At 47.4% G+C, this 445214-nt stretch overlaps 4 protein-coding genes and 1 long non-coding RNA gene across 8 annotated transcripts in view; 1 reads left to right on the top strand and 4 right to left on the bottom strand.

Annotated features, from left to right (window-relative positions):
* Window positions 1–397, bottom strand: part of LOC120245631 — a 26215-nt gene extending 25818 nt beyond the window's left edge. The window contains exon 1 of the long non-coding RNA XR_005531840.1: window positions 315–397. This is a non-coding gene — a long non-coding RNA (uncharacterized LOC120245631). The remainder of the gene's footprint in view (window positions 1–314) is intronic.
* Window positions 398–62179: 61782 nt separating this feature from the next.
* LOC120245614 (IgA inducing protein) lies at window positions 62180–66775 on the bottom strand. Its single transcript, XM_039252718.1, has one exon. It carries the CDS (start codon window positions 62481–62483, stop codon window positions 62322–62324), a length of 162 nt encoding a protein of 53 aa, XP_039108649.1. The 5' UTR covers window positions 62484–66775; the 3' UTR covers window positions 62180–62321.
* A 9009-nt stretch (window positions 66776–75784) lies between these two features.
* On the bottom strand, window positions 75785–83072 carry PURA (purine rich element binding protein A). 2 transcript variants are annotated; one of them, XM_039252716.1, is made up of 2 exons: window positions 82658–83072; window positions 75785–76953 (listed from the first exon to the last, which is right to left on the bottom strand). In XM_039252716.1, the coding sequence occupies exon 2, from the start codon at window positions 76798–76800 to the stop codon at window positions 75832–75834; it is 969 nt and encodes a 322-aa protein (XP_039108647.1). In that variant the 5' UTR covers window positions 76801–76953; window positions 82658–83072; the 3' UTR covers window positions 75785–75831. The 2 variants fall into 2 exon arrangements, with proteins under 2 accessions (XP_039108647.1, XP_039108648.1); XM_039252717.1 differs by lacking the exon at window positions 82658–83072 and adding an exon at window positions 77478–80110.
* A 55560-nt stretch (window positions 83073–138632) lies between these two features.
* Window positions 138633–323920, top strand: NRG2 (neuregulin 2). Of its 3 annotated transcripts, XM_039252715.1 has the most exons (12): window positions 138633–139392; window positions 286767–286938; window positions 292263–292381; window positions 301758–301878; window positions 307863–307939; window positions 308302–308360; window positions 312569–312770; window positions 316550–316652; window positions 319048–319171; window positions 319492–319619; window positions 320447–320674; window positions 322814–323920. In XM_039252715.1, the coding sequence occupies exons 1-12, from the start codon at window positions 138633–138635 to the stop codon at window positions 323565–323567; spliced, it is 2847 nt and encodes a 948-aa protein (XP_039108646.1). In that variant the 3' UTR covers window positions 323568–323920. The 3 variants fall into 3 exon arrangements, with proteins under 3 accessions (XP_039108646.1, XP_039108643.1, XP_039108644.1); XM_039252712.1 differs by lacking the exon at window positions 307863–307939 and having other exon boundaries at window positions 312747–312770; XM_039252713.1 differs by lacking the exons at window positions 308302–308360; window positions 312569–312770.
* Window positions 323921–327849: 3929 nt separating this feature from the next.
* Window positions 327850–385268, bottom strand: PSD2 (pleckstrin and Sec7 domain containing 2). Its single transcript, XM_039252708.1, has 16 exons — window positions 385185–385268; window positions 377763–377914; window positions 364199–364623; window positions 360707–361156; window positions 360084–360278; window positions 356535–356615; window positions 350562–350674; window positions 349794–349852; window positions 339242–339331; window positions 337317–337360; window positions 336061–336251; window positions 335818–335888; window positions 335232–335389; window positions 334165–334309; window positions 333030–333173; window positions 327850–329148 (listed from the first exon to the last, which is right to left on the bottom strand). Exons 3-16 carry the CDS (start codon window positions 364570–364572, stop codon window positions 328939–328941), a joined length of 2325 nt encoding a protein of 774 aa, XP_039108639.1. The 5' UTR covers window positions 364573–364623; window positions 377763–377914; window positions 385185–385268; the 3' UTR covers window positions 327850–328938.
* Between the last annotated feature and the right edge of the window lie 59946 nt (window positions 385269–445214).

The following is a 445214-nucleotide window of genomic DNA, read 5'->3' as shown; positions in this document are numbered from 1 at the left end:
TAAAAAAAAAAAAAAAAAAAAAAAAAGAAAACACATCGAGCAGGAGGTCATCAGCCCCACAGGGACAAGAGACATAAAGGAAGTACGAAGAACTGATGCAGGCCTCCTGAGAAAGAAGTCCTTCTCAGGAGCTAGAAGCCACCCTAAGCTGTCACTGAGCCTTGGGAACGTCAACCACAGCACACAAAGGCTGGTGTGCCTTCTCTGCCAAAGAAAACATGCAAGCATTTCCTTTGGTGACGTGGGACTGTGCACATGTACACCCACATATACACATCCCACATATACACATACACATACCCAACTCCCAGTACCTGTGGTTTTAGGAGGCTCCTGAGGTCCGCCCTGCCAGCCATACTGTGGGTATCCTTGGTAGGGGTACCCCTGAGGAGGTGGGTAGGGTCCCCCCATAGGTCCTGGAGGGTAGCCCTCTGGTCGCATTGGTTGTTGTGGATAAGGTGGGTACGGGGCCGTTGGACCAGGGCCCGGATACGGTGGAGGGTTCCCTGGGTTCATCAGGGACCTGCAGAATGTACCTAAAAGACAAACAACAAATATCATTCTCATCTAATCTGTGGAAATCATTAGGAAAAAAGCTTCAACCCAAGAGTTAATTTACAAAATCCCTTAATGGGATCTCAAACCTCTTGTAAATCTTCAGTTTGACCCATTGTTTCTTTCTTACCATTCCCACAATTGACAAATATTTTATGTACCTGGTTATATGCCTTCTGCCTGCCTTCCTCACTAGACACAAGGCTGTGACAGCAGTGATCAGGTCACCTTTAGATCATCCCCATGACCCTGGAGTTAGCAGAATGCCTAATACAAGAACAGGATTTTTTTTTTCAATTCTCTGAAGTGTCCACACGTGGCTGCATAGCTCTAAGGAAGAAGGCAGAAAGTCTAACAAGCCCTAATCCTGGGTCAGACCAGTGGAGGCGGAACGAGCACTAGAAATCCTCCAAAATAAACAGGGTTGGGCCACCCTGGCTCTTCTCACAAGGAGAACTGTGGCAGTGACCCACCAAAGACCCACGGCTCTCAGCAGCTGAGCTGTGTGCCCAGGCCTCGGTGGACTCAGGGCAGAGCTCTCTACACAGGATGCCGAGCATTTCCTCAACCATCAAGGCTCCCAGGACTCTGGTGGGCTCACCAGGAACCCCCACATTTGTGTGTACAGGTTCCTATAGGTTTGCTTCTGTGAAAGAGGCCATTGCTTCCCAACCCCCAAAGACTTGTTAACCATTCTCTTCACTGGGCTTCATGTCTGGTGGGCCAGCATCTCCTGCCCATCATCTCTGCAACCCTTGCAGTGCCTGACATTCGAAGCACTTCAGACTGAAAGCATCACTGGAGAATGCAAAGTACATATTCTGGATGAATGTGCTATCTGTCCTCTTACTGCCCTGCACTGTTACCCACCTGCAATATTGATATTTAACTTTTCACCTATTCAGAGGTCTTCTATCCCCAATTAAACAGTAAGTTAATAGAAGGAAGACTCCCACACTCAGAATTTAATAATTTCACTATTAATTCTTCATAACGTGCAATCAATAAATTTGTAAAGGACTCTACATGTATGCAAAGAACAAAATAACTATCAAGGTTCTCTAGAAAAACTGGATTAAATTAACAGTGGACTTTGCAGGGTGCCCACACAATCACATCCCCCTACATAATAGTGGTCAGATTTCCAGTCAGGTATCCGTCCATTCTTGCTTCCTTACCAGCTCCAGGGTGAGCCCAGGGTTACTAAGCCAATCCAGGTCACACTTTCCCCGTTTTCATTGAGACTGGTTCAAGGAATCCAGAACTAAGTCAATCACACATGGCATCCCTCGGCCACTGGGATCGGTTCTGAAGTGGTTTGAAAATTAAAGGCTTGGGGCTCTCCTAACATATTCCCAACCTCCCTTTTTCCCTAACTCAGGCACACACTAAGTCTGGCAAGGATATGATCTACAGAATTGCTGACAGCCAATCCGCAGCCCTGAGGAAGCTAGCCCTAAGATGAAGCAGGCACTTCAGAAAAGCAGAGCAGGAAAAAAAAAAAAAAAAAAAAAAAGGAATCCAGAGGACTTTATAACAGTTTATAAATAAACTAGGCTGAAACCTACCCTAACCTTTTATACCTCCAAAGAACTCCTAGTTCTAGGAACCGATAGTAGAGTAGGCTAATGAACTCCTCTGAGTGACATTCAAGCAAGCATACAGTTGTACAGTTCTGACTGCCCGGCACTGTGCTGAGTAGTGGGGTACAGAAATAAATAAGACTCAAACCTATGCCTGGGGCAACAGGTTAAAAAGAAAAACATTAAGGATAGTGATTTTTAGAAAAAGTGGTTAACGGACAGCTAGACAGGAGTAGGGGCTTAAACCCAGCAGGATGAGGTGAGAGGGTCACCTGAAGGAAGTGATTATAAATTCAAACTTCATAATATGGAATCAGAATGGCTCGAGGGTCTCTACTTTGACATCTGCATTCCGTCCCTCATTTTAGAGACTCTTATTTTTCCAGGGGCCTAACAGGGATTCAGAAAAAAGCTAGAGTTCTTTACCTTCTCTGCTCACTGCCAACATGGCATCACACTCTGACCTGGGAATGGCTGTCGCCTTATCCTAATGTAAAGGCTCATGGTGACGACCACTGCAATAATCATATGAATTTGGGCACATGTAAGTGCAGACTGCTTCTGCATTTCCTCTTCCTACCAAGGCGGCTGTGGAAAACCTAATGAGCGCTGGTTCGCAATAAAACTCTGTCTCATTGACCCTTTCCCCCAAAGGCCATTCCATTATTTACTTTTTAAGTCACAGAAGAAGAACAGTCATCATAACGATGCTTTCCAAAAATTCAGCGTATGGGAAGTGGGGGCTCCTCTGAACCAACCTAATTCCATCAAAACAGTATTTTATCTTGATTAGTCCAACAAGACCTGTAGTAATAGTCATTCTCACTCAAGCAAAGTCTGGACCAAACTCTGCAGACATTGTTCTGAGAACAGTGACCCACGAGAAGGAAAAAAAGAACAAAGCATTTATAAAACGATTACAGCTTTAGACCTCAACGTTTCATGACTCATCTTGATCTTTCTACTTGCATCTATCCCCATTATCTTCATGCTGTTCTCTTCCTGGAACCCTCACAAATGTATATGTCCTCTCTCCTCCCTCTGTCCTGTTTCTCCCTCATTTCTGGTATGTACCTTTCTCCTTCTACCTGAGCAATCACTTCATGTCTAGGGGGGAAATCCTAAGAGGCATTCAAAGAGCATACACCACGCAGGCGCTCCAGCTACCATGCCCCCTCCTTCTGTCCCTGTGCCCTGAAGACACACAGTCATCTTAAAGGGATAAAAATCTGGATCTATCTTCATTTTCCTCTAAGTTAAAAAAAAATTCCAGTAAGAGAAGAGGGAAAGCCACAGAAACAGCATCTGTGCGGAGATCAAAGATCCTGGGGTTGGCATTTGAAAAGCACAACTTTGCCTAGTGGGAATCAATTGGGAATCCCCAGTTTGTACAGAAGCCAACTAAAGTAAAAAAAAAAAAAAAGAAAGAAAAAAAAAATTACCTAACACTGACACAGTCTAGTAGAAACCACTTAATATAAATCAAAACACAAATGAGCTTTCAATTTAAGGTACAATGCTGAACTCTGCACCATGAACATCTTCCCTTTACATATTTGGTCAGGTGAAATGAAAGCCCTATTATACCACAGTGTGTTACACCAAGGGTCAAATGTAAACTGGAAATTGTACTATTAAAGACAAGTTAGGGCCTCAAATGAGCTCAAATCAAGCAGCAGCCAAGATCCATTAATAGACTGCACTGAATACTGCTCTGTGGCGATCCCATTCATGACATGCTCCAAGTCCCATGATTAGCATTCAGCTATACAATGAGAGCAGGAACTATACTTTCAGAAAGAGGTCCTATGAATTAAGACCTCAAACAAAGTAGATACATGGGAAAGAACAGTATTTTTCAAAGTTGTTATTATTATTCTTTTAATTATAAGATGCTAGGTAGCCTGGCATTGACCCTGAAGAGAATACAGTAAAGAATTTTCCTCTGGAAAAACTAACAGCCCCAATGGAAAAAATATTACTGCTATCAGTATTTGAGGAGACTCCAAGAAATGACTCACCCAGTCACCCTGCAGCAAAGCCCATGGACACAAAACTTCTAACTGGCTTTTTACTGTCTTATACACAAATGGACAAAAACTATCAGACATTTGAGGAAAGCCTACAACATAAAAAGAGCAAAACATAAGAGAAAGAGAAAAGTTAAATTAAATAAAAGACTTAAGTGAACTATGGTACTATAAATATAATTTATAAATACACTATAGATACTGTGTTATCTAGTTCTTTTGCGTGTTTTTGAAGCATGACATAGTATTAAGTGTAAAAACTTTTTAAAGCTATGTATTCAGCGTGATCCCATTTTCTTTAAAACAAATAATCATAAATAGGTTAATGTACAGAATGAAAAGGGCTACAACAGACCCATACAGTAGTCACCTGATTGTACAGAAAGGCATCACTGCAATTCAAAATGTAAAAATTAGTCTTTCCAATAAAAAGTGCTAACTATTCTTATGGAGAGAAAAAAAAAGAACCTTGATCCCCATCCTTATAAACAAAAAATAATTCACACTGTATCACTGGCCTATATAAAAATGCTACAACAATCAAGCTCTTACAAGTATGTAACCTATTTATGTCTTTGGCAGTATTTACCTTATGACCCAGTAACTCTGCTCTCAGATGTAGATTAAAGTGAAGTGAGTCTGTAAGAACATTCAAAGCAGTTTTATTTATAATAGCCCCAACAGTGGGAACTGTCCAAATGTTCATCAACAGAACAGATAGCCTGTGGTATATACAACAGAAAACTGTCCAGAAAAACAAACAAACAAAAAAAACAATTACTACATGCAACAGTGTGGATGAATCTCACAGATGATGATGAGTAAAAGGAGCCAGATTCAACAGACTTCACACTGTAGGATTCCATGTATATGAGGTTTGAGAACAGCCAAAAGGAATCTATGGATATTGACTGGAAGAGGCACAAAGGGAGCCTTCTGGAATGACAGAAATGTTCTACATCTTGGGCTGAGTCATGTTTACATGAATACTACAAAAACCCATTGGGTTGTACATTAAAATTCTCACACTTTAAGTTGTATAGTAACAGCAGACAGACAAAATTTGGCTAAAAGGAAAAAAAACCCATTTATAGTGGTTTTCCCTGGGCGCTTGAATAACGGACAATTGTTACTTATATTCTTTTGTATTTCTGAAAGTTTCAATAAGCGAACTTACATAGCTGGGGGATAAAAAGCTTTTCTTAGTGCTTTCTGATATTTTCATGCTGTTCATCTTTTCCTTAACTGCTAGAATGCCTCTGTAGGGCTCCTATCTATCTACTTCCAGGACACCAATACCCCTTCCTACCGCTCATCTAACCCTTGTTGGTAACCTATTTTCTATCTGCTCTTCACTAGTTTTTACAGTAATTTCTGTAATTATAACTATTTTGCACAGGACACTTCAGGTCCTTAAGTTCTTTAAATGTTTTCTTTCTGCTTCAAGCTAAACAGTCACTTGGCTGAGTACCAGACACAGGGGGAAGGGGCGGGGGAGTTTCTTACCTGCACAGACTTCTCCTACCTTGAAACTAGTCTTATCACCAAAGCTAGAAGACAACCTTATCCTTCCATTCTCACACATCCTCCTTCAGAATTTATAAAACTGTTGGGGCGCCTGGGTGGCTTAGTCGGTTAAGCGTCCGACTTTCGCTTAGGTCATGATCTCGCGGTTCGTGGGTTCGAGCCCCGCGTCGGGCTCTGTGCTGACTGCCAGCTCAGAGCCTGGAGCGTGTTTCAGAGTCTGTCACTCCCTCTCTCTCTGACCCTTCCCTGCGCGCGCTCTCTCTCTCTCTCTCTCCCTCCTAGAAATTAAAAAAAATAAAAAATAAAAGCAAAAAAGAATTTATAAAACTGTCTTAAAGCTTAAAAGCGTGAGAGCAGATCTTACTCTACCATCCTCCGCTGTGTCTTTTTTTAACTGCTTGATTAGCTGGCCTTTGAACAAGATCTTTGTAAACAGATTATTTATATTCTAGGTCCCTCAATTTTTCTTGATTCTCATACCCATAATTTTGGGTATGGTTTGTTGGGCTAAAAAAAGCTTTAGAATTACTGGTTTTATGCTGCCCTATCCCACTGGGCTTAGTTTTCATTAAGTGTTAGCATTGGCGTGTTGGTTTATTCCATTCACAGTCATTTGTTCATTCCACAAATACTTCCAAAAGCACCCACCGTGACCCAGCACCAGCGGTTTCAGGTACTACAGACAGAATGGTAAGCAAGACCCTCCATCGGGGCTACTGAGAGAGGCAGACGTTAATGTCAGCAATTAGAAAACCAAGCTGAGAGGGAGGAAGCACTTAGCACAGCAAGCTCCAAGGAGAGCCAACAGGTCCTGGAAGTCAGAGAAAGCTTCTGAGAGGAAGTGATTATCACATTGAGAGTTAAGCATCAACAGAAATCCCTTACTACTCAGCCTTCACGGTGTGGTCAGAGACAATCACATGTGAGAAAGACCTGAGCACACTGGAGGAGTTGAATGGGTTCATTATGGTCAAAGCAGACAGGACGGGGTGAGGCCAAAGGGTCAGCTCACAAACAGCCTTGCTAAGAATAGACCTTCAGGATCACTGCAGCTTCCTTTTCTACAGTTATTACCGCTTATAAAAAGGATTCACACAACTTTATTCCTGTTTGCTTGTCTCGTACTATTGGCAAACCTAATCACTTGTTTATGCAACAATAAACATTCCATAATATTAAGGACAGGACATCCCAGTACCGGGGATAGGAGACAAAAAAAAGTCTTAGCTGGCTTGCTCTTGCCCTTTGGTACTGCTAACAATAAAAGTAAAATGACTGTTTCCATTTGTCTGTTATTGCATCAGATGGAAAATGTTGGAAGTTCTCCAAATTTCTAGGGTATAGTGAGGACAGTTTGGCTATAAAGACGAGAGAAAACTCCCTTTGGGCAGTCACCTTAACGAGTTCCGCAATTTTACCGAAACAAGTGCAAGAAGAGTACCTGAATGGCCCCACCAGTACGGGAAGCTGTGTCACATACAAAGTTACTGGGCAGCGAGCATAGATGAGAAGCAACGAACGGCCTCAACTCCGAAACCCAGAGCCCAGACCACAGGACAGGCATTCCGGCACCATGGGCCTTCACCTAGAAAGAATCTACTCCTGCCACAGACAACTTTACACAGGAGCCTGGGGACGAGCAACAGCAGGGGGTTTATCTTTTAAAGACAGGGAGTGACACTCCCTATGACAGAGCAACTCTGGGAGACTGGTAAGAGTTAATTACCACAGCATGGGCAAGATCTTTGATTTTATAACTTGCTTACCATTTCCTACGCATTTTGCTGTGCTACCACTTCCTAAGTTGATTTTCTTTGGGGGGCAGGTTGGAAGAATATAACCTATAATGTTACTCCATCAGTGTCCAAATACTGATTCTGGTGTCAACTTCCCAAATATTATTAGCCATCCCCTACCTCACTCAGGATCTTTTCTTTGCCAGAGAGTTCTACCAGGCCCTGAGCTGTCCTCATATAATCAATGAATAAATATCAGAGCATGTTTTGTCACCATTCTGGCTTGCGGCCTCTTTGTGGAGGACACAGTGACACTTGTCTCAGAAATGGCACCTTTCATGGAACAGGGCATCAAAATGAAAGGCAAAAAAGTAACAGATCATCTACCTCTGGAGGCCCTGTCCTAGAGTAATGAAGAGCTTCAAAAAGCATCTTATTTTCCTTTCTCACAAAGAATATTTGACATAAAAACATAAACTACACAGGAACCGAAAAATCCCACAAACTATTTAATAACATGGTTTGGTAATGCCATTCTGGTAATTGCTTTGAGCCACCATCCCCAACATTAAGATAACACAAAGATGTAAGCATATTCAGCTTGTCCTGACACATTAAATTAGCAGTCAAGTCTGAAAAGTGATCCCCATCTTAATTATCCACATTACTATGTAGATATTTATATGGATCTTATATAATTATCAACATTATTTGAAAACATTACAGCCAATCAATCTCACTTCCCTCCAGCATTAAACTTGGTATGCATATTTTAGCATTCAGCCAGCCTGGGAGACTTGGAGAAAATCCAGAGAAGTTCCTTCAACAGAGAGTGACTTACCATCCGGTAAAATTTATTGTATTAAGCTTTCTATAAAGAACCTCTGACTGGATCCAAACTTGTTGCTCTATAAAATCTAACATCAACGTTTATTAAATGGCCCTTAAAAAAATAATTGCTAGGTGAAAATATCTATCAACAACTAAAATAGCCTACCTCAGCTACTTATGCATTGGTGTACCATTCCTCCCTAAAGTTTGGAGGAAGCATCCTTTCTTTTTAAATAGTGACCATTCTGATTTCTTACATATTCTGCAATAAAGGCATGTTTTTAGTGAAACCTTTAATAAATAAAAACACCCTATTCTTCGAACCAGCAATTCTACCTTTAGGAATTTATTTAGGAATTCATCTTACAGACATATACTGTTTTTTCCAGGGGGAAAAATTTTTTTTGTATACACACAATTTCATACTGTTTTTTCCAGGGAGAAAATTTTTTTTTGTATACACACAATTTCATACCCTCTCACAGCTATTACGGCATGTATTTATGATAGCTATAACACATCTCTCTCTCTCTCTCTCTCTCTCTCACACACACACACACACACACACACGTGTGCACACAACGTATAACATCCCCAAGGCCTACCAATATGGGAACAGTTAACTAAACCACAGCGCTTCCAAACCATGCCATCACTATTTGGCTCTTAAGAATGAGGCAGGATTACACGTGCTGACATGGAAAAGCGCCAACATACTCAAAAAAGCGAATTGCCACACAACACATTCTATCATCCCATTTAAAAATGGGTTTAAAAATAAAGTCTATTTCTCAACTTGAACACATTGCAGTTATATTAATGGATATAATTATTCATTCAGCTGTACTTTTTTGTTATATGTAATTTCTACAAATATTTAACAATGCAAGTTAAAATCCCTGCTGATCATCTTTGGGTAAAGTCTGCCACATGGCTTTTAGGAGAAGATAACCCATTTCCTAACTCACTAAATGGAAAGCCATGCTTCCAACAACCATCTAACTGCCACTGAGAAAATACTGTTTCGGTCGCCACCTGAAAAACCACAGCTCCAGAGCAGAATCCACAGTTGCAAATGGTCTCATGGCTTCGAGGATTGCCTCACCAAAGGCTCCTTTTTTAGCCTTTATGCATCGTGCAAGATCCTCTGCAGAAACCACAGGTCTGCCTGGAAGCAGAACTCACTTCTGCCTTCAGCTTCCGGAAGGACTCCCCAAGGTGGCCCTCAGCTTGTCTGACAGCTCCCAACAATACCAGCAAATCCTGACCACGACTCCCTCTCCACACCACTGGGACTCCCAAGTGGGGGAAGACACCTCCGGCCTCATCCAACCACTCAGCTCAGGGACTCTGGTCAGTAACCGAGCTAAGATGCTATCTGAAAGCCAGTGGGGAAGTGAAGGTTGGCTCCTCCTCAGAAAAAAAGGTTGGGGACCTCTGAATTAAATCTAGTCACTGGGACATATGGGACAGCATTGTAACTCCCGGAACTTCAAATAGCCAGCCCTCAAAGTGACAATGGAGAGAAAATGAGGCCCAGCTAGAGGGAGCATGGATAGAGAAAGCAGCAGGGAACAGAAGGGACAGAAAAAGGGGGAAAAAAGCTATTAACACAGAAAGTGAGTTGGGGACATGAAAGAATAGGTTAGAGCGGGAGAGAGGGAAAAGAGCCCAGCTCTGCCCCCTGCCAAGTTGAGAGGACACACTAGAAAGGGACAGGTCCATCCCTCTCAACAAGCCTGACAAGGCCACTTCCCAGGCCAGGTCCCCCACCAGCACAGCCCCTGAAAGACTGGCTCCCCTGCCCCCTCCCAGAGCATTAGATTAGGCTTTGTGGGAAACCTGAAATCCTGACAGCTCAGAAAGAGGCCCCTACAGCTTAATGTGCTGGCAATTTAACTAAGCACTCCGGGTTCCTGCCAGCTACCAGGCCAGCCAGGGCTTTGCTCTGCCATTAGTGCGCTCTCCTGACCCTCTAAGAAAAGCAGCAGCCCCGTCAGCACTGTGGGGTGCCTCTTAATGGGCAGGAGGGAATCTCCCTTCCCACCAGCAAGAGCCACTGATGCCATGTGCCCATGTGGGCTACTCTCCCAGACCTTACCATGCCAAGGCAGCAAGGTCTCTTCCCTCCTTTTTTCACCTTCAGAATTTTAAAGCCAAAGGCATCAAGGCCAACAAAGACTAGAAAAAACAAATGCTAGGTAACTCCAAGATTTCTGTCACTAACATCCACAAAGAGCTACTGTATAGGAGGAAGACAAGGGGCTCAAAGTACTATAGGGTACTGATGAGTTAAAAACAAACAAACAAAAAAACAACTGCATCCGCCCAGAAACAAACGTTTATATGGTCAATTAATCTACAACAAAGGAAGCAAGAATATACAATGGGGAAAAGACAGTCTCTGCAACAAATGGTGCTGGGGAAACCAGACAGCTGCCAAAAGAATGAAACTGGACCACTCTCTAACCACACACAAAAATACTCAAACTAGATTACACACTTAAATGTGAGAGCAGAAACCATAAAACTAAAAGAAAACATAGGCAATAATTTTTTTAACGGATACTTTTGAGAAACAGAGAGACAGAGCATGAGTGGGGGAGGGGCAGAGAGAGAGGGAGAGACAGAACTGGAAGCAGGCTCCAGGCTCTGAGATGTCCGTACAGAGCCAGATGCTGGGCTTGAACTCACAAACTGAGATCATGATCTGAGCTAAAGCTGGGACGCTTCACCTACTGAGCTACACAGGTTTCCCTAAATTTTTTATTTTTTTTTTAAGGCAGTAATTTCGTAGACATTGGTCATAGAAATATTTTTATAGATGTCTCCTCAGGCAAGGGAAACAAAAGCAATTGGGACCACACCAAAATAAAAAGCTTTTGCATAGCAAAAGAAACCATCAACAAAACCTACTGAGTGGGAGAAGATATTTACAAATGATTGATTTGATAAGGGGTTAATATCCAAAATACAAAGAACTTTAAAATATATAGATCTTTAAAATATATAGATCAATCTTATACAACTCAACACAGAAAAACAAATCCAATTTAAAAAAATGGGCAGAGGATCTCAACAGACATTTTTCCAAAGATGACATACAGATAGTCAACAGACACAGAAAAAAAAAAGATGCTCAACGTCACTAATTATCAGGGAAAAGCAAATCAAAACCACAAAGAGATAGCACCTTACACCCATCAGAATGGCTATAGTCAAACAAGTAACAAGAAGTGGTGGTGAGGATGTGAAAAGGAGCCCTTGTACACTGTTGGTGGGAATGTAAACTGGTACAGCCACTGTGAGAAACAGTACGGAGTTTCCTCAAGGTAAAAATAGAATTACCATATGATCCAGTAATTCCACAATTGCGTATTTACCCAAAGAAAACCAAACCAAACCAAACCAAACTAACTTGAAAAGATATATGGGGCCCTATGTTTACTGCAGCATTGTTTACAATAGTCCAGATAAGGACAGGGCGCCTGGCTGGCTCACTCGTGCAACTGGTGATCTTGAAGTTGTGACCTGACATATGTTCCGTCAATGATCCTGTCCCGGGTCCTGACACTGACAGCTGACTGGTAAAGTACTCCAGACAGCATCAACAATTTCAAGTGGCAGAAATCTAGCACTTCTTCCCAGGTCGTCTTCTTCCCAAATAACTTCGCAGTTAATTGTTCCCCATCCCTATTTTTCTTTGCACAGGGTACGTCTGAAAGTTTTCAGTAACGATGTATTTTTTGGAACAACTCTCTGGGGACTAATGTTTCTTTAGCGTAAGTTGGAGAGCTAATGATAGGCCCTATGAACACAGCATTACTCCCCACGGAGTAAATTCAAAGAGCCCAGACTCTCTTCCCACCTTGACTGCCAACACTCCCTTAAACCATTTAATTGAAAGGGTTCACAGAAATATAAATCCCTTGTTTTTGACAAAACCATACCACAGGCTTGCTGTCCATAGAGACTAGATGCAAACTATTTGTCTTCCTTGCTTTAGAGGTGAGGATCCATCCAGTTTCCTAACTCTGGCTCGGAGGCCTACATCAATACCAACATTCCACCTACGTCTCCTAAAAACTACACAAGAAGTCATTCCGAGTTCATTTCCTTTGGAAGAGTCCTTTGTAAATAGTGCACCAAGTGGTGTGAGCCTTTTTTGGCTGGAAGGTCAACTCATGCCCAATCCCCTTGCTTCTATGCTGCTGTTTAATTGCTGACTCCCACTTTATAGCCAAGCCAATTAGTAGCCTTGGCCAAGCGCTGTAACTCAGCGCTGCCTGAGAAAAACAAGAAGCCTCCCCGGTCAGAATTTCCCTCATGTGAATACCATGCCTAGTCAACAAATGCCAGAAGTCTACAAGATGGGTACCGTAGTTCTATACAGTCCCTGGGCACATCAGCAAGCATGTGAGTATCTGACTGAGTAGCAGGACCGATGGACTGACACTGACAGAACACGGGAATTTTAACAGATGACTATTTCACTCATTTAGTTTCGGGAGCATTATTACCCACTTTTACCTCTGATGAACTTAATAACTAACTCCTTGAGAGTTGAAAGGATATTGGATAGAAAAAGCTCCACGCCCAGTTTATTCCAGGCACTCCAAGGGAAGCAGAAAAGAGTGGGGAACCTCCTGAAATCATTTCCTTATCAAACACAAACATGCAGTTTACCCTCAGTCCTCCAGATCTTGATTACAGGCTTATTGATAAGCCCAAATACCCCAGGAAATAAAAAATAAAAACACCTTATGGTTTGAATGAGGCTTTGGCAGAAATTTAGAATGTCCATCTCTTTTTTATTTCACTAATCTCAAAATATACTGTTCATCCAAGAATTACAATTTTCAGGAAGAGCAGCTGGGGGAGACTTCCCTTAGTCTCCCTCTCACCTCTCGACTTGTGGAATCTTGAGTAATCCTTTCTGCCATCCTTGGCTTTGCTGGACAAAGCCAAAAGCAGAACCTACAACTGGTGACCCCAATGTAATAAGCCGAACTCGAAATCAGTGACCCAGAGGTGATAGTGATAGCCTTGAGGGGAAGATTTTCAGGTGGCAGAATCGACCTGTTCAGGAAAGGAAAGTGAACTTGTCCGGACTTCGGATACACCTCATCCTGGAAAACAGGGGAGACCATGCCCATAAGCGACGAAGGCAAATGATGTCACCTGGGGACAATTTAAGAAGCTCGACGTGACCGAAGTAATGCGCCGTGTCACAGGGCCAAACCCCAAAAAACTGGTTTTTAGCATATCTAGCTGTGGTTTCTCAAAACTTGGCTAAGCCCTCTGAATGATCTACACCGTAGTCGCTTCCTCAAGATGTCATGAAGGAAGATGGATTGCCCTCCTCAATTCCCATGAATAAGATTCTTCAAAGCAAAAAAGGAGGATATGGAGGAAATCAAGTAGCTATGTCCTGGTTAAGGAGATTATAGGGAACGTATTACACTGCTTTCTGGCCCTGCAGAGAACATCTGACTAGCATCTAGTTAATGCATATTTAGGGGTTGGATCCTGCCTGTGCTCATGAATTCCCTAGACCATGTGATCTATGAAATATCTCTTTTTGTAGTCTTGGGAATCCCTTGTTTGTGTGTGTGTGTGTGTTTTTTGTTTTGCTTTTTTGCATGCTTTCTATAAGTTCTTACTGGCATGGAGCCACTGACATATTGTGCAATGTTTTCCCTATAACATATGCCTAATAAATAAGGGAGCTTGAGAACAGTTTGGGGAGACTTCCCTTAGCCTCTCGTCTTGTGGAGAAAAAAAAATTCCACTTTGGAGAAGCTCAAGTTTCATGTAAGCCTCTGATTAATTCTCCTTGGTACCTCTGGGAAGGGAGTACTAATCATTATCTCGTTTCAAGGTCGAGGAATATTTCTATCCCAAGAAAGGAGAGCCCTGCCCAGGACCTTGGGTGACAAAGGCAGAGGGCCGAGAATTCCCCTTGGCTCAGTCTCTGGCCTATAACCTAGCCTTGCTTCTTACTTTGGCTGAGAGCCCTTTAAGGGAGAGGATTCCTGTTCTTCAACACAACACCACCCAGCCCTGGGAGCTATCATAGCTTATGTTTAGGGAAATACATGAACATTTTTTTTTCCCTGACAATGAAGTCATATTCTTAACCAATGGGAAAACTTGTGGGGGTGGTATGGGTGAATGAAAGTGGAAAATTTCCCAAAACTCTTGGCCTACTTAACGGCCCTGACAGCACATAGTTATAATGTTTGGGGGTTGGGGATGGGCTGTTTCTTTCCAAAGGCAGCATGATTAGGTGGCTGGTTCAAATACTTCTAAAGAGATTTAGAAAACAGTTAACAACTGTTTAAAAACGTGGCCAAGAAATCTAACCTCCAGAGATTCTTAATATTATCGACTCCTGTAAAGATCTTTAAAAATCCCTATCATAACAAGCCCTACCACTTGTTATATTACAAGGCAAAACTCTTCAGTAGGTAGTAATGCGTGACAAACAGTCATTGCTCAGGTGACCTAGCTTAAGACTTCCTTTATAGAGAATGAAGTCACTGATCTGGAGTCTATTTTCCCCAGGTGCCACCACTCTGAATGTGCCCTCCCTTGAGTGCTGTGCTGGTTTCTACATTTATACACAAACCAGCTGCGGCCACCTTCCCAAGTTCTCTGCAGTTCCCGAAACCACCCTTCATGGTATGGGATCCCTGGACATCCAGTTCTATTTTCTGCAGCAAACATACACAAAACAACTGGTGGCAAGGTTTAGCAATTTCATTTCCTTCCAGAAAACATAAATTGCTACGGTTTCATACAAAATGGGGCACCTGGGTGGCTCAGTCACTTAGGGCCCGGACTCCTGATTTCGGCTCAGAGCACTAGCTCATGGTTTGTGGGTTTGAGACTCATGTCCGACTCTGCACTGCCAGCTTGGGATTCTCTCTCTCCCTCTCTGCCCCTCTCCTGCTTGTGTGTGTACTCTCTCAAAATAATAAACTTAAATAAAAATAAAGGATAGCAGTGCTGTGTGTGCGCGCGCAAGCGCACCGTCAGAGAATCAGTAAATTTCAGAGCTGGGAAAAACCGTAAGTCACCCAATCATTCCTTTTCGATAATCAAAACTTCTGGTTTCTCAGGAAATTAAGACAAATGTCCAACTGACACTTAAACAGCCTTAGGATGAGAAGCCCACAAGTTGAGGAAATAAACATGAAAGGGGAACTCTTAGCTCTGCAATTAACAAAGAGCATGGGGCTTTCAGTTTCCCCAATGCTCCATTTTCATGTTTTGGGCACTGATTATCCTGTAATAATTTTCCCCCATTAGCTCTCCTCCTACCAATCACTAGGGGTTTGGATTTCACTTTGGGGATCAAAGGCCTTTGTAAGATACTCTGAAATCTCTGAAGGCCAAGTGTTGTGGACAATACAACCTCCAGGCTTAATGAGAGGGCCAATCTCACATATAGACGTTAAATCTGGTCTAAAAAAACAAGAGTGGCAGCTGGCTAGCTAAGTCAGTAAAGCCAGTGACTCTTGACCTCGGGGTTGTAAACTATAGCCCCACTTTGGGTGTAGAGGTTATTTTAAAAAAGAAAAACAGAGAACTTTTAAAAAATGAACTGCAGTTGGGTGTTTCCCTTCTCTTTGAGGATTTTTTAATCTGCTAACAAGGGTTCGGGTGTAGGCACCTGGGTGCTTGCGTCCTCACCCGTTATAAATATTTCATTAGCAGGGGGTCCTAGCATCCGATGCATCAGAGTTCTACGTGTAGTCACCTCTTTTCCAGGCTACCGCAACAGCTTCCTCAGTGTCTCCGCACAGCACACAAACCCTCAGCTGAGCACTCAAGAATTTTTCCTAACCAGTCCTAACACTCCAAACTTTCCCCCCCAACCCCTCAAAACAGCCCTAGCACTCTCGGTCCAGGAACTCAACAGTCGTCTTTCATTTATCTCCAGCTCAAGGTTCATGGTCTCCTTCCGCAGACGTCCCCTTCTCCACCCTCCCTTCCCCAGAGGTCCTCTTTCCCACTCTCAGCTTCTACCAGCCCCCAACCGCTGCGGGGAGATTAGTCCCCACCGCTCAGGACTGCTCAGATTTCACCTACCCCAGCAGATCCACTGAGATCCCAATTCACCCCCGTCTCAAGAATCAGCATTCCTCTTCCCCGCAACACCTTCCCTGAACACCCCGGCCTCTGCTCCCACCCGTGAGGCTCCCGAGAGGCCTCCCGCCTCCCCCCCGCCCGCCAGCTCCTCAGAAATCGCTGCCCAAGGCGGAGACTTGCGAAAGCTTCTAGCAAAAGTCCCCCGGGACGGGGTGTGGCGAGGCTGACTCCCGGCATCGGTCGGCCGGTTTGAAATGCTGAGCCCCTTTAGTTCACGGCCCAGAAGCCGGGCGGGCGGCGCAGGATCTCCACCCTCCCAGCCTCCACTAGCGGCTCAGCGCCCGAGAACCCGATGAACAGCCGCGGGCTCCTGGGTGGGCTTGGGCCGGTTTCCAGCCCCTCCCCGGGCGCTACGCATACCCCATCCTGAGTCGGTCCACCTCGCCCGGTGCCCGCCGCTCTCGGGGCGCTCTTTGGGGAGCTCGGGGGCGCGCCAAGCCCCTTAAGGGCCCCGCCTGCCCCTCACCCGCTCCCTAGTCCCAGCCTGGCCGGGCCTGCGGCCGCCGCGTCTCACCTCTCCTCTTTTCGAACCGGTAGGGCACTGGTTTGTTCCGGACTTAGGCCGACCAGACGAGACCGCACCAGATACACCTCACCTGCCGCGGAGCGAGAGAGAAGCAGCGGCGCGCCTGACGTCACGACCGCCCCAAGCGCAGGGAGCACCGAGTCACCTGATCACCCTGGCAACGCGCGCGAGGAGGGGCGGAGCGAGGCGAGGGGCGGTGTCACGGCACGAGCCCCACCCCCAGCCGCCTGGATTCCGGGGCGCCTCAGGGCGCCTACTGGAGCGCTGCGGGTCGGTCTGCGCCGTGGGGGCTGGAGGCGGGAGCCTGGTCTCCCTGTTCCCGCCCAGGCTCCCGCCTCCAAGTTGGGTTGGACCTGAGACTCCCAACTGGCACTCTTCTCTGGTTGGATCAGTTCGCTGAGACTCCAGATGATATCCTCTCGCTGCTAGTGCGGATGCCTGGAAGGCCGGCCCTGGGTCCCCGCTGTATCCCGCTCTGGCAGGGTTTGTTGTAGGCCACTCCTGTCGGTGTCTGCTCGGTCTAGACCCACCTATTTCGGGGCTTTATTTCCCGAACTGTACCTGAGAGAACCGGTGCTAAGGCTAACTGGATTGCTCTCTGGTAACTTTTCCCCATAAACTTCACAGCAAGCAGTGCAGCCTTTGCTACAGACTGTGGGAAGACCTCATTCATTCAGGCCCAGACTGCCTGTCTTAAGGCCTTCTTCTATTCCAACAGAAAAAGAAAATCACCAAAACACTCCCAGAGCAAAGTCGAGGAAAAACCTGCGAGTCCTACTTGCAAAGATTTGTTAGTCACTTTAGAAATTGATTTTTCTCCAGTGCCCTTCTCTTGCTTGCTATAACCATATGCCTACACCTCTACTGGCTTAAACCATCAGCTTCAAAATGAAAATTTCACATCCTGTGGAGGTCCCGGTTTGAGAACCACCGCTTATCTCATCACTTCACTTTTTGCTGATTGAGTTCCATTTAAGTTTTAGGATCATTCCCTGCACTGTTATGGAGGTTTCATGTATATTGTCCTAGACTATGTGGGATTTTAGACCTGTAAAGAGAAAAACTATAGGCCCTAAATGGTGTCACTTTGGCCACATCACAAAATGGAAGATTAAGAACGTAGCCTCACTGCGGTTTCAACCTCTGCCAGAAACAGGAATTTTCTCATCAGCACCAATGAGGTAATCTGTCACCTGGTGTGTGCCATCCCTCAAAGGAAATTGAGGTAATCTGCATTATAGGAAGTCCTCTACTCCACCCCTCTAAAGATAGATGAGCGGGTGTGAAATAAACCTTTCCTTTTTTTTTTTTTTTTTGCCAATAACTTCCTTGTCCCACCACCTTTTTATAAAGCCTTCTATTTTGTAGAACTCCCCTCTGTTTGGGAGATGGGATGCTACCGGATTTAGGACTCATGTAATAAAGCCAGGTAGACTTTTCAATTTCTTCAGTTGAAGGGCACGTGGGTGGCTCAGTTGGTTGAGCATCCAGCTTCAGCTCAGATCATGATTTCATGGCTCATGACTTTGAGCCCCATGTGAGGCTCAGTGCTGACAGCTCAAAGCCTGGAGCCTGGTTCAGCTTTTGTGTTTCCCTCTCTCTCTGCCCCTCCCCTGCTCCCTCTGTCTCCCCCCTCAAAAATAAATAAATACATTTAAAAAATTAAATTTCCTCAGCTGAATTTTGTTTAACAGACAAAAAAAGTTTTTTCATAACCAGTTGCTAGTGAGCACCTTTTGGCAATGCCTAGCTGATTGAGTCATTGATCTATGAAGATCAGGACTTCATGGGTAATGTGTCTCATATCAAAGTACCACCTGTACTGTTTATTATTTACTTGATAGTTTTGTTTTTGTTTAAGTGATACTTTTTACTTTCATACACTTATTTTTATTTTTAAAGTTTATTTATTTATTTTGGAGAGAGAGAGGGAGAACACACCAGTGGGGAAAGGCAGAGAGAGAGGGGAACAGAGAGAATCCCAAGCAGGCTCCACACTGTCAGCACAGAGCCTGATGCAGGGCTTGAAGTCACAAACCGTTAAGATCATGACCTGAGCCAAAATCAAGAGCAGGACTCTTAACCAACTGAGCCGCCTACACCCCCCCCCCAACATTTATTTTTCAGAGAAATACATATCAGTGAGGAAAAAGACAGTTGTGAAAGGTAGAAAAGAATCATGGCTTCAGACAGAAAGAGTTGTACTCATAGAAAGATCGGAAACATCAGTGCAGGTTCCAAGGGGCAGAAATCAATGGGCAGGAAGATGCTGGGAGCAGGGCAGGGGCAACGAGACCCGGAGTGCGTGGCAGAGCTGAGGAAGGAAACCCCAGCGGGACGAGGGCAAGGGCAGGGGAAGAGTTGGGCCAGGGTGAAGTCTGAGGGATATAGTGGAAGGAAACGTGCTGGGAACTGAGACAGAGAAGGGAATGGGGAGGAAGGAGAAGCAGCAGTGGTTTGGGAAAGGGTTGCTGAAAGGCAGGGCAAGATAAAGAGAGACCCAAGAAGGGGTGCGAACAGCATAATGTGAAGGGATGCCGAGGGAGTCCGGTGCCCGTCGAGGTTGGCAGGGGAACGCAGCATTGCCTGTTAGCCTCTGAGGACTGAAGATCATTCAGGCACACCCCAAAATCATATTTGGACCATGAGGGGGCAAAATCTACCCTTCAGAGAACACTGATGCAGAGGGAAGACCAGAGACCGTATGTCCATAACTAAACTCCGACAGTAAGACTTTTTGGCTGGAAACTTTTCCAGGCCCTTAGGGGGCAAGCATATGCCCTGAGATTCTAATGAGGGCAGGGCTAGGTGAGGATGGGAGTGGAAGGCAGGGATAACTGCCTTAAAGGGGAAGAAAACTTCTCCTGCTAGCTGGGACACGCAGGGGCTATGCTGGGGAGGGAGAGATGATGCGACAGGCTCCCTAAGGAAGGCCACTCCCCTTTTGCTGAGTTGGTCCGGAGAGAGAGGGCGCCACTATCAAAAGACAAACAGAACACTTCCCACTCCCACCCCCACCTCCACCTCCATGGCGAAGAAGTGCTCTCATGTGGGTACAAACCCCAAGGGTGTTGCTGGCAGCATCCAAGGACCAGGACCGGAGAGGTGGCCAGGGAGCACATCCTATGTGGCTATTTTCTAGATTTGATCTCAAGTCCCAGGACTCAGCAGGGGGCCACTGGTAGAAGTTGCTGGTATGTCACCAAGTTTCTTTACAACAGCAATGAGCTTCCTTACATTCCTGGAAATAAAAAAGAACATCCGTGTAGAAGACTCTGACAAAGCACATTTTCTGTAAAAGTTCATTAGCCACTTAAGCTACAGTGGCTTTTCCACACTTGTGAATTCAGGAGAACCATCTTCTAAGGATTGGAGAGGCAGCATGATGCAGTCGTTGGCAGCCTGTGTTCTGAGATTTATCTGTCTTGTGAACTTGGGTAAGTTACCCATTTTCTCTGAGCCTCAATCTAATCTGTAAAGTGGGGCTAATAACACCTATCTCATAAGAATATCGTAAACTTCACGTGAATTCTTGATCAAAAGAAGAATCCAGATTTATGATTTTTCACAAGGCCATTTTATTTCACCTTTTTTCCTTGTTAAAGTAGGCTGTACACCAATGTGGGGCTTGACTCACAACCCTGAGATCAAGAGTCACACGCTCTATCAGCTGGACCAGCCAGGTGCCCCTTCACAAGTCCATTTGTAAAAACATATTTTCACTGGATCCTATTTGTTCACTCAACAATTGGATGAGAGAATATATCTTGGATGCCTAATGTGTACTCAACGCTGGAATAGATACGAAAGGAGAGGTGTTCCTTCGCCTTGTCCTCCGGGCACCTGCCTCCTGATAGGACAGCAAGAGCGCAGGAGACCTGGGAGGCCCCTGTGAAAGTACATGCTCAACTATTTTGTCATGCCCTTCTGTGCCCACAACACTCATGGAGAGGGAGGCCATGCCAGCTGCATTGGCTAAGCTGGGATGCATGAAAGGAAGGGTGTGGAGCAGAGCCTTGAAAGGCAGGATTTGCTGAAAAGAGAACATTCTGGGTCTTGGTCATGTCATCCAGATGTCATGAGCACCTGGGGCAAGGGCTCATGCCAGCTGCATTGGCTAAGCTGGGATGCATGAAAGGAAGGGTGTGGAGCAGAGCCTTGAAAGGCAGGATTTGCTGAAAAGAGAACATTCTGGGTCTTGCTCATGTCATCCAGATGTCATGAGCATCTGGGGCAAGGGCTCAGTAAAATTTGCTGAATGAGTGAATGAATGAATGAATGAATGGCTATACAACTAAGCAAAGACAAAATCAGAGAACAGTAGGCATAACCATAAGACAAGCCTAAGTGGACTGTGGAAATGGTAGAGTTGTGAGGAATAAGGTAGAGACCGAGCAGATTGTGGAAGAGCTTTGGAGATAGAAGAATCTTCGGGTAGGAACATGGGATCTGGATCTGGAGTGACAGGGTTGCATTTGGACTCCATCACTTACTGGTCATGTGACTTGAGCAAGTTACTCAGCCTCTCTGTGTATCAGTTTCCTCATCTGGAAAAAAAAATAGGGATAACATTAATAACTATAACATCATGTTGAGAATTAAATGAGATAATGCACGTGAAACCTTAGCATGGTGCCTGGCATACAGTAAATGCTCCAAACTGCTGGCTTTTATTCTTGGTATTATCTTTATCAACGGCCAAGAAGAGTATAGATTCAATATGAAAACTACAGGGAACCACTGGAGCTCCCTGAAATGGGAAATGGGGATGGGATGCAGTCCTTTGTAAAGAATCATTGGGCAAAAGAATTCAGGCTGGTCAGAAGGTAAAGGGGCCACGGCAAAGATGCAGCCCAAAAGGGTAAAGATGAGCTGCCCGAGTACTGGAAAGAAGCCTTCCTCAAAAAGAGAAAGCCTGCCTCCAATAGCTCATGGATTTGTGGAAGCTGGAGCCTGGCACGCAGAAGTGCTCAGTAACTCTATTAAACGAACTTCTCTACATGCTGTGCAAGTTGAATGACATCTTTCCAGAGCTCACAGGCTTAATGGCAAATGCTAGTGGGATTCCTCTAAGTCAAATACAAAGAGTTTTTTTTTAATATTCATTTATTTCTTTTGAGAGGGACAGAGAGAGTGCGAGTGGGGGAGGGGCAGAGACAGAGGGAGAGAGAGCATCCTAAGGAATGTTCCTGAACTGTGAGATCATGACCTGAGCCAAAAGCAACAGTCGGATGCTTAACCGACTGAGCCAGGGGCCCAAGGTCAGAGAGATTTAAAACACTGGGGAAGTCCACTAAGACTTGGCCTCTGGCTTATTTCAATGTCTTCCCATTATGGAAACAGACAAATGAACACATGTGAAAGGAAAACCAATGAATGTGGCCAGCACAAGCACAAAATCCAGAACAGGATGACCAGATTCTGTGTGTCAGGGTATTAAAGCAATGAGGAAAAAAAAAAAAAAAAAGTATGTTTCTTCTACTCTCTCTTAGCTCACTGCTCTGCCAGAGCCTAATGGAATTTGAGGTCCATGTCAAGGAAAAAGAGGCAAACTCATCAGTTTACTTCTGGCCATGATCATGATTTTGGTTTTTATCTGAGCAATGGGTCAGTTTTGTGCCTGTTTTTCTGACCTACATTTTCAAATTCTAATTTGCTAGTTAGGAACATCTCCATTGCAATTGACTAAAATGCTATTCAAATTTGTTTAAGAAAGAAGGAGAGGGAGGGTGCCTGGGTGGCTCAATCTTTAAAACATCTGACTTTGGCTCAGGACATGATCTCATGGTTCATGAGTTTGAGTTCCACTTTTGCTGAACTTAAGCCCCTCCTCAGGTAAACATGAGCCCACCTTCTCTCTATATATCTTCTTTCCCTCTCTCTGCCTCTCACTTGCACCTTCTCTCTCTCTCATAAAAAAAAAATAAAAATAAAAAAGGAGAGAGATTTGTATTGGCTCATGAAACCAAAAATCCAGAGGTAGATCTGAGCTTCAGGTAAAGCTGGATCCAGACATTCAAACACTGTCACCACCATCATGAGGAATCTCCTCTCTTACTCTGTCTCAGCTCTTTTCTCTACGTTCTCCGACAGTGCCTCTGTCAGGGTAAGAATTATATTCTCACAGCAAAGGGTCCCAGCAAGCAAAAAGGATTCTCTTTCCCAATAGTCTTCTTTAAATTTTTTTTAAAAAGTGTATTTATTTATTTTGAGAGAGAGAGAGAACAGAAGAGGGGCAGAGAGACAGGTAGAGAAAGAATCCCAAGCAGGCTTTGTACTGTTAGCACATAGCAGGACATGCGGCTAATCTTACAAACTGAGATCATGACCCAAGCCAAAACCAAGAGTCAGACTCTTAACGGACTACCAGGTGCCACTCTTTCCCAATAGTCTTTTTTAAAATATTTAAAAAATTTTTTATGACAGAGTACAAGTAGGGGAGGGGCAGAGAGAGAGGGAGACACAGAATCCAAAGCAGGCTCCAGGCTCTGAGCTGTCAGCACAGAGCCTGGCGTAGGGCTCGACCTACAAACCGTGAGATCATGACCTCAGCCGAAGTCGATGCTTAACCGACTGAGCCACCTAGGCGCCCCTTCCAAAAGTCTTAAGTAAAGCTCCAGGTTGGAGTGCCCCTCCTCCCCCCAGTTTCGAGTCTTAGTGTTTGCACTGGCTTTGGGTAACTTACTTTTTTCTGAATGTGTGGAGATGTGATATCTTGGTTATTTCCATGCTCTCCTCTGGAGCAGAGGGTGAGGTTAGCCACCACCAAGTCCCACAGTTGAAAGTGTGCAAAGAATGGCTTCCCTAGGAAAATTGAATTTTAGTTACCACAACTAGGAAGCATGGATGCCAAGCAGACAGAAAACACAGCTGACCCCTCCAGGCCACAAATACCCAGACCACAAGCCTATGTAAGGCTCCTATAGGCACAAGTAATACAACAGTCAAATAGGCTAACCTTGAATCCAGTTGGTAATCAACCCATCTTCCGTGTTTCCGGGAAAGGTGCATCCAATTCCAGTACTCAGAGGTTTTAGCCTTGTTGAGGTCATGGCATAGAACTGCCATCGGTTTTAGCTAAGTGCACTCTCCTCTCTGAAAGTACTGCTTCTGAGTAAAGTACTTCAGGGAGCACTTAATGCTTTAAATGTTTGTACAGTACCTTGAGTTCTCAAGAAGCGTCTCGTAAATGCATGCGTTTTTAATTGTCACTTTTTGAAGCACTGATTCCTCAAGTGGCCTGGTATAGGATAATGATCTTAGGATCCCAGTCCTGGAGGAAAACACATTTTTCTCCTAGATGGTGACTCAGTGGATTACTGCAATCAAGTTCCCATTAACGGCTCTAGAGAATAGCCCTGAAATACCCAACCTATATGTCTATTTGCATTTATACCTATAAAATGGACTGCTAATAACAACTTAGGTCATGACGTGTGAAGCATAAGAACTCAGGGCAACATTAAACCCACATATTCATTTAGTGCATTTGCTAAGTGTCTATCATGTGCCGGGGACTATCCTAAGCTTTGGAGATGCAGGAATAAACAAAACGGATTTTGAAAATCCTTGCATATATGAAGCTTACATTTGCAATAGGTGTGTCCATTTACACACATCTTGCAGTGGCCTCCGGAATTGACAGGAAATATACACCAACAAACAAACCTGGCAAAGTCTCAGTGCATGCCTCCTCCAGCCTAGACTTTCTGCCTGTGCTCTGCATACCTTACTGCATTATTCTCTTCTTCCTAGGGATTAAAAACAGGCATCAGAAATATGCAGACACCTACTCAAGGGGCCATGGAAAGTAAGGGGGTTGGGTCAAGACTGAAACTCATGTCTCCATATTTGCCACTACCTTCTCCTGGGGTGTGTGTATGGGGGGGTGATGAAGAGTGGTGGGGACTATGGCAAACTGGAGAACAGCTCTGTGCAAAGGAAGCCACTATTATGCAGCTCCAGACACGTGTCACAGGGAAATGTGGCCCATTGTAGCTTGCTTTTCTGATTTTTCAAGAAGAGCCAGCAAACAGGATTTTGATGTGAAAACTAATTTTTAAAACCCTGTGAAAGCCAAAAACAATCTGGTCATAATTCAGGCCCTGGGTCTGCCCCTCTATGAGAGGTCATACTGTGTCCAGGAGGGTCCCTGGGGAGGTAAGATTCCAGATAGCAGCTCCGAAACTAAATGTGGGCAGATAGCTGCAAAAACAGCTGTGGGCCTTGCACAAAGTATTTCTCAGGTTGATTTTATAAGACTCAGGTAGAAAATCGGTGCCTTGTTTACTAAAAAAAGCAAAGTCCTTAATGAAAGGTAAGAGTGAGGAAGCAGCTGGAACATTCCAACCTCCCCCCCTACCACACACACACACCATGTGGAGGAGGTTGGCATAGAACTATCCTGTGGTGGGTTGACAGGCCACGCTTATCTGAAAGGAAAAATTTAACTTCAGGGCGGGCTTCATGTTACATCTGAGGTCCTAATAATGATCATTATGTTGTCAGCACATAAGACGCAGCTCCAAATAATTTCCCTCCTAAAAGTCACATTCTACTCGCTTCCTGGCCCTTCCTCGCCTCCTCCACCGTGTGGCCTCCCACGCTCAACAAGCCTTTCCTCTTCCCCACCCCATTTGCCAAGGGTTGACAGGCGCAGGACACAGGGAGGTCTCATCACCCGGGTGGCCTGGGGCTGGAACAGAGTTGGTGGCAGCACCTCTTCCTGTCCTGGCTTTTGGGGGGCGAGAGGGAGCACAGAAGACCTTCCAGGTTTAAAACACATTTGCTGGACGCCTGGGTGGCTCAGTCAGTTAAGCCTCTGACTTCAGCTCAGGTCATGATCTCAAGGTTTGTGGGTTCGAGCCCCGCGTTGGGCTCTGTGCTGACTGCCAGCTCAGAGCCTGGAGCCGCCTCTGATTCTGTGTCTCCCTCGCTCTCTGACCCTCGCCTGCTCACGCTGTCTCTCTCTCTCAGAAATAAGTAAAACATTAAAAAAATTAAAACACATTTGCACCATCGATAGAATAAAATTCTGCAGGACAATAGTTTTACTTAAAAAGTGTAAAGGAATTCCCATCCTCCAGATTGTAACAAGATCAGAAAACCACTGTTTACTACAAGAATTGTTTCAGAGAGGGAGTGAAATCTGGCACTTGAAAAATCCCATTTCTGTCTGCTCTCAAGATAGTAACTTTGCAGCCATATGCCATGAGTATTTCATCATAGCCAAACAGTACTGTGGTGCACTAGGGACAGATTTGCTGCTGCCGCCTCCTTCTGTTGCTAGAAGCATGTGGCACTGCTGTGAGATCCTTAGAAGTTCAGGCAAGTGCTCCTGGCTGGGACCTCATACCTCCGTTTGCACCATGAGGCTTTCAATCTCAGCTCCTCTGGGCCCTGGGAGCCCTTTAGAGTAAGAACCTAGACACTTTCTGTATAGGATGAAACAGAGAAAAGTTGTACTGTGCCTTGCTCCCTTGCTTGGAAGATTTTTTTTTTTAATTTTTTTTTTATGTTTTATTTATTTCTGAAAGAGACAGACAGCATGAGCAGGGGAGGGTCAGAGAGAGAGGGAGATACAGAATCTGAAACAGGTTCCAGGCTCTGAGCTGGCTGTCAGCACAGAGCCTGACACGGGCCTCGAACCCACGAACTGTGAGATCATGACCTGAGCCGAAGTCGGACGCTTAACCGACTGAGCCACCCAGGCACCCCGCTTGGAAGATCTTTTAAGATTAAGAAATGAAGTGACTTGGGGCGCCTGTGTGGCTGGTTGGTTAAGTGTCTGACTTTGGCTCATGTTACGATTTTGTGGTTTGTGGGTTTGAGCCCGTGTGGGGCCCTGTGCTGACAGCTGAGAGGCTGGAGCCTGTTTCAGATTCTGTGTCTCCCCCTCTCTTTGCTCCTCCCCTGCTTGCGTTCTGTCTCTCTCTATCAAAAATAAATAAACATTAAAAAATAAAATAAAAAGAAAGTGATTTCTCCCAATTGTGGAGGCAAGGGCAATGTTATGATTAGAAAGATCCAGAGAGCTGTCTTCCAGCCCCAGTTCACCAGCATCCTGGACTTGGGACCCAGAACAATTTACTAAACCTTTTTAGGTCTCAGTTCTCTCATCTGCAAAATGGAAATAATAATAGAACTGAGTACATCGAGCTGTAGTGAAGGTTGGTGGGTGCACACAGTAGAAGCTGCTCTCTGCACAGAACTCACCCAGAGTTCACCACGGACTCTATGAATCCCTATCAGGCCCCACCACCCACAACCTAGGAGAGGGTACATCCGCAGACATATGCTTCAGTCTTGGCCTCACCGCTAGTTTCTGTGGCTCTTGGACACATAATCAGGAGTTATATGTGACCACCAGCGCCATTCTATTGTAATTCCTTAGTTGCAGCAACAGAGGTACAAGCTACCTTTGATCCCATTACACCCAGAGCCTTCTTTTAGAGTCACCTTTGTCTGAATTTCTGAACTGCTTTGGCTGCAGTCCAGATGGGAATGTACGTGTCCCACCCTCTGCCTCAGGCCCCTGGAGAGGCCAGAATGGCAGCTCCACGGTATGAAGTCTACCTGCATCAGAGTGGGAGTGGCTCTTGGCACTTTGTACATATGCCGATTCCTGGGCTCCATTCTAGACCCACTGCTTCTGACTTACTGGGTCAGGGCCTAGGGAATCTTCAGGTAACAAGCCCTCTGAGGAAACAGGCGCACAACAAAGTTAGCATCTATGGCCCCCTGGCGCCTCAAACTGCAGACCTTTTTTCCTCGACCTGTTTCTCCTCATCGGTCCTTCTTAACCAGATTATCATCCCCCAGGGAAGCCAGTCCTCCAAGCCAGAAAGCAGGAAGTCTCCCAGCTTCAGGACAGGCCCAGTCTCCTCATAGCAGAGTGTGGCCCCTCCCCTTGCCCCGCCCACTCCTGTTGAGGCCTACCCCTCCATCTCACTCCAGAAACAGAGATCTCGCTTTCCGCCTGCCCATTCTAGACGTCTTATCTGATATATAAACCTGGGGGCCCCTGGTGGTTCAGACCCGTGATCTCAGCTGAGGTCATGATCTCACAGTTTGTGGGTTCGAACCCCACATCGGGCTCTGTGCTGATGGTGCAGAGCCTGCTTGGGATTCTCTCTCTCTCCCTCTCTCTCTCTCTCTCTTTTTTTAATGTTTTATTTATTTCTAGGAGAGAGAGAGAGAGACAGCATGAGCAGGGGAGGGTCAGAGAGAGAAGGATTCACAGACTGAAACAGGCTCCAGGCTCTGAACTGGCAGTCAGCACAGAGCCCGACGCGGGGCTCAAACCCACGAACCGTGAGATCATGACCTAAGCGAAAGTCGGACGCTCAACCGACTAAGCCACCCAGGCGCCCCTCTCCCTCTCTCTCTTAAATAAATAAACTTAAAAAAAAAAAAAAGTAAACCTGACCCTAATACTCCCTTACTTAAAATTCTTTAGGGGTTTTCCACTTTCTGCAGGACTCAAAAGCCTCTCCCTACAGCCTCAGATCTCCTGCCACTTCCATTCCTACAGGGAAAACTCCAACTACACTGACATTATGCTCAGGTCTTTGAATGTTCCATGCAGCTGTGTACCTCTGGATTTCTATGGACACAGTTCCCTCCCTCGCAATATCCTTTCCCCTCTGCTACTCTTCCTTAAACCTCAGCTGACATGTCACCTCCTACAGGAAGGTTTTCCGATGTACCCAGGTAGTTCTGACTATCCTCTCTTTTATTTCTGTATACTCCCCAAATATATCACCCCTAACTCTGTATTGCCTTTATTTGCTTCTGTTTCTGCCCCACTAGACCATGGGGGATGTGCATTTTATCCATTTCAAATTCCAATCTTTATCAGGGCTGATAAAGTCCTTCATGATCAGGCTCCTGCCCACCTCTCCACCCAGTCTCCTTCCGCTCTGCCCCACCCATTTCACCCAGTCACACTGGCCTTGGGACTATGGCCAAAAGCACCAAACTCCTTCCTGATTCTGGGTCTTTATTCCTGAGGTGACCATTTCCCAAAGTGCCTGCCCCTAGATCTTTCCGTGGGTGGCTCCATCTTAACATTCAGATCTCTGCTCCAGTATTACCTCCTGAAGAGTCCTTCCTTGCCCAGCCAATCAAAAGTAGACTTTCTTCCCCATTTCCCTCTCTTATAATACCATATTTTCTTTCCTCCGGAGTACTCCTCACAAGCTATCGTTACTTCTCATTTAAAATCAGCTTATTGAGGTATAATTTGCATAAGTAAAAGGCATCTGTTTAAGTGTTCAGTTAGATGAGTTTTGACACATACCCATATATCCACCACTCTACTCAAGATACATAGCCTGCACAATTTTCCTGATCCCTCCTTCCAGTCAGTATTCCCTACCTGCCTCTGGCCAGCCCCAGCCAATCACTGCTCTACTTCCTGTTCCTATGGCTCCATTTTGCTTGTTCTAGAACTTCATTTAAATGTAATCACAAGGTATATACTCTTCTGTCTGGATTCTTACACTCAGCATGATGTTTTGGAGGTTGAGTCGTGTTGTAGCACTTACCACTATTCGTTTCTTTATTACTGAGTATGAATATTCCACAATGTATCTGTTGGCCTATGGATGGACACTTGGGCCATTTTATTATGAATAAAGCTGTTTTGACAATTCACATGCAAGTCTTTGTGTGGACATCCATTTTTATTTCCTTCAGGTAAATAACTATATTGGAGATATAATGGAGAACTATAAGATGGTAAGTGTACATTTAATTTTATAAGATACTGCCTACCTTTTTTCCAAAGTGTTTTTCCATTTCACACTCTTACCAGCAATGTACTAGAATTCCAGTTGTTCCACATCCTTATCAACACTTATTACCAGTGTTTTCAATTTTAGCCATTCTAATGGGCATATGGTGTCATCTCATTGTGTTTTTAATTTATAGTTCCCTAATGGCTAATAATACTGAACAATTTTTCAAGTACTTACTAATAGTGTATATCTTCCTTTAAAGTATTTGTTAAAATCTTTTGCCATATTTTTATTTGGTTGTTTGCTTTCTTCTTATTTACATATTTCTCTGTATGTTTTAGATGCAGATTACTGTCAAAATATGTATTGCAAAACTGTCTTCTACTCTGTGACGTATAATGTTGTCTCTTCCCCTTTTCATGATTAGTTCTACCTGTGAGCTAAGAAAACCCTGCCTATCCCAAGGTCATGTAGGTTTTCACCTATGCTTTCTTCTGGAAGTTTTACAGTTTTTCTTTGTTAAATTTAGTTCTTGGATGTATTTCAAGTATGTCGTGAAGTAGGGATTGAAATTCATAGTTTTCCATTTGGGCATTCCGTTATTCTGATACCATTTGTTGAAAAATCTATCCCTTCACCTGCAAGTATTTGAATTTTGTTTTCTTTTTAAAATTTTCATTTGTCTCCCCCACTAGACTATAAGCTCCATATATTTGTTTTCATTTAATCCAGGCTCTTTTCCATCTCTGCTACCACCTTGCAGGTAGAGAAAGCAGAGAAGGGCTTGCTTGCAAGTCACTTCCAGACTTGATTCTCGGGAGCAGGAGCAGTGGAGTGGGAGAGTGGATGAGAAAGCAAAAAAGCCAGGACGTGTGCACCGTGGGGCTGGTCACTGCTGTGGGCAGCCGGGGCTCCGCGCGCTGGGACCGGCTGAGGGCACCTCAGAACCTCCACCGAGTGTCAGAGAAGGGAGCCTGGCTCTGCTACCTCCAGCCCCGCTGGTCGGGGGTTGCTCCAGCCCCTAACCTCCTCAGACTTGCAGGCCCTGGTGCCTGAGCTCAGACAGAAGCCCTGGGCGGAAGGCAAGAGTGTTGGGGAACAGCCAAGCGCAGGGGTCCGCTCCAAGCTGGTTGCCAGGATGCCAGATGAGTAAAGGGTGGGTCAGAAGGATGACAAATGGCTCACAAGAGGTTTCTGATACACATTCATTCAACAAGTATTTATCGAGTGTCTCTTCTGCACCAAGCATTGTGTTGAGCCCTGTCCTTGTGGGGGAAACAGACGGCAACCAGTTCAGTGACTGACATATATTATTTCAAGAAGAGGGAGGTGCTATGAAGAAAAATAAAACAGGGTAAGAGAATTGTGAAGAGGAGGGCAGGGATGTGGCTCATTTTGACCATTAGGAAGTTTCTCGGAGAAGTTGATGTGACAGAGAATGAGTTGTGTGGATACCTGGGAGAGAAGTATTCCAGGCAGATAGAACCACAAGTGAAAAGCCTTGGGGAGTATCTAGATTAGGGTGGTAAAGAAGCAATGGGAGGTCAGGTCGCGGGGGCTGGAGCAGAGCGAGGGGCAGAGCCTGTAAGACAGGGAAGAAGGTCTGGCAGGCCTTAGATATGAGTTTGAATTTTATTCTGACTCTGATGGGAAGCCACTGGAGGGCTTGCAGAGGAGTTATAACTTGGACTTATGTATGATTTAAAAGGTATGTTGGGGGGCACCTGGGTGGCTTAGTTGGTTGAGTGTCCGACTTCAGCTCAGGTCATGATATTGCTATTTGTGAGTTCGAGACCCACAGTGCGCTCACTGTTGTCAGCGCAGAGCCGGCTTCAGATCCTCTGTCCCCTTCCCTCGATGCCTCCCGCATTTGTGCTCTCCCCCAAAATAAATAAGTATTTTTTAAAAAGTTATGTGGGGCACCTTGGTGGCTCAGTCGGTTAAGCTCCTGACTTTAGCTCAGGTCATGATCTCATGCTGGGTGAGTTCAAGCCCTGCATTGGGCTCTGTGCTGACAACCCAGAGCCTGGAGCCTGCTTCGGATTCTGTGTCTCCCTCTCTCTCTGCCCCTCCTGTGTGCACACTGTCTCTCTCTCTCTCAGAAAGAAATAAACATTAAAAAAAAATTTTTTTTTAAGTTATGTGGGATACCATTACACATACATTAGAATGGCTAGAATTTAAAAAATAAATAAAGTGCTAAGAGCCAGTGCTGGCAAGATGCAGAGAAATGGCAACTCTCACACAAGCCACTGGGAATGCAAAACAGTGTGGCCAATTTGCAGAAGAGTTTGGCCGGTTCACATAAAGATAAATTTACACTTGACCATGCAACCCAGCGATGCCGCTCCTAGGTATTCACCCAAGTGAAATGAACCTTACGTTCACATGCCAATCTGCACACAAATGTCCATGATGTTATTTACATAATCGCCAATACTGGAAATAATTCACATGTCCTCAACTGGAGGATGGCTCTAGTGTGGTACATCTGTGTGGGAATACTACTCAGCCATTAAAGGAAATGAACTGTTGATAATACACAGGACAACCTAGAAGGATCTCAGGGGCATTATGCTTAGTGAAAAAAATTCAGGGGCGCCTGGGTGGCTCAGTCGGTTAAGCATCCGACTTCGGCTCAGGTCATGATCTCGTGGTCCGTGGGTTCGAGCCCCTCATCAGGCTCTGTGTTGACTAACCATAGCCTGGAGCCTGCTTTGGATTCTATGTCTTCCTCTCTCTCTGCTCCTTCCCTCCTCACTCTTTCTCTCAAAAATAAATAAATGTTTAAAAAAAACTAAAAAAAAAAAGAGAAATCACAAATGACATTTAAAAAAAATTTAATCTCAAAGGGTTGCACACTGTGCAATTTCATGTGTGTAATAGTCTCAAAATGACAGGACTGTAGCACTGGAGAACAGATCGCGGTTACCAGGGGACAGGGAAGCAGGTAGCCAGAGCAGGTGCATACAGAGAGGCAGCACCAGAAGTAGCAGCTCACTACCTTGATGCAGATCTGTACATGGGACTTAAGTGCATAAAGCTAGACACACATTCATACACAGAAATGACTGCAGGTTATAAAATGGTGGCAATGGAATAAGGTCTACAGTCTAATTAGCAGTGGCGTACCAATGTCAATGACCTGGTTTGGATATTTTCCAACAGCTCTATATGAGATGTCACTCATTGTCAGAGGCTGGTTCAATGGTACCCGAGACTCTTACTTCCTGCATCTTCCTAAGTCTATAATTATTTCAAAACTAAAAATTTAGAAACAAAACTCTGCCAGGTGAATAAAAAGTTACAAAAGACTTTTTTTTTTTTTTTTTTTTTTTTTAAATAGGGGACATTTGCAAATGGATGGGTAGGAGATGACACTTGGGAATTGTTGTCAACTTCCTTAGGTGTGATATGCTCATCAGATGTCCTCATTCTTACGTCATATATGTTGAAGATTTATTTTTATTTACTTATTTATTTTTATTTTGAGAGAAAGAGAGAGAGCACAAGTGAGCGAGAGGCAGCAAGAAAATCCCACAAGGGGCAGAGAGAGAGAGAGAGGGAAAGAAAGAGGGAGAGAGAGAGTGAGAGAGAGAGAGCAGGGCTCACCCAGGCCTCATGTTTTACCTGAAGAGGGTCTTGTGCTCACCCAAAGTGGGGGCTGGAGTCAACCCAATGTGGGACTCAAACTCACCACCTGTGAGATCATGACCTGAGCTGAAGTCAGATGCTTAACAACTGATCCACCCAGGTGCCCTGTGTTGAAGTTTTAGAAGGGAAATTTCAGTGTCTACAATGTACTTTCAAATGGTTCAGCTGATACACACCTATGTATATACGTCATTTTGAAATATGACAAAATGGAAACAATTATTGAATCTAGGTTGTAGGTTTATAGGTGTTCACTAAATTATTCTTTTAACTTTATATTGGAAAAGTTTTGTAATAAAAAGTTGAAAGAGGAGCGAATGGGTGGTTCAGTCAGTTAAGCATCAGCATCTGATCTTGATTTTGTCTCAGGTCATGGTCTCTCATGATTCATGAGTTGGATCCCTGGATCAGGCTCTGTGCTGACAGTGAGGAACCTGCTTGAGATTCTCTCTCCCTCTCTCCCTGCCCCTCCCCTGCTCCATCTTTCTCTTTCTCTCAAAAGATAAAATTAAAAATTTTTTAAAAAAGTTGAAAGAAAGAAAAAAGGCATGAACTGCTGATATGTACAAGAACCCAGATTCACCTTGGTCACCAAAGAGCAAGAGAGAAATTCAGGAGGCGATGCACATATTCTATACCTTGATTGCGACCATGGTTATATGACTGTGTTTGTCAAAGCTCATAGAACTTCACACTAAAAACAGGTGAATTTTAATATGTGTAAATTGTGCACATATTAAAAAAAGAGGAAGCTTTCAGGTGCAAAACCATTAAAAGACAAGCTACTTGAGGGCAAAGATCTTATCTATCTCCTCGATTTGTTCATTGTGCTTATAACACACTTGACATCTAATAAGCGCTGAGTAAATATTACCTAGTACGTGCAGTAATTTTTCTACCCTAATAAAGCCCATGTGTCACAGGGACCCTCGCTGTACAGTCACAGAGCACCTGCCTGATGGCTATTCGTTGAATGGGTGACTTGGCCTTGTCTTACGTATATGGGTGTGACGTTTTCCCTGCTGCATCCTCTGGAACAGTGAGGTCCTTCAGTGTCCGGGTTCTGGTGCTCTCTGGCTGGAGGGAGCTCTGCGTCTTAGGGCACCAGTCTTAGGGACCAGCAACAGCTCCAGGAAGTGACAACTGGCTGCTCCAACAAAAGCCGAGGTAAAGGAATTTCCCTTTCTCTGGAGACTTGTAAATTAAAACCAAACTTCCTTCTCCACAGACTAGCTCCTTTTAAAAAGAAGGAAGAACTTATAAATTCCCTTCGCAAGCATAAAATGCTAAATAAACATGACACTTTGTTTTCCAACATAATAATAACGCCTACCATTTAGCTTTCTCAGTGCCAGGTCCCTTTATGGGTGCTGCTTTCTTTTCACAGCAGCTGAATGTGGTGGCTCTTGTTAGGAGTCCACTGCACAGGTGAGATAGCTGAGGCTCAGAGAGGTGAAAGGACTTGCCTTTGGCCACAACCTGGGGTGCTCAGCCAGCTGACCCTGCATTTACCTGATCTACCACGTGGCCTTTCATAAAGTGGCCCCCCTCTTGAGCCACTAGCCCTACTCCCAGGGGACCGCTTTTATGTAGCGTCACTGTGGCTTCAGCAGCACCTTGATGGCCATGGAAGTCTCTTCCTCGGGCAGAGAATGGGATATTCCCCCTGCAGTGGGGTGAGGGGTTGCATCTGGGTCAAATATGGAAAGCAAGGGAAAGAGTGGGGGCGAGGGAAGGGAAGGGCAGGGAAGAACATGCAGAAAACACCAGATGCTCTTTCTAGCTTTAAAAAAACACAGGCATTAGGGAACACAGATTTTTATCACAGTTTGTTAGAAGGGAGAAGGAGGAGGGGGAAGAGCAGGCTGTGGAGTGAGAAAGGGCTTCTATTCACACTTTGGAATTGGGTCCAAGGCCTGACAATTATGACAGGAAAGATGGCAATGATGATAACAATAGTCACTGAGACTGTGCCAGGTGCCAAATTAAACTCTCCATATGTATTATCCCAGGTAGCTTTTCTATTATTTTCATTCCCATTTTCAGATTAGAAAATTGAGGCCCAGAGAGTACATACACTAAATGATAGACATATTTTTATATGAGGTCAGGAGGGACACACATGAAACTAACAATAATAGTTACCTGAGGAGGGCTGTGAGTGTGACAAAGGGGGAGAACTTTAGCTTTTTATTGTATTGCGTAAGATTTTTTACAATGGGAATGGTATCCATGGGTGTGTACTTAAAAAAAAAAAAAAAAAGGTGGGCTGGTCTAAAGACTGTGCCCAAGGATCCCATAGTCAACTTGGAGCAGAGACTTTGAGACAGCGCGCTCGATCCTTAACCGGCGAGTAGCACGTCTTTCAACGAGAGCGCACGATTCTGGCTCCCGCACTCCAATGGTGCACAGGCAGGAGGAAAGGACTTCTGGGAGGTGCTGCCTTTCCCTGGGCCTCCTGGGGGGACTGGACCGGTCACGCGTCTCGCCCTTCGGGGAGCCCATTGCTCGCGTTCCTGCCGCGGGGCCCGCCCACTGTCACGGACTGGACTCCCGGCCAATCAGACCCGGGTGATGCCACGCCGGAGATGAGAGTGGCAGGAAATCAAGGTCAAGGCCCCGGACACAATGGGGCCATTGTCAGTCTCCAGTCAGTTGACTTTCAAGCAGCAGTTCCCCATCCACCCTTGCTCCTTCTCCTCTTCCCCGCCCCTTGCCGGGAAGTCACCTAAACCCACTGCCTCCTTTTCAGCTTCCGCCCAAGGAAAGCCGCATTCTGAATTCTACCCGGGACTGGGGAGCTTGGCCGCTTCCTGCATGGTCTACTATGTCCACCAGGTGGCGACAGAGCACCACACTTCCGAAGGCGGGGAGGAAGGCGGGGGTGGGGGGGTGGCAGCCGCTCAATCACTGATCGGTTTGTGGGGGACCCTGCCCTTCCCGTTTTATCAAAAAACTAAGTAAGGTCATACTTTGCTTCACTTTTTATTCTGAGGTCACCAAGACCTGGAAATTCAAGGCCTCTTCTCTCAGCAAATGGCAAAATGGCCGTGGACTGCAGCCCTTTCCTTAACGGAGAGGAAAACTGAGGGAAACCTCTTTTCCACACAAATGACAACAGGTGCAAATCACAGCAGGTGAAACTGACCACCGCTATGGCCTGGATTAATCAATTGGCTGATTGACTGATTACGTGAGGGTATAAATGTTATCTCCGAAAGGCCTCTTCCCCTGTCTCAATCTTGTCCTTCCATATTGTTCTCCCTCAAAACCGGCTGTAGTTTTCTTTCTTTCATGTATCACAATTTGTAATTGAATTTGTTCGATTCTTTTCCACTAAAATATATGCTTGGTGAGAGCAGGGATTGGGCCTGTTTTTGTTCTCTATTGCATCCTTGGTGCCTAGTACAGGATCTGGCACATAGCAGGTGTTAAATAAATATTTGTCAACATGATGAATGAGTGCCCTATTGAGCCCTGGGTATGGGACAGGGCTTCACGTTCCTGTCAATCCTGCACGTGTGAATATGCTGCCTGGGCCCAATGAACAGGTGGGACCTGCCCTTGACTATCAAACTAGAGAGGCCCCGCCCTGAGGCATTTTGGGGTTAAGATTTCTGGTGCTGGGCTCTGGCTTACCATCCTCACCTCCACCCCTGACATGCTGGGCAACTTTACAAACATCACTTAACCTTTCTGAGTTTTAGTTTCCTCACTTGTAAAATGAAGGTGAAAAGGGCCCCTATCTTCTGAGGTTGTTAGAAGGATTCTGGGTGATAATCAGGGAAGGTGCTTGACACAGGGCCTGGAACACAGTAGGCACCGGGTGAATATTCAGTAATATTATTATTGCTGCTGCTGCTGTTGGGGAAGGAGTCTTCACAGAGGACGAAGCCCGAGTGCTCAAGGCAGATGCCAGCCGAGGCAAAGGGTCTGAGGCTGAGAGGGCCGTTCCACTGGTACCGAGACGTCTATGAGGTGGGACCCCGGCAGCGTGCTCGCCTGAGCTCAGCATCTGGCTGTTACAGGGGGGCTCTGCAGCCTCTCTGCACACTCGGCTAGGGGCCGAGCCATTGGTTCTGAGTGTTTCCACACACTAACCAGCCACCAGCGTGTCTGCGGAACTGTGAACTACCAGCTTTGGCAAATTACTTAACCTAAACCTCCAGTCTCCATATTCATAACATAGGGGCAATAATAATAGCGCCAACCCTCACAAGGTGGTCAAAACCACCTTTAGTAAGTATGTGAACTATCCTGGCACATAGTGGGTATTTCGTAAACATTAGCATTACTGTGATCCAGAGAGGTTAAGTAACTTGCTTAGAGTCTCCGGATTCAAACTCAGGTTCCTTTGACTCCAAAGCCTGCATTCCTGGGAGGTGAAGGAGGTGGTCTCAGGTGACCCAGGCAATGTGGAGTCAGAGCAGGAAGTAGTGGGGAGGCAGGGAGAGAACCACCCCCACTCCCGCCGGGGTGGGGGAGGGGGTGACCGCCAGTGCCCTGGTATGCCTTCTTGCCAATCTGAGCCACAAATCTCTGCTCAACTCTGCCCCCGGGAGTCTGTGGTGCCCCCTCCCTCACCCACTTGGGCCTGTTGGGCTTGCCCCCTCCCTTCTTTCTTTTTCCAGGCCGAGTGCAGTAATCTCAACTAACAAAAGTGACCATGGCTACTCTGACGTGTGTGTGTGATGCTGGCGCTGGCCAGGCTGTGCCCCGTCAGTGTGCCAAGCTGAGCTCAGGCCCCATCCCACGTGCCAGTGTGCACTAGCTCTGCCACGACTCCCCTCTCCATGAGATACCCAAGCAGCCCTCACTTTTGAGACATGTGCCAAGTGTGTTATAAGCACAATGAGCAAGTCTAAGACTGATATTGCATTGCATGTGTTTGAGACAGCTACAGGGTGGGGGTGTTGAGGATGGAGGGGGTGTAGAACCTTCCTGAGCCCGGCCTGCTCCCTCCCCAACTCTGGGAGGGTGGGCCAGGCCCCAGGGCAGAACTGGGCTTAAGATGAGCGGGTGGGGGGGGGGGCTGGATGGCTCAGTCGATAAAGCCTCAGACTTTTCTGCTCAGGTCATACATGGTTCATGAGTTTGAGCCCCGTGTTGGGCTCTGTGCTGACAGCTCAGAGCCTGGAGCCTCATTCAGATTCTGTGTCTCCCTCTCTTTCTGCCCTCCCTTGCTCGAGCTCTGTCTCTGTCTCTATCTCTATCTCTTAAAATAAATAAACATTAAAGAAAAAAAAAAAGATGAGCAGAGGTCAGATGGACTGCAGGTGCTGAAGATACTGCCCAGTAAGGTGCTGGGGGATATCTGCTGTGAGAGGGGGGTGGGGACAGAAGCAATGTTAGTCCAGCTTTATCTACCCTCTATAGGCTCTGGAGTCAGTCAGACTAAGTGTGAGTCCTGACACCGTCACTTATAAACCATGCGGCTTTAGGAAGTCACTTAACTCCTCTGAGCCTCAGTTGCCTCATCTGTAAAATGGGGCTAATTAAATGAGCACATAGTTTGTGAGACTTTAAAAAGACAATGAATGAAGAATTCGCAAGCATAGTGCAGACACCAAGCAAGCCCTCAGTACATGATCTTCTCTGTTGTGGCTGCTTGTACTGTCACTGATGATGGCTCTGAGCAAGGCCACGCTGACTGCACAGAGTTTGGCCATCCTCCAGATGGGGGTCAGCCAGGTCAGCTAGGGGAGGTGTCCTCCCTGCCCAGCCCGCTGATGACACCAGGTCCTTGGGCCTGAAACAGAAAGCTCAGTGATCCTGGAAAAGAGAGTCACCCACCCCTAGCTCCCCCCCAGCATCCCACCCCTACTTACCTGGCTAAACTATGAAGTGGGATGGGGACTCCTTCTTCTGAGGGAGCCTAATTTCTCTGTCTTCCTTCTGATTATCTGTATTTAACTTTTGCCAATGCCACAGACCAGCTTCTGGGTGCCAGGGAGAGAGAGGGGAGAAGGCATGAGCTGGGGGAGGGTGAGAAAATAGAGGAGGTTCTCCAATGTATAAAGAGGGAAGAGGCTGCCTCTGTCTTTTTAATCTCAGGCAGAAATTGGTGACATTAGGTAGTGTATTTAAGATACCTGTCCCTACACCCTGCCACCCTCTTAGGAAAAGTACTGCCCTCAAAAGCATGATACTGTTGGGGAGCCTGGCTGGCTTAGTCAGTAGAACACGTGACTCTTGATCTTGGGGTTGTGAGTTCGAGCCCCACATTGGGTGCAGAGATTACCTTAAAAAAATAATAAAGTTTTTTTTTTTAAAGCATGATACTATTTATTAAAGAATAGAAGCTTTCACGAAGAAATAAAAATTATTAACTGAAAATGGAGTCTGCAGTCCAGTTGGCCAAACACCACCCCATTTCCAGGGCTGGGGGCCGTTGCTTCCATATCCTGGTCTCTGTCTGTCCTCCCTTCCCTTCTCCCCTGAGAGCAGGACAGGGCTGGGCTGGTGGAGTGCAGCAGTGCTGGCTTGTGCTCAGGTTGAGGCTGAAATCTTGCCTCTGGGCCCTTTCTAGAAATATCAGCATGAGCAGGGGCCTCTTGAGAACCTGATCGCTCCAAAGTCCTGTTCCTAAGGCAGGATTTTTCAGCTCCTCCTACAGGTGGAGCCTCTTACTCCATTTCCACCCCCCTCCCCTCCATCCCTACCCAATTGCCCCAGAATCTACAGAGGGAAAACTCTGGGCCTCCAGCCTTCTGAGGGTCTGGAGGAATCTCAGAGGATCCGGGAGCCCCCACTGCACCCTGGTTGGGCAAAGAGCAGGCAAACCCCCGGGGGCAAATTGGCCTCAGTGCATGGAACCTCTGGAACTCGCCGATCTGAGCCTTGATTAAGCTGGAATGTTCCCAGTCCGGTTCACAGTGATGTCCATGGGGAGACTGTGGGAGGGTGTCTGGCTGTTCCAGGTTCCTCAGGCTTGGAAACCCGCAAGCCCCGCCTTTAGAGTCTGTGATTTCTGACCTGACCATCCACAGCCCTCTCCTTTTGCCTCTTGCCCCATCTCACCCTCGTCCCTGCTCATCTGCTCTGCTCTGCCCCTACCAAGGATTTTCACTTTTGCCTTGCTAATTTAATTCCTACTCTTTCTTTAGGACCACCCATCCCCCAACCCCAGGAAGCCTTGCTGACCTCTCCCTGCCCCAGGCTGGGCTGGCTGGCTATCCACGTCATCTAGCACTCATGGCTATCTCCAGAGTAGGTGCCTTATAATATATCTGTCCCCTCTTGCCTTTGCCACCTGTCTGAGGACAGGCTGGTGCCATTGCTGGGCCCTGGGACACACACAGGACTTGCATGGGGAAGGTGCTCCCCCGGACTCTGTGAGTGGGGATCAACCTCACTCGTGGCTTTCGGAGTTCACAGTTTATTGTGGGTGTGGGGGGTGGGCACGAGAGTGACTCCTGTCTCTTCCCTAAGTCCTGCATTTGAGACCCCTTCCTCTTCCCCTCAACTCCAGCCCCCTTGTCACAACCAAATAAGGACTGTGGAGGTGGTGCAGCAGAGAAGTTAACCACAGGGCCACATGCCAGCTGAAGGACCTTGAGCCAGGTTTCTTCTTCTGCAAAATGGGCAATTATGGCACCTGCATTGTGAAGGTAATAATCCCCAGAAAGAGCCCCTTCCCTCCCCCTGGCTACTCTGGACATGGGATGACTCTTTCCCATAGGTCTGTGGTCTCCTCTGGAGAGGAGAGGGCACCCTCTGGGTGCTGGTTGGGTACCTATTTACCCCTTGTCCCCACCCTGTCCTCTCTGTAGGGCCGCACCTTCCCACAGTGCAGAAGCCAGGGCAGCTCTGGGACATGGGGCAGTGGTGTCCACGGAGAGCTCCTGAACACATGGGACCAGCAAGTGGCTTCAATGACAGGTTCTCTGCCCACTTGTGTTTGGCTTAGGGCTCCGAGGGCACCTCTGATCTTATGGGTGAGTCCTCAATCTCATGCCTGCCTGCCTGCCTGCCTGCCAGGATCCAGGGTCTGGGAAATCACTACCTAGGCCCAGGGTAGAGGGCAGAGTCAGTTAACCCAGGGTATCAAGGGAGTTCAGCCACTGGAAACATGGTCGAGCTGCCATCTCCCTGCCATGATATCTGGAGGCCTCACTGCTCACCATCAGGCCACTGTCCCCAAGACCAGAAAAACAATCTGTGTGGAGGCAGGATGAACCTGACCAAGGGTAGAGGTCAGCATGGCACCCCTCTCTCTCCCCAGTGCTCCCCTCTCCCCAGCTCAGGGCCCTGGGGGATGGTATGTAGGAGGGATGGATGGTATGACCCTGGAGACAGACAGGCATCGTTTTTAATCCTAACTAGCTGTGTGTGACTTTGGACTAGTGACTTCATTTCTCAGAGCCTCAGTCTCCTAACTTATAAAATGGGGATAACGACAGCACATGTCTCTTAGAAAGTTGTTAGGACTGAATAATAAAGCTCACATAATTCATTGAGCTCACAGTGCACATATCAAGTGAATCATAAATGGTGTATTACTGTTATTATTATCTGTGTTCCTAGCATCTACCCAGGATGCTTTAATACTGTCCAGCCTAACAAAGTCAGAGTTTCTTGAACACTTATAATACCTTAAAGAGGAGCTCAGTGAACTGAACTGAGAGGAGAAAAGGACCCACCAGGCTCTAAGGCAGGGGGTCACTCTCCTTCTCTGCCCCCACCCCTTGCCTGGAGCCCCTGGTGGTCCTGCCGTTGTCCTTACCGTGTTCAAAAGCTCAGGGGAGTCTTGTTCCATCTTCTGCACATGAGAGACTCAGACAAGTGGGCAGCCCTGCCATCCAAGGGCCAAGTGCCTGGCCTGGAGGCCCCGGGGCATACCAGCTGGTCGAGAGTGGGGTGGGAAGCATGCCTGGCCAGAGAAAAGTGATAAGAAGGATCACACCTTTGCCCAGTGCCATGCTCCTGGCTTTGTGATGAGGATTCTCAAGCCTTTCTCTCCACACAGATGACTCATGGACAGCGACGCCAGCTACAGAAGTGGCCCCTTTCACTGTGCTTGGGGCCTTAAGGGCACCCGAATCCAGCTACAAAGCAGCTGGCACAGGGGATGCTGAGGGGCCCACTTCCCTAAAGGCCAGAGCTACGGACTAAAGCATGTACATGAAGCATTCCCCTAGGTCCCAGGCCTTGGCCTCACAACGAGGAGCCACACAGGGGGTTACACCTGCACCCCCCCCAGCACACACGTCAGTCTCATCCACATCTGTAAAGACCATGTGTTCCATGGTGGCCCCGCATCCTGAAGAAAATGCAGAGGATACAGGTGCCTGAGGATCTAGGCCACCTCATCGACCGTAGGCTGCTGCTGGCTAACCTGTGGCAGTAGCAGTGGCACTTGTGTTTGGCTGAGGGACTCTGGCATTCCCAGGCAGGCCGCCCTGCAGTGCTCTCCTGATGACACCAAAGAGGCATTAGAGAGAGGCTATAACCCAAGGACATATGTCAATTGGTGGCCCTTGGCCATACTGTTGCTCCCTGAGCTGAGGCCTGAGTCAGGCTCCCGCAGTGAGCAGCACCCCAGTTCCCCCACCCCAGCCCCTCAGCCACCAGCCATGGGTGGTACTGGACACAGAGGGAGCAGAGGGATACTCAGCCTTCCCTGAGCCAGTTCGCAGGTGGGACGGGCCACGGAGGGGCTCCCTCTTGCCTCTGTGCCACGGTACTGGTGTTCCCATGGAGCTCCCTGGGTGTCTGGGCAGTGCAGTCCTTACCTGGAAGCAGAGTGGCCTGTCCCACCCAGCCTCGAGCCAGGATGCGGAGGTGGGCCAGGATGGATGAGAAGCCAAAGCCAGGTGGTGCAGCTGTCTAGGATGGCTGTTTTGTTGGATGAGTTCCAGGCAGGGGCCGTGCTGCCCCTCTCCTGAGGGAAGGTGGGGGGGGGACTCATTACGGTCAGGCCTTGTATAATGAGGTGGCCAGAGAGCCAGTGGAGTGGCAGTGAGTGGGAATATGAATGTGCCAAACTTCATTGCTCCTGCCTGAGGGGCATTTGATTAAATGCCACAAGCCCAGCTCCTCCAGTGGAGCTCGGGAGGCTGAGCCATAGTGGCCCCACATGCTGAAGCTCCGCCCCTCTGCTGGCCTGGTGCCATGTGAGGCACCAAGGCCTCCTAATACCACTCAACAGGCACCAAGGGAAGGTGCTTGGCATCCTCAGAGACAGGGCCATGTGGGGGCCCTGGCAGATTTCTTGGGTGTGGAGGTGAGGGATAGGGTCCAGGAAGGAGCATTCTGGAAGCTCTGGGGTCATGTTCCAGGAGGAAGGTAAGTACCACACCAGATTGCAGCCTGTTCCCTCTTTCTGCCCCTCCCACTCAGACTCTCTCCCTACCCTCTTTACATGTGTTTAAAGGATCCTGTGATTCTCTTTATCATGGCGTATAATTCTCTCCCCTAAGTCTGTTTCCCCTGTGCACCAGGAGTCTATGGGGTGGTACTATTCAGATGGCTGGAGCTAGCTTTTCTTCTTCACTGTCTCCCTACTACTTGGCACAGGGCCTGGCACATAGTTGGTGCTTAATACACATCTGGTAAATGAATGAATTAAAGAATAAATTCCTCCATTAGACACCACGAGCTCTCCGAGGGCATGGACCACTTATTGCGTATTTTTATATCCCTGCCTCAGGCATGGTGCCTGGCACAAAGTAGGTACCTGCTAAATCACGGGGGATGAGAGATTCACTGGGAGTGAAAATGAGGCAAGAGGAACCTTTGGAGGTGTTAGTGAGACTCATACCATTTTTTTAAGTTTTTAAAAACATTTAATGTTTATGTATTTTGGAGAGAGAGACAGTATGAGTGGGGGAGAGACAGAGAGAGAGAGGGAGCCACAGAATCCGAAGCAGGCTCCAGGCTCTGAGCTGTCAGCATAGAGCTCAACTTGCAAGCCGTGAGATCATGACCTGGGTGGAAGTTAGTGGCTTAACTGACTGAGCCACCCAGGCGCCCCGAGACTCATATCTTTATCCCTTGTCATCTGTGAGGCAGGGAGGACAAGGCTTTGTCCTCTAGGTAGCTCTCCTGGTTGCAAAGGGCTCCCCAGCAGGGCTGAGAAGGGGATGGTACTGCTGACTCTAGAAGCACACAGGAGGAGAGCCTTGGGTGGGCTGAACTGGGGGTGCTCTTCCAGGCAGGTTGCTGCATTCGGGTAAGTGGGGAAGCCCTGAGGGAGCCACATCTGAAGAGCACTCACTTCTGGGAAAGCTCCAAGAAGAGCTGCGGTAGCAGCATGGTAGGTGTCTGGGCCAGGACCAGAGGATGTGGCCATGCAGGCTGTTCACCTGACACTACCCCAGAGTCTCCTGAGGTTGGGGACTTGGGGTCAGGGCTCCCACAAGTGCCACTCTTCAGACCTGAGGGTCTTATGGTCACATGAGGCTCTGGACTTCAGGCCATTCCTTATCTTCACAGAGCCAGGAAGTCTCAGGCACACATGGGGAACTGGACAGAGGGGCCAGGGGTGAGATCCTGTGCCAGACTTGTGGCAGCTGCCCTGCACTGTCTGTCAGCAGAGCACGAGCACTGTGTCCTGGGAGGCGAGGCTCCATCGGGGCTGCAGAGTCACCCAGGCTCTCTGATTTCTGAGCCCACCTTCCATGTCCAGATAAACTGAGGAGGAAGGAATGAGTCTCCTGGGACCCAGATCCTGGATGCTAAACACATTTGGAGTTTGCAGCCCAATCCCACATCTCAGAGCTTAAAAGCAACTTAGATCATTTAGTGATCGCCCCTCCTAGCTGACACGTCAGTCTTGTTTTGTCTTCAGGCGGGCAGAGAAGTGTGCTCTTTGGAACTTCTCCCCAAAGGTTTGTCTGAGCATCTATCTGACCATTACGAATTAAAGACTGACACATGTCTGCCCTGGCACTCATACTGCAGAAACTCATGCTAAATGGTAGGATTTGAAACTAGAGCTAATGTGCAGATTGAGACATCATTTAGCACTTATTCCTTACTTTGAGGATTGCAACCCCCCCCCCAAATCTAACCAAATCCAACCAAAATGTGGGTGACTGACCATTAGGCAAATAGAGAGGTACTGTTTCAAAGACTCCTTTTGAAATGTACCATAAACTTGACTTTCTTTTATTCAATGACAGAAATATTTACTCAGAACGGACACAGGCTAGTGAGTGGACACAGAGAAGTTTACACACACACACACACACACACACACACACACACACACACTCTACCAAATGGGGCAGGCCTGTTTTTGATAAAGGCGGAATGGACTCTTTTTCTATACAGACAGCTTCTCATCATCGAGGGGTGCCTGGCTAGCTCAGTCGGTGGAGGTGGAGCGAGCGACTCTTGATCTTGGGGTTGTGAATTTGAGCCCCACGTTGGGTGTAGAGATTACTGAAAAACAAAATCCTTTGAGGGGGAAAAGATGAAAGATCCCCAGAAATGCCAAGGCCCGGGGTTGGGGGTCGGGAGGTATCCTTTCTGAGCTGTCCAGGTCTCAGGCTGCAGCCCACAGATTTTTTTTTTTTTTTTGCATTATCCTTTATTTTATTTTATTTTTTTTTTTTACAAATAGTTTATTGTCAAATTAGTTTCTACATAACACTCAGTGCTCATCCCCAAAGTGCCCTCCTTCATGCCCATCCCCCCCTCCCCCCCACATCCATCAGTCCTCAGTTTTTGTCAGCATTCAAGAGTCTCTCATGGTTTGCCTCTCTCCCTTTCCCCCACCATTTCCGCCCTTCTTCTCCCCCTTGTTCCTCCGTCAAGTTCCTCCTAATCCTCCTATACGTGCAAACATATGGTATTTGTCCTTCTCTGCCTGACTTATTTCGCTCAGCATAACACCCTCAAGGTCCATCCATGTTGCTACACTTGGCCAGATTTCATTGTTTCTCATTGCCATGTAGTATTCCATGGTATAGATAAACCACATCTTCTTGATCCATTCATCTGTTGATGGACACTTATGCAGCCCACAGATTTAAAATACGGTCCTCACCACTAGCTGACTCGGAGCCTAGTCGACGTGTGCAAATGTAAACCCACTTTTTTTGGTTTTGTTTTCCTAAAGCTAAACGTGGCTGTGTGGCGCGTAACTTCCGAGGCCGGCTGGGGTCCTAGCAGGTTGAAGTCCACTTCAACAGGTGCAGGCGCGGAGCGTGCGCGCCCGCAGGCCTCACGCATCCGGCCAGCCGGATCCCCCCCCACCGAGCGCAGAAACCAGCCCGCGCACCGCCCGCGGCAGCTTCGGGGGAGCGAGGAGAAGGCGGGGAACCGAGCTACGTCCTCCCTCGCCCCATCCGTGAATGCCAGCGTCCTCCATTTGCTGTGCCCAGGGTGCGGCCTCCTCAATCACTGGCCCCGCAATCCGGGCAGCCGTGAGAGCGGAGCCACGGCTGCCAAGAGGCGGGCGGAGGGGCTGGAAAAGGAGCGCGGGGAGTCGGCCGGGCCAAGTCCCGCGCGCGCTGAGCCGGGTGCGCTGGCGGCCCGGCCACCTGTGTTGGCACCCCGCAGCTGCGCCCAGCCCAGCCCTGGGGCACCCGGAGCAATCAGAGCCGGCCTGAGGGCGGGGCTGGAGGTAGCGGCTCAGCCGGGCTGCGACAGCAGCAGGGAGCAGAGGCGGTCCTGGCGGGCGCGTCTTCCCCGATCGGGCCTCTCTGAGCGCAGCGCCCGCGCGCCAGGCGTCCCAAGGGTCGCCGGGCACCCTAATTCGCCCCCTGGCGGCGCCGGGTACTCACCGCAATTGCCGCGGAATGAGCTGTCCACAGTAGCACTGGGCGCCGCCCGAGGTCCCCTAAGAATCCGTCCCGGGGCTGCAAACCCGGAGGCAGGCCGCCCTTGGAGGAATGGAGGAACGATGGAACGCGGCATCTATGAGGTTTGGGGGATTCCCCTGGATCCAAGTCCTCCATATCCCACGTGGGCTTCTCCACCAGCAGGATGACGGACACCCAGGGACCTCATCCCCTACTGGTCCTCCCTCCTCTCAACCAATCTCTCTGGAAATAAAAGCCTCTCTCATTCTCATCCATTTTGGGAACGGTCCCCATAGCTCCCCTCTTTCTGCAGTGATCTGGCAAAGGTAACCTTGGCAGATCTAGCCACTTCCGGACCTGCCACACCCAGCCCTTAGGGCAGGAGGAGAGCTCTGAGGCAGTGTTAGGAGGTTATCAGAAGATCAGCATTCAACCTGGTCCAGAGTGCCCACTGGGAGCCTAGCACTGCCCTTAGGTTTTGTAGGAGATAAAAATCCTCTTGCCCTCTAGGTACTTCCAATCTCAGAGAACAAACACACTTAGGAGACTATTGGCACAGCAAGTGGCCTGGCAGCAGAAGCCCCAAGGGGAAGGCATGGTGAGGATGGGCTGGAGTATGAACACATTAGAATTTTCCTACTGGATAGTTATTTGAAAGGAGAGGGAAAGAGGAAGAGAAGCGAGGATAGATACTTCTGGTCCAATCTGGAGTGGAAGGCTGGTGGTGGGAGAGTTAGGGTGCCCAATCCCAGAGGCCCTGGCTTCTGCCGTGGGAAAGACAGAGGGAGGAGGAAGGGCTGGAAACTGGAAACTCCTCTGAGGAACAGCAGCAGAGTCTTGCTCTGAGGTGCTGGCTGAGGAAGCATGCCCCGTGTACGGTTCTGAAGGCATGTGTGCTGTGAGAAAGCAAGGCGGCTGAGAAAGCAAGGCGGTTGGGTCATATACTAACCCCCCCCGGCCCCCCCCCCAAAAAAAGCGTGGGTTAGATGTAGAGGTTTTTGTCAGGAAGGAGGAAGCTCAGGTTATGGAAGAGTGAGAGAACAGCTGCTGGCGAGCTCCTAAGGAGAAAAGATGAAAAAGAGCAAGGGGAAGGGGCCAGTGAAGTAGCGCTGGAGAAGGAAGGAAGCCCAAGGGCAGTAGGCGGTGACAGGGGCCAGCAGGGGGCGCAGGGGCCTCAGAACCTCAAGCCTACTAAAGGTGCCTGAAGTTGATAATCTGGCTGTATTGTTTCTTCCCCCTTTCCCGTTCCATTCTCCTTATTAAATTTATCTTGGGTAATTGGAAAGACCCCTTCCATGCAGTGCCTGGTTTTTTATAGAAGATGTGGCAAACCCAGAATGAAGGTTGGAGGCCGGAGTCAGGCCTGCTGCCCAAATCTGTTCCAGTCTTAATGGCTGCTGGGATCTTGCCTCATTTTTGACTTAGAAAAGCCATTTTTCTGGAAGCTGGGGACAGACAGACCACTGGGTCCTGTCTCGGCAGCATGACTTCCCACTTGGCCTTGGCTTCCAGAAAGGCCTATCCATGCCTCGGGCTGGGCTGTTTCATGGTGACCTCTCAACCTGACTCTAGGACAGGCTCTGATGGTGCGACGAGGGCAAGCCTGGCAGATGGAGACTGAAGAGCCCAGAAACACAGGCACTGGCTCTGCTGGCACTTCCACAGGGAAGACCAGGGAAAAGCTGGGAGAGTCAGTAGACAGCTGCCAGAGCCGGTAACTGCAAAGACGGCTTTGGGGAAAGGGACTCCCCTGCAGCCCAGGAGTCAGACAGGCCAGGCTGTATAAGTCCTCAGGCATGGTAACCCGAGGAGGCAGAGGGAGAGAACAAGCACTGTCACCAAATTCTGCCATAGCGACAGCTTTGTCAAGGCGCTCCACAGGATAGGGCCCAAGGAAGCACCATCTGGAAGGGTCAGAAGTCTTCTGAATAAGAGGGGGGTTGGGTTCTGGTGTGTGCAGAATGGCCTGGAGGAAGGGAAGGGTCCAGTCCTAGCAGGGACCACATAGGCCAGTGCTTCCTTGCCCAGGTGTCTTTCCCTTTGCAGTCAAATCACAGCTAAAAGAGAACTTCCACTGACTCATGACCTGCTTGAATTCCTTCAGTGTCAGCTGCTTTCCTTTCTCCCTCTTCTACCAGGGGCCTGACAACAATAGGGAGAAGCATGCCTAATTTCTTCATAAATGATGCTTATCTGAGTGTACCTGAGCGTCTGCATCGCCTGTCGCATCTGCTGCCATTACCCCCTCTCCTTTGGAAGACGTCCCACAGGGGGAACATAGTCTCTAAGCCACCTTTCCCTGCCACTCCTTTAAAAAATTTGCAAGCACAGCTATCAATTTCTAAGTCCTTACAATGTGCTATGCACTGTGATAGGCATGTTAGGTGCATAACCTCACTTGTTCCTCTTAGGTCAGAGGTCCCTCATCCCTACACTCGTTCTGGGTCCCAATCCCAGCCAGGCACAAGGGGTTGAAGTCTGTTCCCTAAGCTGATACAGAGGACACAGTCCAGTCTTGGCGTCACTCACTATGTGGTGGCTCAGTAAATATTAATTAACTCTGAGGACAACTGCACTTTGACTCATCTCTGGCTAATTATTTTTTATTTTTAAAAATTTTTTTAAAAATGTTTTATTTCTGAGAGAGAGACAGTGTGAGCAGGGGAGAGTCAGAGAGAGAGGGAGACACAGAATCCAAAGCAGGCTCCAGGCTCTGAGCTGTCAGCACAGAGCCTGACGTGGGGCCCGAACCCATGAACTGTGAGATCATGACCCGAGCCGAAGTCAGACACCCAGCTGACTGAGCCACCTAGGCGCCCCTCATCTCTGGCTAATTAAGTAAGTCTCCCATGTAAATCAGCAGAGGGACAAAGAGATTAGGCTGTGCTGGAAAGAAACTGGGCTGAGGGACAGTTTGGCTTTCAAGGAGAAATCTACCTTGGCCTGCTCTGGCTCTTTGCATTCTCTGAACGCCAGAGTGGTGGGAATGAGGAATGTTAAACCCACTTCTCAGAAAAAAGCCTCACCCCCTGGTGGCCCAGAGAATTGGGAGGAGGGTGGCAGAGTTACATGCCCACTGGGTCCTGCATGCCCATGACAAGAACATTCTCTAAGGAACCAAGACAGAACTGCCCAGCCTTCCCCCTCTTCTCACTCCATCTCCAACTCTGAGGCATCACATCCTAGGGGTCTTGGGTAAGCTGTGGGAGACCTGGGGCCGGGTAAAGACATGCTGTGAAAGGCCCTTCCAACAGTGCCTGGCAGTTTCCAACTGATGGGGCTGGCAGGTGCCTCCCTAGGCTCTGCTTCCTTTTGCGCCTTCCTGAAGAAAATGAGCCATGGCAACGTCCCAGGTTCTCTGGAGGCCCAGCACCCAATCTGACTTAACCTTACCAGGCCTGACCTCTACTCTGTCAAATAGGGAAATAGCAATGTCAACCTCACAAGGGGGGCCGTGCACAAAGTAAGGGCTCCGTAAGTGGTAACTATTTGATGATGATGATGATGATGATGATGATTGTATGTGGTTCTTAATAGCCAACTATATCCTCCAATAATGCTGGGCTGTCTTGAGATATAATCAGAGTAGCTGATTTCACTTTGAAGGTGGCTATTCTTCATATGGAAACAGAACATCATCTCAAAACAATGTCATGATTTGAACAGGTAAGAATAAAAAGAAAACGTAGGGGCAGGGCAAGGGCACAGTGAGTGTGTGAGTTGCTGAGAAAGAATGTAACAGTGTGCCTCCTCCCCTCCTCTCCAAGTCCGTCCCTGCAGCCACCTGGGAGCCCTGGCCCTTCACAACTTGTGTCCCCCCTCTTCCCCTGGGTTCCTGTTCCCAGCACTAGCATGGCTCAGAAGGTTAAGGCCAAGCAAATCCCCACACTGTCGTCTACTAGGGAGAACCACACCTGTCACCTCGGTGGGCCACAGGAGTTCTATAGGGTCCCCTAGATCTGCCAAGCAGGTGCAAGACAAACATTTACATTCAATACACTGGAAGAGATCAAATGTGGTTCTTAAAAAGCTCAGACTTGCAAGTTTTGGAGAAGGCCCAGGTTTGGCTCCTTTTAACTCCAAACAAATTCTTGTGGGATGTTGCAATTACTTGTGACAATCCCTCTCCCTGCCTAGGACTTTGATTTCAGATTTAGACATGTAAAACTGGGTGGCTGCTGGGCCTTGAGCAACATGGGGGGTAGGGTGGGGAATGGCTAGGGAAAAATCTTTGCAGCATATTGTGCTTGAAAGAAAGATCTTAAGGAATCAGACCCTGTAGCTCTGTTTGTGTTACCAGAACTTTTTCCAGCCATTGGTGGCAAATTTCCTGTCCCTGAAATTGGTTCACTATGCTGGAGTGGCTCATTCTGTCCTTTGAAACACAAATGTCTAGGAATCATTTTCTGTAATGGTCTTACATTAGAATAACCTTCCAAACCCTGTAACAAATTCTGCAGCCTTACCCTGAAATCATATCCCCTGGCTAAGCAGTAGGTAAAGATTTGTCAAGGCCACAGGTGATACTTTAGTGGCAACCTGTGCTGATCTGACCACAGAGAAGCCTGGAAGCAGGAGGGGGTGTTTCAGAGAGAGCCAAGTGGACATAGTAATGAGAGAAGAACATGGCTGGGCAAAGTGTGTCTGGATGTCGGAGCTCTGTGGCCTTTCTGAGTACTGAGTATGTATGCAGACGGTTTGGGCAAACTGCCTATGTCTTTATGTTGCTATTGCACCTGTCCTGAAAGCACTTCCAGGGGTGAGGCAGGGAACTGGACCCCACGTTAGGCTCCTGTTTTCCTATTTCCTGGCCACCATTCCTGGCTTGAGAACCCACACAACTTCTCCTCTGGCTCCGTTGGCTTTCTTGGTGGCAACAAAGCTGCTGGATACTGCTGTCCTTGGAAGGGTTTTGAGCAGAAGTATCTTCTTGCTTCAGCCCTAGGCCTTTGCCAGTCAGCCTTATGTAGCAGCAGCCTGCCTGAAGCTGGTGCACATGACAGAAATCAGGGATCAAAAATGGCTAGGAATTCCTACATGCTCTCTGGAGGTCAGGCTGCTGTGCAGTCATAAGTTGATAGATACCTTTTGGCAAATCAGTGGTAATAAACTCTTGCCTTTAGTGTGGGTAGTTGGCATAGAATCACTAACACAGCTATTCCCTTAAATACCCTGTGAGCTATTCTCTCCTGTCCATCTTGTCAGGACAAAGCTTAGAAATGACATGGAATAATATGAAGAGAGACCAGAATGAGGACTTGTGTTTCAGGCCAATCAGATTCCCAGGGAAGTCCAACCAAAGGAAACATCAAGCTGTCCTACTCTAGATAAGAAACACTGCAATTCCTGAGGGAGCGAGATGAGAAGGGAAAGATACTAGGAACTGGATGTAAAGGCAGGGAATGAAGGAGACAGGACAATCCCCCTGGAGCTCTTTTGAGTCTTGGAAAGATAAAGCTTGGAATGCCCGAGCAAAAGCAAATGCTCAAGTGTTTCACCCATATCGGAGTGGGAAGAGGGAATGAATAAGCTAGAATCATAAGACATGGCAATAGAAGGATCTGGTGGCACGAGGCATCAGCCAAGGGCTGCTGAGAGGACTGCAGTAGTCAGCAGAAGAGAGAATGTCTCCCCCAGAGGCCTTTCAGAACATAGTTGAGACATTCAGATGAGAAGACTCAATACTGTAAAGATATCAACTCTCTCCAGCTTAATTTATATAATAAAATAAAATCCCAATCAAAATCCTAATAGAACTTGTTAAATGAAACTGGACAAGCTGATTAGAAAGTACATCCAGAAGAATAAAATATGTAAGAATAATAAAACAATTTGGGGGGAAAAAACAGAGGAGGAAAATACACTGTCCTGAAACACACTAAAAAACTACAAGTGAAATGGTATGGTACTGGTCCAAAGAATATGAAAAAGTTCAATGCAGTGGAATAGAGAATCAGAAACAGTCACATGTATTTATGGGAATTTTAAATATGATGAGCATGGTATTTCAACTCACTGGGGAGAGGATAGCATATAGAATGATTCTGGGCAGCATGTGGCCCTACAGGGAAAAAAAAAATTAGGTTCCTAAAACCTATCATGTATGAAAACAAATTTGAGATGGATTAAAGAACTAACACAGAAACATAACTATAAAGGAAATATAAGAAAACATGGGAGAATATGTTTATTATCTAAGGATAGGGAAGCCTTATTTAAAGACCATAAAATACCAAGGCAGAAAGGAGACAACTGATACATTTGATCAGAATAAAAAGCCTCCGTATAACCCAAGGAACCATTAAGGTTAGAAGGGCCAGTTAGCCTGGTCTAAGGGGTGGCTTGATCTGACCAGAGGCAGACTGCGAAACCAGATGGCCTTGGAGGTCTGTCCTTTCCCTCACGATTCCTTCTCAGAAGTCAGGGTTCAGGAGGAAGGCAATAAACACCAGAGAATGGCTACTCTCCATGGTTCATCATCCTCACGGCCCTACAATCAAGAGATAATTCAAGTCACAGTTATTAGGAGCCAGCTCAAAATGAGTGGGTTAAGGTGAGCAGGGTACAAGAGAGGAGGTGGTGGAGCAAGATAGAAGGCCCTCTGCGAGGAACAGGAACAAGGCTGCTTCTCTGGCAGCCAGCATGGTCTCGGTCCTTAGGCTCATCTTTCTCAAAGTGGATGTGGCTCAGGAAGCTCCTCCCAAGACCTCATTTTCCCTGCAAAGAGAGGCTTTTGGAAGAGCATGCTGAGAAAATGTCACCTTGTGTGGGCTTTAATCACCTCCATGAGATGCCTCAGCTCTGTGGGCATCAGGGAAGTCTTGGGATGATGGCCCCTGCCCAGACACCCAGTGGCAGTGGCAATGGATGTGCCTATGTCCTTGGATGAGCTGGGTGGCCTTACATGGTCTGATGGCCCCAAGTCAGAGGCCTGTGTCCTGGAGACTTGACTATTTCATGTTTGGAGAACAAAGCCCTCAAAGCAAAGTGAAACTCATCCCATGGAGCTTTCTTCAGACAATTCACCCTAGGAGGATCAGGTTCTACTCTTGGGGGAGCCCTGGGAACCACTGTGCTCAGCTACTCTGTCTGTACCGCCCACTTGTGAGCTGACTCTGAACTCAGAGCACGTTTGCGTGTGATTTAGGTAAGAGGACAGTCAGTCAGGTGTTAGGAAACCTCTACTGCATTCTGATGCCATCCAGTAACCTGTGTTGAGGACATGGACCTGAGGTTTGAGAGGAGGGAGAAAAGTCTCAAAGGGGAGGCAGATGCCATTTTCTAACATGAACGAGAAACTGCAACAAGGAATGATGGGTATTGAGAAAAAGCAGGCGACAGTATCAGGACTGCCTAGAACTGGGGCATGGGCTCAATGATGGAATCATATTACAAAAAGCATCAAATAATCTCATAGGCCCCAAGTAGGATTTGTAGGGTGAGGAGTAAGGAGTAAATAAACACACTAGAAATACAACCAAGGTGCCTGACCCCTCAAGAAAAAATGCCACAGGGGTCAGGAGAAGCCACTGGTCTCCAGGAAGTGAAGAAACAGACTATGGACCTTATATTTAATGTCTTCAAAAGGAAAGGAAACAACTCTATACCAATGTACAAACTATGGTTGAATACCGAGTAGGTACCAAACTTCTAAATGAAGGCAACATAAGGAGATTCCTGCCTCCCACCACTATGACCACCAAAACACACCTTGAGAAGCACCCAACCCTGCCTCCTACTTCTGAGGGGACACTATATCAGACCCCCATGTGGCACAAAATATTGTAAGCACACTTAAGGGAAAAGAGGGGTTATTTAGCTATTTCAAAACCCCCAACTTCCCAAATGGATACAGCAGGCTCCAATTGGTCAACACAGGTCCAATACGCAGGGTAGCTCTCTTTCCTCAAAGCCTAAGTGGCCCTTTCATGCCCTTTTGACTAAGAGTCCTGTCAGTCAGCCAGACTGAAGGAAGAAGCTTATAAGAGACCCCAGAGGAGGGCTCTATTTCTCTTCTGAGATCAGGACCAGTGATTCTGAACCTATGTGGCTGTGACTTCCCTTGAGAGTTTTGAAGAAAACTATGGATCCTCTTCCTGGAAAAATGTACACTGCACATGCAGGTACAACCTTGTATAAAAATTTCAGGAGCTTTACAGACCCCCCAAAATCCCAGCTTAAGAATTTCTGCCAAAGGCAAATCATTCCTTTTCTTACACAACAGCTGTTTCCCAGGGCTGATTAACTGCTATCTTAGATGTCCAACAGGTGAATTAATATTCAGCACTGACCTCTAGTCATCCCACACCCTTGGCAGATGGCAGAGTCCTGGTGCCTGTAGCCAGAAGGAAGCAGAGTCTCTAGACAGAGGCCACATTTTGTTTTTTTAAAAAAGCACTCTAATCCACCACCACCACCACAAAACCTCAGACACTCCAGGTCTAGAACAGAGACACTAAGTAACAGACTAAAATAAATCTGGTCCATTATAAAACCAGGTCTGTGAACAGAGAGCCACAGAGTGATACTCCTTGGACTGGCAGAAGAAAGCTATGAGGGTAGGCCTGTATCTAGGCTGAAATAGGAAGGAGCCAGAATGGGTTCCCCACCTTGTAGCTAAATGCAGACTAGCTATTCATTCTAGAAACATCTGCTCTTTTCATGGTTCCTCTACCTAGAACGCAGAGGTGGCTGGAGGCAGTTGCTCCTATTGATTACAAAGTTCCACATTTTTCTCCCTTTTTCCAATAACAACCACAACACAACGGCAAGAAGGATAAGGATAATGATAGCACTTCTTGAACACTACTATGCCAAGAACAATGCTATGAGCTCTTGACATAAATTGTTTCATTTAATCTTCCCAACAATCAAATGAGGTAGGCACTCTTATTCCATTTACAGATGAGGGAGTTGAGACCAGGAGGGGTTAGGTAGAATTGCTTAAGGCAGAGAGCTAGTGAGTGACAAGAGCCTAGATTTGCACCTAGGCCTGATTTCAAACCTGATACTTTTAACCCCCACCTCTAGACTCCTTCTCCAAAGACCAGGAGTCACACAAAAACCTTAGAAATCCTTCAGAGTGACAGTCTAGTCTCCAAGTCCTTGCTTCCTGTTCCCCATCCTCTGCCCACCATGTAGCAGCCGGTTCTCATCAGGCACTCACTTTATGGAGAATCAGTTGGAAACCCTCAAACTCTCTCTCCTATATCTGTAAGACTTTGCTATGACTGTAGAACTCCATAGCCTGGAGCCTAAATTTATTTTAAACTCAGCTGAGCTCAGGAGCCTCATTTCCTTCTCAGGTTTAGAATCAAGGAGGAAGGCTCTTTTCTGCTTCTTCCCTGCAGAGTTGTTAGGGGGAGGGGGTGTGATTGTCACCACTCCCATCTGAAAGATTGGGGGGAGGGCTAAGTAACAGAGAGGAGAAGAGCCAAGATTCAGTGAAATGTCATCAATGATGTTGGTGCTCTATGGAAGCCATAATTCTCTAGATAGCTCCTACCCCTCAGGACTTAGAAACAGGGCACATCACCTCTCGGATAGCTAGTATCCTCCCTTCCCTCAATTAGTGGACTCCAGAGGGAGTAAGTGCCCAGCTTATCAATTGAAAAGCCATTCATATGCTTAGTGGCTAAGGGGTCCCCAAGTGCATGCCAAATGGCTAGAGCCCCAACAAATGATGCTTTGGGGAGTTTTGGGGGACAGAGAGGGCATTAAACTATCTGTTGAGTTCAGGGTTGCTGTCCTTTCCCCAGAGCTTCATCTAGAGATGACAGAGCTAGGGAGAGAAGATACTGAGGCCCATACGGAGGTGGGAGGTGCAGGATGCTAAGTTGGCAGCAGGCAGAGAAAATCAGCTTCTATTCGGGACGCCTGTGCTAAGCCACCTGTGGGCCAGCCGTGAGATAAAACAGAAGGACAATACTTGCATTCAACGTAGATGAGGAAATCAGCCCCAGAGGCACAGCTGACTTTCAGAAATGGTCTGGACTCGCTGGAGTCCAGTCATTTAGCTAGCATATTTTTACTGTCTGCCATATGCCAGACTCATCCAGACATTGGGGATGCCTCAGTGAGTCCTGCCCTAATGGCATTAGCCCATTGACAGAAACAGACAGAAAAGACAATCTCGGACAGTGAGTGATAGGCACTAGGAAGACAAGTGAAACAGAGCACCTAGGGAAAGTGATTGGAGGGGCCATTTCAGTTTGGGTGGTCAGAGGCGGCCTCCTTGAAGCAAGAACGTGCAATCTGAGGCCTATTAGGAGAAGGGCCAGCTGTGTGGGGATCTGGAGGTAAGTACATTCCAGGTGGAAGGAAGAGCAAAGCCAAAGACCCTTAGGTGGCAATTTGCTCCATGCATTCAAGATACAGGGAGATGACCCTAAGGCTTAAGAGAAGTGAACAAGGAGGTAAAAGAAGGAGAGAAAGCTGGCCAGTTAGGCAGGGGCTGGCTCGTAAGGGTTTCAAAACTGTATTTACAAGCGGGCTGCTGTGTGGAGAATAGGCTGTAGGGGGAAAGAATGGCAGTAAGGAAACTGGCAAGGAGTCTGTTAGGTGAGAAAATGGGTGACAGCATAATTTCTCATCCGAACCAGGACACTTGTGCCAGGTGAACAGGGATGCTACAGACAATTAATCAGGGACAATAGGCAGAGCCGGGACTGGCCACTGACAGAATTCTACGTGCAACCAGCAAGCCCTAGCCAGGACTGGCAGAGAAGTTCAGCAGGTTTTAGCAGTTCTGCTCCGCCACGGAGCCCCCAGCTCTAGGAGAAAGAATCACTTTCCTGTTTGGTCCCAGGCTCCTGGGCTGCTGGCCCATGCCTGAGCATTTGAGTTTTGTCTGGAGGCCGTGGGTTGCAGTTGCAGCACGTACATGGAGGACATCCTCCTCCCTGTGCATTCTGGGCGACAACCAACAGGACACAGATGAAAGAACAAAGAGGAGAGATGTGGATGCCCCTTCTGGAGGTGGTGTTGAGAGAGGGTGGAAGCCAGAGAGGGATGGACAAGCTCTAAGTTGCAGAGCAGAGATTCTTAACTTGGCCCTCAGGGGGGTTCTGTGAAATGGGTGAAAGGATCACAAGCTTTCATCAGATTCTCAAACCAAAGACTCCCAAAGACATGAAAGACCTTTGCTTTAGAGAACAGTAGCTCTCACACTTCAACGTGCCTTAGAATGACATGGCAGGTTTGTTATAACAGGGATTGCTGGGCCCCAGAAGAGCAAAGCTAAGGTTCTGAATCAGTTCAGTGTGGAGCTGGGCCCAAGAATTTGTAATTCTAACAATTTCTAAGGGAATGCTCCTGCTCTTAGGTCTAGGGGCCACACTTTAAGAATCACTGCTTTAGAGGATACAAAACACATGAAGGGTTCCAGTTTAAATTATGAACTTCTCTTTTCAGACAAGAGTTCTAACAGATGCCACAGCCATCTAAACCACCCCAAGTCCCCAGGAATTTCATATTTTATTTTTGGAAGAGGCCCCTGGAGAGTGACAGACACTAGACCTCCTCTTGGAGGTCAGGAAGCATCTGGAAAACAGCATTTTAGAGGATGCAGGAAAGTGCCTTTAGAGACATAAAAGCCCAAGCATTACTCAGTGCTAGAAACTACAGGACTAGCCCTGGCTGATCCAATAATAAGTAGGGCAACTACTGGTGAATAGTGAGTTTTTGGGAATCTGGGCAGATCATGGTCCTTTCCTAGAGACTGCCTCCTGATCCTTTCTGAGCCTATATCTGAAGCCAGAGGGGCCCAGATAGGAGGTCTGCTGTAAGGAGGACAGGGTGTCTGCTGGGGGCTATAATCTGGGAAAAAGAAAGAAATCAACAACTCTACTAGACAGAATTCAAGGGCTTCATTCACAGAGCTCTTTGATCAAGTCATTGTGGTGAGGGTGGGAAAAGGCAGGAATAGTATTTAGGGCTGTGCTTACTTTAAACAAGAGCAGTGGAGAGAGGCCTGGAAAGGCTATTTGCCAGCTATCCTCAGCCCTGAGTAAGTCATTCCCCATGAAAAGGGAGGGGGAAATGAAAACGTGGATTCATTCATGAATCAACCTTCAGAGCAGGAAGTGTGGCTTTTGAGCTATACAGGGAACATAAGCTTTGCCATCCAGCTAAATACATCCTAAAATGAGCAGCTAAATACATCCTAAGGTGAGGCAAAGTCAGGGAGACTCTACAAGTTACAAGAGGAGACAGAGGGGCGCCTGGGTGGCTTAGTCGGTTAAGCGTCCGACTTTCGCTTAGGTCATGATCTCGCGGTTCATGGGTTCGAGACTCACGTTGGGCTCTGTGCTGACTGCCAGCTCAGAGCCTGGAGCCTATTTCAGAGTCTGTGTCTCCCTCTCTCTCTGACCCTCTCCTGCTCACGCTGTCTCTCTCTCTCTCTCTCCTAGAAATAAATAAAAAAATATTTAAAAAATAAAAATAAAAATAAAAGAGGAGACAGAACCTTATGGGGAAGACAATACACTAGAGTGATTGAGATCAAGGATGTGCTTTGGCATTAGCTTGCTAGGACTTGTGACTTGTGACCTGTGCGACCCTCAGCATGTTACTTAATCTCTCAGTGCCTTAGTCTCCTCTTCTGTAAAATGGGGATAATAATAGTGCCTATGTCTTGGGTTGTACTAGGAATTACATTTAAAAACCTAGATAAAACACTCAGCTTGGTACCTTGCATATTTTGAGCATTCAATGTTTAAAAAAAAAAAGTAGTGAGTCTGGAAAAATGTAAGATGGTAGCAGTAAGACACACCCTTAATGTCACTGTCAGAGACAGAAAAAGTGGAGGGAGGGAGGTTAGAGCTGCTGCCAATCTCTCCAGGAGGATGATAAAGAAACCCCTGCTCGTTGGGGAAGGTGTAAAAAGGGGTGAGCTGGGTATGCAGGGACAGTCAGGATTCCTAGGATGGTGGGGCTAACTGGACAATCCCATTGGCTGTAAGGTGGTGATATCCTGCTCTTTTAAACATTGCAACATTCACTGACTCTGTTTTGTGACATTTCCTCACTGCCTAACCTAAGTGTCAAATGGCCTGATTTGAAGAAATCAAAAGAAATAAAAATCAAGGTTGGTAGGGAGCTAGAATTACATTACTGAAAACACTCCGGAGATTTGCAATATGAAAGTAGAATCCCCATTTTCAGGGGGGAAAAAAAGTCTCCTCCTCCTCAAGTTCCAGAAGTATGGGGGATGGTACTGCGGTGAAAGCAATGGTGATGTGTCCTGGCCCTGAGGTTAGCTACCAGTCAAACACTGAAAAAGAGATATCTTTCCTCTGATCCTGAATGAGCACAACCTCTTCCAAAAACCCTATACTCTAAATCAAAAAGTCCTGTCTGCTTAGAAAGAAAGTGTTACTGGAACGAGGAACAAAGAGATTTCCAAAAACCAAGCAAAAGAGCCAAAGCAAATGACACACCAACATGGTTAAATAAAAGTTAACATCTATTAGAGGTGCGGCCGAGAAGAGATTGCCAACTACATCACTTTAGAAAACAAAGAGCTAAATTAAAATGACTAATAGTTCTGTTGAACATGCTGGGCACCTTTCTTGAGGGTCTCCCTGTGGTACTATAAGCTTTGTCCTGTAGTACAGACCTATCCCAAGTCTGGGACATTGCCCCTGTAGCCCTGCAGAATTTCACTACTTGCTCTTCAACATGACCACAGGGCATCTTTAATCCTAGTCCCATCTGGAGTCTTTAAAAGAGGAAGGTCACAGAGAGTGAGGAAGGGGCCTGGCTTGTGACTTTTAATTCTCTTATACTTACCACAAATCAAGACTTGAGTACCCCCCTAAGCTCCTACGTAACTAGAGAGCACAACTCTTGGACAGGGATCCAGGGGTTTGTCTGATTCCACCTTGAGCCCAGAAGGGAATCTGGTCTCTTGTTCGGTGTGTGCCCCCTAAATCAAAGGCCCCGAAGAACTTAGGGAAAACTTTTTGTGCACTGCACCTACGATGTCCAAACAGTGACACTCTTAGCTTTAGGTTTTCATACAATAAAGTTTCTGCATTATTTTTATTGGATTGATGGTTGTCAGATGTAGAAAGGGGGGCCATTTTAGCAAGAAAAATAACAGTAACAACAATAGCAAAACTTTCTTGGGATTCACCCAGGAAAGGCTGGAATTGTAGTACTAGGATCTTGAGATATTTTTATGGCCAAGCCTTAGTCTTTAGAATGTAACCACTGTCACATACATTTAAATAACAGTGAAAATTTTTCCATAGTGAGAACAAGGTTCCTGCAACTGCTCTTTCCAAGCCTCCTAATATCTAGCCTGAAGGTAAGCGAAAGCATGGGCAAAGAGGAAAACAGGGAGAAAGCCAGAAATAAAACTTCCAACTCTACTTCCAAAGGTTGGGTGAAATGTATATAACTAAGGCCTCTACTGGCTTTTGAGTTGGAGGCCAAGACCAGGATTTTTTTGGTCCAGTAAGATAATTTTCTAGAAGAAGACCCCATTAAAACTATTCTGAAGGATCACTCCTGCATATTTTCATTGGTAACTTCATTCTGTCTACCACTCCACTCACCAGAAAAGCAGTTTTGAAAGGATCTTATTTTAAAGCATGAACCTTTATTTTCTGCAGAGGACTCTCTTCATGTTTTGTTATGTACTCTTTTGTAGCTCTTCTTACGAGCCCAAACCAACTTCAAATTTAAAACAATGGGGGGAAAAAACCTTCCATGGGAAAGGAGCATGATTTATGGGACTAGTTTTTTTTTCTTCTCAGTTGTGATGGCTGGGTTAACCATCATACCGTCAGAGAATTTTAAAAACTGACTCAAGAAGACAGGCAAGTCATTCACATAAAATCTTTAGAAATAAATAAGTTTGTTTTAAAATAAAATAAAAAATAGAGTTTTCCAGTGTGAGAGAGAGCACACTTAATGCTTGCAGCCAATTAATTAGAAGGCAAGTATACCTGCTACTGAGTTCGAAAAACGGTTTCCAGCTATCAAAAAAAAAAAAAAAAAATGCAGAGCAACCAGATCCCCCCAAAGACACTGAAACAAAAGACTGATCTGTTTATATAGTCACATGAAAAATAAACATCTTTATTTTTTTGCCTACTTTATTTCATTTTTTCAAATAAAATTTAAATCTGTACAAAGTATACTGTTACAGTATATATTTTGTAAGAATCAATGCCTAAAAGAATCACAATACTTCAATAAGCAGTACAGCAGACCTCGCTAGTTTCAGCTTTGATATTGAACAAACTCAAGCCGGCTGATGCACAACACATTTGCTTGGTTTCCACATGGTGAGTTCCCAGCACTGAGATGGGAGAACATGACAGCAAGTATGGTTATATTACAGCCCGACACACTGCGCTTCTTCATGTGATAATAACTGCACATATTTAATACAGAATGCTCAAATTTACTTTTTAAATTGCATTTGCTTACTTCTTAGTTGGCAAAATTCAGCATTCTTAATGGGGTCCCCAAACAGTGCAAATTAATGATATTCTACTGTATAATTGGCACATCTCCAATAAGGATTAACTTGTAAACTCAAAGAATATCACAACTTCGTCCTAAATTTTAACTAATATACATCTGGTCCATTTAACCAAAGTCATTTTGGAAAGATAGTAAAGAACAATTCTATTTTTGAAAGGATACTCTTTGACCATTCTTTAGAGAAGTAAATTTTTAAATTGTCATTAAAATGTTTTACTATAAAAATTTTACAAACTTGATTAGAAATTTCAAGATGATTCACAGCAGACAAATACAAACTTTATATTCCAACAATACCTCCTTTTAGACTTTCAAAACAGAGCACAATCATGTCAGCTGTGTTAACTAAAATTCTGAACAGTGTACTAAATTTATAAGTGGTGCTGGGTCTAGCAAGTGTAAATACACAGTATATTTAATGAAAAGAATTGTCTTCTTTATACTTTATTTGTTTTCCCATAAGGAAACATTAATGTTTACATTCTTTAATAAAGTTAATCTTACATCAGAATATAACTTAATACTGTCAGCAACAGGGACCACACACAGTAAATAAGAAGCACATTTAAAATAAGTCTGAATTCACATAGATTAACATTTGTTGGTTAATAAAATATCGACAGTATTACAATCTTACAATATTTACAGTAAGAAAAATCTAGAGTAATATATACCTTTCACAGCAGGATTCCTTTTTTATTTTTTAAAATTATTTCTTCCAGTTTGGGATTGTGTATACATGAAAAGCTCAAATAAAGCAACTCTGCAATATAATCTTAATATAATGGCTACTGGGGGGAAATTCTATCACAACCATTGAAAATAATGGTGACTTTTCACGGAGTCTGTGGCATCTGAGAACCCAGTTAATTAACCAAAGTCTCGCCCCAACCAGCCTCAGTTACCCAGATTAAAGCTGCAGAACTCCGGCCTTCCCTGACTGCTGAAAACCCAACAGATTTTCTCAACATGCTATAAGAAAAGAGGGAAATAGGTTTCAATTCACACCTCATGGCTGGATGTCTCCTGCCAGTGTATATTCCCCAATTTATGCTAAAAGGGCCCATTTCCTCTCCAAAGCCTCACAAGAGTTTCCACTCCAACTACAGGGCACTTTGACACGGAGCTTACTCCTTCCTCAACTCTTGTGCATTAAGATAAGGCATGAACTTGGCCCATATAACACACACCAGCATCTTACTTGGGACCAGGGCAAAGAAACAGACTAATGCAGTTTGCACTGAGGTCAACAGGGAAAATGGGAAGCGATGCACATTTCCAATTAGAATGGCAAGAAGACCCACATCCCTAAACTGGAATTTGGCCAGGGCCTCAGAGTTAGCACCCCCTCTCTGAGTACCACAAGCGATTAGGATGTGTGCTCTGGGCCTCCTCAGAGAGAGAGCGAGCGAGCATCTACAGTAAGTAACACCATGTGAGACATTAGTTCAGTGATGACTCCCAAGAAAACAGATACAATTCTTGAATCTGGGGCTGTCCACAGCACCTGAGGTCACTCATCTTAGCTGTGACCTGTCCCAACGCTGCTTACTTTAAGAGATCTGATGGGCACAGAGCACTCAGGGATATGGCTGCTGGCTACTTTGGACTCTAGATCTCACAGGTAATCAACAGGTATCTGGGATTGAATTAGCAAACTGTACCATAGCTCCTTAAACAGACACTGTCAGGTTTGAAATCATGTCAAGCATGAATCTTCACTGTCAGGTCAGAAATCAAAGTGGGAATCTTCCCACGTCAGCCAAGGTTATTTTGTCAAAACCTTAGAGGAGTTGGACAGTTTTTCATGTTCCAAGTGATTAGTTTACATATTTCAGTCAAGCTGGATTGGCAAACCAGACTGATCTATTTAGTTAGCTTTGTTTTCATTTTTGTTTTCTTTTTTGATTCTTATGTATGTGTTAACCCAAAGCTGTTGTATTTGGGCTAAACACACTGACAGAGAAAATTCAAACTACAAAAGTTTTCAGCAAACTTCTGTGGTATTTTCTTTTTGGAAGTCAATGCAAGATCTAAAGGTATTTCTACCTAACAAAGTCTGTTTAAGTGTTTAATGTTATTTCCTTTTTGGTCCTATACAGAATGCTATGGCTTCTATATAGGTCTGAATGCTGCTCCATGTAGATTCCTTCTGTATATCTAAAAATATATACTTTTCAGTAGTTCAATACATGGTTAATCTTCCCACAGAGGAAGATTTTTGTAATCACAAGTTGCAAAGTAGAAAAAAATCTCCTTTCTAAGAAAGGAAATATACTTTCCTATTGTACACTTTTGAAGAAGCCCAGAGGCATGCACCAAAAATCATTATGAAAACTAATACATGCATTAAAATGGTGTAGAGTTAAAGTGCTGTTTCTCAATTTTTTAATTTGGAGAAGACATTTTGTCAGATGTTGACTCAAAGATCTCCCCCTCCACCCCCCCACCCCACTCCATGGCATTAAGAGAGAAAAGTAAAAAGTATGCATAAATCTTTAAACTGTTCTTTACATAGGGGAAAGGACAGATACAACAACTATCCTATTTATAAACTGGATTCCCAGTTTTAAATAAAACCAATATTTACTGGTAAAAATTGTCAAAGCTAATACATCCAAACAAATACTACTAGTAAATAATGTTCTACATAGAGAATAATTTACTTTGGTTTTATGTACCTTCTCAAAAATAATACTGGTGTCCCATACGTCACCAAACTGATGTGTTCCAGCAAAGCTGTAAGGCAAATCTTTTTGTTCCTAGTGACATCTTTTTTCCCAACAGACAAAACTAAAATCTTTTGGTGAGGAAGAGGTTAAGGTAATAGCTAACCCCTTGGCATCCTGAGCATTGTGGTTTATCAAACTCTACCCTGCTAGAAGCTGTCAGGCACCCTGACCCCTGCCTTGAACCAGGAATGGCTCCCATGTCTAGAGATGCCCTAACTCCTTATAAATAGCTCTCAGAACATTGCTTCTTTTTCCTTCTGTCTGGATGTTATAATGTCTAACAAAGCTGGTTGCAATGTCACATTTTGCTAGTAGGGGCCACCATCTAACAATAATTCCAATCTGAAATGTTTAAGCCAATAGTTAGTTCTTTATCAGTTAATTGCATTAAAATTTTCTCTGTAGAGTTTTCTTAGAGCAGAGATCCTTAACTTGGGTTTCAGATGTGTGATGCCCCTGAGGTTGCATGTAAAATTATCTAAGTATGTGCAATTTTTTTTTCTGGGGAGAGGGTCCATCACTTTCATCAGATTATCAAAGATATCTGTGATCTCAAAAAGGGGTTACAGGGATTTAGAGGGATACCCGTAATTCATTTTATACTAGGAATGGGAAATGGGGGCAGAAAACTAAAAATGGCCTCAAAAAAAAGGGGCCAAATTGCTGATCTTTTCCCTTTATTCACATTTGGGAAATAACTGCTTCAACCTAGGAAAAATAATTAATTAAGCTGATTAAACTCCATTAAAAATAATCAAAGCCACTTTCTAAAATATTTTCACTTTCCATATATGGTAAGTTTAGTCTCCAAGAAAAGGTTTGGAGATTGAATTTTTCTCCTTTCCCTAAGGAAATTCATAAACATAATGCTGATCATCTTCCACATTTAAAGATCTGATAACCTAAACCTTAAGACAACTCTAATACTTTAAGCTTTTAATTTACAATTTTGAGTAAAGAATTATCTAGAGTTAAATACACATTTGTCAACTTTCATCCCCCCAAATTGGTCCACAGTTAGACAACTACTGGGAACAATTCCACTAGATAAACCTAAAATCTGCACAAAAGGGAAGTTTAACTTTCTATCCCAATTGAAAACAAATCCACAAGGTTCTACAGTAAAGTCCAGCCACAAACATTCACACTAGTCATAGAGGACTTTCTCATTTCAATACATCACTGAATTACCAACAGAATTTGCAAATATGAGATCCAGAATGACTACCAAAACATGCTGAGAAGAGCATGTCAAGAATTAAACTACCACCCTCTCCCCCCCCCCATCCAGAAACACACTCAGGCATTCCAAAAATAAACCAGATCTAAAGAGAGGCCTCTCGCTTGTTAGTTTTAAGTATGAAACGCCCAAAAGGCTATGGAAAAGGGAATATAAAATGAAATAATTAAATAACTTACAAAAATTAATTTTAGCCAAAAGACATTTCTGTTCTATTGACAAAACTATCAACTTTTTTTTTTTTTTTGCAATTTTAAACAGTGTTGCACGACCTCACTAAGACAAAAAATATGTTCACAGGTACACATCTTGTTCTCCTATTCTTTCTAGAGCACATCTTGAGGTTATAAGAATGCTTCTAGTTAAAATAAAGACTCTTATCCCTTGCCACCCTCCCCCCCCTCAAAAAGTGAGTGAACCTTGAATTCCAAAAAGGAATATTCATTTAATGTAATTATTTCAATACAAGTTATATCACATAGACCATGATGAAACTCTATGAGCATTATGGAAAACTACATGAAAGAGGGAGCTGCCACTTGCCACCCATTTCACTTCCAGCTTTTGAAGCCAATACGCCAGCTAGACTCAGATCTCATTGACTTGAGTGAAAAGAAATCAACACTCCAAACCAGGCCATCTCAGGCTGGAAGCTGCATCTCAAAGACATCGTTTCATATGTATATATATATATATATTTTTTTTTCTATCCTAAGCTTTCATTTTTGTCTACTCAAATAGTTTAATAAAGCTCACATTTACAAAGGATTATATTGGCAAATAAAGGCCCATATTAAAAATTTTATCAAAACAAACTTTTGTTCTACATAGCTAACACTAAGAAATATTTTCTTGGACTTATAAAGCATATGTAATTGCATATAAGTTTTGCTTTGGGTGGGATATTGAAAACAACTCTGTAAGAAATTAGAAAAGACTAGAAACAAAAGTGAAAGTGACTAGTCTTAACTTTCAAAAAATCAAGTGCAAAGAGAAATAGTGCAAATAATGAAAACTAGAAATTTTATAGGCAACTTTACATCTTTCCTGCTTTTGCACTTTCACATATTGACTACTTTATAAACTCTAACAACTGTATGCAGCATGGAAATGGGCTATCATTTATCTCTATTGACTAGACTCAAGGAATCCTTTCAAAGGCAATCATTTAAATCACTGGTTCTTGACTAAGTTTGGGGATTCACTTTTTAAAAGACAATTCCAAAGGGAGAGGCTATTTAACAAGGCTATGCATGGACTTGAACAAGTTATAGAATGTAAGTGTATTATTATTTAAAATCTGTAAGATGTGAAAAGCATACTAAGTGCTAACTCTAAAAAATAAACTACAATAAAAATAATTCTACTATTATTAATGAACTTGACATTTGGAAAAAAAAGTTACTTTTCAGATACAAAATCAGAACCTCTTTTTTTAAATCTATCTTCAAAGAAATTTTACCACTAATGCATTCAGATTCGGGTAAAATGAAATAAATAATCTGTCAGAATCAGTGAGAATAAGTCCATATTAAACTAACAAAGATTCCAAATATACTTGAATTATGCAATTTAAAAAACAAAATATTATAGCAATTCTTTATCTTAAATAAGTAAAAATGTTCCTGGGATACTGGGAATGAAATCTAAACATTATCAATTCACCCTACAAAGAATATAAGAACTTCCAAGATGCACTAAATTATACTGTTAACCTCTGTGACCACTGAACACATGGGAATTCTACAATTTTAAAGTAATAAGTGGGAAAACAAACAGAAATTTGAGTTTGGGAGGGTATGTTGCCCAATTTCAGCAATATAGAATTACTGAGGATCTCATAAGGCCCACAGTTGTAAATGGTGGGACTGCAACTGAAAAAAAATAAAATAAAAAAGATACCTAAAATTATAGTTTAGTGTTTTCACCTGGTTTATTCTCTTCTTGTAAGAAATTAACATGGACCAAAGGCTCATGGTTCTATAAAATCAAGTCACGATATGGATCTTTGTGAACTGGAAAATCAAATGATTTGATCTAAGGACCATTTTGAAAAGTAAAGCTAAACTACACTGTAACATGAGACCAGGAAAATAGTCTGTATAATAAACTTTCTGATAGTTTAAAAATGATAACTGAAGAAAATTTTCTTAATCTTCTTTCCCTCAAAATAATAAGTCCCTAGTACCAACATTCTTTGACCAGAAAAGCTGTCATTCCACAACTGTTCTATTAATTTGTCCAGAAAAGCAAATATCCTACACCTGAAAACAGATTTGTATAATGCATCATCATACTAAAAGCTAGCTACAGACCAACAGCTTTCTCATAACCAACAAGGGACCCATTTTCTCTGGCTTTATTGAAATTCATTAGTGAATATCAACTTCATTGTCCTCAGCAAACAACTCTCATTTAAGACTCCACCTTAGTATCTTTACCTACCTCTAATAAAAATTTCTCCCGCTTTACCTCCAAACCATTCCCTTGTATAACTCACACTCCCATTCATGAACACATTAAATAGTTCTTCCCTTTCTGCTCTCAAATTTCCAAACCAGTAAATCTTACCCTCCAGTAACTTACCTAAAATACACATACTTCTTACTCTCTTCAATTCAGAAATTTCTTAACAATTTCAAGGCCCTTCAAACTGCCAACTTAAGACTATAGGGAAAATAGCACTCAGAAAAACTGCACAATTATCTTATTATACAGAAATCTTTCTGGGATCAGTTAGCTATGTTCTAAGGCAGGAGCCAGCAATTTTACTTTCCTCTTAAAAGGGTAAGCTTGAGTGTCACTGCCAGGCCTATGGCAAGGAGAAGAATAAAGGAGAGAGAAACAAGGAAAAAGAAGGATGAGAGGGGGAAAAAGCCAAATGCATATGGTAGAGGTAGGTCAAATGCCACCAACAACGACCTACACTGGAAATTGCCAATCTACTCCAGCTAAATGGGAGTTTGACCTAATCCCAACATGTGTCTAATAACTCATTAGCTGATGCCCATCACTGGTTAAGCTAGTCAAGACAGAATACATAAGTCACCTGTCCCATAAGTTTGCTACTTCACAATAAGGACATCTTAAGTCCTCCAAGGATCCTTCTGTTTTAATCTAGTTTAGACTAAAACACATGTTAAGAAGAGTATTTCCATGATTCTCAAAATTCCAGAATATAAAGGTTTGGTCCTTGAACTTGGAGGCCTCCTGAATTATTAAAGTGTACCCTAAATCAAGAAAATTAAACAGCTTAAATTTTTCCCATGAAATGCTACAAAATTTTAATAAGCAGACTCCTAATAATCATCAAAACAAAGTATGCTTTCATGAAAATTCAAAAATCTTCCAATTCCAAAGTGAGTGAAATATTTTGGGTCTGTAATTAACTTTATTTTACATAGAGGATCACCACCATGTTTCTACCTATCAAACAAGACAATTTTCCACAAAAGCAAAGCACATCAGGGAAAAAAAGAAAAAGAAAAGAAAAAGAAAAAAAAACCCAAACATAATATGGGGACAAAAGAAAAATATATGAATAACTATGAAGTTTTTTTTAAGAAAAATGTTTCTAACAAATGACCTGCCATATTCAGCTTTCCTAACAACAAAAATTGTCTAGACCATTCAACATCAAAACTTGGTAGTCAGTTTAGGAGCTAGAAGATGACAAATTGTTGGCTTGAAACCAATCATATCTTTTACTTTCAACTTGGTTGTTTCTGCATTATGAAATTCTACCTGACATGCTAATGCTAGTTTAGATGATCTTCACTTAGCCCATAATAATGAAATTTCTGTTTGAAAAGAGCCTTTCAAGTGGCCTAGGCCTTAAATCTAGGCTTTTAGGATCAATTAAAACCCAAATATTAAAATCATATTTTCTTAAAAATATATTGCAAATTCTCTAATTAATGCTGAGTGAAAACAATAATTTTAATAGCAATGATCATTTTAGTTTTACAGTGTACTTCATTACAAATGGTCTAAGTTCAGTTAACCTGCAATTTAAAAAATCCAAAAATATTATAATGTATGATTTAAAAATGGATAAACTTTAACAGACTTTCCACAAATAACTTCAGTGAATTTATTCACTTAGGCAATTCTGATAAATCTCTGTCCTATTCATTCCACTCTCATGAGGAAGTATATCTCTCTCCAAATTATTAAGATATTCAAATTTAAGGATACTCAACTACAAATGTTATACTCAGAGTTATCACCGATTGTTCCAAATCTAAGCTGCTAAAGATTTGCTTCTTTTACCATCCTTTTACATGGAAAGCAGGATCTCATTCTGATATTGAAATAACTCAGGAAAAAGTCATTAGATTTGGTATCTAATTTTTTTTAATGGGGGAAATATTAAAAGTATGTTCACATGTAAAATAAAATGAATTGTGGAGCTATGAAAACAACTAGAGCAACAATTTGGGAAATCTCCATTCTAAAATAACCTGGAAGTGTGTGTGTGTGTGTGTGTGTGTGTGTGAGAGAGAGAGAGAGAGAGAGAGAGAGAGAGAGAGACAGGAAAATGAGTGGGAATATTGGAGAAGAGAGGATGAACCACGTGTGGGAGATAGAAGTAATCATGCCCATGGTGGTTTCTCCATGACTGGCATATAACCCAACATATTACAAATTTAAAAAAAAATGTTTAGAAAGTTTCAAGAGTGCCAAATGCAAAATGTTAAAGCACAGAAACAACGAATGAGATAACCCCTACAAATGTCAAGTTCCATATGAAAACAGGAAGAAAAAAATTGATAATATGCATCTTTTTTAATATACCAAATCTTAGTTGACTTAAAGATTATATAAAGTGCTTGGGCCATGACACCCACCCATATTCTCATTATCAGTGGTCTTATCTTTTCCCCTCCCTTCCACCCAAATTTAGTTCAGTGTTCCTGCAGAAAAAGTACAGCATTCCTATATTGATAAGAATAAGAAATGAAAACAGTGAGTACAACTGATATAGATCCATTGACTTTTATTACAAATGTACTTGATCACTTGGCTTCAAAAAGTTTAAAATCAATACCCTATTTTCTGTATGCCAGTACAAAGCAAACTGTTTTACAAATTAAATACCTAAAAATTTGACAAAAATATTAAAATTTGATGAAAAACAATTATAAAAATCCTTAATCTCTCTCTCTTCAAAAAAGGAGGCAGTCTTCCCAGTCCTATTATACAATATTAATAATATTCACCATTTTTAGAATAGGTAGCTAAATTATATTTTTCTGTTAGCATACAAAACTCTTAGACTAATAGATTTCATTTGTATATGCTCCAGTTAAGTTTGTGAATGCCATCTGATTGCAATATAATCAACTATCTTTAATTGAGTCCTAATTTACACTTATTTAATAATTTGCATAGTTTAAAAGGGATAAAGGTTATTCTACAACTAATTATCATAGGCTATTACAGTGCTATTTTTCAAGGCAATAAGTATTTGCTCCCAAATGAAATTATCTGTCTTCTTTAGGCAGGGGTTAAAATTACTAGCAGCTTTCTCCATTACCTGAAAAATCAAATTGGAATAGTTATCCATCTCTAGATGTGAAGACCTAAAAAAACATATTGATATATTTTCCACTTTGAGTCAAATTTCAACCCCTGCATGGGACTAGAAAATGAGACTTTCAAGGTTTTTATTTCCCTGTTGGTTTTGGTTTCTACTCTCCATGGCTTTTAGGAAGCTGGGAAAGTTTGTCTTTCCTGACTCACATTGTCTCTCTTTTCCATTTGGCAAATATTCATCTACCTTCAATCTGTATCTAGTAGAGGAAAAGCCGACATGGCTTTTCTTATGAACTTCCTTTGTTGTCAAAGGCATGTATAATGATTTCTACAGTTCTGGTTAGTTAACTTTAGCTCCCTCTGTGGCTGGATGACTGCTGCTTCTAACATCAGCATGATAAATAGGAGGCACAAATAAAAAGTAGCTTAAAAAAAGATTTGGTGATTTAAAAGAAAAAAAAAACACGAACAACACCAAACACACACACATATATGGGCATTTCAAATCTGGTGGCTGATCTCTGGATTAAATTACTTGACAGTGTCTCTCATTTTAAAGAACGTCAATATTGCAATGCATTTCAAGTTTTCTTTTATACTTAGGCAAGTAATACGGTTTAACCAAGCTCTTGGACCTTAATTGTAAGACAAAGCAGATCATTAAAAATAAGGCATACTTGTCAGGAATTAAGTTTTGTTTGCTTGTTTTTGGCACATTTGATCATACTGTCTTCTATGAATAACACATATGGTCAAATATACCATTTCCTTTTTCATTTCAGCACAAAGAGGGTTTACCAACTAGTAAAATAAAAAACAAGGAAAAACTCCAACATAAAACACTGAGATACAGAACCTTGGTAAAGTACCGAGCACCTGGGGAAGGTGAGGAAAGGGTGAAACAGTAGAGGAAGGAAAGGCTGGGAGGGTGCTTGGGGAGGTAAAGTGAGATGCAAAAAAGAGCATCTTTACAGTCACTTAGTCTTTTCTAAGATCACCTCTTAAGTCTTAAAAGTTTTGCATGTGGATTTCTTTTTAAACCCACTGACCATAAATCAGAAACTGGTTTCAAAATCTTAGTAAAGATTGTGTTTAACTGTTATAGTGTAAAGACAATTGCACAATACATGTGCTTATTGATCCGGTAGGATTCCAAGCAGAATCTGAAGTCTGTAGGTTAAGAAAGGCTTCACTTTAGGTAACTGTGACCCTAAAGAAAACCTCATGAAAGAACTCGCATCTCAAAGAAAGGACACTTTGCCTAAGTTTGCTGTGTTTTTGTTGACTTGCACTACTTATTGCTGGCTACTATGAAACACTGATCTAGGAGTACTCCAACAACCTGTAGTACAAGGCTTAATTTTAAGAAGCTATAGTAAACAAGAGACAAAATCAAAGCAATTCTCTTTCCTAACTAGTAACAGCACAGAGAATGCAGTCTTTTCCATATCACAGTAAAAGTACAGTGAACAAAACAGCTCAACAAACCTTAAGACAAAAAAGTGCAGGTTATTAATGTTTACATGCAGTTGATAAGCATTCCAAATGTCACATTATGCACTGTAAAAGCTCAACTTTACTATATGGAAATAAGAAAAATGCACCTTGGGGGAAAGGGGAAAGCAATTTAATCATTTCCAGTGATTTTGTAAGTAAAGAAATTCCTAACTATTGTACGGTCACCTCATATTTAACATTGTATGAATATTAAAAGCAAACAATTTAATGGGAAAATGCACAGTACAATGGAAATAGCTTGTTATTCAACACATACAGTAGATCTCAAAAACAAAGACAACACACTCAACCAGGGAGCTTAAAAATATCAAATCAAAACCCAAAGAACCAGCAGAAAAAAAATCCTTCAAAAAGACAACTGTTTCACCTTCCTAGGCCAATGCTTTACAATGTGAGAAGCACTGATACCTTCCAGCTCCTACAGGTGGTGTCTTCTACATACAGCAGTAAGATCTATATGGCTGATTTGCCAAGAAACAATTCCATCCCCAGAACTCTCTATAGCAGACAAAATCCTTTTTTTAAAACCAAAATACTTTCTACAGAATTCCAAACCAAAATGTACTGTTTAAGGCATCTTTTTTTTATAACATTTTCTCTTCACTCAAAGATGATAGTCATGCAGCAGTTTAATGATAAAAATATATTAATATTTTACTATACAGCAGCAAGAAGTTAGTTGTCAATTAAAAGCACACGAACATCTTTAAATGAAAACCTGTAAAAGACTATCGATACAAACAATTTCAGTTTGGAGGACACCAGCTTGGTAAAGTGCTCTCCTAAGCTTTGCATTTTCATACCCTACACCTTGAATATATGAGTTATAGAACATACTTTTGATAGAAGGCTTGTACACTTGGGGAACACAAATACACTTAGCATATAATGTAGCCAGTAATAACTAGCACCACAGCTACATGGAAATCCTTTACACATACCAACTTGGCTTTCACTTTTAAAATGAAACTCAGAATCCATGGCTCAGTAGGATAACTATAATTGTGTTGCTCTGCTTTTTAACAGGTCTACATAAGTTAATAGCACTGGCAAAAATCAAAGAATAGCTTCAGACCTCTTACTAGTTTAGGAGACAGTGCTAGTGACCACAAATAGACTTGCTACCTGATGTCCAAGTACAGGTTCACTGGAAATTGCTGCACGTTAGTTAAGTTTTTAAAATCTTTCTACACATAATAAAAAAAATATATTATGAACGATACATCTCATATACACAATAATGACAAAACACCTACTCAATCAAAGCAAACAGATGCAGAAAAATATGGGAGATTTCCTTTTTCTTTCTTTTCTCTTTTTCCTTTTACTATTGAATAACTTTGGTTCCAACCGTAAAAATCACAACTTAGCAAATTTCATTTAAATGCCTTTTTTAATAATTTCTTCATGTTCACAGAAGTTTCACTGACCATTTTTATATGTTTAAGGTCCAGATGCAATGCATATTGTATAAAAGAGAGCACTTATTGTTTACCTTGCATGAATTAAACCTACGTACCTTTAACTCTACAAACTTCTGCATAACATTTAGACAAAGCTCAGACACACAGCATGCCTAGCCCTCATATATATACACATCTCTAATCACAGGTATATAGGGTGTCAAATATACTATAATAACCTCCATGTAAGGTTTGAAATTTGGTAACAAAATGAGAAAAACTAAAAATATTATTTTACGTGTTCTAAAATATCTCTTTTTTGTGCTAAAGTCAAATGTTAGCTCAACATGAAAAGGACTTTTATATAATTCAGCAATATTATAATCTTGACCATTTTGCAAACACTTTTAATAATAATAGCTTAAACGTGTACAAAAGTTCTTGGTTAATTAGGGAAATAAACACTCAGTTCTTTATATTTTTTAATCAAGTAGGAAACACAGTTCATATAATGTTATTACTTTTTGTATTTTTTTTGTTTTTTGTTTTTAGCAGCTGCTTACTGTTTTATATGGTGGATAAAGTGGACAACATCCAGCGATGGGTGGCAAGTCAAGAAGAGAAACTGTCAGTTGGTGGAGGTTCTGTGGGTGGTGCTCCCTTGGAGTTAACAGTTATTTCTTTTTTTTTTATTTTTATTTTTTACTTTTTAACTTTTTATTTTCTCTCTTTCTTTACAGTATATTTTCTGTGTGTGGCTGTGTGTGTGTGTGTGTATGCATGTGTGTGTGGGTTTTTTCCATTCAGTTTGATCAATCTTCTTCCCCTTCTTCTTCACCCTGCAGCAACAGGGTGGCAGCGGCGGTCTCCTCCTGCTGTTGCTGCTGCTGCTGGTGGAGCTGCTCACAGGCAGCTCGCTTCTCCCTCTGTTTCTCTTGAATCTTCTTCATCTCCTCCGAGTACTTGCAGAAGGTGTGTCCGAACTTGGCCCACACCTTGTAGGGCACGGTGATGGAGTTGCGGTAGGTGGGCTTAACCTCGCTCACTCGCATAAACACGCCGTACTTGTTAGAGCCCACATCGAAGAAGAAGCGCTTGTTGTCCACAGTCAAGGAGGTGCCCTCGGGCAGCTCGGCCGGCTCCTCCTCCACTCCGTAGTCATCGATGAGCTTGGCCAGAGCGTCGCGGAACTCGATGAGCCCCTGTGCGGGCAGCGCAATGGTCTGGCCCTGCGTGGAGCCCAGGCCGGGCCCCCGGTTGACCGTCTGGCGGATGCGCAGGAAGCGGCCGCGCTGGTTCTCCTTGAGATCCATGTAGTACTTGCGGTTCTCGCGCACCAGGAACTCGCTCTTGAGCGCCCGGCGCGGCTCGTCCTGCGCCTGGGCCAGGTCGGGCGGCTGGCTGGGGCCCAGCTGCGCGTAGTGCTCGATGAAGTCGCCCAGGTAGTCGCGGAACTCCACGGCCACTGACATGGAGAGAGTGAGGCGGCTCTTGTTGCCGCCCGCGCCCACCTCAGCAATCTTCAGAAAGCGGCCCTTGGCGTTCTGCTTCACGTCCAGGTAGAAGCGCTTGTTCTGGATGTCCACCCGCTTGGAGGCCAGCTCCTGCGTCTCGTGCTGCAGCCCCCCCGGGGCCCCGCCGCCGCCGCCGCCACTGCCGCCGCCGCCCCCGCCGCCACCACCGCCCCCGCCGGAGCCCGAGCCCGAGCCTGGGTGCCCCAGGGAGCCGCCCGAGCCCAGCGCCGCACCACCCTGCTCGCTGCCGCTGTCTCGGTCCGCCATGATGCTGCGCTCCGCCGCCGCGCCGCCGCCGCCGCCGCCGCCGCCTGCCGCTCCGCCCGCCGCCTCAGTCGCCTCAGCCGCCGCTGCTTTCCCTCCCCGGCTCCGCCTGCTGCCGCCGCAACCCCCACAGCCAGTCAGCCACTCTCGCGAGATCTGCGGGAGAGACGAGACCCGGTAACAGGGCACTGACTCCCCAGTACAGTAGCAGGGCGCCCTACTGTACGCGCCCACCCGCCCGCCGGCACGTGACATGCGCCCCCTCCCTGATGCCAGCCCCCCGCCCGCCCGCCCGCCAGGCGGCGCCCACCCGCCGGCCCTCACCCTACACCCCTGGCGTGGGGGGGGGTGTGTGTGTGGGACGCGCCGCGTCGCAGCTGCCGCCGCCACCACCACTGTGGCTGTCGCTGTTGGCCAGACCCTGGGCAGCCTCGGCCCAGGGAGTTGGGAGACCAGGGGTGAGAAGGGGACTGCCATACTAAGCACAGGGAGCGGGCCTGAGCTCTGCATTCCAGTGACCCCAAAGAGAGTATGTGGGGGGAAGGGCCTGTGAAGCGCTACTGAGCCGGCTGCAGACAGGGGACACCAAGTCACGGCCACCCCCTTCCATGTGGGCCTCAGCCAGACCCAAACCCAAACCCAGACAGGCCCACCCACTGCCCGCCTGGGCTGTCTCCTACCGCAGAGCCCTGGCCGCAGAGGCGGGCAAGAACAGGAGAGGTGGTGCGGCGGTAACCCTTAGCTGCAGAAGGGGCTGCTTGGGATGAGGACGGGGCGCCGGCAGCAGTGGCGCGGAGCAGCAGACACCTAGCCTGTCCCTCCCCTCGCTCCCGCCGCTTCCCCCTCCCCGCGCACGGCAGCGACTCTGGCCTCAGATGATCCCGCTCCCCCCTCCCCCCAACCGCAGCCCCGCACAGTCGGGCGGGCAGGCGGGCGGGCGCACTCACCGGCGGGGGGGAGCCAAGCAGAGGACGGCAGCCGCACCAGGGCCGGGGTGCCCGCAGTGCCTGTTCCCGTTGGCTCTCCCCTTCCCCCCAAGCAACAATCAAAAAGAAACCCCACGCTCACCCAAAAACCTTCAACGAACCCCCTTTGGGACCACAAATGCCCGCCTGCCTCCCCCTCCTCCTTCCGAGATTTGGGGAAGGGGGGCACCCTGCTCAAGGCTGAGCCCAGCCTGGGTTGCCGGCCAGCTCTGCGGATGAACCAGGCCCTGCCGAGCCTTCAGCCCCTAACCCACTCTTTTTCCCCTCTGGAAGGACCCAGAACGGAGGAAAAACCAAGCAAGATTTAGTAAATTCACGAGCTAAAAATGTCAGGAATTTCCTGGGAAACGCAGTTCCTTACGGGTTTCATTAACGCAGGTTCGCTCGCCCCTTTTATCCCTCCTCCCAGAAACTCCTTAGTATCTAGGAGAGCCCCTACCTCTCAAAAAGTAAAACATTAAATGATTAGTGGTTTTTAGGTAGACAGCTAGGTTACCAACCATTAATTAACCCATGGATCTTTGGACAGTGACAGCTAAAGGGGGTCTCCGGTCTCAGAAAAACTCGGAAAGAAGTGTTTTCTTTCTTCCTAAATCTAAAGCATAATCTAGGGCCTGTATTCCTTCTCCTACATATATAGCAAATGCTCATACTCCCTCCCTGCAGTCTGCAGTTCTAAGAGTTGGGGAGAAGCTAAGGCCTATCTCCAGGGGAACCCCTGCCATTGCCCCTACATTCTCCTTGTCACCTTCTGCAGGGGGCTCAAGGAAAGACATCACAGCTTTACTCCTGGCTTTCTCACGCATAGATTGCTGTCTCCATCCTTAGAAGAGTGTTTCTGTCCCATCTGTGGGTTCCGTTCCCACTGAATATCCCTCAACCCCCGAAGTAAGGGGTCTTCCCTCCCTCATTCAGCCCCAGAGACAGCTGAATACCATGGTTGTGCAAGGTTCCTGGAAAAGAAAGGGGTGAAGACGACTAAGGATCAAGAAACCCAGATCAGTCTAGGACCTAAGCCTTGGCAAGACCTGAGCCCTCAAAGCTCCCTAATGTATCCCTTTACCTCCTAAGCAAACCTGCCTGCTAAGTATTCATAGCTTCCTTTTTCTTTTAGCAAGGGCCCATTCTACCCAGCAATAGCTATTCTGGCTCTGGACTGATGTTTGCTACTTCCCGCTAAAGAGCAAGAAACAGGGAAAAGCACTATGGCTACCAAAGAGCAAATTGGAGTAGTGCTGTGGGAACCAGCTCCCGAACTACCTCCTAGTCCAGCGGTCCCTGAAATGGTTCCCTGAAGGGGGGGCCCATTCTGAGAGACAGAAATCAAGGCTTTGGGCCCCGTAAAGACTTCTCCTTAGTTGGAGGGCATCCTCCAGTATCGTGTAGTACCATTTTAGTGCTGATCTTACTAAATTCCCTCCCTTGTCCTCAACTCTGTAAGGAAGGGGAGAGAAAAACTGTTGGCGCACTTCCCAACGCGCAAAAATTCAAGTGAGAAAAAGCAGTGGCTACTCCAAACTCACACAGTAGCGATCAGGACCCTGGATAGACCCTGGCCCCAAACGGACGGGAAGGCTGTGTGGCAGGGTCTCCGCACAGAGCAAGGCGGGGCATTAAGCTCCCAGCTGTAAACTGAGGCTAAGATCTGTTTAGATCTGTCTATCTAGAAGAGCCGCTGCTCTTCTGGGGTTTACCTTGCACAGAACCAAGCCCTTACCCACTCAAGAAAGCTCATAGCAGTAAGAAGCCCAATGGGATTGTGATGAGGGGGCACGTGCCTGCCAGTCCCATTCTTCTAAGCTAATGACTGTTTCCCCCAGGACAGAAAACTAGGGCTTAAAAATGCCCACCTTCCTAGACCAACTTTAGAGTTTAAATTTCTCGCTTCTCTGTCCCAAACATTTACATCCAGGGGTCCTGAAGCGGTTTGAGTTTGGGAACACCCTGATTTTCTGAAAAAGTGTCACTAGAAACTGAGTTCTTAGTTCCCCAGCACACAGGCAACTGATGAAGCTTCTAGACAAAACACAAGTTAAATATCATTTGCATGCTCAAACTGGGAATTTTAAACTCAAATCAGCAAACGACTCAGACCTGTATCTCTCCACATAAATGTGCATTTGCTTATTTTGTTATTTGTTATATATGTGTAAAATTTCTACCATTATATATCAGCCTCTCCCCTATTTTACAAATGTATCTAAAAGGTAAGCAAGGCTAATAATGGCTTTTCCAAAATAATTCAATGATAAATTAGACATTTAGCACATTTCCACTACTCAAAAAGTTAACTTCAGGATAAGCCTGTAAGTGTGGGGCTTTGGTCAGACTAGGAAGGGGATGGTGAAAGGCGGCTTTCTTTAGGCTACAGAATACGGTAGCCTTAAAAGGCAGTCTAGGAAGAATGAATATTGTCTCAGAGGAAGGTCTTAAAAAGTTCAGAAGCTTAAAAAAGAATTTCAGAGTTAGATTTGCATCCTAACATTGAAAACCCATTAGAAAATTTATAGATTTAAAAGGACTTCTAGCCATTTGTTAATTACCTAAATAATATACTTAGTAAATTAAAAGTCAGTTCTAGTATTTAACCTTTTGAATTTGTTAGTTTGAAACAAACAGTTGTAAAATTAGATTGATAATTTCAATACAATGTAGGAAAGGCAAAGAGGAAACGAAATAAATGAACATGCAGCAAAATATCAGTGTTAAATAAAAATCATTAAAAAATATTCCCTTTCTACTCTAAGTTTGCTTACTTTAAAAAAATCTGATAAACGTCTAGATTTCTTGTGCTTTTATTAACACTACACACACATTTTGAAGAGAACAGAGATTGCTTTATTTTTAATCCCACTATCTCTATGTCGTTAACAAATTCTTACCAACAAAAATTGTTCACAAATGAAACAAACATTAGGCAGAACAAAAAGGAAAAAAGCTTCAATTTTCCTCAGCCTGAACTACGGGTAATTCTAATATGCTTTAGTCTTTAAAAGTAAAAATTAACACACACACACACATTTATAAAATAAACTTGGAGGGAGAGAATCTACCTCTGAGTAAAAAACCCTTTTGGTTATGGAGTTCCCAACAGAAACAATATGCTGATTAATATCACAGATTTCCAAAATAAAAGAGAAGCAAGAACATTAGAAATTGTTTCAAGAGCTACTTAGGTTAAATGCCTGTCTTAAACTACACAATTATCTTCAATACCCAAATCATTAAAACTAACTGGAATGTTGTACTGCAAGTGTTCAAAGTGGAGGAATTACCCATTTCTTCTCATGCCTCTCTACCAGGAAAATGAAGTGAAACTCTCAAGTAAATGTTAACGTTTAACAACAACAAAGACTAATAGTAACAGTATTTCATCAATCATTTTTTTAAAAGCACATTGTCCTTCTATAGCTCACCTAATCTTCAAAATTATGCCTCTCCAATACTATTTTAATGTTTAAAGATATGAATTAAACATTTAAAATCTGAAGAGAACAATCCATGTGACAGAACTCTCGCATTTCACAAAATGTTTTCACTTTAAGCATTTGCAAAAGAGTTAAATAAACATAGCACACATTTCTAAATTCGATAAAAGATTCCGAGAAACCGACATTTTATGTACCCAAAAGGCCCAAACAGAACCGATGCAAATATCAATAGCTCACTCTCTTCCGGCTGATACTTAAAAGGTTTTACTAGTACCCAAAGGAATGAAATCAGCAACTCTCTCCACACTCTAGTCAACATTTCAATTTTGAAAGCCGCAATTCGCAAACGTCAGTTTGGGCTGGGATCAGTGGGGGTCTTTAAGTAATTAAAAAAAAATCCTTTTCTCCGCTGACAGTCTACCAAAAGATGTCAAACCAAATTCGTCTGTTACAAAGCACTGGGACCTCCCTTCCAAGGACACGGGACACAACCATAGACACCGCTGCAAAAAGCTCTCCAAAAGCACCTGGCCCGACAGAACGAATTAGAACCCTCGAAAAGGTCCCCTCACACACAGCGGAAATGAAGGTGGCATTTATTTAGGGGTAGACAGCAACGAGCCAAAGAAAGTTGCCCTAGCCGGACTTGGGCCTTTCTCTATCCAAGTTCAGAATCAAGGCAAATACATTTGTGGGGGTCCCTTCTGGAGACACTCCAGCCGCCTCCGGAGGCCACTGTCATTCAAAGGGAATACCCTCCAGCTTCGCATCCGTTCCTTTTGCCCCCGAATAAAGACAGAGGAGGCTGTTGGGCTGACCTAGCTCCGTGGGGCAGCAAAAATGCCTTGTTCGGGCCACCCATCATTGGGCCTGCCTTCATCTGCGATGTCAGCACCAATGTATTATTTTTTATTTTTACAACGCATCCTGGGCGGGTGTATGCATTGCGGGGGTGGGGGTTGAACAGAGGAGAGGAGAGGTTGGTAGTGAAGCCTAGAACCCTCCTTCCTTTCCCCTCCTGCGAGGGCTGCTGTGCAGGGAGTGTCGGCCACATTTGGCGCACTGTCCCAGGCCCGGGGCGAAGGTGGCCAGGGGAAATGGGGCTTAGGAATTGCTAAGCAAACGGCACCATTGGTGGTCTACTAGCGTCAGCAGAGGTAGGAATGTCTTTTTTTTTTTTTTTTTAAAGGGGCGTGTGATTTTGTTCTTTTTTGGAGGTGGGAGTCCGTTCGTTCGTTCGTGCGCTACGGGGGGGGGGGGGGGGGGGGGGGGGGGGGGGGGGGGGGCGTTGCTGCACTGCCTGAGTCCCCGGAGGGAGGGTGCGAGGATGTCTAGAATGGTACAGTAATTATTCCTGGGACATAAGAGGGCAATTAGAAGGGACGGGGTGGGCGGCACCTCGAGTTGTGGCAGTGGCAGCAGGGAAGGTCGCGAGGGGCTTACCCGGGCGGGCGGGCGCTGTCCTGCCGCAGGTGAGGGAGGGCGCGGGCTGGAGGGAGGGAGGGCGCGCGCGAGGCAGGCGGTAGGCTGGCGCGAGGAAAGGGGGAGGGGAGGAGGGGGAGGAGGGCGCGCGCGCGCACACCTGTCCTGGACAGCGGCGCGAGCCGAGCGGCGCCTCACTCGGGCTCTGCCGGCTGAGGAGGAAGGAGGGCGGGCTGGCAGGCGGGGGCGGGACGCCGAGGGGAGGAGGAGGAGGCGGCTCGGATGGCTGGCCCGACTCTCGCTCGTTCTCCCTCCCGCGGGCAAGTCCGGCTCACACCCTGCTTCTCCCGCTCACTCACAGCCCCCTTGACTCTCCCTCCTCCTCCTCCTTCCCCTGCGGGATCCGCTCGCCGCCGCCGCAGACGGCAAGTCGTGGCAGCCAGACGTCGGCGCGTAACCCGGCGCTCCGTGCGTGACTCCGAGCGACGTCAGCGCGCGCTCCGCGCTACCCACCATCTCTCCCCCATCCTCCCCCCGTGGCTCGCGCCCTCCGCCCTCGCGTCCCTCCGTTTCAGTTGCCGCGGCGGCGGGCGCCGGGCGCGCTCCCTCCGCCCTCCTCTTGCGCGTGCGCGCGCCTTCTGCGCCGTTGGCGCGTCAACAGCCCGCGGCCCAGGCCTTGAGGCGCGTCTGAGGAAGGGGCTGCCTGTGGCCTCTTTGCGCGCACTTCCTCCACTCACCGCCTGTGGCGCCCCTAGGAGGACTTATCCCGCGTTGGGCTTTGAAGGCTGGAGCTAGGCTCTGGCGGGTCTAGAACCCTGTAGGGCCTGCATCAGCTCCAACTTAGGGCCCTAAGCGTCGTTAACCGCGCAGCTACCACCCTGTCCCTCTCTCCCTATGCCCTCGTTCCGCCCGCATCTCTCAGGAGGCAATAAGCCTTTTATCTCCCGGGAGGGTCTCACCTTGGTCTTCAGAAGCCTGCGGTGAGGGCTAGAAGGGCAGAATTAGCATAAAGAAGAAAGAGGCGAGACCACGTTCAGGCTTTAGCCCCAGGAATCCTTGACAGGAAGCGTGGGGTTGCTGCCCAGCCTCCCACGCAGTGTAGGTGAAACTGGGCCCCTTTGAGGGGCTGTGACTAAGGACAAAACCCTGATAAATATTATTTATGCGTCCTTGGACTGAGAGGGAGAAAGTGTAAGAGACGAGTTAATTTTCATAAACTGCTACGCAGGGGCGAAATGCAGAATTATAAAATGTCCTTTAAGAGTTTTCTTGAAATCTTACCAAGTTTGACAAGATGTTTGGTACAGGGTAACTTTTTCCGATACTTTGTATGCTGTCACCTCTCCATCCTGCAACACGGCATACATGGAAGATGGATCAATTAAAAAATGATCAATTAAAAATTACCTGCAAAACAAATAATAAAGTGCCTTCACCATCTTTATCACTATTTAAATAGATGTCATTGTATAGTTGAGAAAAATTTAGTCACTCTCCTTATTTAGCTGAGCATATTTTATTTTCAAGTTACCTTGCAATACACAGTAAATACCCTTTTATTAGGCAATATTAGACTTAAACTCACTTATTATAGGACTGGGCCTTTTTTAAGGAATTGCATCTAGTTAAGCCTTTGAATCAAGTAGGAGTGAGATGAAATTAACCCCATTTTATAGAGGAGAAAATTGAGTTACAAAAACGTAAGTTCAGAGTTGCAAGGAGTCTGTGACCCATAAAGGGATCTATTATTACCTACTTTATCCACTAAACCAGAAACCCCTCTATTGTTTACTTGTGAGTATCTTTGGATGCCTCTCTCCCCCTTCCCATGTATTGTAGTCAGTGCCGAATGTCTGAGAGAAACAGATTTCGGAGGCATTCCTGGAGAACCCAAATCACACAGGACTCTACAAGGTTTGAGGTTGGAATTCCCTGCCATAGAAAATTACAGCTGTGCAATAAGTTATTGTGAAGCAAATCAGATTCTCTACTAACAACAAAGTGTGTATTAATCCCTAATTAGAGGTGATAAAACTTTTGAGGCAGGTTTAAGAATGATGGGTCATTTCTTTTCAATTGCTTCTTTATTCACCTCATCCTTAGGTGGCAGCACTACTATATAAATATCTTTTAAAACTACAGTCTTCTGCAACTGGATATCCTGAAGAGTGTTTTATCCTAAATACATCCAACTCTATTGTGGAGATTAGAAATATGAAATCATACCTGAGAATTAGAATACTTAGTAGAATACTTAGGAGGTTCTAGAGGAGGAAGAACAGAAAGGGTTTCAGAGAAATTAGTACATGTAGTTACTGAAGGAAAAGATTTGAAAGTTTTTAAAAAGCTTTTTCTGTTTTCTTTTTAAGGTATATGAGGCGCAAGTAGCACCTTTACTCTAAACCTGATCTCCTATTGAACGAGCACAAAATAACCTTCCAAAACAAACTATAGTTCTCATTATTGATTTTTTAAGTAAGCTCTGCTCCCAAGGTGGAGCTTGAACTCATGACCCCTAATTCAAGAATTGCATGCTCTACCAAATGAGCCATCCAGGCACTCCTAACTCTAATTTTATAATTGTAATAATTTTATAATTCGTCATTAAACTGCATCAAGCTTATGAGGATCCCAAATAGCACCTTACTGTTGACCCTTGTGAAAGAGAAGAATTCTTGGCTCCTTTCCCCGCTTCCTAAATTGTTCATATACAAACTAAACCACCGTTCCTCAAACTCAGAGAAGTGATAATACAAACTAAACTAAACTATCTGTAAAGTGACAGCAATTTACAGATATTCTATATCTTAATATCTGCCACAGTGTTTGAGGGTAACAAATTGTGATGTACAGGAGCTATTTGAATCAGTATTATCTAAGTAGAACTTCATTATAATTCATTTTGTATTGTTACAGTAGCTTTCCCTGTACCCCTTTATCCAAGCAACCAAACAAAATTGAATTTACATGTATTTCAAAATAGACTATGTTAGATTTACAGTATAAACAAACCTACCGAAGAATATACCTGTATGATCATCAGGAGTGGGAAAGCAATTATTTCTGGGTAGAGGATCAAGTGTTGTTAAAGTCTTTCTTGATGGCAGCTTCCATCTTTCTCAGGTCAAACTTGGAGAAGGAATCTCAAGCAAATTGGTAGGGCTCAAACTCAGCAGTATTATGTTAAGATTTTTAAGCTCTCTGGTGCCAGCAAATCATGCAGCCTGGGGCCCTTTGCTCCAAACTTCTGCCAACTCCATTTTGGCAGTAAAGTGTTCTGTTGAACAAAGTTTGCACGTGTTTGGGGTGTGAAGTGGTTCCTCGGGCATTTATCTGGTTTTATTCCAGTTTGGGGACTTGAAGACAAGAGTCAGAAGCATGAGACTTGTTTGGTTCATATATGCCCTGAAACAGACTATGTTAGTGATCTGGAATTTTCACGTAAACAAGGACAGCTTTTTATTTGTTGATATAAGTTTTATTGACGTGGACCATTTAGATTACTCCTTAAACGTTAACATGGTATTGAACCATTCTCAAAAGCAGGTAAGCAGAACCCTCACTGTTGAGGGTACAGAGCTGTGGCAAATCACTCCTCATCTTCCTACCTACAATACCACCAAATACCACTTGAGAGCAAAAAGTCCAGTAATTATTTAAACTTGATCTCACTGTCATATATTGTTATGAGCCTCTGATCTTTTTTGGTATTGGTTGTCTGGTTTCATCTTTTTTACCTACTTCTTCCTATCTTGGAGTCATTGATTAACAACACTTGGCCCAGGTATGTGTGCTAATTTGTCTTTGGGAGGGGGGCTCCTCTTCCTGTGGGAAACATATACATTCTCAATTTCCATTATTTTTTAAGCAATCTTAATGGAAAGTCCTTGAATAATCTGAGATAACAGAGTTTGAAAGCCATTAAAACTGCTGTTGAGATATTCTTTTGTTTTTGTTTCTTCTCAGTTTAAGAGTAATGGAAGGAATGGGGCACCTGGGTGGCTCAGTTGGTTAGGCATCCAATTTTGTCCAACTTTGGCTCTGGACGTGGGTTTGAGTTGTGTTGGCAGCTCAGAGCCTGGAGCCTGCTTCAGATTCTGTGTCTCGCTTCCCTCTCTGCCCCTCCCCGACTTGTGCTCTGTCTCTGTCTCTCAAATAAAAACATCAAAAAAAAATTTTTTTTAAAGAATAATGGAAAGAAAAAAGTGTGAAAGTAAAAGTTACAGATGTTGAAATTATTGTATTTTAACCACGATCAATGGAATGTCAATTTGTAATATACAGCATAGTAACTTGAAAATGGTAGTTATTTTTGATACCTTTGCCACTGTGTGGCCTAGATTCCTATGTGTACCTTTCACTTTCCTTTCCTTCTGTTAAAAAGTAATTCCAAGTCAGAACTGACATATGGATGAGATGAAGAGACAATGAAGAGGAAATCTGGGCCTTTCCAAAGAATGGATCTGTCTGCACTGAAAGTACTACTGAACTTTGTTGCATATTTTATGGTGACCCCAAAACTCCTTTGTTGGCTTACTTTAAAATATAAATTCATTGCAGTTTTACTACCTGGAGCAAGATTAAATGCATGCATATGTAAGTGGGTGTTGTACATGCAACCAGATTGCCCTGCCCTTTGAAGCTAGTTTAGACCATTTTTATAACCGAATATAGTAGCATTTTCCAATTAGATGAAGATCAGTTGGTTTCTCTCAATGGTGAGTAAAATATGTCAGAGGAAAAATCAAGAGAATCTTCCATGTGAAAGTCCAAAGTAAGTTCTTTCCTTAATATTTTGTATTTTTATTTTGTAATTCTTTAATATTTAGTCTTTTTAAACTTTAAGTATACTTTTTCTTCTTGTCTACTTAAACACTCAAAATTAGTTATGAAATGTAAGCATAATGATTGGTTTTTAGTTCTTAGAGAGTAAATAAATATTTACTTGATAAGCATGTGTATAGGGAAGAAATGTTTATTTAAATTACTCTTCTAGAATTCCATATATATATATATATATTACGTAAACATATTACAGCTGATGTTTAGGTGGCACTTAAATTTTTTTTTTTTTTGCTTTGAATTTCCTTTTGGAAAGAAAGTATTACCTGCTATATCAGGACTAGTTCTTAGAATCCATCACTGTTTATCAGCCTTATTTTCTTAAATCATTTATTGAACAATATCCATCAATTACCTATTCGCCAGACATTGTTCCACGTGCTTGAACATACCAAGTTCCTGTTCCCATAGAGTTTCCAGTTTAGTAAGACCGATAATAAACAAATATATAATATAATGCTGGATAGTGGTAGGTGCTTACAAGAAAAAGAAAGTAGTAAAGGGGCAAGAGTTCGCTGTGTGATTGTGTGCGCGCATGCCTCTCATGTGATATTTCAAATAGAGTGATCAAGGAATCCTCTCTGAGGAAGTAACATCTGATCAGAGACCTGAAGTAGTCAGTCATGAGAACATTGGGGAGATGTTCTAGGCATCATGAAAAATTTATGCCACATAAAGTCACACAGCTATAATCCAGGTAACATCCATGTGGTAACTATGTATACATCTTTTTTTTTTTTTTTCCCTTAAGAGAGAAAAATTCATTAGATTTTTCTGGCTATATACATTAGGCTTTCAGTAAAGTTTTTCATTTCATATCATTATTCTATACTTCCCATGCTTATTATTCCCTTACTTAATACAAAAAGATTTATGGTAGACAAAGCTTCACAATTCCTTATCTGCAAATTCAAAATCCAAAACACTTTTTTCTTATTTTTTGGTGTAAAAACTGATCTGAACTGACATGACTCTATTTAAAGTCTTCATTATTCCATTTGGTGCGACTATTGATGCATTTCATTGTGGAAATATGTGTTTTATTGGAGGCTGCTGCCCAGGACAACACAGGTTAAGTAAAATGTAGATAGCATAATATGTTATATTCCTAAATATATAAAAAAAATTCAGAAACATATTTGTCCCCAAAGATTTTGGATAATGGATTGTATATCTGAACCAGATTTCTCCTTGATTCTCTGATTAAATATTGCTATTGATGTGAATCTTTATATATTTTTTATTCCAAGTATCACATTTATGTAGTGCTCTTATTATGTATCTAAAACTATGTAAATGCTCCATATATTAGCTCATAAAACCCTCACGATGGCCTTATGAGTGAGTTTTATTTTCCTCATTTCACAAATGAGAAAACTGAGGTGCAGACAGATTAAGGAACCTGGGAAAATCACACAGCTACTACACGACAGAGCTAAGAGTTGAACCTAGACAATTTTTCTTCCTAGCTTGCATTCTTTGCCAATAAACTAACTCTCTGTCTCCCTATTCCTTTCTTCCTCTCCTCTGCTTTGGAGAAGTTTTAAATATCAGCCCTTTCCAAGACCATGGGTTTTTATTTATGCTCTGAAATATCAGACGCCAAAACTTTACATTTTCTTTACAAATATCCTTCAATGCTTGTTTTTGTTTTATTTATTTATTTTTATTTTAATTTTTTAAAAATGTTTATTCATTTTTGAGAGAGACAGAGAGAGAGAGAGAGAGAGAGTGAGTGAGTAGCGAAAGGACAGAGAGAGCGGGAGACACAGAATCCAAAGTAGGTTCCAAGTTCTGAGCTGTCTGCACGGAGCCTGATGTGGGACTCAAACTCACAAGACCTTGAGATCATGACCTGAGCTGCCTGAGGTGAAGTTGGATGCTTAACTGACTGAGCCACCCAGGCACCCCTCATTTTATTTTATTTGCTTCTGGTTTAATTTCAGCCATTTCTATTCTCAGTTGAAATTGTAGATTTACTTTCCTCATTCTCAGTCAGGGTTTCATGTTAACCTTATCTTTCACCATCTTTTTCTTCACTGAATATCCTTGCATAATTATGAAGCACTTCCCTTATAATTGTGGCCTTGTCAGATGTCCGATCACATTTAAAAATTTGCATCTCGCTTACTAACAAGTACCATCTGCTAAATAAAGCTCTGTAGGTTCCTTGCACTCAATGAATTACATAACTTGCTTCAGATAACTTTATTCCAGACATATTAAAGTCTCATTTTTTTGAGTTGGAACTGATTTTGTTTTCATTATTTTGTCCTCAGGTAAGAATCCTCCATAAGCAATTAGAAACTGAGGTCGCTTTTGTATTGATCCATTGATTGATTGCTATCTAAAAGCAAGACTGAGTGTATTTCATGAAGTTGGGCAAAGACTATTACAACTGTCTAACATGGGTAGGGTCAGTTCGAGTAAGTATATTATATTGAGCTTTCTTTCCAAGTATCTATTCTTGATTGTCCTAGAAATCTATTGTGAGACACTCAATAAAGCATTATCTTTTGTGTAATGTTGATAGACTTGTTCTGAGCCAAACATAATTTCTCAGGAGCCACTCAACAGCTCATGTGTGCTAACTTTAGGGGTGCTGTTCATGGCTACCAGAGCTAAAATGGAATTAAACCCATCAATTTTGTCTCATTAGCATACTGTTGAATGAAACAAGCCAACAAGTCCGTTCTTAAATTGCCAAGAAGCAAAAAAGAGACTGAATAAATATATATTTGCGTTGAGATTGGTTATAAAGAACATTAGTTTATTATATGAAAAATTGAGGCCTTTGCCAAGGATTATCTTGTGAACCTTTCTGCCTCTATCTCCTGAGCAATCAAGAAGATAAAATTTTCTCCAGAGACCATGTTCTGGAGACACAGCTTTTCTCCACTGGTTCCTCTGCATTATTCTACATTCGTAGTATCCAATCAATACAAGACCTTTGAGGCACACCATTAATATTTACCAAATTGTAACAATGTCTTGGGGGTAAAAATTTCATTTTATAATTTTATAATTTACCTCAACTGTATATAAACAAACTTTAATGAATTCATGTGATGAATAACTCTTTTAGGTCTTCTGTTTTTTCTAACCTTTAGTTAGGAGATCCCTCCTCTATTCAGTATGGCAGTTAAGAACATGGTCTGAGTAATCTAATCTTCCAGATTTAAAACTCTGCTTTCAAATTCCTAACCATGTGATTTTGGGCAAATTACTTAAGTGAGGATAATACCAATAGCCACATAGATATATTATGAGGATTAAATTAGTTAATTCATAAAAAGTATCTAGAAGAGGATCTGGCACATGGTAAATGCTCCATAAATGTGAACTCCCACCCCCACACCCCAGTGGCACTAACTTTTCCTGCTGTCTCTTAAGACATAAGCCAAGGTCTCAGTCTCTCTCTCTCTCTCTCTCTCTCTCTGTTTCTCTCTGCCCCTCCTCAACTCACGCTGTCTCTGTCTCTCAAATGGGTGATGGGATGAGAAGGGCACTTATTGGGAGGAGCACTGGGTATTGTATGTAAGCCAAGTTGACAATAAATTATATTTAAAAACTAAATAAATACACTTAAAAAGAAAAAAAAAGAAAATTTTGTTGAATAAATAAATAAATAAATCCATTTAGCCTTTGTATTTTTTGCTTATTTTATCCTGGTTCTTCTTTTCTGAACCTCCAGTTTTCCTGAAAGTTCTCTTGTTCCTTTTATCTCTGGAGATTTTAAGTTCGCCTCGTAATGCTGAGATCCCATCCTGGATCATCACAATTTTCAGACTGAGAGGCAAGAGGTTCATTTTGCCACACAATCCATTCATATGTTAGAAAGAAAATTTCCATTTAATTCACCTAGATTTAATTTCACTTATAATCTCTTGGCTCCAGAAAGGCTGATTATTCTCTTTAAAATCTATCCGTACCTTTGAGAGGGGGTCTATTTTGCAGAACTCTTTGTCTCATTCCTTATTTAAAGATAAGGCTATACCACCCTCAGTTTCTTTACATGCACTGTAAGCACCGCTCAGAGCGCCTGGCTGGCTCAGTCAGTGGAATATGTGTCTCTTGATCTCTGGGTTGTGAGTTCAAGTCCCACATTGGGTGTAGAGATTACTTTAAAAAAAGTTTTTCAATCTTTTTTTTTTTTAAATATTTTTATTTATTTCTAGGAGAGAGAGAGAGAGACAGCGTGAGCAGGGGAGGGTCAGAGAGAGAGGGAGATACAGACTCTGAAATAGGCTCCAGGCTCTGAACTGGCAGTCAGCACAGAGCCCGACGCAGGGCTTGAACCCACGAACCACGAGATCATGACCTAAGCGAAAGTCGGACGCTTAACCGACTAAGCCACCCAGGCACCCCAAAAGTTTTTCAATCTTAAAAAGATTAAGCATCAGCTCTCTGTCACTTGGAGTGAGGATGAACTAGATCAATCTCTTAACATTTTTCTTTTTAATACATACAAAAGGCCTATGTAACACATGTATTAGCTCTAAGCTTGATAATATAATGAACTACTCAGTCCAAGAACTAGAACATTTCCCAGTAACTTGCAACTACCTCTGCCTGGACTCCTCCTCTATCTCTTCCCCTGTCCTCAGGCGTACCCAGGCTCCTGAGTTTTGTGCTTATCTTTCAATTGTTGTTTTCTTTTTAAAATTCAGTCTTATATTAAAAAATTAGTTTTTTAACAAGTTTATTTTAAGACAGAGAGAGGGAGGGGGAGAGAACCCTAAGGAGGTTCTTCACTGTCACTGCATAGCCCAATGTGGGGCTTGAACTCACAAACTATGAGATCACGACCTGAGCCGAAGTCTGATGCTTAACCGATGGAGCCACCCAGGCACCCCTAAAAAAATTAGTTTTATGACAAATGTATCTATGGTAAAATAATATGTTGTTTGACTTGTATGTCTGGGACTTGCCCTTTCTACTCAATGCTATGTTGTCAAAATTCATTCATATTGCTGTATATGATGATTGTTGATTTTCATTCTATTGTATGAATATATAAAAATTTATTATCCTGTTGATAAATAGTTGGGTCTTTTCTAGCCCTTCAAAAACTTACAAACATTGTTGCCATAAACTCTTTTATGTATGCCTCCTGGTCACACAGGCAAAGTGTTTCTCTTGATTGTATTCCTAGGAGGATTGGTGGGTTGGAGAGTATACAAATATTCAACTTTGTGAGGTAATGAATGCCAAAGAGTTTTGGCACAGTTTATAAGGATTCTACGTATTCCCAATATTTGGTATTGTTACCTATAATTTTGGCCAGTCTAGTGGGATTAAAATGGTACATTTCTGCTTTTTTTTTTTTTTTTTAAAGGATGGAAGGAGTCATCGTTACTTAAAGTTTTTTAAACTTCCTCTTCCTTTCTACATTAAGAGCTTGCAGCCTCATTTGACATTACTGTGCCTGGGAGTTCCTTTTAGAGAAAGCATTTATTTGTGTGATAGTTTCTTCCAAGAATATAAAAACTGAGACAGGATGGAGGCTGGATAGTTTGCATGTTGCTTTTAAGTTGATCTTGCATACACAAGCTAAAATTTCTTGTTAATGCTGCACAGAAATGGACTTACATTCATTAATATTGGTCCATCACCGGTTAGTCTGATCTTGAGTTTACACCTATCTACGAAACTGTTGTTTTTTTTTTTTTTTTTCTAGGAGAGAGAGAGAGAGAGAGAGAGACAGCGTGAGCAGGGGAGGGTCAGAGAGAGAGGGAGTGACAGACTCCGAAACAGGCTCCAGGCTCTGAGCTGGCAGTCGGCACAGAGCCTGACGCGGGGCTCGAACCCACGAACCGCGAGATTATGACCCAAGCGAAAGTCGGACGTTTAACCGACTAAGCCACCCAGGCGCCCCCGAAACTGTTTTAAATAAAATTGTTTTTCAATCTGTCGACTTGGAATATTTCCACTGAATCAAGTTTAGTAAAGATATCTTCATGTATTACTTTGTATTTTAATTGTACCAAAGAGATCCAGCTCCAAAGAGATCCAGCCTACCTTCTTTGGATGGGGTTACATTTACATGGTGCAACACAAATGAATCTCTCAAAGAAGTCTCAAAACTCCAAATGATCAACCGTCTTGCTACTGTTACCCACTGAACTGACCCACACACATTAGCCAGGAAAAGAAGTCCAGACAGATGGTGCTGCTTCACTGTGCCCTAAAATGTGTGTTTTTAAATTGAAAAAGTCATCTTGTATATAAACAGTTTTCATCAATAACTAAAAACACATGGAGATGAAAAAAGAGAATTCAAGACAAATGGCAGTGTATGTATATTTTAAAGAAGAACTTTTATAGCTCCTTCTGTTTATTGTCTTTAAAAACAAATACTGGTTTGTCATTTGTCTATTTTTTCTTGCCTTTGAATGAAAGGTTTTTGAAGGAAGGAACCATGTATTTGTTTCATGTGTCTTATGTTTCTTTATTGTGTTGTTAAATATAGTGTCGTATCCCAAAGGGGAACTCACAATATTAATTGAGTGCAAATTCCCTGTTGTACCATGAATATTTGTTGACTAACAAAATGATGGAGTGAATATTCATGATCAAACCATAAGAAAGCTGCAGTTACTTTCTTTTCTATGGTACAGTAGCTATTGTTGGAAATAGTCATTCATCAGGATGAATACATTTATGCCAGGTGAGTGTTTTTCAACTTGATTTATAGAGCTAACATGGTATATAGTCCAGTTGCTATCAGCCATTGGTTTCTTTCAATGTTCTCTTTTAAAACCAAGTGTTAAGCCTCATTCCCATAATGCCAGATACTCACTTTCTATATTGACCCAGGGACATCAGGTGCTGCTGAGATAAGACTGACTCCTGCCAAACCTCCCTTGAAGTTAGGGCTTTTTCTTTGTATTATGCAGTGTACGTGAGCTTTTTGTTGTTTGCCTTGGTTCTTTTGTACACAGTGATCTGTAAGATGGGGCATATCTAGAGGTTAAGCCTTTACTCCTCACAAGGATTGCAGCGAACATCCTTACTGTGGTAGGCAGCCCCCAAATGGCCCTCGGTGATTCATGACTTCCGGTCTTCGCAGCCTTGTGTGTTCCTCTGCCACATTGTATGTGGATTCGTCTGATAACCAACAAATGCGGCAGAAGTAGTGTATGTCACTGGTAAGATTAGGTTATAAAATACTGGAAGGACCCAGGGACCACAGTCCAAATGAGAACCTCAGCCAGTTCTGTAAGGCACTTCTTCTGTGGCTAGGAAGTGCCAACCCAGATCCTGAGCCAAAAAGGCCCCAGTCTTTCTGGGACCTAGAAAAGTAAGAGACAGAAAAACCTGTATATGTAAATAGAAACAAGTAGTGATTTTGCTAAGAGATAGTGGGGGAAAAAAGAGAGCACCTAATAAAAAGAAATGAAATACAGAGGCTACCACATGGTTGAACCTTAAAAACATGCTAAGTGAAGAAGTTAGTCACAAAAGACCACATATTGTATGATTCTATTTATATGTGATGTCCAGAAAGGCAAATCTGTAGAGACAGAAAATAGACTGGTAGTTGCCTAGAGCTGCATGGGTGGGGGTGGGGGGAGCTTGTGGTGTGATAGCTTAGTTCACAGGTTTTTTTTTTTTTTTAAAGTAATAAAAAATGTTTTAACATTGATGTGGTAATAACTGCAAAGCTCTGTTAATATTTGAAAGCCACTGAATTGTACTTTGAATGGGTCAATTGTACGGTACATGGATTATATCTCAATAAAGCTGCTTTTAAAAAAGACTGCAATCTCTATCTTGAACTTTCTGTCTCTTCTTTCAGTCGTTCTGGAGGAAGCCAGGTGCCATGTCTTGAGGACACTTAGACAAGCCACTCATGGAAAGGCTTATGTGACGAGGAAACTTGTGAATGATGTTTGCTAGTCTGATAGGTTAAGAGTGATAGCTTATTGAAGCTTTAATTTGTAGTTTCCTACTGTGAATTATATTAGGCATATTTAGTATGTTTAAAGGCATTTGTAGGAGGATAGCAAGAAATATAAACATGAACTCCATATTTAATGACATTAGGAGACATCTTTAACCCCAAGGTGGAGTACATGAAGGCTAAAAGTGGATGGGGAAATGATAAATGACTTACCAAGTCAGAGAATGGTAAAACCTAGGTACTGCGGAGGAAGAAGACATCAGTAATAAGCACACAGATTTGCCCCACAGAATTTGAGAAAGCCACAGGAATTGGAAGGGTGAAGAATATATGCAGGTGTACCTAGAAGATATTGTGGGTTTGATTCCAGACTGCTGCAATAAAGCTTTGTTAACTAGCGCATATAAAAGTTATGTTTATACTATACCGTGTACAATAGCAATACGTCTAAAATAAATAATACATACATTAATTTAAAAATACTTGATTGCTGAAAAATGCTAACCATCATCTGGGCAATCAGTGAGTCATAACCACTGATTACAGATCACCATAAAAATATAATAATAATGAAAAAATTTGAAATATTCCAAGAATTACCAAAATGTGACACAGAGACATGAAGTGAGCAAATGTAGTTGGAAAACTGGTGTTGATGGCTAAATGCAGCGATGCCAACAACGTTTGATTTGTTAAAAAAAAAAAAAAAAGCAATATCTGTGAAGCACAATAAAGCCAAGTACAATAAAATGAGGTATGTTTGTACAAGGCTCCAAGAGAACCTAGATACTCACCCCCTCCCCCATTCCCACCCTGGGTGGTCAGATACTTTCTTCTCCCTCACCAGGCAGGAGAAGGAAGGCATCCTCTCTGCAAGAACTGGATTACAAATGCTCTGGACTTTGCCTTAACAGGCTCTGAGAGCTGAGCATGGAAACAAGGGTATGGTATGAAGATATAAAAGTCTGTATCCTAAACAGGACACTGCTCTTTTCTCTACCAGCCCCAGAAAAGTCACAGCCAGACTATTCCTATCTCCAGGTAGGAAATAGGAGGTCTTCCTCTGGAAAACCAGACTGATATGGAGAATGTATATGCATGGAGGATCCCTAATTAAAAAAAAAAAAGAAAAAGCCAGCTTCATAGTATAATAGAATTCATAACCCATCCAGGATATAACCACTTCTCCCCACCTTCACTTAACTACCATCCTGGTGCTTGCTACTATCACTCCTTACTGGGACCATTGCAACATTCTTATCTGCTCACGTGCTTTCCTACCTTTACCCCTAGAGCTCATTTTCATCCTAGTAGTCAGAAGAAATCTTTTTATAATGGAAGTCAGATTGTGTCACTTTTCTATTAAAACCTTTTAGTGGTCTCCTGCACAGGTCTCAATCAGAATAAAAACCAAAGTTCTTACCGTGGCCTACAGGTCACTCATCATCTGTCTTCTCTGCCCTCTGCCTCTCTAAACTTGTGTTCTTCTAGTCTCCATTTTGCTTGCTTTATGCCTGGCATGTTGGCATCCCTGAAAATTCTAGGCTTTCTCCCGTTTCATGGTCTTTGTATTTGCTGTTTCCTCCACCCAGAACACTCTTCCCACAGATATTCTTTTGGCTAGTGCCCTCACTTCCTTTAAGTCTTGCTCAAAAGTAATCTTAAAAGAGAGGCCTTCCCTGGTGACCCTATATGAAATAGCATCCTTTTTATCATCATCTTCCCTAGCCTGCTTTATTTGCTTCATAGCATATAATTACAGATATTATATGTTTATTTGCCTAATTATTTATTGTTTATCTACCTTGACTAAAAGGTAAGCTGTTGTGGGCAAAGACTTTTTCCATTTGTGCTCACTGCCATATCTTTAAGCACCTAGTATAGCACCTGGTGGTACACAGTAAGTGCATAATGAAACTTTGTTGGCTGAATGAATGAATCAATAAATCACCCAAAATGATGATAATATACTTTTTCTCTTTTGATTTGTTAATATGCTTAGTTATCGCAATAAATTCCCTGATGTTGAACTATTCTTGCATTCCTGATGTGGTCTTATTTAGTCTGGTGTTTAATTTTTAATTTAAAAAATTTTTTAATTTAATTTAATTTATTTTTTTATTTCTAGGAGAGAGAGAGCGTGAGCAGGGGAGGGTCAGAGAGAGAGGGAGATACAGACTCTGAAACAGGCTCCAGGCTCTGAGCTGGCAGTCAGCACAGAGCCCGACGCAGGACTCGAACCCACGAACCGCGTGATCATGACCTAAGCGAAAGTCGGACGCTTAACCGACTAAGCCACCCAGGCGCCCCTGGTATTTAATTTTTTAAAGATACTGCTGAATCTTATTTGCTAGTATTTTAGTTAATATTTTCTCAGTAGCTTTTAAAAATTGTGGCAGCATTGTCAGATTTTGTTCTTATATTTACTTTGGGTTGAAACAAATGAACATTATTTTCCCCCTCAAGGCAGCCTAGATTTATTTTGTTAGCAGAAGACAGAAGAGTTTGTCCTAATTTATAGAACCAGGATTATTTCAGCCCACATTTTTCTGCACTGTCTGAAGCTGAGGTTCCTCTCAACTTAAGTCAAATTTCCTGATCGTGTCCATCAAAGATAGTGAAAACTTCTCTGAACTTTATCTTCCTCAGAAGATTCTGGCCTTCCCATTTGCTTGGTTAGAAATAGTCTTTCTAACAGATCTTAAATATAGAGAGCAAACTGGGGTGCCTGGGTGGCTCAGTCAGTTAAGCCTCTGACTCTTGATTTTGCCTCAGGTCATGATCTCATGGTTCATGGGATCAAGTCCCATGTAGGGCTCTGCACTAACAGCATAGAGCCTGTTTGGGAGTCTCCCTGTCTCTCTAAATAAATAAATAAGCTTAAAAAAAAATAGAGAGAGAGAACAAATTGAAGGTTACCAGAGGGGAGCTGGGTGGGGGATGGGTAAAATAGGTGAGGGGGATTAAGGAGTGCACTTGTGATGAGCGCTGAGTAATGTATAGAATGGTTGAATCACTATGTTGTACACCTGAAGCTAATATAACACTGTATGTTAATTATACTGGAAAAAAATGTTTTTAATTTAAAAAGGAAATAGTCTTCCTAGGAACTTAGGTTTCCTTTCATTACAATCTCTCTTTGGGATGAAATTTCTGGCAACAGGGGCTCTGGTCGGAGGCTTGATCATTTCTTAAACAGAGTGTTGATGATAAATTAACTTTTAATTGATAACTCAAGATAATGAGTAGGAATTTCAGTTCCATGTGCTGACACCGTGCTAACCTCATTGGCTGTCGCAGCAGGTATGTATACTTGCCGTGACCGGGAGGATATCTAGACTTGTTGTGCTTGTTTTCTTATTATGGCAGCATTCTCAGTTTTGCTCTTCTCAACTCTTCTCTCAGAAATTAGCATGTTTATTTGTTCCTTATCATCTTCCATGGGTTTTAAAAAATTAACACACTTGTTAAAATTATGCCTACGACAAAAGTCAATAGGGCTTGAGCCTGAGGGAATCCCTTATGGCAAAATGAAACACATTAAAAAGCTTTGACATTTTTTTGGCTGTTCAGTTTTTTCCTTCATATTTATCCTTCTGTTCTAGATTACTGTGCTATTAGATAAGAAAGGCAGAGGTATCTGGGTGGCTCAGTCAGTTGAGCATCGGACTCTCAATTTCAGCTCAGGTGTTGATCTCATGGTCATGGGATGGAGCCCCCTGTAGGGCTCCCTACTGATGGCACAGAGCCTGCTGAGGGATTCTCTCCCTCTCCCTCTCTCTCTGCTCCTCCCCTGCTCACTCACTCTCATTTCCTCTCTCTCTCAAAATAAATAAATAAACATTAAAAATATTGTTCCAGATAATTATAGTAGCAGTTTAACAGATTATTAAGGAAAAAAAAAGAATCTTCCTATTATTAAAGTTGCTGCGCTCTGGTGTTCCTACAGTGCTTTATTCACATTTTTATTATTGCACTTACAACGGTGGATTACAGTTTATTTTTTAAAATAACTGTCTTCTTTTCTAAACTGTGAACAATTAGAGCACAGCATCTGAATCTTATTCCTTCTTATAATCCTGGAACACATAGTAGGCATCCAGCTAATGTGTAGAAAAAATGAATGACAGTTGATTTTGAGATTATAAAATACTATTTTTTCTCCCTGCTAAAAAGGATATAACTCCTTAATCATTTGTCCTTGAATATATTTTAACTCAGTTTTCCTTCTAATCCATCTATAGTAGAAGCAGTGGGTAATCTGGCTGATTATTTTAGGCTACAGATAACTGTAGTTTGGTGGGTAACTATGCTTTGTTAGTAAGAGTAATTTGATCCACTTTTGAGCAAGTAAATAACATGGTGGTAATAAAGAGATAGTACTCAGCTCTGTCAATGATAAGCAAGATAATTAGGGGGCCTTTGCATCAATCTGAGTATGAGGGCATGAGAGTCTAATGAAAAGTAAGAGAAGTAATAGAGAAGAAAAGAGGAAACATATTCTCTACTTATTATTACTTTGATTTTGTTTTCTGCTTTTACAGTAATACTTTGATTTTCAACAAGCATTCCAAAATGATTGTATCGGGAAAAGAAGAGTCTTTTCAACAAATGGTGCTGGAGCAACTGAATATTGGCATGCAAAAACCCAAAGTTGGATCCCTACCTCACTCCATAGGCAGAATTAATTCAAAACTGGTCAAAGATAAGGATGATTACATTTAATAAGAGCTAAACTCTTTTTTAAAGTTTATTTATATATTTTGAGAGAGAGACAGAAAGAGAGAGTGAGAATCTCAGTGCAGAGGCCAAAATGGGGCTCAAACCCATGAACTCTGAGATCATGACCTGAGCTGAAATCAAGAGTCAGACACTTAAATGACTGAACCACCGAGACACCCTGCATGTGACATTTCACAGGAAGAAATTATAAGGCTTGGTGACAGGTTGGTCAGAAACTTGATCTGATCAATTCAAACAAGAGTTGAATTGGGGGTGCCTGGTAGCTCCGTCGGTTAAGCACCTAACTCTTGGTTTTGGCTTAGGTCATTATCTCATGTAGTGAGATCTGGTCCCCGGTGAGGCTTATGCTGGGCATGGAGCCCACTTGGAATTCTCTTTTTCTCCCTCTCTCTTTGCCCCTCCCCTGCTCTAGCACATGCTCTCGCTCTCACTCTCTCTTTCTCAAAAACAACCAACCAACCAAAAAAACCAAAACCAAAACCAAAACAAAAGTAGTTGATTTGGGCATCAATTCCTACTAAGCAAATTTACAAAACTCTGAATTATAAACCAGGGTGCCATGGCATTAAATTATACAGAAGTATATCTGCTTGGAAATAGAAATTCATTGTCCAGAACACCCTTTTCCTTGGTTAAAAATTACCCAATAACCAGAAAGTTGCTTCAAGGACTGGATATTTTATTTATTTTTATTTTTATTTTTTTTAATGTTTTTTATTTATTTCTAAGAGAGAGAGAGAGAGAGAGAGACAGCGTAAGCAGGGGAGGGTCAGAGAGAGAGGGAGTCACAGACTGAAACAGGCTCCAGGCTCTGAGCTGGCAGTCAGCACAGAGCCCGACACGGGGCTCGAACCCACGAACCGGGAGATCATGACCTAAGCGAAAGTCGGACGCTTAACCGACTAAGCCACCCAGGCGCCCCAAGGACTGGATATTTTAAAATAAGGTTAAATGAACTAAGGGCAAAAAAAATTTTTTTGAGCTGTGAAGGATTGAGTCCACTTCTCTGAACTCTCTACCTGTCACACAGATTGCAAGGCTCACACCCTCTTGGTTCTCTTAGTGCTGGAGGCATGTTGGTGCATCTTACTTATCCGCTCTACTTTTTAAACAACTCTGTAATGAGCTTGCCCTTATTATTTATGATATCAGTTTTCATCATTTTGAGCTCCATCTTATTTTGCAATAGTAGCCTCTGGTCCACTGGTTTGTTTCTTTAACTGAAATTTTGTGCAGGCTTCGTACCAGACTTGCTCTTTTCCTTTCCTGAGTTCTTTCAGCTTCCAAAGGGGCTGAGGGAGGATAAGTAGCCACAGTTCTTCTTCCTTTTCTCCTTTGTAATCAGTTCTTCATCCACTTCATCTCAAATGGAGAAATCAGCTAAGTGGAACCATCAGGCTTCCCACCTTCTAAGTGGTGACTTGCAGAAGGAAAAGGAGTTTTAGCTTCTAGGGGCTCTTGGCCCAAATTTCTACAAGAATGGAAGTGGAAGGGGGTGGTTATTTCAGTCATGACTGATTTCTCCAAGGCTAAACCCATAAATATTAAATGCCAATTTTGTGGTGGTAAATGCCACCAAATTGGAATGCTTTTAAAACTACACATAACCCTGGCAAATATAATTTCAGCTCCTTCTCACACTGTGGTATCCTTTTACTTACACCATACTTTGACAGAGAAAGAATGGAACAAGCTTCATTTTGATTCATGAATGTTGTTTTTATTCTAAATGCCCCATGTGAGGGGAATGCAAATGGACACAAGATATATGCAAATTCACTTGCACACCCAGAGAAGGCAAATGAGGCTTAGTTCTTAGATTCCTTGATCAGGCTCCCTGGGTGAGAAGGCTAAGGAAAGAGGTGTCTGTAACTGAATTACAGAGAACGTCATGTTTGAGAAGGGAGAGGAGAGATGTTGGCTGCCATACAGCTCCCAGCATTCCAGAACCTGCATATAAAAGTGAGTGCAGCTGCCAAGGCAAGGGAAGGAGCTCAATGAAAGACCAGCCTTCACTGGCATGAGGGCTCCCAGGGCACAGAACACACACAGCAGGATAAAATGGAGTCTCCCACTTTTCTGCTTTAGGTCTTGACCTCAAATCCCTGCATGAACTCTTAAACCACTATCTCTTCCTGCTCCTTTCTCTCTTTTACGACCCAGGCAGGACTAGGGTGTGGTGAATGAAGCACAAAATTTAAGGGGAGCCTAAGGTGCCTGAATGGCTTAGTCAGTTAAGCATCTGACTCCTGATTTTGGCTCAGGTTAGGGTCTCATGGTTCATGGGATCGAGCCCCATGTCTGCCTCTGCACTGTTAGCTTGTGATTCTCTTTCCCCCTCTCTCTCTGCCCCTTCTGTGTCGCTCTTGCTTGTGTGTGCCCTCTGTCTCTCTCAAACATAAATAAATAAACATTTAAAAAAGCTAAGGGGAGCCAAAAATCCCAGCAACCAAAATAAATGTTTTAAAATAATGCTTAAAAAATGACAATTAGTAAAAAAAAAAAGTCCATGATAAATAAAATGTCAACATTTGAAGTAAAGACAGAATTCTACACAATTCTTTAGTCACTTCACCCTGAACCTGACCCTGGTTCCAATAAAACTTTATTTGCAAAGCTAGTGGCTGGTTTTAGTTAGTTTTCCAATTTGATTTTTTAAACTATTGCATTAAAATATTATTTGATTTCTGAGTTTTGGGGGGCACCTCTTAAATTTGGTGCCCATTGGGAGTGTGTCACATTACCCTCTCTCTGGTTCTGTTTCAACCTCTCCTTTTTTCTTTTTTAACCTTATAATGATTCTGCTTAAGAACAAGCTCCCTTCTGAAGTTGGCTTAATATGAGAACTGGAAAGATCCAGGAAGTACTGTTTTTCTTTTTATATATTTTTTAAAAGTTTATTTATTTTTGTGATAGGGAGAGACTACAGAGAGAGAGGGAGACAGCGCAGAGCCAGACGTGGGGTTTGATCCCACAACCCTGGGATCATGACCTGAGCCAAAATCAAGAGTCAGACACACAACTAACTGACTGAGTCACCAAAGGGCCCCAGAGGCACTGGGTTTTGCAGAGAGCTTTTCTCATTCTATCCTTTCTGACTTCTTTCTCTGAGATCACTTCCCTAGCAGAACATTCTTAATTGTCCTTTACCTTTCTTTTCCAGGCAGTGGTTCCTAAATGTCTTGATCCCAGCCCAGTTCTGCCACCTATTGTCTCCAAAAGCCTCTCAATTCCTGTACTGATTTTAGACAGCTAGAAGAGAGAGTAAGTTCCTCTGCCTGTGACAGTCTGTTAGTCCTGATTCGTGTCCATGCACAGGGTGGGCTAAGGTGGCCAAGGAAAAATGGACATTGTGTATATGCCATGACAGAGACATGTACACCCGAGGTACCTAACTCCTGTGCTGTGTTTATAAAAAAGAGTTTATTCATGTTCTTCACTTTGGGTCACCTTAGCATTTATGTTCTGTTCCAGGTCTGTGTTACAGTGAAGTAACATCCTAAGTATTTTTAAATTATGTACATTCAACTCTATGTAACAGAAGAGAGGAGAGAGGATTTGAATCCTGAAGGGCACTCTCAGCTCTTCCCCTGACTCAGGAGACATCCCAGGGAGATGTGAATCTGCTGTGTCCTTATAAAACCATGTCTATAGAACTGTACTTTAGGAGCAAGTTTCAGGAATCTTGGAGTAGTCTCTCTACTTGAGTTTTTCCCTTAATGTTGATTTAGAATCCTGCCTCCCTTATTCCATCGTGTGGTAATGAAGGATTGCTGCTATTGTGTTTTGCAAGCGTGTTTTCCAGTTGCTTAATGCATTTGAATTCTCTTCGTTCAACTAAATTGTCCTTCTTTGAAAGAAAATGTGAGGTCATAGCTATCGCATAATGTTGTACTTAACCTTTTCTCCTCAGTGCTGGTGGAGAGGGCTAGTTAGGACCATTGTGCTCCAGAAGTAAATTGCCTAGGTTCAAGTTCTAGCTCTGTCAGTTAGTAGCTGAGTGGCCTTGGATAAGTCATTGAGCATCATTTTTTTTCCCTCAACCATAGGATGCGGATAATAATAATACTGACCACACAGGGTTATTAGGAGGATTATAAAATAGTGCATGTAATGTGTTTACTTCGTCCCTGGTATTTAGTAGCTATTCAGTAAATATTAGCTATGATTACAATAGGTCCCGGGTTGCATGGCTGCACGGTAAGCCTGTAGTTTAAAGAGTTGCCACTAAAAATAATGACTTCTAACTACAATGATAAGATGTGGTTGGACTTCATTCTAACAGACATCTGGTTAGCAGCATGTGATTCCAGTTAGGTATGAGAGGTTTGTTTGTTTGTTTTCATAATAATGTGTTTGGCAGATTTACAGATCTGAACCATTCCTAACTTTTTTTAAAAGTTTATTTGTTTATTTTTTGAGAGAAAGAGAGGGAATAAGCAGGGGAGGGGCAGGGAGAGAGGGAGAGAGAATTCCAAGCAGGCTCTGCACCCTCAGCACACAGCCTGATTCAGGGCTCGAACTCATACACTGTGAGACCACGACCCAAGCCAAGATCAAGAACTCAACCAACTGTGCAATCCAGGTATCCCAACCTGTCCTAACTTCTAAGGACCACAAAGAAAATATGATATACTTAAAGCATAACGTTAAGAAATAGATTTCAATAAAGTTTGGGTCCCTTTTTAATTTCCACTAACAGTTATCAGTTCCTTCTCTTTTTTTTTTAGGTTTTTTAATTTATTTAAGTAACCCCTAGAGCTAACGTGGGGGCTTGAACTTATAACCCCAAGATCAAGAGCTACATACTCTTCTGACTGAGCCAGTCTTACGCCTTTGTTCTTATTTCTAGTTAATGGGAAATAATCCTCCTCCCACCCTTTTTAAGCTTGCTTTGCATGTTTAAAACACCAGCTCTGGCACTGGTACTCGGAAGTTTTAGGAGGTTGGCAAAACTGAGAAGAGCAGTTTTTTCCTCTTCTCATTTCTCTCATTCTCTTCTCTGGTCAGTGCTCATCCTAAGATTTCTTAGAGGGAAAGTCTCATCACCCTTGCAATTTTATTTCTCTAACCTCTTGGCAAAAACTAGCAGGGAAGGGCACCTGGGTGGCTCAGTCAGTTGAGCGTCGGACTTTGGCTCAGGTCATGATCTCACAGTTTGTAGGTTCAAGTCCCGTTTCGAGGCTCTGTGCTGACAGCTAGCTTAGAGCCTGGAGCCTGTTTCAGATTCTGTGTCTCCCTCTCTCTCTGACCCTCCCCTGCTCACGCTGTGTGTGTGTGTGTGTGTCTCAGAAATAAATAAAAAGATTAAAAAATTTTTAAAGAAATCTAGCAGGAAAAGATAAAAAGAGAATCATGACATCATGCACATTGCCTTTCATAATCATGGGTTTCCCTGGTAGTTGGCTTTGCAACCTGAAGCCAAAAATTCCCCTAGCTTCTATGACCTATCACTCCTTCCTTCCTCTCTTTCTTTCTTTCTTTCTTTTTTTTTTTTGGTGTTGATTTATTTATTTTGAGAGAGAGAGAGCATGAGAGTGAGCAAGGGAGGGGTAGAGAGAGAGGGAGAGAGAATCCAAAATGGCCACTGTGTTGTCAATGCAGAGCCCTATTTGGGCCTTGATCCCAGACTTGTGAGATCATGACCTGAGACAAAATGAAGAGTCAGATGCTTAACTGACTGAGCCACCCAGGCGCCCCTTTATCACTCTTTTCTAATCATGGCTTGAATCGTTAAAATTGGTTTCTCTAGACCAGATGTTGGCAGACTGTGGCCTATAGGCCTGTCACCTGTTTTTGAAAATAAAGTTTTATTGGAACAGAGCCATGCTCATTTGTTTACCTGTGGTGTGTGGCTGCTTTCCTGCTACAATGGCAGAGTTGGGTCATTACAATGAAGATTACATGACCCACAAACCTAAGATATTCACTGTCTGGCCCTTTAAAAAATTTTTTATGGATCAACTGCTCTAGAGGATCGAAAGCTTTCAGCTTTGTATCTATCACTGAATCACAAATAAGCCTCTAATTTAGTAGCTTAAAACAATGTATTTATTGTTGCGTAGTTTTTGCAGGTCAAGAATTGGGAACAGTTAACTGGGTCGTGCTGACTCAGGGTCTCTCCTGAAGCTGTAGTCAAAACATTGCCTAGGGCTCCAGTTATTTGAAGGCTGGACCTGAGCTGAGGGATCCACTTCTTTTTTTTTTTTTTTGAGGGATCCACTTCTAAGATGGTTCCCTCATGTACTATTAGTAGAAGGCATTATTTCCTTGCTACCGGTTGGCAGGAAGTTCAGTTCCTCGCCACACGGACCTCTCCATGGGACTGCTTGAATATCCTCACAACATAGCAACTGACTTTCCCTCAGCAAGTTATCTGAACTAGAGCAAAGAGAAGGCTGTAACGTCATTTATGATCTAATCGCAGAAGCCACACACTCTTATTTGTGCCATACTCTATTGGTTAGAAGGAAGTCACCAAGTTTTGGTCCACACTCAAAGAGAGGAGAATTAAGCTTCACCTTTAAGGGAAAGTATATCAGAAAATTTATGGACATATTTTAAAACCACCTAACTTAATTCCCACCTGTTTTTAAGGCTTTTTATTTTGTTTGTTTTTAAGACCTACAACAGGAGTAGACAAACTTTCTCTGTAAAGGGACAGTTAGTACATATTTTTAGCTCCCTGGGCCGTAAGTACTCAACTGTTGCAAGTACTCAACTCTGTATCAGGAAAGTAGCCATATACAATTGGTAAGTGAATGGGCACGGCTGAATTCCAGCAAAATTTTATGAACAAAAATAGACAAGGAAAAAAATAGGCAAAGAGTTGGATTATGGCCCATATGCTGTAGTTTGATGACCCCTCATCTAGAAGATTCTTTTTAAAATTTGTTATTTATTATTTATTTTTTAAAAAGTAGTCTCCACACCCAACACAGGGTTTGAACTCACGTGCTCTGCCAACTGAGCCAGCGAGGTGCCTCCAGAAGATTATTTTTCAAGAACACAAATCAAAGAGTTGAGTCACACAGAAGACACAAAAGTTAAGGACAGAGATATGTGCATCTTTGACCCTTCCCAACCAGGTCATATGTTCCTCCAGGATAAGATATACTTTATACTTCTTTTTATTCCCCTTCAGCATTTAATAAGGTTCTGGGCATGCAGTTGCTACTTCGTTATTAATTGTTTATTATTTAATGAGTTGATAACATGTTATCATATGACTATGGTATAATATTGAGCCAATGGTTTCTAGTCTTTATTAGTTCAAATGAGATACAACAAGCGTATCTATCTATCTATATTCTAGGACAGATTTAAAGAAGTATAATAGTCAAAGATTATGTGTACTTTTTTTGTTTTTGTTTTTTGTTTTATTTATTTATTTTGAGACAGAGAGAGTGTGAGCAGGGGAGGGGCAGAGGGAGAAGGGAACAGAGGATCTGAAGAAGTAGGCTCTGCCCTGACTGCCTGACGTGGGCTCCATGTGAGGCTCGAACTCACAAACCATGAGATCATAACCTGAGCCAAAGTTCAATGACCAACGAACTGAGCCACCCAAGTGCCCCATGTGTACTCTTAATTTGACAAAAATAATTTTCTTTTTTATATAGTTTTTTAAAATGTTTATTTATTTCCGAGAGAGAGACAGAGACAGAGTGTGAGTGGGGGAGGGGCAGAGAGACAACAGAGACAGAATTTGAAGCAGGCTCCAGGCTATGAGCTGTCAGCACAGAGCCTGACACAGGGTTCAAACTCACAAACCACGAGATCATGACCTGAACTGAAGTAGGATGCTTAACCGATTGAGTCACCCAGGTGCCCCGGCAAAAATAAGTCTCAAAATAAAGTTACTTTATTTCATATAGTATATGTATAATATTTCAGGATTAAAAAAAAAAAGATATAGGGGCACCTGGGTGGCTCAATTGGTTGAGTGTCAACTCTTAGTTTCAGCTCAGGTCATGATCTAGTGGTTCATGGGATTGATTCCTGAGTTGGACTCTGGGCTGACAGCACAGAACCTGTTTGGGATTCTCTCCCTCCCCTTCTCTCTGACCCTCCCCTGCTCTCTGTCTCTCAAAATAAATACTCTAAAAAAAAAGACATATAAAGTGACTTGAACTTCATTTACAGACTTATAGTTGCTGTATGATTTTTATAGAGCCCTGTATGCTCTTCCTGTGCAAAGTAGTACAGTTGAATGCTGATGGCCAATGTATCTATTGTTAAGGTGCAGTCTCTAAGATCACAGAACAGGAAGAAACTAAGTCTCCTGCTACTATGCTTTCAGAAACTTAACTGAGATGTTTCACAGAGCTTTGAGATTTCCTAGAGGATTATACAGAAAGCACCACTAGCACTGCCCTTGCTACATCACAAGTCCCCATCCACAGAGTCCCTGTGAAAACAAATATATTCAGGAGATAGTATATCTCCTTACCTCACCATCGTGTCAGTGCATCTTATGGAGAGTGTCAAAGGATTAGCTTTGCACCAGTGCATCAAGAAAGGGCAACATTTTAAAGACTCATTCTTGATTAAAAGAATTATTGTGGGGGCATTTGGGTGGCTCTGTGGTTTAAGTGTAGGATTTTGGCTCAGCTCATGATCTCATGGTGCATGGGTTTGAACCCTGCATTGGGCTCTGTGCTGATGGCTCAGAGCCTAGAGCCAGCTTTGGATTCTGTGTCTCCCTCTCTCTCTCTGCCCCTCCCTCCACTGTGCAAGTGTGCGCTCTCTCTCTCTCTCAAAAATAAATAAGTAAACATTTTAAAAAAGAATTGGGGAAGAAAGGGACAAAAATGTATTGGGTACTTAGTATCAGGTTCTTTCCTCATGCTTCCTGTTAAACTAGATATTATCACCTCTCTTTCACAGATGAGGAAACATGTTCAGGATTTATTGACTTCCTGGTCAAAAAGCTACTAAAAGGCAGACAGAATTGATCTGAACTGGGGGTCTTCCTAACTCCAAAGCTCTTTCTCCTGTATTATGCCGTCTCCCAATGTGCTCAGAATGCACTGATATTCTCAGGATAGAGACATAGAATACTTCAGGACACTGATTTCCCTAGACTGGCTTACGTGACACTAGTGAATTTCAGGAAGGTTTTAGCCATTGCTGTTTTGCTCTGTCCAAGAAGAAAGAAGTAGGAGCTGTCCATCAGAAAGCAGACTTTCTAGCAGGTGGAAAGGAAGCCTGCAGAAGAGCTGGATGGGATAACAAAAATAATGACTTGACCTAGAGTTGAGAGAAATGGGGTGATTTAATTTAGTCACATTCTCTAGTCATTATGCCAATTCGAGGAAATGAAAAAAGGAGAAAGAAAGACAAGGCAAATGAAAGGAGAGCCTTGATGATTAGGGGGATACCCAAGAATGAAACTTGTTGCTATTTATGGTTCCAATGAGGCAAAACCAAAACCGGAACTTCTTTGCTGTGCCCTCTTTATGATTTGACTTTAGAGGGGAAATTTATTTAATTATGTTTTAGTTTCTCTACCCACTAATAAATATTAGAAAAAAATCTTTGTGAATCTAATAATTAGTTTTCTCTCTGTCCCAGCAGATTGCTCCTGGATTGTATTTCTTCCTAATACATGATATCATTTATATGAACATAGATATTATAATGAAAAAGCTAGAGTAAAATTTCACTCATTTGGGTGGTCGTGGTTCAGATTTATAATAAAGAATCACTATCACTGGCTGGGCTAAAATTTATGTCACTGGGAATATAAATTTTTAAAAAGACAAGGAATGAATAGACACTTCTCCAAAGGAGACATCCAGATGGCTGACGGACATATGAAAAAATGCTCAACATCACTCATCATCAGGGAAATACAAATCAAAACCACACTGAGATACCACATCACACCTGTCAGAACGGCTAACATTAACAACTCAGGCAACAACAGATGCTGGCGAGGATGCGGAGAAAGAGGATCTCTTTTGTGCTGCTGGTGAGAATGCAAACTGGTGCAGCCACTCTGGAAAACAGTATGGAGGTTCCTCAAAAAATTAAAGATAGAATTATCCTATAACCTAGCAATTGCACTACTAGGTATTTACCCAAGGGATTCAGGTGTGCTGTTTTGAAGGGGCACATGCATTCCGATGTTTATAGCAGTGCTATCGACAATAGCTCGAGTATGGAAAGAGCCCAAATGTCCATCAATGGATACATGAATAAAGAAGATGTGGTATGTATATACAATGGAGTATTACTCAGCAATCAAAAATAATGAAATGTTGCCATTTACAACCACTGGATGGAACTAGAGGGTATTGTGCTAAGCGAAATTAGTCAGAGAAAGACAACTATCCTATGACTTCACTCATTTGAGGAATTTAATATACAAAACAGATGAACATAAGAGAATGGAAGCAAAAATGACATAAACAGGGAGGGGGCAAAACATAAGCGACCGTTAAATATGGAGAACAAACAGAGGGTTACTGGAGGGGTTGTGGGAGGGGGGATGGGCTAAATGGGTAAGGGGCATTAAAGAATCTACTCTTGAAATCACTGTTGCACTATATGCTAACTTGGATGTAAATTTTTAAAAAAGAATGAGTGTTTAAAAAGACAAGGAAGTCACTGAGAAAACAAATGGAAATATTCAATTCATGTAAGGGAATTAGTTACCGGTGAGTAATTTAACACCTATTTCATATTTTTCGCTTCAGTCTGAATTCAGAACAATAAAAAAGTTAATTCTATCCAGTAAATAAACTCTTATTTACATGACATTAAATAACAACTGAATTCATCCCTAAGGGAATACTATACAACCTTCGATCAGCTTTTTGGGAAGGTTGAAAGAGGTTGAAAAGTAATTTTTAGAAGGAAAAGATTATGTCAAAAGGCAGTAGAGGAGAATTAGGGTCTAGAAAATATTCTTGGATTTGACACGTAAGAGGTTTTCTGGTGACATCCAGAGGTTAGTTTGGGTAGTGTGGTGTGAATGGAAGCAAAGTTTCAGGGATTTAAGGAATGACAAAGTAGTAAGGAAATGGAAGTTTCCAGAGAACAGTCATTCTAAATATCTGTCAGAGAAATAAAGAGAAAACAGTAACAATGGAGGAAGGGCAAAAAGTGCAAGCGCAGATTTTTTGCAAAAAAATTGGGAGGCTTCTGTGTGATTGAAGGCAGTGAAGGAAGACCATATGTAAAGTGATGGGAAGGAATAGAATTAAAAGTCTGGGTAGAAAAGGAAAAATGTAATAAATTAGACTTTGCAAAATAAAAACAAATGCTGCTCTTTAGAAGGCAGTCTGAGAAGAACAGACAAGCTCCCCACTGGGAAGAACCACTTGCAAAACACATATCTGGTGCCTGGCTGGCTAAGCCAGTAGAGCATGTGACTCTTGATCACCAGGTTGTGAGTTCAAGTCTCACATTGGGTGTAGAGATTCCTTAAAAATAAAATCTTTTAAAAAATCCCACATATCTGATAAAGGATTGGTAACCTGAGTATGTAAAAGACTCTAAACTCAATAATAAGAATAGAAACAATCCAAGAAAGAAAAAATAGGCAAAATATTTGAACAGACTTTTTACAAAAGAAGATAGACAGATGGCAGATAAGTTCATAAAAAGATGCTCGACATTACTAGGCATTAGGAAAATGCAAAACATTTTTTAACGTTTGTTTATTTTTCAGAGAGAAAGGTGAATTTTACTATATATAAATTATACCTCAACCAACCTAAAAAAAATTTTAAGGGCTGGATAGAGAATCTTTCCTTGAGAGAGTAGGAAGACCTGAGCAGGTATGGGTTTTTTTTTCTTGCTTTAAAATTTTGCATACATGGGGGCGCCTGGGTGGCTTAGTCGGTTAAGCGTCCGACTTTCGCTTAGGTCATTATCTCGCGGTTCGTGGGTTCGAGCTCCGCATCGGGCTCTGTGCTGACTGCCAGCTCAGAGCCTGGAGCCTGTTTCAGTCTGTGACTCCCTCTCTCTCTGACCCTCCCCTGCTCACGCTGTCTCTCTCTCTCTCTCTCCTAGAAATAAATAAAAAAATATTAAAAAAAAGTTTTAAAAAAATTTTTGCATACATGTTTCTTCTGCTGAGAGATTTTCCTTCCTACCTCGTGTCCTGAAAAACTCCTTATTCTCCTTGAGGTTTCAGAAAGGCGTAACTTCCCCTTGGAAACTTTTCCCTGACTCCACAGACTAAGTTAATTTGTCCTGCTATGTACTCCAATAGCGCTTTTAACTAATCCCTCTGGCAGGGTGGATCAGACTCTATCGCAAATGCTTATTGCATGGTCTTTCTCCCCCTTTATACTGTAAGCCTCATAAGGGCATGAATAGCATCCATCGTAATTAATTACCAGTTAACTATTGTAACCTTGCATTTAGCACGGAGCCAGGAAGAATGTTTGTTGATGAATGGGGACAAATCGAAGGTTCCGAATGGCTCAATGAGAAATTGAATATTAAATTGATAAAAGATGAAAAAAATGCATAAGTTATTCCCCAAACTGCATCACTGGTCCTGACCTCTTTCCTATGTTCCACCAGCATAATGCTGACTGTCACTGTGACATCTTCACATTGACGTCTTACTGTTACTTTAGTCTTTTTTTTTTTTTTTAATAGTTTATTGTCAAGTTGGTTTCCATATAACACCCAGTGCTCATCCCCACAGGTGCACTGTTACTTTAGTCTTAACATTTTTAAGCAGAAGTAATTTTTCCCCTTTCTTAATTTCATTCAAATGGAATTTCTTTTCCCAATTATTCTATTTCTGAAAGCTGTATCTCCACTCTTACAGACTTTCAAAGGACAACTTTAGAATTGCACTTAAGTTTTCCTTCTATTTGCTTTCTTATCTAATTTGATATAAAAATGTGTAATTTCTTCTTTTAAAATGTTTCTCATTCTCACTGGCTTTTCATTCCTAGTGATGTTCTTATACAGCCCAATCTGAGCAAAGAGGCATGTACCAAACAAGGAAACACATATTCAAATGTGTAATTATGACTTGTGATAAGAACATGGAGGAATAAACAGAGTGCTTTTATGGAATTATGGGACGGGGAGGGCCTCATCTCTCTGGGTGGCAAAAGAAAATGTCTTTGAGAAGATCATTTAAGATCATTACATTTAAGCTGAGAAGAAGAGAGAGCCAGGCATCGGAAGAATAGAAAGAACACAATACTGAACTGAAGGAAAATAAAGTGCCTAGGATTTGAGGTGGGAAAGAAATTGGTGTACTTTCATAGCCAGTTCCCAGAGCCAGAAGATGGTTGTGGCTGGACGGTGAGCACTGGGGAAGAGTGGCATGGGGGACACTTGAGATGCAGGGAGGGACCAGATCATGCTGGGTACTGTAGGCTATGGCAGAGGACTTGGATGTTATTCTTTTGAATGTAAGGCTACTGAAGGATTTTAATCAAGGGAATGATGTAATGCAAAAAAAGTCATTCTAAGCAAGAAAATCGCTAAACATGAGAGCATCTCTAAATAAGCATTGACTGTAAACAAGATTAACAGTGATGTTAAAGTCTAACTTGAGAAGATGTTGAAACTAAAATACTAGATAACGACAGTGAACAAGATGGGAGGGAGGTTGATTGGAGATAAAGCTTCCTAATGCTCTTGATTATTTAGAAAGAGAGTAGATAAACTGACTTTAGACTTTCTAATATACATGTTAAAAATGTAAGGATAACCACTAAAAGGATGAAAACATACTATGAAGACTGTAAAACACTGAATGTAAAGAGAAAGAATAAATTAAAACCAGATCAATCCAATAAAAGAAAGGGTAGAAGGGGGAAGGAATCAAAGAAATAGCAGTGTTAAAAAATGTATCAGAATTGTTGAAATAAGTCCAAACATGTCAGTAATTTCAATAAATAAATAGATTAAACATGGTGATTAAAAATCAGAACTGCTGACACTAGATAATAGTAAAAAAAAAAATCAAGCTATATGCTGTCTACCTTAGATGTAGCTAAAACATAAAGGCATAGAAAGGTTGAAAGCAAATGAATGGGAAACTATGTGATGGGTAAATATTACCCAACAAGATGTTAGCAGAGTAAGATTAAAGCCAGACCAAATACCCTTTAAGGTAAAAAGTATTGTTAAGAATAAAGATTCTAAAAAATAAAAAGAATAATGATAATGAAAATAAAGGAATAATTTACCAAAAAGATACAGCAATTCTGAGATTATATGTAACTATATTTTCAATAGATATAAAGCAAAAATGTCATTGACAGAATTGCAAGAAATTAACAAATCTTTAACTACATTGTGAATTTTTTTAAAAAAATTTAATGTTTTATTTATTTCTGAGAGAGAGAGAGAGAGAGGGGCAGCGTGATCAGGGGAGGGTCAGAGAGAGAGGGAGACACAGAGTCTGAAGCAGGCTCCAGGGTCTGGGCTGTCAGCACAGACCCCGATGCGGGGCTCGAACCCATGAACCGTGAGATCATGACCTGAGCTGAAGTCTGACGCTTAACCAACTGAGTCACCCAGACGCCTCAAGGGAAATTATTTTTTAACCACATTTCTTACAGAAACAAAAAAATGGAGAAAATATTAATAAGGATATAGGAGATATGAGTAACACAATTAACAAACTTGATTTAATGGATATAGCTAGAGTCATTCACCTAAAAGACAGTACATGTTCTCCTTAAGTACACATAGAAAATTTATAAAATTTTACTGCAAAGCCAGTCTTAAGAAATACATAAGAACTGACATCATAATATAACAGAAGTAGAGATCAACAACAAAAAACTCCTTGTTACAATAGAAAGGCTTTTAGTTTCTGCCATCAGCAGTTAGGTGAATGGTGGTGCTGTATTGTTATTTACTGAGAGGGGAAGGTCTGAAGGAGGAAAAGGTTTTTAAACTGGATGGAAATGGAGTTAGAGGAGTGATGAGTAAGTTCAGGGATGTCTGGCCAACCTGATGAGGTATTGGGACAGATGTACTTCAGCTGATTCACCAGCCATAGATGTAATGTGTGGGCTGTGACCACGCTTCTTTTCAAAGAACAGCCCTCTTTCTATTCGGGGATTTTGCAAATTTTAGTTTGAAAATCACCTATTTACATTAATATTGCCAATTAATTGGTTATGCTGCCACCTTGTGGTACACTTTAGGATAGCAAGGATGTCTTTTTATTAGATGAACTCCAGTACACTGTTTTTATTTATTTAAAAAAAGTTTTTTAAATGTTTTATTTATTTCTGAGAGAGAGGGAGAGCGCATGGGCAGGGGAGGGTCAGAAAGGGAGAGAGATATTGAGTCTGAAGCAAGCTCCAGGCTCTGAGCTAGCTGTCAGCACAGAGCCTGAGGCGGGGCTCAAACCCACGATCGGTAAGATCATGACCCGAGCCGAAGTCGGACGCTTAACCGACTGAGCCACCCAGGCACCCCCAGTACAGTTTTTAAATGGAAGAAAGCAAGGATCAGAAAACCATTGGTGTCATTGTTTGGAATACCACCATTCCTGTGTCTACATTATGAATTCTTTTCCATGTTCCAAAATATTAACATTGCCTTTATATTAAACTGTTAATACTGCAAAAGGTTAAATTCTCCCGAACATAAAAAAGCTTAATGCACAAAAATTATACAAATAACTAATATCTGTTGAATGCTTACTATGTGCTAGGGATAATTGTAGTTTCTTTATATGAAGCTCTCCTTTTATTTTATTTTTATTTTTTATCAATTATTATTTTTTTAAGTTTTATTTATTTGTTTGTTTGTTTGCATGCACACCCAAGTGTGAGCAAGTGGGGAAGGGACAGAGAGAAGAAGAGAGAGAGAATCACAAGAATCTGTCAGCGCAGAGCCCTACACGGGGCTCGAAATCACAAATGGTGAGATCATGACCTGAGATGAAACCAGGAGTCAAAGGATATAGGAGATATAGGAGGCAGGCACCTCCTGATCATCTCATTTTATACTTACAACAACCCTGAATATGATTATGCCTACTGGAGGAAATCAGGGCATAGAAAGAGAAGTAATTGACTCAAGCCTATATAGCCAGTAAATAACAGAGTTGAGATTTCAAATATGCATAATATGATTCTATAACTCTTAAGCTTAAGCGTTGTAAACATTGTTTAAATGAGGAAAAATTTTAAATAATCTAAATATTTAACAGTAAGGAAATGGCCACAAACTCTAGAGTGCAATTGTATAGAGCGTTCACAGACATTTAAAATGAGATTCAGAGATTATTAATAATATGAGAAACTATAATATGAAAAAATCCAGCCAATGTTATTTGTAGAGTATTATTTATAAACAATATGCGACACTGTAGCATGTTTTGGTATTTTTTAAGTTTTAAAAACTTACTTGGAAACAACATCAAACTTCTGGAACATAACAAATATAGAGTACAAGGAATACTTGTATACCCTTTACAATGATTCACCTATCGTTATCTTCTACCCCATTTGCTTTATTATTTGTTCTTTCCCTCACTCTCTACACACACACACACACACACACACACACACACACACACACACTTTTCTTTCTGAATCACTTGAGGTAAGTTACATGCTTTATAGTTTTTTACCTCTAAATACTTTATTATGGATTTCTGAAGAGTAGGGCTTTGCTCTATACTTATTACTTTCATAAATGCACATGAGTACAATACTTTTTATCTAACTTGCTGCCCATATTCCAATTTTTTTAGTTGATCTAATAATGTCACTAATAGGTTTTTCTCCTTTCAGTACAAGTTCAATTTTAGGGTCAGGTGGAGCATTTAGTTGTCATGTCTCCTAAACCTGGAAGCTTGCCCAGACATTGGTTTTTCTGATATTGACATTTTCTTGAGGGTGTAATTCCTCCACACCCCCACCGTTTTAGAAAGTAGAACACTTTTTGTTTCCTATTTGTCTGATGTTTCCTCATAATCATATTGGGTTTATACACTTTTAGCAGGACTACCGCCTGGATGATGCCATGACGTTCCCTGGGGATTACATTTGACGGGCATGGTATCCCATGTATGTGATGCTAATTTTGATCACCCAGTCAAAGAGCTGCTTGGTGTCCCCACTGTATAATTATCCTTTCTGTTCCTTTCTCACAACTACTAAGAAGTGGGGGGAGGGGGGAAGAGGTGAGCGTTTAAGATCATGCAAATATCCTATTCTTCATTCTTCACCAAAATTTTCCTTTAGATTTAGCACCTGTTGATGGCTCTGACTTTATCCAGTCTTTACCAGGAAGGTTGCAAAATGGTGCTTTTCCAGTTTGCATCCTTCGCACAAATACCAGTTGTTCCCACAGGACTGAGTTAGGATTTTGACAGAGCCTGTGCTCTCTTTGCTGTGGTGGGCTCCTTACTCCATAAAAATTTGTTTACGTTATATTTTATGACTGTATTTGCATAAAGATGAATATGATCCAGGCTGGATTTATTATTACTACATTTATTTTTCTTCTGATTTCTTTTAAAATAAATAAAAATTAAAACCCTTTCATGGGCCTTGACTAGTATCCCAGGCTTTGGGGTACACGGCTGGCTCAGTCTGTAGAGCATGCGACTCTTGATCTCCGGGTCATGAGTTCAAATCCCATGTTGAGTATGGAGCCAACATGAAAAAAAAAAGTATTGTGGGCTTTAGACACTGCATAATGGATACTTGGCTCTGGGCTCTCAGCATTCTGTTGTTGTTTTTTTAAATTTAAAGACACTTTTTTTTTTAGTGTTTGCTTATTTTTGGGAGACAGAGACAGAGTGTAAGCTGGGAAGGGGTAGAGAGAGAAGAAGACACAGAATCTGAAGCAGGCTCCAGGCTCTGAGCTGTCAGCACAGAGCCCCACGTGGGGCTCAAACCCATGGGGTTTGAACCCAAGAACCCAAGAACTCATGACCTGAGTCCGAGTCAGATGCTTAACCAACTGAACCACCCAGGAGCCCCTCTTAGCATTCTGTTCTAAGCAAGATACTTCACTTCTCCCCCATTTGTCTGTCTAGCAACTATTAATGATGTGGACTTCTAGATTGCTATTTTCTAATAGTTTATAATTTGTTACTATTTTTACCTAGTTTTGTGCTTAAATTGTCCCACATTTGGCGAGTGGGAACCTTCCCAAGTTAGCCTCCACGTACATGCCAAGCTCATGTCACCTCTTATTTTCTGACATAATAACATTTTTGGGCTCCAAATGTACCTACCATGCCCTAGCCTTGAAATTAGCCATTTTGTAAAGAAGCCCAGATTCTTGAGTGGGGAATGGTATTGGAAACCAAGATCTGGGCACTGGGCATGTTCATTGCTGTTGGGTTGTATTTGCTTCTTGGAACTATGAATAGCCTGAGCTGGGAGGTACAGGCATGTAAATATACATACACATATACATGGGCACATACATAAACACACACATACACATACATCTTCATATTTTAGAAATCCTGAGTTCACACCAGTTTCCTTAATTTCAGCCCATCTCTGCAGGGTTCTTTCCTGCCTTCCCCCATTCCATACTTTCATGCCCCTTTTTCTACAATGAGAAACTTGGCTCCTAACAGTAGCAACACACTCACTTGCTCAAACCTACATTGCATCTAAAATAGTTTCAGGCTGTTTTGCTCATACCATGACAACGAACAGCTCTACTAAAAAGTTCAGGGTTTGTTTGCACTTTTCTCTCTCTACCTCCTTCAAAACTGAGGATATATTATGTTCATGAGTTCTTTGGATTAGTTCATTCTGTTGTATTTTTTTCCCCATTCAATGTGGTCATAGAAGTCATTTGAAATAAATGACATTTATTACATTCATTTGTTTCAGTTGGCTTTGGTTTTAGTTCTGTCTTCCTTTCTTATTGGTTTAATTGATTTTTGAATATGTAAAATATTAACATGCTTTCAAAAGTCAAAACTGTACAAAAAGTTACATTCAGATTCCCTTCAGTGTCCCTTCCATTCATTCTCCCCACCCCTTACTCCTTGTGGGAAACACACTTCAAATACACTTGTGGTTTCTAGTTTTTCTTTTTGTAATGATAATGCATATTTTCTTATTTTCCCTTTGTTCTTATACAAAAGGTAGCATATTAAATATGCTCTTTTGCACATTGCTCTTTTAATTTACTATGTCTTGTAAATCATTCCATATCTGTTGACAGAGATCATCCTTGTTCTTTTTCATAGCTGCATAGTACTCCAAGGTATGACCATACCTATCGTTTTGAAATAACCTTCTTGGTTTAGATATTTAGATCCTTTCCAATATTTTGAAATTACAAAAAATGCTGCAATGTTCACTTGTATTTTTATGTTATTGTTCATGGATAGTTTTATATTACTGGAGTTGCACTTCAGGATTAATTTCTAAAGTGGGATTGCTGTGTTGAACAGAAAATTTGTACATAGTTTTGCCACATTCCCTCCAGCAATCTATGAGAGCATCTGTTTTCCTCCATCTTTACCAACAGAATATCTTGTCAGGCTTTTGATTTTTTTGCCAATCTAGTGAGTGTGAAATACTTTAATAATTTATATTTCTCTTATGATGAATGAAGTTGAATATCGTTTTGTATGTTTAAAAACCATACTTTGTGTGTTTATTTGTGAATTATCCATTCATGCCTCATGCTTATTTTTCTATGGGGTAATCTTTTCTCCATTTTAAGGAGGTTTTTAAGAAATAAACTTAAAATACTAACCCTTTACCTGTGATACATATTGTGAATATTATATCCCATTGTGTAATTTGTCTTTTGGCTTTGCTTATGATATATTGTCACATAAAGCATTTTTGTTTTTATATGGTTAAATTTATCAGTCTTTTATTTTTCTTGCCTCTAGGTTTTAAATTATAGTTACAAAGCCTGTCCCTCCACAGAGGTTAAAGAGGAATTCACCCAAATTTTCTTCTAGAACTTGTATAGTATTTACTTATTTGTTTATTTATTTATTTATTTATTTGCAATTAAAGCTCTCATTCACTTAGAGTTTTTTTTTTTTTCATGGTATGAAGAATGTGTCTAATTTTACTTTTTTTTTTTTCCAAATGGCTCTCATACTAAAAAAACACTTAGAAGATAATTCTTTGACACATGAATAGTTGATTTTGTTTTTATGTTCTCTTTTTTCCTCTATTTTCAAAATCTTCCTTAAACTTTCTCTCTCTCTTTTTTTTTTTAACACAGGAGGAAAATTTTTGAAAAGAAATAGAAGGTTGTAACAAGAACATTGGCATTCTGGAGGTCATGAGTCCCATTAATATTGCTTTTGTCCTCAGAACACAAATAGTGCGTACAGTTTTTATGGCATAGCTCAGGAATTCATTTACACTTTCTTGTCTTACTTCTGTTTAATGAATGTGTGACTATTCTTTCCTCGGTTTAGACTGTGAATTTCTTGAGGTCAAAACTATTGATTAAATTAACGATCCTCATATATCCCATAAGTGCACATATGTTTGCTAAGTAAAGTTTTCTGATTTTTACCTGACTATACATGGTAACTATTTTTACATATCCTTGAACATTTCAGTGTATCTTACAGAGCCAGATAAATAGTCGTATACTTATTAGTTGATTCAGATGTTCCAACTTAGACCAGAGAAAGTAGTAGTAGATTTACTGTATTTCTTTTTCTCTTTTGCCTAGGCTCCAAATGATTTGTATGTACGTACAAGACTACAATATAAATATATTGTAGTCTTAGTAGAAAAGTTCACGTATATTAACACACTTTCACAGAGGAGAGAACACAGAAATTTAGAAAGTGGAGGACGTAGTTTTTAAAAATTATTATTTGAGAGAGAGAGCATGAGAGGGGTAGGGGGGAGAGGGGGAGAGAGGGAGAACATCTCAAGCAGGCTGCACACTCAGCACAGAGGCTGATGTAGGGCTCAATCCCATGACCCTGGGATCATGACCTGAGCTAAAATCAAGAGTCAGACACCCAGCTGATTAAGCCACCCAGGTGCCCCAGAGGACACTGTTTTTAATGTTTAAAAATTTTGAGCCCTATCTTGCTCAAAAAGAAATGTAAAAGTTTATTTGTTACACTTTTCTTTATGTAAGAGTGCACTCTATAAACACTTTATGTAGGTAATTTTTTTTTAGTTAGCTGTATCATAACCTCAATGCTGGCCAGTTTGTGATAGATAAGAAAATGCATACAGATATTAGGATATAAAAGCTCAAATACATACACATCTCCCATCACCAAGACTGACTGGACTGTTTGTTCCTCTTCTGCAAATCTAACTTAAATTTTTTGTTTTGTTTCTACTTTTTGTCCAAGGATTTTGTTGCTATTTCTTCAAATGTGACATTAAGTGTAAAAAAATTTTAGGGAGGAGGACACACAGTGTGATTTATCCAGGAACAGCCACCCTTTAAGAATGCCACTTTGTGGAGGTCTTTGTCTGATACACTTTCTCTTTGTCCTCTTGCTGAGTTCCTGTCTATCCTTTAGACACCCTCCTCCTCATCACCTCCTTTGTGATCTGTTTCTTGAGTTAATTCATCCTCTGTACTGATGCCTAAGAAATACCAACAATTTGAGTTTGATCAGAGGAGGAAGAGCCAAAGAGGAGACCTTACATGAAATGGTGTGGATAGAAACCCAGCAGGAGTGGGTTGGGGGAATAGTAGATGAAAGGCAAAGATAAGTCCCATAGACAACTGATTCAGGAAGTTTTGTTATGAATGGAAACAAGAAAAGGGGACAGTGGGGGAAGGGAATACAGAGCCAAAGAAGCTCTTTTAAAAAACAGATGATATTAATGCACGTTTGTCTTCTCATGGGAATGAAGCAAAAGATAGGGAGAAATTGATGATGTAGCAGAAGGAAAAGATAATCAAGCGAAGTCCTTTGAAAGGCAAGAAAGGAGGGAATCTGGAACACACTGGCTGTATTGGCTTTTGATAGGAACAGGTAAATAGTTGTTCCAGCATGAGAGAGGAAAGGCAGAGTGTATAAGTCCAGGTATGGAAAGGTTGGTTTATTTCGTAGTGGGAAGAAGGGGGAATGCTTGTCAGTTTTTCTCCTACCACAACACAGTTGAGGTCATCAAAACAAAATAGATGTCTACCATTACCCAAAAGGCGCATAAAGAAGGTAAGCTAAATAGTCTCTAGATAGTCTTGCCTAAGATACTGTTTCAGTCTTTCCTGCCTTTTAACAGGCTACTTCCAAACTTAGGGGCTTAAAACAACAATTTATTATTTCTCATAATTCTGTGAATTGACTAGGGGGTTATTGTGCTTCCTGTGGTGTTGGCTGAGGTGCTGGAGATGGTAGAATGTCCCAAATGGCCTCACTCTCATGGCCAGCAGTTGGCGCTGGGTGCTAGCTGGGGCTGTCAGCCAAGGCCCTGCTTTGCCTGCACGTGGGCCTTGCCACACAGATGTTTGGGCTTCCTCACAGCATGGTGGTCTTAAGGGGCTTCTATATTGGGGTAGTTTCAGCTTTGGGGGCCACATTTTGAAACTTACCCATAAAATCTATGCCTGGGAAGAAGTGATATCCATCCATCTTTTTGTCTTGCCAATTAAAACCATCTGATAAGAATTCTTAACAGCAACAACAGCAACTGTGATTTTTCATAGATCCAGAATGTAAGCAAAGCTTCATTACTCCTTTGGGGGCTTGCATTTCTTTTTCCAGGTAAAAAACTGCCACCTGTCACCAAGATTTCTCTTAGTTTTCTGTGCACATGGCAGATTTATCCCGAATGCAAAATTTTTAAAGTTCCATTTTCCCCCAACTAGTTACAGCATTGTTTTGATGACTTGTCATATACAAAAAAAGGGGAGCATTGAAAGAATGATTGTGCACAGCGGAAATGAAGAGCTCTTGCCTCTGAGTCCATGAACAGAAACACAGTCAAAGAAAAGAAAGAAGGAAATAATCGGTTACACTCAACCGTTGTGTTCCTGAGAGAACGGGGAGAAGGAGAGCTGAAAAGGTTGTATGTTCATGAGTAAGATATGTTCATAGATACAAAAAAAAAAAGTAGCTTCTGGGAAGAGCCATTTGTCCCCTGTAGTTTTCCATTTCAATAAGAAACTGAATTGTAAGCATTATAATTCATTTTAAAAGATGTTCTGGGGATGCCCGGGCAGCTCAGTCATTTGAGCATCTGACTTTGGCTCAGGTCATGATCTCACCGTTCATGAGTTCTAGCCCTGCATCAAGCTCTGTGCTGACAGCTAGAGCCTGGAGCCTGCTTCAGATTCTGTGTCTCCCCCTTTCTCTCTCTCTGCCCCTCCTTGTTCACATTCTGTCTGTCTCTCTCTCAAAAATAAAAAAATTAAAAAAAGTTTTTTTTTTTTCCTTTCTGTTCATGATTTTTTTTTATTTTATTTTATTTATTTATTTTTTTTACAAATAGTTTATTGTCAAATTAGTTTCTACATAACACTCAGTGCTCATCCCCAAAGTGCCCTCCTCCATGCCCATCCCCCCCTCCCCCCCACATCCATCAGTCCTCAGTTTTTGTCAGCATTCAAGAGTCTCTCATGGTTTGCCTCTCTCCCTTTCCCCCACCATTTCCGCCCTTCTTCTCCCGCTTGTTCCTCCGTCAAGTTCCTCCTAATCCTCCTATACGTGCAAACATATGGTATTTGTCCTTCTCTGCCTGACTTATTTCGCTCAGCATAACACCCTCAAGGTCCATCCATGTTGCTACACATGGCCAGATTTCATTGTTTCTCATTGCCATGTAGTATTCCATGGTATAGATAAACCACATCTTCTTGATCCATTCATCTGTTGATGGACACTTAGGCTCTTAAAAAAAGTTTTTTTAAGGCATTCTGTTTTCCCCTGGACTTATATCAGAAAATTACAAACTAAAAAATACCTGAAACTGATTATAAAGTTCCGCTGAAAAAAATGTCATTTTGGTGAGGAAGTGGTTGGTAGTGGAGATAGTCTATGTGATACTATCAACATTGTATTCCGCTGTACCCTCGTGTCTACTGGAAATCAGGGTTCCAAGTTGGAAAGCTTGATCTCTCCAATAGTTTCTGTATTTTATAGTGCTTTTCCTACTTTTTAAAAAAATGTTTTATTTATTTTTTGAGAGAGGGAAAGAGAGCATGAATAGGGGAGGGGCAGAGAGAGAGGAACAGAGGATCTGAAGTGGGCTCTGCACTGACAGGCTGACAGCAGGGCTTGAACTCACAAACCCCAAGATCACAACCTGTGGCAAAGTCAGAGGCTCAACTAACTGTCATCCAGGCGCCCCGCACCTTCCTGACCTTTGCCTGCAAAATCCCCTTTCTGAGCCCTGCGAATTTCTTTCATATTTGAGGCGCCTTGCAGGGCACGTACACTATAGGAATCTTCTATGTTTTCACTGCTTAATATAGTAACCTCTAGTCATATATAGTGATTGAGCACTTGCAATGTGGCTGGTGCACATGAGCAACAGAATTTAAATTTTATCTCGTTTTAATTGCTTATCGTCCATTTTTAAATAGCCACATATGGGTCATGGCTACCACAGTGGACAGGACAGCCTGATGTCTCACTCGTAGTTCATAAAATTCTGATCACCTCCTTTCCTCTTGAATCTGAAAAATTGGGCTGCAATATCATAATTCACTACAGGACATTGCCCTATCATAGGGTGGGTTTTTTTTTTTTTTTGTAGTAATTTGATTGATGCCTTTATCCCTCGTTGGATCACAGATTCCTAAGGGCAAAGGCTACGTTTGTTTTTTTCTCACTTTATGTTATGCTTAGCACCTAGTCCAGTATTTGGGACATAATAGATATTCAATAAATAAATTAGTACATGAATGAATTTACCTTTGGTATAAATGAGGCCTTCACTATCTACTGTGGGTGTAGATGTAGGTGGGTGGGTGGGTATAAGTGAGAGAGAGAGAGAGAGGTTTCCAGAGAAGGATCTAAAGATGTGGACAGGAGACGAAGGCCAGGTTATTAAAGAGAATTAGAGTTGGCTACAATACTTTGGAATAAAAAAAATTGGCTTTATTAATAATAAGACTCTTCTTACGCATTCAGTATGTGCCAAGCAATATCCAAAGTACTTTACATGAAGTATCTTATATAATCCTCATAAGATGACCCTGCGGAATAAGTACTATTATTATCCCCATTTATGGATGGCATGGAGGAAAGGAGGAGTCACTTACCAAGGTCATACAGCTAGTAAATAGTAGAGCAAGCATTTAAATCCAAGCAATCTGACTTCAGAGCCTATCTTCTTAACCACAATGCTGTATTGCTTTCTGTTTGATTGTGTCCATATGGCGACAGAAGCTTAGTGACCTCAAATGTCTGCATCAAGCTTTTGTCTAAATTTAAGCCTCAGTAAGCCAGTGTCTCCTGGAGGTTTAGGCCTCTTTCCAGTGGTGCAGGTGGAAAGAGGTGGGGCTGGTAGAACCGAGGACAATAGGATATGAGAATTCACACAGGATTTCTTTTCTAAGAAGTCAAACAAATATTTTTACTTTGAGGATTTTTTTTTGCCTTGTACTTAAAAAAGAAGAAGGAACACCTTTTCTTTAATAAAACAAAGCACAAAATAAGGAACCTCTACTCCCAATCTCTGTTCTAGTTAGAGAGATCAGTGAAGCTCGTAAGGGTTACTATAGTCTGATTGCGAATTCTAGTTTTGTCTAGCTTTCCCTTCTCTCCTCCCCTCATCTCTATCCTACATTGAGTGCTCCATAGATATTCCTATTTAGTTGCCTCTTTAATTGTCTCATGTAAGGATATCTCATCTTCCTGTTCTTATTACCTATTGTGTGCCACCCCCCAATCCTCTCCCCTCAGATTCACTCTCTACTCTGCCCAGTCCTGTTCTGAACCCTGGAGCACCAGCGTCTCTTGGATATCACCTCTGGCTTCCAATTGGTTCAGCAGAAGCTTGTCACGGGGGTAGGAAGAAGAGGAAGTGATTGGGGACTTCCCCCTCATTTCCCCCTCCTTTTCCCCCTCCTTTGGTGCCATGTTCCTTTCTTATGTTAATTTGTTTTAGAGAGAGAGAGTGGGGGAGGGGCAGAGAGAGAGACACAGAATCCAAAGTAGGCTCCAGGCTCTGAGCTGTCAGCACAGAGCCTGACATGGGGCTCGAACTCAGAACCTCGAGATCATGACCTGAGCTGAAGTCAGATGCTTAACCGACTGAGCTACCCAGGTGCCCCTGGCGCCATGTTCTTGTAGTAGCTCCTGACAACGTCTCCTACACTGCTCCAGCCTCACTGGGATCCTGTACGCCCTTCCTCACCTTGCCCCTGCATGTCTAGAGAAGGGAAGATTTTAACAAACTGTTGGCAGTCCCTGGGTGCCTTTAACTACCTGTTGTTTCTTTTAACTCTGCCCACAGCCTTGTAAATAGTCCCTTTAGTAAATTATTTTAAGTAAGCTATTTCAAGTAGAATATTATTTCCTGGTTGGTATCCTGCTTGATATATTTCACCCGTGGTAAAGGTTCAAATTTATTAAAGGCATGGAAGAAGCCAGAGGACTTGCAAATAGGTATAAGATTAAAAAGGCTTCAGGTAGATTGTCCCACAGATTGGATTGAGAGATTTTATCACTCTGTTTCCAACATTGTTCAGGGGAGAGAGCCTTTGAATGTGACAGACATGTGTACCCTATTATATGTATCTGTGATAGCTCATCAGGCTTTTTTACAGCTCCATGAAATGACCTCAAGATCATTCATTACCTTGGGACTGATCATCAAGCAACCTTGTGATTACTACCTGGGTTTCCTAGGTAACTTGATCCAGAGAATGGGGTACCTTACAGGGTAGACACCAACGTTCCAGACCCTGAAAAAGTATAGTCTTCTCTTCTACTAATCAAGTTGATATTTTTATTTTTTTGTTATTATTTTTTAATGAATAAACATTTTTTTAATTAAAAAATTTTTTTTAATTTCTGAGAGAGAGAGAGAGAGACAGCGTGAGCAGGGGAGAGTCAGAGAGAGAGGGAGACACAGAATCTGAAACAGGCTCCAGGCTCTGAGCTGGCAGTCAGCACAGGGCCCGACGCAGGGCTTGAACCCACAAACCGTGAGATCATGACCTGAGCCAAAGTCGGACGCTTAACCGACTGAGCCACCCAGGCGCCCCTCAAATTGATATTTTTAAACAAAGAAAGTACCATTTTTCCATCTTTCCCTTTCCACAGGCATGCTACCTTTTGTCTCTCTGGCTTACATTTGTCAAATATGTATCTTCTGTTGGCGGTGCTGTTTTGTTTGCTTTATGATAAAATTAAGGTTTCTGTTACTCAAACCTATAAGCTAATCTGGGTCTCTAACACTGTATCTACTTTCCATCTTCATTCTGGTTACAATAGAAGGATCACTTTTCCTGTGAAAGAGTAGCCCCCTCTCTCTGTGCTCTGATGTCCATCTTCTCTTTTCTTCTGAAGGATTTCCCCCTTTAGTTATGCCCTTTAGCCCACAACAATTTCTTTCTTTCTTACTGGAACATTCCCATCAAGTGCAAGCATCATCTAGCATCTCCTGTTTTGGTTAAAAACATTCCCTTGACTCCACATCCCCCTCCAGCTGATGCTTCATTTCTCTGCTTGTCTGCATAGCAAAACTTTTTGAAAAACTTGTTTATACTGGCTGTCATTGCTTCCTTACCTTTCACTGACTCCATCCTGGCTTCCTTCCAGGAAGCCATCACTCCACTGAAAAAACTTTAGTCAAGGTCATGAGTGAACTCCATGTTGGCGAATTCTATTGCTCTTTCTCATTCTCAGCCTCTTATAAACATTGGACACAGTTGACCAGTCTCTCTTTAAAACACTTTCTTCTCTTGGCTTCGATGGCACTACTCCCTCAGTCTCCTTTCCTGACTCCTCCTCCTCCATTCAGCCTCTAAATGTTGGGTTGCTCCAGGGCTAAGATCTAGACTTGAGCCGCCCACCTGCAGCTAGTGTGAAATAAGATTTGCCATAAGCATAAAATGTGCTCTGAATTTCAAAGACTTAGCGTGGAAAAAAAAAAAAAAGAATATAAAATATCTCATTAAAATTTTGTGTGAGTATATATTGAAATAATATTTTGGACATATTTAGCTATTAAAATTCATTTTATCTTTTTCTTTTTACTTTTTAAATAAGGCTATTAGAACATTTAAAATTACAGGGGCGCCTGGGTGGCTCAGCCGGTTGAGCGTCGGACTTTGGCTCACGTCATGATCTCACGGTTTGTGAGTTTGAGCCTCGTGTCGGGCTCTGCGCTGATAGCTCAGAACCTGGAGCCTTCTTTGGATTGTGTCTCCCTCTCTTTCTGCCCCTCCCCCACTCACGCTCTGTCTGTCTCTCTCTCAAAAGTAAACATTAAATTTTTTAAAAAATTCAAAAAATATATATTTATGTAATTTTCACATATATTTAATTTCATGTATAAATATTTAGTTAGTTTATTCATTATTTTGAGAGAGAGAGAGAGCATGTGCAAGCAGGAGAGGGGCAGAGAGAGCGGGAGAGAGAGAATCCCAAGCAGTCTCCGCACTGTCAGCGCAGAGCCCCATGTGGGGCTCCATTCCACAAATTATGAGATCATGACCTGAGCTGAAATCAAGAGTCGGAGGCTTAACCAACTGAGCCACCTGCGTGCCCCTCACATATATTTCTATTGGACAGTATAGTTCTAGATCATTTCCCAATCAGATTTCTCATTTCATCATTTTATCCTGTTCCATAACTTTACATAACATCCCTATGTTGACTACCAAATTTAGACCTCTAACTCTGACCTCTCATGTAAAGTCCAGACTTAACTATCCAGCTGGTCCTTGAACTTCTGTTTGAACATCTAACAGGTATCTTGCTGTTATCACGTCAAAACTAGAATTTTCTTTTTTCTTCCTGCCCCATTATGTTACTTGCTAAGTTTCCCATCCCGATCTGTCCAGTTTCTCAAGCCAAAATGTGAGTCCTCCTCGATCACTTTATTTTCTGTACTCACTTCACCTAATCTTCCAGCAAGTCTTGCTGGCTCTACCTTCAAATTACATTTGGAATTCCACCCATTTTTCATTTCTTCTGCGACTACCCCATCTAAGCCACTGTCATCTCCTACCCACACTACTCTAACAGCTTCTGAACTGCTCTCTTTGCTTTCACTCTTGTAACCATTACAGTCTCTGCCCCATATTTGAGAGTGATGTCTTTTGTACATAAACCAGACCATGTCATTCCTCATATACTTATACCCTCCAGTGACTTCTCATTGTACTTAGAATAAAATCCACACCTACAACACCATACAAGGCTCAGCCTAAGTCTGGTCCCTACTTACCTCCCTAACTTCATCCCATGCCACGCTATTCCCCTTGATATAACAGTTTCTGGGGTGCCTGGGTGGCTCAGTCGGTGGAGCTTCTGACTCTTGATTTTGGGCTCCAGTCATAATCTCAGGGTTGTTGGATTGAGCCCCATGTGGGACTCTGCACTGACAGCAGGGAGCCTACTTGGGATTCTCTCTCTCACTTTCTCTCTCTCTCTCTCTGCCCCTTCCACACTCGTGTGCACATGCTCTCTCTCTTTCAAAATAAATAAATAAACATTAAAAATTTTAAAACAATTTCCAGCCTCACTGGCCTTCCTTCCCTACTTTGATGATGTCAAGTTTGTTATCGCCTCAGGCGCTTTGTATGGTGCTCTTCCCTCTGCCTCAAATGCTCTGCTCCCAGAGTTTGTACGGGAACTCCTCTTCCTACTGAAGATTTCAGCTCAAATCCTGCCTCTTTAGAGATGCCATCCCTGCAAGTGGCAGTCTGTCCAAGTCACTTCCAATCTAGTCATACTCACACACTCTTTCTTCCTCTTTTCTTTCTCTTGCTAAAATGTTTTGTGTCATTTCCTTTTTAGTGTCTGTCTCTCTTTAGTCTCCTCAGGAGCAGGGACCGCGTGTGTCTTATTTGTATCTGCATTCTCATTGTCTTGTATAAAGTGTGGCTTAGAGTAGGCACTGAAAATAGTTTTGAGTGATAAATGGCAAAATAGGTATTAATCATATGGATTTTTTAAAAGAAGGAATGACTGAAACATTGGGGGAATAAATAGCATTATTGTGGAATGAATAATGTGGAATGTTTTAGAAACTAAGGCACAACTTAAGGAGATAATGCATTAGGCCTTCATAGATATTAACCCCTCTGTGGAATTGAACTTGTTATGTTCAGCAGACATTGAGGACGTAGCATTTGCACGGCAAACTCTCTCTGTCCTCAGAACTGGAGGAGCTGAGAGAACAGTGGGTCAATGAGCCTGAGAAACCAAGAGGAGGGGGACATCACATTGGCCACAGGGAGAGGTGGTGGTGGAGGGAGTAGAGGGGTGGTCAAGGGCAAGTGTTAGCTCCTGACTTTAATTTGGCCTAGATTTTAGCTCGAGCTAAAAGGAACCATGACAATTATTTCTTTAGCATCTGGGTCGGTATGCATAGTAAGTTTTCAATAATAAGATAATAATAAGTGCTCTCTGGTCGAATCAATAAATTACTTATGAATCGGAAAGAAAATTCAGGAAAGGTAAAGTCTTAACATTTCTGACCTTGGACGCGATGGAAGTATCTAGGAACAAATGAAACACAATGCACATGAATTGGAAATTATGAGGTAGATACAAGGTTGAATTGGACACTCAAAGGTACACTAGCCTGAGGATTTGGGAATAAGAATATTTTCTTCTTCTCGTCCTGCTTCACGCCCCCAGAGTTGAATCAACCTCAGAGTTCCTGTTGACCTCAGGAGAGGATTCCAAATACACAAATCAAGAAAACAGAGGGAGGAAAATCTTTGAATGTTAACGAGCAAAAACATCCAGCTTGGGGGTATCTCCTTTTTCCCCAGTCCCAATTAGATATGCTCTGACATGTAAAGGAAAACTAATGATGGTGCGAAGCAGGGACATAGTGTCTGAAGGTGATAACGCGAACCCGATAATCTATGCCCAGATTGTGCCTCTGCTGTGCTCCATTTTAGGGAGCTTCTGGATTTGAATCTAAAAGTGATATCTGGAAAAGAGATAATAATTTGTGCTCACATAGCACTTTTCATCTAAAGGTCTCCAAGCACTTTACAAAGAAATAAGTATTATTATCCCAGATGGAAGGACTCCGTCAAGAGGGGGTGCTGCCCTTTCCAGCAAATTGGAGAGTAGAAACCCTTGGGCCTCTGACACAGCCCTAGGCTATAAATTATTGAACTGTGTCCTCCCTTCATTGGGAGCTGGGACTATCCATGCTGTGAGTTTTCATAAATAATGAAACAAACAAACAAACACCAGGCTCTACTCTTAAGAATTTTAGCATGCGTTCAAAACAGAGGAGAATGGGTGGTTTCAAAACCACCGAATTTGGGGTAAAGTCTAGCTACTTAAAATAAGAAAAGGGGTTATTCTAATAATAGCTAACATGTGCCAGGCATTATTTTAAGTAGGCGACGGAGATTATTATATTTAAGGTTCACAACTATCGTAATGAGGCAGAACCTATTATCACTTTACCCACTTTACAGCTGAGGCCATAGAGACAGAGTGAAGTTAAGTAACTCAGCCAAAAAATCTGCTAAGCAAGCGGTGATGCTGGAATTCAGACGTAGACGGTCTGAGCCCATTGCCTACACTCTTAGCCAGTTAGTTACTCTGTGCCAGATACTGTGAAGCATTTTGCATGAATTATCTCATTGAATCCTCACAAAGTCCCTAAGAGGTAGATCCATCATTATCCCAGTATTAGTGGGGGAGGAGACCAAGGCTTAGAAAGGTGAAGTGACCTGTTGGAGCTCACATTCTATCAGGGGCAGAGCCACGATTTTGAACCCTGGACAAAACAGCACAAAGCAGGCAAGGCGTTGTGGTCTTGGTGCTGTTTCCGCCACTAACTAAGCTGTGTGACCTCGAGCACACCAGATCATCTCTGTGGCCTCTGTCTACCTCTGAGAAAAGAAGACATCGGGCTACATTGATGCTAGCGCTAATATTCTCAGATTCTCAGTATCTGTTTTCTATTTAGTCCCTTGTTTGAAAATCCTTGGAGGAAAAGAAATTAACCACACAGAACCTGAGAGTGACTCTGGAAGCCAAATTTAGAAAACAGATCTCAAAAGGAGAAAAAAGAAGTTTACAAAATGTCTTTATTTAGAAAATGAGACTGCCCTGCAGTGTTTGGCTGGATTTGTGAGACTCAGCGACCACATAAAAGCCAGACACATCTCCACAAGCCAGTTCTCTTGGTCGTAGTGACTCGTGTAACCTGGTTCAGTGGCCATTTCTGGCCACTGAATCGGCTAAAGCTGGAAGAAGCCCATCTTGTGTAGGAGGGATCTGGGAGAAGAAGCCAAGCTTTTCATGTGGGTGTTCTATCTCGAATTCAGAATGTCTATACCATTCTGTCTACTTCTGTTTTTATTCTCAGTGATTATTATATAGTGACACAGCCCACTGCTACCATGAACCAGTTTTTTTCACAACCTGGTGGGGAGCCATGGTGTAGTCAACAGGTCTGGCTTTCCATTTCTCCGGGTTGTTCTGTTCAAAAATGTGAGCTTGATCCACTAGAAACACAATGATCTTACAGACATATATCCATACACTCCCATGTTCATTGCAGTGTTGTTCACAATAGCCAAGGTTCAGAAACAACCTAGATGTCCACCAAAGAATGAGTGGATAAAGATGGGATATATCACTCTTTAGAAAATTATTATTATTCAGCCTTGCAAAACAAGACAATTCTGCTATTTTCCCCAATAGGGGTGAGCCGGGAGGGCATTATATTAAGCGAAATGAGCCAGACACAGAAAGACAAATACTGCATGGTGTCATTTATGTGTGGAATCTTAAAACACAACAAAACAAAAGAATAAAATAAAATAAAATGAAAGTCAGACTCACAGAAACAGAATGGAACGGTTTTTGCCAGGAGCTGGGGAGTGGGCGAAGGTGGGGAGATTGGCAAAAGAGTTTATGCTTTCAGTTATAAAATGAATAAACTCTTAGGATCTAAAACACACAGGGTGACTATAGTTGGTAACACTGTAGTGTATAATTAAAATTTGCTAATAGAGTAGAATTTAAGTGTTTTTACCCAGAAAATAAATATGTGAGATGTCAATTAACTCAATTATAGGAACCCTTTTACAACACACACACACAATTATTGGCTTTTACACTTTATAGTACAGTTTTGTCCATGATACTTCAATAAAGCTGAAGAGATAAAAATAAAGGGGAAAGAGGCACCTGGGTGGCTCAGTCGGTTAAGCGTCCGACTTCGGCTCAGGTCATGATCTCACGTTTCGTGGGTTCGAGCCCCGTGTCGGGCTCTGTACTGACAGCTCAGAGTCTGGAGCCTGTTTCAGTTTCTGTGTCTCCCTCTCTCTCTGACCCTCCCCTGCTCACGCTGTCTGTATCTCTCAGAAATAAATAAAACATAAAAAAAAAAATTAAGGGGAAAAAATAAAACAAATAAAAAAGCCTCCCAAAAGTGTGAGCTTGAGTTTGTGATAAGTCCTGGCCCTATTAGTAGTCTTTGTGATCTTAGGAAAGACACTTAAATTCTCGCAGTGTCTCAATTTTCTTCATCTTTTTGTAAAATGTTGCCTCTCTTTGTACAATGTACCCTTTGATCTCCAGTGGTACACATTTCAGATAGTCTGCCACTGGTAGAAGTAGCTGGGAGAGAGTAGGGACCTCTCCGAGGACAACTGGGTAAGGCAGAGAGATGTGGCAGTGGTATGCACAAAGGAAACATTCTAGCAACGTCAAACCTGAATAGGAATTCTAACTCTGTCATTGGAGCAAGTTATTAATCCTCTGCAAGTCTCTTCAGCTTGTAAAATGCAAAATTGTTGAGGTATGGAAGTATAAACATGAAGCTCCTGACATACAATAGACCATTAATAAATCACCTATTATTTTTTATTATCAATTTATGATGAATAGTTAGTAGGTTCAGAATATCAAGATTTATTTTCTTTTTTGCCTATTAAATTTTTAAATGTATAATTATCTGTTTTGAGAGAGAGAGAGAAAGCAGGGGAGGGGCAGAGAGACAGGGAGAGAGGGAGAATCCCAAGCAGGCTCTACGCTGTCAGCACAGAGACTGACAGAGGGCTTGAACTCACCAATAGTGAGATCATGATCTGAGCTGAAATCAAGAGTTAAAGGCTCAACCACTTGAGCCACCCAGGTGCCCAATTAAGATTTATTTTCTAAAAGATGCATACTATTTCATTTTGATCCCCAGGAAAGAGCCAGCTGAGTGTGCCCTTCTAGGAAACCAAATACCCTCTTTTTCTATACTAAAGGCTTGAGGCTAATTCTGGAAGCTTATCCTCATATACGTTACACCTTGAGGAAACCTGGACAGGTATTTCTCTTCCCCTTCGAAGTCTCTGTCTATGTCCCCATTTTCTGTGGCCACAGGAATTCTAGTAGTCTGCTGGGATCTCAAAACTTACCTTTTGTCCTGAAGAGGGTAAAATTGTAATGCAATAATTCCCAGCCCTTTTTAGCATAAGACTTTCATTTTAAGTCCAAAACATTTTTTTCAAGGAATCCCACATAATAAAAGTCCTATTTGAAGTAGCTTTAAAAAAATTTTTTTTAATGTTTATTTATTTTAGAGGGGGGGGGGCACGAGCAGGGAGGGGCAGAGAGAGGAGACACAGAATAGGAAGCAGCCTCCATGCTCTGAGCTGTCAGCACAGAGTTCTATGTGGGGCTTTAATTCACATACAGTGAGATCATGACCTGAGCTAAAGTCAGATCCTTAACTGATTGAGCCACCCAGGCATCCCTGAAGTAGCTTTTGATTGAGAATACATGCGATAAAAAATAGAAACAGTATTAAATTAGAGGATCCTCTGAAATATTTTTTTCAAATAGGTAACATGGGAGACTGATATAACATTCATACAGTACAAAAGGGCATAGTACTTTCACTCTTCAGTCACTCAGTGTCTTTCCCAGAGCCCACTGTTGTTTCAATTTCTGCTGTGTCCTTTCAAAGGTAATCTATGCTTTACAAATACTTACATATTTATCCTTTAAGACAAGACAAAATGATAGCATATCTTTCCACTGTTCTTCATACTTAGCAATGTCTTTTTATACTTTATTTTTAATGTTTGTTTATTTTTGACAGAGAGAGAGAGAGAGAGAGAGAGAGAGAGAGACAGAGCACATGCAGGGGAAGGGCAAAGAGAGAGGAAGACACGGAATCTGAAGTAGGTTCCAGGCTCTGAGCTGTCAGCACAGAGCCTGACATGGGGCTCAAACTCAAGAACCACAAGATCATGACCTGACCCAAAGTCATATGTTCAACCAACTGAGCCACTTAGGCACCCCATGTCTTGTTATACTTTAAAATGGGTCTGTGAAAAAAGGAGAGAGGATGTGTGTTTTTATTCATCACAGTGGCATCTACTGTTGAAAAGTTGAATGTATCTATTAATATACAGAAAGTCCAAGTGTACATTAACTACACATCACTTAGAGATTCTCAGCTCTAAGTTGGGAACCACTGGTATAAGAAAGTTAACAGTAATATTCAACATTAATTTCAGCCCTTGCTCTGTATCAGGCATTGTTTTAAGCACTTTATACATATTTATACATATATGCACATATAATCCACATCCTTCAAATTCTTCTTTTCTCAGCTTAAGTGTTATCTCTTCAGAGAAGTTTTCTATTATCCAACTATACTTGCCCTCTCCCCTTTCTATTATTCCTTATCATTTCATCCTGTTTATTTCCTTCAGGAGACAAAGCTCTACAAGTAATTAGTTACCTGTTTGTCTACCTGTTTACTGTTGCCTTTCCCAACAGTACAGCCTTTAAGAGCAAGGAAGTGTCAGTTTGGCTCCCTATAGTACATCCAGTGGCCAGTAGTGTGCCTCAGTGCTTGGCACAGAGGAGCCATGCAACTGGATATTTATTAAGTATATGGTGAGCAAAAACCCAGCTTTATGGGGTAAACCCTAGGATGATCTCCATTCTACAGATGAAGAAACTAAGGCCTAGAGAGAAAAATAGGCTCATCCCAAAGTTAGTAAATTACAAAATTGGTTTGAAGCCCAGCTCTCCTTGACCCCAGAGCACAAGATCTTTACCACTACTCTTGTCTCAGAAACGGAAGACTCCACACAGTCCTGGCCGTGGGTGATCTTGAGTAAGTCCCTTTGCCTCCCTGGGATTGTGTGTTCCATTGAAAAATGGGAGGGTGAAGTTAGCAATATTCCTTACAGTGATGTTCTGTGATGTGGGAGGTTGCAAACTATGAAAATGTAAAGGGGAACATTGAAGGGGCCAACAAGAGTGGCCTGATGCCTTTAAGAGAGCTGACTTTTGATTCTTTTCTTCCTTCCCTCCTTTCTTCACCGAAGATTTGCCGATCTTTATTCTATGCCAGGCACTGTGTTATAGTGCTCCAAAGACTAGAAGGACATAGTCCCTGCCGTTATGGTGCCTGGTCTGATGGGTCTAAGGCAGACCCACCAACAGCTGCTTTTAGTACAGGTCAGTCCCGTGACAGTAATATGTATGAAGCACATGGCTACATGAAGGAAGTGATTAATTCCATCATATGGTGCTGGGGACGGAGGTAGATGTGTAGAAAGGAAGGATGAGGTATAACACTGAGCAGGGCCTTAGGGAAAGAATAGTACTCCAGATGGGCAAGATTCAGGTGAGGCTTCTGGACACAAGAGACATTATATGCCAAAGCACGGCAACAAGCAGTTCGTTGTGCTGAGGATTCCTAGGGTGGTGGGTTGGCTCCCAGGGTATGGAGCTGGTGAGGTAGAGGGAGCTCATGAAGAGTCATGCTGAAGAGTCCGTGGACTTGACTCCCCAGAGCAGTGGCATGGACAACTCATATTTACATTTTATTTTTAGAAGGATGACTCTGACAGTGGTAGGTTGGGAGGAGGGAGATGAGGCAAATGGCGCAGAGACTAGTTAGGAGGTGTTGCGGTGGTCCAGGTGAGAAATGGCGAGCACCTGGACCTCAGGCAGTCACAAGGGGGCTGGAGAGGATACACTGGAGATTTTTTAAAAGTTAGAGCAGAAGAAGTGGTGATTGGTTGGATGAGGGGAAAGTAAGATGAGACTAAGGGACTTATTTGAAGGGATCAGGTAGCCAAATATAAAATACTGACATTAACAATTATAGCACATTTGGAGTGGGGTGGGGGAAAATTGCTGTTGGCTTTGGATACATTAGGTTTGAGGTGTCTCTTAAACAGCTAGCAGGAAAGGTTTAGCTCCATCCTTCCTTTCCAGAATAGCAGTCCAAGCCTAAGCCAGACATCCCTGGGCTGGTTTCCTGCGGGGCCCAGGCAGGGATAAAATTCTCCAAGACCTGAGTGGAATTCCTGAGTTCCACATCCTTCAAGGATGTAAGAATAAGCTGGGTATTGAAAACTCCCTAGATCCTTTTTCATAGGAGGAAACTGGATCGTGGATTTGCTTTTTAAAATGAGATGCCAGCTCCAGTGGATCAAACTCTTCTGCCTCTTGCAAGCACCAGACTTTTAAAAAGAAACCTTTTCCTATGGAGCAGCCTTTGGCCCTGATAGGCTCTGGCTCTCAAGCTGGCTCCCAAGAAGCTCCCTGCTTCCCTTAGGGAACAGCTTTTTAAAAGAAGGTGAGGCTGTCCAGCGTGTAGCCCGGCCCTGTCTAGCCGCTGCAGAAAGCCCAGAGTCTTGGAGACGGGACCCCCTCCCAGCCACCACTCTGGTGGCATTAGGCGTCCTCGATGCCGAGGCAAGACTCCACGTAGCCCTAACTCTTTCCAAAAACGATGGGACTGGAATCCTTCCCCATCCCAATTCAAATCTCTAGAGCTCACTAGGCGTTGGCAGGGCCGAACACGTGGGCTCGATTAGGGGCCGGCCTCTAGGGTCCTCTCAAGGAAGGGGACAACTCAGGAGGTGGAGGGCTGGCCCGCCACACCTAGCGTGGAAATCTCCCTGGCTTCTCCAGCCGATGGCCAAAAGGCAGGGACACACCCTGTGTCCCACTCCCCTGTTCACAGGACGGTGCCAGAATCCCTTATCTCTACTCCGTGCTCCTGTCACACACTGCCCCACTGTCCTGCCCATAAATCCCCAGAACGGAGATAGCACGATTCCTCCCGCGCCGCTGCGGGCCCCGAAGCCGGGCGCTAAAGCAGTGCAGTCCCAAGCTTCCCCTGCAGAAGCCGCGCTCCTCGCTCGGTCCGGGGGTAGAGGGGGCGCGAGAGAGCAAGTGGGCGGGCGTCCTATTCTCCGCATCCTCCTCCAGGTCCTGGCGCGCAGGGTGGGAGCGCCGCGCGGCTCCGCGCTGCGCATCGCGGCCCGCTTGCCGCCTGCCCCCTGCCCTAGCCGGGCCGCCTCCCCGGGCTGCCGGTGGAGGGCTACAAGGCGCTAACGTAACGCTGTTTCCGGTTTTCTAGCGGGCTCTGTTTCCCCTCCCAAGGCGGCGGCGGCGGAGCGGCGGAGCCCCCCAAATGGCCTGGCCAGATGCGGCAGGTTTGCTGCTCAGCGCTGCCGCCGCCGCCACTGGAGAAGGCTCGGTGCAGCAGCTACAGCGACAGCAGCAGCAGCAGCAGCAGCAGCAGCAGCAGCGAGAGCAGCGGCAGCGGCAGCAGCGGCAGCGGCAGCAGCAGCGGCAGCGAGAGGAGCAGCAGCAGCAGCAGCAGCAGCAGCGAGAGCAGCAGCAGGAGCAGCAGCAGCAGCAACAGCAGCATCTCCCGTCCCGCTGCGCCCCCAGAGCCGCGGCCGCCGCAACAGCCGCAGCCCCGCAGCCCCGCAGCCCGGAGAGCCGCCGCCCGCTCTCGAGCCGCAGCCGCCGGCGGCATGAGGCGCGACCCGGCCCCCGGCTTCTCCATGCTGCTCTTCGGTGTGTCGCTCGCCTGCTACTCGCCTAGCCTCAAGTCGGTGCAGGACCAGGCGTATAAGGCACCCGTGGTGGTGGAGGGCAAGGTACAGGGGTTGGCCCCGGCCGGCGGCTCCAGCTCCAACAGCACCCGAGAGCCGCCCGCCTCGGGTCGGGTGGCGCTGGTGAAGGTGCTGGACAAGTGGCCGCTCCGGAGCGGGGGGCTGCAGCGCGAGCAGGTGATCAGCGTGGGCTCCTGTGCGCCGCTCGAAAGGAACCAGCGCTACATCTTTTTCCTGGAGCCCACGGAGCAGCCCTTAGTATTTAAGACGGCCTTTGCCCCCATCGACACCAACGGCAAAAACCTCAAGAAAGAGGTGGGCAAGATCCTGTGCACTGACTGCGGTGAGTCGCCCCCACCCTCTGCTGGAGAAAGGGGGGAGGGGAGAGGTGGTGGAGAATGGGGGGTGGGGCGGAGAGGTGCTGCAGGTGCCCAGGCCTGGCAGCGCCGGGCTGCTGGGGGGGTGGGGCCGCCCCTGGGCAGGGCGCCTGGTACCGGTGGGTGAGGGGGTTGAGGTTGGGGAGAAGGAAGATTGGGCTCAAAGTGTGCCAGGGGCGAGGGGCGGGGGAAGGCGCTGGCCTGTGCCAGCAGCGATCTGCGGCTGATGTATGGCAAGTGGAGCTGGAAAGCTGCCATCATAGCCCAGTAGCGGCAGGAAAAACGGAGAAGTCCCGGCGGTGCTGGCCCGAGGCTCAGTGAGTCAGGAGTGACTCTCGGCGGCCTTGCCCGCTCTGCTCCCATGGGCCTTGCTCAGGCTGGCGAGGGTCTGCAGGAGCCGCTGGGCAGACTCCCAGCTTGCGAAGGCCTCCGCTTACAAGTTCTCCTAGGGAATGATGGCCCCCGCCCCCTCCTTCCTCTCCTGGGCTCCGGGTTCTGCTCATCCACACCGCTGGCGCAGACAGAGTTGGACTTTTTCTGCTACTGTTTTCCGTCCTCCATGTGGCTCGTGTGTTTTCTCCATTGCGATTGCCTGTCTTTGCTAAACAGTTAGCAAAGCTTTCTCTTAACCTCCAGGACCAGCGAGCAGACTCCTCTTTTGGCTGTTTCTGGGAGATTTCACTAGGTCTGTTGATGGTGATGACAATGAAATAGAGTAACTTACTTCTGCTGAATGCTGTAAGTTCAAGCTCTGACATCTTACTGGCAGGATGTGTTGACTGCATCTCTCATCTTCATGATTTTGGGCGCTGCACGGGAACGCAGGTGATTGGAAACACAACACTGAAATCTCTAGGTCTCTGTAGCCGGGAGTGGAGGTCTCCCATGACAAAAATACAAGCAATATCAGTTTAAGGGCTTTTGTTTCTTATCCCTGCACCCAGTACTTACTTCTCATTAAGATATTTCAAACCAAATCGGCCCTATACTGGAGTATTTGGTGTTAGCTTATCTTGTGCTAATTCATATTGAGGTTTCATTTTGTCCCAACTAAGGCTGCATTTGGTGCTTGCTGTGTGACTCGGAGCTGTGTAATCACTGAATTGTGACAGATGTCCTGGACTGTCATCGAAGTTGGCATGTTTACCAGTTTACCAATTGGTTCTAGATAGGCTTTGAGAAGCAAAGAATGTGTAACAGCTCATAGGAAGTTTTGCTGCCCTCATCTTTCTAGATCAATGCCTTTGACTTTTGGAAGCTTTCCTTCTCTTACCCCTGCCCCCACCCCTGTCCTTCAGGAGACAAATTTTAATTTAGTATTGGCGGTATATCTTGGCATTATGTTGAGCTTTAATCTCTTTAATCAGAAGAATCTTGAATTATCTTAATAAGGAGGAAAAAACTTTGGTGGTAACAGCAGTTTCTCTCTCTGACATTGTTCTACGAATATTGTTGACTGCTCTTTAATGTCTTAAATGTTTTATGATGACAAATTGAGGCCAGTTAAGAATTTCTAATTTTTTATTCTGTTAAGTATTTTGTCTGAGATCCTGTGAGGAGCTGTGGCACTATATTATGCACTGGGAAATAGATGGTAAAAACATTTATTGAACCTTGTCCAAGGACAGCTTCTGTTTTGGTTTTCGGTGAGTTGCTCCTCAATATGCACAGGGCACATCACCACATAATCCCTAGTCTGGTCCACTGAGACCCAATGGTCATTGTCAGATAATCCCTTGTCTTCCTCCTCCTCCTTTACCCCTTCCCTCCTGGCAATTATGCCTTGCTTGTTTTAGTGAGAGTTTCAAAGTTTAATAGTTGAATGTGTGATCAGGAAGGATTTGGAGGTCAGAAATGCCTGCTTTGAGGTTATAATCACCTCCTATTATTGAAATAGCATGGGCAGAATAGTGCTCAGAAGATCCTGCAATCCGTGCTAAAGAGAAGGCCCTCTCACACTGCAAATTATCAAGGAGCAAGACTGAGTATGGAAGTAAACACTTCAGAAATACAAATATTTTTGCTTTGCATTGATAACATATAGATCTGGGTCAGTTCCGGTGGGGGGCTTTATATAAGGGGATTAGAAATCAAAGAACGTTATTTGTAAGAGGAAACTTGTGGAACTGGTGATTGTGTGACCGAAGAGCATAAACTACATCTTCTTTTTTTTGACGACGGGGTTAAAGAAAGCAGAAAGCGTGCACTGGTGATGGTGTATTAAATGAGGAAACAAAATCATCCTAACTAACCACAACACCTTCCTTGTGCTCAGCAGGAAATAACTAACAAATTCATTTTCTGTTTTCTGTCTCTAAAGAAAGCCCTCTGGGCCACAGGGTCATTGGGAACATTTTCTCCTTGGAGCAGATCTGCCCATTGCAAAATAGGGAAACTGGCACTCAGAAACTGTCATGATGGCGGTTATATTGAGCAACTGTGGTTGAATTGTTACTTTGTTTAGGCAGTTTCAGCTCGGAATGTGTCTGGATTCAGAGAGGTATGGTTCCTGGGGAGATCATCTACAAAGGTGTGTTTTGGTGGGCCAGGACTTTGGGATAATATACCATATAGAGTCATACTGAGCTTAAAAGTTAGCAAATGTCTCAGTAGCATCAGTGAGGGGTCATACTGGACCCTTTCTAGAAGATCCTCATAATGGCTAATTTCACCGCCAACTGTATAATATCGATTTGAAGCATGTGAAATCTGGCTGGGATAGCAGTATGTGTCAGAGGGGTATTTTTATAGATCTCATGTGTATCATTCATCCAAAATTACTACCTCTGGAAGATTGCATACATGGAGGTGTTTTCTGTGCCTTCTGTGGAAGGGAGAAGAAAAGAATTAGAAAGGAGTCTTAAAGATTAGCAACTCTGTACAAGGCATCCTGTTCTGCAAACAGTCCTGCATTTTTAACGATGGTTGCATATATTTGGGTATAATCACTGTTATCACTGAATTGCTGTTTCCTTGTTGAATAGACACAGCTGATAGTGTCACACACACACACGCACACACACACACAAAGATCATTCTTCCTTTGGGACTTTCTGACTTGCAATTTTTCTTCCAATGTATAGTGTTCTTTGCTGTTAAAGATGGAAAAGGTGAATTCCTGGGGCATTATGCATTCGTTCAGATAATTTTTAATTAATTTGACGACCAGAGTCACATGTTAGAGGAAGGTGGTTCACAAAATTCAGTAAAGCAAAAGTGACTGCATATTTTTAAAATGCTGTTTATTTAAAGAATCTTTTCTTCCCCAGCCAGCTGGAAACCCAGCTGTGCTGCAGCTTGAAGATGGGAAAGTGAAACTAGACTAGAAACTGACCATCCATAGTGGTGAGGACAAGGCTTGGTTATAGATTTAGCGGTAGCATTACTATCATAAAGTCATTCGTTCTTTCAGTGGCTGCTTTCCATAGCAGACTGCCCTTGGCGGTGGGAATCATACTTTATCTTCGAGGTCCTTCTCCACCTCTTCTGGTCCCGATGTTGGTACTGTGCTGGTTTATAGAGGGACCCTCCAAGGGTCTTTTGAATGAATGAAGTCAAGTGAAGTTACAAAAGCAAGCCTCCAGATTAATACTAAAACAATCTGAACTCTGATCTGTGACACCAAGTCTCAAAAGCTCAGTTTGATGATAGCCTTTACCTGTCGCTATGGGAACCTTTTTTCCAAAGGAGTAGTTATCAACTAGAGTACTTAACCACAATGTGCTTAATCACTGTGCTGATTAGTGTTAATGGGATTTAAACTGTGTTGAAAATAAAGGTCTTGCTGGAGAGGACCCTCTTTTTTTTTCTTTTTGGAGAGTAGATTACCACTCCCTCGCCCTTGTGTTTCAATGAAAATAAAACAACTAACAGTTTGAATTCACAAATATTTTGTGAGCTAGAGAGGGTGGCGTATTAACTAACTAGGTGACTAACTTCTTGATCCCAGTACTCTTTACTATCTTTACTATCCTATTATCTAGGACATTTTCATTTTATTTCCTAATAGTAAATGCATTGTTAGCTTTTTTGCCGTATAAAATTGTGCTTAGCTTTTTGGATATGTAAAATATTTATATGCCTCAATTCAGAAAGGACATAAAAACATATGGTGGATGGGGTGCCTGGTGTCTGACGTTTGATCTCAGCTCAGGTCTTGATCTCAGGATCGTGAGTTCAAGCCCCATGTCGGGCTTAAAAAAATAAAAAAGAAAACGAGGTGAAAAGTCTCTCCCTCAGCTACCTATTCCTAAGGCAATTGAAAAATGACATATTTTTGAAATGTGTATTTCTCTAAAAGTAAAATGTTTGTCAAAGAAGTCTTATGTTTTTCTCTTAAAAGATGGAGAATGTTAATTTTGCCAGTAAGTCAATATTATGGTAAATTCTTCCCAAGCAATAGGGGTGTGTGTGTGTGTGTGTGTGTGTGTGTGTGTGTGTGTGTCTGTAACCCTTGGATCAGGAATGAAAATACCAAATTGTTTTCCAGATACTTTGCTTTTAAGAAGTTTTCTGTGACAGTGAATTTTGTGATGAATCTTAACTGGGACACTCAAAGGAAAGATGCAAAGATTTGCCACTGAGCTTTAGAGCCATAGCTCTTCCGGTACAGCAATTCCCACTGTTTCACATTCTTGATAATCTCACAACAGAATCCATGTGAGAAATCACATGATTCCGTATGTGGAAAGAGAAAACTCCACAGTGCATGATTGCTTTGATTTTCATTTAGAGGCCAAGTCGAAGACTTCAGTTGTTGATGAAGAATTTGATTTTGACTGTATTCCTGTACAGCTGGTAAATTCTAGGACTAGCCACTTGAATACTATTTTGAAGTATGTTTTAAGATAACCAATTTGAATGTAGTGTTAAAATTTCAGAGGATCAGGGAATTGACACTCGAATACATAAGTCCAAAACAAATATGGAAATCTAACAGTGGAAGATTTTAACCCTCTAAATCCTGGTGGCTTACTGGCATTTGGCAATTTTGTGCATTGATTTGCAAAAGGAATGTTAGTATCAGTGAACTTTCCCCTGTGTAGTCTCTTCAACAACTTGTTCTGGGGTCTTTCTTTTCAAAATCTGAAGTGGTGGCAGTATAATTTGAACCAAACGTAAACATTTCTCCCCAGATTTGGAGTTTGGACCATTGTCTGTGAAATGGGGATTTTTATCTTACTTGTTTCTAGTGAATTAACCCTCCCCTCCTATTCATTTACTGGAATTAGCACATATAAATAAAGTCAGTTTATGAATTTCAAGAGATGATATAGGGAACACTGTAGAAATCTGGGGAAAGTGAATTGACTGTGAATGAGAAGTGCTAAATAATGACAAGTCTGTGAAATTAGACTCCTTTAAAAACAACAGTGCACACAGGTAAATCTTTGTGAACTAAAGCTCCATGTAAGGCTATAGCAACTGTAGGAAACCTGGAAGATGACTAAAAGGCATTAGGATGACATGAAAGAGGACATGCTGTACTCAGGCAAAGAGCTGGGAGCTTTTGCCAATCTGGGGTAAAAAGACAGAGATTCGTGTTGACTAAGAACATTTGCTGTTAATCAGCTGTGATGTTTTTCGGTAATTAGAAAACGAGGTTAAGTTAAGGAGCCTACTTTCTCTGGCGAGTTGCCTCTGGCCAAGTGTGGTATATGCGCTCCATTCTACAGTAACATTCCTTTCCCATTCTGTACTTGCAGTGAGAGTCAAGTCACCTCCCCAGGGACCTTCTCTGGGACAGAGACTGTTAGCTCCTCCCTCTGCCTCTGCTCTGGACCTGACTGTGCTGCTTGCCTCCTGGGGTGGCTTGGAGGTGGTTACTAGTCCATTTACCCTTGCAGATGTTTCCAGGGTGGCAGAGGCACAGATATCCTAGAGACTTCTGTATACAACGACACAGCCCTCCAAGATGTGACGTTCAGGCCTCCTATTACCCTTTTTTCAGAAACAGAATCTTTAGTGCCTCTCTTTTACCTTCATAGATTTCCTGCCTTGTGCTGATGACATTGGCTTCCCCCTCCTCTTTCCCTCCCTGATCTGTTTATTCAGACTGAGGATCTGTCTTTGTCCTTTAGGCTAGGATGTTTTACTTGGTCTTGATCTTGATATTGGCCCAACTAACAGAAGCCAAACTGATCTAACATTCCTTGGAACTGAGTGAGAGGGAAGTCACCACCTGGCTAAATACCTGGTTCAGCCCCCAGGAGAGTCAGGGTATCATGAATTCGGTTATGACAGAGATGCATTTTGGTATTACTGAAGTTGTATTGCTAAAAAGAGTTTTGTTTCAATTCCATCTTTCAAATGCTTGCTTCAGCAAATACATGTGCTCTGTGTAAAGAGCTAGGTCCTTTCTGGGTAGTTGTATCAGACACAGTCCCTGTCATCAAGGAGTTTACAGTCTACAAGTACAAAGATAGAGCAGCAGTTCAATCCAGAATATGATAAATGCCGTAAGATACACCAGCATAGTGATTTGGGGAGGAGGGCAAGCAGCTTAGAGGAAAAGATCATATTCAGATAAAGGATTAAAGACAGTTTCTTGGAGAAGTACTTTGAGATGGGATTCTAATAGCCAGGGATAGTTGAGGTAGAGGTGATTTAGAGAGAGAGAGAGAGAGAGAGAGAGAGAGATGAATTGATTGATTACATTGATTTCATGCAGAGAGAGCCATCATTCTCTTCAGCAGAGGGGCATATCTGTAGAATACAAATTAACCAGAATGAAAGGGAGAACTGGAAAAGGAGTCTGGAGAGGTGGATGAGGGTCACATTTTCACGTGTCTTGAATGTTAGGCTGATGAATTTATTTGTCATTATGGAAGTAGTTTTTGAAGGCTTACGTTAAGAGCAGTTCAGTCATGTTTTGTAGTTATCAGTGAAGGGTCTTGCACATATTTTGTTAAATTTATCCCTAAGTATTTCATGTTTTCTGGATGCTACTGTGAAGGGTAATTTTGTTTAATTTTGTTTTCCAGTTATTAATTGCTAGCATACAGGAAGATAATTTTTAAAATATTGACTTTGTGGGGTGCCTGGGTGGCTCAGTTGGTTGGGTGTCCATCTCTGACTCAGGTCATGATCTCACAGTTCGTGGGTTCGAGCCCCATGTCGGGCTCTGTGCTGACAGCTCAGAGCCTGGAACCTGCTTGTGATTCTCTCTTTCTCTCTCTCTCTCTCTCTCTCTCTCTCTCTCCCCCCTCCCCTGCTTGTGTGTGTGCTCTCTCTCAAGAATAAAATAAACATTAAAATAAAAAAAATAAATATAAACAAATAAAATATTGGCTTCATATCCTATGACCTAAATAAATTCACTTATTAGTCCCAGTGACTTTTTTTGGTAGATTTCTTAGGATTTTTCTCTTTGTCCATGACTATGTTGTCAGTGGGTAAAAAAAGAGTTTTCCTTTTTATGTTCTAACCTGTTTGCCTTTATTTCTTTTTCTTTCCTTATTCCATTGTCTAGCACTGCCAAGGACAACGTTGAATAAAAATAGTGAGAACGAAAATCCTTGTTCCAGTCATGGTGGAAAGCATTCAGACCTTCACCATGAAGTATGATGTTAGCTGAAAGTTTTTCATAGATGCCCTTCCTTAAAAGAAAAAAAAAGTCTACTAAGTACTGTGTAATGACTAATAATTTGGACTTTACAGCCAAATAGACCTGGGTTTGGAAACCATCTTCTACATTTTCTAACTGGGTGATATTGGGCAAATTTCTTTCTGTGTCTTAGTTTCCTATAAAATGGGGATAGTGATAGCACTTAATAGGATAGCTGTGAGTATGTAGAATGATTAACACAGCACTCAATAATAAATGTTAAAAAATATTAATTATTAACAAAATCTTATTAGATCAATGTGAACAGAAAGACTAATAAGTGAAAATTTTAAGTTCCAGAAGTAGACTGAAGGCAGGCAAGGGGGAAATTTTCACCAACTACTGTATTTTTAACCCAGATGTACCTATGTATCTCAACTCAAGAGTCACTGGGTTGGGTTGTTTGAGGAGATGAGGAGAGAAGGGACTATGTTTGTGGTCTCTCTGTAGGGAAGTTCATGCTGGTCCTATGGAGGTCCCAAGAAGGCTATCAGTCTTGATGTATCCATGGGTCTCTGTTGATCAATATTCTGAGAAGCCCACAGATAGATATTGCTTTTCTCTGTTTCACAAACAGAATGACTAGGACTAAGATCTATACTCTAAAGTGTCCCTTTCAAAATCTCAACATGCTTGTGGTGTCCAAGTTCTGGAATCCTGCCAGGTCTGTTCTATGACTATCACTGGTTTTGTCTGTTATTAGGAGGAGCTGCTGAAAGTCCCTGGCAAATGGCTAAAAGTGTCTCTTTTTTTCCCCAAAAAAGAACAGATCCCTGACTCATCCAGCTTTGATTTGGGGGCTTCCAGCATTGGGGATGCTTTCACACTATACTATTCATATTATCTCTTTCCTGGTTTCTGTACTGGGTTGGTGTGGATCTAGTGGCTGCCCAGATCAGAGGGGTATAGGTGTGGGCAGGTAACAGGGGCCAGTTTTGGAGTTTGGGGGGTTTAATTTTAATTTTCCTTAATTGATTAATGTGTGGAACCTGATGAAAGTATGAATCTTAGCTCCTTAAATGATTGTAGGACAATGATTCCTTGCTTTGGCTTCTTCCTCTAAATATCTGGTGGGTGTTATTAACCCTCAGATCTTGGGCTGACCACACATCCCCAACCTCAAGTATTCCTCATTATTTTTTTAGACATTTGATATTTATGACCAGTACCACACATATGACGCTTATCATGTAATGCCATGCATTGTTAATTACCTTTTGATGGGTCAGTATCTTCTTCACCTGATTGTAAGATCTTTGGGGGAAGTAAGTTAACATATGATAAATATTTGATTAATGACTATTGCCAAGAAAGATGAGAGTGAGTGGATCCTTTTTGCTTTCTCTACTGACCACTTTTACTCTAGACAATTTTCAAGGTTCCTCAAATGACACCTCAGACTAGACCAATCATAGAAAGTATCTTCAGACATTTTGGTAAAGGGTAGTATTTTGGTTCTCAGTTATGTTTCTGTTCAGTTTTTTTTTCCCCTTCGTAGTCCACAGCATCTTCATTTTCTTGCAGGTCATTCTTCTCTTTTCTTGAGTTTTAGAATTATGACTAGGTAGTTTTCCTCACACATGTTAACATTTTGGCTTGTGTTTCCTGTCTTTTGGTCAGTTGGAATTCTGCAAAAAAATTCTCCAGTTTCACTTGACATTTGAGTTTTTAGGATGTTCCCTATTTGGGTTTCTCACTGCAATGTCCAGTTGGACTCAGTTCCTTTGACATGTTCATGAATACTTTAAGAGGTAAGGGGTATGAGCAGGTGTCATCTGTAGTAAGCCAAGACCACAAACTAGGAGTCATTGTACCTCTGCCTAGTAGGCAGCTTGAGGGCTTCTGGAGGCTAGGACTGGTTCTTAGATCCCAGTTGTTTCCTGAAAGGGTGGGGAGGGGAAACTCAGTGTTTCTTCATGTCTCTCTTTCGCATGTTCATCCTTTTTTTTTTTTTTTAAGTTTATTTCTTTATTTTGAGAGAGAGAGAGAGCAAGCACGAGTGGGGGAGGAGCAGAGAGAGGGAGACAGAGAATCCCAAGCAGGCTTTGCACTGTCAGCACAGAGCCCGATGCGGGGCTCAAACTCACCAACCATGAGATCATGACCTGAACCGAAGTCAGACACTCAATCTACTGAGCCACCCAGGTGCCCCGTTGGCATGTTGATCCTTTACCACTTCCTTGAAATGAGGCATTTTCTTCCACGTCTGCTTGGCTGATGTATTGGGTGGAGGTTGGGGGTGGCTCTCAAGAGGGTTTTTCTCTTCTAGCTCAGAGTGCTTAAGGGTCACTAGTCATCACTTTGCACAGGGCCATGGCACGCAGCTTCCTCAAGTCAATCCCTTCCATTGGTACCTATGGCCATAAGTATAATCTCAGTACCTCACCACAGTTGCTTAGGCCAGTGATGAATATCACAGGCACTGCCCAACTGATGACTCTCTTTTGGAATAAGTTTGGTTTCAGAAAGGAGAGTTTATTTATAAGTCAGGATGGAACAGATAGATTAAGGAGGTCTGTCATGTCTCACTTCCTATCACGGAATGAGAAAAAGAATAGCAAGGCTGCTTCCAGTGCAACTTTCCCAGTATTGTCATTGGTTGATTGGATCTCAGGAGAAAAATAATAAAAAGAAGAGTTCTTAGAAAGAAAGAAACAAATCTCAGCTCACAACATGATCCAATTGTCACAGAGTGAAACTAAAGCCCACAAAGGAAGAGTTTCTTTCAAAGGTCACTGGAGCTTCCAAAGGCAGCCTGTGTGACTGCTTCCTCTTAGTTGGTTTCTTTTCTGTAGTCTGTTCATGTGGGTTCACTTTGAGAACCTCTTACCTGGGGCTCCACCTCTCCTACCTTACCCCTCAGTGCTCCTTACTTGGGTCTGCTGTCATACTTGCTTTTGCCATCATTGTAAGTATCACTCCTTAGCCCCCATTTCCAAGAACCAGAGAAGTTTCCAAAAATTTCTAGTCCAAACTTTCCAACGCTTCCTTGGACATTAGGTCTGAAGGACCCAATAGGAAGCTAATGAACAAGGCCTGGGATAGGGACCACTGAGGGTAGAACCACATATGACAGATCTGGTTGAGTTTCAGGTCCAGTTCTTTTGAACAAAACATGGGGTTTTTCCAAGAAAGCCTCTCCCATACTTCCAGGTGTCATTTGCAAAAGGGACTGCTTTCTCCAAAAAGGCTAGTGACATTCACGGGGCCTTCTAATAACATGTATGTTCAATTGTCTTGGCCAAGTACTGACAGTTGCCCTTGAAGATGGCACCCCGAGGGCTCTGCCCAAGTGCTTCAGGGCAATACTGAGAAGACCCTAGGATGTGGAGCCAGGTAGAGTCATGCTCTGGGCCAAGCAAAACATTATCACCTCTGAGAGAAACTTCTTGCTAATGGGAAAGACTCTAACTTGTAGGTTGAAGGAGGCAATGGATGGCCCCCAGATTGGGAGGGAGCTTCCTGTCTTTGTTTCTCATTATGCAAATTATCTGAGTAGGTTTCTGCTGTGCGTGGTATGCTCTCATCTAACTGAGAGGGCACATGGGAGCAGGAGCTGAGACTAGTTCCCTTGGGAATATTGTTTTCGCCTCTGCCAATTCCCCCCCAGCTTCTACTTTGTCCACACTGAACATGGGCTCCTTGATTCTTCTGTGTGATATCACAACCTCAGGGCCTCTGGTGAATGAGCCTGGGCCCAGAGCTTACTGTACAGAAGTAAAGGGTAAAGGCATTCGTTTAGATTCAGTCTGTGAAGGGATCAGTCACATCAAGTGGATAAAAGGTCCCAGTGGGTTTGATGGTCTTCACCGGGCCAGGCTCACAAACCTTATTTTTTTAAAGTAAGTACACAAGTTTCCTTTTCTCATCTCTGAAGTTAAGTAATAGCCTAGTCATTCCAGAGGAGGGGTGAATGTCGTCATTGTAAGAGCAAAGTAGAAAAGGGCAGTAATGATGCCCATTCCCATGTCTCAGAGGGTAAACACTACTGTCCCTTCCACAGTTTAAAGACCACTGTCTTTGGAAGAGTTTGTTACCGACAACTGTGAATTTGGGGAAGGAGTCATGACTGGATTGCTGTTGACCCATTCACCGTGAAAGACTGAAGCTGCTTTGTGGACTCTGACATGGGTTCCCCCAGTGATGCTGTACACATAGTGCTTGGTTCTTTCCCCTCTCATGTGCTTCTTGTGTCATTCCATCACTGGCTCTTCTTCTGACCGTCTTATAGGGATACAGTTCCTAAGGGGCTGTCCCTGGTTCTCTTCTCAATATATGTAGTCGGTTCTAAAGTTCAGCTATGTTAGAGTGCCTGGGTGGCTTGGTTGGTTAAGTGTCTGACTTCAGTTCTGGTCTTGATCTCACAGTTTATGAGTTCGAGCCCTGCATAGGGCTCTCTGTTGTCAGCACGGAGCCTGCTTCAGATCCTCTGTCTCCCTCTCTCTCTGTCTCTACCCCACTCACTTTTACACTCTCTCTTTCAAAAATAATAAATATTTAAAAAAATAAATAAAGTTTCAACTATCGCATAGCAGCTAAGACTACATGCTCTGGAGCCAACTTTGAAGGGTGAACCTTGGCTCTATGACATACTAGCTGTGTCACTTTGGGCAAATTCATTAACCTCTTCTTGCCCCAGGTTCCCCAACTATAAAATGGGGCTAATAATAACACCTACCACATGATCTTGGGGCAAGGTTTCAGTGAGTTACTCCACGTAAACTGCTTAGGAAATTGCCTACTTGGAGGAAAACTTCAACACCAGCTAGCTGCAATTACTGTTATTGACATGTCTGTTGTTAGTGGACAGAAAATGGTTTTGGATTTAGACTGATATTTATTAAAATCCCGGCTCTGTTCCTTACTAGCTGCGTGAACTTGAGGAAAGTCATTTAATTTTCCTGAGTCCCAGTTTCCACCTGCCTTTGGCACATTGTTTCAGGTATCTATTGCTGCGTAACAAATCACCCCAAAATGGAGTGGGCTTCAAACAGTGACAGTTCTTTGTCATTATTTCTCAAAGTCCTGGGGATTGACTGGGCTCAGCTAGGAGGTTAGCATCTTTCATGTGATTTTTGGTCACATGGTGGCTGAGCAGTCACAGTAGCTGAGACTGGGTCACTTCAAAGTTTCCTCTTGACATGTCTAGAAGTCATTGCTGGCTGTTCTCATCTGGGAACTTGGCTGAGGTTATGGGCCGGGGACCTTGTCTGGGAGCATCCCAAGAGAAGGCCAGGCCAAAGCTGTGTTGTCTTTTATGATCTGGCCTCAGAAGTCACTTCTACCACATTCTGTTTGCTCGAAGAGAGTGACTAAGCCCTGACCAGGTTCAAGGGGAGCAGAATTAGACTACTTCTTGGTGGAAGGATTGTCAAAGACGTTATGGATATGTTTTGAAACCATTATGGTCTGCTTTCTGGTCACAAACCATTTATGTGAAAAATATACTCATCCTCACCCCAAACCCTACTGCTTCAAAAAAATCTCATCTATTGTTACGGCACTGGGCCCAGGCTTAGGCTCAGGGGCCCGTATCTCATCCTCTCAATCAAGTGTGGGTGTAGGTGAAGCTTCTCTAAAGCAGTTCCTTAGATACCATCACTTGAGTGTTGTTCCTCCTGACTTGAAGAACTGAACTGTAGAACCAAGTTATCTGACTCTCCTCGAAGCCCGTGCTGCCATACAGTGCTGGGATAGATGCAGGGTAACTGCTATAGATGCCCCTTTTTAAAAACTGGTAACCCTTAAACATTTTGCAGTGACTTTAAGTTTTGAGATAATTTCAAACGTTCAAGAAAGTTGCAAAAATAGCACAAAGACTTTCCTTTGCCCCGCTTCCCCAAATTATACAACCATGCAAAATTATCAACATGAGGAAATGAATAATAGTATTGATGTAATACTATTTTTTTAAGTTTATTTATTTTGAGAGAGAGAGAGAGAGAGAGAAAGTGAGGGAGTAGAGGGGTAGAGAGAGCGAGAGAGAGGATCCCAAGCAGGCCCCAGGTTGTCAACATAGAGGCCGATGCAGGGCTCAAACCCACAAAATGTGAGATCATGACCTAAGTTGAAACCTAGAGTTGGATAGTTAACCAACCGAGCCACCCAGGTGCCCCTCGATGTAATACTATTAACTTACCTATAGACCACATTATGCCAGTTGCCTTACTAATAGCCGTTTCCTAATCTGGGATACAATCCAGAATCTCACATCACATTTAGCTGTCATGTCTCCCTGGCCTTCTATCTTAGATAGATGTTCCCATTTGGAAGGCGGGCAAAAGAAGACACTAGTCCACTCGCAGTTCTGAAATCCAGTCTTAACATAGGAGTAGGCTCAGTCCTGCTGTCTGGGGATGACTCTACTAATCTTGGTTCTACCCTATGGGCTCCTGGTTTTGCCCTCTAAATTATCCTTCCTTTTCCATAAAATATGGCCTGTGTTTGCAGCAAAGGACTTTTCTCAGTGTTCTTTCAGGTGATGGCCAGTCAGGTGCAGCCACAAGAGGAGACACAAGAGAGGCACAAAAAGCCGAAGGTTACTATACTCCCAGGTCCTAGAGAAGGGCTCATCACATGCCACGTAGGGTCACAGAAAAATGCCTGCTTTGGGGCAGGTAGCAGAAGACAGAAAAGGGCAGACAGTATTAGGCTGGAGACTTTTTTGGGATTTCCTTGAGAACAGAGAGCCAGGGTAAATTACTCAGGATTGGCTGGTTTGGGTAATTTTGGTGGACTCTAAGCTATAAGGGTGATCCCTGCCTGCCTGGTTCCTGGTCCAGGGATGATTAAGGGGCAGATAGAAGAGTAACTGAAATGGTTAATTTGCATATCAAAGGCATACTCTCTATTGAGTCCTTTGCTATCTCTAAGTAGTGGCTAGCCCTGACTGGTGCAGTCACTCCAGCCAGAAAGGGTTTTTTAAGATGTCAAAACATCATACTGTATAGAAAATAAAAACTATATGTGGTACACTCAGCCTACTGCCTACGTATAGATGTTTGTGGGTGCTTGGTCCCTGTTAGGCAGTGTTGTTGCTAGTACACTTCTTTTTAAAAATGTATGGTCTGCCTATGAATCTTATCGGGGTTCACTACATTAGACAAAAGCCACACCCTCAAATCTTACCAAGATAAGCTCTTCTCTCCCTTGAGCTCCCTGGGGACTGCTGTGGGACAACAGCCCTGGATTAGTGGAATCTCTTTTCTTGAATGGAAAGGATGTGGGAGGCATGTCCTTAAGACCATTAGAGGGCCTTTTGTCTGTCCTCAAAGATTCTTTGAGATGTCACTTTTGATCTTTCTGAGTTCCTAACAAAGGATACTATTCAAAATGCCTCAAACTGAGGCATTATCCCCTTCTCCATATCCTGTGCTGTAAAGGACACCCCCGTCTGAGCTAACTACATCGATCTAGTCGTCCAAGCCGTTAGGAACCTCAAAATTGTCTTTGGTTCCTTTCTTACCTTCATTCCCTGTGTCCAGTACACTGTCAAGTTGATGACAGTTTCTACTACTGCAGAGTTTCACCAAAACAATTCTTTTCCTTCATGACGCTCTAGCTGGGTATGTCACGTAGACTGTCACAGTAGCTGCTAAATGGAATTCCCCATTTTCAGAGTCTCTCTTCTATCATCTTTCCTGGAATTAGCTTTCTAAAGCAATTATGTCTGTCCAACCCAGAAGTCTTCATTAGCTTCTTATCGTTTATAGGATAAAGTGAAAACACCTTCGTATGGCATGCAGGGCCTTCCACAATTTGACCCAACCTGCCTTTAAGCCTGCAGCCCACTCTTCCACACTTACGTTTTGCTGGAGCCAGGATGCACTGTTTTGGAAAGTTGGGACACATCTTACATTTTTCTTCCTCAGTGCTTTTGTGCATTCTGTCTCCCTGGCTTGGTATGCTTTTCCTTTCTTTCTCAGTCAGTTGCTAGCCTCCTCATCCTTCAAAGTTCAGCTCATGGCCCACTTCTCCTCAAAGCTTTTTCTGATACCCCTCGGTCTGAATGAATCATGGCATCCTCCATGTTCCTGCAGCAGTTGTTAGCGCTTCTGTAATCTTAATGGTCTATTCTTTCATTTAGGATGGTCGGATAGGGAAGCAGGGTATGTGTGTATGATCCCTAGACTATGAGCTTCTTTTTTTAATGTTTATTTATTTTGAGAGCGAGCGAGCGAGAGAGTGTGAGCAGGGGAGTGTCAGAGAGAGAGAGAGGGAGACACAGAATCTGAAGCAGGCTCCAAGCTCAGAGCTGATAGGAGACAGCCTGATGCGGGACTTGAACGCACAGACCATAAGATCATGACCTGAGCAAAAGTCGGTTGCTTCACCAACTGAGCCACCCAGGTGACCCTAAACTATGAGCTCTTTGAGTGTAAGATGAAACTGCAGCAAAGGATGTATTCTACTTATTTGTGTGTGTGTGCCTTAGTTAAGTTAGATGGCTAACAACTGCCTGATGACTTAAAGAGAGAACAGATTTTACTATATAGTTACAACTGGCAGTTAGAATAAGCATCTGGCTCATGGAAGGAGATTGGCCTAGGTATGCAATATGTTGGCAGAGATTTACAAAAGTAGTAGCTTAAGGCAGCTAGTTCAGATGAGAATTGGGGGTTGGTTTAGTTACCCAGTGCTGTACTATTATGGCTGCTGCTGTTTATAATAATGAAACCAAACGTCTGATGTGTGGAATGGAGTCTGTGTTTTATTAGCCTCTATGGGAAACACCTTGATTATTCGGGATGCTTGTTACTAAGCACCTCAGATTAGTCAGGGCTAGGAGGATTTGGCTGTTTTGTATTCCATCCCTATCACCTTCATGGTATTCCGCATGTTATAGGATCTCAGTAAAAATTACTTGAGGGGAAAATGAGTGAAGAAATTATTTCTTCTCCTGTGTGACTCCAGGGTACCTACATGTGCCATTCCCAAAGATCATAGCCAAGCGAGCCAGTTCAAAATCAGCCAAAGTTAAGAGAAGGCATATTGACCACAAGGGATGTATTCAAGGTCCTCCTGATACTCAGAGCTTTCTGCTTTACCACAGAGGTGGGGGGGGGGGGGCATTACTGCTTTAGAATGTAGATAGAGCAACTGGTTGTGAGTGGCATAACTGCCATCGAATTCAGATGGTCAGAAGCGACAGGAGCTTCTTTTAGGTGGCCAGGAGGAGAACAAGGCTATGATCTTAGTCAAGGAGGAGGAAGACTATTCAGGCATTGTCAGGTTTGCGGTTGTTTTGCTTTTAAATGATGAGAGGCCTTCCTGGAAATCAGCCTTCCCGGGTCCAGTCTCAGCCCACTACTCTCTCTATGACCTTGTGCAGCCAGTCCTTACACCTGGGCTTTGTTCTGAGCTGACAAATGCTGGTTCCTTCTTCAGCTGTGAGAATTGAGGAGGCGAGGGTGTTTCAAGCCAACTAGGTGAGTGGCATGGCATCAAAAGAGATCCTGTAGGGGTTTATAGGTTTTCTTTGAAAATTTTAGCAAAATCCCAGGCTGAGGGACAATCTGGACTCTGGAGCACTGAATTTCATTCTTGAAGCTGCACTTCCCTGTATTCCTTTCTGAGTATCAAATCTGAGCAGCCTCCCTGCGTCTGTGATTGTGATAATTGGATGGGAGGGATTGGGGCAATTTAGGAAGATGATGGGGGCCTGACCTCTTTCTGCCTTTGAAATCCACAAAGGAAGGAAAATGGGTAAAATGATAAATAGTTGATCAAAAATGGAGTGTGCCCCTCCTAAATTAGGACAGCTGGCTCAGTGATAAAAATGTTTTACTGTTAATGGCCCTCAGGACCAGATGCTGTGAAAACAGAAGTTAAACTCTGACTTTGGACAGCTGTCTCCATGCAGGGAGGGCAGTGTAACCTCTTTTCTGCCCTTGTCCAGCTGTGGATTCCTCTCAGGAGGCCTCAAGAGTCTTGAGGTGGGGGGGACTTGTTGGGCCCATGTTTTTGGATTCCAGGGGAGGGGTGGATTCAGTTGACAGGTGCCTCAGGGCATGTGGGTTTTGCATCTGCTTGACCTTTGGCTTGTCCTTGGGGACCCTGCCTGCTTGTTTTTGGTAGGACTAGCTCAAGGTGACCTCCCTCCATTCCATAGGGCTGGCCTGCTCGGTCTGTCCATACCCCTGAGAAAGCGATTTTGCTACAGGACTGGGTGAACCATATGGCAGCCTAGATTACAGAGACTGTTGGCGTTTGTCAACAGAGAGCAGGCTTTTTGGCTATAGCAACTCCCCCAGGTAGGGTTGCCACACCATCTGTGAACACAGCGTATAAGATCAGCAGCTAGATGGGTATGAGGTCCCATTGTCATTCCCTCCCTGCCTCCCAAAGAAAGGGAGAGGCAAGCCTCTCACCAAATATTGGCTAATAGATGTATAGTTCAGCCTCTTTTTGGTTATTTTCTTTGAAGGATGCTAGAGAGGTCTAGTAGTCATGCGTCTCGCTCTTGAGAGGTTTACAGGCTAGTCGAGGCTATCCTATTCACATGAATCAGTAGCAGGTGACATAAAACAAAAGATATATAATAATTGCAAAAGGGGAAAATAGACTACAGAATTCAGGGATGGGGAAGATCCGTGGGGAGCTGAAATTTTCCAGAACTAGAGTTTTCCAGAGTTAGGACTGGAGGTTATTCTTGAATGAATAGGTTTTTGGGATTTAGGAGGATAAGGGAAAGGCTTCTGGGCCAAAAGAACAATATGAACAGAAGTAGAGACAAGCAAGATGTCTTTACAGAACCATGAGGAGATTAGTGTGGTTGGGGTAGAGATACGGTGGAGATAAGATTAGGAAAGCAGGGGCAGGACCAGATTAAAGACGGTCTCCAGAGACAGGGGAAGGAGCACGGACTTGGTTCTGGAGGTGATATGGCCCCATTGTAGGTATTGGTGCAGAGATATGATATGAAGAGAGGAATGTTTGCAAATACATTATATACACAATTCAGAGTGGACTGGAGTTGGGGAGAGATACATGTTCCAGAGATCAAGGAGGAAGTTATAAAGTTCTCAAAGCCACGAAAACCGAGGGAGAGGAAGGTAAACGATGCCGCTTCTTTCCAGAATCTGTAAGACTCGATCATGAGCTGGGTAGCAGCTGGGAAAGGGGTCGTGAAGCAGAGAAAGGGGTCAAAGTTTAATTTGGAAAGCTGGGAAAAATAATAGTGCCATTAGCAGAAATGGAGAAGTTGTGAGGAAATGTAATTTTAAGGAGGAAAATAATGAGTTTGGCAATGATTTTATTTACTTAACAAACACTTATGTAACACTTACTCTGAACTTGACACTGTACTAACCACTGTATAAGCGTTAACTCAGTTAGCTCTCATCATAACCATATAAAAGAAACACTTTATTATTACCCTCTTTATCACAAGGGAGAAAACCCAAGCGTGGAAAGGTGAAATAATTTGCCCAATGTCAAAGCTATCAGTGAATGGCAGAGCCCACATTCTGAACCCAGGCCATTACTCCCTTATTAATGGGAGACCCAAGGAGAAACTACAATGGACAGTAGGACATCAAAATATTTGTTCACTGCTGACTTTGTGCAGAACTCTTGACAGGAAATGTAAAAAATGGGCATGGCATGGATATACCATTAAGGAGCTGGTACATTGCTAGTGAGGGACTGGCAGATTGTCCAGTTGTGGTTAAGGGGCACTCAGTGTTGTGCTACGAGAGGCACATAAAGAAGAGGGGAGCAAATGGCTATCTGGTTACAGACATCAGAAAAGACTTGAAGAGGAAGGAGATGGGATTATAGATACACCTTGAAAGAGGAGTCAAGCTGGACTTTGATAGTTGGTAGCAGGGAAAGGTCATTCAAGACGGAGAGAACTTGAATGACATCATGGAAGAAAGAAAATTCAAAACATATTTTGGGACCAGCACAGGGCATGGGACCTAGCTCACTAAATGTTTGCCCTGGGATGGAAAGTGGTTTAGTGAGACTCACCGTAGAGTTGGACAGCAGTGAGAGAGGGCTGGCTCCCTGGAGAGAGGATCCCATTGGAGACATAGAATTGCAAGTTGAAGTGTACAAAGAGGAGGGGGTAGCTGATGCCATGAGGACGGAGGACTCCTGCGGGGAAGCCAAGAGCTGAGGCTGGAGATTTTTTGTTTTATGATGCAGATATGTAAGCTATTCTTCCTTTGGGATGAGCCCAAATATTTCCTGAAATGAGGCCTGTGGGCTTGAGGGCAATGGTTGTTCCTCTCCTAGATTGGAAGGCCATTTCTGACTCTCTGCCTTTTCTCTTCAGGGGCCTTCCAGCCACCTGCACTAAGTGAATGTCTCATCTTCACTGCTCCCTAAGTACACGTAGACCAGGCCCCTGGGCCCCTTCTGCCTGAACTGAAGAAGGAATTTGGAGATGATGCCACGTGCATGTTATGGGTGCAGAGGTGATATTTCAAGGAATCATGGATTTCCCATGTGGTATGAAATTTAGGTTACTGCTCTCTCTCATGCCATCAGCAGTGACTTCCAGAGGATAGGCAGAGCAAGGTGGCTTCTAGTATTGCCTAGCCCCGTAGGCCTTTAAGGATCACTCTAAGGAAAACAGTGTTGAGTAGAGACTGAACTTAGAAATATGGAGGTCAGGCATTGCTTAAAGACTTCTTCAGGGGACATGCTAGAATGATCCTAACCTCACACTTCATCTCATAATACAGACAGAACTGTCCTAGGAGAGAGATGTCACTTAAAACTCCAATTTGCCACTTACTAGCTCTGTGACCTTGGGACAACAGACTTTTGTGAGGCTGTTTCCTTAACTGGAAAATAGGGCTAATGATACTTTTCTTTCCTAACACAGATACATATACTGTCTGTGAAGGGGCTTTGAGATTGCAAAGTACTGTATCAGAATGTGCTGTTATTGTTAGTTACAACTACAAACCAGTTTGCTCAGTCTTAAAGATTGCTGTCCTGGGGCACCTGGGTGACTCAGTTAAACGTCTGAATCATGGTTTCTGCTCAGATCATGATCTCACGGCTCATGAGTTCGAGCCCTGCTTCCGGCTCTGCACTGACAACGTGGAGTCCGCTTGGGATTCTCTCTCTCTCCCTCTCTCTCTCTGTCCCTCCCCTGCTCACGCATACTGTCTCTTTCTGTCTCTCAAAATAAATAAATAAACTTAAAAGAAAAAAAGGTACTCCTGAGAGTACCTTTTGCATAACCTCTTCATAGTCCCTCTGCCAAGGACCTAAAGGGCGAGGCCACAGAGTGGGAGTTTGAGGCATGGCGTGGAGTTTTTCCTCAGGCAGACATGACCTATTCCATCAGCTCTGTGAAGCACATGCCCTGCTCTGTACACGAACATCTCTGAAATGTGCCCGTGCCGTACAGTTGATGGCACAGTAGATGTGATGAAATCAGCTTACTCTTTTCTTGGAAACAGGCAGGCCACATCTACAAACTCTTTCCTTTTTCTCTACGTGAAAAGCTATTTTATCTCAACCTTTGCTAGAGAAGATCTTGCGGAAATGCATGGGGGCATTTGGCTGCCTCAGCACTGGCGGAGCACTGTCTGCCCTTGAGCATCCTGCCGTGTGTCGCGGTTACCCTTTCTCACTGCACAGACCTCTGGAAGCCAAAGTTTCTCTTGAACATATACGTCTTGGTCTTGGGATGTATCCTGCTTCTTCATTAAAAAAACAAAATCTCGAATGACCATTTTGCCATCATTTCCTCCTTCCTCAAAAAGTGTAAGACAAGTGCGTTTTGATTAATGGATAGTTTATATTACCCTTGGTTTGACTGTACTGGGCTCTGGGCTGGTAGAAGGTGAGGAGGTGGGGCTCTCAGCTCTGTCCTGCAAACCCCTCAAGTGCCCAGACAACCCATGCGCCCTGCGCCCTCCAGGGAGCTTCTCTTCGGTCTGGACTCTGTTCTTGTTTTCTTTTACTTTTTGAAAGCTCCTCGGGTTCATCTGCAAATTCAGAGCCTCTTTCTTAGTACCAATTCTTACTGTTTTAATCTTTTATTGAAGATCTAGGTATGGACGACTTTTCACCTTTCCAAATGAACGACAGGCAGACTTGTGAGCCACTGCCCGTCTGGCCCTCTGCTGTGGGCTCAGGGAATGCAGATGAAGAACTTGCAGTTACAAATGTCAGTGCAAATGCTCGGGTAAAGATGGGTGAAAAAGAGGCATGAGCATTGGCCAAGCACGTACTTTTACAGACATTACTTCATTTGATTCTCACAGCAAGCGAGGAAGGTGGCCTTCTCTTCCAGATGTTGCATCTAGGAACCTGAGGCTCAGAACAATTAGGTGAGTTCCAAGCTGGCCACGCTAGTTAGAAGCCATGGAGCTAATTTGAAGCCCCGCTTTCTAGGCAGAGCCAGTGTGAAAACAAAGAGAACTGATAAGGGGATTACTTGCTCTTACTGATTACCTAGACATTGCCTCCTGGCTAAGGTGGAGATTCAAGAGATGACTGGACAGAACTCTTGAAGAGTTCTGTGGGTCGCCCCCCTCCCCCCTCTCCCCAATTCTGGGAAAGGGCTGGTGACCACAGCTCCTGGTTGGAGCTGTCCTGCACGGCTCAGCCTCTGATTGGCCCTCTGGCCTCTGCTTCCAGAGCCTCCCGATTCAGGTCAGACGCTGCTTGGTGCCCTAGAAATAACGGGGTTTCTAGCCCAGCGTGCCTCCCTGGAGCCCCTGGGCCTGCTAGGCCAGTGCATGCAGCACCTCTCTCCAAAGCTGTGTTTATTTCTATTATGTCATTTGCTTATTATAGGCGGTCTGCTAAGTGTCAGTTATCACTTCCCCGTAATTCCCTGCCTTTTCTTCTTGTCGTCCCCAGTGCTTTGGGGACTGTGGGCAACAGGGACCCAGGAGGCAGCATTCTAAATAGGTTTCTTGTACAGTTCTTCATTAGGAATTAAGCTTTTCTGTTGATTTTCCCTCGGGGATGAGCTTTTGTTACAAGCGCTGGCGCTGTGAGTGAGTATCCTTTCTGTGGTCCAGGGAAGGAAGGGGCGCCTCAAAGGATTGAAAAGAGAGCAAGCTGCAGGGGCAGGGCCTGGATGGGGAGGGGGTTGGCTTGGATCTACAGGGGGTCAAGTGCTGACTTTGATTTGACAGCTTCTGTGTTTTGGTCTTCCTCTTCCTGTGACCTTGGCAAGCAGTTGTCCTTTTAAATCTTTGTGTCCTTGTGCTGTTTGTGCACTTTGAACTAAAAGATGCTTACTGCACCCTGGTCCCAGAGTCACAGCCATAGTTACAAGACAGCGAGGTGGGGAAACTGCCCCCCATCCCACACTTGGGGGAACATCAGGTTTGATGCCCGGGCAGTGATGTGGGAGGCATTTCAGTCTGGACCGTAGAGTGTAAAACCAGAGCTGAGTCTGTCTGTTAAGCAGCGAGGCAGCCTCCGCCCTCTTCCAAAGTTACTGCGGGAAAGAGTGGGGCTATTTTCCTTCTGAACACACATGGCATCTGACCCCTCTGTCCCTATGCTGGTGCTTCATGGCTTCTATTCCATTGTTGTTTTCGGTCCTTTCCCAGACTGGACCTGGTTACACGTGGGCCATCTCCCCAGGATCCTGTGGTGTGTCCTGCAGACAGCTCGGCTGGAAGCAGCTCCCATTTGGCCTGGTTCTGACTCGACCCCAGGGCAGAGGAGGGAGGGTGTTTTGTACTAGGTGTCAAAATGGGACCCCCAGAAGTGGTTTCCTTCCTGGGGTCTACGTGGCTCAGCAGCAACACGTGGGCCTCTAGACTTGGGGGTTTTCTCTGGAAAGCGTTAGCAGGGCTGACTTTCTGGCTGTGTGTTTGGAAGGATGAATATAAACTGACTGGCATACTTAATTCGTCCTCACCTCTTCCCTCCTGATGGACTGAGGAGCGCTCACTCGTTGTCCGAGGCAAGTTCTGCCCTCCCCCCCTTCCTAGGACCCAGACACTGTCGGCTTTTCTTTCTCTCGACCGTCCTTCTCTGTCTTCATCTCTGCTGAGTCTGTTCTATCCACTTTTCAACATACTCATGTCTCTCCCATCTGCAGTTTTAGCCCCGCTTTCTGTTCTCTTTCCAGCCAGACTTCGTGGAAGAACAGTTTCTACACTTTGTCTCTGTTTCCCGACCTCTCCCGTCCCCCCGTTTGGCATCCTCCCCAATCCCCACTCCATCAGAGACGCTCTAAGTGAATTCCAAGTCCCTGAACCTGATGTCCACACTCATTCCCCATCTTGTCTCATCTCCCAGTGCTTTGATCAGATGAACTGACCCTGACTTCTTGAAACATGCCATCGGCTCAACTGCCATCAGGTCACCCTTAGTTTCCTCCTGCAGTTCTGGCCGTTCCCTCATTCTCTGGTGTTTAGCTCTTTCCTTTCTACCCAGTTTTTATTACTTTTCTTTTCTTTTCTTTTCTTTTCTTTTCCTGTTTAATGTTTTTTTGTTTGTTTGTCTATTTATTTAGAGAGGGAGAGTGAGAGCAGGGTAGGTGTAGAGAGAGAGGGAGAGAGAGAATCCCAGGCAGGTTCCACACTATCAGCACAGGGCCTGATGTGGGGCTCGAACTCACAAACCCATGAGATCATGACCTGAGCTGAAACCAAGAGTCGATGCTTAACTGACTGAGCCACCCAGACGCCCCCCTGTATCCAGGTTTTGAATGTGGGAGTTCCTTAGGTCTCCATTCTAGATTTTCTTTGTTTCTCATATTCTGTGTATGCAGTTTTCATGGCTTTGATGACTGTGTCACGGGGACCCTCAAATTCATGCGTTTAGTCGGAGAACTTTGAGCTCCAGGTGATATTCATCTTACTCATCTTCCCTCCTTGACATCTCACAGAACTCTCAAACTCAACATGTCCCAGCCTGAACTAATAATATCGCCCCCTTCCCAAACCTGGTCCTCTAACCATGTCCTCTAATTTAACCACTTGGATTGCACTTTGTTAATTTCTCCTTTCCTACCTGAACCCCCTCCCCCACCCACATCTTGTGACTTTTCCCTCGTAAATCTCTCTTGAATCTTTCTCTTCACTGACATCACCCATGTCAAATATGGACAGGCTTCTACCGGTTTTCCTGGAGTTACTTCATTTTGGGCCTTTTTATTATCGACCTGTGCCCCTTAGAATCATCATTCTTCACATAGTGGGCTTTTAAAAACACACATGAAGGGGCACCTGATTGGCTCAGTCAGTTAAACCCCTGATCTTGATTTTGGCTCAGGTCATGATTCCATGGTTGTTGAGTTCAAGCCCCATCTCGGGCTCACACTGACAGTACAGAGCCTGCTTGGGGTTCTCTCTCTCTCCCTCTCTCTCTGCCCCTCCCCCGTTTACGCTAGCACTCTCTCAAAATAAATAAACTTAGAAAAATTTTTTAAAACACACATCCAGTCAGATTTCACTCTGCCACCTTCACCCTGTTTCAGTCCATTTCTTTAACCTTAACATGTATTACAACCACATCCCTGCAGGGGCGCGTCTATGTGGACCTCATCAATGTCATCTCCACCCCGTGCTCTTCACCCTGCTCTGGGGTCACACTGGCCTTGACAAGACACGACTCCTGCCTCAGGGCATTTGTATGTGCCCTTTCCTGTCTCTGAAATGCCCTTCCTTCTGTCTTTTGCACTCTGCTCAGATGCTTCTTCCTTCAGGAAGGCTCTCTGAAACCCCAGACTAGGCGACCCGCGTGCTCCATCTGCTCACACAGTGCCACTAGCATCCAGCACTTACTCACGGTAACAACCAAAACATCATTTGACGGCCGGACGATGCTGGACCATGACTTCCTGAGAAGATTCGGACAGTCCTAGCACAGGGCCTGGCACACACGTGGTGCCAGGAATGTTTATTTTTATGGATGAATGCAGCTGAGCTGGGGGAGGACGGGGTTAAGATGAATTTGCAGGGAGGTGTATGCGGACAATATCCTCCCAAACTGTCAAGTTAGAGAAGTCCATGATAGTTCAGTCTTATAAGAAGCATGTCGTTAGCTGATCGGGTTCTGAATTTTAGTTTTAAAGTGAAGAGATGAAGGCCTAGAGAGTAAAGTCACTTGCTCAAGGTCAGAGAATGAGGTGGTGAGAGTTCAAAGTCCTCCTGCCTGACTTCCAGGTTGGCCCTGGCTCTCTTCTGCACCACCCGCTTCCTGTCTCTCATACAGGTGATGCCTCTATGACCTCCAGTTGCAAGCAGGGCTCTGGCGCCAGGAAGGGAATTGCTTCATCCCTGCTGTGAGTAAGGGTGACAGGTGGGAGCAGCCTATCCCATGGCTGCAACTTTAGGAGCCATTTCACTCCCCTCCCCCTGGTGGGTTAGCAATGAGTGATGGGCTTCAAGGGCCTCTGAGCCCATGCCAGCCTTACCTATTGAGATGTGGAGCCCTGAAAGGAGAAACACAAGGGATGCGTTTGTTGAAGTAACTTGATTTTCCAGTTTCTAGGTCATCAAAATTTGGGAACTGGAAGGCTGACATTGGAACTGAAGCTTATGGGAGCCTGGTTGGCATCTGTTACTTGTGGGCTCACTGTGCATCTGCCTGGGAACTCCGCCTGTGGGGTCTGATGGCGAAGCCTTAGTTAAAGCATGAGGGGAAGCGCTTCTCCAGCCAGGTGTCATTGAGACTTCCATCCTGAAAGATCTAGAAATAGAAAGCTCCAGGCTGGGAGTGGCTGTGGGAGGAAACAGGGTACTTGGAATATGAACCTTAGAATACTGGTACCACACATTTCCACTCTCCCCTCACTCATTTTCATGGTTTTTTCCCTTTTATGTAACCAACATTTATTGAATCTCCATTACTGTCTGTATATGGAGGACACAAAGATGAGTAAGTCACATCTCTGCCCGTGGGAAGTTTATAGCTTAGTGATAAACCATTAATTTATTCATTCTCTTGTTCCTAAAATATTTGGTAAGCATTTGTCATGCGCGAGGCATTATGCTGGATTTGTTCACTCACTCATCAATATTTGAACTCTTCCTATATACCAGGACTTCCTCCAGGTGTTTAGAATATTGAACAACAAAAATCTCCAACCTCATGGAATTTACTTTCTAGAGGGGGAGAGACCAATAATATAGAATATACATAATAAATAAGTAAATTAGGGGCACCTGGGTGGCTTGGTCAGTTAAGCAATTGACCCGTGACTTTGGCTCAGGTCATGATCTCACAGTTTGTGAGTTCGAGCCCCTGTTGTGCTCTGTGCTGATAGTGTGGAGCCCGCTTGGGATTCTGTCTCCCTTTCTCTCTGCTCCTCCCATGCTTGTTCTCTATCTCTCTCTCAAAATAAATAAAAATAAACTTAGTAAGTAAATTAAATAATATTTTTTAAATGGAAAAGGGTAAAGGGAGTGCAGGGGATGAGTTGCAATAATAAATGGAGTGGTTATGAGAGACTGAACTTGCAAAGTGACATTAGAGCCGAGACTTGAAGGAGGCGATGGAGTTCAACATACGGATTTCTTGGTGAAAGGAATTTCGGGCAGAGGAAATTCCACCCAAGGTGGAAGCATGCCTGGCTTGTTCAGCGAACAAGCGAAAAGGTCCTTACGCCTGTCGTGGAACGAGCTGAGGTTAGAGAAGCAGTGGGTGCCAGCTCGTGAGGGGCCGTGGAGGCTATTGTGAAGATTTGGCTTTTGAACACCAGATCCACTGGGGGGTTTTGAGTAGAGGAGCTATTTGATATAGCTCATATTTGAAAGGGATCACAGACTCTGCCATATTGAGAATAGACTTTCGAGAGCAAGGGCAAAAACAGAAACCAGTTAGGAAGACACTGCAAACATCGAGGTGAGAGTTGGTGGTGGCTTGGCGTGTTGTGGTAGAAAGGAAGGATGAGAAGAGGTTGGAAACTGATAGAGGAAGTGGAATCGGGAGGGTTTTAACTTTATTATTTTTTTTATTACGGTAAAATATACTATTTTAGCCATTAATAAGCATATAGTTCAGTGGCACTAAGTGCATTCACATTTTTGGGCAACTATCACCGCCATCCATCTCCAGAACTTCTTCATCTCCCCAAACTATTAGTAATTATTTTTTTATAAAAATTTTTTAATGTTGATTTATTTTGAGAGAGTGTGAGCGCGTGTGTGCAAATGGGGGAGGGGCAGAGAGAAAGGGAGACAGAATCCCAAGCAGGCTTCGGACTGTCATCACAGAGCCCAACGTAGGGCTCAGTCTCACAGATCATGAGATCATGCCCTGAGCCCGAACCAAAAGTCAAACACTTAAGCGACTGAGCCACCCAGGTGCCCCTGTTATTATTTCTTTTAAGATGAGAGAATTAACAGCATGTTTCTGTGTTGGCAGGAATGATCCAGGTGGCAAGAGGAAGTTAATGTGCAGTAGGGTGAGGGGAGATTGTTGGAATAATTTCCTAGAGTAGGGAGTGGTGAGATCTGGAGTACCATCAGAGGGGTTGGCTCTGGGACCATGGATAGTTCACCTTAGTAACAAAAAGGAAGGCAGAATTATGTGTATGGATGCTGACAGGTGCATTAATGTTGTTGTGTGGGCGCATTATAAGGGTCCACCTGTGATCACGGTCGTGAATTTAAAGTGAGACCAGTCTACGGGGCACCTGGTGGCTCAGTCGGTTGAGCGTCCGACTTTGGCTCAGGTCATGATCTCACAGCATGTGGGTTCAAACCCCGCATCAGGCTCTGTGCTGACTGCCAGCTCAGAGCCTGGAGCCTGCTTCGGATTCTGTGTCTCCCTCTCTCTCTGACCCTCCCCTGCTCACACTGCCTCTCTCTCTGTCTCTCAGAAATAAATTTAAAAAAATAAAGTGAGACCAGTCTACACAGTTGTGGGCTTTTCTCCAGCTGCATTCAACTGCATGGATGCAAATATGGTATTGGATTTTTTAAAAGTTTATTTATTTATTTTGAGAGAGAGAGAGAGAGAGAGAGAAGGAGGGGGCAGGCAGAAAGAGAGAAAGAGAGACAATCCCAAGCAGGCTCCACACTGTCAGTGCAGAGCACAACACAGGGCTTGAATTCATGGACCATAAGATCATGACCTGAGCCCAGATCAGGAGTTGGATACTTAACGAACTGAGCCACCCACATGCCCTACCAGGCTGGATTTAACTAAGATTATGGTTTAATACAGTGAGGAAAGGAAATTATTATAAAGATCAATCATGAAGGTAAGCTGGGAGAGAAGGGAAGGGTGGGTACCATATTCACTGTGAGGACCAGTGAGAAGATAGCATCAACAGACTGTAGATCCTGTTAGGATAAAAGAATTATTGGCGTCCAAATTCTAGAGCGACTGAGCTGGAAAGTGGTTAGACAGTAGGATGCATACAGTCAGCGTCATGGAGGGGCTGCAACTTCTGGTGATGACAAGGACTATGGTAGGTGAGTGAGTCCAGTGACCAGAGAAGAGTAGAACACAAGATCACTGGAAGAATTCAAGGAACTGAGAAGCCAAGATACTGGAAGGACCACTTGATCAGTGTAATGAAATTTCTAAAAGTTAAGACAGGATTAGTATAACTACACATATGAACAGTAAACATGTGTCCTGCCCTCGAACAACTTGCAGTCCAGCCCAGGAGGTAAGCAAGTCAAAGGCACTGACAGCATAAGGTGATAAATGCTGTGATTAGAACAATACAAGGAAGGGCAGCACAAATGCAGGACACCTAAACCCAGCCGTGGGGGCTGGAGGTCTTCCTGGAGGAAAGACATGTGTGTAGAGACTTTGAAGAACAAATGGAAGTTAACTGGGTAAAGAGAAAGGATAAGTACTCCAGAAAGTGGGAACAGTAGGTACAAAGGGATAAATGTGAGCCTGGGGTGTGCTGAGGTAACTGAAAGAAGACCGTTACCGCAGGTGCCATGTGCAATGATGTTAGATGAGTTTAAGAAGGTGAAGTGAATAGGGGCACCCGGGTGGCTCAGTCGGTAGTCATCCGTCCGGCTCTTGAGTTGGGCCCAGGTCATCATCATCTTGCAGTTTGTGAGTTTGAGCCCCACATCCGGCTCTGTGAGTTTAAGCCCCACTTCAGGTTCTGTGCGGACATCTCGGGGCCTGCTTGGGATTCTCTCTCTCTCCCCCTCTCTCTGCCCCTCCCCTGCTTGCACTCTATCTTTCTCTCTCTCAAAATAAAAAATAAATAAACTTAAAACAAAAAAGGTGAGGTGAATGGAATCATCAAGTAGGGCCTTGGGGGCTGTGTTAAGGAGTTTGGCTTTATCCTGTAAACAGTGGAGAAGTGTAGATGGACTGGGGGAAAGAAGAAGGTGTTGAGGAATGCTTAATAGATGAGCGACATTTGAGCTGGGCACTCATATGGCTGTCTGTGGCTGCATAACGAATTACCCTGAAACTTCATGGCTTAAAACAACAGACATATATTTTCTCACAGTCTCTGTGGGTCGGGAATCCAGATGTCACTTGGCTGAGTCCTCAGACCTAGGCGTTTTACAAGTCTACAATTAAGGTGTCAGTCGGGGCTCCAGTTATCTCAAGGTACAACAGGAGGCTTTCAAGCTCTCTCGCGTGGCCATTAGCAGGCTTTAGGTCCTCACTGGCTATTGGCCAGAGACACTGATTCCTTGCCACATGGGTGTCATCACAGGGTAGTTCATGACTTAGCACCTGACTTCCTTCAGAGCAAGCAAGGGAGAGAGTGCTAGAGAGCAGGCCAGGTTCAAGTCAAAGTCTTTTTTATAACCCAACTACAGAAGGTCACGTATCCTTTTTGTTATATTCCCTTTCGTGCAAGTGAGTCACTAGGTGCAGTCCACACTCAAGGAGAGATGTTGCATACGGGCAGGAATATTAGGAGGCAGGAGCATTGGGGGCCATCTCAGGGGCTGCTGTCACAGGCCTGAAGGAGGACTAAGGAGTTGCCAGAGAGGGATGAGGAGCAACTAGGAAGAGATGACACACAAGAATTTTAAGGAAGAGGGGATAACACAGGCAAGAGCACATAGGCATGCAAGGCACTGTGTCCAAAGTGGTGGAAATGCCTCTCTTAAGCCCCACTGGAAAGAGTCATGAGTGCTATGCAGAGAAGTGAGACCTTCCCTCTTTGTACCAGGAGAAAATCCCTTGAAGGCTTTTCTGTAGGAAAGTGACCTAATTTGTTTTTGGTCTCCAGCTTTGGGAGTGGGAGGGGCGCGTGACAGAGAGCGCCCTCCAGTGGAAGAGGAGGGCCTGGACCAAGGCAACGCAGGGAGTCTTGAGCAAAGGGGGGGGCCTGGTTCAGAGGATATTTAGACATTAATGGACACGTCTTGGAGAATCTCCTGGGAGAGCACGGATGTGTCAGATGCTTTTGAAGTTCTCCACCTGGATCACGGAAGGTCCTGGCGGGAAGTGAAGGTACGTAACCCAGCTTGAATAAAGCACTGCTCCTTGTGGATGGGAGAGGGAGTTGGTCCTGGCCTACCTGGCTATCACCTGTGAACTTAGGTATGCATTCCTACTTATGTTCGCTGACAGTAAAGAAGTATTTGGTTAAAGCATTTTTATAAGTGCCTCTGTGTGTAGGATGTCAGAGTTATGGGGCATATATAGAACAAGGCTCTACTGCTAAAGAGACTTCAGCCTCATTCCAGGAAGAAGAGGTCTGGGCGGAATTTAGGACACTGTCACTCTGAGACAGGGCAGGTGAGAGACTCCCTGTGCCCCGTGCTGTAGCAGCAACACCTTCAGATGCTGCTGGCTTCTCCATGGGTCTTTGACGACTGGTGAGCCGCCCTCATGGTACTGTGGGACTGCTAAGCTTCCATTTCTGTTGGCTTGGTAAGGGCTTCATTCCCACCTTATCGCATTCCAAAACAGCTTCACAGGATTCCTGGGTCCATTAGTGTCATCTCAAGATGGTCCTGGGCTCCAGGTTAGCATTTGGCTCTGGGAGGGTTCCTTGTGCCTGAGAGGGTAGAACGACACGGTGGAGTCCATGCACACTGTGGTGAACTCCGCAGCCTAGGGAATTCTGAGGGCTAGGATTTTGCTAGAATCTTCTGGGGAAAGAGTAGATCAGATTGGAGGTGAGCTCTAAGTGACTCCTAGGTGCCAGAGAGAATTGCTACTGAATATGTTCCAGTGGTAGGTCATTGTTTAGCACATGTATCTCATTCTGTCCTCACGACAACCTAGGAAGCTGGTACTAGGGTTATCCTATTTTTCATATGGAGAAATGAGACTCACAGAGGTTAAAGTGACCTGCTGAAGGCCATACGACTAGTTAGAAGTAGAGGCAGGCCTGCAGATCCCACATTCTAACCTTATTACCAACTTCTCCTGTCATCATGCTTTTTTCTTTGAGCCCATCAGTCTTGTCTCTGAGCCTATCATTTGTCAGAAGATTCTTTCCCCTCCAATGCTGGGGCAAATAGGCTATTCTTTTCCCTCGTGGGCTTTAGGTTGGCAGTGAGTGTTGACCCGTGTGAAAGTTATTGTGGTACATATACATTTCATTTGGTTATAGTTGGGCTTCCTTGGTCATAAGCCAAAGTCACATTCTCCTAAGCTAGCTCAGATAAAGATGAGCTTACTGGAGGGAAACTAGGAGTAAGGGATCTAGAAGCAATCTGTGAATAGGGCTGACCTTGCAGAGGTAGGGACATTGCAGAGACTAAATCAGACCCAAATGGCATGTGCCCAGCTCAGCTCCTGGCATATAATAGGTGCTCAATAAGTATTTATTGAACAGATGAAGCAAACCAGTTGAGTGGTCAACTATGCAGTGAAAGGGGCCTGCAGTAACCCCAGTGGGACCAGAGCCCTTTGGCCTCTGCTGAAATAAGGTTTGCTAGGCTCCTCGAAGGATGCGGCAGCAGCAAGACTAGAGATGCATGCTTGTTGCGAGTCACACCTGCGATCTCCTCAAACACCTTCTGTCTAGGCTCTGAGCTTGTCCTCAGTGGTGGCACCAAGTGGGAGACATGGATGACAGTCTGCCCAGTATGTCCACATTCCTTTGTGGGGCCCTCCACACCTGTTGTCACATGAAATTTCGCCAGAGAGTAACAGAATCCTCTGACAAGACTGTGGTCCTACAGTACCGGACTTCCTGGTGACTAGAAGAAAGGAAGGGATAGATGGATGGAAAATCTGGGTTCAGATATGGGCTCTGTCATAAGCTGTGTGACTTGGGCCTCATACTTAGTTTCTCTAGGACTTGGTTTCCTGATCTGCAAAGGGCACGGTTTGCTCAAGGATCCTTTTGGCTCTTTAGTCCTGTGGATTGCTAAGTTGGGCTCGAGGTCACAGAGAAGGAAATGCTGGCGTCACATTCACCTCTCCTTGAAACCTATCGATAAGTCCAAGCAGATGGCCCCTTGGATGGAGGAAAGTTTCCAAGAGCGGGGAGAATCTTTCTCAGGGTTTGAGTGGGACTCTCTCCTTGTCTACTACTCTAAAGATACTTGGGAGCTAAGTCCAGCCATGGTCGCCTGGGTCTCTTGAGGTGCTAGAAGTGAAGATGCAGAGGAAGGACCCTCAAACAGGCCTCCACTGCTCAGTCCGTCAGTTCTGTGGTCTCAGCGCACCGCTTCTGCCCCCGCCCTCCCATGGCTCCTCTCCTCTGTTTGAGTTCTTGATCCTGAGCCGCATTCTGTTGGTGTTCATTAGGGCTCTGGCGTGAAATACAATTTGTTTTTCCCCGGCTGGAAGTGGAAGGTTACCTCATATTAGTAGTAATGTCCCTGGTGCTCTGCAGCCCGGGGCACATTAACTGCCAAGTCAGATCCTGTTTGAAGCAGAAGGCACTACCGCTCACGCAGGATGTGAAGCGGGTTAGAGGTTCCTGATGTATTTTTGAGCCACCTGAGCTTTTTCAAAGTGCAGTGGTGAGGAAATAAATTTGTAGTTCCCTTCTCCTGGCATTTCGAGGTCAATACGTCTTCATTGTGGGGTGCTTTGTAAGAAGTTTAGCACTGGCAGCACCCCCCCCCCCTCGCAGTTAGGACAATCTCGAATGTCTCCAGACATGCCAAATGTCCCTGGGGGGCAAAATCGTCCCAGTTAAGAACCACTGTCCTCAAGCGACCACTGCACACGCGCTGGTGTCTTGTGACACAAGCGAGGCTTTTGCGAATCATGGTCTTTGTTTCTGATTTCACATCTGACTCACTGAAGGTTGTAGGGCAATGAGACTCTATAACACTATTCACCTCTAAAATGGGGCTAACAGTTTTCCTTATTAGAATAGCAATTGATGTTTGTTGGGAAAAATTCAGAAGCAGCAGAAAAGTATGAAGAAGAAAATCTAAAAAGATTTGCCAGCATCTCAACCACCTAGAGATAACTACTATTAAAGTGTATTTTCTTCCTACATTTTTAATTTGCATACCTCTCCTCTCCCACGCTACGTGGAGACCAAACCAGGATCAGATCATAATACATGGCAAACTGTTCTTGGGAAATGTAATTTTTAATGGACACACAGAAGACCATCTGTAGAATGTCATGTGTTTTATTTAATCGTTTTTGGTTGCACAACATTTTTGTGTCCATTTCTCACTCTCAGAGAGAACACCGGGATAGCAACCTGGGGCATCAGTCTTTGTGTGCAACTCTGATTTCCTCAGGATAATTCCTAGAAGTGGAGTTACTGGGTCAAAGGGTGGGAACACTTTTAAGGCTTTGGATATATATTATCCAGTTGCCTTCCATAATGGTTGTGCCATCTCGTACTAGCAGTGTGTGACAGGGCCAAATTGGAGCAATCTGTAGTTTAAAAAAAAAAAAAAAACTTGCTTCAACACCTCAGGCTTCTGCTGAAGCTGAACAATTCCCATTTTGTTTGCAGTACCACGCAGGAGCCCTGAAGGCACAGCGGGGGTCTGCTGTCATGGTCTGGCTGGGCAGAACAGGGTGACTGACAGATGGCATATTTTAGAATTATCAACAGAACTAAGACCCAAGGCTAGAGGGCCCATGGCACGGCGTGCCGTATGAGAATCCTGTCTTTTTGGCCTGGCCCCAGATATAGGGCGATGTGTGATAATGGCCCTGTCCTAACCAGTCTCCTGAAGAGGCCACTGATTTTCAGAGCTTCTGACCTAGACACCGTTAGCACCTGGTTTTCTAGAGTAGTGATCCAGTGGCCTACGTGGAAGGCTTAGAGAGTCATAGCTGAGGTGGAGCTGGCTAGAAGGAGTTTTACTAGAGGCAGCATTTCCTCCCTACCCCTCACCTGCACTCTACCCTCTCCTCCTCCTCCTCCCAGCCTGCTGGATGCATTCCGGGCACCCTTAGTTAGAGAACATGTGGCAAGTTTAATTTCTCATCCTGACATGAGCCTAAGATAGTTGAAGTGCTGGGGATAGGCTGGGCAAAGGGGTGCTGGGGATAGACTGGGCAAAGGGGTGGGCACATGGTGCTTGCGATGTTGGGTCTGTGCAGTTGTGGACAGGACCTTGATGGCCCTACTGGTCTTGGTGGCCCAAAGCCCTCCTGCCGTGGCTGTCTCTAAGAATGTAGTCCCTGTGAGACTGGAAGGTAAACAGAGGGAGGCAGTAATGCAGTCAGAGAGAGAGAGAGACTGGTTTTGACACCAAGTGCTTGCTCCTTTATTATAGAGGCAGATGCTTGGAGGAAGGTCAGTATTGGTCCTTCCACGCTGCTGGGGTGACTGAGTCTGGGGGAGCACCAGCTTCTAGTCCCTGACCACCTTTCTCTGGTTAGTGGAAGTAAAGATGAAGGTCTCTGTTGAACTGTTAACTGGTGCTCTTTAAGGGCAATTTTACCTCCATCATCAGGTCCTTTGATGTTCACAGGAGGAACTCTCATATGTGGGAAAAGGGATATTTAAATCTTGGGGGGATCGTTCCTTTCAAATTCATACATCAGTATCTAGGGAGTTCAAGGTGTAATAGACATTTTGAGGGGAGACCCACCCAATGCCACATTCCCTGAGAGGATATCAGGTTCATCTTGTTCTGCAGTAAAACTGAGGGAAAGGTGCCTGAAGTTGCAGAGCAATGTTTAATCAATGGTACATCTAGAGCCATAATTTATCTCTTTAAATTTTTTTGAACTGATTTCAGACTGATAGAAAAGCTGTAAAAATAGTGCAGAGAGATCCCACACACCCTTCACCCAACTTCGCCTATTATTAACATCTCATATAACTGGAGTAGAGTTATCAAAACTAGGAAATTAACATCCGTACAATAATGTACATCGCAATATATACCTTATTTAAATTTCCTCAGTTTTCCACTCGTATCGTTTTTCTGTTCCATGAGTCTAGTATCCTAGATATATATATGCCTAGTATCCCACCAGGTTGCATTTAATTTTTATCCCTCCATCTCCTGTAATTAAAAATATATATATTTATTTATTTTTGGGAGAGCACAAGTAGGGGAGGAGCACAGAGAGGGGAAAAGAGGATCTGAAGCAGGGTCTGCATTGACAGTCTGATAGCAGTGAGCCCGATGTGGGGCTCAAACTCACAAACTTCGAGATCATGACCTGAGCCGAAATGGGACGCTCAACCGACTGAGCCACCCAGGTGCCCCTATAATTTTTTAAAGTTTTTAAATCTCTCCTTGTTTTTCACGATCTTGATACTTTTGAAGAGTGCTGATCAGTTATTCTGAAGAATGTACCTCACTTTGGATTGTCTTTTTTTCTCATTATTGAAATGAAGTTATGCCTTTTTGACAAGATTACCACAGAAATGAGGTTGCGTCCTCATCTTACTGGCGATGGTAACCTGGATCACTTGGTTAGGTGGTGTCTGGATCACTTGGTTAGGTGGTGTCTGGCGAATTTCTCCACTGTGAGGTTACTATCTTTCCGTTTATAGTCAATAAATATCTTGGAAATATACTCAGAGACTATGCAAATTCTTTTGCTGCTTCCAACTTGACTGCTAATTTTAGCATCCATTGGTGGATACTGTTTGCAACAGTTGTTTGTGGCATTTGCCTGGTGGTGCTTTTCTCTTTCTGCATTTATTAACTGTAGAATACTATGCACTGTAAAGCATAGCTAAAGACATAATCTTGATGGGATATGTTATTCCTTGATGAAGTCTTCATTCAAGACCTGGATTGGCTCTTTGGAAAATGTGATCTATTCATCTTTATACCTCTGTATATTAGTTTCCTATTGGTACTTACACAAAATTTGCAAAACCAGTACAGAAGATTCCTGTACACCCCTCACCAACTTCCCTAATGTTAGCATGTTACATAACCAGAGTAGAATTAGCAAAAATTTGAAATTACTTAGTTTACCGGAAGGCTATTATAACAACAAAGCAAGAGATACCTGTGGCTTGCACCAAATGGATAATGGGGAAGGTGATGAGAAGTGGCTGGAGTCTGGATATATATATACTTAAGTTTATTTATTTATTTGGAGAGAGAGAGAGAGAGAGGGAGAGAGAGCAGGGTCCAGCAGAGAGGGGGGAAGAGAGAGAATCCCAAGCAGTCTTCATGCTGTCAGTGCAAGCAGAGCCCGAGGTGGGGCTGGAACTCAAAAACTGTGAGATCCTGACCCGAGCTGCAATCAAGAATCAGACCCTTAACCAACTGAGCCACCCAGGTGCCTCTGGATCTATTTCAAGGCAGAACATGCAGGCTTTGTGAAAGAATTGGATGTGGAGTGAGAGAGGAGAGGAGGAGCACACTTTGGTGCCAAGACATTTGGCCTGAACAACTGGTCCTGCCATGTTTTGAATTGGGGAAGATTACAAGAGACAGTCAGGCAATTTTGCCCATCAACTGACAAACTCCTCTTTTCTCATCACCTCCCCAATTATCCACTCGATCCAAGCTGCATTATTTCTTGTCTTGTTGTTTTAATAGCCTCCAAATTGGTCTCTCTGCTTCGCCCCTTACCCCTCTTCAGTCTAATCTGAACGCAACCAAGAGACGGACCAAAAAATGAAAAATGAGTCAGCTCATGTGCGTCTTCTGCTCGGAGCATCGTCTGGCTTTGCTGCCCAGAGCAAGGGGACTGAAGGCCCACTTGCATATTCTGGTCTGTTCTCTCTCTGACCCCACCGCTGCCTTCTCCCTTCGTTCCTCCCTCTTTGCCACTCATGGTCCTCCTGGTCGTTTTCTGAGCCTGCCTTGCTCCTGCTTCTGCACTTGTATTTGCTGTTTGCTCTGTTTTGTGGTCGTAGGTGTTGTATGCTTCGCCTAGAAATCTGCACGGCTTGTTCCCTTACCTTGCTCTCTCTTCAAATGTTACCATCTCAATGAGGACTTCTTAGAGCATCCTGTCTAAAATGGACATCCTCTCACTTCCCATCCCTCTTTCTGTTTTATTTTTCACCTTAGCTCTTATCATTATCTCCCTTTATTGTGCATTTTACTGATTCACTCTCTAAATATCTATCTCCTTCCACTAAAATTACAGACTCCAGGAGGACAAGGAGTTTTGTCTTTTTTGTTCTCTGCCACATCTCTCATATACAGAGTAGTTAGTGCTTGGCAAATAGCAGGTGCTCAATAAATACTTGTGGAATGAATGAATATTTGCTTTTGTAACTGGGCTATCTATTTTATCGATTGCTTTCTGAGTACCCAAGGCACTATGCTATATGTTGAAGCAGATAAAAAGAAATGTAAGACATGGCCTATACCTTCAAGTTGCTTTGGTTGGGGTAATAAGATACCCATGTGTGAAAAGATGACTAATGGTATTGTCATCATAAGCTGCAAATGTATATGAAATACTATAAAGTATAGGGCACAGTGGTGGGTACAAGGGCAAACAAATATAGAAGACAATTTCTTTTTTCTTTTTTTTAAAATATTTTTTTAATGTTTATTTATTCTTGAGAGAGAGAGAGAGAGAATGAGTGGGGGAGGGCACAGAATCCAAAGCAGGATCCAGGCTCTGAGCTGTCAGCACAGAGCCCAGCGTGGGGTTGGAACTCACAAACCACGAGATCATGACCTGAGCCAAAGTCGGACACTTAACCGACTGAGCCCCACAATTTCTTCTTTCAAGCTCTTCTAGCCTAGTGGTGATGACCTAAAGGAAAACAAGCTCTACCCGACTGGATGAGTCAAGTGCCCAATAAATGGTATGGATGCCACAAGAAGAACAGCAGGTTGGGGGTGGGGGAGTTCATCAACAAGACCAGCAGCCGCAGACTTCATGTAAGGTCTCACTGTAACACTTTGGCTCTAGAAAATACGGGGAATCTGAGAGGTCTCGTGTAGCTAGGACACAGGATGTGAAGGTGGGAAAGAGGCAGAAGACAAAGCTAGCAAAGTAGGTCACAGAGAGGTAGTGAAGGACCTTGAGTGCCATGTTCAAGGGTTTGAATCATTCTATAGGTGGTGAGGAGCCCTCAAAAAGCATTTGAAGAGGGGGTTGGCATGGTGAGGTTGGAGCACATCTGATGACAAAAAGGACCGAAGGTAGGGAGGGTGGTTAGGAAGCTCCTGTAGTAATCCTGGAATGATGACAAAGCCCAAAGCACAACAGAATGTGTAAAAAAGAAAGAAGGGACTGGATTAGAGAGCCAGTTTGAAGGGAGAGTCCTACATCTAGTTGAATAATTACCTGTGGGGGTAAGAGAGAAAGATTTATTGAAGATAATGCTGAGGCTTCTGACTTGGGTGACTGGATGGTTCACGGCACACAGGGTAGGGCTGTAGGTTGGGGGTGCAGGAGTGGTAAGGGGTAGAGGTGATGGGAGAGCTCCACGCTGTCATCCCGGTAGATCTGCTCTGACCTCACTGAGTTCCCCGCTGTCTGGCTATAGAATCCATATGGTTGCGGAGTCAGGGGGATCTGAGCCTGTCCCCGGGGCTGACTCCATGAGCCCCAGGTCAGAGCCGCTGCTCTGCCCACTGCCTCCAGATTCGAGAAGCAGCACAGACAAGCCAAGCCTGGCAGTGGGCAGGAAGAGGTGTGGCGACTGGGGAGCATCTCCGGGGCCTCGGAAGGGAGCCAACAGGGAGCAGGAAGGAGGCTTGCAGTGGGAGCCAAGTTCAGCTCAGCTCTATTTTGGGTGACAACATTTACAATGTTCCTTCACCCAGAATCATTCCGCCTGCCTGCCCGCCTTCGGTGTTTCCAGCTGATGGCTTCTCACGCCTCCCTAACAACTGGCTTGGTTCAGGGGCTCCCTGACTCCCTGACTGCTGCCTTTCAGGCCCCTCACCATTCAGCAGGATGCCCAAGTGCCTGGGGTGACCAGAAGGCCAACCTTGGTGCCCCCAAGGCTCTTTAGTAGGGGAAGCTGAAAGCAAGGTGCAGAATATGATGAAGGTCAAAGTTCAGGCACAGAGGTGTGTAGGCAATTGACTCGTATTTCCATGCCTCACTTCCTCTGAGAGTCCAAGTTACTGAGGGAGGAAGTGCTTGATAAGTGAGAATATTTTGTTTTTCCATGTCTCTTGTCTAAGAACCTACCCGCACAAGATTTGGAGCCTGCTGTTGTCCCAGATTATTCCCTTATCAAATCTGTGGATATTTATAGGTCATGTTTAGGGCTCTGCAGATATAATGTGGAAGGGACAAGTGTCATTCTTTTTTTTTTTTTAATTCATTTATTTTTGAGAGGAGAGGTGGGGGGGGGTGGCGCAGAGAATCCAGAGACTGATGTGAGGCTCTAACTCACAAACTATGAGATCACAGACCTGAGCTGGAATGAAGAGTTGGATGCTTAACCAACTGAGCCACCCAGGTGCCCCAAGCTTTATTCTTTTATAATTAAAGACTTAAGGGTGTTACACCTTCATTATAGAAAATACATGAGAGTATGAGAGTATAAAGAAAAGGGTAAGAATGACCCATAATCCATTACTCTGGGACAGCTATGGTTAATATTTTGATAACTGTCTTTTCCTGTACACCTACGTCTGTATTTTTCTGTGTGTGTGTGTGTGTGTGTGTGTGTGTGTGTGTGTGTGTGTGTGTGTGGTACACGTGCATGTCATCTTTCCCCAGGCTTCCTTGAATGGGACACACACTCTCCGCACCAAAATGTTCTCACCCAGAATGTATTTCCCATGTAGTCTGGGAGATTTCCCTCCTACGACTCTCCTTTTTCCAAAATGAAATCACGCTCCTTGTAAAAGACTGTTGGTTCTTCCAGGAGGGGGTGATGTTTGGCAGAGCTCAACATGGGACGGTGTGCAGTGGGGAAGATGAAATTGAGATTGTATAATAATCGTCTCCTGAATAATGATTCCAAAGAGGCACAGAACACCAGTAAACTTTAGGGCCCTTCCCTCTTTCTGTGAGCCCTCCTTGGTAAGGCAGTGGTAAGCTAGATTTGCCATCCAGTTGAGTAACCAGATCTGGTGGTGAGCAGCGAGCCAAGAATTTATTACGAGGAAGCTTTTCAGAATAACATGCCATTCCTTGAGTAAAAGATGCCAAGTCACCATAGAACTCTTTAACCAGCTTGAAAGCACCAGATTCTCCAGATGCTTCTGGTCTGGGGTCACCTGAAAGCATAATCTGAGGTGAGGACTTGGGCATGGATAGTTTATTTGAGAGTAAATCCCAAGAAGCAGGAGTGAGGGAGGACCTGAGTGGGGACGAAGTAGGAGAGCAGGGGAAACCAACACGAGGGTGTAGTACTAGGACTCAGTTCTTCCAGGACTTTCTGGAAACCACACAGATGCCTCATGGAATTGTCAGCTGGTGGGATGCACAGCTGGAGCAGTTACCCACCAGCTCCCATTCCCCACTGACTGAGCATTGTCCTTATGTGTCAAAAAAAAAGCCCCATGGGGCTCTGTGCTTGAGGTGTGACCCTGTCGGCAGGAGGTGACTCTGAGCTCACACAGAACAGGAGCAAAGAAATCGGAGGTGGGCCGAAGGGGTGTGATGTGGAGCTTGAGCAGCCTCCACTATGCCTTAGAAATCTAGCACTCTTCTTGGTTTCACTGGTGTGAACAATTCTTTCCCCTGTCTTATCACCTCTACCTATCTTCCCTATTCCTGCATTTCTGCGTTCTTACCCCACATTCCAAGTGACAGTATATACTTCTTTGCCTCAGGATTCTGGATGCTGGATGGTGTGTGTTTGTTTTTTGGCAACCCCCAAATTCTGAAACCCTTCACCATTATTCTTATGTCAGCCTTGTCAAGAGCACAGATTGGGGCTCCTGAGAATTGAGGTCTTCCACCGCGGGTGACCGAGCTCTGCATTTCTTGCCCCATTCCCAGTAGAGACCAGACTTGGAGGAAGACAAGGATGAGGAGAGTAGAAGGGGGGCGGGAAGGTTATCTGGAGCTGTGGTTCTCACTGGGAGAGACTCCAGTCTGGCAATGGAGCAGATACTGTGGGACTCCAACGTGGGGTTGGTCAGCCAGGACACCCTACCAGTATGCGAGTGTACCCGAGAAGGAGGGCTAGCTGGCCTTCCTAGGACTTTCTTGGCTTCTGGTTCAGTTTAAATACATAAATATTGACCCCAATTAAGACATTGTGCAGCGCTCTGAGGCTTTTTTAGAACCATGTTCCCACCTGGTAGCTCTTTTGTGGGCACCATTGGGATTAGTGTGTCATCTTTTTAGTATAGAAACTAGAGGGCTAGAGAGATGAAGTGATTTACCCAAAGCTGTGTCATTTTTTCACGGGCTGCAGAGAGCTCTAGAACCTAGGTCTCTTGACTTCCTCCTCGAGTTCCTGACTTCCCACTCCCCACCTCCGTCCCCGGCCCCTGCCCACCACCACAGAATCACAGCATTTTGTTCCTTATTCTCTCTCTCACTTCAGACCTATAGCCAGATTGTAGCTCTATGGGGACAACTTTATTTCTCACCTAAGTCGCTGCTCTTAGCCCAGGTCTAGGGCAGACCAGGCGTTTAACAAAAGCTCCCTGATGTACCTGGAGGTACAAGACTCTGAGTAACTGAGCACCAAGAAGGAGGGTTAACTTTGGCCCCTCACCAGGTTGGACCTGGCCCATGGCATCCCTTGGTCCCAGGCCCATTTAGAGGGAGCCATTGCTTGGAAGTTCTGCCTCCTTGCCAAATGGGATCCCCCTGCTACCTTTTTCTGGGAGTTTGCTTCATTTCAGGGTCCATCATGGGCAAAGGCAGGGTGTCCTCACTGACCAGTGAGCCCTTGCTCCAAGGGCTGGCTTCCATCTCTCTCTGCTGTTTGGGCCATGATGCCCCACATTGCAGAGCGGCTCTGCTGTGTCTGTCCTCCGTCCAGGATTAGGTAGTGGTGCTGTCCCTCAGTCTTTAGGACAAGTCTGTTTTGTTAGCTTTTGTTCTCCCCCTCCAGTAAAAAGCATGGAAAGTGCTGTTTGGGGATGGAGGTGACTTGCTGCTTCGACAAACACCCTTAGAGCAGTGCTGGCAAACTGCGTGGTGGACAGTCTTTATAAGATTATTCCAGGGGCCCCTGGGTGGCTCAGTCTTTTAAGCGAGTGACTTCGGCTCAGGTCATGATCTCGCAGTTCATGAGTTCAAGCCCCAGGTTGGGCTCTGTGCTGACAGCTCAGAGCCTAGAGCCTGCTTCAGATTCTATCTCCCTCTCTCTGCCCCTCCCCTGCTTGTGCTGTCTCTCTCTCTCTCTCAAAAATAAATAAACAATTAAAAAACAGTAAAAAAAAAAAAAAGATTATTCCATTTATTCCTGCTGGTCTTGGAGCTGTCAGAGCCTTTCAGTGTTGAGGGCCAAGGAGGTGAGGCAGGTCGCTGGCGGGGAGCTATTGAATGGGCAAAGGAAAGGTGGGCTCTATCTAATTCCTCATTCCCAATGACTACTCATAAATCCTAATTAAGATTATAGGACATCCCACCACCCCGCACCCCCACCATTTCCCGTCAGACTTTTAAATGAAATGCTTTAACAAATATTATTGAGCGCTAATCACAGGTGCCATCATTTTGGGACTACAAAGAAGTACTCAGTGTGTTCTCTGCCTTCAAGCAGCTTCTGGTAAAATTGGAGAGACAAGGGCACACGGTGAAGATCAGGCCAGGCAAGTCTGGAGTGCCAAAGAAGGGGCACGCCCACTGAGCAGGAGATCAGAGCACTTGGAAAGGAGAGGAAGCACTTTGGACTGATAGGGACAAGAAAAGCCTTCCTGGCAGAAATGAGATTTGAGTCAAGTCCCTGAAGGCCCACAGTTTTCTTAAAGTAAGTGTTACAAGGATATCCTTGGAGTAGGACTTAACTGCACATTTTTAACACGTTCACCACCAACAACGGTGTTAGGATCCTTGGGATGAGGTTACTGATTTCCTAGGTATTCGCCATAGCATTGCTTATAATAGCCAGACTGGGAGCAACCTAAATATCGAACAAGGGGGCATTGGTTCACTAGACTGTGGTCTCTAATATTTCCCATGTTGTGAAATACCAGGCAACCATCACACATCATTTTTGCAGAATTCTGCTTATTAACATCTAAAAATATTCACAGTAGATTGCTCAGTGAAAAAAATTAGGTTCTAAAATAGTATGTCCAGGGGTGCCTGGGTGGCTCAGTCGGTTGAGCATCTGACTTCATGAGTTCTAGCCCTACATTGGGCTCGCTGCTGTCAGCCTAAAGCCTGCTTCAAATTCCCTGTCCCCCCTTCTCTCTGTCCTTCCCTAGCTCATGCACATGCTCTCTCTCTCAAAAATAGATAAAAAGTAAAAAATAAAATAGTATGTCCAGTATGAGTGCACTTCTATTTGTTAACATAACAGCATGCTAAAACATGACTATTTCATTCATCTTCATTTCGCTTCTCCATTTTCTGATTTTTGGTACATATGTGTTAACGTGTAAATAAAATAACTTCTGACATTTTCTGTTTATTTGGATAAAAGAGTTGGAACGTCCTATAACAGTTGTGGGGGAGGGAGACAGATCCAGTGGAGTCACATGTCCCTTATTCTGTGGGGACAGGCCCTTGGGCTCACTCTGGTCTTTAGTTCCTGAAAACACAAGGTAGCTGGCCAAGAATAGGGGGCATTGAGAAGCCCACTTATTTCCAGTTCAGGGAGCACACGCCTGGGAAGAAGCTCTAAGTGAGAAGCTCTAAGTATTCCTTCTGGTTATGGAAACTGGCGTATTTCCTAGGCACACAGCAGCTCAGGCTGGGTTACCCTGAGGGCATATGTGGGAGCCATATTTTTTAAATCCAGCCTTCTCCATACTTTGTATTTTAGCCAGGGAGTGACTGCTGCCCACCATCTAGCTAATTACAGTGCTGGGAAGAAAAAGGTGCTTCTGAGATTCTGAGCCTCTCTGGGAAAAGCTTATGAGACAAGAGTGATGGAATCCATCTTTTTGCAGTAGCGGTAGGGGACAGGGTCTCTCTTCCCTGAAAAGCTCCTTCAAGTGACCTATTTGGTCTAGAATCTGTCTGTCTCAGCAATAGCTGTCATCTGAATGTCACATTAGGAACTTGGGTGCTTCCTTTTCCTTCCCTGTCAGCATGTTTGAGATTAATGGGTACTATATTCTAATTTGAATGCTAATTAGTATTTTTAACATACCCCTTTTATCACCTCATTTCCCAAAACTAAAACCTTCCGTCTCTTCTCTTCTCGTTGCCTCTAGGCTCAAGTCCAGACGCCTCAGCCTGGCATCCAAAGGCCTTTCACATTCTGACCCAACCCCCCGCTTCACCCTCTTATTTCAACTAGTGACCTTTTTAAGCCTTCCGTAGTTCAGCAGAGCCAATCCATTTATTCACTGGCCGCCAGTACATTTGCGTGCTGGCTCCTCTGTATGCCTCCTCTCTGAATTGTCCTCCCTCATTTTGTGGAAGCTACTTCACTCTTCTTTCCCAGACCCACCCAAGTTCTTCCTCCCCAAATCGTCACAGACCCCTGGTGTGCACAGTGATCCCTCCTGGGCCAAATGCCTTTAGCACTGTCGTCTGTACTTGTCTGTACTGCTTTCTTTAGCATATATTTTTTTAATGTTTTTATTTTTTGAGAGAGAGCGAGAGCAGAAGGGCAGAGAGAGAGGGAGACAGAGGACCCAAAGCAGGTTCTGTGCTGACCTGAGCCGAAGTTCGACGCTTAACCGAATGAGTCACCCAGGCATATATATATACATATATATATATGTATATATATATGTGTGTGTATATATATATATATACACACCCACATATATATTATATATATTATAAATATATATATTACCATATATATATATTTATCCCTGGTATGTGTGTGTGGTATATATATATATATATATATATACCACACACACATATATATTATAAATATGTATATTTATGTGTATATATACCACATACACACACATATATAATATATATATTATACTACCACATAAACATATTATATTATCCCTGATATATATATATACACACACACATATATACACCACACACACATATATATTATATATGCCATATATATAATATGTATATTATATATACCATATAATTATGTATACCATATAAATATATATATTTATATATTTATGTGGTAAAAACCAAATAAGAAAATTGACCATCATAACCATTTCTAAGTGTAGTTCAGTAATATGATGTCTATTCGCATTGTTATGCAACACATCTCTAGGGTCTTTTCATTTGGCCAAATTGAAACTCTAGACCCATCAAACACCAACTCTTCATTTTGTTTGGCATTCTATCAAGGAGTACGTTGCGAATATCATAAAAACTGAGCTGTTTATTTCAACTACTATTCAGTGAACTCTAGTGGTCCAGGCACATCCTTGGTAGGTTCTGGGGAGACACAGCTACCAAATGCAGAGTCTTCACTTTATCATTTGTGTATGTCTCATCTCCCTGAAGGGGTGACAAGAGAGGGACCTTCCTATGAGCCACAATTCTTTTTTTTTTTTGGAACAAGACAGATTATGACTAAATAAATGCAGATGTAGTCCTTGTGTTCTGATGACACCCCGGATAGGGCTGGGTGTACACTCCCTGTGTGTACCATAGGCTGGTGCTGATTCTTTGGTATCTGAGGGATTTCTGTGTGCTTTTAACTAGACTGTGCATTTTTTAAAGGAAAGAATCTTATCCTTTCATCATAACAAGGTTACTTTTATTACTGTATCTTATAATAAACACAATATGTGCTTGTCAAAGAAATGTTCAAAACCCAGAAAATACAGACAAGAACATAAATACTAGTAATAGATACAGTGTCACGCTTCCAGAGATGACAGAATTCTGTGCTTCTGTCTATCTGGATATTTGACTCTTCAGATTCAGACACACATGCAGATGTGTTTTTTAACAAAAATAAAATCCTGTCATGGATATACACTCCGTTGATTAGCTTAATATGGTTTGAATATCTTTACCTGTCAATAAATTCTTTTAATATAATCTTGACATAGTAAATATTTATTGAGGACTGACACTGTGCCAGGTGCCAGTTTAGCCATTAGGAATAAAGCAATGAGCAAAGCTTGGTTAAAGTTTACACTGTAGGTTGAGATGAAGGGGAGAGGACTGTAAAGTGAACAAATGAACAGACTAATTCCAGATATTGATAAGGGTTATTAAAAACACATGAGGGGCACCCGGGTGCCCCAATCGGTTAAGCGTCCAACTTTGGATCAGGTCAGAATCTCATAGTTCATGAGATCAAACCCTGCATTGGGCTCTGCACTGACAGTGTGGAACCTGCTTGGGATTCTCTCTCTCCCCCTCTCTCTCTGCCCCTGCCCTACTCTCTCTCTCTCTAAGTAAATTTTTAAAAAAAAACTTATTAAAAAAAAACACATGAGAATGACAAGGGAAGCTTCCTATGTAGAGATCAGGAAAAGAACATTCCAGAGAAAGGGAACAGCTAATACAGGAACCAAAGCTTGGGAATAAACTTGGCACGTTTGAAGAACCATGAGAAAGCCACGGTGGCTAAAAGCAGTGAGGAAGAAGGAAATTTCTGTATGAAGCCAGAGAGTGAGATGTAGATGGAACTTTTTATAGGGCCTTTGTTGGGCCTTGTAGGCCATGGTCAAGACTTTGGATTCTATTCTAAGGTTACCAAGAAGCTATTGGAGGGACCTGATGAGGTCTGATCTGTTTTAGGAATATTGCTCTCCATAAATGTAATTTTTACCTCATTAACAGATTAAAAGAGAGACAATATCCTCACATAATTATTTTATTAGATTCAAAGAAAACTTTTGATAAAAATCAACACCCAACAGAGGGAAACAACACACAACAAATGATCTGGTGTCTTCACTGAGTAGATTACAAAATGGGGAGGAAAGGATTAAGACATATTTAAAAATTAGGTATGGGGGGAGCCTGGGTGGCTCAGTCGGTTAAGTGTCCGACTTTGGCTCAGGTCACGGTCTCACAGTTCGTGGGTTCGAGAGCCACGTCGGGCTCTGTGTTGACAGCTAGCTCAGAGCCTGGAGCCTGTTTCAGATTCTGTATCTTGCTCTCTTTGACCCTCCCCTGCTCACGCTGGCGCTCACTCTCTCTCTCTCTCTCTCTCTCTCACACACACACAAATAAATAAAAACATTAACAATTTTTTAAAAATAAAAAAATTAGATATGGGGTCTTTCCGTGGCTCAGTCAGTTGAGTGCTCAACTTCGGCTCAGGTTATGATCTCACAGTTTGTGAGTTCAAGCCCCGCATTGGGCTCTGTGCTGACAGCTCAGAACCTGGAACCTACTTAGGATTTTGTGTCTCCCTCTCTGCCCCTCCCCCACTCACACTCTGTCTCTCTCAAAAACAAATATTTAAAAATTTTTTAAATTAGGTAACTGCATATTCCCACGTGAAAGAACCCAATCTGAAAAGGCTACATACTATATGTTCCAACTATATGTTATTCTGGGAAAGGCAAAACCATGGAGGCAATAAAAAGCTCAGTGGTTGCCAGGGGTTGTGGAGGAAGGAAGGAATAGGAACAGCAACAAAGATTTAGGGCAGTGAAAACACTGTGTATAATACCATAAGTTTGGATCCCTATGGTGATACATTTCTCCATACAAACGTAGGATCTACAACACTAAGAGGGAGCCGCACCTTAAACTATAGACTCTGAGTGATAATGATGTGTCAGGGTAGGTTTATCACTTGTAACAAATGTAGCACTCTGGTGGAGGATGTTGACAGTGTGGAAGGCTGTGCATTTATGGAGTCAAGAGGCCTATGGGAACTCTCTGGACCTTCCCCTCAATTTTTAGGACAGTGACCCTAAAAACTGTGCTAAAAAAGTAAAATCTTAATTAAAAAATAAAAATAAAAAAAGGTGAAAAGAAATGAGGTAAAACTAAACCATAGTGTTTTGAGATTCAGGTTTTGGTGATAAAACTACCTCTTAAAAAGTAAGAAAGTGATTACCAGAAAGTTAGGAGAACAGTTTCTCTTAGGTAAGAAGAGGGAAGGCTTATAAACTGAGGAGAGACACATGGCGGGCTTCTCTGGGTGGCTGGTTTTGTCTCCTCTCATGAATGGTGGTTTCGGAGGTTTTAGTCTTATAATAACTAAACTGTATATTTGTTTTGTGCTGTTTTCTATATTTGTGTTACTGGAGCTATAAAAAGAGTTTTAAAAAATTCAGCAACTACTCATGATAAACTGGAATGACAGGGAACTTTTTCCACCAGATAAGAGTGACTATAACAATACTACAGCAAACATTTCCCTAAATGGGGAAATATTAGAAGAATTCACTTTAAATCCAGGAACAAAGCATATAGGCTCATTATCACCAGTGCAAAAATTCAGGAAAAAGAAGTGAGAGGCATAAGAATCAGAAGAGAGCAAATAAACAGTCATTATTTGCAGAGAACACCCCGAACAATATACAAATTATTAGAAATAGTGGAATTTAGCCAGTCAGATTGGTGTAAGATTAATATGTAAAAGTAATTTGCATTCTATATACCAACAACAAGCTAGAAAATATAAAGAGAAGTTGCATTAAAAACCCCATCAGACAGGGACACCTGGGTAGCTCAGTAGGTTAATCTCAGCCCAATCTTAGTTTCGGCTCAGGTCATGATTTTAATGGTTTATGTGTTTGAGCCTTGTGTTGGCTACTTGGGATTGTCTCTGTCTCCTCTCTCTGCCCCTTTCTTGTTCATATGTGCTACCCCTCCCCCACAAGATAAATAAGTAAACTTAAAAAAAAATACCATCAGAGAAAATCAAATACTTAAGAAAAAATCTAACAAAAGGTGTACAAGTCTTCCATGGGAAAAAAAGTATGTAACTTCATGAAGAGGTATTAAAAGGAGAACTAATTAAATGGAGGGAGATAGATACACTCATAGATAGGAAAACTTAATACCATAAATATGGTGATTCTTCTTTCTCCTCTATTTGACCTATACATTCCAATGAAAACCCAACAGGGTTTTTCCCGTTATTTGATGGGGATTCTGAAATTTTGAAGGCTAAGTAGAGAGAAAAGACTTGCTCTGCCAGATACCAGGACTCTGTAGGAAGCTGAGGTGATCAAGACAGTGTGGTCTTGACATGAGAATAAACGAATCCACCAATAAAGGAGATTAGAGGGCTCAGAACCAGACTCACAGAGATAGAGAATTTTGGCATATAACAGAAGTAGAATGTCAAATCAGTAGGAAAATTTTAAAAAATATATAATAAATGGATCTTGAAAAAATGCATATGCAAAAAGGTGAAATTGGATGCCTGCCTTACACCATATGCAAAATATCAACTCCAGATGGTTTAAGGGTTGAAATTAAAAAAAAAAAAAACCCACAACTTTAAACCTCTTAGTAGGTAATGTAGGTGATTATCTTTTAGAATTTGAGTAAGGAAAGATTTTTAAATAAGACACAAAATATACTGACTACAAAATAAATGTAGCCAAGTTTGGCCATAGTAATATTAAGAATTTTTATATGTCAGAAGACTTGTTAAAGAAAGCTAAAAGACGGTTTACAGACTGGGAGAAGATATTTGCTGCACACATAACCAGCAAAGGATTAATGTCAGGAATACATAAAAACTATTCCAACAAATTAATAATAAAAGCACAATTAACCCAGTTTTTAAAAATGGGCAAATGACATAACAAGAATTTCACAGAACAGGAAACACTTAAGATCCATAAAAATGTAAAGAGATGTTCACATCGTGACTGGAGAGGTATAAGTGAAGACTACAATTAGAAAATTTTTAGCACCCATTTGATTGGCAAAAATTGAAAAATCTTTTAATACCAGGTGTTGGCAAGAAATTGCAGTCACAGGGTCTTCAAAATTGCTGATGGAAGTGTAAACTGGTGAAAAGTTAAACATTCACATAGCCTATAATGCAGACATTCCACTCCCAAGAATGTATCCAAGAGCAACTCTTGCACATATACAATGAGGGGCACGGACCAGATTGTATTGTTTATAAAAATAATAACCACAAAAGTCTTACACTGTGGATAAACACAATGGAATATTAGATAGCAGTGTAAATGAATGAACTACAGTGACGTGCAACATGCGTGAATCTTAACAGACTACTCTAAGTACAAAAAAATTGCATAACACATGATATTATTTTCATTAAATTAGAAATAACTTCCATAAAAATAGGCATATTTAGCAATTCTTATAGATGAAGCAACACTACCTAAAAAGGAAAGTAAAGGAACGAGGATTCAGGATGATGGCTGTCTGGCATGGGAGGACGTAAGGAGATTGCCTGCCTGGGGAGCTAAATGCAGGCAATCATCATGCAGGTGATCATCATGTTTCTAGCTTTCACTTTAGGTGGTGGATTTATGGTGCTTATTGTGTTAAAAGAGTTAGCCAGGTAGCCAGTCAGCAAACCAGCTGGCTCTGACCGGTATGTGGAGTAGGGGCTGAAGTGGGTAAAAGTAGAAGCAGGATGACCAGCTAGGAGGCTGGATAGCAGCCCAGGTCAAGGGTGGTGCTCTGTACCTGGACGGTGGCAGTTATGATAGAGAGTAATGGACAGAGTCAGAATATATTTGGGAGGTGATGGAAGACTTGCTCTCATGGCTTAGATGTGCGAGGTAAGGAATATTCTATTATATGAAGGTATAATTTATTTTAGCAATCAGCTCTTGTAATCTCAATTGTTTATAATATTTTTTGCTCCATAAAATGGTCTAAAATGAATATCCTTGTTGGGGTGCCTGGGTGGCTCAGTCAGTTAAGCGTCTGATTTTGGCTCAGGTCATTATTTCATCGTTCACGAGTTTGAGCCCCATATTGGGCTCTATGCTGACAGCTCAGAGCCTGGAGCCTGCTTCTGATTCTGGGTCTCCTTCCCTCAGGTGCTCCCCGACTTGTGCTCTGTCTCTCTCAAAAATGAATCAATGTTAAAAAAATTAAAAAATAAAATAAAATGAATAAATATCCTTGTAGCTTAATCTTCAAATACCTAAATCAGTTTCTTAAATGCCACTTCCAGAAGTGAAATTGTTGTACCAAATGATATGTGCGTTTAACAAGGCCTTTGGTACATATTATCTTTCTGAAGGCTTATAGTGCTTTTAGCTCCCACTAGCAGTATGAGGCCTACCCACACAAGGGGCTTGTTCCTTCCTTTCTCCATCCAGAGCTCTATATTCAGAATGGTCTCATTGGCAGTTGAGGGTATGTGTATCTTTCTAGCAATTTCCCCTGAAATGATTTTTGTGGTCATTCAGTCTCCCTCTGGCCAGGATCCTTACCATTCAGAGCATTTCCTGGTTTCCTTCAGTGGGCATCCTTAGAGTTTTGGATTCCTGCACTGGGTCCTTCCCTGGAGCGTGTAGTCTAGGATATGAGATGCCATAATCTCTTCCTTGGGAAAGACTTCCTAACACATGGATCAAAGGGAACTCTTCCCTTCTTTGCTGCCTAGAGTCTTCCACTCAGACTCTGCCCACCCTTAACCCCTAAAGAACCCTGAGGATTTCTAACAAACCTGGCAGTTAGTTTCTGAGTCATCTGGGTAAAGGTTACACAGGCATATAAAAGAATTAATCAATTAATTACTCAAGTTCATGTCCCCCCCCAGGTCAGAGCATCTGGACCTGTACTATCCAAATATAGTAGCCACCAGCCACAGGAGACAATTTAAATTAATTAAAAATAGGGGCGCCTGGGTGGCTCACTCATTTAAGTGTCCGACTTCGGCTCAGGTCATGATCTCACAGTTCAGGGGCTTGAGCCCCGTGTTGGACTCTGTGCTGACAGCTAGCTCAGAGCTTGGAGCTTGTTTCAGATTCTGTGTCTCCCTCTCTCTCTGACCTTCCCCTGCTCATGCTGTCTCTCTCTCTCCCTAAGAAATAAATAAAACATTTAAAAAATTAATTAAAAGTAAATAAAAATTTAAAATTCAGTTCCTCCATTGCACTAATTACATTTCAAGTGCTCAATAACCACATGTGGCTAATGGCTACCATATTGGCCGCATGGATCTGGAACATTTCCATCACTGTAGAAAGTTCTATTGGAAGGCACTGCAGAAGCTGGGTTACTCAGGAAATGTTTCCAGGGGAATTGGGATTGGAATGGTCAGTGAGGGTGAGTAGAAGTTAGTGGTATTAGTTGACACGACTTGCTAGATAGATCCTTGCTGATCTAGAAATCAGTTCTTGTTATATAATCAGTTCTTTTTACCTTTTCCTCTCTGGCCTTGAGCAGGGGACTCCAGTTCTATAACAGTTATGTCTTAAGAACTGTGTGTATGTATATTTTATAAGAGAAATCTGGTCGCTAGTTCATGACATTGACCGACCTAGGCCAAAGCCATTTTCTTCTAACGCAAGGGCCGGAAAGGGAAGTCCCAGGGGCCATGACTGACGTGCAGGCAGGCTGAGGTTTTGCCTGGGTCTGCAGCGGGAAGAACGTGGCGACAGAGCCAGGAGCTCAGAGTTCTTCCTTCTTTCCTGTCACGTCACTTTCTTCTTGCACAGAACAAGGATGACGCTTCTCCTAAGCATTCTAATGTTGCAAGAAAGGGGTGCTTAACTGTGATGAAGCTCCAGATTATGTCTCTTTCTACTATCCTAGAGCTGTGGTCACCGTCTGCATATGTCTGTTTCCTGCATATGTCCAGACCCTGCTGTGAGAAGCACTCTTCCCAGTGGCCTAAATATAGCCCCAGAAACCCCAAAAGCCATATTTCTAGTCTTGGCTTGTACACTGACTCATGGTATGACTCTATGTAAGTCACTTCCCCTCTCCTCCCAATGGGCCATCGGGGTGAAGGAAGGATAATGGTCCTGAGTCACCTCCCAGAGAGGAGCTAATTAGGTCTCATTGAGGCAAAGAAGTGGTAAGTTGTGAGATCCGTGGAAGGAGTGGAACTCTGGTATGGCCCCAAGGAGGGGCCTGGCTCTTACACTTCCCCTGGCACTCTGTCTGCTCAGACCTGGAAGCAGGGATCTGGGTTAGCTTCAGAAGGTCTGTAAACCTTCAGGAATTATGTACAAGAGTGTATGGCTATCAGCCTGTATGCACTTTCTGCAAGAGAGCCATAACTTTCATCAGATTCTCAGAAAGTTAAGTAACCCCAATAAAGGTTCTGAATCACTGCCTTAGGATGTCCAACTCCTTGGCCCTATTGGGTGAAGAGAGGAGATGCATTCTTGCTTGGGGAGGAGTGGTGGAGGCCGGTTTTCCTGGAGGTCAGATGGCAGCTGCTCTAAGTGAAGCTCTTAGAACAACTTGTGCAGAAGGGCCTGCCAGCCAAGTACTCACTGAGCCCCTACCCAGTGCCTAGCACCATGGCGGGCCCTTGAGGTGGACTTGAAATGCTTTTTGGCTCCCAGCCCCTACCCCTGAGGTCTGATTGTCCCAGTTTTTTGGCCTCCAGTGCGGCTGGTGTCTGTATGGGCACATCCCAGAAGACGAGGGTGGAGAGTGTGTGCCCAAGTAAGGTAGGCTGCACAGATCTCTGGACTGAAAGTAAAAGCATGACTAAGTTATAGGAAAATGGTCATCTAGGGAGGCCATATAGTGGGGCAGAAGGGTCACAAGCTAGGTCTGAGGACACCCGGGTCCAGATCCTGATGCTGATCTTCAGTCACTTTGTGACATTGGTTGTCACTTAGCTTCTCCATGCCTATTATGCTGTCTGTAAAATGGGCTAACTTCCCCTGTCCTAAATACAGACAGGGGCTGTTATGGAAAACTTAAAAAAATTAACAAAAATTAGCATTTGTTACGTTTTTCTATTTTTAAAAACTTTTTAAAAAATGTTTATTAGAGGGGCGCCTGGGTGGCTTAGTCGGTTAAGCGTCCGACTTTCGCTTAGGCCATGATCTCGCGGTTCGTGGGTTCGAACCCCGTGTCGGGCTCTGTGCTGACTGCCAGCTCAGAGCCTGGAGCCAATTTCAGAGTCTGTATCTCCCTCTCTCTCTGACCCTCCCCTGCTCACGCTGTCTCTCTCTCTCTCCTAGAAATAAATAAAAAATTTTTAAAAAAAAGGTTTATTAGAGAGAGAGAGAGAGACAGAGACGGAGACAGAGATAGAGCATGAGCAGGGGAGGGGCAAAAAGAAAGGGAGGCAGATTCCAAAGCAGGCTCCAGGTGCTGAGCTGTCAGCACAGAGCCCAGTGTGAGGCTTGAACTCACAGACTGCAAGATCATGACCGGAGTTGAAATTGGATGCTTAACCAACTGAGCCACCCAGGCACCCCCGTTTTCTTATTTTAAAAGTAATAACTGCCCATTGTAAGAAGTATTGAAAACCCAGAAACACACCATGAAAAAAAGAAAAATGATGCACAATTTTACCATGCTAAAATACACCCCCTTCTAAGTCTTGGTCATTTTCCTTCCAGATTATTTTTCCAGGAGTATCTATTTTTTCTCCTTACTAGGTCTTAATATTATAATTTAATATACTACTCTTTCTCACTTATTATTATATGGTGACTCTTTACCCATGCCACTGTTCTTCAGAAACCTGAATTTTAATGGCTGATGTTCTATCATGTGAAAGAACCAAAGTTTATTTAACAAATACCCAAGCGTAAGCCATTTGTAATGCAGGCCATTCCAGGTATTTCATCATTATAAATAATGCTTTTTTGAATAACTTTGTATATACCTCTTAGTATTCATTTCTCTTTCCTTGCAATAAATTCTTAGAATTGAGGTTTTAGGGCCAAGTGTAAAGCTGATATACACACACGTGCAAGGCATTGATGAGAATGACGCTGAATTCATGTTGACTAAATATCTCTATACACTTATCACAATCAAGGCATTTCTGTGTATGTGAGATAGAGGTGTTCATGACCCTGATGGGGATATAAGAGTGGGGATAGAAGTTTCCAATAGAATTGGTGCCTGTTTCTTCTCTCTTTTAGAATTGTCTAGTGCCAGGAAAACAAATTATTTATGTAAGAAAGTTTTCATTATGAGAGGGCAGGGAATTGAGGCCATATATCATTAAAAACAACCCTAAGTGTTTGAAACTGTGGGGTCCATTTGGCACCATATACAAGTTGTTAACAACATGAGCAAGTCACATTCTTTCTTGGGCTTGAGGAGACTAATCCTTAAGCTCTCTGACATGAAGGAATGCTGGGAACATGTAATGAAATTGTGTGTGTGTAAACTCATTGAAAGTATAAAGTGTAGTAAAGATTGTTCTTTTGCCTTTCTAGCTGTGAGATTGAGGGCTAACAGGAGAAACAGAGGCAATGAAGGCAAGTGTCTAAGGGGACAAGAGGGAAGTGAGGTTGGAAACCTCATGAGGAGTGTCCTAGAGGCTGAGCATGGAAAAGGCCTAAAGAGGAGCAGCCCCAGGATGGGCGGGGGCTTTAGGCTGGGCCTTGCACTCCATCCATTCCGTCCTAGGGACCACTCTTGGTGTAAGACACAGATGCCTCCCAAGAATCAGGGACCTTGTCATCTGACACGAGGTACTTGGGGTTCAACTCTCTGGAAGGCAGTTTTAGTGGCTTGCCTGGTCAAACTCACAGCCACCTTCTCTTTCAAATCTTAAGATAGGCTGGCTACCTCGCTCTGGGAATGGGGGAGAGGAGAGGAGGAGGCCACCCTGACCCATCTGCTTACCTTCAGCACAGAGACTGTGAGAATCGTGACAGAACATCTTGCATGAAATGGCTCCCCCCTGTTCACAGGAATGCGCAACACTCCCCAGCCTGCAGGAGCCAGAGACCTAGTGTCATAAACAGAGGCTGTGGTGCTGAGCAGTCGGGGCAAGTTAATCCCCCAGACGTCAGGGCTTGGCCTGGTAGAGATGGGAGCGGGCTGATAAAGCCTGATGAAGGGGAGAGAAGGAGCAGAGGCATGGCAGACAGGGTGGTATGCACCCCTGTTAAGGCAGTTTCTGACTGAGGCAGATGATAAAAGGCCATCCCTGGACAAGACCACTTAGCGTACCCCACCAAGGAGCTGGTCTTCCGAGCCTGTGCCCGGCTCGCTGTACCAGGGAGAGCAAGGCACCTTAGTGGGAATGGGAGGAAGAGAGTACCTGAAAACTGAAAAGAAATGATAGCTGGCATTTACTGAGCACACCCTGAACCAGGAGAGGCAGAACAATTCCAGTATGTCCCACCTCTCAGAGAACTTGAACCTGGCTGTGCCGTGCTGGCGGGCACTCTGCGGCTCTCCTGTTCTAGTTGACTACGACCAGAAGAAAAGCGACTAATGAGCAATGCGAGATGCTATAAACGGGCTTGGTCATGTGGTGCAGGATAGGAGCACTGTAGGAGTTCAGAAAAGGCAGAGATCGGTGTGGGCTGAAGTGATTAGAACAGGCTTCACAGAGAATGGGGCCAGGACCCAGTGCTTGCAGGCTTGGATCTGTTGGAAAGAGGGAGGGAGGAGGAAAGGAGGACCATTTGTGGGGATGGGAAGAAGCCGGACAGCCGTGAGGCCCGCATGCTGGGCACCCAGGACTGTGCAGAGACATGGGGGTAGAGAAGCAGTGGGAGGGCGGGGAGGGAGCCAGATTGCAGACTGTTTTGAATTCCAGGCAGAGGAGTTTCATCTTGATTCTATAGCAAATAGAGAGTAGAAAGAACCCCTAGTGTGAGGAAATGTAGGAAGCCATGCCTTGCTGATTACTCCCACTGAATTAATTCCTTTTTGCCCTCAGTGAGGCCCCCTAACCCCTGAGCCCTGTAAGGCATCCTCTGAGAGCTGAGCTGCTGGCCCTGTCATGCTCTGTAGCTGCCATGGCCTTCCTTCTCCAGCCCCGCCTCCAGATACCGCTCCATTCCTCGTTTTTCTCCACAGTAGTGTCTCCTCCAGGCTGGCAGCACTGGGCACAGGGGAGAGGACAGACATACTGGGGACTTGCCCTGGGCTAGGCTCTCTGCTGGGACACAGATCGGGGCAGGACTCAGCCTCTGCGGTTGGAGCTCACGACTTGGTTGCACCAGATTAAGTACGTCCCCAGCGCTAAGCTGAGTCTTCCTCACAGTGTGCTGGAGCCATGGAGCCCTTGGTGGGGTCCTGGCGGTTCTGAGATCTGGCCCTTGACTAATGACTTGCTTCTGAAGGCCCTGGGCTAGAACCAGAACTTCAGCCTGGCCCCCCACAGCCACCTGGACTCTCTCTGGATTAGCACCCCCTGTGTTCAGGGAGGGGGGTAGGTACCAGAGGCATGACTGACACCATCCAGCACAGTAGGTGAAGGCTCTATAGGAGTCCCACTCGCTCAGGGGAGATCCAGAGCAGGGAGGGAAATGGCTGCTGGGAAGACTGGCTCTCTCCCCCATGGCTGGGTCTACATGTACCTGCCTGTTAACTCTAGCCTTAGGTTTGGGAAGAATGGTTCAAGGCCTGCTCTGGGAGAAGGGGATGTTGGAGGAGCAGGGATGGCCAGGGGCAGGGCCCGCTCCAAGATCAGCAGGCCTCTCAGGCTGGTGCTTGCGGGAGCAGCTGCCGTGTGCTCTGCGGGGCCCGAGAGAGCACGTGCAGCCAGCCCAGCCTGAATCCCACTGGCTCCCCTCTGGGCCCTCATTTCTGGATCAGTCACACAACAGGAGGCCCTTCCTGGGGAGCTGCCACCACTGTGAATGCTTCTGCCAGCTCTTCACAGCCACGGCTGCACCCCAGGAGCTAAGGCTTAGTGTCTCCATCCTTCTCCTGCCCCCTCGGAGAAGCATCTACAGAAGCCACTTGTCTGCACATCCAGCTGCTGGTAGGGGGTGATCAAGTTGAGAGTTGCATAGATTTTTGCCATTTGGGAAAAGAAAGTAGGAGGCAGATTCCCCAGAGAAAAGGAGCTGCCTGGCGAGCCCAGAAAGTTTGGGGAGAGGAGTGCTGGGAAGAAGAGAGAGGGAAAGAAACTGGGAGGAAAATTCTGTATCAAAGCCAAGCAATCGTGGAGATTGGGGTTGTTGTTACACAGAGTCCTTCTAGTCTGACTAGATGGTTTTCTCTCCACGGTGGCCCCAACCCTTCAAAATTATTCCTTCCCCCACAGAGCTCATTGGAGTTGGGGTTGCTGAATGGCAGCTGGAGAACTTGGACTTCTCTTGAAAGATGGATAGAGGGGGAAGCCTATCCCACTCCTCACCCTTCAAGGATATCTGCCTGGGAACAGTGGCCACGGGAGGAGAGTGTCTGGCCTGGAGCTTATATGGCAACTGGCCTCATGCTGGGAGCACAGCTTGCTGGCCTGTTCCTTCCTGTGGGTCTAAGGTTGGACCCACTTTCAAGAGGTTCTCTTTACTTTGGAGACAGCCTTAGAAGGAGCGCATTTGCCATTTTCTATTTGTTAGCAGCAAGTCAATAAGTCCAACCCACACAATGCCTGGGTGGCTCAGTCGGTTAAGTGTCCAACATCCACTCAGGTCATGATCTCCCAGTTCGTGGGTTCAAGCCCCTCGTCGGGCTCTGGGCTGACAGCTCAGAGCCTGGAGCCTGCTTCAGATTCTACGTCTCCCTATCTCTCCCTGCTCTGTCTCTCAAAAATAAATAAATGTTAAAAAAATTTTTTTAAAAAGGAGGACAACGGGGTAGAAAGAAGAGAGAATATTTGGGGCGATACGGTGATCATGCTGTGAATTAGACAGAGAAATCTCAAAGAGCCAGGGCTAAATGTCTCTGGGACGGCTGTTTGGCTTGATCTGAAGGCAGACCCCTGCCTCGAGTCAGGGGAGAGCTAGGCTGCCTTACCTGAGTGTCCCTGGACCCCAGAATGCCTGAGTTCTTCCCACTGTGAGCAGAGTCCCCGGGCTGCCATCACCAAACCCATCTGCCTCCAGATGTTCAGGAAGTGAGAGGAAGGAAGACACCGTGATCAGCAGAAATGGCCTGTGAGGTGGTGATGTAGAAGGGAAGCCACGGGATCTGACGGGCTTTAGGGTTTGGTTTGGTTTTGACATTCCTGAGCTTCTTAGTTTTCCACCAGGTTTTTGCTTTCTTTTTCTTTCACAGAGAGTCTCTTATATTCGTTATATAATACTGCATTAAAACAATTACCTCAAAAGTTAGTGGCTCAAAAAATCCTTTGTTATCTCACGGGTTCTGTGTACTGATCATCCGGGTACAACTTGGCCAGGGGCTTGAGGCTCTGGGTCTTTCAGGAGGTGGCACCGGAGCAGGCGTCCGGCACCACAGTCATCTTGAGGTCCCAGCGGAGCTGAAGGGGCTGCTTCTCAGCTCACTTGCATGTCGTTGGCAGGCTTTGGGAGATCGGCTTCCGGGGCCCCCACGTGAGCCTCTCCGCAGGGCTCCCTTACGACGTGGCAGCTAGCTTTCCCCGGGACAAGAACGCAGCCCAGTCTTTTTATACCCTCATCTCAAACCTGACATCCCATCATTTGCCATTTTCTGTTTGTTAGCAGCAAGTCAATAAGTCCAACCCACACCCACAGGGAAAAGGTTACACAGCAGTGTGACTACCAAGAAGTGGGGATTATTGGGGGCATTACAAATTTTTTTTAAGAAAAAGATTTTTTTTTATTTTTGAGAGAGAGAGACACACACACATAAACACACACACACAGAGCACAAGCAGGGAAGGGACAGAGAAAGGAGGCACAGAATCCCAAGTAGGCTCCAGGGTCCTAGCTGTCAGCACAGAACCCGACAAGGGGCTCGAACTCCTAAACCTCAAGATCATGACCTGAGCCGAAGTCGGATGCTTAACCGAATGAGCCACTAAGGCACTTACTGGGGGCATTTCAGAGGCTGCCTGTCACGCTTCTCAGTTCAGCCTTGTGATAACTCTGCTCTAGAAGGGGAGAAACAGTCCTGAGGGAAGGAGGAAAGGAGCTTGAGAGGAGAGGATCTCTGCCCAGGACCAAAGAGATACTAAATGGTAAATGAGAATTGGATCCTTAACATTGATGTCTGTCTGACCTCAGATTTAGTAGTCTTATCCTGATGCCTTGATGCCTGTCAATCCCGTTGCCTGTTGATATTTGCAGTTGGGAATTGCAGCAGACTTGAGTTGACTGAGCATTAAGGTCTTTGATCCTGTCTGACTTGCTGCTTGGCTTTTTCTGGCTGTTTCCAGAGTGTTGGAATGGCTCATAATAATTTCCTTCTGTAATAAGCATTTTTTTTTTTTAGTAAACCCTTTATATGTTTTAAATTTACAGAAAAATTGTGAAAATAGTCCTATTACAGAAAAATAGTCCAGAGGGTTCGCATACTTCCCAACCCAGTTTTCCCTGTTATTAACATCTTACATCAATGTGGTACCTTTGTTACAAATAATGAATCAATATCAACACGTTATTAACTAAAGTCCATCCTTTATTTGTAGTTTCTTATTACTCCTTTATAGTTGAGCCAGGCACTGGGCTATACATTATTGTGATTAATTCTTAGACCAGTCCTGTAAGGTTGGCACTATTATTATCTCTGTTACAGAAGAGGGAAGCGAGGCACAAAGAGATTAAGTCACTTGACAAGATCACAGAGCTGTACAGAAGCAAAGTGAGCATTTGAACCTTGGTCTCTCTCACTCCCACGTAGTGCTCTTAGCCATTTATACTTCTCTACCTCCCTCTCATTCTCCGACTCCCGCTTCTACAAAAGGAATTGTACACATAAGCACTAACATCTGGCCCTACCCTTAGGGCCTAAGCTTATGGGAAAGATAAGAAGATGCCAGGAGACTGGCAGTGCTTTAATGACCTCCTTCAGCCTCAGCCTTCTCATCTGTGGAATGATAGGATTAGATTAATGGTTCTGGGTCTCCTCTGCCTCTGACTCTCTGCAACCTTGTCAGTCTATCCCGAGCCTTTGTCCAGAGGATCTGGTGGCTGCCAGTGCGCAAACTAGGGCTGAAACGGGTCAAAGCTGCTTCCCCGTGCACCGAGCATCACTGGCACCTGGGGAATGAGCCTGAAGATTGGTGGGATAGATTTGTCTCTGTATAGAATCAATCACTTGGCTGCCCATCAAGGGAAGATCCTGACGCGGTAGGCTCTGCACTTGAGTTTACTGCCCTTGGCTGCCTCAAGAGCCTTGAGGGATAAGGCCTCTAGAGAAACCACTCTGAGCAATACGTTTTTCTGAAACATCAAAGAAACCCACTCCAGAGGAGCATAAGCACTACACAAAGAATTCATTTATTCATAAAAAAGGGTGACTCGTCAGGATCCCAGAGGCAGTACCCCTGAGTGGTAGAGAACATGGACTTGAAAGTCATAGAGACTCAGCCAGCCCCCCCCCCCGCCACACTGGTGGCTTTCGACAAGTCTCTCAACCTCTCTGTGTCCATTTCCACATCTGTGATATAAGGAAAATATAAGGAAAATATAAGGATAGCTACTTTGTGGAGTTGTTCTTAATATTAAATGTAATTTATGCAAAATGCCTAATTGAGCTCATCATAAATGGCAGTTATTTTTAGTATTTGTTTGAATAGATCAGTTTTACTTCCAGCTCTAAGAATTGCTCTTTTTTTTTTTTTTTTAAACTCTGAGGTCTGTTGCCCTTTTGGAATTCCAAGTAGTTAGAAAGCACCAATTGCTGAGAAGTACTTTAGCCCTGGGATAGAGATGGCTTTACTCTTATGTACTAAGGTGGGGGTGGGGACTGTTGAGCCTCCCTGTTTCCTCCTCCACCAGCTGCAAAGGAAGCCTGTAGTCTTGGCAGAGGATAGTCCCAGCCCTGTCCTGACTGCTGCAGCCAACCTGTCTTGCTGCTGCCTGATGCTCCCCAGATGGCCCTTGGGCTCTGGAGGGCTACCCCACTTGTGTAATGACGTGAAGAGGACTGTCCGCGGGGTCCCTCCCAGCCTGGCCCCTGGCTATGTGTCAGCCTTTCTGGCTCCCCGCATGGAGGCTCGAGGGCCATATCCTGGCCTGGGCCCCTCTTTGTCATGCTCAGGAGGGTAGTGAGAGCAGTTCCACCATGACAGCAGGACCGGGGCGGGATGGGGTGGGGGGAGGGGGTGGCCAGGGTGGAAGACCAGGCCCAGCTGGGCCACACAGCAGGGTCAGCTCCTCTAGTAGCGGGAGGCTTACATCTGTGTCTTTCAGGCCCTGGGGGCCAACAGAATAGGGACAGAGGGATCTCATTGTGAGTTCCTGCAGGCCTGGGAAAGGTGTTTAGACCAGCACTTTCCTTCTTTTTCTCCCTCTTCTCTCTTTTCCTCTTCCTCCTCTCCCACTTCCCCCCTCCTTCTTCCCCACCTCCGTCTCCCCCTTCTCCCTCTTCTCCTCCTTGTTGTCCTCCTCCTCCTTCCCTTTTACCAGAAGGTAGAGCATCAGAGAGGCTGAACTTGATTTTGATTCCAGGTTCAAGGCTGCCTGGGGTTAGAACTGGCTAAGTGATTCCAAGGGTTTAAGGAGGAGGAGGTACAGGGACATTCCTATATTACTGAGGGTGGCCTGGACATTCATACACATGTAGCGCATATGATAAATAGACATTTGTAACACACACACGAGGCACTTGTGTATCAGCATGTTCAAGAAACCTCTTTTCCAGAGGCAGCTTGGCTGCCAGCCCACATGGGAGGCCCGTGGCCCACATTCAGACCAGGAAATGGGTTTTCCACATCCAGGGAACATTTATGGTATCTAAGGAGTCGTTCTATGGACCTGTCCCCCTCTGGGTTTAGGGCGGAAATGGCCTGGACCTGTGACCTGGCCTCAGAGGCCCTCCAAGGGCAGGAGCCCTGGCCCAGGCCCAGTCGGAGAGCTGCTGTCCCCAGGCTTGGTGCTGAGAATGGTTGGTCCTGAGGTGGAGATGGAGGACTGGACCATTTCTGAGGCCTGTACCCGGTATGGAGAAGAGGTGGGAGATGGTAACAGCTGAGGCAAAGGAGCAGTTTGGAGTTTTCAATTTTTAGTAATTTAGACCTTGACTGGCAGAAAGGATTGCTGGTAAAATATTCTATTAAGAAATATATAATGAGGGTGCCAGGGTGGCTCAGTCACGTAAGCATCTGACTTCGGCTCAGGTCATGATCTCAGTTTGTGAGTTTGAGCCACGCATTGGGCTCTCTGCTGTCAGTGCAGAGCCTGCTTCAGATCCTCTGTTTCCCTCTCTCTTTGCCCATCCCCAGCTCATGCTCTCCCTCTCTCTCAAAAGTAAATAAACATTAATGGGGTCCCTGGGTGGCTCAGTTGGTTAAGCGTCTGACTTCAGCTCAGGTCATGATCTCACGGTTCGGGAGTTTGAGCCCTGCGTTGGGCTCTGTGCTGACAGCTCAGAGCCTGGAGTCTGCTTCAGATTCTGTATCTCCCTCTCTCTCTCGCTGCCCTTCCCCTGCTCACGCTCTGTCTCTCTCTCTCTCTCAAAAGTAAATAAACATTAAAAAACTTTTTTAATAAAAAAAACATTAAAAAATTAAAAAAAAGAAAAGAAATATGTAATTATAACCCTAGATAGAAGTGTGACTGTCTTGCTTCTGCTCCCAGCCCTTCAGGGAGCTTTGATCTCTGTTACCCCACCCCTGCTATGTTATGGTCTAGGTGGCATATCTCAGATTCATGTGTTGCCTACTTAACCCAGACCCCCTCTTTGCTGGCCCAGGGCCTTCTCCCCTTCACCCATTTGGTTGGAGCATTTTGGAGTACCCTGTTCCCTTCCATGGCCGATTTCATTCCCAGTTTGCCAGGAACAGACATAATCCCTTTGGGAGTGGGGGAGAAGAGGAAAGCTGGAAACCTTGTCACCTTATAGCCTTTGGTGGCAGTTTTCTCAGTGAGGAAGAAGAACCTGACCTGAGGAGTTGGCCTGAAACTTTGGGGAGGAGGTATATCTTTGTAAGCCACGGGATCATTTCTCCTTCATGAAACCTTTTTATCTCTCAGACTAAACAGGGCCAGGGAGGAATGGATATCTGGGAATTGCCAGCAGCTCCTATATAGCTTTTTAATTTAAAACATTTTTTAAATGTTTATTTATTTTTGAGAGAGAGAGAGAGACAGAGTGTGAGTGGGAGAGGGGCAGAGAGAGAGAGAGACACAGAATCCAAAGCAGGCTCTAGGCTCTGAGCCATCAGCACACTGCCCAACAGGGAGCTCAAACTCCTGGAACCCCGAGATCGTAACCTGAGCTGAAGCTGGACCCTTAACCAACTGAGCCACCCGGATGCCCCTATTTTTTTTTTATTTAAAATTTACACAAGAAGTGCTTAACATAGAAAAGTTAGAAAGTATGGATGATGAAAAAGAAAAACCCCAGAACACTCATAATCTTACTACCCAGCAGTGAAACTGCAAACGTTTTAAAGTCAATACCTCCAGACCTTTTCCTATGTATAAAGACCGTTTTGGGGCTCCCAGGGGCTCAGTCAGTTGAGCATCCAACTCTTGATTTTGGGCTCAGGTCATGATCTCATGGTTTTGAGATGGAGCCCCCTGTCAGCCTCCATGGGGCATGGGGCATGGGGTATGGGGGAGCTGGGTCGAGTAGCCTGCTTGGGCTTCTCTCCTTCCTTCTACCTCTGCCCCTTCACTGTGTGTTGGCACACATGCATGTGCTCGCTCTCTCTCTCTCTCTCTCTCTCTCTCCCCCTCAAAAAAAAAACTGTTTTAAAAATGGGGCCAAATTATACTTACTGTCTCATAATCTGTCCCTTTTTCCATTTAAAAGTTTTTTTCTTAATATTTTTATTTATTTCTAGGAGAAAGAGAGAGAGAGACAGTGTGAGCAGGGGAGGGTCAGAGAGAGGGAGACACAGACTCTGAAATAGGCTCCAGGCTCTGAGCTGGCAGTCAGCACAGAGCCCGACGCGGGGCTCGAACCCACGAACCGCGAGATCATGACCTAAGCGAAAGTCAGACACTTAACCGACTAAGCCACCCAGGCGCCCCTTCCATTTAAAAGTTTATAGGAACATCTTTCCTTGGCAACAGCTGTATTTTTATGCCATCATTTAAAAAAGTCACATAGTATTTCATTGTATGGATATAACTATAATTTATTTTATCAATTATTTATTATTAGAAATTTAATTTGTTTTCAGGGTTTGTGGGGTTTTGTTGTTGTTGTTGTTGTTGTTATTCCTGTGTTTCCAGTTGTGCTTCTAGATGAGGTTTCTGTTGTTGTTGTTTTGTTTTGCATATTCTTACTTCCTCAGGATGAATTCCCAGATGGAACTGTAGGGACTAAAGATACACACTATCACTAAATTACAGATCAGAAAAATTGTAATTGTACCAATTTATCCTTCACTACCAGTGTTCATCTATCTATGCACACATCACCAGTGTTTTTACCTTTAACATCTGATATACAAAATGTTATTGCATTTACTTTGACTATTATGTAGGCTGAACATTTTAATATGTTTATTACCATTTTGTGTTTTTTATGCCTGTGCATTTTTCTATTGAGGTATTTATCTTTTACTGTTTTACAAGATGATTCTTCTGTCAAGAGCATTAACCTTCATTTTGTTTGGTAAATGTTGCATATATGGCTTTACTAGTTCGTTATTTGCATTTGGTTTTATGACATTTTTTGACATGAAGATTTATATATTTTTTTTAAATTTTTTTAATGTTTTATTTATTTCTAGGAGAGAGAGAGAGACAGCGGGAGCACGGGAGGGTCAGCGAGAGAGTCACAGACTCTGAAACAGGCTCCAGGCTCTGAGCTGGCAGTCAGCACAGAGCCCGACGTGGGGCTCGAACCCACGAACCGCGAGATCATGACCTGAGCGAAAGTCGGACGCTTAACCGACTATGCCACCCGGGCGCCCCGAAGATTTATATTTTTAAAGTACTAAACATACTAATATTTATTTTGGGGCTATCTTTTTTTTCATTATTGAATTATGTTACTATCTTTTATTGAAAAATCAACTGACCCTACACATGTGATTACATTTTGGGCCAGTCCATCATGATGCATTAATCTATATGCCTATTCTTAGGCCAATACCACACTGTTTTGATTAGTAAATCTTGACCTCTGTTACTGTACCTTCTCTAACTTTGTTCTCCATCAAATTTGTTTGTCTCTGGGGTATCTTTTGATCTATGCTTAGAAAGACTTCTACTTCTGCATTACATAAACATCCATCTAAGTGTTCTAGTATTTTATTTAACATATAAATCTTTGGCAGGGCTCACTTGGTTAAGCGACCAACTTCAGCTTGGGTCATGATCTCCCAGTTTGTGAGTTAGAGCCCCATATCGGACTCAGTGCCGACAGCTTGGAGCCTGGAGCCTGCTTCAGATTCTGTGTCTCTATCTCTCTCTGCCCCACCCCCACTCATGCTCTGCCTCTCTCTTTCAAAAATAAACATTAAAATAAAAAAAAAAACCATTTAAGTCTTTTAACCATCCACAGTTTATTTCTGTGTATCATAAGTATGGTATTTAAAAAATGTGAGTTAACGTTTTATCTTAGCACCTTATTGGACAATCTATCTTTTCTCTTTTAATAGGAAATTTCACCTCCATTCTACATGTATTTATAATACTACATTTTATATAAGCAATGGCACCCTTAATGAAGACACTTAAAATTGTTTCTTGCTTTTATAATATATTCTACTGATCTATCTATTCTGATGCTTCATTCACACTTTTTTAAGTTTTCATTTAAATTCCAGTTAGTTACTATACAGTGTCATATTAGTTTCAGGTGTACAATATAGTGATTCAACACTTCTGTACATCACCCAGTGCCCCTCAGGAGAAGTGCCCTCCTTAATCCCCATCACCTACTTCACTCATCCCCCCCACCCCATCCCTCGTGGTAGCCATCAATTTGCTCTCTATAGTTGAGTGTCTGTTTCTTGGTTTGCCTCGCTCTCTCTCTCTCTCTCCCTCTTTTTATTTCCCTTTGCTCGTTTTTTTAAATGTTTATTTTATTTATTTTTTCATTTTTTTATTTCTGAGAGAGAGAGAGAGAGAGACAGCATGAGCAGGGGAGGGTCAGAGAGAGAGGAAGATACAGAATCTGAAACAGGCTCCAGGCTCTGAGCTAGCTGTCAGCACAGAGCCCAACGTGGGGCTCGAACCCATGAACTGTGAGATCATGACCTGAGCTGAAGTTGGACGCTTAACCGACTGAGCCACCCAGGTGCCCCATAATGTTTGTTTGTTTGTTTGTTTATTTTAATGTTTATTTATTTTTGAGAGAGTGAGAGCGTGAGCAGGGGAGGGGCAGAGAGAGAAGGAGACACAGAATCCGAAGCAGGCTCCAGGCTCTGAGCTGTCAGCACAGAGCCCGATGTGGGGTTCGAACTCACGCATCAAGAGATCATGACCTGAGCCAAAGTCAGACGCCCAACTGACTGAGCCACCCAGGCGCACCTCGTTTGTTTTGTTTCTTAAATTCCACAAATGAAATCATACGGTATTTATCTTTCTCTGACTGACTTATTTTCACTTAGCATAATACTCCCTAGTTCCATCTATGCTGTTGCAAATAGCAAGATTTCTTCTTTTTTATGGCTGAGCAATCAAACAATGGACACTTTAACTGTTTCCACAATTTGGCTATGGTAGATCATGCTGCTATAAACATCTGGGTGCATGTATCCCTTTGAATTAGTATTTTTGTATTCTTTGGGTAAATACCTGGTAGCTCAGTTACTGGATCATAGAGTAGTTCTATTTTTAACTTTTTGAGGAACCTCCATACTGTTTTCCAGAGTGGCTGCACCAGTCTGCATTCTGACCAACAGTGCATGAGGGTTCCTCTTTGTCCACCACATGCTCACCAACACTTGTTTCTTATGTTTTTTATTGTAGCCTTTCTGATATGAGATGGTATCTCACCGTAGTTTTGAATTGCACTTCCCTGCATCATCCACACTTTTAAAATTATTGTAGCTTTATTTTAATTTTAATATATAATTTTTAATTTTTCTTGGCTTTTCTCAAATACTTATTCTTCGAGATCGAGAACCAATTATGCCCTTGGTATTTCTACTGGAATGGTGTTAAGAGATTTACTTGGAAAGATTTACGTTGTAAAGTACCACATTTTTCTATCAATTCATGTCTGTCTGTTTCCTTTAGTAGTGCTACGGCATGGTTTTCTGTTGGTAGATCCTATACATTTCTTACTAACTTTATTCCTATCATTTTATGTTTTTATTGACATTGTCAATGGAATGGGGGGGCTTTTTCATTATATTTTCTAACTGTAAATTGCTTGTGTACTGAGGACTCTTGATTTTTATACATCGATTTAGTAACTGGAAGGGAAACATGCCATCTTCCGGTTTTTCCTTTGATGGGTTTGTGCCAAAGGCGTGTCTGACCTAATTTAAGGCTATTTAATTTCCTTCTGGATCTGGGCCATAGCTCCTCCCTGTCATTCCCTGTGGTTGTAGCATAGAATTTGGGAAAAGAATGGCCGGCAAAATTGGCTTCTTGTCAGCTGCCTCCTAAGGATGGGCATGTTGTGAAACAGATGCCCACCTCGTTCTTTCCCTGCTGCGAGCCCAGCCATTTGGATGCCCAGGAAGAAGGGACTTACCATCTAGAGAAAAATAGGTGCACGCACCAAAGCTGAGGCAGGCGGAGAGATCACGGAGGAAGTAGTGTTTAGATTAAATTTTGTGCCAACCCTGGGAGCTCTCAGGAAACACTTAAGGGCCTATAAATGCCATACGCTTGACATCTGGGGTAGCGGAAGGCATCTGAGGTGGTTTGTACTGTGGCTCAAAGGCAGAGCTGGATCAACTTGTTTTCTCTTCATGTGAGAGATACTGGGGTCAGGCAAGTTGAATGGACTCCAGGATGGTGGGGTTGCAGCTGTGTGCCTCTTCTAAGAAGGATGGAGGCAAAAAACGAAAACTGGTTGTCCTCATTTTTATGTCTGAAGCAAACACATTTGAAAATTTTTGTGGATAGTGCTAAGGAGTCCCATCAGGTTTTACACATTCTACTTTGGTTAAATGTAGAGATTAACAGTGCCATTTCTCCCTGATGTTTAGCCCCTGGGGTTATTTCATAGGGATGAACCCCTTTTCAACCCTCCCTCCCTTGCACCCCTTCCCTCCACCACCACCACCCCCTCCCTTGCTCTCTGGTCTTTCTTACACAAGCTGCACGCTGGAGAAGAAGATGGCCCCAAAGGTACACTAGAGAAGGTCAGCCAGCAGAGGGACACGGGCTGGAGTGGTTAGGGAAAGAGGGATGGGGGAGGGGGACATGGACATGGTAGACTGGAGTGGGGAGGGAAATTTAGAATCCTTATTCCAGGCGGCGCCCAAATAAGCCTTGCCTGCATTTTCTGGTGCCTGGCTCCGAGAGTCCCTCTAGTGGGAGTTGGGAACATTGCTCTAGTTCTGGTAGCCCTACAAAGGCTACCTCCCTATGATGAGTTTTATCAACCTGGCCTTAAAAGTCCAGCCATGCGCCCAGACCTTATCCAGCGCCCAAACCAGGTCATTTTCTCTATTCCCTTCCTTTTACCACCAGAATGCAAAGGAAATCCATGTTGTTGTCCCAATCTCCCAAAGAAAGAAACACCATAGCCTTGGTTGGTTATTTTACTACAGTGTTTTGTACCGTCTTGTTCCCAGAATGTTCTAGCCTAGTCTTCTCACAAAATAAAGCCATCATCCTGTGATATGACTTAGACAATGTGAAGAACAGACACTTTTTCTTTTTCTTTCTTTCTTTCTTTCTTTCTTTCTTTCTTTCTTTCTTTCTTTCTTGTGTGTGTAGAACCCTTTAGAGATTTGAAGGATTATTAAGTTTGCCTTTGAACTTTTGCCAGCACAATTTAGTAAAAATCGTATTTGTAAAGTGACGGGTACAATGCTTGCCACGGACTAAGATCATGTTGGTTCTTTTTATTGCTTTTATTTATACTATTATTCTTAGATCATGAGTCTTAGATCACACCCCATTTTCAATATTATTAAAGTTTATATGTCAACTGGAGGTAGAGAAGTATTCCAATAAGGACAGAAAGGGAACATATTTCCCTCGCTCTACCTGTTTGTTTGTTTGTTTGTTTGTTTTTAATGTTTTATTTATTTCTAGGAGAGAGACAGAGAGACAGCGTGAGCAGGGGAGGGTCAGAGAGAGAGGGAGTCACAGACTGAAACAGGCTCCAGGCTCTGAGCTGGCAGTCAGCACAGAGCCCGACGCGGGGCTTGAACCCACGAACTGTGAGATCATGACCTAAGCGAAAGTCGGACGCTTAACCGACTAAGCCACCCAGGCACCCCTCACTCTACCTGTTTGAAAGGCAAAGGTAGTATAAGCCAGAGGCCATCATATATTACTTGGGGTGGGTCTAGAGGCTCACTACCCCCTCTAAACTCTAAAATCTTTGAGGTCAATATTATATCTTAGTCACATTTGTCATCTCCATTACCTAGCAGAGGGCTGAATCACTAAATGCTTGTAAACAGAGGTAGGAAGAGAGGAAAAAACTGTTGTGACATCTCAGCTTTGGAAGGGACACTAAGATCCCTGCATAGAAAATGGTCTTCTAGCTTCTCTGCTAACTAGTGATTTTGCCCTTGCTTGAATACTCCTACTGCCTGAAAGCTCCCTCTTCTTTGAAGGCTTCTAGAGGGGTCAACTCTAATTAGTAGGAACATTTCTTCTATTGAGATAGCATCTGCTCCCCCTTAACTTTTACCCATGAGTCTCATGTCTGTCTATTAAAACTATGCAGAACAAATTTAGTCCTTATAGATAACGGCCCTACAGATATTTGAAGATAGCTCTCACTCCTTACTTCCCTCTGCCAAATCTAGAACTTGCTTCAGAAAAGCTGTAGGAAATCCCGTGTCAGTTATAAAAAGCCAAGCAAGTTGGCCCTAATCTTGGAGGTTTAAATTAACACCGTCCTTTCTCACCACTGCCTGAGGGCCAGTGTCTGCTCTCTGGGTCAGAAGACCATGACGTGACCTCTGAGCTTCTGTTCCAGGCCAGTCCAGCAGCATGTGTGAATCATTCACCATTAGCTTAGGGCCATATAGCTTCATGGTCGAGGGTGCAGGCTCTAGAGCCAGATTGCCTGGGTTTGTATCTTGGCCCTGCCTCACAGGGGCTTAATGAACATTAGCCATTACTATCATTATTAAAACTGTGGCTGTTCTGGATCATGCTGTAGAGAGAATTTTATATAAAATTCTGCATTAGCCTTGCCCGGTATCCTGTGTGTATTGCCCGGTGCCTTTGTCACTCACTAGACTGTGAGTGTCCCTCGGGGAAAAGACATTTATCCTTCATTTTGTTGCCACAGTGCCTGGCGTATTAGAGGAATGGTTGTTTGACAAATGAAAAGCCTTGGGTACTTGTATTTAGGCTCTGGTGCTTTACCAGCTGTGAGACTTTGGACAAGTCATTTGTCTCAGAGCTTGAATGTTTCCATGTGGAATGTGGTAATAATATATACCTCTCTGGGTTTTTCAAGGATTAAGGGAGATGACATATGTGAAAGTCTATGGGAAAGAGGAAAGTCCTAGGAAAAAAAAGCCTTACTCCCTGAGGGCCAGATTAAGTCTTGTAACTTACTGTACTTCGGAATCTCCACAATGCCTTACAGAAAGTAAGTGAGTTTAAGTCTGGACTGGTTGCTTAGACAAGGGGTGGTTGGATGGGTGAAGAACTGAATTGAATGATTGGGTATATACCATTGCATTGTTTAATCTTTCATGTAAATGAGATCTGTTTCACACACACACACACACCCCCCCCCCCCATGGCTGTGAGTCCTTAAGGACCAGGGTCATGCCCTCAGAGGCTACATTCTCCATACTCTCAGACAGCAGGCAGCCAAGGGGCTGAGTCAGAGTGGTCAGCAGCTGGGCGGACTGTGTGAGCTCCAGAAGCCTCCGCCCCTGCTTTCCACCAGGTGGCAGGGCACCACCTGTCTGAGCCTTGTCTTCAGTACTTTCCTCCTCTGTCCGCCAGGTGGCGGGGCAGGCTTTGTAGCCCATTTTGCACTGTCCTCTGGAAGGGGGCCCCCTTCTCCTGGGCAAAGGCCACCGGAAAAGCCTACCCAGGCTGTAGGTGCTCCCAGAGATCTCCAGCTTCCCTCTGCATCTGGGGCCAGCAGATGCCTCTGCTGCCCTGCGGGGGCGATGGAGTCAGTTTCTCGGTGGCCTGTGCCTGCAGCCTGTCAGAGAATGTGCCATGTTGCTCCTCAGAGTGGTGTCTAAATACAGCCTGACGGGAGCAGGCCCTCACTGCAGGTTATCTGCATGGAGATCTTGTGTGGAAGGCCGATTGGTGCTCCTGCTTTGGAAGTTCCGCTTCTCCCTTTCCAGCCTTCCTTCCTCTTTCCCAGTCCCTGCAGATCGAAGAGGGAAGCTACTGCGGCCTCTCTGGCCCTCCCCCCTCTGCACTGATCTACCTGATTCCTGACTTCACAGGCCTGGGAAGGCTAGTCCTGGGGCAGGCTTGCAGGGCTGGATGGGAGACGAGTTCTCCTGGGCTCTTCTCTGGGGAGGCCATTCAAATCCAGGTACCAGCTGTCCCCCTCACCTAGCCCTCTCAGCTCGGGTCCCAGACCCACCGGGTCCCTTTCTTTTTCTATTCTGTCAGCAGCTTGCTTCTAGCTTCGTACTTCCATGTCCCCCTCCTAACTTCTTCCCGGGGAATCTGACAGACCGAATCCTGGGCCCAACCGTGGTATTCCATCCAGGTATTTCATCAGAGTGGGAAGCCATCAGACGAGGCTGTTGTGCCTGCCAGGAAAGCAGAGGCATTTCACTCAGTGGCCTTGGGGGCCACCCCAGCCTTCTCCCCCACTGGATCAAAGCGCTGGAAGGACTCGTGTGACCATGCAGCCCTGTTCTCCTTCTATAGGTGAGGAAATCAAGGCCAGGGCTGAAAAATTTTCCAAAGCTATGTGATAGGCTGATCTCTGACTGGAGCTCAGGCCTTCCTCATCTCTGATGGGGCCTTGCTTTTGAAGGACCTTAAGTCACCAGCCTCTCCTTATATGCATGTCTGCTTCTCCTCACACTAGGTCCCCAGCTGTGTTCTGGGCCCACTTCGTACACGGCAGCAGCACTTTCGTCAGTTTTGTTCTCTGACCTGATGGGAGGGCACCTCTCGCCACAGTGCCCTTTGAGGACCACAGGAAATGATTGGAAAGGATCTTGCATTTTATCTTCAGTAGAGAGATTCCCCTGACCCAATGGGGAGTGATCTTTCACGGGCCTGCCCAAATGAGCATCTAGTCCTCTGCCCAGGAGGAACACTTCTTGAGCCTCCACTTTGTCCTGCCTGGGGCAGAATGTGAGACCAATGGTCCCTGGAGGTGCCTGGAATCGAGGGAGGACGCTGATTGCAAATAGCTTCTGTGGCTCCCATGATCCTTGGTCCCAGCACCAGTCTGTGGCCCCTCCTCCCTCTAGGCTCTGTCATTCATCGTATCCCCGTGGGCTGGCAGTATGGAGGCCCCTCACAGGTTGCCCACAGGACTGACATCTCAGGTCTCCTGCCACCCCTGGGGGATTATGTCTCAAAGCAAAGGGCATTGGAGAATCTATTCTCCTGGAGCCACTCTGGAGGGCTGGGCGCCCCACAGGACCCCATCTCCACAGGCCTCTTTCTGAGCAGCTCTCATAGTCTTCTGCCCTACATTAGGGATGGAGGAAGGGCCACTCGCCCTCTGCCTGAGCAGCTCTGCTCTGAGTGTCCTTTCCTGAGTACTTAGGGAATTTTCTTTCTTTCTTTCTTTCTTTTCTTTCTTTCTTTCTTTCTTTCTTTCTTTCTTTCTTTCTTTCTTTCTTTCTTTCTTTCTTTTTCTTTCTTTCTTTCTTTCTTTCTAGTTTATTTATTTGTTTTGAAAGAGAGAGCACAAGTGGGAGAGGAGCAAAGAGAGAGAAGGAGAAAGAGAATGCCAAGCAGGCTCCACGTTCTCAGCACAGGGCCCTCCTCAGGACTCCATCTCACAAATCATGAGGTCATGACCTGAGCTGAAATCAAGAGTTGGACACTTAACCTACTGAGCCACCCAGGCACCCTAATTAGGGGATTTTCTTTTACTTTTCTGCTTCCGGCCCCTCACTGGCTCCCCACACCGTCTGGCCCCCTCCTGGCATTCTGTCACCATTACTGGCCGCGCTGAACCTCCCTCCCCTCCTTGTTGAAGCCACACTCTCTCACTTCTAGACTTTTGCATGTACTTGTCCTTTTTTTTTTTTTTTTTTTTTTTTTATTTATTTCTAGGAGACAGAGAGAGACAGCATGAGCAGGGGAGGGTCAGAGAGAGAGGGAGTCACAGACTGAAACAGGCTCCAGGCTCTGAGCCGGCAGTCAGCACAGAGCCTGACGCGGGGCTCGAACCCACGAACCGCGAGATCATGACCTAAGCGAAAGTCGGACGCTTAACCGACTAAGCCACCCAGGCGCCCCGTACTTGTCCTTTTTTTATAAACTCTCCTCCCCTTTTCTCCCCGCTGCATTTGCTGCCTAATTCCTAGCACTCCCTAGAGCTCATCTTAGAAATCCCTCCTCCAGCTGCCTAAGACTGGCCTCAGTCCTCTGTCCTTACCTCTCTGATGGTGCTCGTCAGTCGGAATTGTAATTGTTTGTGTACTAATGTGTCTTCCTTACCAAGAGCTATCTCCTTAAGGCAAGGGGCCAGAGTTTTGGTTTTGGTTTTTAACTTCATGGAGGTCTTCTCAGTTCCCAGTGTCACATAATAGGTGCTCAGAATAGCTCTGTGGTGGGATGCCTGGGTGGCTCAGTCTCTTAAGTGTCTGACTTTGGCTCAGATCATCATCTCGCGGTTCTTGAGTTCAAGCCCCGCCTTGGGTTCTGTGCTGACAGCTTGGAACTTGGAGCCTGCTTCAAATTCTGTGTCTCCTTTGCTCTGCTCGTCCCCTGCTTGTGCTCTGTCTTTCTCCCTCTCAGAAATAAATAAACATTAAAAATTAAAAAAAAAACAAAACCAGTAGCTTTGTGGAATACAGTACGAGCTGATGGGTGGATGAGGAACAGGTAGACCTTCCTTGGAGAACTTCCTTCCATTCCTGACCTGGATTGTCTAGGTCCTTAGGTACTTTACTCCTATATTTTTGGGCAATTGAGGTTCTGTGAGCAGAGAGCATTCATTCATTCAGTAATACTTACAGAGTCCCTTCCTTTGTTTTTTGGTTTTTGTTTTGTTTTGTTTTTTGTTTTTTGTTTTTTTTTTCAGAGAGAGACAGCGTGAGCAAGGGAAGGCCAGAGAGAGGGGGAGATACAGAATCTGAAGCAGTCTCCAGGCTGCTCTGTCAGCACAGAGCCCGATGCGGGGCTCGAACCCATGAGCTGTGAGATCATGACCTGAGCTGAAGTCGGACGCCCAACCGACTGAGCCACCCAGGTGCCCCCAGAGTCCCTCCCTTTGTGCCATGCACCAGGCTAGCACTGGGACGTGACAGTAAATAAGACAGACACAGTTCCTAAACTCATGGAGCTTATATCCTAGTGGAGGAAACAGATTATAGGCAAATATGTAAACAACACACACAGTTACATATTGTGATTGGTCCTGGAAAGGAAACACATAGGCTGGTTTGGGTGCTATGACGATCATAGGAGGCGCTGTGCTCCCAGAGCTCTCTCCCCCCGAAGCTAGTATCCATCTTCCTCTGCAGAAGCCTTGAGCCCCCACACTCCCACCTCTGCTGAGGTGACCTCAGAGTCATTGTGTTCTTGGCAAGAGCTATGCCAATGAGCACTCCTAGGAGCTTTTCTGTTTCACACTGACTGCCTCTGGGGTAAAGGGTTCCCCAGGGTGGGAAGAGATGTCTCTGGGCAAAAAGGTTAACCCCTGGCATTGCTGCAGGGGGGCCTGGACTCATCAGAGCAATGGCAGAGCCCTTCCAGCTGGGGTCTGGCTGGGTGTGGCATTCAGTCCCTGATCACGTACAAGAGCATCAGCAGCACTGTGTGGGGGGCATGAAAGCCACAGCCTCCTGGTGGCCCCTGGAGCTGCTGCCGCCGGTGCTGCCAGGAGAATCGCATTGCCACCTTGGGCCTAGGCCGGGCTGGGGAACGCGCTGGCTCCAGCTCTGTCGCGGCCCGTGGTTCTGGATCTGCCAGCTGTGCTGGCACAGGCTGCTTTCTCCTCTGAACCGCTGTTCACCTTCTTGGAAAACCCATGGCTTTGGTTTGGGTCAACCCTCGTGAGGAGCTGGGGTATCCCCCCAGGGTGCTGTCCCCTGGCCTGGAGAGTACTGAACTGCCGTGCCCTCCGGATTACTTGGGACCTTGTGGTCTCTGAGGGGAGCACGTGCCAGCCTGCACCCGGGGCAAAGGGAACTTTGCGCGTGTGGGGAGGCCGGGGGAACAGCCCGACCATGTGGGGTTAACCAGGTGGTGGCAGAGCTCCCGCCCCAGGGCAGCGCTGACGTGTCTCCTGCCACCAACATTCACGGGGCCCTTGCATCAAGGCACCTTTGTTTCCCTGTCAGCCTGGAGAGTGGATGCCAACTGCAGGGTAGAGGCTCCTGCTGGCCTGAGACCAGAAATGCCACTCTCTCCCGGGGAGACACAGTGGCGTCTCTGACGTTCAGACACACACCATCCTTCCTGGCATAAGCGTGGCGTCTACTGGCTCAGGATAGATGGGCTGTACTTTGAGGCGGGGGTCACAGGACAATGGGAAAGGGCCCTCCCTGCTTGCTGGTCTGGATGGGACCCAGCCCATGCACTAGCTTCAATGAGTGAATGGAGTAGAAGCTGAGAAATAGAGATCCCATAAACTTTGGAGACCCCTCTGATTCAAGGGTCTACCTCCAGTCTTTGTGTTTCGGTCCGGTCCACAAATGCCTGTGCCCAGAGACCTGGTACGCACTCCCTGAGCGTGCATGCGACAGTGTTTGTGCCTAAGAGAAAGGGCATGTTTATGGTAGTGTTTGGAAACATGTGATTGTGAGCGCATGTGCTCATGATTATATGCGTCTCAGCCTCAAGGGGATTTGTGTCCCTTGAGGCTCTGAGTGCCTCTGTGAATAAGACCAGTCTGGCATGTGTGTTTATGACAGTCTGGTGTGGGCACCCACATCTGCGCGTGTCTTTGTTTCTGTGTGTGACTAACCACACATTCTCTCCGGGCCTGCTTCTCTAGGCCAGGAAGGGGGTATGTGGTAGATTCCCAAGAGACCAGGGTACGCAGTAGAGGGCTAGTTTGGGAACTAGAATTTATCATCATTTTCCGGTGCCTTTCCTTGACCTGCTTTTCTTCCCATCCTTCCTTGCACTCTCACACTCGTCTTGACCTGAAGGTATATGGGGGAAGAGAAGACCCTAAAAAGGCTTTGTGACCAATGCCCCTGCCAAATTTGGGGGTCAGGCATGGCTGGGCTTGTCCAAGAGTCAGAGAAGTGAGAAACTAGGCAGCACAGAGAAGAGATATTACAGTTCCTGGAACAGAGCTCCCTTTTTTCCCCCTTGTTCTTTTTTCCTGGCTTGGAAATAATAGGTCTTCAATCTGAGATTAGGAGAAAAGGAAACAACCAGAAAAGGAACCAGTTTGAACAAAGACGCGCTGCTGAACATGAACAACACCCCCTGTTGGGATCGAGTGTTCTTCCCTAGATGTCGTTCTGCGTGCTGGGGTGGGGGTGGGGGCAGGGAGCGATGGGGAGCACATTCCCCTCACAACCAGGCTTAAGGAGAGACGGGACAGCAAGAAAGATAAGAGAGTAGGCTCTGGAGTCGAGCAGACCTGTTGTTTATCAGCCAGACTTCACCTCTCCGAGTCTCAGCTTCCTTTTCTGTGACCTGTAGATTGGTTTGTGAGGACCAGGCGAGAACATACACATCCAGTGTTTGGCACTGTGCCTAGCACGTAGTGAGCATAAATGATACATCCATGTATGGGGCTTAGGGCTCCAGTTCTTTCCACATATCAGGATCATAGGCGTGAAGACGAGGAGGATTTTCAGGGACATAGATTTTAACAGTCTGCAGAAGTAACCCTCTCTATCAAAAGAGACCAGCAGAGGGGCGCCTGGGTGGCTCAGTCAGTTGAGCATCAATCAGACTCTTGATTTTAGCTTGGATCATGATCTCATGGGTTCATGGGATTGAGCCCCACATCAGTCTCTGCACTGACAACATGGAGCCCGATTGGGATTCTCTCTCTTCCTCTCTCTTTGTGCCTCTCCTGCTCACACTCTCTCTCTCAAAACTAAATAAATAAATAAAACTGGAAAAAAATGCCAGCAGAAATGCCAACCTGGTTAGGCTGGGGATAGGTTCACTCACAGGGGCTGGTGCCTATTTGTCCACACAGGTGCCTGTGTGTATGCACATGTGTGTATGCACTCGTGTGTTGTAGGGTTTAGAAGGCAATGAGAAAACATGCCACCCCAGCCCAGCAAAGGCTCTGAAAATGCAAAAGCAATAAGATATAGGAGGGAAGATAGTCATGGTGTTTATTTGTTTGCTTGGGGTTTTTTTTCTTTTTTTGATATGCATGTTTTTAAAGTAAGAATATGGCCTCAGGATATCTGCAGACTACCCTGAGCAGTGGCCGTACATCTATCATGTCAGGCTACTGAGCAATTTAGGTATGCCGGAAGACTGCTGTTGGAGATCTGTTTCATGGAGGCCCAAGTGTTTTGCCTATCTGGGAATCACTGCTTGGTTCATTCATTTATTTACTCTCTTCTTCTTCATTTGATGGTTGTGGAGCCCTCGTGTTTAGACCATGTCAATCATGGCAGGCATGAAAGAAATTGTTGAGATTGAACATGGAGAAGAGAAATCTAAGGGGGAGCCCAAAAATAACCTTCTAGTCCATAGGGGGTTCTTATATGACTCCATCCTGCCTATGAAGCAGTGAAGTTGTATGTTTATTATTTTTTTAAGTTTACTTATTTTGAGAGAGAGTGAGAGAGCGCAAGTCGGGGAGGAACAGAAAGAGGGAGAAAGAGGGAGGAACAGAGGCCCCAAGCTGTCAGCGGAGACCCCAATGTGGCTGGAACCCATGAACCATGAGATAATGACCTGAGCTTAAATTGAGAGTTGGCCACTTAACTGACTGAGCCACCCAGGCACACACACACCCACTTTTTTTTTTTTTTTTTTTTTAAGTGAGAAGTTGTATGTTTAAACCGCAGCAGGAAGGATTCAGGCTAGATCTGAATTCAACAAATATTTGGCACTGGTGATAAAGCACAGCTTCCTGACATGGTTAGGCATAGTCAGATGCTCCATTTGTTGGGATCCGGCCTGCCTAGGGCAAGCAGTGGAGTGGGTGACCTCTTAAGGACCCTGGGCGTCCAGAATATTCCACGCCCAGGTGTCTAGAATATTCCACTGGCTTGGTTGCTGATTTACGCTAAGACCTTGGGCAGATGACTAAGCACGAATGAGCCTCAGTTTCCTTCTCTGTTAAATAGTGATGAGAGTGTTTCCTTTCAATTCCTCCCTGCTTTCCAAGGCTTGGGAAAGTCAAGGAGGCCACCTCTGTAAAGTTACTTAGATTCCTGAAGAAGAGGCCCTGTTTTTAACTTCAGGGAGATTCTGTGAGCTGACTGCCCTGGCTAAGCCCACACCGCACCCTGAATCCATGTGCTCCTGTCACTGCCCGGGATTCCCGGAGCATAGTCAGGGGTCACTTTACATTTTCCCCAAGCCTTTGTGACCCATAGGAGCCGATTCTTCTAGAGATGACAAGCGACTTACCTCTCCCATTTCTTACTGGTGCTGTGACCCCTGCCTAGACCCCTCCCCAGGTTTCTACTGTTTCCCATTCTGTCCTGTTTCAAGCCCACTGGTTTCTGGCCAGCCCTTCTCCCACTGGAGGTTCAGTTTTTTCCCCCTCCACCCTCCATAGCTTGTCTCCAAAATAGTGTTCCTCTTCCTATGCTTGCTTCGCTCTCCCCAGTTCTGGCACTCACGTCTGCCACGTGATCTGCTATTGGGGCTTAGTAGCACTGAGAGAACGAAGGACTGCTGGGGATTGGGCCCGTGCATAGCAAAAGCTTGAGGTGGGTGGAGAGCAGGAGAGGCTCCCAGGAGGTCAGGGACTAGTTCTTGGGGCCAGAGAGGCAGAGTGGAAGCAGCAGGCGTTTAACCCTTGCTGCCAATGCCTCCTGCCACCTGGCCATCCAGCGACCTGTTGCTCTTTGGGCTGATGAGGAAAGCCAGAGCTTTAGTAAAGAGGAGACACTCTGGGAGGCCAGATGGTATTTGCCTAGGGCTGCCTTGGCCCTGAGTCATCCGGGGATCTAGGAGGATGAGTTTGCGCTTCCCCAGACCATCGCAAAGGTTGGGACAGAGGCTATTGCACAGGCTTCCTGGAAGTGGACTGAACGGCTGGGGAGAAAGCTCTTCATTCAGGGCGGATAGCAGTTGCTCTTTGGCTTCGCCAGTCCCCCTTCTACCTCCAGTCCCCACAGGGACCAAGGGGCCAACCCCAATCTAGAAACTAAACTGGTGATCCAAAACAGAAGTGGCCCGCAGGACCTTCTGGAGGGGCTTATTTATGAAAGCTTCCCTTCCCTAGTCAGCCTCCCATTAGAAGCTCCCCAAGGGGAGGAAGGGACCGGCAGCAACTGACCAGATGTGGAGGTCACAGAATGAGTCCAGCCCATGCTGACTGGCCCTTCTGGATCTCCGTCCCTGGGCTGGTGAGAGAGGGAGGACCTGGCCTTGGAGAATGTTTTATTTCTTCTGGCGGCTATAGCCTAAGACCATGGCTTCCACATGTTTCTAAGTAGGCTTGATTGTCCTCTTGAGCGATGTGTCACACACATACCGCAGTCCTGGCAGAAGGAACAGGAGAGGGGCAGGCCTGGGGTTGGGGGCGGGGGGGCGAGGATTCCCCAGGAGACAGGGCAGTAGGGGTTCAACCCAGAGAGGGGAGACACCGGCGGGAAGCTTGCTCATAGCAGATGCACTGAGATAGTAGGGCAGGTGAGGGCACCAGCTAGGCTCCCTCTTCTCTCCAAACCACGGGCCCACTCAGCCCCCCCTCACTGGCAAGGCCTAGAACCGTAAACACCCTGAGTCAGAGCTGGGCACCAGCTTACGAGCGTGTTGCTTCTGTCATTAGCTGTAATAGCAGCATCTCACCCTGCTGCTGCTGCCTTTCATCCAAGCCTCTCAAAGAACATGACAGAACAGCAAAGGGTTCTATTATCCCCATATTACTAATGGAGAAACCAAGGCCCAGACGAGCCTGGCAACTTTTTCAGGGTTAAATGGAGGAGCCAGCAGGAGGTTAAAAATGGGCAGGTTCTGTCCAACCTAGGAAGCGGGCTCTGGGTTCTTAGGTATCCTTTGTTTATTCTTTCTTCCGTAAGTTGCCCATATTGAACAGATACAGGCAGTAATAATAGCTACAACTTACATAGCACTTACTGTGAACCAGAGTATGGAGGTGCAGGTATTATGTCCATGTACAGATGAGGAAACTGAGTCACAGAGAGGTTCGGTAACTTGCAGGTCAGACAGCTAATAAGTGATAGCGTCAGAAGTCAAACCCCAGGAGCCTGGTGCCAGAGTTCTAACCTCAAAATGATATTACCATTCCAGACTCTACCTAGGGAGACCGCTTGTGCTCAGCATAACTCCAACCTCAGCTCCAAGGAGAGGAGAGCCCCCTGTCCCCTTCTGTACCGCCTTTGGGGTGATTGGTCTGGGGAGTGATGGCCCAGGAGCCTTGGCCTGAACCATGGTTATAGGGATGTCGTGGAAGAGGTTCCTGATTTGACTTTGCTCTGCTAAATCAGAGCCTGGGACCTACAGAGAGGGGTGCAGCATCACTAACCCATACACACCCTCCCTGAATGCCAGCTGTCCAGGAGTTGGGGAGGGTGGGGGGCGGAGCTACCTGGGGCAGTGGTGGGTACAATGAGTGTGTTCTTTGATGAGAGTCAGCCACCCTCCCCTTCCAGGCCAGGGAAGGAGTCTTTGTCCCGGTCTCCATCCCTCTCGTGTGCAATGCCCATCTTATTCTCGGGGATGTGAGCAGCCCAAGCACAGCCACGAATGGCTTCTTGTCCCAGAGACCCTGCCCCAGTCTTCCCTGCAGCATTTCTGGAAATGGGGATGACTGCTAGGTGAAAGCCAGCCTGGGGAATCTGGTTCTGCCAGAGCTCGCTGTAGGGCCTAAGGCAAGTTATTTATGCCCTCCAGTGGGCCTTGGTTTCCTCACCTGTGAAGTGAGGATGTTAATCCAGGTCTGTGCCCGGCAGCTCGGTTCTCAGATGCCTAGAAGAGAAAGTTTCTGGAGATATGCCTGGGTACCTTGCAGACATGAGTGGTGGGCGGAGGTGGGGGCGGGAAATCCTGGGAGCTTGTGCGAGGCAAGGCCGCTCGCCATTTCTGTTGCATGCTTCTATTTCAGCTATTTGCAACTTTCTGAAAAGTTCATGGTTTGGGGATTTGTATTTTTTGGGTCATTTTTTCCATATTTGGTCATGGCCTGGAGCAATGATTTTTGGAAAGATAGAGTAAAAACCCCTTCAGCTGTTTGTGAGCATTGCAAACACCCACAAAAAATATCTTTTTTCCATTTAGAAGAAACAACAACATAGTTCTGTTTTCTTTTTCAGCTCAAATAACTCGCAAACAACTCCAAAGACTTCAAACTTGGCTAGTAATTAATCCTTAGTGAAGGGGACTGTACAGTATGTGCTCTGCGAAGTTTGGAAAAGAGGTTTCAAATTCAGAAAATTATTGATGCTTGAAAAAACTACATTCTTTTCCTGCCTGCTGGCCTTTGCCCCTATACAGTAGTCCCCTCCAAATAAAGCCAGAGTGGACCCCAAGTCTAGAACCATAGCTCCTGTGGGAGTGATTCTGGAAGGAGGTGGCCGTACCCTCTGCTTGAAGGTGCAGACCGTTTCCTTTCCCATTCTGTGTGGTCTCTGCCTGTTTCACAGGCTGAGAGACTGAGGCTGGGCAAAGTGAGAGTCAGACCTTGCACTGCTGTATAAGATAAAGTGAGCCGGTCTTTGGAAATCTTACGCCTGAGGTCCTTGTTCCAGGAAGTTCCCAGAAGGCCCTTATAGTCCAGAGCAGTCACTAGTTCCAGAGTCCTGGGAGCCATCAGGGCGAGAAGACTCCAGAAGGTCTGGTCCCTGAGGAATGAAATGATGACAGCTTACATGCCCAGAGGAAATGGGGGGCTCTCCGTCGAGTGAGCAAGAGAGCCCTCTCCCATCCGGCCACATGCTCTGGGCTCCATCCCTGAGACACTGGTGCTTGGGGCCTCTCTTCTCAGCTATTCCCCACCTCCCCCAATCCCTCTTGGCTTCTTTTAAACTCTTCCTAGCTCTGCCTACTCCAGCTTGGAAAAGGACATGCCATCTTTTGAAAGCTCCTCGTCACTCTGACATCTGCACACCAACACCTATAGCGCAGGGCAGTGAGAGCCCCGACCCCAAGAAATAGGCTCTCTTCACTCTGCAAACCAAGACCGTAATTAGGGCTGGGTGTTTTACAGGCTGGAGGGGAGTGGCAGGTGCTGGCCATTTGGAAAGCAACTTGGAGCCTGAGGCCTGAGGCCTAAGTCCACTAGACCCACCGCTTGCTTCCTCCACGGCCCTGGCTGGCCTCTCCTCACATTCTTGGCTTCCTCACCTGAATAGTGCACGGGGAGGGCCGCACCGTCTGCAGGGCCCCTTTCAGGGCCAGGGATATGACTTGACCTCTTGTTCATGGGGCCATTTGTATGAGTGTGCACGCACATACATGCATATGTACACATACACACACTCCAGACGTTTTCCTGATTTTGAATTTTGGGAATGGTGACCAGCTAGTTCCCACCTCCAAGGAACAAGAGAATAAACTGATTCTGGGGTGGGCCAAATCCAGACATGAGGAGCCACTTGGCCAACCATGAGAGTCCCATAGCCCAGGGAAGGGGCAGTATGAAAACAAGGGAGCTAAGCACACAGGGGCACAAAGGGGTAAGAAGACCTTCAGAAAGCCTTGCTAGTGGGGAGGGTGGAGGATGGACCCTGGACTTGACTACCACTCGATGCCAGGATGTCATTTTACCACATCTGGTTCCACATCTGGAATCAGCCAGATGCTCATTTCAAAGTGCTGATGAGGCCTGCCCTGATTGCTTCAGGGAGAACGCCATTTGGTGACAATGTCTCCAGACCTTGTCATCTCCAGATGGTAGCCCATATTTCAGCTGTGATTCTCTGGGCACACCCACTGTACCGTGCCACTGGGGAGAGGGTTGGGGCAGCCACCTGGAGTGGGGCTTTGCCTTAGACCCATTGTCAGGCGCTTGAACCTGCAATGCATTTAAATTTCCTGCTGGGCAGCTGTTGGCCTCCCTGAACTTCCACATTCTGCCTAGTGGGATTTCAACACTTGTTGCCCAGCTGCTTTAGTCTTTCCATCTGATGGCCACATGACCGCTGCTCCCAGCTTCTGACCCTTAAAAGTTGAAAGCACAATAGGGTGTATGTCAGGAGAGGCCACTCTTCTCCCCCTATCCCTAGGACCCAGCTTTGGCCCCCTGAGACCCTCAGATCCTCTTCCTCAGCTTCAGAGAGGAAGGAGCAGGTACCAGCAACCCAACACCTTTGAGAAGGGTGGATGGGGGACAGTGGAGGGTGCCAGAGAGGCAACAGGTAGATCCTGCCCTTAAGGTGCTTAGAGTCTTGAAGCTGAGAGAGAGACCCTCTGGAGACTGAGAGCCCTTAGAGGGAAGTCACAGTCACGTATTCCATGCATGGTGATGCCTGAAAGCCCAAAAAGTCAGAGAAGGGGGAGAGCATTGAGTTGGAGATCAAGGAAGGCTTCCTGGAGGAAGTGCTAACCGGTCAGGACAGGACAGCCGGGAGCTTCCTAACCTGACTTCATCAGGTCCCCAGTAACTGCAATACGTGTCAGAGCAAGTGTGACTTGGTGGTTTCCAGGGTTGACAGTGATTCCCACAAGCTGGACAGAGAGAAAAGGACACAGAGGGCACAGTGGCTGAGTGGAGGAGTTGCTGAGATGCACACATTTGTTTCTTATTCTTGGTTTGGGCTCCCTTCCTCAGCCTCCAGGAGCCAGCCTCAAAGTGGCGTCCAGCCTTCCGGTCTCTGTCTCAGTATCTGCTTCCTCCTTCTCTGTACCTTTGCAGGGCTTTCATTTGCACTCCCACATGTGGCGGGCACGTCAACAGGTGGCATGATTCTCGGTCTACAGAAGAAGCAGCTCAGTGTCGGGGCATCTGAGTGCTTGTCCCAGGCACCTCTCTTGAGAGCAGCATGCTCCTGTTATAGCACCTGGCTCCTGCTCTGTGCACAACCCAGTGCGGTCCATGTCTGCTCTAGGAGCATCCAATAGATATCTACTTGTTTATAGATGGAAAAAAAAGGCATGTAAGAAGGCACCACATTATAAATCTGAGACGCAAGTCTGACAGATGTGAAACAGTTAAAATAGTCCCAGGCACATATGTTGACGGCCAAAGTGAGCAGGCAGCCCCTGCCATGATTCCCTGTTGCGCACAGGACTCAGCCTGAGTGTCCCAGTCCAGTTTACGCAGCCTCTCCAGATCCCGCTCCTGCCAAATCTCTCTGGCCTCCGCTTTCTCCAGTCTTTCTCCCAGTTGTAACCCTACTGAGTTCACTGTGGTTTGCAGATCCATCATCCTTCCTCCCCTCGTGTTGCATCTCCCTTTTGTAACACCTCTCCCTCCTTCCACCTGCTGATGCCTATTCAGCTTTCAGAAGCCTGCTTATTTATCACCTCCTCCAAGAAGCCCTCCCTGCCCCTCAATAGTGGTCTTATTGCTGTGTGCATAGGTACCCCGAGCCCAGCTCTTGCATACCCCCTTGTAACTGCCTTTTGCTTGTTTGATTTTCTCTGGACTGTAAGCTCTTTGAGGGCAGGACAGTAACTATCTTGTTCCCCATTTCTGCCCTGCTGCCTAGCACGGTGCCTTGCATCCCACAGGGCATCAGACACACGCTATTTGGACAGAAGTAAATTGAGCTGGTAAATACACAAAGGAGGGTGATGACAGTCGCGGGTGGGTGGGTCGGGTAGGTGATCCTCTATAGGGAGGGTAGAACCTGGGCTCAGACCAAGAGGAGAATGAAGAGAACAGGAATCACGGTCCTAATACCAGGCTCTGTTCCAAACACTTTCTAATTTTATCTTTACAAAAACCCTGTGAGGTGGGCACTATTACTCTCCCAGTTTTAGAGACAAATGGAATGTAAAAGGGGCCTAATAATGAGTTGGTAGAGACAAAAAGGCATTTTATGTTAGGAAAACAGCATGAGCTGTTACAGAGGGACTTGGTTAGGCTGCACGCAGGGACCTTTATGGAAAGTAGCCGGAGTAGAGAGCGAGGGTTAGAGAACCCTGGGAGTGAGAAGTGATGAGGTCCAGGGGAGCTAAATCACAGAGAACCTTTAAATTGGGACTCAGAGCTTTGTCTTGATTTAGGCCTTGGAAAGCCACTGCCACTCTCTCAGCAGGAGATTGGTGGGGTTGGATTTGGCCATGATGTTGATGAATGAATTAGGAGGGAAAAAACAGGCAAGACAGCCAGAAGGAGGGTGTTGGCATAACTTCCCTTCCTTCCTGTTCCTCCAACCATTTAAATTCTTCCCTTTCATCACTGCCCATTCTAGGTGCTGACATGGGTGGCCTTGGGACCCCAGAGCTGGGCAGCAGCGGGGGGTCTCCTGGGGGCCCAAGCCTGCCTCCTCTCTGGCTTGGTTGAGGCTGGCTGCTCAAGGCTGTGACCGTGACCTGGGCCGGGCTGGATTTCTCCTCCCCGGTCACTTTTGCTAATGAGAAGCAGTTGTGCTTGCCTCAGTCCTGTAGGAGGTAGAGAGAGAGAACGGACAGCCCAACCCTTCGCTTGCTCCTGCGTGTCTCCCAACCCTCTCTGGGTCTCAATCTTCAGTGACTTCCAGCTGCTCCCTCCCCTCTCCCAAGTCAGCAGCCTGCCTGCCCTCAACGCTGGCCCATTCTTTCAGGCTCTCTTTGGGGTTCCAGGGCAGAGATACTGCCAGGGGGTAGGAGTGTGGTTTTCTGGATGGCTGTAAGCCCGTAGGTGGGGATCCCTTTCACAACTTCCTCTTGCTGTCTGCCTCTTTCTCCTCATTCTTCCTGTTGTCAGATGAAGGGCTTGAGCCACATGGGCTCTGAGGTCCTTCTGGTTCTCATGTGATTTTTCTCTTACCTCCTCTCTTTCTCCGTTTTTCCCTGTCTACCTCAGCTTCACAGGGGCCCCGGGGCCTGGGGCCTCCTCAGCTGAACAGGACATGTCTTGTCCTCATCCTCTAGCTAAATCCCTCTTATCTTTTAAAGACTCCTCCTCCAGGAAGTCTGCTGTGACCACCCCATCTTGTCAGTGCTCCAAAAAAAGCCTAGGCCCAATGCCCCCAGATGGGACAGCGGCCCAGCCCTGATATCCTGGCTTTACATCTTTGTGTCTTGTCTGGACAGTTCTCTAAGGTTGGGGAGTGAGGAGGGGGAGGGGGAGAGGTGGGGGGAGGGAGGGCAGATGGGAGTGGGGACAGTGGAGAGGGAATGAGTACACAGACATTCCAGTGCTTTCCCTGCTGGAAGCATCCAGAATACCTAGTTTCAGGAAGGCTGAGGAAAGAGGCCCAGAGTTGTTCTCTGGCTCACTTCTAGCTCTTCCCAGACTCAGGCGCCCCCTTCCCCCAGATCCATTAACCCTTAAAGCTCAGCCACAAAGCCTCTTTTTGGTCATGTCCATCGCTCTGAGCTTTCAGTAGCTCTCTCTACAGGGTGGAAGACACACCTCCCAGCTCAGCCCCTCCAAGTCCTCACAAGTGCACGCTCCGCGAGGGCCCAGGGTTAAGTGCTAGCTAGCCCAGACTCTCTCCCCAGCTCCCCCTACCCCAGAAAGTGTGTCAGAGGCCTGCTGACACCTCTCGGGGCCTTGCTCTTTCTTCTTTTCTCTTTACTGAGGCCTTTTTTTTTTTTTTTATGGCAATGCTGTTGATGGTGCACATATTCCAGAGTAATATGTTCAGGATTAGGCCGCACAATGAGGTTACGACTCCCTCCTGTGCAGCCCCCACCCAGGGGAGCTTGCCCTACATCTGGTCGGCGCACATCTGGCTCAGGCTCACAGCTGGCCAGATGGTGCATCCCTCTGCACCCAGGCCTGCAGCCTCCTCTGCTAGAGACTGGAGCTGCACACACGCACCCCCACCCCCACCCCCTTGTGTTTGGAGCACCGAAGGACTGAGGTCATCTGGCTCTCCAAGGGGAGCTTGGCCTTTGTGTGATTATTCCTCCTGCGCCGTGGTAGGGCAGGCAGGCTGTTGGGACACATCTGTGGAGGTATGCAAATATCAGGTTCCCCCGCTTCCAGCCCAGACAGGCTAGCGGGAAGGACCTGCTTAAAACCAGGCTCTGGATCTGGAGCCTACCCTCCGCCCCCTCCAGGGCCAGCTGTTCTCAACAAGTTCCTGGTGCACGTATTTGGAGGCGCTCCAGGCCCTAAGCCACAGAGGCCCTCCTGTCCAAGGCTGACGCTGCCCTCTGTGCCCTCAGCCGCTCACCCACCCTCTCCCACCCTTAAGTCTCATTTCCCGCTTGCCTACCTTTTGTAGTCCACAGCTTGTGCAGTTTAAAGGACAAAAGATACAGAGACTGAGCACCCTGGACCCTCAGATAATTGCAAGGTGATCTGCCAAATTTGTTTGCCCACTGGTGTTGGCAGAGGCTGGGCAGGCAGATCCGGAAAGGGAAAGGAAACGGGCATGTAGCGGGTGCCAAGTGTGTATCAGACACTGAGCGAGGTGCTTTAAATACGCTCGCTAATCCTCACAACCACCTTGCAAGGTAGCTATTATTATCTTTGTTTTACACATGAGGAAAGCATGGCCCAGAAAGGTTAAAGCTCTTGCCCAAGGTGACATGACCTGGAAGAGACAGAGCCAGAATTCTAAATCTAGTCTATGTGACTGTAAATCACATGCCCTTATGCGATGCTGTCGCCCTGGCAACTTAGCTGGTGAATGCCCCTACCCATCCGGAGGTCCTGCTTCTTGGCCCCTGTATTCTCTGGATCTTCCATGGCGGAGACCCGGAGGCTATGAGCTTTGGCCTTCTTGCCAGGCCTGGTGGGGCTGCCAGGGTAAGCCCGGGGGGAGGGCAGTAGCGAATAGCAAAGGGGAGCTGGGCTGAGGTTGTAACATTTGTAACCAGTGGGTTTTCTGCCTGGTTGGTCAGGGGTCTGGGGACTGAGGCCTCACAAACACAATGAGGAGTTGAGAAAACTGGGTGGTGTGGGATGAAAGGCAGGCTGATGGGCCGAGGAGGCATCTGTGGGGAACTTGGGAGCTTTCCATGGCTGTGGGGCAGAAGGCACCTCATTAGAGGGAAAGAAGGGAGCCACAGAGCCCAGGCTGCTATTGTTGCCTTATCGTTCCATCAGCCCTCCAAAGGGCTCCCAGCAGATGGAACATTCCAGCAGCACCTCCTGGGGACCCTCTTCCTGACCACAGAATGTGGCACCCTGGAGGGACAGCAGGGGATAGACAGGCGGCCTCCAGCCTGACCATGACTGACTAGGTCCCATGGCAGCTCCAGTACTTGGCTGCCCTGGGCTTGCAGAGCAGGAACAGTGGCCTCACCCCTACCTCACCTGATCCTAGGACATAGCCACAGACACACAAACACAAATTCCCTCCCCACCCCTGCCCCCTGTTCTGTATCTCTGCCTGCCTCAAACAAAATGGTCATTACAGACATGAAATGGAAGCACATAGATGGTAAGTGACTTCTCCAAGGTCACATAGCCAGCAGTTTTGCACATTACTCTCTCAGTCTGCATCCAGAGCCCAGCCCACCCTAGGGAGGTGGCACAGGGTACTGGGAGCCACACAGACTAGGGAATCATCCAGCTCTACCTCTTCTCTGTACCATGACTCAACATCTTGGAGCCACAGTTTCCTCTTCCATGAACTTGGCATATTTGCAGTGAGGATTAGAGTCAATGTAATAAGTGCTCAATAAATAGGAGCTACTGTCTGCAGCGGCGGGTGGCTGGGATGTTGGCTGGGCTAGTAGTTGGAATACAGCTAAGATGGCAGGCTAGAATGGTGGTAGTAATCATCAAAGTGCCGGGAACGATTCATGAACCTCTGTTTTGGGGACAAGAGGGGTCCTCAGGTTAGGTCTCAGGAAGTCCAGAGCTGAATTCTTCCCTCCCCTCCCCTCCACCAAAATGTTGGTATAGGATAGCCTTGAAGTTGGATGTGACCAGATGTCAGGAGTAACAAGCTTGCATAGATCCCAGTTCATTCCTGGCTGTGGAGAGTAATTTGCCCCAGGAAAGGAGGCAACCGTGCTTGCAGGCACCTGCAGGAGGAGTGGTCGCCCTGGGGATGTCCCCAACTACCTCCTCCCCGCCTCCCCAGCTTTGGGACCAGCACCTTTCTGAAGAAGTGTTAATGGGAAGGTTTTAGTGAAAGGAGGAACTTCAGCTGTACTTCAAGAATTTTTTTTTAATTTTTTAATGTTTATTTTTTGAGAGAGAGAGGGGGAGACAGAGACAGAGAAACACATAGAGAGAGAGAGAGAGAGTGAGATGGAGTACAAGCAGGGGAGGAACAGAGAGAGAGGGAGACATAGAATCTGAGGCAGGCTCCAGGCTGTCAGCACAGAGCCCAATGTGGGGCTCAAACTCATGGACCGGGAGACCATGAATGGAGCCAAAGTCCAACGCTTAACCGACTGAGCCACCCAGGCATCCCAAGAATTTTATACTTGGAAAGAAGCTAAATGTGCTACAGAAAGCATATTATAACCCTGGGAGTGAGGGATGTATTGGTCCCTCTAGGGCTGCATTCAATTTCCCAGGGTCTGGGCAAACACACACCCCAGCTCTCTGCTGGCGCAGGTCAGGAAGGTTCAGCCAGTCAGAGTCAAGGTCAGCATTGGCCATCTGTGTCCCTGGCACGGGGAGTTTGGTCTCTGGTGTGCAGCTCACTCCAGCTGACCCTTTGGGGGACATGTTGAAAGTGTTGAAACAGCCTGGCTCAAAGGCAGCTCTACCCTAGGGAGTCTGAAATTCTTTTTCTATTAATGATCCTTTGAAATAATCCTTTTAATCAGGTTTCCCCTAGATAGACTCTGGGACACCACTCTCTTAACAAATTTTCACTTGTCCCTTTGTCACAGATGGGCCAGTCCTAGCAACAATTTGCTATTCTGACAGAGGCAGAAGACTTGCAAAGGATGTTGCACTTCTAGCTGCCCTTTGGAAGACCATGCACCCCAACCTGCCCCTGCCCTGGCTTTGAGGGTATCTGTTGTTTCCTTTTCTTATACTCTAAAAACTAGGTGGGCACGGCTTATATAGAGGACACTGGTAAATATGAACACATAGTCGTGGCCAGATACCCAGCGGAACCTCCATGAGAAATGACACCTACAGGGTGCCTGGGTGGCTCAGTCGGTTGGGCGTCCGAGTTTGGCTCAGGTCGTGATCTCATAATCTGTGAGTTCGAACCCCACATTGGGCTCTGCGCTGACAGCTCAGAGCTTGGAGTCTGCTTCAGATTCTATCTCCCTTTCTCTCTCTGCCCCTCCCCTCTCTCTCTCTCTCTCAAGAATAAAATAAAAACATTTTAAAAATTAAAAAAAAGAAAAAAAAGAAAAAAGAAACAACACCTATGTTGGAAACCTGACAAATAGATGTGACTTTTGAGGGCTTAAGGAAAGCTCTCTGCACCCAGGCTTAGACGTACCGGGTCATTCCTTAGCCCAAGATGCTCTTCTTAAGTAACATGTAAATCCCTTAGTTAAAATAAAATAGAAGCATAGAAGAAAGAAATAGCACAGAAGTCTGGCAAGACCTTGGCCAACGTGTTTGTAATGATTAGCTTCAGGTGGTAGAAGTTCTAGCGGTTTTTATGTCTTATTTGCATTTACCTGCAAATTACTTTTGAAATAAGAAAAGAATGTGATTAGAATTTCCCTAAAGGAAGATCACATTATGACATCATTTCATTTGTGCTTCAGGAAAAGTTATCTCTGGGTCTTTTCCTAAAAGCAATAAGCTAAAGGGAAGGAGATCATTTCTGAATTCTTAAACCTAATATGGTATACCAGGCTGAGTAGATAACAGGACCATCAAGTATCTGTGGAATTAATTGATTAATGGATTTTTAAGGACTGGTAAAGAGGTAGGAATGACAGAAATTTGGCAGAGGAAAGACTGAGCCTCTGGAGATCCTTTGATATACAGAGTATATTAGACTTTTTTCTCTTGAAGGGAAAGGGGAGACAGGCAGCCATTTCTATAGTGGTCAAATGAATCCTATCAGTTCAGTTCCTGAAATGCTTACATTATGGATCTTTGGGGAACCTTACTGATGGAGACTTGAGTGGTCTGGTCTTGGGAGCCTCAGGGGCATCAGGTCTTACACACTTTGATAGTTAATGGGACATGGCTGCCCTTGACCACTGAACTTGCCTATGCTGGGAGATTCTTGACTCTAGCCTCTGTCTCATCCCTGTCCAATGTGAAATCAAATTCCATAAATCCTGCCTTCTGAGCATCCCACAATTCTACCAGTTCTCTTCATCCTCACTGTCACCCCCTTTTTCTTACCTGGAATTACTGCAACAGCCTTTTAACTGCTCAAATTCCAGTCTTACATCCATTCTCCAAGCTACGGTCAGAGTAAATCTTAATATACAAATATGACCTTGTCATTACACTGCTTAAAACCATTTATTAGCTTCTCATAGCACTCAAGATAAAGTCCAGACTCCTTGGTATATGGGACTGTAATGAGGATCAGAGACAACCTAGTAGGTGCCCAATAAATGGGAGCTGCTACTGGCAGCAGTGGCCAGAACATTGGCTGGGTGAGGAGTCAGGACATAGGCCGGGATGGTGGCAGTGAGAATCACAGTGACGGTAACAGCGATTTGTGAATTGGACCTCTGGTTTGGGGTCCAAAGGGGATCCCTTTCAGGTTGGGTCTCTCAGGAAGTGCACAGGTAAATTTCTTCCCCACAAGAAGCATTGATATGTCAGAGTCTTGAGGTTGAATGTAACCAGATGTCAAGTGCAATGAGATTGTGTAGATTCTGGTTCAATTCTGACTGCTGCCTGTTTTGGTATGGCCCAACAAGCTACATTTTTACATTTGGTAGAGTGGGGAACAGCTGGCTTTTAAAACAGTAGTTTTTAGGGGTGCTTTGGTGACAGTTAATCGTCTGACTTCAGCTCAGGTTATGATCTCATGGTTCATTGGTTACAGCCCCGCATTGGGCTCTGGGCTGTCTCAGGCCCCACATCAGGCTCTGTGCTGCTGGCTCGGAACCTGGAGCCTGGAGCCTGCTTCAGATTCTATGTCTTCCTCTCTCTCTCTGCCCCTTCCCCACTTGCTCATGCTCTCACTCTCTCTCTTTTTCTCTCTCTCTCTCTAAAAAATAAACATTAAAAAAATATTCACAGAGTTGTGCAACCATCACTACAATCAATTTTAGAACATTTTCATCACTCCAAAGAGAAGTCCATACTTTTTAGCCGGCCACCACCCCCCAGCCCTAGGCAATCACTAATTAGCTTTTTGTCTGTATAGATCGGTCTGTTCTGGACATTCCACTTAAATGGAATTATGCAATGCATGGTCCTTTGTGACTGGTTTCTTTCACTCAGTATCATGTTTTCAAATTTCATCCATGTTGTAATTTGAATTAGTGCTTTCTTTTATTGCCAAATAACATTCCGTTGTGTGTATATATGAGTATATACATATACACATTTTATTTATCCACTCATCAGTAGATGGACAGTTGAGTTGTTTCTACTTCTTACTACTATGAATAATCCTTCTTTGAACGTTTGTGTATATGTTTTTGTAGGAATATAAGCTTCCATTTCTCTTTAGTATATATCCCGTCAGGGAGTGGGATTGCACATGGCAATATATATATATGGCAACTCTGTCTTTAACCTTTTGAGGAAGCGCCACACAGTTTTCCAAAGCAGCAATGTACGAGGGTTCCAGTCTCCACGTCATCACCAATGTTTGTTATTACCTGTCTTTTTTTTTATTCTTGCCGTCCTAGTATGTGAGGTGGTGTCTCAGGTTTTGATTTGCATTTCCCTAATGACTAATGACGAGCATCTTTTCATTTGCTTATTGGCCATCTATATATCTTCATTGGTGAAATATTTACTCAAGTCCTTTGCTCATTTTTTATTTAAAAAAATTTCAATGTTTATTTTTGAAAGAGAGCATGCTCATGAATTAGGGAGGTACGCAGAGAGAGATGGACAGAGGATCCAAAGTGGGCTCCGTGCTGACAGCAGTGAGCCCCATGAGAGGCTCAAACTCACAAGCTGGGAGATCATGACCTGAGATGAAGTCAGACGCCTAACTGACTGAGCCACCCAGGCGCCTCTGCTCATTTTTTAATCAGGTTGTTTGTTTTTGTTGTTGAGTTGCCCTTTGCCCATTTAATTTTTTTTTTAATTTTGCCTGATTCTAAATTAGGTTGGCTTGCCTTTTTCTTACTGAGTTGTAAGCATTATATGTACATTTGGGGAGTATTGTCATCTTAACAGTATTAAGACTTCTAATTTATGAGCACAGAATATGTTTCCATTTAGTATTTAGATCTTTCATTTCTTTCTGCAATGTATTTTGTAATTTTCAGAGTTTAAGTTCTGCACTTGATTTGTTAAATTTATCCTTAGATATTTTATTCTTTTTGATGTTATTACAAAGGAAATTGTTCTCTTAATTTCATCTTTGGATTGTTTGTTCCTTTCCAATCTGGACGACTTTTATCAATTTTCTTACCTATACGTTTTTTGTGGTTAAAAAAAATCAAAGGATCCTATTTGTGATGTGTCAAAATGTTATGAAATTCAATTTTTAGTGCCCTTAAGTGAAGTTATTTTGGAATGCAAAGGCATGCTGCCCACTTGTTTACATATTTTCCTTTTTTTAATTTTTATTTATTTTTGAGATACAGAGAGAGGCAGAGTGTGAGTGGGCAAAGGGCAGAGAGAGAGAGGGAAACACAGGATCCAAAGTAGGCTCTAGGCTCTCAGCTGTCAGCACAGAGAATGCAGGGCTTGAACTCAGGAGCCATGAGATCATGACCAGAACTGGAGTAGAACACTTAACTGACTGAGCCACCCAGGCACCCTTTGTTTACATTTTTTCTATGACTGTTTTTGCCTTACAATAGCAGAGTTGAGTCATTGCAATAAAGACCATATATGATGCTGTCATCACTTTGCTCCACTACAAACCAGTGATGCACTTAAAAGTTGACAGCGTTTCAAGTGGCATACGTATCAGTACAGTGTGGCATTTTACTTACTATTAACAGTGCACCCACCATGTTGAAACAAGACAAGGAAAGTAGACTTTGAATATCATACTTTTGAGGCTACAGTGGACTAGGGATTATCTTGTTATCAAATTAAATTACAAGGAATATTTATTCTGCAAGGACATTATAGCTATGCTAAAAAAACACACTATACACCATCATTACCAAAGTAAATATGCATCACAATATCCCCAAGTCACAGGAAAACAATGGCTTGAAAAATTAGAACATTTAAAACAGATTATCTCATCACAGCAGAACTCTTCACAAAAATAAAAAATGAAAATCAAGCTGCAACCAAAGAAAGTTTCCAAATGGCTCATTTGTTAGCAAAGGAAGGAAAGCTGTTTACAAATGGTGAGTTAATTGAATCAGATTTGATTGTAGCAACCAAAGAATGTGTCCAGAGAAAATAAACTCATTTAAGACCGTTAGCCTTTCGGCAAGAATAGTTGTTCAAAGAGCTAAGGACATTGGGAGCAACATAACTAGTAAACTACGAGACAAAGCAAATTATTTCAAGTGGTTTTCCGTGGCTCTGGATAAGCCAACAGATGTTGGCGATACTGGCCCGTTATTACCGTTCATCCAACGAATCCATGCCAAGTTGGAAGTGACCAGAGAATGGACCCTAAGAAATAGGCTGCATGGAGGAAATACAGGTGGAAATAGTTGAGAAAACACTAATTCAGTACCACCTGAGCTGAAATCTGCTAAGATGTGGTAGAGCTAGTGATGGCAGAAATATGTGCAGAGCATAAAAAGGCTTTAGTCGGGCAGATTCACAAAACGTTTGAAAATGTAAAACGTGTTTAAAGCCTGCTTCTATCTTACTCATTGGCAGGTACTCTGAGGGAAATATTAATCTGTCATGTGTTCTTCAACCACTAGTGTCAACAGTGGACTTACGTATATACTAAATATCGATAAATACAGTTGTACCTATCTGTAGATGGGTAGGTAGATAAATATAATATATGCACTCTTGGGAATTTATTGATAGTTCTGTAAATTTTTGTCAGAAATAAAAGCCAAATATATAACTTCTCCTATCATATAGCATTTTGATGGCTTAATGTCGTAAAGCTTTACTGTGATATTTTTGAGTTCAGAGCAGAGATAGAAATTTCTCTGAATGAGGAAAAACTGTCCCCCAGCCCAGTCATCAAACCCTGACTGATTTTGGAATATAAGCTTTTGCTGCAGACTTGATAATATTGATTAGTGAACTAAGTCTAAAATTACAAGTCCAAACAATCGTTATTTGTGAGATGTCTTTTCTGGTAAAATAATCTCCATGAGCCTAATGTTTGAATCACAAGCAATGTCAAGCTGCTTTATATACTTCCCGCGCTCTCAGAAATTATAAGCAGGACCTCTCCATTCCCACACAAATGTGCAGGAAAGGATTTTATGAGCTCCAAGTATAGTTCCATATGTATTTCTTTTGATCTTGATGCAAGCGCAAAAGAAATTTCCATATTTGAAAAGTCATTTAACTGAACGATCGAGGACTTCCCCCTAACCTTCAATTGGATGTGACTGATCTGTAACTGAATGACAGGCTAAGCGGCAAGTATCAAGAGAAGAATCTAATAGAATTCTATAAATACCTTCTAAGTGATGAATATGCTCAAGGAAAATCATGTGCTCGTGAATTGATATCACTATTTGGCAGTACTTAGCTGCATGAGAAGACGTTTTCCAAAGACAAAATACATAAAATCTCATTCCAGATCAGCATCAGCAGGTGAACATTTGCAATCAGTTTTCATGATAGGAGCGCTAACTTTGCATCTCAAATAAGTGAAGTGTTTATTCACCACCCTCCCTGAAAAGAATTCCATTATTCTCATTAGTATACCTGTATGACAAAATCTTATGCTCATTTTATTTTGAATTTTATCAATAAAAAGTATATAGAAATTATTTTTTTCTTTTCTTGCATAAATACTTACATCATTAATTTTGCCTCTTGGTCCACAAAATCTAAAATATTTGCCACCTGGTGCTTTATAGGAAAATGTGTGCTGATCTCTAGCTTACAAAATGAAAATCAGCCCCCACCTATTTCCCAGCCTTACCTTTGTCCTTTAACCTTCTCGCTTCACAGCACTACCCTGTAGTTGCCTGACGCCACTCTTTCTTAGGATCTTTGCACATGTTGTTCCTTTTGCCTGGGATGCTCTTCCACTGTCCCCCCCACTCCCGTTGGGTGACTCTCTATTGTCCTTCAGGCCCTCCCTTAGACAAGAATGTCAAGGAAGTATTTATTGATAACCTCCTAGGAACTTCCACAACATCCTGTACCTCCCCCTGTATCAGTAATCTTTTTAAAAATATGCATGGCAGAAAGTACAAGTAAGCATGATGGAAAATAAAGTTTTCTGCCTGTTTCAGACTCCAGACACTGAATTCTTCTTCTTAGAGGCTACCACTATTATATTTTCTTGGGTATCTTTCTAGAGATTCTCAGTGTACATAGGACATACACATATGTTTCCTTTTTTTCTACAAGTGATAGCATATTATATACATAGTTCTGAACCTAGGTGTTTCCATACACACACACACACACACACACACACACACACACACTTATGATACACTTAGAAGTTTATTCCATATAGAGAACTGTATCATCTTTTCAAAAAATTGAGATAGAATTTATATACAATAAACACCAATCATAAGTGTACAATTCTATTAGTTTTGACAAGGGTATAGGATCATGTGAAATATTACCACAATCATGTTACAGAACATTTTCATTACCCTAGAAAGTTCCCTCAGGCCCCAGGCAATCACTGGTTTGCTGTTTGTCAATGGAGATGAGATTAAATTTTTATTTCTGGAATTTCATTTCAGTGGAATCACCACATACAGATTCCTTTGTGTCTTTTTTTTCTGATAAGCATGTTTCTGAGATTCATCCATGTTATTGTGTATTTTATGTTTCTTCCACTTTATCAGTAAGTAATATCCCATTATATGATATGGGACAATGTGTTTACCTGCTGAGGGATATTTTAATTGTTTCTAGTTTGGGGCAAAACTGCTATGAACATTCGTGTACAAGTTTTTATTTTTCTTGGATAAATCCTTAGGAATGGCATGGCAGGGTGGGACGAAGGTGTATGTTTAATTTTTTCAGAAACTGCCATACTGTACCATTTTGCTTTCCTAGCAGTTCACGGGAGTTCTAATTGTTCCATACCCTCCCCACATTTTCGGTCATCATTCTTTCTATTTTGGCCATTCTGGTGGCTATACAGTATTGTCTCATTGTGGTTTTAAGTTGCATTTCTCTGATGGCTGATGATGTTAAGCATCCTTCCGTGTCCTTCTTTGCCATTGGTGTATCTCTTTTAGTAAAGTGTCTGTTCATATCTTTTGCCCATTTTTTTAAATTGAGTCATGTGTCTTTATATTACTTATTTGTAAGGGCTTTTTAATATTCTAAATATAATCCCTTAGGGAGGTTTTGTAGATGTTTTTCCCAGTCTGTGGTTTGACTTTTCATTTTCATGACACTGTCATTTGAAGAGCAGAAGATTTTTAATTTTAAGGTCCAATTTATTTTTCCTTTTACATTTTGTGTTTTTGAGTCCCATTTAAAAAAATCTTTGCCAAACCCAAGGTCACTAAAAATCTTCCCTATGTTTACTTCTTAGCAGCTTTACAGTTTTGAGTTAATTTCCCTATATAAAGTGAGGTGAGGATCAAGGTTCTTTTTGTGTGTGGCTATCCACTTGTTTCATCACCATTTGTTGAAAACATTGTTCTTTTCCCCCAAGAATTTCCTGGAATTGCCTTAGGATCTTGGGATGCCTGGGTGGCTCAGTCGGTTAAGCGTCCGACTTCAGCTCAGGTCATGATCTCACAGCTGGTGGGTTCGAGCCCTGCATCAGGCTCTATGCTGACAGCTCAGAGCCTGGAGCCTACTTCAGATTCTGTGTCTCCCTCTCTCTCTCTCTCTGGCCTTCTCCCACTCATGATCGATCTCTCTCAAAAAAAAAAAAAAAAATTTAAGAACGTTTAAAAAAAAAGGATCTTTGTCAAAAATCTATTGATCTATTGTATGAATCTACTTTTGGATACTGTGTTTTACAGATATATGTATCTATTTATTCTCTAATTAAATTATCTTGATTATTATAGCTTCATAGTAAATCTATAAGAAATCAAGTAGTTTAAGTATCCCACCTTTTTTTTTTTTAATTTTCTTATCCAAACTTCGGCTTTGGCTGTTCTGAGTGCATTGCATTTCCACATACATCTTTGAATCAGCTCATCAATTTCTACAGAAAGGCCTACTGGGAATTTCATTAGGATTTCATTGAATTGATAGATCAACTTAGAGAGGAATTACATTTTAACAATATTAAGTCTTCTGATTCATGAACACATCTTTTTTTTACTTTAATTGTATTATACTTAACATACAATGTTGTATTAGTTTCAGGTGTACAAAATAGTGATTCAACAATTCCATACATCACCCAGTGCTCATCACAGTGAGTGTGCACCTTAATCCCCATCACCCATTTCACCCATTTCCCACCCTTGCCATCTCCCCTCTGAACCATCAGTTTGGTCCCTATAGTTCAGAGTCTGTTTCTTGGACAGACTCTTATTTTTTCCCTTTGCTTGTCTGTTTTGTTTCTTAAATTCCACATGAGTGAAATCATATGGTATTTATCTTTCTCTGATTTATTTTGCTTAGCATTTTACTCTGTAGCTCCATCCATATTGTTGCAAATGGCAAGATTTCATTCTTTTTATGGCTGAATAATATTCCATTGAATACACATACCACATCATCTTTACCCTTTCATCTATAGATGGACATTTGGGCTGCTTCCATAATTTCGCTCTTGTGAATAATGCTGCTATAAAACATAGGGGTGCATGTATCCCTTTGAATTAGTGTTTTTGCATTTGGGGGGTAAATACCCAGTAGTGTGATTACTGGGTTGTAGGGTAGTTCTTTTTGAGGGTAGTAATTTTTTTAGAACCCTTCATATTGTTTTCCACTCCACAGTGGCTGCACTGGTTTGCATTTCCACCAACAGTGTAAGAGGGTTCCTTTTTCTCCATATCCTCACCGACACTTGTTGTTTCTTGTGTTTTTTATTTTAGCCATTCTGACAGGTGTGAGGTGATATCTCATTGCAGTTTTCATTTGCATTTCCCTGATGATCAGTGATGTTGAGCCTCTCTTTTCCTGTGCCTGTTGGCCATCTGGATATCTTTGGAGAAATGTCTGTTTATGTTTTCTGCTCAGTTTTTAATGAAATTATTTGGGGTTTTTTTAGAGTGTTGGGTTATATAAGTTCTTAATCTATTTTCAATACTGACCCTTTATTGGATATGTTACTTAAAAAGATCTTCCATTCAGTAAGTTGCTTTTTCGTTTTGAAGATTATTTCTTTCATTGTGCAAAAGGGGCTTTGCTTTTTTGTTGAGGTAGTCCCAGTAGTTTATTTTTGCGTTTATTTCCCTTGTCTCAGGAGACAGATCTAGGAAAATGTTGCTATGGCCAGTGTCAAAAACATTACTGTCTGTCGTGTCTTCTAGGATTTTTATGGTTTCAGGTCTTGAGTTTATTTTTGTGTATGGTGTAAGAAAAAAGTCCAGTTTCATTCTTCTGCATGAGGCTGACTAGTTTCATGAACACAATCTTTATTATTTCCTTTTTTCTGTTTACTTTAGGTTTAACTTGCTCTTTTTCTGGTTTCTTAAGGTGGGATCTTAGGTCACAGATTGAAACCTTTCTTCATTTCTCACATAAGAGTTTAATTCCATAATTTCTTCTCTAAGTACTACTTAAACTGCATCCCACAAATTTTGATATGTCATATTTTCATTTGATTCCAGATATTTTCTAATTTTCCTTGTGATTTATTCTCTGACTCCTGGTTATTTACAAATGTATTGTTTAATTTATAAGCATTTGAGGATTTTCCATATAACTTTCTGTTACTGGTTTCTAATTTAATTCTATTATGAACATATGATTTAAATCTTTTAAAATTTATTGAGATTTGTATTATGGGCCAGAATATGATCTTTCTGGGTAAATAGTCTGTAAGCACTTGAAGCAAATATGTTCTCTTATTCAGTGGAGCGTTCCATGAATGTTAACTGGGTTTATTGGGGTTTTGCTCTAGTTGATAGCTATTTCAATCTTCTATTAAAATGATCAGTAAACATCATTCATTCTTGTAAGTGAAAATTGCCTGATCCAAGGGTATGTGCGTTTAAAGTTTTTGTGGCTATTACCAAATTTCCATCCGTATCTATTATACCCACCTGCATCCCACCAGCAAGGTACGGAAGCTCTCAGAGTACCTATTTCATGGCTTGTGTCTCCCACTAGACTCATTGTTCATCACCGTACTACCTGGCACAAGGCCTGCAAACCTTGTCTCCCCCTACTTTGTTCTTCATCAGATTAACTTGGTTGTTCTTGGCCTTTTGGGCTTTACTCTTTAAACCTGGCCCCAGCATTTCCCCTGTGGCCTGGGATCAGGAGAAGGGCCTGCTCTCTACTTTTTGCCTTCATATCCTGTGTTCAAGGACCTACTTTCATCCCACTTTGTCCACCTTGACTTTCTTGATGACTGTGACCCTCGGAGATCTTATCTCTGAACCGCTACATTTAAAGTTGTGCTCCCACAATCTAGTGCTTGTTCATATCTGTTTTGTTTGCTAATGTTTGTATTTTCAGATAGATTATGAACTCCTTCAGGATTTTGTATTATATATATATATATATTTTTTTTTTCTCTAGAATACCAGCAAATTGAGTTCCTTCTGTGTGACAGATCCTGTCCTAGGCACTTTACACTATCATTTCATTTCATTTCCCAACAACTGTGTAAAGTATCGTTTTCTGCATTTTACATATGAGGAACTTGAACCAGGTTAGATGGTGAACCTTAGGTTATGAGCTAGTAAGAATTAATGACGAGGCTGACATTCAAACTCAGGTCCATTTGACTTAAAGCTCTTGTGCCCTTGGCTTTTTATACTAGTTGGATTTGTAACCTCTTGCTCTTGCTAGCCACAAGTCTGCCCATCACCACGTGGAACAGACACAATTAACTTGGCTCTTTGGGTGCCGTCTAGTGGCCCAGCATTCTGTTCAAACCTCTATCACTACAGATAGGAGCCCATTGCCTATGTGTCTTCTTTAGTGCAGACTACCCTTTCCATCAGGCTCCACCCATGGGCTGCCCCTCCCTGAACTCCTACTTGGTAGCCCGTATGGCCTTTCTTGTCCCCTGGTGGGATCTCTCCAGCCATTTTTGGCAAGTGGAACTTTGAGCAGGGTCAGCAGCAGACAGTGAGTACCTGGAAGTCAGTGAGGCATGCATTTTATCATCAGAAGCAGAAGTGTGATCTCCCAAGATGGAAAGCAGACTTCCTGCCAGGAGAAGAAACACAAACCAAAGGGAACCTGTCTATAAGTTTGAACTGAACTTTGCTACTTTTCTGACTTTGAGACCTGGAGGACTTTTGTTCTCTTGTTGAATCCTTTTCCAAAAATACCCTACACGTGGCTAAAACAGATGAAGCATAAACTATCTCTTTGCAGATAGTTTCCTAAAGAATAGGAAACATCTCACTTCCAGTGCCATGTTCATGTGATCACCTCTTCACTGCTTAGCCAAGTTCTTCATTTTACTCCAGTAAATTGGAAGAGAAAACCTCTTTTATAACTCACTCGCTTCCCTTCCTCCAGGGAAAGCATGAAACAGCAAATTTGTAGAAACAGGCCGGTCATGCTTTAGGCTGGTTCTTTGCTTAGGTTTGAGGGAGACTAATCCAGTCCTCACTGGGAGTGGGAGAGATTTAAGAAAGGGGGAAGGTACTATGGGAAAGACTCTAATCCTGGTTTGTCCCACAACAAACCTTATTAAAATGTAAGCACAAAAGCCCTCTCTGAAGCTGATGGGATATCCTAGGTTATGAATTATGTTGAAATGGCTCAACCTAAGTGCCATCATGTATTCAACAAATGAACAATGAATGTCCCAGTTGGTGATTCTCTTCCTTTGTCCCCAAGGTAGAATCAGAATTGACTAGAATATGGAGGCAACTCTTCTCACTGACAGAGTGACCCAGCAGCTAATGGGAGGATGGGCTTAGGAGGGGCTTACGAGATACCAAGCCCCATCCAGAGGAAGGAGGCTGAGTGTTGGAGGAATCCTTGAGAAGCTATGGTATCCAATCTTTTGACAAGGGGGAGGAGCAATCCTGTGGTTAAAAACATTAACAGAAAAACTTACAAGTAGCCTCCTGTAGGTACCATTTCCTTTGTACTCAGATGGAAATGTGCTTGGCAGACATTTCTATACAACTGTAACTAGTCTTCACACCCTCCTTCTGTAGAGCTCGTAGCCCACAGGAATTATAAATTCATTCATTTGACAAGCACTGTGAACACCCTCCTGTGTTAGGTGCTAGGAGTACAATGAGGAATGGGGAGAAGTTCCTGTAAATGAAAGATTATCGTCTACTTAGAGCAATGAGGCCACAGGAATCAGTCATTGTAGTAGAAGACATGACACGTTTGAGGAAAGAAACAGCTGATCCAGTTCTTCACGGATGGGAAGATTTGAAAATAGCAGAGAGGGCATGAAGAGTCTAGGGGCCAGAATAAGCCCCGTTGGGAAGGCATAGTGTGTGTTTGGGAGCCATGTGGCCAGGACAATGAGAGAACACAATATGGATGCCTTGAATGACAAGCCATAGGATATGGGCAAAGGAGAGCTGATGGAACATTCAAAAATGCTGTGGCGCAGGGATGTGACAAGATAAAAAGCTTTTTGGGGAAGATTAATCCAGCTACTCTGGATGGGATATTTTGGGTGGTAGTGGACTAGAAAGCCAGGATGAAGTGGGGAAGTTGGGAGACTCTGGAAGCAGCTTGATTGTGGTGGTTATGATGAGAATAAATAAGAGGCAGGGGCAGATGTAGTAGCTGAACATTATGTGGTCAGGACTTGCCAGGCACAGCCAGTGACTAGATGTGATGCCAGGCGGTCAGTCAGAGACAGCTCCTCATTTGCAGCTCCAGTGGCCAAGGGAATGCTGAAGCAGGTAATAGAAGTTAGAGAGTCAAGAACCAGAAGGAGCAGGCTCCGGGAAAAGGGGTTAAGCTCCATTTGTAGTGCCTAAGTTTCACCTTCCAAGATCAGATACGTGGCTGGAGTTGAGAACGCAGGGCTGGCCATCAGGAAGGGCCAGCGTGGGCGACACACTTGGGCTGTGCTAGGAGAAGGGGTGGGTAGTGCTATGGGGCTTGAGGAAGTCCTAGAGGTGAGTGTGAGTGAGAAATAAACGGCCAATGCCCAGCCCGACACTGGCCCAGAGCAAGGCTGAAATGCTTATAGAAGGGAGGAAAAAACGAATGGGTGCATGAACCAAGGGCAGAATCCTGAGAAGCACTCATGGACAGAGTGAGAGGAAAAGAACAAACCTATTATTAGGGAAGAGGACATGGGAGGGAAGTTTTCAGGCAGGAGGTGGCCCATGAGGTTCATTGCTACATAAAGTGGAGATCCTGGGGAGGCTGTCGGGGTGGCTGGCTTCATTTCTATAACTGGGCCACTCTCACAGCCTGCCTCAGTGATGGGACTCGGGGCCTTGTTATCTTGCTTACTTTGTGGTGATGGCTGCCCCAGGCATGAGAGTATTGGCCATGGAGGGACTGGCTGAAGGCCAGATGTATCTTTTTGTCTCTTGCCTCTGCCAGGGGTGGAGGACTGTGGGGCCCACAGTGGATGATAGTGTGAGGAAGGAGATGGTTCCAATTTTGAATGCGGTGAGGCTTTTCCCAGGGTGAGAGGCAGAGTAGAGACGTAGCCCCGATCTCTGAAAGTCCACATCTTGGCATCCCAGAGAGAGGTTAGACAAAGCTGTGAGCTGGTAACTATCCCATCCAAGGCCGGTCAAGTCATTCCTTTTCCTGTCTGGTATATTCTTTGAGGGGCAATCCCGTAGCCTCTAAGCAGGGAAGTGGAGGGCTTCAGGTACAAGAGGGAGATTAAAGGGAGGGGGAGTGGAAGAGGGAGAGCAGCTGCCTGGAATTCACTGCAGTGAAGGTTCCTAGTAGGATGGGGTAATAGAGCAGGGGTGAGGCATCTGGGCCCAGAGTGAGCCAAGAATAACCACAGTAGGGAGCGGGGGGTGGGGGTGGGGAGGGCTGGGGGAGTGGGAGAAGAGACCTCTGCTCCCACTCACAAGCTCTCCCACTCTGGTCTCCCAGAGAGGCAGCTGTGACCCTTGCCAGGTACCACATCCTTTTATTAGGTCCTTCTTGACCTCTTAGAACAGGACTGTATGAAATCTTGACTGTGCAGAAGATATGAAGGTCAGGTGGCAGGAGGGACATCCCAACAGTGGAGTCCTGCTAGCAAGTGACTGGCACAGGGCCCTGAGCTCTCTCCCTTCAGGACCCAAGCAGCTTCTTCCTTCCATGGTCACAGAGGGTGCTGTGTCCAACTGCTGGGATGGAATGTGCTTGCAAGGTGAGCTCACATGATACAGCTAACGGCTGGGGCCCATCGCGTCCACTCTGGAAAGGAAGTAGTTGTAAGTGGTGACCTCAGACCTCCCAGAGAAGAGGGAGCAGGGGTTTCAGCCCTGGAGGGGTTTACTCAGCATTCTTTCCTAGGTCAGCGTTGGGCTAGAGGCAGCCTTGCCTGAGCCTGGAAGCTGGAGGCTGACCACTTCTAGCCTCATGAAGCAAGAAAGTAACAGCACAGTTAGACTGCTTTCTCGCCCAGAGGTATCACTGCACAGGAGCCCCGCTCATCCCTGCCCCCAGTACACCCGGGAGAAGCCATGTCTATGTCCTCTGCACAGGGCATGAGGCCAGAGGCCAGGCTCCTGAGGTCACAGGCACAGCACCATCACTCACTGCGGCCAGCCGGGGAGGCTGAGAAGTAGGGGGAATCAGGAAGCGGGGGTTACCGTGGAGGACCACCGAGAGCTAGGCTTGTAAGATCACATGTGACTGAGCATGACCATGCCTGCCCTGTGCACATGGCTCCCCGCAGATGCCTCAGGCATAAGTGGTTCTTCCCCTGCTGTCTCCATAGTGTCATCTTTCTGCTGGACACTTGTGCCCGCCCCAGAAAGTGCAGAGGGAAATGTTAGATGCAGAGGGAGGTGCCCACACCCATGCATACTGACCCTAGTGAGCAGCTGGAGCATGTGGGACATGGCACCTTATCTCCTGGAGACCTGAGGAAGTAACTCTGTGGTGGGTGGTAAAGGCTCTTCTGTTCTCTTTCTGTGTCAGAGGAAGGCCTGGGCCCTCCCCACACCCTGCTGCCACATTACAGGGGGATGACTCAGAGGCTGCAGTGGCCACATTTGCCATACCTGCTGGGCGCATGTGGCAGGGCACAGCAGGGTCGGGGGGCACCGGGGGGAAGGAAACACGATGATGGTGTCCTGGGCTGCAAGAATGGGCCCTCCCAGCTGGTGGGAGCTGCCTCCCTGCATCCATGGATGGCTGTTTGGAAGACCCTGTGGGGTGGGTGGAGTGGTGGCGTCTGCTGGGCTGGGCTGGCAGAATAGCACCCTGCCAACTTCCTCAAGCTCTCCATCTCTTCTGAGCCCTCGAACGAACCTCAGGAACCTGGCCGCAGGCTTCTGCCTGCGACCTCTGCCAGCTCACGTCTACTCCCCTCAGCTGGGTTTGGCCACAGGGCCTTTGCTTCTCCCCTTGATTGGTTGGCTCAAGGGCTTGAACTGCTCTATTCCCAGCAGCCCCTCCACACACTCTAGGAGTCTACACTATTGACAGAATACAAGGACCCCTGGAGAGGCTTCTAGTCTGGATGGTAGCAGCAATCAAAAAAAAAATATTCAGGGAAAGAGTGGAAGCTTTTCTTGGCCACTCAGCTGCAAGTTTCCCTCCCCATGACCTTCAGGGTAGGCACATACAGTGGGCACCAGACCTCGGGACCCGATGTTGCTGGTGCTCTGAGGAGCATCGTCTCAGTTTTCCAGCAGTGTAGAAACTCCTTGGAGGCAGAAGTGGAGTCTCGGCCCCCCACGGTGGCAAGAGCTGTGCTGAGTTTGTGCAGAGCAGCGGGCACCCAGAAGATTCTTCAGTGCAGCGTCATTTTAAACACGGGGCTTTTGCTTTGTAGCAATGTTTCTATTTGACACTGGTTTATAGTCAGGATTTAGCTCCTGACCAAGAAAACAAGAAAGAAGACAACCAGACACTAGAAGTTATCAATGAACTGACGGACTGTGCCGTCCCGACTTGATCTTGATACCTTGATACCTGACTCTTCCTGAACCTCTGGGCCTTCCTCTTGTTGCTGCCTCCCAGTGCCTCGCTATGGGCTGTTCCTGGTCTCAATGTATCCGAAGGTCACTGTAGAGTACATCACCGGTGTCATTTTCACTCTGCTATCTGCCCCCACCCCAAAAAGGTGTGAGCAACTTAGTGCCCTTGCCTTCCTCCAGGGGATAGGCTCGAAGTGAACCATGGTCTTTGTCCCAGAAGCAGCAGTGAGGAGACATCAGTGAGGCCCTGGAAAGGAATGGAAACTGTGCCAAGCCCCGGCGGCCCAGGGAAGTCTTACAGAAAGATTCTTTCTGGAGGAAAGAGGAGATTAGCTGAGCCTCCCCAAAGAAGACAAGTAAAGAAAACGGAGAAATATTTCCTTTAAAAGGGAGCAAGAGCAGATGGAAAGAGGGTTTATATTAATGAAATCTCCGGATATTAAGGATGAAATGAATGCCAGAGAAGGTTATTATCATTTCATTAGAACACAAAGGAAGAAACAAACACGTTATTATGTGAAACCAAGAAGTTATGAACAAGGGAATCCAGCAGGGAAGTTATTAGCTGGGTTAATTAAAACAGAACAAGCTGGTTGAGTAATTCCGTCTGTAGGACACAACAAGGAAGGCATAATTCATCACCCTTAAGAAAAATATTCAGGGTTTTTTTCTTTTTCTCGTTTACCAGAAATTCTGCACTCTTGATATTGTCTTGCAAACCAAAAAGATTTATTCTTGTCAAAACTTAATTGATTTAGCACCAGGATATTTTATTAAAGAGAGTTCAGTTCCGATCAGAAGAGACGGAAATCCACCAGAGGCTCTTGGGCCCCGACAGCCGTGGCTCTTCCCCTCTCCAGGGTCATTGGCTCCTCAGAGAGCCCTTCGGTGACAGGCCTGCGGGGTTACAGGAGCTGGCCACAGAAGGTGCACTGAGTCCTCCGTCATCCATCCCAGGGATCCTGGACAGGGCTGGACCAGGCCTGGTTTACCTGCTGTCTCTTCTCTGCTTCCTCCTTCCATGCTGCAGCCCAGAGTCCTTGGCACCAGACATGCTCCCTGGAGCTGTCAGCGCCAGTCTTTCCAGCTAGTCCTGTTGGCAACCAGCATAAGGGGGAAATGACCGACAGGACTGCTGTGGCGGCATTGAGCTCTCTGGTCAGGGCGGCCCGGGATTCGCCTATTTGAGCAGAGCTTATGTATCTGAGCTGCTCTACCTTCAGGGAGCTCAAAGGCCCCAAGTGTGAGTCCCCAGCAGGCCTAATGGATCCCATCAGTCCTTGGGGTTTTGTTGGTCTCTTGTTTGTCAGGCCTTTTGAATTACAACTGGGGCTTTGGGTTTGGCTGAGCCCTTGGAGGTTGATCTCCAAGGTCTTTCTCTCAAGTTAAGTACCGGAGAGCCAGAGCTCCCAAGTTCTTTGGCGCAGGCAGAGGACGTGAGAGCTGCAAGGGGCCGTGTGAGGGGATAATCCATCCAAACTCTTTGTTGGAGAGGAGTAACTGGGCTCCAGAGAGTGGGGGAGGGAGTATCTGAGATCTATCTGAGGCCACAGAGCTAATTAGTGGCTGAGCAAGGCAGGCACGGAGCTTTCTTAGCAAGCCCTGGAAGCTCACTATGGCCCTGCGTTCATGCTCTGTCCTATTCAGGGATGCCTACCACAGACCACAGTGTCTAAGAGACTACTGGAAAATACAAGATACATTTTAACGAGAGATAATGTGGCATAAACACTTTCATAATTGTCATTTGCTTTCAGTTAAAACTGCACAGCAAAATCGAGCAGAAAGTATAGAGATTTCCTATATACCCCCTACCCACAGATGCACAGGCTCTTCCACTGTTGACAGGCCTCCCCACACTGGTACATTTGTTGCAATTAAGGAGCCCACATTAATGCAGCATTTATCACTCTGAGTCCGTAGTTCATATTAGGGTTCACCTATGGTGTTGGTCTTTTTTTTTTTTTTTTTTTTTTGGTTTTAACAAATGCATAATGACATGGATCCACCACTATAGTATCATAGAGAATAGTTTCGCTGCCCCCAAAGTCCTCTGTACTCTGCCTATTCATCCCTCCCTCCTCTCAACCCCCTGGCAACTCTGTTTTTTTTTTTTTTTACCATCTCCATAGTTTATCTTTTCCAGGATGTCATATAGTTGGAATCATAAGGGTGGGGCCTTTTCAGATTGGGCTCTTTGATTCAGCAATATGCATTTAAGCTTGCTTCACGTCATTTCATAGCTTGATAGTTCATTTCTTGTTAGTCCTGAATAATGTCCCTTTGTATAGATGTACCAGTTTATAATTTACCCACTCACCTACTGAAAGACATCTCGGTTGCTTCCAAGTTTTGGCCATTACCAATAAAGCTGCCGTGAACATCCCTATGCTGGTTTTTGTGTGGACGTAATTTTTAATTCATTTGGGTGAATACCAAGGATCATGATTGCTGGACTATAGTGTAAGAGTATAAGAAGAAACCACCAAACTGTCTTCCAAAGTGGCTGTACCATTTTGCGTTCTCCCCAGCAATGACTGAGAGTTCCTGTTGCTCCACATCCTCGCCCGTATTTGGTGTTGTTAGTGTTCTGGATTTTGGCCATTCTAACAGGTGTGTAGTAGTACTACATTGTGTTAACTTGCAATTGCCTAATGACATACGACGTTGAACATCGTTTCATATGCTTACTTGCCATCTGTACATCCTCTGTGGTGAGAGAGCTGGGTTTTTGTTTTTGTTTTTTTGCCTATTTTAAAATTCTCAAGAGTTCTTTGTATATTTTGCATAGCGGTACTTTATCAGATATGTCTTTTGCAAATATTTTCTCTCACTCTGTGGCTTGTCTCCTCATTTTCTTGACATTTTCACAGAAGTTTTGTTTTGTTTCTTAATTAAGATATAATTCACATAACACTGTATAAACTTAAGGTATTCAACATGCTGATTTGATACATTTATATATTGCAATATGCTTACCACTGTAGCATTAGCTAACACATCTATCATGTTACACAATTATCATTTTTTAATGATGACAATATGTAGAAGTTTTTAGTGGTCACAAACTCCAGCTTATCAGCTATTTCTTCCGGGATCATGCCTTTGATGGTATGTCTAGAAAGTCATTGCCCAACCCGAAGTCATCTAGACTTTCTCCTGTATTATCCTCTAGGGATTTTACAGTTTTTCATTTTGCATTTCGATTTATCATCCATTTTGAGATAATTATGGAGGGTGTAAGATTGATTTTTTTGCATGTGAATATTCCAACACCATTTGTTGAAGAAATCATTGTTTTTTCATTGTATTGCCTTTGTTTATTTGTCAAAGATCAGTTGATTATATTTATGTGGGTTCTGTTCCATTGATCTATTTGTGTATCTTCCATAATATCACGCTGTCATGATTACTGTAGCTTTATAGAAAGTCTTGATTTGAATAACATCAGTCCTCTGACTTTGTTCTTCTCTTTCAGTGTTGAGTTGGCTAATTCTGGGACTTTTGCCTCTGCACATAAACTTTAGAACCAGTTTGTCAATATCCACTAAATAACTTGCTGGGATTATTTTGATTGGGGTTGTATTGAATGCAGAGATCAGGTTGGGAAGAACTGACATCCTGACAATATTGAATCTTCCTATCCATGAATATGGAATATCCCTCCATCTGTTTAGTTTTTCTCTGATATCTCTCATTAGAGATTTGTGGTTTTCCTCAAATAGGTCTTGTGGATATTCTTGTTAGATTTATACCTAAGTTTTTCATTTTGGAGGGGGGCTAATGTAAATGGCGATTTTTTAATTTCACATTTGGCTTGTTCGTTTGTGGGACATAGGAAAGTGGCTGACTTTTGTGTATTAAGAACCCTGTTTTCCTGCAACCTTACTATCACCTCTTTGTCATTTGCTTTTAAAAACAGAAAACTTCTCAGAGGTGGTAGCTAAACTTTTTTTTTTTTTTTTTTTTAGTGTTAAATACTTTCTCTTCCCTTAGGGCTTTCCTATATGCTCTCTCCTTTGTCTGGAACAATCTCCGTTTCCTCTCTCCAGTCTCCACTCCAGATATCCCCTTCTTCATACCTGATTTGTGTCTTCAAATCTCAGAAAAGCCATGTATTACACTGAGAACCTTGTGAGTCTTGCTTAACTGATCACCCCCTACTTCCTTCCCTCTCTGAAAGATGGAATTCCTGCCCTCAACAGAAATGGTTTAGTTGGGAGACAAGCCACAAAAGGTGAAAATAATAATAATAAGCAAACATGTAGTACTGATCTAAAGACTTTGCCTGGATTAACTCATTTAATCCTCACAAATGTGAGGATTATTGAGAGTCGGAATCCTGCTCAGACTATAAAATAGAATCTAGACACCTCAGGGTTGGCATGTAAACCTGCACATCAGGATCCACTTCCACTTTTCCCAGCTAAGTGGATGCCCTCACTATGTCTTGTGATGGTCTGCACATTCTTATCTCTGAACAACTTATATATGCTATTCTCCCTGTTTGGAATATTCCCTACCCTCTTCAGTTTGGGTGAAATTTACTCATCCATCAAGACCCAGCTGCTGCCTCGTTCTTCCATGACCACTCTATCCTCCATAGTTCTATAGCACTTGTTTTCTAGAACACTCATTTTTGTTATGAACTTAAGCCAGTTTTCAGGAAGGAAACTTATGGGACACCAAACATGTAAATCCTTACTGCCCTCCATGACCTCTCTGATTTTGGCTGAGAGCCTTGAACAGCTGTCTCTGGTGCGGTCGCTGCCTTGTTCAATTGCTGTATTTTATTTACAGTCTTTGTGCATCGACGTAGCCAACATATTTGTCATTGAAGTGGTTACCTAGTATTCCATGCTGTACATTGATTGCTTCTCTTTTAGAGTCCTGCATTGTGTATTCTAATTCAGTTTTGTTCACAAATATTTGCACGGCAAGTATGTGCAAGAGACTGCAACTTTTGTCTGTTAGCATGGCAATTGCGAGAGCCTCAAGACTGGGATTATCTTCAACATCTCTGTGTCCCCCACCGTGCTTAGCTTGCGTATGCTGCGTGCTCAGAGAGCCCTGCTCAACTGAAATAAACTCTCACAAAGCCAGGCATTTAGTTCTGTTACTTGCCCCGCCCCCACCGCTACCCTGATACAAACTAAACCAACCCATAAGGGTTAGACGTGGAAGAAGAGAGGATCCAGTACCCTTTTCCAGATGCTTGATCACTCCAACATTGCATCCCTCATCTTGTCAATTCCCATGCCCCCCCCCCTCCCCCAGTATCATTTAGCTACAGGGATTCAGGAGCATTGAAGATCATTTTTTCAAGCAGTTAATGCATACAAACCAAACTTAAGGGCCAGGTCCCTGGCAAGTGCTTCTGCTCTAAATAACACAGAGCCACACAGGGCTCAGGGGGTCATGGGGAGGGGAGAGTTAGTGACCCCACACCTACCATTTTTCTGACTTTAAGTGTAAGCTCAAAACTCAGAATTGCCTGCCTAATCTGTACTCAGACTGAAGAAAGCTGGCCTGGCCCCCGTGCCCTTGGGAGGGGAAGCATTTCAGAGACACATTGTGCTCTCTTCCACAGGCAGGCGTCACCAGTTGAGCAAAACTTTTATGTGAAAATTCTTTTTGAGAGAAAGGGAAGGAGGTATTAGAGAGCAATTATCTGCTTTAGAGAATAGTTAAAGAAGGGTTTCCTTCAAGCAGCACAGTCCCATCAGGCCCTGACGTGCAGTCCAGTGGCCAATACTTAGAGCAGTGATGTGTGGCATTCCTTCCGAGCCCCTCCACCCACCCATCCCCTTTGGGAAGTTTTCACCCGTCTAGCTATTTATTTAGTGTTTGCTACTGGTTGACCCACTGTCTCCTCAGAAAATTCTTCTAGCTCTTTTCCCTTCCTGGCCTCTAAACAGGGGCCTGCTGCAAGCTTCCTCTTCTCCGCCCGCACTCTCTTCCCGGCGGGCCTGCTTGCCCTAGTACCTTTAATGATGTTCTTGAGAAGCTAGTCCCCAAACCCCATCTTCAACCCTGACCTCTAGAACCAGCTCCCGCACTGCCGTTTCGGTGTCTGCTAGGCAAGCCCTGCTGGGAGCTCCAGTCCAACCCGTCTAAACAGCTGAAACAGCTCCAGTCCCTGTTTCCCCAGCTCCTGTCAGCATTCTGATCACCAGTGTTTAGACTCTTGGGGCTGACCTGGTCTGCTTACTAACCACTTCTTGGACCTTCACTCATAAGGAGATGGCATTGGCGTCTCTACCCCAGGAAGAGGGCCAAATGGGACACAGTATGTAGAAACCTGTTTTAAGCTGTGGAAGGGTAGGGACACAAGGAAATATGTAATCGTGGTATTATCATCTTTGAATTTTTCAGGGTCACTACAGCTATTCCATCACCCTGTGTCACCATGTCCTTCATCCTTCTATCTCTCATCCATCCTTTTGTCTCACTTCTTTTTTTAATGTTTTATTTATTTTTAAGAGAGACAGAGACAGTGGGCAGGAGAGGGGCAGAGAGAGAGGGAGATAAAGAATCCAAAACAGGCTCCAGGCTCTGAGCTGTCAGTACAGAGCCTGATGCGGGGCTCCAACTCATGAACCACAAGATTATTATCTGAGCTGATGTCAGATGCTTAACCGACTGAGCCACCAAGGTTCCCCTGTCTCACTTCTTGATAAGAATACCTACGTTAAGCACTTTCATACATTGCTTAGCCTGGCTCTGTATCCTCTAATGCATTGGTTCTCAGACTGCAGTCCATGTGAGAATCGCTGAGAGGAACTGATGCAAATGGTAGTATCTTTAACAGTGGTGCTAAGACAACAGGATAGCTGCATGAAAAGAGTACATCACACTACATACAAAAAATAACACGGGTCAAAGATAAAATTTTATAAGCTAAAAATATAAGACTCTTAGAAGGCATAAATAGGCATAAATCTTCGTGACCTTCCTCAGATTAGGTAACGGTTTCTTTTTTTTTTAATGCTTATTTATTTATTTTTGAAAGAGAGAGATAGAGAGACAACAGGGGAGGAGCAGAAAGAGAGGGAGAGACAGAGGGTTTCAAGCAGGCTCCACAGGTGTCAGTGCAGAGCCCAACGCAGGGCTCGAATTCACAAACCATCAGGCCATGACCTGAGTTGAATCCAAGAGTCGGACACTTAACCGACAGAGCCACCCAGGCACCCCAGGTAATGGCTTCTAAGATGTGATGCGCAAAGCACAAGCAACCAAAGAAAAAAGACATGGCCTATCCATACAGTGGAATATTATTTGGCCATGAAAACAAATGAAGCACTGATACCTGCTATAACATCAATGAACCTCGGAAACAGTATGCTACGTGAAGAGAGCCGGGCACAAAAGATGACATACTGTATGATTGCATTTATATGAAATGTCCAGAAGAGGCAAATCTATAGAGACAGAAAGCTGATCTGTGGTTACATAGGGCTACAGGTAATGAGGGAAGAGGGGTACTAAAGACTACAAAATTTCTTTAGGGGAGTGATGAAAAGGACCTAAAATTGAATGAAGTGGTGTTTGTACAACTCTGTAAATATACCAGGAACAGTGAATTGTACCCTTTAAGTGGGTCACTTGTACAGTATGTGCATTATATCTCAACTAACTTTAAAAACATAGTTGTAAGGGAAAAATATCGGTGGGGACAGTTTACTGAAAGCTTCAAATGCCAAGCTAAGCAATGGGAACTGGATTATCTAGGGCCAGTTTTCTCCAAGTGTGTTTCACATACCATCCACATCAAAATAGTTACAAATACCAACTCTCGCCCCACCCCAGAGACTGTGATTCAGAATGTATCGTAAGGGATCAGTATTCCACATTTGCAGCAAGCACCCCGGTATGGCTGGGAAAGGTGGCTACCATTGTTGCACTGATCAATCTTGCTGCCTCCGGACTCCCCCTGCTCCATTCTGCCCAGCACATTGCTGCTAGATGAGCCTCCACAAAGAGAACTTCAGTTGGGTCACTGCCTTGCCTCAAAACCTTCTATGTCCTCTCATTTTCTTGGCACGAGCTCTAAGAGCTCTGAGCCATCTGGTCCCCATCCTCTCTGCCCAGGCTTATCAACCATGACTCCCTGCATGAGTCTTTTATGTCCATCAGACTGGAATGTTCATCATTCCATGAACCCACTTTGGGGGTTCCCACTCGTGTGCCTCTGCCCAGGCCGTGCCATATTCCAGTAAGGCGTCTCCTGCATCCAATTCTCATCATTTGCAAAACAGATGTTACCATGATCCTTTCACTTCAGCTAGATGATCATCTGGAATTTACCACCCACAGCCTTCCTATGTACTTCTGCTTGTAAATCGGATAACAATCCTCAGAGTTGTTACAAGAGAGCACGTGTGGGGTCGGGCTGCCAGCCGGGCACATGGTAGGAGCCCAGTACCCAGCGACTAGCTCTTGAACGGTCTTTAGCGCAGAGGCTGAGGGCATGGAGGGGTAGCACTGGCATGCCAGGAGCCAGTTCGAGTGGCAAGGTCTCCCGAGAAGTTCAGTGTCCTCTCTGGAGACCCAGAGGTCAGGGGCCCACCTCAGACACCACTGTGATGTGGCCAGGACCTGGGAGGCCCTGGCCACCACCAAGCCCGTCAAGCCTTCGCGGCTCAGCTGGCGCCGGCTCCTCACAGTGGCTGGAAACGGCCAAGCAGAATCCTCGTTTCAACTGGTGACCCTGAGCACGAAGTCTCCCCACACCATTGTCCACCAAATCACCCCATCTCCGCAGCAGGAGAGAAGGCTGGAGAGAGAATTACAGCCTATGTGGTGATGAGCTCTTAAAAATAAAATAATGATTGTCAATTATTTTATAGTGCAGCAAGAGCCCCCTTGCAACCATTTCAGTAATTACATTAAGCCATTCTATTTGTAAGAAGAAGCTAACAGGAAACAAAGCATTAATTAGCATTTTGTCTTTCCTCCCACTGCCCCTTCCTCCTTGAATTAGAGCCAGGGTGCAAGCACGGGGATAGAGAGGACTAGGAGATACAAGGACCAAGGTTCATGGGAGGGACGAAAGGAGAGCAATGGCAGCCACCAGCATTTTTGTGACTCCAGGATGGCCAGTCCCAGGGCCTACCATGGCCTGGGACCTGACTAGTGGAGTCCCGGGATGGCTCTGTGTCCACTCCTTTGGACCGGGAATGGCACAGCCACTAGCTGTGAGGCAAGCTGAGCCCAACGTGGGCATGTTCCGGGGCCTCAGAGCTTGTGGGTGGGGCGGGCGGGCACCTGGGCAAACAGAACTAAGAAACGGGCAGGAATGAATCAAGGACAGCTTAAATATGCAGAAATGCAGCTTATACCTCTGGGCAAAAATAAACCCAAACAGAGTTATGTAATGGATGGGAGGGATTTAAAAGGGGGGTGAGGTGTACACCAGTTTGAGTGAATGAGATGGTGAGGGAGAGGGGGAGGGGAGAGGATGGAGGGGAATGATCCTAGGAGACTTGGCAGAAGAGCTCCTGAAGCTGCTGTCTTTAGGGTGTGTGTGTGTGTGTGTGTATGTGTGTGTGTGTGTGTGTGTGTGTGTGTGTGTGTGTTTGTACAGATCATGGAGTGGGTGTCACTCTTCTTTGTGGAACCCCAGCACACAGCGAGAGAAAGATAGCTCTAAGTGATGCCGAGTTCTGTGCCTGGAGTGGCCTTAAAGCTACTCCAAATGTGGGGGCTCCCTGCTCGTGAGACATGAGGGACAGGGAAATGGCCCAAAGGCACAGGTGGGCATTTGAGGCACCAGTTGTCCTGAGAAGTCAGTGCACCTCCCTCCTCTCACCCCTAGTTCATCCCACCTCCAGCCCTTTCTGCTCAATGGAATCTTCCTCTGCTTTTTATAGGAAGCCCACCTTAACTGACCACCCCAGGTCACATTTCACTCTTTCCCCCAGAAGATTCCAGAATATTTGGTCTCATTCTTTTGCAGGAAGCTGTCCATAAATTGATGCTGCTGTCTTAGGCTGTGATTTTTGTCCATCTTTGAAAGTATTGTCTTCCCTCTTGACCATGAGCTCCTGAGGACAGGGCCTTCATATCCTGCAGTGCCCAGCACTGTGCCCATCACATAGCAGGTGCTGAGCGAGCCAGGCTGACCCCCAAGGAGCAAAGGCAAGGCAGAGGTGAGGGCAGAAAGGCTCGGGTGGGGCTCCCCCCAGGCAGCTGAGCTGTTGAGGCCAGTGGCTGCTAGGTGAGCCCCCGGAAGCTAGGGGATGGGCTGGTGGTATTGGAGACGCCCACTGATTTAAAGGGGAAGCTTACGTATGAACTGACATAAAGGAAGCCTTTGGCCGGACATCAGTCAGAACCCCAGAACAATGTGCATAATTAGACAAAGGCTTGTGGGAGACACTTCACTGACCACAGTTTCCAGAGCCCACTGCTCTGGAGTGGCTGAGAAAGGGAGTCAGAATCACCCTAAGGCTGGGTGTGACTGGGGTAGGGTGTAGGTAACAGACTCAGTAACAGACTGAGGGGTGAGAACAGGTCCAAGAGGGCCATCAAAGTCACCACTGCCATCCTCCTCCGCCTCGGTACCAGCCAGGATTTGATGCTGTAGTGTGCAGCCCTGGGAAGACTGCGTGCACATCCCCACATGCACCCACAGGCTGAGCTTAGAAGAGTAAAGTTTGCTGGAAACCAGGGGTTGACCTTCCAGAAGTAGGAGGGAGGGTGCTAGAGGGCCAGCTTCGAGGGCAGCAGCTCATAGCAAGGGACGAGACAACAGATTTGGAGACTCAGAGCTCTTCTTTGAAGGTTCATTGCTAGAACAGCCCTTGGAGAGTATTTCATATTCCCTTGGTTCACAGGTAAGTGATGGTGAGGCCAAAGGGAGGGTATTACTTCCAAGGAACCACCAGCAAGATCCGGCTAAGCTGGAAAGAGAACTCGGGTTTCCTGGCCCTATCTTGATACCCTCTCCACTTAGAGTTGGTAGGTCCTGCTCCTAGATGAATTATGGTGTTCACACTCCAGGTGCTCCAACAGCCAACAGACTACATATTCCAGTGGCTCTTGTGTTGTGGTTAGTCGTGCTGGGACTTTCATAAGCTGTGAACGGGGACTCCAAGAAAAAGGAGAGGCCTGATTTGACGGTAGTAAGAAGGAGGAGGACAGGGCCAGGGTTGGGTCTTGAGGTTCTTTTTTTCTTCTTTTTTAAGTTTATTTATTTTGAGAGAGACAGACAGCATGAGCAGGGCAGAGGGAGAGGGAAAGAGAGAATCCCAAGCAGGCTTCGCACTGCCAGCACAGAGCCCAGACACAGGTCTGAACCCACTCACAGTGAGATCACAACCTGAGCTGAAGTGGGGACACGACTGACTGAGCCACCCAGGTACCCTGCGTCTTCAGGTTCCTTGAGGCTAGCCCTAGCCACTGGGAAGTTAGCATCTGTGAAGGTAGCCTCTGGGAATTCCCAAAAGGTCTACATGGGAACCAGTATTCAGGCCAGGCCAGGGAGGCTGGGCTGTAGCCCCAGGACCAGCCGAGCCTAGGATGGCAGCGCTGAGCTGGGTAGGGCTAGGCTGGGCAGGGCTGAGAGAGAAGAGAATTTTTTGCCTCCAGGCTCATAAATGCCTATATTGGGCAAGGCCTCTTGTTTCCCTGGGCGGTGACACGGAGTGTCTCCAAATTTGCCAGCCTGGCACGAATTTTCTCCCTCTGCCCAGAAACGGACTGTGTAACCTTTTTGAGGATCCCCCTCAGACCTCAAGGGGATGGGAGTGGGCGTTGGCACCGCTGGCCTCACCTCCTAGAATGGATACAGTGATGTAAGCAGACTCCACAGAAGAGGGCTGGCCCTTCGTCACCCCTGCTGCACTAGGACAGGACCCGCAGGCCCGATGACGACTGCTTCTGGGAAACATGGCTCCCATGGGTTGCTGATCCACGTAGTCACTGTGGCCCCCGGGTGGTACAGATGGCAGCTAAGCCTTTGCACATGGTCCCCACAAGCCCCCAGGCCAACAGTCATTATGTCGTTACATAAATAAATTATGTACTTAGGACTTGGTGTGTAAGTGCCAGTTATTATTATTGCTTTGTAATTACGCACTTAACTTGAAGAGGGAGGCAGGCAGGAGCACTGAATCACCCCCGACCCTGGGAAAGTTACACAGGCTCCCACCTCTCACCCCAGGGAGAACGTGGCTCCGGGTCACAGAAGATGGAGCGCTGGAGTCTCCCAGGTGTTTCAGTGAAGATGGGGCAATCTAGCCTGAGGCCGTATCCTGGAAGAGGCTGGCTTCAGGGACCCAGGATGGCTTATTCACTTGCAGCAGGGCCTGATACTGGGCCCTCAGCTTTCTGCCAGCCCCGTGCCTCCCACAGCCTAACAGAGGGACTCACAGACAACTCAGGGCTTCTGCCAGGCCAAGAGGCCACACCAGGAAGGGGCAGAGGGAAAGCACAGGGTGGGAGAAGGGCCTATGAACCAGGAATATCTCTTCCACCTGTGGGACTGGGGACCACTCCCTCTCCTACTCCCAGCCATCTCCCCTCTTGCTGGCAAGTTTTGCACCCCCAGCTACCTCAGATGGGGGACCTCTTGAGATCATCTACTCCAACCTCACATTTTCCAGATGAGTAGATGGGCCAGAGAGGGAAAGGGACTTGCCCAAGAGCCCCCAGCAGGTCCCTGGGGACGCTGGCAGTAGTGGCTGGCCAGCCGGCCTCCCTCCCACCTCTGCTCTGTTGTCTTCTCCATCAATTGCACTCCCGCCTCCTGCCCCTCCCTCATCCCTGGGCTGCTCTACTTTCTCACTTCCTCTTCCCATGTGCTTCCAGCCCTGCCCAGGCCTGCCTGTCGCCTCACCTCTCCCCTCCTTTGCTCTCCCATTGCTGCCTGGGCTTTCTTCTCCCGGCCCCTGGAGCCAGAAGAGGCTCCCCACCCTCTCTCTGGCCAATTCTTTCTTCTCTTTCCTGGTCCCTCCCAGCGTTCATCATGGGATGGGCTAGCCTCTTGCCTTCCACCTCCTTCTTTCACCTAAGAGGGTCCAAAATGAAGGAAAGAGACTAAACTCTCCAGCAGGGAACATGGATTCCCTTCTGGGTTTGGGATAGGGTGGGCTCAAGCACAAAAAGCCTCCTAAATGGTGGAAATTAAGATAGAGGTGCCCACCCATGGCAGCCCACACCGCAGTCTGGGCCCAGCTCAGGCTCTTGACCAGTGGACCTATGTCCCCTGGGAGCAAAGGAAAGGAGATGAGGTCAAAAGGGCACGGTGGCAAAGTGTGGCTCGCCACCTTAGTACTGTTGGCATGGCCTCTGAGCCTAGGGAGCTGCCCAAGGCCTGGCCTTGGCATTTCTGGAAGATCAGAAATGACTTAATTAGCCACTTAGTGAAATCCCCATTGGAAAGGCCTATGCACCCCCCCCCTTTTTTTTTTAACTTCTTTTTGTTTGTTTCTTTAAGGAGAAATCCAGTCTTGTTCAAAGTATCACAATCTAGGGGGGACTGGTTTGGAGCCTGGGCAGGTTGACGGATTTCAATCTCTTTGCTAGACCAGGGGCCTCAATGAAGTTCATGCACCAAGGTGTGAGTGTAAATGTATGCGTTGAGCAGCTAGACAGAATTCGTAGGGCACTATCCAGGGTTTACAGGTCTGTGTTTTGGCTCCAGAGGCATCCGCAGCCAGCAGTCAAGGGCTTTTCTCCACTGACCCTGAGCCCCTTACTCCTTCAGTCACCTAGATTCTTGCTGCCTTCCTAGGCTGGTAGACAGAGGGATCTAGGGGCACTTCTCGTTTTGTAGCCCAAGTCCCTGGTATAGAAGGTGATCTGTTCAGATTAATCTAATTTCAGGGGCAAAACTGGACCCAAGCCCAGATGTCCTAGCATCTGACCCAGCCCTTCTTGTCCAGACCATGCAGCCCCCTTCTTTTGGGGTGCCTGGTTCTCTACGGGCTGTGTGAAGGAGGCAGAAGCATGAGTGAACTTGTGTGAGAGAGAAGAAATCCATTGCGGATTGCTGAAGCCACAGGGATGCAGAAGTGATGGCCAGAGTTCAGCTTCTGCGCTCTCTGGGCCTGGTGAGCTGGGACTGGCCCTCACTTGCTCCCTGGGGCATGCCAGGGCTCCCGCCAGGATCCTGCTGCATCCCACAGTCATTGGCGGTAATGGGCTTCCCAGGCCTTGCATAATCCCCTAGGGAGTGGAGATTTCTCTGGTCCTGCAGGGAGTGGCATATTGATCTATTTCCTCCTCTGGCAGCCTCTCTGTGTGTGGGGAGTGAGAGAGAGGAGCCTCGTGACTTGGAGGCACTGAGGTGGGGTGGCTGAGAGTGAGGGTAGCCTCATCTTCAAGGGCTTTTAACTCTCCGGCAAACAGAATGCCGCTCTGGGATGGCTGGGGGAGACTTAACCTGGGGCAGGAGGTGACCTTTAAAGGAGTACTTCGGGTTCTCCCCAGCCTGAGGTCACTGACTCGCTTTTGGAGGATTCCCACTGAGCAATGAGTCCAAAGAGGGCCAACTCCAGCTTGCTCCCAAGACCCCTTTTCAGGAAAACTTTATAGGTAATCTTGGAGCCCCCAAGTCTCAGGCGGGGGAAGGGGTAGTGTGGTTTTTTTTTTTTTCCTCTTTTCACTCAAAGGCATTTTTGCACATGACTCAAACAAGTCTAAACTTTCCTAAACTTCAAAGTTTGCCCATGGCACAGCCTCAAAGTAGAGGGGAAAATGTTAGAAAGGAAAAAAGAAGTGTGTAAGCCAGTTCAATGTTATGTTTTTGCTCCTTAAAGGAACGGAATTAACTTGTGATGTTACTGTTAGCGTCTCCTTGTGAAACCAGGGTCGGGGAGAGGCTTCTTCTCTGGGGGATATGGTCTCAGGGCCCGTCCAGGGTCCCACTGGCTCCCGCAGGAGGTTGTACAGAGCGTTACACAACCTGCGGTAAGTAGTGGTTCTCCCAGTGTTCAGGCTCCTGGTGGGAGCCCTGGTCCAGGATGGCGATGCTCCAAGTGCCTGCTGTCCTTTCCCCAAACTGCCTCTGCCGCAGAGGCTGACATGCCTCATGGTGCCATGTTGCTCTCTCTACCTGCCAGTGACCTTGGCACTGAGCCTCAATCACAGTGCTATGGGGACTGGGCAGGTCTTGAGGAAGAGGCCCTTTCTCTCCTCTTTCTCCCTGTTGCACATCTTCTTGAGCAACATCATAGACTTGTGCTTAGGGGTGTGGGCTGTGGGTACCCAAGTGCATAGGCTCCTAATTCTGCTCTGCCACTTACTCGTTGCTTGACTGAGACAAACCAAAATAATTCCGACTCTCTGTGCCTCATCTGCAAAATGGGGATAACAGTAGATTGACGTCACAGTGCTTTTGTGAAGAAGTGTCTACTAAGGATATTATGTTAGCTACTCTGACTACTACTGTTTTTGCTCCCAGTTCAGCCTTCTGAACTGGAAGGCTCCCAGAACAGGCCTTCCTTACCGACCCTCATGATGCTCAGGACAAGCAAGTACAGGGTACTTAATGGTTGACCTGCTTAACCAGGTCCCTTGCCTCCACTCTCTTCCCCTTTGTGTCTATCCTGCATACTCCAGTCAGATTGTTCCAATGTACACGTCACTCCCTTGCTCAAAATATCATCAGTGAATTCCCATTATTTCCTAATAGTCCAAAAGCATCAGCCTGGCAGGCGGCGTGTTTCTCTGGCTTACACACAGGCTGTCATGATGAAGAGTGTGGGCCCTAGTGAGGTAGCTGTGGTGTGAGTCCTTGGTTGCCACTTCCCAGCCACATCATCCCTCGTCTTTGTTTCTTCTTCAGTAAACCTGGGAGAATGACTAAACCTACCTCACAGGGGTGCTGAGGGGATGACAAGAGATAACATACATAGTGTGCTTAGCACTCTGAGCTTTGGCATACACTAAGCATCCAGAAAGTGTTTGCTATATTAATTATCTGTGGCTCCTATAGTTGCCTAACATAAGCCTCCTCTGCACATCGTCTCCTGAGCAAGTGCCCAGGAAATGCGTCTGCTAAGTCTTTGCCATATCTCATCCACTGGGAATTCGTCACCTGCTCCCATCAAAGTCCTCCCCATCCTTCAGGGAGCTTGGGTGGCTCAGTCAGTTGAGCATCTGACTCTTGATCTCAATTCTAGTATCCTGGCCTCAGGGTCATGGGTTCAGGGCCGTGTTGAGCTCTGGGCTGGGCATGAAGCCTACTTAAGAAGAATAAAAACATCCTCCTCATTCTTAAAGACTTTCTTCAAGCCCCACCCCTCTCAGCATTGCTTCTGATTTCCCCAGCCCTTGGAGAGAGCCCCCTTTGAATTCCCTTGGCTTTTCTGACTCTTATCATGCATTGATACAAAGCCTTGAGGGGTCTTAGACTGCCAGCCAGGAACGCTTTACCCAGAAGAAGTTATCTTCAGCTGGCCTGCAGGCTTCCGTTTGGGGCTGTTTTGTCTTGCCGCCTCCCTTGTCTATGCTTTGCTAGCAGAAGGGGTCACTCATCTGTCCCGCAGGCAGGTACTGACCACTTACCATTTGCCAGGTGCGGGGCTCCCAGCCCTAAAGGGGCCTGACTCTAGTGAGAGAGACAGAGGTGGAAATTCAAAACAATACAAAGTGATGTGTTCTTATAAAGATAGATGAAAATTACTAAGGAAGCAGAGGATCGAATCAAAGACCTCTGCCACCTTGCTTGAAGGCTTAGGATAGCAGCCCATTGCTCCTAGGATGAAGCCCATTTTATGCTCAGGGTTTTTTTTTCTGGGCCTACAATATCCTGCTCAGTCTGACCACTGCTTGACCCCTCTCCAGGTTCCTTCTGCTCCATGTGTACCCCCCACACACACACCTCATGTTCATACACATGTACCTCAAATGCAGACACACACACACACACACACACTCTCACACTCACCACACACAACCTATACACATAGATACATACCCATACATAGTAGTCATACACACACACACACACACCCCTCAGCACACTGACCATCCTTTTGTTTTGCAAAGGCAAGAAAGCTTCCTCCTGCCCCACAGCCTTGGATGTATTGTTGCTTCTGCCAGGAATGCTCTTCCCCTTAGTCCAGCCAACTCCTAGTCATTCTTCAATGTCCAATTTAAATGCTTCTTAAGGAAAGCCTTCCCTCTCTACACTGTTTCCTCTATAGACCTTGTATATCAAGATATAGAATGTTTTTTAAATTAATATGTCCCCTTAATCTTTAACACAACGTTTTTAATTAATTCACTATTCGTGTAATTAGTTGTTTGTCTGTCCCCAAGACTGTAACCTGCATGTAAGAAGATCCATGTCTGTCTTGCTCACCCCCAGTCCCTAGCATGTAGCACTGTGCCTGAAACCCAGTAAGCCTTGTTACAGATTTGCTGAATGAATGAACAGAGAGGTTGGCCAGGCCAAGAAGAGGGGAAGGCCATTCTGGCAGAGCGAGGAGTATGTACAAAGATATAGTGTATGTGGCTTTTAGGTAAATGTGACTGAGGCATACGATTAGGGGCTAGAAGGCTGTGAGCTAAGGCCAATGGAATGGGCTCCGAATACCAGAGAGGGGCTTGGGTTGAAACTGCAGGTAATAGTGAGTGAAGGGATCTGGCTTGTGTTTTAGAAAGTTCTGTCTGACGGCCTTGAGGAGGTCAGACCTGAGAGGGCAAGACTTCAAGCAAGGAGATCAGAGTGTGTAGGACAGGAGGAGGGAGTGAACGGAGGCAGCGGTGGTTGGCTGGGGAAAGGTAGAGATGAGTGCTATTTTGGAAGCTGAATAAGCAGGGGGTTGGAGCAGGAGTGAGACCCTGGCTTGGGCTTGGGCTTGGGCTTGGGCTCAGGCTCCACCCCAAACCCCTCACTGCCCACCTCACAGGAAGCCATGCTACATGAATAAAGCTGAGTGCTCACCGTGGGATATGGGACGAGTAAGAGCTCTTACACTTGGTCTCTCCAAACCTGGCGCCTGTGGGACAGGCTTGAGGCCCCAGGAGCCCCAGAGATCAGCCGTCTGCGTGGGCATTGCCTCCATCTTCTCTTTCTGTGTCCACTTGCTCACCCTCAGTTTGGCCTCAAAGCCTGGCCAGGCCCTCAGGCAGCCCTGGAGCCATAGAGTCCCTGGCCTTGACCCAGAGTCCTAGCTTGCTCCAGGTTCACCTGAGGAGGACCCTCCAGAGAAGCCTTGGGACCCTGTCCTGAGGAGGCAGAGGACTGGCTAAGATGATCTTTGACTCTGGATTCCAGTTGGGATGGCTGTAAGGGGACACCTCAGGCAGAGAGAGGCAGGCAAACCGCAGGCTCAGGCTTTCTGGGAGCCAGAAGAGGGAGAGCCTTTGCTATGTAACCCTTTCAGCACCACACCCAGGCTGGAGCCAGGACGCTGTCCTTTCTGGCAGCTCTTGCCCAGTGGCTTGTGGGAGGTAGAGGGTGGGGAGTGGGGGTTGGGAGGGGGGTGTCAGTGTCTGAATTCACCTCCACAGGCCTTCAAGAGAGGAGCCAGCTGGTGCCGGCAGCCTGGGCTGTCAGAGTGTGTGTGGGAGGGGGGCTACAAGCCACCTGAGGCATCCAGGTTCCCTTCAGGCTGCAGCCCGCCTTGGCTGGGAGGGGCTCCTGGGCCACTGATTCCCACAGCCAAGCACAAACGGTGGCTGCATAAAAAGTATTCCCCCAGATGGTCATATCCTATGGGGTTGAGGCCAGACCTTCAGGGATGAGGAGGTACAGGCAAACTGCCTATAAGACACTGGGGGGCCCACAAAGCAGAGGAAAAACACTGCAAGAATCAAGAGCGCGCATCCTACCTCACTGGGGTGTGGGCTTCATTTTGGTCCCTTCCTGGGCCCTGCTCTCGCTGTCTCCCCAACCCCATGCTGTCCTTAGCCTGGCCCTCGCTGGGGGATCTCTACTCCCCCCTCCCCAATCATGGCTCGGCCCCCAGCCCAGCTGAGCCCCGTCTCCAGCGATGAGATCTGTAGCGCTCCGTTTGGGCACCGGTCCTGCCTCCCTCGGTGGGCCCAGAGAGGGGGTCCAGGGCCCAGACCCGGCCCCCCAGCACCCTCCCGGAGCCCCCCCCGCAGCCTGCACGGGTAGGGAGGGGGGGCGAGGGCGGCGGGCGCGGGAGGGGAAGAGTTAAGGCTGACTGCTCCCCTCCCCCGGAGGGTGTGACCGCCCTATAAGAAAGGCGCCGCGCTCGGGCACTGGGGCTGCAGGCAGCGGGGGCGCAGCGCGCCAGCGGAGAAGGGAGGCCGTCCCTGCCTCCCGCGCCTCGCGTCCGTCCCACCGCCTGGGACCCCGGGCAGAATGTCGGAGTCCAGGAGGAGGGGCCGAGGCCGCGGCAAGAAGCACCGAGAGGGAAGGAAGCGGGAGCGGGAGCCCGAACCGGGGGAGAAAGGTAGGGCACCTCGGCGCGCCCAGAAAGCCAGTTTCACTGGGAGAAACCTGCCGCCCAGCACCGAGCTGGTGAGTCTGGGGCTGTGCGAGCCGCCGCTGAGGTGACAGGCACCTAGAAGCATGAGTGCCTGCGTAGGAGCGGGCTCCGTGGCCGGGTGGGCAAGGGACAGCGCGCCCGGAGTCCGCCGGTGGCTGTGCGCGCCTGTCCCCGGGCTGCTGTGTCCCCACGAAGGGGGCGGCAGAGAGGAGCTGTCCCTCGGGGATCGGCCTGCAGACAGGGAGCCCGGAGCGAGTGGCAGGATGGAGCCAGGGGTACGGGCAGAAAGCGGATCGGTAGACGCGGGGCCTGGCCTGACCGCTGAGCGCTCCGGGAGCTGTCACTGCCTCTCCTGCCTCGGAGTGTGCTCTGGGCGCACTCCCACCCATGTGCCACACCTCCATGAGTTCTGCTCTGCCATTGGAGCAAGGGCAGCAGCGCCTGCCAGCTCTGGAGCCTGGGAGGGGATGCTCTGGCCTCCTGGTGAGCACCAGGGAGTGGGGAGTCTCCCCTTTGTGACATATTTCCCTGAGAACTGGACCAGGCATCAGGCGTTTGTCTCCCTCTGGTCTTCTGGAGTGCTCTCTTGGGCCCTTGGATTCTGTCCCCAGGGAGGGAGATGAGAAGGTGCTCCGGATGAACAGAGCCCTGTGCTGACACCCGCTTTGGGGCCCTCCCTGGACAGCTGCAGGGTGAAGGAGGAAGGGCCCCACTGAGTGCACTGGTCTTGGGCTTCTCAGGATGGACCTAGGTGTGCGGTCCTCACTTGTAGAACTAGGCTTGCGTTATTTGGGCACAGTCAGAAACCCTAGGGTCTCACTTTTTTCTTCTTCAGGCAAGTGTGTTGTTCATGACTACTAGTCAGTAGGCTGGGCATGCTTTCATCTCCTGTTTTCTCCCTCATGACAACTCTGGGAGCAGGTGGTCTTTGCCGCATTTTACAGAGGAAGGAACTGAGGCTTACTGAGGTTAAAGGCCCAAAATAAGCTCCAGAGATAGGTCTTGAAGCTTCAAATCAGCATTCTCTGGACAATGGTGTTCGTTTTGCTGGCTCTCTGCCCCCTCACTAGAGTTCCTGCCAGAGCTACAACATAAAAATGGCTTCAAAAGAGCCCTGGACTGAGATTTGCAAGACTTCAATGGTGGTTGAGGATATGGCCAAATCCCTTTCCTTTTCTGAATTTCTAGGTAATGAGGAGGAACGGGTAGCAAGGTAGCCTCTGAGTCTCTTGTTGGGAAGAGCCTCAGAGTCAAACATTGGCTTCAGCCTGGAAGAAAGAAGGAGCTAGGGGAATTTAAAGGCTAGGGCTGTGTTGTCTTCTTCATAAAGGGCACCTCTTTGCCCGTCTCTGCTAGGCACCTGTGTCTAGAGTCTGCCCTAAGGAAATGCAAACTGTAGGTCTAGTCTGAATAGTATGTGGGTCAGCTTAAGCTGGGCATGTGTGGTATGGGATCAGCTCCCAATCTGAGACCTGAAGATATTCAGGGTGGCCTGTTTTCACAGTCAAAATTCATGGATTTGGCTCAGTGGGCCACCCCTTTTCTCCCCACTACTCTGCCCCAAACACATCCTATCATGGGCACCTTGGAAAGCTGACTAGGTAAGGGCACCTTCCCAATGTCAAGGAAGCCACTAGGTGGGCTTCAGTGGGTGAGAATCAATAGTGTCAGGGAAAGGAGAATGCCTACTGCCAGGGGTAGAGTATTCATAGGGCACAGGTGGGTGTAGATTATGAGGAGGCAACTCCACAAGCCTCTCAATGATCTCTTCCAGAATCTTCTACCCTTGTGAGAAAGTCCTTCTTGACATCTCTCTATAATCTTTCCTGCTCTTTTTTCTTCTCTGCTTCATCTTATTACCTGCTTCCCAGTGGGAAGCCAGCCCTTCAGAATGCCTTCCTTTAGGGAGTTGCTGGTGAGTGGATACCCAACAGACCGCAGACCTGGGTTAGAGGAACTTTGGAGACCTTGGACAATGTGGAATGGGGAGGTCATGAGGGAGGGTCAGGCTCTAAAACAAGATACCAAGAGAAAGTACCGTGTCAATGAAAAGCAACAGTCTTAAGTCCATGATGTGACTAGGGGGTTTGATTTCAAATGCCATAGAATGAATACTTAAGTCAGCAGTGGCCTTCAGAGCTGGAGGCCTCCCTCATAATTCCCCTCCAGGCACACTGAGGCTGCAGGGTCCTCTTACTGCATGCCCAGAGCACCCCCGTGGCGAAGACCATGGGCACTGGGCAGCTGGAGAGGGGTTCTAGCCAGGATGGGGCCACATTTGATTGAAAGCTCAAGAGGTGCAGACATGGAGAGTGTGAGCAAGTTATCCACTAAAATCTTCAACTTAGATGCTGGGGCGGGGTGGGGGTGGGACCTGGAAAGTGGGAGGGAGAAAGGAATAAAGAGAAGGGGAATTGGCTCCTCGCTCACCCACCAGGCATCCAGCAGCCCCTTTCTCCTCCTTGGCAAATAGCAGGAGGGGTACACACACACACACACACCCAGGCCAGCAGTGGGAAACAGGTGTTTCTTCTGCCTCTGTGCAGGAGTGCCGGGTGGGGCCGACGGGCAGGTGTGAGCTCTGCTCCATGACTCAGTGAGAATTAGTGGGGCTGGTGCCTGGTATCCCTACCTGGGCCAGTTCCTCCATCCCCCCATTTCCTTTTATCCCAGGGGATTAGAGGGGGGCACACTGGCATGGCCTTGCTGGCCCTGGCAGCAGTATTGGGGGATGGATAATAAACCCACTCTTGTACCCGGGGTCTACCCCCTGCTCTGCCTCTGTGGGACCCCAGACCCTGCCCTCCCTCCATCTGGGCTTTTGGAAATAGATTCTCTCAGTTCTTACTTCTCCATGGTAAGGGCAGAACATCAGTCCTCACTCCCTATGTCTCTGAGACCCTGAGGGAAGGAGAGCCTTGAGATGGGGGTCGGGGAGGAGCTGGCCCCAAAGAAACAGAAAACATCTGAAGGTGCTGCATGGTTTTGAAGAAAGACTTTGGAATTAGATTAAGTCACTGGCCTTTCCTGTGTGCCCCTGAAAGAACAGTCAGGGACGGATGGAAGGGTCCCCTCCCTTGGTACCCCCTGTGAATTGGAAAGTTGTATCTTCCCACAGCAGGGCAGTGCCCAGACTTTGGTCTTCAGCGGGGTGCCCTAGAGTATGAAGGTGGATTAGCATCACCAGCTGAGAGCTCTGGACGCATCTCATTTGAATGGACCCAGGGAAATCCTTGCAAAGTCTTTCTCTCCCATCATTTTCATCTTTGGCTTCTGGTAAAGATAGCATGCAGACTTCTAGGACAAAGTACTCTCATTAGGCTGTCCAGGGCCAGGTCAGAGGTGGTGATGTGCCCACACGCACATGTCTGAGCCACATCTGTTGCTTGTTTTCGCCGTCACCAACTATGGCCTTGGCCCCTGGCTGACCTGCTAAGCCAGGCACCTAGAGTAGTCCACCTGCCACTCTGGGGCTCAGCATGGGCCTCACGCTCTGCTCCGGCTCCTTGGCACCTGAGAGTTCATTAGGATCAATAGCAACAAGCAGAGAGTGACTTTGTACTTCCCAACAGTCTTTCATCCTGACAGCTCAAAGCAGTTTACAGACCAGGACTCATCGGCCCTCAGCCCAGGTCTCAGGCACTCAGCAGGGGGGACGAGGGGACAGAGAGCTCTAGTCTTTCCAGACTGGCACAGGAGCAAGGCTGGAGTAGGGCAGTGAGTCACCTGGGGTGGGGGAACTGGGTGGTCAGTAGGTCCAGGACAGACATAAAAATTGGACTGAGGGCTTCAGGCTGCAAGCAGAGGGGATATTCTTCCTTTAAAAAGTATGAGCTGGGGGCGCCTCGGTGGCTCAGTCAGTCAAGCATCCAACTTCAGCTCAGGTCATGATCTCAAGTTCATGTGTTTGAGCCCCACGTCTGGCTCTGTGCTGACAGCTCAGAGCCTGGAGCCTGCCTCTGATTCTGTGTCTCCCCTCTCTCTCTCCCTGCCCCTCCCCAGCTCATGCTCGCTCGCTCTCTTGCTCTCTCTCAGAAATAAATAAACTTAAAAAAATTTTTTTAAGTATGAGCTGGTGCCTTTCTTCCCTTGGGCCTTCTGACCTGAGTGGACTCCGTGAGCTAGCTGCTGGAGGAAGAAACTGCAGCTTTGTGGGAAGCAGAGGCCTTTGGACTCAGACACTGGCAGGAATCCTCGAGTGATCCCTATTATTGCCCTCTGTCCTCGCTTCAGAAGTTCCAGGGCCGTGTCAGAACAGCCCTGACCTTAGAGTTGCACCAAAGTGAAGAGTATGTGGAGGAAAAGGTGCTGGCCCAGCATGGACAAGCCCTGGCCATGGCTGTGAGGTGGGCTTTCCCAGTATGCATACCCATGCCTGGTCAGCCCCACTCACCATTCTAGCTTCCTCTGCTCTCTGGCTCATAAGGCTGGCCCAAAAGGAGAGTTGGCATAGAGAAGAAAAGGTTGTCTTTTCTTTAAAGCTGGCAAAGCATTGCCAAAACTTGTGACCTGGAGCCTATCAGAATCACGTTCCCATTGTGTTTTCCCACCATTTCTGAGCCTCCGGCACACCATTTATAAATAGCAGAGTCAAGTGCAGTGTGTCCTTGCTGTCCTCCTCCAACCCAGCCTTGGCGTGACCACTGATCAGGATTTCCAGGTCCTGGCCACATGGTAACTATACAAACTGCATTTGCTTTCACTCATTTTTGTGAATTCAGTTCTACAAACTTTCACCGAGCTCTTCCTACGTGAATAAATCACAGCCCCCGCCCTCAGGAAGCTAAGACAGATCTTTACACAGCTACCTGTGATTGGAACCAAGTGTAAAGCCACAGAAATGTACAATGTATGGTGAGGAGAAGAATGACTTGTTCTCCTGGGAGGGTGTAGGGAGGGCTTCACAGAGGAGGTGACATTTAAACTGAGCCTGGATGGTGAGTAGGGATTTAGCAGGGTGAGAAAGGGCCTTCCAAGAGGGAGGATCATGCTTGTGCCCAACTTACACTGGGGGCAGGGGGAAGCAGCTATCTCGGAAGTGTAGGTATTATTTTATCACCCCCACTTTACAGATGAGAAAACTAAGGCAGGGAGCGTTCATGACTTTCCTGTGATATGGCCATGAATTAGTGGTGGGGTCACTAGGCTCAGGGCTGCCCCCTGCCCTGCCTTGCCATGCACAGCCCACCCCCTGGGCTCTGGCTCTTCCAGTTTGTGCCCCCAGGAAAAACCAGTGAGGAGCATAGGATGCCCTGTTAGTCCACTTGTAGGAATGGGTCCTTTCCATCACATCAGCTGGCCAGGCATTTACTTCCTGGGCTCTTGGGCAGGGTTTGGGGGTACAAAGTTGAGCAGATTGAGCCCCAGCTCTCAACAGGAGCTCGCCGTGGGACTGGAGCAGTAACATGTGAACAGGACCCACTAAGCACTGACAAAAAGGTGGCTCCGAGGCCCTGAGGTGGTACTCACCTTCTCAGGCAGCCCTGAGGCAAGAATTCCTGGGAAGATTGAGGTTATTAGGATCAAGTGGCCTAACCAAAAACCAACCAAGGGGTCCTGTGAGTCCAGCAAGATCTGGCACAAGTCTGGGTAGTTTTCCGGTGGCCTATTAAGTCCCTTGTGCAAAAGATGAATCTTTAAATCATCAGGAGCTTGACGTAAGGCATGAACTGGGAACTTTCTAGAAATGCACATTCTTGAGTCCCACCCCTGACCTACTGAAACAGAAATGGGGGGGGGGGGCGGGCCTTAAGGGACAGTATGTGTGTTTCAGCAACTGCTCTGGTTGATTGTGATGCTGCTGAAGTATGGGAACCACCCAGCTAGCCTCCCAGAGCAGAACCCTGTAGAGGACCTCTCAGGCCCATGGGTGTTGAACCCGCGCATCAGTGCCAGGCACGGTGCTTGGGGGCTGTGGCCATCATTGGGGAATGGGGTCGCCACCTGTGGGACAAGGTAGGCATGGACAGACCTAACTGCAATTGCAAGGCTGACCCTGGCCAGGGCTGACAAAGAATGGAAAGGAGAGACTCCTTCCCATCAGAGGAATCTGGAAGGCTTCCTGGAGGAGATGGGGTTTTGATAGACACTGGGGGATGGAAGGATCATGGTGGAGAACTCTTCTCAACACCCTTCCATCCTCCAAGGCCTACCAGGCTGGCCTTCAGGCTAAGGAAACCACTTGAACAAAAAATGTGCAGAACAGAGGGTGCTGGGAAATAAAGTGCAGTCCTGAAGATATGCCGCCAAACACGGTGTGTAGGAGGGAGTGACCAACGAGGCCAAACCATGCATTTTCTGAAGGTTAGCTGATGGGTTTAAACTTATCTGAGACAGACTTATCTGTGATTTGTGGTGCAGTCAGGTGAGGCTGGATCTGAGCTCATGGTGCAGTCCCTTCACTGTACAGATGGGGACACTGAAGCCCAGAGAGAGAAGTCCACACACCAACAAGGCAAATGGTTTGGCGGCTCCACTCCAGGGCAAGAAGGGGAGCAACAGCTTTGTCAGCCACTGCCCCTACCCTGGCCTGCTGGAGCCTTACACCACCACCCTGACATATGACCCCGTCAGGTAGAATTTCTCTCCTTCAGTGCTCAGCCGGGGGGTGGGGGGGGGGAGGGTGTCTCCTGCCCTGATCCCTTGAACCTGCCATTCCCTTTGCCTGGAGTGCCATTTCCCTTCTTTTGGCTAACTCCAGTCATTCTTCACTCTGCCTGCTCCACAGAGCACATCCTGCCCCAGGGTGAGGAGGGAGGGTGAGGTGTATCCTCTGTGCCCCTCCCCATCACAGTGTCTGGGCAACACCCCACGCAGCTGGAATCTCCACCAGGGCCAAGATCATATCCACTTGGCTCTCAGCACCTGACACGTGCCAAGTATCCAATACACACTTGAGCGCATGAACGAAGTCCCAAGCCCTTTCACTCCTGTACACGGAGACCCCACTGGCCCCTTCCTTATTGGAGAAGGGCAGTCTCTCTCAGGAAGAGGCTGTCCTCGCTGAGCTTCCCCCCTGCAGCCAGCGCCCCCCCCTCCACCAGGAGTTGGGCAGCCTGGTGGGCCAAACAAGAGTAGTCCTCAGTGAAACACCCCATTTCATCACCTGCTCTGCCATCCTGGGGCACATGCCTGTCTGGACTGAGGGGAAGGAGAGGGCTGAGTTGGGGAGCAGCATTGGATGGGAAAGGTCTCTGGGCTTAGCTGTCGAGGGGCCTCACCCTCCCCTGAGTGCTCCTATCAGTCTTGTTCGGGACCACTGTGGAGCACCGCCAGTCACGGTACAGCCCTACGTCACTCTTTCGTTCAGCCAGTGACCAGTGAGCACCTACTCGGTGCCTGAGGCCAGGAACAGAGCGATTCTCCAACACATCCCCTCCCCAAGGTCTCCACGGTCTAGAAAGTTAAGAACTCAGTTCCCCCCAAGGCAGGAAGCCTCCCCAAATAGGGCAGGGAAATGCTCAGGGACTCTGCTTGAGACAGACCTTGCCCCTAGCTGGTGATTTACAGAAGGGCGGAGGCGGCACCAGAGGAGATCCTGAGTAATCAAGGCTAAGAAAAGTGGCCGGTTACTGAGCTCTCTATCCCAGGTGCTGTGCGGTTCTTTTTTTTTTTTTTTTTTAATTTTTATTTATTTTTGAGAGACAGAGAGAGACAGGGCATGAATGGGGGAAGAGTAGAGAGAGAGGGAGACAGAATCTGAAGCAAGCTCCAGGCTCTCAGCTGTCAGCACAGAGCCTGATGTGGGGCTTGAACCCACTAACCGTGAGATCATGACCTGAGCCGAAGTCGGACGCTTAACTGACTGAGCCACCCAGGCACCCCTGTGTGGTTCTTGACATACATTACCCCCATTTAACTCCACCGCAATTGTAAGCGGTGGGTGAGACTGCCCCTGTTTTACAGACAAGAAATGAAGGCTCAGAGAGGTTAAGCAACTTGCCTAGTTACACAAGTCACTGGGCAGAGCCAGGATGCAAACCGAGACCTGTCTGACCCCACAGCCTGCGTGTCTGACCCTCTCAACTGTGCTTCTGTCGGGAGAATGGCATAGCAGGGGCCATGAGCAGAAGGCACAGAAGCAGGCAGAATACAGGAGAGGCCTATTTGCAGAGCAGCCGTGATTTGTTTTGCGTGGAATATACAATTCTTGAAGGGAAGTTGTGGAGGGGTGAGCAGAGAGGTGTGTAGGGAAGGGGGCCTATCCATTGACCCAGCAAGCTTCCCCCAAGGGCTCTGGCTATTCACCAGGGAAGGCGGGTGGCCTTTCTTCTACAGACATCATGGAGCCAAGGGAGGTTTCTGAATGGAGGAGACGCGTAGAGGTGAATCTGCCCCATGTTTGCTGCTAGTGGATTGGCTGGGGGTGAGGGAAGCAGTACAGCCTGAACCAGGCAGACAAGGGAGGGTTATGAGGGGAAAGAGGCTTGGTAGAAGGTGAATGGTCTTGACCTTTGGAGAGAGTCAAGAGTTGTCCCAGATGGCAAGGCAACCGAAAGAGGGAACCCAGGAGAAAGAGTGGTCTTGAGAGAGATGATGCGAAAACTGTTCTGTTGGAGCCGGTGACTAAATATCTAGGCAGTCGTTCATTTGGGGCTGAATCCCTTCCAGCCCCCTCTCTCTCCTTAACCTGGACAATGAGGCCCACATCTAAGCCCTCCGAGACCCCAGCGTGCCTAGACTAGGCTCTCCATGCTTGTTAATGGACTTGCAGGGAAGGAGGCTGGGCTTCCGGTGACCTGGGCCCCCTGCACCCACCGTGGTACCTGCATTTGGTGAGCACGTGGGCCTGTACCTTTCTCGCATCATGCCTGCTAAGACCTTCCCCCCTGAAATCCAACGTTTCTTGGAATTTCTTCATTTTTGTTTTATCTTAAAAATCCCCATCATATGTCTGTTTGCTTAAATACAAAGATGCTGCTTTTTCTCACTAATGATCTTGGCAGAGCCTTCAGAAAGAGGCCCTGAGATCATCTGCGGCTTTGCATGTATCCCAGTTTGAGAAGCCGGTCTTGTCTAGTGTAGAAGGTGCCTCCCCCTTCTCTGCCCCCGCTGCGTTTCCTCATGACCCAGAACTTCAGAAACAACTTTCTCCAGCCGAGCTGAGGAGGTGGGAAGTGCAGGCCTGTCCTGGGGCTCGGGGCTCCGGGGGCTCCTCCTTGGCTCTCTCTCTGGGTTCTTTCTGTCGTGCAACAGCTGCAGGCACTCCCCACCGAGGGTTCTTCAGGGCTGGGCCCGAGACTTTGGCCCAGAGCCCAGCCTTCCCCATTGGGAAGATTAAACAGAGTTTGGGCAAATGGTAAAGGCCTTCCAGGGCTGTCATCTCGGCTCTGTCCACATTTCCACCCCCAGCAGCCAAAGGGGTGATAATGGTAAGAAGCCTTCCATCCCTCTATAGAGAGCTTCTTTTCCTCCATTCTTCTAAAGTAGGCAGAAAGTGGTTTACAGATGAGTCAGCTGAGGCCCAGAGGGGCTAAACTGCTCGCCTAAGGGCCAAAGCTGGAAAATCAGGAGATGGGGACAAAGAGCCGAACTACAGTTTTCCCAGCTGCCACTCTTTCCTCAGTTGCTGTGCTGCTTCCTCTGTCCCTTCTCTGGGCCTACTCTGGGTGCCTGTGGCCTGTGCCCCAAGTACTGGTAAGAACCCAGGGAGACTGCGTGTCTGTTCTGAGCACCACATGCTGTCCCGGCAATGGGCACTTCTGTCCTGTGACCCTGTGCTGTGTCTCACAGACATAGGTGACATCCCTTCACTCCCGCATCTCTGCTGCTCATGTCCTCGCATCTCAACCCTGAGACTACTCACAGGACTGCAGCTCGTACTTGCCTGACTCCAGGGCTGAGCATCTCTGGCTCGCCAGGGCCGCAAGAAAGCCAGCATTTCTGCCACAGTGCCTGGCTCTTGGCGGGGGGGCTGGGGTGGCCATCGCGGTGGCCCTGGTGGGCCAACCAGGCCTGTTTTTGCCCTGCACTCACACATTATGGTTGGGTGTCAGTGGATGGGCGCTCCTGGATGGGCAGGAGAAGCTGAGGCAGGAACCGTTGGTTCTATCGGTACTAGAGCTTCCAGATATTGTCTCCTGCTCCTCCTTCCTCTCCCTTTCCTCCTCACCCACCCTCTTGGAACAGGGTCTGCCTCCCCTCTTAGCTCCCATCCCCAGCTGGCCCTGACCTTCTTCTCTCTACCTCATAGCTGAGGTGCCAGGCACCTGGCCTGTAGAGCTGAAAGCCCATCAGGTCTGGGCTGACTCTCACTGATGCAGGGAAATGGTCTTCTGGGACACTCTGCCCCCCGCCAGTCTCAGGGGAGCCCTACACAGGAGGCAGAATGCAGGAGCCGTGTTGTCTTGGTCAGCACCATATCCCTGATGCCGGGGGCCGGACACTTCATCGGGATTGTCGGAACTGGAGATCTGTTGGACAGTGTGAGGATAGGGCAGGACAAGCCCAGGCACCAGGCTTGGGCCTGGTTGGCTAAGGAAATGCAGCTCAGGAAAGGGGCCTGGCGTGGTGCGCACTCCCTTTGGGAGGCCTGGCCCATGAGTGTGCATGGCTCTTCTGCAGGCCACAGGGAGGATACCCAGCTGCCCGTTTCACAGAGCAAGCCCTCGGTGCCCACTTCAACCGCCTGTGTTTTTAGTTGTTCTTTTCTTTCTCATTTGAACTTGGAGTCTGTAATTAACCTCCAATAGGCTGCAGTCACTTTATGGGTAGGGGAAGGGTGGGGAGGGGGCCAGCCCGCAGCCCGCCTGCAGCATGGCAGTGGGAGACTTTGATGCCAGGCCGGCTGGCCGCATTGTCTCCAGGTGTTGCCCTGCAAAGGGGACTGCTCAGCCTTAGTCATGAAGTGAGGGTCATTAACCCTTTTAAGAGTCCGCTGTCCCTGCCCTCTTGTTCCTGGGAGGGAGGCCGGGCCAGGTCTTCCTGGGCTGGGCTGCCTGGCCCTGTCCTGGGCGTCTGTCTTGCTTTCAGATCTCAGCGGGCTCCGCACCCACCGCCCACTGCTGAGAGGAATGAGGTCAAGCTGCTGGCAGCAGTGGTACCTCCTGGCCTCGGGGCTGGGATGTGGGAAAGGCGCTGGCCTGGTTGTTCCTGCTGTTGTTATCTTTGCTGAGATGCTTGGTGGGGATTCCCTCGCTGACACCTATGGGCCAGATGCCCTGGTGTGGCATCAGGCAACGAGGGAGCAGAAGCCACCCGACACCCCGTGTGTGGCCCAGCTCGTGGCCACTGTGAAGCTCTGTCCTAAGGTTTGACAGGACCCATCCTGAAGGGGAATCTTTTCGTGGCAACCTGGGTCATCCTCGGGAGATCTCCCTCTTATTGTTATAAAGCTGCCAAAGGAGACCTCCCCAAACCCCTCCACCCCCAGAGAGCACTAGTCTTGCTGCTCAGGCAGGCACTATGCCAGGAGGAAAGGGGCTGGAGGAAATAACTTCACAAGAAGCATGGTAGCTCAGCAGAGAGGGCTTGGTTTGAGGAGGAGACGCTATGTGAGGAAAAGGAGGGCTGCCCCTCACCAAGGGCCACCTAGGCCATCAGCTTGCTTCCTGCCCTTCCGCCTGTGGGGAAAGAGCAGCCACGGGGAAGCAGGGTATCAGTGACCATCATAGGACCCCCTTCTGGCGCACACAGATCTCCCTCTCTCCTCTTCTACCTGATGTCTCTCATCTGCTCACTCTCTTATGTGCTGGGGAGGCCTTTGAGAGTCCCTTCTCTGTGGGGGGGGGGGGGGACACAGACCCTCAGGACCGTGACACCTCCTTTTGGCTACAAAGCTGAATTTATAGAGAAGTTTACTGCAGTATTGTTAATATTACCAGAATGTTCGAGACAACCCATTCAACTCATCTGAACAACGAGACATTGTACAGCCATTAAAATGATTGAGATTTGTAGTCCTAGATTTGGGGAAGTGTTTTTACAATAGATTCACCAAAGAGTAGGATATAAAATATTTTAGAAAAGTCTGGCAAGAGATATTTGAAAATGGCAACGGTGGTTTTATTCCCTGGGGGTAACTGAATGGATTTAAATGTGCTTTTCTTTCACTTACTTGCATTGTGTAATTTTTCTACAACAGATAAGTATTTCTTAAGTAACAATAACAGAGAGGGACAAACTAAACTCCTTGAGGGGTGGGAGGGGTGACTCCGACGTGGCTAGATCATTTCTGTCGGGAACAGAGCACAGAACCTGGCACACAGTAGGCACTCAGTAAACACAAGTCAGCCGACTCAGGGGCGAGTGCCTGCCCACAGGGTCGCTCCAGCTCTCACTCTAACAAATCCTACCCATCCCATGAAGCCTGTTCCTTTGCTTGTTTTAGCTCTGGCCCCAAGATACTCTTGCGACATAGTACCGTGATCTCCATACCTTACACTAGCAATGCATTATGGACCCTGGACCATAACATAGACCCCGACAATACTGGACCCAGTGCAGAGAGGGTGCTCAGGCAGGAGTCAGAGCTGGTCTGGTCATGTCTGAGACGCTGGAAGCCCTACCTCCAAGTCTGAGGTGTCAACAGCCACTTAACCTTGTCCCGAGTGTCCCCAGAGGGTTGGTACTGGATCCAAGGGCTGGAAGCCACAGTGGGAGAAGCGGTGGTAGCTCACGTAGAATGACCTTAGGGACACCTGGGTGGCTCTCTCAGTTAAGTGTCTGACTTCAGCCAGGTCATGATCTCACTGTTCGAGAGTTTGAGCCCCATGTCAGGCTCTTGGCTGTCAGCACAGAGCCTACTTCAGATCCTCTTGCCTTGCAATCTCTTTGCCCCTCCCCTGCTCATTTCTCTCTCTCTCTCTCTCTCTCTCTCTCAATAAATGAATAAACATTAAAAGAAAAAAAAAAAAAAGAATGACCTTAAAATGTACAAAGTAAGATCAGGTCATTCCCTGACTTGTAAGCCTCTGATTTCTTCCCAGAGAAAGAAATCACATCCAGAGAACAAATCTGCGCCATCTCAGGGACATTGTCCCAACTCTTCCCTGTGGACTAGTGGGCTCTGGGCCCAGGAAGTGAGGGGGCAGAGGTCCTCTGTCTATTGTTCCGAGTGCCACCTCGAGGGTCTTTTTCCTGCACCGGAGCCACTTCCCCTCCCCTCCAAGGAACTTGCCTGACACAAAAAACTCAGCCTGTTCTCAGGGTCATATTCCCTTTCAAAATGCGCATCTTTGGCTTTCAGAGAGCTGTGAACTAAGACTTCTGTGAGCAGGGACCAGAGCCAGACACTGTTAGGGCAGGAGGCATGGTTTTTAGTATCTCAGATGAGCCTTGGGAGGAACTATCCATAAATGTAAAAGACGACCCTTTGTGAAGAACATGGCATATTTCAAATGGATGGTTTTTATTTTGTCATCCTTCAGGCCAGGGCTGTCAAATAGGAATATAATGCAATCCAAAGGTAGAATTTAAAATCTTCTAGTAGGAACACAAGAGGTAAAAACAAAACAAAAAACAAATGCAGACTTCTCACCCTAGCTCACACAGCCTCACATGGGTCACTGGGCCTACCTCTCCAGGCTTCCCTCATACTACCCCTTCCTTCCAGAATCTTCCGGCCACATGGGCCTCTTTCAGCCCTTAAACTCACCAAGCTCATTCCCTCCTTGAGGACTTCATCTAGCTGCATATTGCTGTCTTACAGTCCCTATTGATTATTTGCTGTTGTCTATCCTCCTCCCCACTAAAACTTAGGTACTCACTAAAAGCAGGAATCTTATCTGTCTTGTTCACTAGTATCTACTCAGGGCCCAGAACAGTGCCTGGCATATGGTAGGTTGAATGAATGAATGAAGCAATGAATGAGGAACAAGTGAACTAGATGGGATTATTCTGAAGGGAGTAGACGATCAAGAAGTAACTATCACGTCACACACAATTTTCACTAGAGTGGGCTCCTTGTGATCTTAAGTGCAGTCCTGGGTTTTCAGTGGTGGCAGGGAATGCCTTTGGAGCCTCCAGTCCCTCAGGCCCCCTAAATTGGGGTTATGCCTGCTGTTTTGGGAGTCAGTCTCTACATAACTATGCCCTCTCCAACACCACTGTTAGCAGTGGCCCCTGGCCCAGTGCGTGCTATTGTGTCAGGACTCATGCTGGGAAACAAGGTAGTAGAGCCACCACCATTTCCTCTCACCAGGTGTCACCCCCGTCCGCACCCTGGCTCGCTAAAGGGTGGGGGAAGACAAGAGGCCCCCTGTCTCAGAACTTTCAGAAAGGTCAACACTCCCCATGTAGTGGGGGGAGGCACCCTGAAACTTTTTTTTAATAGTTTATTGTCAAGTTGGTTTCTATATAACGCCCAGTGCTCATCCCAACAACTGCCCTCCTCCATGCCCATCTCTCCCCTTCCCCTCTCCCCAACCCACATCAGTCCTCAGTTTGTTCTCAACATTCAAAAGTCTCTCATGGTTTGCCTCCCTCCCTCTTCCTCTCCTATTTCCCCCCTTCTTCTCCCCCACGGTTCTTGGTTAAGTTCCTCCTAATCCTACTATACGTGCAAACATATGTATGTGTCCTTCTCTGCCTGACTTATTTCGCTCAGCATAACACCCTCAAGGTGCATCCATGTTGCTACACATGGCCAGATTTCATTCTTTCTCATTGCCATGTAGTATTCCATTGTATAGATAAACCACATCTTCTTGATCCATTCTTCCGTGGATGGACACTTAGGCTCTTTCCATGTTTTGGCTATTGTTGAGAGTGCTGCTGTGAACATTGGGGTCCATGTGCCCCTATGCATCAGCACTCCTGTATCCCTTGGGTAAATTCCTAGTGGTGCTTTTGCTGGGTCATAGGGGAGTTCTACTGTTAATTCTTTGAGGAACCTCCACACTGTTTTCCAGAGGGGCTGCACCAGTTTACATTCCCACCAACAGTGTTGGAGGGAGGCACCATGGAACTTGAGAAGAGCTCTCTGCATCCCCAGTGCACGAGAAGGAAGAGGCTAGTTGGAGGTCACCAAGTAACCAAGAGATGGTTAGATCACTCGGTGTCAACCTAACTTTAAAGGAAAGCCACCTGTGAAGATGTTTTTAGTTTGGCTCCAGTCATTGTGCTATATACTTACAAGATGTGCACTTTCCTTTATGTTGTATATATTTTTAAATATATATATTCAGGGGTGCCTGGGTGGCTCAGTCGGTTAAGCAGCTGACTCTTGATTTTGGCTCAGGTCATGATCTCATGGTTCATGAGTTTGAGCCCTGCATCAGGCTCAGCACTGACAGAGCCTGCTTAGGACTCTCTCTCCCTCTCTTTTTGCCCCTCCCCTACTCTCTCCCAAAATAAATAAATATTAGGGAAAAAATAAATACATTCAGAATATCTAGGGTATGTTCCAAGCACCTACATAATTTTTGAAGCTTCCTGTGTGGTTCTCAGTAGCATCTAAGATTAAGAACTCTTGATAAGGAGGGACGAGGGACCCCAGAGCAAGCTGATGAAGGAGCGTGTGGTGTAGGTAAGGGGCAATGATGCTGAGGCAGGACTTCTATCTTACTCAGAATAATGAATGTTCCAGAAAGTCCAAGAGACTGATGGGTTGATACACATAAAACCTCTGGGTGTCACAAACAAACAAACAAGCAAACAAACCCAGCATTTAAAAATGTAAGTAGCAGTAATTGGGAAAAAAATTATATAGCTAAAGGTTAATAGCCTTACTATTTATATAAAACTCTTACAGATCAAAAAGAAGAAGAGCACCCATTAGAAAAACAGAGTACAGACATGAACAGGCAATTTGAAAAGAAGAAATACAATGAGCCAATACATTTATGAAAAGTGGTCAGCCTCACTAGGAATCAAATATATGCAAAGTAAAACAACAAAGAGACGTTATCTTTTGCCTAGCTAATTGGCGAAGATTAAATAGATGATAATACCTCATGTTACTGAGGGTGTGGAAAAAACAGGCACTGTCATTCACTGGTGGGAGTGCAAATTGGTGCAACCTTTCCAGAAGGCAATTTGGCAACGTTTAAGGATGAGGAAGATCGCATACCCTTTTGATGCAGCAATTCCACTTTTAAGAAGATTGCCTTAGGAAATTATGTGGATAGTAAGAAAGAAACAATAATAGCTAACCTTTGTTCCCTGTTCTGTGCAAGCCAGGCTTTACATGCATTGTCTCATATGATCCTTACAGCTATCATCCCCTGAGGTAGGAGCTGTTATTATCACCCGTATTTCACGAATTAGGAAACTGAGGTACAAAAGGATTAGGCCAATGACCTAAGGACACAGAGCTAGGAAATAGCAAAGGTCTGAGTCAGGAGCCACCCTGCGTATCCAGCAGTATGCGCTGGGTGTGTGCAAAGGATGAGCACTGCATGCATGGATGGACACACTGGATATACACACTGAGTGAGGATGTTCCTCTGGTCCTGCTTATAATGGGAGAGTGGTGCGGAGGAGAGGAAACATGCTGCATACCCCAGGATAGGATTTAGTTGTAGAAATGATGATACACCTATACAGGAATAGTATGCAATCATGAAAAATGAGAAAATGTGTGTAAATACTAGGGTTTGTATAAAATGCATAAAACGTCTCTGAAATGATATAAATAGAACTGATAAAATTGGTTGCCTCCTGGGGCGCCAGGGTGGCTCAGTAGGTTAAGCGTCTGACTTCGGCTCAGGTTCATGGGGTTCATGGGTTCGAGCCCCGCGTTAGGCTCTGTGCTGACAGGTAGCTCAGAGCCTGGAGCCTGTTTCAAATTCTGTATCTTCCTCTCTCTCTGACCCTCCCCTGCTCGCTCGCTCGCTCGCTCTCTCTCTCTCAGAAATAAATAAAACATTAAAAAAAATTTTTTTTAATTGTTTGCCTCCTGCAAAGAAAGACAGCTGTGTGGCTGTGCTCAGAAGTTAGAGGGCGACTTGTTTTTTTGTTTTGTTTTATTTCGTTTTTATTTGAGAGAGAGAGAATGTGAGGTGGGAAGAGTGGCAGAGGGAGAAAGAATTCTTCTTTTTAAATGTTTATTTCTTTATTTTGAGAGAGAGAGAGAGAATGAGCAGAGAAGAGACAGAGAGAAAGAGGAAGGAGAGAATCCCACGCAGTCTCCACACTGCCAGTGCAGAGCTTGATATGAGGCTCAAATCCATGAACCAGGAGATCACGACTTGAGCCAAAACCAAGAGTCAGATGCTTATCCAACTGAGTCACCCAGGTGCCCCAGAGGGAGACTTGTTTTTTAAACCATAGACCCTTTTACACTTCTTGAATTATGTGAAGATTTTGTTAAAATATGAATATATCTATTAAAATATATACATATAAGTTATGTTTAGAGCTATTCTGAATAACTTTATTTCTTTGAAATGCTACTAAGGGTTCTGAGAAAAAGAATTCTAAGACCCTTAGTTGGAGAATCATACCGAAGTTAATGATACTTCTTTAACCGTGTTTACCCACTTGTTCCCCAAACATGTTTGATCATGGAACCCTTTTCTTAAGTAATACCTATTATCATCTCTCTGGATATTCATGTCCTATAGAATTCAGTTTGGAAAATGTTATTATTAATAATTAATGCCAATGGGCGCCTGGCTGGCTCAGTTGGAGCATGGAGCTGTTGATCTCAAGATGGTGAGTTCAAGCCCCACGTTGGGTGTGGAGCCTACTTAAAATAAATAAACAAACAGGGGCGCCTGGATGGCTCAGTTGGTTAAGCGTCTCACTCTTGAGTTTGGCTCAGGTCATGACCTCACAGACCCGGAGACTGAGACTCGCCTCCAGCTCTGCACTGACAGCACGGCGCCTCTCCCCCTCCCCTGCGTGTACTCGATCTTTCTCAGAATAAATAAATAAACATGAAAAAAAATTTAAATAGACAAAGTATTAAAAAATAATTAATGCCAAGCTGAAAAGCTTACATTTGTTTTATTAAATAAAAGAATCGTGTTACTGATGCAGATCCCATTTATTTACAATGCGTGTGTATGTAGGTATATTTTACTTCTGAGGACCAGGATGACAAATAATTGTTTGCTTCTTTTATCCATCTATATCGTCAAATTTTCCAGGATGAACAAAATCATTTCACAAGCACTATTTTTTTTGAGTCCATGTCATATAGTATTTGAGGCTTCAGGAGTCCTTTCTCACTCTTCTCTCCCTACTCGCATCTACCCCGCCTCCAAGCAGCAGCTCAGGGATAGGCTCAAGGGGAGAACCACCCTCTATAGCCAGGCCCCCTTGGCCACCTTCATCCAGAGCCAGCCTAGACCCCTCTATCCCCTGACAACTCCCTAGTCCCAGCAGACCATCGCTTCTGCTGTGGAAGGATTTCAATGAGGTCCTCCTTCCCCCAAAAGAGACACAGGCTGCAAAGCAGACGCCACGCTGCTACAAGCCTGACCGGTTGCAAACCCAGACACATGGGCTCCGGTGCCAGTTCTGTAGCTGCCTGGCTGTGTGACCTTGGTCAAGTTTCTTAACCTCCCTGAGTCTCATCTTCACTGTCAGCAAGGACACTTGCCTTACCAAGCTCAGGGACCAAACGAGAGCATGCATGAGGGCATTGTGTAACCTATAAGGGCTGTCCTGATGGAAATTATTACAAACCGCAGCAGGGAGCATGGGCTTGCCCTTACCTTCCTGAGAACACAGTACTTTTTCCTTTTTTTTTTTTTTGGCTGTTGTTGGCTGGTGAGGGGGAGGGGAACAAGGAGATGAAGCATGGGAAAGTAGGCATGTGGAAATAGAATTATGTGCAAGAAAAATGGGAGCTTGACATGTGCAGGCCTGCAGCGCCAGGTGGGCCTGTGCCCCCCTGTGTAGCTCCAAGCTTTGTCACCCAGAGAGCTACTCCACTTGACCCATTCAAGTTAGCCCACCCTTCGGACCGCATGTGGTTCTCCTAAGCCACAGTGCTCACTCTGTCTGGTCCACCTCCTATCCTACCCCCTCTGGCCCCTTAGCATTCCTCAGCCCTTAGCTAAGTTAGCTCTTCCCCCAGCCTGGACTGGGGTCCCTCCTATCAGTTTTAGTAACTTCAGGCCTCCGTGAACCATGCTATGACATTAATGCCAGATTACAGCTCTCCTGCCAGTCTGAACTTCCTGAGGGCAGGAGCTGTGTCTGTCATCTTGGTCCGCCTATGTCCTCTAGGCCCAGCCTAGGCCCTGGGGTCCCGGACACCAGTTAGAGCCTGCGCACTGAAATCAAGGGAACCTGGGTTCGAATCCCGGTTCACCCTGAGGAAGTGACTTCACCATTCGGAGCCTCAGTTTTCCCCATCCATGAAGGGGTTTAATTACTGCACTGAGTTCATGGGGTTATTTCCCTAAGCTAATGTATATATAACTCCTAGTACCGTTCCAGGTATGAAGGAATGAAAGCCCACAGGCAGTAGCCACATTGACATCATGGCAGGCCCTCTGTGAATGCTTATTGAATTGAACTGGCAAATGACGCCAGGAGGGATGGCTACCTCCTCAGGACAGTGGCACTTCCCTACCCCCTCTGCCACCATGCTCACCTCCCTGCCTTGTGCCCCACAGCCACCCGGCCCAAGCTGAAGAAGATGAAGAGCCAGACGGGACAGGTGGGTGAGAAGCAATCACTGAAGTGTGAGGCAGCAGCGGGCAACCCTCAGCCCTCCTATCGTTGGTTCAAGGACGGCAAGGAGCTCAACCGCAGCCGGGACATTCGCATCAAGTACGGCAACGGCAGGTGAGAAAAAAGACTCTGTCCACCGGGCTGCCCTTCCTCCTCCCTGAAAAGGAGGGACGCTTCTGGTCCCTCTTCCTGGCCACACCCACTCGCTCCTTGCAGCTCTGGGTTATGTTGGCCCAGTGTTGTGCAGACTGTAGATGCTTAATGAAGGTCTCTGGATGCTTGAAAGTAATTGGATGATTAAATTCAGCTCTGCATGTGGAGGTTAACACTTCTCAAAGCATCTTCCACACATCCAAAAGCCCACATCTGGCCATCTTTGGTGAAAGACTGACTCCAGGGTGCATCTGGAGGTCATGAGTGATGGCTTCCACCGTCCTCTCCCTACTGCCAACTCTCACATCACCTCCCTTCTGAAAGCTTTCCCTCCACATCGCTGCCCTTCTCCCTCCTCCAGCTGTTGCCCATCCTGCTTCTCCTCTCCACCATCATGTAGAGTCAGTCTCATGTCCACTGACTCCACCCTGTCGTCCTCCATGACTCTTTGCCCTCCTGGAGTCTGTCTTGTAAACACACCCCCACTCTGCCTGTGGCTGCGGCTCTCGAGAGACCTGGCGACCTCAGAGCCTCCAAGCCCCGTGCCTCCAGGCCTCTCTGTGCCCACTGGCACGGGCCCCCCCTCCTGGTCCTTCCGTGCCTCTGACCACTCTCTCAGTCACCATCAGTGCTGGAAGCTTCCTGTCTCAGGGGCTTCCCTCCTCTCCACCTGTGGGTGATTTCACCCTCTGAGCTGATAACGCAGTAAGGACTCTTTTTTTTATACTGAGTTCCAGATCCACGTGGCCAGTGAAACACTACCACCCCTGAGCTACCTACAGACAGCTCTGATCCTATGCCCCAGTGTAGCCTCTCCCCCTTGCCCTCTCTGGCCCTGCTCGCCCTCTTGTGCCCTCCTCGCAGCTGTGGCAGAAGTAGACTGCCTGCTGCTTGGCACCAGCCCCCATACCCCCTCCAGCAGGAGACACCCTGCTCCGTGCCCTGCACGTTTCTTAGCTGCTCTCCTGCCTCTGGCCTCTTGTCCTCCGAGGTCCCACTCTCGGCCATCCCCACCTTTCCTGTGCCACAGACCTGTTTGTGAGTTCATCTCTGCATCTAACATGTGCATATCGAACACCAGCTCTGTGCCAGGCACTCTACTCTGCCAGAGGCTGGATGTACGCTGGTGATTGAACTGGACACGGTCCCTACCTTTATAGAGCCTCTAGTCTAGCTTTCAATACAGAATGTGGTAAAGGCCTCCACCGTTTCTCTGGAAAAAATGTGTCTTATCCACCCAGTTTTGCTTACAGTTCTAGAGATCCGCTGACCCCTGTGACCCTGGCAGGGGATGATCTTTCTAACATGGACACATATCCGATCACTCATTTACTTGATAGGCCTTGAGAGCCTGCTGTATGCCAGCCTCAACTGGGGCCTCAGGGCCCTTCCGGCTCCTCTCTTCCTTACCTCTAAGTCATTGCAATGCTGTTCCCTAACACCTCAGTGCTCCTGATCCTGGCCTTTCCTTTCATGACCCTGGACTTGGACCCAGGCTATGCTGGCAGCTCCCCACCCCCCACCTAGTCCCTGGCAAAGTTCTCCAGGTCCAGATTAAATGTCATATCCTCTGGGACACCTTCCTGAACCCTCCAGGCAGCTCTCATGGTCTCTTCTCATGGTGCCTTAGACACGGTTTCATTTCTTTTTGGTGGGGGTGGGGTGGGGGTGGGGAGGTTTGGGGGGTCTCTCTTTCCCTCTACCATGAGAGAGCCTCAGAGGCTAGATGCCACCCATGTATACCCTTCTGCCCTGTACAGCCTGGCAGAGGACATCCACATTGAGTGTTGCATTGACGAGAACCTGGCAGGCCTAGATGTCCTCTCCTGGGTACAGGGTGACACTAGCACTGGACAAGACACCCTTTGGGTTGACCTAGACTTTGAGCAAGTTACTGTCCTGGTCAAGCCTCAGTTTCTTTTAAGTTTATTTTGAGAGCAAGAGCGTGCGTGCGTGTGCGTGCATGAGTCGGGGAGGGGCAGAGAAATTGGGGGAGAGAGAATCTCAAGCAGGCTCTGCACTGTCAGTGTACAGCCTGATGCGGGGCTCGAACCCACAAACTGAGAGACCATGACCTGAGCCAAAGTCAGATGCTTAACAACTGAGTCACCCAGGCACCCCAAGCCTTATCTAACAAATGGGTTACCCAGTCCAGAAACAGCGTGTGGTCAGGTCTTTCAGTCCAGGGTATTGGGGACCCCTAAAGAGCCTGAGGTGTGCCTCCTGCCCTCTTTCTATTAGGGCCATGTCCCATTTGCTGCCTTCCTAAAACTTCCTCGCTCAACCTAGCCTGTGCCTGGGCTCCCAGCAGTGAGTTGATGGGGTGAAGACAGTGAGCCGTGATAGAGAACTGCCACTTCCACACACACACTTCACCTGGCACAGGGGCCAGGGACAGGAGCAGGAGTCTCCTCTCTGGCAGAATCTTCTCTTTCCTTCTGCCCACACTACAGCTTGCTCTTTGGTCATCCCAGCATGCCTTCTGCCAGGCCACACTCGCTCTTGAAATGACCGTTGATCCACAGCAGCCCCCTCCCCAGTGGGTGCTGCCTGTCTCTGAGGCCGCCACACTGAGTTGTCTCACCCAAGCCTTCCTGTGCCAGAAGAAAACAAGCCCCCCCCGCCAGCCCTGGGCGCAGGGCCCTCCCTTGCCAAGCTGTGTGTTCCCTTATTTATGAGGGGCAAGCCGGAACAGGCCCCTCAGGCAGGCAGCAGGAGGTAGGCACTGAGGAAAATGTGCGGCTGCCCAGATCCTGTCCCTGCCAGCAGAAAACTGGCTGAGGAAGGAGGGGAGGGGCATCCATCGCAGGGGCAGGCCTGGGTCAGTGTGGCGAGCGGGCACCAGGCCTACCAGGAAGGTGGGGGAGAATCTTAACTCCTCGGGGCTTCTTCAGAGAATTAGGAACGAGAAGAGAATGTAGTGGCCCCTGCTCCTCCCAGGCTGAGAGAACCATACATACAGCCCATACCCTTTAGCTCTGACCCCAGCGTCTCTTATGAAAGTCTGGGCCCCTCTCCCCGGAACTGATGAGATCTTCACAGAGCTGATAAAGTAAGGTATCTGCAGCCAGGAAACCCAGGGATCACTGTTTCTGTCCACTTGCCTCTTTCCAGTTCCTCCAAGGAGAGGGCCTCTCCCTGAGCCCTGGACCTACTTTCTGAAGGTCTCACATACCTCATGCGGGAAGGCCTTCCTTCCATTTCCAGCTTTTATCTCACCAGGTATCTGTGAACCTAACTCCACCTTTCTTTCCTGTGACATGGGATGTGGTGTCAGGGAAGCCCCTTTGAATTCAGCGGTGGGTGAGAGGGAGATTCTGGCTCTGTGCCCTCTACACCTTAACCCTGTGAGCCTTGAGTAGTCACCTGCTCTCCTCACCCAGTGTCAGGGAAGTGTGGCCCAGAAGAGAGAGAAGCCTGGTCCTGGGGCAGCTGGGCTTTGTGGTATCTAATTAGGCTGGAGCCAGGAAGGAGATGCTGTTTTAGCCAGAGGGGCTTCCAGGGCTCTGTTTAATGAAGAGAACAAACTTGAATTGACAGAAGAGGATTGGAGGCAGACACCACTGCCAAGGAGACAGAGACTGGCTTGAGCTGGGAAGTGCTGGAGGGATGGGGTGGGGGGGCGGGGGGGCGGGGTGCAGCCAGGCAGCTGTCGCCGCAACATCGGTGAGGACATCACCACAGCAACAGGGCCTGCTGACCAGTCAGCCTCATGGACCCTCATCTGGGGATCTTAGAGTGAGGAGGTCTGAGAACAGACCCCCTCTGGAGGCAGAGGTGAGGCCAGGAAACGGGTTCTCAGAGCACAGCCCCAGTGGGGATGACGGTCAGTTTGCCACCTCCACCCGTGGCCCGGCCTCGCTCCCCTGTCCTTCCCTCAGGAGCTTTCATGCTCTGGTTTTCATCCCTGGGCTTAGGGCAGTGACAGCTGTACTGCCCTACCTCCTGTTCCGCCAGCCCTCCAACACACAACACACATTCTGGGAATCTGCTGTTTTAATTTGGGACTAAAAAGGGGAGGAGGTTACATCATGTAAAGAAATTTTCATGCTACTTCTTGTTTCCCCCTGGGGGCCAGGCTGGGGTACTAGGCTTTATCCAGAGCTCAGACAGGCCCCTGAAGAGCACTGTGGCAGAGGGAGGGATGGGAGGTATGAACAGACCCTGCAGAGCTCAGGCGCCCGGGGGCAGGTGCAGAGAAGCCCTGGGAAGGAAGGAGAGGTTTGGCAGGGTCTTCAGAAGGAAGAGGAGAACCAGGGCCCGGTGCCCTGGAGTCACACACAGCACGGAGTCCCTGCCCAGGCCTGGCCCCACAACTCTCAGCATGCAGGGACTGGGTGCAAAGCCCTTCACAGAGGGGGCTAGCCCCAGCCTTGGGCTCTGGGAAATAGTCCATGAGCCACTGAGGGGCCCGTGTCCCCACTGATTCCCATTCTTCGCTCACCTCTTTTTTCACCTTGCCAGGTGCCTTTGGACAAGTCCAAAAGCCCCTCCTAGGACTCAGTTTTCCCATCTGCATTGCCCTGTCCACTTTCAGGTTAGCCATGAGGGACAAGTCAGGCCACTAGGATTAGGATCGATTTGTCCTCTTGATGTATCCAAGCTTTAAGCACACAGAAGCTTTATTAAACTGACGAATGAATGAATGAATGAATGAATGAATGAATGAAGCAAGCTAAAGCCCCTGGGAGAGGCCCCAGAGCACCCCTGGTGGCAGGGCTAATGTGAAGACAGGGGGAGCCATGGGTTGGGACCTGGAGGCCGGGCACAGTTGCCATGGAAACCTGTTAGATCAGGGGCCTGCCCAGGTGCCTGGGAACAGGTCTTCCATATCTAGAGTGACAGGCTGCCACTTGTAAGGGAAGGCTGCGGTAAACGGTGAGCCACTGGCTGCTCTGCTTTGAGGGAAACACTGGGACTGGGAGGAGGGACACCAAAAGGAGAGGAGAAAGGTAGCCACGTGACTTCCTTAGGAGACCCCACTTTTCTCCCCCAGAAAAGGTTACAAAGAAGGTCTGGCCCTAAAAAAGCAGACATGAGGGTTCACAGATTTAGAACCTATGCGCAGCCACTAGCTCTCTACCCTGTGTTCTCCTGAGCCCTTAGGTCCCCCTCCAACTCAGGGGACTCAGCATTCTACCTGGAGCTCAGAATCTACTTCCCACCCACCCTGCACAGCCGCTGTGGCTCTTCGGGGAGAGGTGACCGCTGGGTGACCGCTGGGAAGCCACAGCCCGCCACGGCCTTGGCTCACGTCTCTCCCCCCTTATCCCCTCCCTAACCAGAAAGAACTCACGACTACAGTTCAACAAGGTGAAGGTGGAGGACGCCGGGGAGTATGTCTGCGAGGCTGAGAACATCCTGGGGAAGGACACGGTCCGGGGCCGGCTCCACGTCAACAGCGGTAGGTGGTCCCCCAACAAGAGGAGGGGTCCTACGAGTGTTTGGTGGGGCGGGCCAGTTGCCCCCCAGCCCTCAGGAGGCCTGCACATGATAAATCTTGCACTTGACTCCCCTCCCTTCTGCTGCTGCCCTATCAATTCCCAAGATCTGGGCCGATTCAGAGAAATGCAGTCAAAGCATAAATGTTTAGCTTTGTTATCTGGGCCTGGAAGAGCCGCCAGCTCTCATTTTAAATATCCTGAAAACTAAATATTTTGAAATCAAGAGGTGGGGGTGGGGGAAAGATATTTTTAGAAGGCAATTATGGGAGGCTGGGCTGCCAGGAGAAGGGCTCCGGGGAGAGGCAGGCCCCGGGTGTGTGGGAGCTGACTGAGTGTTGCTCTGCTGGGCACCCTAGTGCAGGCCCCCATCTCGGCGGGGGGCCATGGCCAGGAGACTGGGGTGTGTTGGCCCCTGCCGGCGGCCTCTTTTCAGGGACTGCAGAGCCTCCTCCAACAGGTGGGCCTCTCCCTTAAAACCATACGAGGTCCGGGCGCCTCAGTGGCTCAATCGGTTAAGAGTCCAACTTCAGCTCAGGTCATGATCTCATGGTTCGTAAGTTCAAGCCCAGTGTTGGGCTCTTAGCTCAGAGCCTAGAGCCTGCTTCGGATTCTGTGTCTCCCTCTCTCTCCCCCTTCCCACTCATACTCTGTCTCTTTCTCAAAAATAACCATTAAAAAATTTTTAAAACATGCAAATTCAAGATCCCGCAGCACTCAGGGCACCTTTAGCTTCCCGCCTCCGCCATGCAGCTCCCGTGTCAGCATGCAGACAGCCTGGTTTCCCTTGACTGGAAATTGGCCAGAGCTGCCTGTCCTCAGGCCGCACGCTTCCACTCTAGCCTGGGAAGTAACTCCAAACCACACAGATCTCTGTCCTCTTCCCACACGCAGAGCATAATATCGCTTGGCTACCTGGGCATTTGGGTTTGTTTCCCGTCCTGTCCCTGCCCATCAAATCCTGTGTCTGCCTTCACCTGCCGGTACTTCCACCAGACAGCCCTCCGGTGCTCCCTAAACCCAGCAGTATCAGGAGAACGCGGAATGTCCCCTGCCCTGAGAACCTCCGAGAAAAACCTGCTGCAGACCCTGTCTGTCCCGTGTTGTGAGGGATCCTCCTATTTTCCCAGCCTCTCAGGCTCCTCGTCTCCCTTGCCACTATAGCTTATAGTTCCAAGTCTCCTAGTCCTGGTCCGTCTTCTTTCTGGATCTTTCTCATGCCTGTAGCTCCCATTCCAACCCTGCCTCAGAGGCAACCCAGTTGCAGTTTCATCTTGATTCGCCTAAACCAGAGCAGTAGCCTCTTAAAGTGCTTTCACCATGCCATGCCCCTACCCCATGGTGCCACAGAACAAGGGCTTTGTCCCATAACCCAGCTCACGCCATTGGCCCAAACGATCTTTCCAGCCCTGTGTCAGTCCCTTACAGTCCATTCATATTCCTCCTCTCATGCCATCTCTGCCAGGCTACCATCCTCCCTGACCCCTTCATCCCACCACAGCGTCCCCCCCAACTCAGGCCTCTCTCCCAGGCCACTTCTCAGCCAGCTGTGGTCTTGTGTATTTCCTGAATTCTATTAGGTCATTTTTCAAATCTCACACTGTTGCTCAACTTTTTGTGCAAGTGTGACCTCCACCGTGGAACGATGAGCCACGAGTGGGGAGAGCAGGGATGGTGCCTTCTTCCCAGGAGTTCCAGTAAGAGCTACTGTTTACTGAGAGCTGCTCCATTCCACATTCCACACTGTATCTGGAGCCCTGACAAGCCCATGGTGTCTTTTGAAGCTCAAAGTGGTTGAATATTCTACCCCAAGTCTAATGGATGGTTAGTGAGACCTCTATACAATGTAAAAGTAGTTAGCAAACACGGAGACCCTGAGCTCCGTGGGGCTATGCTAGCCTAACTGCCATTCTAACCTTAGGGCCTAACACAGTGCCTGGCTTATAATAGGCACCTGGTATAATATAGAAAATGACTTATAATCTGCTCTGAGGCCTTTACTGACTCCCACATGCCCCAGTAGAGGTAGCTGCTCCCCCCATTCCTCCCAACCTGTCCCAAGCCCAGGAAAATGGCCCCTGCTAGGTGTCCAGCACCTGTCACCTCAAGCCATAGTGGGCAGACATTCCTAGATCGACTTTGGGCTTTATGTTTCTTGTTTAATTATTCAAGATTTTCTTGGTTAGAACTGACAAGAACCCAGCTTAAAACTACCTTAAGGAATTGATTTATTGGTTTATAAAGCTGGGAAATTCAGAGGTAGATCTGATAGAATCCAAGTACTCAGAGTAAGGTTCAGGACTCTCTCTCCCACTAAAAGTGATCCTCATTCTCTTCTACTGCAAAATGGGCTTCTCCCATGTTTGGGGAAGAAGAGGCCATGGTCTCAGACAGCTCCAGGCTGACATCAACCTGGCCTCCTGCCCAGAGAAAAAGAGATAGCTTTGTCTCTTCATCCACTCATATGATCACAAGGATGGATGCCAACTGACCCTGCTTAATTCATGTGCCCTGCTTGGCCCAGTCACTGTGCTCAGGGGATGGGGTGGCATCCTTGCCAGGCTCCTGTACATACAAAGTCTGAGTGATGGCCCTGGCAGAACTACACAGGGGCACTTTCCTAGACGGGTGCCGGTTAGTAGAGTAAGGGGAAGGGCTGCCATGCGGAAAACCACGGTAGCGCCCTCCCTCCTGTGCTGGGTTTGGGGGTCTGAGGCTGTAGACCATTTACGACCCTTCAGGTAAGCTGCAGCCCCCCCCACACACAGGGGCTCCTGTCAGCCCTTAGTGGCCCGTGTTCTCATCAGTGAGGGAAGAAGGCATGTGGAGGTTTGGACTGGGCCCTGTCAGTTTCCCACAGGGCTCCAGACCCCTCCCTCCCTCCAGCCCAGCAGGAGAGCGGCAGGGCAGAGTGGCAGAGGGCTTTGGTGAGCTCTGTCTTCGGAGCTCTGCCATCCACACTGGGAGAGTTCCTCCACCTCATTTATCTTCCATTTCCCCATCTGAAGTGGAGCCAGAGGATCTCTAGACCCCTGCCCTGCAAAATTCTGGGATGCTGAGCTTGATGTCAGGATAGACATCCTGTGCACCTAGCCACCACTGCGCACAGGCACGCATGCACGCACACGCGCGTGCACGCATACACACAGGCACACACACACCGTCTTCTGTTGCTGTGTTCAACTCATGGCAGACCCCTACCCTTGACACAGGGCAGTGAACAGGGCCCCTGCAGGGGATCCAGAGGATCCCTGTGGGGGCATTTCCACAGGCAGAGATGCCCAGGCTCCTTGTTTACCCATGGAGCACAGAAGACCTGCAGCAACCTCACCCTGGGGAGGAGGTGGAGGGCGGGTAGCGGGCAGCTGTGCCTGCCCCCCCTGTGACTCATCCCAAGGTGGGTTGGCTTGGCCCGCCCAGGCCCCAGGGAAGCCAGGGCTAAAGGGTGGAGTGGCCGGAAGAGGGCACAGGAGGGCGGCAAAGAACAGGGGGTGCTCACAGGGCATCACCACGACTCTTGGCTCCCTGCTTTGGGTTCCTGCAGAGCTTGAGGCTTCTTCCTCAAATTAGAGCAGAGCCTTCTTGCAGTCAAAGCTCGGCCAGCTCACAAGAGACTGCCTTCCGGGTTGCCCCAGAGGAGGAGGAGTCAGCAAGGAGTGTGTGATGCTTTTAATAAAACAATCAGCTTGGTCCGACCCATCTCTGAGTTAGAGAAACCAGCTGTCTCATCCCCAGCTGAAAGAGATCTTTGGAATACCCCAGGGGCTGCTCCAGTCCCAGGATATCGATCTGGGCCTAGCTTTGCCCCAGACGGCAGGCAGGTTTGACCTTGGGTGTCACAAGACCATGGGAGCCCTAGAGAGGGAAGTCCCTTACAGGGGGTGCTTAGAAAGGCTGGCTGTTTAATCATACACATACACACACCTGCTCTTTCGCTCACATATTCATAAAGCTTTACTCAGAAAGACCCTGCTGTAAGTTCCGGGAGGTCATAATCTTGGCTCCTAGCCAAGCCCCTCAAAGTTCCTGGCAGGAAGCTAAAACCCAAATTCAGAGCACAGGCTGGTTCTAACACACAGAAAAGAGAAGCAATTTTATGCACAGGGAAGGGAGCATGCTGAGCAAGTGAGAGGGAGCCTTGAGAGAGCAATATCACTTGATCTGGGCCTTGAAAGACAAGAGATTTCTCCATGAGCGGTGGTAAAGAGTGCTGGCAGCAGCAACAGCAGCCAGGAGACAATCTCATCCCCAGCAACTCCCCTCTTGGCCCTTCCCTTTTCAATGCCTCAATAAGTTCACGCCCACCAAGAAATTAATGGCTGATAGAGACCTCCTGGGTTTACCCTTACAGGCATTTTCAATTTTAGTTCCAATATAGTTAGTGTGCATTAGTTTCAGGTGCGTAACAGTGATTCAACAATTCTTTGCCTTACTCTGTGCTCACCACAAATGTTCTCTTCATACCCTGCACCTGTTTCACCCATCCCGCACCCACTCCCCCCTCTGGCAACCACTAGTTTGTTCTCTATATTTGTCTTTTTTTCACTTGTCTCTTTTTTCTTTATTCGTCTTTTTTCTTTATTCCTTTGTTTCTTGAATCCTGCATATGAGTGAAATCATGTTGTGTAGGTCTTTCTCTGACTTATTTCTCTTTGCATTGTACCCTCTAGATCCATCCAAGTTGCAAATGTTGAGATTCCATTCTTTTTATGGCTGAGTAATATTCCATTACATATCTATATACCACATCTTTTCTATCCCTTCATCCATAGATGGATACTTGAGTTGCTTCTATATCTTGGCTATTATAAATTATGCTGCAATAAACCTCATGCACATATCTTTTTGAATTAGTGTTTCCATATTCTTTGGGCAGATACCCAGTAGTGGGATTATTGGAGCTTATGCTAATTCTGTTTTTAATTTTTTAAGGAATCTCCACATTGTTTTCCACAGTGCCTGTTCCAGTTTGCATTCCCAACAACAGTGTGACAGCCGTTTTCTCCACAGCCTCGCCAACACTTGCTGTTTCTTATATTTGTGATTTTAGCCATTCTTCCAGGCATTTCTTTTGAGAGAGAGAAAGAGAGCATACGAGCTGGGAAGGGACAGAAGGAGAAAGAGAATCTTAAGCAGGCTGCACGCTCAGTGCAGAGCCTGACACAGAACTCGATCCCACGACCCTGGGATCATGACCTAAGCCAGAATCAAGAGTCTGACACCCAACCAACTAAGCCACCCAGGCTCCTCCTCCAGATATTTTTAAATAAAAAAATTTTAGGTATAATTTACATACCATAAAATTCATCCTTTTAAAATATACAATTTAGTGGCTTTTAGTATATTCACATACACATACACATATTAAGGTGAAGGTTGAATAACCATCATCACTAATTATCACCCCCTAAACCCATTAGTATGCACTCCCCAATCCTACATCCCTCACCTTCTGACAACCACAAATCTATTTTCTGCTTCTACAGATTTACCTATTCTGGACATTTCATATAAATAGAATCATATAAATACATGGATGGCCTTTTGTGACCGGTTTCTTCCATTTAACATCATGTTTTTGAGGTTCATTCATATTGTAACCTGTATCAGTACTTCTTTCCTTTTCGTGGCTGAATATTCCATTATATGGATATAACATCTTTTGTTTATCCATTAATCATTTTGGGTTGTTGGGTCATCTGGGGTGTTTCCCCATTTGGGCCTTTATGCATAATGCTGCTAGAACATTCATGAACAGTTTTTGTGTGGACATAGGTTTTTAATTATTTTGGGTATCTATAAGTGCAATTGCCCGGTCATATGGTAACTCTAGGTATAATTTTTTGAGGACCTGCCAGACTGTGTTCTAAAGCAGCTGCACCATTTTAAATTCCCGCCAGCAATGTAGAGAGATTCGAATTTCTTCATATCTTCACCGCTATGTGCTATTGTCCATTTTTTTATGATAGCCATCCTAGTGGGTGTGAAGTGGTATCTCACTGTGGTTTGATTTTATTTCCCCTGGTGACCGCCAGGAATATTTGCACTTAATAGGAGATAATGCTTAGTCTATGGAAAAGCACTCATCATCAGGCCACGTTGACCAGCCTAGCTCCTGGGGTGGTAGTAGAAGCCACCTTACTCTGAAGAATCAGATGTCCGTTTGCGCATAACAAGTATTTGTAAATATTTGTTAGGCACCCCATTGTGTGCCAAGCACTAAGCTCAACATTGGAGTTCACTGGTGAACGAGACAGACATGGACCCTGCCCAGATGGTTCTTACATTTGGAGCTAATCATTTAATTCTGTTAGAATAAGTACTATAAGTGCAAGTGTATGCAGCTAAGAGAAAGAGTAAGGGAGGAGCCTGGGCAGTAAGGGAGGAGTCTCTGAGACCGACATTTTGAAAGGCCTGGACAGGAAGACACCTGGCTGATTAGAGGAGCTGGACTAGGCCAGTATAGTATGAATATACTCTAAGAGAGGGATAGGACATGAAGTGGGGGAGGTGGAGTACCCAGATTAGACCTGGGGGGAGGTTGGGAGACTTTATTCTAAGTGTAAATGGAAGCCATTGAAAGGTTTTGATCATGAAAGTGATCGGCCACTTTCACATATTTTAAAGATCACTTTGAGCAATGAAGCAAAAAAGGTGAGAGATGAAGGCAGAGTGAGAGTAGAAAGACCTGTGAGGAGGCTGCTCTGGTCATCCAAGAAAGAGACCATGGAGGCCTGGACTGGGGACCAGTAGGGACACATGGACAGAGGCTCATGAGGATGTACAAAGGCAGCCTCAGTATAGATGGATGGGAATAATAAAGGAGGAAAAGAAACCAAAGATGCCCTCCAGGTCTTTGGTTTGTGCTGCTCACAGCAAGCCTGGGGGAGCAAGGGTCTGGGCCGATGATAAGGAGCCCCTCCTGGGGAGGCGAGGAACCATCCCCGTGGGGGCATCAAGGGGGCAGCCGGACTCTCCAACGTGGAGTCCGTATGTCATCTTCACTTCCCCAAACACGGGAGAACACAGTGGAGAAACACAGATATGCTGACCATGGAGCCCAGACCAGTGGCCTTGGGAGTGCGTGTGTGCTGGAACAGCACAAGTGCACATCTTCAGTGTGGAAATTCTCCTGGCGTGAGCCTTCCCCCCCAGCAGCGCTGGGCTGCGGCGACTTGGGAAGGCCCTGCCAGCAGAGCAGGTGGCCTCAAGTTACTTCTGAGGGGGAGAGGCCTGTGCTCATTCTACCCCCCAATCCCCTCTGTGACTGGCTCCCCCACTGCCCACCCTTTTTGCCTTTCTGGGCCCTGATCCTAGCCCCCACGTTGACACGGTTCCGGCAGCCCCGGCCGTGCATCCCAGCTGAGGCCTCATCTTGCTTCAAGAGCTGTCCTCCTCCTCCCAAGGCCTCCGTAAACACTGACACGCATGTGGACAGCTGTGTCCCCGCCACCATCCTCGCTGCTGTCCACTGCTCACTCAGGACAGCACTGGGCAGTCTCTGCCACCCACCGCTTCAGAGGGAATCAAGCTGACCCGACACTCCTCTGCCTCAGTCAGCGGGGGCCCTGGTCCATACCGTGTTTGCATTCGTCTGCTGATGTCACGCCTACGTGCTGACATGCTCTTCCACAAGGGACTGGCTGGCTGGTGAAGAGCCTCGACCAGGCATCAGGAGCCCTGAGGCCTTGTCACAACGCACACAATGGCTCTCGACAGGCATTCCCCTGCTCTTCGTCTTCCCTTCTCCTTGACAATATAACTGAAGGGCAGGGCAACCTCTGGTGTCCCTTAGAGCAACAGATTTTATATGTCACAGGCAAGGTCACCTCAGCTGTTTTCTCTCCTCTGTCCCTCTCTCGGTTCTCTGGGTCTCCCTGACCCAGAGTGGGTAGAGACCAGCAGAGGCCTCCTGTCCCTGCCAGCGCGCAAGTCCCTGCTGAGTGTGGGTTGTGGGTTGGTGGGAGACCTCCTCAGGGGTGGGGCTCAGGGAGGCCAGAGCAGCAGCAGGCATGGTGAGGAGGGGAAGGTGGGAGCCGGCCCTGCCCGCCGGGTTTTATCAGCAAGTTCCTCAGACATATACAGAGGCAGAGCTGTGTATACACTCACGGTCCCCGCGCTCCATCTGTCTCCCACATGTCTAAACACTGAGGGCGCCAAGTGCCTGCCCTCCTCCTCCTCCTCTCAACCCCATCACCACGGGGAGGGGGCGGGGAGGGACTGGGTACCCATGAGGAGACAGGAGCACCTCAGGAGGCTGCTGCTGCTGCTGCTGCTGCTGGGTGGGAGCGAGAGACCCTCGGAGCCCTGGAGGCTGAGGGACTAGCCAATCTGGATACACAGCCTCCAGAGTTATCTTACAGATGAAAACATCTGGGGCAAAGCTTTTCACTTGAAACCAGGTTTCTGGATGGCATCCCATGGGTGAGCAGAACTTAGTTATGTTCATGTACCAAATGAATCTGATCAATCAGATATGCAGGCTGGGTCAGCAGCCTTAAAGCCCAGCCTCACTCTCTCCCAGTTTTGACATCCCAGCCATCGTACAGGCCTCTCCCAAGCCCACCTCCTCTCCAGTGACCTGACGTCCAGGATTTATAGCCTGAGCTGTCGAGGCCTGGATGCTCCCTCAGAGGCAACAGCTGACTGGGTGGGGGAGGACGGGGCTGCCTGGTGAGAATGCAAAGAAAACTCCTGGGTGGGCGCTTACGGAGATGGGCAGAGCCGCCTCTGTAGCCTTCCTGGAAGGCTGGTCCCCTCTGGGGCAAAGGAGGAAGACATGGACGCTAGGATTCTCTTCCTCACCTCTCTCTAGATCTTAGAGACTGAGTGTCCAAAAGGTGCTGTTCCCTTCAAAGCCCAGCTCCCTTCCAGCCACCCTCCTGGGCTACCCCAAGAGCCCAAGCAGTGCAGATTGACATAGATGTCTCCTCCCTGTACCCCCATGACTCTGTTCCCCACAAAGGGCATAGTATCATATCCCACCTGCAGTGGAGGCCCCAGAAAGGCAGGCAAGAAGTGGGTGCTTATTCCAGCACAAGGAGCATTTTCTGCTAGCCTCTCATTCCTTCCCAAATAAAGCAAATCTTCCTGGCCTTTGGCAGTTTGCCCAGAGCACAGGTGCAGGGTGGTGCTGGGCAAAGGGTCAGAGCTCCTGGTGGCCTCCCCTGTGCCTTGCTGGTGACTGGGAGGCACCACCAGACCTTCCCTCTCCAGCTCCTCCTGCAGTTCCTGAACTTCCAGCTTTGAGATGGGCCTTGACGGGCCATGAAAGAGGTGGTGCCTGGGGCCCAGAGTTGGTCTCAGTGGGTCACTGGCACGTGTCTCTCATACCTCCAGTGAGTACCACTCTGTCATCATGGTCGGGGCACGCCCGGAAATGCAACGAGACAGCCAAGTCCTATTGTGTCAATGGAGGCGTCTGCTACTACATCGAGGGCATCAACCAGCTCTCCTGCAAGTAAGTGACCAGTGGGGGTGGGCATGGGCATGGGGGCAAGATTAGGGTGAGAGAGGCTGGGCAGAAGTGGAGGGCTCTAGGCAAAGTGGACTTCAAGCCACTGACAGGGTGTCTCCCAGGGGTGTAGACAGGGAGGTTTGCCCCACTTCCTAGGCCTTTCTGAGAATAGAGTGAGATGTAAACTCTAAAGGGCTCAGGGCTTCTGCAGTGCCAGTTTCTCAGGCCCCTGCCCACCCCATCTCCCCATGTCCACCCTTTCACCACCCCACCCTTTAGGGAGATGGGGATGCCAGTCTATGCCCTAGGCACTGGGTTCTCTCTCCCCCTCCCTTTGTCTCTTTCTCTCTCCCCCTTCTCTCCGCACCACCACCCTCCCCATCTCTCAGCAACTCTCCAAACTGTGTTCTGATGAACATTTCCCAGGGTGTGTCTCCCCGAGCAGTGAAGATCCTGGGAGGGTCAGGCAAAGCACAATTCCCAGTGCCCTTGGTAGTGGAGGGTCTGCTCTCAGAGCCTTGAGGGTAGATGAGGACTCTGCATCCGGTGCTCACCTCAAGTCCTGGCTACTGTCTCTGTCTGGTGTCCAGATACACCCTGGGAGTCACTTCTGCCACTTCAGACCCTAGCTCCTCTCTAAGGGGTGAGGGTACACCAGCAAAGACACCACTCTGGGTGTGGCCCAAGGGGGAGGTCAAGGTTAAGAAGAAGCTCAAGTTGAGGCTTCTCTACCCAGCAGGATCTTTATCCTGCTCCCCTTAGCAAACAGAGCAGATGAGAGCACAGTACCCAGGAGGGCTTGTTCAGGTCCAGCTGGGTCCTATTCAAGCAGCTGGGCCCACGGCACCCCCTGACAGGTTCTCTGGTGGGTGTATGAGGAGCCGGAGGGAGAGCTTGGTGAGGGCAGTGCAGGTTCTGGCCAGATCCTGAGGAGGAAGAAGGGGCACTGGTTAACAACTTTGGGTTTTCAAAGCACCCCAAGCCGAGCACCCTGCAAGGTGCCACAATGGCCCCTTTCCCATGGCATGTGGGCAAAGGCCACCAGAGTATTGGTAGAAATTCAGAGAGGCATATGCCCTCCCCACAGACGAGGTCAGATTCAGCACCTCTCAGCTCTCCTGCCTCTGGGCTCCAGCTCCAGAGCTGCATTCTCCCACTGACTGTAGCCTTAGCCAAAGTCCCTTCCCCCTTCACAGGTGATCATGAGGGGCCATGCCTCCTTGACAGTCTCACCTTGGTGCTGGACTAGCTGGGCCCCAACTGCCAGCCAGATCTGTGCCTCTTTCCCCAGCAGGCCTCCCTTGTTGGCTTGCCCCCCCCCCAGCCCCGCCCTGCACCTGCTGCCATCCCCTTACTGGCCTCCCTCATCCTGAATTTGCAGCAACAGCAGGTCCCCCAGGAAGTCCTCAGCCCCTCCTCTTTTCTCCTTCTGCCTCTGGGAAGCTGCCACCTTAGTGCTAGAGACCGTGTGAAACATTCTAGCCTTGAAAACGCTCTGAGCTCTCTGCAATAGATCTGTAGAAAGTCATAAGGGTTCTGGAGTACCTCACGGACATGGCCCAGCCCCTCTTTTATCCCCCAACACACACAAACACACACGCACACCACACACACCATGCCTTTCCTCTTCCCTAGCCCCTTGGACCCTGAGACATTGAAGGAATCCAGCAGCATCACAGAGATCAGCCCTGGCTCCAGTCAGGGAAGGTTTCAGCCACCCAGGACAGGTGCCAGGGCCACAGAGGGCCATGGGATGGGAGAGCTCCAGTGTTAGCATTTAGTGTGGAAAGGGGTGTGGTGAGCTTATGAGATTCCACAGGGTCCTGCCGGCAAGGCTGTACCCCTAGGACCCTCTGAGTCACCCCAAGCTAGATCTGAGAGAAGCAGGGGGCAGGAGCCTAAACCATTACGAAGATAGTGTCCTGTGTCCTCTCCTCACCAGGGCAACTGGGATTCCCTGCTTAGAACTTGACCTTGGTACCCAGAACCACCACCACCCCATTTCAACCTGCCCTAGGTCAGCCCCAGTCAGGGCTCCTGGAACCAGGATCCCTGACTCCCTGAGCCCTCAGGGGAGATCACTTTCAGGAGGGCAGGTCCTCAGAGCTGTGCTGGAGAAGGACAGGGGGGAGGGGGGCAGGGCAGAACCCAGAGGCCATTCTGGGGGTGGGTGAGTCGGGAGGGAAGGGGGGGCAGGCCTCTTGGGATTCCTGATGACACCTGAATGGAATAAAAAGGAAAGAATATAGGAAACAGAACTCACGTCTTACCATTTGTGCTGTTTGTTTACTTTTTATTTTGATTTTTTTGCATTTCCGCTTAGCTTGGATAATGAAACTAGACTGGTCAGTTTCATTCCAGTTTCTATAAAACTCAGTTTTCCTTCCTGGTTTTCTGACACTTGTTGTTGTGTATTGGTTCAGAGCCCTGCAGGGAGTGCTGGAAAGCAGGCACACTCCATCCCTCCTGTTTTTCTGGAATTCAGAGCCAAAAGAAACAGTGTCACTGATACTGAATTTTGTTTGAAAGAAAGAAAACTTAGGGGGATTTGAAAATGGGGATCCAAATCAAGGTGACTGTCTCCTGTCTGGGCCAGACAGGGGCCTCTGCACTTCTTCTTGCTGCTTTCTCCTCTTCTCTCCGTGTTTTTGTAGAGCACGGTTGGTGCGTGACTCTTGGGGACTGGTTCAGGGGATGATGACAGAACAAGACTCTCTTTCCAGCCCTGTGCACATACCAGCGGCATGCCTCCCTTTCCCATCAAGCTCATCCCTCCCCCTTCTGCTCCCCACCCCCCGTCCCACCCCATGTTCAGGTGGTTCCCCATCCCATACCCATCTGCCTGCTCATCCTCTCCACATCTCCACCTCACCTCTCATGAGGCCAGAGACCCTTCACCCCCTCCAGTGCCTGGGGCACACCCTCATCCTTCATCCTCCCCCTACCCCGGGTGAGGGCAGCACACATGGCATTATCCCCAGGCTACCAAAAGGAGAAACTGAGGCCCAGGAGGTGGGTGGGAAAATGGGGAGGCAGAGTTCCAACCTGTCACCCCAGATACAGCCCATGGGCTCTCCTCTCAGCCCCTGTATCACCTCTGCTCTTCTCCAGCCCTGGGCACAGACCTTCCCATAGTCATAGCTGATGACGTGGGGGAGGGCTGAGAAAGCTATGACCTGCTGCTCCTTCTAAACTGCCCCCTGTAGCCTGAAACTCAGAGTGCCAATCCCTGTCTCAGTGGTAACCCACTACCAGCCAGCTACCCACACAGAATCAGACCCCATAGGTTTACATAGCCCACACCCTGTACATGTCCTGAGTGCAGGGCAGCAAGGCGGTAGGCTCACTCCAGAATCTTCTCTAGGGAAGCCTCAGGCTCCCAGGCATGGCTCATTCTCAAAAAGCAGGGGTAAGGTGAGCCCAGGAGCCTGCTGGAAAGATCTAGTGCCCAAAGGACAGTATGGGGAGCCAGTCCGCCAACCCCCACACTATGCCCATTCCCCACTGCCTTTTCTTTTGTTCAGCCAGTGGGAAACACAAGGCAAGAAGATTAGGACCATATTACATAACTCCGGGGTGGGGGGGCACGTTCATGTTAGAGACCGTGGCCCTGGGGCCACCTGGGGTTGTGGTACTCAGTGGCCATGAAAGATCGGAGGGTGCAGTGGAGGCAGTCCAGCCTGGGTGTGGGGATCAGGGACTCAGGGATGTGCTTAGTTATCATCAGTCTCCCAAGAGCCATAGGACAGCATCCCTTGACTATCGGCAAGGAAATAAATTTTCCCTTTGCCCCGCCTGCCCCTGCACTACCCCATTCTCTCTCAAACACAAATACACACACACACACACACACACACACACACACACACACACACGAGCTGGGCTAATCTCAGACATTGGACACAGTCAAATCTATCTCTTTCTTATTCCTTTGAGGATTCCGAGAATCATTTTTGGCAATCTTTTGGGTCTTTATCCTCCATCCCCGAATGTGCTGCTGCTTTAAAAAAAAAAAAAAAAAAATCACCTCTCCCCTCTGGTCCCCATCCCAAGAGGACATCAGTCTCTGAGAGCTGAGGAAGGAGAGCTGAGCCTGACAGGAGCTGGTTGGGAAGCCTTAGGCACTACCTCCATTTTCCTGGGACAGGATGCTTAGATCAGAGAAGGATATATTGACAAGGTGTTAGCCTCTTCCCCCTCCTCCTCCTCTCCCTCCTCCTCAAAGCCACCCTGTTCAACAGGATGAGCGTGCATCAAGTTCCCTTGTAACTACCCCCCCCCCACTTTCTTCAGACACACTTACCAGTCCCTAGCCACCACCCACTGGCTACGCATACCTACACACATTGCCACCATTGCAGAGACCAGTCAACTGGCTCCCCTGAGGGAGATGCCACCGAGGCCCAGAGAAACTCCAGCTGTCTGTCTCCAGCCATCCCCATCCCCCGGCTAGATTGGGGCTAACAAGGTTTCCATGAGTGTCTATCACAGCCAATGGCAGCTGTCCCCTATAAACTCAAGAGGTTGCTGATGGTTGGTATACACGAGAATGCTAAGAGGTAGAGTACTCTCACCTCTTGAGGAGGTTTACTGATTAATGTTGCACAGTGATCTATTATTGAGGAAACATTGCTGATGGGGTCACCTAATTTCCTAAGGAAAAAGCGGCAGAGGCAGCCTAAACCCATCTTCAAGTAGGGGAATGGGGGGGAGCGGGGTGGTCAGTCTGGCCCCCTCTTCAATGTTCCCTTAGGTATCTGGCCTTGCTGGGGTTCGGAAGAGAGGACAGGGCTGGGCAGGTCTCCCAGAAATCTGCAAGACAGGGACTCACTTGAGAAGAAAGGGGAAGCCAGAGAGCAGAGGAAAGTGCACCTGGGAGGAAGGACAAGGTCAGGGAGAGAGAGTGGGGGTGCTCTGTAGCTACCGAGGAGATACCCCGGGAGAATGCACTCCCACCGGAGCCAGGCAGGGATGGAGGAGCAGGTCATGGGGAAGAGACAGGTGTCCAGGCAGCCAGTAGACCCCTAACTGGAAGAAGTTTCAGGGTCCACAGGAAGCCTGCTTCAGCCCTCCCTGCCCCCAATCATGGTTCTTAGCCACGTGAGGGTAGATGTCCTGCACCTGGCCTTGGCAGGCCAGCTTTGAGATGTTGGTAATTCTGGCTCCTCCCCAGCCTCACCTGTTCCCCACTAGGCTTTTTTTCCCCATGTGTATTGCCCTAGGGCAGCCTTCCCCAAACCATATTCGCAAGGGTTCCTCAAAAAATGTCTTCCTTGGTCAAATAAATTTGGAACATAGTGGAAGATTCAAGCTCTTTTCTCCTACAAAACTTTTCCTAGCTTTTCATATGCCAGTGTGCACTGCAACTCTACAAGTCTGGGAGCAAATTTCCTAAATTTATTTGGCCACAGAACCCTCTTTGAGAGAACAGATGAAACACCTCCAAGGTCACTTTTGTCATGGGCACAGTCTGGGAACAGCATTCCAAAGTTCTCCTTTGAGCTTTCTGGGGGCTGTTTCATGGATGAGAAAACCTGCCCAGGGCCCTGGAGAGAACCCTTTGGTAGGGCCTGGAAGGAGTGGCTTCCCAGAACTTGGTATTCTGGAAGGCTCCCGGTCTCCTGCCTGACTGCCTGGCACCAAGGGGCTACTGTTCTGGCGTCAGGGGACCCCAGGCAGGTCAGAAGCGAAGGCTCCACAACCACAGGACAATTGGGCTTTAGGGTCCCAATTTCCCCACCCGCTTTCCCTAAATCATCCTCCTCTCCGCCCCACCCCTACCCCCCACCACCCGGAGCAACACCGAGTAGAGAGATTTTGAAGTTTTCCGAGCCCTTCCCCAGCCCCGACTCCAGCCCCTGCAGCGATGAGTGTGCCCCAGCGCCCGACTTGGTTTTCTCATTCATCACTGTGCACTTTGATTTCTAACCTGAGCCTCGCGGATGATGCCAGTTTGTTCTGTGATTTTTCCCCTTTTCCTTCTCCAGATGTCCAAACGGATTCTTCGGACAGAGATGTTTGGAGAAACTGCCTTTGCGATTGTACATGCCAGATCCTAAGCAAAGTATGTTTGAAGATACAAACACAAGTCCCTGCTCCCTAGAAAGCTTCCGGGTGCAGTCCCCCCGATGTAGGGCATAGGGCCAGGGGTGTTGGTAGTTTTGATCTTTGGCTGTTTTGTTTTGTTTCTCTTTTCTTTTTTGTATTTTGGTTTGTTCTTTTGTTTTGCTTTGTTTTTCATTTTTTGGCCTAATCCTTGGGTTTAAAGTTCAGGGCTGCAGGTAAGGGGCAGAGTGGCAAGGCCAGTACAAGCGGTAACGGTGGCAAGGAACCCAGCTGGCATTGGCAGGAGCCCGTGCCGGGGTATTGCAATGCCTGTGTCTTGCTATCCTGGCTCTCTCTTTCTGGTTTTCTTTCTTTTGGTAGGTGTCCTGTGGGATACACCGGGGACAGGTGTCAGCAGTTCGCAATGGTCAACTTCTCCAGTATGTCTCTTTCTTCTATTTCTTTTCCTCCCTGGTGACTGACAGTCTCCCCGTGCGGGAGGGGCCCGGCCTTGCTTAGCCTGACTAGAGGGAGCCACAGGGGAGAGAGGGGAGTGGTAGTGTCCTGGGCTCCTCTCAGTCATCAGTGCTCACTAGAAGCCTGTTCGGAAGAGACGGATGTGCCCCCTGCCACCCCCCACCCCACCGCACCCCACCCCACCCGACTTTTGGCTGCACGCAGTAACAACCCCCCAATTCTCTCTGCAAGGAGAGGGGGGCTGCGCTCAGGCCTCTGCACCACTTCTGAGGGTGGGCAACGAGGCCAGCAGCGGGAGAGGTGTTAGCAGGGCCCTCACCTGCCTTTTAAAGCCTTTTGAGGACGTCAGCTGCTGATGGGGCCAGGCAATGAGTGTGTGCACGTGTGTACCGGTGTGTTTGAGAGAGACAAATAAGTTCTCAGCCTGTCTTTGGGTCTGGCCAGAGTTTGTTTTGATTTGGGGTGATGGGGGAGAGTGGGGAAGGGAGTGCTGAGGGAGAACAAGCCCCAGGGCACTGGTTTCCATGGAAGCCAGAGGTCAGAGACATTCAAGGATAGGGTGGGATGGGGGGGTTGCTGCCTGCTAAAACATAGACGAAATGAGGATTCAAGGGATAATTGCTGATTCTTTCCAGGCCCACTCTGGACTCCATTCCCTTCCTTTCTTCCACTTGTGAGGTTGGAGCTTTCTGGTCTGCCTAGTTAGCTGTGGGGGGAAAAACGAGCCCTGCAGCAGAAAGATGAGACCCTAACTGTAGAGTGTTTTATTTGAGGCTGGGAGCAATTTCTTCAAGTATCACCAGGTGGAGGTGGAGCAGAGCAAAAAGCCCCTGGCCGGCCATGGACTCCATCTGGGGCCTACCAGTCTGCTGGCCTGTAAAGCGGGACACTGTCACCCCTCCTCCAGAACATACTAGGTCCCTGCTCAGCCCACCCTACCTCTTCCTCTCCTAGGAGGACAGCTGAGTCCCATGAAGAATTAGGAACCTAATTCCTAATTAGGTGATGGTGCCTAGGCACCGAGAGGTAGAGCTCCAGGCAGGAGAGGCTGAGAGCAGGACCCAGGGGTCATTTGGAGAGTTTGGGTCTCAGGGTGGAGAAACAAGTCTCCCACCCCTCCTTAGGCCACAGCACAAAAGCCTAGAAATCATCACCTCCTTCTCCCTGCTAAAGCCTGGAAGCCATGACTTAAAGAGGAAAGTAGAGGCCCCAGGGAGGTGGTCAGCCCAGATGGTCAACTGTCTTCACAGTGTGTGGGAGGTAGCACTCTCCGCAGGCCCCTCTGGCTAGAGGCCAGGGAGGAAGGCTATGGGGATAAGAGGAGAGCTCTGGTCAGGGTATGTGGTCCAGAATTCTCCAGAGCCCAAGCTCTAGGAAGAAGTGCAGAGTCAGATCCAGCCCCCCCATGGAAGACCATAGGTCAGGAGGGGCCTCAGGAGGGAACAGAGCAGCCAGGCCAAGGCTAAGGACCAGGGGAAAAAGGCCATGGAGGGCCTATTCCTTTTTACTCTTAGGCCTGGAGCCTCCCTGCCTTATGGGACTGTTCTGGACAGGGAGTCCCAGTCCATCCTGAATCAGAGTTGCCAAGCCTCCAGAACTCGGCCATTGGCCAAACTTTTCTGCCAGCTGCGCTGCTTCAACTTTCAGCTCAGAAGGGTCCACAGGGTTCAGGAGCCCAGAAGAAGTCTAGAAATACTGCCACAGGCCTCTCTGCCTAGTGTCATCAGGATCATTGCCATTTCCTTTCCGTGAAGGACTTACAGTCTTCAAGCACTTTGCCCAGAGCACTTAGTGCAATGTTGTATCAAATAATTATTGAACAGGTGGTAGAAAATGCTACCTCTAAGTGTTCGGGCTTTGGATTCAGATTGATCTGAATAAAAATGCCAGCTGCTGAGCTTCCTAGTTCTGGGGCCTCATTTAACCTCTCTGAGTTTGTTCTCTCATCTCTAAAATGGGGATAGTAATGTTTACACCTCGAGGGTTGTCGTTGAGGATGGAAGTGCAGCGATGCCTACAGAGGGCTGAGCAGAGAGCCTGCCGCTGCTGATGGACGGCAGCTGAGCTCCTCTGGTAGCTACAGCTGGCATGAGGTGGGGGCAGGAGGGCCCCCACCAGCACCCTGGAGGCTGACTCCCAGCCAGTCCTGAGCAAAGGGGCTGACTCCCTCCACCCCTGCCGCCACCCCGCCCAGACAACCTCTAGACCAGATTACCTTTTGCAGAGTCCATGGAAACAAAGCCTAGGGCCAGAGTAGCACTCCTTCTTTCCCTGACAGTCCCTCCATTTCCCAAGAGTCAAACCCTGCATATCGCTAATCCCCCCCCCCCCCCGCCAAGTGAAAAGAACCCATACACATAAGCACACGCCTGCACAAACACATGAGCACATGCTCTCATCAGGGGCCCACGTCCTGGCCTCCCCAGCCAGGCCCCTGTAACTGTGTGTCACAGGACGTGTCCAGGATGGAGACTGTGTGTATCATCTGGTAAACCTGGACCTGCTGGGAGTCCAGCATCAGGTTGCCATGGTTACTGGTCAGTATGCAAATGTCTGCCCAGTATGCAAAGGACCTGTCTGTGACTCAGTGGTGCTGTTTATCCCGGCTGAGAGGCCACCTATGAATATGACGAGTGGGGAGCATCTTTGACAGGAGCAGATATAGACACCGGCCCCTCAGAATCCATCCCCGGTGAGAGGAGAGCAGGGCTGCCTTCTGGCAGTGACATCACCACTCCTGTCAGTCACCAATGGCCCACCCAAAACCATATGGGCCTTCGACTCAAAGGGGAGGTCAGTTAGGAGGCACAGAAGCTGCTGCTGCTGCTGCTGCTGCTATTACTTGGTTCCCAGAGCAAGGAAGCAGAAGAAAACCCTTCAAAGGCTTTGGTCCCCAGCTCGCTACTCCAGGTGGTCACCGTCCTCATGATTCACTAGTCAGGCCCAGAGACTCAATCAGCAGGAACAGCACAGGACTTCCAGCTGGTGGCCCCCATGCTCTCCTTCCCCTACAGGAGACGAGAGCATCAGAACCCAAGTTCACCTCCTCCCTGGATCTCACGGAACTGACTGCACGTGGGGAGGCCATAGACTGGGCCCCTTCACACACACTGAGCCTCCCCCTGTCCAGGCCTCCCACGTCTCTCCCTACGTATACACACTTTTGACAGTTGAGGAAACAGAGACTAGGCTTGCCCACATGCACACAGCATGTTAGGGACAAAACTGAAACTCAGAGCCTACAGACAGGCGCTGGTCACATTAGAATGGTAGGTGAGCTTTTCAGAAACAGTGTTGAGATATCTGGGCTCCCACCCCAGAGTCCAATCCCATTGGTCTGGATGATTCCTAAGTATGGCAGGGTGGCAGAGCTCCAATCTGAACAGAGAAGACACTGAGAGGTGGATAGGCCTGGTGTACTTGGAAACACAGTGGGTCTGGGGCAGGGCTGACCCTTGGGTGGGGCCCGTTGATCTAACCCCTCGATGGCGTGGGGGCCCACCTTGTGGGGCTCTGAAAGTGCACATTTACAACATGATCGACTTTGGAGTGCAACTTGCTCACCACCTGACACACGTGTTCCACAGGTGAACCCACCTGTCTTTTCCTAGAAGTTGCAGTTTGCTCTTCTGAGTGGTAAAATCAAGCCCAGACCCCAAGGTCTAGGCCCTGTAGGCATCTAGCATGTTGGAGGTGTCAGGTGGAGAAGTGGCCTGCTGCCTCAAGCCTCTCCCCACAAACTCAGGAGTCTCCATGCCTAGGCTTCCAGGAGATGGGACTTTGGAGGCAGGACCAGTCCTGGGCACCTCGTGCCCTCATTCTGGACAGAAAAAAGGGCCCCCTGAACGAGCTCAGGGCTGAGCAGATCGTCTCCAGGAAGGGTGTGGGAGTGTGGGAGGCCTGGTACTGGAGCTGGGAGGAGAAGGAACACAGGGACTCCTCAGAGCCGCACCCCCACTCACCTTTCCTCTCTGGGGACATCTGCCGACTGACTCTTGTGCCTCCGCCTCCCACCAGGTACTAACCCCATGGCTCATCTCTAAAGAACCTGCCCTGCCTGCTGATCCTAACACTCCTCTCTCTACCCCCATCAGGGCTCTTGGGGACTGGGTGCCAGGGCAGGGTTCAGGAGGCCGGGAGGGGACGCCACTAACCTGCTTTCACCTCACAGGCTGGCTGCTGGTGTCTGAAGAGTCCTGACCAACGTTTCTCTCTCTCTCTCTCTCTCTCTCTCTCTCTCTTTCTCTCTCTCTCTCTCTCTCTCCTGCCCTCCCCACTTCCCCATCTCTCTCTGTATCTCTCCCTCCATCCCCTCCCCTCTCTGACCCTGCTCTCTTCTGCACTGCCAGAGCATCTTGGATTTGAACTAAAGGGTACGGAGCTCTATGTGTCAGTCAGTGCCATCCACTCCACCCCTCTCCACAGTCTCTGACACCATGTGTGCTGGATGTTTGCTTTACTTTCCAAAAAAATGTTAAAGGGATGATTCCAAAAATCTCCCCTGGCCCTCCCAAGATGTCCTATCATACACTGCATTGATTTGGGACAGACAACAGAAGCTCGGAATAGCGAAGCACCCCCGGGGTTCAGACCGTGCCCCCAGTGTACAGTGGCATCCCCTGCCTAAGGCCTCGCAGGGGGAGGAGCTAATGTGGCCCAACAGGTTGGCCAGACGAGAGATAGACCCCTGGAGAGCTGGAGTCCGGAAGCCACAAAATCCTGGCTTGGAGAGTTGTGCAGACAGGCATCCTCTTTAATTTGACTTTAATTCTCCTTCCTGTTCCCACTTCCATTTCCATTGCTTTTCATTCTGTGCCACGCTGGCAGCTAATAATGCCCATTTGTCTCTGCCCCCTGCCCTGTGTCTGTCTGCCAGGCTTTGCCATCTGCTTGAGGCTGTCACTCCCTCCATGATCTGTCTCCACAATGGCATGCGTGTTCACCTGTGGGCAAGACACGTAAGGGTCGAGGGTGACCTGCCCTCCGGTGCTCACCCTCCTGCCCCCCAGCTCAGAACCTTCCCTCCCTCCCACTTCTTCCCTGTGGCCCCGGGAGACACACTGAACGGAAAGGGACTCGGAGTCGTTCTGTCCTCTCCCTGAGCTGGAAGGCTCCACCCAGGCCTCACATGGAGAGATGCAGGGGCTCAGAGGGGTCAAGGCTTCGGTGGGGTCAGACCTCAGATGGGGCGCACAGCCTGCAGTTCTGAAAAGGCTATCCTTGAGGCAGGTCTGGACAGGCCCTACTTCCCTCACTGCCCAGGCCCTATCAGCTCTCCTCGGAAGACAGAGCTAAACGTCTGTGGAAGGGTGTGTCTATGTGCTGCCGGTGACGGGGCGGGAGGAGAGGGGTGAGTCCGCGTGGTCCGTGTGTGATGGTGCCACGTGCGGGAGGTGAGCCTGCCGGGCTGTGAGTGTTGTGGGCGGGGCGGATGTCCCATGCCTTGGTAGGTCTCTCAGGGCAGGATGTGAGTGCACAGAGGCACACAGCAGGGCATCTTTGTGTTAAGCACTGAACGTTGTGCAGGTGGAACTGGGAGGGTGCAGAGGTGAGTGTGCTCGTGCGCAAAAAAATGTGCGTGCCTGTAACGGCGGTCTGTATGTCCATCTGTGGACCAACTCGACGAACATCTACTGAACCCCAGAATTTGCCAGAATCTGGCGATCTGCCACACAGAGTCCCTGCCTTCCTGGCACTCAAATTCACAGGATGAGACAGACAACAAACAGGAAAGATAGCAGGTGGTGGTAAGTGCTATACTGAAAATAAAAGAAGGTAGTGGGAGGGTGCCAAGCTGGGGACGGAGTTACTTTAGCTATGCGGCCAGGAAAGGCTTATGCGATGAGGTAGCATCTGTGCTAAAACCTGATAAAAAAGTAGCCAGCCCTGCAACCAACTGGAGGAGAATGTCTGAGGCAAGTTAGGGATAGCGTGGTTGGAGCGGGCTTGCCTTGTCCAGTGGACAGAAGGGATGCCACAACTCTGGGCATGGCAGACATGGCGACTGGACCACCTATGAGATGTAAAAGGAGGGATGAGATGGTAACCCAGGCCTTGTAGGCCATGGCAGATCTCTGGGTTGTATTCGAATTGCCGGGTTCAGCTACTGTGAGTTTGAAGCAGAGGAGTAGATGAGCTGAAGGCTTGGGGACAGAGAACAGACTCGGTTGGAAGACAGGCTGGGGAGCAGCGGAAGCAGGGTCTAGCCTGTCACAAGGTGACCCGCTATCCAGATGGGAGATGACTATGCCGGACTGAGCTAGAAGCAGTAGAAGTGGTCAAATCCAGAAGCTACTTGGGAGGCAGAGCTGGGAAGTCTTGCTAAAGGACCAGGTATCAGAGCAGGCAAGGAGAAAGGAGTAGTCAGCAGTGATCCCAACGTCAGGACCTGAGCAATAGGGAAGGGGGTACGAGCACTGACGATGTGGGAAGGACCAGGAGCAGGTTTGGGAAGAAGCTAGGGAATCAGCACTGCTGGCTGGCCATGACCCTTGGGTAGAGGAGTCTGGAGCTCATGCAGAAGTCAGGGCAGCAGATACAAATATGAGAGTCGCCTGCATAGAGTTGGTATTTAAAGTCTGAGCTGGGTGAGATCATGAGGGGAAAGAGAGCAGGTGGAGAAAGGAAAGAAGCCTGGGAGCTCTGGGCCCTTCTACCTTGCAGCCTGCATACAAGAGTAGGAAGCAGCAACTGAACAAGTCAGCCCTTGAAGGAGGGCAACACCCAGGAGAGAAGAGCCATCCAGGGGGAGTGGGCCCAACAGGGGGAGTTGGCCGAGAGGGAAGCAAATGACCACAGGACTTGACAGTGGTGGTTGTTAATGACCATGACCAGAGTGGTCTCAGGAGTGACAGAGACAGATGCCCCATTGGAGAGGACTGGGGGTGGGCAGGGATGAGAACCAGAGGCAGGATATGGACCGCAGAGCCCAGAGATGGGGGGGCCAGGGTGGAGGGTTGTTTAAGATTGCATGAGTGAGTGAGTGTGTGTGTGTGTGTGTGTGTGCTTCTCTAGACATGTATGAGTGTATCTTTGTGAAGGGGTCTGTGTACGCATAGGCAGAGCCCTCAGGTATGTGTGTCTAGAGGGTTTGTACTCCCAGAGTTGGTTGTAGGTGTACACAGGAGGTGCCACAAGTCCAAGGATTTAGGGACATTTCCCAGGGCTCTACCACGGTGCTGGGTCTCGCCTCCACCTATCCCTGTGCTGAGGGGAAGGGGCCATGCTGAGGGGGCAGCTGGCAGGTGCAGGTGGGGACAGGGGATGTCTAGACTGCTGCTGTCACCTTTTTCCTTTTCTTCCTCCTGGTTTTCTCTGCTCTAGATGGGCAAGAGTTGCCCCACCAAGAAGCAGGAGGTGGAAGGGATGGCTGGTTCTTTTTTGAGACCCAGCCTAGCTCAGCTCCTCAGAAAGTGGGGAGGCTCCTCCTTGAGCACAAGAACTGTCCTAGGCACCAGGGGCTATGCTGCCATTCGTGGGCTTCTCAAAAGCAAAGGGAAAGGCTGCAATGGGCCAGGGCCCCATACTGCCTAGGCTGCAGAAACAAATCAAAGCCTTTCTCTCTGTGCCCTCCTCCATGGGCCTGGCCTTCTCTGTCCCTGCTCCTGGCTTCCCTCCTAAGTCCAGCCTCTGGGTCTGATGTCCTGTCTGACGTCCTTGCCTTTCTTAGCAAAGCGGAAAGGGCCAGCCAGGCCTTTGCCCAGGGTCTACATGTTCACTGCCCTGAAGAACAGCTCTCCCCAGCCCACCCAGGCTCTTTGAAGTCACCAGGCCATAGTGGAGCAGGACAAGGTTGCTGGCCAAGCTGGGTTGCCCTCCCCTGTGGCCTTTGGAATTTCACCTCCATCCCACCCACCCCACCCCCTGCATTCTCCATTCATGTGCTCTGGGCAGGGTGAAGGGTTTGGGACGGTGAATTCAGGGATAGTCACTTGTGACCCGATCACGGGTGGGAGGATGTCGGGGCCACAGAAAGCAATCCAAGAAGGGAGGGACTAGCTGGGGAAGGAGGAGACGCAAAGGAGCCGGGAGGCCCTGAGCTGGAGGGAGCCTGAAGCTTTGGGGGCAGGTGGGGGTGGGTTCTTTGCATCACTTTCCCCATGGATCTGCCTCCTGCCCTGCCCCCTCACATCCTCTTCTTCTGCCTCTGCAGAAGCCGAGGAGCTGTACCAGAAGAGAGTCCTGACCATCACCGGCATCTGCGTGGCTCTGCTGGTCGTGGGCATTGTCTGTGTGGTCGCCTACTGCAAGACCAAGTGAGTGTCAGACACTCAGGCCTGCAGTAGGCCAACTAAGAAGGGGCCTCTTGGGCTGCTTTTGTGAAGACAGTGTCTCTTGCTCACACATACACTCCTTCCCCAGGTCTGGCTGGCCACCCCCTTATGCCCCCACAGCCCCTTCAGGGGCCGCTGCTGCTGCTGGTGTGGGGAGGAAGGGCTGGGCCAAGAAGCAGGAGTAGAGGGTAGAGGAGACAGGCCCCAGAGGACTGAACAAGAACTGTTGTGAGCACAAATGTTGGAAGAAAACAGATCTGGGTTTGAATCCAGCTCTTCCATTTACCATGACCCTGAGTAAACTGACTGGCCTCTCTGAGTCCTCATCCTTAAAGCAGGAAGGATCGTAACACAGACCTCAGAGGACACTGTGAGGGGCATCAGCCCTGTCAATCAGGCTGGCGCTGGAGCAGTGTTGGGAGTGAGGAAGCACAGAAAGGAAGGCTACATTCCCAGTGGGAAAAGAGACCTCATGAGGGACTGCCTTGTCTCACTTGGGCGCCAGCTAGGCCACAGCACAGAAAAGATGGGGCTGGGTCCCTTCTGGGCAGAGGAAAGATGGGGTAGAACTTTGGAGCAAGGGAAAGAAAGGTGCAGAAGGAGTGCTGGCAGTTCCTATAGAAGAGTGCACACTGACAGACAACTGTGGGAAAGGGTCAGCTGTGTTCCTAGAGCATGAGCATTCCAGAGTAGGTGGAGTAAGTCTGGGGTCAAGAAAAAGGCATGAGTATAAAAAGACAGCTAGAACCTAGAAAGTAGCATAGGGCATTGAATCCCAAGCTAGGAAGCCCGGGTTTATTCAGTAAATGAGAGGGAGCCAATGAAGTTTGTAGAGTGATGGAGTGCAGAGAAAATGATAGGTTTGTCCCATCCATTTTATCCAGAAAGCAAGGTCTGGGCATAGCCACCATTTAGGGTACTGAGTCCCTTGGTCTTGACTCCTGCCACACCTATCTATGGGATCTAAGGCCCTGCTAGCCTTGGGATTTGGGGCTCAAGGAGCCCAGAGGAGACTAGGCCCAAGTACGAAAAATGGGGTCAAGAACTAGCGGAAGAGCAACTCCCTATTCTAACCTCATTTCTTCAAGAAACTTTCATTCACTGCCTGCTAGATACCAAGCCCTGCACCAGGCACATGGCCAGTGCTCTAAGCAAGATGTCCAGGGTGATAAGATACACTTCAGAGGTGCCTAACTTTGGCAGGAGGGCAAGAAGAGTTTCCCTGAGGAAGCATTTAGGCTGAGTCTAAGAGAAGAGCAGGAGTTAGCAGGTGAGGAAGAGGTAGAGAGTGTGCTCCAGTGGGATGTAACAGTACGTGCAGAGGCCCAACGAGTAGAGAGGGGAGCACGGTGGAGGGTCAGAAATAAGCCCCTCAACGATACAGCAAGCTAGGGCAGTGAGAGGGCAGTGAGGGAGGGCCAGTGAAGGGTTTTGTTGTTTTTTTCTTGTTTTTTTAATGTTTATTTTTGAGAGAGAGAGCATGAGCAGGGGCCAGGGAGTGGGGGGGGGGGTGCAGGGAGAGAAGGGGACACAGGATCTGAAGCAGACTTTGTGCTGACAGCAGAGAGATGACAATGCGGGATTCAAAGTCATGAACTATGAGATCGTGATCCGAGCCAAAATCAGACGCTTAACCAACTAAGCCACCCAGGTGCCCCCCAGTGAAGGGTCTTAAGTGGGAATGACATGATTAGACTTGTTGATTACAGAACAAATGTGCTGGGCACTTGATATGGCCAATGTAAAGTAGTCCCACAGGCCTGTGACCATAGCACCATGTTTTATTTTTCTCATTGCTCTTTACTGAAAGTATCTTGTTTATGTGTTTATTATCTGCCTCCCCTACTGGCTTGCCAGCCCCACGAGGGTAGAGATTCTGTCTGTCCCCTTCACTCTTCCAAAACAGCATCTGGCACATAGCAAAAACCCAAGAAAGAGCAGATGAATGAATGAATGAATCAGTCAATCGGTGGGTAGGTGGGCTGGTGCCAGAATATTTTATCTGCTCTTAATTCTGAGGAGACTTTGGAATGGGTAAATGGCCACCCCACTTTACAATGAGGAAAGTGAAACATGGAGAGTTTAAGTAACTGGCCCACGATTACACAGTGAGGATGTGGTAGAGTTCTACTCTCTCAGCAGAGCCAAGGCTCAGGACCACTCTGCTCAGGTCCTGCTAAATTCAAGCTGGTGGTGATGGGAGGAGGCAGATCGGCGGGGTCCTGGCTGAGAGCAGCCTGACACAGGGTAGAGAGGTAGCAGGAGGCTGCCCCGGCATCCAGGGCAGAGGTAGAATAGTTCCCCTGGAGGGGCAGCTGGGAAATTTCATACATTGTATGGAGGGAGTGCCCAGCTAACACACCCTTCTCCTGTGCAGAAAACAGCGGAAGCAGATGCACAATCACCTCCGGCAGAACATGTGCCCAGCCCACCAGAATCGGAGCTTGGCCAACGGACCCAGCCATCCCCGGCTGGACCCTGAGGAGATCCAGATGGCAGATGTGAGTGGTGTTACCAGAACCCCCTCTCTGTACAGCCAGCCTTTGTCATGTGCCCTGCAAGGAAGGACCAGGGCAGAAGCCAGCCCATCCAGTGCTCAGCCTTGCCCACTAGCCTAGCCTAGCCTCACCAGACTGGCCTCGCTTTGCCCACTTCCTTAAGGGGTGGATCTGCTGGGGCCACCGCTGCCCTAACATCATGCCACTTATCCAGTGGACCACTCCCCAACCTGAAGCTTAGTGCTTCACTTCCCCATCCGTGCCCGGAAGGAGGGCTCATCAGTCACTCATCACTAACTCCCGCCCAACTGTGTCTGTTGCAGTATATCTCCAAGAATGTGCCAGCCACAGACCACGTCATCCGGAGGGAAACGGAAACCACCTTCTCTGGGAGCCACTCCTGTTCTCCTTCTCACCACTGTTCCACAGCCACACCCACCTCCAGCCACAGGTGGGTACCTCCGAGGCCCACAGAGATTTGCAGAGTCCTATATGCACGCCCACAGAAAGCACGCACACATCTGCCAGAAGACACAAAGAAACCCCCCTGCCAGGCTAGGCCCTGGACTGAGGGTCCTTTTGAGTCAGACAGTAAAGGTGGAGGACTTCAGACCAGAACACACCACCAAACATTCATCCATCCTCAGGGGACCAGAGTCCCTTTTCCAGTATAAACCAACCCCAGAGGAATAACAGTATCACTGTGCTCCCACCTAACACGTGGTTTGGGTTGGACCTTATTAGCACCGAATGATCTGGCATAAAAATCCCTCCTCATTCAAACACTCAGACCTATTAGATGCCCTCTCCTGAGTCTGCCCTTATGAACCTAGTCTACCTTCACTTCCTTTTCTTTGTCCACCCAAGCACAAAGGTTCATACAGCTCACAACATGCTCCTTCTTCCCTGGGGAGCAGCATGGAATAGGCCAGGCCCACATGTATTGGCCACTGGGGCTGTGCTCCTGACATAAGTGGCTAGGGATCATGGGAATGGAAGGGTCCCAGACACGAGCCCCCCGGGTTGAGGGTAGGGGGAGGTTGGTTGCACAGAGGAAAAGAAAAGGCTTACACATGTTCGGGTGCACCCATCTACAGGACCCTAGCCCTCCTTTTCCCTACATCATACTACATGTCAGCTCAGAGTGGAGAAGGGCAGTGAGCTGAGGGCGCCTGAAGTGAAGCAAAGAACCAGGAAGGGGGTGGACCTGGGAGCACACCTGCTAGGCTGTTCTGCCCCTTCCTGATCCCTCACCTCACCTCCACCTGGCTTCTCCAGGCATGAGAGCCACACGTGGAGCCTGGAACGTTCTGAAAGCCTGACCTCTGACTCCCAGTCGGGCATCATGCTGTCATCAGTGGGCACCAGCAAATGCAACAGCCCAGCGTGTGTGGAGGCCCGGGCACGGCGGGCAGCAGCCTACAGCCTGGAGGAGCGGCGCAGGGCTGCCGTGCCACCTTACCATGACTCCATTGACTCCCTGCGCGACTCCCCACACAGCGAGAGGTCAGTTCCTATCTCATGACCTGTGCCCCACCTTGGCCAGAGACTGGCCCCATTGACCCAGGGCTGACCCTTAGGGGACCTCAGAGACACTCCAAAGATTCTCATGTCCCTTTTTCAGATGGGCAAGCAAGGTCCCTGAAAGGTGGAATGATCTGCTCAGGGTCATCAGCGTGTTAATGACAGACTGGGACCAAGTCTGGGCCAGTGCACCCTGGTGTGGAGTGACCATCTAATTTAATTTTCCTACTAGGACACTTTTCAAAGTAGAAGGGGATGTTATAGTTGCACTAGAACATCAGGAACAAACAGGGGCTGTTCTGGACATGCCAGAACATATGGTAGCCTGACCCTGGTGTCACCCAGAGGCTCCATGTCCCAGTGGGAACAGAAAGACACCAAGATGGAGCAGACTGAAGGGTGGGAGGGGAGGCTGTCTGCAAAGAGAATGACCAGTGCAGGCTGGGCCTGAGCCAAGGACTGCAGGCCCTGGCAGTATCAGCAACAAGGTCCGGGGATCCAGACACCATCGGGTTTCCGAGCAATGGATGCAGTGAGAACCAGGAAACTCCCCTTCTTCCCTGACTCCAAGCCAGGAGTCCTAGGAGGCCAGCCCTCTACCTTACTCAGCCCTCCAGTGTCCCTTAGCAAGAGGGATCTGTGGGAGGAGAAAAGGTGCACAGTATTGGGAACTCCAGGCTGAACTGAAATGCTCTCCAGCTCTTACTTCACCTACTCCATGCCAGCCCTCACTGAGCAGGCCTGCCTGGGCATTCAGAGATGGTCCACCTCGTTTTTGCTCCTGAGAAGCTCCCAGCCATGGACACAAACCACTGAAGCTCACAGCTATGGAACGCACTAAGCACAGGCCATCCCACCAGGACAGATAGACCCAGTCGAACTGCAGGCTCTAGGAAGCAGCCAGGTTTTCCAAACCCAACCGTTCAAAGCCCAACTCCACCACCTGTGTGATTTAAAGCAGGTTGATCATCCCTGTGCCTTGTTTCCTCAGCTGTGGATCATGAAAAACAATACCTATCATACATGGGTCTTGTGAAGGCCATCAGAGATCACGTGCACAAAGCTCTCTGCCTCCTACCTAGCTACACTAGGTGTAGCTGTTGTTACCAAAGCAATAGGACTTCTTGATGGTTGGGAGGCAGAGAGACAGGGAGAGCTTTCCAGGCAAGGGAGGACCCTGAAGTCTACTAGCAGAGGCACTTAAGAACATGGCTAGTGAGTGAGATGCCCAGAGCAGGGTGAGATGCTGGGAGAATGGAGCTGGGCCTGAACAGGTAGGCTGGGGCCACAGAGATAGCTGATGGCCCTGGGGTCTGCTTAGGATGTGGGCCCTGGATGGGTAAGCAGGAAGGGCCTCCTTAAGCAAAACTGACTTTAAAAGATTGCTTTGGAAACTGCACAGTGGAGGAGAGACCCTGGAGTGGGGGAATAACCAGAGTGAACAACTAGGCCCAGGATGTGGTAGAGCAGGGCAAAGGGGGTGTTCCAGAAGATGGGGTAGGGCGGTTAATTGGCTGTCCATGTGGGAGAGGGAAGTCAGACGATTCAGAGAGTAATGAGGACTCTGGAGGGCAGGGAAGTGTTAAGTCCTGGTTCCTGCCTGGCATCGGTTCACATCGCAGCCCTACCACTTCCCCGTTGTGTGAACCTCGAGCAAGTCACTAAAATGTTCTGAGTCTCATTTTTCTCATGTGTGGTACGGGACTAAGGTAAGGGTCTTACAGAATTACTGATTAGACGAAATGGTGCATGTAAAATGCCCCAGCCTGAGCCTGACCCAAAGTAACATTTCAAGAATATTGGTGACTGTGCGCATCCCTCACACCAAAAGGACCATTCATAGAGGAGCATCGGGCAGGCAGTGGCACATCCCATGTGATACATTTATGGAATCATTCCACCAAAGGCCTGGAATGCGCACTGTGGTTAGCCCCTCTTAAAGCATAAGGAAACCGAGCCTGGGGTAGGTTAAGGAAATTGCTTACGGTCACTGAGGATTGACACTATCATTCGGGCGGGCGGGATCCCAGGCACTGCCAGTGCTTTCGGTCGCGGCCCACCCCTTCCACCGCAACCCGCAACCCCGTAACCCCCGGCCCACGCCTCTGCATCTCCCCGCAGGTACGTGTCAGCACTGACCACGCCCGCGCGCCTTTCTCCAGTGGACTTCCACTACTCGCTGGCCACGCAGGTGCCGACTTTTGAGATCACGTCTCCCAACTCCGCGCACGCAGTGTCGCTGCCGCCGGCCGCACCCATCAGCTACCGCCTGGCGGAGCAGCAGCCGCTTCTGCGGCAGCCGGCGCCCCCTGGCCCCGGGCCGGGGCCCGGCGCGGACATGCAGCGCAGCTACGACAGCTACTACTACCCCGCGGCGGGGCCCGGGCCGCGGCGCGGGGCCTGCGCGCTGGGCGGCAGCCTGGGCAGCCTGCCCGCCAGCCCCTTCCGCATCCCAGAGGACGACGAGTACGAGACCACGCAGGAGTGCGCGCCCCCGCCCCCGCCGCGGCCGCGCGCTCGCGGCGCGTCCCGCAGGACGTCGGCGGGGCCCCGGCGCTGGCGCCGCTCGCGCCTCAACGGTCTGGCGGCGCAGCGCGCACGCGCGGCGCGGGACTCGCTGTCGCTGAGCAGCGGCTCTGGTGGCGGCTCGGCCTCAGGCTCGGACGACGACGCGGACGGGGCGCTGGCGGCAGAGAGCACGCCTTTCCTCGGCCTGCGCGCGGCGCACGATGCGCTGCGCTCGGACTCGCCGCCGCTGTGTCCGGCGGCCGACAGCAGGACTTACTACTCCCTGGACAGCCACAGCACGCGGGCCAGCAGCAGACACAGCCGCGGGCCGCCCCCGCGGGGCAAGCAGGACTCTGCGCCCCTCTAGGGGCCCCAGCCGCCCCCCTCCGCCTCGCCTGCCCCACTGTCTTTAAGGAGAACAGAGACCACCGCCTGGAGAGAGAAAGGAGGAAAAAAAGAAATAAAAATATTTTTATTTTCTATAAAAGGAAAAAGGTATAACAAAATGTTTTATTTTCATTTTAGCAAAAATTGTCTTATAATACTAGCTAACGGCAAAGACGTTTTTATAGGGAAACTTTATATGTAACATCCTGATTTACAGCTTCGGAAAAAAAAAAGAAACAACAAAAAAAAAGAGAGATGGGCCAATTTTTTGACTCTTTAATAGAAACCTATATTGTGGTGCCTTTTGCTGTACGCTAATCTGGAGCTCCTGGAGAGAAGTCTGGGTTGTGGGGTGGGGGTGAGGGGAACGTAGGATCCCCAGCTGGCAGGCGTGGGAGGAAGCCTGCAAAGAAAAGGCTGCTGGGTGCTAGTGGGGGCAAGGGTGGGGGCTGGAAGAGCCTTGGCCCCGAGGAAGGAAATGAGGACAGCAGTAGCTTTGCCCCCAGGCGAGGTCTTCAGCCCCAGACACCCTGAGGAGAAGGCAGGGATCCTAGGCTTGGAGCTAGAGTTGAGGTCAGGTAACTTTCAGGAGGAGACTTGAGGCCCAGCGACAGCAACCAGAATGGGGAGGGGGGCCTCCCCGCTCCTCACAGCTGCTAAGGGAGGGGGCACTGAGAAAGAGGTCTTCCCAACAGCGCCGGCCCCAGGGAGGGGGCAGCTCTGCCAGGGCCCCAAAGTTCCAGCTCCTCCTCCCCTGTGGCCTCCAGGATGCCCTTCCGTCCTCTGCAGCACCTTCGTTTACAGGTTGTCTTTTCTATTTTATGCCTGCATGTCCTTTGCATTTCAGATTCTTTAGATTGGATGCATGGTCACACTGGGACCGAGAAGAGCCACTCCACAGTGTATTTGATTCCCCTTTTAGCAATAAAGTAACACCATTTCCTTCCAGACCCCAAGTCACCTATGAATTCCACTCCCTCCCCACCCCGCAAAACTGGGTCCACTGCTAATTTGTCGAAAAAGGTAATTGTTTAAACAAACAGACAAAGAACCCTGCCCTGAAATGTCCAAACACCTGACTGTTGACACTTGAACATTTTTATATTATAAATAAAATCAGAAATAACTCATGTTTGACTGTGTGTGCCTAGCCCCAGGTAAGGAGAGAAGACAGAATGAGGACCTGGGTGGAGATGGATGGATGTTGGTGCGGAGACCGGAGAGGGCCAGGCTATGCCCTGGGAGGGAGAGACCTTCCCTCTCATCTCCCTGGCTTCAGCTCCCAGGACAGGCTCCAACCCTCCTCGAAGATTATTCACCAGGTATCCCCCCTGGCTTCAGGGGAACCTGGCCAAGGGGCTGATGCAGATTACTCTGCTTTGAGCTCAGCCTCAGAACCCTGGCCCACTTCCTGCCCTGCAGCTCTTTGGGCTGGACTGAGGCAACAGTTTCCGGGCCTATGTGGGTGAGGAGGGAAGGGTTGTGGGGTTGGCACTGGGGCAGCTGAGGCAAGATGACCCTTGGGGCCTCAAACATGTCACAGGCAAAGCCTGGACATGCAGGGTGGCATAATGGGTACCCTTGGCTGCCAGGAAGACCACAGCTGCTGCAGCTTGTAAGCCCACAGGGTGTTGTGCTTTTCCCAACTTTATAGCCCCTCTCAGAGCCAGGGCCTGTCTATACCTGCAGTCTCTGAGGAAGGCATGGAGAAGGCAGATGGCCATCCAGGGTGAAGAAGCCTTTTCCTTCGTTGACTAATTTATTAAACCAGTGCCAGGAACCCTTATGTTCCAGCCAGACCTAAGGGAGCCGTCTATCCAAAGAGCCTAGGTGATTGCCATGTGTGCACACATGCGTGATTGCCCCCAGAACGTGTGTGGTCAGTTTGGAGACCTACAAATGTGAGGGACAGAGAGGCTTAATTAAGGTTGAGAGGGGCTGAGTTCAAATTCTAGCTCTGCCCCTCCCGGGCTATGTGACTTCTCTAGGCTGCTGTTTCCTCAGTTGTTAGAGGGTGATACTGATACCTACCTCAAAGGGTTACTGTGGAGATTATATATAAAGCACCCAGTATTGCTCCTGGCATATGATGCCTATTGGCTAATTTGATGATGATGTTGGTATCCTGTGCCTTGCATTCTTGAATCACGCAGAGTGGCAAAAACTGGATGAAGGGAGGTGATGGGGAAAAGTAAAGAAGGAACTAAAGTCATGGTGTTCATTGTGGGGGTCCTGGGGGGGGGGGGAAGTACCTGTTATTAAAAAACAAAGGAAAATAAACATAAACCTGCAAATCACCTCTCCCAGGGCCCATCTGATGATCTCATTTAAATCCCTTTGCATGCTCTGAGTTTGCTGTTGGCTTTAAATTTTTCTGGCAGCCAATAATTCCTCTATGTGATTTGTGACCTCTGTGTGAACCCCAATAGTTGTGAATGACCTCTTGATGAACCTATTGGCCTTTTCAGGAGCCCTCAGTGTCAATATGACCCTTCTGAGGGCTCTGAATTGCTGTTACCTTCTAAATTTTCAGTCAGAAACCACTTCTATGACTCCAGAGAACCCACTGACCTCTTTGTGAACCCCACTAATTGTGAATGACCTCTTGGTGAACCCTTTGGCCTTCTCATGACCCCAAGTAGTTGTATCAAGTAATTTGGTAGCTTTGTTACCTGCTCTGGATTCCAAAATACCTACTAAGAGTCTAAGGCCAGAACTTCATCTAATTTGTCACCCATTCATTTCACAAGTGTGAATGGGACCTGGGAGCAGGTAGGGCCAGAGAGGCTCTTTTTCCTCTGTGCTTCCCAAATCGATGCCTTAGGGCATCTTTAGTGGCCATCAGGAAGAGGTTTAGCCCTGTTAAGTGGCTTCCCTGCTACCACCCTGTCCCCCACGAGCACTTAGGACATTCAGGCGGCTTCCTGAGTTGGTCTTCTTCTCCACTTGTCCAGTCTTCTTCTCTTTGCCAGGTCAGTTTTGGCTTTCTCCCCAGCACTCCCAGGGTCCCAAATGGTAATGGTGACAGCCTGTCCCCCTCCCCACTAGACTGTGAGCCCCACGTGGACAGGGAGCAGCTCAATCCTCTTCTCACCACAGTATCCTCAGCACCTAGCACAGTGTGCAGCACTGTTGACCTTCTCTGAATGAGAAAATGAAGGCTCAAAGAAAGGCTGTGATCAAGGGTCAGTCCCCAGAAGTCCCTGAGTCCGCAGCCACTTCCCAGGACCACCAGGTGGCGCAAACCACTTACTGCATCTTGCCTGTGGGCCTCCAGCCTCTGGATTTGGACAGTCCTGGAAAATGGGCATATTAGGGGCAGAGGTTGTGGGGGAATGTAATGGTCCATTAGAATGCAGGAAAAAAATTAGAACTTTGATTTAGATTTATTTTCATCTCATCTTTTTAAATTTCTATTTTTGTGTATGTTTTATAATGTACATAATATTTTAGTACAGTAGTACATGTATATAATTTACAATAAATAATTATACAATTGAGAAAGTGAACTAAAGATTTTTTTACTGATGGGAAACATCACTAGTGCTCAGGGAAGCCTATCTGTCTGCAGCAGACAGAAGCTTGCTTCTCTGCTGTCACTCACCCACCCTCATGAGATGGAGGGTGGGAAACTGACCCCAAAAATCAGAGACCTTGGAGCCAGCCCAGAGAGAGTACAGAGAGCTCTTTTACATTACATTGCTCTTTCTATTTCATTTAAATGAACATGTACTTCCCCCCAGCAAAACGAAAGGGCCAGGTGGTCCAGGTGTAAAATACACTTCAGCTGATCCAAATGAAATAACCTGGATTTAAATCACTACATGTTTCCACAGACTCATACATCCCCTGCGTCAAATGGGAGCGTGCTTGTAAATGTTAGGTACTTAACAAGATAAGCCAACCTTCCAACTAACTAAATATGTTACCACTGAGGTCAGAGTGCTGCCCAGACTAATCTATTTTAAAAATATAAAGGATTTGCTCATCAAAGCTACACTGAGGTTCCCATCACCCCACCACTTGTCAGTCTGAGGAATGAGGGTGTACAGGATTCTAGTCTGTGATCATCACGTGGCAGATCTGTCTATCCTTCCCAAGCATGTCCTTAGTGAGCCTTTGTGAGTCACTAAAAGAGTGAAAGAAATATCACCTTAAAAAACAATCAGCCACTTCTTATTCCATTTTTTTTCCAAGACCAGGAATTACTGACTTCCATAACCTTCCCCCACCAGACATCTTTGGGCTTGTTGACAAGTGGCTGTTTGCAAGGCAGAGTGTCTTTTATTCCTGTAGCGGTAGATCTGTACACGAGGCCACCTCTGTAGCTCAGAGACTTGGCAGCACCAACATTAAGACCAAAATATAAACAGGGCCACGGTCCGTCCCACTCACACCCCAGGATGCCCATGGGACAGATAGGGTGGCATACACACACACTGTCTCTTTATTCCAAAGCATCAACTGTAAGAGCAGTGTAATCACAGGTCAGCCGGAAGAGGGGGAAAAGCGGTGAGAGGAGGTCACTGCCTCCACCTGCCCTCCCAGAGTGTCAGGGCCACCGGGGGGCTAGATAGCAGCCCTCCTTGCTAACAGGTGGAGTTCTGAAAAAGGCTTTTCCTTCATCTTAGTTCATCCTGATATCAGTTCCAAAATCATCTTGAAAGGGATTCCTTATACATATATATAATTCTGATATATATATACACTTTTGTCCGTATAAAAGAAAGAAGTAGTGGCCTCCATAAATGGAAAGTGAGGTGTGAACGCACACATGAGTGGAGACTGCTTGGCATCGAGGGAGCAGGCCCGGGTCCTGGATTATTGTACAGGGAGGCAGGAGAACAGGGCATGGTTCCAGAAGCTACTGGGGGGAGGGAGGAGAGGATGGTGCTGGTGGTCTGCAGACCTGCTGCTGGTCAAGTCTGAAGAAGGAGGAGGGGAAAGGCCAAGGATGCAAGTTGAGACCTGGAGTCAAGACCTGCCCTTGGAAACAAGAGAGATGAGGGGAGGAACGTGTGAGGAGGGGAGGGCCTGGGAAGCCAGCGGCCGGTCCTCCTTTCCCAGTGAGATGGTGTCTAGAACATGCATACAACCAGCCTACAAAATGAGGCTCCATGGTAGAGAGGAATGTGAGGGCTGGGGAGAAGGTCTGAGGCCCAGAAATACCCCAGGATGCAAGATCAACACCATGAAGAGCACCTCCATCTCCTTGGCCCACAGGGGTCTCTGCAACCCTCTGGCTGCCTGTCAACTGCCTGGAGCTGGTGCAAGTGGCCCCTGGCTGGAATTGTGCTCACTGACCCCTCTGGGGGCATTTGCCTGCCTCTGGGGCCTGCCATCCATGCCAGCTAAGTATCAGGCCCGGTGGTATCCTTCATAGTTTTGCTGCCAGTCACAGTCCCGTGGCCCTGACTGAGGGCCGGGCTTGAGTGTGTCTTGCGGAGAGAAGGGTCATCCCCTTCCAGGGTGGCTAGCCGGGCCTCAATCCGCTCCAGGTCATCTGAGCCCACTTTGATTTTCACAGCCAGGAGGTGGATATAGGTCTCATAACGGCTTTTCTGGAGAAAGGGCAGAGAAAGGCCAAAAACAAAGTCAAAGGACAAGCAACAAAATGCAAAAATATTTTTGTACCTTATGCAACAACAAAAGACTAATTTCCTTAATATTCAGAGAGCTCTCACAAATCAATAAAAAGGAGATAACCCAATTAAAAAAAAAAAAACGGGCAAGGGGCATGCACAGAAATGTCACTCATAATTTTAAAATTTCAGGTTAATTGGCTATGATTTCTTTCTTTTTTTTTTTTTTTATTTCTAGGAGAGAGAGAGAGAGACAGCGTGAGCAGGGGAGGGTCAGAGAGAGAGGGAGTCACAGACTCTGAAACAGTCTCCAGGCTCTGAGCTGGCAGTCAGCACAGCGCCCGATGCGGGGCTCGAACCCACGAACTACGAGATCATGACCCAAGTGAAAGTCGGATGCTCAACCGACTAAGCCACCCAGGCGCCCCAATTGGCTATGATTTCTTGAATAGGACACCAAAAGTACTGAAAACAAAACTAAAAAGAGACAAATGAGATAAAATTTAAAGCTCGATTTAAAATTTAAAACTTTGAGGGGCGCCTGGGTGGCTTAGTCGGTTAAGCGTCCGACTTTCGCTTAGGTCATGATCTCGCGGTTCGTGGGTTCGAGCCCCGCATCGGGCTCTGTGCTGCCGGCTCAGAGCCTGGACCCTGTTTCAGTCTGTGACTCCTTCTCTCTCTGACCCTCCCCTGCTCACGCTGTCTCTCTCTCTCTCCCCTAAAAATAAATAAAACATTTTAAATAAATAAATAAAATTTAAAACTTTGATAAAATTGTATATCAAAGGACACAATCAACACAGTGAAAAGGCAATCCACAGACTGGAAAAAAACACTTGCAAATCATGTATCTAATAAGGGTCTAGTATCCACAAATATATGAAATATATTAAAAACTTCTACAATTCAAGAACAAAAACACAAACAACTCAATTAAAAAAATGGCAAATGTTGGCATGCCTGCGTGGCTCAGTCGGTTAAATGTCTGACTTTAACTCAGGTCATGATCTCATGGTTTGTGAGTTCAAGCCCTACATCGGGCTCTGTGCTAACAGCTCAGAGCCTGGAGGCTGCTTCAGATTCTGCGTCTACTCTCTCTGCCCCTCCCCTGCTTGCACTCTGTCTCTCAGAAATAAACAAACATTAAAAATTTTTAATGAAAGAAGGCAAATGTCTGGATTGACATTTCTCCAAAGAAGGCATACAGATGGCCAGTAAGCACATGAACAGTTGCTCAACATCGTTATCATCAGGGAAATGCATATCAAAACACAATGAGATATTATCTCACACCTATTAGGACAACTACTATCAAAGAAAACTCAGCAAGTGTGTGTTGGTGAGGATGCAGGGAACACTGGAATGGCACACTGCTACAGAAAACAGTAGGGCTGTTCTTCAGAAAGTGAAAAATAACAGGGGCGTCAAGGTGGCTCAGTGGGTTAAGCATCCACCTCTTGATTTCAGCTCAGATCATAAGCTCACAGTTACTGAGTTTGAGCCTCACGTCAGGCTCTGTGCTGATAGTGCAGAGCCTGCTTGGGATTCTCTCTCTCCCTCTCTCTCTCTCTGCCCCTCCCCACCTCTCTCTCTCAAAATAAATAAGTAAACTTGAAAAAAACAAAGTGAAAAACAACATTATCTTGTGATTTAACAATATATCACTTTGGGGCATATATTCAAAAGACTTTAAGGCAGGGTCTCAGAAATATTTGTACACCCATGTTCGTAACAACATCATTTATAATAGCCAAAAGACGAAAGCAACCCAAATGCAGTATATGAAAAGATAAAGAAGATGTGGTATCTACACACAATGGAATATTATTCAGCCTAAAAAGAAGGAAATTCTGACACAAGCCACAATGTGAATTAACTTGAGGACAAGACAGTGACAAAACCCGAAATCCTGTATGATTCCACTAATATGAAGTACCTAGTCAAACTCAGAGCTGGGGGAGTGGGGCAGGGTGCAGGGGGAGGTGTTGAGTTGTGGTTTAACGGGGATAGAATTTCAGTTGGGGAAGATGAAAAAGTTCTGGAGGTTACTTGCACAACAATGTGAGGAGACTCGATACTACTGAACTACATACTTCAAAATGGTTAAGATGATAAATGTTATGTTACATGTATTGGCCACAATTAAAACATTTTTTAATCCAAATTAAAATAAGATACCCCATTTTTACCATATAAAGTATTTAAAAAACACGAAAACAAATAAAATAAAATAAGATACCCCTTGTTCAACCTCTCAGATTAGTGACGATTATAACATTCAGTAGTGTCCAGTGTTGGTGAGGTCACGGACAGAGAAGTGCATTCAAAAGCTATTTAAAGTGTTATAAAGTGGTAAACATTTAGAAGGGGGGATGTGGCCTGACTTTGAACTTCCAGCCCTCACCACAGTCAGGGGAGGCTGAGGTCCTAGAAGAAGCAGGGGCTAAAGGTGAGGCTAAAGGACTGTGTTCTCACACAGCTCTGCCGCACGCACAGACAGACTCTTTGCTGCTGGGCCTCACCTCCCCCACACACACCCTCCCCCAGTTAAGCCAGGGGGAGGAGAGAAAGACCCGGATGCAAGTTACAATTAGAATGCCTAGGTTAGGATTCAGGCTCCTGCACTTCTTACTGTCACCTCAATTAAGTGATCCACCTGTTCTGAGCCTCAATTTGCCCATCTGTAAAATAGGGATAATAACAGAACTCATTTCTCAGAGTTGACATGAGGATTAAATCAATCAATACAAGGGACGTGAAGGGAATCGCGGCTGCCTGGCAATTAGCAAGAGATCAGTCCACTGTAGCTTTTGCCATCCCTATGTTGATGTTGCAGAGAGAGTAGGTGTGAGAAGACTTTAAAGCTGTACAGCTTTATGTTTTTTTAAAGGTCAGGATCTCTTCTGGGAACTCTCTCTTCCTCATACCTCAATAGAAAACCAATGTGGAAATCTAGAGATTGAGATTGGTTTCTTTCTGCCCTTCCTGCTTCAGAGGCTGTCTTGGCCTCTAAACTGTCCACTCCCGCAAGCAGGTCAACACAAGGCTGTCCAAAAGGGACAAGGGGCAGGGCGCCTGGGTGGCTTAGTCGGTTAAGCGTCCGACTTTCGCTTAGGTCATGATCTCGCGGTTCGTGGGTTCGAGCCCGGCGTCGGGCTCTGTGCTGACTGCCAGCTCAGAGCCTGGAGCCTGTTTCAGTCTGTGACTCCCTCTCTCTCTGACCCTCCCCTGCTCACGCTGTCTCTCTCTCTCTCTCTCTCCTAGAAATAAATAAAACATTAAAAAAAAAAATTCAAAAGGGACAAGGGGCTTCCACCTCCCTCCCACAAGCTGCACCCCTCTCCTTCACCCGGTGAGGGTGATGCCCCAGCAGCACCATTTGCAGAGCATCAGGAGGCAGAAGGGGGCAGGGAAAGGCAAGACAGGAGAAGGGAGAATTTAGGTGCTGTTCTTGATAAACATTTGCAGAAAAGGAAAAGGAGACAAAACGGGGAGGAGGCCATGCTGATAGGCTCCATCGGTCTGTGATTTTGTTGTAACAACTTCCGGAGTGGGCGGCTGGGTCCTGGGGGGAGCGGAGGTGGAGAAGGGGTTGGAGAAGGGTGGTGCCCACCTGGAGCTCTTTGAGAAACACAAGTGAGGGCACAAGGGTTTGATTAACAAGTGGCAGCTGGACTGTGCAGAGAGTGGCCCACAGGAGGCTGTGCATGGTTCAAGAGCACCTCAGGGGAGCCCCCAAAGTGAGGAGCCCCCAAACCAGGAGTCCCTGGCTGTAGAATGATGTTGGCGACAGGGGAAGAGCTGGCTTCCTCCTCCCGCCCCAGCCCTGTGCTTTGCAATCGCCCCCACGGAGAACCCACCTCAAAAGTGAGATAGTGCTCCTTCAGCCTGTTCTCCTCAGCCTCCTTGGACTTGATGCCCCTCTCGACAGGGTGACACCCGTGCTCAGCCAGCTCCGCAGTCACCTGCCTCAACTTATTCTCATGGGAACGCAGCTGCTCCTCCTGCAAAGACAAGTCCCAGACTGTGAGGGCCCACTCTCAGGGTGGCACAGGGGCGAGTCTAATCCTGTCCTGCTGGATCTGCTTCACCAAAGGGAAACAGAGGCCTGGCCTGGGTCATCAAGTATGTGGGGGTCCTGAGGGAGTGGCCCTCCACTCTCCTCCTCCCCCCGCCTCTCTTTAATCAGCATCAATTGATCAACAGGTGCGCACATACATCCCACCCACCAAAGAACGGCCAGACCACTCCGTGCTGCGTGAGCCATGGGCCGCATGTGTGTGCGTATGTATGAATGCATGTGTGTGGTGTGGGCGTGGGTACAGGGCACGTGTGTATGCACACACACACGTGTGTGTCTGTATGGTGTATGCGTGCATGCAGTCGTGTGTGTGTACATCGCATGTGCGTGCAGGGGCTCTGGGCATAAGCTGCAGCCTGGTAGCTCAGTGGAGAGACCCAGGGCAAGGGCCCAGGACAGAAGGGGACCCTGACGAAGACAGACAGTGTGGAGCTCCTCCTGCCCTGCACCTCCCAAGTAGTGGGCCACCATTTAACCTCTCCTCTCCAAAACACCCCTTAAAAAGTCCCGTAGTGATGAGTAGGCATTTTTAGGACTACAAATAAAGTATTTAAGGGTAGGTGAGGAAAGCAAAAGGGCCAACCGAGTCTCGCCTGTCCCCAGCTCCCTGTGACACACACGTTCTCTCACATTCATGCTCAGATACACACAATGCCCACAGACCTACAATAACATCCACAGGCTACACTGCCATTGGCAGAGAAGAACACAGGCGTCTGTGTGGTGTGTGGCCTCAGTCATCCCATCTGTAAATGGGGTTGGGGTGCAATGGGGATGGAGGAGAATATCTGCCTCTTCACTTTGTCTCTTAGCCCAAGACCAGGCAGCATCTAGGAGCTGAGGTGGAGGCTGTGAATGGGGGATCTGGCTGGACCGGTCTGAGGGGGTGGCAGTGGGGTCCCAAGAGCTTGTACCTGGCAGAGGCGCGTGGTGCAGGAGGGCAGCAGGGGCCGACAGAACTTCTTCATGGAGCTGACAGCAGCGGGGAAGGACGGGGCTGAGAAGATGGCAGCCACCAGGTTGATCCTAAGGATCCAGGACAGCATTTCTTCCTTGCTCCTAAGGACAGGATGGGAAGGGAGGTCGCACCGGCTTCTCACTATAGGACTCCCTGTCCCCCACCCAGCACCCTGGACCCAGCACTAGCCTGGCATAGGAAGACCACCAATCCGTTCACAAAAAGGGGACAAAGGAGTAAGGGGGGATGGCAAGATGGGGGCTGGATGGGTCTGGTCAAGTCTATGTACGGAGCTCTCCACTGTCCCAGCTTCTAGGCAAGACCTGGATTTTCACTTGAAAATAAAGCTGTCCAGGTTCAGAGCTAACAGACCTGGAGTAAGAGGACCTAGAGCCAGCAGCTGATCCCTGGATCTCTCAAACCTAGAGATAACTGGACAAGCAGTGTCCCCACTGAGGCTTCCTGTCCCTTTCCTACTACCTTGTCCAGCACGTACAGTCTCCTCCTGAGAGGTCACCTACCAGCCTCCCTCCTTTTAAGCTGATCTGACACATGAAACTCCGATCTCAAGTCACAGGATAGGATGCAGGGGAGTGGACAGAAGGCCTTCCAGGGAAACCATGGACAAGACTTTACCATCCATTTCCCCACCCCAATTTACAGTAAAGGATGGTTCATTAAGACTCCATCTGCCCCAGACTTAGGGACTTCATTCGGTGAGCAACGAAATCACCTGGAAGGCTGGTTAGAACACAACCACTGGTCCAGCCCCGGAGTTTCTGATTCAGTAGGTCTAAGGTGGGGCCAAAGAAATTGCATTTCTAACACATTTCCAGAAGATCCTGAGGACCACACATGAGAACCTCTACTCTGAGGGACCCCAGCTGTTGGTCTTGTGGCTGACGTGCAGGGCAAGCCAAGGGCACCTCGCCTGAGATGGATGAGGAGAGGGGTGCAGCGTAGGCTCGATGCTGCAGGCCCTAAGGCCAGGATATGAGTGAGGGGGCTCCCACTCCTACTTACGGTGCCTGGAAGAGGAAGACCCTCCAGTCAGCCGTCTTCAGCTTAAGCACATTGGATTTCTTGCTGTAGTCAGAGGCCCTGGTGGCCAGAGCATGGTGCACACGAATGGCATTCTTCAAGTCGCCTTCAGACAGAGCTTTGTCAGGCCTGTACTCATCCTGGACAGTGGGGGGGAGGGGGGGGGTGCGGGCAAGCATCTGTCATCACCAGGCTCTGGTTTGCTAACCCACACTTCCTCGACCCTCACCATCCCTCCCTTCTGCTCTCCTTCCATTCTCAGCCCCCGCCACTCTGGCGCCATGCCCTCCCCAACAAAGCACTCCAGCCTTTCCTCTCCACACCCTGGTTTGTCCCAAGACCCAAAGAGAACTTCCAATGGGTATCATCTGATTCCTGGGCACTTAAAAGGCCCTTCCCTGAAAACCCAAGGCTCTGAGTGAGCCTGAGTCAGGTTTTAATGAGAGGAAGACCCAGCATCTGCCTAAGCCCCAGGTCCTGCCAGGGACCGTCTGGGTACCACGAGGCAGGGACCAGTGGAAGACAGCACTGGCCTTTCCTGGGTAAGGACTCTGGGGCAGTCTCTCACCTTCTGCAGGTACAGGATGGTCCCTTTGAGCACCGCGTAGAATTTCTTCCAGCCACGCCTCCCACGGGGTGCTAGGGATGGGCGTATGGGTAGAGTGGCCACAACCACCCACCCCAATATCTTCTCCCCTGCTTCCCCTTACATGTCTACCTAGATGTGCAACCCCAGAGGAGCAGTCACAGGGCCAGACCCTCCCCCAGACTAGCATCCCTCCCCATGCCCCTTCTGTCGCCTGACACCCACTCCTCTTGCCATCCATGTCAGCGTGAGTCTTCCGAGTCAGCACACCATGCTTGTAGGTGGTAGCACTGAGAGCCTGCGGGACATCCAGGAAGGGGTTGCCACCATCCAGGATCCGTGTCACCTTCTTGGTGCCTGTCCCAAACTTGTCATCCACCAGCTCAGACAGTGATTTCCTCAGTTCATCCTCATCACTAGGAAAATAGTTGGCCTAAGCACAGCCTCCATAAAGTCTTAGCCCCACAGGGACATGCTCCCTCCCCACCAACCTCTTCTCTGGGAAGCAGTCAGAGGTGAAGAACACAGATAAGGAGGTTCCAATGCCAGATCACAGATCCATATATTTGACCCCTCTCCTCAGTCTTCGATTCTGACCCCTGTCCTCTGAGCTTTGACTTTTGGCCTCCAAGCTCCAATCCTCACCAGTGACCACAAAGTTGGAGAACTCATTTGTCTTATTCCTTATTTCTTCTCTTCTATCCAACCCTGAAAGCCCAGCCTCAGGGAGCAATGACTCATGGCCAGGCTGAAGCTGCTGCCAAAGCCCCACAAACATGCTGGGGGAGGTGATCCTCTAAAGTCTAGGATCCCCATTAGAACCCTGGTAGAAAAAATGCCAGCTCTTCCCAGTGTTGTTGGAATTCCTAACAATTCCTACCCGGGATCTCTACATGTACCCAAAGACCAAGGTGCCCTGGGGAGCACAGGAGGGCGGGGCAGCCACTTTCCCCAGGAGCCTCTCAGTATCCCCACCCAGAAAGTTCACCACACCTCTTTCCAGATGGCTGGGCACCTCCAGGTCTCACTGCCTTTGCCAGGGAAGAAGTTATGGGGACAGTCACCCCTTCCCACTACCTAGAGAAGTTACTACCTAAATATGGTCATATTCTTGGTGTCAGAGGGGGACTCATGCTTCCTGCCTGCTTAGCTCCCAAGAGGGAAACTATCATCATTGGGAATAGTGGCAATACCCCCAGTACAGAAAACAAGTTGTGAACATCCTGAAACTAAAGTCATAGTTCAATCTATTCCATAACAATGTAAACACTTCACACTTTTTATCAAGATAGAAAATGTACCCAAAGAGGAACTCAACATATGGTGCTGACCCGCTGGACAGGGGTCACCAGATCCCTGGGCTGGGAGATATCAGCACCATGGAGAGTGACAGGAGTGACTTCCCTGTACCCTCTGCCACTCCCCCTTTTCCTTCCCACTGATTCACTTTCCCCACACCTGGGCCCATGGGCACTACTCACATGGCCCATTCCAGCTTTTCATTCTTGATGGAGTTGTAAAGGGTCTGGGACAGGGGAAAAGAAAAATAGAGGAGTTCAGGTAAAAAAGTCAAAGAAATCTCCATCTACCTCTAGTAATGTGGATGCAGTAAGGAAGTATCATTTCAGCCAGTGGGGCAAAACGGGTGTTTGATTCACAGTTGTTTGTTGGATAGGTAAATGAATGGGGGATGGGTGATTAGATGATTGTTCAGATAAATGGGTGGATAGATTTGATGATGAGTTGGGTAGATAGGTTGGTGGGTAGGTGGACAGGTAGGGAAATGAGTAGGTGAGTGAGAGTTCATGGGTGTAGAAGGTGTATTGTGTGAATGATGGCTGAGCATAGGGGCAGGTAAATGAATTTATAGGTAGATGAATGGATAAAAGGATGGATGCATGGGACATTGGGTAAATGAGATGGATGGGGAGATGAGGTTGTTTGATCTCACAAATACATCTTTTTTTTCTTTTTTAAAAAAATTTTTTAATGTTTTATTTATTTCTGAGAGAGAGAGAGACAACATGAGCAGGGGAGGGTCAGAGAGAGAGGGAGATATAGAATCTGAAACAGGCTCCAGGCTCTGAGCTAGCTGTCAGCACAGAGCCTGATGCAGGACTTGAACCCATGAACCATGAGATCATGACCTGAGTTGGAGTTGGATGTTTAACCGACTGAGCCACCCAATCGCCCCCTTTTTTTCTTTTTAATGTTTATTTATTTTTGAGAGACAGAGCATGAGCAGAGGAGGGGCAGAGAAAGAGGGAGCCACAGAATCCAAAGCAGACTGAAGGCTCTGAGCTGTCAGCACAAAGGCCGACACAAGGCTCAAACCCATAAACCACGAGATCACAACCTGAGCTGAAATTGGATGCTTAACCAACTGAGCCACCCAGGTGCCCCTCACAAATACTTCTTAACAAGCACTTCTGAATGATGAAGAAAATAATTATGCTAAGAAGAGTGATGGAGACAATGTTCTATTTCTTGACCTCCAGGCTCATTATCCAACTACCCGCCTACTATCATGATATCCTTCAAATCCACCGTCTAAAAGTGAACTCATAACTTACCCCACCCCCATAAACCTGCTCCTCTTTCCTCCAAGGCAGAGACCTGACCAGGCTTGAAAGGCTTGAGTTCTGCCCTGGGCTCTAGCCTCAGAAGAAAACTAGAACCCCTTAATTCCTGGTGATTTTGGAGAAATGGGTGGGTTTTCACTGTGGTGATAACAATGATAGTTGTTGTGATGGCAGTGGTGATCAAGGTGGTAGTGGTGGTGGCAGTGGCAGCTGTGACAACTGGTGGCAGTTTTGAGGAGTACCATAACAGCAATGATGATAATGGAGTGCCAAAAACAAGTCACAAAGCCTACCCCTCTGCCTAACTCAGGGAACACATAACAGTCAAATGTTCAACTGAATGTTCACTAACTCTTTCCCAAAGTCACGGTGGCCCTGACCCCAGTATTAAAAATCTATATTGTCAGGTAGGCACCACTCTGGCTCAGTCAGTAGAGCATGAGACTCCTGATCTCGGGATCGTGAGTTTGAGCCCCATATTGGGTGTAAAGATGACTTTTTAAAAAATCTATGAGCTCTGGGTGGCTCAGTTGGTAAAGTGTCCAACTCTTGATTTCAGCTCAGGCCATCATCTCATAGTTCATGAGTTCAAGCCCTGCATCCAGCTCTGCACTCACAGTGCGGGGCCTGCTTGGGATTCTCTGTCTCCCTCTCTCTCCGCCCATCCTCTGTTCACACACAGGCATGCACAATCTCTCTCCCAAAATAAATAAATAAATTTTTAAAAAATTCTAGACTGTCAAAGTTTAGTGGAGCAGAGACCTCTCTCCTCCCCACCCACTCCAGGTACACTTGGGGGCAAGGGAACCCTTAACAGGTTTTACCTTCAGCAGGTCTTTGGCAAAGTCTTGGCCATCATTCAGTTGGTCCAAGTTCGCAATGAATTGCTGGCAGGACATCTTCTTGCCAATGTTCTGTAACAGAGAAATGGTTCTACCTGAGAGTAGGGACGGAGGCTTATATGATCCCCACACCCTGCCCTGCCCAGCCAGAAGGGAGGAGGCAGCATCAAGGGCAGTAATGAAAAATACTGCCTCAATTTCCCTTTGTCTCCAAGAGTTTACAAAACTCTTTTTTCACTTTCAAGATTCTTTCTGACCCTCAGGCATCATGAAACGTTGGAGTTCTCCTCTCACCCAGATGGAGTCAGATTGGACTAAATTATATAATAGTGCCTAGTATGTTCAAGGGATTGTACTTGACATGCATTATTTTATTTCCTTCTCACAACAAGGAGAAGGTGACATAAGTATTATTATCCCCATCTGACAGGTAAGAAAACTGAGGTACAGGAAGGTGAAGTGACGTGCCCATGATCACACAGCAAGGAAGTGGAAGGGCTGAGTGTGTCTGGCACCAAAGCCCATGCTCTCACCCGCTACTCCATGGTTAACTCTCCCAAGGTCACACAGCACCAGGACTTGAACCCAGGCCTCTCGGCTGCTGAGCAGAAGCTCTGTGTATTCCGTCACAACTGTCTCACCCTCTCACCTGTACAGAGGGGCGGCAAGACCTCCAAGAGGTAGGTGAAGTGAGGGACAGGTTGGTCTTAAGAGCATCAAAAATCAATTTCCATCAACACACATGGGTACCCCATGCTGAGCTGGGCCAGGCTGGGGCCAAGGGAACCCAAGCAGATGGTATCACTCCAGGAGGCACAAAGAGCTGAGAATGACTGTACCCCCAAGTTCTGCCTTTTTTAAACCACTGAATAACAGAGGGACTCCAGTTTTCCAAACCCAACACCTGATGTGCATTCTTTTAGACTCTTCTTGCAATACCCACGTCTGAGGACACACGGGGTGGCACTTCACCTTTGTAAAGACAAAGACCCCTGAACACCAGATACCTATTGGTGTAGGATTTTGTGGATTTAGGTTTGCTATAAGACAGTATCTTCCAAGACTTACCTACAGATGGGAATAGGGATTCCCTCCCACCCCCAAAAAAAGACTTCATAATCAAATAAGTTTATTTGCATGTTTCAGAGTCTTTAATGTGCTTTTGTGTTGGGAGTCTCCCAAGGGAGGATTCCATGTACAGCTTCCCATATTCATTGACCTTAGCACCATCTTCATAAAGAGAATCTATTAGTATCATGTGGGACATTCACAGACCACAGAGAATAATTCAGAAAAAAGAATATAAGGGAATATAGGGCTTTGTAAGTGGCTGACAAGCAAGAATTTTCTATACCTTTCCAAAGATTAAGGAGACAAGATCCTACCTGTGCCTTGATAGAGTATATTTCATGAGTGTATGTGTATATTTTACAAGGACATATATGTACATACATGCATAGCCATTTTAGGTCTGCATTCATAATAGAGGAATATGAGATAATAATACCCGAGTTCCACGCACTGAACATACCCCAGCCACCAGTCAGGAGTTCAAAATCAAAAAATAACCAGGCAAGATTTTTAATCCTAGAAATGACAGGCTATCTTGTTACAAATGAACCTTCCTTAATAGAAACAATTGCTGGTCACGATATTAATAAAACATCTGTGGGAAGGCACTGGAGAAATACAGAGCAGTGAGGACCTCAAGGGTAAAGATCCTGCAAAGAAAGGAAGCATGGAGACGTGAGCCCAATAAGGAGCAGGTTTCCTCCCTGAAGCATTTGCCAAGTTACCAGCAGTGGCCAAAAGGCTGAACAACAGAGCGCCAGAAGGAGTGGAGAACAAAGACTGGAGTGCAGGGCCCAGCAAGGACAAGGGGCCCTGAAAAACACCCCAGTCATATGTCAACAACAAAAAAGATTAAATTAAGAAAGGAAGCACTAAAGGAACTTCTTCCGACAGGAGGAAAATTATGCCAGATGGAAGCATGAAGAAGCAGAAAGGAATGAAGAGCAACCAAAAGGTGGCTACATCAAAATGAACACTGATTGTATAAAACAACAATAAGAAAGTCTTCTGGGGAATAAAGTACAGAGCGAGATATAATATTTTAAAAGATGGTAACAGTGATATAGAAGTTGAGAGGGAAATAAATGGAGAAATGAAGTTAAAGTGTTTTAAGGTTATTTCATTGCTCAGGAAGTGGGAAAAGTACATTCATAAGTTAGGATGCACGCTGCAAACCACAAAAAGAATTCTGAGGGGCACCTGGATGGTTAAGTTGGTTAAACTTCTGACTTTGGCTCAGGTCATGACCTTGTGGTTCGAGGGTCTGAGCCCCATGCTAACAGCCGGCTCAGAGCCTGGAACCTGTTTCAGATTCTGTGTCTCCCTCTCTCTTTGACCCTCCCCTGCTCACGCTGTCTTACTCTCTCTCTCAGAAGTAAGTAAAACATTAAAAAAAATTTTTTTAAAGAATTGTGAAAGAATGAACAATTAACAGGCTAATGGGATAAAAGGGAATTCCTTTTTTTTTTTTTAAGTTTATTTTTTGAGAGAGACATTGCATGAGCAGGGGAAAGACAGAAAGAAAGGGAGAGAAAGAATCCCAAGCAGGCTCCTCACAGTCAGCACAGAGTCTGGCATAGGGCTGGATCTCATAAACTGTGAGATCATGACCTGAACCGAAATCAAGAGTCAGAGTGTTAACTGACTGGAGCCACTCAGACACCCCTGGGATAAAAGGAAATTCTAAAAAATACTTACATAATCCAAAAGTAGCAAGAAAGGAGGAAAAAAGCAACATAAAACAGATAAGTCAGAGAAAATAAATTGTATCCTGGTATGTTTAAATTTAATTATATTATTAATTCATTAAATGATCAAATTAAGAGGCAAAGATTATCAGACTTGATTTTTTAAGTCTGTCATACAAAAGACTTCTTAAATATAAGGGGACAGAATCTTAGAAACAAAGGATGGAAAAACATACTGTACATGCAAACACTAACAAAAGAGCTCCAGTATAACCACACTAATACCTGACAAAATAGACTTGAGGACAAGAAAACTTATTAGAGATAAAAAGAAACACTTTCATAGTGATAAAAGGGCCAGTCTATCAGATGACATAAGCATCCTAAATGTGTATGCACCTAATAAAATAGTCTCAAAACATAAAAGACAAAAATTGACAGAACCAAAAAGAGAACACCACATTCGTAATCTTGGTTGGAAAATTTAACACTGTTCTCTCAGTAACAGGAAGAACAAGAATAATAAACAATCCATTAATAACAATTAGATAAAATGGACAAATTCCTAGAAACACACAAACTATCAAAAATGCTCAAGCAGAAGTAGGAAATCTGAATAGATCTATAAGAAATAAAAAGATTGAATCAATGATTAAAAACCTCAAAAAGAAAACCCCAGAACCAGATGGCTTCAGTAGTAAACTTTATCAGACATTTAGAGAAAAATGAACACCAATACTTCTCAAATTTTTCCACAAAAATGAAGAGGGAAAACTCTCTAACTCATTCTATAAGGCCAACATTACCTTATACCAAAATCAGACAAAGACATCACAGGAAAACTACATCACACTATCCCTTAGAAATATAAATGCAAAAACCCTCAATAAAATACTAGCAAACAAATCCAGCAGCATTTTGAATGGATTATATACCATGACCAAATGGAATGTAACCCAGTAATGCAAAGGGTTCAACATACAGAAATCCATCAGTGTAATACACCACATTAATAGAATGAAGGCATGGGGGAACCACATGATCCTCTCAACTCATGCCAAAGAAGTATTTCACAAAATCCAATACTCCTTTCACAATAAAAACAAAAACAAAAACAAAACAAAACAAAACAAACAAACAAAAAAGAAAAAACACTCAACAAACTAGGAATAGAACTTCCTCAGAATGCCAAAAGGCATCAAAAACTCACAGCTAATATCATACTCAATGGTAAAAGACTAAAAGCTTTCCCCCTTAGATCAGGAAAAGGCAAGAATGCCCACTTTCCCCATTTCTACTCAACATTGTCCTGGAAGTTCTAGCCAGAGCAATTAGGCAACAAAAGAAGTAAAAGACATCCAACTCAGAAAGGAAGAAGGAAAACTATACCTATTCACAAATGACATGTCTTGTATACAGAAAATCCTAAAGAATATACCAAAAAATAAACACCTTCTGGAAAGTTGCAAGATACAAGAGCACACAAAAATCAATTATATTTCTATGTTAGCAAAGAATGATCATAAAATGAAATTAAGAAAACAGTTTCGGGGTGCCTGGGTGGCTCAGTCGGTTAAGCGTCTGACTTCAGCTCAGGTCAAAATCTCACAATTCGTAGGTTCAAGCCCCACATCTGGCTCTGTGCTGACAGCTAGCTCAGAGCCTGGAGCCTGCCTTCGGATTCTGTGTTTCCCTCTCTCTCTAACTCTCCCCTGCTCATGCTGTCTCTATCTCTCTCTCAAAAATAAATAAAACATTAAAAATTTTTAAAAAATGAAATTTTCATTTACAATAATATTAAAAAGAATAAAATACTTAGAAATAAATGTAACCAAGGATGTAAAAGACTTGTATTCTAAAAACTACAAAAGATTGCCAAAAGAAATTAAAGACCTAAATAAATAGAAAGACATCTAGTGTTCAAGGATTGGAAGACTAAATATAGTTACAATGGTAATACTCTCAAACTGATCTATATATTCAATGCAATCCCTATCAAAATCCCAATGGCCTTTTTTGCAGAAATGTAAAACCTTATATTCAAATTCATAGGGAACTGTAAGGGTTCCAAATAGCAAAACTTGGAAAAGAACGAAGTTGGAAGACTCACACTTCCTGATATCAAAACTTAAGTAGAGGGACACCTGGGTGACTCAGTTAAGCATCTGACTCTTGATTTCAACTCAGGTCATCATCTCGTGGTTCTTGGGTTCAAGCCTCACACTGTCAGCACAGATGGGGATGGGATTCTCTGTCTCTCTCTCCCTCTCTGCCCCTCCCCCTCTTGCATGCACTCACCTGCTAGCTCGCTCACTCTCGCTCTCGTTCTCTCTCTCAAAATATGGGGTGCCTGGGTGGCTCAGTTGGTTAAGCATCCGACTTTGGCTCAGGTGGTGATCACATGGTTCGTGGGTTTGAGCCCCATGCCAGGCTCTGTGCTGACAGCTAGCTCAGAGCCTGGAGCCTGTTTCAGATTCTGTGTCTCCCTCTCTGTCTGACCCTCCCCTGTTCACACCGTTTCTCTCTCTCTCAGAAATAAATAAAGCATTAAAAAAAAATTTTAGGGGCGCCTGGGTGGCTTAGTCAGTTAAGTGTCCGACTTTCGCTTAGGTCATGATCTCGCAATTTGTGGGTTCGAGCCCCGCGTGGGGCTCTGTGCTGACTGCCAGCTCAGAGCCTGGAGCCTGTTTCAATCTATGACTCCCTCTCTCTCTGACCCTCCCCTGCTCACGCTGTCTCTCTCTCTCTCTCCTAGAAATAAATTTTTTTAAAAATTAAAAAAAATTTTTAAATAAATAAAAATTTTAAAAACCATTAAAAAAGAAAACTTACTACAGACATAGGTAATCAAGATAGTGGAGCGGTGGCACAAGAAGAGACATACAGATCAATGGCACTAAATGAAGAGCCCAGAAACAAACCCATACATCTGTGTTGTTTATTGAATAAATTTGACATGTAACTTTGCACCCATTTAAGGTATACCATTTGTTACTCTGATACATTTATATATTATAATATTATGGTCAATTAATATGGCCAAGACCATCTAATGTGGAAAGAATAGTCTCTTTAACAAATGGTGCTAAGACAACTGGATATCCACAGCAAAAGAACAAAATTGGACCCTTACCTTACTCCATATGTAAAAATTAATTCAAAATGGATCAAAGCTCTAAACACAAGAATCAACACCATAAACTCTTAAAAGAAACCATAAAGATGAATCTTCGTAATCTTGGATTTGGCAGTGGTTTCTTAGATGACATCAAAAACACAAGGAAACAAGAAAAAAGTAAAGTGGACTTCTTCAAAATTAAAAACTTTTGTGCGCCAAAAGATATATCAATAGAGTGAAAGACAACCCACAGAATAAGAAATATTTTTGCTAACCATATATCTGATAAGGATACAGTATCCAATTTGACAATAAATTATATTTAAAAAAGGATACAGTATCCAGAGTATGTAAACTCAACAACAAAAACACCAACTATGCAATTAAAAATGAGGAAAGGATGTAAAGAGACGATTCTCCTAAGATACATAAATCATCAATACGTATATGAAAAGACGCTCAACATCACTAATCACTAGGGAAATGTAAATCAAAACCACAATGAGATGATATAACTCCATAGTCATTAGAATGGCTACTATGGGGGCAGCTGGATGGCTCAGTCAGTTAAGTGTCAGACTTCGGTTCAGGTCATGATCTCATGGTTCATGGGTTTGAGCCCCACATCAGGCTCTGCGCTGACAGCTCAGAGCCTGGAGCCTGCTTTGGATTCTGTGTGTGTGTCCCTCTCTGCCTTTTCCCTGCTCATGCTTTGTCCGTCTCTGTCTCTGTCTGTCAGTCTGTCTCTCTCTCAAAAATAAATAAACATTTAAAAAAAAAAAAAAAAAGGATGACTACTAGCAAAACACAGAAAATAAGTGTCGGCAAGGATGTGGAAAAATTAGAAAATTTGTGGCCTGCTGGTGAGAATGTAAAGTGGTTCAGTCACTATGGGAAACAGTATGGCTGTTTCGGAAGAGAACAATAATATTACCATATGACCCAGCAATTCCACTTCTGGGTATATACCCAACAGAATTTCAAGCAGGGTCTCAAAGAAATATTTGCACATCCATATATCCATAGCAGTATTATTCACAAAAAAACAAAAAGGTGGAAGCAATCCAAGTGTCCATCAGCAGATGAAAGGATACACAAAATGGGATACATACATATGTATGTATTTAGCCTTAAAAAGGAAAGAAATTCTGTCACATGTCATTACATGGATGAATCGTTAGGACATTATGCTACGTGGCATTAATCAGTCACAAAAATATAAATTCTGTATGATTCCACTTGTATGAGGAATCTGGAGTAGTCAAATTCACAGAAACATAAAGGAGAATGGTAGCTGCAAGCGGCAAGGTGGAGGGGGATGTTGAGGAATAGTTGTTGAATACGTATAGAATTTCAGTTTGGGAAGATGAAGAAGTTCTGGAGATTACTTGCACAACAATGTGAATATACTTGACGCTACTGACCTACACTATATAAGAAGGTAGTTTTAGTGTTATGCATCTTTTACCACAATTAAACATTTTTTTACTGTAACTGTTAATTTTTTTTAATCCAAAAAATGGGCAAAGTACTCAAATAGGCATCTCTCCAAAGAAGATCTACAAATGGCTAACAAAAACATGAAAACATGTTCAACATCATTAGTCAGTAGGGAAATGCAGACCAAAACCACAATGAGATAGCACTTCATATCCACCAGGATGGCTACCATTAAAAAAGAAGGAAGCACTAAAGAGGATGTGTGGAAAAACTGAAATCCTCATGAACTGGCAAGAATTTAAAACAGTTCAGCCACTCTGGAAAACATTTTCACAGATCCTCAGAAAGTTAGCCATGTGATCTAGCTAGTCTACTCCTAGGAATTGAAAACAGGTGTTCAAACAAACAAACAAAACTGTACACAAATATTCACAGCAGTATGATTCACACTCATGACCCGGAAGGAGGAAACAACCCAAATATCCATCAACAGATAAATGGATACACAAAATGTGGCATATCCGTGCAGTGGAATATTATCTGGTCATAAAAATGAATGAAATATTGATACGAGCTGTAACATGGAGGAATCTGGGAGACATACGCTAAGTGAAAGAAGCCAAACACAAAAAGCCATAGATTGTATGAATGAATTCATATTAAATACGCAGAATAAGCAAATGCATAGATGTAAAAAGCAAATTAGTGGTTGCCAGGGGCTGGAAGGAGGAGAGACTGGAGAGTGAATGCTAACAGGCACAGGAACCCTGTAACATTACAACCCTAGTTCGGGGTGATGAGAAAGTTCTGGAAGTACAGAGTGGCAATGATAGCACACCATTTGCATATACTTAATTCCACTGAATTGTGTGCTTTAAAATGGTTAAGATGGTTTATTATGTGTATTTAACCACGATAAAAAAAAAAAGACAAAAGAATATGTAAGATGTGCACAACACAATGAGAAGACTTGACCTTATCTACATACAGAACATTTCAACTAACAACTGCAGAATGGACTTTCTCTTCAAGTCCACATGAAACAGCTACTAAAACTGTCCACCTGAAGAACATGCACCTACCCCTCCGCCAGCTCCTTCACTGCCTCCTTCTCTGATCAGAACTGCGTCTGGGGGCCCTAGCAGGCCCCATGTTCCTGAGATCCCCACAGCCAGCCACCTCTCAGTCTCCAGCATTCAGTCTCCAAAGAGCAGAAGAGTGAGGGGGCGGGCGGGTGGGGGGGGGAAGAGGGGGGGTCAAGGGGAGCACAAAGCAGGGGAAGCTGCTTCAATTGGGAGCCTTTGAAGAGAGCTCACCCTAACTGTGCCCTGGGGCAAGTGCTGTCCCCTTAAGCCTCACAGGAACTTTATGAAGGTGAATAGGAGGTTTAGTGAGATAACTTGCCCCAGGCCACACAGCTGTCTGTGGGGAAATATTGGGGACTCTGACCCAGAACACTTTCTCCTGATGCTTTTGCAATACTGCCTCAAGAGAGAAAGACAGGATCCTCAATGTCTGTTGGCTCCAGAAACCGCAATCCTGCCCCCACCCACTTCTGCTCTGGGAAGGTGTTGCTGGTCCTCTTTGGCTGTGGGTACTGATGTGGGGCGCTGGGCGGCTATGGCCCACCAACCGCAGGAGTATCCCTGACCTAAGCGGCTACTGCAGTTCTTAACCATGGAGCAGGGCATCCACGACTCGGCAAAGCAGTAACTGGGTCCTAAGAAGGCCCTCGGGCGCAACCATGGGGATGAGGAGAGGAGGGGTGTGTTTAATGCTCTTTTTGAGGTACAGTAGCAATATCTGCTCTCCATACAGAGTCAGCAGTCTTGGGGGAACATTAGCCAGTTAATGGGTGTTAGTTCTGGAGACATTCCCAGGGAATGCACAGTCTTCCCTGTTCCACAAGCAGGCTGTCAACCCGGACAGACATAAAGGAAGGTGTCACATGACTACTCTTTATGTCGAGGTCACCAAGGTGGGCACCCTTCCTGGTCAGGTGCCCCAGTGTACCCACCTCCCGCTCAGGCTGCATCAAGCTTTGGTCTTCACACTCTTGTCCCTCCAGGGATCTACAGCCTTGGGGGCTCTCCATCATTTAAATCTTAATACCAATAATGAGTCCTATTGTTCTTATATAATGATGTTATTCACAATAAAATCCTCACTAGGTGCCCAACCCTGACACTTGGTGTTGTGCATAGTAAGTCTCTGGGTCCTCCCCAGGACTCTTGTCAGGAAATCATTATTCCCACCTCACAGATGCAGAATCTTAAATGCACAGATGCACCCACCAAAATGTCTTGCCCAGCGTCACAGAGCCTCCACTTGGAAGCAAGAGCAGGATCTGAAGCTAGGTCTGTCCTGGCTCTTTCTTCCACCCTATATGCCCTGAACTTTCCTGGTTAACTCCAGAACCAGACTTGTTGGCCTGCTGTCCTCATGAGTCAATGAAATATCTCCAACCCAACAGAGAGTCTCTGACCACCCCTGGGTGAGCGATGACAGGGCAGTGATTGGTAGGGCCAGATGAGGTGATGGGGGACACAGAAGGGGGAACATGGAGATGGGGGGTCTAGGCTCACAGGGCATGCACACCACCAGCTACACTTACCACCTGAAGGAGGGCAAGAGAGACCAAAGAGGGGGGTCCCCGGAGCCGATGGAGGAAAGAAGAAGGAGTTATTGAGCCATAAGCAACACAGAAAGCCCAGGGCGATGAAGGCACAGCCTCACAGCCTGGGGCACCCACCTGTCACTTCACTATCTGCCTGGTGGTGGGTGGGGGTGATGAGAACACCTCTTGAGGGCAACCTACCATTTGACAGAGGGGGCTGCCTGGGGCGAGACACTTCAGCAGGGCCACATCCAGACTTGCCAGACCGGACTGCGGCAGGAAGAACACTGGCTCTTTTAGCAATACCTGGAGCCAACACAGCTTGGGGGGGGGAGGGGACATCTTATTTAGCAAACCCTAATTCCCCTGCGCCTCAGCTGTACTCTCTGCTTGGGGGCAAGGCATCCACGCAGATCTCAGGTGGATAAACTAATGCAGAGCCAAGTCTAGAAGCCAAGTTGTTCAACTCTCAGGTATGCTTAAAGAACCATGGCCAGCAAGCAGGTATCAGGAAGGAGGATGGGAGAAAGAGCAAGCCCCAGGACAGTGCAGGGGTGTGTCAGTGCGAGCACATGCCCCTTTCCCGCCTCCCCGACTCACATGTCCGTGCAGGTCCGTGTTGAGCAGCATCAGAGCACAGGTGAGCGTGTGGATCCCATCTAAATAAGAGATGGTGGCACCTTCAGTGTAAGGACCCATTTCTCCAAACCCAGCCCCCCACCCGTCTCCTGACAGAGCCAACCTGAAGGCCTTGGAGACAGGAGGAGGCCAGCCACCAGCCAAATGCACCTCAGGGCCCAGAAGCTATGTGATGCTTCCTGCTCTACCCTGCACCACAACACCAGTCACTTGCCTGCCCCAGGTCAGGGCCAACCCCTTCCTCACAGGGGACCTGAGCAGCCTGGGCCTGCCTTAGGCCAGACTCCTGCCTCCTTTGACCAAACTTATCTTGACACTCAGACCCAGGAGTGGCTATGGGTCATCTATGTCCCTGCCACGGCCTGTGTCTCCTCCAATAACTGGCCTAGTCCCCCAGTTCCCGGGACTCAAGTCCATCCACAGGAAAATGCTGCCGCTAAGAGGGCCCCAAGCCGACCTCCACACTGGGACTCCCACCACACCGAGAATCACCACTGCCACGGGGAACAGGCAGAATGAAAAACTAAAAGAATGAATCTAGGATCGAGGACTTCCAGGCAAAGAGAATGACAGTGGGCAAGACATTTGGAAGGTCTCTTGTCCAGCAAGCAGACCCCATTCCATATGCCATCATTCAATGTGCACTGAGCAGGACAGAGGTGGCACGCAGACCAAGGGTAGGAGGAAGCCAGGGCCCAGCAAGGGCGGCAGGTGGGCAGATGGCCATACCTTCCGAGGTGCTGTCATCCGGGTTGCACTGGCAGTACCGGCGGGAGAAGTGTGTAAGGACCCGCTCACGCTCCTGCGTCTCACCCATCAGCGGGAAGGCCTTCAGGAAGGTTCTGGAAGGGAATTCAAGGATGCTGAAGAGAAACTCCTAGAGTCCCTGAATCAGTCTAAAGTAGGAATCCCCCCCCTCACACACACACCACATAAACCTGCCAGAGCAGGCCAGGACTCCAGGGCCTCAGCATCGGGGCCAAAGGGGACATCCTGGCCCCCAGGACAGCCTCTGGAGTGTGGAGGCTAAGGACATTTAGAATTTCAGCCCTCAGTGCCCTCCACAAAGTAGGCAGGGGACAGATTATGAAGAACAAAGGCAGATGAGCACCTCAGGGCTACCATCAGCTCTTCTTCAGGATAAATGCCCAGCCCTCTGTCCCTCCTCTATGGCGGGGCCTGGATTAACCACACCTGCTCTCAGACTGCTCCGCTTCAGGCTTCAGTCGTTTCTGCTCCTCTGAGCCACCAGCTGAGCCCCAGGCCCCGCCCTGTCCTCCCTCACTCTTCCCCCACCCCAAGCCTGAGCTCTCACCAAGTCCCAGCGGCTTGTTCTTTACCTCTGATCTCAAATCCTCCTCCTCCTCTGCCCTCATCATATGCCCCAGGGACCCACAGCAGCCTCCAGACAGGTGCACCCCTGCACCTCCCTGATACATCTTCCCTGCAGATACCAAACGACCTTCCTAAACACACATGCAGTCGAGACTCGCCCCTCCTTAAAACCTGTCACTGGCTCTCCAGAGCACTCAGGATAACACCCAAGCTTCTCATGTTCTGGCCTTCTTGATCATCCCACCTCTTTCTCCTGCCCCTCCAACCTCACCTCCACCCACCTCCCACACCATATGCACACCCTAGACAGGACAGGCCCATTCACTGTCCCATGCCTCTAGGTGGGCTGAAGCCGTCTGGAAGAACTTTGGCTCCTTTACTGGGCAGCTCTGAACCCCTCTCCCAGCCCACTTCAAAAGTCACTGGCTCTCAGGGGCCCCTGAGAGTTGACAGCAAAACCAGAGGGACTGGGAAATGGGGCCAAGGCACATCTCTTCTTAGGAAGGAAAACTGAAAGCTGAGTAAACTTGAGCCTCTACCTGTCCAGGGTTCATGAGACTAGTTCATTCCTAACTTTGCCATTGTTCATTTGCTTCCTGGAAAGTCCATTCTGCTTTATGCTCTGTCCTCCTGCTGCTCCTAAAGCACCCTGAGACCTGTGAGTCCACCTTGGCCAGCCCTTACTCTCTGAGGCCTCCCAAGGCATCCAAACCTGTAGACCATGCTCTACTTCAATCCAAATCAGTCAGCAACTGCCAGACAAAAACACTATGGGGGCGTCTGGGTAGCTCAGTCAGTTGAGCGGCTGATTCTAGATTTGGGCTCAGGTCATGATCTCAGGATTGGTGAAATCAAGCCCCAGCATCAGGCTCTGTGCTAACAGCATGGAGTCTGCTTGGGATTCTCTCCTCTCTCTGCCCCTCCCCACCCCTCTCAAATTAAATAAACATTAAAAAAAAAAACCACTCTATCTGCCATCTAGTACTCCCCTTCCTTGTCCTGGTCTCTCCTGTACCCTGTTCTCTTTCCCACCCCATGGCACCCCACTCTGCCCACCCCCTCTAACCACACTCCACTCAGACTTTTTATTTATTTTATTTATTTATTTTTTATTTTTTTTATTTCTAGGAGAGAGAGAGAGAGACAGCGTGAGCAGGGGAGGGTCAGAGAGAGAGGGAGTCACAAACTGAAACAGGCTCCAGGCTCCGAGCTGGCAGTCAGCACAGAGCCCGACGCGGGGCTCGAACCCACGAACTGCGAGATCATGACCTAAGCGAAAGTCAGATGCTTAACCGACTAAGCCACCCAGGCGCCCCACACTCAGACTTTTTAGAATCCATCCCCCATCCCAGCCTTGATTTGTCCTACCTACAATCCATCCATCCAGCTCCTACTTGTCAGTCCAAATACCCCTTCTCCAGGGGTCCTCAACAAGCCACAACTCAACATGGCTGCCACCAAACTCTCAGGAGGCCCCTAGGGTCAGCCTTACCACTGTTCACACTTCCCACTGCACTTTGGCAACACCAATCGCTCTAGTCAATCCTCCAGATGGCCCCTCACGCCAACCTTTCCTCAAGTCCCATTGCCCACCTAACAACTGTCCTCTCCCACCGGACCCTCTTCAGAAGCCTGCATGCCTCCGGATCAAAGGCCACCACCTCTCAAAACACTGATTTACACCCAGCACGTTCTGTGGCTCTCTAGTGCCTGTGCAGTAGAGCCTAAATCTACCAGGCTGGCAGACAAGGTTCTCCAGCTGAGCACCCACGCCTCTGATCTGACCCCACTGAACACCTTCTCCTAAGAACCTTCCTCATCCCAATGCAAACTTCAGACTCCGCTCAGGATAACGCACCTTGCAGCAGACCGACACTTGCACTGAGAACCTGAGATAAGCCAGACAGAATGCATCTCTCTCAATCTACCAGGAAGCCCCTGATGCCACAAAAACCACAAGGCCAGAATTCGGAGAGAAGAGAGCTGAGGTGAGGAGTTGGACTATGGCTGCTTTTTCCTTGGGGCCAATGCTGATTATGCGTAAAGGCAAGACCCAGAACACTTGGTGGCTTCAGAGAGCTGAAGACACAAACCTGGAGACCTGAGGGGCTGTGAACACATAACCACTGTTCCCATAGAGACAATGGCCAAATTCTGAAGATGGGAGGGGCAAGATGCTAAGAAGCTAAGCAGAAAGCCTCTGCGAAGTAGAGGGATTGGGGTTTTTATGACACTCTGGCCACATAGAGGGAATGCAATTAGGATTCAGGACCCACCAAAGGAAGAGACCCCAGTGAACACACTAGGCTTCCAGTGGAAAAGGGGGAACCCTGAGTTTACCAAACTGTGGTGTAGCCTCTCCTCAGCTCAGCCCTGGTTGGATTAAGACTACACCCCCTGCCCTCCTCTAACTGCTTATCAAAGGAAAAGGTAAACCCTTGTGGGAGGAATATATAATAATCTAGAGCCACTAGAATTCCATACAAAATGCACAGCACCTAATGAAAAAAAAAAAAAAAAAACTATTGAACATGCAGAGAGACAGGATATATGGATGGAAAATCTAGAGAAAAAAAAGACACAAAAAAAACCCAGATACAGTTGATTCCAACAATACAGATATTATGAGAGCAGACAAGGATTTGAAATAACAATGATTAATATGTTCAAAAAGAGGAGCACCTGGGTGGCTCAATTGGTTAAGTGACCAACTCTTGATTTCCGCTCAGGTCATGAGTTCACAGTTTATGGGATCGAGCCCCACATCAGGCTCTGCACTTGCAGCGCGAGGCCTGCTTGGGATTCTCTCTCCCTCTCTTTCTGCTCCTCCCCCCTTGCAAGAGCACTCTTCTCTCTCTCTCAAAATAATAAATATTTAAAATGTACATAATATGTATACATATACACACACACGTATGTTTATACACACACATATGTACATATGTATACACACACACACATACATACATATAGGGACGCCTGGGTGGCTCAGTCAGTTGGGTGTCTGACTTCGGCTCAGGTCATGATTTCATGGTCTGTGACTTCAAGCTCTGCATTGGGGTCTGTGCTAACAGCTCAGAGCCTGAAGCCTGCTTCAGATTCTGTGTCTCCCTCTCTCTTTGCCCCTTCCCTACTCGCTTGCACTCTCTCTCTCCCAAAAATAAATAAACATAAATTTAAAAACATTTTTAAATATGAACATATATATACATATATATGTTGTAAATATATATGTATAATATATATTTAAATATATAAATTTATATTTAAAATATATGTAAATATATATGTATAATATATACATATATATGTTTTAAATATGTTCATATTTTATTTTTTTTAATTTTTTTAATGTTTTATTTATTTCTGAGAGAGAAAGAGAGACAGAGACAGAGTGAGCAGGGGAGGGGCAGAGAGAGAGGGAGATACAGAATCTGAAGCAGGCTCCAGGCTCTGAGCTGTCGGCACAGAGCCCGATGCGGGGCTCGAACCCACGAACCATGAGATCATGACCTGAGCCGAAGTCGGATGCTTAACCGACTGAGCCACCCAGGCGCCCCTATGCTCATATTTTAAATATGAACACATGTATATATATGTTCAGGGGTGCCTGAGTGGCTCAGTCAGTTAAGGATCTGACTCTTGATTTCAGCTCAGGTCATGATATAGCAGCCATGAGTTTGAGCCCCACATTGGGCTCTCTGCTGTCAGCACAGAGCCCACTTTGGATCCTCTGTCCCCCTCTCTTTCTGCTCCTCCTCCTGCTTGAACACTCTCTCTCTCTTGTAAAAATAAACATTTTTTAAAATATTGTAATATATATATGTTCAAAAAGAGAGGGAAAGGTCGAGAAAATGAGTGAAAAGATGAGAATAAATTCCCCCAGAGAATTAGAATCTATTTCTTTAAAACTGGGGAGGGGCACCTGGCTGGCTCAGTCAGATGAGCATGCAACTCCTGATCTCGAGATTGAGTTTGAGCCCCATGTTGGGTACAGAGATGATGTAAAAATAAAATATTTTTTAAAAATTTAAAAATAACAAAATGAAAATTCTACAAGTGAAAAATATAATAATTAAAAGTAAAAACTCGGGAGAGGCGCCTGGGTGGCTCAGTTGGTTGGGCGTCTGACTTTGGCTCAGGTCATGATCTCACGGTTCATGGGTTCGAGCCTCGCATCCGGCTCTGTGCTGACAGGCAGCTCAGAGCCTGGAGCCTGCCTTGGATTCCATGTCTCCCTCTCTCTCTGCCCCTCCTCCGCTCGCGCATGCAGGCTCTCTCTCTCTCTCTCAAAATTAAATAAACATTAAAAAGTAAAAACTCGGGGCACCTGGGTGGCTCAGTCGGTTAAGCGTCCGACTTCGGCTCAGGGCATGATCTCATGGTTCGTGGGTTCGAGCCCTGCGTCGGGCTCTGTGCTGACAGCTAGCTCGGAGCCTGGAGCCTGTCTTCAGATTCTGTATCTCTCTCTCTCTTTCTGACCCTCCCCTGCTCACGCTGTCTCTCTCTCTCTCAAACATAAATAAAACATTAAAAATTTTTTTAAAAAGTGAAAACTCAATAAATGGGTTCAACAGCATATTACACATAGAAAAAAGGGTAAATGAACTAAAAGCAGATCAAGAGAAAATATCCCAAGTGAAGAAGAGAAAAAAGAATGGAAAATACATTTTTTTAAGTGTAAGAGATGTCTGAGACATCCTGAGAAGATCTAACATTCAGGGACCACTTAGCTCAGAGACCGCTGTCCCCTGCCCCTAGGGCTGCAGCTTGGTGATTCCCTGTGGGCCCTGCCACCAGAGACTGCTTGACACTGGGCTGCACTCCATCCACCTCTACCCCCTTCGAGGCCTGCACCTGACCCTCCTGAAGGCTACTCTCTGTGTCCAAAGGCCAATAGGACCTGTGATGAAATCCCATTTTTGCCATCTCCTCCCTCAGTGACGGGGGGGGGGGGGGGGGGGGGGGGGGGGGGGGGCGATCACTTTACCTGTCAGCTGGTTCTTCATTTGTAAATGGCAAAGATAACCCTACCCTACAAAATGTGGTTAGGATGATGTCAGTAGGGAGTATAAAGATCTACTGCCTCTGGCAAACAGGAAGTCGATATAGGCAAGCCTTTTGCCCTTTCCTCTCTTAAAACTCTGTGACCACATTCCCACCTTCATATCCTCCGCCCACCACATAGCAGGCACTTACTGAGTTGTTGGATTTTTGATGTGCTCATGACCCCTTCACCACAGCCTTCCCAGAGGGGTCAAGAGACTTGCCCGGGGATGCACAGCAAGTTTAGGATAGAGCTGGCATGAGAATCCAGACATGTGGCCTGTAGCCCTGTAGATACCGCCCCATCCCAACCCTACTGACCTGAGCGCTCGGTCCAGAGTCAGGCCCGAGAAGTCGAAGAAACTGAGATACTCCCCGGCCACCAGCCTGCTGAACTCGTTGCTGTCAGGAGAGCATGAGGTATCCTTTAGAAGTAGGGCACAGCAAATAACAGGAGGTACACGGGCAGTGGGCCCTGGGGTACCCTGACCCACCTACCTGACCTGCCCTTCCCTAGGCTGTCTCCCCTCCCACGCCCGCTGGCAAGTTGGACTATGATAGATCATCCTTGGGGTGGGGCATTAGGAAGGCTTCAGAAAGGAGGTTCTGTCTCTGGAAAGTAAGAGCCAGTCAGGTGAAGGGAGTAGGGGGAAGGATGACGCAAAGTGTCCCCAGCAGAGGAAACTGCACAACATGTCTCAGAAGCTATCAGTTGGGCCATGTGGCCAGAGTCAGGCAGCAAGAACATGGCAGCCAGAGATGAGGTAGGGAGCAGGGCCTCAGGGGCAAGGGAAGGATGGGGCAGTGATCCGGAAGAGTATAAAGCAGGGAGGGGAGGAGTGAGATGGTCAGACCCGTGTGTGGAACACCACCTGATGAGTGGAGACCCCTGGGGGCTCCGTGGCTGTCCTGGAGGGGTGAAATGAAAATGGAGGGTAAGGGAGGAAAGAGTTTTCGGAGGAAGAATCCACAGGAGATGGAATGGTGTGGGGCATGACACTGGAGGTGGCCCTGAGGCAAGGTGTCCAGAGGTAGACAACAGGTAGAGCTGGATGTACCCACGTGAGAGCTGTGAGCCGGTTAATGACTTGGAAGAAGAGGATAAGCCCATGCAAGAGGAGGGTGCAGACGAAGGATGGAGATCAGAGGAAGCCCCTCTGAAGGGTACAGGCCTACTGAGAAGAGAAAGGGAGCCAGTGGAGGAGACTGAGAAACAGCAGCCAGAGAATCAGGGATATAGCATCCGGGAGGACAAGAGCGTTTCGAAGAGACCGAAGTGATGAACTGGTCAGAAAAGAGACCAAATTTCCACCTAAATCTACCCAAGCCCTGAGCCCTCCCTCCCATTTACAGGAGAATAGGGACTGAGGAGATAGGGAAAGCATGAGGCAACTCCATGAGGACACCAAATCCAAATCGTGGAACATTCTTCTGGACACACGACTGTTTCTTTGACAGATACATGGCCTTAAGAAAAAGGAAGCAGCCTGGCAGACTATTGTTTAAGACACTTAATAGAAGGAAAAAAGAGAGAGAGGGAGTTTCAAGAGATCTACTGGCCAAATGTAATGTGTGGACCTTGCTTGCATCCTGATATAAGAAGCATTTCTGAGACAGAAAATTAAACTGAGACTAAATGTTAGAGATTCTATGGAATTTGGGGTAGTTTTGTTAAAAATTATAATGGAATTATGATTATATTTAAAAATCCTTATCAGTTAGGATTGCCTGGGTGCCTCAGTTGGTTAACTGTCTGATTCTTTTTTTTCTCCATGTTTATTTATTTTTGAGAGAGACAGAGAGTGCACACGCAGCAAGGGCACAGAATCCGAAACAGGCTCCAGGCTCTGAGCTGTCAGATACAGGGCTCTAACTCACAAACCATGAGATCCTGACCTGAGCCAAAGTCGGACGCTTAACCTACTGAGCCACCCAGACGCCCCTGTCTGATTCTTCATTTCTGCTCTAGTCATGATCTCATGGGATCATGAGCATGGGATCACGGGATCTCTGCCCCTTCCCCGCTCACACTTTCAAAATAAATAAATGTTTAAATAAATAAATAAATAAAATAAAAATCAGTTAGAGACATATACTAAAGTATTTATGGATCAAATGATAGAGTTCCTAAACTATGCCTTAAAATAGTATAGCAAATGGTGGAGATGGGGGGCGGTGGGGGAAGGTAGTGCTAGGTGAATATTGTTAACTTTGAAGCTGAGTAATGGGTATATGGAGGTTTGGGAGGGGGGCAGGTAATGTTTATTTATTTATTTTGAGAGAGAGAGAGTAAGAGCAGGAGAAGGGCAGAGAGAGAGAGGGAGGAAGAGTATCCCAAGCAGGCTCCACACTGTCAGCACAGAGCCCAGAGCCCAATACGGAACTCAGTGTGGGGCTGGATCATGACCTGAGCCAAAATCAAGAGGTGGAAACTTAACCAATTGAGACACCCAGGTGCCCCCATAAGGAGGTTTAATATATTATTTTCTCTGGTTTTCTATATGGTTGAAATTTGCATAATAAAAATTTAATTAAATAAAAAGAAAGAAAGGGGTGTGTCTGTGACATTGAGCCAGGTAAGTTGGGGCCTCATAGCAGCCACTAGATTCAAAGACAAAGGCCACTAATGAGGCCACTAATGGTCTTGGCCTAGATGAGCTGCTGCAGGCATTGGGTGGGGAAGAAACCTGCCCCCCAGAACTGAATGTGGAGTTGAGGAGGGGATTGAGGCCACGCAGAGCAGAAAACCCCAGAATTCTGGCTGTGAAGAGGCTGGGAGAAGAAGTGCATTTGAGGAAGAATTTCTGTTTTTAGATGGGAAAGACAAGCGCAGTTAAGCAGTTAAATGCTGATGGAAATTCTTGTAGCAGAGTGGTCAGAAGGATGGGAGGACGCAGATCAACCACAACCAGGGCTCCTGGAGGGCCTTCTTAGGTTGGGGGTGGGGGTTACAGCCCAGGGCGAGAGGTGGGGCTTTGAAGTCCTGCTGTGATGTCTGGGGCGGTGCTAAGAGGCAAGCCCAGCAATGTGAAGGCTGAGAGGGTAGAGGAGGAAGGAGGGAGAGAAGCTAGGGAAGGATCCCAAGTGGAGCTGCCCTCAACGCCTCCCTGTGACCTAAGCTTTCAGTCAGTTCTGACTTAAGGTCTAGGGTCTGAATGTCCCCTCTGCCTCAGGGGCTATAACTGCCTCAGCTCATCTCAGAGCCTTAATGTGGGTATGGGAGGCCCTCTGGAGGAAGGACAAAGGCAGGTGGCCATGTGATGGTCAGACATGCTCAGGATGCCCCCACTGATTCCCTCAGTCTCAGGGTCCCCGGCTACTTCCCCCCCATCCCCCCCCCGCCCCGGCATCACGTGGCTCAGGACTCCCATCTGGCTAGTCCCCTTTCCACAGTCTCAAGACCAAGGCTCGTGCTTTGGCAGCTTCCGTCCCCTTAGCCAGTCCTAAAAGACTGAGAGTAGGGCTTAATGAGGGCCAGGAACCCCTTCCCAACTCCTGGGTCGCAGGCAGTCCCAGTCCAGACCCAGGTTCTCCTCTCCCTGGCCCCACCCCACTACTGTGTTCTCACTATCGTCATCATGGTCCCATAACCACACGCCACATCGCACTCCCCAGCCCCGAGGGACCGCCCTGCCACCACCTCCTCCCACCGCCCAGAGCACGGGCCTTCACCCAGGCAGCCCAGAAAGGAAACAGATTTAGGGCAAGGCCAGGAATGAGGACAGTGGCAGGAGGAGGAGCTCCTGGGGACTACTGGGAGCCCCTCAAGCACCAGATACCCCTGACAGTGGTCACCCACATCCCCCTTCAGGCTGAAAAAGTCCTTGGATTTTCCTGGGGGGTGGGGGGTGCTATGAGAGACAGACTCACTTCTTGCCTAGCTGCCGGGCGACGTCACAGCGCTGGAAGCCCTCAAGGTGGTAGAGGCGGCGGGCCAGCCGGCGAGCAGCTTCACTGACCCCCTGGCACCCATTGGCCAGCGGGTCTGCGCTGCCAGGCTCCAGCCCCTCTGAGCTGCTCAGCTCTGAGTCCGAGTCTGAAAAGCCATCCTTTAAGCTGGGGTCACTGCACAGGGAAGGAGGGGATGGGAGAGAAGGGGATCAGAAGCCCAGGGTCAGAAGCCCTGGGCAGAGGCTGGAAGGTCTCCCCAGGCCTCGGAAAACCCACACAGGAGCCAGAACAGGGAAAGAAGCTCCACTGCATCAGGAGGAATCAAGTCATTTAGAAGAGCCCCTCAGTAAGATAACTAGAAGCCACACAACCCACAGCATACCTCCCTGGCCCCACCAAGGCTAGAAAGGCCTGGACGAGCAGCATGGAACCTCAGAACCAGGATGGGAAGTCTGGGTGCAGAGGAAGGACACAATGACCTCGGAGAGGCCTTGTTCTCTCCAGGTGCACTGGGTTGCCCTAACTTGCTTTGCCTCCTCTGGGTCTCAGTTTCCCCATCTGCTCAATGGTTCTCCCAGTTCCCAGCCTAGGCGCTGCCTCACCTGGCTGAGTTCAGCAACTTGTCTGTGTCCTCCTCCTCCTCCTCCTCATCCCCACCTGGACCCTGGGGTCCATCTTCATGGAAGCCATTGGGCACAGTGGTTAGAGACAGGCGGCTCAGGACGTTCTCTGATCGGCTGCTGGAGATGGAGCGCCGCAGGGGGCTGCCCAGCTCCCCATCACCACCAGCTGCTCCCATGTCCCCCTCAGGCCCCATGTCCCCAATGCCTAAGCCAGCCCCGGGCTCAGGGCTATCACGGGCCCGCTGCTGGATGAGGGGTGTCAGGGGGGCCTCGAAGCTGACGCAGCTGTCACTCTCGTCCGTGAGGCTCAGCACATCCAGGGAGTCGAGGCTGCTGTACTGGGTGCCCCGCAGTAGCTCAGACTCCACAATCTTCTCAAACGTGGCACTGAAGCCATCCCGCACATCTGGCTCTCCGGGGCCACCCGGCCTGTGGGATGCAAGGACCAGTCACCATCCTCCTATGGTGTCCCCCGTTACAGGTGCTAGGACTGCGCCAATTAGTGTCTGGGAACTCCCTGGGGACAGGAGCAGGCATGGATTGCGTCCTGTTTGTTCTTTCAGCCAATACTTACTGAGCACTAGGTGCCAGGTCCTGGGCTGGGTATGGGCGTGCAGCAGTGAAAAGGACAGGCATGGTCCCACCCAGTGTCCGCCCTGGGCCTGGCTTATAGTAGGCATCACTTGTCTGAATGAATGAGTGGGAGGCCTCTTCCTCCGCGGCGGCACAGGGGCTGCTGCCTCCAGGTTTCCAGAGCACATGGCATCCCCCTACCACAACTAGAGTAACTCTGGGTCAAAATTTTGCTCAAAGGTTCTCAGCTTGGCTGACTGCATTACAGCTCTCAAGCCTTGCCTTAATGTTACCTCCTCAGGGAGACTGAGGAAGGCAGGTCCACACCACCCCCCACACTGGCCCCTCTCTTTATTCTCCATCCTCAGGTTATCTCATCACTTCCTCCCAGCCCCCATCAGCATATCTGATGTATTGTTTGTTCCCCTTTTTACCATCTGTTCTCCAGTCCCACCCCCCACAAAGCCAAGGAACACCCAGCACATGGTACGTGCTTACTAACCCTGATGAATGGTGCACTGGGTGACCAAACAAATGTTACTCAGCCCCATGGCTTAACATGCTGCCTAAGCCATTGTAGGGCCCTGTCCCGTCCCTGGAAGAGGCCTCTTCACTGGCTATTCCCTGCCCACGGTGCTCTTCCCTCAAGCTGAAGCCCTCCGTCCCTGTCCCCTTCTCAATGAGATCTGCCCTGAGTACCCTATTTATAACTGAGACCTGCCCCCAAACACCTTACCCCTTTTTCCTACTTCATTGTTTTCCAAAGCTCTTACCCCCTTCCTACATACTATATAATTATTATTTTTATGATTTATTATCTATCTCCCTACTAGATCATACGCTCCATGATAGCAGGAATTTTTGTAGGTTCTATTCACTGACGTATCCCCAGCACCTAGAATAGAGCATCACACAGAGATAAACTGAGGCATCCTGGGAAAATTCTTATCTACTGGGAAGATGCACAGGTAAGTAGAGAAGACAGGGAAGGAAGAGGAAAGACTGAAAAAGAGTGAGGCCAAGAGAGATGAGACAAAAGAGAGACAAAGATAAAAGAGAGAGAAAAAGAAATAAGAGAGACAAATAGTCTGAGAAAAGAGGAACAAAGCATGACAAACAGAGTAAGAGAGACAAAAATAGACAGAAACACAGAGACAAGGAGAGGAAAAGACACAGACAAAGGAAGAAGCAGGCTGAGGTGGCCCATTTCAGATAAATTGAGGCCTACCATTTGCAAAGAAGCACACCCCTCTCTGCCCTTGAGGATCGACTACACCCTGCTTCTCCCCCAGCACATGCTGCCTGGGAGACACCAAACTGTAGGTGGACTGGGAGGTGCCCCCTCCCCCTCAAATGCCTCCTTAGACCCCAGGTCTAAGATGTGGTCCTAGTGTGTTCCCTGGAGAAGCATACTGACCTGAGAGAGAACAAGCTGGAGTCACAGCCAGCTTTCCCCTGCCCCAGTTCCAACAGGCCCCAAGACCACAGTCTCATTAAGCCTTCTCTTGCTCGAGAAGGAAGTGGCGAGGAGGTTGGAAATCTAAAAGATGGCAGGAAGTCTGACAGTGCACTGGTATGGTTGCCTCTACTGAACTCCAGGAAGAAGGGACAAAGAAAAGAGTCACTGCCCTCATCACCAGAGCAGACACTCAAAATCTGCCCAGTGGAGACACTTTTGCCAAGCCTGTGCTAGGTCCCAGAGATATAGTATAGACTCTTGCCCTTGGGCACAGGGGGGGCCCTCATCTCATTGTCAGAGCCATGAATGGTCTCCCCCATCCCACTATCTCCCACCTTCTCACGCACCTGAGCAGACCTGAGAGGTGATTCTGACAGAGGCCCGAAGACTATTAGCCCAATCTCCAAACTTCCATCTGCCTCCAATTTCAGTTATCCCAAATAAATATGCCACCTAAACACAAGCCATATGCTCCAAGAAGCCCCAGACCCCTGCCTGCACGCCACAGCCAGCCAGGTGGCCATCCTAGGACCTGTCTGTTGGAAACACTCACGGCCATGGCATACTTGGTACACACAGGCACCCAACCCCACGTACTCACATTCCTATCCACGGAGCTAGCCACACTCAGCCCTGACACATGCAGACTCAGGTGCCCACAGATGCACAGGCCAGGCACACTAAACCCCCCATACACAAACACACGACCACATAGACCCATGCATATCTGCGTGTTCACACATTCCTTTGCACACACCAATGCAGAGGCCAGACCACTAGGCATGCCACCCATGCACACTGGCTCGTCCAGGCCAGGGCCCGCGGCTGTGCACACTAAGACTTCTATAGACTTTCTTTTCTCAGGACATTCCCCTGTCCCATCCCCACCCTCCTTGTCCAGCTAGTACCTCCAAGACACGTAGGTCTCTCTGCCTCCTGCTGAAGATAATAGAAATGGGGTGTAACTCCAGTTAGTAGGACTCAAGTGAGATTCTTGGTAGAACCTCTGGATGGGACTCAAGTGGGGGGTGGGGTAGCTGGCAGGGACTGAACCACGAGGCCTACTCTTCTGAAGTCAGTTGGGAGATCTTCAACTCCAGGAAGCAGAGGGCTGGACCAGATGACCTTCCACATCAAAGCATTTTGGAACTCTACCGCACAGTCTGGGATGGAAGGAGTGTGGCCCTCCAACCCCACATAGAAAGAGCCCACGATGGCTTGGGGGACTGTGAGTAGGGAGCACGAAAGGCCTGCTAGCCTTTAAAATTGAATGGTTCCAGCCTTCCAAAACACCCAGAAGCTGGGCAAAACAGGGACATGCAATTCCCATTTTATGGAGCAGAAAAACAAACACCGGAGAGGCTAAGTGACTAGGCCCAGGCCACAGAGCACTGGAGTGGCCAAATGTAGTAAGTCCCCAACCCAAGACACCAACTTACCCCAGCTGAGGGTCCTCAGTGTCCAGACATAGATTCCTGGAAGCATCGTCCCCCTCTGCCAGCCCACCAGCCCTCCAGGGCCTGGACTCTGAAGAATCTTCCAGAATGTTTGAGTCTGGCCCCAGGACTAGGCCATTGGTGAGGGAAAGACCAAGGCTGAGGCCACGGAGGGCCATGTTCGGGCCCTGTGTGTGCTCCTCAGTGTCCACCAGAGCGCCCCTTATCTCATGCCCTGGGCTACTGTAGCTGCTGTTCAGGTCCTGACTCTGTGCCGTTCCATTCTGGACCCCTGGTTCTTCCTCACGCTCCAAGCTGGGGTCCCAGGCAGCACCACCTTCCCCAGGTAGTTGAGATGGAAGCTTGTCCTTGTCCATGGCAGCCACTACTCCCACCTTGTGCTGGCTGCTCCTGGAACTCCACTAGACCTGGAGGCAAATGGAGAGATGAAAAAGTGAGTCAAATAGGGCAGGTGCTGAGGGGTCTAAAGCCCAGCAAAACCAGTGCCAAGTAGCCTGCCTGGGGACAAGAAGATGGCTGAGATGATCTTCTCAGGACCTCCTAGCTGGAGTATGGGTTCAGGCTGTGGCCTCCTCAGGCCAGCCCCACTCACCTCTCCCCTGCCCTCAGCCATCTTGTATGCCACAGTCCTGCCTCCCCTGTTACCTCTTAGAGGTCTCTGTTGTGCCCACCAGCACCCACCAAAACTCTCTGAGCAAGATCCAGGTTAGAGGAACGAAGTAAAGGTCCAGGATCTCTGGAAACCCCCTTCCTTTCTTGCTGGTGCGTGATGTAGATGGAACTCCAGGCTAACACCAGCCAGCCCCCTCGCTTCCTTCCACGTTCTTATCCTGACTCCAGGAGGCAGACAAGAGTGAATCTGTGGTGAACGGAGGAAACTGAACTGGGGCTGCCTTTCGAGGGAGAGTTAAGAGAGGAGGCAAGGAAGTCAACAGAAGTGCAGCTGTATCAGAACCAGACATCAACCCAGAGAAACCAACCTGAGGACCAGCATGAGGCGCTGTCCAGGGTGCTGGGTGGGTGAGGAGCCACCCAGGACCCTTGCCTAGAAAGAGCCTGCCTTGGTTGCTCAGTGCCCAAAACCCTGGCTGTGCGAAGAGATTGGAGGCAGAGGCCTGGGGTCCCCTCCACATCCAGCCCCCCAGAGCTCGCCCAGCCTTGAGAAGGGACTCAAGAGGAGGCTGCTGTGGGGCATTCTGGGGAGAGTACCAGAAGGAGGCCTTGGCCCTGTTCTGCCTAACTCACTGTGTGATCTATGTGGGTCCAGATAGGGGTCTCCTCACTGCCCCACCCAGGCCAGCCTCACTTCTATCTGCCCTGCTTTGGGTCTGTAACTCCTCTTAAAATGAGGAGACCCATTTCACCATTTCATCTCTAACTCTGCCCCCTTTCTTAAAACGGTTTTTTAATGTTTATTTATTTTTGAGAGAGAGAGAGAGAGAGAAATAGAGCATGAGTAGGGGAGGGGTATAGAGAGACGGAGACACAGAATCCAAAACAGGCTCCAGACTCTGAGCTGTCACCACAGAGCACAATGCGGGGCTTGAACCCACAAACCGCAAGATCATGACCTGAGCTGAAGTTGGACGTTTAACCTACTGAGCCACCCAGATGCCCCTTTCCCTGCCCCCTTTTTAAAATGATCAAAACCAGCCCAATTTCTCAGAGGATTCTGCTCAATCAAATGCAGATGAGAGGGCAGATGCAATGGGCTGTGTTCTGGCTCCCCCCCAACTACCCCTCTGCCTCTGGCCCCACCCAGTCTATTTCTGCATCACTCCACCCCACCCCACCCATGATCTTTGTTACCAGGGATACAGACCAGCCCCTCCAAACAACTTCCCTCCTTCTTTCTTTCTTTTCTTTCTTTCCTTCTTTTCTTTCTTGCTTTCTTTAATTTTTTTAATGTTTATTTATGTGTGAAGAGAAGGGGGGAGGGGTAGCGAGACAGGGAGACATAGAATCTGAAACAGGTTCCAGGTTCTGAACTGTCAGCACAGAGCCCAATGTGGAGCTCAAACACATCAACTTCGAGATCATGAACTGAGCCAAAGTTGGACACTCAACTGACTGAGCCACCCAGGTACCACCTTCCCCAGGTAGTTGAGATGGAAGCTTGTCTTTATTTTCAATAGGCTTCATGCCCAGCACTGAGCCCAATGAGGGGCTTGAACTCATGACCCTGAGATCAAGACCTGAGCTGCGATCAACAGTCTGATACTTAACCGACGGAGCCACCCAGGCACACTTTCCTCCCTTCTTCAGGCCTCAGCATCCCCCAACACCCCCAGGCTCCTCTGAGAAGGGGTCCTAACGGTTCAGGGGAGGCTGAAGGAGAGTTACTGGTCAGCCTACAGGGCTACACCAGAACAGGTTGCAAGCATAGCAACAAGGATTTAAGTGAGACCCAGACTGCCTATACTTGCCTGGTCCTGTCACAGGAGGGACTTGATAAAGTACAGATTATGAGCCCTCCCCCAAACCTCCTAAACCAGAATCTACAGGGACCAGATATAGGAATCTGTTATTGAAGGGGGTAGACAGGGGTCTGGGGCCTCAGCCCACCCACCCTGAGCATTCCTTCCTAGAACCTAGAATTTTGAAGATTGCATGAGTGTAAGATTTTACTTAAAAAAAAAATCTGAAGAGCCAGGCTCTAGACTATCTGGGCCCTGATCCTAGGATGCTGGGGACCCCAAGGGGCTCGGCACTAAGTGAGGGTTTCTTTCTGGTCTGCCCTAAATCCCTGCTGCTGCAGTTGCTATTTCAATCCATTCCCTCCGGTTGTGTACTCAGAGGGGGGAGGACAGGAGGTCATCTCCTCAACTGAGACTTCTGGGGGTGGGGGGAGCATTTCTAAAGGAAAGGGGAGGGAGAGTGGAGATTTTTGGCTTGCTGCTTGAGTTCTAGTCCTCTGGCCTGCTTTCTAGCCCAGGGGCCTGGATGTGCTTTGGATCTGGGGCACAGGGCTTCAACCCAATTCCACCAGGGTGCCTCAAGCTCCCACACCCACACGTGGAGGCTGAGCCCAGCAGGACAGAGTGCCTCCCCTTTGGGGAGCTGAGCTCCCTGAGTTCCCAGGGAAGCCTGAGACTTGAAAGCATAAGCAGCTTCACCTGATGCTCATTTTACACCAGCCCCAAAGCCAAGGTTAAGAACAAATCAAGGACTCCTTGGGAGGCCCCTACCTCATCCCCCAACTTCCAGCAGCTGCCTCTGGCTGGCTCTAGCCCTACCTGCCCTGCCATGTTCCCCTGCAGCTGGGAGCCGGGTGGAGGTTCTGCCAAGACCGGGCACTGGGCCGTGTCCTTGGTTTCTGGGGGTGGGCAGACAAGGGGCAGCATTGAGCTCCACTCTGGGCGGGGGGCCCAGAGTCCCTGCCTGGGCTGAGGGCCAGTTGAGCCCAGAAATAGCCAAGCCAGGACCCCCCTCTCTCCTTCTGAGCCCAAGAGAGGGGTACAGAAAGGGGGGAGGGGCTTCAGGTCAGAGATAGCAAACAATGCCCCAAGCCTTCACTCTAAACCATCAATGTCCCCTGGGACACATTGTCCTCTTTGGCCTTTGTGAACCCATCAGCAGAATGGGAGCATCACCCATGCTCTCCTTCCCCAGGGCTGGTGGGAGAACTTGAGGTCATGAATGCTGAGAAAGCAGAAATCCAAGGAAGAATAAACTCTTTAAAAAGTCAAGGGAAAAGTTAGCTACGGTCCATTCTTTCCACCAATACCTTTGACAAATGGGGAGACTGAGGCACAGAACCAGGAAACAATCCACCCAAGATCACACAGTTGAGGAGCTGTGTCTAGACCTCAGAAGTAGCTTCCTTCTGTGCCTGGATGGGCTGGAGGTGCGGGACGAGCCCCCAGTTTCCCAAGCCCTCTGTCAGATCCTCCCACAAGATCAAGGGCTCAAATCTTTAACCAGGAGTCTCTACCCAAAGCAATGACCCTCCCATCTCTAGCCCTGCTGGCAAGAGCAAGAGAGTTAGCACAGCTGGGCCACAGGGCACCGATCCCAGGCAGAAGCCTGAAAATGACAAGCTGGCAGTGGTTAGATCCCCTGCATTCTCGCTCAGCATAAACCAGACCCTGCTCCAAGCAAGGGCTCCTGCTCCTCACTGCCCTTGAGATGACCTTGGGCTTGGCAGCATCTTTTTGAGCTCCAACCTAAGGTGGATCCATGATGTCAGTGGAACACTGGCTGGGCCAGGGTTAAATGCCAAACTAGTCACTTTCTGGGTCTCAGCTGCACCTAAGACAACCCTGTCCCCCTCCTCACTTTCCCCATGGCAGCTGGAATGACCTCTAAAAACACAAACCACAGTATACCCCCCCCCCTCACTCATAACCCTCCGATAGTTCCCATTGCTCTCTGATTAGAATTCATCCTCCTCAGCATGGCCTAAAAAGGCCTGCCTAAGCTGGTTCACTGCCCTCTCCCCATCCCCCATGCCATCAGCCACATTGGCCTTCTTTCTGCTCCCTGAGCTCATTTCCACCTCAGGGCCCTTGCACCAGCTGTACCCTTGGCCTAGAATGCTCTTTCCCTAGATCTCTAAATGACTGCCTCTTCTGTCACTTAGGGCTCAACTCCAACGCTGCCTCCTCAGAGAGGCCTTCTCTTACCACCCTGCCCTCTCACACTCCTTCATGGAGCATTTTATCTGCTGAGCATCCCTTAACAGAACCAAAACTCCTTTTTCTATTTGTTTCCTTATTTCTTGCCCATCTCCCTCACTAGGATGTAAGTTCAGGAGGGTGGGAGCTGTGTCATATTCGCTGTCTCCCCCCAGAGCCTAGCACCATGCCTGGCAAACAGTGGGCACTGTTTTAAATGTTTGGTGAATGAAGAACTGGAGATTATCATCATCACTGTTATAAAAGGAGAAGCTAAAAGAATTTGAGGAACATGCACAGGACCACAAACTAGAAAGTGGCAAGGCTAGCGTTCTGCATGGAATGATACTGGACTATCACAGGAATGACCTTGTGTGGTGACTTCCAGGCAGAGATCCAAGCCAGGGACCCAAGGAAAGGTCTGGAGAAGGGGGCTCAGCAAGAAGGCTTCCAGGGCCCAACATGCTCTATGAGACTGAGGGAGAATGCATGGGTCCTGATGCCTGTGTGTACGTCTGTGAACAAGCATATGACTTCTGGGCACATACATACATGCGTGCGTGCATACATACACACACAGGAGGGCAGCTGGGCAGTCACACATGAGGCAATGCCCTCAGGTGATGAGATGGAGATGAGGACCCTACATGCCTAGGGGCTAGGTTCAGGGCAGCTAGAACTACATCAATGGACGACTGGGTTTGAAATCTTTCTACTTTGGGAGAAACCAGGAGCAGAAAAGGGACAACCCAGGTTGGGCAGGGAGATGGGAACACCCCCACTCATAGTGACCACAGCCACATCCAGCAGCTTCAGGTGGCTGGGTGAGTTTGGGAGGAGATAGGCAAGTCCAGGCCTATTTGGTGGAAATGGGGACACAGTAGGCAGAGCTGAGGTGGGGGAACCCAGGACAGGCCAACTCTAGGAGCCTGTGGAATGTCCAAGGATACTTAGAGCCCAGGCAGGGTAGATGAAGAAGGGAGAAGGATCAGAGAAAATAATTCTGGAATGTCACTGTACAGGCAAATCTGAGAACCAGGCTTTGCCTCTAATGTGCTAGGGGAATTTGGACAAATGAAACCCTTCTCTGGCCTCATTTCCCCACATACGTGAGAGATTCCTAACCATTTCCAAGTCTTGGACTTCTTTGAATATTTGACAGAGCTGTGGATCCCACCCAGACAGACTCACATATGTGCACAACATTTGAGTATTTTTGAGAGGCTCCCACACTCCTAAAGCCCATCCATATGCCCTGGGCATGAACCCCAAATGGGATAGTCTTGAAAGACCTCCCACCTCTGACATTGGACACTCAGAGAGGTTCCCAGAAAAGCCTCCTTGCAAGGGAGGGAAAAAAAGGCTGGAAACGTTTCAGTCTCAGAGCTATTCTCTGCCCCTTGGGAGCTCACTCTGAATACCCTCCTAATGTCCCACTGCCCTTCCCCAAACTCCTACTACACTGACTCCCTAGCCCATCCAGATTTTAGCACATGGGCTGGGACAGTCTCTCTCTCCCTCTCTCTCTCTCTCTCTCTCTCTCTCTCTCTCTCTCTCTCACACACACACACACACACACACACAGGAACAATTAAATAAGATGATCAATGAAAAGAGCTGGTGTATAATAAGTGCTCAGAACAGACTTTGGCCAATTGAGCTTCATGACATTCACAGGGCCTGTGCTAGACCAGGCCTGGGCACTCCAGGACTCCACATGACTCTACTGGGCCGCTGACAGTAAGAGCAGCAGGAAGCTTATAGGAAGACCCCTACTTGGGGGGTCCCTGGTCCGCCATGCTCACCATGCTCTCCCCAAGCCTCTGTCAGACAAGGGGCCTGGAGGTCAGAGCTCTAAGTACTGTCTCTAGTCACAGATTAGCCTGGTCATGGGCCTCTTCAATGACCCAACTGCTTGGGGCAGGGGATGTAATCAGGATAAAATAAAGGTGATGTCTACCCAGGATCCTTGGAAATTTCCCTGCCTCTATTCCCCAGAGTTACCCTAATCCCTCTAAACCTACATGGTCTTCCCAAGTTGGAGCATCTCATGCAGCAACAGGTGCCTCAGAGTAGGAGTCCAGGACAGTGGGTCGGTGTCCTAACTGTACAGTCAGAAAGATCTGCCTGCAAATCCCAGCTCTGCTACCCACAAGCTGTGTGACCTCAGGAAAGTTGCTCACCTCTCAGAGCCTCGGCACTTTTCTCTATAAAATGCAGGGTGCTAACAGCACCTGCCTCACAGGGCTGCAGTGAGGACTGAAGGAGATAGCAAGGGTGCGGTGCTCAGAGCCGAGCACAAGCAAGTGCTTCCCAGAACCCTCTCTCAGGCCCGCAGGGGAAAGAGCTAGCTGCCCACACTGTAGACGGCAGGCACAGGAGGGCAGCACAGGACATTCAGTGGGCCCTGCAGATATCTGTCCTTGGAAGCCTGTCAGAGCAGCTTCTGAGGCAAGGGCCTCAGAGGCCCAGCTTGAGGGTGGAGGCAGGAGAAAGGCTCCAATCTTGGGGCCCAGGAGGTGGGCCAGAGAGAGCACCCTACCCTTTTCTGAAGCAGGTGAGGACCCTAAAGTCCAGGCCCTGCCTACACTCCTGCCCCAGGCCATCTCAAGGCTTTCTATCTCAAGGCACGAGGGCACTATTAGGTGCAGGGCAAGGGCCAGGGTGCTGGGCCTCCCTTAAAAGTTGCCCAAGCCCTTCAGGTGGTGCCAATCCAGGGTCGTTAAGGGGCCCAGCATCACCCTGCTTTCTTCCTCCCAGTTTGGCCCCTGGGGAACCAGCTTTGCCTTAGGTTGTGGGCATCCGGAAGGTCTCCCCTTTCTCATGATTGGACAGGCAAAGGTCCCCCAGGCTGGTTGCCCATTTGCATTTTATCTGCATGAGCCACACAGCCCACTGGGACTTTCAAGGGACCCTGAGCCCAGCTTTGCAAAGGTCATTCCTTGACATCTCCTGGCTTGCTTCTCTCCTCATCCCCTGGCCACTTGGCACCCTCCTTTGCTCAGCATTTGTACATATCTGCACGCTGGTTTGGAGAGCCCTCAACATGATGCAAGTCATGTCTGCTGTCAAATCCCAAGTCATGTTTATGGCTGGGGACTCTACTCCCAGCTGACTTCCCTACAGGGTGAGCCTTCAGTTATCTGGGACTGCAAGGGACTACACTGTTCTAGTTACATGGCTGGCCCCTGCTCTGTCTTCTTGGAGCTTCAGAGGGTACCTGGGACTCACTCTGCTTCTTGAGCTCCATTTGACTCAGGAGGCTGCAGAATGAGAGTTGAACTCCAAGAGCTAAAATGCACTGATCAAGTGCAAGTCCCCCCAGTCAATCCTGCCTCCACTAACATGGCTCACTGAGGGCAGATCTGAGGGGCTCAGTCACTGAGCACCTGCCCCTCAGTCTGGCTCAATAGCCAGGAAAGATGCATGAAGAAACTTCATCCTTCCTTTTCTGGACCCAAGTTTTCTTTAATTCATACTCCCTAGATCCTCACATTCTCTATCTGCCCCTTTCCTTCTCTGCCTCCTCCCCTGTTACCTTCTCCCCCGTTACCTTCTCCCCCACCCCTCCCCAAACTCTTGATGCTATAGCTCCACTGAACCTCAGCCTTGCTCAATCCCCCCCATCCCCTCCCCTTCCTCTGCTCAATCTTGTCTCTGCTTTAGGACTTCAGCACACGGTCTTAACAAAGATTTTGGTCTCCTTGAGGCTGGATGAAGGCTGCAAAAACAGCTGGCATGAAATGGGCTGTAGTGGGCGATTCCACTATTGCCTCCCTGTCCCCATTTTTGAGAGAGTCCCTCCTATTCAGCCATTGCCCACTGACAGAAGAGCTGGTGGCTGGTAAAAGCCTCAGCCCTTGATGAGCAGTACATGAGGTAGGAGAGAAAAAGGAGTCCAGAATGACAACAGTGCTTGGGCCCCGAGCACCCGGAAGGATGGAGCTGCCATTCCGCAGATGGGGAAGACCGAGGGGAACAGGTTTGGGCCGGAAGATCAGGAGGTCAGCTGAGTTGAACAAGCTCTGGACAAGCTGAGTTGAAAGTGTCTGATAGACATGGCAGTTGAGATGCTGAGAAGGTTACTGGAGCTCAGGAAGGTACCCAAAATTGAGGGTATAAATGTGGGAGCTGGTAGCATAGGTAGGTGTATTTAAAGCCACAGGTCTGGACAAGATCAGCACAGGAGTGAATGGAGAGGAAGAAGGTGAGCCGTGCAAGCGATGAGCCCTGGGTGGGCAGGGGGAGAAGGAAACGAATTAGGATCAATGCACAAGGTGGGGAGAAAACAGGGGAATGGAAGTCCTGCAAGTCCAAGAAGAGGGAGACACTGAATGTGTCAAATGCTTCAGATGAGGACTGAGACTTGGCCACTGAGTGTGGCAACTTGGAGGTCAGTGGTGACCTTGAGAAGAGTGGTTAGTGGAAGGGGTTGAAAGCCCAATTGGAGTGGAGTCAAGAGAGCATGGGAAGAACCAGGAGATGAGGAGTCTAGACAGCCCTTCTGGGGAGTATTGCTATGAAGGGGAACAGACAGAGGCTGTGGTAGCTCAATGCACAAGACAGGAGAGCCACCTTGGAAGATAAAAGAAACAACAGGAAGGATCCACTGGTGGAATGATCCAGTACAGGGGGAACTTATCATGTAGGAGGGGACACTAGCCAAAGCAATGCCTTCAAGCATGGACAAGGGGACAGGATCTAGTGCACAAGTAGAGGGGTGGCCTTAACCAGAAGCAGGAACACTTCACCCCCCGCGACAGGAGGAAGGCAGAGCAGGGATGTGGGTGCTGGTAGACGGGTGACTGTAGCACTGGAGTCTGAGAAAGTCTTGATTGCTTCCATTTTCTCCAGGAAGTAGGAAGCAGCATCATCAGCTGAGAGGGAGAATTGAGGGTAGAAGCATGAAAAGGTTAGCATGTAGGGGAAGTGGGGATGGACTCAGGACCCATGGTGGGACTGCTGGACAGCACTAAGGACACAGCTGAAGTTCAAAGTTTTGAACTTCAAGTGAGGCCAGTCGGGGTACTGGTTTTTCTCAGCCCCATTCAGCTGCACAGGTACAGATATGGAGCATGCTGGGTGTTGGGATTTAACCAGGGTTGGGGGTTTGCCAAGCAAGTGCGAAGAAGCAAAATGAGGTAAGGGAGTTGGGGGTCTGCAAAGGAGGGATTACTCTCAGTGTTATAGTGGCCCCTGCAAACTCCCTTCCCTGCTGGTGCCTGAAAGCCCACCACCCGTTCCCTGCTGTGTCATGAGTAGCCTCTCTTGCCCTCATTCCAAAATGAGCTTCGGAGAGGGTAGCCACAGGTGGCCACTGGCCCCTGAGAAATGAGCTTCCCACACACTGTTCCTCTCACCTGGAGAGTAACTTGGACCTCACATACATACTCAAGACTGCATTCTCCATCACCCTTCCCAGGTCTTCACAAGACCGCTCTCCCCACCTCTAGTTCGATCCACCTGCCTCCTCCATGTCCCTTTATCCTTCTGGCCACCTCCCATCTGTCACACCCCGGCCCCACAGGGCCACCACCCCACCAACTCCATTGCCGCCACTCATGCCCTATGCCTGACACATGACACTGTTCCCAACACACACATCTGCCCCGTTACTCCCCTCCCTAAAGCCTTTGGTGGCTCCCGGTGTCCTTGGAGAAAGGGCCAGCTCATCAGCCCACATTCTGGGCCCCACCCCCTTTCTTCCTGTCTTGCCCCCCTCCATCCCTGCTCCCCCGCTTGTGCCCCCACACGACTTTCTGCCCCAGTCGTGGCTCACCCCCACACCACCCCTGAGGTTGGGAGTTCCTCGAAGGCCTCATCAAGTCTGCTGAATCACCCTTCTCCAGTATGTGGTCTGAAGTACTGGTTCGGTCAGTTTTGCTGACCTGGTGTGTGGATGATCAGATGGATGAAGCTTCTGGAAGTGGAAAAAGAAAGGAATGGAGTAAAACAAAGGGACTCCTTGGCCAAGTGACCTAACTTAGATGACCGCCTATTACAGGACAAGCTGAACGACATCTGCCTCCTGATGAGAAGCAATGAGAAGGAGGCAAACATCACCTATGGGATATTCTTGCCAAAAAAATGTTTAACGTGGATCTACTCATGGGCAAGCCACGAGACAAATTCAGAATGTGGGACATTTTACAGGAAGACTGACCTGGGCTCTTTAAAATTGACAATGTTAAAAAAGACTTTTAAAAAATGTTTAAAAGAGACTCCTTTACAGATTAAAGGAGACTAAGGAGATGTAACTAAATGCAACGTGTGATCCTTGATCAAAACTTGTTTTTAAAACAGCTATAAAGGAGCTGCATACTGGTACAACTGGCGAAATTTGAATATGGATTACATAATAGGTTAAATTGTATCATTGTCAAACTTCTTGAGTATGGCAATATATAGTCATTATGTAGAAAAACGTCCTTGTCTCAGGAAATTCATGCTGCATTATCCACAGGTGAAGTGTTATGATGTCTGCAACTTACTTTGAAAATGTTCACAGAAGAGAGGAAAACAAATGTGGGTAAAACGTCAACAACTGGCAAATCCAGGTCTCTAGCTCTCTGGGTGAAGGGTGTATAGGTGGGTGTTCATTGTACTACCAGGTGTGACAAGGCAAAAAGGTAGGGGGGAAGGAAGGGAGGGAAGGGAGACACTCCCAAGAGGGAAGTCAAAGCACTGCCTGCCTGGGCAGGAGTGAGAGGGGCTGTCTGGCATGCCAGCGGGCCACAAGCTGGACGCTAGAGCCCATCGGGGCCAGGCAGGCACAGCCCTGAATGGCTCACCATGGATCAGACCCCAAGAAAGACTTACCTGTGAGCAAACCCCCTTAGAAGGACAAGAGCTCTGAGGAAACAGTCAGGTCCCAGGGAGACCAGTAAAGCAGCCCTGCCCTACCTCTGCCTGAGCTGTGGCGAGAAGCCAGGGCTGGTCCAGGCTCACCACTCCCCCTCCCCACACACCCCTCATAGGGCGACAGTCTGAGTGTATCCTCCTGTGTGAGGAGCGAGGCTAAATATGGAGGCCCAGACACAAGATGCGCTCAAAACAGATTTTCCTGGAAAAGACCATCTGGCAAAGGATGTCTAGAACATCTTCTGTCATGAGAGGCAGTGTCATTTTCCTGCAAGCAAATGTCCTGAATGGGAATGCCTCGATGCCACCTCTCTAGAAAACCCTAGCTTATGGCCTCAGTTTCCCCCAAGGCCACTCCTTGCTGCAGGCACGCAGTCACACCTCCCTCCTGACTTGTATCTCAGGGAAGAAGAGAATGAGACTGGGGACATATGTCCCAGCAGCAGACAGTTATGCCCAGGCACAAATCCTGATTCTGCCATTTATTAAGTGTCTTTGAACAAGCAACTTTTCCCTGAGCTTCAGTATCCACCTCCACAAAGTGGGAATAATAGTACAACCCTCTAAAGGTGGTTGTGTGTATGAGAGTACTTAGCCCTTGGTAGTGCTCAATATACAGAAGCTTGGAAGCTCGGTGAGGTAATGTGCCCCCTCAGAGCCCTCCCTCTCCGTCCGGTCAGTATATTTCCCCATAGGGGACTCTCGAGTGAGCTGGTCTCTCCTCCAGAGATATGAGGTGAGTAGGGGAAGGCAGATGGCCCATTTTACTGATTCAGAGATCCCAGGTCACAGAACTTGTACCTTCCCTGGGAAGTAGGGCTCACCACCTAAGGGGGTAGAAGAATGACTGTATTTGCCCAGGGCTAGGGGTTGGGCGTGGAGGTAGTCACAATGCCCCTTACCCACTCTCCCTCAAGCTGCCTGAGAACCACCTCCCCACCGCCCTAATTAAGCAGCTCTTGTTTCCAGGGTCTGGAAGGAGCTGGGGAGCCTAGGAAAGTTCAAATGCCTCCCCCTAGACCCAGACTGCCCATCTGCCCTGGCCAAACCCTGAGCCCTCTCCCTGCTTTCCCCAACCCCCTTCACCCACCCAACAAGCTCAGCCTGGCTTATCCTGAGGCTGCCAGAAATCTCAGACCCATTTCCATTGTGGCTGGTGCTCCTGTCCCTAATTCTCTCCCAGGCCCCCCCCCCAAGATGGCCCCAAGACAAAGGGGGAGGCTGGGGCAGTGGCCCCCTGAGCCTGTCTGGAGACAATGTCTCCAGTTCTGATTCAGCGAGTCCCCAGATCCTCCAGGGACAGCAAGAGTCAGAATACCTCTTCTTAGGAGGAAGCCAGCTGGGCAGGGTGGTCCCCACATCTGGATTCCCTGCCCCACCCCAGCCCCAGCAGCAGGCTCTAAGGACCCCTCCCTCCCTGCGGCTGCCACGGCCATTATGTGCCTTCTCAGCCTTGCCCACTGCCTGCCACGCCCCCATGTAAGCCCCTGTTACAGCAGCAGAGTCCAGAGCTGAGAAGGCCTGGCGGCCAAGCCAGGCTGTCAAAGTTAGGAAACTGGAAACAGAAATAAATCCTCAAAGCTGCTCCGTGGTAAAGGTAGCTGCCAGCAGGCCCCGGCAACCATCCAACACCCTGGGTCCCCTGCCACCAAGCTGCCACTGGCACCCCATCAACGCACACGTGTATCTCAGATTATACAAAAGGGGGGGGGGATCAGGAGGCAGAGCCCAGAGGGCAACTGGGCCGGCTGGCCCTGCAAGCTGGCCTGGGGTTCTGGAGCTGCGCCCCCACTGCCTGGCCCAGACCCGGCCATCCCCCCCGGCTTTCCTCTCACGGCCCCATCTCCATGACAACCGTATCCTTCGGATGCTCCAGCCGCCACAGAATTGATCTCAAAATGCAGCTTTGTTAGCAGACCCAGGCGGGCATGGAGGGCGGAGGGCGGCGCCCGCCACCCGGCTCGCGTTCCCCCCCAGCATCCTCCTCTGGCCCCCAACCCGACTTTGGGAGGGGCGGGGTCCCGGGGAACGAGGGCCCTGGGACCAAGTGGCCCCGCGGCCCCACTCACCGCTCAGGGTCCCAGTCGCTGGGTCCGGTCCCTCACGGTGGGGCCATGCGGAGGCCTCCGCTGGACTGACCGTCCCACTCCGCTGCCGCCTGTCGGGACTCCCTGTGCCCGCCTCGGTCCCTTCAGGTGTCGGAGCTGAGGCTGTGGAGAAGCTGAGCAGAGATGGGGGGACGGACGGCTGGAGGGAGGGAAGGAAGGAGAGAAGGAGGGAGGGAGGGAGGGAGGAGCGGGAAGGGCGGAGAAGGGCGGGGGTACTGCAGGCGGGCGGGCAGGAGCCGAGCCGGAGCCGGAGGTGACAGCAGCCACTCCGGCGGCCCGCGCTTGCCACGCCTCCAACTCCCAGGTCCCCACTGTGTGCTGGGACCCGGCCTGGGACGGTGCGGCCGGCCACTTCCCGCTCAGCCCCGCGCCCGGCCCTTTAAGAACGTGGGGGAGGGGAGCTCTGCGAGGTTCCGCCCCCCCCCCCCACCTCTCCCAGCTGGGCCCCAGCAGTCCTCCAACGCTGGGTCAGACCCAACCACCGCCTCCGCGCCAAGACCCTCTCAGCCTCAGCGCCAGACCTGGAGTCCCCAGGATGGGCTCAGCCCTCCTCCAGGTAAAGGAGGGAACAGGTTCTTGCCCTGCTCCGGAGGTCTGTTCCTCTGCTAACTCTTTGCCCTCCGCTCCCCACACAAGCCCAGGGAGACTCTACCTGGACAAGGAACAAGATGGACCATCTCAGAGATGGGTAAACTGAGCCTGTCCTATCTACTTACCTACCTATTGAGACAGACAGAGGGACAGACAAAACTGGGGTATGGGTAGAGTAGAGGTGCTTAGGACAGAAGATGAGACAAAGGGGAGAGACCCTGAGGGAAGGAGAGAGGAAAAGTGGGTCCAATCAAGAATTCAGACTCCCAGCATCAGGTCAGGAGGAGGCTGCCTAGGTGAAGAGATATAGATGCTCTGGGCTTTGAAAACCATCTACCAAGGGACCTGACCCGCAGTCCCCTCACCCCCACTCCCCATGCTGGTCAACAGCTTAAAGACCTCCTCCCAGGACCCTAGCTCTAAAGAAGGGTGACAGTAATGCACCTGGGCTAGACACCAAGAAGAACTTCCTAGCGGTGAGGCTTCTGCGGGGCAAGATTCCACCTTTGAGATGGGTAATAAAGGGCCCCCACCCATAGGAATCTAGAGACACCAGAAACTGGGGGGAGGAGGGATGAGCAGGCCCAGTCCCACTAAAAAGAGAGATCAGGTTAGAGTCAGCCCTACCACAAGAGGCCACTTTCCACAACTTTCTTTCCACCCCAGCCCCCAGGGGCTGTTCACTACACTCAGCTCCTCCCCATCTCCAGACCTTTGCAGGTGTTCCAAACTCTGCCTGATCAGGCATTGAGCATGCTGTGCTCAATGAACTCCTACTCAGTCCTCAGATCCCTTCTTAAATGCCCCTTCCTCCAAGAAGCTTTCTCTGATCTTGTTTCCACCTATCCACACACACACAGTTAGGGGCTCTCTTCTTAGGGAGCAGAGGGTGAGAGACAGGAGAAGATTTGCTGAGGGGTACCTATGAGGGGTATCTAAGCTGTGCAGAGTGGCCATAATTGGAGATGCAGAGGCTAAGTTGTGATGAGTCTCCTCCACCTTCAAGCTGGGCCACGGATGGAGCTGGGGTTTCGTCAACCATGGAACACTTCCGTTATTAACCGTACAGCTACCATGTGCCAAAGTCCACATTAAATGTTTTCCATGTGTAATATTTAACCTCAGAACAATCCTGCAAACCATTTTACAGATCAGAAAACTGAGGCTCCCAAAGCACTAGCCACTTGCTTAAGATCCCAGGAGGTCAGAGCCTATGGACACAGCTTGGCAACTGAGAAGGCACTCAGGCCACACCCCTTCACCGCCCATCAAACCCTAGGAGATTCCCATAGAGCCTAGAAACAAAGAGGCCACTCTACTCCAAGTGCCCAGAACCTTCTTGAAGGGCATAGAGGGAATATGCCCTCTCATCTCCTGCCCTCTGCTACCTGATGGGCAGCAACCAACAGGAATTGGGGGTGAAAGAGAGGTGACAGGGCTTTGCTTCCATATTTCCCATGTTCAGGACCCATGACCTCAAGTCACACCTCGACAACGTTTCTGAGCTTCCACTTCCTCAACCACCCAAAAAGGATGGTAATAGCCCCCTTCTTGTGTGGCAGGGTTAGGGATAAAAGGAGCCGATATGCTCAGTGCCCACCCACCCAAGACCTGGTGCACAGATGCACCCACCAGGCTGTGGCTACTCCAGCTGTACTGAGTGACTCACTCAAGGAATGAATTAGTTACTCTCTGTCCACCTAGATGGACGTGATCCCTCTGAAGGCAACGTCTTCCTTCTTCACAATGTATGCTGAGTATCTAACACACCTGATAAACATATGTGGAAGGCAAGGATGGAGGGAGGTAGGGAGGGAGATATTGCTGCCTCTACACTTCATCAGGCACACAACACCTAGTCCCTGGCCTGGGTCTGTTCCCTGTCATCGGCAGCTGCGGGAGCCTGTGGCACTGGGCCTGAATAAGCCGGGGCCAGAGACCTGGGTTCTAATGTGACCCCTGCTGTTACCGGGCTGTGTGACCATGGGAGCAATATCCCCTCCCGGAGTCTCACTTGCCCATGAGAAGTGGAACGAGCTCAAAGGGCTGTCACAAGGCCACAGATGGCCTCTGTGTGAGAGAGTGCTGTGGGTGCAGTGGACACAGGAGAGGGGGTTATTGTTATTATTTTGTGTAGCTGCTTTTGCCTCTTAAAAGAGAACAGGGTCAGCATCTCCCCACCCAACAGCCAAATTGCAATGTATTCCTCAGCATCCCTCCAGGGAAAAAGGAATCAACAGCTTCTCCCCCTTCCTCCAAGTGACTTCTCCTTGTTCCTCCCCACCTCCCCCCACCCTCCTGAAGATGAGTCTCAGGAAGGCAGGTGCTGGAGGCTCACAGGAGGAAGGGGCCCACTTCCCAATCCACTTAGCCCACCACAGCCTCTGCCACGGTGAGGCCTCTACCTGACCTCCTGCCTCCCTAGACCCAGGCAGGGCCTCCTCTTCCTCAGCCTGAGCAGAGTGGGGAATCAAGGGAGGAGAAGAGGCCAGAACCTGAGACCTAGCACCAGGAGGAAGGGATATGGATCCAGAGGAGGCTTGGCCTAGAGAAAACACCCATCTTCCAGCTAGTGGACTGAGGCCAGAGGGGGAGAGGCTGGGTAGAGATTCCCCAGGCCAACACTGGAGTACTCAGTGAACCCCTACTGTGCCCCCAGTCAAGCTGCCCTTGCCCATGTGCCTCCAAGACAAAGGCCCCAGCGCACCTGTCAGGGCCTCTCCTGACACCTCCCACCTTAAAGGGCCTGTTCTAGGACTCATCCACCCTTACACGCCCCACTCGTTTCTAATAACCTCACTTTGCTTATGCTGATGCAGGATGTAAGATGCCTTCTCTACACTCACTCTCTCTTGGCTAATTCCTCTCAACTCTCCAGCCCCTCCACTACTGTGCCATTTCTTTTTCCCCATTACAGCAAAGTTCCTTGAAGAAGTTGTCCACACTCTCCAATTTCTCTCCCCTTCTCTCTTGAACTCACTCCAATCCGACTCTCATCCCCTCATCCACTCTCATGCCACTGACACTGCTCATCAAGGTCACCGACACAGCTGCTGAGTACAGATGTACAGGATGGGCACTGCACAAAGGCACAAGGCGTGGAGACAGGAGAAGATTTGCTGAGGGGTACCTATGAGGGGTATCTGAAATCCAGCTTGCTGTCCTCTCACCATGCTATGCCTAGGTGTCTCCCTTCTGCGTGCCTGCTCATCAGGCCCCCCCAGAGGGGCCTCTTTCTCATATTTGTACAAAGGGTCTAGATAGACTGACTGGGGCCTGATCCGTAGTGACTGCTATGATGTCAAATCCAAAAGTCAATTCTCACACCTCATCTTAACTTATTGGCAAGAGTTGACACATGTGATCACCCTCCTCCTTGAAAGAGTTCCTCCTTGAACTGAACTGAGGAACAAGGGGGAGAAGAAGGGGGGAAATGGTGGGGGAAAGGGAGAGAGGCAAACCATGAGAGACTCTTGAATGCTGAGAAACAAACTGAGGACTGATGGATGTGGGGAGGAGGGGGGAGATGGGCATGGAGGGGGGCACTTGTGGGGATGAGCACTGGGTGTTATGTGGAAACTAATTTGACAATAAACTATTTGTAAAAAAAAAAAAAAAGAAAGAAAGAAAGAAAGAAAAAAGAAAAAAAAAGAGAGTTCCTCCTACTGACTTCCATGACTCATACTGCCCTCCCATATCCCTGGCTGTACATTCTCGCCCTTCTTTGTTCCTCCTCCCCTCCCTAACTCCCAAATACCTCAGTCATCTGTCTTCTTTTCCACCTCCCTCCTCCGTGGTGAACCCCCTGGCTTCAAAGAGCATCTAAACTCTAAACTTCAAAGAGCCTGTGTGATTCTCCAGCCCAAACCTCTTCCGGCTCAGGTCAGACCCTCATCCCCAACAGCTGACCTGAGGGCTCCACTACGATGTGCAAAGAGCAGCTCTAAGTGATCACAACTGAAAGTGACCTGTCTTCGCCTCTCTAGACACCACTGTCTTCCTTCTATGAGCTCAGGCCCAAACCCGAGCATCATCCTTGGCTCTCTCTCTCACACTCCACAGGCCATACCTCAAAGAACCCCGTGGGATCTACTTTCAAACGATGTCTCAAATTGGCCACTGCTCACCAGCTCCAGTGCCACCACCTGGCTGCACTCACCATCCCCTCTCACCTGGATTATTACTGTAGCCTCCTAACTGGTCTCCCTGCTTGCACCCAACCCCACCACTGACATTCCCAACACCGCAGCCAAAGGGATCCTGTTAAATGTAAGCAGATCATGTGACTCCTCTGCTCAAAATCTTCAAATGGCTCTCACGTCAATATGAGTTAAAGCAAAGTTACACAATGGCTACAAAGTCCTACATGATCTGGGCCCTCCCACCTCTCTGACCTTACTCCTCTCCAGCTACAGTGTCCTCCCCATTGATCCTCTAACACACCAGGCACAGTCCCACCTCAGGGCCTTTGCACTTGCCATTCCCTCTGCTTAAAACACCCCACACTCCCTTTAGCTGTCTGCCTAAAATACAACCAGTCTTCCCTTTGCCTGCCTCTGTTTCCTCCATAACATGTATTTACATACTACATGCCCACTTCCTTATTCTGGTTATGGTTCATCTTCCTACCACCACTATCATCACTAGACCACAAGCAGGAGGGGAGGAAATTTGTTCTTTCACTTCTATATGCCCAGGGCCTAGAACATGGTCTGACACATAGCAGGCACTCAGTAAAGCACTGAATGAACACACCAACAGATAAAGAAGGAAGGTAACTGCAGATACTAAAAAGTACTCCGGGGGCGGGGGGGATGGGGGTGTGAAAGCACCTAGCTAGAAGAGTGGGAGCTCCTTAAACCAGATGGCCAGAGGAGGCCTCTGTGAAGAGGTGCCCCAGACTGAGCAAACACCCCTCCAGGCTCACACAGCACCATCATCTTCCCCTATCACAGCATGCATTGTGCTGTGCAATTACTGTCTCCACTGGATGGTCCATGAAAGAAAGGACCCTCTTTTTTCCAGGTCCCCACTTCTTCCAGAGTCCAGGACCAACATACCGCAGGCACCCAAACGGTGACAGAGCCAAGGAATGGATGAATGAGAGGTCACGGACAAACCCATGCATGGGCCATGGGACCCTTACAGAGCCCGAGGTAGGGAAGCTGTGTGGTGAGGAGCTCGGCAGGAAGCCACAGAAGCATAGGACGGAATCCTTGGGACCTCAGGATCTTACCTGTACCATCCCCAGCATTACCATGACTCCTAGGTTAGCTGAAAGGAGCTGTGGGGAGGAAATGCCATTCTCACTGGACAGCCCCTGCCCATGAGACTGATGATTCATCCCTGTGTTCAACCAACATTTACTGAGCACCTACTGCATGCCTGTGAGCCAGGCCCTGGGAGGAGGAGGAGCAGGCCCAAGATGAAGTCCAGCCCTCCACAGCTCACAGCCTATCAGATGACTTCTCAGGGGAAACACCCCTGTAAGTAGAGCTTCCTGGAGCGGGCTTCACTCCAATCTGCTTTGCTCCAGTTATCACACAATGGAATCAAGTTTTGGGTATGAGTTTTACTAGGCTCCTACCTACTATCTCCCTGGACGGTAAACTCCAAAAAAGACAGGAACTGTGTCTTGTTATGGCCGGATTCCGAACGTCTGGCAAGGGCCTGGAGCATTGTCAGAGCTCAATAAATACTTGTTGAATAAATGGAGGGATGAAGAAATGAGCGGTAGGAAATAAGCAGGACCTGAGGATGGCAAAGATCGGGATTTAGAGCCATGAGAAGGACAAGTGGGGAAAGGACACAGCCTGAGCAAGCGGGAGGTGGGGGAAGGGGTCCTGGAGGAGAGCAAGGTCATGGGCAGGGGGAAAAGGACAAGGGAGTTGCTCAGCTCTGAGAGTTGCCTGTCCTACCCCACCCCCAAGCAAAAAGCGCCCTCCCAGCACTGGTCCTGGACTAGTGGACAAAAACCCGTAGGAAGTGCCAGGGACTTGCAGTGCCTAGAGCCAGCCGGCTGCGGGCCCAGGGCACAGGCAAAGCCTGGCCCAGAACTTTGTCTGAAGGCCTTTGTGGGCCTCCGGGAGCCCGTCCAGGAGGATGCCAGGAACTGGCCAGATTGCTAAGGGGTGGGCACTACCCTGCTTCCGGAGGCCCAGCTGACCCTCCGGGCCTAGGTCATGAAGGTTAGAGAGAGGATCCCCTCTGCTCCCCAAATCCTTTTCCTTGGAGAGATAACACCAGGAAGCTGGAGCACCAAAGATTAGAGTTGCCGCCAGATCCCATCCCGGTTACTGAGGGCCAAGGAAGAAGAGGCTTTGCTAGAGGATGCACTAAATTCGTGTTGAAGCTGACCCTCCCCTCATCCCACGCGTTCCTCTCCCGGCTCCCACTCGCCGCCTTCATGAAGCCCAGCAGAAGAGAGGAGGGCAAGCTAAGAAACTCAGAATACGCGGACTCCTGCCCTGGGAGAGGCCTCCGGCGGCAAGTTCCCGCGAGGGCGAGCTCCGGGCTGGGAGGGTAGCCTTGCGAAGCCCAGCAGGCTGTCTGCTTCCCTCTGCTGGCAAGATCGAGAATTACCAGAGCGTCCCCGCGTCACCAGGTCAGGCACCTTCCTGGGTCAGCTGTGGCGGGCAGCCCCGCTCTCCATCTCCCATCCAGAAAGGAAGAAAATAGAGGTCATATGGGTCATTCCCCTGCCTCAACACCAGCCGTGCCCCGAGGGCCAGCCGCGGGCCCTCTCTAACGAGCCTACTGCTGGGATGCTCGCTCCTTCTGGCAGTCCTTTACCTGATCCAACCTGAGTTTCTCCTCAACTTGACCCAGGCAGTGTCCGAAGCCCATGCTCTTCCAAAATATGGATGGAACACTGAGGTTCCACTGACTATCCCATGGTGACCCAGGCCCGCTCTTCTTGGAACTGAGGGGAATGCAACTATCTCCCCACCACAGCCGGGAAAGCAGGAGTCTAACTGGCGGAGATGCGATAGGCAGCCCTGCCCAACCCCTTCCGGAGCCCTTCTTAAAAGTAGTCTATCGAAGAATGGGCTCTTTTGGGGTTAGAGCGTCACCTGCTGGTGTCTGTAAGAACTGCACCTGCACCACCAGCCACAATCACTAGCCAGGAAAGACCTCGGATAATAATCACAGCAGCTGATTTTTATTAAGAGTGTTCTGTGAACCCGGTTCATCCTAAGTTCTTGGCATTATCTCATTTCACACACTATCTCTTTTCATCCACACAGAAACCCTATCAGGTGGACAGCGTTCATTCCATTTTACCTATGAGAACTCTGAAGCTAGGAAAGTTAAGCGCCCTACCCTGGAACACACCTCTAATAAGTGGCAAAGTCCCAGTATGTATTTTAATCGGGCTCTTTCACATGTATTGAGGGCGGGGGAGGGGGGAGGGGGGACTGGCAGGTCAAGAATTAGCTCTGTAGGGAAGATCTTCCCCTTCCTCCTTCCCACCCAACCTTGGGCACAATCCATGTCAGCCTAGTTGCAGCTGGTATAGCAGGCTCCCTCAGTCTGTCTTGGGTCCATGCCCTTCTCCCCTGCAGACTGAGAGCTCCTCTAGGGCAGGGCTGAGGCCAATCTGTTCCCTAGTTCCCTCCATTCAGCACGAATAACTGAATGCTCTCTGTACGCCCAGAGCCTCTCACTTGAGACTGTCACAGGGGCTGTCCACCCCACACAAGCTGCAGACCTTCCTCACTTTCCAAGTTACGAGCTCGGGCACATAGGGTGTAAGTGGTTGCAAAGGACAGAAACTGGCTTCAGTGAAAAGAGGCTCGTGTAAATGAGAAGTCCAGGAATAGAGGCAGCTGCAGGCAGTACTGTAGGCTTCCACATATTTTCTCCACACCTGTAGCCCAGTATCCCTGTGTGTTGGCTTCATCTCCAGGCAGGCATTTTCAACAACATAACAAAATGGGAAAGGCACATCCCAGCTTCTGTCTAGCTTTGAGGGAAGAAGCCTTCCCTATGCGAAGAATATAAGCAAAACTCTCAAAGTTCAATCTCATTGGCCCAGCCAGTGAACTATGCCAGCCCTGAACCAAACACTGTGGCCTGCAGAGTCACTTCCCTGCCCTGGATGTGAGGGGTGGAGTCAGCCCAGGCAATCCATAAGGACTGGAGGGGGAGCAGATATGCCCCAAAGGCAAACAAGGGGAGTTTATCAGCAGCTAGAGGCTGTCTGCTGCACGGCAAACAGCACTAAATGTCCATGACACCCGGCCGTGCCAGAAGCCCTTTTCTTGGCTCCAACCCATTTTTAGATTTCAGACCTCTTCCCAAATTATCACACGTTCGTTCTTTGTTCCATCTTTCAACAAATTTTTATTGAGGCCCTACATGCACCAAGCACTATTGTAGGTGAACGATACCAGTACATTAAAAAGAGGAAAATCCATGACCTTCTGAATCATTTCTAGTGGGATGAGAGGAGAAAAGAAATAATAAACACAAGAAATAAGTAAAATTTATAATATAGACAGTGACAAGTACTCCAAAGGGAAAAAGGGGAGCGTAAAAGAGATAAGGAGGGTGGACAGGGTAAGAAGTACCGCAACTTTAAACAGAATGCTACTGGAAGACTTTGAGAAAGTGAATTTGAACAAAGGTGAGAAAGAATTTGTCATGTCGATACGTAGGTGGAGGGGGTTCCAAGGACCAGGAATGGTCAGCACAAAGATGCTGAGCTGCGAGTGTGACTGGCATATTCTCGGAACAGCAAGGAACAAAGGAAGCAAGAAGAGAGTGTAGGGAATGAGGTGGGGGCCCAATGATGTAGAGCCTCGAAGGCTATGTAAGAGCTATGGCTTTGGCTCTTAGACGCATGAGGTACCATCCAAACTCTGGGGCAAAGAACCGATCTGATTTGACTTGGTTTCCTATCTTTTAAAAATTTTTTAGTGTTTATTTATTTTTCTTTTGAGAAAGAGAGAGTGCACACCAGCAGGGAAGGGGCAGAGAGAGGGGGAAAGAAAATCCAAGCAGGCTCTGTGCTGTCAGTGCAGATCTCGATGCAGGGCTCAATCTCATGAGCCGTGAGACCATGATCTGAGCCAAAACCAAGAGTCGAATGCTCATTTGACTGAGCCACCCAGGCTCGTTCCCACTGATGTGTATTTTTAAAGAAGCCCTTTGGCTGCTGTGTTGGAGATAGGCTGGAGGGGTCAGGGCTGAGCCCGGAGAGCAGTTAGGAGGTTACTGCTGAATTCCAGGTCCAGGGTGGTAGCAGTGGAGCTGGGAAGAAGTAACCAGATTCTAGCTGTATTCTGAAGGTAAAGCCCATAAGATGCGTTGAGATATTGGGTGTGGGTGTAAGAGAAAGAGACGTCAAGAGTGAAGCAAATTTGAAGGGCCTGAACAATGCGAAGGGCAGAATTGCCAGGAACTGAGGTGGGGAAGAGGGGCAGACCGTGTTGAAGAGGAAAACAAGTGCTCAGTTTTGGGTAGGTGGAGTGCGAGGTACCTAGTGGCCATCCAAGTGGAGATGTCAGGTAGGCAGACAGACGTGAGAAATGTCTGGGCTAGGGGTTCGTTCGGGAAAAGTGATGAGGCCACCCAGGAGTGGGAGCATGTGTGTCAGAAGGCCAAGAATGGAGTCCTGAGATCCTCCCACATTCAGAGGTGGGAGAGGAAGGGGGAGAAACCAGAAGGGAGGCTGAGGAGAGGGAGCATCTAGAGGCAGAGGGGAAGCCAGAGAAAGTGGGATCCTATAAGCCAAAGGAAGAAATAATATCAAGGAGGAAAGAGATGGACCAGGTTCAGTACTCCTGATGGATCAAGAGAGGGGAAGACTGAAAGGTGACCATTGGGCTTAGCAACATGGAAGCCACAGGTGCCTTTACAAGAGCCATCCGAATGGGAAGATTGGGAAAAACCTAATTAGAAAGGGATTCTGAAATAACAATTAACAAGTTGCATAGCAGCATTAAGTCACAGTAGCCAAAAAGTGGAAACAACTTAAGTTTCCACTGACAGATGAATGGATAAACAAACTGTGGTGTATACATACAATGGAATAGTATCAGTCTTAAAAAAAAAAAAGGAAGGGGTCTTAAAAAAAAATTCAGGAGTGCCTGGGTGGCTCAGTCGGTTGAGTGTCCGACCCGCTCAGGTCATGATCTCATGGTTTGAGAGTTCAAGCCCCATATGGGCCTCACTGCTGCCAGAGCAGAGCCCACTTTGGATCCTCTGGCACCCTCTTTCTCTGCCCCTCCCCTGCTCATGCTCTCTCTTTTTCAAAAATAAAATAAACATTAAAAAAGAAAAAGGTTCAAACAAAATAAAAAAAGGACATTCTGACACATGCTACAACATGGACGAACCTCAAAAACATTACGTTAAGTGAAAAAAGCCAGACACCAAAGGACAAATATATGTTTAATTTTATTTTTAATGTTTTATTTATTTCTGAGAGAGAGAGAGAGAGAGAGAGAGAGAGCATGAGCAGAGGAGGGTCAGAGAGAGGGGGAGACACAAAATCTGAAACAGGCTCCAGGCTCTGAGCTAGCTGTCAGAGCCCGACGCAGGGCTCGAACCCACAAACTGTGAGATCATGACCTGAGCTGAAGTTGGACACTTAACCGACTAAGCCACCCAGGCGGCCCCCAAAGGACAAATATTATGTTTCTACTTGTAAGAAATATCTAGACTAGGTTAATTCTTAGAAGCAAAAAGTAAAAGAGAGGTTACCAGGAGTTGGAGCGAATGGAGAGTTATTTTCTAGTAGAGTTTTTGTTGGGATGATGAGAAAGTTCTAGAAACAGTGGTAAGGGTTGCACATTTGTGACATACCTAATGCCACTGAACTGCACACTTAAAAATGGTTAAAACTTTTGACTTTTATGTTACGTGTATTTTACCACAATTAAAAATAAGGCACCCTTCAAAAAAAATAATCCGAAAGAATTTGTTGAGCACCTCCAATTTGCTAGGCACTGGACAGAGACCTGGAATCTATGAAGGGCCACTGGGTGCCCACATGGGCTCAAATCAGAGCTACCCCAGCTCCACCTTTGTTCCCTTTGTTCGTAGTGCCCCTGGGCAGGTATCTAGGACGGCTTGAAATGGGGATTCCAGAGAGGTATTTGATGAAGGCTGTCCTGAGACCATGATGAAAAGCCAAGTCTGGATCCAAGATCCGTGGCTTTGCAGCTGGAGGAGTAATCACCATCAAAGATTATGTACAAGTCAAATAAGGCAAGCACAAAAGGAGATCTTTAGAAGCATGTCATCAAGCTTGGTCATCTTGGCCCTGGACTTACCTGGTACATAGATTTTTTTTGTTTTTATTTTTGTCTTTTAACCAAAAATTTGGATGAAGACCTAGAGGCATGCTCAAGGTGTTTGCAGAAACTGGGAGATGGAGGGGGGTGACGTCAGAAGTCAGAAAGAGGAGAAGCACCTGGGTGGCTCAGTCGGTTAAGCGTCCAACTTCGGCTCAGGTCATGATCTCACAGTTCATGGGTTCGAGCCCCAAGTCGGGCTCTGTGCTGACAGCTAGCTCAGAGCCTGGAGCCTGCTTCAGATTCTGTGTCTCCCTCTCTCTGACCCTCCCCTGCTCATACTGTTTCTCACTCTCTCTCTCTCAGAAATAAATAAAACATTAAAAAAAAAAAAAAAAAGAAGTCAGAAAGGGGCAACAGAATGAGTGGTTAATATCACAATGTCTGGATTCAAAGTACCTAGATTCTGAACCTAGCTCATTTATGACTAGATCAGCTTGGGAAAGTTACTTAACTTGTCTGTGCTTCAATTTCCTCACCTCGAAAATGGGGATAATATTGGCTCCCCGTTAGGGTTGTTCTGAAGTCTGAGAGTGGTGGCTCAGTGTCAGCACATGGTAAGTGTATGCGAGTTTGCTGCTCTCATCATTATCAGGACTGGCTGGAGGGTTAAGTCAAAACAAACAAGATGGAATTTAATGCAGACAAATGGAAAAGTTGACATTTAGGTTCTAACAAAGCAATTGTACAAGTTCAGGGTCAAGAAAACTTGGCTGGGGGTGCCTGGGTGGCTCATTTGGTTAAGCGTCCAACTTCAGCTCAGGTCATGATCTCGCAGTTCATGGGTTTGAGCCCCATGTCCAGCTCTATGCTGACAGCTCAGAACCTGGTGCCCGCTTTAGATTCTGTCCCCATCTCTCTGTGTTCCTTCCCTGCTCACTTGCCCTCTCTTTCTCTCTCTCTCTCTCTCAAAAATAAATAAACATTTTTTAAAAACTTTTTTAAAAAAAGAAGAAGAAGAAAAAGACTTGGCTGGGCATGCATCCATTCATCTATCCATGAGAAACAGCCCAAGGTGTCCAGTGACATCCAGGGCAACTGCAGCCAACCCTGCTATTATGACCTTCGGTGGTATTCACTGAGATTCAACATCCAACACCAAGGAAATGACAACCCCATCGTGTTCTAAGCTTCTAACTCAGTGGTGGAGATCACTCTTTGTTGGTAGGAGTGTACAACCATTTTGGAAAAAGATTGAGCAGTTTTTTAGGGCACCTTGGTGGCTCGATTGGTTAAGTTTCTGACTCTGATTGTAGCTCAGGTCACAATCTCACAGTTCTGTGAGTTCAAACCCCATGTTGGACTCTGCGCCGACGTGCAGAGCTTGCTTGGGATCTTCTCCCTCCCTCTCTCTTGTGCTCTTTCAAAATAAATAAGTAAACTTTTTTTAAAAAAAGTTTGAGCAGTTTCTTATAAAACTGAACATATGTCTACCCTGTGACCCAGCAATTCCACTTCGAGGTCCTCAGGAGAAACGAAAACATATGTTCGTACAAAGACTTGTACAGGAATGTTCATAGCAGCTTTATTTACAATGGCCCCAAACTGGAACCAACCCAGGTGTCCATCAAGAGGCAAATGGATTAACAAATCTGTTATACATCCATCCAATGGAATTCTACTCAACAGTAAAAAGGAACAAGCTGCTGACACATGCAATAACATGGATCAATCTCCAACACGCGGTGCTGAATAAAATAAGCCAGACTCGAAGAGAGTAGATACTGTGTGATTCCATTTTTATGAAGTTCTAGAATGGGCAAAACTAAGCTATTGTGGAAAGAAATCAGAACAGTAGGGGTAGGAGTGAGTAGGAAACCTTCTGGGGTGATGGAAATAGTGTCTATCTTGATAGGAGGTGGGGTTCACAAGTATAGGCATTTGTCAAAATGCAACAATGATATATGTAAGATTTGTGCATCTCATTATATACAAGTTTTGTCTCAAAAAATGCCAACAACCGTACACAAATATTACACTCTAGCTAGTGATATGCACATTGAAGTGTCTGGGGGTAAAATGTACTGTTCAGGCAACTTCCTTTGAAATACATGTAAGAAAGAAGATAAACTGGGACACCTGGGTGGCTCCGTGGGTTATGCGTCTGACTGCAGCTCAGGTTATGATCTTGCGGTTCATGGGTTGGAGCCCCGCGCTAGGCTCTGTGCTGACAGCTCAGAGCCTGGAGCCGGCTTTGGATTCTGTGTCTCCCTCTCTCTTTGCCCCTCCCCTACTCAACCTCTCTCTGTCTCTCAAACACAAAATGTTTTTAAAAAAATTTTTTTGAAGATGACCTGATGTTTGGAGGGGGTAAGCATGGATACTGATAACACAAATATAGTGTAATGTAAACCATAAAGCCTGAGCGGTGTTAACTGTAAAATTTGTTCAACTTTTTTTAATGTTTAAAGTTTGAATAATAACTATTGGAAAAAGAAGACAACTGGGGCACCTGGGTGGCTCAGTCAGTTAAGCATCTGACTTCAGCTCAGGTCATGATCTCACAGTTCGTGAGTTCAAGCCCCGTGTTGGGCTCTGTGCTGAGGGCTGGGAACCTGGAGCCTGCTTTGGATTCTGGGTCTTCCTCTCTGCCCCTCCCCCACTCCACCCCCAGCACGCGCTCTCTCTCTCTCTCTCTCTCTCAAAATAAATAAATAGATAAATAAATAAACATTAATTTTTTTTAATAAAAGAAGAAAACAACCAATGGTTAGGGTGTGGGGAAACAAGCATGTTCATACCACTGTTAGGAGCCAAAAATGGTGCCATCTTGCGGGAAAAAAATCTGTCAATGTGTATCGAAAGCCTTTAGTTCCTGCTCTTCAATCCAGCAGCTCCATTGTTAGGAAGTTATCCTTTATCCTAAGAAAATAAAGACAGATGTGGGCAAAGATGTAGCTACGAGGATGTTCAGTGAAAAATCTATTATAATGGCAAAAAGCTGTAACCAAGCGTCCTGGAGTTGGGCAGGGGTTGGAGAAATCACGGCGTCTCTATGCACCACGGTGTTATGCAGCAGTTAAGAGGGTCTGTCCCAAATATCTGCTGGAATGCAGACGCTCTCTCTACATACATAGCTGAGAAGGGAAGCAGGTCTCCAGAGTCGCCCTGCGCGTCCACTAGAGGCGCCACCCTGTGACATAGGGTACTTAGTACACCGCTGCATCCTAATCCCTGGAGCTCTGGGGGGCTTTCGTCTCTCCTTACCATGGCTGGCTCTGCTGTCCTATTTCCACGGAAATCTCCTTTCCTGTCTGCACACACTGCCCCGTTTCCCCTTGCATCTCCCTGGGGACACACCCCCTCACCCCTGCACACCTCCAGTGCCACCAGTCGGACACAACTGATGCTTGAGTTAAGGGGAGATTTCATGGTGTAACTGGATCTTGTGGGGGGACCTCTCTGGGGGTCCAGGAGTGCAGCCTTCACTCCCCCATTCTTAAGGGGGAAGTTGCCGCCTGGAACCTGGGTGTGCCCTGCTCCCAGGACACTGACCTCAGGATCTGCGAGGAGGAAGGTGATTGAAGGTGTGAGCAAATGGTTGTCAAAAAAAGCAAATTACTGAGAGCTTGTGGGGAGGGCAGTGTTCCAGAAAAATGTCCCCGCCTCTTTTGCGTGGCCCTCGGAAACTCAAAATTCTTCTTTATTATCAGAATTATTTCATTCTTTGTCTCTTCCCTCAGTCTTCCGGCAAAAACAAAAACAAAAACAAAAACCTGTCTTCACAGTCAAATGACCCTTCAAGGTGCTAAGTTAAACAAAACTACCTCTGTCCCCCTAAAGGCCTCCTCCCACCTGCTTTTGCCTCCCACCTTTTTAGCACACGCTGGCAGCAGTCTGGCAGGAACGTTCCCCAGGAGCTAAAAGGGGTTGCCTTTGGGTGGTGGGACTGTGAATGTCTTTTCCTTGTGTGTATGTTCTAATTTCCCGGTAATAAACACGTGTTCTCCTGTGTGCTAAGCGGGGAAACAAAACACAGTCACCAAAGAATATCCATCCAGAGCACACCCAGGGGAGAGCTCTCAGGAGATGCAGGGCTGGAAAGAGTGCTTATGGAGGGCTGGGCCCATTTGAGCTAGAGGGAAGGCTAACGTGGAGCTGGGCGGGTACAGACCTCTCTGCCGGCAACTGGGCCCCACAAGTAGCAAAAGCACACGTGCTCCACGGTGTGTGCTAGCGCCAACAGCACAAGAAGGCCAGTCTGTTCTCATTGGAAGGAGTGATGTTACAATGGAACAGGCTGCCTTTAAGGCAGTGAGCTCCCTGTCGTATGAGGTATGCAAGTAGGATAGGCAGCAGTTGGCTAGGAGGGCTAGAGAGGGGATTTCTAGGCTGACTGAGAGAATGGCTTGAGGGTCTCTGAGGTCCCTTAAAACAACTCAGACAATCTTGTCAGCCACCATGATAAGACAGTGTCAAGGGAACTCTGAAGCCATTTCGCATAGTGGTGGCAGAGGAGGTGGTCAGGGCAGACTTTCTGGAGGAGGAAGCCAGATCACTGTCCTTCTGGTCCCTCAGTCTCCAACCTGTGAGTATACATCTTACTGATTCCCTTGTTTGGAGTCTTTAGTCCTTTCTGGATAAAAACAAACAGAGCCTCAGCGCCTTCCTTGCTGCATGATTCTGGAAGATTCCCTGCCCCTCTCTGAGCTTCATTCTGCCCTTCTGTTCCACGTCTCAGCTGAATCCATCCATGTTCCCTCCCCTCCAGGGAAGATCAAACTGCTAGTCACACACTTATATGAGGGGAGGGGCGTTGGTGGGTGTAATTTTTTGAGGGGGACTCCGGTTGTATCCCAGCTTACAGCCCTTGGGACTTGGGCCTAATGCTTAGAGGAAATTCAGTAGAGGTGGCGGGGGCCCCAGACTAGGCCAGGTTTTCTAGAATCTCCCCAGCCCAAAGTATAGGGGGAAGGTCGGAAAGAGACCTCATGTTACTACGCCATTGTTACCTTGGTGACGTGGGCATGCATCTGAGAGCGTGCATCTGAAGGGCTCCTCCTGGGGTCCTCTGGAAGGGGTCTCAAGTCCCAGCCTCCCTCCCGGGCCTGCAAGGCCCTGCCCAAAGCAGGAAGGTGTCCGATGAGATAGGGAGTGGTGGGGGCCCGGTGAGGCCAGGAGACAGCTGAACAAACCGGTACTCCCCTGCCCATGAACTCATTTAGGGTGGGGCAGTGGTTGGAGCGGAGCGGTCAGGCAGGCTTAGTCTGAATCCCTGTACTGAAAAACCGTGGGCTAGTGACTCCGCTTCTCTAGACCTGTGAGGATAAAATGCAACGCCACTGGGACGGTGACGAGCTCCTGGCTTTATTTTTGCACACCCAGCCACCTGGAAACAAACCGCAGAGCTCCGCCCCTCTGTCCATCCTACCCTTCCCCTCTCACCCCTTACTCCCGCCTCCTCTCCTCAGCTCGGCGTCCTCTGCTGCCCCCGTGCGGCCCTTCTTGGTACTGCAGCAGCCGGCCCTGCCTGCCCAGCCCTTCGGCCCCTTGCGGCCTCGAAGAGGAGCGGCTTGGAGGCATCTCAGGGTCTCAGAGGAACTCTTCTTGCCTTCAAAACTTCAAAGACTGGTCGCCATTCTCAGAGATGAGCTTCAAACCCTAAGTATGGCTCCGCATCCTTCTTGATGGTTCCAGGCCGGTGGTGGGGGCCTGGGAAGCCCTACCACGCCCTCCTGGCTGGGGTGGCCATTGTGGGCAGAAAGTAAGTGGACACTGCACATTCTTGAGAGAGATCACATAATGATCTGAGGCTTCTGGGAGTGTACACACACACACACACACACACACACACACACACCCCTCAGGCCTCCATGCGCATATATGTGCACAGGAACACAGCCACAAGCACCACACACCCGTGCACGCACACTGTCCGGACACACACACACACTCCACAGCAACTTCATCCCCCAATCAGCCTATTTTTCCATCCATCCGTCCCTCTGTCCCCAGTGTCTCCCCTTCTCCCCATGACTTGAAGAAACCAGTTCATACTATAAACTGCAAATACAAACTCCTTTCCAAGGGCTAAAGCCCACCCCTCAGACCACATCTCCCACCACCACCCCCTTGCCCTTTATTTGTTCCCTATTTCCCCAGCAAAAATATGCAGTGCTCCCTCACACTTCAGGTCCCCTGCGCTTACTGAAATGCTCTTCCTCCAGATCCTCCACCGGCTGACTCCTTCCCTTCTTAATTTAAATTACCACCTCATCCTTTCAGACCACCAGAGTTAAGAGGCTCCCTACCCTTCATTCTCTTAAAACATGTTAACTTCTTCAAAGTGTGTATCCTAATCATTACAGAAATGCAAATCAACACCACAGCGAGATACCGCCTCACACCCATTGGGGTGTGGCTACTATTTAAAAAAAAAAAAAAAAGGAAAAAGAAAGAACACACATTGGCAAGAATGTGGAAAAAATGGAACCCTGTGCACCACTGGTAGGAATGTAAAATGGTGCAGCTGCTGTGGAAAACAGTATGGTGGTTCCTCAAAAAGCTAAAAATAAAATTACCATATGATCCAACAATCCCACTTCTGGGTATATACACAAAAGAATTGAAAGCAAGGTCTCCAAGAGATTTTCATACACCCACATTCATAGCAGCGTTGTTCACAATAGCCAAGAGGGGGAAACAACCCAAGTGTCCACTAATGGATGAATGGAAAAGCAAATGGTGGCATATACATAAATGGATATATTATTCAGTCTTAAAAAGGAAGGGAATTCTGGGGCGCCTAGGTGGCTCCATGGGTAAGCATCTGACTTCAGCTCAGTTCATGGGGTCTAGCCCTGCATTGGGCTTTGTGCTGACAGGAGCTTGGAGCCTGCTTCCCTCTCTCCCTCAGCCCCTCCCCTGCTCATGCTCGTTCTCTCTCTCTCTCTCAAAAATAAATATAAACATTAAAAAAAAAGTTTTAAAGCAAGGGAATTCTGATACACACCACAACATGGATGAACCTTGAGGATATAATGCTGAGTAAAATAAGCCAGTCACAAATATAAATACTGTATTATTGCACTTATATGAGCTATCTAGAATAGTCAGACTCGGGGTAGCTGGTTGGTTCAGTCAGTGGAGCACGTGACTCTTGATCTTAGGGTTGTAGGTATAGAGATTACTTAAAAATAAAATCTTTAAAAAAAAGATAGAATAGTCAAACTCATAGAGACAAAAGGTGAGTGGTGTTGCCAAGGGCTGGAGAAGTGAAGGGAGGGGAGTTATTGTGTAATGGGTACAGAATTTTGATTTTGCAAAATGAAAAGATTTCTGGGCACGGTGGTGATGGCTGCACAACAATGTGAATGTACTTAATGCCACTGAAATGAAAAATGGTTAAAAATAAAAAAAAATTGTGAAGATGGTAAATTTTTTAAAGTTTTTATTTATTTTGAGAAGAGCACAAGCAGGGGAGGGGCAGAGAAAGAGGGAAAGAGAGAATCCCGAGAAGGCTCCACACCATCAAGGCGGAGCCCGATGTGGGGCTTGAACTCACGAACCATGAGATCATGACCTGAGCCGAAACCAAGAGTTGAATGCTTAAACAACTGACCCACCCACGAGCCCCAAGATGGTAATTTTTATGTTATGTTGTATCTTACCACAATTAAAAATAACAAAAAAAAATATGTAGCAAACATGTGGCTGCTTGTTTAATCCCACCTCACTCATTAAACTGTGAACTAAACTGTGAAATAAAAGCAGGGCTCTCTCTGTGCAGTATACCTACTATGTGCTGCCACTCACTGAGGACATGGGGAGCAAGACAAACAAGGTGAAGGCTTCAGGCTCACAGCCTGCAGGGAGGGGAGAAAGACACTGAGCAAGTAAACAAAATTACCACCTATTGAGTACTGTGAGGAATATTAGAACTGTGAAATGTAAGAGTGGCTTCACCAGAGAGATGTCAGCTGGGCAGTGGGGTACACTATCCTGGAGGAAGTGACATTTATGCTAAGACCCAAGAAACAATAAAGTTGGTCATCAAGTATCTGGGAGATCAGAGTTACGGACAAAATGAAAAGCAGGTGCAGGGGTGCAGTCAGTTAAGCATCCAACTCTTGATTTCACCTCAGGTCATGACCTCATGGTTGTGAGATCAAGCCCCTCATCTGTGGGGCTTTGGGCATGCAGCTTGCTTGAGATTCTCTCTCTCTCTCTCTCTCTCTCTCTCTCTCTCTCTCTCTCTCCCTCCCTCTCTCTCTCTCCCTCCCCCTCCCCTGCTTGTGCACTCATGTGCACTTTCTCTCTCCCCCCACCCTCCCCAAAAAAGCAATTGCAAAGGCCCTGAGGTGAGCATGAACCTGGTATGCTAGAGGAAAAGCAGCGAGAGGAAACGGGAAGCAAGGTGGAGAGGAAAGGAGGAAGACCAGGAGAGGAAGAGGGCATGGGGGCATTCCTGGTGGCAGAGGACGGACACCCCACCAATTCACCAACCTTTTCCTCCTACATTGACTGCTTCTAATGGATTGGCTCAGAGAATCACACCAAAGGAGTCTTAACCATCCTGTGCTGCCCACTCCTCACCTGCCTTCCCCAAGGACCCAGTCTAAGGAGGCCCTTTCTTCCCTCCTAGCTGCACCCCCACCACCACTCCTGCACCTCAAGCACGAGGGCCTCCTACAGACAGTGGGTTGCTGGCTGATCACTGCCAAGGGGTTTTCATTCCTCCCTTCTCTGTCCCTCAGAAGCAAGCTGAGGAGATGGAACCTGTCCCCTCTCCGTCACCCAGCTGGGGACAGGTGATGGAAGAGGGGAGACAGAAGCCCCTCTCCAGCTTCACCATAGCCTATTTCTGAGCCCCACCTTAAGGAAAGGGAACCAGGAAGCCATGGGACTTACCAGGCTGGAGGGCACCTGGGTAGTCAGTGAAGATGCCCTCAATGGCCAGAGAAGGCATCATCTTCAGGCCTGAGGAAGCTGGCTTCCCCCAAATGCCCTTGGCTGTCCCAACCCCTGGGCCGTAGCACACCGGGAGAGAGCACCCAGGGAGGGCTCAGGTCTTCACCAGCTGGGAGGCATATTATACAAAAGGAGGCACATCCATTCCTACCTGCAGTCCTGGGCTCAGGGAACTGAGCGCCTGACCCACCACGCAGGCTGCACCACAGGGAAGGCCCAGGGGCAGGTAGTCCCGGGCCCCACACTCCCAGGTCCACCCAGTAAGGTGGACCCAAGGGGTCTTCCCCCTGGGCCTGGTTACACTACAGGACCCAGCACACAATGCAGATGCGGAGCCCCTTGTCCAAAGAGCAAGGGAATGCATTCAAGGCACTTAAATATTAAGGAAGCTCAAATATAAAACTAAATCTATATAAAGCTTTTTCTTATGTGGTCTCTTGACTTGTCATGATGGGTTTTTTTTAATTTGCTACATGATATCATTCCAAGTAAAGAAAAATTAAAAACTTAAACGACTAGCATGAATTTTACGATTCATCTTTACATGATGCAATGCCAGTTTTACAATGCAGCTATAGGGGCACCTGGGTGGCTCAGTCGGTTAGTGTCCAACTGAGGCTCAGGTCATGATCTTGAGGTTTATGAGTTCGAGCCTCGTGTCAGGCTCTGTGCTGGCAGCTCAGCGCCTGGAGCCTGTCTTCGGATTCTGTGCCTCCCCCTCTCTCTCTACCCCTCCCCCATTCACATTCTGTCTCTCTGTCTCTTAAAAATAAATAAATAAATAAATAAATAAATAAATAAATAAGAAAAATTTTTTAAATAAAATAAAATGCAACTATAACGACATTTCACTCATAGGCAGAATCATCAAAAGTATGCAGTTTGTATTGTGAAGCTTGTGCCTGCTCACGTATTTCATCTTTACCTGGGCAGTGGAAACAAGGTACAAACGATCTCAACTGAAATTTTTACTTCGCTTGATTTGTGCACATACTCCCAACACTCCGCACCTTCAGCCAGCTGACCAGGAGGACTGCAAGGAAAAGGGACTGTGGACTGCTTGATCTTTCCCTATGCTGGGGCTTCATGGTCATGGTCATGGTCTATCCCCTGAGGGATAGAATGTCCAAGTAGGGGAGAGGCTTGGCAAAGAAAAGGGGAAGAAAACCTGAGGGGTTACTAGGGGGCTGTGATGCCCCAGCCTGCCTGCCCCCCATGAAGGAGCCATGAGGGATGAGGGCACAGAGGTGGGAGGGCACAGTTTGGAGACCCAGAATGCCCTCCTTTGGGCCTATTCTGATTCTAACCATGCCACACCTGCTTACAACTTTCTGTGGATCCCCAGCACCCTCGGGATGAAATCCCAGCCTGGGCACCAAGGCTCATTGCCACACATTCTGTTGCAGCTATAGCCCTGCTCTCCCTGAACCACGGGCTTGGGACCTGCCCTTCCCTCTACCTATAACCTCCCTCCTCACCATGCCCCTTCTTCTGGCTAATGCATGAATATCACCTCCTCCAAGCAGCCTTCTCTCACCTCCCCAGGCTGGGTCAGGCACTTCCTCTGGACTGTCACAGGCCCTGTGCTCCCCCCATCACCGCTCGGTGATGCATCTCTCCCCTCACTACCAATGGGCTCTATAAGGGCAAGGACTGACTGTCAATCAGGTTAATAGCCCACACCCAACACAGAGTAGGTGTTCAGTAGCGGTTGTTGAAAGGATGCACGAGCTCACTGGCCTCTGTTTGAGCTGTCTATTGTCCCACAGCCAGGGCAGCCAGGATGGGTAGAGGGAGCTAATGACTTGAGGCACCAGCTAGGTTCCAGGCCCCACCTCCTTTACATTTCTGACCTTATTGTTGACACCCATGCAGCCCAGGAAGGCAGTGTTTGCTACCTGTTACACAGATGAGGAGATGCATCCTCTTTTCTTGCCTCTCCACCCCACCCCGCCCCCCGCCATACACACTCATCCAAGCCCCAGCCAGGGCGACCAACCCAACAGCCTCAGCCAGGCCAAAGCAGATGTCCTCTTTCTTTGGCCAGTCTCAGAGAGAACTCAGTCCCAGCTGGGGCCTGTCCCGTCCTTTCTCCCACCCCCCCACCCCTCCTCCTCCCCACTTCCTTCCTTCCTGCTCTCGGATATTCCCTCTGCAGGAAAGGCCCCAGGTTCCAGGGCAAGGCCCCCAGGTCCAGCTGCCCAGGCCAGGACACATGCTTCTTCCATCAACTAGCCCCCTCTGCCCTCCCGGGGGCCGGAAATCTGATCCAGGCCTAGGGAACATGGGAGATTGCACAGGAGACAGCCCAAGGTCATCTTGTCCCTCCCCCTGCCTCCAGGCCAAGCACCTGCAGAGGAGCTCTGGAGCTTGTCCTGGAGGCCTGGAGTCTGGCATGAGGCCTGGTAGGGGCTTGTCACTCTGCCTGTGAGCTGGTCGTCACTGAGAGCCCCTTCAGGAAGGCCCTGAGCCTTTGTCAGCCTAGTATAATAACCTCTTGGATCTCGCGTGCTGAGTCACTTTACATGGCACCTGGCACAAAACGCTCAGCTGACAGTGCCTGTAATCATTACAATTCTCCCCAACATCATCGTCAGGTTCCTCGCAAGGAATGAAGTAGATAGAGCGGTTATTCTCCATTTATAAATGAGGAGACTGAGCTTAGAAGGGGTAGGCCATGCTCCTTCCGCGAGTATCAGAATCAAGATCAAACCCAGACTGGCCAGCGCTCTTTATAACATTACCGCCAAACCATCCATTCTTGGTGATCCTGGAATAATTCTTTACTTCCTGAGTGCCTCTGTTTCCCCATCCATGCAGTGAAGAGGAAAATGCTAGCGGCACCTCTAAGGACCTCACTCACTAATCCACTGAGGAGAGGCTCACTAAGTGCTGTCTTCCTGCCAGATCACAGATGGGCACAAGATTACAGACCTGGCCCCGGATGGTCCTATAAGCTAAGGTCACTCCCAATTCAGTACAGACTGCAGGAATCTAACCCAGGTCCCTCTGGCTGTCCTCCATCTATTTCTCCAAAACACAGAGGAGAAGAAACCAAACATTGTGGGAGGGGTTAGAGAGTGCCCCCACCCCTCCAGGGCTGCTGAAGATTAGGGGACACGCCCAGGTAGGTGGGCAGAGGCCATAATGGGGTCCTCTGGGAGTAGGTCGATGAAGGCAGATCCCACTGCGAAGGGTTTAGGGCCAGGCAGGAGCTGCCAGGCTTGGAATGGACACACCTCACCCTACCACCCCCCCCTTATCATCCGCCAACCCTTCTGTAGGCAGCTCACGAAGATAAGCGCCCAAATTGCTTGATCCACGAGTAGAGATCCATTTCTTGGCAAATTCAGCGCTCCCCCCACCCCCCACCCTTCTGCTCCCAGAGTCCCTTTTCAGGGACCCTCAGACCCAAGCTTCCTAGCCAATATTCTTCCTTCATCTCAGTTTCCAGCCCCTCTGTCTTGCCCCCAGAGAGGAGGCTGGATTGCAGACAATCCCAGCGCTCCACCTCCACCCTCACCCTCTCCGCGTACCACCTCGAGGACTGGCCCAATAAACTAGGACGTGGAAAAGGAAGGGAAGGAACGCACTCCGGGTCCCCACGCCACAGCCCTGAGAGCTGAGCTGATTTGTGGCCACCAGAGGGCGCGCGCCCCCTCCCAGAGCTGCAGCCACGACGGCTGTGGCAACGAACCCGGCGGGGCTAACAGAGGATGAGGGTGGGGTGCGTCACTGCTGGCAAGATTCCCCCGAAATGCAGCCCCCCGCTGGGCTTGGACTTAGACCCGTAAGACAACAGCCTCGGATACAGCCCCTCGACCTCCACTCCGGCCGCGCCCGCAGCTTGTATTTGGCTGACAGCTCATGCGCCCTCTCCTGGCCTCAACGAGCACTGCGGCCCGGCAGAGCTCTAGCTGGGGTAGTGGCTGGGTGGGGGCGCGGGGAGGGCAAGAGGATAAAGGGGAATTTACCAGGAAACAGACAGTGGGGCAGGAGGTGCGCAGTTGGAGTACACTGAGCGGACTGAGGTTGTAGTGGCACTGGGTGAAGAGGAGTGCTGGTAAGGTACGGGGATCTACACGGATATGCAAAGTACTGGGTGAATAATAGAAGGGCACTAGGGGCCACTAGGCAGGTACTAGGGGCAGTGAGTCATCCCTGGGGGATATTAAGGGGCACCACGCCTACACTGGAAGGAAAGCACCATATGGGTACTGGATAGTAACTGGGGAGGGTGCTAAACGGGTATTTGAAAATACTGAGTAAGCATAAGGGGAGAGTGGATAACAATTACATAGCAAGTGGGTACTTGGAAGTACTGGGAGGCACTGGGAGTGAGTACAAAAGGCACTGGATGGGAACTGGGGGTGTCAATGAGCCAACAGTGGGTTGTCAATGAGCTTTGAGTGGGTTTCAGGGATATGGCATGACCAAGAGAGTAAAGGGAATTAGGACAGTTCTTGGCAGGTACTGGGGACTTGGGCATTTATTGGTGAGAAGTGGGAGATACTGGTGGACATTGTGTGGGCACTGGAAGCCACCGGGCTTGCACTCATACCACGGACCAGAATGGCACTTGCCCAGCGGTCCCTCAATGCCCCTCATGACAGCCCCTCAAGCCTGGGATCATTGTGTCATTTTCACAGCCAGGACTTAGATCAGAGATGTCCCTTGGCCAGTGAGGGTCTCCTGCCCTGACCAGGACCTGTTCCTGATTTCCTAGCCAGAACTGGGGGGTGGGGGGGTGCGCTACACATGGACAGAGGATAGAGCCCTCATATTGTCTACGTCCCCCCCCCCCCCCCATGGAGAGGGAAGTAAAGACAGGTCAGCCCCTCTCTCTAGAAAAATAAGGAGCCCCCTCCTCAGTCCCTCCCACCAGGCTTTGGCCTCCTGGCCCAGCTTGCTGGCTGCTGGGCCGGGAGGGGCTGCCAGGCTCGGCCTCCTGCCCACAGCGGGGCGCCGGGGGAGGGCGGCGCGCGGCTCGAGATGCCGCGTTGCCATGGAGACGCTGCCGCATCCTGACTGCTCCTGGCAACGGGGTCCCGCAGCCAGGCAGGCGCTGGGCGGGGACCCCAGGGAGCGGGCGCGCCAGGCTGCCCACGGCGCCGCCAGACCCCCGGGACGGGACACGGATACGGCTCCCCCACCCACAGACACCCCTCACTCACGCTCCCACCGCACACACATGTACACAGGCGCCCCAGCTGCAGCAGCCCAGGCGGAACTGCAGCCCAGGCCCGCCCTGCAGCCCCCACTCATTAATTCAGCAAACATTTGCCGACCGTCTCAGTGCCAGGCGCGAGCTGGCCACTGCGGCTGCGGCGACGAGTCACACGGGGACGCAGCGCCACCCCCTCCCCATCTCACAGCCCACAGAGGAGACAGACACAGAAACAGTGCGATCAATACTGTGACCCCAACAACAGCCACCCGCTGACTATGTGCTAAGCCCTCCTCACACATGGGCTCACCCAAAGTATATCACCCTTGAAAAGCGCTGTGAGAACCCGTTTTTACATATGAGGAAACTGAGGCATAGGAGAGAGTTCATTTATTCACCAGAGGCCACATAGGATGAGGCAAGGCTGGCCTTCCACTTTGGATCTTAACCACTTTCCCACACTACCCCTGCCAGAAGTGTTTCCAGAGCATAGATGAGAGAGGACCCAACTCAGCTGGGGAGGCAGCTGGGAGAATTTCAGAACTTGGGGCCTGGGAGAAAATGCAAGTCTAACAGGGAGAACAAGGAGAGGTTACCGTCAACTGAAAGGCCAGTCCGTGCAAAGACCTGGAGAATTGGGAGCTGCGGGCTGGGTGTGAGGGAGAGCGAGTGCAGATGTCGTAGGGAAGCTGTGTGGAGGCTGATGCAGCAGGCTGGGTATGCGAGCCAAGGGGCCTGGACTCCATTCCTAGAGGAGTAGGGAAGGTGTGAGCAAGCGAGGACATGTACTGACTGTTGCTCTGGCAACCATGCAGAGCGGGGCTGGGGGACTGCAGGGCAGACCATGGTCATCAGCCCAGTGAGGGATAAGTGGACCCAGCCCCCGCAGTGGGATCCAGAGAGGAAGCAGGACACAACCTTCTCGCCTTCCCAACCAAAGAATCTTCTGCCTGAACCAGGGACCCAGGGAATGACACAGAGGTACACGCATGATAACGCAGGGGCTTCAGGAGAGCAGCAAATGAGAATACGCTTCAGAGTGGCATGAGGAAAGATCAAGGCTAGACCCCAGGAAGAACTTCTAAGAGGAAGAGGACTGAGTTTGTGAGAGAGGCTAGGAAATCCTTGAGAAGAAAAGAGCCCCTCACACATCTGGGCATGGAGTAGACAAGCTGTCCCTCCCAGACCCCTCCTGCCATGATTATTCCTCCCTGGCCCCTGTCCAGCAGATAGAGTCCAGGGCACTCCTCTGAGGAGGCACAGAATCCAGCCCTAACCACCACCCCCCCCCCCACCTCAAGGTTAGCCTAATTTTTTCCCTTCCATGGATTCAGGTCATTGCTCCCTGTCCTCTCTCCCAGGCGCCGCGGAATGTGACTAATTCCCTCCCTTCATTTACGGGTCCTGTTACCTGGGAGGTATTTATAGCACGACAGCCTCCCACCCTCCCCAGCGACTCAGCTGCTCTCCCCCCAGGCCATCTCTCCCCCACTCGGCCAACCTTTGGCTCCCCTCTCTTCTGCCACAGCTCCACCACCTCCCCAGGCAGCCCTCTCCTCACTTGTCAGACCCCAGGTGGGGGTAGGGGGGAAAGGCGGCCCCAGTGGGAAAGGGCTGACCCAGTGGCTTTCTGAATGGAGTTCTGTCTGCAGGGGAATGCCCCTCCCCTCTTGAACACCCCAAAAGGCAACTTAGGGGCCAGGCCAAGGGAGTGTGCCTCTGTGATCTCACCATGCAGTCCGATACTTACGCTAACAATAGGTCACAATTATTGAGTGCTTAATGTGTGCCAGGTATTAGTACTTCTGGTTTGCAGATAAGGAAACTGAGGCTCAGAGAGGCTAAATGACCCCCCTCAGATCTTTACAGCTGGGGTAGGGTACTCCTGCTCAGCCACCCTCCAGAGCCCTGCCTGGTGTGTGGGAATACGCCAGCTGCAGGTTGGGTAGAGAAGGGACTACAGGATAGCTAAGGGGCGCCTAACCAAAACACCTCTCACAAAGCTAACAATGTCCTCATTGGTCACAAGCCATGGCTGGTCTGCCCAGGGGTTGTCAGGGAATATTATCAGATGGAGGCCACTAGGTACAAGATACCACCTGTCCCACATATATCCTCTTTTCCAGGCAAGGGTCACTGAGGAACTTTAATGGAAGGGCACAGGTCTAGCCAAAGACACGGAAGAAGGGAATGCTGTGACCACAGAGGATAAGTGAAGGGAAACTACAGCAGAAAGAAGGGAAGTCAGATTCCACGAGGGACTTACAGGTATGGAAGGCCGAGGCAGGGACCCACTGCCCTTTCACATCCCCAGTCTCTCACCTGCCTCAGGCTCCTATTCATAGCAGGGAAGACAGACTCCAACAAGTGAAGAGACTAGCTCAGCTTTTCCCAGATCCTCCGGCCAGAAATTCTACAATACTGATGAAGTGGCTTTGGTGACGTTTCTAGGAGGCAGAAACGGATGGAACAGGAGACTGAGTTCAAATCCCAACCTTGTACTCATAAAATTGGTGACATAAAGCAAGTGACTTTGCCTCCCTGAGACTCAGTTTTCCCATCTGTAAAATGGGCTGACACCACACCTCATTCACGGGTGGTCATGAGAACGTAGAGATGTGAAACAGGCCGAGTACTGAGCATGGAGCTTGACACGTGGCAGGGGCTCCATAAATGTAGGCAGGTAACACCGTGGTTTGTGTTTTTTCCCGCTTCCTTCTTCTCTCTCTGATCCGAGCAAAGGGGTCACATCTCTTCCCGGAGACTGAGGTATCCTGAGGATAAGGGCTTTGTCTCTAGCATCAGCCTTTCATCAACTGTCCTTGGGATGAAGATCCCCTGGCAGGCTGCTGTCGGGAATGAACATTCACTGCTGTTACCATTATTTTCATTATCATCAGTATATCATTCTCTGTGGCTGTAGCCCCATCGGCACACACCCAGCGAGGCTTTCGGCTTTTGTTTAAGGAAGTCATCCCCCTCACGTTGCCACAAAGGCACACCACAGTTCCCACATGAGCCACATCGGGGGGGGTGGCATACTGGGTCCCACAGCCCCCAGTGTACCCTCTTCACCAATACCCCCCATCAAGGGGTGCCAGGAGCTGGCATGGAAAAAAGAAAGACATTGAGTCATTCTGATTCCTGCTTCTGGGAGCCAGAGCTGGCAGCAGCCCAGCCAGCCCCTCCAAGGGGAACAGACGTCAGGGGCAAAATTAGGTCCCTGGAACTCTCCCGGCAGCCCAACCCAAGGGTTGAACATGGCGGCACCAGGAGCCAGATTTGGGAGGGTGGGTGGAGGCGGAAAATATAGGCCTCTAGTGGCTGGGCCCTGGCAGAGCGGGAAGGGGCAGCAGGAAGCATCTGTGAAAACTCCTATGGATCTGGCATGGGGCCAGGTCTCTATCACCCGGGGAGAGAGGGAGCCCCATCCAATTCACAGATAAAGGCCACCGATTTTAAAGGCTACAAAGAGGTCCCATCAGCTGTCAGTGGTCACATAGCACCGGTAGATGGAAGCAGGCAAGCCCTGCTCAGATGCCCATGACCCCTCATCCTCACGTCCTCAGAGGACATGCAGGCCTGGGGCTCAGGCAAAGGGAGTGGAAGCAGGCAGCAATCCCGTCCATGCTTGCAGATGGAGGGAGGGGGGAATCAGCCTTCACAGGAGACCGCGGACAGTGGTCAGGGAACCCAGCAGTGGAAGTGAGGCACCCTGGGCCATCCTTCAGCAGGGTAGGGCCATGCGGTACATTGAGGACCTCGTCTTCACCCTGGCTTACTCAAAGCTTGCCGTGGGATCTTGGGCAAGGCCTGGCCACTTTCTGAGGCTCAGTTTCCCCAGTCGTGCTATCATAACTCTGAGCTCTCCCTAGCAGTTGTGAGTCAGGCCTCCCCTGGCATACAGTAGGGCCGAGAGGCCGAGAGGCCAAAGAGGGGTCTGCACCCAGGCGGCTGTCCTCTCCCCACCCACAGGCACAAGGGGTCCTCGTTGAAGAAACACGGTGTATACAAATAATTAAACAGAAGAATTGGAGTGATTAGGGCAGATGATTATTGTCAAATTATGATTTATCTTGTAGTGGAATTAGTATTCCCCCAAAGGGCCCGGCGTGGCGCGGCGCCCGCCACGGCCCGTGATTAATCGCCGTCTCCAGAAGGTCACCTCCAGCCACTGCAGATTAACTCAGTGGGGAAACTTCTTTCCGTAATTCAAGCTGTTGTTCCCACAACCTGTCATCCGCCGCCGCGGAAAAGGACGATTTCGTCAGGGAGCCCAGGGCGGGTGCCTGTCCGCTCCCCCAGCCCCTCCCGGCTGCGGACATGATATATGGTGCGTCCCGACACGGGTGACCACGAGGGGGGGCAGCGTCCGCCGTGGGGTGGGTAGCGGGAGGCAGGAGTAGGGGGAGCGTGGGGGACCAGGCGTCGCCAAGCAGAAGTAGGCTGTGAGGGGAGAGAGAGTGCGGGCGGTGGCAATTAGGAAGAAAATTGGATTTTTCAGCGTCCAGAGGCAGCTGGGATCTGCGGTGTGCCGCGCAGCCACCACCCCCTTCCCCACCACACATAGGCACCCAGCTCCAGCCAAGCAGGGACTCCCCCGGAGGGGCAGAGGATGGGGGACAATGGACCTCCTTTAGGAAGGTAGGAAATGTAGAACCAATAGATGGCAGAAAGAACCTGGTCAGTTCTGAGGCCAGGCCCTGCAGAGCTCCTCAGTGACAGCAGCCCTCCTGACCTAAGAGATAGAACCAAGATCCCATTTCCGCAGCAGTAGACACCACCGAAGTCACGTGCCCCTGTCACCTGGAGCTGCTAATCGTGGCCACCTCCATCTGGCAGTCCAGATCAGATCTGGGAGGAGGCTCTGGATCCCTGGTCTGTCTCCCTGTGAACGGAGAACAGTGGGAACAGAGCCCCACATCACTGCCTCCTTACCATGCCCTCTGCCCATCCCTTAGCTCCCTGAGTGGGAGAGGGGTATGAAAGTACAAGCACCTCCTCTTCCTCTCTATCATTTACTTTCCATGCAGACCTGCAGGGTTGTGGTGGGAGTTGGGGGGTGGGGGGAGAGGGTGTCTTGTACCCATACTACAGATGAGGAGGCTGAGGTAGGGTGACTGCTCTGAAGCTGCCCTGGGTTGCCAACATCCTCAAGTTTCCTTACTGCCACGTTTCTTCAGGTCTGCCCTTTCCAGTCTAGCCCCCTGCTCATCCTCCTCACCTCCAGAAACACTGTCCTCTTGGCCTCCAGGCCTTGTACATTCCTGAAGTGTGCTTCCTGTCCCGAGCCGTCATCTGGTAAACTTCTATTCGTTCTTCTGTTTTTCTCAATCCAACTATTTATCCCTCTAGGAAAAAAGAGTGCTCCCATGTACAAGAACTGTGCTCTCACTGGCCTCCCTCACCAGAACGGGCACTCGCTGTGGGCCTTCTACATCTATCTCCCCAGTGCCAGTCCACACCCAGCCCAAGCAGGTACAGGAAACTATCTGGAAGGCACCAAGGACTCAAGGCCCTGCCTCCCCACTCCCCACACCTCCCAACCCGCTTACCCGATCCCAGCTCTGAGGGTTGAGGGGTCGACGGCAAAGGTGGAGACCCTTGCTGGGTTGCACCCTCACAATCCAGAGGCCTATGTTTAGCTCAGAACAGAAGCATATATTATGTATACCGCTGTTTGCTCAGAATATTCTCAGGTCTGATATACTTAGGGTTGTGAAGACCTGGCATATTTGGGAGAGAAAAATCTATTTCTCTGGGTCTCAGGAATGGTGGTAGGAGAACACTCTCTCCAGAACCAAGGACTAAACACGCATTTTCTTAGGGGGAGAAGGGGCTTTCCATCCTCTGCCGGGAATGTCTGGCAGACACCCACCCTCCAAGTTGTTGGCTGATGGTGATAATAAAAATCCAATTTATACTGCATTTTACTTTCAAAACACCCTTTGCTGCGTTCACTCACTGACTCCTCAGGGACAAGCCAAAAGAAATTTGTTAACCCCATTTTACAGATGAAGAAGCAGACTTGGGGGAGGTGTCAGGTGACTTGCCCAAGGCCAAGGGCTGTAGCAGTGGAGGTGGCTGTGAGTCTGTCGAGGATGATTCTGGTCCTCACCCAGGCCACTGTGGAATCATTGCCTCTGGAGCGGCAGCCAGCTCTAAAACCTTCACGCCCATCCTTCCCCAAGGTCCAAGTGGGACGGGAGTAGGGCACAAAGCTGGGGTAGGGACTCTCCCAGGGGAAGACCCTCCTTCTGTGAGCTCAAGATCTATAAGCCTGGTTCAAATCTCAACCATCCCGGGCACCAGACAGAACCTGAGGCAGATCACTTTAGCTCTCTGCCTCAGTGTGCGCTTCTGTGAAGTTCTATCTAGCCTTGCAGGGCTAGTTATGCTGATGAACCAAGGCTGGGGCCTGGCCTGGCAGATAGTAAGTGCTCAATAAATGCGAACTGCATTTGGTTTATCACTTTCACCTTCTCACTAATCTCTTGTGGAGGAGGTAGAGGAAGCTGATAGCTTCCCCATTTCCCAGGGGAAAAAACCGGGTGGGCAGAGCTTCGAGCAAGCAGAAGACATCATCACATAAATTATCCTGAAGGCCACTTGAGATTCTGTGCCTCCCCTCTCAAGAACCCCCCATTGCCCCATGCCCATGCAACGCAGCACAAACGCCCAGCCTGAATTCTTCTCTATTCCTAAAACACTGCCGCTGCCTGCCTCCCAGCCTTTACCCAAGCAGGTCCCTCCGCCTAGAATGCCCTTTCTCTACGGCTCCACATTTGTTACCGAAATCTTTCAAGGCTCCGCCTAAAGGCCACGCCCTCTAGGAAGCCACCCTCAACCTCCAGGCCACGAATCGCCCGGGTGCCCCGCGGGACCCCGCCACTGGTCCAGTGGACTCAGGTCCAGCCGACGACCACCTCGTCACCCCACGCGGTTTTCTGACACTCTCCCCCTCCCCAGTCACGGGTTGGGCGGGGCCTCCTCAGTCTGACCCTAGGCGCTGAGGCGGGGCGCGGTGGGTGCAGCGACCTCGGGGGAGCACAGCCTGGCCCCCACCCCACTCCCTCCAGCGCCGCGGCCCGGTCTTTGATCCAGCAGCCTCCGCGCCCCAAACCTGATTGGCATCGAATTACGCCGCGCGGCGGAGGGAGATAATGGCGGGAGGCGCGGCAGACATGAAAGGGGGGGGGCGCAGCGGCAGTCCGGGCCGTTGTTAATGACCCAATAAAAAGGAAGAGGGGGGAGAAATAACCCTCCCTTCCATCCCCGCCCCCAAGACAGCGGCCGGTGCACACAAAGCCGCCGCCGACTCGGAAATTACCGCGGCTCAGCCCAGCGCAGCGTGACTGGAGGGGGGGGTGGGCTCACCTGGCGGGGAGCAGGAGGGAGGACACACAGTCACAGCCACACACACAGTCACGCAGACGTGCACACACAGTGATCCTGTCTTCAATAGTTTTATATTTTTTCATCATAGATTTTTTTTGCATTAATTGTGATTTCTGAAAAATATTACACGAAGATAATTTCCCTGATTACCAAGAAATTTTGCTTCCCAGCTCTGAAACAGTCAGAGACCGCACCGTTCTGTGACACACACACACCATGCCTCATATACACAGATACAGTTAAGACCTTCACACACAGATACAGACACATGGACACATCGTCACACCTAAAGTCACTTGCAGAAACCAACATCGAGCCATGTGAACACACACCCAGCAGGGCCTACAGAGATGCTCACATAGAGACATACTCAAAAACTGGTACAGATACACACACACACACACACACACACACACACACACACACTGAATCAACAAGGAGGAAATTCACAAAGATATACAAACACATGACACAAGGCATGCAGAGACACACACTCATATACACTGAGATCCACAGACAAATACAAACATGCAAAGATACACAGAGACAAGCACAAACCCACACAGCATCCCAGACACTCTCACACACAAATAGACTTAGGTCACATTAAGCACACACAGTGACGCACACATCCAAGTGTAAATCCCCAAGTCAACAGTCTCTGAGACATACCCCGTGCCCTCAAGGCCACCCATCTGACACCTTTGCTCACATGTGTTCAAATGGGTTCAAATGAGTTCAGGAGGGCCAGGGGCTGGGTTGATCCACAGCACAGATGAAGTGGGGTCGTTGGACCACAGAAGGTGGAGAACATCGCAGTGGGGGAAGGGGTGGGAGTTCAGCTGCCTTGAATCCATGAGGCTGGGGCAGATGGTTTAAACTGTCAGAATATCAGTGTTATTCATCTCTAAAATGGGGTTCAACTCCTCTCCAAGGGATTTTGTGAGTCAATAGGCAATAGTAAAGTACTAAATGTTGAATGCCATTACCATGTGGACTCCCCTAGGGGCAGCCCAGACTCTCTACTGCACATCTTCCACACACACACACACACACACACACACACACACACACACACACACCCCTTGCTTCCCAATCACTTTACTGCCAGGTTAGGTCCCTCTTAAATCTAATCTGAGCCCCTCATGCTGTAAGCTAACTATTTCTGAGAACAGGAGGGCTAGCCCCTCCAAGGAGCCTCTCCTGCTCCAAAAACCAGCACCCCTGAGTCCTGGGGGCCAGAGAAGTCTTCATCATAAAGTCAGGATCTGGGTCACCCATGGTTTATACTCTTGTCTGACTTCAAATCCCCCTTCCACCATGAACCAGGTGTATAATGTGGGCAAGGACTTGGCCTTTCTGAGTATTGGGTGCTTTCACTGTCAGATGAGTTAACAGCATCAGCATCCAACACAGGAGCCTGTGGGAGGATGAAATAGCTCTCAGGCTGAGCTAATAGGCCAAGGTAAAGCTGCTAGTCCATGTTGGGGTCAGAGGTGAGGGGTCTGGGTTCATACTCCCCTCTACACACACCAGGACAAAGGCCCTCCCTGCAGCTTCTTCTTAGGTGGACAAGGGGACTTTATGAGCCAAACCTCAAGGCCTAATTAATGCGATTAATCACAGGCCCAGCCACACAGGCCACGGGGACAGCTGGGAGGGAGGGTGACAGTCAGCTCAGTTACCCAAAAGGACAAAGAAGCAGGAAATAAGATTCTCAGTGGCCTCTCCCTCTCCCATCACCCTGAACCAGGCTCCCCCAGCCCCTGATTAGCAAAGCCCACCCCTACTCCCAGCTTACTGGAGAAGTCCCTTCTCATATCTAAATCGAGTTTCTCCTGCTGTAGCTCAGGAAGCATATGGGATGTGCAGTCCAGGCCCTGGTCCTGCCAGGTTAGGAAGGTCTGGCAGCTGGGCCGTGTAGCACTGGGTTTGGTGGTGGTGGTGTTGGTAGGCAAAACCTCTCAGAGCTCAGGGTCTGGCCCAGGAGTAAGGCAAGAATAAAGAAAAGAGCTGATGGCTAGGAGGGAGGCCCTCCTTCTCCTTCTAAGGGGCCTGTGTGTGTGACCCGGTGTGAGGAGGATTGGTTGCGGAGGCGGGGGCGGGGGTGGCCGAAGGATCTGGCCAGGGCTGTAGCAGGAGGGGGCAGCCCACTAGGGCAGGGGCGCTGCTGCGTTATAAATCACCCTCGACTCAATTAGAGCCTGTGAAAGGTTGTGCACACCCAGCAGAAAGCGCCGGGCTTGGCGGACAGCCAGCTCCCTGCGGGGGGTGGGGGCGAGAGAGCTGGTGTGTGCCTATGTGTGTGTACGTGTGTGCATGTGCCATACTGTGCAGACACGCTTGTATGTCTCTATGTACCTGTTTGCGCCTGTCTGGTCATGTATGCACGTGTGTACGTGATGAGCGCATATGCCTGTGAATTCCTATGTGTGCGATATGCTTGCATATCCTTGTGTGCTTGTCGCTGAGAGTGTCTGTACGTACCCATTTGTACTACTGGTGCTGTGTGTACACCTGTGTGTGTAGGTCGGTGGGATGTCCTCCCGCCCGTGTGCACCTGAGCATGAGCACGTGCGTGGTTGTGTCACTCCACCACTTTGCTGCTGTGCGTGTCTCCTTGCCTGTGTGCCCCCCGGGTGTGAATGCATGTTTGTGACTGTTATGTGGTTGGCCTGATGAGCTGAGCTGGATGTGGGGTTGGGGGTGGAGTGATGTTCTTGCACGGGGGGAGCCGTCTATGTATTGAGGGGGAGACGTGGATCGATGGAATTCAGGGCAGGCAGAGAGAAAGAGCCAAACCAGGCCAGAACGGAGAGGCTGTGACAGACAGGGGAACCAAGCTTGCAGGAGAGTGGGGGTCTGTGCACTTCAGGGGATCTGCCAAGACCAACAGCCTCCAACCCACAACCCTGAAGACGGAGGCTGGACACCAGCCATGCCTTAGCGAGGCTGCCCTTTGGGGACTGCCCTAGGCAGTCTGGCCTAGGAGCAGCCTGAAGTTCCCTCCTCCCACCCTCTGTAATAACTAACAGTGATGAGCAGTCTCCATGGGCTGAGCCCTGTACTAAAGTCTACAGCCTCATGGAACCCTCACAGACACATTATGAAATAGATACACTATTGAACATGGGTTTCTATTAGAACTCCCACTTTGCAGACATGGAAACTGAGGCTCCTTGACTTGTTCGCAGCTAATAAGTAGTAGACCCAGATGGTGAACCTAGGTGTGCCTAATTCCAAAGGTCTTACCACAGTCATTGCTGCCTCTCCCGGGGTTCCCAGTGGTCTTATCCTGGGGGGAAAGGGGAGACAGGGTGAAGATGTGTGGGTGAGTATGCCTCCCCATCTACCTGTGCATCCTCTGAACCCCAAGTTATTCTCACCAGCACATAACAAATGCCAAAGAAATATCTACTTGTTGGAGGACGCAGGGAACCAAGACATCCAGTTCTGCTCTGAGGCTAAGAGTAGCAGGCAGAGGTGTTGGCGTGGTGGTACCTATACACCACACCATGGGCACTGGCCCTCTCTGCCTCCCTCCCAGGGAAGAGGTACTGCCCTGGGCTCCAGAGAGGCTGGGGAGTAGGGGCTGAGGGTTTCTGTGAGCCAGGCTGGGCCCTGCTTCATCTTCACCCCCACAGAGGTGTGACTACCTCAGTGTCTCTCTAGATCAACACTACGTCTCACTTCTCTCTTCCCTACCCAACTCACAGACAAAGGTTTCCACACACACACACACCTCCCTTGACCCTAGGAACACATGGGTCCCTGAATCAGGACCCGCATGGAAGAGGTCTGCACAGGTACCCTTAGCCAGGAGCCAAGTTGGGACCCCTGACTCAAACAAGTTTCCCTTTACCTACGATTGCATTTCTCTGAGGAGTATGGGGGATTGAAACCATTAAGTCCTGGACCTCCCTGGACAGCCTGGAGAACCAGCCATGGATATGGCCCCCAGGCCCCAGATCCGACAGTCTGTCCCCCATGGAGGGTAGAATGCAAACCCACAGTGAGTTCACCTTCTCTCCTGCCCCAGCCTTCTGGGAGACCTTCTCCCTGAACCAAGCTATGCTTCCCTTTACCGACCAGGTGCCAGGAGTGGGAGGTAGATGGGCCACTCTCGGGGCAGCCTCCAGGAGGAAACCTTGCCATGTGCCAAACGTCACCCTGCATCTTCTGCAGGCCCCTGCAGGCAGGCCCCACATCTGGAACCATTTCAGGCAGGAGAAGCATAGGACTGAGCTGGCCCTCCTTTGATGCCGGGGCTGTGGAGAAGGGTCGTGCCCTTTGGGAGGTCGGGGGTCACAATGCATGGATGGCACACCTCCTAAGGATAGGAAAAGGGGGGCAAGAATGGGCAAGAGGGGGTTGAGGCATAATGATCCAACACGTAGGATCAGAGGGACTCCAGAAAGACTCCAGAAGATGATGAGCATCTTATTTTACTTATTTATTTATTTATTTATTTATTTATTTATTTTTACGTAAGCTTCATGCCCAACAGGGGGCTTGAGTTCACGACTCTGAGATAAAGAGTTACATGCTCTAGCAATCTTGGAGAAAGGGAAGTGCCAAGCTTTACTCTAGCTGAGCCTCAGTTTCCCCATTAGTAAAACAGAAATATTACAGGCTTCTGGGGAGGATCCATGATGAAAGGATGTTTTAGCATGGGGCCAGCACAGAAAAAATGCTCAGGACAGGATAGTAGCTGCTATTGTTATTATCATTACGTTGTTTAAAACATAGCTGCTTTCTACCAAAGCTCTCTACCCAGCTGAGCAGACCCAGTGAACACCCCTCCCAAACCAGTCAGGCCATATGGAATCAGGAGTGAGAAGTGGAATGTTAGGAGGGGAGAGCGCTGTAGGCCTGAGCAGTCAGGAAGAACCTGCCAGAGAAAGTGGCATAGGGTTCACCCTTTAGAAATGGGAGAGTCAGGCAAGCTGAAGTGGAATGGAGAGAGTGCCCCAGGGGGCAGATGGGTTTCACCCAAGCCCTGGAGGCAGGGCAAGAAGGCCTGATTCTGTGAGAAGTAGAGACAGGCCAGATGGGGTGCGGTGGGCATAGGAGCCTCACTTACCCTGGGGATATGAACGAAAAGGACAGATAGGACCCTAACTGCCACCTCTGTGGAAGGACTGTGCCGAGTCCCACCCCATCCACACCTGCTCTGCAACTCAAGGTAGCCCTTGGGATCTGCAGAGAACCAGTGACACCCACCCTGTTGTATTCCCCCCTACCAGGGCTCTGAGAAATCAGGTGACTGCTCTCCCCTCTGTTTATTTATTCCCTTGTTGTTGTTGTTGTTGTGTGTGTGTGTGTGTGTGTGTGTGTGTGGTTGTTGTTGTTTTCCTTTTCAGGAGACGATAATTATTCAGATCATCGCGGTGATTTACTCAGCAATCAGAGCCGCTCGATGCAGTGGCCGCGGAGCTGAGACAGACGAGCATCGTCAAGGAGGACAAGGCCAGGGGCTCAGCACCCCCTCCCTCCCAACCACTGCGGCCTTTGTTCTTTTTGAGGTCTGCACCCGAGCTGCCTAGCAGGCAGTGGAGGCGCCTACCCTGCGGACACAGCAGCAAGCTCTGGGGGATCGTGGGACCCAGTTGCACATGTGTGTGTCCTAGGGAGGGAGGTGTGTGGGCTCATATGTTCCTTAGTGCTTGCTGAGAATGGTGGAGCCCCTCTGTGCGTGTTTCGGGGAGGGGGGGGAGAGATGGTTACCACACCATGAGCATTGAGGTCAGGTGTGTAATCCGAACATACACACCTGTGGGCCTGGGGTACATCTGTCTCTGCGTGCTTGTTCAGAAGTGCAATGGGCAGGTGCCCAGACATTTGTATTTTAGGCACACAGAGGAGAGGGGAGGAGGTCTGGGGTTCCTGTGCTAAAGCTGCCTGAGGTGGTTATGGATGGGACAAGGACTAGGTTCTCGCTTGGTCTGTCTGTCAGTGCTAGTGGAGGTAGGGGGGCCAGTGATCAGCTCATATCCAAATGCTGAGCTCTCCTGGGTCAGTGCTGGGGCCTCGGGGGTTAAGTGGATACAGGTGTGGCTCTGTCCACAGGCATGTGTACACACGTGTGTACCCGCAGCCTCCCACCCCCAACCCCCCACCCGCCGACCGCAGGCAGGCGCGGTGACGGTGACCTCATTACTGCCTCCGCAAAGGCCCCTTGAAATCCCTGCGCCGTCGCATTTGGCTGCTCTAAGTGATGGGAACGGCCTGCGCTTCCTGATCAATCGCTTAAAATTCAGGGTCGGCTTGCTCGCCGGAGAGGGCTGCCTGCCAGCCCCACGCACCGCGCTCTGCCGCCTCCCCCTACACCCCCTCCTTGCTTTAGGGTGGGGGGCTGCGATACTGCCGTATTGGAAAACATCCCCGCGCTGGCTGGGGGGCCCAGTGGGGCCAGCGCTGGAAGCCGTTCCACTCGAGCAGATGGCTGTGAAACTTTGGCGGCGAGATAAATTGGGTCTGACGGCGTGAGGCCGGCTCACAGATGGGCGGGATTCTCACGCCGGCCCCCACGTCCGGCCCGACCGCGGGCAGGGCCGGCGCCGCTCAGGGCCCCCTTTGGGCACCCACCCGGCCAGCAAAAGCCTTTGGGAGGCCACTCAGCCGCCAATAGTCTCTCTCCACCGGAGGTGCCCTCCGTCACACTCCTTCCGGCCTTAGATCTCCCCAGAGACAAACCTAGAGGGTGGGGCAGCCCCCAGCCCCCGCCTGGTCACCTCCGCCAAGCTGGCAGCTGGGCTTTCCCCCTCCTCTGCCATCCGCAGAGGCCTGAAGCGTGAAGGTTAACAGCTGGGGGGGAGGCTGCGTCTCACCCCCTCTCTGCTGCAGCCCCGCCCACCTGCCAACCCTGGGGATGTCGTAAACAGGGCTGTGAGGTGTGTGTTGGGGGGGAAGGAGGGGGCTGAAGGGAGGGAGAAAAGAGAGCCAGACAGACAAAGAGAGAAAGCGAAAATGAGCAGATGAAAAAGAGACCTAACCAGAGACCGAGGGACAGAGACAGAGACAGAGACAGAAATGGAGACTGATAGGTAGAGATAGACAGAGAGACACCCACAGATAGAGAAGGGAGGGAGAGACCTCAGAGCCGGAGAGGAGACACAAAGAGAGTGCGAGGAAGACGAAGGATAGGACAAGGGGACGAGATACAGGCGGGGACTGCCTCGAGCTGTGCGTGATCGTGGGGGTTGGCGACGAGCGGAGTGGGGAGCTGGGCGCGGCCTAGGGCTAACCCCGCCCCCAGCATGAGGGTTTTGACCCAGGAGAATGTCGCTGCCTCAGGCCACGCCCTCCATCCCAACACCACTTCCCCGCCTCAGTTTCCCCAGAAGTGCCAGTTTAGAGGAGTGAGGAAGGGGGAGGCCTGCATAGCCATCACTCTGCCGCAGAGCCCACCCTGTCGAGCCGACTCCCCGGCGCATCAGTCCAATGGGCAGATATCGATCCGGTCCAGCCAAGCTCGATACCCGCGGCCTGCAGCCCTCTCTGCAGCGGTCCTACAAAGGGGAGGGGTCTCACTCCCCGTGCCGCCCCCGCAGAGATTCTGTGCCAGAATAAACCCCCGAGAGCCCCGCTGGAGGGGCGCCCTCGCCTCCCTCTGTCCCTAAGAGGCCCGACTTGGCGGGCCAAGCTGCCTGATGCAGGGGGGATGGCCCCGGTGACCAACCCCAGCCCCACCTCCTACAGGGCGCGAGAGGCCAGAAGAAAAAAATCTTTGCTGAGTTGATGAAGTTGAAGTTTCGTAAAGGGCGTGAAAGAGACAGCCAATCAGCAAGCCTACATTTACATAGGCTCTCTGATTGGCTCTCACGATGCCTCTTTAGAATGTTACTTTGAATCCTTAAGAAAACGATGAGAAAAATCCCACTGATGAGAGATAGGAGGAAGCTCAGACTCCTCAGGTTCAGGTAGAGGCCCCAGGCCAACCTCTGAGGAGAGATGGGGAGCTTTGACAAGGTCTCGCCCAACCCTCCTGATACACATGACCAACTGGAGGTTGTACGGTCAGAGAGCTGGAGCTTGGACTGAACCCAGCACCCAGGTTTCACCCAGCACCCTTCCATGTGCCCACCTCCAGATCCCCAGGTGTGTGTGAGGGGTCATTTCGGACGAGCTGGGAGACAGAAAGGGCCTGGCTTTGCTTGGGAGTGGAAAGCCTGTGGTACCAAGAGTCTTATCTGTGACAGGGACAGTGTGGGTATTGTCACCAAGTCCTGCAGGTCCTCAAATAATGCAGCTTCAAAGGTGGGCCCAGGTTGTTTTCTGGCTGACCTCCAGGCCAGCCTGACCCTGAATACTAGATAGGCACACATGTATGGGGCGGGGGGGGGGGGGGGGGGGGGGGGGGGGGGGGGGGGGGGGGGGGGGGCGGGGCGGGGGGGGGCGTGGCAGGCTGAAGCCTCAGCGGCCTAGAGGAGTGAGTTCACTCTGCAGAGAATGGGACCACGCCACCATAGCCGCCTTGCACTGCCTCTAGTCCACACTCCTGGGTCCAGCAGGCCCTGAGTCACTCTGCGGAAGGGAAAAGAGGTCTGGACTTTGGCAGCTACTAGTGGACAACCAAGTTTCTGTCCTAAGGCCTTCACTCTGCCCTCCTCAGAAAGGGTCCCCTGGGGTTACTATGTGCAAATCCAGCCCAGCTTCCTGGCCCACACCCCTCCCTGGGGCCCAGCACAGATGACTCAGACCTGGGGGGAGGGGAAGGTGTCTAAGAGAGGATGGGGGGTTGGCTAAATCTAAGGCTGAAGCTGAAGAGAAAGCCTCTCCACTGTCTGCCTATGGGAAATTGGGGGCCATGTGGGAGAATTCACTCTAGTAGGGCTCTGACCCACCCACACCCACCCAATTCTTTCCCAGTGACATATCCTGGAGACCCAGCTCTGTCACTCAATTCCAAATAGCCTTCATCCAGAGCCTTAAGTACATGTGAAGGAGAGGCTATGCCTGAGTCCTGGGTACAGTGGCCATTCCTGTGACTGGATATGTACAGACCCCTGTGGGACATTGGGCAGTAGCAAGTGCCAGTTTGCAGAAGACCCAGGGACCCTTCAGCCAGTGCAGAGACATCTGAGACGCCACCACCTGCCAGGCCCCAGAACTCAGCCCGCCGATGTGCCAATTGCTGTGTGACTTTGGGCACACCTCACACATCTCTGAGCCTCAAGCTTCTCTACAAGTCTATGCTTTCCTAAACATACCATTCTCAGTGGAGGCAGTTGCAGAGAAGCCCTAGAAGCAGAGGCAGAGTCCAAGAGGGGCCTGGGAGGGCTTTCTCAGTGTCCCTGCTGGTCCAGGGGTCAAGTGGGACAGGGACAAAACTGCCAAGTCCAACAGTTCTCACCAATTCTCAGAATCTCCTCTCTCCTCCTATCTCCTTGCTTACCTCATAAATAGCAGGAGGTTGGGCTGGGTCTGGGGCAGGAGTGGGGAACTGTATGTGCTTACATGCATTTGTGAGTGTGTATGTATACACACGTGGGGAGACTGTGAGGGCTCCCCCGACCCCGCCCCAACCACTGCCACCATTGCTCTCTGAGAAGCCGAGATAATCCCTCGCCATCTGTCTTGTGTTGCTAACCCACTCAGCCCAGTGGACAGCTGCCCGGCCACGGCTCCACAGAGGAGCGGGTGTGGGGCGCTAGGGAAGCTAGCTAGCTCTGAGGACCTGGCAAGCAGACACACTCGGCCCTCCTGCTCCACTCACTCCACCTTACCTGCCTGGCTTTACAGAGGAGAGAAAGGGAGGTCAGACAGGACTTTCTCCATTCTTGCCTCGGATCATGGGAGGAGTAGAGGAATGGAAAATGCGCCCTGGTCTGGGGGCTGGGGACTGACCCTCCCAAAACGCAGGGGGAGGGACAGGGTGACCTGCTGACTTATGTTCCTATGAGTCCTCCACACATACATGTACACATGTCCCTGGGATGGAAGCGTGCGGTAGGGACAAGTCAGGCTTTCTGGGTCTGGGGAAGGGGAGGAGCCATCTCCCTGGCCTTTGGCAGACCAGTGTCCAGGCCTCCAATGGACCAACTTTCCAGAGACAGAATGAGAAGACAGGCTCATAGGATATTTGGTGAGTAATGCTTAGGGTGTGCGTCCTGCACCCATCCAGTTCTTAGGACCATCATGATCCCCATTGTTTTCATGAGGAACTTGAGGCTCAGAGAAGGCAGGGACTTGCCCAACTCACTCTAGTAAACTTGGACTTGGACCTAGGCATCAGGCTCCAGCAGCCCTACTTCTGTAGCCAGTTCTATCTATCCCCTGTAGCCATCAAGTCTGTCCCTTGCCTCACCTTCCCTTCCTGTAGCTCTGCTCCATGTGGCTCTGAGGCAATGCCAGCCCAAGCCAGGGGCATGGTCCCAGCCAGTCTAACAGGATGGCAGCCCAGACCAGCCAGGGCCTGAAGAGGGATGAAGCTGTGGGGCTGAACGTGGCCCCTGTACCAGCCCCTCTCCCGATCAATCATCTGTCACCCGCCTCTACACACACACTTACTCAAATACAGATGGCACGCGCTCACCAGTTACACAAACAGGTACTCACATGCAAACGAGTAGGTAAACACAAGCACAGTCACACATACAGTGCTTATACACATACAAACTCTCTGATACAAACACAAACTCAGACAGCCACCCACGTCCTCACACCAACACACAGACCTCACCACTCACAGCAAAGCTCACACACAGACCACCCCCAACCTCCGCACACTGCAGGCTCCTAGTTCCCCGATCCCACTCCTGGTGCCTGGGGCTCTATCTTGCCACACAGCAGATAGTAGTAACCTTCCAGGAAGGCCAGTGCCTTGGTAGGAGAAGGGGTCCAGCAGACAAAAGTCTGCTGTCTTTCCTGCCTATGGGTGGGGCCCTCCAGCAAGTGTCAGCGGACGCTTGCCCCCTCCCGAACCCCCCTAAGACCTGGACGGCTGCCATCTGGCCACAGATCTGAGAGAACAGCCCCCTACCTCTCACCCCCAGGGGCTCTCAGCCCTGAGCCAGGGGGAGGAAAGGGACGGTGGGAGGAAGTACTTGTCCTCTGAGGGTCTCAAGTCGTCAGGAAATGAGATACACTAGGAATAGTCTGGCAGCGGTCTGAGCCCCACAAGGCAGTGGATCCCAGTTCCTGTCCATGATCCAACTACTATATATCCTTCTTCCCAAACCTCTCGCCTCCGCCAGACCCAACCCTTCAGGGACTCTGGAAAGGGGGGGGGAGGGGGGGGTAGATGTTCCCTCCCTCTCCAGGCTGGAATTTGGCTTCCAGGTCACTCTTAACCCAAGGACCTCAGCCCTGAGCCTAATTTCTCTGCACCTAAAGAGGCTCCAGATACTGCCATCCTCACCCACACCGGGTGAATCACAAGTCACAGAGGCTCTCACAAACTCACCCTCACATGTCCACACACCCTCACATAGCCATGCTCACACACTTTCACACTTACACAGGTACAGAGCACATGCTCCATCACACACACACACACTTGCATACTCACGTGCAACCACACACTCACTACTGTTCTCTCATACTCGGCCATATTCACACTCTCACACCCTGTCACACTCACTGCCATACCTGAACAAGCTCAAGTTCTGGGGCCCTGAGTCAGCAGAGCCCTGGCAGAGAGTCAGAGGCGGTGCTGACAGCCTGGCGTGCAGGGGGAGGGGAGGGGCTGCCACAGAGGCCTGGAGGGTCCTGAATAATTCAGGGTGGTGGCTGCTGTGGTGGCAGGAGCCTGTCAGCTGCAGGGAAAGCTTGGTGGCTGGATTGTTCTGGGAAGATGTCTCCCGGTGTTTTGAGGAGAATCAGCCCTGATTGAGGCCTCACTGAACTCACAGAGGACTTCTCCTACCTGCTTTTGCTTTTAATCCTCTCCAGGAGCCTGCACAACAGGTAGTGTAGCCCCATTTCACAGATGAGGAAACTGAGGCTCAGAGGAGGAAGAGATTTACTAAAGGTTGTAAAGCAGGAGTCTCCAGGTTCCCACCTGCATCCCTCTCCCCCATACACACATAGCCACACACCCCAAAGAGAATTTCCTTTGGTCACCATGCCCAGGTGGAGGTGAGAGACCCCAGCCATCCGAGGATACTATGAAGTATGCTCCAGGAGTCTTGAGTTACTGCCTGCTGAATGAAGGTGTTGTGCAGGGGTGGCACACCACAGCTCAAGGCCAGGCCCCTACTGCTTGCACAACTCACTAGACATCTCTGAGCTTCAATGTCCTCATCTGCAAGATGGGCACTGAGTGTACTGACCTCATGAGTTGATGGTAAAGACTGACTAGAAAAACACACGTAAAGCCACTGGCATGGGGACGGGCCTGCAGCAAGGGCTCCAGGTTGCATCTCAGACTTGCAAACCCTTGCCACAAAGAGACAGTGCCAGAGTGGTGGTCTGCATATTCCAGGTTCCCTCTGCCTCAGGCATCTTCCCCTCTCTCCTTCTCTGTCACCACCTTTCTCCTCTTCAAGGCTGAGTACATCTGTCACCTCTCCAGGACAACAGCATGGTCTCCTGCCACATCCAGCGTCCCTCACTGACATTCCCATCCCCCTCCCAGGCACTCAGGTGGCTGGCCTTGTATGCTGAGAGGGGTCCCAGCCTGTCCAAGCTCGTGGCCTGCACACAATAGGTACCCAAGTGCTGCCTGCCGAGCTGACAGCCCAGCTCTATGTCAGCGCACAGCAACCAGCAGCTAGGGTGCTTCCGCAGTTAAAATAAACCTCTGAGGTCATGGGTCTGTTCTCTCTGCAAAAACAAAAATATCCAACTGCTCGTGTCTGGTGAGACCCACAGCAAAAGACCAAACGTGACTGCTTCACCACCCAGAGGCCAAGCATCAGGCTCCCAGCCAGGTCCTGATCTAAAGGGGCATCTGCCCCAGGTCCAGGGGTACCAACACCTAGAAGCAGTTGGCACGGGACTCTTGTGCCCAGTGGGAAAGGCGGGCACTCAGTCTCCAGAGCCCTGAGCTCTGAGGAGATTATGGAGCGTTCTCCATATTTGATTCAAAATAAAAACCACAGTAAACCATAGACCCAAAACTTATACGTCGGCTGAAATTAAAATAGCTTCTTGCTACGTTTTCTGGTTTCAATATTCTGGATCAGCTCATGGAAGCTGAATCAGGCGATTTGTCTGTCCCTCCTGTTTTGTTTCTGTTGTTGCCCGTGCTTTACTGGGATCTCAGCACATGCTCGGTCTCCCCTCTGGAGGAGAGGCTGGCCGGGTCTGGGGGGTCCCCTGGCTCTGCACTCATGAGGCTGATCCCCCCAGGAGCCTGCCAGCACCCCCGGCCCCTCCTTCTTCCGGGGAACCTTGCGGCTGGGCCCGTGCCTGCGGCGAGTCTCACCCCAGTATTATTTTAGTCGCAGACAGACACGAGGCAGATGGTGACAACATCCCTTCCCCGCTCCCCACTGACGAGCTGTTGCAGCCCTGAAGCCTGAGGGTTCTTCTCCCTCAGGAATATTTCAATCCTGACTCGGTGGCTAAATGCGGCTGCTCTTGTGAGACGCGGGCACATCTGCTCCTCCTCCTCCCTACCCACTACCCATTTCCTGGGACTGAGTAGAGAGCCCTAGGGAGGCCCTGCCAACTTTCCAGCTCTGCCCAGTCCCCCCAGCTGCCCTACTGTGCGCCAGGAACCGGGCCAGGAGCACTGTACCACTGAGAGGGACAATCGTTGTGCCCACTTTACAGATAAGGAAGCTGAGGCTCAGAGTGAAGCATCCCAAGTCCTATAAGCATTGAGGAGGCGTTCCCTTGGATCCCAGTGCATCCTAGGAACACAAGGTACACCCTCCATTCCACTCCCACGCCTGACTCTCCACCCGACCACCTTTATGCACAACCTCAAGGGACCACCCGAAGCAAACCACCTTCCCGGGGGAGCCACCAGGAGCTAATTTAGTTGCTATCCTGACTCTCCTGCATCAGCCAATATAGCCTCAAGCTCAAGGCTGGCCAAGCATCATCCGCCCACCCCCGCACCCTGCTGGTCCCAGCTCATGGCCACACAGCCTGTAATGGTGAGAATCAAGGGCAGGAGGATGGCTCTGGCATGAGACAGGCCTGGCTTCAAATCTCAGCTTTCTTGTGACTTAAACTAACACTTAACTTCTCAGGATGTATTTCTCCATTTGCAAGACGCACAGCGGCCTCCTCTCTCCCAGCTAACTCAGTGAGGTGACTGCTATACTCCCAACACCTAAAGCCAGGCCCGGAACAGGGCACATGTACAATAAATATTTGCTGAATGAATGACACACATAATGAACTTAGCATCATGCCTGGCTCAATGGGGCTGATTCTCCCTGCAGCCCCAGCCCCAGCCCCAACAACGCCTGGGGTCAGCGCTGCCTCTGTGGTCCATTGTAAGCTGAAGCTGGCCACCAGGGCCACACTGAGTTGTGTCTCTGGCCCCTGCCCAACCCCCACAACATATAGTGCTTGGAGCCTTAGGAGGGCAGACCCAGGGCACCAGGCCACCACCACTAGGTTCAAGTGCCAGCAAGGTGTGGGAGGTGGGCTGAGGTTGTTTTGGTTTCTTCATGCCCCCTTTCCATCCAGCCATCCTGCCTGGCCAGGGGTGGTGAAGCTGGACAGGGGCTCTTTGAGGGCTTGGGATGCTCTCTGGGCCAGTGAGGACATGTCCATTCCCAGTCAGACCTCCTGGCTGTAGGCTCCCGATCTGGGCACAGTCCCCACGCCCAGCACCTCAGCGGGCCTTTTTCTGGGACTGAGCCAAGACATACACCTACAAACCATCACACAAAAACACATACCCACCACAGTGACACTCACACCCCCAAAATATATACAACATTCTATACTCATATCTGCCACCCAATTCAAGACACAAAAGCAAACACACATATGACTCAGTGTGCATGGCAGGGTGTACACACATCAAGTGCCACGGTCACAAGCACACATGGCACAAGACACACCTACACTGTCACACAGCACAGCCATGAACGTGTGTGTCACACACCCATGCAGGCCCAGGCGCCCAGCCCAGGAGCACAGATGTGCACCACAGGATGTAGAGGCCTGTCCTGCAAGAAGCTGAGGTCTGTCTCCCTGTGTCCGGCCTGGGTTTTTGCAGCTCAGGGGGGACAAAGGCGGGGCAGGGACACAGGGCCATTGGAGGAGGACAGGCCAGGTCTGGAGGAGGTGGGGAGGCAGTCCCTGCTCAGGATCAGCTCTGAAACCCCCACTTTCACAGGATTTGGGCAAAGGCCCTGATAACACACTGACACGTCTGCACTACCAACCACTCCCCTCTGCTGCCACCTCTGCCCAAATCACCATTACATTCATGCATGGCACCAGAAACTGGGGGAAGCTAGTCACAATCACCACAAAAGCCAATACAAAGGAGAAGAGAAGTGGACTGTCAGTGCAGAGACCCGTGGGGACACTTTTCAGCAGGGAATTCTGGGCATGAGATCACGCTCTGCCAGTCATGATCATGAAAGGTAAGTCCATCTGAGTGGCCATATGTTAACCCAACCCTAAGGACACAGCCCTGAGGCCAGCTGGCTGGGGAAGGCCAGCTGATGAAGGACCCAGGGCCCTCCCTATCTCTGGGTACATCTCATCTTCTGCTTCGCCTGTCAACATGCTCTATGGTGCCATTGCCCTGGGGCTGGCATTCGAGGCCCTTGTTATCTGGCCTCATCCTGTGTTCTTTTCCCTAGGCCTTTGCCAATGCTGTTCCCTTCACCATGAATATACTCCCAGGCTCCGCGCGCCCCCCCCCCATTCTGGCATTCTGCCCATTCATCAGATCTATGCCACTCCCTTGAGAAGTCTCCCCCAGTGCCTGCCAGGAAAAAAATTCTCACTCCAGTGCTGGAATGAGAGATGAGGGCCCATGTGGGGTTCTGCTGGGCCTCCGTGTCCTAATCAGTGAAATACATAAGACACGCTCATCACCACTGAGAAACAAAATGAGGCAGAATAACCCACTGCAGCAGTTCTCAAAGCAGGGTGCACGGACCCCTGAGAGTCTCTGAGATCTTCTCAGGAGTAGATGAAGTCAAAATTGTTTTACTAATAATACTAAGACATTATTTGACCTTTTAACCATATTGAGATTTGCACTGATGATGCAAAAGCAAAGGCAGATAAAATTTTGGGTGTCTTAGCACCAAAACTATCCTAGGAGTCATTATATTTGTCAGTATCAAAAGCATCCATTAAAAAAACAAAAAATAGCTAGTTTCACTTAAGAATATCCTTCCTGAGGGGCACCTGGGTGGCTTAGTCGGTTAAGCGTCCGACTTTCGCTTAGGTCATAATCTCGCAGTTCGTGGGTTCGAGCCCCACGTCGGGCTCTGTGCTGACTGCCAGCTCAGAGCCTGGAGCCTGTTTCGGAGTCTGTGACTCCCTCTCTCTCTGACCCTCCCCTGCTCACGCTGTCTCTCTCTCTCTCCTAGAAATAAATAAAACATTAAAAAAATTAAAAAAAAAAAAAAAAAAGAATATCCTTCCTGGGGTGCCCAGCTGGCTCAGTTGGTAGAACAGGACAATTTTTTTTTTTTTTTAACATTTATTCCTTTTTGAAAGATAGAGAGTGTAAGTTGGGGAGGGGCAGAGACAAGGAGAAGAATCTGAAGTAGGCTCTAGCCCCTCAGCTGACAGCAGAGAGCCCAACACAGGCTGAGCTCAAACTCATGAACTGTGATATGACTTGAGCCAAAGTCAGATGTTTAAAGGCAAAGCCACTCAGGCACCCCTAGAGCATGCAACTCTTAATCTTGGGGTTGTGAATCTGAGCCCCACGTTGGGCACAGAGCCTAAAAAAATAGGGGTGCCTGGGTGGCTCAGGCAGTTAAGCCTCTGACTCTTGGTTTCAGATCAGGTCATGATCTCACGGTTCATGAGATCAAGCCCCACAGAGGGCTCCACACTGATAGCATGGAACCTGCTTAGAATTCTCTCTCCCTCTCTCTCTGGCCCTCCCCCTCATGTGTGGGTGTATGTGAGCACACTTGTTCTCTCTCTCAAAATGAACATTAAGAAAAAAGAATGTCTTTATTAATGCGAAGCAATAAAATTAGTAACTGTATTAAATCTCAAACACTGCCTACACATCTATTTAACATTATGTATGGGAAATTCACATAAAGTACTTCTGTAACATACCAAAGTATGTTTGTTGCCTCTAGGAAAATCACTTGTGTGTTTGAGTTGCGAGATAAACTAGCTGGGTTTTTGTTTTTGTTTTTGTTTTATGTAACACCATAAAGACTGACAAATTTACGGGTCCCTGGGTGGCTCAGTTGGTTAGGCGTCCGACTTCAGCTCAGTCATAATCTTGCAGTTGGTGAGTTCGAGCCCCACGTTGAGGTCTGTGCTGACAGCCAGCTCAGAGCCTAGAGCCTGCTTCGGAGTCTACGTCTCCCTCTCTCTCTGACTCTCCCCTGCTCACACTGTCTCTATCTCTCCCTCAAAAATAAACAAAATGTTAAAAAAAAAAAAAAAAAAAAAAGAAAAAAGAAAGAAGAGCTGGAGAATATTTTAAAAAATAATAATAATCAAGTGAGCCTGTCACTCCAAGGAAAATAACTACAGTATTTATTGCTAATGATAAAATTCTATTTTTAAGCAAAAATTTGAATTTTAGAATACTTACATAGGTCATTATAAGCTTGATAGTTTCCTGGACATTTCTGATGAAATAGGTGGTGGTATCAATGAATTCAAGCATTCAATATTATATAATGAAATGTGTTAACATTTGAGAGATTTGCATAACTCTGTGAACTAATGCTCTCTAAATGACCAGTGCATGATGTTATGAAATCATGCATGGGCAAGAGATTCACTTAGGGGCGCCTGGTTGGCTCAGTCGGTTAAGCAGCCAACTTTGGCTCAGGTCATGATCTCACGGTTCGTGGGTTCAAACCCCGCATTGGGCTCTGTGCTGACAGCCAGTTCAGAGCCTGGAGCCTGCTTCAGATTCTGTGTCTCCCTCCCTCTCTGACCCTCCCCTACTCACGCTGTCTCTCTCTCAGAAATAAGTAACACATTAAAAAAAAGTTAAAGAAAGAGATCCATTTAAAGCACAAGATAGACAAATGGACCTTCATGTAACAGAATATGAAAAGTTCATAGATAGGGTTTCACATTCTACATGGCAACTAACCTTTAAGAAACTGCCACTTGTCAAGTTTTGGTGTAGTATCAAATTATCTGAAAAGGCTATAAAAATACTCCTCACTTTTCCAACCAGAGATCTGTATGAAGCCAGATTTTCTTCATAAACTTCAACAACAGAAAAACAAACATCCCACAACAAACTGAAAGCAAGAGCAGATATGAGAATCTAACCCCAAGGGGGCTGTTTGCTCTATTAAGCCAGATATTAATGAGACTGCAAAAGTGTAAAAACGATGCCACTCTTCTGGCTAATTTTGTTTTGTTCTGGAAAATAAAGTTATTTTCAACAAAAGTGTATTATCTATGTAAGCATGTAATGAGCTGTTACTGTTATTTTTAAATAAATGAATAAATACATGTTCTTGATTTTCTCAGTTTCAATTTTTAATATGGTAAACCTTGGTAAATAGAACTGACACCAACAAAAGCTCTTTGGGAGTTTTCGGTTATTATTAAGCCTGGAACGGAGTCCGGACAACAAACAGGTTGGCAGCTGCTGGCCTAGTGCTTCCACAGCAGTAAAGACTAGGGATAGACATGAAGAAACATCTGGATGAGCAGAAACCAGGCAGTGAGTGAAAGGGGCTATCAGAGCTATTTCCTTTGAAGAGGTCCAGGCCCCAGGCCCTGAAGTCTAAGCAGATGGGCAGGAATTCTGGCAGAGGCTTCTGGGCATCCCTACTTCTCTCTGCTGCCCCTGTAGAGGTTGTGGGTACGTAGGGGGAGGCCCCAAACACACAACAGACCTCCCTGTACACAGGCTGAAACCCGCCTAGGAGCTCTAGCCCTTCCCAGATGCCTCCAATCTCCCCACCCCCACAACCCTGCCCCCCACGAAAAGGATTTGGGCCTTAAAATTATCGTCACCACTGCACAGCAGACAATACAGAGGGGACATTATGTGCCAAGAGAGAGGCCTCGTTGTTGCCGCTGCTGAGAGACAGCAGTGCTCTGTTCTGGGCAGGCGGGGGGCTGCTCATGTGCTGCAGCCCAGACCCTCACACCCAGAAGCATATCCTCACCCCAGTGCACACTCACAGACTCACCCCAGGGTACCCCTCAGGCACATGCTGCGGCACACGGGAGCCTTCCCACGCATCCAGCTCCCATCCCCCTTCCCTGTGCACATCTGTGCCCACCCACTTCCCACTCTGGGTCCTCACGGCCAGCCCTATGCCACAGGTAGCCTTCCTCTGGGAGCCCTGGTGGGGGTGCAAGGGACACAAGGCAGCCACACTGGGAACCCTGAGGACACCCTGCCCGCCCCGCCCTGCGCTGCCTGGACAGGATCACAGGGCACTGAAACCAGCAGCAGCCTAGGCTGGGCCAGACCTGCCTAGATGCACAGAGGGACACAAAGGCTGCCTTGTTGCTTTGCCAAACCCTCCTGGCTCTGCAGAGGGAGGGAGGAACCCAGGCAACAAGCACCCCTACCCCAGCTTCTGGGCTGGCCCTGGAGCAAGACTGGACTTTAACCTCTTAGGCCACCACCCTGGCTGGGCCTAGGGGGCACGGGGAGGACAATCCAAAAGCCAAGATAAAACCAACCGACCCAAACAGGGCTCCCCAGGGCCAGGGCTTACACTCAACCCAAAGTCTTTTTGTTTCTCTTCTGAGTGGGGATCTCTCCCCACATTTCTTAAGGTTGTTCCCCCAGCCTGGAACTCCCTCCCTCCTCCTGTCTGGGGGATTCTCATTTTCCCTTGGGGCACTGTTCAGAGAGCACCTCCCCCAAGCCCTCCTGCCCCAGGGGCTTCCCCGCCACACAGAGCTCTGGATGCCCACAGGGGGAATGCCCAGCACTGCTCAGCCAGAGAAGAACAGGAGCAGGAATGGATGAGGGGGTGTGGCCGCGCCTGTAGACTCAGTGGCATCTCAGGCCCAGGCGTGACCAGCCCCAAGACCACACTGTGGCGGTGGAGGAGTGACCAGCCCAAATTTTCAGCCGGGACAACCATCAGTCACACCCACCAGGTGACACAGAATGGAGTTCCTTGGAGGGCACTACTTTGTCACATCCAGGCCTTTGTTCTCTCTGCCTAGGACGCTTTCCCATGTAATTGTTTGCCAAGTCTAAAGGAAGTAGTAGCTCTTTTTATCTTTTATTTAATACTCACAAAATACTTACTGTGTGGTAGGCACTATTCTACGGGATATTTACATGTATTAATTCATTAAATCTTCACAGCAAACTTTTGAGGTAAGTACTATTATTATTCCCATTTTCTTTGTTTTTCTTTTCTTTTAAAGATTTTACTTTTAAGTAATCTCTACATCCAACATGGAGCCCAAAACCACAACCCTGAGATGGAGAGCCATATCCTCTATCAAAGGATCCAGCCAAAAGCCTATTATTATTCCCAAAAGGTGAAGAAAGTAGGGATGCCAGGCAGGCCCAGTCCCTAGAGTATACGACTCTTGACCTCAGAGTTGTAAGAGTTGTAAGTTGGAGCCTCACGCTGAGTGTAGAGATAACTTAAAAATAAAATCTGGGGCACCTGGGTGGCTCAGTGGGTCGGGCATCTGACTTGATTTCGGCTCAGGTCCTGATCTCATGGTTCATGAGAATCCCAATTTGGGCTCTTCACAGACAGCACACAGAGCCTGCCTGGGATTCTCTCTCCCTCACTTACTGTCCCTCCTCCACTTGTGCTCTCTCTCAACAATAAATAAATAAAATCTTAAGGGGGGTCTTGGGTGTCTCAGTCGGTTAAGCATCATACTCCTGATTTCAGCTCAGGTCATGGTCTCACAGCGGTGAGACTGAGCCCCCCTTAGGCTCTGTACTGGGCTTGGACATGGAGCCTGCTAAGGATTTTCTTTCTCTCCATCCTGCCCCTCCCCTGTTCTCTCTCTCTCTGTCTGAAATAAATAAATACAATAACATCTTTAAAAATAAGATTAATTAAGATTAAAAAATAATTAAAGATGAGGAAAATAATGCACAGCAAAGTTAAGGAACTCTATCAAGGTCACACAGCTAATAAATGGAAGTGCTAATAATAGGAATGCAACAAGTCACTTCAAGGTAGTTGTCCCTGGCTTCTTAATCAGAATAGGGGATTTTGCTGGAGCATTTCCAACCTCAGACCCAGCTCTCTTATTGGTGAGCTCCTTGAGGACTTTTTTTTTTTATAGTTTATTTATTTTTGAGACAAAGCATGAGTGGGGGAGGGGCAGAGAAAGAGGGAGACACAGAATCCAAAACAGGCTCCAGGCTCTGAGTTGTCAGCACAGAGCCTGACACAGGACTTGAACCCATGAACCATGAGATCTGACCTGAGCTGAGGTCAGACGCTTAACCAACTGAGCCACCCAGGCACCCCTCCTTGAGGACTTTAATAGGGACATATTTTGGGTCAAGGAGCCTAGCCCCCAGCACAATACCTGGGCCACAGGGGATCTCAAGAAACATTGCTGTTGTTGTTTATCTATTTATTGTGCACATGAGGTAGGGGCAGAAAAGAAAGAAGAAGAGAGAGAATCCCAAGCAAGTTCCACACTGTCAGCCTGGAGCCCAACATGGGGCTTGGACTCACAAACTATAAGATCATCACCTGAGCTGAAATCAAGAGTGAAACGCTTAACCAACTGAGCCATCCAGGTGCCCCTTAAGAAACCCTGTTGATTTGGGACTCCTGGGTGGCTCAGTCGGTTAAGCTTCCGACTTCAGCTCAGGTCATGATCTCATGGTCCATATTAAACTCTGTGCAGACAGCTCAGAGCCTGGAGCCTGTTTCAGATTCTGTGTCTCCCTCTCTCTCTCTGGCCGTCCCCTGCTCACGCTGTCTCTCTCTCTCTCTCTCAATCCCTCTCTCTCTCTCTCTCTCTCTCTCTCTCAGAAATAAATAAAATATTTTTAGAAACTTAAATAAATGAGTGAATACACAATAAGGATGGCTGGACTCCCAATACCCAAGGGCAGAGGGGGTAAAGGCTCACCAGACAAGCTCAGGCAGTTCTCTCCTCCTGACACCACACACCATCGCTTTATCACTCACTGCAAAGGCTTTGCTGCCCCTGGATACACAGGGGTATGGAATATTGGGGAGGAGAGGGGGGGGGGCTACCAGGCCTACAGAGCCACCTGGAGGCCCAATTACTCCCAGGTCTCCAGGTCCGTCCAGACAAAGAATCTCTTGAAATTCTCAGGCACCAAGAACCAAAAAGACAAAGTATTCCCAGAGTCTGCTACGTCCTCTATTATTAATCCAATTTTCCAAACTGTTGGGTAGTTTCTCCAGCTCCTCCAATGTTTGCAAATGGATGCTCAGACACCAACCAGCAGAGAGGGTCACCTGGGGACCCAGGGGACCAGCCAGACTACAGGAACCCCCACCCTCAAGGGCTGCCCAAGCTCTGAAAAGCTCCATTTCCATTGGTTGTGGCCACAAAAGGAGAAACAATCAAGCCTCTCATTGGATATCTCTGTACTTTTTTTTTTTTTTAACATTTATTTATTTTTGAGAGAGAAAAAGAGAGAGACAAAGCATGAGCAGGGGAGGGGCAGAGAGAAAGAGAGACAGAATCCGAAGCAGACTCCAGGCTCTGAGCTGTCAGCACAGAGCCTAGCACGGGGCTTGAAGCGATGAACCGCAAGATCATGACCTCAGCCAAAGTCAGACATCCAACGAACTGAGCCACTCAGGAGCCCCTGTCTCTGTACTTCACTTCTAAAGTAGGATCCGTCCCAGTCCCTAGAGAAATAGCCCCAAGATAACGACCATTGGCACTTAGTCTCCTCAGCCCTGAAAGTGAACTGACAGGTGCCCTGAAGAATGGGTAAGAAAGACTGGAGGTCTTTAGGGAAGGAGGCAGCAGTGGCTTTCTAAGGACATTCCCCTCCCCACCTCAAAGTAGATTTCCTAGCCTGCCCCTGGGTCAGCTCATCTTTCTGTTAATGCTATTCAGACCAGGTCTCCCCTATGAAGGTGGCTGAAGGCCTCCTTCTGAGAGGAGCTGGGGTCTTCCCCACCCCCAGCCACTAAAGATCAGTTTCCAGAGAATTTGCCTCATAACCAAGGGAGGATGGGGGCAGGGGAGGGGGGGAGGTGTCTGGTTAGAGAGCACTCCCAAATTGCTACTTAGGAAGGGCTTGCAGCTGTCTGTGTGGAAGGGAACTGGGAGCTTTACTTGAAGCTGCATGTGCAGCCACTAACTGTACTTAGATAATAGGTTACAGATCAATAATGGCAAAGTTTTCCAAAAGTGCTTTACATAAAATGAAGAAAATACCAGTTGCCTGTATTCAAAAAAATTAATGATGATGATGATGATGTTAGTAATGCTGTGGGCACCCAGGCTGGGTTTGAGGGCTGCCTGGACTGAGGGAGGCCATATCCCTTGGAAATGTAAATCTACCCCACTTTACTAATGAAGAAACTGAGGCTTCTACTAAAAAAATATTCTCCAAGCCACAAAGCCCTGGGCTGGGCCTAGGAAGGAAAGAAATGTGATGAATCCCTAGCTGTGTAGCAGGCACTCTGGATACCCTTTTATGACCACCCTACAAGGGATCATTGAATTCTTGTATTTCTCCTATTCCTCCCACTTTACAGATGACAAAACTGAGGCTGGGAAAGGCTATGTAGCAACAGTTGCCGTATATTCAGTGCTAGCTAGACTCTATGATGAGTTTCTAATTCACGTCTATTTGCCCCCCACTATAGCCCCACTTTACTAATGAAGAAACTGAGGCTTACAAAGGTTGTTGCCTTTCCACGATGGCAGAGTCAATATGTGACAGAAATGAGACTAAAATCTAAATTCTAGACTGTCACACTCCAATCTCTGGGCACACAGAATAAATGTGATTAGGGCCTAGAGAGTAGCCCCAGTAGAAATGTGGAGCGTAAGACACAAAGGGCAGCCTCCTTGTTGGTGAGAATAAACATGGGACTTCATGGGGCAGGAAGAAGCTGAACTAAACTATAGAGAATGGTTAGGGTTTCAACAAAGGGCTGGGGAGGGAAGGGACTCCTAGTGGAAGGAACAGCACAGGCAAAGGTTCCGAGGTAGGATGCTGTGCAGCAAAGAGTCTGTGTGCTCGGCTGGTGGAGCACAGGATAAGGGGGACGTGGGTCAAGAGTAAGAGTGGGATGCAGCTACTGGGGAGGCTGTGGCAATTAATGGCTCAGACTGTGAGCTTGAACCCTGACTTTGCTACTGACCAGCTATGGGACCTGGGAAACGTCTCTTCCCCTCTCCAAGGCTCAGTTTCCTTATCTGCAAAATGGAAATAAAAATATCCACCTCGTAGCATTGTTCTGAGAATTCAGACAGGCACTTGGCCAGCCTAAAGCATCTACTCAAGAACTGACAGCTGTTGTTCTTGGTACTGGGCAACGGGGAGCCACTGAGGGCTCCTAACAGAGAGACGGACTCAAGGAAACCTGGGTGGAGAAAGGACTGACTCAGCTGCTCGCACCTTACCACAAATCAGCCCCAGGGATAAAGAACAGTGAAACCAGATCGCTGGGCCTGGGCCAGCTGTCCCACCGGATGTTCCTTTGACATCTCTTCTTTCATCTTTAAAGAATCTTATGCATTTCCCTATAAGCAATCCATTCTTGTTTCTAATAAAGATAATGTATTCAATTACTGAACTCTCCTCCTAGTGAGACAGACATTCCAGGAAGCAGAGCCATGTACCCAGCCTGCCTCCCCTCCCCTCCCCCCCCCCACCAGACGCTGACACAACCAGGCCCCAGGCTGAGCCACATGGTGGACACAGCAGCAAGGCCACGGGAGTGCCAGGCTGGGAGTTCCCTGCCTTTATATTAGTTGGTTTCTTCCCCTGAAATGCACTCTCCTACCCCAGCCCCAACCCCAGCCCCAACAGGGTTAGATTTTGAGAAAACTTGCTTAAAAACTGGTGGGCTATCTTCTTCCCCAAACTCAAATATCAGCATGCTTAACTCTTCAGAGGTCTTCCTTGACCACTGGATCAGCTGGGTAAGTGGGTCACATCACCCTGTTTTAATGCTGGCCTAGCACTCTCCCCTTACACTTTCTTACATATCTATTCCCAGTCTGTCTGTCTTACCTCACCAGAATGTATGATCCACGAAAGCAGGACTTTGTCCTACGCACTATAGTGTTCCCACCATAGACCAGGCCTGGCACAGAGTAGGTGCTAAGATATACTTAGAGAAACAGAGAAGGGAAGAGGAGAGAAAGAATTAATAAAAAGAATAAAATCTGGGTTCTTGTTCCCAAGACTAAGAGGCTCCTCTGGAGCCGCAGTTGCCCCCTCGATAGCGTGGGCAGGGCCACTAGCCCAGGGACCACCACAGCCACGCTATAGGACTCCAGCCCCTCCCCACAGTGCTGTCACAGGCTTGCCTCCGGAGCGGCCCTTCCCTTCCCCATACCCATCTCAGAGCAACAGAAATTAATTTCCCTTTGGCATAAACTGATTTTGATGAGCCCAGTCCCTGGCGATTCATCACAGACCTCTCGGGGAGCACTGCAGGGAATGGCGGTTGATGGCATGACTTATGGGCCTCGCAGTCCCAGACACCCAGCTGCTTCTGATGGCTCCGGACACCTCCAGCCCCCCTAAATCAACTGCGAGGGAGCGACCTGGAGGGCTGCCCAGCTTGTCCTCTGGCTCGGCTGGTGCCCCCGGCAGGCGCCTTCCAGGTCAGGGGGCGCAGGCTGCGAGGAAGCGGGTGACTTCATCCAGGCTGACTCACCCTCTACAAGCCACTGGGGATGGACTGCGAGAGGGAGAGAGGGAGGCAGCAGCAGTCCTGTCCAGCCTGGAGCTTCAGGCGGAGGAATCCCCACCCTCCCCCTAGAGTCCCAGGGCTTCCCTAAACCAGGCTGTGCCCCTCCCCAACCCTGCAACCATCATCCCAGAATCCACACTGATTTCCTGCAAATAGCCCAGACCCGTGGCTCAGTACCTGCCTGAAGATGTCTGGGGCTGAGGCCCAGTGCCCCCCTTACCAGCCTTACCAGGTAAAATGCACCAACCCTGTAACCTCTGAGATTCCGTTTCTTCATCTATAAAATGGGCACAGTCACCCTTACTCCACCTACTTCTCAGGGTACTAGGTGGATCTGATTGATGGGAACGGGCCTTGGAGATAGGGGAGCGCCACGTGGAAAGAGGGATGGAAGCCAGATCAGCAGATCCCACACCACAGGGTGGGAACCAGACCTCTTATCCTGGCCTGCAGTGCCCTCAGTCAATGCTCCATCCTCCCCGACGCCCCCTCACATGCCACTCTGCCATAGTTAGCTTCCTTAAGTTCATCAGCTAGCCTGTTCTCTTTCCACCTTCTGGTCTCCCTGGTTCTAGGTTGTTCTCTCAGTCCAGAACTCTTCCCCTCCCCCAACCCTTTCTCGCCTGGCTAAATCCTATTAACTCTCCGTTCTCAGCTTAAATATTAACTCCTCTGGGAAATCCTTCCTAGCCCTGGTGTCTGTGTCCCCATGGTCTAGCTGTTCCCCTATATTATCACAATGTCTTACATCTACCTTCCAGATGTGGTCCTTGTCCCCTACAGCCCATGGACCCAGCCCAGTGCCTGGTTCACCATAGGTGCTCGCTCACATTAGCTTATTTGAACAGAGCTCCAGTGCCTACTCAGCTTGGTTGGCCTCAGCCACAGCTGCCTGAAAGATTCTGTTAAGGAAGATTCTGAGAGGGGGGCGCCTGGGTGGCTCAGTCCATTGTGTGACTGACTCTTGATTCCGTCTCAGGTCATGATTCTGCAGTGACTTTGTGGTCGTGAATTTGAGCCCTGCGTTGGGCTCCACACTGAGCATGGAGCCTTATTGGGATTCTCTCTTTCCCTCTCTCTCTGCCCCTCCCCCGCTTTCACACACATTCTCTCCTTCAAAATAAACAAATAAACTGTGCTGACAGCTCAGAGCCTGGAGCCTGCTTTAGATTCTGTATCTCCCTCTCTCTCTCCCTCCCCTACTTGTGATCTGTCTCTCTCTCCCTCTCTCAAAAATATATAAATATTCTTTAAAAATAAACCTTAAACAAATTTATTTTTTTTAATGTTTTTTTTTAATTTATTTCTAGGAGAGAGAGAGAGACAGCGTGAGCAGGGGAGAGTCAGAGAGAGAGGGAGTCACAGACTGAAACAGGCTCCAGGCTCTGAGCTGGCAGTCAGCACAGAGCCTGACGCGGGGCTCGAACCCACGAACCGCGAGATCATGACCCAAGCGAAAGTCGGACGCTCAACCGACTAAGCCACCCAGGCGCCCCAAAACCTTAAACAAATTAAAAAAAAAAAGACTCTCTCCCTCTGCTTCTCTCCCCATCCATGCTCTCTCGCTCTCTCTCCCTGAATGAATGAAAGAAAGAAAGAAAGAAAGAAAGAAAGAAAGAAAGAAAGAAAGAAAGAAAGAAAGAAAGAAAGAAAAATAAAAAGATTTTAAGGCCACAAAAACACATATAACCATCACCCATGCCACAAAGTGAGTGTTCAATACATGTCAACTATTAACATGGGAATTGGTTCTTGGGAACCTGCACACTTACCTGGCCCTACGTTCAGTCACAGTTCTAGCAACCCAGGAGAGGGGAGGGAAGGGAACCAGAACTTTGGTTCTGAAATGACCTAAAGATACTTGCCTGCCTGTTGGGGCGCCTGGGTGGCTCAGTCGATTGAATGTCTGACTCTTGATTTCAGCTCAGGTCATGATCATGGTTCCTTCGAGCCCCACAGTGAGTTCTCTGCTGTCAGCATGGAGCCTGCTTCGGCTCCTCTGTCCCCCTCTCTCTGCCCTTCTTGTTCTCTCGCTCTTAAAAATAAATATACATTAAAAATAATAAATAAATAAACCTAAAAAACATCCAAAGATTCTTGTCTGCCTCTAGCAGAAAGAATATCCCCACAGAGTCAGGAGACCTGAGTTTGAGACCTGTACAGCCCTTCCAACTAGTTCTGGAGACTGACTCCAGCACTCTGTACCATCATCTGTAAAGCAGGAATAATTCCCACAGGGCTGGTGTCGGGACCAAATTCAAAGGTGTTGATTCAGGTGCTCGGTTCACCTTGGTGAAGGATGCACAGCGTCATCATTCTGAACACACCTCAGCCCCCACCCTAAGGCAAGGGTAGGGCTCAGAGTGTGGAGTCCCCAAAACCAGAACATAACAGCCACGGTACAGTCTCACTCCCGGGCCCTCCATCTGGGGACCCTCATCTGCAAGCAATTTCAGGGCCTGCTGTGAATGCATAAGAGCAGGGCAGACATCTACTCTCTCACTGTGTGACTTTGGGCAAGTTCACCTCACTGAGACTATTTCTTCACTTAGAAAATGGCAATGATGATGGTAGCTGCCTGGACTTTTTGGAAGGATTAAATGAAATGATTAGGTAAAGAATGCAGTAAGCAATTCAGTATGAGGCCCTATCAGTTCTCAATAAATATTATCCATCACCATATCCTCCTCCTCCTCCTGAATGCTATAGCTATGCAGGGAATAAGATGCCCATGTTAATCCTGGTCCCTCAGGACCATAGTACCTCCCAGAACCTTCACTGTAAACTGGGCTCATTCCCACTTCATGGACGGGCAAATTGAGACTCAGAAAAACTAGGACTTTTCAGACTGAAAAACCCCTGACAGCAAAGGCCATGTGTCCCAAATTTGGGGTCCTTGTAGGACTGAGGCTGTGCCTCCCTCATCAGACTGGGGGCTTTTTCTCCTTCATTGGCCCAAGGGCCTGGTTTCTGTTTTAGCATCTCCAGCCAAGCTCAGAGGAGCAGCAGGCGTGAGGTCAGCCCCTCTGCCTTCTTGGAGCACAAGGAAAGGTTCAGGCTGTCGGGACAAAGGTCGGCACAGGGCCTGCCTAGCCCTAGCTGCCCCAGCTGATGCAGGAAGGCCTCGTGACTGCCCCCTGCCCCCAACACAGTCTCCAGCTTCCCGCCTGACTGGGTCGAGCGTTTCAAAGCGAGCAACCTCTGAAATGAGGCCGCAGCATCCGAGATGGCAGCTGGTGGGGGGAGTCAGGCAGCCCCTGGCCCCTGTGTGCATCTCCAAGCATTCCTGTCAATGTTGACTTGTCGGGCCGCACTGGCCACCAAGGTCCTGGGGAATAGCTTTGGGTGCTCATATCATGGCCAAAGGAACATTAAAGATACCAGGGTGCCAGTGAGGCAGAGCCACTGGGCCTTCATGCAAGCAGGCACTAGATGCCCACGTGCTGGTGGGAGACGGGGGGACTATAGAGTGACCACGAGGGGGCGCCTGGGTGGCTTAGTCGGTTGAGCGTCCGACTTTTGCTTAGGTCATGATCTTGCGGTTTGTGGGTTCGAGCCCCGCATCGGGCTCTGTGCTGACTGCCAGCTCGGAGCCTGGAGCCTGTTTCAGTCTGTCACTCCCTCTCTCTCTCTGACCCTCCCCTGCTCACGCTGTCTCTCTCTCTCCTAGAAATAAATAAAACATTAAAAAAAAAAAAATAGAGTGACCACGAGGACGGACACACGCACACACACACACACACTGCAACACAGAATAGGAGGAAAGTGTGGGCTCTGGCATTCCAGATCTGTGATCAAATCCTGCTCACCCTACTTCCTAGATATGTGACCTTGGGTAGTGTTATTGGTTGAATTGTGTCCTCCCCAAAGTTCATATGCTGATGTCCCTAACCCCCAGGACCTCAGAATGTGACTTTATTTGGAGATAGAGTCCTCACAGAGATAATCAAGTTAAAATGAGGTCATTGGGGTGGGCTCGCATCCAATACGACTGGTATCTTTATAAGAAGGGGAAAATTTGGCCACAGACATTCATTAAGGGAAGACGATATGAAGAGACACAGAGAAGACGGCCATCTACGAGTCAAGGACAGAGGACTGGAACAGTTCCTTCCCTCATAGCCCTTAAAAGGAGGCTGCCAATATCTTGATCTGGACTTCTAATCTCAAGAACTGTGAGACAATAAATGTCTGTAGGTGAAGCCGCCCCGCACATGGTACTTTGGTAGGGCATCCTGGGACACGAATACAGGTACTGACCGTTCCTCAGAGCCTCAGTCCCCACAGGCCTAAACAGGAATTATAATAGCACTTGCTTCCTAGTTGCTACAAAGCTTAGATGAGGTGATGCCTGTGAAGGCAGCACTTAGCCAAGGATGAGACACAAAGTACGTGCTCAATAAACAGTAGGTGCTTTTACTATCAGGTTATTATTGACTCATACATTCCTATACACACTTATGCATTTTTTTTATTTTTTAAAGGTTTCTTTCTTTTTGAGAGAGAGACAGAGTTCTAACGGAGGACAAGCAGAGAAAGAGGGAGATACAGAATCTGAAGCAGGCTCCAGGTTCTGAGCTGTCAGCAGAGAACCCGACATAGGGCTTGAACCCACAAACCGTGAAATCATGACCTGGGCCAAAGTCCGACACTCAACCAACTGAGCCATCCAGGAGCCCCTACACACTTATACATTTAATCACCTGTTCCAAATACCACTGTATTGTACACCTCCTGAGCACTATGCATGGTTGAACAAATCTCTGTTCTCTGGGATACTTGGCAATGAAACTCTGTCCTTATGGGAAACAGGCAATCCACATACACACAAAGGAGCTGATAGGAGAGCAAAGGCCTAGGTATTTGCCCATGTGTGCTCACGAGTGTGTACATGGGTGTTAATGTAGACATCCGTGTGTACATAGGTATTGATGTGTGCCTGGGTGCATCAGGATACCTCTGGGTACATGCATGTTAGTTTCTGTGCACCTAGATATGCAAGTGTATACTTGTGTGTGTTCATGCTGTGGTATACATATGTGCATCGCACGTGTGTATAAAAATGTGTGTGTGGAGGCATGAGAACACGAGGGCTGGTGTGAATCTGGATGAGTATTGGCTGAGCAAATGTGGGCAAGTGTGTGTGACAAAAGCAGGGCTCAAGGCTGGTGCCCTCTGCTGTCTACAGGCCAGGAAGGAACTCTAAGAGATCATCTCAGCCATTCACCAGGCTCAAGTAAACACATACCCCTTCCCAAAGCCAGACTTAATAACACTCTTGTGTCCGGGGACGACCTTAGGACCCTCTCTGGAACAAAGCCTTGGTTTTCAGAAAGACCTTCCAGCATCTGACCATAATCCCTGGTGACACTTCAGAAACCAGTAGGCCCAAAGCCTCTGAATGAAGCAAACATTAGCCCTATGTTCCAGAACATTTTGGTCCTACCTCCTGCTACAGCTCCATAGGGAGGTGCAATCCCATATCCCAAAAGGCCTCTCCAATTTGGGTACCCTATTCCCATCCTGTTCCTGCTCCCAAAATGCCCAATATCAACACTCCTTGTCTCACCACCATCCCTTGGGAGGCTACCTGGCCTTTTCCCCTTAGCAGAGAATCTGGCGCTTGACATCCATAGCTGGGGTGCCTGGCTGGCTAAATTGGAAGAGCATGCCATCTTGAGGTCCTGAGTTCAAGGCCTACATGTAAAGTTTACATAAATAAACAAATAAACAAAAACAAAAACAAAAATAAAAAACACTGATGAGGCCAGTGCCCAATGGGCATCTGCAACTATTGGAGCTATGTGAGGGCAATACTTCTTTAGGGTAAAAAAAAAGGATCCCTTTGTTAGGGCTTCAGATTGGAGGACACCCTCAGATGAGACCAACCTCTGGTCTCATGGGACTGACTCCTACCCTGCACGCATTCTTCCCTGCCCAGGACCTGATGGAGCCCCTAAAGGACCAGACTTGAGAAACCAGAGACGGTGGGGCCTGACTCTCTGCCCCCAAAACTACTATCTGAACCACAGACTTGAGTTGCAGTCCTGGTTCTAATAGTGATAATGATAATCAAGGGTCACATTTATCACTGAGTTATTAAGGACCTGGACCTGCACTGAGCACTTTCCATGCAGTGTCCCATTGAAGCCACACAGTGTTTTGGTGTGTTACAACTGTTAGTGTTACCTGCATTTTACAACTGAGGAAACCAAGGCAGTTTAGCTCATCTGCCCTCCATTATGCGGCTGATTAGGGGCAGAGCCAAGAGAGCCCATACTCTTAACCATGAAGCCCCTACCTTACCAGGTGACCCTAGACAGTCCCTTCTCCTCTCTCAGTCTCTCAGTCTATGCAGTGAGGGTGCTAAGTGCCATGACCTCAAACCTCTGTAGGACTCCTAGCTCTGATTCCTGGGTGAGGTCATAAGGGGTCATGCCTCAAAGTGAGAGCCAAGTCCTCCTCTGGGGTCTTGTGAAGCATGCAGTGACAGGCCCACCCCAGACTCACTGAACCAGACTCTACATATTCCTCACATCTGTCCTCCCTCCCCACGTCCACAAGGTCACAAGGCCAAGTGGTCTGATGTGCACCAAGGTTTGAGAATCCGGGGGGGAGGGGGGGGCAGGGGTTGGAAGAAGGTAAAGGAAACTGGAAGCAATCCCTGTTTAGACCCTGCTGGGGGAAACTTCAGGTCACAGGGCTGGGGATGTTCTGAGGCCTGGCTACCACTTGTTCCCCATCCAATGGGCAAACCTCCAATGGGGAGATTATGAATTTCAGAGGCTCCCCATCATGGGGATGTGAAGGAAGACATGAGTTCCACAACCCCCCATCATCTCTCCCTGCCATCCTTGAGCCAAACAGCCACAAGGGTTTGAACAGATGCCTCCCTCCCCCCAAGACACTTGAGCAAAGCTGAGAGAGGGGAAGCCGGGGGATGCCAGAGAGGCAGGAAGGTAGAAACCCACACAGACAAAGGCTGACCCCGGCCAGGCCAACTGGCCAGCCGGCCCACCCAACCCCCTGCAGCAAGCAGCTTGGCAGGGCTGAGCGCCAGCTCCTTGAGCCAAACCGAGTTCCCACCAAGTGTGCTTAATGCAGCGGCGGTGACATTTCTGCCGTCAGAAGCAAAAACAGGAACCCGGCCATTTTGATGAAGGGCGCCCAGAGTGCGAGCTGGAGATGAAGGAGGGTGGAGTTCCCACTCCTGCACCCGTTATCCTAACCACCCACCCCCGCCTCTACCCAATGCCCAACCCAGAGGGTCACAAAATGGGTCGCCAGATAGGGAAAGTGCTACAGAAGAACCCCCATCCCCTTGTTTAGGTGGGGAAACTGAGGCCCTAGTGCTGACACTAGCCAGATTTGGAGAAAATAAAAGGGGGAATCGAGAAAAGCTCCCGGAAGCATGACTTGAGGAATGTCCAGACGCCTAAGGTGCCAGAGAGCTGAAACCAACAGGCAGCAAGGATCAGCCTACACACCTGCCCCTCAACCCTGGCACGCCCTCACGAGGGCGCTCGCGGCGCCTCCAATCTTCCAAGCAGCGAGAGGGTTAAGCTTCCTCCCCGTACTTGCCGCAGTAAGTGGAAAGGAAAGAAGTGTCAACTCTGTTCTCACCACAGCGGGGCTGTCGGATGGCACCTCCCCCCGCCCCGCGCACCCCGCCCGTCCTGCTCCCCCGCCCTCCCCTCGGAGCGCGCGCGCACACACCTCCCACCGCTTTGCCCAAATTATTTTCGATCCCGGGAGACTCCGGATGCCAGACGCGCTCCGCGGCGGCCGCCGCGCCTGATTCATTGCGCCAAAGCTGCAGATGCGACCTCCCGCCTGCGCCCTGTGCCCCGGCCCGCGCCGGGCTGCGTGCGAGCCTGGAGAGATGGGGGGTGTGGCAATTTGTAGGCGCCCCCCCAAGAGGCGGGACCCTGCCCCCCGGGGGCAGGTCCCCAGTCCCCAGCTCCCCGGGCTGCGCTAATTAGCTTCCTCGGGGGGCGCCACGCGGTGTGAGGGGCGGCAATTTCCCGGCTGGGCTGCGGGGGAAGCGCTCCCACCGCCTGGGAAGGTGAAATGGGAAACTCGATTCAAAGAGAGCTTTCCTCTCCCCCCCCCCCCCCCC

This window comes from Hyaena hyaena, unplaced genomic scaffold (genome assembly GCF_003009895.1).
Source record: "Hyaena hyaena isolate Hyena2069 unplaced genomic scaffold, ASM300989v1 scaffold_426, whole genome shotgun sequence".
Classification (NCBI taxonomy): Eukaryota; Metazoa; Chordata; class Mammalia; order Carnivora; family Hyaenidae; genus Hyaena; species Hyaena hyaena.
The sequence above is the reverse complement of the archived record's forward strand: the minus strand, read 5'-3'. Positions and strand labels throughout refer to the sequence as shown.

Coding starts and splice junctions, on each gene's coding strand:
- LOC120245614 (XM_039252718.1), bottom strand. CDS start 62,483: ATGTGCAGTTATTATCACATGAAGAAGCGCAGTGTGTCGGGCTGTAAT.
- PURA (XM_039252716.1), bottom strand. CDS start 76,800: ATGGCGGACCGAGACAGCGGCAGCGAGCAGGGTGGTGCGGCGCTGGGC.
- NRG2 (XM_039252715.1), top strand. CDS start 138,633: ATGCGGCAGGTTTGCTGCTCAGCGCTGCCGCCGCCGCCACTGGAGAAG. Junction 286,939..292,262: donor ATCAAGTACGGCAACGGCAG/GTGAGAAAAAAG, acceptor CTCCCTAACCAG/AAAGAACTCACGACTACAGT. Junction 312,771..316,549: donor TCTTGGATTTGAACTAAAGG/GTACGGAGCTCT, acceptor CTGCCTCTGCAG/AAGCCGAGGAGCTGTACCAG.
- PSD2 (XM_039252708.1), bottom strand. CDS start 364,572: ATGGACAAGGACAAGCTTCCATCTCAACTACCTGGGGAAGGTGGTGCT. Junction 361,157..364,198: donor ACTGAGGACCCTCAGCTGGG/GTAAGTTGGTGT, acceptor TGCATCCCACAG/GCCGGGTGGCCCCGGAGAGC. Junction 336,252..337,316: donor GAAAAGCTGGAATGGGCCAT/GTGAGTAGTGCC, acceptor CTATTTTCCTAG/TGATGAGGATGAACTGAGGA.